At 39.9% G+C, this 534469-nt stretch overlaps 5 protein-coding genes and 1 long non-coding RNA gene across 15 annotated transcripts; 2 read left to right on the plus strand and 4 right to left on the minus strand.

Moving 5' to 3' along the window:
• Positions 1 to 44725: 44725 nt before the first annotated feature.
• NDUFA12 (NADH:ubiquinone oxidoreductase subunit A12) lies at positions 44726 to 65522 on the minus strand. The gene is made up of 4 exons (XM_072655601.1): positions 65307 to 65522; positions 58739 to 58821; positions 57904 to 57991; positions 44726 to 45018 (listed from the first exon to the last, which is right to left on the minus strand). Exons 1-4 carry the CDS (start codon positions 65390 to 65392, stop codon positions 44838 to 44840), a joined length of 438 nt encoding a protein of 145 aa, XP_072511702.1. The 5' UTR covers positions 65393 to 65522; the 3' UTR covers positions 44726 to 44837.
• Positions 65523 to 74446: 8924 nt separating this feature from the next.
• Positions 74447 to 169386, minus strand: NR2C1 (nuclear receptor subfamily 2 group C member 1). 2 transcript variants are annotated; one of them, XM_072655609.1, is made up of 14 exons: positions 169252 to 169386; positions 140439 to 140514; positions 126746 to 126976; positions 121296 to 121377; positions 114459 to 114638; positions 110963 to 111110; positions 110757 to 110847; positions 104047 to 104231; positions 101842 to 102007; positions 93468 to 93589; positions 87536 to 87675; positions 86170 to 86307; positions 80499 to 80604; positions 74447 to 76405 (listed from the first exon to the last, which is right to left on the minus strand). In XM_072655609.1, exons 2-14 carry the CDS (start codon positions 140490 to 140492, stop codon positions 76231 to 76233), a joined length of 1818 nt encoding a protein of 605 aa, XP_072511710.1. In that variant the 5' UTR covers positions 140493 to 140514; positions 169252 to 169386; the 3' UTR covers positions 74447 to 76230. The 2 variants fall into 2 exon arrangements, with proteins under 2 accessions (XP_072511710.1, XP_072511711.1); XM_072655610.1 differs by lacking the exon at positions 80499 to 80604 and having other exon boundaries at positions 169252 to 169353.
• LOC140534509 (uncharacterized) lies at positions 169385 to 180958 on the plus strand. Its single transcript, XR_011977348.1, has 2 exons — positions 169385 to 169890; positions 171557 to 180958. It is a non-coding gene; the product is annotated as an uncharacterized lncRNA (long non-coding RNA).
• On the minus strand, positions 176995 to 346084 carry FGD6 (FYVE, RhoGEF and PH domain containing 6). Its single transcript, XM_072655602.1, has 21 exons — positions 345715 to 346084; positions 334053 to 336498; positions 284818 to 284959; positions 259144 to 259211; positions 259024 to 259054; positions 235689 to 235840; positions 233338 to 233494; positions 228611 to 228698; positions 211676 to 211726; positions 209334 to 209392; positions 209182 to 209253; positions 208359 to 208427; positions 204236 to 204319; positions 203073 to 203152; positions 196659 to 196761; positions 193700 to 193846; positions 192790 to 192892; positions 190467 to 190594; positions 187156 to 187284; positions 181726 to 181874; positions 176995 to 177277 (listed from the first exon to the last, which is right to left on the minus strand). The coding sequence occupies exons 1-21, from the start codon at positions 345740 to 345742 to the stop codon at positions 177241 to 177243; spliced, it is 4323 nt and encodes a 1440-aa protein (XP_072511703.1). The 5' UTR covers positions 345743 to 346084; the 3' UTR covers positions 176995 to 177240.
• A 305-nt stretch (positions 346085 to 346389) lies between these two features.
• Positions 346390 to 457298, plus strand: VEZT (vezatin, adherens junctions transmembrane protein). 5 transcript variants are annotated; one of them, XM_072655605.1, is made up of 12 exons: positions 346390 to 346520; positions 375378 to 375512; positions 380215 to 380301; positions 386467 to 386642; positions 388017 to 388292; positions 393416 to 393565; positions 400541 to 400688; positions 408906 to 409237; positions 410111 to 410304; positions 418438 to 418538; positions 419641 to 419848; positions 444776 to 457298. In XM_072655605.1, exons 1-12 carry the CDS (start codon positions 346485 to 346487, stop codon positions 444805 to 444807), a joined length of 1875 nt encoding a protein of 624 aa, XP_072511706.1. In that variant the 5' UTR covers positions 346390 to 346484; the 3' UTR covers positions 444808 to 457298. The 5 variants fall into 5 exon arrangements, with proteins under 5 accessions (XP_072511706.1, XP_072511704.1, XP_072511705.1 ...); XM_072655603.1 differs by lacking the exon at positions 444776 to 457298 and adding an exon at positions 424368 to 426048; XM_072655604.1 differs by lacking the exon at positions 444776 to 457298 and adding an exon at positions 424368 to 426048 and having other exon boundaries at positions 393428 to 393565.
• LOC140534508 (uncharacterized protein C3orf20-like) lies at positions 427668 to 477096 on the minus strand. Of its 5 annotated transcripts, none has more exons than XR_011977347.1 (8): positions 476991 to 477096; positions 473935 to 474039; positions 469999 to 470296; positions 464474 to 464590; positions 438051 to 438193; positions 434519 to 434554; positions 428495 to 430356; positions 427668 to 427832 (listed from the first exon to the last, which is right to left on the minus strand). XR_011977347.1 is itself a non-coding variant. In XM_072655611.1 (8 exons), exons 1-7 carry the CDS (start codon positions 477014 to 477016, stop codon positions 430296 to 430298), a joined length of 786 nt encoding a protein of 261 aa, XP_072511712.1. In that variant the 5' UTR covers positions 477017 to 477096; the 3' UTR covers positions 427668 to 427832; positions 430263 to 430295. The 5 variants fall into 5 exon arrangements, 4 of the variants coding, with proteins under 4 accessions (XP_072511712.1, XP_072511713.1, XP_072511714.1 ...); XM_072655611.1 differs by having other exon boundaries at positions 430263 to 430356; XM_072655612.1 differs by having other exon boundaries at positions 427668 to 428725; positions 430263 to 430356.
• Positions 477097 to 534469: the final 57373 nt, after the last annotated feature.

Here is a 534469-nt window from a genome sequence, read left to right on the forward strand (position 1 = left end):
CTCTATCTACCTATCTATCCATCTGTATCTACATTTATCTATTTGTATATCTATCTATCTATCACCTATCCATCCAATCATCTCCTCTGTCTATCCATCTGTGTCTGCACCTATCCATATGTCTATCATCTATCCATCCATCCGTCCATCCAACCATCTCCTCTATCTATCCATCTGTATCTGTATCTATCTGCATGTCTATTATCTATCTGTTTATCTATCCTTGTCTATCAATACAAAGGGATAGATTTACTTCCTCTGAGTTGGGCCATTTTTCTGGGTACCCTCGGGCTGAAGGTAATTGTTCTCTTTTCCACCCCAAACCTAAGATGACCCTGCTTCCAGCCAGCCTATGATCAAAGGATCATAGAGTTGAAAGGGATCATGGAGGTTATCAAGTCCAATCTGCTCATTTTAGAGATGCTGAGTCCCAGAGCTGCATGGACTGGCAAGCATCTAAGATAGACTTGAATCTGACTCAAAATCTGGAGCTCTCTTCACTACTGGGGCAGATATGTATATGAGAAAATGAGATGAGCTAAATTTGCTCCCTTCTTTCCTATCCCTGCCCCCAAGATTAAGCTGGGGGGAGTCTGTAACACTGAAGAAGCCAAGGCTGGAAGGTACAGAGGGACCATTGACCTCTCTTTACCAAAGATCCTCAGTCCCAAGGATGTGTAGGGGAAGGGGCACAGGAGGAGGGCTATTAGGAAGAAATAATAACAATAATCATCAACATTTATAGACTATCTTCAGGTTCTCAAAGTGTTTTACATACATTGTCCCAGTTTATCCTCATAACACCCCTTTGGGGCAGGCAGATATTATTGGCCCTATTTTACAGATGAGGAAACTGAAGCTTAAAGGTTAAAAAAGGTTAAATACCTAGCCCAGAGTCACTTAAATTACATGTACAAAATGCCCTGTGGGAAGGAATAAGAAATGTGCTTTCCATTCAGTTGGGAGGAGACGAGGTTGACACTTGGAAGCTATCGTTCAGATTACTTGGCGGAGCCATGTAAAACCACCATAGGAAGGAAGCACCCAAGATCTGATAGCTTCCTATCTCAATGAATGATTATTGCTTACATGAGAAGCACTTGATGAACACAGAGCTTGCCTTGAGTTAGAAAGACCTGAGTTCCAGTGCTGTCCCTGACATACTGGCTGTGTGTCTCAAGGCAAATAAGTTTCTTATTCTCTTAATATCCCCACAAAATATTCTAAGGTTCTAAGTTGTAGAGTCACTGTTGATCTGCACTGGCAAAGGAAGCTTCCTCACCAGGAGTTCCTTATCCCAGATAAATCAAAGGTCTGGTCCAAAAATTTTCTTGCTATCTTCAAGTATTTCTAGGATGATGAAGCTCTAAAAACAAAAGTGCCAAAAAGCAAATCTCAGATTTAATAAGCAAATACAAAGTTCTGAGTGGGCCACATGTATTCCAGAATAGACTTTTTAAAAAAATGCTAACAGGTCTGGTGGTTCTTCAGCAAGTATATCAATACCTAGTAAATTTCATCACCCTGAAGCAAAGCCCCATCACCCTACCCTAGTTATAGCTCTGATTGGACAACCTCATCTAGTACTAAGTGTTATGAATCATTGAATCCCATGAACCATTATCAACGGCACCTGCTTAACCTGAAGCAAATTAGCACAAGTAAAGTGGAAGGGAATTACCCAGCTTTCAAATTTTCCATAGAATAGTATAATTCAAGAAGCCTTATAACCTGTCACCTTTCAGAGGAGAAGATAGGTTTCAGAAGGCAGGGAGAGAAGCCTGAGACTGAGAAAGAAACAGCAGCTGTGAGTGATAGGAAAATCATGCACATGATAGAACTCATGAAAAGCAAGAGTTTTGGTTCTGGTTTTTCCCCCTTTTGCTTCTTCTCTTACTAAACTCACTTCCTCTCATTATTCAGCCCTGTTTCCACTGCCCCCACCCCTCTGCCATGTGGTGGGAAGATTAACAGCCCCAGAAACTATTGAGGAGAAAGCTGTGATCTACATCAAAATGGCAAGGAAATCAACACTGAATCATCGTTCAGATGGTCTCTTTGAAGGGAAGAAAGTCCCCAAAGCAACATCCCCAAAATGGCTGTAATGAGAATCCATGTAAATGTGGTACAAGGAAAAAAACCACTGGATTTGGATACAGGATCTGGCTTTACAATTTATTAGCTGGGTGCCCTAGGGCAAGTCATTTAACCTTAGACAATTACCAGCTGTGTGACTCTGAGCAAGTGACCTCACTTGGGGTCTCAGTTTCCTCATCCATATTGTACTAGATGGCCTCCATGTTCCTTCTAGCTCTCAATCTATGATTCTATCTTCTCTGACCACTCTAAATACCACTATGATCCTTAATCCAGCCCCCATCTCTCCATCTTGTCCTTAAAGGAACCTATGTCCAACGTTCTACTGAATTCCAGGTACGCTGTTTCTCTGATGTTTCTCTCATCTAGTAGCCTAGTAAGCAGTGCTGAAAAATATGAAGTAAGGGTATCCTGATGAGACCTGCTCATGTCTAAGTTATCTTGGCTCTTGGCCATTCCTTTTCATTTCTAAATGCTCCCAATTGATGCCTCTAATAACGGCTTCTAGAATTTTCCTGGAAACAAAGTCAAGATCCCCAGGCAGTAGTTTAAAGACTTCAACCTTTTTCCTTTTATGAAAATTAGAATGATATTTACTTGTACGCAATCTTGGGCTAACTCTTCAGCTCTCTATGAATTTTTTTAAATCACTGAGAGTGGTTTAGCAATAAGACCTAAAAGAACTTTGGAATGTGAGTATATGTGTGTGTATAATATATATTATATATGTAGCTGTACATATGTGTGTATGTATGTATATATGTGTACATATATATATATTAAGCCTAGTGACTTATGATGTAGACTAAATGAATGAAAAGCCTTTATTAAGCATGAACTATGCCCAGACATTGGGGATATAAATGGAAACATGAGACATTCCCTGCCCTTAAGAACTTTCCACACTGATAGGCAGAGGTAACATACATATATATATGGGAGTAGATGAATAAATAAATGATAATGTTTTTATTAAGCACTTTTCTTTGGGCCAGGCACCGTGCCAAGCACTGGGGAATTCAGAGAGAGACAGAGAGACAGACAGAGAGTCCCTGCTCTCAAGGAGCTCATATTCTATGCCATAATTTGTTTATATTTAGTTGTTTGCTTCTGTCTGACCCTTCGTGACCCTATTTGGGGTTTTCTTGGCAAAGATACTGGAGTGGTTTGCCATTTCCTTCTCCAGCTCATTTTACAGAAAAAGAAATGGAGACAAACAGGGTTAGGTGACTTGCCCAGGGTCACACAGCTAGGAAATGTCTAAGGCCAGATTTGAACTCATTTCCTGACTCCAAACCCAGCACTCTACCCACTGTGCCACCTAGCTGCCCCCATAATTTATTTAGTCATTCCTTGAGGGAGAGGCGTCCCCTTAGTTTTTAGCTCTTCGTCACTGTAAAAAGAGCTGCTATAAATATTTTGGTACACATGAGTCCTTTTTTTGTTTCTGATGTCTTTTGGATCTAGACCTAGTAAGGGTGTCACTGGGTCACAGGATATGCACACTTTTAGTGACTTTGGGGGTGGAGTTCCAAATGGCTTTCCAGAATGGCTGGACCAATTCGCAGTTCTGCCAACAGTGTGTCAATGTGCCCGTCTTCCTACAGCTGCTCCTAAAATTGCCATTTTCTCTTTTTTTCATCTTTGCCAATCTGTTAGGCATGAAGTGAAACTTTTATATGGGGATACTTAAATTTGCATTTCTCTCATTATTAGTGATTTGGAATATTTTTTTCCCAAATAACTATCAGTAGCTCCAGTTTCTTCCTTTGAGAATTCCCTGTTCATATCCTGTAACTATCAATGCACTTCCTAGATGTGGCACCTTCCTTAATTATGGGTCCCAGCAACTGAATGTAGATGTACAGATGTGTTCTGACCAGAACAGAATCCTGGATGCCAGCGTCTCTCTTGTTGATGTTCAGTCATTTCAGTCATATCTGACTCTGTGGATATTTAATGAAATAGAGGACATCCAAGCACTCCTGATGAAAAGACCAAAGCTAAATAGAAAATATGGCATTCAAACAGAAAACTCAAGAGAAGCAAAAAAGATCTCAATCTTTTTCATTCATAAACTATTTCATTCCTATATGGGAAGAAGATAGACAAAACTCCTAAGAACTTAATCATTATTAGGGCAGTTAGGAGACTTCATAGATATAGGGCACAGGTATGAGTTGATTGTGTTGGGATGATCTCCAGAAAAAGAATATAGGGGTGAGAAAGAGGGATACATTGGGATAAGGAGGAAGGGAAAGATAAAGTGGTCAAATTTTCACATATAATGGAGGCACACAACGAAGAGTTTGTAGAGTGGAGAGGAAAATGGCGGTGAGAGTGGCTGGCAATGCTTGAACCTCACTTGAACCTCAAAAAAGAAAGAACGTGTGTGTGTGTGTGTGTGTGTGTGTGTGTGTGTACACACACACTCATTTGGGTATAGAAATTTATCTTACTCAATAGGGAGAGAGGGGAAGAGGATAAGAGAAATGGGGGGAGGGGATAGTAAAGGGGAGGGCAGACTGGGGATGGCAGTGGTTGGAAGCAAGACAGACTTTTAAGGTGGGTCAGGATAATAAGAGAGAAAAGGATAAACAGAGGAAAATGGAATGGAGAGAAATGCCCAATGAGTGATCATAACTGCGACTGGGAATGGGATAAACTAACACATAGAATGGAAGTGGATAGCAGAATGGATTGGAAACCAGAATCCAACCATGTGTTGTTTACAAGAGACACACTTGAAACAGAAACACACACACACACACACACACAGCGTTAAAAGACTAGAGCAGAGTCTATTATGCCTCAGCTGAAGGGGAGAGGTCAGGGGTGGTAATCACGATCTCAGATGAAACAAAAGCAAAATTAGATCTAATTGAAAGAGATAATCAAGGAAACTTCATTTTTGCTAAAAGGTACCATAGAATAACGAAATAATATCAAAACATTGCAGCAAGTTTCTCTGATAAAGAACTCATTCCTTAAATATATAGGGAACCCAGTCAAACTTCTAAAAATAAGTGTCATTTCCTAATTGATAAATGGTCAAATGATATGAACTGATAGTTTTCAGAAGTTACAGCTATCTATAGTCATATGAAAAATTGTCTTGATTAGAAAAAGTCAAATTAAAACAACTCTGACGCACCACCTCACACCTAATGATAAATGCTGGAGGGAATGAGGGAAAATAGGTATATTGATGAACTGTTGGTAGAGTTGTGAACTGGTCCATCCATTCTGGAGAACAATTTATAATTATGCTCAAAGGTTTATAAAATTGTGTTTACCCTGTGACCCAGCAATACCACTATTAGGTGTGTATCCCAAAGAGATCAAAGAAAAAGGGAAAAAATCTACATATACAAAAATGTTTATAGCAGCTCTATTGTGGTGGCAAAGAATTGGACATTGAGCAGATGCTCATCATTTAGGTAATGGCTGAACAAGTTGTGGTATATGATTGTGAAGGAATATCGTTGTGCTATGGGAAATGATGAGGGAGGTGGTTTCAGAAAATACATGCATGACAAGACCTAAATGAACTGATGCAAAGTGAAGTGAGAAGAACCAGGAGATCATTATTCATAATAACAGCAATGCTGTAATTATTATCAAGTGTGAAAGACTTTGCTACTCTGATTAATCCAATGATCTAAGAACAATTTCAGAGAACTCATGATGAAAAGCTGGGTGACACAGTGGAGAAAGAGCTGGGCCTCAAGTCAGGAAGATTCATCTTCCTGAGCTCAAAACTGGCCTCATACACTAACTGGACGAGTCACTTAACCCTGTTTGCCTCAGTTTCCTCCTCTGTAAAATGAGCTGGAGAAGAAAATGGCAAAACATTCTAGTATCTTTGTCAAGAAAACCCCAAATGGGGTCACAAGGAGTCAGACATGACTTAAGTAACTGAACACTGTAATGGAAAAGTGCTACCCACCTCCAGAAAGAGAACTGATAAACTCTAAGTGCAAACTGAAGTATAAGTTTCTTGCTTTCTTTGGATTTTTCTGCTTTTTTTTGAGATATGGCTAATATGGAAATCAGTTTTGGATGACTTCAACATATAGAATTGATATATTATTTGCCTTTTCAGTGGGTACGGGAGGGGTTAGAGGGAGGGAGGGAAAGAAAAGAATGTTAAAATAAGTAACATTTTTAAAAGAAAATTTAATTACTTAGCATGTGTTTAGTTTTGTGGATTTTGAACAATAAACTTAACATTTTAATTTGGACAAGATGGGGCACGCTCTCATTTTGCACTGCATATGCAACAGTTTCCTGATGGCAGTTTCTCAGATGGCTGAATGGGTAGTGGAGGGCCTCTTGCTTGGCTACCTGATCTATCACCATTAAACTTTCTTTTCATGTGGGGTCATGTCAAAACGGTCCAGTATGGATCAAAATCTCATTTTTCAGATGACCTTAAGGTCAGGATGACAAATGCAGTCACTAAGCAGCATCTGAGGAAAAGTTTGTACAAAGTTCAAAAGTCACCCAGAGTGATGTATGGGACAAACTGATGCTTATGGAGAATTTTAATTTAAAAAACAAACATAGTAACATTTAAAATTTTTAACTAATTTTTCAAATGTTGCTTTTTTAAGTTTGTAGCTTTCATGTTCCTGAAGTTATTAAAGCTTAAAAGTATACTAAGACTTTTGGGACACCCTGAATACTTACAACATTGCAAAAATGAACAGTTTGGAAAAACTTAATAACTCTGATCAGTATAGTGACTCATCATGGTTCCTGAGGACTAGAGGTACAAAATGCTCCTCCCTCTCCCCCTCCCACACACACATATGCATACCCTGCCCCACTTCCTGGCAGAGAAGGGATGGATTCAATATACAAAATGAGAGATACTTTATTTTTTTAAAACATGGTCAATGTAGGAATTTTTTTTGCTTGATATATGTGCATATATACATATATTTATATCTATATTTGTCATAAGGGTTATATTTTTCTTTCCTTTTTTTCAGTAGGAGGAAAGAGGTAGGAGTGAGGAAAAAAATGCTTGTTCATTAAATTTTTTTTAATTAAAAAAAACCAGAAACAATAACCTCAGAAATCATAAGTGTCCTTTTACTCAGAGCTTTCAAAGAGGCTGCCTGCGCACCGGTTCTGGGATGCTGCCCTTGGGTGGCCTGGGTGGCTGTGAGATTCCTTCCGATGCTCAGATTCTGTGAGTTGGTAAACAATATGGCTTTCAGTTTAACAAAGACCTCTCCCATCTATCCCCTACCTGTGAGGGCACATGTTTGCCCAGGTGTGCATACAGCCAACCCTATCCTCCAATGGTTCTGAGTCCTCCTCAGCTAGACAGCTCTGACCATCACTCCCTCCTTATCTTTCTTACCAAAGGAAAAACCAAAAAAAGGGAAGGTCTGAAAAATGGGCAACATTCTGCTATATGAGCTTTACAAAGGTTCTGATTATGCAATCAGCGTGTCCCTGGGAAAAAGCCGATGAAATGAACGTTTAGAAATCATAACATATTAAGGACACCAGGAGAGCTGGCTTCTTTTAATTTTGTAGGATTCTATTTTTTTTTCTGTTTGTCCTTCCTTTTCAAAGAGAACTCATGCATCATAGGGTGATGTCTCGACTTGAGAATGAATCATATATTTTGAGCTAGAAGTGATCCTAGATGCCAGGCAGTCCACCCCTCATTTTACGGATGAGGAAACTGAAGTAAAGAGAGATTTAGTAATGATGCTAATGATGGTGATAGCTAAGATTTATTAAGCACCTACTATGTGCCAGGTACTACACCAGCCACTTTACAGACAGTGTCTCGTTTGATTCTCCCAACAGCCCTGAAGGGTAGGGGTTCTTGTTATCCACATTTTACAGATGAGGAAACAGATTGAGAGATTAATAACAATTATAGTGATAGATAACATTTATTAAGTACCTACTGTGTGTCAGGCACTATGCTAAGTACTTTACAATTATCATCACATTTGATCCTCTCAGCTACCCTGAAGGTTGGTGTTATTACAAGGTGCAAACAAAGGTTAAGTGACTTGCCCAGGGTCATACAACTAGTGAGTATCTGAGGCTAGATTTGAACTCAGGTCTTCCTGTCTCCAGGCCCAGCTGAGAGCCACCCAGCTGCCTGAGGTTAAGGTTAAATGACTTGCCTGTCAGTACAGTTAATCACTTCCACATTGTGACTTTCTCCATCTTGGTTTCAATATATGTAGGGTTGGCATAAGAAATTAAATGGGAATTTGGGGGGAGTTTGGTGGAAACCCCAGATAACACATGAAGGCCAGCAGAGACACCGAGTCTATGACCAAATACTTAACTCAAATTTTATAGTAAGGTATTATAAACTCTCCATAAAAAAAAAAAAATCCAGATTTCCTTCTCTGGGAAGAAGGGAGGATCAAAAAGTTTATAGATTGTGGAGTGGGGGGGGGGCATCCCTAATATCCCCCCCAGCATGTGCAAGTGATAACTGGACACACTTAGGAAGCATTTGAAACAGAATTTGAACCCAAGTTGTCCAGACTCTAAGTTGACTCTATCTATCCACTACATCATGGTGTCACCTGAAAAGGTGACTTTTCCAAAGTCATGCAGGAAATAATAAGTAGCAGAGGAGGAAGCTAGGAGCTTCTAACTCTAAAGACAACTCTCTTAAATGTTCCTCTTGTTGACATCTTTTGTTTTAAGTGGCACCACAGAGCACTGGTCCTGGAATCTGGAAGATCTGAGTTCAAATCTAGCCTCAGGCAATCACCAACTGTGGGACCCTGGGCAAACCAGTTAACTTCTGTTGGCCTCAGCTTCATCAACTGTAAAACGGAGGTGATAACAGCACCCACCTCCCAGGGTTCTTGTGAGGATTAAATGAGATATTTGTAAAAACTCTCGGCACAGTATCTGGCACACAGTAGGTACTATACAAATGTTAGCTAGTATTATTATTACGTAACATTCATTTCCAAGTACTTCCTTCCCCTTCCCAGAACCCTCCCTTGTAGCAAAGATTTCAAGAGCATTTATTAAATGCCTATTGTGCACTAGGCATTGTGCCAAAATGGAGGATTCAAAGAAAGTCCAAAACCAAACCCTGCTCTCAAGGAGTTCCCAGTCCAATGGGGGGAGACAATATACAAACAACTACAGTGGGTACAAACAAGATATATGGAGGAGAAACTGGAGATAGTTCATAGAGGGCAGTCACCAGCATTGAGGGAGACAGGGAGAGGCTTTTCATAGAAGGTGAGATTTTAGCTAGGACTTGAAGGTAGTAAGGGGAGCCAGAGGGTGGAGATGAGAAGGGAGAGAGCTCTGTCCAGGCCTGGGAGATAGCCAATGAAAAGATGGTGTGCCATGGGAGGGGAATGGCAAAGACACCTTTGGCACTGAATCGCTGAGTACACAGAAGGAAGTAAGAAGCCTGAAAAGTGTCAAGTTATAAAGGGCTTTAAAAGCCCAACAGAAGATTGTATATTTGATCTTGGAGGTAATCGATAGTTAATGAGTTTATTGAATACGTGAAATCAATTTGACGTCCAAGTAGAGGATGGAGTGGAGTGGGAAGAGACTTGAGTCAGGGAGACCAACCAGATGCTGTTGCAATGATCCTTTCTTGAGGGGGTCAGGACCTGTACCAGGACAGTGGCAGTTTCAGACTAGAGAAGGGAGCTTATACAAGAGATGTTACAAAGTTAGCATCACTAGGACTTGGCAACAGATTGGTGTGTGAGGTAGGGTGAGTGTGGAGTCCAGGGTAAGCCTTAGGTTGCAAGTCTGGATGACTGGGAGGATGGTGATGCCTTTGATAGTAATGGGGAAGGGTAGAAGAGCAGAGGACTTGGAAGAAAAGATAATGAACTTGGTTTTGCACATGCTAATCTAACAAGCAACAGGGCAGCTCAACAAATAATACTTTAACTATTGATGAAAGTACAGGCAGCGTTCCATGGCCATAGGCCCCCTTCCCATGTCTTCAGTGAAGGAAGAGTGATATAATCTCTCAACCCTTCTCTGGGTCAAAAATTAATCATTATAATTATGATATTACTTTCATTACAATCATTCTATTACAATATATAAAATATTACAATATTATATTATAATAATACTCAATGCAGTTTTCAGTTAGTGAATCTCTTTTTTTAAAAAAAATCATGTTATTGATATTGTTTCACTTCACCTTCATTTCTGAATTTATTCCTCCCACTACATCACCCAGAGAGTCATTCCTTATAGAATGAAAGAATAAAAAGAAAGAGAGAGAAAAGCAGTCTAGTGAAACAACACACAGTAATGGATTCCAACAGTATGTGCTGTGATTCCCATGCATGGCCCCCCAATTCTGCTCTTATTATAATGGTTTTCCCACATGCTCAAAGGGGACCAAAATGACATCACAATGTTGGGGTGTCAGGCTGTGATCACAGCCACATGAGCTTGAAAGGCTCCACCACAGGTGGGGCACAAATAGTCCACACTCTGCAAAGGAAGGAAGGAATGTGCATCCTCCTATCTCTTCTCAATGTATCCCTTTCTACAAAAAAATTAACCCAGATGCATCCTTAATTTTGTCTTTCCTGTGAATGTGAATTTTCCTCTGCTGTGTTTACCTAAAGTGGAACCAACCTAAATGTCTTGGTTCATGTACTTGGTAAACTGCATTAGCACCCTTAGGCTACTAGGGGATTAATTAGTGGGGGGATTAATCGGTGTCTCAGAAAAGTCATTTATTAAATGGCTCTTGGCTCAGAAGCCAGAAGAATCAATACATTTCCTCCTCCAGCATAGCTCAGTCAAGCAAGGGGCTCCAGCTGTTCTCTTCTTGTCTTCCAATCCTTTCCCCTCAGAGCTAACCCATTTCCAGAGTTAATTTGAAAATAATTAACTTGGTTATTTTTTTAAGATAAACTCCACAAGCAAGAAAACATGTAAGGGCATTCCTTCTCTAATGGGTCAGTAACCCCTCACCCTCCAATCTTTTCTTGGGAATATCTGTGAGTGGCATTGAAGAAACCACATTGTCAGGTTTCTATCCTGTATTCCTTTGACCTCCAGTCAGCCAGAAAACAGAGACAGGCATTTCTCATGACCAAAGCCAAAATAAATCACCTTCTTACAGACAAAGCGCTATTAATAATCCATTCTCACCAAACCAGCCACTTACTGCTTCTTAGATTTAAATGTTCCATGCCCCTGGTGGAAAGATGAATGAATGAATGAATGGAAGCATTTATTAAGTGCTTACTATGTGCCAGGCAGTGTGCTAAATGCTTTATAATTTCTTATCTTATTTGATCCTTACAATCATTCTGGGAGATTGCTATTACTATTAATTATCATTATTATTCCCATTTTATAGATGAGGAATCAGATAGAGGTTAAGTGACTGGCCCAGGGTCACACAGTTAGGAATTGCTTGAGGCAGGATTTAAATTCAGGTCCTTCTGACTCCAGGCCCAGTGCTCTATCCACTGAGGTACCTGGTTACCTCCTAGGATCATATCCTTATCACAGGATTCTAGAGCTAGAGATGGAAGGAAGCTCAGATTCCATTGAAATGGACGGACTGAGAAAAAGCACAGGCAAGAGTCAATTAGGAATTTTGAGAGCATCTTTATTAGCCGGGCCAGCAGCTGTCTCATGGAAAAACCCAGAGGAGGCAGCCCCGAACTAAGGTGTGTGTGTGCATTTTAAGCATTTCGGCACTTCAAAGTCGCTGCTAGGCCAGGGGGCACAAGAGAAAGTGGCTGCTAGGCAAAGGGGGCCCAACCCTGCCTAGAAACTCAACAGACATTTCTCAACCCAGGGGCTCCTGGATGGGGAGGGGGGGCGGGGCGGGGAATAACGTCCACTTCAAAACCAGAGATGCCTTCTGACTCCCTCAGTTCCTAAACCCTCTCCCTGTTAACCCCTATTATCTCAGATCAGATTCCCAAATCCTTAGACAAGTTGCTGACTGACATTGGTAGAAGAAGTCTCCTCACCTGAAAATTCCCCATGCTAATGAAATCTCAAGTCCAGCCCACATCCTCTAAGATAGGGACTTTTAACCTTTTTGTGTCATGGACCCCTTTGGTAGTCTGGTTACGCTCATGGACCTCCTCTCAGGATAATGTTTTCAAATGTATAAAATAGAATACATAGGTTTGCAAAGAGAACCAACTATATTGAAACAATTTATCAAAACATGTTATTTAAAACTGATGGATCCCAGATTAAGAACTCCTTCCATAAAGTGTTAAACAGTAGCCCAGCAGGTATCAGTAGAAATAGATTTAATTAATCCATCTTAATTGAGATGTTTTATTTCTATTGACATCACAAATGTGCTTCACTAATGTTATTGTTGTTTGTTCAGTTGCTTTTCAGTCTTGACCAACTTGTCATGACCCCATTTGGAGTTTTCTTTACAGAGAAACTGGATTTCCTTCTCTAGCTCATTTTACAGATGAGGAAACTGAGGCAAACAGGGTTAAGTGACTTGCCTAGGGTCACACAGCTAGTAAGTGTCTGGGGCTGAATTGGACCTCCGGAAGATGAGTCTTCCTGACTCCAGACCTGGCACTCTATCTACTATATTACCTAGCTGACCCAATAAGACACACCCAGCTTCTGGATAGTGCTTTTAAGGTTTTATTTTCACTAATCTCCAAATACAATTGACCATTTCCTTCCATTTTGAATTAAGTTACAAATATTTTTCTGAGGAGGGGTCATTAGATATCACTACACTGCCAAAATGGTCTATGACACCAAAGAGGTTTAAAGGTAGTGGAACTATCTCCAACACTTCATTAACTCAGGCTATTGATGCACCATCCTGGTAGCCAGCCCTGGAAAAGGAAAGGGTGGTTCCTTCAGGTTTGACCCACAGACCAGCATGGCCACCAGAGAGGAAGAGAAGCTGCCTCTAACTGAATCAATACTTCGTCCTTGTGGGGTATCTTTTCTACAACTAAAAGAAACTCCTTTGTAGTAACTGTCAGATGATCTAAGAACATCTCATTTCATTAATTCTATACCTGAAACACTGGACCAGCCTGAATCAGGCCCAGCCCATGACACAATTCATGCCTTCTTTTCCTCTAAGACTTTTGCCCGTGTTCCCCAGGAAATTCTCCATAAGAAGATTCCACCACCTACCTCCTGACACCCCCTGAAATGTGCTAAGCACTTCCTCCAGATCCCCTGACATTCCACAGATACCAACAGAGCACATGGGCTATGAATGTTTTAACCTTTGGTCTTGCTACATGAGCAGCAGTTGTATGTCTCTTCTCTGGCCACTTTGCACACAGGAGTCATCATTTGCAGCAGCCAGCATGAGAAACACGTTTTCGAACATGGCCAATGTGGAAATTTGTTTTGCTTCACTATGCATATTTGTTGCAAGGGATTGGTTTTTCTTTTTTTTTTTTCCAATTGGAGGAGAGGGGGAGATATGAGGGGGAGAAAATAAATCTTTGTTAATTAAAAATAAAAGTAAAGTTTAAAAAGACTCAGCAGCTAATTTAAACTAAGAAATATATTCACTGTTTTTATCTGCTAGTAGAGGACAGAAACTGAGTCATAAAACAGCTGCAGTGATTTTTGTCAGAAAAGAGAAGGATACAGAAAGAAACAACCACTTATTAAGCACCTACTATGTTCTAGGCACTCTGCTTTACAGATATTATTTCATTTAATCTTGGTTGAAGTCACAAGTTGGTTCTGACTTTCCTTTCCAGACCAATCTCACATCATTCCCCCTCATGAGTTCCATGTGGTAGCCAGAAAGGTCTATTTGCTAGTCTCTCTCTGTGACATGCCATCTTCCACCTCCATACCTTTGCACAGGTTTTCTCACATTCCTGGAATGCTCTCCCTTTCTCCCTTATGTTTCTTGGAACTTGGAGCTACCTTCTTGGTTCAGACCTAGCACCACCTTCTGTGAGAGGACTTTCTTGATCTCCCTCTGTTAGTGCCCCATCTCCAAACTATTTTTTATATATTTGGCATATTCAGACTTCTTTGCCTCATGAAGGTAATTTGTTGTAAAAAAAAAAAAATTCTCCTAGAGACAGTTTTCTACAGTGATTACTATTAATTACAATGGAACAAACTTTTACATATTCTTGAGTCCCCAAATGAATATACATTGATATTTAATGGTTATGTAAATAAATTGAACCATTAATGGAAAAAAAATAAGATCATAGGACCATAGATTTGGAGTGGAAAGTCACTGAGTTCAACTAATTAAGGAAAAAAATAAATACAGACCTTATCAACTCACAGAACAAGTTGACATTTTGTGGGACCCATTCTTCATTTACCGAGTGCAAAAGAGGAGGTGATCACTGCTCTAAACTAGCAAACCACAAGTATTTTGGAAGCAGAACTTAACACAATAATTGTCAATTATAAAAAATGTACAGATGGCCACATGGTGATTCTCATTTTGTAGGGTCTGACTGCTCAAAGCTGACAAAGTTCAAATCAGTCTTCATAAATATGAATACAGCTCTGTCTCAACTGGTGGAAATAATTAGTCCCTTGCAGTGGTCACATGTATTCAGCTTTGCACTATTCAAAGTTATTATTATGTAAAATATAGCAATTAGTTCCAGTCCAATAGAAATGTACGTTGTGAACTTGAACACCATTTCAGGAGATTCATTATTCCCATCACTCAGAGTCTAGCTCTACTTGCAAATACTTATAAGCCATGGTAGGATTTATCATATGTTTAGGGCTGAAGGGAATCTTGGAGGTCACTGAGTTCAGTTCTTTCATTTTTATAGATAAGGAAACTGAGGCCTAAGAACGGAAGTAACTACCCTGGGGTGATGCAGCAATAAATATCAGAAGCAGGAATTGAACCCAGGGCTTCCTAAATGCAAGGTCAGCACTTTCTCCACTCTCAAAATAAAATTCTTATAACCCAGTGGACATATCTCAGAGCTTGACTGTATTTCACACTGATTTATCATATCTCTATATCAATCTGTATGTACTTGTGTGTGTGTGTGTGTGTGTGTGTGTGTGTGTGTGTGTGTGTGCGTTGTTGTTTCCCATTAAGATTCTTAAGGACAGGGACTATTTTGTTGTAGGCAAGTCAAATCAAATCAACAAGCATTTATTAAACACCTACTATGTATCAGACACTGTGCTAAGCAGCTATGGTGTAAGGGTATATGTGTAAGGCCATCAAGTCAATCATTTATCCCACAGTGCTTAAAGTAAGTGATAAATTCTTCCCTTATCCATAGATAACCCAGATCAGATTGTTTACTGTCTCAGGGAAGGGGGAAGAGAGGAAGAGAGCGATAGAATTTGGAGCTCAAAACTTGTTTTTACTGTCAAAAAAATTGTTTTTAACACATAATGGAGGGGAGAATAAAATGTTACATTAAAATCAAGAAAAAAGGGGGGGAATGAAAGTAAATTGTAAGATACTATATACACTAATACCCTAACCAGTTGGAAGCATATCTCAAGTAACCATTCAATGAAAAACTCTAGACTGAATACAAAAAGTCCTTGAAAACCATGGTTTAGACTGCAGTGATGCTCTCTGACAGTTTGTTCCAAATTGATAGGGAGACTTGGTTACACCTTGGGGAGTTTGCATAAAACCAGGAGCTAGTTCAGAACTCAGGGCATTTGGAATGAGTCAGAAGAAAACCTTCCAGACAAATGATCTAGAAGGAATCACTGAGGAATATGGAGGGTGTGGTGAAAAAGCAGTCAGCCTCAACCTGGGCCTCCCTCTCCCTTTAGCTGGAGAATTTTGACTTTTTTATTATCAGCATCCAGTGGCATCTTCTGAACTGAGAGCCAAGAATAGACTGGAAAATGTAGATGCAAGGTTCTATAAGGAGCCCAGTAGAAAAGGTATGCCATGCCTCAATGAAAATTCACTCTGTGAAGGGGAAGAAAGGGCTTCTAGCAACCAGAAACTGTGAGGGGGTTATCCCTTTGCCACATGCAGTCTCTGAGTCTGAGATCAGTTTCCCCTGGTCTCTGTTTGTACTAGAGGGAAGTGTGTGTAATGCTAATGGAGTTAAAGATCTTCCCCACCCACTGATGGGCCTGCCCATTAAGGGAAGCTTGATTAGGGGGAAGCCCACATCTTTTCTTAATTTCTAATGAGGCACTGGTTCTCAAGGGTTGTGATGCCCTCTGGCTCTGAAAAGTATATAAATACTCTGAGGTGAGGTTTTACTTTGGGGCTTACTCATTGGAAGTGTTTGTTTGGCCAGACAAGACTCTGAGCATCCTCTAAGGAGTGACCCTCCCTGCCCCTTTGAAAACCCAGATGCTGGTGCTTCTCTCTCTGATAACTATGTATTCATGGTCAGACAGTTGGATCTGTCTGTTGATCTGTGGTGTCTGTATTGCTTATGGTCAGCCAGTTGGAAGCCCTGTCTGTTGGTTGATCTTTGTTTCTCTGTTTGTGTTTTCTCTGAAGTTCAGGGTGCTGACTTTTTCCCCTGAACTAAGTGAATATACTTGATTAAAGTGATTGTTGACCCCTTCGAAAGTTACTTTCCTTTTAGAAATGCAGATCTTAGACCTTGTACAGCAGGCCCTCCTGTGTATATCAGGGTCCTTGCTGTTACAGAGTGTCATCCACTTTTCTTGGGGGTAGGGATGTTATACCAACTATACCACTACGGTAATACACATTTCAAAAAGCCAACTCAGTCTTTCTGACTAATAAAAATGGAGAAGTGTACACTGGTGGGGGCTCATGATCTATAACATCTATCCCTTCAGGGTTAACTCTAAGCCATGAGAACACACAATATTCAAGCTTTGTGAACCCAGACTGCCAGTGAGTCTGGAGGCTGCAGAGAATAGCCCCAGAGAATGTACTACATATTTTGTATTTACTTGTCTGTGTATATATGATTTCTCCCCTGTAGAATGTAAGCTCTTTCAGGGAAGGGATTTTTTTTTCTTTCTTCCTTCCTTTTTTCTTTCTTTCTTTTTTCTTCCTTTCTCTCTCTCTCTCTCTCTCTCTCTCTCTCTCTCTCTCTCTCTCTCTCTCTCTCTCTCTCTCTCTTCTCTCTCTCTCTCTCTCTCTCTCTCTCTCTCTCTCTCTCTCTCTCTCTCTCTCTCTCATCTTTGTCCACTGTTACACATAGAAGGCATTAAATTAATGTATATGTGAATTAAATTGAATTGAAGTGAAGCTGATGGAAAATTCCGTGTCTTCTAACTTCTCTCCTATGCCCTGGCTGTGCCATGATCTGGACTCTGCCCTTGGAAATAACACAGTTTTCCCAGAAGCAACATGAACCCTACAAGCCATGACCTTTCCTACAGAGATGCTTGCCAAGATTCAGCTCTCCCTCTCTTTCCTCTGTCACTGACTCCAACTTCCAGTTACTCCTTGGTGCAGAACATCCCCAGTAAGCCTGACTCAAGGGACAGCTGGGTTTCTACAAGACTCTGAAATAATTGCTGAGCAGCTTGTTTACCCAACCTCTTGGTTTGTTTGGGGGAGGCTGGCTTGCCTCTACTGATGTATGTCTTTCTTAGAAGGAACACTCACTGCTAAGCAATATTAACCTCTTGTATTGTTGTCTATATTTAGCTTCTGAGTGGGTGATAATCAGGTTATGATTTTGCAGTGTGATTTAAGAAATATTAAAACCAAATTAAATTAGGTATTTTGAGACATCGTTAAACATTTCTAAAGAAACACAGCTGGAAAGAATTACAGCTGCCTGGTTTAAACAACAGTTTACTCCCTAAGTTTAAAAATAAAGTCAGGAAATTAGTGGGGTGAGTGTGTGTGTGTGTGTGTGTGTGTGTGTGTGTGTGAAGGGGGAGGGGATACCAGGGCACCTGTCTTCAAATATTTGGATGCCTGTCACACAGAAGACAGATTAAACATCTTCTTGACCCCAGTCGCCAGATCTAGGAGTTGAGTAGAAATTGCAGTAAATTCAGGCTGGATGATGGGAAAACTTCCTACCAATTAGCACCATCCCAAAGTGTAAGGGGCTGCCTTGGAAGGCAGCAGGCTCCTCCTTCAGTAGAGATCCACAGGCAAAGACTGGAGAACTTCTTGTCAACTGTGTTATAGTGAGGATTCTTATTAAAGTATATGGGATGCATGAAGTTGTCCCCTGAGGTCCCTTCCAACTTTGAGATTTTGTGCTTCTATATACCAGGAAAAGGGAAGATGAATGGCCTGAGAGAGAGACAGAGACAGGGAGAGAGAATGAGTGAGAGAGGGAGGGAGAAATATGAAGTAACATTAGCTCACAGATGGCCCTTTACAAAGCCTTTTCCTCACAAAAACCTATTAAATGGTTCAAGTATTAATGTTGTTTAGTTGTTGTTCAGTCATGTCTGACTCTTCAAGACCCTGTTTGGAGTTTTCTTGACAAAGATACTGGAGCGGTTTGCCATTTCCTTCTCCAGCTTATTTTATAGATGAGGAAACTGAGGCAAACAGGATGAAGTGACTTGTCCAGAGGCACACAGCTAGCAAGTGTCTGAGGCTGGATAGGAGCTCAGGAGTCTCCCTGACTGCAGGTCTTGTGCTCTATCCATTGTGTAACCTAGAAGCCCCCATTTATGTACCCATCACATAAATGGGGAAGCAGCTTTGGAAAAGTGAAGTGACTTGTCCATGATCACATGGATAGCAACAAGGAAAGAGAAGGAAAGGAAGGGAAGGGAAGGGAAGAGAAGGGAAGGGAAAAGGGGAAGGGAAGGGATAGGAAGGGAAAAAGGGAAGGGAGAGGGGACAGCAAGATGTAAATGATCATATATTACTTTTTCCTTAGCAAGGTATTGGACAGGCACCCAGCAGATAGCAGTATGAGTAAGTTTGAATGAATCCACCATAATCTGCATCTTGTATTTATATTGGCAATGCAAAGTGCTCCTAGTTAATTTAATAATGATCTATTTAGAGACTGGGAAATTGGATTGCATTCATCAGACTGCTCTACCTTCCTTCAGCATGTGAAGTTATTCATTTTTGTCCTGCTCATTTTATAAGCCTCATTGATATGCATTAGAAAAGAAAATAATCACAAGATCTATATATTCCAGGCGATGCAGTGGGACTTTTCAGCCCTGAACAGAGAGGATGGAACGACTAGTGAGAGCCCACCCTCTGACCCCATGCATAATAGGTGCTGATGAAGGACTTTGCATCTATTATTGCATTTTACAAAATCACTCAGAATCTTAGGGTTGGATGAGACCCCAACAGCCACTACCCAGTCCAATCCTGGAAAAAGAACTCATCAGCAAAGAGCTGTCCAGCATATGGTCATCAGCCTATGATTAAAGACCTGGACCAAAGGGGAACCCACTGCCTCCCAAGACAGCTCAGTCCACTGTTGGATAGTTCTACTTTTTAAGAAGTTTCACTTAGGTATTATTTATTTCTTAATTCTAAATTATCCTCTTTGTCAATTCTATCTACTGCCCTCTGGGCTATAATCCCTCTTCTACCCTATATCCCTTCAATTACTATCATATCCCCTCCCCCCATTCAAGGCTTTTATTCTCCAGGTGAAACACTCCCATTTCCTTCAACTGGCGAGAACTTGAGACCCTTCTACATTCTAGTGACTCTCTCATGGACACTCCCCAGCTCATCAATGTCTTCTCCAAAACATGGCACACCACAGCATTCAAGATGGAGGTCTGAGCCTCACAATAACTCTATGAGGTTGACAGTATCAGTGTTACTCTCCTTGTTTTACAGAGAAGAAAACTGAGTCAGAGAATTTAAATGATTTGTCCAAGACCAGATAATTTACAAGGAGCGCCATTTCCAGTCTCTACTTTTTCACAGGCTGTTTCTCATGCCTAGAACGCATCCCCCTACCTCTCTTCCTCATCTCCACTTCTTGTAAGCCCGAGTTCCCTCAGTTTCATCTTCAGCGTGAAGTTTCTTGATCCCCTCCAGATCGAGTGAGTTTCCCCAATCAGGTTACCTTGAATTGATTTGTGGTCATTTTGTACATACCCATTTGGCACAAGCTTTGGGGCTTATTTTCCCAAAACCCAGTTGAAGCTAGCAGGCTGAATTTATTTCATCCAAGCCCCACAGGCTATGACCCACTCTTCCACCAATTCTAATACACTTTTTGTAAGGCATTATTTTGTTTCGTCCAATGGTTGGAAACATTTTGCTTCTTCCAAATTTATTTAAAACTTTTCTTGACTAGTTTAATACCATTGATTGATTGATTTGGTAGAGGTGTTTGAACTTGATAAAAGTGTCAGGGTATACATATATATGTGTGTGTGTGTGTGTGTGTGTGTGTGTGTGTGTGCGTGTGTGTGTGTATACATATGTATATATACATATCTATATCTATCTATATAGAGAGCTCTTTAAGTAGAGTAAGTGGTGAATGACTGATTGATTTGATCATCCCCTCCTTCACTCACCCTATACTTATAAATATATGTTATATATATATAATATATATATACATGTTGCCTCCCCTGATAGAATATAAGCTTCCTGAGGACAGAAACAGTTCTATTTTTTTCTTTGTATTCCCAGCAAACAAGTACAGTGCCTAGCACATAGTAGGCACTTAATAAATACTTTTAATAAATGTTTGTTCCTTGATCATTATTGTGATAATACTAACCCAGTTTCATTGGTTTCTGAGGTCAGTGCTTTCCCCAGGGTATCCTTGTCTCCCACCTTTTAGACTCATTTTGGTGGGAAGAGAAGACTGGTACTTCCTTTTCAATGGGTCTTTAAAACTGTTGTCTGGTAGACATACAGGGTTGGGGGAGGGGGGGAAGTTGAAGAGTCAAGGAATAATATCTAACTTTTTCATATTGAATACGCCAGATCATTGCATTATTTCCACAAGTCATGATTTATGTTATCTGTGGTTTGGTTCAGTCTTGGCGTTGAGGGAAAGGAGGCAGAGGTAGCAAAGGAAGTGACCAGAATTGATGATGCAATTTGTCGGAAATGAGATTATCTCTATAGACAGCTTGTTCTGACTCCAGAGAATAGGGCTGTATCACTTCAAGGTAAACCAGGGAGCAGTACGCAATCTCAAATGAGTGAATTATACCCTGATTATACTTTGTTTGTCATTCGGTAGTCAGGGGGGCAGCCAGTGGTAATGGGAGAGATAACTAGGAACAGTACTGGTGATCACTCAGCTGCATCGGGGCCGGCTGCCATCCCAGGACAAGCCAGGAATGGAAACATGGCCAGTGATGGATGGGCCCCCCAGAAATGCTGAGCCTGTTCTGCCAGATACCTGATAGCAGCTTGTGGCCCTCAAGGACAAAGTGCTTTAAAAGATTAAGGAGTGTCCTGTACAGAAATCAAGTTTTCCTGCTTCTTGGGCCAACACCATGTGGCTCAACCAATAAGCAGCTCTAAATACAGTGGATCCTTGAATAAGATCCTCCATGTACAGCAAAGTGACCCAACCCTTTGCTATTCTATTAGCTAACCTGTATCACTGCAGTCCCACCCTTAAGTTCCCGATCCTAGGGAAGGGGGTCAGCCTTTCAGGCTTAAAGGTTTTATTCACAGAGTGTGAGCTATGACCAGTCCTATCAGTTAATGAAACAACAATCCAACAATAATGTCTAGCTCTTATCTAGGCTACATTAAAACCTAAAAGCTTAATAAAAATCTACTGAAAACACTATGACAAAAAGAAATTTACATGACAACTTTGTTGTACATGTGGAGGAAATAGCAAGCTGTACGTGGTGGATTTGCAGTTTCATGGGCAATCATCTTTTTTATCTCCTGTGTTACAGAGATGCTTGTTTTGTGCTGTGAACTGAAAATAAAATTAATTTTTTTAAAAAAGAAAAGAAAACAGTAAAACAAGTATTGTATTGCACAACACTGAGGAAGGAGTTGGGACTACAAAGACATAAAGGAAGCAAACTCTATCCTCAAAGAACTCACATTCTCCAAGGAGGAATACAACACATACCCATATATATATGAAGCAGCTGTGGTGAGGTGGAAAGGCAAGTAGCTTTGGAGTCAGGAAGACCTGAGTCCCCTTCCCTAGGATCGGGGACTTAAGGGTGGGACTGCAGTGGTACAGGTTAGCTAATAGAATAGCAAAGGCTTGGGTCACTTTGCTGTACATGGAGGATCTTATTCAAGGATCCACTGTATTTAGAGCTGCTTATTGGTTGAGCCACATGGTGTTGGCCCAAGAAGCAGGAAAACTTGATTTCTGTACGGGACACTCCTTAATCTTTTAAAACACTTTGTCCTTGAGGGCCACAAGCTGCTACCAGGTATCTGGCAGAACAGGCTCAGCATTTCTGGGGGCCCATCCATCACTGGCCATGTTTCCATTCCTGGCTTGTCCTGGGATGGCAGCCGGCCCCGATGCAGCTGAGTGATCACCAGTATACATCATATATAAGGCAGTCAGGTAGTGCAGTAGATAGAGCACCAGACCTGGAATCAGGAAAAGTCATCTTCATGAGTTCAAACCCAGTCCTAAGATACTTACTAGCTATGTGACCTTAGGAAAGTCATTTAACCTCTTTGGCCTCAGTTTCCTCATCTGCAAAATGGAGACAATATAGAAACTATAATTATATATAATATATAATTCATATAGTATACATAACATATAAGGCAGCTAGGTGGCACAGTGGATAGAATGCCAGAACTGGAGACTGGAAGATTCATCCTCCTGTGTTCAAATCCAGCCTCAGACACTTACTAGCTGTGTCACGCTGGACAAGTCACTTATCCCTGTTTGCCTCAGTTTCCTTATCTGTAAAATGAGGTGGAGAAGGAAATGGCAAACCACTCCAGTATCTCTGCCAAGAAAACCCCAAATGGGGTCATGAAGTCAGACACAACTGAAATGACTGGACTATAACAAATATAACATATCATTAGCACATATAAAATATGTAATTAATAACTGGATAGCATATAGCTATATTACATATCTTTATGTATTATACATAACCAATGTGTTTGTGTGCATGTACACATATAGATTACACACACATGTACATATGCACATATATATTATATAGTCATGTGCATATACATACACACATACATGCATACACACCTATAGCTAGACCTCTGATTTCCTCTATCTGTATAGGGAATTCTGGTTTCAAATTCCAGATCTAAAGCTCATTACTTGGGTCACTTTGGGAAAGTCTTGGTTTCTTCATCCATCAAATGAGGGGGTTGGGATCAATCTATGATCGTAATAAAATGTTCTCGATTGGTACAGATAAATAAAAGTCATAGCTTGAGAGCTAGAAGGGATCTTCAAGGTCATTTTGAGAAATTGGTGGCTCAGGAGAAGTTATTGATTTGTCAAGAATCAAACAGGTAGTAAGAGGCAGAGACAGAACTGCAACACAGATTCTGTGACCCCCCCCCCCCCAAGTACTCCTTCTATTTTGTGGCGGTTGTTCAGTTGTTTCAATCATGTCTGACTCTTCATGACCCCATTTGGGGTCTTCTTGGCAAAGATACTGGAGTGGTTTGCCACCTCCTTCTCCAGCTTATATGACAGATGAGGGAAACTGAGGCAAACAGAGTGAAATGACTTGCTCAGGGTCACACAGTCAGTAAGTGGTTCCAGCCAGATTTGAACTCAGGTTCTCCTGACTCAGGCCAGCACTCTATCTACTGTGTCACCTAGCTACCCATACTCTTTCCTTACCAGATGTTCCCTACATAGATAGATCTCTTCCCTCAAACTGGATTGCTATTGCCAGGAGCCACACTGGTAAAAAAGAGGCAGAGACAGAATTTAAATCCAGGTGCTCCGACTCCCAACCCAGCACTCTTTCTGCTGCCCCCCAGAATTTCCTAGGGGGTGCTGAGAGTTTTAGTGACTTGCCCATGGTTTTACAGCTAGTATGCGTCAGAAGCAGCACTGAGCTCAGATATTCCAGATTCTAAAACTAGACTATTAATTACTATGCCTTCGTTGGGGGGGGGGGGGGGGGGTGAGGAGGAGAAGGGGAGAAGGGAGAGCGAGAAAGAAGACTCAAACCTATAATAATTATTCCTAATGTGGTTCCACTGAGGTAATGCACATAAGGTACTTCACGGCATGCAATATAAATGCCAGCGATTATTATAATGCAAAGTAGAATGTGCTTGGCACAAAGGAGAGATCCCGATGAAGCACTCTTGGAAATTTACGAGGGGAGGTCAGAGAAGGCTCTTGGAGGAGATACCTGGGCTGAAAGGTAAGGATGATATGAGAAGGAATACCCCTCTTCCCCACACTAGGGGGACAGTTCGGGTTAGTACACAAAGTTGGGAGAAAGCATGCCCATTTTAGGAAACAGCTCCCAGTCTGATTTCAGCTAAAACATACTAATGATCATGATAAATAAAGACAGTGTTTAACTTCACAAAGCACTTATGAGAACAGAGGGAGAAAGGTAGCTTATAAGTATTGTTCCTCTTTTACAGAGGAGATAACTGAGGCTCAGTAGAGAACATCTTGGACAATGGACCATCCAGCTCCACTGACAGGAAGCTCACCGTTAAAGACAGTCCGTTCCTGGGAAGTCTTGTGTGTTAGACTGTGTGGCAAGCAGCCTGTGGTCTGGGGAACAGAGAACAAAGTGCTGGACAGTTAAGGCTTCATGTCAGAAAGTGACAGCTCTATGTTTGTGGGCATCCTCTGAGTCTTTCACCTATTGTTTTGGGGATGCCAATGTCAGAGGGCGGGGATCCTGACATTAGGCATTGACTGCACCTAAAAAGCAAGAACAAAAACACATGAAGAAAGCCAGAGGTAAATGGTCTTGACCAAGGCCACACAGCTCCAAATGTGGGTGCCCTGGCTCTAAGGTTAGTGTTGTACTCACTACATCAGCTGCCTCCCCTCAAGGCAATGAGGAGAAAGTTAAAAGAAGCAGATTGTTGTTTCCTCAAGCATAATGATTCTAGGTTTGAGAAGTATTTCGTTTGAGCAGTATTTGGTTCATTCATTTCAATCACATCTGACTGTTTGTAACCCCATTTGGGGTTTTCTTGGCAATGACACTGGAGTGGTTTGCCGTTTCTCCAACTCATTTTAACAGATGAGGAAACAGAGACAAACAGGGCCAAGGGTCACACAGCTGGGAAATATCTAAGGCCAGATTTGAACCCAGGAAGATGAGTCTTCCTGACCTCAGCCTAGCACTTTCTAATGCGTAACAAGGCATTAGAACAGAATTTATTTAGAGCTAACATCCACCACCACCACCACCACCCTGCAAAAACAAACAAAAATCCTGCATTATATTCCTGAATACTTACATACAAATCTTTCTGAGGTATTTCTATACCATAACACCTACCACTCCCTTTCCAGCTGTTTTTTATGTGTTTTCTTCCACCACGAAAATGTAAGTAGTCTGAGGGAAGGAATTATTCTTGCTAATATTTTTATCTCTAGACTATATAGCACAGTACTTGTCACACAGTAAGCACTTAATATTCTTTCTTTCTCTCTCCCTCCCTCCCCCCATCCTTTCTCTCTGTCTCTCTCTGTTTCTGTCTCTTTCTCCTCTCTCTCTTTCTCTCTCTCTCAATCAAATATTTGCAGAAAGAAAATGAGGTCTGAACTTAATCATTCACTCTTCAAATACAACAGGCCTCTCAGTACTTAACTTATGGTTACACATTTTGCAAAAATGTGAAATTATCACAAAAATTCTGGCCTTGAAATGAGACTGTCAATTGAAAAACTGCAAGGGGGAAAAAAAAGCTGAAATTCTAGCTTGTGGCACTTCAGTTCCCAGACCCAATAAGAAATATTACCCTTGTCAGAGAGAAAGCAGATCTCTATCTGCGGACTCTCTGCTAGAAATCAAATCATCCTTTCACATATATTTTTTGGCCTGTCACTTTTCAAGGATGCAAGGTCACTTTGGAGTCTATGGTCTCAGAATTTGGGGGGGAAGCCAGATTATCTGTGCTTTCATAAGAAAAGTAAAAGCTTTGGCTCACCATATGGTATTGTTACACATTGGAGAAGACAGAGAGGCACGTACCTGGTGCCCTTCACCCTGAATCGTTCTCACCACAGAAAGAACAGCTGGTGAAGGTAGTGGTTGAATGCACTGACATCTCCCCAGGGGGATCTTTAGGGGTGTTAAGTTAGTAGAGAGGCAGCAAATAAACCCCACTTCTGCCACATACTGGTTAAGTGGTCCCAGGGAAGTCACTCTAGATCCTGATACCCCTGACAACTCCCTCAGAATTCAAGTTGCAACCTCCTAACAGCAAGCATTTATTAAAGGCTATAGGCACTATACTAGTCTCTGAAGATGGAGAAAAGGGTTGGACTTGTGATTTTATTGGCATGGAGACTCCCAGCAGAGAAAAACTCTTTCTACCAGTGAAAGTTGTCCAGAATGTTCAAAAGTTAAGTGATTTGCCCAGGGTCACACAGCTAGTATATGTTAAGAGGTGAGACTTGAACTGAGCTGTCAAGGTCAATCCACTATTCTTCTCAGACAGGAGAGACAACAAGGAAACATTTCCCTTCTTGCCCTCAAGGAGTGTGCTATCTAGAAATATCTTATAACTCATTGCCAGTTAAATTTCCAAGTGCCCCTGGACTCAATTAAAATGGAATTGGGGCATGTTTAACAAAATAAATAAAAATACAGTAAAACAGAGATAATGTTAATTTGTGGTTCTCTAAGTCAATAGGTCATCAGCAGGAATGCTTTCCATTTGAGTTAGGCAACACTGATCTACAATACTCACAGAGTTGCATTACTACAGAGAGTTTTCTTAGTGGGGGCTCCCTATATCAGTGAAAGAAAGCAAAGGTCCAGACCAAAAAAATTAGAAAGACATTGGCATATAGAGAGTGGTAGTGGCAGCTAAGGTATCAGGTAAATGGTCAGCATTCTGTAGTAACAAAGTATGCCAGAAGAGGAGCTTAATGAAGATGAGTAGTGATAGCACAAGAACTAATGAATGAATGAGTGAATGAAAAAGCATTTATTAAGTGCTTACTGTATACCAAGTGAAAATATAGAGGTAAGAGTGAGGAGTGCCTGCAGAGAGGGATTAATAAAAGCTAAAAAGTATAAGGCAGCACTGCTGGGCATTTACCACTTGTGCAAACTCACAGTTATGCCAACAAAGGATGAAAATGACTTCCCCCATTCCTTATCAGGGTTTGGTAAGAGTTCAGGAAAGCAAGAAGAGCAGCTCCAGTAACTACAAGTGCTATATACCCAGCCTGGAGGCTCAGCAGGAACCTGGGGCAGGTGACATCCGTAGCCTTTCCCATGCAGGACCGATGAAAGCATATATCTTTGCCCACTTCCAGGAACACTTGCCCAGTGTGGTTATGTCAGCCTTCTTTAGAGAGTTCCAGCTTCACTTTAGGACACAAGCTCATCTATTTCCAACATTTCTGGATTGGAAAACTGGGAGACATTGTGCTTGAGAGTAGGATTGTCTTTAATCAGTGGGAGATGTCATAATGTTCCTTTCTAGCCTCATACCTGAATCCCTTTCTCAGATACGTGGTTGAGCCACACTGGACCTCCTACTGCCCAAATCCAGCCCTCATGTGCTTACTACCTCTTTGAGGTCCCCTCTCAGTGATCCAGGAGACTCTCTAAGACTAAGTGACACAGCAGCTGCTCCTCTGCATCAACAGAGGGAGTTCATATGACCATAGCTTTAAAGCTGGAAGGGATCTTGGAGGACACTGAAGGAACTTTAGAGGTAGCTGGTGGTGCAGTGGTTAGAGCACTGGCCAGAGGGAACTGAATTCAAATCTATGCTCAGATACTAGCTGTGTGAACTTGAGCAAGTCATTTAATGGCTGCCTGCCTCAGTTTCCTCATCTGTAAACTGGAGACAACAACAACCCCTACCTCTGTATTGCTCAGTGCAGTGCCTGACCCAGAAGGTGCTGTATTAATGCTTATTCCCTTTCTTTCCCCATGAAGTCCAAACATTTCATTTTATAGATAAGGAAATTAAAACACAATGAAGTTAAGTGACTTGCCCAGGGTCATACATCTAACAAGTATCTGAGGTAGAATTTTTTTTAATTAATTTTTTTGGTTACATTTTAAAAGTTCCAAACTGTCTCCCTCCCTACTCACTCACACAATGAAGGCGACCATTTCACATACACACATACACGTGTATGTGTGTGTATATGTGTATGTATGTCACATATACACACGTGTGTATATACATATGTATTTATGTATATAACTTCCCATATGGTCTAGCAGTTAGGATTTCTGGTTTGCACTCAGGCAGCCCGGGTTTGACTCATGGGAATATCATCTGGGCACGTAGGCGGTGCAGTAGATAGTGCACCAGAGCAGGAGTCAGGAGGACCTGAATTCAAATCTCACCTCAGACACTTGATACTCACTAGCTGTGTGACCTTGGGCAAGTCACTTAACCCCAATTGCCTCATCCTGGGTCATCTCCAGTCATCCTGATGAACATCTGGTCACTGGACCCAGATGGCTCTGGAGGAGAAATGAGGTTGGTGACCTTGCACAGTCCTCCCTCACTCAAAACAAAGTTAAGTGCAAGTCATGTCATTGTTTCTCTGATGGCATGGTCTTCTTCGGCAGTGAAGGATGAACACACGTATGTATATGTGTATGTATGTAAAACCATATTATGTATACTTAAATTTATCACTTCCTTCTCTGGAGGTAAACATCATCTTCCTTCACGGGTCCTTTGTAGTTGATTTGAAAATTTACAATACTCAGAATAATTTATTCATTCACAGTTGTTCTTAAAACAATATTGTGGCCACTGTATACAACGTTCTCTTGGTTCTGCTCATTTCAGCCTTCGTTATTTCATATAGGTCGTCCCATCGTTTTCCTAAATCCACCTGCTCATCATTTTTTACAGCACAGTAGGATTCCATCATAATCATATACCACAACTTGTTTGGCCATTCCCCAATGGATGGGCATCCCCTTCCCCCCATTTCCAGTTCTCTGCCACATGAGGTAGAATTTGAACCCGTCATCTGGATTCCAAGTCTAGTGGCCTATCCTCGTCACCCCAAATGTTTCTCCTTACCATGAGCTCCCTAAAACATCTCTCCTGCCTATATCACAGGAGACCTGAGAGAACTAAATGAGGCAATATATGAAATACTGGAGGCCTGAGATATTTCCAGCACAAAGATGGGGGGTAAGAGCCAGGGAAATTTTGAAAAGTAACAGAGGAAATTTAAACCTATTTTTATACCAAAAGAATGGCTGTACCTGACTGGTATTTTAATAAAAATTTCACTTAAATCTCTTATTAAATTTAATATTTAATATTCTCTAGGATTTAATTTTCCATTTTAGAGAAACTATCACTTCCATGAAGTCCCACAGAGTGGACTACCAGGATGCTACAGGATCAGAAATCATGATAAGGCTTGGGATGGAGGTATGCAAGCTCACTGTCAAGTATGTCAAGGTGGTGATAAGAATAAGTCATTACAAATAAGAGGAATAATTATTATAATTTGTACTACTGATCAATGGCAATAATTATTACACATAACATTAAAACCATTGATTATTTTTTGTTAGCATTTCTTGATAGCTTAATTTAAAGTGGGGATTCCTTTCATGAAAGCACTGCCCTTCTAACTCTAACTCTGTGATTCTGACTCTAAGTTGTAAATAGAGGATACAAAGGGAGCGATGCCCAGCTTTATGCTTAGAAATAATGGTTTACGAGGAGAGATAGTAAGTCTCATCTCTCTTTCTCCAACACTTCTGGGTACTCAAGTGGATCTTGGCTGTGAGGGCATCTGCCAGGTCTCAGCTTCAGGGCTGCAGCTGTCTTCTGCTTACCAAGGGAGATCTGTGTCTCTCCCCACAACCATGACTCTAGACTCAAAAGGAGAGGCTAGGTATCCTACTCTTCAAGTCAAGTCAAGCCAACAGGCATTTATTGAGTGCTTCCTACATACACAGGGCACTCTGCTAAGCACAGAGGATACAAAGAAAGGAAAAAATCATGGTCCTTCCTTCAAGGAGCTGATATTTTAGTGGAGAAGGGGAAGGGAATAAGCATTTATTAAGTCTCTTCTATGAAGTGCTAGGCACAGTGCTAAGCACTTTTTATAAATACTGTCTCATTTGATCCTTGCAACAACTCTGTGAGGTAGGGCTACCATTTTATAGTAGAGAAAACTGAAGCAGAGGTTAAGTGACTTGAGCAGGGTCACACAGCTAGTAAGCGTCTGAGACCAGATTGAACTGAGGTTTTCATGACTTCAATCCCAGTTCCCTATCCACTGTGCCCCTGATTGCTCCTTAAGACAAGAAACAAATCAGAACAGACCACATAATATATACTGTTAACTGGGGGGAGGTCTCTCTTAACAACTTGGGACAAGAGTCACAGAACTCGACTCAGTCATGTTCCCAAAGTGAGAAAAAGTATAGCCGCCTGGCACATCGCAAAGGAGAACCTAATCAAAAAACAAGTAATAAAACCTTTACTTTTTTCCATTTGGGGGGATGGACAGACTACAATGGGAGATTCAGTCGGGAACCTAAAGTTCCAAAGACTTTGCTGACTTCTCAGGAAGAATAATGAATTGTCAAGCACACTTACAAAAAGGATGAAAAATGCATTAGTCGTGGACAGGGAGGCTGGGAACAAGAAGATGGAATTGATGGGAAGCAAAAGCTATTGAAATCTGCAATACTCGGCAGGTCCATACCTAGGGTGGGGCGATGGGACTTTTACTCAGGGCTCAAGTTTGGAGGGACAGTGAAATCACCTGTAGTCCTCCAACATATAAACAACAACTCTTCGCACTTAGCTGAATTAGAGAAAGAGACTAGACCTGTGATTTTGACTTCCAGATAAGGCTATTACTTTTACCAACGTAGACCGGCATGTTCAGTCTTAGAGCTGCCCAGAGCACTGAGAGATGAAGTGATTGCCCAGGATCACACAGCCTATGTCAGAGGGAGGACTTGAACCCATGTCTTCTGCGGCCAGTCTCAAGGCCACACTGATTCCAGACAGCAGCCTAGTGGATGCTGCCCTTTCCCATCCTGCCCTACTTTGTGAACCTGGTGCCTGTCTGCTGACAAATGACAGAAGCTTCTCCCATGAACTGCATTCCTCCAAGGAAAAGAATGACTTGGAAGAGACTGCCTTTACAACTTGTCTGTGCCACATTCAGAAGGCTGGCATCTGGGTTCCCAAGTGAAGGGTGATAAAGGGTGGCCAGTGGAGAGTAATGAGCTGTGAATATGCCTTTTCAATGGTCCCTGGCCCTGATGCAAACACAAATCAAATACTTCATCACCTGGTGACTCAAGTCACATTAGACTCTGCCCATCATTTTACGAAGGGCTCAGGGGAAACATCCCATGGAGTGGGTCAATGTTCCATTAAGTTTCTACTTCAATTCCTCATTTCATACGGAAGCCCTGGGATGTATTAACATTCTGCATGGCATGTTGTCCTGGGTAACCTATAGAATGCTGAATCACTGTTCTTACAACAGAGAATTTTCTGAGTTATACAAGTGAGGTACAATGAATGATGTCAGGGTAACCCAGATGGAAAATATAACAAACTGTATACTACATGTACTGGTTCTCTCCTACTCAGCAAAAGAATAGTTTAATCAACTCTGAACCAAAGAGATTCAGTTATACAGTGGTTACATGCCAGTTAATCCATTATTTTAGAGTGGATGGGGAGAGTCCAATCGGAAGATCCAACCAGCTCTGACTGGATTAAACAGTTGATTGTGAGAGCCATAATCCTCAATCTTATGTTTTGTTGGGTTTCCCAATGGAGAGAATACACAAGAGAATGCCTTCTGGCTCTGGAGTCAGAGATCCCTGGTTCAAATCTCACCTCTGATACACTGTGTGTGAAAAATCATTTAACCTCCCTAAACCTCCATTTCCCCATCTGTAAAATGAGGGGGTTGGATTAGATCAGAGGTTTTAAATCTAGATCATGTTGATAGTTTTCTTTTGAGGGGGTAGGAGGTCCATAAAATTTTTAACGTTTTGGTAACTGTTGTTTTCCTTCATAATCTATTATGTATTTGATGTTATACGTTTAAAAATATGATTCTGAAAAGAAGTATGCACAGTTTTCACTAATCTCTGCCAAAGAAGTCCTGAACACAAAAAGATGAGGAGTTCTTGGACTAATCATAAAAGCTAGCATTTATATAGTACCTATTATATGCCAAGTGCCTTATAAATATTTCATTTGATCATCACAACAATCCCTCGAGGCAGATACTGGTATTATCCCCATTTTTACAGTTGAAAAAACTGAGGTTAAATGACTTACTTGCCCAAAGTGACAGCTAGTAAATGCGTGAGGCTAGATTTAAACTCAGGTCTTCCGGACTCCAGGCCCAGCGCTCTATCCACTGCACCCCCTCGCTGCACACCTAGTACAGTACCTAGCATATGGTAGGCATTTAATACATTGTCATCTGAATAACAGATTTACCATACTGCCTCTAATCCATACTTTATAATACAGCGAAAGCTGCGATTAAGATCTAGTAGTTTGTGGCTATTAAAGATGGACAATATGTCTATACTGTTGCTTTAAAGCAATTGAAATTAGATGATTAACGAGGTGTGCAAAAACATTAGCAAAGCGCACAGACACAACTGGAAGCAATATTGTGGATTACTGACCATGGAGAGCCTGATGGTTGTAAGCAGTTATTGCTGTTGTGCAGGAATAATCCAAGGGAAGCCAATGTCTTACTGGCGGCGGATTCTCAGAACTTTCCTTACCGTATCTTGCTATGAAGATCTACCCCTAATCTACAAAATGCAGCCTCAACTCAAGGACAAGGAATGGCTCAGCTAAAGTTCAGAGCTAGGGAATCTATAACTAGCAGCACTGAATCAATTGATCTGAAGATGAGTGAAAATCAAAGAAGATTGTGAAAGTCCAGTATCGTTCATTTTTACTGTCATGAAGCAATACAGGAAAAGTTGAACCCTAGACAGGTACAATAAGAAACTGGAAAAATGATTTCCTTGTGTTATCAACTTTTCACAACTGGGAATTAAAGACAGACTGGACATAATCTGAGGGCGCTGAGATAACCGACCATGGACTGAAGAATATCAGATTGGACTTGTTCTCTGACTATGGGCAATTTCCCAAGTATGGTATTGTTAGTTTCTTTTAAGTGATAAACTTCACTTCAAAGCAACAAGAAATCAGTGCAAGGTCTTTGTGAAATACACAGCTGCCTGACTGGTCCATGGGTTCAGTTTGATGTTCCTCTGTATCATTAGAAACACCGTAGGAAGCAGAATAACAGATGTAACATCTGCTCAGATATCAAATCCCATGGTCCCAGTAAAGGAAGGCAGGGAACCCTAGAGATAAACGCTGATGCTGGATAGTCTGCACAGCCATTTCATTTACAAAAGGGCTGTTTCTAGAAGAAACTGACATATACATACACAAAATCAGTTATAGGACAAATCTGCCCAAATCCCACTCCCAGTAATGTATGGCTATATCATGCCACAAATCACTTTCCTTCTTTTATTGGGACTGCTTTATTAACCTCCTCTTAGTTAACAATGTGATGTTTAATAAGTCATTATTATTATTTATGCAAATCTAGCCACTGAAAGCTAATTTTTTTTTGTTTTTTAGAAAGTAATTATTCCATTGGGGTCTATAAGCCAGCATACAACATTAATATTTTTTAATTTGGAGTTAAGTGTGTGAGTTTCTTCTGCCAGACTTCATTTTCTAATGTTAAGACAAATAATCAACATCCTGTCTCAGAACTGAACACTGCAATTTTCTCTTTTTACTCAGAATAAGAAATGTTGTTTTGCTGCCCAAAGAATGGTTCTGAAGCGTCTGACAGGCTCACTGAGACTTATATTCTCCATCTCTCAAGTTGGCAAGCAGATGCTACCCAGAAGAAACAGAACTTCTCCTCCATGCTACAGCAGATTATCGCCAGTCTGCCATTTTATGGCCACAAGTGAAGTCCAAACTACTTCGCTGGATATCCACAGCCTTCCGCAACTTGACACCAACTACCTTTCCTGCCTTTTTATTACTTCTTTTTCTGAACTCTACATTACAGACGATATGGAATGCTTGCAATTATCTAGACAGATCTCGTGCTTTTCCACCTCCATGTTTTTGCTTAAATTTTAATGCTGCCCTCCCCCCCACACACACCCTCACACACACACGTATTCTTCCTGTGGAAATCTTACCCAAGAAGAGAAACTGTTGAGTAGGAGAAAAAACTTTTCATCAAATACCTCTGATGAAAATCTGATGTCCATGTTTTTCATGTTCAGTTGTTTTCAGTCGTATCCAACTTTTCATGATCCCATTTGGGATTTTCAATGCTGAAGTGGTTTGCCATTTCTTTTTCCAGCTTATTTTACAGTGAAGTAACCAACACAAACAGGGTGAAGTGACTTGCCCAGAATCACAGAGCTAGTAAGTGTCTGAAGCCAGATTTGAACTCAGGTCTTCCTGACTCCAGGAGCTGAACTTTATTCACTGAACCACCTGACTGCCCAAGAAAAATTGGAGGTCCATGTTATACAAAGTGGTCCAGAGTAAAGTGAGCAGAGCCAAAAGAACAATCTGTATGACTCCAACATTTTATGGGAAACAAGTGTGAAAGACTTAAGAATTCTCATCAAGAAAAATGCTATCCATCCCCACAGAAAGAACTGATGGAGTCTGAATACAGATTGAAGCCTACCTTTTTTGCTTTATTTTTCTTGGGGTTTTTTTGATCTATGTTTTCTTTTATAACATGACTAATATGGAAACATGTTTTGCATGACTATACATGTTTTTATAACCTATATCAAATTGCTTGCCTTCTCAAGCAAGGGAGGGAGAGAGGAAGAGAATTTGGAACTCAAAAATTTAAAAATGAATGTTAAGAATTGTTTTTACATGTAATTGGGGAAAAACAAAATACTCAATAAATGATTTTTTAAAAAAGAATTCTCATCAATCCAATGAGCAGCTACTACCCTGGATGACCAATGATGACTAATCATGCTTCAGACCTCTTGAGGTAGAGAAGAGATGGATGATGGGCACAGAGTATGAGACACACATTGTCACAGACAGCCACTGTGTGAGTGCTTTGCCTGAGGATAATTATTTATTACAGAGGAAGACTTTCATGGGATGGAGAGAAGCAGATTAGGAAGAAAGTGAAGAATATTATGTTAAAAAAAAGAGGAAAATGTCAATGAAGCATTTATAACATAAAAGAGAAGAGCAAAAGGAAGTTTAAGACATGAAAGGCAATGTTAGAACTACTATGAACTTTAAAAAATCCAGCTAAGGGTGGTAGTAGAGATTCATGGATTCATGTGCAAGACTCATTTTCTGTTCTTGGTATAAAGAAATGTTCATAATAATCAAGCTCAAAATAATAATAAAAAAAAAGAAACTTTATAAAAAGAGTCTTCAAGCAGAGGCTGGATAATACTTGGTGGAGATGCTGAAGAGAGATTGGGTTCAATGACCCTTGAGGTCTTTTCCATCTCTAAGATTCTGTAATTCTTAGAATCATTGACACAATTCATAGAATTCAGATCTCCAGGAGACAAATCCTTATCACCTCCCCATTGGACTCAACGACTCTGAAAGAGAAAGTAAGGCTGAGGACTTTGTACAACTCTGCCTCACTTAAATCCAATTCATGAGCAAGTCAAGACGATATTGACCATGATGCTATCAGTCTTGTCATAGACTGGACAAGTCCCCACCCACCTAGCACAGAGTGAATGTAATAACTAAACAGCAATTATTTCTCTATTACCCAGGAACCCTGAGGGTCTTCCCCTTCCAGTTTGTTTTTTTTTTTTTTTAATTTAAGGGGTCATCCCTTGAGTAACTTAAAGAAGCCTATTCTTTGAATGGGTGTGTCTCACTCAAAGTGAGAATGTGATAAGACCTTAGCCTCAAAGGGCCAGGTCCCACATTGCATCCTGGGCCATCTCCAGTTGTCCTGATGAATGTCAGGCCACTGGATCCAGATGGCTCAGGAGAAAGTGAGGCTGGTAACCTTGCACAGCCCTCCCTTACTCAAATCCAAGTCAACTGCAAGTCATGCCATCATCTTGATGTCATGGTCCTCTTCAAGAATGAAGGACAAACACAACAACCTGTCAGTCTTCTTCAAAAACCAGGGATGAACAATCACCATCATGACAACGAGAACATCTGGATTACTGCAACAATATTCCTCCTAATCTCTGTGACTTTCCCCACTCTAGCACATCCTTCATTCAGCTATCAAATTTATCTTCCTAAGACACAAGTCTGACCCTATTCAATAAACTTCAGTGGCCCCCTATTACCTGAGGATCAAACACAAAATTCTCTGGTTTGCTTTTAAGGTCCTTCACAACCTGCCCCATCCCCTGCCTTTCCAGCTTTCTTATACCTGACTCCCCCCATATATTCTGCAATCCAATGACAGTGGCATCCACAAGGATCACAGGACATTCCACCTCCAGACTCCAGGCATTTTTCTGGCTGTCCTCCATGCCTGGAATTCTGTTCCTCCTCATCTCCATCTCCTGGCATCTTTGTCTTCTTTCAAGTCCTGGTTCAAATTCCACCTTCTATATGAAGCAGAGATGTCCCAATCTCCCTTAATTCTAATGCCTTTCCTCTGTTAATGATTTCCCCTTTATTCTATCTATATCTTGTTTGAACATAATTGTTTGCCTGTTGTCTCTTCCATTAAACTATGAGCTCCCTGAGAAAGACCTTGTCTCTTGCCTTTCCTTGTATACTTAGTACTAAGCAATGCCTGGCACATAGATGGAACCTAATAAAACTTGTTGGCTTGAATTATTTAAATCCTACAATAACCGCCAATTGGGGTTGTAGAGTCTTCAGGTTCATTGACTATTTTATTCTATCCCTCTCTCCTCATTTCCATCATCCTATTCAAATCTATTTATTCAAAATATATTTAGCCTAAACCACCCTCCCACCACCAGCCTCCATCTCTCTCTCCTTTTTTTAAAGCACTCTGTACAATGACACTATATTAACATCTCTTCACTTTCTGACCATTAAGGCAATTTAGACTAGCTCAAGATAGGAGACATGGCTCTCCAGGAAAAACTGAATTACTGGTGGGGAAGAAAATAGAATGTGACATTTGAGCTTCTCCAAGATAGCCATCTGAATTTTTCTGATGATATAAGAAGAGGGAGGGGCAGAGGCAGCATTCTCTTCAGATGATAAGGGCCCCAACTCTTAAGATAGCATTTCTTTCTTTCTTGAATTCCAGGAAATGAAAATGTTTTCTTCTGAATATATTTTGCTCTACTGGCTCAGATCTCTCCAGCAAGATAATCCTGATGGGGCTGTGGACAACATGATGTGATGTCAGGCTAACAATGATAGGGAAAAACAAAAGTGTATGGGATGTTTGAGACTTGGGAGCAAAAGTATTATTTCAGCATTTAGTGTTTGTCATTCTAGAATGGCAAATAAGAAAAACATTCATTTATTAAAAAGCACTTGAGGGTATACAGAGCACTTTTCTCAAGAGTCCTGTAAAGCGGTGGTGTCAAACACACAGAAATGGAGGCCACCAAACCATACCAAGGATGCCTATGGGCTGCATGTTGACTTTGTTTTAAAATATAATGCTATCTATGTTTATTGTATTTTTATTTTTTTTGTTAAATATTTCCCAATTACATTTTAATATGGTTTGGGTCATACTCGTTCCCATGATACCCTCTGCTCTAGATAACTCTTTAAGAGACTTTTTTTTTTTTGGAGTCAATAAGGGTTAAGTGACTTGCCCAGGGTCACACAGCTATTAAGTGTCTCAGGTTCTCTTGATTCCAGGGTGAGGGCTCTGTCCATAGCACTACCTAGCTACCTCTCTAAGAACTCTCTTGCAAAGAATTCTTACTTGCCTGCAGTGGCTGTGGGAATTCTTTGGTGGTCCCATCTTATACTTGTGAACTTAGAGAAGGAAGGAAGGAGGAAAGAAAGGAAGGAAAGAAGGAAGAAAGAAAGGAAAAGAGGAAGGGAGGAAAGGAGGGAGGAAGGAAGGAAATCCTGTATATGCCTAGGAACATGCTATACTCCTCTAGTGGAAGAAAAGTTCCTTGAGGGAAAGGACTGTCTCACCTTTGTATGCGAATCCTCAGCTTGGTACCTACCCAGTGCTTGGCACACACCAAAGCTTATGGATGGCTTGGTTGGTTGAACTTGGAGAAAAGGGTGGAAGCTGAAGACAAGCAAATTTAGGACTGATGGAAGGATAAGTTTGTTAATATTCAGAACTATCCCAAAATGCAATGAATGACTTCTAGAGGAAGCAGGCTCCCTAGAGCCCATGGAGTGATCTCTGGATGAGGCCTCATCAGGGGTGTCCTAGAGGGTTTTGGGGGGTCAGGCTGGGGTGTGCCTTTGAATGTAGAGATTCTGTGATTCACAGTGCCACCAGATCAGCCCAAAGGCACAGATGTCATCAAGCCGAGCTCCTGTTTAAGGACCTTTAATGGATACTCGTTGTCTACAGCCCTCAGACTGGCATTCAAGACCTTTCATGTTGTGATCTGCTTTTCTAGACTTATCTCCCACTCATCGCCCTCATGTAGTATACACCCCAATGTCCCAAACACGGCCTATGCTTTCCAACTTCTAGGTCTTTGCCCATGCCATTTCCTTTCCCCTCTACCTTCTCAGTCCCATCTGCCATCTCCACCAGCTGCCATTGTAAACCACCTAGAAAGAACCCCAGCTCAGATGCGGCCTCTTCCCTTAGGCTAGTTTGGTCCTAAAAGGTACGGAAACCACCCTTGAGATTTAATTGTTTCAAGCCACTAAAGGCTCAGCCTACTGACATCACATCCTGTTCCCCTGAGGACAAAACAGCCTCGAGAGCTTTAGGTGCATTCTGCAGCTTGGCTTATGGATTTCCATGGGCAACCCAGAGGCAGATCAGCCTCTCTCAGCTGAATCACTCTTAAAGCCTGTCCTGGTTAAATATCCCCCTGATGTGGCTAAATAAATCTCCTTCTGTTTACTGCTGAATGAACTACAAGTGTCTCATTTCATTCTGATCAAACATAAACTCCCAGGGGCCTTGCCTGAGTCAGGCAAATCCTAGCACAGAGGGGTCACACACGAGGTCCTCCACACTCGAGTGTCGCTTGAATGTGATGAAAATGTAATTAGGAAACTGTTAACAAAATAAATAAAGAGATAATAAAACATATATAATATTACATTTTAAAAGTAGGTTAAAATGCAACCCACAGGGCTCCTAATGCAGAGCTTAATGGCTCTCATTTTTATTCGAGTTTGACATCACTGGACTCCATACCCTTCAGGTCCTATCTCACTCGAAATCTATGAGATGATTTTATGATGAAAAGCAATTCTGAGTCATAAAATCCAAGGAGTATCGAACAGGGAGGTCATGCAGAGTAGTGACTGGCAAGAGCTCTGGACTTGGAATTTAAAGGCTTGCATTTAAATCCTAGCTCAGACGTTTACTAGATATACAACACCAGGGTGAGGCCCTTTATCTAATCTGAAAAATGGAGTTAGTGACTTATCTCTGCGAGGAAGTTGGCGCAAAATTCAGCGAGATCACTTTTGGTAAAGAAGGTAATTCAACCTAAAAAAAAAAACCTTCCAAAAACAGATCTATGCTGAATATAAGTATATATGTATATACATATATACATACTCATATGCTTATATGTATATACATATATACATATTATATATCTATATCTATGACTGTATACGAATATATATGTTTATACACACAGACAAAATTTTAATCTAGGTCTAGTTCCATACCAACAAAGACAAATAAATTGTCAGCTGAATAAATGAAAGAATGAACAGAAGCTGTTAAGTGTGTGACTCCATACCAGGCATTATGCTGATGGGGGATTCAAATACAAGCCAGTAAAACCATCCCCGCCCTCCACAAGCTTCTGTTCTAATAGAAGACAATTTTAAGAAAGGGATGGGCAGGGAGGCCAAAGTACAAAGGGGTGGCCACTGGAAGAAGAGCCCTGACAGTGCTGACTTGAATACTGTTCTCAGAGGGAGAATTAAAAGTAGGGGGAAGAGGAGGGTATATGGGCAGCAGTGTATATAAGGACACGATGTAGGGTCCAAGAACAGTCCTGCCAGGCCTGAGAAAGGGTGCTGTGCTCACTAATCAGGCTCACAGAAGTGACACTGAGGTGAGGCAAGGGCTGTGAGCCCTATATGGTGCTGTGTAATATTTAAAGTAAATTCTCATCTTTGCTGGCGGGGGTGGGGGGAGTGTCTTCACAGAGAGTTGGAAAAAAGGACCCATATATACCAAGATATTTATAGTAGCTCTTTTTGTGGTATCCAAGAACAGAAAATTGAGGGGATGCCCATCAATTGAGGAATGACTGAACAAGTTGTGGTATATGAATATAACGGAACACTATTGTGCTATAAAAAATGAACAGGCAGACTTCATAAAAACCTGGAAAGATTTATATGAACTGATGCTGAGGGAAGTGAGCAGAACCACGAGAATATTACACACAGTAGCAGCCACAGTGTGCAAGGACTGACTTTGACAGACTTAGCTTTTCTCAGCAATGCAAGGACCTAAAACAATTCCAAAAGATGCTTGATGAAAAATGCCATCCACATCCAGAGAAAGAAATATGGAGTCTGAATGCAGATTGGAGCACATTATTTGCTCTTTTTTGTTTTTTTTCTTTCTCATGGTTCCTCCCATTCAAATTCTTCTATATGACATGACTAATGTGAAAATATGTTTAATAAGAATGTATATGTAAAGCCTATATAGGATTGCACACTGTCTTGGTGGGGGAGAGGAAGGAGGTGGAGAAAATTTAAAACTTATGGAAGTGAATATTGAAAACTAAAAATAAATAAAATTAATTTATTTTTAAAAATATCTCATTTGATCCTCATAGCAATATTGGAAGGTAGGACTTATTATCCCCACTTTACAGTTGGGGCAAAAAGAAATTAGTGACTTACACAGGGTCACAGTGTTTGAGGCTGGATTCAAATTCAGGCTCCCCTGACTCCTGGTCCAGAGTCTATCCACTGCACCACCTACCTGTCATAAACTCATAGATTTTGAGCTGGAAGGAATGAGGAAACAGATCCACACAGGGTTCAACTTGTCCAGTTTCATATAGGTAGTAAGTTAACAAAGGCTGAATTTGAACTCAGGTCCTCTAATTTATAAATTAATGATCTTTTCACTGTACATAAAAGTCCATCACAACCTGGTCCCAACATTTCCAGTCTCCTTATACATTATTACTCTTCCTGCGTTCTACATTCCAGGGAAAATTGTCTGTGTTTTGTACACAACACACCCTCTTCTCTAGCGGTGAGCTCCTCCTAATGGAATATAAGCTCGTTGAGGGTAGGAATTATTTCTGTTTCTGTCTTTATGTCTTCAATACCTACCACAGTGCCTAGCATGCATCCAGTGTTTAATAAATACTTGTTGGTCATCTTTTTAGAACAAGCAACATTTGATTATTCTGAATTGACTAAAAATAAGCAAATTTATTAGTGAATTTTCATACCAAGTAATTTCAAGTCAACCAATATGCTAGGCTGACATATTCTGTGTCGTACAGTGATGAATAATTTGCTGAATAGGCTGAAATTTCTAGACAGGCCTTGTCCAAGTATACCAGTTATTTAGAACAATTTAAAAAACCAAAATGTCAGCAGATTTTGCTTAAAGGTACAAATGGCACGTTTGTCACTTGACCAAAACAATGAATCCATTAGAAGGTGCTTGTGAGACAGGCAGGTTCTGCTGAAATGACTTTATATGGCAGACTAGTTCCCATTTGCCATTTTCGTGACTTTCCAAACTATGACTCCCTAGTCCCCTATGTGTGCTTCTTCTACTAGGATCTAATTTCCTTGAGAGCAGGGACTGTTTGGCTCTTATCTATATCACCAACACTTAGCTCAGTATTTGCTACATTTTCATTCGTCACAGGAAGGATGTGTTCATTCTACTTAACTCACCAAAGCTATTGTCTCGAATGGTTTCGAGTAGATCTAAGACACTCTTCAAATGTAGGCAGAGTTCCCGTAATATCAACATATTTATCTGCAAACCAGCAAATTTTCAAAAATAGAATATTACAAATATATATATATATACACACACATATATACTCCTAGATAATGGAGTAATTTTCCATATTTAAAGTTTTCAATTTAGGGCACAGCTTTTGTGTATTACAAAGTATGAATCTGCCACCTTGTTTCTATGCTTTGAAAATACTGGCCAATTAATCCCCTAGGTTTATGGTTTTTATGTTCACTATTTCTTAGTCACATAAAATTTTTTTGTAACAGTCTTTAGTATTCATGGGAATAAATTTCAAAATTTCTGGCTCAGGGACTCAGGCCTCAGCCTATCCTCAATTTCAAATTTGCAGCCAAAGCTGTAAACTTGTCTTTACTGGAAAGCCACAGAATTCCCTATGAGGTACGGATAAATTGGGCCATCACATGCAAACAGTGCCATCATTTGCATGAATTTCCTAAACTTTAAAGGATCCTCAAACACATAAAGACAGACTATATCAAAATGCAGGTTTGCTCCAAAATTGAACTTTGAATTTTTAAGATAAAACACTCATGTCCTCAAAAATGATAAAGATGACCAAAAACTGGCCACCGTTGGAGGGCTTATGGGATGTCAGGCATACTAATATACTGTTGGTGGAACTCTGAAATGGCACAACCATTTTGGAAATTACATTGTTATTTTAGAAATGTAATTATGTAAATAAAGTGACTAAAATATCCATACTCTATGAACCGGAGACTTCATTACTGGGTTTATGCCCCAAGGAAGCCACCGATAAAAAGAAAGTCCCTATATGTACAAAAATATTTTTAGCTGCATTTTTTGTGAGAGCACAGAATTCGAAACAAAAGTGATGCCCATTGATTGGGGAATAGCCAGACAAATTGTGGCAAATGAATGTTATGGAAGGTTACCATGCCGTAAGAAATGATAAATTTGATGAATACAGAGAAGTATGGAAAGATCTACATGAACTAATGCAAAGTAAACTCAGTAGAGACAAGAAAAAAAATGCACAGTGGCTTCAACAATGCAAATGAGAAGAATCACACCCCAAAATCAAGTCAACGTACCAAAATAATAGAAATGAAGAGATGAGAAGACAGCCCTAGCCCTTCACGGAGACAGGAGATGTCATACCTTGTACATTTTCAGACATTTTTAATGCAATGATTGGTTGTACTGATTTTTGTACTTTTTATAACATCTCTAAAAATACTATTTGTCATATGGGATGGCCCTCCAGGGAAAACTAGGATGCTATAAAAAACAGAAGAAATTCCTCCGGTGACCCAGGTTCACAAATCTGGTGTCACCTCCAACTTCTCAGTCTCATCCCACAATCCCAGTGAGTCATGCAATGTCTTGCCAAATCTTGTTATTTCTACACCAACAGCCTCTCAATAAATCTCTCTGCCTGCGGTCCCTTCCCTGTCCCAGCCATCCTTCACTCAGGCACCTAAAGGTCTGACCATGTCACACCCCAACCTACTCAATGAATTCCAGTGGTTCTCTTTACTTATAGGTGTCTTTCCACCAAGCTAACTTTGTATCAATTTTCTATTTATTATCTCCCCCAATAAGTCCCTTGAAGGCAGATGCTGTTTTGTCTTTTGTTTTTACAGCCCAAAGACCTAGCAAAGTGCAGTTAGTCAACAAGAGCACATATTAGGTACCAGGTGCTGAAAACAGCAGGTGTTTACTAAGTGCTGAATGAAAGAATATGGTGACCTCATTTTCCTTGTACATAATTTTCTAGGAACGTAGCTGCCACAAATACAGATGGATTTACTGTACATCTGTGAGGCAACTGTACCTCGTATGCATGTATAATAGTATATATTTATGTATATGATTTTTCATATATCTGTCACTAAAAATACAGCATTTCTCCTGAGCAGGAACATTAATGAACATTGACGTAGATTTGCCAAAACTCACCTCACTGCATATACAATTATAAACACCAGACATGCCCATCAATCTCTCTGGAGTCACTATAGGACAATACTGGGTTAACTAATGTAGTTTTTCTTCTGAAAGATGCTGACTGCTTCTGTTTGTGTTTTTTACTTATTCATTTTTATGACTGATGCCTGCTGTTATTTCCCAGTGGGCTTTTGTCTTATGAAATTTTAAAATGCATTGCTTTTGTTTTATTACAGGACAGATGCTGTGCCTTTAGCAACGTTATTAAACCTGTTCATTACCAGATGAGCTGAGCCCAGCACCAAGGGCAGCAAGGCAGTGTCCGGTGGCAGTGTTGGTGGAAGGAGTGATTCACATGATGCTCTTACCTCTGAGTGGGGCAGCTACCTCATTCCAAGTTGTCCTTTGCTTTTAGGGCCGAGGAACTGAGAGGGCTACAACAAAGTGGAGAACCACCAGGCAGGCTTGGAAAGCTTTTCTATTAGCCACGCTTTGAAACCCTTCCACTACATGCTGCACAAAATGAAACCTTTGAAAAGTCAAAATTGTTGTGAAGATATAATACAACTTTATTAAAGGATTTAAGCATCAAATGTACAATTCATGCAGACTCCCCACACTGGACGACAAAGGTGGAATTTTTCCTGTTGGCTGGGTCTATTTGTATGGTGTTGAAGGTGGAACCCATTCTCGAATCTTCTTCCGAGTTGTAGAATATGGGACATACCGTTCAGGGGTGCCACTCAGGTTGAATTTGTGGTTCTTCCAGATGAACTTACGAGCAGTGGGGGGGACAGTTGTGGGAGGGTCATCGGTCATGCAATGGAGCCAACGGTGCCTAAGATTAAGAGCAAACAATGGTCAGTAAACTTAATGACTTAATGGTGGCCTCCAGATGTCCAGGCCCAGGTCATTCTGTGTTTGGGGAGTGATCTGACACTCAACATTAAAAATTTCTTAAGTATATACTGTGTTAGCTAAGCACTAGAGAGGCAAATATGAAAAAAAATGACACCATTGTTTTCCCTGAAGAGCCCTACAATCCACTGAGAGGATATGACATGGACACAGATAAATATACCAGAAAATAAAGGGCAAAGGGGAGAAGCACAAGCACTGTAGAAAAATTTGAAAAGGGAGACGTTTTCCAGCTGGGGTTGGGTGGAAGAGGAGCACACGGCATCTGTGGGGAGGAAAAAGGGTTGAGTTGGGTCTGCGTGGGTAAAGCAGCTGATTAAATCTTTGAAGATATTATCACATATGTTGGTCCATTTATTTCCAAAGGGCTTGGTGGGGTGTAAGACAGTTGTATTCTTGCCTTTTTGGTTCCGGGTCTGCTACAAGCAGATGTGTTCAAGAGAAGTCACTTAAAGGTTGACAATAGCCAAGTAGTTCTTGACCAATCTGTAAGTTGTCAGCAGATCCCAGGCACGTTCTAAGTATCTAAGGTACAGAGGGTATGGCTTTCCAAGAATTGGTGCTCACAGCCTGCTGGGAAACAATGTGGCTCAAATGAAGCTTCACACCTTGGGCATTTGTCAACAGGCAGCTTCAGACCCACTGAGAGAAAGGTCAAGGGAGGAGCCCTGAAAGAAAGGAATGATTGCAGGAGACAAGAAAAAAAGGAGTTCCCAGCATGAGAGAAAGGCCCAAGGGGAGCATCAATGAGGAAAACTGATCCAAGGTCAGGGAGCAGCTCATCGTGCACAGAGTACATAAAGAGGAAAAATATGAAACAAGTCTGAAGAGCTCAGCTAGAGCCATCCAATTCTAGGCCAAGAAGTACGGGCGTGACCTGTGGTCAGCCTTGTCTGGGCTTCAGCAAGGTTTTCTTGGAAGCCAAGGAGGTGGATGACAGGAGAGAGAGACTAGAAGCAAGAGAGGAGCTGAGAGAGGTCTCTCACCATTGGAAGTATCCAGGGCCTGAGCTGGGGGGGGTGGGGGGGAAGGAAGAAGGGGGAGGAGAGAGAAGCAGGTAGGGGGTAAGAAATCTTACGGAGACAGAAAGGCACACGCCCTCAGAACTGATGATGACGATGATGATGAAGAACCCATCAGTGACATGCTGTTCAGCCGACATGCAGAACGTTACTTCAATACTGAGCCCAGTGAGGGGCTCTCTGAGGAAAGAACCTTCCAGTACAGCACTAGGCTCAGGAGCACACCTAGCACCCACCTATTTTTAATGGCCTGGAAAGCTTAGAGCAAAACACTTGTTTTTCTTTCACTTGATAGCTCCGCTTTTTAAAAAACAGTTACAGTTTCCTTCCAAATTTTCCAGTCACAAAAACTCCAGAAGTTAAAAGCTTGAGAATCACAATGTGAAGCCAAAGGGGCAGCCAAACTGAAGATTACACGGGACTCAACGTTCCAGTCGATCATCGTTTGATAACGTACCACACAAGACGCATTTGTGTTCTCTGGCCGAGAAGCTCAGCCTTGCCAGTGCCCATGGGATTGGTCAAAAGCACACCGATCTGCTTAAGCGCACGGTGGGGAAACCAAAGGTTCTTTAGACATTTTTATTGTTTAAACAAACAAAAGAGATGCAAGACACACTCCTTCAAACTTCAGGCCCTACAGTCCTTTCCCAGACTAAAATTTCTACATGCATACATTTCACAATACTCAGAAAAAGATGAATAGAAGTGTTTTTCCAGCAAGAACTAAGTCACAGGTGCAAATAAAGGGGTAAAGTGTCCATACCCCTTGACCTGGAGATTGCGGTGCTAGACAAAGAGATCTTGCTAGGCATGAGATCACTGACAAAAAGAAAACCTTCATAAATACCAAAATATTTATAGCAGCACTTTCCGTAGCAGCAAGAACTGGAAACAAAGCCCACTGCCTAGGAATGGGAAAGGCTTTGGTATGGTGTCAGAATGTAAGGGAATATTACTGTTCTCTAAGAAATGGTGAATGTGAAAGAAGCGTGAAAAGACATATTAACTGATACAAAGTGAAGTAAGCAAAGACAAAAAATGTTCACAATGAGTACAGCTATGTAACTAAAAAGTACAACCACCACAAAATAATCAAGAATGAATGTTGCAAAATTATAAAAAATAAGCTTAGCCTTAAAAATGAGAAAAGGGAAGACATCTCCACCAACTCCTGTGCAGAGGTGGAGGGTACACACGTGTGGCACAATGCATATAACATAATTTTTTCAATGAAGTGATCAGCTTTGAGTTTTTCCCCCCTCTTCTTCATATTAAAAAAAAAATCTTTGGTATAAGAAATGGCAGAACTCTAGATGACGTAAAACAAAAAGACAGCAATAAAAATCCCTTTTGAAAAGAATTAAATTATGGCAGAACTATTTAAATGGGATTTGGATGTTGGAAATAGCCTTTGTAGTTTGGAGTTATAAGCTAGAGAATTTCAAAACATCTCTTAACCCACTTCCTATAATACCCCAATTAAGAATGAGGCTGCCAGCTAACTCACAAAAATTGTGCAAGTCATCTTTAATCTCCAATCCTGGGAAAGATGAGTAAGTTTGAACACTATAAAGTAATCATCATGAGCCAGTGAAATAATCCATCTTTATTAGATTATTATATACACACCAAAGGAAGACCAAGAATTCAGGCCAACTTCCAAGACAAATAAGTAATAAGAATATCAAAGGCCTAAAACGCAAGTGCTAGAGTATCAATGCATCAAAATTAAGTTCTAGGATTTTACTGAAGTTTTACTTAATTAAGTCAAGTCATCATTTTGATTAGACAAGATGGGAGGAAGGAAGGAGTGGGAGGAGGAAAGCTGCTTCAACCAGGCCAACTGCTGACTCATGAGGAACACCTATTCATGTACACAGCCAGAAAAAGAAGAGGAGGAACTCAACAGAGGTGGAAGGCCTCTAAAAAGTTCAAGAGCTCTGGAAAAGAGATGTGAGGGAAAGAGGGACCGACATTTAGGGTTGGCTCCTTGACAATGCTGATTTTGTTAAAAAGAGTCAATATAAGATAATGTCAATTCTTTCCCAGAAGATGAAATCTTTTTCCCCTTCCAATCCCAGGTTACCTAAAAGCCTCTTATCTTCTTGGAATATCTGCTAAGAATCTCAGATGTGACAGGAGTCATAGTTAAATAACACAAGGGTGTAGCATTTATCAAGATATCCTTGACTAGAAGCACAGATAACATTAGACAAAAGACTTTAGAATACTGCCGTTTCCACTGACGCACAGGTGAACCGAATGTCCAGGATGGTGAATCAGGGAGAAAAAAGAGAGGTCCAAAAGAAATTACCTGTCAGTTAATGTTACAGGCAAAGATGGGGGCCAAATGAAGGTGCTAAAGAAGAGAGAAGAGGAGGAGGCAGAGAAAGAGCAGGGGCTACAGATTCAGAGCCACCATTCTCCCCCAAAAGATTTCTCAATTTATTTTCTCTCCAAAAATCCAATTTTCAGAGATGAGCAAGAAAAATGTATTCCTGCAGCCCATGCCTGCCGCTGTGTCAATGTGTAGTCCTAATGGAAGTAAGGGGCAGCTTAAATCAAAGGCAACCTTGCTAAATGATTAAAAAATACAACTTATGCCAAAAAGCCCCATATTTTTCCAACAACAGTAATAGTGATAACAATAGCAAACATTTCAATAAGGTCTGCTGTGTGCCATGCACTACGGTAAATCTTTACAAACACTGAATCCTTACAACATCCCCATTTTACAGTGGAGGAAACTGAGGCAGACAGAGGCTAAATGACTTGCCCAGGATTAACACAGCTGTCAAACATCTGAGGCCACATCTGAACTCAGGTCTTTCTGACTCCAGGCCCAGGGCTCTTTCTACTGTGCAACCTCATTTTTTTACGAGTTCCTTGTTGTCAACTGCATTTACTTATAAAGGTTAACAAGGGGACTGGCCCCTAATCCAGGATCTCCTTTCCTAGTTTTCCAGTGGCAGTAATTACTTGTAAAAGAAAGGATACTTTCCCAGACAAGGAGATGAACTAAACCTGGGAGACCCCCTTCTGCCCCCAAAATTAGAGGCAGAGGTTAGAAAAGAAAGAAGTATGAATTGAGTGAACATAAAGAGATATGAAATACAGTGCTTGTTTGCCCATAAATATTATTTCTTTTAGTGTTGGGCTATCACCCCATTCTAACTTTACAATCTAGTATATAACACTCCTGGAAAAGGGGGAAGTTTCATTAAAAATTAATTTTGAGGAAATAAAACCATAAAGTCACAAAAGAATCCCAGTGCTGACAAGGAGTTCAAAGGTCATTCCTACCCATGGACTGCTCTCCATCTTTTACCTCTGCCTCTTGGAATCCTACCGGCATCCATGATACAGATCCAGGGCCAACTCAATCCAGGGACAATTAGTTGTTACCACAACCTCCACAAAAAAGTTATTTTGTATTTACTTCCCATATATTTTGTGTTCACATCTTGTTCCTCTCAGTTGAACATAAGCTCCCTGAGGAATGGGGCTGTTTTTTATTTTGTCTTTTGTGTCACCAGGGCTGAGCCCAATGCCTGCCAAACAGTGAGCGCTTAGTCAATGCTAGATCTCTGCTACCCCCAAAGGCAACCTGCTCCCAATTTGGGGGCAGCTATAACTACACTGGAATTTCACTGTAATGAAAAAACTTAAAGTTAAGTTCAGAATGTCTAATTACAATTCAAAGAAACATTTTTTTTTCAGATTAACTATGATCAATTATGTCCTCCAATGGATCAGCAATTATTCTCATGAATGTGATTAACAGAGAAGAAAACCAGATTTTGCCACATTTTCTTTTTCTCCTGACAGAATCAACCGTTTCTACTGTTGATTTTTCTTCTTGAAAAGAAAATTGCCTCCATTTCCTGTCTCCTTGTGAGCCTTCACTGTGGGATGCAAGTTTCTTCATAATGATCTAGTCCACTCATGCATATGCCATTGTGTACAACAATGACGATGGCATAGACAAACAACACAAAAAATGTGATAGAAGCAAACTATGCTATAAAAATAAAATATGACTGTTATCAGCCACTGTCCATGATTCTGGAGATTTCAATGAAATGTGACCTCCACTCAAGCCTGCTAACAATAATATATGTTCTATCAGTACCACGGAGAGCACCTTCTTCCCAGCATGAAACTAGACATTTAATTAGCCTCAAAGCCAGTGGAAGGATAAGAAATTGTTTTTTAAAAAGTCAATAAATTAAGCTATAAAAAAAATGTGTCTTATGTTGTACCTAAGAGATCTTGCCCTCAAATTATAAATGCTATTATTTTAGTAACTAAAAATCTGTGATGGAGATTTAGCTGGGTTTCATCAGTTTACTACCAATACCTATACAGGCCTGCACAGTGCACAAAGTTTTCACATGCACCATATTCACTTGATCTCACAGACCAAATGGCAGCTCAAGTATTCTTTCCTTCATAAAGCAGCTATGAATGGTGGAAAAGAAGCAAGATTTGAAGTCAGAAGACCTTGAAGGCTGAGTCGTTCAAGGCAGGTAACCTCTCTGAGTCTTAATTTCCACATCTGTAAAATGAGGTTAATAATATTTATCAATATCTACCAGAATATAATATTGACATGACTATGTAAGATCCAAATGAGATAATCTGCTTTGTAAATGAAAGTTTTGTCACCCTGTCAACTACTTTAAGGTAAATTTACTATCAGCACATCAAAGGTATTGACTAAACAATAAATAAGGCTGAGGAAGAGTCCAGAATAAATACAAACATTAATTTTGATCAGATTATGCATACATCACATCATGACAAAAATTTCAATGGAAATATAAACTGTGTACAACTAATTTATTGACAGAATGTTCATGATTTAAAAATAGGAATCCTAAATGTAACTAACTTAATAAGACATGAAAAAGACATAATAATTCCTATATTAATATAACATTTACTTATTTGTTATTTCCCCACTAAAATCTTAGCAATTAAAAATATATCTCAACAACCTGATGGAAACAAAATGTGGCTTAGCATCTGAAGAGAAGAGAAGAGGAGCTATTCCACACACAGAAAACCTAAAGTATATCTAACCTCCAAACATTTCCTTGGGGGGTAAAAGGCAAAGATGGCTTACTGATGCAGAAAGCACTTTCCATGTGACTAGCTGACTTCTTTCAGAAATAAAAACAGACACCTACAGTTTGGTACAATGGCAGTAATGCAATATTCAAGACTCTAATGCTAATGTATTGCAGACTAGAATTTCTCAGGCAATTGGAATCTCTGAAAACCCAACTATGTATCATTGTACAGGCCTAGAGGCTGGGTTTACCGGGTTTTCCAGTAGGCCTAAAAGTCCTGCCATTCAATAATCTGCACATGGCCTCATGCTCACAGATCTATCACCACTGAAATTGGCAGTGTGGTGAAAGGGAAAAAGTAGGGGATGGAGGAGTCAGACAGCATGGCTTCAAATTCTACTACTGCCATTTACTGCCTCAAAACCTTGGACAAGTCAGCGAAATCTCTCTGTGCTTTTGATTCCTCATGTACAAAATGAAAGACTTGGAAGGGATGATGGCTACAGTCCTTTCCACCTCTGTATGTATCATTCTGCTCCTGTACATTAGGGGGATCAAAGGGGGAAGAATGGAGAAAGGGAGCTGACACAGGCTACCTCTTGTGTCTCCCTCAGGGGGCCTCGCTGCTTTGGCTAGCCTGGCTTGTCCGCCCTGTGAGGCAGCTGGTAGATAGCTGCCTCCCTCTCCTTAGGAGCCATGTCCCCAAATGATAGCTGTGAAAGTGAGGCTGGAAGCAGACATGGTGGTCAGAGCAGAGGAGGGTGCTGTGACTCCCAGGGCTCTGGGGCCCCTCTGCCTGCCAGTGTAACCAGGGCAGAGAACTATGCAGCATCTCCTTCATTCTGGACACAAGGCAACTGTGGGCAGATTTTTTTGAATCCAATAATACAACTTTACATGTATTCCCATTAAATCTCATTTTATCAAATTTAATCCATCACACTATCCTGTCAAGATCAATCAATTCTCTTCTCAGAGTCTGACTACTCTCTGATACCTTAGCTATCTCTCCCAGCTTTTTGCCTCTGCAGATTTAATAATCATAACATGCTTACTACCCTTGGCAAAAAAAAAGCTGAACCAAAAATAGAGTGAAGGGTAAATCACTAGGGCAATCCACTAGAGATCTCTGCCCACCTTCTCCTCTCCCATCAGTCTTTGGGACTGGTCATTCAACTAGTTCTGCACTGATTTAATCATTCTATCATCTAGCCTACATACCTCCTTCTTTTGCAAACAGAATAAGACACTTCTGAAAATGTTTTGCTGAAATCCAAGTATACTAGATCTATGATATTTCCCTAATCTATCCAGTAAACCAGTTTCCCATGCCCTGGCACCCCCCCCCCCCAATAAAAGAAAAATTATTGATTCCTGGTAGAAGTATGAAATTCAGAAAGGTGAACTTCCGAACAATCACAGCAGTTCTAAATGCACATGCATCACGGCTATCATATCGCAGTAGGTGGGGTACGGGGCTAGAGAGAGGGAGAGAGTGTGGAACTCCAAATTTAAAAATGAATGTTTAAGAAAATAAGCAGATACATATAAACAAAAAACAATGGCAGCAACCCTCAAACTGAATGGGCTGCTTAAGGTAGCAGGTGTCACTATGCAGACGTACAGATGCGCACAGACGTCAATGCGACAGAGTGGACAGACGTGCCAGAGAGGTTCGGAATACAGTCCTATTTCTGACATTCACTAGCTGCATGACCCTGAGAAATTAACTCCCCTGACTGCTGAGAGTTCTAGGCCACTCCCTAAGAAAGTAAGCTGCAGAGAAGGTGCCGACCTGCACCGGCAGAGGGAATTTTCTCACTGAGAGTTCTTGAGGCCAACGAAATCACAGGGTTAGTCCCCATCCCCATATCCCAGACACATCTGGAAGTTCAAGAAGCTTTGTACAAGGCTGAAAAGAATCCTCATCTCTAGTCCCTGTGGGGGACCCTCCAACTTACGACTTCTCTCACAAACTTAGGAAAGAAGACAATCCACTTTTAAATTTTCCTTGCACAATGATGTCCCGGAGCAAGTTGGGGCACAAGTCAACAAACCCAACACAAAGAAGCCCCCATCCAAGATGCTGACAGGAAACAGAGCTTCGTTTTTGTGGCACATGGGCATTGCAAAGCCTCTCCGTCATCTTTTGTCCTGAAAAGATGAAAGGGTGACACAGAACATCTACTTTCTAAATCTGGAGAAATTTACTCCGTGAATTCTTTCCACGACCAGTTAAAGTTTTGTCTTATCCTAAAAAGGACATAGGACACAGCATTTAAACAAAAGACAAATGGCTCAACTGGAAGTAGGTCTGTTGAAACAAAAGAAGTATAAACAAATCTCATGAATGCATTTAAGGATTCACAATTAGAATACCACCTGCTTAGAAAACAGTGAACTTGACAACCTCCTTCCCTTTCTGAACATTATTAAACATAAGTAGCCAAATTACTTTAATTGGTCTCAATCAGCATCCCTCCACACATGTAGTTTCCACTGCAAGATTAGAATTTAACCCTCAGTGGTATGATCAAAAGATAAATCTGCAGCCAAAAGAAGGAATCCTTTCTAAAAGACCAGAGAGGAAAATATTACAGAAGTTCTAAAAATATTCTATCAAAATGCTTCTTATGGTACAAAACAACTTCAAAGGCCATTTCCAAGTAATTTGCCATTTATTTTGAGGACACAATAGGTTCTCTTTATTTCTAACTCAATTTCACTCCACTCAAACCATCACCAAAAGGGCAAACTCAGACCTCCCATCATTCCTTTTAATATGCTTTAGTGGCAACCAGGCAGAGGAAGAAAAAGACTGTATATGGGGAAAATTTTTCAACATCCATTCCACTACACAGTATGAATCACTACAGTTTTGTCAGAAAGGGTTCAAAATGCATTTTTATCTAGAAACCTTCAAATTTTTCCATGAGTAACTGTGCACAGCATGTACTATAACTCTGATAATCTGTGAAAAGGAAAAAGATTTCTCCTTGAGGGGTAGAATCAAAAATACTTCCCCATTCACCCCAAGTTATCAAACAGACAGTTTCAAAGTCCAGGTCTGGAATTTTCCAATCATTCATTCACATACAATGGAAGTATCAGTCTAAAGTGACATGCTTAAAAAAAACAAACCCCAAACAGAAGTGTAGGAAACAAACACTGCATGAAAAGTAGCAAAATAATTTTTCCAAATGACATTTATATGAAAGATTATAAATTAGCAAGAGTGACACTTTATAATACAAGAGAATCTACTTCAAAACATGCCATGTAGACATCCAAACAAAACTTTCATATTCATATGTTCTGGAACAGAAACTCAAGAGAGTTCTGTTGGACACCAACTTGACAACAGACTGTGTCAAACAATTTCTGAACAAGAAGTGCCTGCTTCTTGGAAATCTGCAAGTGGAGCCAAGGTGAGGAACAGGTTATCATCAGAATGAGGAAAAGTCACAGGCAAATTCATTGCAGATTTTATGCTGGATAGGGGAGAAACTGATGAGTGAATGTCAAAAGCAAACAAACAATATTTGTAAATGAAATTAGCTGCAGGTGAACACACACACACCCCACTCACACCCACACACCCACCCACACCCCACCCATTACTCCAAGGCTTCAAAATTCTACTTAAAGCACATCTTCTCCAGAATTCTTACCCAACAAAGTGAAAAATCTTTTTACATCTCTGCTTCATACCTGCTTCATTTGGAGTGGAAAGCCTTGCGTTCAAATCTCTACATTGCCCTGTCTCACTTGTAAACTGAGGTGTTTTACACCAAAGGAGGAGAATCCCTTTCACCTCTAAAATTATGATCCAATTTCCTTGAAATAGCACACACCTCTGCTGACAGTCTGTACATTGTGTATGGATATTATCCCAAATAAAGTGACCTTCCCCTTCTCCGTTCTTTCTGCCTCCTAAGATCCCATCCATCCACCAATCCATCCAAAACCAGTTAAATTCAAACTTTCTCCAGGAAGCCTCTCCAACTACCTAAGTCACCCTGATCTCTTCCTCCTCCTTTGAAAGAATATAATCTATTGTCTGGGTTAATCACTAAGCACTTAAATTACATACCACCTTATAAACATGTGCATCTTCCAATCACACACACCTCTTATATTATTATATAATTTTTCATATGTATTTAGCTTGACATCTTTCCCCATCTACACTGTAAATTCTTTATAGACAGGAGTTTGTATCTTCTATATTTTGTATTCCCAGAGTACTTAGTGAGAAGCAGCCTGGCTCGGTGGAGAGTGTGCTGGACCTGGAGCAAGGAAGCCTGGGGTTCAGTCCAGCCTCAGGTGCTTGCTAGATGTGTGAATTGGGGCAAGAGAATTAAACTCTGTGCCCTTCGTTTCCTTACCTGCAAAATGGGGCTAACAGCACCTACCTAACAGGGTTAAGTGACAAGTACTAGACATAGAACAAGAAAAACTCCATGAATAAGCTTCGTGAAACATCCATCTATTAGAGCAGAAGTTCTTAACCTGGATTGCCCAGATGCTTTGTCAGGAGATCTATAAATGTGAACGGAGAAACATCTTATTTTCACAATCTTCTAAATGAAATTTAGTATTCCACTCCATTGTGAAGGTAGGAAACACTCATAATTGTGAGGAAGGTTGCACAGGCTTCACCAGACCATCAAAGCAGTCCATGACACAGCAAAGAGTAAAAACTCCTATGTAGAATGTGTCCAGAAGACACTTTGGGAGAAGTAACCTTTGGGGATGCCTAACTGCCATTTTATATAAAAAAGTCAATCACCTCTGAGTGCTCAGAGTACATTACAAACCCTTATAGAGCATCATTCTCCTAAGAAGAGCTGCCCAGCCATATGAACCCAGTTACAAACGCAGACAAACAAGATGCTACACATCCTACATAGGTTTGAAGTTAAAATAAAAGTTTCCCTTAGCCTAGAATTTCAATTACTATAATTCTGACAAAGGCACAAAGATAAAAAACAAAATAAAACGTTTCTGCTCTGGATTTGTGGAAAGAGGCCAATGATTTGTAAGTGAACAAGAGATTCCACCACCTGGAGACAAACTCCGCATTCTCCCTCCTCCAATTACAAAAAGCGGTGCTTCAGTTGGCTCAGTTATAAAGTGATTGTCTTGGTAACCCCACTAAAGTCTTGTTCTAACGCCTCAGGACAGCCCAGAGGGGACCGCGGCTTCCTCAAGGCCACTCAAGCCTCACTTCTGGACTTGATGAAGTACTGACCCTCTGAAGACCAGCCTAGCCAGGCTCAGAGTCTCTTCACCATGATGTGATGAAATGATGTGACCTGATCATTTCTGTAGCTTGAAAGACAATTTAAATCAATGGCTTTAAGAAACTGATAAATGATCCACCAACAACCATTTGTTAAGCATACACTAATTGTCAAGCACTGCGTTGGACACAGGAGACACAGAGATGAAAGTGAACAGTCTCTATCCCAGAGAAGCTTACTTCTCTCTAGACTTGTACGCAAACACGAGGTGCAAAAAAAGTGTGAAGTTAAAGGTGGTGGGGAGGTCTTGGGTAGCAGCAGGGATGAAAAGACAGGCTCTTCATAGTTTCCAGAGCAAAGCTCAGACAAGGAGACCAAAGGGGGAATGCTGTATATGAGGACTTGGGCGTCTTGGGAGAGGTGAGAGAGAAAGGTGTCTCTAAAGTGTCAAGTCGGAATGATGCCAGCGAGAGAAATGGCAAAGCTCAGAAGAGTGCAGGGCTCTTAAGAGGTGGGGGAAGGGGTAGAGATAATTAGTTCAGTTTTGGACATGGACGCCTAGCAGAGATGAGGAGAAGTAAGCATGTCTGTAAGCAGTAAGGAAGGAATCAATAGAAAGAGACAGGCAGAGAGAGAAGAGATAGGAATCCCTCGGGGGCCCTTCTGTCGATGGCCTCTTTGGGGTATAAGTGTCAATGGATCTAGAGGCATGAGGGGAGACAATGCAGGTAGAAGACTGCCTGGGGTCTCAGAAGTAACAGCCAACATTAGGAATCCCATTCAATGGGATGATGAGTCCTCAAATAGTGTAAGCTTCAAGGAAAAAAGATAGCTTTATTCTGTGCAATACTGGAAAAAAAATTTCATAAAGGATAAGATAAAAAAATGACATTAAAAACAAAAGGCAAATAAAGAAAACACTAAATGTAGGATTCAAAAACATTCTAGCTCTATAAATGTCTACGTCACAGGCAGAAAAAGTTTAGCCACAAGCCAGCCAAATCAGAGATAAAATTTAAGAACATTCACGCATAGGCAGAGAGTAGAAAAACATCCCTGGGAAACCAAGCTTCTTTTCTTATTGGCACAAAATTGATTTTATAAGTGCAGCAGCTCCTGATCATTGCTGCCCAGGACCCCAAGTCATTCTCTTGGCTCCTCTTACCTACTGAATGCCATCCTACCCATACTCAATAGCTATTTGGCCCATAAGTATTTATTAAGCACTTGTGTGAAGAGAACTGGGCTTCATGGTTCTCCAGGAGTGGGGAGAGAACTCCTCCCTCTTACCCTGTGCACATATAAGGCCAGCATCCTTGATTGGCTGCTCATGGGCTCCAGAGTTGTGACAGTTCTTTACATTTCACCATACTGCTTCCTTTAGTCTATATAGTTAACAGTTAAGTAGACTAAATAAGCACCCATACATAATGTATAACAAAATATTCCCTCGCTTTACCATTCGGGGGGCACCATGCTTCCATCCACATCCCAGAATGTATTTTTGCCATTCATTTCAGTAGTATAGACAACCCATCGATGTCGACCTGAATTGAAGGAAACGATAATATTGTACAGATTTGAAAATACCTGTTATAATGTACATATTCCCAAACTCTATGCACTCAAATTATGACCACGTGTACCCCCAACAGTTGCTGTTGGAGGAAGCCCCACTACAGCACTGACAGAGCCTTCACTAATCCCAACCTACCCCAAAGCCCTACCCCCTTTTCTCCCATGGTAAGAATCCTTGGCTTCTGAAGGTGAGGGGCAGAGGACAAGATCTGCTTCCTTGGTCAGACCCACAGGAAGAGCAGAGAGGACTCTCCCCTTGCTGGGTGTATTAAGGGGAAGGCAGTCCAATTACCAATGTGGAATTCAGATTGCACCTTCCCATAAAACTGATGTTAAAAACGGCAATCAGGCTCCCAGCATGGCATACAAAAGTCTTCTAGCATAAACAGTGAAACTACATTATAGGCAAGTCATTTAGACTCCCTGGGAGTCAGTTTTCTCATCTGTAAAATAAGGATAATAACACCTTTAATTTACTGGGTTACTGTGAGGACCAAATGGGATGTAAAGGTACTGTATAAGCGCAAAATTATTATACAAATAAACCATGTGATGATTAAGAGGGCAGTGATGAGGAAGGATGTTTTCATCATGCACTATGTGGTTTACATGAAATCTACATAATGGACGTCAATTTCAAAGCCCCAACCCACACTAAATTCTGTCATCTCATACTGGGCTCATTTTTAAGTCTCCTAACCAGATATTTCACTTACCAAAAAACTGTTTGTTGTCTTCATAATATTTGTTTCCATATTTGTCTTCCCCCACTAACGTGCCAACCTTCACATCGTTTACCCTGCAAATTCCCAAAAAGAAGGAATTATTTTGAGATACATGTGATCCTCTGTGCAAAGTGAAGTCAAAACTTGATCCATCATTTTCTTTTTTTAAAATATATATTACATATATATATATATTATTTTTCCCCAATTACAAGTTAAAACAAATTTTTAGCACTTTTTAAAAAAAGTTTTGAGTTTCAAATTCTATCCCTCCCTCCCTCTCTTCCTCCCCTCCCCTCTCCCTGAGACGGCAAGTAATCAGATATAAGTTATACAAGTGCAACCATGTAAAACATTTTCATATTAATCATTTTGTACAAGACTTGAATAAAGAAAAAGAATGAAACAAGTGAAAAATAGCATGCTTCAGTCTGTAGTCAAATGATACCAGCTTTATCTGGAGGCAGAAAATATGCTTTATCATTATTCCTTTGGAGTTTCTTGGATCATTATATTGCTGAGAATAACTAAGTCTTTCCCAGTGGATCCTTGTTACAATTGTTGTTATGGTGTGCAATGTTCTCCTTATTCTGCTCACTTAACTTTGCATCAGTTCATGGAAGTCTTTCCAGATTTTTCTTAAAATCATCCGGCTTGTCACTTCTTATATCACAACAATATTCCTTGATCCATCATTTTCAAACAAGAAGATTCATTTTGAGTACTTGCATCAGTAGAGCATCAGCATTCCGAAAATGTAAAATTTCAACCAATTTGCATGCCTGGAATCACTGTGGCTGAGAAACACCAGCTCATTAGGCTAAGGCACAACAGATCAGCTAGTCACAAGAGGTGCAATGAGGAAGGAGGGCCTACAGTTAGACCCAGCTCCCAGCTCTGCCATAAACTACCTCTGTGACCTGGGGCAATTACTTACTACTTCTGGACCTCAGAAAATAGGCCTTCGGGAAGATAATCGAGTTCACTCTTCTTGGTCTCAGCACCAAAGTTCTATGTGTCTCTCAGTAGGGCTAGAGGCAATGTTTTCCAGCAGCTGGATTCCTCTGGTCCTCAATCTCCCTCCTCCCCCCGTTCATATTCTCCCAGAGCCTCTGTATCCATAGTTAGAGTCAGGATTTGCAGAACAGTAGGCACCTATCCACTTTGCCAACAGATCATATGTACACACTGAAACAGGTACCAGAGAGAACTCTGTAGAAAAAGAGGGAGCCCACTTTAAGGATGAAGGCCTAAATACACTCAGCTGGAAGTGACCTCAGAGGTCTTATAACACAAACAAATAGGAATCCCCTCTCTAAAACAGCCAGCAACTGATCATCCACTTTATGTGAAGGCCTCTGGTGAGGAGAAAACCACTCCCTCCCAAGGTAGTTCATTTCACTTTGGGACAGCCCTAATAGCCAGGGAATTCTCCTTCCATCCAGCCTAAATCTTCATAATTTCCCCTACTCCTCCTTAGTTTGGGGTCCAAACAGAATAAATCTAAACTATAGTTGAATACTGAACTGCCCAATACAAATCCAACAATGCTGGCCTCCAGACACAGCACAGTTTCCTTCCTATCCACAACCTCTTCATCATCTATTGCCTACTAGAGTGGACAGAAGGCTGAGTCTTTCATCGAGGTCAACATCTTAGCCAAGTTCTCTCTTCAAAGGCCCTTCCCCTAACGATTTAGGTTCCTTCTCATTGTCTGATTTCCATTCAAAGTGTTGATTCTGAGTTCAAACCCAGGCTCAGAAACTTACTGCCTGTAGGACCCTAGGCAAGTCACTTCACCTGTTTACTTCGGTTTCCTCATTTGTAAAATGTGAATAACAACTCCTACCTCTCAGGGTTGCTGTGAGAATAAAATGAGATAAGGTTCATAAAGCACTTAGCATATGGCCCAGCACACAGTAGGCTAGCTCCTATAATGATTACCGGTGCAACCTGGGGGAGCTTACCATACATCTTTGGTTCTCATTCACCTCCTCTGTTAATGAGGGTGCTGAAACAAATGTCAACCTGAGCACTGTACTTGGTTACTAATTAATTAATCAGGTAATGTTGTATGATTTAGCTCCATGTGTCTTATATAAACATCATATCTTCCTGAGAGCAAGAACCTCAAAGGAAGGACCAATATTAAGTACCACGCACATGCAGGTCTTGAGACCGAACTCACTACAACCGGAGAGGGAGGGCCACCCTGGTTCCAGGTTAGAGTGAATATTTATACCACACCAATTCTTAGGAACAGACTACTTACATCAAAGGGGGCTGGCATTACTGCTGGTGGAAGCACTAACTACACAGATGAATTCAGTAATTCAACGAATCAATTCAACCCATCAAATGTGTATGAAGTGCTTTTTGTGTGCCTGGCTTTGGGCCAAGCTCTGGAGATCCAAGACAAAAAGGAGAACAGTTCCTGCCCTCAAGAAGCTTACGTTCTACTTAGAGTGAAGTAAAAAAATATGCAGAGTGTTATGCACTAGGAGGGAGGGAATGAGACAGTCTCTAATTTCAAGGGGCTCTTACTATTTAGGAGGATGACATAAACACATAGAAGACCTGATAGATTCCACACTGAGTGCTTTAGTGTCACCAAATAGTGATGTCCCAGATCTTCTGATCCTGAACCCAGGTCCTCAGATTCCACATCCAGGGTTCTTTCTATAATATTATAGCTATCTATGGCACTGATTCTAAGGATACGTCCCTGTCACCAAAGCATTTCCAAAGACCATCCCGGCCCTGAGCCTATGGAGGGTCTTCCTGGAATGGCACACGGGCTTCAGGACTGCAATGGAACCAGCAAATCTAAAGTCCACATTTTACAATGAGGAAAACTGATGCTCAAAGTAACTAGCCTGGTCGAGGTAAGGAGCTGAGGTCATTTTCACACCCAGTACTCAGACGCAATGACCATCAAGTCCAACCCTAGGCATAAGACAAGGCTGAGGGGAACAGGGGCAAAGGGTAGTGGCCTAGAAGAGGCACTGGAAGAAACACTAGATTTAGAGCTGGAAGAGCTCTTAGAGAGAGAAGAGCCACCTAGTTCAATCCCCCTCTCCCCAACCCAATCATTTTAAGAAGAAGAAAGATGTGGAGGCGCCTTGGCCAAAGTCCCACAGGAAGTAAAGATGCAGAACTAGGATTTTGTGTATAATTACATCAAGTCCTGTGGCTTCCCATGCAGTCACTTGAAGATAAATAACCTTGTCTGTTATTCTCATGACACTAGTACTAAATCAAATAATAATGCTAAAGTACACCTATTACCTCACCCCTGCTCATTCTGCAGAAAAAAAATAATAAACAATTTAGGGACAATTCCACTCTAAACAAATCACTTTCAAGCAAACTTCACCCTTCCTCACAAACAACTCAGCCTAATGCAAACACTTAAAAATAGTTAGCTGCAAGGACAAGGTAAATTATTGATTAGTTGAACTGATATTGGAGAATAATACTAATTAGAGAATTATACGAATGGATCAATGAGTGAGTGATAAGTAAATAAAAATGCTTGGGTTTTGAATAGTGTGCTGCATTTGGAGTTGGGAAGCACCAGGTTCAAATCTCTCATCTGATACTTACTAGCTGGGACCATGGGCAAGTCATTTCATTTTTCTGAGCCACCATTTTGGAAAACAATTTGGCATGACGCAAAGAAAATGATACTCTTTGAAGCAGAGATTCCATTACTGGGCTTACACTCCAAGGAGGCAATCAATAAGAAGAAATCCCCATATATGCCAAAATACTTTTAGCAGCACCTGTTGAGACAGTATAGAACTGGGAGCAATGTAGACACCCATCAACTGGGGAACAGCTAAACAAATGGTGGTAAATAAATGTAATAATTACTGGTCTATGAGAGATGATGACTGTGCCAACTAGTGAGAATTATGAAATGATCTACATGAACTGATACAGAGTGAAGTAAGCAGAGCCAAGAAAACAAGATACACAATGTTTACAATGTAAATGAAAAGACTGAAATGTAAAAAAATGAAATGTAAATGAAAACACACGATCAAAATATCAAATGAAAAAGCAGGGTACAAAAGGAGACTTGAAAGGACACCCTCCAACCTACCCCTTTGATGTGAGAGATGCAGAAGCGTTACACATTCCACATGCTTTCAAACTTCTGAAGTTTACCTTATTTTTTTTACTTATTTTGTTTATTTATATTTATTTTAATGAAATGATCAGTTATTCTGACTTTTTCCTCTTCATTTTTTTTTTGGTGGGGGGACATCTTTAAAAAAATATTTGTTATATGTGAGAAATCTCTTGGAAGAAGAGTAGGAGGAATACTGAAATAAAGTATGAGGATATAAAAAGCAGGAAATCAGTATAATTTTTTAAAAAAAATCAAAGGAGGGATTGGAATCCAAGAATTTCTTTTCAAAAAAAATTATACTTTATTTATTTTAATATTCATTTTTTAAAAAAATTTGAGTTCCAAATTATCTCCCTTCCTCCAGCTCCTTCCCTAGCCATTGGGAAAGCAAACAATATATCACTTACAAATGTGAATTCATGCAAAATATATTTCCATATTAGCCATGTAGCAAAAAGAAAAAGCAAAACAACTAAAGCAAATATTTTTTAAAAAGTACATTTCATTCTGCACTCAGGGTCCATCAGTTCTCTCTCTGGAGACAGCATTTTTCATCATATATTCTTTAAAACTGTTTTAATCAGAGTCACTAAGACTTTCATAGTTGATCACTTTTGGTCATTTTCACAACACTTCTGTTACTGTGTATAATCTCTGGTTCTGACCACTTCACTGTCTTCATAAGTTTCCCCAGGTTTTTCTAAAATCATTCCCCTCATCACTTCTTATAGCACAACTGTTGGAATCCAAGAATTTCAGACTCCAAGTCCAGCACTCTATCTAGTAACGCCTACCTCACACGTGGTGACGACGTGCAAACAAAATAGCATAATATGAATAATAATGGTAATGATAATATGAATAAAGATTTGCAAAGCACTAGATATCTCATTTGATTCCTCCAACAACACTGTGAGGTAGGTGTTGTTATTATGTCGATTTTACAAATTTATTTACAATAAAAACAGTATTGTTATCTTTTGTTTTTTACATCCTCAAAGTTTTCCCCATATCTCTCCCTTTCTCCCTTCCAGAGAGTTATCCTGTAAAACAAATGCTTCTTTTAAAGACCAAAAGGCTAAGAGAGACTCAATGACTTGCCTAAGGTCATACAACTAGTAAACGTCTAAAGCTAGACTGGAACCTGGGCCTTCCTGACTCCCAGTTCTAATCTAATATTCGGGACAAAGTATTTTGTAAAACTGAAAGCACTGGAAAACGTCAGTCACTATTACTGTATTCTGTATGATACAATAAAAACTCAGAACTGTTTTTTTTTAAATGGTAAGCATCGTGTTTGGACATCAGAGGATCAGTGTTCAAATACTTTCTGAGAAAGTCTTTTCCAGGTCTCAGTTTCCTCACCTACGTAAAAGAAGGGGCTCTATTAACACGGTTCCAGAGGTGCCTTTAGGATACAGTTCTGTGTTCAATTCTTCATGACCCCATCTGGGGTTTTCTTGGCGAAGATCCTAGAGTGTTTTTGCCATTTCCGTCTCCAGCTCATTTTCCAGATGGGGAAACTGAGGCAAACAAGGTGAAGTGAGCTGCCCGGGGTCACACAGCCAGCGTCTGAGGCCAGTTTGGAACTGAGGTCTTCCTGGCTCCAAGTTCAGCGCTTCCCTTCCTGCTTGGGTGACCAACCCTGGGCAAATCACTGTCCCGGCCTCTACAAAAGGAGGCGATGGAACCGGGTGCAGGGGAGTCACCAGATCTGGGCTTGGATCCTGGCCACCTGGATGACCCTGAGCAGGTCTCACTGCGGCCCCAACACAAGGGGGCTGGCCAGGAAGGCTCCTCATCTCTGTCCAGCTCTAACACTGTGACTCTACGACTTAAGAAACCAGTGTCTCTGCATTCCAAGTACCCGGAATCCAGGAAGGTGGGGGTTCAAGTCTCACCTCTGACACCTCCTGGGTGGTGTGACCCTGGGCAAGTCACTGACCTCCAGGGCTTTAGAGTCCCTCAGGAGACAGTGCTGGGCCTGGAGGCGGGAAGACCTGCGTTCAAATCCAGCCTCAGAGGCTTACAAGGCAAGTCACTTCGCTTCCGCCTGCCTCAGTTTCCCCATCTGTAAAACTGCCAGGGTTGTTGCGAGGGCCAAGTGATAATGATTGTAAGAGGTCCCTTCCAGGCTCCAGGCCCCCGCCCCGCCCCCAACTTTACAGGAGTCATAGGCCCCCTGTGCCTCAGTTTCCCTAGCTGTAAAATGAGCGAGAACGGGAGGGTGAGGCTCCGAGGTCCCTCCCGGCTCTACCTCTGAGAGCCTGTGGCCGCCCTGAGCCTCAGTTTCCCCCTCCGCGCAATGGAAGGGGGTGGTCCTGCCCTCACTGCCCCCCCGCCGTGCCCTTGACCTTTGGGGCGCCCCAAGGTGACCCCGTCCCCCTTCGGCCCCGGGTCCCGGCGCAGCCCCTCGCTCACCTGACGAGCTGGCGCAGGTACCCGAGGATGCCTCCGTGCCCCTTCACCTGGCGGAACCCCCGACCCAGCACTCGCAGGTACTCCATGGAGCCCCCACCGCCGCCTCCTCCTCACCGGAAGCCCGGGTGCACTCGGCAAACAGGCCCGGCCGGAAACCAGAGTTCTAGCCTTGGTGGTTCCGCCGCCCCGCCTCCTGACTGACAGCGAGGCTGGAGCGAGGGTGAAGGCCACGCCCCTTCCCAGAGGCTCCGCCCCGGCTCTAGGCCACGCCCCCTGACATTGAGGTCTCCCTGAGACAGAGAAGGGAAATTGACCAGAGGAAGCTTCTAGTATCTTTTTACAGTAGAGGAAACTGAGCCCTAGGAAGAGTTCACGTTCACACAGGTGGAATCTCGGGTCAGAGATCTAAAAGGGAAAGGGACGTCGGGGCCATCTCATCTAATTCCCTCATTTGACAGAAAAGGAAACTGAGGCCCCCAAAGAAGTACAGCCTCGGGGGAAAGTCAGCATTTGGACTCGGGTCTTCGATCCAGAGCTGGTAAAGACCCTTAGAGATGATCTGGTCCGACCTGGACATTGCACAGATCAGGAAACTGAATTGGAGAGAAGTGAACTCGCCCCCAGTCACAGACCTCGCTAGCACAGGCCGGATCTGAACGGTTTTCTCCAACTCCGAATCCAGTACACTTTCTAAGGTGTCACCTTGGCGAGTTTACATGATCCCAGATGAATACATGTGCACAGGTAAATATGAAGCAACTTGGTTGCAGTGGAGAGATCTCTCCAGAGGCCAAGAAAGATCTTGTTTTGAATCCTAGATCTATTTGCCGGTGAACACGGGCACTAATATAACAGCTGACATTTACAGACCCCATTGAGAGCTACTTCTTGAGACCCCAAAAGGCAATTGACGACTTCCCCCCTCACTTCTGGCTGAGGTTTCTATTAAGATTGCTCATATGCCCCCATCTGGTGCCCTCCCCATTGATTATCAGCCAGTCACATTTAGTTTGTTTTTACAAAAATTATATTGACTAATAAGTGCAATTAGTGTACAATACCACGTCCCAACTTGGGGGCATTCTCTCCTCTTGGGGATAGTGGGTTCAACCCTAGCGAATACAGCCCCTGATTATTGGAAGACCTTTCTGAAGTTCATAGCCAGGGTTCTTTTATGGTACAAGGGGGTTGTGCTTCTTGAAGGCTGATTTCCCTTGGGTGACTGTCTCGTGATCAACTATAAACCAATTATATTTATTAAATATATGCTATGTGCCATGCACATGCTAAGCACTAGGGATACAAGAAAAAAGGAAAAGCTAGTTCCTGCTCTCAAGCTCACAGTCTAATGGGAATGATAATATAAAAATAAGTAGCTACAGAGATTTCTACAGGATAAATTGGAAATAGTCTAAGAAATTGGAAAGGCTTCCTGTAGATTTTTATGCATCTATCTGGGTTGTATTTGTCCTCAGTGTGGACGTATGTCTTCCTGCTCCTGGTTGGATTCACTGTCACCTACTAGTCCATGGTCATTAGGAAGGGGTGGTGCTGGCCCACTTACTCCAGGTTCACTCTCCATTGGTATAGACACAAGGGTTGACCTTCTCAAGGCTTTCCTGAACCTTGAGGGCAGAGAAGAGACACTGCTTATAAAGTGAGGAAGATGATAGTTCAAATCTAGCTGTGTAATTCTAGTCAAGCCACTTAACTGCTGTCTCCCTCAGGTTCAACTGTAAAATTGGGATAATAATAGCACCCTTACTTCCTAGGGTTATTGTGAGGATGAAAATGAGTTATTTGTAAAATGATTAGGACAGTACCTGGCAAATAATAGGTGCTTACTGAATGTTTCCTACCTTCCTGAGACTGGAATCTCCTGAAATTTGATAGTTTCACTATTGAACTGTCATGCTATATAAAAAATACTGAATCTCGAGTGAAGTATCATAGGAAGAGCTACCTTAGCTCTTCCATTTACTATGTCTATGACCTTGGGCAAATGACTTACTTTCCCTCCCCCCTTCTTACCCTCAACCCCCTCATGCCTCTCTTTCCTCTTTGCACCTGATGGCTTCTCCAGTATCTTCTAGCTCCATATCAATGACCTTTTGATTCTATACTATGATACAGACCAGTGGTGTCAAGTTCAAATACAATACTTTTGGGCTGCATCTTGACTTAAAAATATCACCAACATTATGTTGCATTGTATTTATTTATTGCGTTAAACATTTCCTAATTATGTTTTATAATAATTATTTCTGCCCTGCCTAGGAGGGAGTTTGACACCTCTGATTTAGATCACTGGTACATATAGCTGGGACAGGCATTTCAGACAGATAATGATCTTGGGTCCATTACTGAAAAGGAAGGGGAGACCGATCTGGATCACATCTGCAAAAACTGTAGGCACCTGTGATAATTCCAAGCTGATCCCTACCCCCAAAGCCCGTCTTTTCAACACTAATAATCTCCCAGTGACTATGGGGTTACAAATCATGGAATGCTGAGCCCATTAGAATTAGAATTCCATGTGACACAAATAGTAATGGAACAATCCATAATGGGTATACATACATAGGCTGCATCAGAATACCAACAATGACTTAAATGCAAGAAGTAGCAAAAGAGGTACTATTAATCACATTTCATCATAAAAAGATTTGACTGGTCATGCAGACAGAGAGATGGACAGCCAGAAAATTACACCAAGAACAAGCAAACAGTAAAATCATCATCATCATCATCATCTAGAGGAAGGCCTCCATAATCATAAGCAAGTTGAGTAGGTTGTCTATGAAGGATTTGTATAAAGATGGGATGAGAAAGTCTGGCTGGGTTCTGAACTGTTTCAGTGAACAGTGTACCCCCACCAATAAGACCACAGCAACACTAACATATCAAAGTGTATGTCTCCCTCCCCGACATCTGTGACTTTTTCATCCCTGAAATCATTATGAGAATGATTCATATCTCCATCTCTAAGAAGGGAATAGGAAGACATTTGTAGATTATTTTTCTATAGCAGATGTCTTCACTGTCACTGTATAAAATAGGGAGATGAGATATGTTCATCAAGAATCATGTTTCTAAAGAATTGGGGGGAAATGTTTGGTGAAACCTATAGACCCACTTGTTAGAATTATGTTTTTAAAGAACTGGGGAAAATGTCAGATTTCAGTTAAAACTTAGTAAAAATGAAGATGTAATTTTTTTTCCGTATCCAACTTCTTGAACCCCTAAAATCTGTCCATGGACTTCAGGTTAAGAACATCTGATCTAGTCCAATTCTGCTCTATTTCAACTTTTAAATGCTGCTGAAATTACTGGGGTTTCTTTGTTTTGTTTTTGTTTTTGTTTTTTTTAGAAAATCCACTATATCTACTTTCTTGGCTATTATGTTTTCCTAAGAAGAGGGAACCTGATCATTTAAGAAGTTTCATAAGTTCATGGAACCATATGGTACAATCCTATCATTTTGCAAATGAGGAAACTGAGGCTAGGAAACTTGCCCAAAGTTATATAGGTAGTAAGCATCAGAAATAGAATCACAACTCAGGCCATCAGGGCTCTTTCTACTCTACCTAAGCAGCTAGGTGGCCCAGAAAGACTTGAAATCAAACAGACCTTAGTCTGAATTGTGCTTCAAGCACTTGTGTGAACCTATACAAGTCACCTAATCTCCCAGTTTCCTCAAAATGGGGATTATAAAAGCATCCACCTCAGCTGTTGCAAGGATCAAATGAGATGACACATATGAAGCATTTTGCAAAGCTTAATAGAAATACTTAGGTATTATTGTATGTGTGTGTGTGTGTGTGTGTGTGTGTGTGTGTGTGCATGCATGTTTTGGGGAGTTTATTGTTCATAGCTTTTTCTTAGGTCACCTAGGAGGAAATTCAATTCTGGTGTCTCTTATCAAAGCAGATGCTTTCCCTGTCTTTTGAAAAGGCCTCAGATTAGGTTCATTTTTTGTTTGTTCTTAATATCTTTCCTGATCTTAGTAAATATGTTAAAGATAGTGAGTTCCTCTCCTCTGGAAGTCTTCAAATGAGGCTAGGTGACTACTCATCGATAATGTTATAAAGTGGATTCTTGGTCAAGGACAGCTTGGGCTAGATGGCTTGGCAGGTCCCTCTAGGCTCAGATATTCTGTGACAGTCCCTACTGGCTTAACACGCATGTGCCCAGCCGCCCTCAAAGATGGTAGAAGTTTCCATGCTCAGACTGCCCTCTAGTGACAGAACTGAGGAAAGAGATAAAATGAGCCTGTAGCTCAGCCAGGCATCGTTGATTCAGGGACTGCATTAGGTAAAACTATACAGTGATAAATCACATAGGATGAATGCTTCAACGTTTATAAGCTCTTGTATCACAACAAGCTCTAAGTTATGTACTGGGAATACTAGTGTCCCAAAATGACACAGGGAGATGCTGAGGCTCAAAATGTGAGTTGGTTTCAGAGCTGGGATTTCAACTCAGGCCCCTGATTCTTAAGGCGAGCGTTTCCCCACTTACCACAGTGCCAAGTTAGGCCATTTTCACAGGCAATGGGGATAAGGAGAAGAGGAAGATTAATCAATATTTATTGATGATGGATCTAATACTGTAATAAAACCAACACACAAAAACATAGATTTAAAGCTAAAATATAGAATTTTGAAGCTAGAAAGGATCTCATCTCTCTCATGTATTTTTAGTATTTCCTTTGCCATAGGCTCCAACCCACCTGCCTACAAACATGCTCTGGTCCCCCTAAATCTAAAACGTCATCTGTCGATTGGTCCATCCTATCTAGTCTCTTTACCATCTCTTCCCCATCCTTGCCAAATGTCTTGAAAAAGTTCTACCTGCTGCTTCTACTTCTGTAGAGGGGACAGCCTCTTAACCACTCTGCTGAAATTGCTTTCTCAAGGACACCAGTGACGTCCTATTGGCCAAATGCAACAGCTCACTTTTATTCCTTCTCCTCTTTGACCTGCGTAGCATTTGCTTCTGCTGGCTACACCTGCTTTGGGATTCTCTCTTCTCCCTTGGCTTCTATTACCACACTTCCCTCTACTTCCCATTCTGTGTTCTCCCTTCTTCCTGATACCTTAAGGTAGAGGCTTTTGTCTTTGGCCCTTGTGTTTCTTGGTAATCTCACTGACTCTCACAACTCCAACTACTGCTTCTGTGCAGATGATTTTCAAATGAAATCTTCATCTCTACTTTGATCCAATCCAAAAACATTTACCACACACATATGTGCAAGGCATGGCAGGAGGGAGGGATTGGGGTAGAAAAAGATAAAAAGAATACTAGTACTTGCCTTCAGGGAGTTTCTGTTCTACTGTGGATGTACAACATAAGGAACATTAAGTTTATATGCAATGTATATACACAAGTATATAAATAAGCTCATATAGGTATGTATATATATGTATGTGTACATGTTCATATATGTATATCTGTACACATAGCTATACATATCAAGATATAAAATACATATAAATGATATACATACACACTTATTTATACATTCATTCATTCACTTATTTATATGGTGGTAGAGTGGATAGAATGCTGGGCCTAAAATCAGGAAGACTCATCTTCCTGAATTCCAGTCTGGCCCTCAGACACTTATTAGCTGGGTAAGTCACTTCACCCTGGCAGACCACTGTAGTAGCAGACTACTCCCTTATCTTTGCCAAGAAAACTCCAAATGGAATCACAAAAAGTCCGACATGATTGAAATGGCTGAACAATTTTAAAAGTATGTATGTATATAGTATAGATGTATGTACATAGTATAGATGTACAATGTATGTATATAATATATACTCCCACCTCTGAATATATAGTATAACATATCTATGTGTATGCATACATGCATGTGCGTATATATACATATATAAATGTGTCAATATATGGTTGTGCTATATATGTACAGGTGGGAGTGTATGTGTATAATTATATGTTTACACACACACACATACACATATATATATATACTCACACATCTATACTATATGCATACATATATGTGTATATTATATGCTATTAAATCTTTAAATTGCACACCCAAACATTTGGGTACACTCTATATATGATTATTCGAGTCTGAAGCACCAGTGAGAGGGATCAGGAAAGACTTCCTTAGAGAGGACAGCCCATGAACTGAGCCTTGAGAGATGCAAAGGATTCTATGAGACAGAAGTGAGGAAAGTCCCAATTCCAGGTGTAGGGTACTGCTTAGAATAATAAGCTGTCAAACCTGAGGCTGATGTATTGCCTGAAGGGGGATGGGGGCTCCAGGTGCCTACCCTGTCATCCTTCAGACACTTTGAACTCAACATCCCCAAAACGCAGTTTATTCTCTCCACACAAACTTCGCCCTCCTGTCTGGGGTACCACAACTCGCCTACCTTCCCATGGTCAAGCTTCATTTTCTTTATCCAATGACTCGATCGATCCTCTGCTCTTCTGCCATCCTTCCTGATGTTCCAACAATCATCTTCCTTGTGCACTCGTCTTTTCCCTAATGACTGAGAAAAGCTCAGCCTTCTTGGCTTGTCCTTCAAGGCTCTCCACCATCTGGCACCACCCTGCGTTTCCAGCCTCATTTCATGTGATTCCCCCCTCTATGTACTTTCCCTCTCTAGAACACTGTTCCCTATGCCTGGAATGTCCTTCCAACCCCACCACATTGCTTTTTATTCCATTATGGTAGGTAACCCAAGCCTTAGTTTCCCCAACTGTAAAGTAGGTAAAATAATACATAATATCCTACCTTCAGGATTATTGAAAAACCTTGAAGTGCTAGATGAATATAAATTATAACTCATCTGATGAATTTCTGCTCATCTTTTAAAGCCCAATTCAGAGGTCAGCTCCTATGATCAGTCAGGAACTGGCCTCCTCCCCTTCAGACCTGACAGAACATTGTTTGGCACCTTTCTAATCCACTTTGGGGCAGCTGGGTGATGCAGTAGATAGAGTGCCAAGTCTGGAGTCAGAATATCTGAGTTCAAATCTGGCCTCAGAAACCAGCTGTATGACCCTGGGCAAGTCACTTAGCCCTTATTTATCTCAGTTCCTCATCTATGAAGTAGGGACACAGTGGAGAAATAGCAAACCAGAATCTTGTCAAGAAAACCTCATGGACAAAGTCAATAGGGTCAACGTAGAGTGAAACATGCTTGAACAACTGAACAATCTACTTATGCTTATAGTTGTCGGTGTAGGTAGCAACATCCACCCTTCTCCTTTTGGAATGCAGGCTTCAAGCAGACAGAAAATAAAAGGCTAAACTTTAAGTTTATCACTAGCAACCAAACCATTCCAGTATCCTCTGCTGCTAATACCACATTTCCTGCTACCACAAAAATCCAACACTTCTAATATAAATTTGTTTTAAGTGTTGCTGTAAGAACCAGGGTTCAAATCTCACCTCTGAAGCTTGTTGCCCAATGTAACTGAGCAAGTCACATCCCGCCCCGGGCCTTTTTCCCATTTGTAAAAGGAGTGGATTGGATCATATGGTCTCAGAAGTGGTGCCCACATGCTCCCACATGGCTGGAAATTACAAATTACCCAAACAACGTCAGAAAGACAAATCATCTGTGGGCGTGAGCAAGACATCAAAAATAACAAATGCTGTCTTTCAATCTGAGGTCATTGTACAATGGGAAAAGGAGGGGAGACGGAAATAAAGAAAAGGAGATGAGAGATGGACAACCCAAGTGGTACACTGGTAGCTGAGAGGTTAAACAAGATGGTAAACTGGTACCAGCACATTGCGTAAATCTATGGAGTCCAATGCTTTGTGAACAAAGAAAGGATGCATCACCCGGGTAAGGATGCTACAAGTTGCATTAGTGGAAGAATGACACTGACAAAATCCTAGGACCAAAATTTCCAGTCTTCCTCAGGCTGTTCCACTGACAGGGGCTCCCTAGGTGGTGAGTATCTCCCTCCCTTGACCTGTTCCAACTGGAAAGGGGTTTTAGAAAAGCTCAGGATTCCTTCCTAATCCTTTTCACTACCCAGGCTACTCTCCCACTCCTGAAGACTTGTCAGTGCAAATGTCCCAGCCTTAAAGAGTCTCCCATCTGAGATTCCATGCAGTTCTCCACCCAAGATCCAATGAGCAGAGCTGGGGGGGGGGGGGTGATTGAGGGAGGGGGAGTAGTAGATTCTGTGGAGTTAGTCCTCCTGACCAATATTCAGTCACACTTTTGTGGAGAAGAAATCACTTGGATGATTGAGAGAAACCCACGCAGGGGCCTGGATGATGTTAAAGGAAGGTGGGAAACACAAAGGAGAAAACACAGGCCAAATTTTTCATCTGACAATGGCAACCTCACTCACCCTCTGCCCCACCTCCCTTCCTCCCTCAACTCCCAAGTCAAGGAAAACGGATTTAATTTAGAACATAAAAGGACCCTGTGAAAAGGGATCATCTAGTTATTAAAGCAGCATGGTACATAGTGAGAAAAACACTGGTGTTAAAGAGACAATCTGAGTTCAAGTTCCTGGTCTGACCCTAAGACCACTTAAATAAACTCTCTGTGCCTCAGTTTCTTTATCTATGATATGGGAATCATAATTCTTGCACTGCCTTTTTCATGGGTATTGCTGTGAGCAAAGGCTTTTGTAAACCTTAAAAAAACTCTTAGAAAATTGTTTTTTACTCCAATCCCCTCATTTTCCACACGAGCAAGCAAATTGAGGCTCATGAAACCTCTCCAAGTACACACTGGTAGCCGTCCTAATAATTCTTTAAAAAAATTATTTTACTCTAATTTTTACTCTTTATTTCTATATATTTATATAATTTTTTATTTTTAGGGTTTACAAAGCACTGGGCTCACAACTACCTTACCAGGTAGACTGTATATTACTATCTTCATTGTATAGGAAATTGATATTGGGGCCAAGGGCCAGAATTTTAATCCAGACCATCTTGCTGGGATCTTTTCACTACACCACAGAATTCCAATCATATGTACTTAAACATATGCACTTAAACATGAGCAATAACACCTCATCCCTTCCTGACTGGCAAAAGTTCATACTGACAACACAAAAACAGCCTAAAGAGGACACAATAAAGCAAAGAATTCTAATGAGACCAAAGACACAAGGCACAGAAATTTGTAATGCAAGTGATACTTTAATACAATTCTTTGAAACACTTCCAAATATAACTACAAGTTTAATCAGGAAAATCCCTAAAAGACACATATCTCTTAACTGTATGTACATTGTTTTTAAAGGATTATTTTCCTGAACTCTTGTTTTGCTACACTGGACTTTATAATAAAGTATAAAATTATTTTTTTTTCCATTTGAAGGTTTTATACTAAATGTATTTATTGTTCCTCTCAGTTTAAAATTATAAACCCATTGACAAAAATCTCATTTTTAACTGGCAAAAAAGCCACCCTTAATAAACAGGTGAAGACCATAGGCTAACACATTTTAATTTCTGATTTACTAGATAGTAGTGATTAGTGAACACAAGAAAAATCCAGCTCCTCTTTTGTTACAAAAGACTTTACCAAAAATTCATTTTTGCTACCTGTAATGAAATTTCCAGATTGGTTTTTACAACTGAGTGAATTTAAACACTAAACAGTTCACAGGGGGAACAAAGAAAAGAAATGTTTTAAAATCAGGATCAAATTAGCTCAGAAAAATATGTATTATGGAAGACACTGCAACCAAGAACTCAAAATGTTTTTGAAATGGCAATAATAGGAGCATGAGTGCCTACTATCATTAAATACAGTGAGGGGGCTCGGATATTTCTTCCTTTCACAGCAATTAAGAGCACTGCTGCTAAATGAAAACATATGATCAATTTTTAAAAATTAGGCACAGGCATCCCCAAAAACTCAAATTTGTCATAACAAATGGGCTAAAATCAACAAATTTTTTTCTTCACACACAAATGTTTTTAAAAAGCTAAACTTACGACAGCAAAATCATCCAGTTGGGTCAATGTGCTATGAAATTAGCCAGAAATGTGGGAAATGAAAATCCTGAGGTCAGAATGCTCTTTAGAGAAAGGAAGAGCAAGTGATACTAGCTAGTGTTAAAAATGCTAAAAAAAAAACAAAAAACAAAACAACCCAAACACAACTCTGGGCTCAGTCAGTGCAGCTCTCTTAAAATACAGTGGATAACTAAAAATAGGAGAACACAGAATAAAGTGTCTTGGCCAACACTTTACTCATAAACCAATTTTCTACTGCATAAATAAAAAGTGCTTGTTACCTACTAGTACACAACACTAAAACATCAACCCTGAGCATTCGGAATTGCCCATGACCCATTGCCAGCAATGGGGGTGGTATACCAGGGGATGCCATGGTATTTACAGAAGTTAAAAAAATGTTTTTTTCTACTTTGATTTCCCTGCAGTTTTAATGGCATCATCACACCATTAAGCAAAAAACCGATTTCTTTTTCACATATCGATTGAAATAAAAGTGAGTTCTATCACACTGAAGGCAATCCCTGGGCTCTTTAGGGATCTCAGACCGCTGAGTTTTCATACTGGTTCATGATTAAATTAAACATAAATAGAACAACACTCTGAAAGGAAAATGAATTTATTATTATTTTTCCAACATGAAATGTGCAGAGACATCTTAGCTCACACAGATCTGGGGTGCTCCTGGTGGCTCTTTGCCAAGGCTGAATTCTGAAGACTCCTCATCCACTTAGATATGAGACTAGGAAGGAAGATGATGCCCATTCCTGGTGTGTGCTGTCTCACTTACAAATTCCTGAAGGTCACATGAAAAAGAAAACCATTTTGGATTTCAGTCAGATATTAAAAATGAAATGTCCTGATATGGTGGAAGGACCAGATACAGACTGGTGTTCTGAAGAAAAGAGTTTATGTCTACAGTACCACAACATCAAGCTTTCAAATGCCATGACCAATTATCTGAGAGTTATAGTCTGCAGTCTCCATCTTAAAAATGTATGGGATGACGCTGTCAATTCGTACATTGCCAATGAGACCTTTAAAAAATAATTCTTCTGTGATAGTAGCACTCATCAGCCTTAGTGCAGGCAACCTGAGAAGTAGCCTGGATAACCTAAAAAGGACAAAACCAAGTCACAAATCAGACAAAGAAAAATACAGGGGAGTTTATAGACAAATCTGCACTCACTTATCTCCTGGGTTTTTGGTATTACCTTGTATGGCTGTTTTCTTATGCTGATGTTTTTATATACCGGCATGCCATTTCTTGTCAATGAAAGTTATAGTAACACTCATAAAATTTAAAAAGGAAAAATATAAGACTTTTGTATGTATACATGGGTTGTGGATTAATTTAAATCTCAGATTTTGGAAAGTTTAAAATAGGAAACAAAGTTCTTAATTCATAGTTATCTACAAAATGGAGTCTGCAGAGACATGTAGTGAGTGTTTTAGAGGGGAAAGAGAGAGGAAGAAGGGAGGTATAAGAAGTCACCTATGATAAAGGAGAGGATCACCAAAGACTTTTCTGAAAAAGACAACAGATTTCTAAAGGGGAAATTAGGCACAAACAATACACTAGAAATCTCTGAAAGGGTTGTTTGTCCTTAGTTTTTGAAGAGGGTGTCTCAAACTCAACACATCCAAAGCAGAACCTCTATCTTTTCCCTAAACCCTCCGTTCTCCTGCACTTCTTTATTACAGCCAAGAGCATCACAATCCTCCCTCTCACCCAGGTTTGTAATTTGGTGTCATCTTTGACTCATCAGTCTCACTCCATCCTATCCAATTCAATGATGGATGAATCTCATCATTTCTACTTCCATAACATTTCTCCTGTATGTCCCCTTCTTTTCCCTCACACAGTCACTATCATAGCTCAGGTCACCATCACCTCTTGTTTGATTATTTTAATAACTTTTTAAATGGTTCTAAAATGCCTCCAATCTCTCCCTGTTCCAATCCATGCTCTTTTCAGCTGCCAAGGTGACTGTCTATGGTGTGGGTCTACCAATGTCACACTTTCTCCCCACACCCTCAATAGGGTCCTACTGCCTCTAGGATCAAATAGAAGACTCTGTTTGGCCTGCAAAGCTCCTTGTGTCTCCCCCTTCCTCCCTCTCCAGCCTTCTTGTGCTTTGCTCTTGTCCACATGCTTCCTGACCCAGGTCTGCTGGCTTCCTCTATCCTTTGCATGGGACATTCCACCTCCTGTCTCTGACTTCATGCTGGCTGTATCCCCTGCTCATCCTGACTCCTTCAACACTTAGCTTAAATCCCATGCTCTGTGGGAAGTTCTCCTGCTTCTTTCCAGTAACTAGGCTGCCTTCTTTTCTGAAATTATCTTACAGTTGATCTGTATATATCCTGTATGTACTTCATTAACATGTTTTTTTCATGAGATGGTGAACTGTCCAAAAAAAGGGCTTGTTTCGCCTTTCTTTATATCCCCAGCATTAAGCCCAATGTCTGGCAAACAGTAAGTACTTAATAAATGCTTTCTTACTTATTCTAAATGGCACAAAATTCTAGCAACAGTAAAATACTAAACCAACAAGTAAATTATCGCCTTAATAAGACATCACATTTCTTTTGCACTTAAAATTCTACAAGTTACTGCACTCACCACAAACCCACGAGGTAGCCAGAACAAGTATTACACTCACATTTGACAGGAGGCTGAGGCTGAGAGAGGCTGATTATCTGCTCCTAAACTTACACATATAAGAAGATTCCCAGATGGGATTCAAACCCATATCTCCTGACTGAGTGTATTAAAGGGAAAGGCCAGCAGGGTATGTGAGGAGCAGAAAAATGGTTGGTGAGCCTTCAATTCAATGGGTCTCAGGATTTAAGGAAAAGTAAGCCTAACCACCTATCAGTTATAATTCAGGAAAAGCATCTGTGTGCCCATGAAAATAGATCTCTACAAACATCAATCTAAAAAGGGCACCAGAAACAAAGCTAAAACAAAGCAGGACGGCAGCCACCTCTGGAATAACCAAGGGGATTCTGGTGATTCTATATCAAGAAAGACATAATGATGCTGGAGAAGGTTCAAGTAGAAGAAGAATGAGGAAATGGAGGCACCTTCACCTAGAGAAAGAAAGGGTGGGCTTTCTGATTGAAGACTTTCCTCTGAAAAGAGAGGGTTCAAGAAGAAACATAAGTGATGGCCAGGCAGGCTTACTGAACCCCCAGATTGAACACTGCCAGCTGAAGCTCAAATAAAATGTACACAAGGATCCAAAGGGTTCGTTTGTGGAGAAAAGCAATTCCGAGTCAATAAGTCAAACAAGAGGCATCTGGGGGAGCACATGACTGATCTTCTAGGGTTGGAAACATAGGAGTACAGACCTAGAGCTGAAGGGACCCTAAAGGTCATCTCGATCAAGCCCCTCACCTACAGGAGGAGGCAAAGCACATCAAGAGACAGAAATGGCAAGGCTAGAGGACATATGTTACCAAAACAGGGAAAGTGTAAGCAAGGGTGTGGAGAAGTGAGAGGATAGTACTTGAACAGTAGATAGAGATAAGTTCCCTTTTTCAACAACAGAGTATAAGATGGGATACAGAGAGTACTAAGATCTTGGTAACTGGTCCCATCACTTCCTGGAAAATGGAGGGAGAAGAAATAGAAGATTTTATATTCTTGTGCTTCAAGATGACTGCAATCATAAATTAAAAGACGCTTGTTCCTTGGAAGGAAAGCTATGGCAAATCCGGACAGCAGACGAAAAAGCAGGAACATCACTTTGCCAACAAAGGTCCATATAGTCAAAGTTATGGTTTTCTCAGGAGTAATGTATGGCTGTGAGAGTTGAAATATAAGAAAAGTTATATCAATACTTTAAAAGTGTGGTGCTGGAAAAGACTTGAGAGTTCCTTGGATAGCAAGGAGATCAAATCAGTCGATACTTAAAGAAATTAACTGAGACTATTCATTGGAAGGCCAAATACTAAAGCTGAAGCTTAAATGCTTTGGTCACATAATGAGAAGACGGGACCCACTGGAAAAGCCCCTGATGTTGGGAAAGACTGAAGGCAAAAGGAAAAGGGGATGGTAGAGGATGAGTTGGCAGACAGTGTTGTAGAAGCAATAAGGGTGAGCTTGGACAGACATCATGAGAGAGGGGAGAGATAGAAGAGCCTGGTGTACTATAGCCCCTGGGGTCACAAAGAGCTGGACATAATTGAACAATAACAGAGCACAGAAAGAGAAGGCTGGATTGGTAAGTTAGGACCTTACTGTCCAGGGCCTCGAACACCAAGATTGGGATGTTGTATCTCAATGGAAAAGCAACAATGGTTTGGAGGTATGTGGGTGACAAGGTCAGATCCACGCTTTACAAAAAAAGCGATGCAGCATAGTCAAAAGAGACTGGCCTTGGAGTTGGTACGACATGTGTGAGTACCACCTTTGGCACTCTGTGACTCCGGGCAAGTTACTCAGTCTCACTGGCCCAGGCAGCTAAGACTTTAAGCGGCTATGCAGTTATTACATTTAATCTCTACTCCTGCCCCCACCCCACCCACCCCGCAGCATTTCCATACTTAATAGCAGAAAAGCAGAGTACAAAGACCTCTATGTGGCTGAGTTAAAGTTTATTTAAATATTTATAACTGGGTCACATGAGGCAGTACATGCCTGGAATCCCTACTCCTGGGGAGACCAAGGTGGATGGATCGCTTCGGTGAGGGAGTTCTGAATCAAGTCCCAAGGATGTGGCAGGCTCCAGGTTGCATATGGAGGTGCAGCCTGGCCCAGGTCAGAACCTAAGCAAGTCAAAGTTTTCATGGGGCTATGCAGTAATAGGACTGAACCTGTGGATATGACAAAAATCCAACTTCAAAGAATAAATGAATGAATGAATGAAATTACTTCTTGAAAAGAAACTCCTGACATACTCAATGACACAAAAATTCCTTGCCCCAATTTTTGAAATAAATTTAACTGCAGAGGTATTAATGCTAATTTCTAAAAGAATGTCTAATAAGCATAACTGAATTAGTCTTTTTTTGTAATTCCCAAGGAAATACTACTACTACTAACTACTAACTAAGATTACGACTACCACCACCGCCACCACTACTACCACCATCAGCTGGCATTTATACTGAACATTCCGGGTTTGCAGAACAGTTAGTATACCTCATCTCATTTGATACAGAAAAAAATATTACATAATCATTTGAATTCTACAAACCTGTAGGTATCATCTGGGTAAGTTTTTGTTATGTAATCTTGAAACTCCATATAAGCTTTTTCTTGAAATTTCTCAATCTGTCCCATGTTTTCTAGGCCTGGATGATCTGAAACAATAAGGCAGATGTGGTTATGCTAGGTGGTGCCCGGCCTAGGAAGAGTGGCTCAGTGAAGAAATACCATTAGGGAACACCACCTCTGAGCATGTGCTGTCCACAAAGCTACTGAGTGCAGTTACAGCTCTGCCACCCACTGGGCGCCAAGCCTGGGGTAAGAGGTGAAGCATGCCAGAGAAGCAGGTATTTGTCTGTCTTCCTGATGCCACCAGCCCTTGCCCCAGGATTGCTTCTCAGATGCTAACGGACTAATGTTATTATGGATAAGAGTCACATGCACATTTAGATGAATTATGGCATGTATTTTCCTATAACAGAATCAGCAAACACATGAGAGGAACATAGCCGTTGTGTTCTGTCACTGCTCAATGATCTTCCCTACAGACAGTGAGGTCTAGTAAACAGAGCTCTGAGCTATAATTCAGAGCCTTTGGTTTTTGTTCTAGTTCTGCTACTGGAAAGCTGAGGACAAATCAGTATCAACTCTGGGCCTCCACTAAATCAAGTTCAACCAATGTTTATTAAGTGCCTCTTCAGGCAAATGACTTAACTTGGGTGGGCCTCAGTTTCACTGTCTGTGAAAATGAGGAGAGTTATGTCTCTAAGAGTTAAAAGAAGGAGGGAAGAAATCCATAGCTACAAAAATATTAACCTTTTAATGTAAGAACAAACTAGAAAAGAAAAGAGTACCTGTACTGTGGAGAATGGCAGCAAAAATGATGGTATATGAAAACAATGGAATATTGCCATACCATGAGATGTAACTAAGGGGCCAGTTTCAAAGAACAAAGGGTACAGTGAGAATGGAGAACATCAGGGTGATGAGTAACAAGACAAGGAAAGATGGAATGATGAAAGATTATGATCAGATAAAGGTATCTCAGAATTAATGAACACAGAAGGAGAATATTTGTGGGTGATGGCGAGATCGTGGGGGTGACTATCTCTGTCTATAGCTGACATGGGACAGAGGAGCAGGCTCAGGGAAATGAGTAAACTGAACAAGTGAGAAGGTAGGGCACTTGAAGGAACATCAATATGGAACACAGCCACTACTCAGCTCAGTGCCTGGCACAGAGCAGGCACTTCAATATTTGCTGTTTGATATGTATAATGAAGTACTCTAGCATCTGAGCAGGAGTTAGGGTGGGGAGAAAGACTGCCAAGTAGGCAATGAAGTTGTTAAAGAAAGGAAGAAAATATTGCAAGAGTTGATAGATAACAGTCAACAGAATCTGAACTGAGTGATTTAAAAATGCTAATAGCAATTAAGGAAAAAGGTCCTTGAAAGGTCTATTTTATTTGGGGGTTTGTTAAGTTCACAATGAGGGCAGCTAGGTGGTGCAGTGGATAGAGCTTCAGGTCTGGAGTTAGGAAGACCTGAGTTCAAATTCAGCCTCAGAAACTTACTAGTTGTGTGACCCTGGGCAAGTCACTTAACTCTGTTTGCTTCAGTTTCCTCATCTGTAAAATGAGCTGGAAAAGGAAATGGCAAACTACTCCAGTGTCTTTACCAAAAAAACCCCCAAATGAGGTCATGCAAAATTGGAAACAACTGAAAATGATTAAACAAGAAGCTCATAATAAGAAACATTAAACATTAGCCTAAAATAAATTACAAGCAGTGGTTGTCTTTATCTCATAATCTCCTCACGAACCAAGTCTTTCCTATGCCTTCACTCCAGTGCCAGAATTCCTTCCGACAGTACCACTTTGGGGAAGACCAAATGTGTCCAGGATGAGAATGACAAGACTAATGCACACAGAGAGTGCCTGTGGACATTCAGATAAAACCTGAGATCATGACATTCTAGATGGAATCACAGACTTTGCATGTGACATAAAGGTGAACTGGAGAAGATGTCCCTGACAGGTAGGATGTGAGTTATATCTTCCAGGTTGGGTGGTGTGGAAAGGCTACCGAGTGAGGAAAGGGAATGGCACTAAGATTAGAGAAGGCACAGATCAGGAAGGAGCAGGATACTGAGGGAACAAAGCTCATCAGGCAGATGTGGCCAGGTTAGGAAAGACCACTCAGAACTGCTTGGATCAGGAAGTAGTACAAGTTTTCTGAGGAAGGACAAGGTAAGATCCAAGTTTAAATAAAAGCAGCATGATGGCTGCACACCACACACATGTTGGGGGGGGGAGAGGAAGTCATCATAAATGCTGTTGTAGACTTTCAGGTGTGCAGGGTGATATGGGAATGGACCAAAAAGATCAGGCAGAAGAAATGTCTCCTAGGAAGAACGAACAGAGCTCAAAGCAACTAGACATAGGGAAGAAAGAAGAAAGAAGTGAAGATGACTGACCCCAAGGTTCTACGTTTAGGTAACTGCAAAAGTGACAATGCCACCAAGGGACAGAGGAAAGAGCAAGGTGGGGGTGGGAGGGGGGTCCTGTCTGTGAGGAAGGTGGATGAATTTGGTTTTGTGGTTTGTTACAAGGAGTCAAGGGCAGGACAGGTCACTGAACAATGATGTGGCCCACAAGCTTTTGGAGACCTAGGAACACAGCTCAGGACAGAATATATAACTGTTCCTGATAATTAGGAGAGCATTTTAAAAAGTCAGCTTGGCAAGTACTAGGTGGGAGCCTTATGGCAGTTCCTTTGAAAGTTTTGGTGGACTGAAGTTAATGGACTAAAAGCTCAGTGTGTGTAAGCAGTACAATGGCAGCTAAGAAAGTTCATGTGGTCTTAGCCTACATTACAAGGAATGAAGAGGTGACAGCCCTAAAACCTCTCCTGCTAAGACCACAGAAGTGGTGGCTCCCACATTTTAAGGACACGAAATAAGCTGGATAGCTGACCCACAGCATCAAGACAACAGCCAAGAGACACACTGATATTACTGGCATGGGAAAGAATTGTGCAGACCACAGAGTGCAACAAGCACACTGTTGTTCAGTCACGTCAATCATGTCTGACTCAGCATGGCCCCATTTGGGGTTTTCTTGGCAGAAATACTGGAGTGGTTTGCCATTTCCTTCTCCAACTCATTTTTGCAGATGAGAAAACTGAGGCAAACAGGGTTAAGTGATATGTCCAGGGTCACACGGCTAGGAAGTGTCTGAGGCCACATTTGAACTCAGGAAGGTGAGTCTTCCTGACTCTAGGCCCAGCGATCTATCCAGTGCAGCACTATGTAGCTGTCCGGCAATAAGGATAAGTTACTATTACCAGTGGCATGACATACACACTGATACCCAAGTAGAATTCTAAAACTTGGAGATTTCTACATAAAAAGAGATAGCCAACAAAGATAAAAAGAAATGGCAGTCATTCTTATTGTTTTGTACTTCAATTAGGAATTGAAAACAAGATATCAAAAATGTTCCGAAAACAGTAAGAAATCTGGCAGATCACATTCTGTACCACATTTGTACTAAGAAAAGATTATTCTTATCATTTGAGTCAAATAGTTTTGAAACTACAGATTTTGAAAACAGTTTAACCTTTGCAGACAAAACATCGCTAGCACAAAACAGTAAAGGAAAATTCTTCAAGGCAATTATCAATAATTATAATAGCAAAAGCACAAAAAGACATCAATGATAAAAATATATTACCAATTAATATTCAAAATTAAGAAAAAGTTAAAAAAAATAAGAAGAGTCCTCTGGTGACCACAATAAACAAAAATGAGAACTAAAAGGACCTGGAATTATTAAACTTAAGGAAGCTAAATCTTATGTCGACTTGAATAAATGCTTCACTTTGAGCTGTGTCTGTGAGCCTAGGGAATAGGAAAACAAAGCTGGAAAGCTGGTTAATGTGGGGAATGGGGAGACATGATTATCTCATGCAGAACATTGGAAGCAGTAATAATAAAAAAAAAAGTTTCACTAGTTTTTTCTGTGTCATTCAGGGCCAGCAGATTTTCTCACAGTTCACATATTCTGCACAGTCTTTGAAAATCAATCCAAAGTCATAAACATGAAAAATATATGAGCATAGTCAAGTATTCAATATCCAGCAGCTGATAATCCAGTTTTTGTTCATTTCACTGGAATTAATAATAGAGAAATAGCAGAGAAAAAACAGTGCTAAAAATCAAAGTGTAACATTTTCTGTTAGAAACTGTGGTGAGAAAGCAGGGTAAATGGGGAAAAAATTTTACAGCAAGTGTCTCTGATAAAGGCTTCATTTCTCAAATATATAGAGAAATGAGTCAAATTTATAAGAATAGGAGTCATTCCTCAACTGATAAATGGTCAAAGGATATGAACAGGCAGTTTTCAGAAGAAGAAATAAAAGATATTTATAGTCACATGAAAAAAATGTTCTAAATCACTACTGATTGGAGAAATGCAAATTAAAACAACTCTGAGGTATTACCTCACACCTATTAGACTGGCTAATATAACAGGAAAAGAAAAATGACAAATTTTAGAGAGGATGTGGAAAAATTGGGACATTAATACACTGTTGGTGGAAGTGTGAACTGGTCCAACCATTATGGAGAACAATTTGGAACTACCTCCAAAGAGTTACAAAACTGTGTACACCCCCTGACCCAGCAATACCACTAGCAGGTCTATATCCCAAACACATCAGAGAAAAAGGAAAAGAACCTATTTATACAAAAATAGTTATAGCAACTCTTTGTGGTGGCCAAGAACTGGAAACTGAGGGGATGATCATCCATTGGGGAATGGCTGAACAAGTTGTGGTGTGTGGTTGTGTTGGAATAGTATTGTGCTGTACGAAGTGACAAGCAGTGTGGTTTCAGAAAAACCTGGGAAGTGTTGCATGAACTGATGCTGACTAAAATGATCAGCACAAGGAGAACACCATGCACAGCAACAATACTATACAATCACCTGTGAATTAGATATTCTGATCAATAAAATGATCCAAGACAATTCTGAAGGAATTATGATGAAAAACACTCTACCTCCAGGGAAAGAACTGATGAAGACTGAATGAAGATTAAAGCATATTTTTTAACTTTATTTTCCGTGTGTGTGTGTGTGTGTGTGTGTGTGTGTGTGTGTGTGTGTGTGTGTGTGTGTGTGTCTCGGGGGTAGCATCTGTGTTTTCTTTAGCAATATGGCTAATATGGAAATATGCTTTGCATGACTTCACATGCATAATCTATATCAAATTTCTTGCTGTTCCATAGAGAGGGGAGGAGAAGGAGGTAGGGAAAGAATTTGGAACTCAAAATTTTAAAAAACAAACATTAAAAATTCTTTTACATGTAACTGAGAAATATTTCATGAAATAAATAAAAATATATTGGGGGAGAAAAGAAATTATGGTGAGGTTTCTGGAATTTTATCTGTAAAGACAAAGAACATCATTTCTGAGATCTTGGCCATCGAAAGACACCTAGCAGAGATATGCTGTGCTAAGATCAGAGCTAGGGTCTCCACCTACACTGCTCTTGGGGCAGAGAAGGGGTCTGTGCTCCCACAAAGTGGAGTGGAATGTCCCATAAGGAAGATGTGGTACAGATGTGAGCCACAAATATTTAATCAGCAGCAAGAACTGGTGCTCTGGGCAGACTGTCCACCTGCCTCCAACTTCAGAATGAGCTCAGGGTTACCCACCTGGACTGAAGAGCACGATGGCTTTCAGATAGGCATACTCATAGCCGTCCAGGCAGAGCTTGACCATACTGTTACAGAACTCCTGAAGCTTAAAGATGTGTTCCATCATGACTTTTCCTCTCTCTGTTGACAGTTTATCTGGAATGATGGAAAAGTGATATTTCATTTTTTATGTGCCATTTGATCAATCTGACAATTCTGATAGTCTTCCTAAATCTGAAAACCTCTGAAAAGGGCATGAAATGGAATAACCATGCAGGACAAAAGGGGGAAGTTATTCAGCATACAAAAACATGGAGAAAAATACTAAAGGCAAAATCTCCTCTTCATAAAATGTCACAAACCTAATATTTAGAAGTTTGGATCTAAAAGAACACACTCAAGAACCACTATCTGCCAAAAACAGGAATAATTAAAACACTCCAAAGATTTAAAATTTGGGGACCTGAATTCATTCATATTTATATTTGTTTGAGGAGGGAAGAGGGGAGGGCAGAAATACAATTTTCCAGAATTTTTAAAAAGTTACAAATAACATTTCAGTCTGTAAATCCTGAAATGGTAAGTACTTGGATAGGAACAAGGCCTAGAAACCTAAAAGTAAGATGTATTCAAGTTCAAGAATAAGATGAAGTATTTAGGTCAGGAAGTAGCATCTCCTCTGACTGCACAAAGAAGTTATAAATGCTGCTCTGACCTCACAAGCTCCTCCTCTGCACATGCCAGGTGCTGAATGAATGACTGAAACTTGCAACTAGCATGTGACTTGTTACTGATGAAATTAAGGCACCCAGATAAGTTGCTAAGAGCCGGGGTGCAAATGAAGAACTACTAAGGCTCCTATCAGCACTGCATAAGGCAAGAGGGGTCCTGGCAGGCTGACATAAATATCTAAGCCACATGGCAAATCTACACCTATCCTGAAGGGTGATTCTAACCACCATCATTTGAAAAAGATACCCCTTGGCAGCCAGCTAACTCCCTTTACCCTGATTCTACATTTACCAGAAAATCTCGTGATAATTAATCCAGTGTGCTTGTATGTCAACCCCAGATTGGAGGTAGGCTAACCAGATGACGTGAGTATCTAATCATTTTACCATACAAGTTCACAAACATGCACCATGGGCTAATCACTGTGAATGAGTTTGGAAGGTCTGACCTGAAATGGTCAGCTTTCTTCACCCATTATTACATCTGGATGCTATTTTTTTAACTCCTTTGTAAAAAAACGTTTTCTGATAGTTAATGAATGTAAAAGAGGAGAAAAGGTACTCAATACCTAACACATTTGTAAACTTTCCAGACATCAAGTTTTGTAAAAGAGTCTCCTCTACCCTGAAAAAGAAAAGGAGGCATTTTTTACCTTGTTGAAGGCTACTGTGAAGACGATTAACAAATGCTGCTAAGATGGTGGCCACATTCATTACTTGAGAGCACTGAGCAAGACCGAGGGTAAAGAGTTCATTCCAATATGCTTTCACTAACGAAATACTGTTTTCTTGACTGTAAAGAGAAAAAAGCAACACAATGCAAGACTCAGTTTATGTAACCACCCCATCAACAGTATGCAATAAATATATTCATTTAAAAAGTAAAATGTAGATGAACTAAAATGATTTTGAGAAGACTAAAGAGGAGGGGTCATGGCTAATTCTATGGTTTTAAGAGTTAATAATGAGATACATAAGTAAATATTTCAAACCAACTTGCATTAAAATTCAGCCTATTTATCTGAGATGTCTTCATCATTTTAAAAATGTATTGAAGCTATAAAAATTTTCAGTTTCATTTCATATTTCTCAGTGACAGCAATTAAAATAAGTTACTCATGCAACAACTACAAAGAGAAAATGAACTTATATGAAGAAAAATGTAAAATCTCTAAAAATTCAAGTACATAAACCTGATAAAGTGAACATCTACATGAAGTTAATGAGTTAAAAAGCATGCCTTCAAAGTCTGTAAGACTTTTTTTCTTGAGGTTACTGATATTACTTGAAAGTTTTATTTATAGGCATTTAAGGAATTTTCTCAGAAAGGAATCATTTGATCTTCCTAAAGATTACTAATTACGGATTGTGAGTAATACACTATTACAGAAGTATTTCATTTATCTCTTTATTCAGTTTTATTGATCCCTTTCAGGCTTTTTATACTGTTGTTATTTCATGATGGATCCTGTCTGACACTGTAACCAAAACATCTCAGAGCCCTCTCTCATAACAAAGAAAAATAGCTTAATAAAACTTAATAGCATCTGCAACATTACATACCTGTAGCCCCCCACCTCTGAACACAGAGCTAAAAGGACATTTTACTAAGAACAAAATAAAGAAAGCAAGAGTGGGGAACTCTGAATAAGAGCTGTGATTAGTAATTAGCAAATGGCTATATCATAGAAAATAAAGTCACTGGCCCATGGGGGGAAATCACATCACAGTTCAAATACTAGAAGTGATAAATTTGAGGGGAAGATTAATGGACTTTGCTGATGCCTTCTTCCCACCCCCACCATATCTTCCCCATTCCCACAGACATCTCCTTTGTAAGAATTAAAACTGCTAAGCAAAACAGACCCACAAATGTAACATTCTGCATCTGTAATGCAGTGGAGGGAAAGGTCTCATTATCTGTTTTCCCCAGCCAACACTGTTTATTGCAATTAATCAGTCTAACGGCCTTTTATAATGTGGTTTTTATTTGAGTTATTGCAATTGTGGTTCAGGCTGTTCTCTTGCTTTCTTCTCTCTACATCACTTTCCCTATTTCTCTGAATTCCTCAGCTTTGTTGCATTTTAGGGCTTGAAAATATTACATTATCTCTAAGGAGCAGAATTGTCCAGCCATTCCCAAGTCAAAGGACATAGCCTTTGCTTCCAAGTTTTTTGCTGCCCCCAATCTTTTGTTCTGTGTGAAAGCTCTCTGCCTTTGATCTCTGTGGGGTTCATGACCTGGATCTGTGGAGATGAGTTTAGTGACTTGTGGAAGTTTAGTGACTTAAGGAAGCAATCTTGATATTGGCCCTTATTAATAATCCAATCTAGACACTCATGAAAAGTATAAGTAAAATGTTTGGTTTCCGCCTCCAAACATCAAGAGATGGAGAAACTGAAGATGATTCACAGAACGGGAATTAAGAAACCAGACTGAAGTCAGATTAAAGATACACTTTTAAAAACAATGGCCAAGAAGTGGGGATGAAATAGCCCCTGTCCCCATCAGAAAAGACTAGAAAGCTTATTGTGTCTGAGACTAGTCAAGTAACAATCTATTTCCTTAGTAGGGGCTAAGACAGGAGAGCCTGTGCCCTAGTAGAGCAAGCAGTGAAGAGGCTGCATTATGATGAGGAAGACTGAAAGGAAAGGGCCTAGAATTTGCTGGGTTCCCATAAACTCTAGTAAAGTCACTCTGCCGTTGTTGTGTATGCATTTATACTCCTACTAAGGAGCAGGCAAGGCAGGCATTGCAATCTGCATGGTAGAGGAGGTGGGAAGGCAGCCTTATACCTGGGATGCTCTTGCCTTCCTGAAGTCTCAAAGGACTTTGTAATTCTGTGGTGTTTAGACGTCAACCACCCTTAGTAGATCATAAGCTTCCTGAAGGCAGGAACTAAGATACCTAGGCAAACATCCTGCTGTACCCAGCCCAGTGACTTGAATATAGCAGACATTTCTATTTGATTCACCAGGAGAGCATGGGACATCTGTTTAAAAATGACTATGTTTAACTTTTGCTTTTAAGCTTGAAAAGAAATCAAGTGAAAACTCCCTTAAGAAACAAGCCTCTGACAGATGCAAGTTTGGAAAATGCTGAAGCTAAACCACCCACTGAGGGTTAATATTAGCTACCTGTGGGAGGGAGAAGTCAGGAGAACATGAAGCAGTATGAGAAGTGTGGCTTCTAGAGAAGTCTTTTCCTGCACATGGTGTGTCTGATAACCCTGTGTGTCCTCCTTGAGAAGGAAGACTCAAGAATTTGGGAGAGCCAACATGCCACAAAGGGAGGAGAAGGGAAACACCTGAGAGCATCCAAGGAGCACAAACAAAAGGCCAGAAAGGGCCTCCAAGGCCACTGAAGCCAATGCTGGTAGGAGAGGGGAGGGAGGTGCCCCCTTGGCACCAGGCGGCCTCTCCGAACACAACACAAGTCCTGGCTTCCTCAAGTTTTCCATGAGTGGAGATGGAGGGGAGCAGACTCCAGAGACTGATGTGAAAATCCACAGCTCAGGGGAAAGAGCTAGACTGAGGGTCAGAAAAGCTGACTCAGTTACAACCTGCATAACCTCGATCAAGTTTCAATTTTTCTGGGCTTAGTTTACTCCCCTGTAAAATGAGGTCTAAAATTATTATTCTAAGAAATTACTCTGAAGCACCAAGTGCTGCCAAAACACAGGCAGCACTGAGGATGGCAAGTGTAGATGGAAATGCTGCTCACTCTAAGAGGTCCACGGGCAAGAGAGCATTGGCACAGAGCAGAGCCACCTTGTCGTGTGAGAAACGGATGAAAGAACAGAGAGAGAGAGAAAACATCTGAGTGACAGAGATGATGAGGATGGGAAAAGAGGCAAAATGGACTTGGTTTTCAGTGAAACATAAGACTAGGTTCTCAGCTGAAAGGGTGGGAAAACAAGGGGCCAAATCTCCCCTCTGACACATCATTGACCCTGGGCAATTCAAGTAACCACTCAGTGCCCCAGGAAATTCTACCAGACTGTTAGTGGCAGAGCCTCATCCAGAATTCCCTGTATTGATAAAAACACAGGTTCAGTTTTTATCCTCATGGACAAGACAAATGAAGGTTAAATGACTTGTCCATTGGGATGACAGTACATTTCAGGAGTAGAATCCCAACTCCTCTCTTCCCAATACCAAGGTCAGTGCTCTTAAGCAGGGGCATTTTCTAAGCATTATGAACATCAGCAAGTTGAACAGAGTCAGAAAGAGCTAAGTTCAGGTTCTGCCTCTTGACCCTGGCTGCTATGGACTCTCAGGGCCCCCATTCAGAGATGTTCCAAAACTCTCTACTGTGGAAGAGTTGCCCTTCTGCTCTAGCTGACAAGAGTATTTCTCACCAGATGTTTCCCCCATCAACGATATCACAGGTCTGCACAATAATCGCAGGATCTTTAATACTTAACTAATGAAGTCAACAGACTACTAGTGTCTGTAAACTATGTAGATTACGTTAGTAAATTAGACAGCATACACTCCAAAGAATGCCCTTGAATACTATCACCTCATCACTTATTCTAATTTCATAAATCCCTGTGACAGTTACAATGAAATAGATTTTTCCCTCAGACTCCAGAAGGCCATTACCAAGACTGTGGAAGTGAAGATACCATCACCTGAAGCTGCAATGTTCTTTTTTCCCATCCCTTCAATATTTGGTTTAATTACAATGGGCAGTTACACGTAACTGAGCAGAAGCACTTAAAATCAGTGGTGTTATATATGACAAGGAAATTCAAATGATTTCCATTGAAAGATGCCCTTTCTTTTGCTATTGTTACTAAGACAGACAATCTGAAAAGTCTACTATTGAGGATAAAAATATCCTCCTTTTACTTTCTGTGGTTTAAGCATGTCAATCAGCAGCTCAGGGACCCAGTGACTTCCCCAGCATCAACCATTTGTTAACATCAGCTAAATTTGCCCTCTACTGAAAAATATAAAAATAATCAAAACGTAGATTCTGAAAGCAAAAAAATTTTTTTGTCCATACAGGGGAAAATTATGAAAATCAAACCATCAAAACATTCACAAGTGACTTGTGGCATTTTTTCCAGGTCCGCCATACACAGAAGACAAACGCAGAGCCAGAGGCCCCTCTGAACCTTGGCATCCTCCTCTGTAAGACACACCAGTTGTGACTCTGAGCTCCCTTCCAGCTTGAGATGCATGATCCTGTAAACTCGGCCACCCCTCACCCACTAGCCAGCCTGATCCTCATCAGACGTTTGCTTATCTTACTGAGGCTCAGTTTCTTCATCTCTAAAATGAGGGGTTTGGACCAGATGGTCAGCTGAACTGTTATGCAGAAAGTGGCTACTATGTGCAAGACACTGGACACAAAGACACAAGACACTGGACACAAATAAACCTGTCTCTTCTCTCAACTCCCATAATCTCCCCAAACCAGCCATTTGTTTCATCCCTTCCCTCCACATCCTGTGTTCATAGGCAGTTAAGTCTGAGGGGATGTGAGTCACCCCTTGTACATCTAATGCTGCTTCCAACCAAGTCACACTGCATGTAGTGAGCCCTCCATCAGTGATTTACGACAAGATAATACGTCTTAAAGCACTGTGGATTTAGACTTTGCAATCTTTTTCAAAGGCAGGCAGGTGGGAGGTACCACAGACAAACGCAAATGAGCCAAGTGGAATGTAGAGTAGTTCAAGTGCACTGATCAACAGCACAGGATGGGTCAGTGCTTAAATTGTGCACAGGACCCAGACTGGCTGGCTTCAGGTCTAAGATTTGGATGCTCTGTATGGTTGTATACTAAGAAATATGGAGGCATCCTTGGGGGGACCATTAACATGCTCACATTTGGCTGTACATTTATTTATCTGGCAGAAGAAGCTGGAATCCTTTGCCTCCTGGCCCCTTCCTAGCCTTCTTACCCATCATTCCCCTCCCTTCACTCTCCAGGTCAATCATAGTGGTTCTACTCCTTGACATCCCCACATCAGAAAATACCATCTCCCACCTCTGGGCCTGGAATGTTCTCTTCCTCACTTCCACCACATAGAATCCCTGGCCTCCCTTCTGACTCACCTTCTCCACGAGGTTTCTTTTGGCATCCCTCATCTGCCTCCAAGGGCAACATGTACCTACTTTGTATACCTGTATGTTTATATGGGAATGTAAGCTCACTGACAACAGGAACTGTTTCACTTCTGTCTTTTTATCCCCAAGATTTGGCATAGTATCTGGCACACAGGAATTGCTTGGTAAGTGGATATTCACTGCTATTCCAGAAATAGAATGTAATCAAGCACATGCTGATGACAATCATGTCTTAGAAAATTTTATCTGCATACTAAAATTTGATACAAACTGATTACTTAAGGGCTATTTTTATTTTGAAAAATAACTAGGAACTAAAAATATACATTTTTTAAAATTACATGGTGGAAAAAATAACTGAATTTCTTGATTTATTACTCAGGAATTAAAAAAAAACTCATTCCCCAACACACCACCCTTCATTCTTGTCCCCAAATTTCTTATTCAAAATACATTTGTGCTATGAATAGTGTTTATATTGAAGACTTTCAAAACACTCACCCCAGAGCCTGGAAGGATGGAATGGAAAGTGCCCAGTGCATGGACAAGAAGAGTAGTCTGGAGGCAGACTCACCGATGTAGTGAACATTCAGGTATTCCGGCATAGGAGAAGGCATGGTAAGCTAGTGGTAATAGGGGAGTTAGATAAGTTATCTCATGATGGAAAAGTCTAAATATGCATTTACTTTGAATAAACTTGGAATGAGCAGAATGTTACAGTCTAAGTCTTGCTAATATACATGCTGGTAAAAATGTAAAACTCTTAAAATTTTGGCACGTCTGCTTCTTAAGCAAACAGAGGCATTTCCGCAGGCTCATAGACCAAAGACTGCAGAGGGGACCTCAGAGGCCGACCCTCTCATTCTCACAAGCTGAAATATAAAGATGTTCCAAGATCTGCCCAAGGTCACACAGGACAAGTGACAGAATAAGGATTCACACCCACAGCCTCTGACGTCAAATCTAGCACTGAACTCTATTCACATATGGATTAAGTCTGGTATCCGAATGACAAACACAACTGTGACAGCCAGTTTTGTAAAACGAAGCTGCGTTAGGTACTGATGCTGATGTGGATACTGTCTACTGAGAATTACCATCTGATGGAGTGGTCTTTGTGTAACAAATTCCAGACAGGAGCAGTAAATCTAATTTAAATTTGTACCCATAGGTACAAAACCACCTGGGATTACTTCAAGTAGTTTTGAGAAGTTCACCAGATAATTAAACTACATGAAATAAAATCTGTGCTCTTTTCAAAACACAGTGTGCAACCCACTGCCCCTTTATAAGAAAAATGCTCATTATCTTTTAAAAACTGTCTACCTTTTTCCCAACAAATAAAATTAATCAAGTGGTTAGATCTCTGCCCTTCCAAGTCTCCATAAATATTTATAATTTTGTTCCTTCCCTTCAGGCCAACCAACACTAGCTCAGTGAGGATTCCGAGAATTAAATAATCTTGGTAGGAAGGCACTTTAGAGATTATCTAGTTGAAACCATGCCTGAAGTATTAAAAATGATACCAGCTGCATAAAAATCATTTCCCTTCTTCCCACTATGTTCACACTGCTGCTGTTATAAAAGTAATTTGATTAGATGAAATAGGTGTGAATTCTGAGTATTTAGCTACGTATCAGGAAAATGGCATTTTTAAAAGGTATCACATTGGGCGGACATTTTATTTGTTTGACTGATGACTAAGGAGACACAGAGAAACTAATGTGAGGGTACCAAATGATAGAGGCAGCCGCGTAATCAAAGCATTTCAGAGCTGCAAGGGACCTCATGGCCTATTTAGTATAATGCACACTAGAAAAAGAATCACCCTGATAATAAGAATACAGCAAATGGTCATTCAATCTCTACCTCATAACCTCCACTGAAGGGAATCCACTACCTCTAGGGGCAACCCTCATTCTGCTTTTGAACAGCTCTATGGGAAGTTGTCAGAGTCTGCCCTTTTGGGATTCCCATTTATTGATGCTAGCTCTGCCCTCTGGGGCCAAACAGAAAAAGACTAATTCCTGTTGGATCTGACAGTTCTTCAGAACCAGAAGGACTTATTCCCTCTTCATGAGGCTAAACATGCAGCTTCTTTTCAATTGGAAGGTTGGATGCATTGTCAGTTACTGCTTATGGTTCACAAGGACAAGCTGACAAGGAATCAGACTATAACCACACCCAAGGTGGACATTCAGTTCTCTTTAAAAGAATGACAAAGATTGGATCTTTTGGATACAGCTTTTGTGTATTTAAATACCTTAACTATTATACTCTTAACAAAATTTGAAATTTCATGCAGTGTTGGTGCTTTGGGTTTGGAAGACAGGTAAAACATATTCACTATGTATTGGAGAGACAGCTACAATGGTATTCTTCAGATCGATTTACATTGTTAAGGTATCTGCCACTGGCATCACGGTAAAGACAGTGGTCATTTTCATTGTCACTGAATGCTAATATTTGAAAATTAGATGGAAGGTCAATTTGAAAAAGATGGGGCTCTGGACTGAGGAAATATACTATCCATTATCTTCCAGAGATGACAAAATTAAGAAGCAGATGAAGACATACATTTTTGGACATGAACAATTCAGGAAATTGTTTTCCTAGATTAGGCATACTCATTAAAACATTTTCTCCTTTTTTTCTTTTTCTCTGATGGCGAAAGATGGGAGAGTGAGAAAAATAAACACTTATTAACTGAAAAAAAAATATATAGATATATACATATACTTTTTTAAAGAAAGAGTCCCAATCAGTTCAGGGTGATAACCATTTCAGGTCTGATAGCACTCTTATGCATTAACTTCCTATTATAACTTTGTGTGTACTTATCAGTTTCCCTACTAAACTGTAAGATCACTGAGGGTAGGGATTATGTCTCATCTCCCAAAGTGAGGAATAACGCTATATATATGGATGTGTGAGTGCATTTGTATGTAAATAAAAGTCAGGTAATAAAATGATGGATTAGAAATTACTGATAAACATGTTTCCTTGTACATGTTTTCTGCTGTACAGTAAACTTCAAACCAGGGGCCTTCCTTTTCTAAGATAGCTCCATGTTCTAGGCTTCAAGCAACAGACAAACTTTAACAAGGCACCAAAAATACTTTGTGAGTTCCTATTAGGGCAAATTAACAAAGTAAAGCAATATTGTTACTAAAAATCACTTTTTAACAAAAATCCTATTGTCAAAATTGGCCATTAAGTTCTAGGTCCTGGGGATAGACAAACATTGACCTTGCTCTCAAGTAGCTGACAAAGTAATAGGGGAAAGGGCAGGGAAGACATGTATACAAAGAGTTATGGTTCAGGGAGAGGTTCTAAGTGCAAAGATCAGATCTAGGCAAAGTACTATGGGAAATTTCACTTGTACAAGGGGAGGATTAGAAAAGGCTCTATGGGGAAGGTAGCATCTAAGCTGGTGCTGGAGGGGAGAAAGGAGCACAGGGCATTTATAGGGCATAGTATGAACAATGGCATAGAAATCAAAGAGGGCAGAACAAATGAATGTTGTAGAGCTGAAAGGGCAGACTGGAATCAGATTCTGGAGGGTCTTCAGGGCCAGGATAAGGAATTTATACTTTACTTGGCAAGCAATGGGGAACCACAGAAAGTTTTTGAAATGGAAGGGATGTAATCAGAAAGGTGCATTATTAGTAAGACAAGATTATTCAAACTGCAGTGTAAAGGATGGATTGGAGAAGAATAAACTGAGGCAAAAAAAAAACCCAACTAGGAAGCTGTTATAATCATAAAGGTAGGGTAGTTGTTAGAAAGGATGGAACAGATTAAGAAACATCATGAAGTATCCACAGTACTTGGCAAGTAGTTGGTTATGAGGATCAGGGAAGAGGGAAGAAAGTTGACTCCAAAGCTGTAATTCTGGGAGTAGGGAAAAACTGTGGGGCCTCACTGGAAATAAGAGGAGCTGGAGTTAGGAGCAGGTCTGGGCTATAAGGGTGTTAGGGAGGACAAGGGGGAAGGAAGGATGGCTAGATGTTTTGACATGTTTACTTTAGGGTGCTGGACATTAGCTATACAGACAGGAAAAACTTTTAATTTAATAAAAACTTTTTGAAAATAAGATTTTATTTTAAATACAGTAACTGCTTTTGGTACAAAGAAAATAAAGTCAGGACATGGGTTCCAGCTAGTGTTCTGTGATGTGGGTGAGTAACTTCCTCTCTCTGGTTCTCAGTTCCCTCATCTGTAAAATAAGGAGATTGGACTAGATAATTTCTAAGGGCCCTTCTAACAGAGAATATTCTAGAAGACTAAGTGATCCGAAAGCTAAAAACCAGCAGAAGGGAGAAGAAGCCTGGGCCAACTGGCTTTGCTTCTTGAAGGTATCATCATTTTGGAACCTACTGCTTTTCCCAAGTTTGTAGAAATTTGCAACGACAGCACACACTAAACATTTTTGTTTACATTTGTAAAAGCATCATACACAATGAACATTTACTTGCTTTGTGCAAATAAATTAAACATCCAGGTCATAATAAAATAAACCCCTTCTGTATTTCAACTGAAATGAAATTTAGATACAACACAGAATCTTCCATGTCCCATTAAGCTTTTACTTATCCACTCTGCATTTTACAGTGAGGTGTCTTTAATGTGTTATCCCTGTCTTTGCTACTGCAGATGATGGACTACAGAGGGGTTCTCAGTTAGAGGTTCAACAGAAATATTATGAAGGCACAAATGAATGTGAAAATGAAAATCCAACTGCCTTTGTTCAATATTAGCCATAGCTGTTCTACCCACTATAACAAAGCAATGATCCAAAAGGACAAATGCACTCACATTTCACGTATCAAAAACCTATCTGAACTCAACACTGGAGAAATATTAGGGAAAAACAGCGAAATGCAATTGCTTGAAACATTTTTGAAGAGAACTGCAGACAAGCAAATGATGCAACTGAATCTGCCAATAAGTAGATGAAAAACAAATTGGGAACCATCATACCTTTTCAGAACTCACCACAGGTGAGTGGAAAAAAATAGCCTGAAAAAATTAGGGGAATTACCAAAGATTACTAGTTTTAACCAACAAGATTAAGAGTATTTATGCAAAAATCCTGTGGTTAGTGTGGTAGGTTAAATACTTTTTAACCAATCCATAGCATTTGCGATAAGTCAAAAATTATTTGACTATACCATGTATTGGCTAGCATATAATATATTCACATGCAAGTAAATCTCTATTTTATGTATAATAATGCCATCTACTTATATATATATATGAGTTTAAGCAGTAAGTCTCTCCTTGCCTAGGAGCTATTTTTCCCTCCAAAATTGCTTGGTATAATACACCTACAGTTAGCTAGTGGGAAGAGAAGGGAAAATGGTGCCAAGTGAAAAACAGGCCTGGAAACTGAAAAGTTAAACATGAGAGGTGACGAACCACAGCCACACAGGGCATGGCTTCTTTCTTGCTTCATACAGACTGTAAATTAGTTCTGTAAAACTTGCTTGTTTTAAATGCACTCCAAAGACCAGAGATTTAGAAGGACTCCATTTTTTCTTGGATAAATAAGGACTCACCCACTAGTGCATCAGTTTTATAAGCTAGGTCTGCTTAAAAGTGTGACATCTGTATCTTTCATGTGAGTAAAGTGGTTTTGGCGAGAAAAGTAATAAGCCATGAGACATGTCTTTCATGGAGAAAGGAAGCCAGGTCCTTCAGACATACAAGTCTGTTTCTCTATCTTCACGTTTACTGCCCTAGTGATTAGATGATGAACATTTTCCAAACTGAAAAAGGGAAAAAAAAATGTTTAATCTTGGTTTAAATTTTTCATAAGTGAGTGAAGAAAATCGGACAATCAAAATCCATCTGGCTTGTTTCAATCCTTTTAAGAGGAGATTTTTTTCTAAAACCATAAAGTTTTATTTCTAATTTATCGACACTTCCACTTGTTTCTATAACTTCCTGATTCTCTTTAAAGACAAGAATAAGGACCAAAAGTGCTGCTGAAAGCCAGCCTGGTAAAATGTGATCACCCCATGTCTCCAATTACTTCTCTGAAATTGTGAACAACAAAATACCCAACTTTACAAAGTAGCTGTAAGAACCAAATGAAAATGTATGAAAAAGTGAATGGAAAAATATGGAGGGCTATATTAAAGTAAATTGGAAGCAAGAAAACCTTTGTTTCTTACCAAATATACTCTTACTAATTTCTGAACATTCTGCTGTACAACTTTTGCCTGAAGCTAACCATTTCAGAGTTATGGGCCTTAGATCTTAACCATACGCTCTCTGTGGGGGCTCCATCTGATAAGGTAAGAGTCTCTAGCTGTAAGAGACTCTGGAGGCGATCAAGTCCAGCCCCCTCATCTTACAGACAAGGAAACAGAAGCACAGAAAATGTAAGACACTTGTCCTGGGTCATACAACTAGTGTCTGAGATGAGATTTCCCTTCAGTCTTTCTGACTCCCAGTTCAGAGCCCTAGCCACTATGCTATGTTGCCTGTCTATCTCCTACAGAGATAAAATATTACATCACTAATAAAAAAAAATCCAAATATCCTAATATACATCCTCAATCACTAGGAGGACTAGGAAGAGAAATAAAGGTAGATTTCCAAATGACCTGGAATATCTAGTATCAGGATATGGATAATGAAAATAAGGAAACTCTGATTGGATCTAAAAATACAACTATTACTCTTAAGAACCAAGTTCCAAGAACTCAATAGGGGGCCACAAGAAATAAGCACCTTGGCATATGCCTGAAAACCTGTTAGGAATCTCAGAAACAGAAACATATATCTAAACTACAAGGAAGATGAGTAGATTGACTTAAAGTACCTCTACCCTTTAACCAAGCAATGTCACTACCTGGTTTATTTCCAAAGACGATTAGGGGAAAAGGAATCAGTTCTAAAATGTTGATGCAGTTCTTTTTGTGGTGGCAAAGACCTGGAAACTGCAGGGATGCCCATCAACTGGGGAACAGCCGAAGAAGGTGTAGCATATGATTGTGATGAAATATGATTGTACTGTAAGAAATGACGAGTTCAACGATCTTAGAAAACATGAACAGACTTGCACAAAACAATGAAGAATGAGATGAGTAGAACCGAGAACACTGGATACAACAACAGCAGTATGTTTTAAGGAAGACTCTGAGTGAATGAATTCTTTTGTCTATTATAAATCCCCAAATTAACTATAAAGGACATATGAAGAAAGACGCTATCTGCATTCAGAGAAAGAACTGATAAAAAGATTGGCAGTTTCATGTACAATCATCTTTTTATTGTACTATGCTATAGAAATACTTGGTTTATTCCAGAAATTAAAAATAAAAAAAAAGACAAGTAGAGAACATGGAAGTAGCTCCTGTGTCTGGGATGGAGAAAGGAGGAGAACAAGGAAAGGATGCCAGGCTTCCTAAAGCTGAAGGTTCTTCAGTTTGGAGTTTTAAGCAGAAAAGAAATTAGGTCAGACTAGGTCAATCAAGTTAAAACTGCTTCAACAAAGGTGGAGAGAAACTGCCTGTTTCAAGGAAATTGTAAGGTGAAAAAGAATTAACAAAAGAGTTTTCAAAAAGTAAACATTTTTCTAAATGGAAGAACAAAATGTGCGGGGGAGGGGGAAAGAATCTTTACTACAGAAAGGTGAATGTCATGGACTATTCTTGTAGAAGGATATTTTTTTTCTAAAATGTTGGAAATCACATAGGTTTCAACTGATACCCCCAGAGGTGAAAGTAAGAAGACCATACCCTATAGAGTCTCCTGGACTGGCAACTATTTTATCTAAGAAATTCTAGATATAAAGCTGATATTTAAGGGAGACACTCACATCCAAGCCAACAGCAAGGCCTAATCATGACAGCACCAGCCTCCCAGATAGAATGAATCCACACTTAACTGGCAGCAATGCTTTCTTTTATTTGTGAAGTTAAGGACTACTCTAGAAAAATCCCTTAAATATGCAAGAAAGATAAATTAAGCAAGGAACAACTGATTGCTTAAAACTACACACCTGAAGAGTGGAGTTAGGATTCATCTAAGCTAGACAAAGCAGACTAAAGCAGTGAGACAGTTGGACAGCAAAACTCAGGACTGAGAGATTTTAAAAGGTACGTAAAGCTTCAGTTCCAACATCAATGAAGAAAGTTGATCACCTAAAAAAAAACTTGCAGTACATATTTTCTATCCCTCTGTTTGTTTCACTGTAATTATGAGTTTTAAACTGTTGGTAGCAAGTTACCATAAATGTATCTTCTTCTGCTCCTACCAAAACAGGTTCCAGAATTCTGAAAGCTCTCAGAACTTGGGAATTCACTGTAATGGTGGCTAGTTTTAGCTTCTCTTTCTCTGTAACAGCATTCAGAGGCACTTAATCTGAATAACATTTACTGAGAAATTTAATCAAGGGAGGGGTTTAAACTTTGCTTGGAAAAACACAGAAGATTATGTTCTTTGTACGGTTACTATACAGCCAAATGTCTTAGGTTTGGATGTATCTTTTCTGAAAGAGGAAGTAGCTAGCCATTGAACAAAAGCAGTTATCAGTTCATCAGAACATGAATGCCAACACATACAAAGCAGTTAACATTCCATGTTCATATACGTACTAAACTTAACTTTTATGTAAGGTCACATGCACATGAACCCCATTAAGTGCATTATTGATAAGCTTGTTTATAAACACAGTGTGCTATTAGGGACACCCCTCCATGAACAGATACGCTTTTTAAATGACATTACTGCTACCATGAATGGTTTGACTAACTTCGGAAACAGGAGAAAAAACTACAATACCTTTGAAGCCGGGCCAGGCTTAAAACGAGGCTGAATAATTAAGAACACATTGTAAGTTTAGAAAAAAGGGGACAAATACCCTGAAAGCTACATGTGCATCGCTGAGAAGTGGTCCCTCTATTTCGACGATATTCATGCTTGCCTCTCCAGCCATCAGGTGTACGCTTGCTTCCATGCTCTCTACTGAACTCTGACATGCTGCACTCTCCCCTGGGTTTAGTGCTTTTGCAAGGGTGTCAAATGCCCTATAACGAGAGATCTCAAGTAGTGAGCAATGCCAAACTCCAGAACAGAAAGAAATACATGTAAAATCTGGAAGCTAAAACTTTTGTATGGCATCATTTTAAAATTTTAAATTTAAAATTAAATTAAATTTATTTATTTAAAATTTAAAATTTCAGCACATGGGGCTGAACCTCCAATTTCCCCTCAAACAATCATCCAAAAAGGCAAAGATTCATACATAAGGACAGATTTTTTGTGAACTACATATATGCTTAAAAATACCATCAAACATCTAGAGGCCCCTTTAAGATACATAAATTAAGAAAAAGATATTGCATAGAAGGTTTCTCTTCAAAACCGGGGGTCATTGCATTTATTTTCTAGAGAGAAATTCTTTAGAAAGGTGTACAACAAGCTATGTCAACTTTATTAGGAAGAGGGGAAGGAAGTAATTTGAACTTAAAGTTAGAAAGATTGAATATCATATATCTTGAACATATGGCAGGTGTACAGATGACCTCATAAGGATTGAAGTCTGATACCGTTTTACATTCAAGATACAATAAATATTCTCAAGAGGATACCTTTAATCATGGAAAAAAAATAACAAAGTCCGTAGTCCTGAATCATTCTAAATTATTTTACTCAATGCTGTGTGACTTTTAAAAAGTATGAAGTACACAGTTACATCTAAACATGAAATTATAATGATCTGAGATGCTGTGTCCATAAATTGTGGCTTAGAGAATACTAGGACCTTAAGGGCCTGGGCAAGAATTTAAGCCCAATCTGTACCTGATTCTTGAATCTCCTCTACGACTCCTAACCTCTGCTTAGACACTTTCAATCACAGAGAGCTTAATACCTGACTACACATATCCAACAGCATAACATACGTAAAATGTTTTCTAGATTGTAGAGCTAATAATAATAACAATGATAATAAATGATATGGATTATTACATTTTTGAACAGCTCTAATTTTTAGGAAAGCTCCTCCCCTTCTCATTGAGCTCCAATTTGCCTTACTGGATCGATTCAGTGGTCAGATTTTTAGCCCCTGATGCTATGAAATCACTATTCCACATGACTACCCTTCAAAAAAATCTAAATTATTGCACTTGAAAAATGCTATCATCATCCTCTAAGTCTTCTTTTCTTCATACTAAATTTCTCTACTCGTGACACTCAACTGCTCACCCTGTCTTTTTAGAGTACAGGGTCTTTCAGAGATGCTTAGGAATGGGAAATTATTCAGCCACATTTGTATTAAGCACCTTAAGGCACGGTTTTCTCAATATTTTGAATGATACAGAAAAAGACATAGCTCTTTCTTCCCCCAAAATAGATGATTAATGAAAACTTCATGTTAATACATTTTACTCCACACTGCCAAGAGACTGATATTCTTAAACGCTTCCAGACATGATGGAAAAGAAAACTTGACTTGAGAGCTGAAACCTAGGTTTAAATCCTGAATCTGTCACAAACACCCATGTGACCTTGGGCTAGTCTTTAACCACTCTGAATAGCAATTTTCTTCTCTGTAAAACAAGGGGGTTGGACTTGATGACCTCTGAGGTCCCTTCCAGGTCTAAATCTATGATATTATGATGGCTTTCCATTCTACATATATGTATACCTATATAGGCCCATATATATAGGCATATATATATATAGGCATATATATATATATATATATATGTAGGCAAAATGATATACTTAATCAAATAATCTGAAAGACTAGGACCTAATTATCATCCTGGGAAAAGTGAAACAACTCTTAAGGTATTTTCAATGCTTCCCACATACATACTATCATTATTTACTGAAATGGCTAATTTGTTATATTTGGCAATACTGCACTACATGAAATTTTTCTCTAAATGCTCAATGTGACAAATATACTATATATGTGTATAATCTTCACAAATCTTTCTGAACAGACTATGCTGTTTCCTTGCGTACAAGTTTTAAAATGAAATTTATTAATACGATTCTTGCTGAATATACATCAAACAGTGATGTTTCCCTGTTAATGGTCCAACAGAAGACTTACCTCGTCACATCACTGCTGGTCTGCACTTCCTGCGGCATGTCAGATAATGATGTGTCTCCATTACTTAAGCTTTCAATCATTGAGAGCTCCGGACTGCTCTGTGAAATGTCCTTTGTTTTTCCAAGATTTGCTAAGGATGTCACCACGCTGGCCAATGTACTTAAATCTCCCTGACAGGATTCAGCCTTTAAAAAAAAATCAAAAGGAAATAATATGCATTAGTAACCTCCTCCTCCTTCTGGTGTGCATGAGCTTCATGCTCTGAAATGTACAAGCTTAGCTTTTGAAATGCAGAGAGAAACATTGTGGGGATTTGAGTTAATGAATGAAAACTTTAAATTAGAAATGCTTTCTATATTTCATTTCAATGTACCAAAGAAAAAGCCTGAAGCCATCCCAGACTCTGAGAGGTGTAATGTAACTGACATCTATAAAGTGCTTCTTCATCAATGACCCATGAGGGAGTCAGCACGAGCATCATAGTGCCCACTTTACAGATGAGCTCAAGCGACTTCCTAAAAGTCACATCACTATTAGATGTCAGAAATGGGGCTCCGAGTCCAAAGCTGCCTTGAGATAGCAGGAGCTATCCAGTCCAACCCCATTGTAGAGAGAGAATCCTCTCTACAATACAGCTAGTAAGTGATCAGGACTTTTCTTGAAGCCTGCTCAGGAACTCTGTTCAATTTTTAGATAGTCAAGTTTTTCCTTACATCAAAGAAAAATAGGATTCTCTGCTGCTTCCACATCTATTGCTCCTAGTTCTGCTTTCTGGGACCAAAAAGGAAAAACAGGGTTTATCTCACTTCCACGTGCCAGCCTCTGGTGCAATGAAAAGGGTGATGAGCTTGGAGTCTGATAACATGGGTTTAAATGATGGCTCTGTGACACTCACTCCTTCTGTGGCCTTAGGAAAAAATGTTCAACTACTTCAGACCTCAATTTTCTGGTCTATAAAATGAAGGGACCAAACAAAATAAGAGTCCAAGGTCCCTGCCAGTTCTAACCTTATGACGTTACAACCTTACCTGAAGATGGCCACAGTATCCTTTCCCTGTGCAAATTTTCTATTTTCTAGGTGAAATATCACCTGATTCTTAGGTGGCAAAAAATGACCAATATTTATTTTGTGGGAAAAGTTCTCTCAGGATGAAAAAAATCCTTATCTACAGACTGAAAAGGATTGTTATACATGCGTGTGTGTGTGCTTATGTGCATGTGGTGTGTGTGTGTTTTGGGGAGGAGGACTGGGAGTAAACATGATCCTTGAAAAGCAAAGGGTCAATAAATTAATTCATATTTATTTTTCAACCTCTAGTCAAAAAACTACCAGACTTTCTTTTGTGTGTGTGTGTGTGTGATTAACTTATTTATTTTTTTAAAAAAATTATTTATTTATTTAATTTTTAACATTCATTTTCATAGAATTTTGGGCTCCAAATTTTCTCCCCCCTTGTCCCCTCCCCCCACCCCAAAACACCGAGCATTCCAATTGCCCCCATCACCAATCTGCTCTCTCCTCCATCATTCCTCTCTACCCTTGTCTCCATCCTCTCCTCTGTCCTGTAGGGCCAAATAACTTTCTACACCCCTTTACCGGTATTTCTTATTTCCTAGCGGCAAGAACAGTACTCAACAGTTGTTCCTAAAACTTTGAGTTCCAACTTCTTTTCCTCCCTCCCTCCCCACCCCTTCTCTTTGGAAGGCAAGCAATTCAATATAGGCCATATCTGTGTAGTTTTGCAAATGACTTCCATAATAGTCGTGTTGTATAAGACTAACTATATTTCCCTCCATCCTATCCTGCCCCCAATTACTTCTATTCTCTCTTTTGATCCTGTCCCTCCCCATGAGTGTCAACCTCAAATTGCACCCTCCTCCCCATGCCCTCCCTTCCATTGTCCCCCGCCCCGTTTATCCCTTTATCCCCCACTTTTCTGTATTGTAAGATAGGTTTTCATACCAAAATGAGTGTGCATTTTATTCCTTCCTTTAGTCGAATGTGATGAGAGTAAACTTCATGTTTTTCTCTCACCTCCCCTCTTTTTCCCCAAACTAAAAAAGTCTTTTGCTTGCCTCTTTTATGAGAGATAATTTGTCCTATTCCATTTCTCCCTTTCTCCTCCCATATATTTCTCTCTCACTGCTTGATTTCATTTTTTTTAAGATATGATCCCATCCTATTCAATTCACTCTGCGCACTCTGTCTCTATGAGTGTGTGCATGTGCATGTGTGTGTGTGTAATCCCACCCAGTACCCAGATACTGAATAGTTTCAAGAGTTACTAATATTGTCTTTCCATGTAGGAATGTAAACAGTTCAACTTTTATAAGTCCCTTATGACTTCTCTTTGCTGTTTACCTTTTCATGCTTCTCTTCATTCTTGTGTTTGAAAGTCAGATTTTCTTTTTAGCTCTGGTCTTTTCATCAAGGATGCTTGAAAGTCCTCTATTTCATTGAAAGACCATTTTTTCCCCTGAAGTATTATACTCAGTTTTGCTGGGTAGGTGATTCTTGGTTTTAGTCCTAGTTCCTTTGACTTCTGGAATATCCTATTCCATGCCCTTCTATCCCTTAATGTAGAAGCTGCTAGATCTTGTGTTATCCTGATTGTATTTCCACAATACTTGAATTGTTTCTTTCTAGCTGCTTGCAATATTTTCTCCTTGACCTGGGAACTCTGGAATTTGGCCACAATATTCCTAGGAGTTTCTCTTTTTGGATCTTTTTCAGGTGGTGATTGGTGGATTCTTTCAATATTTATTTTGCCCTCTGGTTCTAGAATCTCAGGGCAGTTTTCCTTGATAATTTCATGAAAGATGATGTCTAGGCTCTTTTTTTGATCATGGCTTTCAGGTAGGCCCATAATTTTTAAATTGTCTCTCCTGGATCTATTCTCCAGGTCAGTTGTTTTTCCAATGAGATATTTCACATTATCTTCCATTTTTTTATTCTTTTGGTTTTGTTTTGTGATTTCTTGGTTTCTCATAAAGTCATTAGCCTTCATCTGTTCCATTCTAATTTTGAAAGAACTATTTTCTTCAGTGAGCTTTTGAATCTCCTTTTCCATTTGGCTAATTCTGCTTTTGAAAGCATTCTTCTCCTCATTGGCTTCTTGAACCTCCTTTGCCAATTGAGTTAGCCTATTTTTCAGGGTGTTATTTTCTTCAGCATAGCCTATTTTTCAGGGTGTTATTTTCTTCAGCATTTTTTGGGGTCTCCTTTAGCAGGGTGCTGACCTGCTGTTCATATTTCGCTTGAATGTCTTTCATTGCTCTTCCCAGTTTTTCCTCCACCTCTCTAACATAATTTTCAAAATTTTCTGAGCTCTTTTTAAGCTTTTCCATGGTCTGATCCCATTGAGTGGGCTGGGATGTAGAAGCCCTGACTTCCATGTCTTTCCCTGATGGTGAGCACCGCTCTTCCTCATCAGAAAGGAGGGGAGGAGAAACCTGTTCACCAAGAAAGTAACCCTCTATAGTCTTGGTTTTTTTCCCTTTTCTGGGCATTTTCCCAGCCAGTGACTTGACCTCTGAATATCCCACCTCGCCTCCAGATCCTCCCAGCCAGCGCTTGGGGTCTGAGACTCAAATGCTGCTTCCCAGCCTCAGGGCTTTGGGCAGGGGCAGGACTGCTATTCAGTGTGAGATCAAGTTCAGCTGCCCAGGTCGGGGCAGGGCCGCCTCACGGGCTCAGTTCCCTCAGGGGGTTTATGCAGAGACCTTCAACAATGTATCCAGGGTCCTGCCTGCTTGGGGAGCCCCGGTCTGCTCCCACCTCCGCTGGTGCCTCCCAAGGGGGCCTGAGTCATGGGGGCTCCCCACTCCCCTATTGACCCGCCGAAGAGACCCTCTCACCGACCCTTGTCACCTGTGGGTGGAGGGACCCGCGTGGCTGCTGGAAATTCTGTCCCTGAAGCCTGCTTGGATCTGCTCCTTTCGGTGCTGGGCGGCTGCAGCAGGGCTGTGCTCTGCTCCGTGTCTGCAGCACGAAGAACCTTTTGCGAGAGGTTTTCAGGCTCTCTGGAACAGAAATCTCGTCCACTCTGCCGTTCTGTGGCTTCTCCTACTCCCGAATTTATTGGCAGCTCTTTTCTACAGATATTTCATGGGCTGTGGGTTTGGAGCTAGCGTATTTGTGTGTTTCGGCTCCGCCCTCAGACTTTCTTTTTAAAATCATATCTCAGCCTCAGTACTCAAGGTGTTTGGGATTTCCTCATTTATCAAAGAGAAAAATTCTGATTTCCTACTCTAGAAAAACAAGGAGTGCTTATCGTGCTTCTACTGAACACGGAGCTCTCACAAGCAACATTTCTTTCTGTTGAATTTTCAAGTTCTTGCTGTCAAGGCTTTGTAAAAGAAGGCAGCATTTGGCTGTGTTTTGGCAACTCCCAGTGTAAGTCAATGGATGATGTAGGCATAATCAGTCATTTTCTAATACTAAGATATGCCGCACTGGAAAATGCCCGCTGCCATTTTGATGAAGGACTTGTTTGTGTAATCACCACCTCCAGAAATAAACTTTCAATGGTGAATAACTTAAAAATCTTAGCCCTGCAAACAAAGCTCATTTTCTAGCCAGCATAACAATTTTTTGCCTTTTTTAAAAAAGGATATACCTAGCTTAAACAATTTGGTTCATTCTACTTTCTTTTTTCCATTCTCCTCAAAGTCTTAGAGAATGAATTTCACAATCTCTCTTCTAAACTGCAGTCACCTTGCAATACAATCACATCCAAATCTTATTTTCATTCCTTTTTCAACTGTCAGTATTGCTTGGTATTTTGTGATAAGCAATGTAAGTAGCTATTTCACATTCCAAGAATCTTTCTACTTGAGATATTGGTAATCACAAAGCGTGGCAGCACTCTAAAATAACTGCAGCAATGCAGAAGGAGCATTAACACATCTTAATAGTGTTCATAACAAATGTTTTCACTTTCTAAACTGAAGTGAAAACTTCTCTTGTGGAGTATCAAAGATTTCTATCCCCAAGTTACAGAATCCATTCACTGAGCAAACATTTACTTTTTAAGCACCTTACTCTATGCTAGGTGCCAGAGCTACAAAAGCAGAATGAGAAAGTCCCTGTCCTGGAGAAGCTTGTATTCTACTTATGGAATACAACATTTAAACATATGAATACATTAAATGAGGAGGGAGAGCCTACTAACATGAGGAAAAGCTTCCCTTGAAAGGTGACACCTGAACTTTAGATCTAAAGGAAAACAATGCTTCTTAGATGCAGAAATGAATTAGAAGGATGTTCTATGCTTGCTGGACAGCCTGTGAAACAATATGGAGATGTAATTTGGGTAAAAGGTAGAGTACATGAAGAGAAGGGGAGTAACATAAAGGAAAAACGGAAGAGTAGATTGGAGCCAGTCTACAAAAAACACTCATTCCAAGTTGAGGAGCCAATATATTATCTCCGAGTCAATAGGGAACCACTTAAAGTTGTCAAGGAGGTCTTAACAGCATGGCCAGCCCTGGGCTTTGAGATCACAGCACAGTTGAAGAATGAATTTGGGAGAAGACAAAATGGTAGAGAGATGTCTAATAGGAAGTTACAGGAAGAACCCAGGCAAGAAGCAAAGATAGAGTGAATCAGGGTGCTGGCTGTATAAGTGGAGAGACAAGGCTGAGAGACATTCGCTCCAGTGGCTCTGTGATGCCACTGGGATCAAGCAGGAATTCTGCTATCAATCTCTGAAATCCCGTCATAAGCACACCCTAACCTCTCTTTACATACTCATTCCTCATCACTTCTCTTCATACACCAGGGATCCAGCCAAACTGGGCTTCTGTTTGTGCCCATGGCCACACCCAAGGCAGGTGCCCCAACCCCAAAGAAGCAGCTAATTATACTGCCATGATCACTATCTCCTTTCAGACCCTGATGGGAGGCAACCTAGTACCCTGAACCCAAGAGCCTTGGGAAGAGCCAAGCTGCCAGGTCAGTGCCCCTGGCCATCACCCTGAGAAGCAGGCTCTGTGCAGATGCAGCCTGGAGACTGTTCCTCCCAAGCTACAGTGGCAGCTACTGCAGATGCAAAAAACAAAGTTTTTTATCACCAAAGTACTCAGCTCTCTCAAATGGTTCAACATCAGAAAGTGATAGGATTTTATCAGTGGAGAGGACACTAAAGAGGAGGTATGACCACTAGCTTTGCTGCTACACCAAAGGACCATGGAACCTTTTTATCTGACCTGCAGCTGAAACCTTCCATGGGGGTTTTCTCCCCCATTAAAGTATGAACTTGTGAAGGGAAGGGACTGCCCAACTTTTCTATTTGTGGCCCCAAAGCTTAGCTCAGTGCTCCGCACATAGTAAGAGCTTAATAAACACTTCATTCTTTCATTCTTTCCTCCTATGTGACACCCTATCTCCAGTATCCATGCTGTTGCACTTGGTTGTCCCCCAGGCCTGGAACACACTTTTTTTCGACCTTGATCCTAGAGTCCCTTGCTTCAAGGAAGAGCTTAAATACTATCTTCTAAATAAAAGCTGCTCATGCCTGTATTCCCAGGGCCTAACACAGTTCCTGGCACAGAATAGGCACTTAATAAATGCTTGTTGGTTGACCGATTAGCTGATGATCTAAGACCAAACCTCCTGGGAAAACTGATGCCAAGATACAAATGTCATGGAAAATTCTCAAAACCTTGGCCAATAATTCTAAATTAGTCTTGAGTAGTTGCCTACTCACCTTATCAGGGGTCATCAGCATGGCTGACTCCGATTTGATTCCAGACTGGTGAATATTCACAAACATTCCAGAATCCAGCAGCCCTGCAGACCTGGTATAATAAACAGGTACATCAGCCCCTTTCCTCTGAGAGGAAAGACAACTAAAAGCTATTTCATGTGTATGGGCTTCCACACCACACGACACCACACCACACCACACCATACCTGGTTGTTTCATTATCTGTTACAAAAGTTGGAGTTGCAGCCAATGGACTGCGAAGATCTTTTCGGATATAAATTTTTTCTGTTGAAGCTGCACAATTGGAAGATTTCTCTCGTGATACTTCAATAGGTTTCCTTTCACACTGAACAGCTAGGTTAAAAAAAAGTTAAATAGTTACATCATAACCAAGAATTTCTGAGGTTATAAATGCAGAAGAGGTGGCAAAATTGAGGGAAATGGTTAGTATAACTGAAACTGACAGAGAACCCCCAAACATAAGAAATTAGCTTCAAATTCCTCCCCTCAAGAATGCAACAAAGCTGTCTTACAACAAATTTACTCAAACATAACAATTTTGTCTGAAAATATGAGGGGTGAGGGAAAAAAAAAAGAAATCAGACAAGGAGGCAGAAAAGAAGCAGTCTGAGAGCTGAAAGAACTCAGAGGGAGCACTGTCTTCCAAGCCAAGGAAGGATAAAGTATAAAACAAAGACAGTGGCCAGTAGTGCCAAATGCTCACAACAGAGTCCAGAATGAAGACAGAGGAAAAAAAGACTGGGGATTTAATAATGTGGAGGCCACTGGTGACTTTTTTGCGGGGGGAGAGTTTTCAACAGAGAAGGCAAATTATAAAGGACTGAAAAACGAGTGGGAGACAAGACAATACCAGCAATGGGAGTGGGTTATTTTTTTTTCAATATATTTGTCAGTAAAAGGGAGAAGAGAGATAGGAGAGTAGTTTCAGCAAAGGAGGCAAGAGAGAAGGAGAGGAAGAGATTCAAGATAGACTAGAAAAGAAGGATGACTGATGCATCAAGATCCTAGGGGAAGTAAGATGGAGTGGCATAACCAAAAGGATAAGAAGAAGAATTAGCCTTGATAAGGAAAAGTGAAAAGGAGGATAGAGCAAAGAAGGGAAAAAGATAATAACAAGTGCTGAGGGAGAGAAATTAGGCAAATCAGGTCAAAGGGCCTCTGTCTTCTCAATGAATGCTTTAAATATGGGGATAGGGCCATGGCTGGGGGTGTGAGAAGAGATGAAAAGATCTGGAGTATAAGGAATAAAAGAGGATCAAGGAATAGCGACTAAGGAGGTTGCTGAGCCTGATAAACTATAAAAACCCAACATGGTCATAAGACTGTTTTTCCAATGAGGCCTACTCAGAAACAGGGGAATCAAACGACTGAATTACCCAAGGTTGAGTATTAACAAGGAGAGAAAAGTTGACAGGTGGGAAGTGATGGCATTCTTAAATAGCTGCTAGTAAATGACCAAAAGGACAACCAGGGGAATCCAGATTAGGCATGAAGGCAACTGAAGTGAGACTTGGACAGACAGAATGGGCAATAGTAGGGGCATCCAAGGGCCAGAACCCTCAGGTGGGAAGAAAAAGGGAGAAGTAAAAAAAATAGGAGGTCACAGTAAGACCATAGCACTTCCAGGTGTAGCATTTCTAAGTTTCATATGCTAAGGACATAAAAGATGTGCGGTCAAAGCAGGGCCTAGAGCTGGATACACTGAGGACTGAAGAGGCCTGGGTGCTGAAAAGGGTTCTTTGACAAAATGAACACTGAAGTCTCTAAGGAAGATGACAAGAGATGGAATGGAGAGGAAGACTGAGCCAAGTGCCAGTCACTGAGGAAGATGAGCAGAAGACCTAGAAGTGAAACATCACTAGGATGATATAACATGGTAGCACTGACCCTGAAGGTGAGATAATACAGAAAAAAGAGTTTAAAAAAGATAATGGAATAACAGGGAACACAGAAACTTTTCCCCTTGGTCTTGGGGTCAAGGGACATTTGGGGGAGAGCGAGAAAATAGCCTCTAATGGAATTCTCTCCTTCTTCTACTTGCCTGGAAAAATCCCTGGCTTCCTGCAAAACTGAGCTCAAGTTCCCCTATTCATGGGGCCTTTCTGAGCCCACTCCCCAGCTAGTGCTTCCTCTGTGCCCCAAAATTACCCTGTATCAATTTGGTAGATACCTTATACCTGTATGTTGTCTCCTCCATAAGAATGTCAGCTCCTTGAGGGCAGGGACAGTTTGGTTTTGTCTTTGTATCCACAGAACCTAGCACATAGTAGGAACTTTAATAAATGCTTGCTGATTGACACTTTGTACAGATCACGGTTAGGAGCTAAGGGAGACAAATATGACTTGGTCCTTGCCCTCAGGGACCTTACAGTTTAAAAGGGATTTCAAGAACTATGCTATTTTTATGCCAAAACCACATGTCAATTAACGCAAGAAACTTGGAGTTACCAAGGAAAAGTTTAAGGGTAGAAAGGAGTTTAAGAACAGAGGAGGATCCTAAAGATTATGATGGAAGGAACTAAGGATGGTGTTAGTCACAAGCAAGTAACATTCGTGCAGAGGTTTGGAGAAAGAGGTACAATGGCAGGAAAGCTATCTTCAGGTATTTAAAGAACTGTCATGTTGAAAAGGAATTAAGATTTATCCTGTTTAGTGCCAGAGGGCAGAGCTAAGACCAATGGATAAAAGCAGAAGAAAGATTGTGGCTTCATAAAGAACACCTGGGTGTAGTCTGTAGGAAGTAATTCATAGGGAGGAAAATGTGACCTATTATACCAAATGTGGCAGATAGTACAAGTACAACGCGTTCAGCAAGGACTCAGAAGATTTGCTCTTAGTGCCTGTATGATTCTAGAAACAGCACCTCCCCATTTAGGCCTTGGTTGCTTTTAAATGAGGACACACTAGACAATTGCTGAGATATCTTTTTAACTCCAACACTCTATGATTTATGTGTATATATAAATACCCAGGGTAACCAAAGAATGTAAAAGGCTCTCTTGTAGTCTTCCGGTCACTAGAAACATCCAGGCAGAGGTAAGATATTCACCTAACAGGGATACTGCAGAGGAAGTTACTGTTTGAGCTAGGGGATTGGATTATATGACATTTAAAGTTCCTTCCTAATCTACGATTCTGGGATTTCAAAACCCTGGCCTTGGATAGTGGGAGATTTCTGACAAGTGTCTGATATGTTTGACCAGTTTTTACTGGTCTTGAAAAACTCTACACTTATGTCACAGGAATTGGTCAAAAATAATACATGCTTATCAACAATTTCAATTCCGATATTACAAAGTGTTATTTTTAAAAATCAATGATTACTATTCATTTTTTTAATCAGCATTCAGGAGGAAGAACATTAAACAGTCATACAGTTAGGGTTTTAGTACCAGGTTTATGTTTGCAAAGTCAATAAATTCAATTCAGCAAATATTTATCAAGCACCTATTATGTGCAATGCACTGTGCTAGAGAAAATAATTTCTGTGCTGTTGCAGAGCAAATTTCTAGTTATTTCCATAGACTAACTGAATGATTAAACCTTTACAATGAACCTGAACCATTTAAGCTTGAGGTTTTTTTCATAGGTTAATGCAAGTAATCTAAAGTTCAGTTTTTTATAAGACTATCCACAGTGACTTTTCTACTCATTTCTTTTACAATTCATGCTCATACATACAGTCTTGTTTCATTCCAAATGCAATGCATCTCTGTAACCTGCAGTATTGACAACGGTTTCGGTGGTGTTTGTTGATAATACAGTCCTTTGATCCTCGACATGAATATACTAAATTTTTTCGGATACTTCTTTTAAAAAATCCCTTGCATCCTTCACAGGTTACTGCTCCATAATGACGACCTAGATACAAAAGCATATGATTCCCTTAAAATCACTGTTATGTCTAAAAAGACAATTCAACAACTAAAATACTAGTAATAAAATGTTAAAAAAATATTGGGTTTAGTATATAGAATTTCACTATATGTAGAAAACTGGTAACTTATGATAAAAGGAACATAAAATGAACTTCAAATGAGATCAATTGATAGCTAAATACTTTACTAATGATTCTTAGGCACTATTGATTTAATTACATATTGCTACGTAATGGCTACTGGGGGTCATAAAATTGAATATGAAAAGAAAAAAATACTCTCTGGTACTTGAAACAGAAAAATAATTAGCATATAATTTCAAAATAGCTGATTAAAGTTCTATGCATATTAACATCATGACTCATCATCACAAATGTACCATTTTAGAACAATAATATACATTCCCCAGTCCATCTGAATAATTTGTAACATAGATAAGGAAACAATGAGAAAATATAACATTTCACAACTTCAGTGGGCCCAAGACCTCATCACTTTGGGCATTCTCTCTACTGGTGCGGACTGTAATTCATCCTTGCTCTGTGATCACGTTTGATTCTTATCCTTGATTCTTCCCAAGTCTTCTGGAGAGTCTATCCAGCATCCTAGAGGCCTTCTTCTGGTTCTCTTGACAATTTTGTGGTTACCAATACAACAGCTAAGGCTGTTACTCACCTCTATCCTGCCTCATCCCATTTACATGACTGGCACATACTCTTTTCTAACCAGCCATGTCCTTTCTGATGTCTTTTAATCACAAGTTATCCTTGGGAAAAAGCCAGTTTTGTCTATTTGCATCCTACCATGTGTCTTCCTATTGCCCTCTAGGCCACTTACAATTGTGATTCTTCTGAGACCATAGTATTCCTTGATTCACAGCCATCTAGCCTCCTCATCTTTGTTTAAAAGATGGCTACTTAGTGGCAGGAAATACTTAAAGTTCATCAAAAGTGTTGCCCAGTTTCCCCAAAGAAATTTAGCCTAATCTTTCTCCTACTCTCCTAGGTCTAGTTCACTATCCATCTCTTTAATATATTGTATGATGGCCTAACTTTATAAGTAATGTAATGCACATCATCCTCTAGACACTTCTCGTTCTTTGTTCATTTTGTTTTTCTATTGTAGAGAGACATACACCAACCCCTTTATAGAGACTAAGACCGTCATGAATTAGGTCCTGTGGTTTTGGGGGGTTCAATATGTATAGGCACTGGTGATGGGTCTCCTAGTTTAGTTCTTGTTTGGTATAGATATCCAAGCAGAATAAAGCCTATTCATTGGCATGACTGCTTTATGTCAGCCAAACTTCAGTAAGAAATGATGACAGAGTTTAAGTCTTTACTATTATTCATTTTTATTTTCCAGAATCAAAGGCATTGGTTAGGATACTTTTGACACACATAACATCTTCAATTCTCTTCCTGAAGAAAGTTTTCATGATGGTGGTAGACGTATATAAACTGATAAAGACTGAAATAAGTAGAACTAATGTAAATTAGAAAATAATTAAAAACAAGTTGAACTCTAAGTAACTGAAAAACCCATGCAAGTCCTGGACATATAGATAACGAAACATTTTTAACATCTCATGGCACAGATGCAGTGGACAACAGGGCAGAATACTGTATACACTGTGGGGGGCAGTGACTCCATGGGATGTTTATCCTCACTTGTTTTCCTTTGAAACTATGTGGGGGAAGAGAGGACCTATGTAGGGTGGGGGATTCAAAGTGACAGTGATGTAAATTAATCGATGAACAAGCATTTATTAAGGGCTATGGGCCTGGCACTATGCTAAGTACTGAGGATACAAAACAAAAATAAAACAGTCCCTGCCCTCAAGGAGCTTACACTCAATTCAATTTAACAAGCACATACTAAATACCTACTGCAACAGGTCACACGTGGTCCTAAGTACTAGATACACAAAGACAAAAATAGAAAAAGTCCTCTCCCTCTAAAAAACTGAGCTTCTAATGTAATGGAGGGAACAAATGTGAAAACGGGTCGTACAGAATCAATAACAGAATAAGAATAGAATAAGACAAAGTAGGTATGCAGGAAGGGCATCTGCTTTTGAATCTAGGACCTTCCTGCAGGAGACTGCACTTGGGCTATATCGTTGAGAGGGAAGCTCTGCATAAGAGGAAGAAAGGAGAGCATTCCAGGCATGAGAGCCACACAGTACAAAGGCACAGAGACGGAAGAAGGAGCACCATGTGGGAGGATGCTGTACATGGCCTCATGACTCAGGCTAGACCAAAGATTCAGATTCAAGGACTTACAGAAAGCTACTGGAAGCATAAATTTTATTAATGTGGTTCAGGAAGCAGACACACACACATGAACAACAGAGAGACAGATAGATACACACACACACACACACAACCAGAGACAGAGATTCAGTCACACAAGGCCAGGATCACTTGGGGAGGGAGATGTGTACAGTGGCAAAAACTTTTAAAATAGGTTTGCCTGAGAAAAGGTAAATGATGCTGCATATAGGAGGGAGTATTTCTACTCAGGCAGTCACTTATCAACAGCAGACTTGGATGGGGAAGTTTCCTAACTGGGATCCGAAATGAGGTCCAAATATATGACTGGGGAATGCCAGAACAGGACACTGGCATGCAGCCTCTGGAGCAGGCCAGGAGCCTCATTCACTCAGAAGCTGCAATTCTTTACATGTTTGACATAGTCAGAAAAGGGTCAGAATAAGTCAGGGCAGTGGAAGAACACATGTTGGCTGCCATTGCTTCTATGTTCATGGTTTTAGGACCACTTAGCCTAAAAGACTCCATAGAGGAGTCCTATGAATTATATCATTATCAAACAATATATTCTAAAAATTACAATTATCACAGAGGTTCAAAGAGAAAACCTATCTGTCTAGATCATAGAGTATGGGACAAGGTACAATATAAAATGAGGCTAGGAAGAAAGAATGGAAGTAGGATGTCAAAGATTAAACAAAGGAGTTTATATTTGATCTTGGAGGCAAAGGCAAACTCTGGAGTTTTGTAAGGGAGCAACATGGTTGTACCTGGACTTAAGGAAAATCACTCTGGCAGCCATGTGAAGTGTGGAGAAACTAGAGGTAGAAAGATCAAGTAGGAATTTGTTACAATAATCTAGGCAAGAGGTAACAAGGAACTGAACAAAAGTGGTGGGAGTGTGAGTAGACAGAAAGAGTCAGAGGCAAAAGAAAATGCAAGACTACACATGTGACTGGGATGTGTGGTGAGCAAGAGTGAGGCTGGAAGAAAAATGACCCCATTACAAACCTTAGACTCATAAGAATGAGGATGTCTTCAACAGAAATTGCAAGTTGGGAAGGGAAGTGGGGTTGAGGGGAAAGATAATGACTTCCTTTTAGGGAACATTTCTTATTTTTTTTTTTTTTGGAATAATCTAGGATTTTCAGTTTGAAATGTCCAGTAAGTGATTGGACAGATAAGACTGAAAGTCCAGGAGAGAAGCTGCAGATGCACATACAGTTCTGTGAATCAGCAGCAGCAGAGAGGTTATAGCTAAACCTATGAGAGCTATTTGATGTCACCCAAGAGTCTCTAGAGAGAGAAAAAAGGGAGCAGGATGGAGTCTTGAGAATCCCCCACAGTTTAGGAAGAGTGACATAGATGATGAGCTACACATGGAGACTGAGAAAGAGAATTAGTGTCATAAAAACATAGGCAGGAAGACCGGGTGGTCAAGAAGGAGGACTGAAAAAGAGACCATCAGATTTAGCAATGAAAAGATCAGTGAAGAACTCTGAAAAGACTTGCTCCAGCTGACTACAAAGGGGTGAGGAGAGGAAACGGAAGCAACAAGGAGAGACAATTCTAGAAGTTTGAGAAAGAACAGAGATCTGAGAGTAACAGCTTGAAGGGATGGTAATGTCTACTGATGGGGATGGGGCTATAGGTAAGAAACCAACAGATAGGGAAAGACTCAAAATCAGAAAGGGGTGAATGAAAAAAAAGTCATCAATAAAATGTTTGTTTGTAATCATGATATACAGTGTTAGGAATTTTTAAGCCTTTGTTCTCATTTATTGATTGCGAATCATCTTTTCCAACAGATTTTTTTTGCCATCCTTCCTTGTGGCTACTTGATTACTGACAACACTGAGTGTCAAGGTCGATACTGATATGGTCTGGAGGATCCTGTTGAGTTCTTCATAGGATTTCACTACCTCTTTAACGTCTAAAATATTTGCTGTCATGTAAGTGACAGCATGTGTAATTTGTCTGTTAATGTTTATCATAAGCAATGCAAGACAAGATGACTAAGTGCTCCATGAAATGATGTTTCTTGTTGCCTTGGACACATGATGAAACCAACTCCTCTCTCCAAGTTAAATCTGAGAACATTCCTTCAAATTAATTGCAACTTCTTTATGTCTTCTGGCTTCCATTTGCAGCAAAAAGATCAGCATTCACCAAGAATGTATCAAACTCACTGGTCATTGGGCAAAGACTGCACATGAGTTCAAACAGGTAAACATGTTTGTAGACAAGTAAAGAGCTGGGTGATTCTTAGCATATTCTGCCCTGGTCACGGTAGAACGGGAGGTACAGGGGAGCACAGCATAGCATTGAGGATCACCTCCTGCTTTTGTCAAGAACCAAGGTCACCTCTGTACCGCAATGATGATATTCATCCATTTATCAACAGCCGCCTTTTCCTGGAGTGCTCAACACCAAAAGGCTAGGATAATTCTATCGAGTTTTATTTTTGTGTTTTTATTATTTGTTTTAACAAAAAAGGTGCAGGGGGATAAATCAAATTCTTCCACACAATGAAATTAAATATCAATGTAATATAAAAAATAAAATCTCTAATTCTTATCTTTATCCTTGAACAACTGAAATATTTTCTAATAAAATCAGTCATGAAATGTTACTACTTACTTAGACATGGGAGAACAAATAATGCATTTTTATCTATGATGGTTAGATGGGCATGCCTGATTATAGGTTGATACAATCACTTTTTAATTTCATAATGGGGGAAAAAAAACTAATAACACTAGATACACCAAAAGTATAATGTGTAAAAAAAGGCAGGATAATCTATACCAGGTAATTCTAAGGTTCCTTCCTACTCTAAAATTCTATTATTTTAATAATATAACAATTTAAGAAGACAAAATCTAGCCAAATCCCAACTTTCTGCAGCGCCAACTCACTTCCTTCATTCGTCTGAATGAAGGAAAATTAAGTTGGTTCTTGGTTTTATGTAACAAATATAAAAGGAACTATGAGCTCAGTGTGGATGAATTATTAGTAATATCACATACAAAAGGAGTTTTAGTTTCTATTCTCTATATCTATACAGAATGTCAATAATTTCTAATGATTTAGTAATTTGTTCCTATTAAAATCTTCTGAAATGACTCTTTGTAGAATATTTTGTTTGTCTATTTGCCATGACAACTCAAACACTAAATGATAATTTATTTTTGCCATACCTGGCAACAAATTAAGGCAGAGTATTCAATTTAAATGAATAAACCCATATCAAGTGCCTACTTAAGCAATTAAGTACCAGGCACTCCAATTACCATAGAATAAGAATTACATTAGTAGTAGCCAGAAATGGAAACAGATGAAAAATTAAAGTATCTGCATTTACCAAAGATTATGTGATTAGCACAAATAAGAAATTTCAAAAATATACTGCCTAAGAAGACCAGTGCATAGAGCAATACCCAAAGAGAGCTATTTAAAATTTTATATGATATTTTTATGGAGATTAAAGGAGCAGCTAAATAACTTTTGTGGCTCTTTTTTAAAGGGAGGATGGAATTTAGAAAATGGGGGAAGGGAGGAGGGAGACTCATCAGAAAACATCCTCAAGAGTCTTTTTCAACTCTTGATCTCTTTATCAAAAATCACTTTTTTTGGAAGGCAATCAGGGTTAAGTGACTTGTCCAGGGTCACACAGCTAGTAAGTGTCTGAAGACAGATTTGAACTCAGGTGCTTCGAACTCCAGATGCTATAAATGAACTTTTAATGCATCTCTGGAAGACATAATCTAAGAATGTTCACTTTCTTGGGAACACAGACAACCAGAGGAATGCTGGTTGCTACCATGAACTTGAACATGCTACCATAACTTGAAATGACCCCCCAAATGCTGTAGGTGGTAAAGTCATCATCTATATACACTCCTGTTTTCCTCTTCTACTTTGTGAAGAGAAATGTTTCTGTTTGCTATGTTGTCAACTTTAAAATAAAAGGAACTTTTTGAAATAAATGGGGACACATTTTTAAAAATATCACCTTCTATACATTTTCCTCCTCTTCCTTTCAAAAAAGTTTAAATTATTTTTCACATTCCTTTGATTAATGAATTTTTGTGTACCTAGTTAACTATAAGTCACATTGGATGCAAGTAGAACTGTAATGAGAAAACATTAAAAAGTGCAACCTTTAGAAAAATCCAATCAACTTTCTTAGATTACTTTTAAAACAGATGACCATGAAATGGTATAATCCTATTTTTAGCTATAATAAAAAAAGTACTTATTTAAGCAAATAAATCCAAACATGCTATGTATGCTATATAAAGATTACTTTAATAGGAAGCACAGCCCAAGGTCAAGTTTAATAAATTATTTAATAAAAAATTTACCTGATGCTTTATCTCCACACACTACACAAAGATCGAAAACTTTATTTGGTGTCTGGTCTGAGGAGGAATGATCTGTTAAAATCTAAGGAAAAAACAACATTGTTGTTACTTAGCAATTTTCTCTCTATATTAAAAAAAAAAAAATCCTCCCCTCCCCTGGTCATTGTCCTTGAAATCTAACATCTACTCAGAAGATGATTTTTTTTTTAATTATTTTTCACCAGCCTTAAACTGTTTCTGTTAAGATGAAAAATACAAAAATTATCATGTGACCTTGGACAGTTTTGAGAAGAAAATTTTTAAAACTATCTTTATTTGTCATGAAAATTAAAGATTTCTAACAAGAATAAATTGTTGGTTTTAAGTAAAATGCTCTTACACACTCAACAGTTAAGCCTCAGCTAATAATAGCCATGCATAGGGACACAAACTGTTATCACAAAACAAAATAAGAGTAATAAATTATTTTTGGTATCCATCTCTGAAGAATTCCAAGTAATGACACCTTGGTGGGGGCAGGGGCTCTGTATTCCATGATTACATAACATAAACCTTCCGTCACTCTCAAGGAAGAGGAGTTTGGATTTAAGCTCATTCCTTCCATAAAGCAGAGCCTCCCAGGGTTCTGAAGAGCCAAAGAACTGCTTTCTCTAACATTCCATTCTCCCTTGTCCTTCAGGGGAAGAGGTGTGCTGGTACAAGAAACTGTTTGATCACATGAATTTAAGATTTTTAATTTAAAATTGCTCAGGATTAAAAACATCCTTTATTTTACATAAAGACGGCATAGAAAGCATTTTATATTCTTCAAAGAGTTTTCAAGCAGATTATCCCATCACATGCACAGAATAACCTCAGGTGGATAGTAACAGATTTTACTATTCATACAGTGAAATGCCCATAGTCTCAGAGATATTCCAGGTGCCATCAGGACTAGACTCCAGGTGTCTTGGTGCTTACAGCCTATATTCTTTCTACTAAACGGTCAGTAAAGCTGGATGGAGACACAAATATCATCTCCATTTTATACTCAGGGAAACTAAAGCATGCACCAGTTGTTTAGGAAGTGACTTTCCAAGGATAATGCAAATCTTTTCTGGGCCGTTAATACAAAAAATACTACAGAACATAATGCCAATATTTAAAATTAAAAGAAAAGAAATACATTTAGGGAAAGTATCAGAAATATATCAGAAAATGATTTTTAAAAAAGCCTTGGTATCTATAAAGTAGTGTATAATAACAAGACAAATGCCTAATTCTGAAGAGACCAGTAGTCAAAGGATGTGAACAGATCCCTTTCTAAGGAGAAAATGAAAATCGTTTAATGACAGGAAAATATGAAGAATTTCCCCAAAATTAGAGAAATGCACATCAGAGTAATTTCAAGAAAGCACAGTTGGAACCTCTAGAGAAACAAAAACAAGAAAAAAAAGATGAGATATAATGGCTCAGCTACAGGGAAAGGGGTACTGGGTTATACCTCAGTACCACACTATTGGTGATGTGCATCTTTGCAAATATTTTAGCAAGTTTACTACTGGCATATAGTAAAAACAGCCAAAATAAGCATACGTTACTAAAACTTGACTAAAATACCAAACATAGGGGTTCTCTAGGTTTGTAATCACAAAAACAAAAAGCAAAACCTCCTTCCACACATCTTACTGCGGAATGGGCACCCAAGGTGACCCAGGGTTCCCCCAACATGCCCTGATGGAGAACAAGGTCAGACATATTCTACTACCCTGGGAACATGGACCTGGTGATAGCCCAGTCTAATCAAATACAAGGCAGCTCATGCTCTCTCTCAATTGGCCAAGTGGAGCTGACAGTACTAAGAAACTGGCCATTTTTAAACTATGTGCTACCATTTACTGCTGGTGAGTGTCTAAACGTGCAGCTAAGGGACACCATAATACACAAAACATTGGCCTGGAGTCAGGAAGACCTGAGTGCAAATTCGACCTTTGACTAATGGTGGAACTTCACCTCTCAGCCTCAGTTTCCTCATCTGTACAATGGGGTCAATCCTAGCACCTGCTTCCCAAAGTTGTGGTGAGGATTAAATGAGATAATATTTGTAAAGTGCTTAGCACATTACATGGCACACACTAGATGCTACATAAATGCTGGTTACAAAAAGAAGCTGCAGATAAATGGAAGGATGACGAAAGGCAAGCACAGCTGTTGCCACTATTATTTTATCACACATCCAAAGGCAACAAGAAGCATCATTTCATGGGCCTTTGAACCACCTTGCCACTGCGGGGCGTATCAACAAGAAAATAACTGCAGATGAGCCCAGTATCTGTGCAGAGAATGAAGCTGTAGAAAAAAATCTACAAATAACTTGATGAGACCCTACAAATTAAACTAGCCTCCATTTTGATCCTCCGTGACTTTAATGCAAGGAGTCAGGACAAGGACGGAAAAGACAGGAGAGTAAGAAAGGAGAGAGGTTTAAGGCTTGCAAATGGCAGAGGTCTCAGGTCTAAACATGAATATTTTCTCTGAGAAAATAGCTAGGAAATGCCAAATAATTTCACAAAAGACTGAATTAATTATATTTTGACAAAGAAGGACTAATCAGTAATGTGGAAGTCATTCTGGAATCAGCTATCTGTGCACAGTCAGACAAATATAAAGTAGATCACAATTAATACAAAACTTGAAGACTAAAAAATTATAAAGATGCATCATGCAATTAAAACAGCAGCAAATAGATGCACTGAAGTAAGTGACTAATGATAAAAAATGGAGAAAAGATAAAGGAAAAGGCATTAACACTAATAGTGATAACTTTATTCAGAACTCTGACTTATGAAATCAACTGTCATCACAAGAAAACCAAAAAGTCTAAACTACTTCTGCCAGGAAATACTTTATCTCTTTGCAAAAGAGGGAAATTTGGCTACCACAGGGGGAAAAAAAATCTGCCTAAAATATAAGTCCATGTGTAAACCTAACAGATGAGGACAGGGAAGGTACCAAAACAGTAGGACTTCATGGAACAGCGAGGAGCCACGAAAGGAAAAGCAAGTTTGGTGAGAAATCCAACTAATCCAAGGGCACTTTAGGATCAAATAGGGACAACAAGAGACAAAAAGATGGAAAAAAGCTGCAGTTCAATGTGTAAGTTTTTCCCACTCAAGGAAGGAGGTCCCACTGTGCTGGACCTCTCTACCCACACCATCCTTGATGTGCTTCCTGAAGAAAAGAAAATGGCACTAGAGAAAACAAACAAATGTAGGTGTAACAAATGGGTTGGACAAATTACGTACCTCTGACAAGGATAGGAAGGAGTCAATTTGCTGGAGGACAACTTTGAAAACAGCACCTTTCCCTCTGCCTAGTCCAATACTTTTATTTTAAAATCATCAAAGACCAAAAAGGGCAGGAGGAGCTCACAGTCACTAAACAAGCTACATGGAAAGTTGTGGTTAGCCCTAGAACATCAGCTTGTGAAAACCTGTCTGTTCCTTTCCAATGCCTGCTGACTTTAACACATGTGGAGATCATTCTCATAAAAATTTTGAAGAGATGGAAAAATACTGATATGTAGGTGAGAATGACCTACACACATCAAAAACATCAAAGATACTTTAAAATATATTAGATAAGCCTTGTTTTTTGACTCTGATTACTAATATCAAGCAAGACATTAGTCAGGAAGATGTTCTCAGCAATGGTGCTCATTTCTGTTGTAGAGGAGTCCTCATAGAGAGCACAAATTCAAAGAAAGGGGATTTCTATAGCTAATGAGAACCAGAGCTTTTTGATCTGGGGTCCAATAACTTCTTTTTCAAAATATTCTGATAACTATTTCAAAGGAGGTTGAGAAGAATCAGTCAGCCAGTCAGGAGAAAAACTAAAAGAGATTACTTAATCAGCAGGATAAAAACCCATAGAGAAGAGAATATCTAGGAACAGAGAAAGGTCAGTAGTAAATGTTCCAAAGAGGTCCAGCAGAATGACGATGAAGAATAGACCATGAGACTGGGCAAGTAAGAGTTCACTGCTAAACTATGGTGAAGCAAGTGTCAGCTGAGTGAACTTCAGAAGGCTGAGTGCAAAGGGCTGAGAGGGAGAGGAAAAGAAGTGGAGATGAAGAGAAAAGACAGGGAATTGGGAAAGGCTTCACAGAGGAGGAGATAGGAAAAGCATGTTCCAGGACTGAGTGATTATCCGAGAAAATGCTGGTGTGAGAAAAGGCAAGACAACATCAAATTAAGACAGAGACTGCATGAAGGGGAGGAGAGTTAAGTAAAATTGGAATGGGAATCACACCAGATCTTTAATACCAGGGTAATTAATATGAATTTTTTTCTGTAGGAAATAGAGAATTAGTGAAGAGGAGTGATGTGATGACATCTTTAAAATTTAGAAAGTAAAAGCGACAATTGTGTGAAGGATAAATTAGAGATGTGAGAAACCAGTTGGGAAATTATCAAAATAGTCTAAATAAAATAACAGAGCCCTGAACTAAGGTGGTGGCAGTAGATATGGACAGATGGAAAACATTTCACAGGTAGAATCAAAAAGACTGAGCAAATGATCACAAAAGAATGGTAATGATAACCAACATTTTGAAACAATGATTGAAAAGGTCCACAAAACAAGGTCCCACACACTGATCTGGTCGTTAGAAAAACTGCATGTGACTAGTAAGAGTTAAAAGAGTTGTGCAAATTAAATCTTATGTTGATGGTAGAATTAAAATGTGTGTCATCTGAGAGTCCTTTTGGATACCAGATTATTTTACATGAGTAGTGTATTCAATAAGTTCATTGAAGGGCTTAGTACCTTGCATAAAGTAATTGTTTATTCACTTTTGACATTAAAGGAATGAGAAAAAACTTGTATTGTTTTCTTGTTGATAAACTATGAGTAGAAAAACATTTAAATATCCTAAGAGCAATAAAAATACCTATATTACCCTCATTCAGAAAACATAACCCACAATTTCAAACAGAATTCTCCTTTTGTGTTTTGCTGTGTGTACAGAAATTCTTTTTTTTTGGTGTTTCAGTTTAGAATTTAAAAGCAAAATTAGAAACAAAAGAATGTATACATGATCAAATTTTAAATATCTGCACCAATTCATGAAAAAAGGTTTGAATAACACAAAAGAGTTAGCTCCAAAGTCACTTGGCTTTAAAAAACTCAGTAGAAGGTGTCCTGCCCACTTAAAGAACTCCCACACTTGCTAGCTTTGTCTAGCCTTGACCCACCTAGACTACTGCTGTAAGTCAAGGAAAGAAGTGCATCACCACAAAGAATGGACAAAGCAGACAATCCACTCACATAGATCATCAAAATTCTACTCCCTGGCAATGTTTAAACTAGCAAAGAGCAATGGTGTTTAGCAGCGCTACAGTAAAAACTTGATTAGGTCCTTTTTTGTGTAGAAGATGAAAAAAGACTTTAGGGAATCCACTTTGCTTTACCTGGATATGCTGTGCAGACAGATCTGGAGTTGCAAAAAACAGCTGGTTGACACCTGCAGCATCTGGTGTTGTGAGGAACACTTTTCCTGGAGTAGAATCTTGCCTAGCAAGAATTACTTTGCTTGGGGTGGCACCATCATGATTGGTTAGGATGAACTGCTTGCTTGGCGTGTTCTGACCCAGGGCTGTCACAATCTGAATTTTCTGGCCAGTCTGCTGGTCTGTAACAATCTAATACATTCATTTAGGTTAGTATTCTATATTATTCTTTCATTCTAATCCCCCAACACCCCAGGGAAACAGGAATCTTTTAATGGCTGGCATATAAACCAGAACATATTCAATATGACATAGTAAATATACAGAAGTAATCCTATAAACCTTTATACTCAGTCTAGGACGGATGTCAGTGACCTATTATCTTGAGATAATTCTTGCTTGTTTCATCACTGTAAATGGCCAAGAATTGTCCTATTCATCTGTAGGCTCTGGCTGGGCTATGTTATGTCTTTGTGTACCTACTCTACTTCCAGATCTGAAGGAGAACTTATGACATGGCCAAATCACTTTTATTTATTGGCATCAGTATGTATTATCGCATAATTTGGTAAAAAGAGCGCAGGATTAGGAGTCAGGAAACATGATTCAAATTTGGATTCTGCCACTAAGCATCTGCAAGACCCTAAGAAAATTGCTTAACCTCACTAGACCTCAGTTTTTTCATTTGTAAAATAAGAGGGTTTGACTATATGACATCTGAAGTCCCTACAAGCACTGTTACAACTTTGTCTTTTCTCTTATGACCCTAACATTAGATCAAATTATAATAAGATATAGATACACAAGTTTAAATTCTATCATGGGAAACAACCTATATTTTGCATCGTGAATAAAGAGAGGGACTCTATGTAGTGGAAATGAATGAATGAATATGAATGAAGTATTTATTAAGCACCTACTATGTGCAAAGCAATGGGGATGCAAACCGAAGAGTAAGACAGTCCCTGTTCACAAGCAGCTTACATTCAAATCAGGGAGACAACCCAGATGGAAAGTTCCAGCTGCAAGTCAGAGGGAAAGGTACTATGGTCCTTAGGAAATGAGGAAGAAATGTATTTCAGGCAGGGAAATGGCCAGCACAAAGGGACTGAGAGAAGGGATAGAATATGTGGGAGAACAAAAAGAAGGCCAATGTAGCAGCACCATCAATTGCTGAGGAAAATAATGTCAATCAATCAATAAACATTTGCTAAATGCCTACTATGTGACACACACTGAGGCAAAAGGCAGGCCCTGCTCTTAAGGAATTCACAATCTAATGAGGAAGACAATATGCAAACAAGTATGTATAAAGCAAACCACATACAGGATAAATTAGAAATAATTTGCAGAGGGAAGACACTAGAATTAAGTGGGACTGTCTTCCTGTAGAAGATGGGATTTCAGTTGGAACTCAAAGGAAGCTAGGGAAGTCAGTAGTTGGAGAAGAAGAGGGAGAGTGTGAGAGCCAGATACAATGCCCAGAGGTGAGAGACTGAGCATCTTGCTTGCGATCAGCCAGGAGACTAGAGTCATTGAATTGAAGGGTACATGGAGGAGAATAAGGTGAAAGAAGTCTGGAAAGCTAGGAGGGAAACAGGTTGTGAAGGGCTTTGACAGTCAAACAGAGGATCTGTGCTTCCTCCTAAAAGCATAGGAAGCCACACAAGTTTGCCTTCCAAGGCTGCAGGGGTGGGTGGAACATAATCTGACCAGGAGGTGACTGAATAAAGGATGGAGTGGAGAGGGGAGAGGCACAAGGCAGGCAGGCCCACCTCCAGGCCAGTGCAGTCGTCCAGAGCTGAGGTGACCAGAGCCTGCACCAGAGCCAGAAGAGTGTCAGAGAAGAGAAGGCCGTGTATTCAAGAGATGCTGCAGAGGTGAAATCAACATTTCTTGGCAATACCTTGGATATAGGGGATGAGAAATAGTGAGGAGTGCAGGATGACTCCTAGGTTATAAGCCTGAGGGACTGGGAGGATGGTGTTGTCCTCTACAATATAAGAGGGAAGATAGGAGGGGAAGGGAATTTAGGAGGGGAAATAATGAGTTCAGATTTGGACATATTGAGTTGAAAATGTTTACTGGAGATCCAGTTCAAGATGTCTGTAAAGCATCTTGGTAATGTATAAGAGACTTGGAGATGAACATTCAAAAAACTAATATCTTGGCAACTGAGCTCATCACTCTGGCAAACAGAGGGAGAAGAAAGGGAAGCAGTGTCAGATTTTGTAGTCTTGGGCTTAAAGATCACTGCAGACAGTGACTGAAGTCATGACATTAAAAGATGCTTGCTTCTTGGAAGGAAAGCTATGGCAAATCTGGACGCAGACTAAAAAGCAGAGACATCACCTTGCCAACAAAGGTCTGTATATTCAAAGCTATGGCTTTTCCAGTAGCAACGTATGGCAGTGAGAGTTGACTGCATAAGGAAAGCTGAGTGCTACAGAATCAACTCAAAGAGTGGTGCTGGCGAAGACATTTGAGAGTCCCTTGGACAGCAAAGAAATCAAATCAGTCAATACTCAAAGAAATTAATTCAGGCTCTTCACTGGAAGGTCAAATATTAAAGTTGAAGCTTAAATACTATGGCAAAAAGAGAAGGGAATAACAGAGGATGAAATGGATAGACAGTGTCATGGAAACAACAAACATGAAGTTGGACTTCAAGAGACAGTGGAGGATCGAAGGGCCTCGCATGCTATGGCTCATGGGAGTTGAACATGACTGAACAACAAAAATGACACTAGAGATATAGTTTATGGGAAAGCTGTGACAAAGAATTGAACTTACATGTTATTTTAGCAGCAAAAAGGAGTCCATGAAGAGTACTGACATGGGCAGAGCAATGCTTCAGAAAAATCACTTTTGCAGCAATGTGAAGGATGGATTAAAGTGGGAAGAAACTTGAGGAAAGGAGGCCTCTGTAATAGTGCAGGTGAAAGGTGATGAGGGTTTAACTAATGCGGTGGCAGCATGGTAAAGAGGAAGTCAGGTGTGAGAGCTGTTGTGGAAATGGGTCAGTGCAGTTAGATGGCACAGTGGTTACAGTGGGGCTTGGCATCAGAGCCTGAGTTCAGATTCTGCCTCAAATACTTAACAGATGTATAACCTCTCCTAACAGCCTCTCATGTCCCTTCCTGCTCTAAATCTACTCCTATGATTCTTGATATTTAGAAACTGACTGGATATGTGGGGTGAGGGAAAATGAGAATCAAGGATAATGCTAGAATTTAGGAGAGTGAAAGATGCGCAAGATATACAGGGAACATAAATGTGTTAGAACCAGAAGTCATGGATAAGTGCTCAAAGGACACGAACAAACATTTCTCAGAATAATAATTGCAAACTATTAACAACCATATGAAAGAATGCTTCAAACCACTAATACTAAAAGAAATACAAACCAAAATAACTCCAAGGTTTACTGTGCACCCAACAAACTGGCAAATCTGACAGAAAATAAGGATGATTCTTGTTGGTACGTCTGTGGGAAAAGGAATACCTGGTGGAATCAACTGTGCATTGATTGAGCTATTGTGGAAAATCATTTGAAATTATGCTAAGATGAAATCTAGCTGGTTGGAAAAGGCATTCCAGAGAGTACAATGGACAAGTTGAATACCTTCAGAGTGGGAGGCTGAGAGGACTGAGTTGAAAAGGATAATAAGGGAATGATTAGTAGGGATGGAGAATGGCATGTGAACAATGATAACTAGAGGTTCAAAAATCACTGAAGAGTGGAAGGGCAGAAGAATGTAAATCACTGAGGAATGAGTTCAGGTAGGTGATCATATTCCACAAGAATCAAGCTGTCCCAGGGCATCAGGCAGCTCTGTGTGGCTAGAAAGGTGTGCGAAGGGTAGAGGGTATCCAAGCAGGGGCAAGATAAGCCCTGCAGAGCTGCAGATGACCCAAGAAGTTGCCTGGACTGCAGGCTGGAAGGATTTTTCTTTCTTGATTGCTTCCTCCACATGACCCTGCTGCCCTTTGTAGCACTACTCACACTTTCACTCATGCTCAATTTTCTGACTGTGGTGCGGGAACTGGAAGACTCCTTGTGCCCCACTGCCACTTCCAGTCTCTTACTCTACTATTGCCAATTAATCCATATTTAATCACCCCTTTAAGATTCGAATAGCAAGCTACTGTCTTCCAACTCCAGGACATTCTCCTTCCTTCCTCAATGAATTCATGTCAGAATCTGGCTCAGCATCTCCTTAACTGCTACCCTTTTACTAGGGTACACATAGTGACACTGTCTCAAACATTCTCTACCCTCTCAATCCCTACATGTACAAATCTCTACAAATTTGCATTTTTCCTTGCCATGTCCCCTAAAGTGGAATTACTGAATCAGAGTATGAATAGTTTTATAGTTCTTTTTTAATTAGTATTTTATTTTTTCAATTACATGTAAAGATAGTTTTCAACATTCATTTTTCATAAGATTTTAAGTTTCAAATTTATTCTCCCTTCCTCCTTCCCTCCCATCCCCCATCTCCAAGATGTCAAGCAATCTGATATAGGTTACACATGTGAGATTATGGAAACATATTTCCACATTTGTCATGTGGTAAAAGAAGAAACAGATCAAAAGGGAAAAGCCATAAAAAACAAAAAGAAGTGAAATTAAAATGCTTCGATTAACATTCAGACTCCATAGTTCTTTCTCCAGATGCAGATAGCATTTTTCATCATGAGTCTTTTGGAAATGTCTTGGATTGCTGTGTTGCTGAGAAGAGCTAAGTCGCTCATAGTTGATCATCGCACAATGTTGCTGTTACTGTGTACAATGTTCTCCTGATTCTGCTCACTTCACTCAGCATCAGTTCATGAAAGTCTTTCCAGGTTTTTCTGAAACCCACCTGCTCATCATTTTTTATAACACAACAGTATTCCAAGTAATAGATATTCTTTAAAAAGTCTGATTATAGGATTATTTTTATCAGTTTTTCTATTTCTTTAACCTTGGTTTCTATTTTATACTGCCTATCATCTTTGGGAAAACAGAAGTTAAAGAATTATCATCAGCACATACATGAGTCTAAATAGGTACAATTTCTCATTCAAAATAACTAATATATTCTTTAATTTTATTACTTATTTTGATATGCTTTTCTTTTTAAATTTTGAATTCCAAATTCTTTCCCTCCCTCCCACCCCTTACCTTGAGAAGGCAAGCAATATGATGTCAATTATGCATGTGAAACCATGCAAAACAAATTTCAATATTAGTCATATTTTCAAAGAAAAGCAAGAAAAATAAAATGAGAAAATTGTACTTCAATTTGCACTCACAGTTTATCAGTTCTCTCTCTGGAGTAGATAGCATTTTTTCATCAAGGGCCCTTCGGAACTATTTTGGATCACTGACCAGAGTAGCCAAGTCTTTCACAGTTGATTGTCATTACAGCATTGCTGTTACCATGCATAATGATCTCCCAGTTCTTCTTTTACTTCACTGTGAATCAGTTTACATGGTCTTGCACAGCTTTTCTGAAACTATCTCCCTCATCATTTCCCACAGCACAACAGTACTCTATCACAATCCTCTGCCACAATTTGTTTAGCCATTCTCCAGCTAATGAACATTCCCTCAATTTCCAACTCTTTGCCACCACAAAGAGCTGCTATAGTTTTGAACATATATGTCTTTCCCCATTTTTATGATCTCTTTGGGATATAGACCTAGAAGTCTCACTGCTCAGTAAAGGTATGCATAGTTTTAAAGCCCTCTGGATCTATTTCCCAATTGTTTTCCAGAATGGGCTAGTTCACAACTCCACCAACAGGTCATTAGTGTACCTATTTTTCCCTCATCCCCTCAAGCTTTTGTCATTTTTGATAGGTGTGAGGTGGTACCTCTGAGTTTTTTAATTTGTATTTCTGTAATAAACAGTGATTTAGAGTAGTTTTTCATATGACTATAGATAGCTTTGATTTCTTCTGAAAACTGCCCATTCATATCCTTTGACCATATGTCAATTGGGGAATGGCTCTTATTTTCATAAGTTCTATACTCAGAATATATTTGAGAAGTGAAGTCTTTATCAGAGAAACTTATTATAAAATTTTTTGATATTACTTCTCTGTCTACAATACCTTTCAGTAAAACATAGTTTCTCTGATTATCTTTTAATGGGGTCTATTTTTACTTTTGCATTTGATCATGATTGTTACCCCAGCCTTTTTCCCTTCAGCTGGAGAATATTAGATTCTGCTTCAGTCCTTCATTTTAACTGTGTGTGTGTCTTTCTGTTTCAAATGTCTCTCTTATAAACAACATATTGTTAGATTCTGGTTTGTAATACATTCTGCCATTTGTTTCCATTTTATAGGTAAGCTCATCTCATTCACATTCAGTTATGATTACTGTGTATTTCCCTCCATCCTATTATTTTATCTCCTCCCCTTTATCATTCCACTCCCTTTCTCTTATCCCCTTTCCATCCTATTTCCCTACTGGGTAAGTTATATTTCTATAAACAACTGTGTGTGTGTGTGTGTGTGTGTGTGTGTGTGTGTGTGTGTATTTTTTGGAACCAATTCTAATGAGTGAGGTTCAAACATTACCTGACCCCCAGCCCCATTTTTCTCTCCATTGTAAAAGTTCTTCCTTGTATACCTCTTTTATGGGAGAAACATGATGTCTAGGCTCTTAATTTAAAATCTTGGCTTTCAGAAAGTTCAATATTCTTAAATGATCTCTCCTCAATCTATTTTCCAGGTCACTTGTTTTCCTGAAGAGGTCTTTCATATTGTCTTCTATCTTTTCTATCGTTTAACTTTTTTCCTTGATGTTTCATAGAGTCATTCACTTCAAATTGTCCAATTCTAATTTTTAAGAAATTATTTTCTTCAGTGGGCTTTTGCACCTGTTTTTCCACCTGGCCAATTCTACTTTTTAAGAAATTCTTTTCTTCAGTGAATTTTTGTGCCTCTTTTACCATTAGGTCAATTCTGTTTTTTAAGGTGTTATTTTCATCAGACTTTCTGTGCCTCTTTTACCAAGATGTTAATTTTCTTTTCCTAATTTTCTTGCATCTCTCTCATTTTCTTTCACCAATTTTTCCTAACTGCTCATCTCTTTTTTTTATCAGGAATTCTTGGCTGGGCTTGGATCCAATTAACATTTTTCCTTGGGGCTTTGTTTGAAGCTGTTTCACATTCTTATATTCTTCTGAGTTTATGTCTTGATCTTCTTCCCTTCCACTGTAGCAGATTTTTAGTCAAGTTCTTTTTTGGCAGTTTGCTCATTTTTCCGGCCTACTTCTTGACTTTGAACTTTATGTTAAAAATTGGGCTCTGCTCACCTAGGAGTGGGGAAGGAGGCATTGTCCTAAGCTTCATTCATTTTCATGCTGCTGTTTTAAGAGTTAGTGACTGCAAGTTTTTGGTGCTTTCAAAGTGGTGTGATCCTGGAAGAGATTTGGTCACTTCTCTCCTGGTCTGTGTTCTGTTCTTTACCCAGGAAGGGCCCCTATTTCTCCTGCAGCTGCACACACTAGGGCTCTTCTCTGCTCTAGTAATGTGACCAGTGCCCCTGCAACCTTGTGGTCAATCACCAGTGCTGCTCTCCACCATGGAAATGCAACCCAGAACTATGTATGGACAATAGAGTTGCAAATCAGCACCAGCTGTACCTAGTACCAGCAAAGGGTCCTCAGTAATCTGTTTGTGAGTAGCTCTCTAATTTCCTCACAGTCCCTGAGCTGAAAGCTCCCAAAACTTTGCTGAAGCTGCTATTGCTGCCACCATATGTGGGTTCCAGAGAGACCTCTATCAGACCTCTACCCAGGCATTACATATTTCTCGTGCCTACCTCTTAAGTTTTCTTAGGCCAGAAAAATATCCTACCACAACTTTTTGTTGGCTCCAAAATATTATTTGAGACATTATTTTAAAGTTGTTTGGAGGGAAATGCTGAGAGAGTTCAGCTGAATGACTTGATCTGCTATCTTGGCTCTACCCCCCAAATAACTAATTTTTAAGAAGAAGAAGCTTCATTAAGATGAAATTTCGGGGGCAGCTAGGTAGCACAGTGAGTAGGACACTGGCTCTGGAGTCAAGAAGGGCCTGGGTTCAAATCTGGTCTCAGACACCTGACACTTACTAGTTGTATGACCCTGGGCATGCAGAGCAAGTCACTTAACCCCAACTGCCTTGCCAAAAAAAAAAAAAAGGATAAAATTTCAAAAGTACCTCATTTTGCTAAGTCCACAATATTGACAGATACTCAAACATTAACAATAACTGATTGTGAGGTACCAGCTCCAACAACCACTTGTTGAGAGAATCTGTTACTGCCTGTTGAGATAATCTTCCTACAGTATAGTCTCCAACCCTCAGCTTCTGGTAAATCCCATATCTCAGGTTGGAAGTTTTTTCATTGGTAGAAAATATCCTTAACAGAATGCAGTACATTAACAAAGTTCAGAAGAAATGGGATGACTATTCCAAGCTATTCTCTGACAAGTCCTCTAAAGCTATGCATGTACTTTGGGAGATGACTTTCTTGATTTCAATCATGGCTACAAAGTTCTGTGGAGAGCTTTTTAGAGCTCATTGCAGTCATACTCTCCAATCTCAACTCTGCTCTTGCTACTGATTGGCAATCATTTGATTATAGTCTTGAACCAATTCCTGGGATACTAATACACATCCAATTCTGTAAACCCTTAACCCAATGCCTTAATCCCCAGGATGTTCTAGCTTCCCACATTCTAATGAAATTGCTAGGGTAATCAATGATCTCATTCTAGTTCAACTGAGTAATTTCTTTGAGGTTCAGAGTACTTGGTTTTTAGGTACCTCTCTGGCATCTCAGGACAGAGCATTGGGACCCTAGAATTCTGAGAGGCCTAAGCTGTCCTAATTTAAGCACTGCTTTAACTTCTAAAGAGAAAGAAAGAAGGACCTCCACTCTTACTATATCTCTCCAAGCAAGATGGATTGTAGGTTACATAAATGAAGCTAGGAGGCTACCTTCTTGTTGACATGCCCTGGAGCAGGCCCTATGACAGTGCTCTTTTCTACTGTCTGTCATCTTCTAGAACAGAAGTAATTTACTGTAGTAAGGGATTGGATTTCTTGATCACTATTTAGTCTGGTATGAATTTCAAGTTTTTTCCAAATTAGGTACATGGGAAATGAACATCTTGCCTCCACACATGCAGTCATGCTAGCCAGACGTGAAACTCAGTGATGTCTCACTACTTATCTTCTTCACTCTCTGGGGCATCTAACTACCTCAGTCCTGGAAATTCTCCTCCCTTACCTTCCACAGACACATCCTTCCTTTTGTTTAACAGCCCACTATTTACTTATTTGGCAGTCAGAAAATATGTATAATCAATCAAAACAAATTCTCACATTGGCCACATCCAAAAAGTATTTATCTCATTCTTTATCCTGAGTCTTTCACCTCTGTGTCAGGAAATGAGAAGCATATTTCATCAATATTCCTCTGGAACCATGGCTGGACATGACATTGATAAGAGTACAGCACAACAATATTTTATCACATATATATGCTATAACTTGTTCATTCCTTCCCCAATCTATAAGCACCCCCATAAGTTCCCATTCTTTGCCATCTCAAATGTACAGTAAGTATTCTGTACATCCTTCAAGTTTGTTTTGCTTAAGACTAATTCCTCCCTTAATCTATCTTCCAATTTCCCTTTCCCTCTTATTTCCCTTTTGCGTGAAATGTTTTTGTACTCTGTGTGTGTGTGTGTGTGTGTGTGTGTGTGTGTGTGTACTCTTCCTTTGACCAGTTCAGATAAGAGTGAGGTTTAAGTGTCAGTAACTCTCCCATCAGCCTTTCTTCCTTGTTTGTACTACTTCTGCACTTAGATTATGATAAATAATTTCCTCTATCCTTCTTTCCCACTCCACTCCACCATATCCCAAACAGTGTATTCCTCTTGTCACTGATTTTCATTCTTTCCTTAAGATCCTCAAGACAGAACCATCCCTAGGCCTGGTCTAATTGGACTTTCTCTGTAAACCCTGATGATGATAGGTTCAGAGGGAATACATGTATCAACTCTCCACATCTGGACGTCAAGCAGTTTATTCCGGTTTAGTCCTTTGTCATTGTTCATTCATGTTTATCTTTTTATTTTCTCTTCGCTCCTCTGTTTCTCTGCAGCTCTGGTCTTTTTAGCAGGAAAGCTTGGAAGACTTCTTTCATTAAAGGTCCACTTTCTCCCCCAAAGCATTTGAGAGAGTTTTTCTGGGTAAGTTACTCTTGGCTATAAGCTCTGATCTTCTGATTTATGGAATATTATATTCAAAATTCTCTTATCTTTTACAGTGATGTCTGCTAAATTATGTGTGATCCTGACTGTGCTTTCTTCTTACTTTAATTCTTTCTTTCTAGCTGCTTGCAGCATTTTTTCCTTTGGTCTGGAAGCTCTGCATTTTGGTCTTAAAATTCCTGGGAGTTTTCATTTGGGGTTTCTTTCAGGAGGTGACCAATAGATTCTTTCAGTTTCCACTTTGCCCTCTGGTTCTAAGTAAGAGATCTAGATAGTAGTCCTTTATGATTTCTTGAAACAGGGTGCCTAGGCCCTTTCTTTGGATATGGTGTTCCAATAGTCCAATGATTCAAAATTTTTTTCTCATCAATCTGTTCTCCAGATCAGTTGTTTTTGTTATAAGGTACCTTACATTTTCCTCTTTTTTTTATCAGCCCTTTGACTTTGTTTTAAATATTTATTGTTGCCTCATGAAGTCATTATTTGGTCCACTGTAATTTTCAGGGTATTTATTGCTTGGGCAGTTTTGCCTTTTTTGTGCCACACAATTGATTCCTTCTCCAATTCTTTCTTCCCTGCCTCTCATTTCTCTTCCAGCTTTTTACTCGTGTTCTCATTTCATTGACAAATGCTCCAAGGCTCTGTTTTTCTCTGAGGTTTGCTTGTAGGCATTTTGGAGTCATTCTCTTCTTTTGCATTTCTGTCTGCTTTGAGCATCTCTGCCACCAAACTAGCTCATCATGGTGGGGTTCCTTTTCCATTTTCCCATTCTTCTACCCTACTTCCTGACTTTGGATTTGATGATAGGGATTGGACTTTGCCACAATTCTGGAGGGAATGTGGGCTGGTCTTGTTGCTACTTTCTTGGTGTAATAAATGTTTATTATTCTAAGATCTCAAGAACAGGCTAGAGACCTATAAGCTTCAGAGCTCCCAAAGTAATCTACCTGATCGAGGGCAAAGTCTGATTGCCAAATGCTCTGATCTGAACTCTCTAAATCTTGACCTGGGTTTGAGTCCGTTCAAGAGCAGATGATACAGGACTCCAACCGAATAGCCATCTGAAAACTGTTCGTTCAGAGCAGCAGAACTGGAGGTCCCCATTTGGTCTAGGATTCCTGACTTGGTCACTTCTCTGAAGGCTAGGCTAGATGCAAGAAATGAACCCTTGCTCTGCACCTGGGGTCTGAGCCATAATGCTGCTGCTGGTTTCTGAATTTCTTCTTTTCTGAATACAGTCCCAGGGCCTCCTTGCCTATGAATGCCACTCTCCTGAATAAGCCCCCTTCTCAGACTGCTCAGGATCTGTGGCCCAGAACTGGGTGGTGGGCAACAAAGCTACTCACAGGCATCTGTCTCTGTCATGGTACCTGCTTTAGATCTGATGGAAACCTGGTAGGGTCTGAGACACCCTCTTACTCTGGTGTGGAGCCTCTCCCTGGGAGCTAAGCACCCTGCACTGCATGCTCCTGCCCCAACCCTATCTCCAATATCTAGAGACCTCCCTGGGCCAAGCTGGGCTGGACAAAGGACTCACTGTGGCTTTTCTGGGATTTTCCCATCAGAATCAAATCTGGTATATTTTCTAGATCTGTTCAGAGGAGTTTGTGGAGGGGAGCTCACAGCTTCCTATCATTACACAATCCTGACTACCTCCCTGTTAAAATGTCTTTAATGGAAACATGCTTTGGGGAAAAATGTGAATCGTATACAATTTTTGTTCTTTAATTTCTGGAGGTTGGGGGGAAGAGTACGATTTTTAACTTTAAGGTTCAGAAAAGTGGTAAGTTTCTGAGTGAATTCTTGTCATAGTTTTCAGGTACTCTTGGATTAATCTCTCCATCCAGACAACGAGTTGTGACAACACTGAACTAGTCAGGCCCCCTAAGGGGGAGTTAGAAGGCAACACATGCCTAGCAAATCAATCCCCTCCTCTATCAACCCTCAGATCTCAGTGAAGATAGTCCAAGACCTGGAGCCTAAGAGTCCTAGGAACAGCCAAGCTTCCAGGCCCTTGCCTTCAGGTAACGTCCTGGGAAGCAGTCTCTGTGCAGATGAAGCCAGGAAGCTGCTCCTGCCAAAGTCACTGGAGCCCCAGAGAGGAAAGTTCTTCCTCCTGAAGTTCTCAGAACAGTCAGAGAGTTTAATATCAAAAAGTGAGAGAATTCTATCAGTGGAAATGGCAGTAAAAAAGAGGCATCACCATCTGCTTTGCCACTGTACTCTAGGAACCATGGGGAATTTCCATATGCCTTGTAGGTAAAATCTTCCGTGAGTTATCTCCCATTAGATATGAGCTCCTGAAGAGTAAGAACCAGCTAGTTTTTCTATTTGTGTACGCAGGGCTTAGCACAGCACTTGGCACATCAGAAGCACCTATTAAATGCTTTATTCATTCATTCATATGTTAAAGAGGGCACTTGTTTTTTTTAAAGGGCAAGAAAATACTTTTTGGTCCCAGAAAAGAAATAATGAAACCTACTTCCTCTTTCAGCGTAGAAACATGGTAGACGTTCCTACCAGATAATGAAGACAGTATATATTGTCACATATGGTTCCTGTTTCAAGTATTTTTACTTGTTTTCCTTTGTCACTTTTCTTTGTTTATATAAAGACAAAAGATATCCGTGACTTTTTTTTTTTTACAAAAGCAAGTTTTACTGATGCTTTTTGTTTGTACTTCAATCAGTTCTAGATATACCCAAACCCACCCTCTATATCCCCAGCAAGAAGCAATCAGAGGAGCAACAGCACCTATGACAACACACACAGGATTCTGCCCTGAAATTCTAGGTGCAGTCCTCTCCACCCAAAGAATTCAAGTTGAAAGGCAGAAAAATCTGTTAGGGATCTCCTGTGTGCCTGGCACTGTGCTAAGTGCTTTATATATATTACCTCATTTGATCCTCAAAACAACCCTGAGAAGTAGGAGCTATTATTATCCTACTTTTACAGTTGAGGAAACTGAGGCAGATAGCGGTTAAGTGACCAGCCCAGGGTCACACCATCAGTAAGTATTTGAGGCCAGATCTGAACTAAGGTCTTCCTGACTCAAGGTCCAATGCTCTACTCATCATGTAACGAGCTGCCACACTAAAAATCACCCTAACGCAGACGTGGTGTTCCACAAATCTTGTAAAAAAATTTAATTAACATGTATAGATTTGGCTGAAAATCACAAGGGGAAGACAGATGGCATGGTCTAGATTAAATCTTCCTTTCACTGTTTTTCCTGTCCTTGCGGTGGGATTAGTTGATCTCAAACCATTCCAAAGACCACACTTCTTTTCTTTCCTTTTAACTAAATTAAGCTAAACTGATAATATTTTCCAGCAGTAACATAAATATGCACTGATATGTTCATCTTCAATATAAAATAAACATACCTCTCCCATCTGCTGCTCAATAATCTGATGAGCAAGTTCTTCTATAGTTGCCATGATCTTAAGTTGCCAGAACGTCCTGCCAAAAAAGGAAAAGCCTTTTAAGAAATGTCTGTGAGGCAATCAGACTTGGCTGAAACCCCATGAACTTTACACACTTCAGAGGGGAGGCATATACAAGAGCATATGTGGAGAAAAAAGTTCAGATGAGGTCAGATAAGGTATTCACAGTTCAACTTAAGGATTATCCTATATACACAAAGATGGATTTCTACAAGTTTAAAATAAAGTATAAGAACTAGATGCTTCTTTATGGTACTCATCTAAGAGAAAAATTAAATCTTATTTAATATATTTAGTTTGCACAAATAAGTTTCTTCATTGACAACTTGTGAATAGGAATCGCTAATATTTTGTGAATAAAATCAATCAATTTATTAAATGCCTATGTGTCAGGCACTATGCTAGGTGCTCAAGATAATAAGACAAAAATGAAGTAGTCCTTGTCTTCAGGGACTTAGATTTCACATATAGATAAGAGAAAATAAAAAATAAATACAAGGTAATGGGGGAAATGGAGTAGGCCATCAACATAAAATAGAAGTCATCCTTTTTTACTTAACAAGTATGACATATAGTTCTACCACAGACATCCTCCTAGATCAGGGGTTCTTAACCTGGGGGTCCGTCTACTTGCTAATTTTTATATTTTGCCAAGTATTTCAACATAGTTGATCTCCTTTATGATCTTATGGATTTATTTTATTCATTTCAATACATTATTTGGAGAAGGGGTCTATCAGATTCACCAGGATGACAAAAAAGTCCATGACACCAGAAAGATTAAGAACTCTGGTCTTAGACATTCCATCACCACTTGTGATCCTCATCCCTTCCTTCAGATGTGTTTCTCTTTCTGACTCTGATTTCCTAATGGGAGCCAGTGTCATTTACCCAGGCCTCCAGAGCTGAAGGTGATTTGATCCCTCACTCCTTCACCCCTGCTGGACACCAAGGTCTGAGTTTACAATCTTTCTCACAGCTTTCTCCTCTCTGCCCTCACCACCTTCACCTTATACAAAAGCCTGCCTTCATCACTACCATCCTCAACTATTACACAAGTGTCTTAATAGCTCTTTCTTATTTCCCTATTCCTACCTCCACTCCAAGCCCAATCATTCTTCACCCCTCTGATAGACTTGTTTTCTTTATGTACAGATCTAATCATGTCATTCCTCTGAAATAATAATAATAATATTTTAAAAAACCATATTCCTTACTGCTTACAGAATAACATTCAAACTCAAATTCTGTGCCTGGAATTCAAGGTCCCCTAAAAGCTGGTGCCTCCCTATCTTTTCTATTTTATTTTATACCACACCTTCTACTTGCTCCATAGTGCAGCCAAACAGGATGAGTTGCCATGCCCTGTACTTTCAAATTGCTGTGTCCTCATGCTCTTCCCCATGGTACCATCCTACCACCTGTTGAATTCTAAACAATCCAATAAAGCCCAACTCAAAAGATACCCAAGTTAAGTAAGGAGACAGTATGAGGCCACCTTGACGAATTCAAGATGTGTCCCAGATGAACCTCATTAGTCCTGAAAGTACAGGTCAGTACAATTGCTGAGCCACTATCAGTGATATCTGAATGATCATGAACAACAGGAGAAATAACACTCTCCTGGACTTTTCCTGGAGAATGGCAAACATTCTAATAAAAAAAGAACAAATCAACACGTACCTCTCCAAAACCCACTCTTCTCCCTCGCTTTACTGTATCTATCTCTATCAAAAGTCATCACCATTCTTTCTCTCTCCCACATTCACCATCTTGGGTGTACAACTTCTCACTCGCCCTTGCCCCAAATAGCCAATCAGTTTCCATGTCTTGCTGTTTCTATTTCAATAATATTTCTTGACACACAGCCACCATTTTAGTCCAGGGGGCTATATCTTCTCACTAAGAATGGCCATTAATTGGTCCCCCCGTCTAAAGACTCTCCCTACTCTAAATTATTCCACATAGTTGTCAAAATACTTTTCCTAAAGCCCAGATTTGGCCATGTCACATTCAATTCAATAAAGTCCAGGGGCTCTCTATTATCTCTAGGGTAAGAGGATGAAATATAAACTCCCTTCTTATAAAATCCTCTTTCTTCAAGATGCAACTCAAGTACCACCTTCTACAAAACCTTTTGGAAAAAAAAAAACAACCTTTTAAATTCTGAAACTAAATACAAAAAAAGAAAATTTCTCTACACGCAACAAAACACAAAAAGAAAATTCTATATGAAAATGCAAAGTTCCAGGTCATGCTGCTTGGTCTTTTATACTATATAATAAATTCTCTTTTACTTTCAAAACTTGCCTTTACTTTCATCTGAACTTCCTTCTATGCATTTTAAAAATGCTTTGATGGCTTTTTTTTGGCATCACAACTGTTAATTCTCCTTCCCATCCCCCCACCCCAATTAAAAACTGATTTTTTTAAAAGGGGGTTGAAAACCCTTCTAATATATAAGGATAATCAAGCAAAATGAATCCACACAGTAGTAATGTCCAAAAATGTATGTCTCTGCCCCCTGTGTCCATCAGCTCTCATCAGCAGGCTGGTAACATGCTTTGCCCATAGGTCCTCTGGAGACATGGTTGACCATTGCGCTGATCAGAGTTCTTAAGTCTTTCCAAGTTTCCTTACAACGCTGATGTTCCGTATAAAGGTTCTCCTTGCTCTGTTCATCTTCCTCTGTAGCAGTTCATGCTAGGATTCCCCGACATTCTCTCTCATCATTTCTTGCAGCACTATAATATTCTATTCCATTAATATACCATAACTGGTTCTGCCATTCCCTGCTGGCCTAGGGGGCCATCTAAGGCTTCCCCTCAGATTCTAGGTCTTTTTTCTCCCCAATCCTCTTTAATGTACCCTTCAGAATCAAGTTTATTTCACTTGTGACTCTTCATTTAACCTCTGACTGCCTCACTTCCCACAATCGTGAAGTGGCCCATATGCACATAATGTCTGTGGCCAGGTACTGGGCCAAGTGCTTCTCAAATAGTATCTAATCTGATCCTCACAACAATCCTGGCACGTCCATACTATTATAATAAATACTAGCTATCATTATGCATTAGGTATTATATTGTATAGTAATTTTTTGTATTATTAATTTGTATATTATTAATTTGCATATTAACAGTCCATGAGCTCCAATTAGGTCAGGGATTGAGTTTGAACACAGTAGGTGCTTGACAAATATTCAATGAACTGAAGAAGGATCCTTGTACTGAAGAGTCAGAGGCCTTGGCTCCAACTGAGTCCTGGGCTTATTATTAGCTTTATAACCTTAGTCAAGTTAAGTAAGTAACCTTTGGCATAATGTGGAATCCGTAATGGACCAAATAAATGTAAAGTGTCATGCTGAGTCTTGCTAGGTAGCATTTACCTTCCTTTCCCTATAGGATTCTTATGATTATCTGTTTCAGGTATTTTTTTTTTTGTCAAGAAAAGATAATCATCAGGGCAGTAATATCTGATGACAGAAATTATTGCTAACTTTTCTACTTAACCACACACTTTAAATGGCAATTCTGGAAAGAAGTTGATAACAGAATCTGATGCAAACAGTAATTATTAACTGCAAAGGGTAGAATTCATTACATGCAGATAAATGCAGATACATGCAGATAAGTGAAAAGGATAACACAATTAAGTTTTTGTAAAGGCAAAAGATAAATAGAAAAAACTGAAATATTACCAAGCATCCTAAATCTTAAGAATTATCAAATAGAAAAAAATAATTTTAATTAATTCAAATTAATCATAACTTAATAGTAGAAGTAGTTTTTTGAAACAGAGAAATGGGAAGCCATGCAAATCTGATGAAAAGATAAATAGTATAGATATCTTAATTAATGCAAATAGAATGATCATATTCATAACTATAAATTACATACAACAAAAAGTCAATTCTATTTAAAAAAAAACCATATGGTTCTAAAGGTTTAAGAGTCATTGTTTACAAAATACAAAATTTTCATGCTAAAATGAAGAGGTACTAGTGCTACAGAGTTTCATGAATCCTATTAGGAACCTGAAACTGGTAAAAACCCATCATAGCAAACCAATGTCACTTTAGCAATTGCACTGGTTTGGGGAGAGGGGGAGGAATGCTACCACTTGAGTTCAGGGGCCAACATGGCTAGCCTAGATCACTGCGATAATCTCCTATTGGGCCTCCTGGCCTCAAGTCTCTCCCTCCTTCAGTCCCTTCTTCCCAATGCTGCCAAAGGGTTTTCCCCTGAGTGCAGATCTGATCATGTCACTCCCCTACGTGAGAATCAAACAACTCCGATTTAGCTTTGAAAACTCTTCGCAATTTTGCCGTCAAAACTATCTTTCCATACTCAATGGCCAATTCTGAAATCCAACCAAGCTGGCCTTCTCTCCATTCCCTCCACAGGACACTCCATCTCTAGATGCCTTGCCTTTGCACTGGCTGGACCAAGTACATGGAATGCACATCACAGAATCTTCTCTTCCCTTGAGAAGCAGCTCAAGCAACACCTTCTACACAATGTTCTTTCTGATCTCCTCAACTGCTAGAGTCCTCCCTCCCTCCCAAACTGCCTTGTATTGGACTACTTTCAAATTATTTGCTTTATGTAATTATTCTGTATGTAACCAAGTCCTTGTTACCTCCTCCATCAAAATGTCTGCTCCTTGGAAATAAGAATTATTTCATTCATTGTACCTGTAAATCCCAAGACCCAGCACAGTACCTAGCATAGAGTAAACACTTCAGAAATACTTGTTGACTGATTTGAGGTGAAAATCACATTTCAAATCCCAACTCTGCCACTTACAGGGTATGAGCTTGTGTGGTAGGCTTATGAGACTAAATGAATTCTAATGTACCTTCTATATCTAGCACCATACGATTTCTAAAAACCCTGAGATACAACTTTTGGATGCTGTTATTTTGAACATTTTCCACAAAATACTAGTATAGTAGTCTCTGTCTTAGGAGATCATAGTCATAAGTAATTTGATTAGTTCCAATCTATCTTTTCCCCCCCAAATGTGAGAGAAATATAAAATGACTGAAATTGAAAAATTCAACTTATTGCCATTGCATCCTGGTCAGTTCAATGGTTTATTTATAGGCCTTTCAGTAAAAAATGGAAGGTAGTTATTGGGCTGCATAAATAGTAGCAATTTGCTAAATAAAACTGAAAACTGCTGAACAAATCCACATTGGAGGCACACTCAGAGAACTCTGCTCCACTTAAAAAACCAACAATAAAAATAAATCTTCCATTCAATTTTGAAAATTTTTACATTACATCATCACTTTACATCTTCCATCTAAATCTAATTTCCCCCTTAGGAGGATATAATCATTCTATCAGCTTGAAAGCATGAGATATTTCAAAAACTCATTCTCACGAAGACACGATTCTTAAGGGGTGACAAGCTCAAAAAAAATCTTTTATTTTTATTTAGTTGGGTTAAGATATGGAATTGGTATTACCTACAGTCACCTTTGTGTTTTTACTATAAACCCAGAGTAACTCAGATGTCTTAGTGCTAACAACAAAAATTTACCCCAATTGGCTAACTAATTTTTAAGGACAATGAGTCTTAATTCTTCCCTGAGGAGAAAATTATCCCAAATTATCAAAAACAGTTGGATCTGTATGGTGCCAATTAGAGAAATATAGGCTAAAGAGTAACCATCAAATATGACAGTTTGGAAGGCATGTGAGTTAAAGGCCTAATAGGTGTTCTCTACTGATGGAAATCCCAGGGAGGGGGGGATAGCGGCAGGAGATGCCAAGCCCAGAAGCACTATGGACAAGGGAAAAGGAGTCCTCAGGCATCTCCAAAGACAAAGAGCCATCAGGGAAGCATGAAACAATGGTAAAATAATAGGAGATTTCAGCATGAGGAGAAGAGTGCTTTACTGAGAGACCCTAGCAAGTGGATGGTAAGCAGAACTTACTTTCTATTTGACATTAAGGTCCAGGAATCAAACAGAGCTAAGGGAGTTTTTCCCTGTTATAGCTTGTCAAATCAGTCTGTATCCTTTCATGTTATAAATATTAATAAAAATTAAATAGTAGAAGTCTAAATTCATAAAGATTTAAAAATTCATGTATTTTTCTTCCTTATTTATATACTTTCCCTTTATCTGTGGTTAAAAAAAGTATTCTACAAAGGTCCCACTCTTTAAAACTCAATCTTTTACAGTGGTGAGTTACTTAGAGAACACTCTTTTCTTTGGGCTGAGAAAGCCACAGAAAAAAATTAATGTATTTTACATAAAACAAATGCAGTAAGGCAAACATATACTTGCTGGAAGCATTCAGTTCATATTAAAAATACAGACAACCCAATGAACCTAAGAAAGAAGTTCCACATTCCACCCCACCCCCCCCGCACCTTCCCTGGTCCTCAACCAGGATCCTCTTTAAAGCTCAGAGTTTATCTAGAGAACATAGGGACTAAAAGAGTGGTGCTGACTGATGGGTGTCACTGTACTCAGCAGGTTTGGGGAGGAAAGGACACCAGCAGTGAGTCCTTCATGTTCAAATTCTTCGACAGGAGGAGGAGGAAAGGTAAAAGATAGAGAAGGCAAGATATGAGAAAAAGGTGGGCAAGCATCATTAGCACATAATTTAATAGTGTACTTCCTTGTCATTCCCAGTTGAATTGAGAGTTTTTCCAGATCCCAAGATGTATTTAATTTTTCTAAGGGGATTCCTATGGATATGCTGTTCTGGGATCCTATTTTTCCCTTAAAGGAACTTTTCCAAAGTTTTAGTATCTAATTAGCTAAAATTTTACAAAGTTATTTTAGTATTTGTAAGAAAGTATGTTGCAACTTGGAAATTTAGCAGCCACAAATCTTGTCTCTAATTGGTGTCATGTAAGTTTGTAAGAGATGTTGCCCTTGCCCTATCTGCAACAAAAATTATCATAAAAAGGGAAAAAAACATACAAGGATAAAAATATTTATATCAACTCTTTTTGTGGTAGCAAAGAACTGGAAATTGAGGGGATGCCCATCAACTGGGGAACAGTTGAACAAGTTATGATATATGACTATGATAAAATGCTGTTGTGCTATAAGAAATGATGAGCAGGCAAATTTCAGAAGAATGTGCATGAACTGATGCTGACAACGATGTACACAGTAACAGCAACATTGTATAATGATCAACAATGATAGACTTAGCTCTTCTCAGCAACACAATGATCTTAGACAACTCCAAAAGACTTATTATGGAAAATGCCATCCATATCTAGAGAAAGAATTACGGAGTCTGGATGCAGATCAAAGAATACATTCTCACTTGTTTAAAATGTTGTTTTTTGTGGCTTTTCCCTTTTACTCCGTTTCTTCTTCCGCAACATGACTAATGGGGAAAGGTTTCCAGGATTGCACATGTATGACCTCTATCGGACTGCTTGCCATCTTGGGGAGAAGGGGTTGGGAGGAAGGGAAGGAGAAAACATCTGAAACTCAAAGCTTATAAAAAATAAGTTTTGAAAACCATCTTTACACGAAATTGGAAAAAATAAAATACTAGTTAAAAAAAAAAGAAAAGAAAAATAATGATGGGCCTATGAAAGAAAAAGAATTCCCCTAACTGCAACAGGGATTTGTCTAGACTGATACACACTATTACAAGATGGACAAACAGATGAACAAACGGAAACACTTCTGATGTCAAATGTTTATGCAAACTACGCAAAACTCACACAAAAATCAAGACAGACACAAAAACCCCTACTGGCAGAGTCTTCCTCCCTGCCTCCCACTGATGTCAGTGAGAACTAAGTCTGTGCTAGTTGAGGGATGTCTGGTATACACGAAGCACATAAGAAACACTGACTGACTGACCCAAAACTTCTCAGTTGAAGAGGAAGCTAAGTCAGCTGGTATTAGCATTGGGTTATCTTTGATGAGAGAGAAAAAGGTTTCAAAGGACAGCTGTAAAGAATGGCAGCCATGACCAAACAAGAGCTCTCTCTAAACTATCATCTCTATCAAGGGTACAATTTTCCCCAATCACCAGAACTTGAAGCCACAAGGGCTCACAATAGGCTGGCACCTGAGAGATCAACCTAATCCAAATCACATCTCAAGGGAGAGTTTCCTCTGTGATTTTTCTGACAAAAATGATCACCCAAACTGCAGATCTCCTGAGATGGTATATTTATCACACCTCCCTGGATAGCTCTAATAGTGGGACATTTTTCTTTTTTCTTTTCCTCATCTGTAGAATGGGGATAATACTACTCAGACTATCTGCTTCCCGGCATTTTTGTGAGGAAAGCACTTTGTAACTCCAGAACCCACATAGGAGTTACTATACAAACCTGAAATCTGTCATGCTACAGACAAGAAGAACAAGCTTAATTCATCTTCTACATAATGGTCCTCACTTGGAAAGGGCTTTAACGTCACATCTAAGCCAGCCTCCCCTCCTAGGGGAATCAAAACCACAGATGAAGGATTGATGTGCAATCAGCCTGACAAGGAACTCACAATTCCATGGAACACATTCCTCCAGCACTGGAGGGCTCAACTTCAATTTGATCTAACAAACAGTCATTAAGCACCTACTGTATGGTACAAGGAACCATGCTAGGGCTTAGGGACTTGAAGGCAAAAGTGGCAAAAGCAATCCCTCCCTTAGGGGAGGTGAAATTCTCTCAAACATGTACATAGCCTAGTAAATATAAAGTGAATTGACAAAGGAAAGTGTACTAACACTCAGTACAAAAATTTTCCTTTAGATGGTACCTGGAACATGAGATAAGCCTTGAAAGAAGTTAAGGATTCTAAAACGAGGTGAAGAGTGCATTCCAGGAATGGGAAGCAAGGTTCGCCATATTGCACCAAAATCTGCCTTCCTGAAACTTATGGACCTTTTGGACCTTGTTGCACCATCCCGTTTTTCAAAATGTATTGACTGATGCCTGTATTTTAGAACACTACAGTATCAATGATATATCATTACATTCCTGTATCACAATTTCTTGAGCAGTTCCCTGGCCAATAGGAACCATTTAATTTCTAGTATTTTTGCTGCCCCAGAAAATACTGATATATTTATATGCACACACACACACACACACACACACACACACACACACACACACACATTTGTATGTTTCCATGTATCTAGGTCTGCCTGGCACAGTGATACCTATAGTTGCCTTTATGATACATTTGAAATATCTGCTTAGTAACAATATTTCTAAGTCAAAAGGAGATGAAAAATAGTTACTTTTCCAGCACAATTCCAAATTATTCTCCAGAAAAGCTGGATTAATTCTTAACTCCAACAGCTGTACTGTCCCAGATTATAGCCCTTCAAATACTTTAAAAAAAAGCCATCTAGGGAGGAGCCAAGATGGCGGAGTAGAAAGAGACACATGTGCCAGCTCCAAACCCACAGCCCATAAAACACCTGTAAAGAAGAACTCCCAACAAATTCTGGAGCAGCAGAAGCCACAGAATAACGGAGTGGAGGACACTTCTGTTCCAGAGAGACCTGAAAACCTGACCCGAAAGGGCGGTCGCACACTGGACCCACACCCAGCCCTGCCTTGGCTGCGGCACTGAGAGGAGCAGATCCGAGCAGGTTTCAGGGATGGAATCTCCAGTGGCAGCACAGGTCCTTCCACCCACAGGCACCAAAGGTCAGCGAGAGCGTCTTTTTGGCTGGCCAAGAGGGGAGCGGGGTGTCCCCATGACTCAGGCCCCCTCGGGAGGCAGCAGCAGAGGCAGCAGCAGAAAGGGGCTCCCAAAGCAGGCAGGAGCTTGGATCCATTGTTGAGAAGGTCTCCACATAAACCCCCAGAGGAAACTGAGCCCCTAGTAGCAGCCCTGCCCCAACCTGAGCATCTGAACTTAATCTCACACTGAACTGCAGCCCCACCCCCACCGAAAGCCCTGAGGCTGGGAAGCAGCTTTGAATCTCAGCCCCCAAGCACTAGCTGGGTGGATCTGGAGTCGAGGTGGATGTGGAGAGGAAACTCAGAAGTCAAGTCACTGGCTGGGAAAATGCCCAGAAAAGGGAAAAAAAATAAGACCATAGAAGGTTACTTTCTTGGTGAACAGATATCTCCTCCCATCCTTTCTGATGAGGAAGAACAATGTTTACCATCAGGGAAAGACACAGAAGTCAAGGCTTCTGTATCCCACACATCCAAAATAAATATACCATGGGCTCAGGCCATGGAAGAGCTCAAAAAGGATTTTGAAAATCAAGTTAGAGAGGTGGAGGAAAAACTGGGAAGAGAAATGAGAGAGATGAAAGAAAAGCATGAAAAGCAGGGCAACACCTTGCTAAAGGAGACCCAAAAAAATGCTGAAGAAAATAACACCTTGAAAAATAGGCTAACTCAATTGGCAAAAGAGGTTCAAAAAGCCAATGAGGAGAAGAATGCATTAAAAAGCAGAATTAGCCAAATGGAAAAGGAGGGTCAAAAGCTCACTGAAGAAAATAGTTCTTTTAAAATTAGAATGGAACAGATGGAGGCTAATGACTTTATGAGAAACCAAGAAATCACAAAACAAAACTAAAAGAATGAAAAAATGGAAGACAATGTGAAATATCTCATTGGAAAAACAACTGACCTGGAGAATAGATCCAGGAGAGACAATTTAAAAATTAGGGGACTACCTGAAAGCCATGATGAAAAAAAGAGCTTAGACATCATCTTTCATGAAATTATCAAGGAAAACTGCCCTGAGATTCTAGAACCAGAGGGCAAAATAAGTATTCAAGGAATCCACAGATCACCTCCTGAAAGAGATCCAAAAAGAGAAACTCCTAGGAACATTGTGGCCGAATTCCAGAGCTCCCTGGTCAAGGAGAAAATATTGCAAGCAGCTAGAAAGAAACAATTCAAGTATTGTGGAAATACAATCAGGATAACACAAGATCTAGCAGCTTCTACATTAAGGGATAGAAGGGTGTGTAATATGATATTCCAGAAGTCAAAGGAACTAGGACTAAAACCAAGAATCACCTACCCAGCAAAACTGAGTATAATACTTCAGGGGAAAAAATGGTCTTTCAATGATACAGAGGACTTTCAAGCATTCTTGATGAAAAGACCAGAGTTGAAAGGAAAATTTGACTTTCAAACACAAGAATGAAGAGAAGCATGAAAAGGTAAACAGCAAAGAGAAGTCATAAGGGACTTATTAAAGTTGAACTGTTTACATTCCTACATGGAAAGACAATATTTGTAACTCTTGAAACTTTTCAGTATCTGGGTAGTGGGTGGGATTACACACACACACACACACACACACACACACACACAGAGAGCACAGAGTGAATTGAATAGGATGGGATCATATCTTAAAAAAATGAAATTAAGCAGTGAGAGAGAAATATACTGGGAGGAGAAAGGGGAAAATGGAATGGGGCAAATTATCTCTCATAAAAGAGGCAAGCAAAAGACTTTTTAGTGGAGGGAAAAAGAGGTGAGGTGAGGGAAAAACATGAAGCTTACTCTCATCACATTCGACTAAAGGAAGGAATAAAATGCACACTCATTTTGGTATGAAAACCTATCTTACAATACAGGAAAGTGGGGGAGAAGGGGATCAGCAGGGTGGGGGGGATGATGGAAGGGAGGGCAATGGGAGGATGGAGCAATTTGAAGTCAACACTCTTGGGGAGGGACAGGATCAAAAGAAAGAATAGAGGAAATGGGGGGCAGGATAGGATGGAGGGAAATATAGTTAGTCTTATATAAACACGACTATTATGGAAGCCATTTGCAAAACTATACAGATATGGCCTATATTGAATTGCTTGCCTTCCCAAAGGGAATGAGTGGGGAGGGAGGGATGAAGAGAAGTTGGAACTCAAAGTCTTAGGAACAACTGTCGAGTACTGTTCTTGCTACTAGGAAATAAGAAACACAGGTAATGGGGTATCGAAAGTTATCTGGCCCTACAGGATAAAAGAGAAGATGGGGACAAGGGAAGGGAGGGATGATAGAAGAGAGGGCAGATTGGTGATAGGGGCAATTAGAATGCTTGGTGTTTTGGGGTGGGGGGAGGGGAGAAATGGGGAGAAAATTTGGAACCCCAAATTTTATGAAAATGAATGTTAAAAGTTAAATAAATAAATTAAAAAAATATATAGTTCCATTCAACAAGCATCCCTTAAGTTCTTACTATGTGCACGGGAAACTGAGTTGGAAAGATAGAAATGAAAATACTGAACAAAACACTTTAAAATGCACTTTAAAAAAGAAAATTAGGCTAGGTTGTAATTGATTAGAATGTGTGAGGTTTTGGAGAAAATGAATAGTTAGAATTCATTGTATTATGAATTTCAGACTATAGATGTCACATGTGTAGGAGAAAATTTCCCCATATGGATCTACTGGCCCAGCACTAGACAAAATTGTAAAGTTGTCAAAGTTTGTTTTTGTTTCTTTTTTTATCTACTCTGAATGATCCCTTCCCTTCCTCCTTCCTCCAGCATAAACCTATAGTATTTTTAAATAGTCTATTCTTAAATAGTCCTACTGTCTCTTTCTTCTGTGCAGACATCAAATTAAAAGAAATTAGCTATTTAAAAAAAAAAAAGCCATCTATTGTGGCCCACCAATAGCCAAACTTTTCAAGTGTCTGTCAAGTAAGCAAGGCATCTCTACAAAGCTAGGAGATCAGGGCAATTTTGGAAAGTTGGTAGAAAAATACCTTCTAGAAGCATTATTGGGGAGAAGGCACTCCCTGGGGAGCATGGAATGGACAACAGCTAGCAATGGTGAGGTGCTAGGCTTTAAGCCTTCTGCTTCCTTAATTCAAGTGATCTCAGTTTCCAAAAGCATTCTCATATACATATTCCAAAATACAATATTTTGACAACTTCAGAGGCAGCAGTCTGCTATGAAATTCAAATTATTTATCTTCTCTCTAAAACTTACAACCCTAATTTGGAGTAGGCCTTGTCCCCCATATATCAGATCACAGAACTCTAGCAATTTTTCCTTTGAAAGGTTTCCTCCCGTCTAACCCTAACTCAGTATCTGCATTGTAAACACTAATCTTGACCCTAAGTCAATCAGTATTTACTGACTGGTCACAGTGGTCAGTAACATTTCCTCTACTTCTCTGGCAAAAAAGCCTTCCACTGCTGGAATGCTAATTGTTCACCCTGGGTGAAAACCTTTGATTCCTATCCTGTAGGACTTGCAGAGGTTTCCTTGCTAGTGGTTTAGAACTTCTTTTCACAAATTCCACCCATTATTTTCTTCCCTATTCTTTAATAATATATCTATTCATATAATAGCAAATATTATTTCTATCATAAACTGTTAAAACCTTAAACACTTCAATTCAACAACAAATTTAATCAAGGGTTGTTAACTGCCAACTAGATGCAAGGCACTGAGTTAAAGGCTGGGGATACAAAGGTGAAGGGTCTCTGTCCTTGGTGGGTTTATAATAAAATGGGGGAAATAAGATATGCACAAACTTGTGTAGTACAAAACAGACTAAGTTCATAAGTTTAGTCTAGGCAAAGTGCTAGGAAAATGGGAACAGTGTCAGCAAAGGTAAACAGATGAGAAAGGGCAGGACAAGAAGGGACTGGTGACTAATCCCCTTCAGCTGGAACACTGCATCTGATGGGAAGTAATGTGGCTAGGTGGCTCAGCGGAGAGAGTGCTAGGCCTGGTGTCAGGAAGACTTGAGTTCAAATCCAGTCTTAGACACTAAGTAGCTGTGTGATTGACCCTGGGCAAGTCGTTTAACTCTGTTTGCCTCAGTTTCCTCATCTGTAAAGTGAGAAGAAGGAATGGCAAAGCACTTCAGTATCTTTGCCAAGAAAACCCCAAATGGGTCACAAAATGTCAGACATTACTGAAAATGAAATAAGAGTGAAAGCCAGAAAATAATGTTGAACCTGGGTTGTCATTCAAGGCTCCTCACAAGGAGTTTTAATTTTATTTAATAGTGAATGGGAAAGCCACAATGACTTCTGAGTAAGAGAGTCCATCAAACTACAGGTTTGGAAAATGACTAAGATGGTAATAGTGTAAATGATAAATTAGAAAAGGGTAAGACTTGGAGGACAGAATATCATTTAGGAGACTATTATACTGAAAATGGCACCTACTGAATTAATAACACAAAATGAACCTAAACCAAATGTGTATTTACAAGGCCCACAAACACAGAAAAATAGCAAAACTCTCTATAAGGAAGGAAATTAGATCTTTGGAATCCAACAACCAGACAAATTTTTATACCAGGTCCATAAGTCACTTTCAGGTTTCTGAAGATGTTACCGAAAAATCTATTTTATTATTGAAATACCATATTGTCTTACAAGTTACACTCAGTTATACAATTTCCTCTATTGACACTCATTGCTGAAAAGTGAAAATCAGCAGACGCGTGATACAAGAAATGGTCCCTATAAAGGCACAGAAACTTAACAAAGATCTTCCAAACCAGTAACATGAGAGGATTCCAGAGGCTGGAGGGTTGCTTTTCCAGGATGTGGTAGAGAACGGAAACATGTTTCAGGTAAAGGGGAGAATCCCTTAGTTGAATTTAATTAAACATTTAAGTGCTTAATATGTGCTAGACCTGGATATGTGTCAGGGCATAAAGGCAAAAATGAACCAGTCCCTGCCTTTAGGGGAAATTCTGCTGGGAGAATACAAACTTGTTTAATGAAAGTTAAGGGGCAAGGGAGAGAAAGGTCAGGAGAACACAAGCTATTTCCTAGGGGAAACAATTTTATTTTTGCCTTTGCAAACCCCCGAACCTAACACGGTGTCTGGCACCTAGTAGGTGCTTAATAATTACTTGCTGAATAAATTAATAAACTCAACATGAATGCAAGGTGGTGACCAATGGAATGGTGAATTCAAGAACAGGAAATAAACAGTTCAGTGTGGTTGAAAAGATGACTGATAGTGGACGGAAAGTGGGGTGGGAGCCACAGAGGGGAGAGAGAAGAGGTTAGATTAAATCAGGAACCACGAAGGTTTCTGAACAAGGAGTGACAAGGTCAGTCTTGCACCGTGGTTATTCTGGAAGCTATGCAAAAGGAGACAAGAGTTGGAGAAGCACTGAAGGCGGATGGTGGTGAATGGAGAAGGGCACTGATGCCAGAGATGCTGTGGGGACAGCTGACAATTAAGTGGATACCTCGTCCTTTGGGCATAGATGAAAAACAGATGGCAATCTGTTTTCTTTGATGTCATTTCCACTGATGAAACCATGTCCATTCTGACTTTGGCATGCAGGGCAGTGCCAAAGACTTTGGTGAGGAGTCTGAAGTAATTGTAGCAGAAATGGATGCCCAGCTGAGTGTTCACAAGGTTATTCCCTTGGACAATAGCTGCAGGGCCTGGTGGGGAGCAAAGGGTGGGTGCCATCATCATGGTTTGAGGGCCTGGCCATCAGTAGCACTTGGCTGGTTGGTGGTGCTGGTAGCAGGAATGGTGGACCCCTTCTCCACAAAGGGTGACTTCAGGGGTCAGGCAGGAACAAGAGCCAATGAATGGAATGATCTCTATGTTATCTTCTGGATCTAAATATATGACCCCATGATTAATAATACAGGGTTCATTAGTAATTAGGTTAATTGCAATTAAATGTTTCCCACACAGTCTTCAATGGGAATTTTTCTTCTCTAAAAGGTGGATTCTACCCTGCCATGAAGACACACTCAGAGACAAATAAACAAGAACCTAAGTTTGGTGGGATAGAGCAAAGTCCTCTGGGAAAGATCTGTAGCAGATCAGCAATAAAAGACAGGAGTCAGAAGCAGTTAACTGTTTTCTTTAAGAAAAGGTAATGCTTTTCACCAAACTGGTGGCTAAAAGCATTTTTCTGCCATTCCATCATATGAAGCCATTTGTGCCTCCACATCGTTGCTCCGGCACTAGAAGTACTGTTTTGCAAATTCAAGAGTCACAAGTTCTTGTCTCCCTCCTCTCTCCTTCATTCCCATATGCCACTGAAATTATTTTTCTGAACTCATGGCTGATTATGTCACCTCTCCTCTCCCCCACACTCCCTTCATAAACTCCAGCAGTTTCCTATCACCTCCAGGAGCAAATCTGAAATGTTCTGTTTGACATTCGAAGTCCTTCATAACCAGTCTTCTTACACCTTATTCTCCAACACATACTCTCTGATCCAGTGACAGCGATCCTTTGGCTGTTCCATGAACAACACCCTCCATGTCTCAGCTGTGAGTATTGTCTCTGGCTGAAAGGCTCTCCTTCCTCCACTCATCTACTGACCTCCCTGGCTTCCAAAATAAAACCTCGTCTTCTACAGGAAGCCTTCCCCACTCCTTCTTAATTCCAGTGCTTCTTTTCTTTTCATTTTATTTCCTATCTATCCAGTACATAGCTCACTTTGTATATATTTGTTTGCACCTTGTCTCCCCCTTAGATTGTAATGTCCTTTAGGCTGATACTGAGTTTTGCCTCTTTTGTATCTCCAGTGTCTGACATAGACTAGCTGCTTAATAAATGTTTACTGACTGACTGATGGAAATGTAATCAGTTTTGAAGTCTTACATTCAATAAAGCCTGCTTAATTACACTGGTATCTTTCACTACCCATTTTGTACCAGTCTCATAGTATCAAGGAGTTAGGGGGCACAGTGGACAGGAAGACATGTGTTCAAACATGGCTTAAGGCACTTATTAGCTGTGCCCTTAGAGGAAGGCTACCAACCCACTGCCTGTCTCAGTTTCCTCAACTATAAACTGGGGATAACTAATAGCACCTACAGCTACCATGAGGTTCAAATGGGATAATAGATATAACTGATTTATAATACATATCAATGGTTTCACAATGTAACTGTTCAGTCATTCAGTCACATCCGAAGCTTCGTGACTCTGTGAGCCATACTGACTGTGGGGTTTTTTTGGCAAAGATGCTGGTTTGCCATTTCCTTCTTCAGTGGATTAAGGCAGAGGTTAAGTGACTTGCCCAGGGTCACATAGCTAGTAAGTGTCTGAGGCCAAATTTGAACTCAAGTCTTTCTGACTTCATGCCCAGTGCTTTAAGCCACATAGCTGTCTCCTGCGCAAAGAGAGAGGTAAAATGATTTGCCCAAGGTCACACATCTAGTAAATGTCTGAAGCCTACCACATAGTGGGCACCATATAAATGCCCATTTTCTCCCTTCTCCCAACTCTTACAACAAGCCTATCAACCAGTATTTTTGTTTCCATTATCTCTTCCAATTTATCCTTGACATGGCTGTCAAATGTACTTTCCTAAAACACCTATCTGACTATATCACTCTCCTGCTCAAAAATCTCTGCTGGATTCCTACTGCATCTAAGATCAGTCAACCAAAAGGCACTTAGCATACATTCCCAGTTCGAGGCACTAGAAATGTAAAGAGTATCTCTCCTCAAGGAACTGACCTTTCATCAGGGTACACATAAGAATACACAGATTATACTCAAGGGAGCAGCCAATAGCACACAGGTGGGAATGAAGAAAGGCCTCATGTTGGAGATATTTGACATTATAAAGACTGACAACTCTGAAAGCTTTTACAACTGATCGATGCAAATAAAGCACCATTCCAGAGATCTGGACAGGAGGGACATGCAGCCAGAAAGGACATGGACTTAAAAAATGTAGAAGAGACAGACTTTTTTGAAAATGGCCACTGTGAGATTATTTTTTCTTTGCTATATATAATTTTTCTGAACTTTCTTTTTTTAAAAAAAAATTGTTCACCTGAAGGAGGGAAAGTAAATAAATGCTTGGCATTTGGAAGAAAAAATAATTTTGAAAAATAATTGTTTAAAGGAGGAAGTGTTTGTGCTAAGGGATCTGAAGAGGCAGAAGTAAAGGCTGGTAAGTAGAAAGGCATGGAGATGGAAGATGGAATGTCCCAGATGAGGGACAGCAAGAAGACAAGCACAGTAAAAGTGTGATGGACTGGGGAGACATGAACTCTGCCACTTGCCAAATCTGTAACCTTCGTCACATCACCGGAACTCTCTGAGCCTCAGTTTCCTCCCCTGTAAAAGGAGGCAGTTGAATTAGATAGCCTCTAAGATCCTATCCAATATTCCTAGGACCTTCTGAATTTTGTCTCTGATGCTAGGATAGTAAACTGCTGAGAAGTTAAGTGGGCAGGAGACTTGTCATGGTCACACTTGGGCTTTGGGAAAATCACTTTGGCAGCTATGTGGAAGATTTATTAGGGAGGAGAAAGTTGAGATTAGAAGCCTAAGGAGAAAACTATGGTGGTAGTCCCGGCAAGAGGGGATGAGGAACTAGACTGTTGGACCTGAGTGGAGTAAAGGAACACATGCAAAAATATGTGAAGGTGCAACTGGCAAGACTTGTCAACTTGGGTATATTAGTCTAGGGAGGTCAAGGAGTTGAAACTGAGAACATTGGTGACCACAAGGAAGACCTGCACCTCAAAGGAAATGAAAAGAGGTGGGTTTGAGGGAGAAAGATGAATTCCATTTTGGACAGCCTTTCTTCATCTGGGTATACTTTTGCCCTGACTTTCCCTTATGCCTGGAATTTGCTCTCCTTATCTCAACTTCAGAAGTCCTCTATTCATTTTAAGACACATGTTCAGCACCATCTTCTGCATAAAGCTTTTCTTAATAGTCCTTCCTCCTGCCCCCCCACCTTGCATTTTACTACTTTGCATATATTTGTATTTATTCGCTTTATATTTATCCTGTACATACATCTTATCTCACATAAGAATGTAAGCCCTTTGACTGTTTTATTCTTTATACTTGTATCCTCAATTGCCTCCCACAGACACTCAACTCTCATTTTGTCGGTGTTCTCTCAAAAAGAAATCTTTTTTAAATGTTATTTTATTAATTTTTGACATTCTTTTTTTATTTTATCTTATTTTATTTTAATATATTTATTTTATATCTACCCTCCCTCCAGCCCCTCCTCCAACCACTGAGAAGGCAAACAATAAGATACCCATTATAAACGTGAAGTCATGCAAAACATATTTCTATTTTAGCTATGTTGCCAAAATACAAAAGAAAAGGTAGGAAAAATAAAGTGAAAAACCATTTGCTTGGATCTGTACTCAGAGTGCATCAGTTTTCTCTCTGGAGGTGGAAAGCACTTTCATCACAAGTCCTTTGGATCACTGTATTGATCAGAATGCTAAGTCTTTCCCAGATGATCATGGCTACAACACTGCTGCTGCTGTGCACAAGGTTCTGCTTCTGCTCACTTCACTTTGCATCAGTTCGTATGTCTTCCCAGGGAAAAGAAAAAGAACAAACTTTAGACTGAGGATAATGGAGCAAAAATGGCTAAAAGGGAGTTGAAACCCAATTGTGTTGAAGAGATGATATTATCTATGTTGGATTGTTAAAAAATAAGCTAAAAAACCAAAATTTTGGCTGGCTTTTTATTGTGGCTCTGCACAATATGGCTCTTCCCTACCTTTCTATTCTCATTGCTATTACGCTCCCCTACATGCATTTTGCTCTAATCCAAACTGCCTCTTCCCCGTTCACTACATTCCATCTCTCCTTTCTCTTCCATGCTTGGGGCTTACTCCTTTCTTACCTCCACCAGGTAATTCCTTGCTTTTTTCCCTAGTGGAGTTCTTGCTTCCAATGGCTCTTGTCAACCCTTACACAAAGGCCTTTCCTAATTCCTATCAACCCTTCCCCCATCCCTGGCTTGATATTAGATAACTCTATGTTACTTTCTCTGCCTGTGTAGTAACCTCCCCATGAAATCTAAGCTCCTTTAGGGGAAAGACTTTCATTTATGTCTTCATATACCTGAAGTCCAACACAGTTCTTTAAACACAGTGGACATGTAGTATTTGTTGAATTTGTTGTAGCTTTGCAATCTGGCTTCCAATCCCACTACTCTGCTGAGACTACTGCTCTCACTCCTTCATTCTCCTATCTCTGCATTCTTAACATTTTCTTAAACAGTGAATAAAATGTCCATATTCACCCAGGGGATCTTCTTGCTAGGCACAGACCCCAAGGAGGTCAAAGATAGTTAAGAAAGGTCCCATATGCCTCAAAATATTTATAGTAGCCCCGAACTGGAAACTAAGTAGATGGAAACAAATCATGGTACATGCATGAAACAAGCCCTAGTAAATGAATATTAAGAATCAGAAATGAATAAAGTGATACAAAGTTAAGAAAGAAAAACCAAGAAAACAATATATACAAAATAAAATACACAACAACGTAAATGGAAAGAAAATAACTAAATTCAACGTTCTGGGGTTTTGTTTTGTTTGTTTTTTTTTAAATAATGACCAAGCTTGGCAATGGAGAAAAGCTGAGAAAATGCCCCCTCCCTGCCTTCTTTGTCAAGGTCGAGGACCATGGCTGTAAAATGTTGTTAGATTCAGTTAACATGAGTTAGTTTTGTTGAACTGCCCCACCCTCAGATCTTTTTTTTTTCTTTATGACATGAAATGGCCCATAAAATGAAATGGGGAGGAAAAAATATATAATAATAAATGAAGGTGATTAAAATACATCAATTTTTAAAAGTTTTTCATCTTTTTTGACTGAAAACTGTTAGGTACTCTACCAGTTGTACAGATCAGTACAAGGAAGGAAATGGGTAAAGACAAAAACAGAATCCAAAGATTTAACTTTTCCTATAGCAACAAAATTCAACCCCTTCCCACTCCGCCCTTTTCTGAGCTAAGTTAAGGAAATGTTGGTTGTTCTCAAAGAGGACCAAAATGACTTCACCATGATAAAGTGAAGTTTCTACATGTATGACTGTGGCTGATCAGACCAACATGAGCTCGGAATGCTCTACCACAGACTGGGCACAGATAGTCTGTGTGAACATTTGGGGAGGATACTCCAAATCTGCGCATTCTACATTTCCTTTGTGCTGTCTTAATTCCGCTTTGCTCATAGAGCACAGCACCCTTCTTGATGTGGGCACACCATGCTGAGCAGTCCTGTGTCAGTGTCTTCCATGTCAAACAAACAAATTCAAAGTTCTTGAGAGAGACCTTGAGAGTGTCCTTGTATCACTTCTTCTGACCACCATGTGATCACCTGCCCCATGCAAGTTCTCCATAAAACAGTCTTTTTGGCAAGTGTACATTTTGCATTCAAACAACATGGCCAGCCCATCGCAGTTGCACTCTCTGAAGTATAGTTTGAATGCTTGGCAGTTTAGTTCAATAAGGAAATGTACTTTTAGTACACTAAAGGACAAAATGGTATATATCTTAATTGTAAGATCCAGTCCATCTCCCTACTCAGATTAGGCTCCCATGAATGATCTTTGAGATAACTTGCTTCTTCATTCTCTCCATCCTATAAGGGTTTATCTTTTCTTTTATTATCTTTTTCATCTTTTTTTAATTGTTCTCTTTATCAAAGAGAATTTATCTAAAGAAGACTAAGGTTGATCTTAGTACCCATCAACAGTTTATCTTGTGTTACATATAATGTTTGTGTCAAGGGGGCAGGGCGACTCTAACTAGAAGAAACAAGAGAGCCCCTTTACAGAAAGTAACAGAAGCAGGTCCTTGAAGGACCTGGGCAATAGGAAACAGGAAGTGAAATGGCACAGACTAGGGACGAGGAAGTCAGTCTGACTAGGAACAGCCCATTTAGGCACAGAGGAGTTTGTATTTTATCCTAGAGGAAAGAGGAGGCTCCGTGAAGCATGCTTAGTATTTGTTGATAATAGTGAAGACAATTAAACAGGCTGAGAGGAGGGGGATGTGAACACGGTGAAGAAAGAAAAGGACCAAATGACTGAGGACAAAATAAGAGGACAGACGACACAAACATTTTTGTAAACAAACATATTTGTAAGTAAAGAAAGTACAAAAGCCCAGTTTTCATTAAAGTCCTGTCAAAAGATTTTATGGGCAAACTGCCTGACCACATCATTCCAAGTGTGTCTAATTGCGTTAAATTGGTGGAAAGCTTTCAAGGCTGAGTGACCCAGAGCTTTTCTTCTGGCAGAGATGCTGGTGAAAAAGAAGTAATCCCTTCCCAGTAGCAGTTCTCTATCACAGGAGACTAGGAGCACACAGAAGAGTGATTTAAAAAAAAAGTTTCTACGTCTGTCAAGTGAGGACATCTGCACAGGACTATACTGTTATTTACTTCCTAAATATCTCTCCTTACTATTTCCACAATCACTTACCTGAGTTCTGGAGCTCATCACCTTTCTATTACTCTAATAGTCTAATTAACTATCCACTACAGCCAAATTAATCTTTCTTGAACACAGCTCTTTTCAAGTTAACCAATACCCCTCTTTCTTTCCTTCCAAACCAAATATATACATTTTCATTACCTACCAAATAAAATCCAGAATACTTAGCCTGTAATTCAAAGCCCAAAGCAATCTGCTTTCAACTATTTTTCCAGCTTTAATCTCACTATTACCCAGCACACACCATACTCTGCACCTAAAAGGCTATATTCTTCCTTCCTTAAGTGTAATATGTGCTTTCCCACTGATTTGGTTCACCCTGTTTCCTCTGCCAGTTATATCTTCCTTTGGTCCCTTCCATCATGCATGATTCCTATCCATCCTTCAAGGCCCAGGTTTTCATCATCTCTAAAATGAGTATTGTATTGAAATGACCTCTAAGGTCTCTTTCATCTCTTAAGATCTGAACACCACTTTTTCTGATAATGCTTATCACTTTCTCACTTCTCCAGCCCCCCATCCCTAGGCAGAATATGATAAATCCAAAGGAAAGTTCCAAACAAAATGCACTTTTTCTATCCTGTACTTTAATTATGATATAAGTGGACAAGTCTTATTTCCCCTCCTAGTTCATGGGGGCAGAAATCTCATCTTATTGGCTTAATAAAATGACTACTCTAAGGGGAAAAAAATCTATTCATCCTGAAATGTTTTTGCAATGCAACTCTACGATTTGTAGAAAAATTGCTCTCATAATTCAGCTGATGTTAATATTATTCTATATTATTCTTATATCTATCTTTAGTGCTTTAACATTTGCTCCAAAACATGTAACTAAGTTAGTGTTCAAGAATGAAGTTAAAAGAAATCATACCGAGGTAATAACAGAAGAACTCAAAAACCAGGAAACATGAGGGATCCTATCCAGCTGCTTCCTCTAGTCTGAATTAACACTTGCAGTTTTGCTATTTCATCTATTGAAGAAGATCTATCCTATCATTTATTTTCCACTAACCCAGAGCATCAGTTAGTTAACTCTTTCTCAACAGAGAAATAAGCAGGTGCCTACAGGCAGAAAAAATATCTTATAAAAACCAATAGCAAAGTGCTTTATACCTCCTGACCTAAAAACTGACCTCTCTCTCACTACAAGGCTTACCATAAATCCTCCATTAAAGGACACAAAAATTCCTGTCATTCTTGTAAAAGAATCTCTCTACCACAAGGCATAAGTCTCATAAAAGCTAGGTCAAAGGCTTTCAGAGCTTTTCCTCACAAAGTTCAATAATTCCCAAACCTAGTTTTCCAATTAGTTTCCAAAATTTTCCCCAGAAGCATTTAGAATATTATCCAAAGAAAAATTATTTTTAAATGTTTTAGTGTTTAGTATAAATACATGCCATATTAGGGGAAAAGCTGAAGAAGGAAAGGTAGTTTTAAAATCTAATTAAAAGGTGTCTGTCATCCAAGTGTTGGTACTCACTGTCCTACTCCCAAGGGCTATTATAACCACTGACTAAAATAAGGAGATGAGATGAATGTGTGTATAGAACATTCTTGATATCTAAAGATAGTTGGACAGTTAGAAGGGCAGGAGGGGATGTAGAGAGAAAGAATTCTGGTGAAATCTGCTACAGAGGGAGTATGGTACAGTTCACTATGCTCCAGCCCCAGTGTGATATACTATGGGAGGTGAAACTTATCTTTTAAGTGGCTGACCCAACATATGCATTTATTAAAGAATACATATCCGCACACATGTATGTACATACCTACACATACTGTACACATGTATGGCAGGTACTGTCCTTGGTGCTGGGCATACAAAGAGAAAAGTGAGATAATCCCTGGCCTTAAGGAATTTACATTTTAAAGGGGAGACGTGTATATACAAGTATTTATACAAAATAAATAGAAAGTAATTTGAGTAGGGGAGAGATCAGTAACTAAGAAGATCAGGAACTGATTTACTCTGAAAGAAGTGGGTGCTGAAACTGAACTTTGAAGTACCTAAGCATTCTAAGAGGCAAAGTAAGGAAGAATATATTCCAGACAGCTCCTGAAAAGGCACAGAAACAGAAGATGGAGTTGTATGTGAGAAGGAATGAATGAAAAAGATCTTATAAAACACTAGCTAAATGCTAAAGTTTCAAACAAAAAAAGACAGTTCCTCTTCTCAAGCTTCTACTCTAATTGACAGACACCACTTATAGGAAAGTTCAGCTGCAGGGCTGATACAAAGGCCTAAAGTCCGGGATGCTTTAGCTAGAGGGAACCAGCCCACTGCAATTGGACAAGGGAGAATGATCTTACAGATCAGAAAGGAACAGGGATTCTGGGTTCCCTCTGGCAGGGGGTAAGGTTTGGGGGAAGCAAAGGGTCAACCAGTGTCCGGTAAGGAGAGGAAGAGATAGGAAAGTCTGCGGAGGCATCTGAAAGCATCTTGAGGCAGGGTAGTGAGAAGACAGCAAATAAGTCAGTCTGGCTGGACCATACAGTGAGTGAAAGGAGGTAAAATGTAATAAGGCTGAACAGGTAGTTTGGAGCTAAGTTGTTACATGTCAAACAAATATTTGACCCTTGAGATAACAAAGAGCCAATGAAGCTTACTGAATAAGAGAGTGATACGATCAGACCTATGCTACAGGAATGTCACTTTTCCCTCAGCCAACAAAGTAATACACAAGGAGGGTGAGATAAAACCCAAAAGAATAAGATTAAAGGAACAATATAGAAATTAATGTGGACTTTAAGGCTGGGTTGCCCAGGAAATAAGATATAGGAAAATATCAAAGTCATGTTACAGCTGCTCAAAGGAATTCTGGTGGCCAAGGGTTCATCAAGCATAGAAGACAGAGGTAGACCTCAGCTAAAAACAAACCTCTGACAGTTACTAACTACATGGTTCTCAACAAATCACTTACTCTCTCTAAGCATCAGGTTTCTAATTTGTAAAATGAGATCTCTATCAGTAAAAACAAGAGGTTTCACAAGAGGCAGTGTGGAATAATGGACCGAATGCTGACTTTAAGAGTCAGGAATCTGAGTTCAAGTCCCACCACTGACAGAGACTGTGTGACCCTGAACAAATCACTGGCCCTCTCTGGGGCACTGGGGCACTACAGAACAATCAGTTGCACAGTAGGTACCAATTTGCATTGGCAGAGGAAATTCCTTATTATTAATATCAATCAATCAATACCCCAGGTCCTGGCCAAAAACACACCAAAACTGCCACATAGCTCTATAATAAGACCCAAATCTCAAATGAGATGATGTATGAAAAGCACTGTGCAAGCATTAAAATAAAGGGCAAGAAGTAGCAGCAGCAGCAGAAGGAGGAGTAGGAGCTTGTGTATAAGGTGACACAAAAAGCTCCACACTTCAGAGGCTGTGCAGTACTGAACAGCAGGAACTGACAGGAAATGGCAATTTCCATCATCTCCTCCGAGCCACCCCCCCACCCCCCCCTCCAAGTAGAGCTGAGGGACAAAGACTGAAGTCCTCACAGAACCTAGGCTGGGAGCAGAAACTGAGCCCCATTAGCGCAACGTCCACCACCTGTTCACATAGGCAGGGCTGCTGTAGAAGCAGATGCCTCCATCCTTTGGTTAACAAATCTCTTCGGAAGATTATCAAGAAATAAAATGAAATTCATCTCTTCCAACCCAACTTCATACCAATCATCCAGATCTCATTAAGGGGGATTAAATGTGGAAATAGGAGAATTAAGATGATGAGGAGTAAAACTTGTGGCCTGAACCATCTCTGGGGATCCTCCCAGGTCTAACGTACTAAAAAATGCATAGGCTGGCTCACCAACTCCATGATGCCAGGGACCACCATCCTCTTCAGCATCTTTCCTATAGCTATGTTTACTACCGCTTTGTAGCAGTGCTTATCATATGGAAGGCATTTAATAATAATTTAAGTGCTATAATCAACTATGTCCTTAAAAGAAACATTTTCAAGAAAAAGCCTGAAGTAAGTTAGCATGAAATAATTTGTACCATTTCACTTGCTGGACATGAATTCAGAGGACCTGGGTTTGAGCCCCAGTTCTACCACTGACTACCAAGTCACTTAATATTAACTCCCCAGGTCTTCATCCGTAAGATAAAGATGATGACCTAAATAGTGTAAGATTCCTCCTAGTTTTAGATTTTAAGGAATTCAGTGAATAGAGAAAAAAAAACTACCCTCAGTACCTACAATCTAACATATACAGATAATAGAATAATAAAAACTAGATATTTCTATAATAAATGAAGGGTTTTACTGCATTTTGCATGCACTCTATCTTAAAGAAGTAAATTACGTGCCACATACACATTAGCAATGCACAAAATCTTATATACCATAACTTTACAACTGGAAGAACCATTGATTGGATAGGAAAAAAAGAAAGGACCTATTTAGAAATGAACAGGATATAAAAACAAAAGGCAACAATAAAAATAAGATTTTAAAAAACAACCATAAGAGCCAAGTGTGTCCTTTATGAGATGTTTGCTCTGCATTTCCAGTTGGTTTCCTGACTGCTGATCTGCTTGCTTCAGACTAAAAGACAACTTACACTGTTTCAAAGCCATCCTAATGAGAGATACACCACTTTCTGACACTTACAGTTGTAAGACCTCGCCACCTTTCAGCCTCAGTCTACTCATTTGTAAAACGGGGAAAACAAGTACACGTGGTTGCTGCAAAGATCAAATGCAAAAATGTCTGTCAAGCAATGCAGAATTGTTTTTTGGGGGAAGGGTGGGGATCATACTGTGATTTTATTAATACAAGGAATCCAGGTAAAGAACAGAGCTGAGAACAGAGCTATCAGGCCAGGACCTATTTCAGATTTGATGGGGTTTTTCTGTTTTGTTTTGTTTTTGAGAAGAAGCCCTACTTTTGGAGGTTGAGGAGTGAGGAGGAGGCATTCTCTCCCACTTCTGAGCTGATACCAGAAGCTGCCTTTTCTCTTTCCTCCTTTCCATCTGGTCACTCCTCCTCCAAATTCCTTCCTTCCTTTTCTCCAAAGTCACCTTAAAAAGAAGTCACAGTTTAAGGGAAAGGCAACTGGGGCTGATGGTCATGGCTTCTTTCTTCTGATTTCAAACCTCAACAGGCTCAGATATTCTCTAGGCTTGGACCTCTGACATACCACGCTCACACTATGTCTCGCTGGACCTCAACAAGTGATTGACTTTTCTTCCCTTCAGCTATAGGAAAGGAAATCAAACTTAGTGGATAAGCACTAAGACTCTTCTGCCTGGGCCTGTTTACTTCTCTGAAAAATGGGCCAGGCAGTTTCCCTTCTGTCTCTAAAGCTAGGATCCAGTCACTGCTAGAGCCCTGAGACTTCAAATGACCTGCCCAGGATCAACATAACCAGGTACAACAACATCAGAGGTAGGACCTGAAGAATCCAGGTCTTCCTGCATTGTCTTCTTTTTCTTCCTTCGGTTCTTTTCTTTCTTAAGACTACTTACCAATCAGCATTATTATTAAGTGCTTGAAGTAGCATGCCTTAATTAATGGTTTTTCATTGACTATTATTAGTTGTTTGGCACACAGTAAGATTAAGAAATGCTTTTTCCTTCATTATTATTAAGTGCCTGGCACACCTTAAGGCTTAATAAATGTAGTTTCACTTGTTACGAAGCTCAATAAATAGTCTTTCATTCCTTGTTACCAAGTATTTGGCACACAGTGAGGCTTAAAAAACACTTTTCTATTTCTTTTTATTAAGTGTTTGGCACACAATAAGGGTCAATAAAGTTTTTTTTCATTCATTTTTTGCATTTGGCGCACAGTGAGGCTTAATAAAGTATTTTTAATAACTTCATCCTCATCAAGGACCTGGCACATAGTAAGGTTTATCAATATATGCTCTTTCATTCACCATTACTAAGAGCACAGAACATAGAAGGACAATTACACCAATCCTTTTTCAATCACTCATGAAGGGCTTGGCTCGCAGGAAGGCTCATTAACGAACGCGATCACTTATCGTTAGTAAGCGCCCCGCACACAGTAAGACTTAATAAAGCGCTTTTTCGTTCACCGTCACCGAGTGCCCCGCACACAGTAGGGCGCACGGACGCTGTCTCGTTCGCTGTCACACAGTAGGGCGCATCAGTAAACGCTTTGCCATTTACCGGGAGGGATAGCCCGGAGCCCAGGAAGCTTTCAGCAAGGCTCCCGAACACGGGCCCCAGGGCCGCCCCGTCCCTCCCTTTCCCCCAGCCCCGCGGCTCTTTCTTTTTCAGGGTGCAGGCCCCGGTCGGCCCCGCTAGCCCCAGGGGGCCCGGCCTGCTCCTGAGCCGGCGGCTCGGCCGGGCCTCGGTCTCTGCGCACGCGCACGCGCACAGGAGCCACCTCCCCCTCCCCCTCCCCCTCCCCCTCCCCCCGCGGAGCCTCCCGGCTCCCGTGGCCGTCCCCGCGCCCGGGGCGGCGGCGAGAGACCGTTGAGAAGCCACGGGAGAAGGGGGAGGGGGAAGGGGAGGCGGCGCCCCCGCAGCCCCCCTCATCCCCCGCGCGCGGCAGCTTCCCTCCTCCTCCCCTCCGCCGCTCCCCCTCCCTCCCGGCGGCACCTACCCGCCCGCCGCGCTCGCTCCACCGACGCACCCCGTCTCCCACAGTAGCGCGGACTCTTCTCCCTCTGACGGCTGCTGGAGGCGGGGAGGGAGGGGGGCGGCTCCCGGAGGAGGAAGGCGGGTGGGGGGGCGGGGGGATGCTAGGGGCCTGGGCGTGGGGGGGTGGGAGGGTCAGAGTTCGTGACCCCTCCCTCCGCTCCGCGGTGCGTGTCCCCGCTTGCGCCTGCGCGTTGAGGGGCGAGGAGAGCGGGCCAAGAGGGAGAAGTAACGTTCTCGCGGGAGGGAGGGAAGAGGAGGGGGCGGCGGGAGCCTGGACACGGCTCCGAATCTCTCCTCGCCCTCTCTCGGTTCGGAGGGGAACTGCAGCTGGAGGAGCTGCAGGTGGGGCTCAGCATTTGGAGTCCAGGGCGTGTGCGCACTGGTGAGAAGATACTTGTAATACTTGTTATTAGGCGCCTGCGGTTTGCAGGGCAGAACACTGCTCTCCAGAGGCTTACGTTTCATCACTCGGTAAACAGTAATTAAGGACCAACTGTGTACAAGCAGGGGATTAAACAAGAAAAGAGAGATCCTGCCCTCAAGGAGCTTACCTTCTGTCAATCAGTTCATTAAGTTCTGACCCTGCCAGCCTCGGTACAAGGTAGGAATATAAAAGGGGAGGGGGGCAGAGCTCAAAGAGCTCACATTTTATCTGTGAACTTTCGTTACCTACTTTGTAACAGTTACTAGGAGAGGTTACATTGTATCAATCAGTTCATGAAGTTCTGGCTTTGTGCTGAGCATTGTACTAGTTGGACCAAAGGCAGAAATTAACACAGGCCCTGCCCTCAAGGAGCTTACCTTCTATCAGTAAGCATTAAGTATCTCCTGGATAGGCACTGTACAAGCAGGGGACATAAAGGGGGAAGAGGCTCTCTCTCAGACCAAAGACCATCATGGCAGGGAAGGAGTGGGTGGCTATCGTAGCTTACATGCCCATTGGAAGAGGGGTGTTCCAGAGTGTGGCAAGCAGCTCAGATTGAGAATGAATATTACAAAGAGGGACTGAACCTATGAACTTGGATTATGTCATTTACTTCTAAGTTATTTCCAGCCTTGCGCAATCTATTCAAAGAATTTATCCCCACCCAAACCTGAGTAGAGCAAAATGGCTTTGGTACCTGAATAAGGTCTGAATCCAGTCTCATTATCAGGAACTGAACTTTAAAATCAGGACTTTAGGAAAAAGGGGGGAAACTCTGGACCTCCCCAAATCATTGGTTATTTAATAATCATTTTTCTCAAGGGCAAGGATTGTCTTTTGCATCCCCAGAGCTTAGCACGGTGCCTGGCACATAGTAGGCACTTAATAAATATTGATTGATTGATTTTACCTAAAATGGTTTGGAAGAGTGTAGTTTGTATACAGCTGTCAGCAAATCAGTTAGTAAGTCATCTTAGCCCTACCCCTTCATGCTACAGATGAGGAAAATGAGAACCAGGGAAGTAGGAAAGGTGAAGTGACTTCCTCAAAGTGGAAGAGGCTAGGTTCAGAAGAGAGATTTGAATCCAGGCCTTCTCAAGTTCCAAGCCAGTGCCTTTTCCACTGTACCAGGCATTGTCTTCACGCAGGGAGGGAACCAGCCAGGATCTGTCCTTTGCTGCCCTCAGTGCTCTTAGGAAGGAGATAAAAGTTGTACATTTTTTAAAAAATGGAAAATGGTAAGTGTATAGGAGAGGCTCAAAGTGCTTTCTAAGCTATGGGAGAGGAAATTAATTGGTAGGACTGCCTGGGAAGGAAAAAAGGGGGATGCTTTCAAGTGATGACACAAATTGGGTCTTAAAGAATGAGGATTATTTCAAATGGTGGAGAGGAGTAAAAGGTAAGGAAACAGACTGCTCTCCAGGTCAAGGGATGATGTACAAACCCTGAGTTGGGTGTGTGAGGAGTCAGTGACTTAGCTGGGCAGAAGCTGTGAAAGGGAGCAGAAGGAAAAAAAAAAGAGGCTAGAAAGGGAAGTTGGAGAGCAGCCATGAAAGGCTAAGAAGATTAGATGTTATTCTGTAGATAATGGAGAACCAGCCACTGAAAGTTTTGAGCAGGAAGGAAACCTAATTAAAGCTGGGTTTTCTAGGAAGGATTGGAATGGATCGGGAAAAGAAACTGGAAACCTTTTTGAAGGTTATGGCAAGGATCTAAGGGAAAAGTAATAAAAATAAGAACTAAGAAGCAACATGAGAATGTATGTGTGTATCTATATGTATATGTGTATGGGTATGTGGCAATATGGTGGCTCTTCTTTATTGTTTGTCCTTCCTTCTCAAAGAGGACCATGACATCAGGAAGATGTGCCATGACATGCAAGTGAATTGGATTTAAGTGAGGCAGGGCTGTGCAGTCACCAGCCTCACTCTCTCCTCCAGAGCCATATGGGTCCAGTGGTCAGATCAGGACAACAGAAGATAGCCCATGCAGCATGATATCTTGAGAGGAAGCAGTATGTTCCCAGCAAGTCAAGCCTGGCTGCAACCTAGAGTACCATGTCACCTCAGATCCTAGAGAGATAGTTCAACAGCCCCACAGTACTCATTGAGGGAGGCCACCCCTGTGGAGAAGCCTACTATCCTACCACCATCACCAGCTAACCAACCACCATTAAAGGAACCCTGGGAGTAGTAGCATCCATCAGATCCCTGGCCCAGCTACAGGCCTGGCCCCTGCAGTCATCAACCAGAGAAATTCAATGCCAGCCTTTCCCCACTAACAGCTGACCAACAAGAATAGAGCTGTCATGTGCCAGACAAGTCAAATGATGGCCACCACCATTCTTCTAAGCCTGATGGAGCCCAGGATACCAAACACAAAAGCCTTGGGAACAACAGTGCCCCCAAGATCACAGGCTCTGCTTCCAACCTAGCCCCCACAGCCATTATCCAGGAAAGCCACTCACACGGAGACACCACCTGGCAACTAATTCTGCAGGGGCTTCAGACCCTACGCCCCTCCTCCCAACATTCTCACTACCTGAGTTCTTAGCATTGTCAAATGGATGCGGTGTTATCAGAATGCTTGAGAAGAGTGAATTCTGTTTGGTGGGAAAGTTGGTTCTTAACCAGTGCAGGCAGGCCGGCTTGAGAATAATGGCAGCTTAAGTAATTTTGTAAATAAACAGACTCCAACGCAACCAATAGAAGCAGCGATCCTGTGGGTTTATTTATGCAAATATACATATTGACATTATTTACAATGACTTTCAGTTATTTATAAAGGATCTCCATTTCTGTCTGGGCAACACGGGACAAACTTGAACTTTCCAGGTAAGATGTTTCTAGAAAGACAGTTTCTCAAAAGGCTTGGTAGGGGGAGGGGAGAGATGGGTTTTAATGGTTGTTTCAAATGCAGTGCCAATCTCACATGCTCAAGATCTAATGCTGTATTATGAGTTTCCCATTTTGGATTGAACTCCCTGATGACTTGCTCTTAAAAAAAAAAAATCCACTAGTAAGGTGATGTTTCTTTTGTGAAAAAGAAGAAAATGTCCGGATGAGCTTTTCATGAGAGGATGGGAAGGAAGAAAGCCCAAGAATAATGTTCTTTCAGACTAAAGGCTAGAGGAGCATCTCCAGGCGAATTCATACCTCTAGCAATGACCATGAAGGTGCTCATTTCTCAGATATTGTGATTTGTCCACCTGTCTGTGGAAACTTACACACATATTTTGACTGCAAATACAGTGCTGAGAGAATGAAATATGATGACCCCAAATCCTATCCAGAAATTAAAGATAACTGAGAGGCAGCCTGGTCACCCCAGGGAGACCTGGGTCCTCCTGGGTAAATCACTCATAACCTCCCAGAGCCCCAGGAAGCTTTCTTAAGACTGTAAGTGGTACAGCAGGCTTGGATGTCTGAATTGGAAGGAAGAAATTCTTTGTTGAGAGCTCTCCATATGTATGAAAATCAAAGCATCTAGGTTTTTTTAGTTTTTAAAGTATAGTGTAGGAGGCCTTCTCCACTTCTAGATTTATGACTCATGATTTGCCAACCCAAATTCCCTCTGCAAAAACAATAATACGTTATTTTACTGAAACCCATGAATTCATTAGCAAGGGTACGGTTGGGGGGACTATGCAAGCAATTTCTGTAGGTTACAGTCATTGGCTCCAGAAAGCACTGGGTAGAAAGGATTTGGGGGTGCAGAAGGGAAACTTTCGGGCAACAATAATCAGAAGGTTCTTTTCAAAAGCAAACCTAGTATCTTTGGACAGTAAACTCCAGTTTTCAAATGGAAATCCATTCTACTAACTCAAAACCTCATTCACACCTTCTTGTGAATTACAGAGCAAGGGGAAGGCAGGGGTTTAATTGACTGGATCCAGGAAGAGGAAGAAGAAACTTTTCAAGTGTGGACCAGAGATTTCAGCAGTCAGAGATAATTGGAGGGCGTGAGAAGTGCAGAGAAGGAAGGGAAGGGGAGAATGAAGTGAGGGAAGGAATCAGAAAGGAGATGCTAAGGGTCCAAAGGCAAAATTTGCCATCTTGATCTTGGTGGCAGAAATATGCTAACAGATGGGGAAGTATCAGGATCAAAATATCAGGCTGGTTCAGAAGACTGCAAATTCTGGCTTCTCCCAAGTCAGTCCAGCCTCCTCATGTCAGCCCCTGTCTCTCAAGCTCTTTGAAGATGGGAAGGGGAACAGGAGTTGTGATTTCATTGGCATAAAGAACTCCCAGCTAAGGAAATTTTCCCTCCCAATGCAGGTTGGCACAGTTAAAAAAAAAACAACACAGTGAGGGATTAAGTGACTTGTCCAGGTTCACAGAGCCAGTCTATATCAGAGACTGGACTTGAATCCAGGTCTTCCAGACTTTGTCATTTACATACTGTGCAAGCTTAGGTAGGTCCACCTCTCTGAACATCAGTTTTCTCATCTGTACAATGTAAATGACCTCTGATATCCCTTCAGTTTCTAGGATCATACATGGTATCCCAAAGTTCTTAATGAAATTTAAAGTTCTTTAAGCTTCGACACCCTCCCCTTCTCCCTTTATTTCTGTTCCATTCCAGACTACAGAAGGCTGGAAATTTGCTGTATTTTTCCTTCTAGACCTAATCAGACAATTTCAAATGCACTTCAAAATTCCTGCTGGCTTTATTTTTTTTAAAACAACCTGACCCAATGTTATTTTACAGTAATAATTAGGACCTTGGATGACCTTGTGTTAGGCATGTTAAGTACAGAACTGAGGAAAAGCAGAAGCAATCAGATACATCAAACGAGATGGATCAAAGACAAAACCTGTGTAGGGGATTAAACTGAGTTCTCTCACAACCCAACATAGCAGGAAACTTCTCAGAACCCCGATTCAAGCATGAACATCCCTGGAACCATCTCATGAATGTTTCACAATAATTGAGGAATGCAGTTGAGCTAACTGAAGGGGTGGGGAGGGAATATATTTCTTGTTTTGAAAATTCAGATTACTAACTGGCTCTGGATTCCAGCAGCTGTTTGAAGAAGCCAGGGCCTCACTGACAAGAAGGTTTAAACGAATGAAGTCATTTAAAGTGTAGTCAGAGCATGGGGGAGAACAAATGGATCAGGAATTGGGGAACCCCTCCAGGGGTGAGAAGGGGAAAAATAAACCCAATCTCTTAGAGGCCAAGGGAAAGAACCACTCGTGATTCTTCACCCCAAACATTCCCATCTGACTTCAACAAAGTTTGTGCTGTGGCTCCCACCCCCCACGGGAGTTTTGACATAGACATCTTATTCTACAGGCTATAGATTAAAAAAAATAAGAGAAAGTACAGCAGGAAGCATGCTGGATTTGGAGTCCCGGGGTCTGGGTTCAAATTCTGAAAATGTCACTTATCTGAGAGACTTGTTATGCCTCATTTTCCATATCTATAAAATAACAGGATTGGACTGGATGACTTCAAGGTCTTTTCTGGCACTAGATTCATAATTGTATGATGTAATCATTCATTGCTCCCCCTCTTTCTTGATTCCTGGAGTCAGCATCTGAGGACATTTAAGGATTTGCTATTCTGATTTGGCATGTGGAACTGAAATGTTTGCCTGGGAGGGTTCAAGCTGGAAGGGCCCATCCTAGCAGTCCATCCAAGGTACCAAAGACAAAGGAAAGGGACCCCAGAATGTGTTGAGCTACAGCAAAGTGTAAAAATAACTGTCATCCTGATGAATATTTTCATAAGAAGAACTAAAAACCTCCTGAGCCTCCTCATGAGATGATTTTAACCAGAATCTTGTTTTAAAGAGAAAAAAGAGGGGAAAAGTGTTCTCTGCAGCATGTGGATCACAGTGAAAATTCTGTTTTGTTCTCTGGCCAGTTTCCAAGGGTAGTTTCACACCCACCATCATGGTGGGAGGGGTGGGGGTTTGGGATGCTTCCTATAGAGGCGCCCAAGGTAGGGGTTCTACTTAGTGATGAATTTCTTTTTAGGTATCATACTGAGGGGCAGCTGTGTGGCACAGTGGATAGAGCACCTGAGTTCAAATAGGGCCTCACACACTTAGTAGCTGTGTGACGCTGGGCAGGTCATTTAACCCTGTTTGCTTCAGTTTCCTCATCTGTCAAATGAGTTAGAGAAAGAAATGGCAAACCACTCCAGTATCTCTGCCAAGAACACCCCAAATGGGGGTCATGAAGGGTCAGACATGCCTGAAAAATGACTAAGCAACAAAATCATACTGAAAAGTGTAAACAAATTATTTTTAAAAAGACTGAAGATGAAGTTTTGGTGAAGTCTGGCTAAGACTCTGTACTTTCTTGATATGGTCATTTCAGTTAAATTCATAAATTCTTTGAGGGCTAAGGTAAACTTTCATACAAAATTTGTCTGAGACACACATATCAAGGTCAAACTAGACTCTGGACACCTACCGACTACAATCACACAAGTGCTGTTGGCAACCTGTGTGTATATTTTGTTTTTCTTCTTATAGGCAGAAATAAACTCTTTAAGCTCCCCCAGAATCTTGGGAAGTTTTATCAACCTCCTTTGTTTTCACATAAGGCATCTCAGATATGCCCCTTTCTTCTTAAGAACTTTCAGGCTCAGAAAAGATTTTTTTTCATTTAAGAAAAGATTGAAAGCCATGCTGATTTTATGCTGTATTGGTAGAGTATGACCCTTATTTTAAAGCCTGTTGGATTGACTTCTTTTGCACATCTGGTTGGGAAACCTGTTTTCTAACGTGTTAACTTCAGGATTATAGACTCTTCATTATGACTCACAGTTCAATAAGAAAAAAATTAGGCTTCTATCCTGTGGCTATCCGACTTTGATCTTGTATCCCTTCCCCACCAAGAACAGAGGTACAGGACAGAAGTAGTTTTGTTATTTAGATAACTTACTGGAACTTAATCCCAGAGTGTCCCTGAGGTAGAAGCTTGGCCATATGTTGTTGGGGTTTTTTTCCCCATTATAAAATATAAAGATATATTTGGGATTACTCTACTGAGACTAAAGTTGCATGTCTTTTTCTTTAACCATTTTAAAATATTCACTGTTTCTAAATTAAGCAACTCACAGAAAACCAATGTTGGCAGAAAACTTTGGATACAAAGAATCTGTTGGTCAGAATGTTATCACAAAAAGTAACAGAAGAAAACATCGTGGGCCATTGTGTCACAATAGTTAACACTATAGCACAGTTCTGATATGTTATCTATTCTCCTGAAGACAAGGACCCTCTGAAATTCAGTGTGAGCCTCAGAAATAATTCTGACCATTAAGTAAACAACAAAAATTTAATAAATAACACTTTGTATGAAAAAAATACCCTAACAAGTGTACAATCTCTTTCAAAGAAATATTAACATGACTAAAAGACAGTTTCCTAAGTCAGATAAACATACAACTGAGTCAGATTTTCTCTTGGCAGTGCGTGATTACATGGATAAAAATCTTTTTACTGCATTTCACGCCTTCGGATGAAATCTAGTCCTCTGGAATCATAAAAAAGAGATGAAACAGATGGTGCTACAGCACTGTGCCTTCCTGAAATGCTTCTATCCACCTGATGAAAAGAAAAAAACACATCCTTAGATTTAATTTTGCAATTTCTATATCCAGTTATATATGAATCAAAATAATGAGGATGAAAACTAACTTTTATATAACACATTTTTAGTTTTATGTAATGCTTTACAGAGAATGTCTCATGTGAACCTCACAACCTTGTGTAGGAGGTGCTACTGATATTATCCCCATTGTATAGATGAGGAAACTGAGTTTCTGAGATTATGCCCAAGGTCCTATGAGCCTTTAAAGCATAAAAGTTAAGGTTTGAACCTGGGTCCCCTGACTCTAAATAAGGCATTCAATCCATTAAGTATAGTACTGTTTACTCACTTTTGCCACACACACACACACACACACACACACACACACACACACACACTCACTCACAACATACACTTACCAAAAAAGACCATTTCATGGAGAACCTTAAACCCTCTCTGCCTCTATGTCCTCATCTATAATCTAGGATAATAATAGCACCTGTCTGTTACATTAAAATAACATTAGTAGTTCCATTTTGCCCTTATCTACCACTTTGTGAAGTTAAGTTCCAGTTTCTTGGAAGTTACCTGATTTTGGAGAACTCACAAGATTACTCTCCCTCCCAACTGTCACCCGACTGAAGAAATGCAACAAAACTATCCCTCCTCTCCCTCTCATCTCATTGTCTCCCAATCCCCTCCACCAATAAGAAACCAGGTGACTGAATCCCTATTACTCTATTTTTCCTGCTTTTCACTCCCTCAAAACTGTAGAAACGAATGGTTTCTTAGCTACTGAGAGTGAATAGAAGGGTTTAAAGTAAAGGGTTTGGAAATTTTGGAAAGAGGTTTGAGGGAAGGTTTCTATTTCACTCAGATAAGAAGGCTATGAAAAACCTTATTTGGTTATTTCTTTTTATAATATGGAAAGTACAGAACTACATATGCAGCATTGAATTATTGAAGATAGCATCCTCTCTCTTTTTAAATAAGTAGCTTTTCCTGCCTACATTCTCTATCTTCTTTGAATAAGGTGACTTTGCCACCCTCTTAAGTATTTGAGTGGGGTTAGATTAGGTTGAGGAAACAAAAGGAAATGATTTGGTCCTTTGGGTGATTTAAAAAGAAATAAAAAAAAATCTGGGCAAGTAAACAGCAGAAGTTTTCTCACTGAACTCTAAAACATCTCTGAATTACTATCATAGGATGCAAGAATGAAAGATATTACTGTTTTCAGTCTGAATTTGTAGTCAGTCACATATCCTGAGCAACTAAGTAAATGAGTTCTTGGGCTTGCCATCTACTTGCTAACAGTTATATATTTATGTAAAAGATTAGATTCTTTAAGTATCTCATTCTTTCAGGGTGATATATGGATAATGCCCTGATCGAGGGGAATAAGACAAAGATGTAAAAGTTTTCTAATTAAATGGAGAAGTAAATTTTGAGAAAGCATCAGGATCAGATTGTTTTCTCTAAGAACTAGGATATGTATATACACACACAGATTTGGTTTCTAAATGTTTCTAAAGGGATACATAGGCCTTGAGTATGTGTTAGTAATAATTTCTCAAAATGGGATTAAGGAGTTTACATATAAAATTGCATTGATAATTGTAAAAAAGTGATATTACTATCTTATTTTGAACCCTGGTCTGATCATTCTAAGAGACAGAAGGACTCGTTTTCCAAATCAAGCCTTCGGGGATTTTTTTTTTTAATATTCTTTCTTCAGCCTATTGATAGTAGTATCCATATTAAGCACAAAGTTTACAAGTGGTATATAAAAACTGAAATTCTCTGAAGTTTTAGGTGAATTATGGGTTCCAAATTTGATGTTCTGCTGTTAATAGGATCAGAACCACAAAGCTTAAGCTGGTTTTCACCACATGAACTAGTCACTGGAAATTCAAATTTAGGAGGCTGTACTAAATTGTATTGAGTCTTGTTAATGGCAGATTTTAGCAGAATTACCAGGAATCTCTGCAAGTGACTCGGAACTAGAGAAGCAGATCTTCCAGGAGAACCCCCTTCAGAGCTATTCTGAGGAAAAAGCCTATTTCAGAATGTCTAAGGGAAGATGTCATCATGGACCAGACAGGTATTTGGGACATCTGGGACTCAAGATTACTATCCCTTTCAACTGTCACCCAATTTAAGGAATGTCACAAAATTACCCCTCCCCCTCTCACCTCACTGTCTCCTAATTCCCTCCACCAATAAAAAACCTAGCACTATAATCCTGTTTTTCCCTCCATCTAAATTGTATATTAATGGCATAGAAACCAATGGTCAGTGTCCTTGGCTACAGAAAGCTGTGGACCCCATTTGCGTCTGCACCTGCCATGCATTGCTAAATAAATGGTTGTTTAGCTGTAACTCCTCCATTTCTTTATTCCACAGTAACAGACCTGGTAGGGTTTTTATGAGGACCAAGTGAGATAACGTTAGTAAATCCCTTTACAAGCCTTAACACTAGCTATTATTTTTGTTGTAATTATAATAATTTGTTAATTGTCCCAGTTAACCACCAACATTCCATTTAACAAAAACATTTCTACTCATCTTCAAGAAAATCTGTCAACTAAACTGAACTTTTCTTCTTACTGAGAATTCAAAGGAAGGAATGCTTATTATAAAAAGTAATCCAATTTTTCTCTGAGGCCAAAACAAACCTTATTATGAATTAGGAGTCACAGGGAGCTGGCCTGCTCAGAAGGACTCTCTATTGAGGTTTGCATGTTAATGGAAAATATGCTCACAAGGGCAGCACCGTTTGATTTGGAAAGTCACTGAAGAGAGATTTTGTCGGTCTTAACCATCAAAAACTAGGTTGGCTTCCTCCCATTAAGCCTGTCCCTGCTGACAGCATGGGGGCCTTTTTAATGTGACCGACTGTCTTGCCAGTGAGACAAGTTAGTAAGCAGCTGTTGGAAGTCTCACTGTTCCCTGGCACAAGACAACCCTTAGACCGCCAAATCCTTGGAATGTGGAGGGCAAAGATTCTTGCCCTTGACGTAAGGGAGGTCAAAACAGGCCCCAGCTTCCCTTCCTGTCAGCAGGAGCTGCCACATGCTGCTTTTTTCTTAGGTCATGTGTGGACAAAAGATCTTGGCTAGCACCATCCAATTTTCACTATCCTTTGGGCTCTTGCGAATCTCTCAGATTCTCATCTCTCTCCTTTAAAGCAACTTCTGAGCAAAGTTTGTTTAGTATACTTCTACTTTGTTTTTTAAAATTTACATTTTAATTTTAAAAACTGGCAAACAGCAGAAAACAAAAGGATTCTCTATGAAACCATGAACACTATTTTATTCAACTCACCCCCCCAAAAATACATATATTCTACAGGTTTCTTTCCAAAACTTGCCTATGCTTCCTATTATTCTCATCTATGCATTTTTAAAACATCTAATCTTTCCATTTGAAATAGATTGGCAACTCTCCTATAACTTAATAGTCAGAGAGCTACTGCTCACTTGCCCCTCATCATACAATTATATATGTGTCAGATGCAACCCTTGAATCCAAGCCTTCCTAACAATGAAGCCCTATTGTATATCCACCATTCCATGCTGTCTCTTTTTTTAAAATACTTTTTTAAAATCGGGAGGACCTGAGATCAAATCCAGCCTCAGACACTAACTAGCTGTGTGACCTTGACTGCCTCCAAAAAATAAAAAAATACAACAAAAGCTAGGCCGCTAATCTTTCCATTTTAGAAAGACTGATGGAAATAGTATGGTGCCTTGGGAAATCCACTGGCTCTGAAGTAAGAGACCTGAATTCCAATCCTATCTCTGATGCTTATTACCCATGTGTCCTTGGGCATGTCACTACTCCACCTCTCTAAGCCTCAGGGTCCCCATTTGTAAAATGAGGATATTGAACTAGGTGGCCTTTGAGGTCCCTTTTATAATCTGATGACTTCTTTTATAATGAGTCATTTAATGAGAGTCTTTAGGCCCTCAAGCTCAAAATCTGCAAAATGAGAAGACTGGACTGGAAGCTTTTATAGTCCTGCCCCTCAGCTCTTCATCTATGATCTATGATCTTCCCATCCTTAAAGGGAGAATAGGAAACAGGCTTATGATTTCACCAACACAGGGAAGTCCCTAATGAATATACTCTCTCTACCAAAGTCAACTGGTACCTTCTCTGCAACTTAGAGTCTTAGAAAAGCTCCCAGGTAGTTTTAATTATTTTATACAAGTAACAGAACCCTAAATCAAATTGCTTACTATCTCAGGGAGAGGGAAAGAAGAGGAAGGAGGGAATTTGGAACTCAAAATTTTTTAAAATGAATATTAAAAATTGTCTTTATACATAACTGGGAAAAAATAAAAAATATTTGAAAAAAACTTTCAAAAGACAAAAAATACAATAGTCACATGGAGAGGCAAATCCTAAAGCACATATTTGGTAGCAAAAAAAAAAGAAAAGGCACTTCTAAGTGACTTACTTCTGAGCCGAATGAGCATCATCTGCTTTGAACATGTAGAACAGGACATTTTTATGCAGTAGCTGGAACACTTTAGACTGTGAATTTTCATCGTGAACTTCAGCAACAGTGAATCCCAATAATGGCTGACTTTCCAAGGCTGCGACATCCTAGTTTTAAAACACACACACACATCTCAGTTTTAGAAATGGTATCACATTCTGCCTTTCTTTTAAAAAAGGATACAATTTTTTTCCAATATTACAAATGACTCTGAACTGCAACAATTCCCACAAAATATCTCAGAATTTCAGAACTGGAAACTGCTTCGGAGCCCACCTAGTCCAACTAACATCTGAACCAGAATCTCCTCTCCCTGTGAACTACTTAACAAGGAGTCAAGCAGAATCTAAATACTTAGAAAACTCCAGTATAGGGGAATAATCTGCTGCATCCAGTGCCAATTTGGAAAAAAAAAATCTAATTGTTGGTAGGTATTTCCTTACATAAATTTACTTCCTTTAATTTCTACCCATTGATCCCGCTTCTGCCTTAAAGGATTGAATAGGTCTCTTCCTCCTGCTTCTACATATGTTTTTTGTTGTTCAGTTGTTTCAGTCATGTCCAGCTATCCATGACTCCATTCACATTATAGTTTTCCAATGGGATCAGAGGTAGGATGATTATCACCCAGTTTTACAGATGAAACACCTGAGGCTCAAAAAAAGTGATCTGCTCAATGTTGGTGTTTGTCTTTCATTCTCAAAGAGGACCAATGACATTAGGGGGTGATGTTATGATTCATTCGTGAACTGGATTTAAATGAGGAAGAGGTGCATAAATCATAAAGTCATAGAAGTCTAGTGGCAAGACAACAGTCATGGCAACCGGGGATGGCCTGGGATACAGTGGAAGACCTTGGCATCTTCAGTGTCTAAGAATTCCATAGTGCCTACTTCAGCCTTTGGAACAAATTGTTCTCATCTGCCCGTTCTGCTGGGAGATGTCTTCATATACTGTAGAGTTAATGGGGTGTCTACCACAGGCATATGAAGACTGCTCAAGGTTGCATAGCAAATGACTACTAGGAACAGGATTTAGAACCAGTGTTTCCAGATTCCTGGTTTGGTGCTTTCCCCATTATCCTATGTTATCTGTGAGTGGCTAAGCTGATCAGGGGGTAGAGAATAGCTAAAGTCCATTATTTCTGGTGTGATGGAAGCACCAATCATGGTGATAATTTCCCTGTGATGTCTCCTAAATTGGTAAGCCTTCAGTAATTTAGAACTATTTGGATTGTCTTCATAAACTAGCAAAAGGTCACAGGAATGAGTAAGAATTAGAAGATCTGATGGTGACATCAAACAGAATTCAGAAGTCAAACCCAGTTGGGGCTGGCATGATTAACAGTACAAAATTACATTCTGGGAGGACAATGTCGAGCTTCCCAAATTTCTGTAAGAAGATTTATAAAGCTAATTTCTTCCCCAGGATAACAAACCCATGTGCCATAGAAAGAAACACATTGTCTCTTGGAAAAGGAAAAAGCTACACGTGTACTCTGCCCTCCCCCTTCTAGCTTATGTCATGCTGCTCAGTTTCAAACCTTGGAACGTAGATGCCTGCCCTTGGGTATGACAAGAGACAATGTACAAGGAAGATCCAATTGAGAGGATGAGCAAATGACTCAGATGATACATTTAAAAAACCAGCTTCTTCTAAAATCACTTTTGCCTCACTTCTGTTTGAAATATTCAAGATGCTCTGGATAGACTGGTGCGTAGATCTCATCACAATTGACATACACCTGCATACTTTCAGCTCAAATCAATTAGGGGATCCATCTCCTCTGTTGGGCTAGGCTGGGCTGATGATTCCTTGATAGAAAGCTTGGGTTCAGGGGGCAGAGCCAAGATGGTGAAGTCAAGATGGCGAAGTAGAAAGAAGCACATACACATAGCTCCGAACCCACAAACCACATAACGGCTAGAGGGGACCAACCCAGGGCGAATTCTGCACCCAGAGACCACGGAATATTGGAGCGAGGGAGATTTCTGTTCCGGAGAGACCTGCAAACCTCTCGTGGGGGGTCCTTCGTGCCGTGGACTGGGCACTGGGACGGGGAGCAGAGGGCAGCCCTGCCGCGGCCACGACACCGTGAGGAAAAGATCCGAGAGGGCTACGGGGACGGGATCTCCAGCGGCGGCACAAGCCCCCCCACCAACAGGTGACTGACGGGGGTAGATGAGAGAGTCTCTTTGGCGGGTTGAGAGGGGAGTGGGGTGCCCCCATGGCTCGGGCCCCCCCAGGAGATAGAAGCTGAGAGGCGGCTACAGACAGGGGCTCCCCAAAAGGGCGGGAGCCTGGATCCATTGTGGAAGGTCTGTGCATAAACCCCCTGAGGGAACTGAGCTACAGAGGCGGCCCTGCCCCTGACCACCTGAACTTAATTCTCACACTGAATAGCAGCCCTGCCCCCACCAAAAACCCTAAGGCGGGAAGCAGCATTTGAATCTCAGTCCCCAAACGCTGGCTGGGAGGACCAGGAGGCGAGGTGGGTGTGAGGAGAACATTCAGAGGTCAGGTCACCGGTTGGGGAGAATGCCCAAAAAAGGGAAAAGAAACAAAACTATTGAAGGGTACTTTATCGGAGAAAAGACACTTCCTCCCTTCCTTTCTGATGGGGAGGAACAATGCTTGCCATCAGGCAAAGACACAGAAATCGAGGATTCTGTGTCCCAGCCCACCCAATGGGCTCGGGCCATGGAAGAGCTCAAGAGGAATTTTGAAAATCAAGTTAGAGAGGTGGAGGAAAGACTGGGAAGGGAAATGAGAGGGATGAGGGAGAAGCATGAAAAGCAGATCAGCTCCCTGCTAAAGGAGAACCAAAAAAACTTGAAGAAATGGCACCTTGAGAACTAGCCTAACTCAGTTGGCAAGGGAGGTGCAAGGGGCCAATGAGGAGAAGAATGCTTTCAAAAGCAGAATAAACCAAATGGAAAAGGAGATTCAAAAGCTCACTGAAGAAAATAGATCTTTCAAAACTGGAATGGTACAGATGGACGCTAAGGACTTTATGAGAAAGACAGATATCTCAGAACATACCGCGCAGATTCAAAAAATGGAAGATAATGTGAAATATCTTATTGGAAAAACAACTGACCTGGAAAATAGAATCAGGAGAGACAATGTAAAAATTCTGGGACTACCTGAAAACCATGATCAAAAGAAGAGCTTAGACATCATCTTCCATGAAATTATCAAGGAAAACTGCCCTGAGATTCTAGAACCAGAAGGCAAAATAAATATTCAAGGAATCCGCAGAACACCGCATGAAAGAGATCCAAAAAGAGAAAATCCTAGGAGCATTGTGGCCAAATTCCAGAATTCCCAGGTGAAAGAGAAAATATTGCAAGCAGCTAGAAAGAAACAATTCAAGTATTGTGGAAATACAATCAGGATAGCACAAGATCTGGCACCGTCTACATTGAGGGATAGAAGGGAATGGAATAGGATATTCCAGAAGTCAAAGGAACTAGGACTGAAGCCAAGAATCATCTACCCAGCAAAACTGAGTATAATACTTCAGGAGAAAAAATGGTCTTTCAATGAAATAGAGGACTTTCAAATTTTCCTGATGAAAAGACCAGAGCTGGAAAGAAAATTTGACTTTCTAACACAAGAATGAAGAGAACCATGAAAAGGTGAACAGCAAAGAGAAGTCATAAGGGACTTACTAAAGTTGAACTGTTTACATTCCTACATGGAAAGACAATATTTGTAACTCTTGAAACATTTCAATATCTGGGTACTGGGTGGGAGTACACACACACACACATGCACACACGCACACATACATAGAGACAGAGTGCACAGAGTGAATTGAAGAGGATGGGATCATATCTTAAAAAAAAAAATGAAATCAAGCAGTGAGAGAGAAATATTGGGAGGAGAAAGGAAGAAGTTATATGGGGCAAATTATCTCTCATAAAAGAGGCAAGCAAAAGACTTATTAGTGGTGGGATAAAGAGGGGAGGCAAGAGAAAAACATGAGGTCTACTCTCATCACATTCCACTAAAGGAAAGATTATAATGCACACTCATTTTGATAGGAAAACCTATCTCATAACACAGGAGAGTGGGGGACAGGGGCACAAGCAGGGTCGGGGGGAGGATGGAAGGGAGGGCATGGGGAGGAGAATGCAATACAAGGTCGACACTCATGGGGAGGGAAAGGACCATAAGAAAATAGAAGTAATGGGGGACAGGATAGGATGGAGGGAAATATAGTTAGTCCTATACAACACAACTAGCATGGAAATCATTTGCAAAACTAAACAGATATGGCCTATATCGAATTGCCTGTCTTCCAAGGGGAAGGGGTGGAGAGGGAGGGAGCTAAAGAAGTTGGAACTCAAAGTGTTAGGACCAAATGTAATGTTCTTACCACTGGGTAACAAGAAATACAGGTTAAGGGGTCAAGAAAGCTATCTGGCCCTACAGGACAAAAGAGAAGACAGAGACAAGGGCAGGGAGGGAGGATAGAGGAGAGAGCAGATAGGTCACAGGGGCAATTAGAAAGCTTGGGTTTGGGGGGGGGAGGGGATAAAAGGGAAGAAAATTTGTAACCCAAAATTGTGTGAAAATAAATGTTAAAAGTTAAATAAAAAAAAAAAAAGAAAGCTTGGGTTACTTGAAATCGTCCATGCAGAAGTAGAAGGGGTATTGGAAGGTACTTGCTCCCTCCCCTCTGGCAGAATGTTTAGTGCTGCAGTTGGTCATTCAACCACAATTCTAGAAGTGGCACTTTTTATTTAGTGGTATGGGGAATTTCTAACATATCTTGAAATTGTTTGGGTTGGCTTGTGTTCTCCAAATATAATACAAAAAAAAATATTCCTTTAAAAATCTACCAAAATAATCAGACTCTCAGAGCTAATCATTTGCCACATTGAGGAAGTGAGAAAAAGTGGAAGAGATCTAGAAAGTGTGCTGGATTTTCAGACTGAGAATCTGGGTTTGAATCCAGCTCAGTCACTTACAAGTTGTGTAATCTTGGGCAAGCCATTTAACCTCCTTAGGTCTCAGTTTCCTGATCTGTAAAAGGAGAGGGATGGACTTAGATGGTCTTTACTTGTTGTTCAGTCGTGTTCTACTTTTCATGACCCTGGAAAATGAGGCAAACAGGGATAAGTGACTTGCCCAGGCTCACACAGCTAGGAAGTGATTTGAACACAGATCTTCCTGACTCCAGGCCCAATGCTCTATCCACTGTGCCACTTAGCTGCCCATAGACAGCCTTTGTGGTCCCTTCTAAACTGAAATCCATGATCCTGTGAATTTAAAATGGTAGTCACAGTTTCCTGTTCAGTCCAGAGTATCCTTAAGAGACTGACCATCATTCCTATATCACCACACTGCACTATGAAGTTAAATAAATCAAACTCTTACCTCACTTGCAGCATATGTGTAGAGCACTTTATTTTTTATCACGAACCAAAAATGTTTCCATGGTTTCTTACTGCCCTTTGACCTGTATAGATAACCACTCATAGTAGAGTCTTCCGTGTTTGCTGACACCTAGGACAAACAATCAGCAGAAATGGTTTGTTCTTATTAAGTGTCAGTGAGACAATATCACAGATGAAACTCTGGGTCTGGAGTCAAGAGTATGTTATGACCCTGAACAAGTAATTTAACCTCTGAGTGTCAGTTTCTTCATCCATAAAATGGGGATTATCACCATTGTCAGGATAACATGAAATAAAATATGTAGAGAGCTTGGCAAACTTTAAAACCCTAAGTGGTGGTTATTATCATTACCATGGATTTTTAGATAAGAAATTAAATATACCATTAGGTATATCAGCCAACCTGAGAGTCTGACATCTGTGATTTTGATCAGTGAGGGAATCAACTGGTTCATTACATGACCTAGAGCTATCACCTTAGGGGAAGTCTCTTGTAAGGGTTAATTGCCCAGTGTCACAGAGCAAGCATCAAAGGGAGGATTTTAACTCAAGACTTCCTGCCACCAAGTATAGCACTCTTCGAAACATAATTATCATTTCAAAGATGGGGTTAAGCTACAGCAACCAGGTGCTAATGCTCCAAACCAGAACATTCTCATTTTAAGCTACATTTTTGAGAGAGACTTTTATAGCTTCAAGCTTTCACTTGGTGGAAGAACTAGTTTAGTTTGGTCTGTTACTTTTTAGAGGTGAAACAATGTCTTTTATCTTTCATTGAAGACTCACTGCTGAGACTCAATCTCTGAATGAATGTGGTTAGGGAAACATACAACTCCAAAGACCAAAAGATTGTTGTTCTTGGGTCTTTTTAAATCATATTTGGGAGATTTCAGGGATTACTCATACATTTAAACTCTCTCCTGGAATTCAGAAGGTCAAGAGAGCCAGCATGGCCAGACGGCTGGCCTTGGAGACACAAGGACCTGGTTTCAACTTCCCCTTCTTAGGCTAATGACTGTGGGATCCAGAGCAGTCCCTCAGTGCCCCAGGCAATACTCTAGGATTACAAACTGAAGTTCTGTTGGTACAGGAGGCTCCTAACCAAGACTTCCTTCACCAATAAAATCAGAGATCATGACAAAAATAAAACAAAAACTTGGAATGCCAGGGGGAAACTATTTTAACTGGCTGCCAGTTTATTTTTATAAATTTTTTATCTCTAAGCACTTCCTAGGCCTTGAAAAAATTATAATCAAATTAACTGAGAGCAAATCTTTATAACATTTTCTAAATGAACCACACAATAAAAGTGACAGCTAGGTGGCACAGTGCTAGGCTTAGAGTCAGAAAGACCTGAGTTCAATTCCAGCCTCAGACACTTACTAGCTGTGTGACCCTGGGCAAGCCACTTAATCCTGTTCCCCTCGATTTCCTTATCTGTAAAATGAGCTGGAGAAGGAAATGGCAAACCATCCTAGTATCTTGGCCAAGAAAACTCTAAATGGGGTCATGAAGACTGAAATGACTAATCAACCAAAAAAAAAATTAAAAAACAGTGGAAAGGAGGTTCATACAGCAAAGAACCTGTGGCTGAATATTTTCTATTACTCCATCACTTGACCCCCCACCCTGCGTCCTCCCTTGTAAATGAGCAGTTATACTAGTTGACCTCTATGGTCCCTTCCATCTCTCCAACAATGGATCAATCAGCCTGTGCATCTGGGAAAAAGGATGGCAATTTTCAGCTTACTGCAGGTCTGGACTATTGTAAATCATCCTTGAAAAGGACCCCAAGTTTTCAGTTATATTTTGAGTTGGGCCTGTGCCTTGGAAAAGATGACATGAGTGGCTGAAATAACAGTATTAATATACCAATAAATTTTTAATAGACATATATGGATGGGTCCATGGGGTACCTACTTGGTGCCCATAGAGCATGCGCACCAAGCCTAGAGTCAGGAAGACTCGTCTTCCTGAGTTCAAATCCAGTTTCAGACACTGACCCTGGAGAAGTCACTTAACCTTATTTGTTTCATAAAATGAGCTGGAGAAGAACATGGCAAACCATTCCAATATCTTTGCCAAGAAAATCCCAAATGGGATTGTGAAGAGTCGGACACAGCTGAAATGACTAAACAATAAGTGGGTTGACCCAACCAACATTTGTGTTTACAAGAAAGTACATTCTAAACTCCAAAGTCAAAAAATTAAGACTGGGTTTTGAAAATATCTTGAGGATTTTTAACATAGGTAAATATACTGCTGAGAAAAAAATGATTCCATTAACTAAGAATTTAGTAATCTGTCAGACTAAAAGTCATTAGAATCTATGATTACCAGTAATTCATGCATGATATTTTAGAACAAAATCCTCATGTGAGTTGTGGACTTTTTGTTAAGTATTTTCATATATTTAGTTAAAGGATGATGAAATCAGAAATGATTTTAGTCCTTCTCAACTGCCCAGTCAGCATTCTAGAAGAGTAAAGGAGCCTGCCCATTCTGATGTCAACAAACTGAGTAGAGGAAATATTAAAAAGTCAATATGAACTTTTAAAGATAAGTGAAGGCATAAAGATATTTCACTTATGACCCCTCTGACTCTGGATTAGTCATTTTATTGCTCTAGTCCTCGGTTTCCTTATCTTTCCATTGAGGTCACTGGATCAGATGATCACCATGGCCCTATGCAGCTCTAAAATTCTATGACTCTATATGTTAAGGACCTATCAGGCTGGTAGCATTTCAGGCATGGGACTGGCAACTGACATGGACCAGCCTGCCTGAGTTGGGAGAAGCCCAGATGGACTGGGTGGAATGACTCACAAAGTCAATATAATCCAGGCTAGACAGGCTGCAAATGGTGTCAGTTGAAAGAACTCCACCAATAAAGTTAAGTGTAAAGTAGGGGATCTCTTCTTCCCTTCTTGCACTCTGTGCACATACCACAAGGTGATGCTCTGAGGTAGAGCTGTTCTAAGCTCCCTTCAGTACCATTTGCACATGTGTGGACTTTCCTAGGTCCCCCTCTTTGCAGAATTAAAAAAATATGCATTTTGTATTATTAGGAACTTGACAAAGATCAACAAAGTTATATAAAGAAAAGACAAAAAGTACAACAGCACATGGAGCCATGACTCTCTACTACATGGAGTTTGTCTCTTTTCCAATTTAACATGGTAGCTCCAAACTGCTTGTTTGCGTCCCCTTGTTCCAGCTTTGCTTCCAGTCTTTTGGCCTATGAAACATGAAAAACAATTGCATGTTTTCAAGTTAAATGGCAACACTTACTTCTTTGAGGGCAGCTGGGATTTTTTTTTGTTTCCTTCCAGATGGAATACTATGTAAGACCGAAGACAAGGCACTTGAAGGAGATTTGTGATTTGCTGGGGACCCAGTCTTAGATGAATTCTGGTGATCTAAAGAGAGTCATCACATATATAATTTAGAGAGCTAATCTTGACCATTAGCTATTTAATCAATTCAACAACATTTATTGAACTAACATTTCCCAGGTCGCTACTAAGAGAGAGGCACTGACCTGTGCTGAGGGTGATACAGAGATGAATAAGGATTGAGCGACCAGGAAGAAGAGACGAGCAAAGTCATCTTGATACATCAAGCCCCCTCCTGACCACTCTTACCTCTGGCTCTCCCCCACGGAACCCATGAAATTTAGGATAAGCAAAGGTCTCCTCCTACTTCTAGCAGGCTCATGGCCACCAGAACCTTTGGCCCTCCCCAAAAGCAAGTGCTTTGGTGAATCCACAAATCAATATTTTCATTAGAACCTTGGGGGAAGTATCCATTCTATAAAATCCTTATTTCTCCTGGTGCCTATGCATCTCCTCCATACTCTCATTCTCATCTGACTCTTTATCTAATTCCAAATCTCCTAGGTCTGCCCTTTCCAGTATGTCCTCTAGAAAAATAATAGCAACAGGTGCACACACACAACTTTTAAGTTTGCAAAAGTGCTTTTCTCACAGAGAGCAAGAGACAGAGAGAAGAGAGATCATTATTTAACAGATGGGGAAACTGAGGCAGAAATGGGCACTGACACAAAGATTTAAGTGGTATGCTTTTTAAGATTTAAATGGTATGCCTAACAGCTCTGGTTACAATGGGTACTAAGATGGGAACCTAAGAGAAGGAATGAGGAGGGAGAGAGTCCAGGGGACAGCAATGAAAAATGAACAGAATTGGGAGAAGAAATATCTATCTATTGTACAGAAGAAATGTACAGATGAGGCTAGTTATTTACAGTTAGTGATAAACTGCAGATTTATGAAATTGCAGGAGTCATGTGGTTTATTCTGTGCCCATCCCCCACCCACACCCCCTTCCTTCATATACCTGAAAGGTTGCTCCCCACAAATCTTTCAGGAATGCAGCTATAAACCACATTCAGACTCTAGAAGGGGTGGCTTCTCTAGGGAAGTCCTAGTAGTTATCTTAAACCTGACTGTAGGGAAACAACAGACCCAATAACCTTTTCTCAGGCAAATAACCGTTTCTGGTTACATAGATAAGAGCAGATTAGAAACTAACTGCAAAATGGATTTTGCATGGCTGAATGAACTTATAACCTTGTGTAATCAGCTGCAGTGGTAGTGAGGTTTGTCTGAAATATGTATTTTTTTTTTTTAAAGATTTTACTTCTTTATTGAGAAACTTTTCCCAATTTTGCAAATTGGGTACTTCAAATAAAACCAATTCTCGATAAAACCAAAACAAAAATATCCCTAAAAAAGCTTTTTTAGAAGACAAAATTAAATTAAAGGTTAACAGTATCTGGGCCACATGTAAGAAAACTATAAACTGTGAACATAGAAAAACTTTTAGGTTTTAAAGAGCTGACGCTTCAAGTTGATTTTAGAATTTATTTTTAAAATAAATTTTATTCTACCATGTTGAGGTCCTTAAAACATTTGGAGCAAGGCTAAGAGGAAAGAATAATGTATCTGGAGCATAGTTTAAGTCACAGCTCTGACAATTAATAGCTACATGACCGCAAGCAATTCCCTTTTACCGCTCTCTGCCTCAGTTTCCTCTCCTGTAAAATGAGGGAACTGGGCTACATGGACTGTGAAGTCCCCCCCAGCTCCACATATATGATCCCAAAGCAACCTATTAGCAAGATTTCCCTTTAGCAAAAGCATTAACAGTCAGAGAAAAACAATATGTAAGCCCCATATTATTTCTACTTCTCAAATAATGTGCTCTCAAGTTGTTTCAAGCAAATTCTCTGCAATCTGTCTTTATGATTAATTTTTACAATGTTCTCCTTGACCCCTTTCTTTATACTCCAGACCTGTTCATTATGCCTCTCATCCCAATTTGCACCTTCATCTCCTTAGCAAATCTTCTCTGCTAACAGGAAGGTAAATTTTGCTCTATTTTCATTTTGAGCTGAGCACTAAGCCAGAATTTGGGGAGCCAAGAATTATTTAAATTGAACTCCTAGGTATTCTAACCAAAACCGTGGCCGACATGAGTAATCCCATTTACCAAAAAGGAAGCTTCCCAAAGATTGGCTCAAGGAAAAGACAAAGTAGGTAACAAAAGGATGCTGGGGAAGGGAACTGGCGAGGGGCCGAAGTGGGTTTGTTACCTAGTTTCTGCAGTTCTTTGAAACAGTGTTCACAGACTCTTGCTGGCTGGTTTTTCAGATAATCTAAACCACACTTATTTGACGAACAAGCTTGACAGACAATCTGAAAACACATAAAACATATTAACTTAAGAGTTAGGCCTTCAGGGGGCAGGTACATGGCACAGTAGATAGAGTACCATTCCTGGAGTCAGGAGGACCTGAGTTCAAATTCAACCTTACACACTTACTATCTATGTGACTCAAACCCTGACTGCCCCACCCCCAAAAAGTTAGGCCTCGGTTTCCTCATCTGCAAAATGGGGATAATGATAACCCCCCTAAGAATGTTGAAAGGATCAAATGAAATAATATATATATAAAACTTTGTAATCCTTAAATGTGAGTTATAGAATTACTGCAAAGAATAAAGAACAAGCAGGAGCATATACAAAAGAATCTGGGAAGGAAAGTGCCACACACATGTAACCCAGTACTGTTATTACTGTTGGCATAAATTACATAAATCTACAGTTCAAAGCCACAGGAAGAAAGACGCTGGCCTGGAGCAGGATGTTTTTGCTCTCAATATTTACCCAATATCATTCCAGATGTTATATCATGATTCAGTATTTTTTCCACACAATGGTGTTTTGTGCAAATATGTTTTAGAACATAACATATAATGTGAATTCTTTTTAAAAATATTTTTCAGTCCAACCTTTGATTCCGTGTAGGGAGCTGTGGTATGAAAATTCCATCTATCTAGGTGGTTAGCCAGCTCATCTGCAACCAATCATCTTAGAGAATTGGCTGGGGCCCTGAGAAATGACCACTCCATTGCCCCCTGTGATTCAGATAACTGCAAAGCCTTAGGCTTCCTTTAAAATGGACATTACCTTAAAGAGAGAACAGGATGCTCTTGCCTTACCTTGCCACAAGCCCGGCAATGGTGCCTCCTCCAGGTGAGTGTGAATTCACTCGTACACACCATGCACATGGTGGCTCTAGTATCAGGAATCCAGATGGGAGCCTTTGAACCCAGGGGGCTCATCTCCTCCTTCTTGTCCATGTCCGTCTACAAAAAAGAGAAGAGAGATATAGAGCTGTAGGAATCGTATCAATAAAAGGAGAAAATGAACTCTGATTTTCTCTATCATGCAGAATCAGCTTAAAGAAGTTTTACTCAAGCCTTTGTGTTTTTCCATCAGTCACTTCTGCACATCTCCTGGTACAAGGAAGAGCTGCTGACCTGAATTGGTAGAGGAACTTTTTTCATAGGGAATTCCCTACACAGATAAAATTACAGCCTTTTATCAGGTTAAGAAAAAAATCCAGATTATTTTTCTATGTTTCTGTCAATAATAATCCTTAAGATTAAAAACCAAATCAACATTAATTTTGCTACTCTAAAGGGAGTGATGTGCTATGGTCCTACTGTTTCAGCCAATACCCTTATGCTTTTAAGTTATTAGCAGCCTTGGACCAAGGCCTCTTCCCTGACCACTATTACTCCCTAATCCCTCAAACTCACTCATGTCACTTCCCCTATTTCCAGCCTATTCCTCTCTACCTTCATACTGTATTTGCCCTTCAGTAAGCCTGTACCTTCCCCACCCCACCACACTCCCCAAAACATTTTATTTAATATATTTCATATTCACAAAGTATACATGTAGTTTCTGTCCAGTGGAATATTACCTCCCTAAAGGGAAGGCCAGTGTAATTGTCCTTGTATGCATAATTCCCAGCACACAGCAGGAACTTAATGAATGCTTAGTTAATTAATGATAATTATATCCATAACGGGCTCATAGTAGACCACTGCTTAATGAATCTGAGCCATTCAATTTCTTTTCCTTTATGTTATTATAGTCACTGGGTAAATTGACTATTTTCCTTGCTCTCTTTTTATCAATTCATTCACATCTACTCCAGTTTTTCTGAATTCTTCAAATGCCTCATTTTTCATGATGTAAAAATATTTCATGAAGTTCATATGCCCATGATTCTTATCTAAGTTTTTTGCCTGTATCTTCTATACCAATTCTTCAGGAACAGCTTATCTATTTAATTTATTCAACCATTCCCAAATCACCCACTTTCTTTCCAGTTTTTTGCTACTATAAAAAGTGCTGCTTTAAGTATTTCGCTGTCTCTGGGACTTTCCCCCACCTCACTACATCTTTGGAATGTGGGCCTAGCAGTGGTGTCACCACTAGTGGATCAAAAACTAGGTAGTTTTAGTGACTATCTTAAAATAGCTCTTGTTCTCAGGTTTGAACTAATTTCCTACATTCCTTGACTATCTGATCTTTACCAGAGATATTTGTTACGTGGTCTTTTTTCCTAATTAATCGCTTGATTTCCTGCCGATTTTGCTACATAACTGGAATTGTCTATTTTATCTTTTCTGTCCACCTTTGCTTCTTACTTGTTCTTCGTTCTTGAAGAGGACCATGACACCAGGGAGGGGATATCATGACTTGCAAGTGAATTGGATTGAAGTGAGGCAGGGCTGTGCAAAGTCACCAGCCTCACTTTTCTCCTCTGGTGCCATATGGGTCAGGGGCCAGATACAGATCAGGATGACCCCCACTCCTTATTTAGGGGCAGTTGGATGGTCCAATGGATAGAGTGCTGGGTCTCAAGTCAGAAAGACCTCAGTTTGAATCAGGTCTCAGACATTTACTAGTTGTATAACCCTGGGCAAATCACTTAACCCTTGTTTTCTGATCTATAAAATAGAGATAAAAAGAAAAAACACCTACCTCCAAAGGTTGTTTGCAAGGATAAAATGAGATACAATCTGTAAAGTGCTTTCCAAATCTCAAAGCACCATGTAAATGCTAGTTATGATGATGATAATGGTGAATTTAAGAATGCTCTCTGTCCCCAGAGTTACTCCGCTGTGCCTACTCTGTGACCCAGTAATACATTAGTAGGCCTATCCTCAAAAGAAATCAAAAAAGAGAAAAAGGAGCTATATGTAAAAAAAAAAAAAATTATGGTCTCTCTTACTTTCTGGTGGCAAAGAATTGGAAATTAATGGAGTGCCCACCAACTGAAGAACAATCAAATAAATTATGACATGAATGACTGAAACATTATTATTATGCCACAAAAAATGATGAAAGGGATGGTTTCTGAGAAACCTGGGAAAACTTGTATGAACCTACACAGAGGGAAGGGAGCAGAACCAGGTGAACAAATTATACAACATTTTGTGAAGACAGAAAACTAAAAAATGCCTGATTACTCTGATCCATGAAGGGATGAACCATAATTCCAGAGAGCTGGCTGATTTATCATGATGAAGATGGGAGATGATGAAACATGACACCCACAAAATCAGACACAGTCAAAGCAGGAACAGGTTTTGTTTGACAGTGCATATTTTTGACAAGAGGGGTTTTCTCCCCATTTTTTTTTAAAAATAGGAAGTGGGAAAGAGGGAAAAAAGATTTTTGTTCACTGAAAAAACATACATAAATAGCAAAAAAGGATATTCCTGCTAGTCATAATTGTACAAGGTAAGAATTTACATGAGGACCATAGTTACATGAAGAAAAACAACACAGAGACTTTAGAACTCTGAAAAACACCACAACCATTCTAACTGATGATGAAGCAAGCCCTCTTCCTGTTCTCAGAAGTCTGGTCAGATTGCACCTAATGGGATATGTTTACATTTTCTGACACGACCAAATGTTGATTTGTTCTTGCTTAACTATGATTATTAGCCATGAGGGACGGCTCTGTGAGGTTCAAATGGGGAGAGAACCACTAAGAAAGGACAGTGATATTTTTTTAAAAAGCATCAATCAACCATTAAAATAAAAGATCATTTTAGGTGATTTTTAAAAAAGGTTAGAAAGAGAACATTATACCTCATCAAGACTTCTGGAGGGGCAGAAAGTGATTTTCTTCTTGGCGTACTCTTCAATTGACTGGGAGATTGCTTCTAGCCACTCATCCCTTTCAGTAGCAGAGCTGAAAGCAAAGGAGAGAGGCTCCATTAACCAGACGTCAGTTTTCATTTGTTTCTTTTCCATCACATCAGTTTCTCACATTGGTGAACTCTCTTCCATCCTCTGAGGATGGCAGACACTTCTCCCTTCCCAAGGCTATGATCTCTGAGGCACAATGTCTGATCATAAGTAGGTATGAGCATTAAGACCCCTGGGTCATTTGGATAACCAAACATCTTTTGACATCTCATCCCAAGTGATCACATTAGTCTGGTTCTATACTGAAAGGAACACTTCAGACTCTCCTACTTTAATAATATATACATTATATTTGATATGCAATATTATATATAATAATAAGTACTAATTAAGGCGTCCCTATATGCAAGCAAAGCACCTTGTAGAGTGCAAGTATAATTTAATTTAAGTTTAAAAAGCTAAAAAACAACTGGCCCTGCCTTCGGGAACAAGCTTCAACTCTAATAGAGGGAGACAAGATGCGAACAACCATGTACATCTAAGAAATGTACAGGAAAAATTGGAAGTGATCTCTGAGGGATGTGACTAGCACTGAGGGGGCCTGGAGGTGGCCCCTTGCAGAAAGTAGGATTTGAATTGGGACTCAGAAACATGATCTTTTCCATAAGGGATAGTCCCCCAAATAATGACTGAGAAGTGACTAGGTGAAAGGTCAAAGAACAAAGGAAGGTGCAGTCAGAGGACCTGCTTTCAGATCTTCTGCTCCCTGTATGATGCTCTGGAACAAGCTCCTTGGGTAGAGAGCTGGATCTGGAGCCAGGACGACGTGGGTCCAAACTGCCCCTCAGACCCTTACTACAGGTGGGTGACTCCAGGCAAGTCATTTAATTTCTCTGAGGCTCAGTTTCCTGGTCTAGAAAATTGGGCAGGGGAGGGGACAGAATGGATTACCAGCTGTAAATGTAAGATTCTATGATTCTATCTCCTTTTTGGGCCCCATTGTTCTCAACTGCAAAGAGAAGAAACTCGACAATCTGATTGCTGCAGTCTCTTCCAACTCTCATGATGAAAAAGGTGCATTGTGAATTGGTGTTGTTGTCCAGTCATGTCATGTCCCCTTTAGGGTTTTATTGGCAGAGATGCTAGAGTGGTTTGCCATTTCCTTATGTGACTCATTTGACAGGTGAGGAAACAAAGGCAAACAGGGTTAAGTGACTTGCCCAGGGTCATACAGCTAGTAAGTGTCTGAGGTTGGATTAGAACTCAGCAAGATAAGTCTTCATGACTCCAGGCCTGGTGCTCTATGCATTATGGCACCCTTTAGCTGCTCTAGATCTTCAGAGGGGCTAGCCAAAGACTTTTATGGTGTGTCTTTTGTCTGTTTCTCCCATTTAGAAGTCTTCTGTTCACATCCTCTTCATATGAACATTTTCTCAGGAGTAGTTCCCCTGTTTAAAAAAATGACCTTGATGGATGGATAAGATCACACGACCTGCTATGATTGTTTGTCACAAAGGTGACATCTTGATTTGCCTGTGAATTGGATTTAAGGGAGGTGGAGCCATGCCTTGAGTACAAAAATGCCTCTAATCTCCAAGGTCAGAAGGAAAAAAAAGTCAGACTTAAAAAAAAAGTTTTCTTTAAAATGAACTTAACTATCACAAACAAATATTCCAAAATATTTGGTGCAGTTTTGTTTTTTTCTTTTCCAAAAGTTTTTGTGGAAATAAATTTTGTGGAATAAATTCCTTTTATTATGGTTCACAGATTTTTTGGGCAGCTAGGTGGCACTGTGGATAAAGCACCAGCCCTGGAGTCAGGAGGACATGAGTTCAACCTTAGACACTTAGACAATTATTAGCTGTGTGATCCTAGGCAAGTCACTTAACCCCAACTGCCTCACAAGAAAAACAAACAACAAAACAAAAAGCACATATTCAATTTAGTATGGCAGTAACAAAACTGCCCTCTTTGTATTCCCTTTTTGAACTTCTGGGGAAAAAGCTTCCTAGGTCAATTTATATATCTTCATTCTCAATTAACAAGTTATTTGCTTTGTCTGCCTTGCATCTGTCCACCACTGTTGAAAAAAATAAGAAACAAAAAATTGTAACAAATATACACAGTCAAGCAGAAGATAGTCCCACGCTGGCATGGTCAAATACCATAAGCCTTATTCTGAATCTTGAATCCCAAGTCGATTCAAAAAGCACTTTACAGAACTCCCCAAATTTACTTTACTATAGAAAAAATGACTTGCCTTCCCATTAGGAGCTAATACCATTTCTGAACCCCTGTTTTTGAGCCTAGAAAGGCTATAAGAAACCTATTTAGAGACTTCCAGAGAGAGTTTTCCCACACAGGTTTTTCTAAAAAGTAACGAGAAATAGGGATAGAGCAGAGATAAAGACGGATGATTCAATAAATGTTCCCCGCCTCCCTCGACAGCCTTGGGGACATGGGTTTCCAAATGTGCCAGCACATAATTCAATTGCACACATTCAATTACCAATGATACCCTTTCATTTAAAAGTGTCTTCTTTCCCTTGTAGGCCTTCTGCCAGAACAAATGTTTACGAGTTCTTGGAAACAGATTTGTCACTAACTGCACCCAATTTGCAAATGTTCCAACATAAACATTCATTATCTGGTACAAACATTTCAGCTCAAGGAAGCAGTCAATCTTATAGGTACGGAGAGCTTAGCACTGTACCTGGTGCTTAATGACAGTTGATGGGCTGACTGACTAAGGAAGCATCCTGGCTAGAATGAAACCAAAGGGAAAAAATGCAGGGCAGATTTACAGAATGGTCAGGTTTATGCAATTATCTGGGAAATAAGTTCTTAGAAAAGCCAAATCTGTTTTACCATCCACTTCCCTTAAAAGTTGAAAACAAATGTCCAAAGATAGCACATACAGCTATACTGGACAATGATCAACTGTGAATGACAGCTATTTTGATCAATATGATGATTCAAGACAATTCCAAAGGACTTAAGATGAAAAAATGCTATCCATGCCAAAGAAAGAAACGTTGGCATCTGAATGCAGAATAAAACATAAATTTTTTTATTTTCTTTATTTTTCGTTTTTTTGGTGGGTGTTTTGCAGCAGGGCTAACATTGAAATGTTTTTCATACTGCACATGTATATTTTACATAAAATTTATATAAAAAAGGAGAGGAGGGAAGGAGGGAGAGAATTTGGAAATCAAGATTTTAAAAAATGAACTTTAAAAAGAGAAAAGAAGGAAGGAAGGAAGGAAATAAATGACCAAGAATCAATCAGAGAGAAGTTGGAACTCAAAAATTTTAAAAATGAATGTTAATAACTTTTGTTTACATGTAATTGAGAAAAAGATTAAATGTAAAAAAAAATAAATAAAAGAAAATGAATGCCCAAGAATCAATCAGAAGGCATTTACTAAGTGCCTAGAACAAGCTAGGCATTAGGGACACACTACTTGTGTGATCTTGTACAGCCTCCCTGAGCCTCAGTTTACTCATCTGTAAAACGAGCGGGGTTGGAATGAATGACCTTTAAGGTTCCTTCTAGATCTATGAATACTGGATTCTTGCCTTCAAGGAAAAATGGGTTTTAACACTTGACGAGGAAAGGGTTTAGGAGTGGCACTAGTTCCAGGGGGATTATTAATTCTTACTTTAAAAGTGACAGAAGACTTTTTTTTAACTCCCTTTTTTTAACTCACCTCTTTTTCAAAAAAAAAGTCCGTCAGGTCATGCAGAGTCGGACACAACTGAACAATTAAACAACAAGCTATATAAATTCTATATTGTCTAGCCTACAGTTTTCTATCTTGTTTATGACGATGTTTTTCCCTATTGGACCTGTTACATTCCTTATACAGAGTACTCCCAAGTGGAGGAAATTCCTTTACTAGTAGAGATAAGTACACTTTCTCTGCTATTAACAGTCTTATACAATTGCTTGGATCAACTGGCATGGCCTTGAATGTATTGCCAGCAAGTGTCAGAAGCTGAATTTGAACCCAGGTCTTCCTAAGTCAGAGTCAAACCCTTCACTGTGGCATACTGCATCTGAAGAAACAAGGTGGTACAGCAGATAAGAATGCCCAGCCTGAAGTCAGGAAGACTCATCTTCCTGAGTTCAAATCTGGCCTCAGACACTTACTAGTTGTGTGACCCTGGGCAAGTCACTTAACTGTTTGCCTCAGTTTCCTCACTTCTACTGGAGAACCACTTTGCCAAAAAAAACACAAATGGGGTCATAGTCAGACACAACTGAAAAGCAACTAAATATAATACTTCATTATATAAAAGGCTATTAGGAAAGACATTGTCAGATGCACTGCTAAAATTCAGGAATTTTCAGACTAAAGAAATTAATTAATCAAAATGTTTGGTAACACTCTCAAAAAAGCAGTAAAAGTAGTCTGGCAGACTCTTTCTTTTAAAAAAAATGGTTTATCACTACATTGTTGATATTACAATCACTTCCCAGAAATTCCCTATAGTACCACCTCACACACTCCATCTGAAACACTCACTTAGACTAATGCAATGTATAGCGCTCTGCGCCCATAATCCACCATCTTTCTCCCAAGAGAAAAGAGATAGGTTAATATTTGTCCTTTGAAACTACTACTGTTCACTCACCACATTTTGTAAGAACTCTGTTGCCTTTGAGCTATGTCTTACTTACATGACTACAGTCTTTTGCACCTTTGTCCTCCATTTTCCCACTAGGCATCAGTCACTGTGTCTTTCTAGAGGAGACAGACTGACCATTTTCAACCCTTGTACCTCTAGAGTCCAGAAATGTACCTGACATACAGTAGGTGCTTAATAAATGTTTACCTGAATGTTTTTAGTTAATCTACATCTTGGCACCCAACAATCACCAATTTCCTTTCTAAGCATTTACAAATGACAAATAGTTCTAGAATTTTGTCAAGAGTAGAATCCAAAGAAATATGCAAAAAACTAAAGGAGTTTTCACTCTAAGGGAGTTGAAAAAACCAAACAACCCAAGAAGGAATGAGAAGAAATGCTTTCATAGAGTAGTATGGCTTTTGTAGAAATGAAAAGAGATCTCTTTCCAAAATGATGATGACACTTTCTCCCACTTTGCTCAGTTGATGAGACCAGGCTTCTTTGCTTAGTTGTTCTGGGATCAAAATAATTTTTGGAGGAGGGGAGAATGGTGTGCAAAAATGAGGCAATGATATAGGAAAACCCATTGGAATTCTGCTATTCCAAGAGAAGAGGACACAGGCAATTTATTGCTCAGATTGTGTAAATAGGGATTTTTAAATAAGCGAACAAAAGCTGCCTTCTTGTAAAAATGCAGTATGACTAAATATGGAAGAAACAGTCATTTACTTGGCTATATAATGAGGGAGCTGAATTCGATGACCTCAAACATTCCCCTCCAGTTTGAAAAATTCTATAATCCCACAATTAATTTCCTAATGTTTCCATGGGAAGGGAAACGAGACTATATAAGAAAGCCCATATTGGCAATAGTACATATCTAGGTAGACCTGATAGGAAACACGATGTTTTTTGTAGCAAAATACCAAAAATCATTAATGTCACGTTGTTTTAAATATTATATAAATGGTTACTATGTACATGAGCATTTACATATTTGTAAATATATGTCTGTAATTTTTCTTCATTAGAATGAAGGCAGGAACTGTTTTTGCTTATTATGAATATTTCTAGCATATAAGTATTTAAAATAAATAAAGATTTTATAATACTAAAGATTATTACTAGAAATTTAAAGTCCAAAAAATAATTTAGACAAAAAAAAAACTTTCTCAAAAAAAAAATCTAAAGCACATAGTTGTTGTTCGGTCCTATCAGTTGTGTCCCACTCTTCATGGTGCTATTTGGGCTTTTCTTGGCAAAGATACTGGAGGAGTTTGCCATTTCATTCCCTAGCTCATTTGACAGATGAGGAATCAATCTGAGGTCAATACAGTGAAGTGATTTGCCCAGGGTCACACAGCAAGTGTGTGAGACCAGATTTGAACTCACAAAGATTAATTTTCCTTACTCCAGGCCCAATACTCTATCCACTGTATTACCTAGCTACCCCAACAGAGGTAATATATGACCTCAAGCTCACCGAACCCAGAACCAACGCTTGTGCCCCTATAGCACAATGTATCCCTCAAATGGCAGCAACCAGCTCATGACCAAGAGACACTGTCAAGCATCTAAGATGAAAAGCAGAAAAATAAACCCAAATCCCTGAACTCCCAAAGTTCAAGTTCAAAGAAATGGTTTTCCATTTCTGAACCTACAATGTTGATAATAAAAGTCAATTTTAAAGGTTTTTGTTTTGTTGTTTTTATTTTTTACCTGGCTGAGAGAATGAAGGAACGTTCCACACTTTCAATCTTCAACTCATTCTGGTAAGCTTCCTGAGTTGGTTTTCTAACCTACAATGAAGGGAAAAGAAAAATCTTTATCAGTTGACCATCCTTCCCCCAATCTGCGAAAGCCCCTGCCTCTGATGCTATCCCCCCCACTATCACTAGCTGATGAGGATTTCTGAGGGAGACATGGGAGAGGAGATATGAAAACCCTCTAGGGCTCTTTCCAGTACATATTGGGGCAAGGCAGGAATGTTATAAAAAGCCAGGATGAGGAAGGGCTATACAGGATGATGACCATGCCAAAACCCAGCATATATGTAGCCCTTTTAAAGTTTGTAAAATGCGTGACAAATATCATCTCATTTGGTTCTCCCAACAACCCTCAGAGGTAGGGGCTACTATCATGACGACCATTTTACAGACAGGCAAACAGACTGAGAGAAGTGGCTTGAATAGGATCACAAAGGAAGAGCCTGAGGCAGGATGTGATCTTGGGTCTTCTTGATTACAAGCTCAATGTTCTTTATGCAATTCATGTGCAAGCCAAGCTATCTCCCTCATGGTGTCATTGGTCCTCTTCAAGAACAAGGGACACCCAATAACAATGTCTAGCTTGTTCTCAAGGATGAGGGCTGGGGACTGAACAAGCCAAAGGACATTTGCCCAGCTCATTAATGGATGACTATAATTCTCTTTCTAGGATCACAGAAGCATAGATAAAGAGCTAGAAGGGACTTCGATAGCAATGCAGTCCATTCCCCTCATTGGAAAGATGGGAAAACTGAGTCCTGGAGTTTAGTGACTTGATCAAGGTCACATAGGTAGGAGATGATAGCATGACCTCATATCCATTGTAAACAAGGTAGGAGAAAGTTGGAAATAATTTCGTTGACTCTAAGACCAGCAATATTAGATTCTATTTATCAGCCCTCTCTTAAGCAGATTTTTTCATTAAAATGTATTTCATGTCAAAACACTAAGATAAAAATTGTTTATTCATTTCAGTTGTGTCTAACTCTTCGTGACCCCATTTGGGATTTTCTTGGCAGAGACACTGGAGTGGCTGCCATTTCCTTTTCGAGGTCATTTCATTCACTACACCACCTAGCTGCCCCAAAAAAGTCAGTAGTGATCTCTTGGGCTCACCTTCATTCCAGCCAAAGAAAGCATGTTGTTCAGTTTATACATCCCAGATTGCACAGGTGTCGTGTACAAGAGAGCATCGTTAAACTGCAAGAGGAAACATGCATCAAAGAAAATTATAAATAAAGAAACAAAAACATATTAGCTATAGATATGTGGAATGAGGGATTCAAGACCTTGTTTTCTTGACAACAGGTGTTTCTTTTTTTGTTTAAATAATATTTTATTTTTCCACCCAATTACATGTGAAAATAATTTTTAACATTAATATTTTTAAAATTTTCAGGTCCAAATTCTATCCCTTCTCTTCTTCCTTCTCTCCTCTCTGAGACAGTAAGCAATCTGATACAAGTTATATATGCATAGTTATGTAAAATATATTTCCATATTAGTCTTTTCGTGGAAGAAAACTCAAATAAATGGAAAAATAGAATGCTTTGGTCTGTGTTCTGATGCCATCAGTTCTTTGGAGACAGATAGCAATTTTCATCATGAAGTTTTTAGAATTGTCTTGGATCACTGTACTACTGACAATAGCTAACTTATTCACAGTTCTTCATTGTACAATGTTGCTGTTACTGCACACAATGTTCTCTAGGTTCTACTCACTTCATTTTGAATCAGTTCATGTAAGTCTTTCCAGGTTTTTCTGAAATTATCCTGCTCATCATTTCTTGTAGCACAACAATATTTCCCTTACAATCATATATCAATAATAGATATTTCAAGGAAAAACAAGATATTTCATTGCCATATCTTCTGATGCCAATTATCCTTTGGCTTTCCTGTCTTTACAACTAAACTTTTTTCAGAGGAGGTAATTGGGTTTAAGTGACTTGCCCAGGATCACAGTGTCTGAGGCCGTAGCTAAACTTAAATTTTTTTAATGTTTTCTTAAAATATCAGTCATTTACTAATGATTCCCCATCCCCCGTATAACTCTCTTTTAACAAATATGCTCATTTAAGAAAAGCTAATTAAACATACTAGAGATATCACTGACTGATAAGAGACACATGTCTAGAGCCAGGGTTGCTAACCTGGGGTCTGAGAATTTGTTTATTAATATCTGGATAAATATTTCTATATAATAAGTGTCCTTTGCAATCCATTTTATTTTATGTAAAAACATGATTCAGAGAATCCTTTGAAAGAACACAGAAAGGTTTAAGAACCCCTTGTTTTGGAGGAAGAAGGGAGTTTAGAAGTCATTCTCACTTTATGAGTAGGGCCTGAAAGGGTTAATTGACTGGCCTGTGGTCACTCACACAAGTCATAAGGGGCAAAATCAATATTCCAGCCAACACCTTCTAACTCCCAATCTATCATCTTTGACCATGCCATGTTGCCTCATTCTGCACCCATGATCCCCCGCTTCCCTGCTGACAGAGGAGATCCATGCCTCATGATCAGTTCTCTAAAGCCATGGTTAGTCATGGCATTGACCACTGAGTACAGCATGGAGTACAGAAATGTATCAGTTGCTATCCCTAAGCTTCTAAGACTGGTCAATACTCACCACCTCAGCCCTTCTCACCACCAGCCCAGTCTTCAATGGCTTTACAATTTGGTCTCTAAACCCTACTCCCCTGGAACCACTTTCTCCATGGGCACTTCCTTACTGCTAAATCCAACGGCCTTTAGCATTCACCATGGCAGACCATTCTCTCCCTTCCTGTTTGCTAAAGTGAACTGAATCTGACCAAATGCTCTTCTCCCTTGGTTTCCATGACACTAGCGTCTCTTGAGTCTTTCCAACCTTCTCAGTCTCCTCCCCTCCTCTTGTCTTTTTCCTGTTTCCTAGTTGTTAGTATCTCTTAAAACTCTATCTACCTAACTCACAAATCCCACCTCAATTTCTTCTCTGCTGCATCTGAATCTCTAATTCCATAGCTTGTTAGTGCCCCAATGCAACATCTAACAGGGTAACTTGTGTTCTCTCCTAAACTTGCTCCTCCTCTTCCCAATTTTATAATTTCTGTTCATGGAGGTAGTAGAGGAAGCTAAGTGGCTCAGAGGTTGGAGCACCAGGACAGGAGTAGGCAAGGTGTGAGTTCAAATCTGGCCTCTGACACTTAGCTGTGTGACCCTGTGCAAATGGTAGAGCTTCTGTTTCCCTCAGTTTCCTCTTTTATAAAACTTTATAAAATATTATAAATAATTTAACATTATATACTTAATATGTTATATAAAATATAAAAATATTATAAAGTAGCACTCACCTTGCCAGGCTGTTGTGAGGATCAAATAACATTTGTAAAAAGGGCCTGGCACGTAGTAAGTGCTATATAAATGTTAGTTATCATTATCACAATCCTCTTCCTACCCTGCCTCCAGATCTTCAAGGATCTCTGGCTTTCCCTCTTCCTCATTCAATCATAAGCCAAATCTTCCTGATTTTTCTGGTTCTACAACATTTACTGTATTCACATTTTCTTCTCTAAGCAAACTGTTACCTGCAGCAGTATTGGGAGTTTTCTTATTAACTGTTTCTATACCAGGGAAACCACAAGTCTGGTCCAAAACAGGGAAGGAGACAGAGGACATCAAGAATGGCCATTTGGTACAATGACTAGCACACTGAACCTGGAGTCAAGAAGAACCAGATTCAAATTCTACCCCCAATACATCTTAGCTGTAAGATCCTGGGCAAGTCATTTAAAGTTCTCAGCACTCTAGGCAACTCTCTGAGATTAAATTACAAAGCAGGAAGCTGCCAATGTGTATGGGCAGAGAGAGCTTCCTCATCTGGAAGTTCTGCACATGGGAGGCTACAAACGCATTGGTCCAAGTGAAGCTGGCAACACTATAGGGTATGGTATCAACCAGATTAAAATGAAAACTGATTAAAACGATTTAATCAGATGAAGTGATTACATTTCAATTTATAAAGTATATTCAATCAGATTACAGACTAAAATGAAATGAGAAAATGCTTCACAAAGGAAATAAATAAAACATTGATAATACTGTATTTTAAAACTAAGCAGAACATGGAAATATGTTTTTCATGACTGCACCAGCATAACCTATATCAAATTTTTTGCCTTCTCCATGAGGGAGTGAATTAATTTTTGAATTAATTTTAAAATTTGTTTTTACATGTAATTGGGAACAAATAAAATATTAAATTTAAAAAAATTAGTCAATACATGGACTACAGAAGTCCTTCCATACAGATTAGTTGAGTTTCACACCACAGCATTACACCAATGTAATAATGACAGGTCTGGTCCCTACACCTAACTTTATAGGTTTTCTGGATCACATAAACTCACTGAAAAGTCACCAAAATATCTAACTGCAGTGATGGCTGTTGTTCAGTTGTTTCAGTTGTGTCCAACTCTTAGCCATCCTATTTGGGATTTTTTTGGCAGAGATGCCATTTTCTTCTCCAGCTCATTTTATAGATGAGAAAACTGAGGCCAACAGGGTGAAGTGACTTGCCCAGGATCACACAGCCAGTAAGAGTCTAATGCCAGATTTGAACTCAGGAAGAGGGGTCTTCCTGACCCCAGACCTGGTGCTCTACCCACTGTGCCAACTTAGAAGTCACTACATTTTGGGAGGAGAAAAAAATGAAATCTTTTTTTCAAAAAGAAAGCAAAGTTACTACAGCATTTTTTAAAATGTCCAGCAGAGAACAGAAGGTTAGGGAAAAAAATCAGATAGACAGGCAGGAAAACTTCAAAAGTTACACACTGAGTTTATTATATACTTAAAAGGAAAAGCAAGCTGAATGTGACAGAGATTCATAGCTTCAGGTACAAACCAGCCCTCTCTTCTTTGGTCCTACTATAAAAATGCTCATTTTATTTGACATTTCACTTCAGAATTAAAAAAAAAACAGAACCATCACCTCAGGTTTAAAATGAGATCTCTGGGATCCAAATAGAAATGATTTTACATTTGTGATTCTGGACCACCAATGCATGTGAAAGACTTCATTTTGTCAAATTTCAAATGCCAATGAGGGAGACAACAAGATTATTTTCCAAGCTTTCCATATCAAACAGAAATTTGCCCAATGGACCAAGCTTTTATGTAGGTCAGTGCCAAGACTCCACCACTCCTTTAAACAAAGATCTCGGAAACAAATATATCAGAAACAAACATAGTGTCATACCAGAAAAAACATCCTTGGCTGCATGACCTTCCGGGACAATTTCATCAGGGTTCCTTCTTTGAGGAAGACCTAATTCATCCATCCAAAGCAGAAAAGAAGAATATAGAACAACTGTCAACTAAAGAAATTAGTAATTTCTTTTAAAATATGGGTTATTTAAGTATGGGAGGAAAGGAAGGATTATATTAGGTTTACTGAGGTTCAAAAATCCATTACTGATCCAGTGGTGCTCCAAGTTAAAATGACACTGGGCACAGCTTAGATTTCATTTTAGAATTTACCAGAACTTTGTTCCCTCTAGAGTACACCAGGTAGCAACACCACTTCTATGTGTGTGCCCCCTAAAATGACCTCTTGCAATACCTGGCTCTCACAGGTTCTTCCAGAAAGGGGTCAATAGCCCTGGTAGGTTCTACCATGCAGGAAAGGCTTTCAATACCACCCCAGCAATCGCCTATAGAACTGTTCTCCATGGACCAGTGTAGTGATTACATTTGCCATTCCAGACCACAAAAGTGTATGACAGCCTTAATTTTATCTCTCCCTAGTTGTGAAATGCCACATACTAACTTTGTCACAGGATGTGAAATTTTTCAGTTATGATGGCTTTCAAAGATCCCTGACTTGTTGATGTCTTAAAAGAAGGGGCAAGATAATCCACCCAGACTGAGTGCAAAGCTAGATGGGACAGTGGAGGCCAGCTCGGAAGGGGAATCACATACAACCATCTAATCTTCATGACCAACTGAAATAGGATGATCACCATTGAGCACATGGTATTTTATTCTCCTCAGTTCATGGCAAGCACCCTAAGGAAACTCACCCTTCCAGGTTGTACTATCTCATGATGTCCACTTAAGCTGTACTGAATCTGCATGAGCTTCTGGAAGTTGTCCTAAGGCAGAAAGAGATAAAGATGAAGGCGTCTGCCCCCAGATGAAAGTGGGCCCTGATCTGTAAACCCAGGATACTCACTCCCTGCTTCATAATATCATTGGCATGGTTGGCAACTTCTATGACAACAGCGAGGGCATCTAGAACACATAAGGACAGAAGGTGGTAGTTATTAACTTGGCAATAGAGACAATAATGATGACTTGCACTTTCATAAGTATTTAAGGTTTACAAAGCATGTTTCATATGTTATCTCATTCAAGCCTCCTGGAAGAGAGGTGTTCTTAGTCTCAATTTGCAGATGAAGAACCTGAGGCAGAGGTTAGGTGATTTGCCCAGGGTCACACTGCTAGGAACTGTCTAAGACAGGTTTTGAACTCAGGTTTTCCTGCCTCCGTGTCCAAAAATTTGTACACTAAAGTTCAGAAACATCTTTTGATACAGTTCTTTCAGCTAGTCGAATGATAAGTTAACAGAGCTAAAGTCAAAGCACCATAGATAGAATCTAGAGGTTGAAGGAACAATAGAGGTCCTCTATTTCAGAGGTATCAAACTCAAATATAAATGGATCCCAAAAAACCCCTACAAATTAACATTATCCTTGTTGTTTTGTATTTTTATTTATTCTGTTAAACATTTCCCAAATAAATTTTAACCAAATTTAGCCAAAACTTAAACCCCAAGTTTGACACCTCTGATCTAGCGTAAGGCTCTCATTTTAGAATTAAAAAAATTAATCAAATGGCTTATCCAATGTCACACAGGTAGGAAGCATTAGGGATAACACTTGAACCTCATAGTGACTCTGGGAGGCAGGTGCTGTTATTAATAAATGCTCATCCATTAATTCCTTGAGACTCAGGCCCAGATAGCAGGGAAATGATTTGTCCAGGATCACACAGATAGTAAGAGTCAGAAGCAGAATTCAACTCTAAAGTGTTCAACTCCAAACCCAGTGCTCCTAGATAAAATAACGTGGCATTAAGAAATAAATGAATAATAAAACTTAAGTAACTAACGACAGAATCATTCACAAAAAAGTTTTTTAAAAAACTAACTTGAAAAGATTCTGATCTTTTGAGGCAGGATTTCAGCATATCTTCCTGATTTCATATATTTATTATAAAGTTAATTAAATGAGGAGACGTATGTGACGTACTGCGCAAACCCCAAAACCACCACAAACATTGGCTATTATTAATAATGATGACAATGAAAATACAACCTTTCAAACTGAGAGCAACAAGAACTATATCCCCATTTTACAGATGGAGGGGGAACAGAGAGAGAGAGAGAGAGAGAGAGAGAGAGAGAGACAGAGAGAGAGAGAGACAGAGAGAAACAGAGACAGAGAGAGAGAGAGACAGAGAGAGACAGAGACAGAGACAGAGAGAGACAGAGAGAGACAGAGACAGAGAGACAGAGAGAGACAGAGACAGAGAGAGACAGAGACAGAGAGAGAGACAGAGAGACAGAGACAGAGAGACAGAGAGAGAGACAGAGACAGAGAGACAGAGAGAGACAGAGACAGAGAAAGACAGAGATAGAGAGAGACAGAGACAGAGAGACAGAGACAGAGAGAGAGAGAGAGAGAGAGAGAGAGAGAGAGAGAGAGAGAGAGAGAGAGAGGTATTTCTTTTTTAAAGATTTCTTTAAATTTTTGTTTCTAGAAACAAAACTAACTCTAGCTTAGCAACAAAAAAAGAGGAGAAAAAATAGCTCCATCCGAGGAGAAAAACATGCCATATACATTCTTTTAACTAATTGCACATTAAAAAAAAATATTCTAATCTTTTTCTTTTTGGAGAACAACTTTTCAGAGCAATATTTACTAAACAGGAGCCTCCTGGCATTAAAAAAGAATCAAGTAGTATGCATGTGTCTTGAACCTTTTAAATAGATCTCTAAACTCTCCGCAAAGGGTTCTTTAACATGAGAAGGCCTGGAATTTAAGAATATCTTAAAGGACTAAGCAAATTTTTGCATCAACCTGGTCCTCCTTAAAGTCACTTATTTGTCTGAAAAATATAACCATAAAAACAAAAATCCAACAAACAACCAAAATGATCACAAATCCTTCCATCATCAGAAGCCTGAAGAAATAATGATGGAATGATGTGGGATGAAAATTCAACTTTCACTTGCTCATGACTGTGTTTCTGTTGGACACTGAGTCAGAAGGGGCTCAGCTGTTTTGTGCAGTTCTTTTATGAAATCAATCTATGTTAAATTAAAAGGTATAACCCTCTTAGGGATCATTAAGAAGCAGGCTGATCTAATAAAATTATTCACCTTGGAATGGGGCACTTTAAGGACACTCTACCTCCCCTCACCAGTAGCTATACTTGTTAATATTATCACTGTATTTTTTTAAAGATCAATATTTTAATATTTATAAAGGTTAAATGAAACGAGTTATTTACCTTGAGTATCCCTATAATCTGCAGATTCTTCCAAAAGATTCTTCAAATAATCTATGAAAACAAAAAAATTATTAAAAGGGCTAAGTATTTATAGTGCATATTCAACACTGCAAAGTCTTCAAACAGAGGTCTCTCTGTTTACACAGAATAAGCCAAGTGGATGAAGAATGTCTATTCTCCAGAAAATGATCTACGTAGGTGGGCTGGATCTTCCACAGAACTGCAGCTATTTAATTGTTCATACTTATAAAGGACTGGAGATCAAACCTGTATTTTTGTAAGTGATTTTTCTATAGCTCAATTGGCTACGATATAGAAACCATCCATAATACAAATTATGAATATTTAAAAGTAACTGTAAAGTATTTCACTTTTTGGGGACTTATAATACTACAAATATACTATAAAAATTAATACTATAAATGCTACAAATAAATGCTTGATAGTTTTTTTTCTTCAAAGTGCAGTAGCTCTGTTTTACTGAGAAAAGTAGGCAGCAAGGTGATGCGGCAGATAGAGTCCTACTGGAGTCAGGAAGACTTCAGTAAATTTCTTAAGCTATTTTTTTTTTAATTTAGTGTTTTTAGAAACAAAACTAACTCCAGCTCAGCATCAAAAAAAGAAGAGGAAAAAAATAGAATTTAAAACTGGCCTCAGATATTTCCTAGCTGTGTGAGCTCGGGCAAGTTACTTAACCCTGTTTGCCTCAGTTTCCTCATCTGAAAAATGAGCTGAAGAAGGAACTGGCAAACCACTCCAGGATCTTTGCCAAAAAAACCTCAAATGGGATCATGGGGATTAAGACACAACTGAAATGACTTAACAAGTCAGGACTGTAAACTCAAATGCCATTTGAGAAGACTGCTGATTTCCTTTGAAAGACTCCATGCTTTTCCCTAAAAGAAAGGTCCCTCCTTTTAATATGAATCTTACTGCAGGGAGACAAACCATAACACAGGCTCTTCAGAATTAAATGTGTGGGTCACCCAAACATCCAACAGAAAAGCATATGATAGGCACAAGCAAGGTGGACAGAAAATACCAATGAAGGTGCAAGAGAAGGACATGATCAGAGAGATGCATGACGGGAAAAAAGAACAGGGTGAAAACTAAGAACAGCCTTCCAACTATATTGGTGAATGGATCAAAAGCTTTTTGAGAGTAAAGACCTTAGGACAACTCATCTGGGGCTGGAAAGGACAAGAGGCACTCATCTACACCAACTGTCTCCTTTTACACATGAGAAAACTGAAAATCAGGGAGATGAAGTCAGTTTTCCTAGATCACACAGGCAATAAGCATTAGACGCAGGATTTGAACTCAGCTCTGGAGACTCCAGATGGTTTTGTTCCATCTCACCAAGAATTGCTTCGTTTAAAAAAAATCTTGACTCTTTTCTGTAACAAAAGTTCACTAAGGAATATATTTCTTTTGGTCAAGAGATGGGGACATGACAAGGATAGAAGGATGCTTGGGTAATCCAAGGGTGTGTGGTTGCCTGGTTTTGCTTAATCACTTTTTCTTAACTCTGAGGAAGGGTTCATTGAGAAGAAAGTGACAAAAGACACAGGCCACAAGGGGGCAGAATGGTGAAAGTGTTGGGACTTGAACACTTGCCAGCTGATGACTCTGGGCAAGGAACAATCTGTACAGATGGGTTTCCTCATTTCTAAAAGGGGGATAATAACAGCACCTGCCTTTCCAAAGTCACCATGAGGGTCAAATGATATAAAATATATCAACATTTTCCAAACCCTGACGCCCTATATAAATACTGACTATTATGTCTATTATGACAAATCTGCAGTTGTAAGAGAGTTTAAGGAGAACTAACCTGGGTTCAAATCCTGCCTCAGATACATGGCCAGCTGGCTCTCTGTGGGCAAGCACTTAATCTCATTGTTACTCAGGTTTTTCATCTCTAAAATGAGGTGGATCACGGTCTCTAAGGGTCTAAATTTATGATGTTAGGATCCCAACCAGTCTGCATGTGGATTAAATAATCAATCTTTTAATGAGTAAACTGGAAATGGGATCATAGAGTTAGAGATGGAAAGGATCAGCATGAAATGGCCACAGTTTCCTCATCTATAAAATGAGAGGGGTCAAACAAGTGATACCTGACCCTTTTCAGTTCTAGATCTGTGAACCTGAGATCTAGTGGACAGAGCAACAGGTCTAGAGTCAGGAAGACCTGCATTCAAATCCAGCCTTGGGCACTTATTATCTTGATTACTGCTACTACTCAATTAACTTCTGTCTGCCTCAGTTTCCTCAAAAACAAATTAAGGATGATAATAATAGCACCTACCTCACAGGGTTCTTGCGAGGAACAAATAAGACAATGTTTGTAAAGTGCCTAGCAAAGAGACTGGGACATAGTAGATGTTTAATAAATGCTCATTCCTTTCTCTTCCTGTCCTCCCCATTTTACAGATGAGGAAAATGAGGTCCAGAGAAGATAAGTATTATACAAGCAGTAAATGTAAAAGCTAGGATTTGAATCCTGGTCTTCTAGCATTAGGTGGACCATGTGTGTCCAGTGAAAAGAAAAAAAATTTTTTTATAATTTTACTTTGAAATTATCTTTCTAATTCTATTCTCTTTGCCCCTTTTCTCCACCAAGTCATGTTATCTCAAGTAGCAAGAGGGATAGAGGGAAGATGTACAAAAAGACTTCATCTTTCTCTCCTTGGCTTCCAGCCACATTTGTGGCTGAATCTCTCCAAATCCCTGTGGTTCTGGCTCCCTGCCAGGTCGAAAGCAGTCTCTTTTCTATTGCTCAACCTCTCATGGTCAGACCATTCCTCATCTTGTACTTTTTTGTGTAGAAGCGCTCTCTCTCTCTCTCTCTCTCTCTCTCTGTCCTCGCCACATCTCAATCTTCCTTGTTTTTCTTTGGTTTCTGTGTCGACTTCATGCTGAGTAACAAAAGTTATTAACAATAGCTAATATTTCTATTGGGCTGATGAAGCCCATGAGGGTTTTTATTTATTTGTGTGATTATTTCTTTGGATCCTGAAAGAGTTCACAGGAGAAAGTCTTATGGAACTTTCTCACTCATTAACAATGCTCAGATGCCACTGTGGGCACCAGTGTCACATTGGTATGACACTTGTGCCCACTCTGCTGTCAGTATGCTATCAGAACACATGACCTGGGAAGGAAGATCAGAAGTTGGAACGTTAGTCTGAGTCAGTTGGGAGCAGCAGGGAAACCAGCAGTTGTGAACAATTGGTCTTGAGTCTTTGGTGAAACTTGGGAGGGAACTCGAGACACTCCTCAATGTGTCATGAAGCCCAGCTCCCAGGATGCATTCACGACCAAGGAGTCTAGCCAAGAGATTTCACAAGGCAAATGGGGGAGGTGTGGCATAGTCAACCCAATTTGCCAGACCAGTTTCTCGAAGTCTTGAGTAGTGGCTGGTTTCATTAGATCAAACCTGTTTGATTACTTTTCAAGAAGTGACAAATGGGAAACTCCAAAGGTTATGGTGACTAGGATTTACAAAGAAAAAACCTGACCTTAAAAAAAAATTCTTGAGAATAAAGAGAAAAGAAAAGGGAAAGGGAAAAAATATAGCTGGGATTGATTTCCCCAAAATTTAATCTCTGGCCACCAGGGGGAAACCTTGATAAAGAAAAGTTGATTTGCAGGAGAACAAACAAGGATCTCAATTAACCTGAACCTAAATCAAGCAGCAGGGTCTCAGAGTAGGGATAAATTGGGTCTTTTTTGCCTCAAACAGAACCTGAGAATCCACAGGTGTAGAGAGCCACAGTCATCAACTCAATTGTCAGGGTAGTACCGTGGCTGGCATATAGTAGGCACTTAATCAATGCTTGTTTTCTCCTTCCCTCCTGTTAGCCCAATTGTAGCATCAAAGATCTAAAGCTGGAAGGAACTTTAGAGGACATCTAGTTCAACTACTTCATTTACAGATGGGGAAACTGAGGCTCAGGGAAGTAAAAATAGGATCACACAGATAGGATCAAAGATACAGAGTTGGAAGGGACCTCAAAAGCCATCTAGTATATCACCTTCATTTTACAGTTGAGGAAACTGGGGTTCACACTGATAGCGACTTGTCCAAGGTCACATAAAAGGTGTTTCTGAAAGAATTTGAACACAAATCTTTCTGACTCTGAGTCTAGAGCTCCATCTACTGTGTCAAACTACCTTTCAAATTTTTTGGCTCAAAGACAAATTCTCAACAACTTAAAACATCTACCCATATGATAACAAGCTAGAAAAGGTAATGTACATTCATTACATGCAGCAAGGTGGCTGGGCTAGGGAGGTCTGAACACTTAAGTCTTGTGCCCAGCTTTGTTATTCACAAACTGCAAGATGTTGGGAAATTGACCCAACCATTTGGAAACCTAACAGCACATGCCTAATGCTTGTTCAACAAACAAAGAGTTGGCTTGACTTAGCCAAACTATCTTTGGTAGGAGCCTGTAGCCTCTCTCTAAGAAGCTTAATTTCACCATGAAACTGTAGCTGTCAACTGAGTGAGAATAGTGTGTTTTTTTCTAAATGTATTTTTTTCTACTGTAAAAGGTGCCTTTAGAAAACACTCAATAACAGACTGAAGAGATCCTAGGCCATTCAAACCCAATGATTAAGACCTTACCTGACATTAATCATCCTGAATTAACAGGCTTATTGGAATTAATCCTTTGGTTTGATAGTGATGAGCACATTTTGATACTCCCCAAAAAAGTATAAACAAACAGAAACTACACATGAGCTGAAGTGCTGTCACTGACTGGATTATTTCCGGGAGACTTCACATGATTCTGACAAACATGACAAGGGGAAATCTCTAGCAATCAAGGACTCTTCTGTTTCTGCTAGGCAAGTCCTGACAGCCTGGTCTGAGTATCTCGCTCGGTGCATGAAATCTAGGTCAAATCTTACACCTGGAAGGAGGAGAGAGGGTGGCTCTGTAGGAAAGTCAGACAAAACGCAGGTGGTATGCAGTTTATGGTCTGTATAGTAAAGCCATGCCTACCGGAAGGGAACAAATGGAGAAAAGTCAATTAATACCGATGAGTAACTCACTGCTTCATAGCTATATTGACATCAAAGTAGACTCATCCATCGAAATTCTGAGTTTCACACAGACACTCCAAATGGGAAATGAGTTAGGACAAGAACGGAATAATTAATAATAACAATAACTAATATTTATATAGCACTTTGCAGATGTTATCTAATTTGAATAGTAGGAATAAGTGTATTACATTGCTTTTCAGAAACTATAAAGGTACTTTAGGGATCCCAAATTTCTCTTTGAAAAAAAGGTTCATCTTTTTAATACCAATATTCTATTGACATGAGTTATATGTGTATGAATCACAAAAAGTCTGATCTACTAAAGAATCTTTTAAAAGCATTACTAGAGGGCAAAGTATTTATATGTCTATGATTAACAAAAAGTCTCATCTACTAAAGAATTAAAAATAAGCATTACCAGAGGGCAAAGGAAAGGCACATAGTGAGCATGAGTGAGTATGTTGCAAAACATTAAAAAGGAAGAGGGAAAAAAAAAACTAGAATAAAGAATTTTTTTAAAAAAATGTACAATTTAGCAAAGAAGATAGGTTGAGCATGTGAACCACAGGTCCAGAACTGAAAGGGCCCCGTCCCAGGGGCTCATCATTTTACACATAAGAAAAGGGAGGATCATAGAGTGATTTGCCCAAGGTCACAGAGATAATGTTATAGGAAGGATTCAGGTTTATTCTTTGCCCTGTACCCTACTACCTCCTACAGTAACAGTGAAAGTTAACCAATGGCCAGTACATAGACTCCACTGGTATCCTCATAGTGACAAGAAAAAGAGAATAAGGCTCCTGGATCAAGGGACGGGTCCACCCTGGGGAGAATTTACTCAAGACCATGGGTAACACAAGATAGGCAAGCACAGATGGGCTGCAATCTACACTAATGAACAGAATACCCAACTAGAGAAGGTCCCAGATCCATCTGAGTACTCTGAAAACAGAGAATTAACGAAACACCTGAAAAAGTCTTAACACCTGCCCTTTGGGTTTTACATTAAAGTTTTGAGGGGACTTCAATAACTAAAATTCTTTGGAGTCCAAGTCATACCCAACATACACCCCCGATCATAGAGTCTCTAAGCAAATCATGCGCTATTGTGAGGTTCAGTGTACAAGCTTTAAAAACAAACACCCCTAAACTCACATGTCTGTTTTTTTCCCCGAGGGTTCTCTAAAGCACTAATTAATTTGGCAACTGGAAAAGACTACAGTAATATTTGTCTTATACTTATTATTCCCCGTCTGTTTATCAGCCTCTGGTCATCACTAAGACCTCTGTCTTCAAGAAGAGTTCTAACAGATGGTTCCAGTATCCCATTTTCCACAAACATGGGAAATGTTAGACTTCTGAAAGCCTAGAATGAGTTAATAGCCTCTCAGCCTACAGGAAAAGGTAATATAATATGCTTCTAAAGCATCCTTAAACTTAACATAAACAGTTTGAACAAGATCAAAGAAATCACCTGATCCCCACATAATCAAAAATTAAATGACTTTTTATTTAAAGACCAATTTTAGATGAGGAAGATGTTTATTTACAAAAGGAATTTTAAAATTTTGTTTTACCTGACCAAGAATCAAGAGGGTTATTTTTCTACTGCTGTAAAAAAAAAAATCATTCATTTAACAAAAGGCTAACTTGGCAATTTTCCAGCATCATAAAAGACAAACAGCTTTGAACCCCAATTGGTTCATAGAAGATGAGAAGTTTAATGTTACAAGGGGTGGGGGGCGGGGGAGGGCAATGCAGTACAATGGAGGGTGAGATTTGAAGTCAGAGGACCTAGGTTCAGATGCCGGCCTTTCTACTTAATAGGTGTCTGACTTTAAGTAAGCTACTGAATTTAAGCCCCTCTGGAATTCGTGGTTGGCAGCTAGGTGGTTCAGTGGATAGATCACTGGGCCCAGAATCAGGAAGACCTGAGTTCAAATTCAGCCTCAGACTACACACTTACTAGTATGACCCTGGGCAAGTCACTTAACCTTTTTGCCTCGGTTTCCTCATCTGTAAAATGAGCTGCAGAAGGAAATGGAGAACCACTCCAGTGTCTCTGCCAAGAAAATCCCAAATATAGTCAGATGTGACTGAAATGACTGAACAGACTCATGATTGCCCTAGGTCTTTCAAAATTGTTTGTCCTTGATGATGGCATTGCTATTTCATGTTAGAAGATGGATGATGAAGCATGATGGATCCACCTCTAGAGGGATGATGCACTTGGTGCACATTGAGACGGCAATGTGGGGATCTGTTCTAAGTTTGGTTTTTCTTTCTTTTTCAACCTGGGTAATGGTGGGATAGAGAAAAGTTATTTCTCTTAACTGGAAAAATTAAATTAGATTTTTTTAATTCTAATATTAGAATATTATCTTCTTGAGTGCAGGGACTGTTTACAGTAGGTGTTTAATAAGTGCTTATTGATGGACCTACTGACTGCCTCTCTGGTCCTCAGTTTCATTATCTGTAAAATGAAGGTGTTAGACGCAATGATCTCCAAAGACCTATACAGAGCTAAACCTGTGAATTTACTGCTTCTGTTCATGCTCTTTTTAGGGCATATACATAATCCTAGGATTCCCCTGTATCTGGTTCTTAAGTTCTGGTCTTGAAGATCCACCCTAATTCACTCTGGCCAGTTTTTGGCTGCTAAAACCATAGTGACAAGTGTTGAACCTGAAAGCTACTTTTTATCCAGCTTGAGCAAACCACATGCTGGTCTATCCTCAGCTCACTCACAGTCTTGGTCTTAAACTGGCAGCTACGAGATCCCTGGATGGAGAAACAGACCAGAAATCCAGAATAACCAAGTTCAAATCCAGCCTCAGACAATGACTAGCTCTCTGACACTGGGCACTTAATGTCTGACAATGGGCAAATCACTTAACATCTGCCTCAGCTTTCGCATGTGTAAAACAGGGGTGACAGCAGTTACCTGCCAGGGATACTGGGAGGATAAGAGGAGATAGTATTTTTAAAGTGCTTTTTAAACCTTAAAGGGCAATATAAATGTTAGCAATTATCATTTCAGTTTAAGATAAAGGAGTCAAAGTTTCTTGGATTGCATTTTGCTGGAAGACCCTCTCAGAGCTCAGAAGCCAAGCAAAGAGGGTCAATGTACTTTGAAAATACCCTACATGATCTCAGATGATGTCCAAGAGGAATGTGACCTCCTGAGGATGGCAGGTTCATTTCATCAATGATTCCAAAGATTACAATAAAAAGCAAATTATCTTTATCATGAAATGGCCTCTTTACAATCTTCCCAATGCACATGTAGAGAAGGGGGAAAGGGAGAAATAAAAGCTACTTGGAAACCATCATCCATAAGCGGAAGCCTTGGTGAAAACTCATAGTACCAAGGACTCCCTAGGCTATATACAGGGGATCTTGGCTTCCTGTTACTGTTCTTATTATAACTTTTGAGTCCCAGATTTAGGGTCTGATTCCTTAAACAAATATGCAAATTGGGATTTTTTTTTTTTTTTAGGGACCAGTTCTCCCACTGACCCAGTATTGAGTCTTGACTGGCCATATGTGAAGTGACCTTAAAAAATTTTTTGTGTCTTTAGACATTTTTAAATCTTTTGCTTTAAAAATAAATCATAATAATTTTTGTTAGGTTTTCCACTTATTTTTAGATTTAAATTTCTGCCATTTAAACATTATTGTTATTTCATATTCTTGATATTATTGTTTTATTCTGTTTCCTCTAAGGTTCTTATATGGGCACCAAGCCCCTTTTCCTCTTTTTTTGGGTGTATGAAATAATGCCTGTTGCAATTAAATTTTATTAAACATTTATTGGGCACAAATTATTAAAGGCAATAATACTTGGGAACCCTGGCATTTTATATAGTGGATAGAATGGTGACTGAATTAGGAATCCTGCTGCGTAGACCCTAGGCAAGTCATTCAATCTCTCCAAGCCTCAGTTTGCTCAGCTGACTTAGGTGCTGCTATTGTCCCTCCCAAGCCACAGGGTTACTGGGAGACTCTGATGAATAAATACACATAAAGAGCTTTGGAAAGCTTAAAGCATTGCACAAATGTCAGTCATTATGATCATTATGTGCAAGGCTCTGTGTTGTGTGGGAGAAAACATTTGGGGAAATAGCAGGAAGCTGAGAGGGGCAGAGAGGGGAAAGGAGAGACTGGGGAAGGGAGGGAGAAAGGGGGGAGGAGAGAAGAAGAAAAAGGTGAAGGGAAAGGGAGAGAGATGGGGAGAGGGAAAGAAAGAGAAGGGCAGAGGAAGAGAGAAAACCAGGAAGGGAAAGAAAGAATGGAAGAGGGGGAGAGAGAAAGGGGAAGGGAAAGGAAGAAGGGAGGAGGGGGAAGGGAGGGAGGGAAAGAGAGAGAGGAAAAGAGAGAAGGGGGAAGGGAAAGAAAGAGAAGGGCAGAGGGAGAGAGAAAACGAGGAAGGGAAAGAAAGAATGGAAGAGGGGGAGAGAGAAAGGGGAAGGGAAAGGAAGAAGGGAGGAGGGGGAAGGGAGGGAGGGAAAGAGAGAGGAAAAGAGAGAAGGGGGAAGGGAAAGAAAGAGAAGGGCAGAGGGAGAGAAAAAATGAGGAAGGGAAAGAAAGAATGGAAGAGGGGGAGAGAGAAAGGGGAAGGGAAAAGAAGAAGGAAGGAGGGGGAAGGGAGGGAGGGAAAAAGAGAGAGAGGAAAAGAGAGAAGGGGGAAGGGAAAGAAAGAGAAAGGAGGAGGGAGGGGTGGGCAGAGAGAGAGAAGAGGAAAAGTAAGGAGGAGAGAGGGAAAGAGAAGTGGAGGAGAAGGAAAAGGAGGAAGAGAGAGGAGAAAAGAAGGGGAGAAAGGGGGAGATGGAGAGGGAAAGGGAAAGAAAGAGAAGGGAGGAGTGAGGGAGGAAGGGAAGGAGAATGAGAAAGGGGGGATGGGGGGAGGGGAGAGGGAGAGGGAGAGGGAAGGAGAGAGAGAGAGACAGAGAGACAGAGAGAGAAACAATATGCTAGCTCTTCAAAGGGGCTACTTCTATCGGCTGGACCTAAAGTCCGGAAGACTGGACTTCATATCCCGCCTCAGACAGTGGCTCCTGCCATTGGCAATCAGTTAACATCTACCTCAGGCTATTTCATGTGTAAAGGTCGGATAAAAGCAGCCACCTTCCAGTACTGTTGCAAGGACCAAAGACAATAATCTGTAAAGTGCTCTGCACACTTAAAAGCTCAATATATATATATAAAGCTCAAAATTAAACTCTAGCTACTAGCAGCAGTTATATTAATCATGTTTATGTGTTTCAACATTCCAAAGTGGCATTAATATTTTAATATTACTAATTTTATTGATAACTGCCACTATAACAAAAGGGCCTGAGATTGCCATGCATTACATGAATACTTTTAGCCTTGTTCTTGCAAGAGCTAAGTTACTGGAGGGCAGACACTGTGTCTAATTAATTCATTTGAATAACAACATGCACAATTGGAACCTGTGTGGAAGCTTTTAAAGTCTTTCCCCTACAATAATAAGTGAGTGTCATTTTAAGGTCAGCAACAGAACAGGCTTCCCAACCCAACCTGGGGCAAGAGTTTCAAAATGAGAATTTTGCTCTAGAAAATAAACGCCCAAGACAGATACTCCCCTTAAGCAAGCTACAAATGTGGTCAATAGTTGTGTCACTGACATGACACATCTGGGTAAGTGGGATGATATGCAGTGCGACTGATGGGTGCTTACATGTCTTCTACACATATAGAGAGTTTTACAGTTTATGATGCACTTAAAAAAATTTCTTACAGGTAGGAAGATATCAAGATCTTTACTGATGGGAAAAAAAAAAAAAGAGAGACCATGGAAGGCAAAAAAGAAACTGCCTCTGGGTCACAAAAGTGCTAAGTGGCAAAGCTGGGATCACAACCCAGCTTTTCTCAAAGCTGGATGCTTTTCTGAGAACATCCTGCTGCACCTCACTATTTCTGAAGTCTGGGAGAATTTTCTGAACCTACCTAACACAAGTTGTTGGTTATTTTTTTAAATCTAGCTAGAGTAAGATATAGAGGAGAGAATGGGGGTTGGGGGAATGAGGGACTGGCAGTTAGAGAGAGGGCCTAGATTTGAGTTCTAACTCCGATACTGTCCAGATGTGTGAACTAGAGAAAGTTATCATCACTCCATGTCAAATGAGAAGGCTGGATGAAATCCAGGGATTCTTTACCTTTAATTTGTCCCTGGATCCCTTTGGTGAAGCATTTGGATGTCTCAGTCATGTTTTTAAACCCATAAAATAAAATACATAACATAACAGAGGAAACCAATTACATTTCCCACTATTGATCATCTCTGATTTTATCCTATTTTGTTTTTCACGTGGCTGTTTCCATACTGTTGCCCCCATTAGAATGGAGGGTTCTTGAGGGTAGAAATTGTGTATTGACTTTCTTTGTATCCCCAGGGCTAGCACAGAGTCTTTTACATAATAGGCATTTAATGAATACCTATTCTCTAACATTTACTTTCATAATATTATTATTTATAAAAATACATAAATTTATAAAATAAAAAATTTATAATAATTTTTATAGTTCAGGGACTCAAGATTAAGAATCCTTGATGATGAGATGAGAGTGGATAAAGTGCCCTTTCCATTGCAGTTAAATACCTCAATAAATACATCACTGAAGTTGATGGTCCTTTGTCTTCAAGAAGTGATTTCAATATTATCTCATTGTATCATCACAACAATCCATGGAAGTAGGGGCTATTATTTTTCCCATCTTGTAGTTGTTTGTCCTTCATTCTGGAAGAGGACCATGACATCAGGGAAGTGATGCCATGACTTGCAAGTGAATCTGGATGGAAGTGAGGGAGACCAGCTTCACTTTCTCCTCCTGAATCATCTGGGTTCAGTGGCCAGATACAGATCAGGACGACTAGAGATGGCAAACTGGTAGCAAGACGGTAGCACTGGACGCGGGGTCAGGAAGTTGTTGTGTCCAATTTTTCATGATCCAGTCCTGGAGTGGTTTGACATTTCCTTCTCCAGCTCATTTGACAGATGAGGAAATGGAGGCAAACAGGGTGAAGTGACTTACCCAGGGTTACACTGAGGATACATCTGAACTCAGATCTTCCTGACTCTAGGCCCAGCACTCTATCCACTGTGTTACTTTTAAGTGACTTGCCCAGGGTCACACAGTTAGTAAGTGACTGAGGCAATCAGGAAGACCCCAAGTTCAAAATCTCACGCAGATATTTATTGACTTCTATTTTTATTTTGTACACAAACACACACACACACACACACACACACACACACACACACACACACACACACACACACACACTGCCTACTATGTGCCAGACACTGTGCTGAGCACTAGGGATACAAATAAGGAAAAAAATGGTGGGTCTCCCTGGAAAGAGCTTACATTTTAATGTAGGGAGAAAATACAAAAAAGGAAGCTGAAAATGGGATGAGGAGGTTTAGGAGGGTGCCCCTCGCAAGGGCATGACGATGATCATGGTGGCAGGACTGAAACCAAGCAGAGTAGTCAGCAACAAAGGAAGAGATGGCTGGGCATTTGCGCTCTCTATACAGCGAGGCTATGTATTTTGCTCTGCCCTCCAGAGAGGCAGAAGAAAGTGAGGGCACTGATGAGGTATAAACCATCTCTAGGCTGATGAGATTCCCAGTTGGGGCTGGGGAGAGATGATGATGACAAATCCCAACCCATCCAAATTCTCCCTTGTGTTTTAGAAGACTTTTTTTTTTAAAGAAAGCTATATTTTTTCTTTTTTTAAAATAATATTTTATTTTTTCCTAGTTACATGTAAAGGCAATTTTTAATATTCAATTTTAAAAGTTTCTAGTTTTTTTATTTTTAAAAAAGTTGAGAAAAAGAAGAAGAAGTACTGAGTAACCTCAGCATGAATCTTGAACTATAACAATTTAGTGCTTGGATCAGCTTTGGTTTTAAGAAAAATATTTTTACATCAAATTTTCAGAACCTTGCTCGGGCCTCTTTCACGTCTGAAAGCAAAGCCCTCTTCTGCCACTAATAACCTGACTCGATTCCACAGCTGTGGAAACAGCCCAGGCCATCCATCACAGGTTTACAATTGGATCTTTGAAATTATCTTGCAAAAACACAACCCATGGCTTGTCATTTCCTTCTGTTCTGTGGATTTTAAGTCAATGCCAGCAGGGGACCAGCAGAGACTGGACAGTTCAGGGGAGCATTGTCCCCAAGCTCCCTGTTTACGTTGGTCTAAGGGAGAAGGAAAAATGTCGATAAGCGTCTGGCCCACCTGGGGCAATCAGGTCCTACCATGGAGGGGGGCTGACTCTCCCACCAGCTGTTTGACTTTTAATGTGCACTCCTGGCAGACCTGTAGCCCCTAATTAATCAGGAAACGGATTGCTTTGTTTCCTCCCAGACCCTGCTTTCCAGTACTCACCTACTTTAATAACACAGCTGAGATTTTCAATGAGATCATACTCAACAGGGACAGCTAGGTGGTGCAGTGGACAGACTGCTGGCCCTGGGGTCAGGAAGACTCATCTTCCTGGGTTCAAATTCAGCCTCAGACACTTCCTAGCTGTGTGACCCTGGGCAAGTCACTTTACCCTGTTTGCTTCAGTTTCCCCATCTATATAGTAAGCTAGAAAAGGAAATGGTAAACCACTCCAGGATCTCTTCCCCAAATGGGGTCACAAAGAGTCGGATACAACTCAACAACAACAGTATTAAAATGGAAACTAATTCAAATAAAGATATACTTTTTCTCCCATGCAAGTTCAAAGATTTTCTGCTATCAATCCATGGACCACAGGTTAAGAAAGGTCCTCCCTCCCCACTCCAGATCTCAAGCCTCTGAGGTCCCATCAAACTCTGAAATTCTGGTTGGGAAGGAACTACCCTCTTCGTCTCAAGTTTCCTTCATCAGAATTTCCTGGACATGAGCAGTGGTATCTGGAACAAATGAGGTCCAAGCAATAGCAACCTCTGAGGGGGCGTTTCCCTCTGAAGTATTACATAATTCCATTTTTTTCCTGTGTCATTATATTGACAGTTGAGTATAATTTTTTGCTCAGTCATTTCAGTCATGTCTGACTCTCCGTGACCCTATTTGAGATTTTCTTGGCAAAGATACAGAAGTGGTCTGCCCTTTCCCTCTTTAGCTCATTTTACAGAAGCAGAAACTAAGGCAAACAGTTGACTAACTTGCCCAGGGGCACACAGCTAGTAAGTGTCTGAGGCTGCATTTGCACTCAGGTCTTCTTGACTCTGGAGAAGGAAGTGACAAACCACTCCAGCATCATTGCCAAGAAAACTCCAGATTGGGTCACAAAGAGCCAGACATGTGAGGGAAATGTCTGAACCTGAGTTCAAATAAGGACAGTTAATAGCTACGTGACCCTGGGCAAGTTACTTAACCCTATTTGCCTCAGGGACTTCATCTGTAAAATGAGCAGCAGAAGGAAATAAATGGCAAACCACTCCAGTATCTCTGCCATGAGCCCTGAAAAATCAAAGAGAATGAAGAGTCGGACATAAATGAAATAACTCAACAACTCCCTGACTTCAGGCATGGTACTCTATCCAGTGTTCCAACTAGCTGCCCTTTAATCCTATGTATATGAATTCAAATCTGACTTCAGAGACTTAGTAGCTGCATGACCTTGAGAAAGTCACTTAGCTTCTGTTTGTCTCAGTTTTGTCTTCTGTAAAATGGGGATAATAACAGCAGCACCTACCTCCCAGAGTTGTTGTGAAGATCAAATGAAATAAAAATTGTAAAGCACTTACCACAGTGCTTGGCACACAGCAGGTACTATGAAAATATTAGCTATTCCAATAATATTAGTTATTAATTATTATTATTGCTTTTACACATTTAAAAATGTTATTCTAATAATTCTACCAGACTACTCAAGGAGTCTGAACAAAAAAGATGATCACCCCTTGATCTAGGCCAACATATACCTGAAACAGACATAGTTGCCTGGCTAAACAGCCTCACTCCAGGCCTGGCACTCTATCCACTAGCCAGGTCCTCCACATTTAAAAACATGATTCCAAGAAGGGGCCCCTAGGCTTAACCAGATTCTGCCAAAGAGGTTCAGGAATTAAAAAGGCTTTAGGAGCTCCTCTCCTTGAAGACATCTTTATAAGGCACAGTGGTTGCTAGAATGAAGTAAGGAGAGAGAGACCTTGAATCGCCAATTCTGTTGGTGGGGGAAAGGCCCTGAAAAGGATACCAACACCAAAAAACAAAACATATAACCCAACAGCTTTCATGTTGAAAAAATTTCAAAACATAATTATTTGCAATCACACACACACACACACACACACACACACACACACACGAAACCCAAAAGTCTAACACAATAGGGTGGTAGTAAAAGAAACTGTGGTAGACGGGTGTAACAGACTGTCATAAATCCACTGAAGTTGAATAAGTAGGAGGAACAGAAATAACTTTATGATAATCTTTGTGCCTAATTTCAAAATGCTGCAGATCAAACGTGATCCACTGGAAAGAACACTGGCTGAGGAGATCAGCAGATCTGGGTTCAAATCCCAGCCTCCACACTAACTGCCTAGATGACCATCAAATCACTTAATTGTCCCTTACCTCAGTTTCCCCATATGTAAAATTCAGGAGTCAAATTAGGTTGGGGCTTTTATTCTGGGGTCCAGGATTATTTTAAAGGGGTTTGGGAAAGTGGGTGGGAAAATTTTATTGACATCTAAGATTTTGCATTTCCTTCAATAATGAATTTAAGGAACAGACAGCCCACAGGAATATGAAGCCTCCCTGACCTATCAAAGGTGTCCTTCACATAATAAAAAAAAAAAGAACCCCTAGAAACTACATGGCCTCAGGGACCCTAGGTGTGTGATCTCCTACGACACTAATTACAAACACATAAGAGGGGAAGTGAAGGAAGGAGAAAGAATGGATAAAGAATCCTGGTGGGGGGGGGGTGGCTATAAAGTTAGGAGATTTTATATTTTGGCCTTTAGCACAGTGCCTGGAATACAGTAGGTGCTTAATAAATGCTTGCTTACTTATTCCCTTCCCTCTGAAATTTCTGTATTTAAATATAAACAGCTGCAGAGTATGTTTGATTAGTTTTATTGGTGGTTCATATTAAATATTTTTTTTTTTGGAGGGAAAGGTAAGGCAATTGGGGTAAAGTGACTTGCCCAAGGTCACACAGCTAGTAAGTGTCAAGTGTCTGAGACAGGATTTGAACTCAGGTCCTCCTGACTCTAGCTGCCTCAGAATCTTTTTTTTTAAGTTAGAGTGTCTCTTAAGTGTGTTATGAAGAAAATATAGTAAGGAAAAAGACTTTAAAAGAATTAGTATTAACATAATCACAAATCAGAATCCCAGAGGATTCATGATGAAACATGCCTCCAGCTCCAGAGGAAGAGAGATTAAAGATCCTGAATGTAGAATGACACTTTTTTTGGATGTGGCCAATGTGGAAATTTGTTTTGCTTGATTATACATGTGTGTAATAGGGGTTGTGTTTTTCTTTCATTCTTCATTAGGAGGGAAAGGTAGAAGATAGAAAAGATTTTTGCTGATTTCTTAAGATGTAAAAGTATAATTTAAAATATTTGTCAGTCAATAAACATTTATTAAAAGCCTACTATGTATGTGTCAGGCACATGTGCTAAGCTCTAAGGGTATTAAAAAAAGGCAAAAGGCAATCCCTTCCCTCAAGGAGAGCACAGTCTAATGGAAGAGACAAGAAGCAAACGGTTATATACAAACAAGTTATAAACAAGTTCAGTAGGCGATAAGGATGAGAAAGGAAGGCACTAGAATTGGGGACTGGATTGAGGGATGGAAGCAGCAGGTAAAGGTACAGGAGAAGGCAATGGTACCTGTCAGGAGCAGCCTGTACTGGGGGATCCTCTGGACAGGCTTGAGCAGGTAATGCTTTATTGCCAGGTTAGCGCACCTCGGGCTCATCTGTAAAAAAAAGCCAACCAAGCCAAGATAAGTATCAACCAACCCCAAGAGCCAAAGAAACCAGATGGGAAAGTGAGAGAAGCTAAACTTTGTAAATGGCCTGCAGCCCCAGCCAGGGCATCCGCTTGCAAATGTGTGGACATGTTTTTGTTTTAACGAACAGCTGTTACTCTAATAGAGATGATCGGAGGCCAGATGGGCGGCTCAGCCCGTTTCTTTCCACATATGCCCAATGAATGTAGGCGTCTCCACTCACTGAGTCAAGCTGGAGGGTGAGAGGGGGTGTGGTTCCCTAGTTTTTTGATCACTTCCTTTTTTGCACAGGAAAAAGGTACCAAGTCCCAGAGTCAACCACAGTATTCCAGGCTTTGATGGCTACAATGGGAGTTCCAGACAACTCTCTGGATGTCTTTAGGTTTCTCGAGATTCCTTTACTCACTTCCTCCAAATGCAAATTACTCCAAGAACATAAATATCCCTCCAAGAACAGGGTGCCCCAAGTAAAGCCACTGAGACTCAGGAACTTTAGAGTTTGTACTTAACTTTACAATATGGTCATTTAAACTTTGCAAATCTTAAACACAGTGGAAAGGTAAAAGTCACAGGATCTGGGACTGAACCCCATTTAGGCCACTAAAATTCCTGGGATAAACCACTTTACCTGTTCCTGATCACACTTTATAGGATATATTCCCAACAATGGAATTCATGGGTCAGATGAAGGAGGCTGGACTAGATGAACCTATGGTCCCAGTCATTCAAATAATGAAGGCAGAAGTGCTGCCAAAATTACATAAGACTCTAAAAGTAGCTTTTCAGTTGGCTGGTTACCCACAAGCATGAAGAATATCACTTGAGAGTATGGCTACAAAATCCCACCCCCAATATAAGAAGACAGATAGAATGTGGGTGGGTGAATATTTTTGTTGGCAGGGCAATTTCAAAAAACCACAACAAATCAAAATGAAATGCATGTACAAGAACTGCCCTGAATTATCTGAATGATTAGGTGGCCTCCCTTTTCTAAAAACAGGTCTTCAATTCAGCAAATATTTATTTTTTAATGTTTTACTCATTTTAACATTCATTTTTTTTAGGATTTCTAGTTCCAAACTCTCTCCCTTCCTCCACCTATCAAGAAGGCAAGCAACATGAAATCAATTACACATGTGAATTCATGCTAAACATGTCAAAATGCCAACCCTCTGGAGCCCAGGTCATGGTGACTTCTGCTCTACTCACATTGCCTTGCAATTGAGTATAAGGCAGTGGTGGGGATGATGACACAAACACCACCTGTGCTCAGAAAGCTTACAATTTAGCAGACAGCAAAATGTTACAGCATGAAAAAAGGCAGAGCAGGCAGGGAAGAAGACTGGGTCTACGGCAAACACAATGAAAGACTTGAGGAAGGAGAAACGCCAAAGAAGCTTAGAAGAGGCAACTGACTCAGACCCTGAAGGAAGAGAGGAAGAGAAAGGAAAGAGGCAAAAACTAGGGATAAGTGCCCTATTTATGCAATCCATCCTATATTTGGAGCTGGAAGGGGCCTCACAGATTAGCTAGTCCAATTATCTCATTTAACAGACAAAAAAACTGAGGCCCAGACAGGTAGGATTTGGACTCAGATCTTTTTGATTCAAATCCCCTTTTTCACACGCTACCTCTCATACTTGTACCTGCTGAGGACCTAATTAAGATAATGTAATATAAAAACATTACACGTTCAAAAGAGCATAGAACCTTTTATCCAAGCTGTTTAGCCTTGGGAAAGGCATCCTGCCAACAATGCCCCGATTTCACCACTGAGGAAATTGAGTAATCGAGAAAGCTAACACTCTCAGGGTCACAGAAGAGGTCATTTGGTAGTGTTGAAATCTGAGTCAGGATTTTTCCAGTAGCCAAAATCAACTCTCTATTTTTAAAGGAGAAAAATTTGAAGGGGTGGGAAATTAGGGGAAAAAGATGAGAAATGATCTTCACATGTAAAGCTTCTTGCTGTACTCTATATCCCAAGAAACCAGAAGCATATTAAGACTTACAAATCTTTGCATTTCTAATCACAAAGCTCAAAGACCCACTGTTCACCTAAAAAGTGAAACAGGAAAGAAGCTCCTTATCAAACTCTAAGACAAAAACACATCTTATTTTATTATAATGTCCTAGATATTTCTCCTCCCTTAATCAGGAAAATTCCTAAAACAAACAAAACAAAAACCAACTTGTCTATACTCACCAACTCCATTTCTATATCTCTCCCTCAGATGTGGCTTTCAGTCTCATTGCTCAAATGCAACAATTCCGTTCAAAGTGAGCAGTGTTCAACTGACTTCCATATCTGGTCATCTTTTTTCAGTTCTCATCCTTCTTGCCTTCTCTCCTAGAGGTCACAACGCTGACCATCCTCCTCCTAACTCAATGCTCTTCTCTCTGGGCTTTCATGATATTACTCTCCCCTGGTTCTCCTCCTGCTTGACTTTCTCAGTCTCCTTTGCTAGTTTATTATCTAGATCCTATGTCCTAACTATGGGTGCTCTTCAAAGACCTGTCCTAGAACCCCCAGACTTTGCTCTTTGAATGACTTATTAGCTTCCACAGGCTTAATTACCATCTCTCTCCTGAGCTTTGGGCCCTTGAGATCAATTGCCCAATGGACATTTCAAATTGGCCATCCTAGACTCATCTAAGAAAACATGGCAAAAACAGAACTTGTTACCTTTTCCTCCCAAGACCATTCCTCTTTCTATGTGGAAGGGGCCACCATTCTTCTAGTCTTGGATTCATGACCTTGACATTATTTTCAACTCCCCACCTATCCAATCAATCATCAAATCTTGCTTACTCTACCTCCCCAATATCTCTCCTCTCCAGCCTCTTCTCACATAGCCATCACATAGCCATTTAGGGTCAGGCTCATCACCTTCCACCTTGAAGTAGCAAAGGTCTTTTAACTGGGCTCTCTGATAGAAAAAACTTAATGTAACTTTCAAAAGCCTTATATCACTTTAAAACTAGTCATCTGAGTTGGCATCCCCATAGTAAATATTTAAAGAATGAAGGCAGACCCGGATGTAGGTGGGCATAGGAATATGCTATAATAACTTATTACTACATTTTTAAAAAATAAACTTTTCTTTTAAAAAAACAAACCTAGCAGTCATGAATCAACAAGCATTTATTAACTGTCTACTGCATGCAGGGCACTTAGATGGGATCTAGAGATACAAATACAAAGAATGAAATAGTCCCTACTCTCAAAAAAAAAAAACCTATAACTGTGGAAATAAGAAGTATGTATATAGGTATATGCAGAATACATTTTTTAGAAATAAAAAGTAAATACAGAGTAGTGATGGGTAAAACAAATGATCTTTTTCCATTCAGAATTGCAAAATGGTAAGAATTTTTTGTTAAAAAAAGTCATCTTTGAGCATAATGTGCCTAGAATAGTTCTATTAGATTATAAACTCCTTGAGGGCAGAGACTGCCTTTTGTCTCTTTTTGTTAGCACAGTGCCTAGAACACAGTAGGTGATTAATAAGTGTTTATAGACTGCACACAGTAGGCCCTTAATGAATGCTCTATCTCCCTAGAGAATGAAATATCACTGCATCTTAAGAAATGATAAATATGAGGAATTTAGAGAATCAAGGGAAGACTTGTATGATCAGGTGCAGAGCAAGGAATGCAGAATCAAGACAACATATACTGTGATTTTAAAACTGTAAGCAAGAATACTACAAGGAAACATCAGAAATCAGATGAAATCAACTGACCAATCTTGATTCCCGAGATTACTCCATGATTAAACATATTTCCCTCCTCTCAGCAGAAAGCTTGCTCACTAAGAGGGAAGAATCTTTTAAAATAGATTTTTATCTTATTGATGTATTATTTTTAAGTTATCTGGATTTGTTTTTGCAGTTCTCCCTCTCCTCTCTCCTGAGAGCCATCCCTTTTTACAAAGAAGTGATTTTTAAAAAGAAAAAGGAAAAAGGAGGGAGGGGAATTTAGCAAAACTGATCAACACATGGGAAACTTCTGACATTTTATGCAATATTCCACATCTGTAAATTCTACCCCTGAAGCCCTCCCAGACCTGCAAAGGAGTAGAGGAAAGGTATCTTCTGACATCTCTTTTTTGGAGCCAACATTGATCTCTATATGACTTTGCAAAATTTTGATTATGTTTGATTATATTTTCCATTTACTCTGAGGTGGTCATTGGGTATATGATGGGTTTTCCTGGTTCTGCTTACTTCACTTTGTACCAGTTAATGTAATCTTTTTCTTGGCATTTCTCTGATTCATCCTACAGTATGATATAGATGCTGTCTGTATTGATGGGTTTTATTAACTGGTTTTCCTTGCACTGAGGGAGAGGTGTGTGTGTGTGTGTGTGTGTGTGTGTGTGTGTGTGTGTGTGTGTGTGTGTGTGTGTGTGTGTGTGTGTGTGTGTGTGTGACAGAGACAAAAAGAGGGAGAGAAAGAGAGACACAGAGGGAAGAAGGGGGGGGGGAGAGAGAGAGAGAGAGAGAGAGAGAGAGAGAGAGAGAGAGAGAGAGAGAGAGAGAGAGAGAGAGAGAGAGAGAAAGTATGTATTGTGGGGAGGTCACAGGGAAGGGAATGTAAGGCATACCTCAAAATCTTTAACCACAGTGGCAAAGCCAGGATTCTTTTTACACTGCTCATCCAGGAGAGCTACATTCTTGTCGAACTCTTTTATGTATGTGGAATACATTTTTAGGTATGGCCCCTTCTTTACAAATATATCGGCAATTCTCTGCTGCTCAATCCTAAATGAAAAGAGACAAGACCAAAGACAGAGACATGTTCATCTGGCTCCAATATGAAACTACTGAATTCATTCACAAAATATTTCACTGCATTTTAGTATAGGATTGTGGAGGAAAACAAAGTAGAATTTCAGAGAGTGAACTAATAATAATAACAATAATTAATTAATAAAGGCATTGATACAGTGCTTTCAGGTTTGCAAAAATCATCTGTTTTAAGGGGAACCTTAAGTGACCTATCTAATATCACAGAGTTAATAAGGCCAACACTTGAACTCAGATCCTTTGAAAGCAACCCATGGAGCTTGTGCCACACTGCCACCTCTAATTCTATCAGCATCTAGTCACCATTAATATCATCCCTCAAAGCCTCAGTCTCAAAGCCAGGCTACTGCTGACAGTTCTGATTGGTGAAATAATGGTCTTGCTCACCTGAATCAACACAACTGAAGGATAAACATTTATCCAGTGGTCAATGATTTGCTCTCAATGTCCTCCATCTGAGGATTATAAGATCTGAGATCTAGAACTGAAAAAGACCTTAGAGTTCATCTAGTCCAATGCCCTAATTTGACAGAGCAAAAAACTGAGGCATGGGGTGCTTTAGTGACTTGTTGAAGTAATCATCAGAACCCACATCCTCTGACTTCTAATTCATTTTTCTTTTCACTGTACCATGCTGCCTCAATGGGGTCTTGATGGGAAATCAGTAACTGAAAGCAGATCGCCATGGTGAATTGGAATTTTTCTTTTTTTTTTTTTAAACAAAGTTTTCTGGAGCTGCTGTAGTATCTTCGCTCTGTTAATTATTTCCTATTTATCTTGTACAAAGCTTGTCTGTACATATTTGTATCCAGAGCTTGCCTCATTTATAGTGAGACCTTGGAAACACCTTAGCTTAAAACGGCCAAGGTCTCCCACTGCATCCTGGGCCATCTCCAGTCACCCTGATCAATATATGGCCATTGCAACCAGATGGTCCTGGAGGAGAGAGTGAGGCTGGTGCCTTTGCATAGCCTTGCCTCACTTAAATCCAATTCACTTTCAAGTCATGTCACAGTCTTCTTCGAGAACGAAGGACAAACTACAACCACAACCAGGTGCTTCAGAGTGCGTGGCATACAGTAGGTACTCAATGAATGCTTACTGATTGACTAGTTTGCTTGTTTTCTCCATTAGATTGTGAGTTCTTTCAGAGTAGGGTCTGTCATTTGTCTTTTTTTGTATCCTTGGCACTTAGCATAATGCTTGGCACATAGGAAGTATTTTAAATAAATATTTACTGATTGATTGATGACCACAAGCTCCTCAAGGGCAGGGATTGTCTTCTGTCTCTTTTTTGTGTCCCCAGCGCTTGGCACAACACCTGGCACAGAGTAGGCCCTTGATAACTGCTTAATGACTGACAGCTGTGGGTATATGCCAGTTTTAATGACTCACCAGAGGTCACAAGATCACCTGTGAGAATCTTTTGGATTCCAAGCCTTACGTTAAGCTACCTCTTAGACTGAAGCTAAAACAAATTGATAACAATGGTAACTGGACCTGGTCACCAAAGCTTTCACATTCAGCTACCACAAATCCACCTGTCAAGTCCACATGTAGCTAGAGACAAATCAGAGATATTAAAATTAACTTTAAGGACCCAGCCAAGGAATTTCTCTTTAAAAATAGGTCACAGTCTTTGTGCTATACTATTACAAATACTACGTAATGCTACAAGTAACAATGAAGCGGACCGCTTTCAGAGAAACCTGGGAAGACTTGTATGAACTGATGCAGAGTAGAGTGAGCAGAAAAATTTATACAATAACATTGTTATTATAAAGAGAAACAACTCTGAAAGACTTTAGAACTCTAACCAACGACGATTCCATAGGTCTTTTAATGAAACATGCTACCTATTCCATCTCAAAGAAAGGTGATCTACACAGGATGCACTGGATATGGTCAATGGGGCAAGCCATTTTACCTGACCTCACATTTGTTACAGATTTTTTTTTTCAAAGGAATGGAGTAGAAAAGACATAGGAGGGAGGGAATTGTCCTTGACTGAAAACATAAAAGTGCAATTTAAACAATTTTTTAAAGAAATAGGTTACATTCATCATGGGTCACTTTTAGTGTCTTCCTCCGAGGTTCACATTATAAACCAACTCTGGGTTCCACTCAGCATTCTTTTTTTTCTTCTTACCAGTTCAGCATCCTTTCTTCCAATTCTTTCAGGAGATCTCGATTGAGTTCATACAGCTGAGGCAAGTAGTACAGGATTTGATTCAGGATTCTGTCCTCAATCACTGGCTTTCCAAACTGCCTGGAGGCCTGGGCTACTGCATCCCGGAAATCCTGCCAGAGTTCAGAAGAGGAAAAAAAATGTATATACACAACACTCAGAAGTGGAAAGCAAGAGCCAGGTTGCAAAGGCACACTTCCTTGTCCTCACCCCACCCTGCTGTCTGACATCCTGAAGCCCAATAGAGTCCTCTGCAATGCTGCAAACCAAGAATAACACCAGCGATGAAGGGCCACAGATCAAGAGCTGAAAGGGAGCTCAGAAACTACCTAGTGCCTACTGTTATGATGATTTACAGATCATTTATTATTATTATTTTAGATTCAAAAAAAGTCAGGTCCAGAGAGGTTTGCAAAGTCAGGGAACTAGGTATTGGAGGGAGAGACCATTTGATGCTTGAATTCGATGATTTAAGCTCTGTTCCATTTTAAAGGGTTAGAATGTCTTTAAGAACCATTGTAACTTGGATTCTTAATGAGATTATTCCTATCAGTTTAAAAGGTAGGGCAGCAGATGATATCTATCTAGTTTTATTAGCTTAATGTTCTGTTAACCAGCATATCTACAGAACAAATATCCTTCTTTCCTCTTGGAATTTTTCATTTGGGTTTTAAATGAACCACAGCTTTTGGGTTGACATACCTCTAGCAAGAACCCAATGGATTAACATCATAGCACTTAAGCAGAAGCCGCTTACTGTGCTAATAAGGTGATGAGAGAATCAGCAAAAGAGACCAGGAAAGCCAGGGTTCAAATTCTGACTGTGAGTGAATGACTGGGTAGATAGCTACCTCACTGCTCTATGCAGATCTTTGAGATTTTATGGTATGGGTGAGTTGTTGATTCATATTGGTGAAGGGTATTAGGAAAGCCTGGGTTCAAGTGCCATCTCTAACACATACTAGTAGTGTGACCTCGGGCAAGTCATTTTTAAAATTTCCACAACTCTGTAAAGTAGGTGCTATTTTGGCTGTTGTTGAGTTATTTCAGTGGTGTCTGACTCTCTGTGACCCCACTGGGGGTTTTCTTGGAAAAGATACTGGAGGAATTGGCCATTTCCTTCTCCAGCTCATTTTATAGATGAAGAAATGGAGGCAAACAGAGTTCAGTGACTTGCCAGGGTCACACAACTAGCAAGTTGCCTGAGGCCAGATTTTGAACTCAGGGAGACCAGTCTTCTTGACTTCAGGCCCAGTACTCTATCCACTGCACCACTCAGCTGCCCTCACATGCTATTATTTTCCCTGTTTTACAGATGATGAAACTGGCTGAGAGTGTGACTTGCCCAGGGTCAAACAGCTAATAAGTATGGAAGGTGGGATTTGAATTCAAGTCTTCCTGATTCCAAGCCCAGTGCTCTATCTGCTGTGCCAAGGTGCCTTCAGAGGTTTTACAAAGGTGGAAAAGGAAGTATACAGAGACCTGGTGTTGGATTTTGCCACCGTTATTTAAGGCAGACATGCCTTACTATGTTGATGGGCTTATTGCCACTAGGCTGGACAGCAAGGGGTCATTCCTTTGACCATAGAAACTGACAAAACCATTTCCAGAGGCGTGGAGAGAGGTTATGTCTTCACTGTTAGAGACACCGTTCATACCAATAAAGAGAGAGGTCAAAGTTTTGTTGGCTTGAGAATCTCCTCCATTTATAGAGACCACACCCCCTCCCAAGCCTTATTAGATGGTTTTTGTAAGCTGGGACATACAAAAAAAGAAAAAGAAAAAAATCATCACTCTGGCAATGAGCTTCTCTAAAATTACCCTCACTGGCTCTTCAATGACAGATATTGGGTCTGTACCCAAAAGTCTCTGAAGCCTCATTTTTCTGACTGTTTAGAAAAAACAAAAACCTTCAAGTCCTTCAAAAACAAAATTCCAAGATTTTAATAGAAAACCCAGGCCTAAGTCTAAAATAATGATGAACTCTTTTCATAGAGGTAGGAAAAAAAATCTAGTATAAGCTTTCAGAATAAACCAACATAATCCAACTTTACTCTTGTAAAAACAGAACACATGTTAACAAATGGATGCTGTAAGTTAATTTGGCAAATGAAATAGCACTTGAATCAAGCATTAAAAGGAAATCAATCAATCAATCAATGTTTATGTGCCTATTACATGCCAGGCACTAAGCACTGAGATACAAAAAAAGGCCAAAGATAGTCCTACCCTCAAGGAGCTTAATAATCTATAACATTCTATAACAAGTACAGTATGAAAATATATGCCTAGGAACATTAGGTGGGTAGTGACTACAGGCATCAGGAAGGCCGGCATTCAAGTCCCACTTGTCACACATACAAGTTGGGTGACTCTAAGTAATTTCATTTCTGGAGGCTCCAGGTAGGTTCTGTTAAGATACAGGGGGGTCACTCATTTATACTGGTGAAGGGAGTTTTCCATACTAGGAGCTCTAAAATACTATCCTCCTCCCATGATATAGAATTCATATGTCATTTTTTGAGCAGATGGTGATATCATAGGTCATATGACCTATGACCTAGAGTGATGATGATGACGATGATGATGATGTGCCAAAGGTCATAAGCGACAGAGAAAAGATCTGCACCCAGGTCTTATAACTAAATTTTGTGCTCTTATGACACTGACCATCTTCAAGGCCAAACTGTACTTCTAAGACAGGACATGACATCTAATGACAGGGTAATCTGGGTGAATGGAAATCCTACAGGTAGCAATTTCCAGAGAAGTATTTAATTCAAGTATCAACCTATGATTTGTGCCTCATCCTCATCAGACCTATTACTTTCACAATTCTCATTGGCTACAAAGGATAATTTCTACTGTTAGCAACTATTATCTATAATAAGAACTGACAAATTCTTTTAAGGGCCAGTCAGGAATATTCCAAGTTTATTTCAGAAAGCCAAATATTCCAAAAACCAGATGGAGGAGAGTGGCTAGATCCCTATCTCTCAAGCCTCCAACCTCTAACAGCTTCCTTCAGACAGCACTGTAGCTGCAGCTAGAAGGTGGTGGCGGGGTGGGTTCCCAATAAACTAAAAATGGATTCATTTCCGGCCATTATTCACTGAGGCTAGAGAATATCTCACTGTTCAAAAAACATATTTCTTAGGAGTCAGTAAACAAGTACTTTTAAAAAGGCCTAAACAGGAAATGTTCTAAAACTCTGAAAAATGCTCTCCTAGTTCATTTTTTTAAATTTAGTTTTTTTTAAACTTAACCTATTTTTCCTCCCTCCTGCTGAAAAATAAAACAAAAACAAAACCTTTATAACAAATATGCCTCATCAAGAAAAATAAGTCTGTCCAAAAAAAACCTCCTAAAACCAAGAAAAGTCACAGCTCGTTTGTCGCACAGAGTCCATCACCTCTCTACCAGAAGGCGGGGAGTCAGGTTCATCATGACTTCTTTGGAATCCTGGTTAGTCACTGCTTCCATCTGAGCTCTTTCAAAGTTGTCTGTCTTGACAATGTTGCCCTTGTACAAACTGCTCTCCTGGTTCTGCTCCCTTCACTTTTCATCATTGCATATAAGTCTTCCCAGGTTTCTCTGAAACCATTCCTTTTGTCACTCCAAGTTTGTCTGACAGAAGCTTCCTAATGCCCTGGCCAGGGCAGCTAGGGGGCCCAGTGGATAGAGTACCAGACCTGGAGCCAAGAGGACCTGACCTCAAATCCAGATAGCTGTGTGACCCTGGGCAAGTCACTTAACCCTGTTTGCCTCTGTTTCCTCATCTGTAAAATGAGCTGGAGGAGGAAACAGCAAACCACGCCAGTATCTTTTCCAAGAAAACTCCAAATGAGGTAACAGAGAGTCAGACATGACTGAAAATAACTGAACAATCACAACAATGCCCTTGAATGAACTGGAGGAAATCTTTCCAGTACCAGCTACGGCATATGGTCAAGACTTTTCTACAGTTTTGTGGACTATAGAGCACTTGATAGAATCAAGAATAGAAAGAAGTCTCCAACGACATCTAGTGTACTCCATCCCTGAACAGGAGCCCTGCATCTTAAGAAATGGTTGTCAAGCCTCTACCTGGAGATCTCACTGAGAGGGAGAGGGAGAGAGGGAGAGGAAGGGGTAGAGAGAGAGAGAGAGACAGACAGACAGACAGATAGACAGATAGATAGAAAGGAGAGTGTTAGGAAGCTTGGAGTTGGAAGTTGGAAGACCCAGCTGCAAATCTTGCCCATTTACTAGCTGTGTGACCATGGGTAAAATCACTTTACCCTTCTCAACCTCAATTTCCTCATCTGGCAAACGGGCAAAATAATAAACCTGCAATATCAACCTTACAAAGACTTTCGGAAGTTCAGACGAGAACATGTAGAAACACTTCGAAAACCTTAAGGCACTATAGAAAAGTCTATTTCTGTGTTGTTGTGAAGTGTATATGATACTGTGCTTTCTCATGCACAGGATCTCATTTCCTATCTCCAAACCTTTGCATTGACTGCCTCACATGCCTGGAATGCACTCCTTCCTCACTTCTGACATTTAGAATTTCTAGTGTTCTTCAAACCTCAGCAGAAACTATGCTTCCTATATGAAGTCTTTTCTGATCCCCTTCTAACCCTAATTCCACAAATATCATGTATTTTCATATACTTATGGTGCATGTTGGTCTCCCTAATAGTCACTGTTCCCCTTTTATCTTTGTATGCTAATCAGGGTGCTCAGCACGTGGTGTTGTTGCTCAGTTATTTCTGACTCTGTGACCCCATTTGGGGTGTTCTTGGCAAAGATACCGCAGTGGTTAGCCATTTCCTTCTCCAGGTCATTTTACAAATGAGGAAACTTAGGCAAACAGGGTGAAGTGACTTGCCCAGGATCGCACAGCTAGGATGTGCCTGAGGCCAAATTTGAATTTAGGGAGACAAGTCTTCCTCACTCCAGACCCAGCACTTTATCCACTGGACCATCTAGGTGTCTAGCACATAGTAGGTGCTTCATAAATATCTGATTGAGAAACACTAATGATAAAAAGATTTAAAACAGCATAGTCTCTCCCCTCAAGAAATCGACATTCTGCTCCATAATTCACAATTTTGGTGAACTCTCCTTCCCCACAATAACGCGACAAGGCAGATATTATTCTCATTTCACAGTTCAGTCAATAAACATTATTAAGTACCTATTATGTGCCAGATACTGTGCTAAGCACTGGGGATGCAAATATGGAAAAGACAAGCTTGCCCTTAAGAAGTTTCCAGACTAAGGGAGGAAAACAAGACACAAAAGAGGGGCATGAGAGACAAATCCAAAGGAGTGCAGCTGGTTGGGAAACAGAAGAAACTGAGCTTTGGAGAAGCTAATGACTTGTCCAGGGTCACCTAAGTATGTCAGGCCCACACTGCTTCCACTGCATTACACTGCTCCCTTCTACCTTACAGTATTTTGTAATCTACATCAATTATGTGTGGGTGGCAATAATGGTGCCATCTGATAGGAGATGATCTTCCCAAAAATTGAGTTGAGTGACTCACAGAACTTAGGTTTAAGAACTGTTTGCTCAGTGATGCAGGAAGGCCCATTCTTCCGGAAATCTAAGTGAGAGATGTACTTTTCACTTGGCAGTAAGGGAACATTTTTCCCCAGCTGGAAGGTATTTCCTCAGCTGTGACAGTGGCCACAGACTTCAGCTGCTAAACAACTTAGAACCCCTATCGAGCACAGCTCTCGCCAGACTATTCAGACCATATGTCTGCCTCTCTCGCCAAGGCTGGGGTTGGGGAGGGGGGGAAGATGGCTTTTTCAAAACAGATTCCATAGATGTCAGTCAGAACCAAATTGGACTGGGACTGTGGCTATGGAGAAGGTCTGCCTCTGAATGAAGGCTTCACTAGAATAGCAGAGAAAGACTCACCTTGCCTGACACTACCAGGGAGTTATAAAGTAGTCCTGGGCAGATGGATGTGTCAGGCTAAATTCTTGATGAGGTCTATGCGGTGCCACTTCAGAATAAAAATAATAACTGATGTAATGTGTGTTTGTCGGTGCTACCGGGGCACAATTTAGGGCTTCAGTTCACCAGGATGATCCAAGAAGAGGTTATACATCTTCATGAGTTGTGATCTGCCCAGTGTAATTTTTAGAAGCTAAAATGTTATGGGTTTGAACTTTCAATTCTGGAAGGCCACGATTTGAAGCTTTGCTTTGGCTAGAGGAGTCACATGTGGCCCTACCTCTCTCCAAATCCTCCCCACACATCTCTGTGTTACCAACAATTCCTCCCACTGGAATGACTAGCAAGCATAATTTAATAAAAATCAGCACTACAACATAAGACAGATCCCTTTTATAAGTGATAATAGTCCCGGATAAAGTTGGAAAAATGTGATGCTGCTCACGGGTTAATGATCTGACTTTGACCACGATGGCCTTGCTAGATGGAAGGGGCAGAAGGTATGGGGGCTGTCACTTGCAGAATCTGGCTGGTGGGAGGCACTGCCAGTGCCTTTAAAGGGGGAAAGAATAGGAGACCTTACCTCTACTGCCCTCCCTCTACATACTCAATGTTCTAGTCATACAGGTCTGCTCAGGATGTGTCTTGACCATACTCCGTCTCCCATCACCACACCTTTGCCCTGGATGTCCTCCCCATGACAAGAACGCTCTCCCTCCTAAACTTGGCCTCTTGAGCTCACTTCAGGGCTCAGCTCAGATGCCACTTCATATGGATGACCTTCTTTGGGCTCCTCAGCTGCTAGAATCTTCCCTATGCAGTGGAGACCTGAGTTCAAATCCTGCCTCAAACATACATTTAGTGGGGCAATCCACTTACTTTCCTTACTTGAAAAATTGGGATTGAAACAGCACCTCCGTAGTTTAGCACATAGGTATTTAATAAATGTTACTTAACAGTAGGTACATAATAAATGTAATAAAAGGTACTTAATAAATGTTTATGGATTCACTGACCTGCCGTGGTGCTTGTGACGATAAGAGGAGACTCATATTTATAAATTCTTTGTAAATTTAAAATGCTAGTTTTTATTTCTATCATCATCATCAATTATCACTATTATTAGAAACAGAGTGCTAACAGCTGAGAGCCTTAGGGAAGGCATCATTTAGGAATGATGCTTACGCTATGCTTTCCAGAAAGCTAGGATCTATATGAAGCAGAGGTGAGAAGGGAGAGCATCCCGGACACAAGAGGCAGAGATGTGTGGTCCTGCATGACCAGGATGTCTGGCCCTCAAAGTTCTTGAAGGGGACACTATATGAAGATGACTGGAAAGGTAAGCGTGAGCCTGGTAGTTGGGGGGGCGGGGAGAGTTCTAAGTGCCAGGGTGAAGATTTCTTAATTTACTCTTAGAGGTGACAGGGAGTCATTAAAGATTCCTGGGCAAGGTGCATGATGACGTGTTTCAGGGGCATCAAGTTAGCAGCTACAAGGACAGATGGGAGAAAGGGAAAATAGAAGCAAGGATACTATTAAATTATATAGTAGAGAGGGTTCTGGTTGGCATGTTGGGGAATGTAAGTGAGGAGATATATCTATATATACACACAAATACATACACATATGTATGTGTATGTGTGTATATGTATTGCATATGTATAAAGTCATCTCTTCTACATTATGACTTTCCTCATCGTAGTTTCAATATATTGAGAATCAGCATAAGAAATTAAATCAGAATTTTGGGGGAGTTTTGTAGAAGCCACTGATGACATGCAAAGGCCAGCTGACAGTGCAGAAAAAATGTAGAAGTTCAGAAATGCATAAAACATATGTATAGCACTTATAGAATATCAACATCGTTTATCTTTAATACTGTAAATCCCATAAGAGAAAAAGAAAAAATTCAGACTTCTTCTCTGGTACAAAGGGAGGGCCAAAAAATTTTATGTGGATTTTCCAGATCATGGAGGCCCCATGCCCCTAACCCCTGTGATGTGGGAGGGATAACCATATATATGTGTGAAGATATATGTGTATATATATATAAATGGGGAGGTTTGTATATGTATAAATGTGGGTGTGTACACATATAGATATATGTTTGTATCTACAAAAACACATACACACATCAAGTTGATATTGTCTTGGTAATTCCTTGTCAGTTTAACTTAAAATGATAGAAAAAAAAAGCCGCCCACCTCCTTGCTCTGGTCATCCACAGAGAATCCAAGCCAAATCAATAGAAATTAAAAAAAGCTAGAGAATGAAGGCTCGAAGCTCCAAACAGATGGTCTCCCTCATGGGGTCATGTTTTTTATGGGAGTGTCACTCACTCTATCACCAGCTGTAAGGACTGGGCTTCCTGACCTCAGGGCATTCACTTAACAACAAACACATTAATGACCTAGGGAATTACACAGACCAAATGGACTTAGGGGTAGGACTGGAGGTTTGCGGAGGTCCAGGCTGAATCTTAGTAATATTCTGCATACTTTCCAACAATAAAGCAGTTGTTGAGAACCAGGAGGGATTCTAAAGATGCAGAAACCAATGGGACCTCTACTAACAACAACAGGGGAGGATGCTTTTATAGCGAGGATTACAAAGCCCTTTATATAGATCATCTCATTTGATTCACATTTTGAGTAAGGTAAATAAGGAGAAGAATATGGAGACGATACTGAGCTTTGTAATGAAAATATTTTCTCTTACTCCTCCTAGGAATCCTATGAACAATTAAGGCATAACAGAGCCAGTTGTAACAGTGAGAAGCAGAGAAGTGAATGGGTAATCAGAACGACCTGAGTTCGAGTGCTTTACACACTGACTAGCTGGGTAACCCTTACTCTCTCTTTGCCTCGGTTTCCTTGACTGTAAAATGGGAATAATAAGAGCACCTATCTCACAGAGTTGTTATGAGAATCACAGGAGATATTTATAAAGTGCCCTGCATACTTTTAAAACACTATAAATGTAGCTGTTACTATTTTTCTTGCCAGTGTCACAACATTAATTCCAGTATCTTTCCTCTGTTAATTATTTTCTATCTCCCTTGCTTTGTATACATTTGTCTACATTGTCCCCTTCATTAGATTTTAAGCTAATGGAAGACAGGGACCGTCTTTTGCCTCTTTCTGTGTCCCCAGGGCTTAGTACATTGCTGGGCATATAGTAGATGTTAATAAATGTTGATTGATTATTGACTGATTATAATCATCTCTCCGAGAGTTCATAAGACTGGAGTTCAATTCTTGCTTATAAAACCTCCTCACTGGGTGGTCCTGGGCAAATCTGGACATTTGAGTGACCCAGATAATTTTCTAAAAGGCAGGAGAATCACGTAGGGTACTCAGGGTCACATGACTACTAGCTCTTGAATCCTGATTTGAATCCTTGAATCCTGAATCTCACTCATGAGAAACTAAAATAGTTCTCTCCACTGGACTACCTAGGGGTCTCTAATCCTTCCATAATCTGATTCTATCCTATTTGTCCAGCCTAATCTCTTGTTATTTTCATCAACTTATTCTGTTTGGCCCAAAAAAGCATCATTTCACCCTCTATTGTTAATCTTTCTTACACTGTCCCCATGCTTTTGCTCCTACCCCACATTATTCATTCATAGGGATTTTGGTAGGGCAGACACTAAAAAACACTAAATTTGCATAAATATAACAGACTATTTAAAATCAAAAGCTAGCATTATTTGTAATTAAAAAACTCACTAGAAGTCTTTCCAATAAGGTGGGGGTAAAGCAAAGATGCTCACTGTTGGTCATTATTTGATGTACCTAATATATGTAGCAGCTAGGTGGTGCAGTTGGAAGAGCACCGAACATGGAGTCAGGAAGATGTAACTTGAAATCCAGCTTCGGATACCAGCTGTGTCAGCCTGGGCAACTTACTGAACCTTTATTTGCCTCAATTCCTTATCTGTAAAATAGGGATACACTGGAGAAGGAAATGACAAATCACTCCAGTATCTTTGCCAAGAAAATACTTTGTCCATAGAATTACGGAATTCGACATGACTGAATGACTCAACAACATTTATATAGAACTTTTTACAAAGAATTTCACATATATTTTCTCATAACATACTTCTAGAAATTGGAATTGATTATGTGACATGAGAGACATTGGCACAGGACTGCCCAGACTGGCATGTCCTCATCAGAGAAGGTGCTGTGTTCTATGAGCAAAGCAGAACTGAAGGAGCTCAGAAGAAAAGCGAGATGTGCAAATTTAGAGAATCAACCCCAAATATTCATACATACTATTAGTGTCCAACCTGTAGTGGAGCATTCCAAGCTCATACTGCTCTGATCAAACACAAGCGGACACACTGTAACTTAGCCCAACATAATGATGTCATTTTGGTCCTCTCTGAGAATGAAGAACAATAGCTAACTTCTAGAAATGTTAAAATGAGCATTTTTTTTTTTACTGGACCTATAGTTTTAATGCATTGATGAAAAAAACTTTCAATGGGGAAACTCCCTACCAATTAAGATCAACAATGACTCTCCAATCTTACTTAAAAAGTTATTCTGGGATACTGAAAAGCTACAGCCACACAGGAAGTATGTGTCAAAGACAATACTTCATAGTGATCTTCCTAATGCCAAAACCAGTTCTATATTATACTATTCCACACTATGTAATAAGACAAGAAGAATAAATTAAAGTGCAGATTGATCATAGGTGAAATTTTTCCTAGTTACAGATGACAAGTAGCAGTGTGTTATAGTGGACACAGAGCCCTGGTGAGTCACTCAAGCAATCAGTGTGCCAGACCACTTTCTAAAACCACAAACCAAGCCTACCATGAGTTCTCTATACCAAAGAAATCACAAGCCCAGTCCCTACACTATTCCTCTATTCCTGTACTTGTTAACTTAGAGAATCCTTTTATGCTGGCTATCACATACTCAAAGACAGTGAACAGAAGGAAAGTCAACCCAAGACAGAGAATGAAAACTCCCCACTTCCATGGTTGGAAAAAGACCTTTTCCTTCCCCCATCTCATCTGCTGATATCCCCTCTTTCTTTCAAAAGCCAATGAGTCCTCTTCCGGAAAGCAATCCCCCTTCTCAAATTTCAAGTCACTGGCTCTTGACCGACCACAATTTCTTCAACTGTAAAATGAGAAAGTTGTACCAAATGGTTTTTAAGTTTTTAGTTTCAAGAATCAACTATGAGATGGGAAAGTGGAAATACACTCTAATGGGAGAGTCAGTCTTAATAAGTGCCTATTATATGCCAGTTACTGCTATAAGAACTGGGGATATAAATAAAAGTTGAGACAGACAAAGAGTAAAGACAGAGACAGCGAGACAAAGAGACAGAGAAGAGAAAGACAGAGAGACAAGAGAGGAAAAACAGAAAAAGGCAGGGAGACAAAGAGAGGAGACAGAAAGAAACAGACAGAGAGGAGACAGAGAGATAGAGAGACAGAGAGAATGCACAGATGTCCATGCCGCTTGTCCTCAAGGAGCTTAAAATCTAATGGAAGAAATTTATTGCAGGTTCCCTGAGCAGTAATGACAGGGAGGGCAGTCATGATCATTAGCCTGTTTTAAGGTTCCTTTTTTTGTTTTCAGAGGGGGGTGGTTTGGACCTCAGCGTACTGAGGGTCCCAGATGAGGAAACTTCTGCCACCAGAATTTCAACTTAAAGAGATTTAGAAAACTGCCTGGGATATTGAGAGGTTAATTTACTTGCCCCAGATCACACTGCCAGGGTGTGCCAGATTCAGAACAATCCTCTCTCAGACCAGCCTGGGCAACAATTAAAAAAAAAAAGTAGAAATACAATAAATGGAAGACATTTCAGAGGCCTAACACAACATCCAACAAAAGGTGAAAGATGTCAAGCTAACATGTTAAAAAGCAACTTCTAATGTATCATTACTTAAAAAAAGAAAAATTCTAGTAATCATATGAACATTCATTAAAAGAATATAAGATCTCCAGGGGCTTGGGAGTTAAAAGCTCTTGGGCATATACTCGTAAGGACACACACGGACACACACACACACACACACACACACACACACACACACACATGCCAAACCAGAGTGGAAACCCCCAATGAAATAACAAAACCAAACCACTCAGTACAATGAGCTGCATTCAATAAGGGTTACTTCTCATGTGAAAAGAATACTGCTCAATAGCTGTTCTTTAGTAAAGAAGGAAATGAAGAATGAAGAAGCCAATTTAAAATTAAAGCATAAATTTCAACTAAAGGAGGGGCTGATTTCAAGTGATCTGTGAAATTGGATGTGTAAGAAAATATCTTTATTTTTACTAACCATTAAAATTGGCCATTTTCCTCATTTATTGAAAAATATTATTTTGAGAAAAGGTCCATAGCTTCAACAGATCACCAAAAACATCCATGACACAAGGTTAAGACCCCTAAAATGAAAGCTACACTGGTCTCAAAGGTATAGGGTATTTAAAAAAAATTTATAGTTTGCTTTTAATAGCATTAGAGGGAAAGATCTGAAGAATAGAAAATAAGAATCACAGGGGCTTTAAATGATTTCCTGATTTGGAATCTATGGCAAGATATAAGTATAATTTCATAACAAAATGTCTTAGAATATGTATATTCATTTTAAAAAATGGGCCTGTTCTGATAGAGAGGCAAAGGACTCAGTGCAGAATGAGATTTTTCTTTTTGGAATATGGCCAATCTGAGAATTTATTTTGCTTAACTATAGATATTTTTTAATAGGGATTTTTTTCCTTCCTTTTCCAAAGGCAGGCTTTCATTGACTAAAAAAAATAATTAGAAAAACAAAAAGATGGAACTTTATTTCTCAAAGAATGTGATAATCAATAAAAGAGCAATGTAATTTCCTGAAGGTAATACAGCTCTAAATTCTCTACTTGATCATTTCGGACCCAATTCACCATCAATTCATACCTACACTGACTGTCTCAGATATATGTACTGAAGGACAAGTTCTATATCCTTTCCACCAAGTACATGTCATAATCCGGGCAACAGACATTCATCATCCACTTAGTTTTCCTATGTGGATGGTCAGACCATCACCAGTGAGTGATTTCAGATGGATCTCTTCCAGGAGGTTCTACAATGTTGCTGGGCTTAATGGAACCAGTAAAATGTCAGACCTATAGTCAGTAAACCTGGAAGATTTCACCATCTTCAATTTGACACTTCTAAATTGCAGTGTTTATGTTGATCTGACATTTATCAGATATCACATATGAATCTTGAATTATTTATAATGTATTGTTGGGATATATCTACGGATGGGAAGCTGTGACAGAGGTGGGGAGGTGAGGGAGAAATGTCTGTATCGGTGCACCCAAGCAGCATTTTTCTATATAATAAATAAAATGTTTCCCCATCATAATCAACAAATTGTGTACTACCTTTTGTTACTACTTGGCAATGAGACAAAGACCAAAGTCTCTAAAGAATTTTTTAAAAGTGGGGTAAAGAGGACAATGGAGAGAGGAAGTGTAGGTCTAAGTCGTCTGAGGAACAACTTAGGAAACCAATGAGGAACATCAAAGAAAAACAGGATTTCATCAAGGAAATGCACAAGAGATAGAGAAGTTGGGTTGATCCACAGGTGAGCAATCAAAAGTACTCTTGGTATCCTTGACTTATCAGGAATGACTCCAGTATCTTCAGCAGATGCCCTAGAGAGAATTTTTAGAAGAAGGAGGCCAAGAGTGGCAGAAGATGGGCAGATGTAGAGGAGTTTCCATGTGTATCACCAGATCTGGGGAACACCAAACCAATGGGATCATAGGGCCATTTGACTCTAGCTTCTATTAATTAAATCTGGTCTCTACTTGAGAATTACCAAATTAGATTCTCCTGTTATGGTACAGTGTGAAAAGCATTGGATTTGGAACTTGGGTCCTAAAGGGTTCAAATTTAAGTTCTGCTATTTTTCTTTCTGTGAATTTCAGCAAGTGGGGACCTCCATTTCCGCATTAGTAATTAGTAAAAACTAGTAAATATTTAAAAAATTAGTAAAACCTTGAGGTACCTAGGTATCACAGTGCCTAGAGTCAGGACGATCTTAGTTCAAATCCAGCCTCAGAACCTTACTAGCCATGTGACATTGGACAAGTCACTGAACCCCTGTTTTGACTTTGAACTATCGTTCCTTTACTATAAAACGGGGATGGGTAGCTAAATGACACAGTGGATGGAATGCTGGGTCTGGAGTCAGGAAGTCAGGAAGTCATCTTCCTGAGTTCAAATCTGGCCTCAGACACTTACTTGATATATGACCCTAGGCAAGTCACTTAACCCTGTTTGCCTAAGTTTCCTCATCTGTGAAATGAAGTAGAGAAGGAAATGGCAAACTACTCCAGTATCTGCCAAGAAAACCCCAAGTGGGTTCACAAAGAGTCAGATACAACTGAACAACAACTTTTACATCTAGGATCTTATTAAAGTTCCTCTGGATCCCACAAACTCCGTATAATTGCTATAGTTTAAAAAGATGCATATGCCCAATTTAACATAATGTGCCTACCTACTATGTGCAAGGTGATGGGAGATGACTAAAACGTGGTGCTGGCCTAAAAGAACCAATGCTGGAGATGGGGAACCTGTGGCCTCAAGGCCACAAGTAGCTCTCTTGCGACCCTTTGATTGAACCAAACTTCATAGAACAAATTCCCTTAATGAAAGATTTGTTCTGTAAAATTTGGACTTGGACAAAAGGCTGCACTCAAGGTGTCAAAGCATTTGACACGTATTAATTCATTTGATCTCATTTTACAGATTTAGAAACTGGAGCAGGCAGAGGTTAAGTGACTTGTCCAGGGTCACCCAGCTAATAAGTGTCTGAGGCTACATTTTGAACTCAGGTCTTCCCAACTCTAGGCTCAGTGCTCTATCCACTGCAGCATGATCTAACAGTCATCTGGCTCTCTGGGTGAGTAGTCCAGTCTGCCTGGCACTTAAAGGGTAAGAAGAAAAGTTACAGGAGACCGAGCTAGAAAAGGAGATTGCGGAAGAATGCAGATATCTGAGCTAAGATATCTTAATTTTCTTTGGCAGAAAATTTGGGAAGAACCACTAAATATTTCTTAGCATGGCAGTTACATTTATCAGTTGACAAACATTAATTAAATGCCTGCTGTGCAACAAACACCAAGCTAGGTGCTGGGGAGAATCAGAGTTCTCTGCCCTCTACTAAGGCTGGGCATATGAAAAAGAAATTATACAAGGTCACAGGACAAAGATGTTATCATCACATGAAAATAGCTCTGACTTCATAGTAATTATCTTTGCCCTAAAGACCACAAATATCTTAACTAACATGTCCATCAAAACATGGGATAATTATAGGATTACTGGATCATAAGACCTAGCACTACAAGGGACCTAGAGGCAAGTGTGTTTTTAAATTCCTTTATTTTACGCATAAGGACACAGAGGCCCAAATAAAATAGGGGCCAACCAGTTACTAAATGCCTGGGATGGGATATAAACCCAGGTCTTGGGTTTATGATCCAAAGCCCAGCATATGACAGGCATCCAAAAACACTTCAATACAGGCATTTATTAAACTTAGATTTCCAGAAGACAAGAAATGAAACTTTGAGCAATCTTATACCTACTGCAATTTAAATGTATAAAATAAGGTTATGCTTCATGAAATTTTCAATTATGTGAGCTGCCAGGGCTATGAATTTTATCATACCCCAAGAGCAACACAGATACGGCAAGCAACCCAGGATGTCTAAATTGACAGATTAAAAAACAAACAAACAAACAAACAAAAACCAGAAAGGAATATAGCATAAATTTAATCCTGTATCAAGGCAAGAATAAATATTAAAAATTAGGTTGTTTCTCTTAAGCCAAACTGTGTACCAACCGCTCTATATGGCACACATTGCTAAAACAAGAACTGAATAGTTAGCCATTTTGAATCAATTAATCAATAAATATATATTAAGTGCCTACTATGTACCAGTTACTACGTGCCCACTTTGGTAGATCTGGACGACTGCTGGCCTGGTCCGAGCTATGACCCAAGACATGGAGTTTTGTCTTTAATTCAGTATACCTTAGGCCTTGATATGCTCCAAAGAAGGCTCTCCTGTTAGGAATTCCCTTTCTCTTTGAATTTAACAGAGCATGGAGAGAGGGTGAAGGGAGAACATTTGTGTTTGTGCACCCAAGGTCATCTTTCTGCTCAAGGTCCATTAGCTTGTGGCAGCTGTTACTTAGGATGGGCCACAAAGGAGCTAATTTTCAAGTCCTTTCATGATCGACTCCCTGGGCCAAGTCGCTTTTTTACCCATTCCTACGGTCACTGAAATGGAAAAATAACAAGTGACAAGCAGGCAGGGTGATGGCTGGCTTTTAGAATCTTTCAGGCATCTCTCAAACCCACCCCGAAGTGCAACCCCTCCTCCTGCAGTCTGGAGACAATAATTCATGTGTACACAAATGGCCCCCAGCCAGTCAGCTCTAAATGGAGGATGTTTTGCTGTTTGCTGTTTAACAGTTTCCAAAGGCTACCAAGATAGCCTAGAATATTCCCAACTTCTGAAAAAGGAAACTGGTAATGAGCTACTGTCTTTCACAAAAACTTGCTTTGCAACATTGGATTTGGTTCCTTTCTATAGTATCTAATATCGTTAAGCCTCATTAAGTCTTCTTTCACTACAGAGGATGACTGGAAGCAATGATTCCTTCCCAAGTAAATATTATTTAGTCGTCTTATTTCAGTAAACACAAGCTTGCTGATTCAAAAATCATCCCCCTCCTCTAATGCATTTTGTTATACAGCATCCCAGTTAATCCATTTAGCAGAAATCATTGAGCACTGATGAGCTGGGGACCAAAGCACAGAGAAGAGTTAACAGAAGGAGGGATCCTCAAGCGGTAAAAGCAGTTAGATAACTGCTTAGTTCATTATCAATTAACAAGTATTTATTAAGCACCTACTATGTGCCAGATACTGTGTGAGGTACTGGGGATAGGGAATACACCTGTGACTTCAGTGGTACAGGAAATAGACTAGAACACCTACCAATTCTACCAGAGTAGGCTGGTATCTTCTCTGCGACTCATAGTCTCAGAGCAGGAGTTCTTAACCTGGGGTCTGGGAATTTGTCTTAAAAAATACTTTGGTAATTGTATTTCAAGGAAATTAGTTTCCCCTGGAATCCTATGTATTTTATGTGACAGATTTAAAAAACCATTATTTTGAGGAGTTCACAGGTTTCACCAGGCTGCCAAAGGACACAAAACAGGCTAAGAAACCATCTCCCCTCTCTCCTTAGAGAATTGCTTGGGGGCTCCGCAAAATTAAGTGACTTGTTCAGAGTCAGAGAGCTAACTAGCTGCAGAGGAAAAACTGGAACCTAAGACTTCCTGACTCCAACTCTGGCACTCCATTTATTCTCTATTTCCCTTCCTCCTTCTGTGACAAGCCCAATCTAATTAGGGCACCCTTGGGACCAATCTAAGGCTGAACTGATGATGACCTCAATTTGGTCATGGGATTGGACAGATAATTAGCTAAATGAAGCTCCTAATATATTCCTGTTGTCAAATAAATCTTAAGACCTTGCAAAGACAATTATTGATTAGTTTTACTGCCCAAAAAAAAAAAACTAGCTGCATAAAAAAAATCAAATCAGTAGAGCAGATGAGGCTTAGATTTGCCCCTTGCAAAGTTAAAATCAGAATGATTATCTTGAAGAAAAAATGCCTTTGAGAGACTTCGAATATGTGGGAAGCCATTAAAAGGGGTTGGAAGAACACCTACGGGCAAGAGCACTGGTCTGATTTCATTCATAGGGCTGCTCCCACAAAAAGGGGCACATCTATTGTTGCTTAGCAATTATCTTGGCAGATGGTCGATCCCAGTGGAGAGGTCCCTCAGAAAGGCTAAAAGATGGAGATTAAGCATTTAGCTTGGAGGTATGATGAAGAGAAAAGAGAATCTTCCCCTTCCATTCCAAGGATACCCAGAAAGTCTCACAGGCTTTACTTTTCATAGGGATGGGGAAATGGGATCTGCACATGTGACTTTACTGGTACCCTCAACTACAGGAAACTCTCTTTCCTTATCTTATGTAGGTGTGCAGCTTCTCTGCCACTTAATAGGAGAAATTAGTTAAGCAACGACAGTTGGGCCTAGAGTCAGGAAGATTTATCTTTATGAGTTCAAATCTGGCCTCAGATACTTAACTAGCTGTGTGACTCTAAGCAAGTCACTTAACTCTATTTGCCTCAGTTTTCTCATCCGTAAAATGAGCTGGAGGAGAAAATGGCAAACCACTCCAGTATCTTTGCCAAGAAAACCTCAAATGAGGTCAAGAAGATCTGAATGACAGAAAAACAAATGAACAATTAAAAAATTAAGTGACTCCTAAAGGGTCATGCAGTCAGTCAGTATGTGTTATAGACAGGACTTAACTCAAGTCTTCCTAGTTCTCAGGTTGATTATCTGCTACATCACTGCATCTCTGAACTTTTCTTAGTGGTCTCAAATTCTGTTTCTGGGGGTATGGACATATGATTTCATCACTGTAAAGAAACCCCTCTACTCATAATGTCAACAACTTGTATTTTATTTATGGTCCATGAAATATGCAGTAAAGTGACTTGCCCATTGATCACAAGACCAGAGATTTAAGAGTTGGAAGGGACCGTAGAAATCATCTTGTCCAACTTCTCTATTTTGCAAATAGGGAAACTGAAGCCCTCATTGTTCATTTGCACTTCATCAAGGTCAGCAGCCCAGAGTCCCACAGCCAGTATGTGTCAAGGTCTACACTTGAACTCAGCCCTCCCTAACTGGAAGGCTGCCCAGGCAACATTCCCTCATAAAAAGTCTTTACTTTCACTAAAATAGTCTCCAAATGGCACTATATTTGAAGGCAGCAAATTAGTTTAATGTACACAGAACATACACTTTAAAAAATCTTTAGCTTCCTAATGCTTCCTATATTCATTTTATAACCTAATGAAAGTTTATTAACCTGGCGCTTGTGAACTTTAATGTTTTGATAACATCTCAACATAATTTGTTTTCTTTGAAATTTTATGTATTTTATTTTATGACTTTAAAAATACTCCTGAGAAGGGGTCCATAGGATTCACCAAACTGCCAAAGGAATCCATGGTACATGCAAAAAAATCAAGAAAGGCATGACCTGGAAGAATGTTTGTTTAATTGATTTGATTTGGTCAAAGAATATGTGGGATTATAGTTTTTGAGGTGGAAGGGACACAAGAAGCCATCTAGTTCAACTCCATCATTTTACAGATGGGGAAACTGAGACGAAAAGTGAAGTAGAATCTAAAACCACAACATAGGCCTTGAGTCCCCAGTTTTTTTCTGAGTTCCCACCTAGTCCCCATTTTTTTCTCAACTGCAAATATAGTGGCCTGTCCACCAAACCATATTAGTGTATATTTGATGTAACTTATAAAAGCTAGTTGGAAAACACACTGTCCTTGTCAGGAGGGCTCATTCAAGTGCAGAGATTCTTGATTAGGTTAGCATGTAACTACACAGAAAGCAGAGGCGCTTTCTGGCAAGTAGGCTGGAGTGGAGGGTCAGCCTGTGCTCTGGACTGAAAATTATCCCTGATAGTATGTTTTGTGTCCTTGGGATGGAGGGAACTCCCTCTTCACTAAACCTGATTGGGGGGGAGAAGGGGTGAGGGGGCAGCCACTAGGATCCCTCCCACTTACCAGGCACATCATTAGACTTGAAATCTTAGTAGTATGGGATGAAGAAACTTTCTCTAATGCAGGTAAGCACCTACTCTGCAATTTAATAGTCAGAGAGTTGCCAAGAACCATGAGAGGATAATACCTAGTTGGGGTGGTTACAAATGGACAGCAGAAAGGTAGGGATTGAGGAAGGGGGCAGGGAGGAGGAAGGAAGAAGTAAACGGGGATAAGCAAATAGGAAGGTCCTACAGCTAGGACCAGGGGATCATCTTCCCTTTGGATGCAAACTCAAAAAGGTGTCATTTGGGAGGGATGCTGTTGAGTTAACCCTAGAGCACTTCACCCTCTTTCCCAAGTCATTCCCTTCTATCAGCTATCCAAGGGGCACACAATACAGAGAAAAACTTATACTGTAGCATCAATACCATAAATGTGCACAACTCTGAAGATTTTCAAAGACTGATGATGAAATAAGCAGAGGCAGGAGGACAGTTTTATATGACAATTTTAAAACAAATAACTTTAAAAACTAGGTGGTGCCATAGTGGACAGCACACCTGGTCTGGAATCCAGAAGACCCAGTTTCAAATTCTGCCTCAGCTACTTACTAGTTGTTAGGTCATTGAACTTCTGTCTGCCTCAGTTTCCTAAACTGTAAAATAAGAATATAATAGGATCCACCCTAAGTGACGTGTCCAAGTTCATAGAGATAGAAAGTATGAACTGGTTTTGAGCTAAGTCTTCCTGACTCTAGGTCCATCTCTCTATACACTGGACCACCTACATGCCCAACAAGCTCATGGTTTCCAATGGAAATAAGGTCAACTTGACTTCAGCCACCAGTAAGTACTTTCAAGATAAAGGACTCTTTCTGTCTCTCTCTTTCCCCATCTACTAGGACCAGGAAAGGTCCATACTTGCATCTCAGGGTTCAAGGACACAGAGCCTCCTTAGTTTCTGATTTTTGCTCCCGGTCATTATTTTCTATGCAGCATTCAGCAGGAACCACTAGCAAATAAACATTTCCAACTCTGATAGTGGAACAGAGGTGTCCAACATGGGGCCCCAGGCTGCATGCATCTCATGACCCTCCCAAGGAGGGGCGTGGGAACCAGAAGAAAATGCAATTGGAAAATACCTAATTTTAAAGCCAAGTCACTATGTCCCAGGGATCTAGATGTACAATCTGGAGGTCTCATTTCTGCTTGAGTTTGACACCAATAGTGGGGACCACCAGGATTCCATGAAACATGGCTTAATGGGGACCCAAAAAATAAATTGCTAAGAGCAGATATTGAAACCCAAAGAATCCATGGGATGTCTCCAGGGGCAATCTGTAAGACTCACAAGATCACAGATTTAGAGCAAAAGGTACTTTAGGAGTTAGGGTTAGAATTAGGGTTAGGGTGAAATCCAGTCTCCTTGTGTTCATCCTTCATTGCCGAAGAAGACCATGCCATCAGAGAAATGATGACATGACTTGCACTTGACTTTGTTTTTGAGTGAGGGAGGGCTGTGCAAGTCACCAGCCTCACTTCTCTTCCAGAGCCATCTGAATCCAGTAACCAGATATTCATTAGGATGACTGGAGATGACCCAGGATGAGGCAACTGGGGCTAAGTGACTTGCCCAAGGTCACACAGCTAGTGAGTATCAAGTGTCTGAAGTGAGATTTGAACTCAGGTCCTCCTGACTCCTCCACTAGTGCTCTATCCACTGTACCACCTAGCTGCCCACTCCAGTCTCCTTATTTTATGGCTGAAGGAATAGAGGCTGACAGATGGTCAGTAGCAGGGGTAGGAATGGAACTCAGATCACAGGACCACAGCTCTAGAGCTGGAAGACACTGCAGAGGCCATCTAGATCAAACGCCTCATTTTACAAATGAGGAAACTAAGGCCAAGAAAGATGAATTGACTGGTCCAAGGCCACATAAGTAACAAATAGGAGAGATGATATTTTAGCCCAGCTCACAGGAGAATAGAAGGGACCACAGATGCTATCAAGTCCAACTCCCTAATCTGAAGTTAATTGACTTGGATGATACAGGTTGTAAGGGTCGGAGTCAAGATTTGAACCTGGGACATCCCAGAACTAGTATCTTTCTGACTGTGCCATGTTGAAACTAAGAATGAATTTTAAAAAGACTCAAAGCAGATTTATAAAATGAATGGGATTTAAAAAACACACACACTTCTTGGTTTCTTCAGCCAGAGGTTTTTAGGCAAAGAAATGACATTCCCCAGCTGGATAGAGGTTGTATGAATCACTCACATATGTGTAATTTATGCCTCCCTCCTTCATCTGCTGGTGAATAGTTATATATCCAAATGGGGATGAGTGAAAAAAGCATTAACATTTTCTAGACATATTAAGCTTCAACACTCCAGAACTTTCAAATCAACCGATTAACCATTCTACACATTTTCAAGTTACTGCCTTCCCTGTTTCCTTCATTCCACAACTTTCTAGTCAGAATTCTGATCCTGCCAAAAAATTTGGCATAAATTATGGGTATGAGCCCCCCACCTAGACAATAAAAACATTTACATCTGACTTCTAAATTAACAGTGAAAGCTAGCTACCAACCGAGCCTGAATAAATACTTGGAAAACTTGATTACAGACAGACTTTAGTATCTCCTGGGCTGCAAGAAATCATGGGGAAAGTTGTCAAGGCTTCCCAACAAGTGATTTCAAGTAGGCAGACAGAAAAATTCAACACCACAATTTAAAAAATATATTACTTGCCAAAATGCGAATTGAGAGGGAACCCCTCCCCCCCCCATTCCTGAAATATGTATACATATTAGATCTTACACAATGGAAGTAACATCTTTTCATAGGATTCTAAGCTCCAGAGCTAGAAGGGACCTTAGAGGTCACATGGTTCAACACCCCCACCCTGACCCCACCCTCCACCACCTCCATCTTAAAGATGAGCAAACTCAGGCTTAAGAAGGTTCAGTGACTTTGTCTGGGTCACTCAGGAAGTAAGTTTCCGAGAGGGGATCTGAGACCAAATCCTCTGATTCTATGGTCAGACTTTCCACTGTGTTAGAGCAAAACTGCAGAGACAAACAGCACTGGGGAGAGATTGCCACTTCAAGTGTCTTCTGTTCTGCCTTTCAGAGAGTCACAAGGCTTGGGAGTCTAGGCACACGTTGACCTAATTTACTAGAAAATTTTCTTTCTTTTTTTTTTTTGGTTTTGTTTTCTTTTTTACAAGACTCGGTCTCTATTACTTGCCCAGGCTGGAAATGCTGATGCTATTTATGGGTTAAGCCACTATAAACAGACACAGAAGTCTATGCAATTTTACTTTATGCAACTTAGTGGCCATGAGGTAATGGGGAGTACAGGAAGGTCACTGAACTGAAATCAGAGTTGGCTCAGTTCAGCCCACTGAAGCGCAGAACTCCTGAGCTCAAGAAATCCTCTACCCTCAGCCTCCAGGTAGCAAGGATTACAAGGAGGTTACCATGCTCCTGGGCAAAACTTTTCAAATACCAAACATAATCTAATGAGTAGATGTTTATTAAATTCACCATGTAAATTTGAATTTTGGCAGAACAAACTGGGCAATATCAAGATATTTAAGATAATATTTGCAGATACTCACGATATGCAAAAGTTTCAATACGTCCACAAACCTGTTGAGACAGCAACAAAAATGCAGTGGATATTAGAACTGGGCAAGAAAGGAAAAGAAGTAATAATTCTCCCTAGATTTGATACTCACACTTTTTCGGAGCTCATGATCTCCTTGGCGATAAGGTAAACCTTGCTTCTTTTTCCAGTTCCTTTACCCTGAAAATAGAGGGGTAACAGGTTAAGGAGGCAGAAACTCAGAAAAGGATCATCCAGATTAATTTGGGACCAGTTAGCCCCAAAATTCTGTATTGCTAAAATTAACTCACAAGTTCCCTAAGAGCGCACATTGCAAGGAAAATCAAAGTCGTTTGGAATGACAGAGTTGCAAAATTAAGTCTAGAATACAACTGAATAAACAATATTTTTTGTGTTACTGTGCAAGGAACTTCCAGATACCAAGATGAATAAGATGGCCCTTGTTCTCAAGGTTTACAAAGCTTACAATCTAGTTGGGGAGATAAAGCCCACACATAAAAAATAAACATAATATCCACTGGAATGTCCACAAGTGTACAAAAGCAGAATAATGGCTACCGACACATCTCAGAGAGAAGAGATTATTTTTGCCCAGGGAAGAGAGGAAGAGAGTAGGATGGGGGAGGAATTGGGGGAGAATATGGAGGGAGTTTCATGGATATTCCCTGAATTTGGCTTTAAGGATGAGTTAGACTTAAGTGGAGGGTATTGATAAGATCACAGATTTAAAGCTGCAATAGACCATGGGACTACCATGAACGACAATCTTATTTTACAGATGAGGATTGCAGCCCAGGATAAGTCACGCAGCTCCCTAATGTCTACAGTAAATTTGCACTGCAGTCATTCTGATGCCAAGTCAGAACCCTGACTTGATTGCAATACTAATATAGACAAAGACCCTGGAAGGGTCAATGGGAATAGTTTGGTGAACCCTGCAAGTTGAGAGGCAGATAGAGAACATATTAATTTGCCTCATGACAAAAGGTTTTCAATGGCAGGCTAGGGAGGGTGACTAGATTTTAATTCAGTGAACACTGGGAAACTATTCATTAGAATGGGTGTGTAAGAGCTAATTTTTGAGTGATCCAACCCAGCTTTACTATTTAGTAAAGAAGCAACTATTAGCTTTTAAAGACTTAAAAGGTCAGATACACATTCTAACTGAACCAGCTAAAAGAGTCTCCCTGAAATGAACATTTGCTTTTGGGGTGAAATCAAATAAGTAGTAAGCAAGACTGGGGGTTGCTGGGTTATAGAGAATAGATGGGATTGGTAATGTGATTGGAACTTCCACAGAGGAAACTACCAACTCAAGTTGGTTCTGGGACTGTTCAAAGTACTTGCCTAAGTACTAAGAGTTCAAGTGACTTACTCAGCCATTTAATGGGTCTCAGCCTTCTTTATTGGGGAGGAGAAAATTCTAACTTTTTTTTTACTGAAAAAAAAATTGATTATTTTTTCTTTTTGCCAGTCATTTATGCATTTTCCTCCCATATTTGCCCACCCAGGGAGCTTTCCTTTGTAACAAGGAAAGATATGTAAGCCACACAGTGGTCACATATAATAGTATTCCTGGAATTACACACACACACACACACACACAGGACTTTCTTAGGACATCTTCAGAATAAATATAAAAAGAGTACACACACAGTCCTTTATACTAAGATTATAAAGAGAATACAGAAAGAAAGACACACATACAAATTGTCCACCTCTTAAAGAAACAGAGGAAAGTACATTTCTTCATCTCTCACAATTACAGAGCCCAGTCTCACATACATAAAAACAACTGAATACAAGGTCTGACATTTTTCATATGTTGGTCAATTTGGCTGGATTATTTGTTTTTTTCTTTTTTTTAAGAATTCTTTGTTCTAAGCAACAACTGTAGGATAGGGAAGGAAACACCAGAAAATGTAGGAGTAATTCACAGATAAAAGATCCCTGCTTTGTTTCAGACCTGTCATTTACATTACTGTAATCCTTCCAGCTGGCCCTCCTCAACTCAGCATCCATCAGTTCACGCAAATTCAAATTCTAAATTAAGTATTCAAACCACAGCAAGGATGTGGTTTATTAGAGGAAAAGCAGAGCTCCTTGATTTCTGGAAGAGGGTAAATGTGCTCTAAATTTTAAAACCAAGTCTGCAAATCAAAAGCACTTTTAAAAGATTTCCTGAAACCTTTTTCATAAACAGGCCCTTGAAGCCTCAGTCACTCAGATCTCCAGGGTGAATACAGCTATTTCTCTCGCTTTCTGCTGCCCTCCCTACATTGAAGTGCCTATCAGTATCAGGGACAAAAAAACCAGAGGCTTGAAAAGAAAAAGAGGGGGAAGGAAAGGCCGCCTAGGAAAAAACAGCCTTTTCAATATTGAGTGGATGAGAGTCTTTGTTGCTGGGGCGGGGGGGGGGGGGGGGGGGGGGGGAGGGTTTGGGGGGGAGGGTTGGTTGTTCTTGGATTTTTTTTTTTTTAAACTCATAAAACATTACCAACATGCTACAGGATAGGGGGAGGGAGGAGCAGAGAAGAGGAGTTTCTCCCATTCATTTAAATTCAATTCAGCAAGTACTCATTATCTAGTCTGGTGAAAGGTTGGAGCCCTGGAAATTCTACAGTGACTCAATAACAACTGATGAAGTTAGCCTGCACCAGGCACATGGGGGAGGGGAGGGCTCTCTAACTCCTAGTCAAACTGGCCTACTGGGGAGTTCCTCAGATACCACATTCCATCTCTGGGCCTTTGTATAGGCCTTTCCCTATGCCTGGAATGTGTTCTCTTATCACCTTGGCCTCTAAGAATCCCCAGCTCCAAGAATCATCTTCTACCCCTCCAAATTAGCTGCCAATCTCCTAATTATTCTGTGTAGGGCAGCTAGGTGGTGCAGTAGATAGAGTGCCAGGTCTAGAGTCAGAAGAGTCATCTTCCTGAGTTCAAATATGACTAGCTGTGTGATTCTGGGCAAGTCACTTAACTCTGTTTGCCTCAGTTTCCTCATCTGAAAAATGAGCTGGAGGAGGAAATGGCAAACCATTCCAGTATCAATGCCAAGAAAACCCCAAATGTGGTCTACAAAGAGTTGGACATGACTGAAAAATGACTGAACAATAACAATTATTCTGTGTATAGACCGAGTTTATTTATTAGTCCAGCAGAATGTTAAGTTCCATGAGTGCAGGGCTCTTTCTAAATTGTTTCTGTGTCTCTGTATGCCTAGTACATTGTAGGAGCTTCATAAATACTTCTCAGATAAAGGGGCAAAGCAATGAGTAACTGACATGACATTGGTTTCAGTTAAATACTTGAGTTATTACTAATTACTAATAGTAACTACTAATTACTAAATAACTAAAATGAAAACCCACAAATGTTTCTATGGAGAAGTCTCAGGACAAATGTCTTAAAAACAACAAAATTATCAAAAATGGATGCTGCAAATGTATTTCTTTGCAAGTTATCTCTCCCATTAGATTGTAAGTTCCCTAAAGGTAGGAACTATCTTTTGCATTCTTTTCGATCTCCAGGGCTTATCACAACAATTAGCACATAGTGGACACTTCATAAATGTTTCCTGATTGACAGATTGACTTTGAAATTGTGACCAAGCTGGCCTCAAAGAAGAGCTATGTGGGGGTGGAGCCAAGATAACAGAGTAGAAAGATGCACATACTCTAGCTCTTCCCCCACATAAAATACCTGTAAAGAAAGACTCTCAACAAATTCTAGAGCAACAGAAGCCACAGAACAACAGAGTGGAGGAGATTTCCTGCCCAGGGTGACCTGGAAGGCAGATGGGAAAGATCTGTCATGCCAGACACAGAGCACAGCACAGCCCAGCCTTGGCCATGTGGCAGCAGCAGCAGAGATTCACAGATCCCTCAAGCCACAGGCGCAAAGGCAGCTTCAAAGGGTCAGTGAAAGAGCTTTCTCACCTCCCTGACAAGGCAGCAAGATCCTCCCCTAGCCCTGGGCCCAGACAGCGGGTAGCAGCAGCAGGCACAGCAGGCAGCAGCCAGCATCCATTGTTCCATTGTTGGAATGCTCAGATTAAGGCCCCTGGGGGAATTGAGCAGCTGATCTGCACCTCAGCCCTAAGTGGCAATCCCTGGAATTGAAAACTCTCCCTTGATTGTGCCAGCTTGAAGGAAGTGAGAACTTACAAGTCCCCAGAGTATGCCCTGCTCTTGACAAAGGACCCAAAAGTCAAGTAACTGGTTGCGAAAATGCCCAGTAAAGGGAAAAAAAATAAGACTATAGAAGATTACTTTCTTGATGAACAGGTATTTATTCCTATCCTTCCAGATGAGGAAGAACAACACCTTCAGGGGAACACATAAAAGTCAAGGCTTCTGTATCCCAAACATCCAAAATCAATATTCAATGGTCTCAGGCCATGGAAGAGCTCAAAAAGGATTTTGAAAAGCAAGTAAGAGAGGTGGAGGAAAAATTGGAAAGAGAAATGAGAGTGATGCAAGAAAATCATGAAAAGCAAGTCAACAGCTTGCTAAAGGAGACCCAAAAAAATGCTGAAGAAAATAATACCTTTAAAAATAGGCTAACCTAATTGGCAAAAGAGGTCCAAAAAGCCAATGAGAAGAAGAATGCTTTAAAAAGCAGAATTAGCCAAATGGAAAAAGAGGTTCATAAGAAAAATCGTTCTTTCAAAATTAGAATGGAACAGATGGAAGCTAATGACTTTATGAAAAACCAAGAAATTACAAAACCAAACCAAAAGAATGAAAAAATGGAAGATAATGTGAAATATCTCATTGGAAAAACAACTGACCTGGAAAATAGATTCAGGAGACAATTTAAAAACTATAGGACTACCTGAAAGCCATGATCAAAAAAAGAGCCTAGACATCATCTTTCATGAAATTATCAAGGAAAACTGCCCTGATATTCTAGTACCAGAGGGTAAAATAAATATTGAAAGAATCCATCAATCACCTCCGAAAAGAGATCCAAAAAGAGAAACTCCTAAGAATATTGTAGCCAAATTCCAGGGTTCCCAGGTCAGGGAGAAAATATTGCAATCAGCTAGAAAGAAACAATTCGAGTACTGTGGAAGCACAATCAGGATAACACAAGATCTAGCAGCTTCTACATTAAGGGATCGAAGGGCTTGGAACATGATATTCCAGAAGTCAAAGGAACTAGGATTAAAACCAAGTATCATTTACCCAGCAAAACTGAGTATAATACTTCAGGGGAAAAAAATGATCATTCAATGAAATAGAGGACTTTCAAGCATTCTTGATGAAAAGACCAGAGCTGCAAAGAAAATTTGACTTTTAAACACAAGAATCAAGAGAAACATGAAAAGGTAAACAGGAAAGAGAAATCACAAGGGACTTACTAAAGTTGAACTGTTTACATTCCTACATGGAAAGATAATGTTTGTAATTCTTGAAACTTTTCTCATTATGTGGGTAATTGGAGGAATTACACACACACACACACACACACACACACATCTAAAAAAATAAAATTAAGGGGTGAGAGAAGACTATATTGGGAGGAGAAAGGGGAAATGGAATGGGGTAAATTATCTCTCATAGAAGAGGCAAGAAAATGCTTTTCCAATGGAGGGGAAAAGGGGGGAAGTGAGAGGGGAAAAAGTGAAACTTACTCTCATCACATTTGGCACAAGGAAGGAATAACATGCACACTCAATGTGGTATGAAAATCTATCTTACACTACAGGAAAGTAGGGAAGAAAGAGATAAGTAAGGTGGAGGGGATGATGGAAAGGAGAGCAAATGGGAGGAGGGAGCAATTAGAAGTAAACACTCTTGGGGAGCAACAAGGTCAAAAGAGAGAACAGAAAAAATGTGGGGCAGGATAGGATGGAGGGAAATATGGTTAGTCTTACACAACATGACTATTATGGAAGTCATTTGCAAAACTACACATATATAGCCTATACTGAATTGCTTGCCTTCTCAGTGGGGATGGGTGAGGAGGGAGGAAGGATGAGAAGTTGGAACTCAGAGTTTTAGGAACAAAAGTTGATAATTGTTTTTGCATACAACTGGGAAATGAGAAATACAAGTAATGGGGTATAGAAATTTATCTTGCCCCACAGGACAAGAGAGAAGATGGGGGTAAAGGAAGGGAGGGCACATTGGTGGAAAGCACAATCAGAATGGAAGTAGTTTTGGCGTGAGGGGAGAGGAAAGATGGGGAGAAAATCTGGAACTCAACATTTTGTGGAAATAAAGCTTAAAATTAAAAATAAATAAATAAATAAATAAAAAGAAGAGCTATGTGAATACATCTTAGAATAATGACGAGGCAAAGAGGTGGTACAGTGGATAGAGTGCTGAGTCTGGAGTCAGGAAGATATCAGTTCAGAGGAAGATATCAGTTCAGATCCAGCTTCAGACATTTATTAGCTATATGATCCTGAGCAAGTCATTTAACCCTGTTTGCCTCTGTTTCCACATCTGTAAAATGAGCTGGAGAAGGAAATGGTAAACCACTCCAGTATCTTTGTAAAGAAAACCCCAAACGGGATCATGAAGAATCAGACACAACTGAAAAATGACTGAACAACAAAAAACACAGCTATGTTCAAATGCCATATTTCCAGTTCTTTGATACTAACAAAAAAGTGCTGATATCAATATTTTTCTATAAGATCTTTGCCATCATTTGCCTAGTATAACTCAAAGAACTCCATCAGTCATTTACACTTTGGTTTAAATTAATTTGTTTTAATCTTAGTTGCATTCAGTTTTGACAACTGACCTGGATGAAGTGCAAATAAGCAATCTGGTTCTTAGGAAGATTTCTGGGCAGAGGACCAAGGGTTCTGCTGTTCTCTGTCCTAGTTAGACCACACCTATAGTACTGTGTTCATTTCTTAGAGTCAAATTTTAGGAAGGACGCTGATAAAATGGGATAGGTACAGGAGGGTAATCAGAATAATGAGCCTGAAAACCACACTGCATGAGTATCAGTTGAAGGAAATGGGGTTGTTTAACTTAGAGAAAGGGTGGCACGAGGCCTGAAGTCAGGAATACCTGAGTTCAAATCCAGCCTCAGATGCTAACTAGGTGTGTGACCCTGGGCAAGTCACTTAACCCTGTTTGCCAGAGCTGAGAAAGCTGGAGATAGAATGTGCTGGAGAAGGAAATGACAAAAACCACTCCTGTATCTTTGCCAAGAAAATCCCAAATGGGTTATGACGAGTCAGAAACAACTGAAACAACCCAACAACAACAATTTAACTGAAGGTACTTAGAGATCTTTGATGAATGACTGAACAACCTAGAGAAGATGCAGTGAGGTAACTGTCTTCCAATCTCTGAGGGGCTGTAAAAGAGGGATTAGATTTATTCTTGCTTGGTCACTGAGGGGAAAACTAGGAGCATATGGCAGAAGTCATAGTCAGAAATAGACTTAAATATACAGAAAAAAACTACCTAATGACTCAAGTTATCCAAAATAGAAAAGAACTATTTGTTGAGGGCAATAATAACCATAGCTAATATTTATACTGCATGTACTATGTCCTGGGTGCTTACAGTTATCATCTTGTTTAATCCTTATAACAACCCTGGGAGGTGGGTGCTCTTATTGTCCCTATTTTGCAGATGAAGAAACGGAGGCAATTTTTTTTTATATAAATACATTTCAGTTGTAATTCAGGAGTGTGAATGTAGTACACACACGTGCTCCTAAAATGCCGTGTTAGTTTGTTGTTGGGTTTTTTTAGTGCTTAATAGTGAGTTAAACTAATCCATGTTTCTACACTACAGAGGATACATAATGTGCACACCATTTCTAATTCCTCTGGTTTTGCTTTTTGTTTGTTCTATTATAGTATATATTTATTTACGGTATACTTTGTATTGACCTAATAAAATACAATGAGATGAAAAAAAAAACAAACAAAAACTGAGGCAAACAAGGTGAAGTGAATTGCCCAGGGTCACACAGCTAGGAAGTATCTGAAAGCAAATTCGAATTCCTGACTCTAGAACCACTGCTTGTACCCAGCAACCTAGGATTCTGCTCAGGAATGGCTTACACTCCATGCAAGTGAGAAATTCTAAGATGCTGCCAAGTGTTCTTTCAAATACAAAGGCTGAGAAGATGTCTTAGCCAGACACACTGCTCTGCATGAAAAGGCCTTGCTCTCCATTCATTCAAGGGGATTAATTAGGAAGGCTCCAATAAACTGAGGGATTATTAATTTTTTGTCAACATTTTAGGTCATTTCCTTGTTTACATGCTCTGAAGGCATCTTAACAGCAATGAGTTTCTTCCTAGACTCATTTCCAGTGGCGCCAAGAGATGGAATGGAGAAGAAGGAAAATGATGAACACCATAAAAAACTAAAGATTGTATTCCTCAGCATGTTTCCTGCTACCAAACAATATCTCATCATACAATAGCTAAAATTAAATTGTTTATTGCTTAGCTTCTTTTTAGATGTTTATTTCAAAATGGTACCTCTATTTACAAGAAAAGGGCAGGGAATATTTTCCCCTAGCTCATTTGCTGGGGGAAACCAAAGAAACAGGGATTTATCACTGAGAAGAGACCTCAAGGCTAGCCCAACCCCCCTCATTTAACAGAGAAGGATATTACAGCCCAGAGAGGTTACACTTGCCCACACAAAGGGACTTTGTGTCAGGGCAGAGGCTTGAATCTGGGTCTTATTCTTTGTTAATTTTATTTTATTCATCCATAAAGATAAACCAATGAAAGAACTTAACTTGGAAGAGGTAGGGATCAAAACCAATCTCTAGGTCCTTGGCATGATCCAATTAAAAAAAGACAAAGCTAGGTCTGACTAACTGGAAAGTTAAGGGAAGGGGGAAAGGAAGAGCATTTATTAAACACCTACTAAGTTCTAGAAACTGTACTAAATGCTTTACAAATACCTTCACAAACCTGGGAGATGGATGCTATTTTTAACCTTCCTTTCACAGAGGAGGAAACTGAGGCAGACAGCTGTTAAAGTGACTTGCCTAAAGTCACTCAGCTCCTAAGTGTCTGAGGATACATTTGAACTCAGGTCTTCCCTGAGGATGGCTAAGCCCTCCATCTATTGTACCATATGGGTACTGCCCATTAACACAGTCACCCCATTCACATTTTCCCCTACTTGTCAATCAATCTCCTGAATTTCTTGTTGTTGCTGAGTCATTTTTCAGTTGTGCTCGCCTTGCTATGACCCCATTTGGGGTTTTCTTGACAAAGATACTAGAGTGGTTTGACATTCCCTTCCCCAGGTCATTTTACAGATGAGGAAACAGGTAAAGAGGGCTAAGTGCCTTGCCCAGGGTCACATGGCAAGTAAGTTTCTGAGGTCAGATCTGAACTTGTGAAGATGAGTTTTCCTCCTTACAGACTCAGCATTCTGTCCACTGTGCCACCTAGCGGTCCTGCACATTTTCCCTTGTATTGTGCCGTCCTTCTAGGCCTTCCTCAGTTTTAAAATCTACAAAAGAGGAGGCACAATCCTACTCCATCTCTTATCTCAAGGGTTTGCATGAAGATCAATCCCTCAATAAACATTTATTAAGCCCCTCTATGTACCCGGCACAGCGCTAAGAGCTGGGGATTTAAAAAAGGGCAAAATAAACCAGTCTGTGTCCTCAGGGAGCTCAAAGTTGAATGGGGGAAATAGCAAACAACTGTGCACAAACAAGCCAGAGATAAAAAAGATAAAAAGGAAATGATTAAGAGAAAGACTCAGACACAAGTGAACAAGAAAAATTTAACACACACTTAAATAAAAACCTTAAACTGAACGTAACAAAACCCATGGCTTCCTATCTATCTATACACATTTATTAAGCACCTGCTATGTGCCAGGCACTTATATATATGAATGTGTATATATGTGTATGTGTATATATGTATATAAAAATATGTGTGTGAATGTATATAAAAATATGTGTGTGAATGTAGATGTATATATGTATTTGTATGTGTATGTATATGTACCAGTGCAAGAGTCAGGAGGACCTGAGTTCAAATCTCACCTCAGACACTTGACACTCACTCACTGTGTGACCTTGGGCAAGTCACTTAACCCCCATTGCCTCATCCTGGGTCATCTCCAGTCTTCCTGATGAATATCTGGTCACTGGATTCAGATGGTTCTGGAGAAGTGAGGCTGGTGACCTGCACAGCCCTCCCTCACTCAAAACAAAGTCAAGTGCAAGTCATGTCATCATTTCTCTGATGGCATGGTCTTCTTCGGCAACAAAGGATGAGCACACACACACACACACACATACATAGTTTTTGCTCTTCATTGGATAATAAAACATTTGCAGTTATTGGTTAAGCTCATGATAAAACAGACAACTTCTAGTGAAAAATGACAAAGCCAAGGGAACAAATACCCTATATCATTTTAATGACAGACTTTGTCCCAGTAAAGTTAAAGTTAAAGCTGACCCTTAGACTGGTCTCCATTTCTTTTCTCTTAGACAGGCCACTGTCCAGTTAAGACAAACAGGTTTGCTAGCTTGTGTCATTGAGGGAGATAGGGAACAAGATCCATAAGCATTCATCTGTTTGTTTCAGATTCCATAGCTAACATACCTCTGAGACCAGCCTCAAGTGAAGCCTGTGAACTCCCCAGACCAAGGATCTGCCATGGCTGCCCAATTCACAGTTTCAAAAGACAAATCTACTATTGAATAACTGGTCGTCTTTCAAATACAGCTGCCAAACAAGTGTGTCCTTTTCCAACCCTTGACAAAAGGATCCTTCATATCATCAGGAGCTGGAGTATTTGGTGTCTACTCCATAAAACATGCTATCTTTAAAACAGGAAAAATCTGCCAAAACACACTTAAAAGCACTTCAGCCACCATGTTCTAACTCATTTCTTTTCTCAAATTTTCTCAAATCATTTCTCAAATAATGCAAGAGAGGATGGGATTTATAAATTCAGAGTCAATGGGACCTCAGAGGTTCATCTAGTTCATCTAATAATCTAGGATTATTAATATAGGATCCAATGATCAATTTCAATGGGTCTGTGAATTTGCATGGAAAAAAAATCTTTATTTCAGTATAATTGGATTCTTCTATCATCCTAAGTATTTTACTTTATGAATTTAAAAATACTGTTCAGAAGTGGTCCTTAGGATTTGCCACACTGCCAAAGGGGTCAAAGACAAAGATTAAGAACCTCTGATTTAGACCAACCCTCATTTTACAGATGAGGAAAACTGAGAACCACAGAAGTAAAATGTTAGCAGCAAGGTGGTACAGTGGATAGACCATTGGGCCTGGAGTGAGGAATACTTGAGGTCAAATCCAGCCTCAGACACTTAGTAGCTGTCTGAGGCTGAGCAAGTCAAGCTCCTTCAATTCAAGCCACAATTTCCTCAACTATAAAATATGGATAATAATGGTGTCTACCTCCCTAGGTTGTTGGGTGTGCCCACTACAATGTAGGCATTTAGATGCTTTTTCCTTTCCTTTAGTTCCTTTCATCCCAAGGTCCCTCAGGTAGTAACTGGAAGAGCTAAAGGAAGGCTCTTAGTAGCTACAGCTGCTATAAATGAAGGTGAAGTGTGCTACACAGGTGAGCAGGCAGAAACTGTGACTCAGTAATATTGGTCCTCAGTCAAGTGATGTGCTTATGATGTGCCAGGCACTATGTTACCTAGGGATACAAAGAAATGAGGAAAACCTGGCACCAAGGAGGTTACATTTCAGCCAGAAGACACAATACACACACACACACACACACACACACACACACACACAGAGCAGACACAATCCAACAACCAAATGAACATGTAATGTCACTGATTAAGGACTGCTGTTCTCAAAGTGTGGTCTAAAGATCCTGGAGATGCCCCAAACTCTTTTTTGGGAGGAGAGAAGTGGGTCTGCCAGGTCAAAACTTTTCACAAAAATACTAAATCATTTTAATTTCTAATACAGTGAATATTAACAGGTATAACTGACATTAAAAAAAAAAAAGGCCAGGGGGGAGGAAGAGAAGACAAAAAATAAGCATTTATTAAGGACCTATTATGTGCCAGGCACTTTATTAAGTGTTTTTTAATAAATATGATCTGGTTTAAGCCTCACAACAACCCTGGGAGGTAGAAGTTATTATTATCCTCATTTTATAGTTAAGAAAATTGAGGCAGGCAGAGGTTAAGTGACTTGCCCAGGGTTACAGAGCTAATAAGTATCTGAAGCTGGTTCTGAACTCAGGTCTTCCTGACCCCAGGCCTACTTCTCTACCTACTGCAGGTTGAGGGTAGACAGCATTGAATAATTTTTAAGAGTGTAAAGAGTTCCTAAGGCCAAAATGCTTTATTTAGCTGATTTAGGCAGGCCCTCCAGTGATGCAGGCCATAGCCCACTCATAGTTGCCCAGCTGTATCCTTCACGTGACTTTTAGTCTCCAAAGCCATGCCAGCAAGACACAAACTTGGGCAGGCTCTACACAATGCAGACATGCTTTGAATATGGCCGCAGTCACAGACTAAGTCTGTTTTCCAAGGACCAACCTAGTCAATCACATCATAGAACCACTTGACCAAAAAGCTGGGCATCTACCTTGAAATTTTTATGGGTATGGCAGCCAATAAAACAGAGAGGAAATTTTTTAATGGCTTTCAGTTGTATATGGCCACTTTCTACATGTACACTAATTAGGGAGAGGAAAAAACTGAAATCATTTTTTCAAAAAGAAAGGATGGTCAAAAACTATCACTCTTTGCAGATGATATGATGGTATACTTACAGGATCCCAGAGAATCAATTAAAAAAACTACTTGAAATAATTAATAAGCTGAGCAAAGTTGCAGGATATAAAATATACTGTCAAAAATCATCAGCATTTCTATATATTACCAACAAAGCCCAGCAGCAAAAGATAGAAACGGGAATTCCATTTAAATCACTGTAGACAATATAAAATATTTGGGAGTCCACCTGCCAACGCAAACCCAGGAACTATACAAACACAACTACAAAACGTTTTTCACACAAATAAAGTCAGATCTAAACATTTCGAAAAATATCAATTGCTCATGGGCACGCCAAGTTAATATAATAAAAATGACAATTCTATCTACATTAATTTACTTATTCAGTGCCATCCCAATCAAACTACCAAAAAATTATTTTGAAGAACTAGAAAAAATAATAACAAAATTCATCTGAAAGAACAAAAGGTCAAGAATATCAAGGGAATTTTTTAAAAATGCAAAGGAAGATGGTCTAGCCATACCAGATCTAAAACTATATTATAAAGTGTCAATCATCAAAACTATTTGGTACTGGTTTAGAAACAGAGTGGTGGATCAGTGGAACAGGTTAGGTACACAAGACATAGCGGTAAGTGACTGCACTAATCTACTGCTTGATAAACCCAAAGACTACAGCTTCTTGGATAAGAACTCACTATTTGACAAAACCTGCAGGGAACACTGGAAAATAGTATGTCAGAAATTAGGCACAGACCAACACCTCACAACACATGCCAAGATAAGGTCAAAATGAGTTCATGATTTAGACACAAAGGGTGTTACCATAAGAAATTAGGAGAATAAGCAATAGTTCACCTGGAGAAGTGAATTTATGAGCAAATAAGAGAGAGAGAACATTATGAAATAGAAAGTGTATAATTTTAATTACATTAAATTAAAAAGGCTTTGCACAAACAAAACCAATACAACTAAGGTTAGAAGGAAAGCAGAAAGATGGCAAGCAATATTTATAGCAAGTGTTTCTGATAAATGCCTCATTTCTCAAATATATATAGAACTGAATCAAATTTAAAAGAATGCAAGTCATTCCCCACTTGATAAATAGTCAAAAGATATGAACAGGCAATTTTCAGAAGAAATTAAAGCTATATGTAGGCATATGAAAAAATGTTCTAAATCACTATTGATTAGAGAAATGCAAATTAAAGTAACTCTGAGGTACCACCTCATACCTATCAGACTGGCTAATATGACAGAAAAGGAAAATGATAAATGCTGCAAATGATGTGGGAAAGTTGGACACTAGTGCACTGGTGGTGGAATGAACTGATCCAACCATTCTGGAGAGCAATTTGGAACTATGCCCAAAGGGCAATTAAAAAACTTTGATCCAGCAATATCAATGCTAGGTCTTTATCTCAAAGAGATCACACAACAGGGAAAAGGAGCCACATGTACAAAAATATTTATAGCAGCTCTTCTTGTGGAAGCAAAGAACTGGAAATTGAGAGGATGCCCATCAAATGGGGAATGGCTGAACGAGTGATGGGATACTATTGTGCTGGAGAAAGCAAGCAGACTTCAGAAAAACCTGGAAGGCCTTAAATGAACTGATGCTGGGTGAAGTGAGCAGAACAGGAGAACACCATACACAGTGACAGCAACATTGTGTGATGATCAACAATGAGCGACTTAGCTCTTCTCAGCAACACAGCAATCCAAGAGAATTCCAAGACTCATGATGGAAAATGCTATCCACATCCAGAGAAAGAACTATGAAGTTTGAATGCAGATCAAAGGATACTATTTTCACTTTTTTGGAGGGGAGGGGTAGCTTTTCCTTTTGGTTCTATTTCTTCCTTCACAACATAACTAATGTGGAAATATGCTTATAATGATTGCACATGTATAACCTGTATCAGACTGCTTGCCATCTTGGTGAGGGGGAGATTGGAGGAAGGATGGCAAGGATGAAGAAAAAATCTGAAACTCAAAATCTTATAAAAGATGAATGTTGAAAAAAATCTAAACACATAATTAAAAAAAAATACTATTTATCCAAAAATAAATAAGTCATCAGCACCACAGAAAACTCAATGACCCATCCAGAGTGTTTATAGGACAGCAACTTGCTCACAGATTAATCTTCTCTAAAAGATTCTCCTAAGGCTAACCACCTCAGCCTACTCAACAATGAATTTTAATGTCATTAAAACCTAGGGGATCAAATATAAAGTCTTCTGTTTGGCTTCTAAAGTCCTGCACAAACTGGTTCCTTCTTATCTTCCAGTCATTTTGGGGGGTTGGTGGGGGGGTAGAGGAGGCAACCAGGGTTAAGTCATTTGTTCAGTGTCACACAGCTAGTAAGTATCTGAGGCCAGACTTGAACTCAGGTCCTCCTGATTCCAGGCTACTACTCTATCCATTGTGCCACCAAGTTGCCCCTTGCTTTCCAAACTTAATACATATCCACATACTCTACGCTCCAGTGACATTTGCTTCTGACTGTTCCTCATACATGAAATGTTATCTCCTGACTCCATGCCTTTCCAGTGGTGGCTCCCATGCTTGCAATGCTCTCCCTCCTCATCTTGGCTCCATCTAAGTCTAAGCCACCATCTTTGTGCAGAAGGCCACCTTTCCTGACCTATCCTCTCCCCCTGATCCTCCACCCTATACATACACCTCAATATTAGCACTCTCTTTCTGAGGGTACTAATGTGAGATTGCCTCTAATTTACCCTGTATATACATATCTCATCTGTGCATAATTGTTTACATTTTGTCTCTCCCAATAGGATGTTAGGATCTTCAAGGCAAGGACGGTTCCTGTCTTTCTGTGCATCTCCAGCATTTGACATAATGCATGCCATGCATACAGTAAGTACTTAATAAATGTTTGTTGACTTGTATTGTGGGTACTCCCTCCATATCACAGACTGCAAACTGGTCAGACCCGCCTATCCTCTGGCGCTTGTCTATAAATCACAGACAGTTTCCTAATAGGGATCGAGTGTACCCCATTATCACACCCCACCCAAGCCTGCTTTTCCTGGGCGGTAACCCTGTGCTTCAGACCAATTGGGTCATGAACTAGCTGTGTAGCCATGGGCAACTCATTTGACATCTCTGATCTGCAGTTTCTTCACATATAATATGAGGAGGTTGGATTATCTGTTTTCCAGGGTTTCTACTGATTTTTAAGATTTTTACATTTTAGAATTTTTCTCTCTCCCAACCAGATGGTCTCCACCAAAAATGACCTCTTCTGTATCATAGGCCTTCAGAATTTTGTTCACTTCTAGGTCATATTTAGTTGAATAGATAATGGATGCTCATGTAATAATGCATGATGATGATTGACTGAATAACTATACCTAGTCGCTAGTCTTTCCAGTTTACACTTTGAATCGTGCCATGTAGGTGGCTCCCTACTCTCCATAAGCTCACCCCTGGAATTGAATGAAATCAAGTCATTATTTTTTTTGTTGTTTATCAGTTGTTTCAGTCACATCCATTTCTTCATGACCCCATTTGGGGTTTTCCTGGCAAAGACACTGGAGTAGTCTGCCATTTCCTTCTTCAGTCATTTTACAGATGAGGAAACTGAGGCAAACTGGGATACGTGACTTTCCCAGGGTCACACAGCTAGTAAGTGTCTGAGACTAGATTTGAACTCAGGTCTTCCTGACTCCAGGCCCAGTGTTCTATCTACTGTTATCACCTAGCTGCCCATTATTTTTAACAATCTAATTTTTTTCAATAAACAAAAATCTATTTTTCCCTTTCTCCCTCTATCATGGATAGAAGAAAAAAAAGCCTTTTAACAACTAACAACTAAGAATAGGCACACAAAACAAATTTCCATAATGACCATGTCCAAAAAATGTATATCTTCTATATCCCAAATCCACTGTCTCTCTCTCTCTCTACCAGGTGGGAAGAATGCATGATCTTCAGTCCTCTGGTATGGCTATTGTATAGGAAATTAAGTCATTATTCACTAATGCAGGAGAATGATTTTAGCCCAGAGCTTTGGCACATAGTAGGTGCTTAATAAATGTTTGTTGACGTGGTGATAGGACAGGATTTTTTTGTTCTGTTCTGCTTTTAAATTTGGAGATGAGATGTTTGACTTCAGAGGCAAAGGGAATCCCCTATACCCATGAAAACTGGCATTTGGTCTTGACAGTTGCCTGGAGAAACTAAAAGGTTAAGTGGGTTGCCCAGTGTTGCAAGGCTAGATGGGTCTTAAACCAAGGTCTTTTTAATCAGAGGCCGCTCTCTATCCACTCTAATATGTTGGTTTGTTTGTTTTTTCCTTTTTTTCATTTGCATTGACATCTTTTGTTTTTATGCCAGCTTCATCCTAAATCTCTCTCTCCCTCCTCCCTTCTGTCCCCAGAGAGCTATGCCTTGTAATAAAGAAGAAAGAAAGTGGGATGGTGGTGCAGAGCTGTTCAGCAAGAGAATACATCCATCAACTGAATCTGATGGCCCATGAATGTTTGACACCTGAGACCCCCAAACTGCCTTGTTTACTAGAGGTATAAAAATTACCATCACAAATTCTAGGAAGGAGGAGATAAGAATATAGATTGAGAGCTAGAAGCACAAAGAGGAGGGGGGTGGTAACAAGAACTGAATAAGTGCTTACCATGTGTCAGGAACTGTACTAAGTGCTTTACAATTATTTTATTTGACCCTCATAATAACCCTGGGAGGGAGGAGCTGTTATTATCCTCATTTTACAGTTGAAGAAACTGAGGCAGACTGAAATCTTCCAAGTCTTCCTGACTCCAGGCTCAGTGACCTGTCTGTTGCGCCACCTAGCCTATTCCCTCATTGTACAGATGAGGAAACTGAGGCAGAAATTTGCTCAGGATCACACAGCTAGTTAAGTGTCTGACTGTTTTCACTGGCTGTCTCCCATGTGTGGAACTCATCTCATCTCAGCCTCTTGGCTTCCTTGGATTCCTTCAAGCCTCAGCTAAAATCCTACCTCTTGCAAAAAGCCTTTTCCAGTTCTCCTTAATCTTAGTGCCTTTCCTGACTACTCCAAATTTATTTTGTCCATACCTTATTTTGCACCTCGTTGTTTGTACATTGTTTCCCCATTGGATTGTGGGTCCCGTGAGGGCAGGGACTGTCCTTTGCCTTTCTTTGTACCTTCAGTGCTTAGCCCTGTGCCTCTCACATACAGGAGGCTTAATAAACTCTAGCCGATTGACTGACAATCAGGGACACTGACCGTGGCAGAGAGGGTAAACCTCATCCTTTGAGACTGACATGGGGGAGGAGATAGAATGTTACATATGGAGAACAGCAAATCAGCTAGTTTGGCCAACAGTTAATAACAGTACAACGTGCTGTCAAGGTCCTCAAGGGACTTTTACTTCCCTAGCATGCTGTTCATTAGCTGTCAAGGTCCTCAAGGGACTTTTCCTTCCCCACTGTCTATTTCTCTCAGTGCTCTCCTTCCCCCAAACATACATTTCAGCAGACATCAGTCAATCAGCAAATGCTTCCAGACAGGAATAATTCCCGATATTTGTGCTCTCCCCAGTCCCATGGAATCAAGGCCTAGAAAGGCAACCCTAGATGAATACTGCCAAATGGGAAAGATGGACCAGTTTTAATCAATGAAAAGGCATGTTCACTGACAGATTGATATATTGTTTTAAAAAACCCTTCTCCTCTAGATGACAGCCGAAGACCTCTGCACTTTTCCTGACCATAGCCAACAGAAAAGGTCCACAATTCTTTTGGCTCTGGGAAAAGTGTAGCCTCATACTGAATGAATCTGAATCAGGTCAACACTTGTCAGAACGCTGGCTATATATGACGCCTACCAGGTGATGTTAATCACTACATTACTAAGACCGCTGCGACTAAAAACCATGTTTGCCCATGTGGAGAGACCAACGAGAGGTGTCAGGGGCTGGGTCAGTGACTCACACTGACAAAGGAGATTTTTTTCATTTGGCTTGTTCACCTGAGCTATAATCACACCAAGAGCATCAAATCAGACTTTTCATGTGCTTTCTTTACTATACAGCTTATTTACCATACACATGATCATAGTCATGCTTTAAGTTAAACATGAAGAGTGAGAACAGAAGTATTAGTCAAGCCAACCATCAGCACTTTTCCAATGACCCAAGCCCTTATAATGACGTATGAGAGACAGCATAGTGGGAGGATGCTAAAAGAAGTTTCCTTAGCACAGGTTCATTCAGTTCCTCTCCTTGAAAAAAGAAAGCCCTGGGAACACTTGTCTCAGTCAGGATAGCAATGAAAAAAGCCAAGAATCAAAATGAGTTTCTGACTCTAAGTCAGATTATAGCTGAACTGAGGAAATCGAGAAACATTAAAGAAGATACGGGTTCAAGTCAAGATGTGAAATTAACCTGGATTTCTACCTTCTGGGACCTACAGACAAGACCTTCACAGTCCCTGGCTTTAGTCCTCCCTTCTAAGAGAGAGTTTCACTAATCACAACATTCCTAATAGAGTAGAACAGATGAATGAATGGAAAGTACTTATTAAGGGCTTACTATGTGTCAAGGACTATCCTAAACTCTAGGAATATAAATGCAAACATAAGATACTCTTGCCCTTAGAGAGCTTACATCTGAACGGGTGCAAGACAATACATACAGGACCCTCATGACCAGGGAAGGGATGTCCAAAAGAAGTGGTAAAGTGGAAAAATAGGAAAGTCCACTTACATCCTCTTTCCATAGGCAAGGGTAGAATTGATCTGATTATAGTTTTCAGGGCAAGAAGTAGAAAGGGGGGAAGGAGAAAAAAGATAACAAGACAGCAGTTGGGTAAAAAATGGTCAGGATGAAGTCTTTCAGTGAATACTATGTACCAAACACTGTGCTCAAGGCTAGGGACACAATCAAAGACAAATCGTACCCTCAAAGAGCTCATAATTTAATGGGGAAGACAACTTGCAAACAAATATGTACAAAAAAAGGCCATATGCGGGACAAATAGGAAATAATTAATAGAAGGAATTAAGAAGCATTGAGAACAGCTTCCTTTAGAAGGTGAGTTTTAGCTAGAATTTCAAGGAAACCAGGAGGCAGAGATAAAAAGAGGAGCATTCCAAGTATGCAGGACAGCCAGTGAAAATGTCCAGAGATGGGAGATGAAGTGTCTTGTGCAGGGAACAGTAAAGAGGTCGGTGTCATTGGATGAAAGAGTATGGAGGAGGGGGAGCCTAAAATTGAGAAGTCTGGAAAGGTAGGGAGGAGCTAGGTTACGAAGGGTTTTGAATGCCAAAAAGAGAATTTTATACTTGATTTTGGAGTGATTAGGGAGCCAATCAAGTTTATGGGGAGAAGGGGTTAATTGGTCAGACTTGCACTTTAGGAAAATCACTTGGGTAGCTGAGTGGAGAATGGACCAAAGCAGGGAGAGAATCATATCAGGCCAATCAAATCAGCAGGCTATTGAAATAGGCTAAGTGAGAGGAAATGAGGACTCACTCCATGGCAAGGAGATAAGAAGCACATTTGAGATGTGAGAGTGAAGGGTTGTGAGAGTGAGAGGTTGAAGAAACACCTACATTTCAAGTCTAAATGACAGGAAGGAAGTTTAGACAGTATGGTCCTTGGAAGTGCAGAAATGAGTATCGAATTTCTTCCCATACAAAATAGACAAAACAGGTGGCCCTGATAATAAAGACCAGTGACAGCTGAAAAAAAAGAGCTGACATGACATAGCTGCTCAATGATTAGAAGGCATAGGTAGTTCTCCAGTTTTAGAAGCATTAACTGATGCCTGACATAGTTATGCTAGCCACAAACTACGTTCCTACATAAAAACCCTATATACATCCACCCTTCACAAGGAGGGTGTACTTTGTGGAGTAATGTGCTCAAAGTTTACAGAAGAATGTTGTGTTGTTACTTTTATTACTGTGTTAGTTCATTAAATGCCTTAGTTAACTAGTAAAATGAAACACACTGGTGGGGGCTCATGTGCACTAGCTCAGGCTGGGTTCTAACCATAAATGTATGTTGGTTCCTAGGATAGCTTTCTGGCAGGGTTCCTGGGGGATAAAGAGTTCTGTGTGTCATGAACACTTGCTCTCTATCAAAATTATACTATTCAAGGGAAAATATTCTTGCTTATAAAATTCCAAACAAAGGTTCTATTGAAAATTTCAATGCCAGTGACTCCTAGGGAGGACAAAAACTCCCCAGAAGAAATTCTGTTCTTTCATATTACATTCAAAGAGGCTACTAAGTTTTGCAAATGCCTTAAAATAAAAATCATTGTGCTTTGAAAATGTGTTTAAAGGACCAAAATTCATATTCGGAAGTTACACATACAAAAATTGTATAGGTATAGTTCTCTCTGCTGGTCATATTCTTAATTTATAAAGGTACAATTAGACAAGAATAACTAAGAACTGATACAATCATTTCTGATAATGATTTATTATCACCTGAAAGTTGGATGAAAAAAGCCAGCATTAAGTAGGAAAAAAGGAAAAATCAAAACCAATACTAACTTGTAAGACCAATTTTGTTCCAAATCTCAAAGGCTCAAACTTTAAACCTAAGTCACCTTAAAAAATAATCTATTCTAACACTCTTGTTTTACAGTGTCTATACATCCAGAGGAGGTTAGCAATTTGTCTAAGAACTGAGCTAAATAGTATGTGATCTGAAATTAGGGCCTATGTCTCCTGCTTCCCAGTCCAGTGTTGTTTCTGTAGTGACATACTGCCTCCATGAAAAACAAAAGTGACCCGGAAACTAAGCTTCTTACAAAACTCCAGGAGACACACGGCATCAGGAATGACAACATTCTTGTAAATTAATGGAAATCCGTGTGCTAATTGCAGTCATTTCAAAGCTGACTACAAATTCTGTCCCTATGTTCCCCCACCCATGTTGTAGATGCCAAGACAAGGAAAGCTGAAGACTTTGAAGGATGAATTGGGGACAAGGCCACGAATAGCACTTTTGATCTGAAATTCAGCCGGTGCTCTAATCCTCTGATAAGAATTACAAAGCTAGGAATGTTCATTCTAGACGTTTACCTTTCTAGACTGGTTCATTTCAAGAAACCACTAAATAGAACTTTCTCTTGAATGTTTTTAGAAATATAAAAATGGACCCTGTTATTAAGATAGTACACATACTGAATAGGAGATCGATCTTGCAGTCAGGAAGACCTGGGTATAAATGCTATGTGATCCTCAACAGATCATTTCACCAATACAGACTTTTCCTCCTGTGTTACAAGGAATGGTTCACAAAGTCATGGAGAGGAGATTCAGAAATGCATGTTGTATGAAAACAGATTATTAACACTTTTTTTTAAAAACAAGAAAAGTGATTTATATCCATCCCAGAATTCAACCAACAGTTATTAAACACTGTAATACAGTGTAAGGTACTGTAATGAGTGCTGAGGAAACAAGAGCTCCTATCCTCAAAGAGCTTAGTCTCTACTAGAAACACAGCATAAGGTAATATTAGAAAGTACTAGCTATTTGAGGGATGAGGGAAAACTTCAGGGAAGACATAGTCCCTGAAATAAACTTAGAGGAAGAACATAGATTCTAAAAGGTAATTAAGTGGGCATTCCAGACACTGGGGATAGTCCGTGTAAATAAATACTGGAAGTTCAAAGATGGAACACTGAGTTCGGAAAATAGTTAGCAGCTCCATTTGGCTCTAATATCTAGGGAATGAAGGAAGATATCATGAAATAAGACTGGAAAGGGAGATCAGAATAAGATGACTGATGCTTTAAGCACCAAGATGAGGAGCCGTTATGTGATGCTGTGGATAAAGCAGTAGGACAGGAATCAAGAAGACTCATCTTCATGAGTTCAAATCCAGCCTCAGACACTAGCTGTGTGACCCTGGGCAAGTCACTTCACCCTGTTTACCTCAGTTTCCTCATCTGTAAAATGAGGCAGAAAAGGAAATGGCAGACTTCTAGTATTTCTGCCAAAAACAAACCCAAATGGGGTCACAAAGAGTCAGATACAACTGAAAAACAACTAAACAACAACAAAGTGCCAGGATGCGAAGGTTGTGTTTTATCTGAGATACAATGAGAAGTCACTAAGGATTTTAGAGCAGAAGATGTCAGCCTTACTTCTGCCTTGGGAAGATTATTTTGGTAGCATGGCAGAGAATGGATTACATTGAGGAGATTGCTGACACACTCACCAGCCTGAAGTAAAGGCTAACTGCTAACTTACATGATGTGCTAAGATTATTTTCACTTCTATATAGTATGTAGACAGGAACTTTAAAAAAAAACTTTTTTTTAAATAAATAGCTTTGGCCTTGCAGGTACAAGGTCTCTGGAATATCCAGAGAAGGATGTGTTGGAACTGGCTGGATCTCACCAGCCCAATACCAAATTTCCAGTTCAACCATTTACACCTCAGAAATCATCCAGTATTACAAATCAAGGCTTGGCTTATTGTTTTGTAGATTATCTAGAGTTAAGAAATGTGAGTGCAGATTAAATGTGTGTGGTGCCTACATTTTTTTCAGAGAGCAGGTGGTTCTACATTTCACCAGCACCACTGTCCCCAGGAGACCTTAGATCGCATTTTGAGAACTGCTGCTCTCAACAATAATTAAGACACCTATGGCAAAGTCCTTTTTGACACTATTCTAACAGCCTCTCTAAGGGAGGCAGTCAAGGTGACACTGAAAAACTCTCCTTTTTAAGGCTAAAAATGAATTCAGACACATCTTACAAGAGCAGAATCTATTGGAAGAAGGCAGTTTGAAAGTCAGCAGATTGGAAGTAGGAATCCTAAAAACATGGAGCAGTTGCCCAGTCTGTTCAAAACAGGTTTATGACCAATTTAAATAGGTATGGGAGGACAAGGATTACACTTGTGTTTTTACTGATACAAGGAACTCCCACGTAAGGAAATTCTTTGTATAGATAGGACACCTACAGTCTTAGAGTCACCTAGAGCCAAAGTGTCAAAGGGACAGAATCTGAACCAGGTTAAAATGTAATTGGAAAACATTTGATAAATAAATATACACCAGATAAATAACATAAAAATACATAAATTAAAATATAATAGAGTGTGTATGTGTGTATAATATTACAATGTGGTTTTCTAAGTCAATACATGGCCTATAAGGAACTTTACATACTGTTTCATGGGCTCCATTTCTTCACTGGCCTGGAGCTCTGAGAGGCAGAAGTAGTTTTGCCAGGTTCATGCCATCCAAGGTGGGCCAGAAAACTTCCTGGGAGCAGAGCCCAGCTTTCTAGTCTCTTCTGCTACCTCTTAGTAACATTAAACACTAATAGGAATAACTGCTCCCCATCCCTTAATTCATGGGGCTAAAAGTCAATTCACACAAAAAAATTTAATCCATTATGTACTATGTCTCTGAGATTGACAAAATCTCTCAGATTCTGTGTTACAGGAGGAAATCACTTTGAAATAATGCATTAGAAAAATGCTTTTCGCAACCAAAATCTGGAGGGATGTAGTAAATTGGGAAAGAATTTTTACAGCTAAGCTCGGGGATAAAGGCCTCATTTCTAGAATATATAGAGAACTGACCCAAATGTATAATCATACAAGTCATTCCCCAATTGATAAATGGTCAAAGGATATGAACAGGCAATTTTCAGAGGAAGAAATTAAAGATATCTATAATCATATGAAAAAATGCTCTAAATCACTATTGATTAGACAGATGCAAATCAAAACAACTCTGAGGTACCACATCACACCTATAAGATTGGCAAACATGAGAGAACAAGAAAATGATAAATGCTGGAGAGGATGTGGGAGAGTTGGAACACTAATTCATTGTTGGTGGAGCTGCGAGCGCATCCAACCATTCTGGAGAGCAATTTGGAACTATGCCCAAAGGGCTACAAAAATGTGCATACCCTTTGACCCAGCAATATCGCTACTAGGACTATATCCCCAAGAGATCATAAAAATGGGAAAGGGTCCCACATGTACAAAAATATTTATAGCAGCACTCTATGTAGTTGCCAAAAACTGGAAGTCAAGGGGATGTCCATCAATTGGGGAATGGCTGAATAAATTATGGTATATGAATGTAATGGAGTACTATTGTGCCATAAGAAATGATGAACAAGAAGACTTCAGAGAGGCCTGGAAGGACTTATATGACCTGATGCTGAGTGAAAGGAGCAGAACCAGGAGAACTTTGTGCACAGCAACGACCACAGTGTGTGAGTTTTTTCTGGTAGACTTGGAATTTTGTAATAACGCAAAAACTTCTTATAAAAAAAAAAAATCCCAAAGGTGGTTCTCAAGGCAAAATGCCTTCCACACTCAGAGAAAGAAATATGGAAGTCACTCACAAAATGTAGCAGATCATGTTTGTGTATGTGTATGTGTTTGTGTATCATGTTCTGATTTGTTATACGATTTCTTTCATTTATTTTAGTCTGACTACATAGCATGACTATAGTGAAAATATAGTCAGTAGGAAAGTATATGTAGAATCTATACAGAATTGTATGCAGTCGTGGGGAGGGAGGGGGGTAGTGGGGGGTAGGTGGGGGGGGATAAAATCTCAATTGTATGGCAGTGATTGTTAAACATTAAAAAAGAAAAGAAAAGAAAAGGAAAATGCTTTTCTAAAGGTCAGGCTTTAAGGGAGGTGGAAAGGAGAGGAAATTAATTTTTTAAATTCTGGAAAAAACAAAGAAAACCTTTGTGTGTGTCACATCGTCAATGACAATAGCTGATAATAACATGTAGCATCTGTAAATTGCTTTAAGGTTTGCAAAGCAGTTATATAGGTTAGTTAGCTCATTTGATACTCACAAAAACTTGGGAGGTAGGTGCTATCATGACCCCCATTTTACAGATAAAGAAACTGAGGCTCAGAAGGGCAAGGGACTGTCTGTGTATATAGAGCTACTAAGCATCTGAGATGTGATTCGAACTCAGGTCTTCCTAACTGCAAAGGTAGCAATGCTATCTTCCCTAGGCACAGCACATGAATGAGATGAACTCAACGACATCCAAGTACTAACTAAATTAAAAATTAAAAATACACCTGCTTGTCTTCTAGGGAATCAGGCTCCCCTTTGCTGGAGTCAGAGCTGGCGTCCTCGTCAGAGCTGTTGATTGCTTCTTCCTCATCAGAGGGCAGGTCACCCAACAGGAGGTCCGGGTCACCCTCGTCTTCATGGGAAGACCTAGAAACACAGTAACGCAGGGCAGCATTTATTGCCTAGTAAGACACAAACAGGAATTGGACCTGGGATTTCATTGATGTAGGGAAGGTCGGCAACTTCTCTGAAGCTTACAGTCTTACTTATACACACTTGCCTAGAAAAGTTAAGTGACTTGCCCAAGGTCACACAGGCAGGCATTGTCAGAGGTCTGACCTGAATCCAATGCTTTCTGGTCTTGCAGTTGTGATGTACAGTAGGTTAGACAGAAGCAGGATGTACTTCAGTCAGTCACCAAGTCACCAAGCCTTTATTAAGTGCCAGGTACTAGGTCAGTGCTGAAGATAGGAAGAAAGGTTAAAAAAAAAAAAGTCCCTCCCTTTAAGCGACTCACAATATAATGTGGGGGAAAATATGAACACAACAAGGCCCGCACAAAATACACAGAGTATAAACTGGAGCTAATTTCGGAGGGAAGGCACTAGCACTAAGGGGGGCTGGGAAGAAGATAGGATTGAGGGAAATCAGGGAGGTGGAGAGACATGAGGGACATTAGGAATAGCCAATGAAAATGCAGGGAGATTGAAGATGGAGTAAAAAATCTCCAGCTGTCTGAGGAAAAGGAAGAAGGTCAGTGTCACTGGACAGAAGAGCACATGGAGGGAAGGAAGGTATTGTCTATCCTTCCTTCTAGAAAAAGACCAACGACATCATGGGTGACGTCTTGATTCTGGTGTAAGGTATAAGAAAGGTGGGAAGGAGACAGGTTATGAAGGACATTAAATGCTAGCAGATTTTTATATTTGATACTGGAGGTAATAGGGAACCACTGTTGTTTATTGAGTAAGAGGGGGAAGGTAATCTGTTCAGACAGATACTTTAGGAGAATCACACTGATGGTTAAGTGGAGAATGGGACAGGAATGGGGAGAGAAGAGGCAGTATTATGAATAGTACTAAATAGGCTATTTCAATGGTCCCAGTGTGAGATACAGGGCTTGCACTATGGTGGTGATGTTCCAAGAAGAGAGAAGGTGAAACTGAAGAAAGCACTTGCAAAGGAGGAATCAACAGGACTTAGTCCAAGACGACACTTGGGTTGTAAGCCTGAGTGACTGGAAGGATGGTGATATTCTCAACAGAAAGGGAGGAACAGGGGAGTGTGGGAGCAAAAATACCTCAGCTATATACATGTTGATTTTCAGAAGTCTATGAGATCTCCAGTTTGAGGGGTCCAATAGAAAGGTAGAGATGCGAGACTGGTTTTCAGGAGAGAGTTTAGGGCTGGACAAAAAGATCTGCAAATCATCTCAACAGAGGAGCTGATGAGGTCACTAAATGAAAGAGTAGAAAGAAGAGAAGACAGTCTAGGACAGGGCCCTGGGGAACACTCACATCTATCAGGTTAAAGATGGATAAAAGGAGAATGAGGAGATGTCTGAAAGTTAGGGGGAGAATCTGGAGAGTACAATGTCACTAAAAACTTGAGAAGAAAGTATCAAGGACAAGACAGTTATTGTGGCAAGTGTGGCAGCAAGGTCAGAAAAAATGAGAATTAAGCATAGCCCTTTCAGTTGAATGATATGTGACAGACTGTAGATAATTAAGACAGTAGGAGGAATGGAAACAGAAGCTTTAATTGTAGACAGTCTTTTCAAGGAGTTTGGCCATAGAGGGTTTTTTGATAATGGGGAGATATGAGTTTGTCTGTAGACAACAGACAAGAATTTGAAGATTGGTAAAAGAGAAGATGATGATGATGATGATGATGATGACACGTAACATTTATGTAGTACCTACTCTGTGCCCAGCACTGGGTTAACTGCTTCACAAATATTATCTCATTTGATCCTCACAACAATCCTGTAAGGTCGGAATCTGCTGGAGAAGATGGGATGGGACAGGATCAACTGTATACATAGAGGGCATCTGCCTTTGTAAGGGGAAGGGCTACTTCTCATTTGCGGTAGGGTGAAGGCATCTGCAACATAGGAGCTTGGATAGTGCGGGAATAGAAAAGCATCTTGTCTGAGAATGGTCTCCATTTTTTCAGTGAAATATGAGGCAACGGTGTCACCTGAAAAGATGGGGGTAGGGAGAACTAGGGAGCTAGGAAGGATGAAAACATATGGAAAAGTCTCTGCGATGAATAGGATAGAGAATTAAAGAGACGTAAAAGGACTGCCTTGCTGCAGTGAGGTCCCAGTTGAGATTTTTAAAATAATATTTCATATAATATAATTATAATGATTTTTTATTTTTACCAATTCCACTTGAAATGAACACAAATTTGTAGTAGACTTAAGCAGTATGGTGCCATTATTTTCTCCATCTCTGTTCAGAAACATAATAGGAGGGAAGGAAGTGAATGGTGGGACTTGGGTTGGGGATTGGCATGGAATAAGATGTCACAGTACAAAGGGGCAAGGGATTTTAATATAGTATAGTGTTGAACTGGTTTATCAAGGGTTCAAGAGAGGGAAGTTTCCTCTGGAACCCAACTCTTCTATCCTTGGCAGTAGCTTTTTATATAGGTCTGTCCTGAGTCCCCTTTTTGTTTACCAGGCCAGTCTAGACTGCTCTGGTCCCAGAAAATCTCTAGGATTGGTGCCAATTCCTTTCTAAGCAAAGACAGGTAAGGGAATGGGAAAATAGTCCTTAATGCTTGCTTTAAGCCACCAGATAGATTATCAGGCTTTATATCATTAAGCCACAGCAGATTTCTGTCTAGACTTATTCTACTAACCTCAACCCTTCATTGAATTTAACTTCTTGGTCACCGTAACAACCCCCTTTTCAGGATTGTTAAGATCCAATAAAATAAAGGCAAAGGCAGAGAGTCAGAGCAGAGGCCAGAAAAGAAAGAGTTAAAAAAATAGGTTGAGGTTAGATTGCCTCAGAAGGCCTTGAAGATAACAGGAGAATGAATGCAGATGTTCTTTACATTGGGGCTTTGTCAGGAATCTGCTAATCACAGGCCAATTGTATCTGGGAAAAGGTCCCCAGATAATGAGAAGGGAAAAAAGATAATGGATTTGGGGGTGGGGGGAATACACACACACACACACGCTCACATATACATACACACACATGCACACATACACACACACATACACATGTGTGCATGTCTCATACAGGCAGGCCTGCTAACTATTTTCTTACCAAGCCCCATCCCCCTTAGCTGAAAGAGATAACCTCTGGGGGAAAAAAGGTGGTAACAGGGAATGCTACCAGGAAGGAACCAAGGCTCTCAGTTCTAACACACAGGGAAATGTACTAATCCAATGCTGCAGTAGTGCTATACTGGTGCGTCCTCCAAAACCAACTTCCAAATCTCTGGGTATAAAATACAGGTTGGTCAACTTGCTAGAGAAGACAGGAACAGCTTCCTGCCTCCCTGGGATCCTGTCAGGCCCCTCTCCAATCTACTTTTCATTTGGCTGTCAAAATAAAAGTTGTAAGATGCAGGTCAGACCATAATATTCTCCTGCTCAAAAATCTTCCATAGCTTCCGATGCCTCTAGGATAGACGTTTTTAACCTAGGGTCCAGAGACAGCTCCTGTGGACAGATCTGTCTTTTCTTTTCTTTTTTTTTTTTTTGTATCCCCAGTACTTAGCACAGGGCCTGGTACATAGCAGGCAATTAGTAAATGGTTACTGATTTATCTGTGAATATGATGTTACGCGTTTTTATTTTGCTTCTATTTTCACTAACGTCAATGAAATTGAGCATTTTTTCTTGGACAAACCTAGACAACAAACAAATCCTGACTGGGGGTGGCGTTTCCTTAGCTGTCACCAGACTGCCAAAAGGGTCCACAACACAAACAAGGTTAAGAACCCCTTGCCCTGCTATAAGACAAAATATTAACTCTATGGCCTGGGGCAGAAAGCTTTTCCATACACCAAAATGCAAAGTACAAATCTCATAAAGTTAACTAGAGCTCCGCCTCATGAAAAACAAACAGACACACTAAGAATCTAAATAGATCTGAGCTGAAAAGGATGTCCAAAATCATGCCATTGTTCGTCCTTTCCTTCTTTTTAAGATGCTAAACTGAAGGCTGGGGGGGTTGGGGGGGCGGTGAGGGAGAAGTAGGTGGTGTGGTCAGTAAGAGCAGCAGGTCTGGTGTAAGGAAGACTGAATTCAAATGTGGCATCAGACACTACCTAGCTGTGTGACCCTGGGCAAGTTATTTGCCCTCTCATTGCTTCAGTTTCCTCATTTGCAAAGTAGGGTCATAGCACCTGCCTCACAGGGTGGTTATGAGGATGAAAAAGAGATAATAATTCTAAAACACTTGGCATAGTCCCTAGCATAGAGCATGCACTGTTTACACATTAGTGATAATTATTGTGATCAATATTACTGTTAAGTGACCACCAAGGTCACACAGACAGTACATGTCAGAGCCAATATGAGAATCCAAATCCTCTAACTCCAAATCCATCATCCTCACCATCATGCACATAATGTGTCCCTAAATGGTAAGTAAGCTCCTTGAGAGGATGGGAAGGGAGAAAAGGTGGGGAAGGGAGGGGAGGAGAAAAGTTAAGACAGGAACGGGGAGGGGATAGAAGGAAAGAGAAAAGGAGGGAGAAGAGAAGGAGAAAAAGGAGAAGGAAGGAGAGATTCGGAAAGGGGAGGGGGAGAAAAGAAAAAAAGAGAAAAGGAATTTCTTTTGATTTTATTTGAATGAATAATTTTAATTTTACTTTAACAAATAATTTTTTAAAATTAATTTAATTTAAATAGGATTACTGCAATCCATTTTGTGTGAGGGGAATTCCACAGGAATGTTCCTGAAGAGGAAAAGAGCTATTTGTAGCTTTGGTTGCAAAGATTAAGGAACAAAGTTCCCCTAGTGACCAGCTTCCTTTTTACCATCTCTAACATCTAAGGATATCCAGAGAAAAGACCAGAAAGGAAGAAAGTGGGGGAGGGAATGGAAGGAGATGGGCAAACCACAAACAAGCATTGACTACCAACTGTACTGGAAATCCACCCCTCAAAGCAGAAGGTGCTCAAGAAGTCTACTTAGAATTTCTGGAGAAAGTAGGGTCAAAATGGAAAGGATACCAACTACAGAATCAGAGAACACCTGAGTTCAGAATCTGCTACGGATGCCTCTCATATCTGTATGATCTTTGGCAAATCACTTCATTTCCCAGGGCCTCAGTTTCTTCATCTGTAAAATGAATTAGATGACCTATGCTCCCATGATCCGATTTCTCTTGGTGACTTGAGGAAGGGTCTGGCATGGATCACTAATTTTGTTCTAGGTATTATATATCAATTACTCTGAATAAAAGCCACTGGAAGAACATCTACAAAAAGAATTCTTAACCAAGGGTCCTTGAACTTGACATTTGTTTTAATATTTTGGCAAATGTATTTCAATAGAGGTTTTCTTTGTAATGCAGGTTTTCTTTGTAATGATCTAGATTTTATTAGATGTACTGAAAAACAAGATTCAGAGAAGGGCGTAAGAGGCTACTTGCCAAAAGGGGTCAAGATCCAGAAACTTACAAGGTCGATGCCCCAATCACAGTCAGGTTCTGATTATCTACTCATGTGTAGATACCCTGATGTGTTTTCAAGAATCAATCCTGCCAACCAGCTGCCCCATCACCATGTGGGACCAAGGTTTCCAATTGGGAGTGGAGGGGGTGCTGCATGAACCCCTGCTGCCACAGATTGAGGCTGCTCAGTGCTCAGCTGTCCAGTTGTCATGAACACAGGCTTCTACAAGAGACACAGGGTCTGAATAGGGCAGCTTCCTGATGGCAAGGTGCCCTCCCAAGCAGGTGGGCAAGACAAAGCGTGCTGGCCTCTCCACTCTGGCCAGATGCTCTGCCTCACAGAGCCCAGACAGGGGCGAAATCCAGCTAGGAAGCTTTATCCCCAGATTTACACCAGGAAAGCCGAGCGCTCAGTCCAGACTGCTCAGCTCCTTATCTGGAGAGATACAAAGGAGCATTACATGGGGGGAAGAAGGGATATGCATCTAATCTCTTTCCAGTCTCTTTTTTAAATTTTTTTCAATGGTGAATTTGTATCTGCTTCAGACTGTCTGGAGTATAAATCTGAAGTCCTAAATATAAAATAATTCAGGATTTAAAAAGAAAGGAGTCAAAGAAACATTAAGATTATTGTCTAAAAAGAACAAACTATCATCCTGAGAGCAGCAGACACTGAATCCCACCTGCTTAGCACAAAGAAGAGGGATTAAATTATATCAGAAACCACATGTTTAAATAAAAATTAAATTAAATTAAAAAATAAAAATTTTTAAAAGAGCAACATTTTTCTCAAATTGCTGTCATACAAAAAGAGATTCCTCCCCAACCATGACTTTTTTTAAATGAATAAGATCCCTATGTTTGCCAGAAGAGAGAAGCCAGTCTATAAACCTTTATTAAGGACAATAGGCATTATACTTCCTATACACCAAGAACTACAGTAAGTAATGGCAAACAGGAAGGTTTAGAGAGTGGTTCAAGAGCTGGCATCTGACCAAGAAAGACTTAGGTTCAAATTCTGACTCTAACACTTAATGGTTGTGCCATCTGGGGATGACACTTAATTTTCTAGTGCTAAAGAAAACTTTCAGACTCTAAGTTTGGAGGCAGCTGGTGGTGTAATGGTTTGAGGATGGGGCCTGGTGTTGGGAAGGCCTGAGTTCTTATCTGACCTCAGATACATACTTATTGCGGATGCCTTTTGGCAAATCCACCTATTGATTTGCCAAATCATCTTCTCTAAATCTCATTTTTAAGTGTGTATAATAAAATCCAAATCATTACAAAGAAAATTTACTAAAATACATGTACCAAAATATTAAAATAAAAGCCAAGTTCAGGGACTCCTGGCTAAAAATTCCTTTGGTCGATACATATCCAGTGGCTTAACTGATTGTAACACATACAAGGTTTTAATGAAAGAGTGACCCATGATAGAAACCTCCTCAAGGCGCTGAGGGAGATAGGATCTCAGGAGCACAGGCTGAGAGCCGGAATAGACTTCAGAGGACAGCTAATCCACTGTGCTTGCTTTCTTTCATAGCATTTGGTTTTATTTCTTTACCCATTTTGTTACAAGAAAAGGCTCAGTGAGGACAGAGGAGGAAGGGCATATTCAGAAAAAACTGTGATACAGATACACACACACCTTAAACCAAAAAGAAAAGAAAAAACAGATTGCTATTGGCTTCAGGCAACAGCGATAATGAAACAGTGATGCAGCATGGCATTGTGGATAGAAAGTAAGTCTCACAGTAGCGAAGACCTGAGATCAAATCTCACCTTTTCAGACTCAGCCCCAACTGATTAGGAGCAGCTCAGCAGAACAGCTAGACAGAGCAGGAAGCCCTGAGTTCAAATCCTGCCTCAGATACTTACTACCTGTGTGACCCTGGGTAAATCACTTAACTTCTGTTTGCTGTTTCCTCATCCGTAAAATGGGGATTAAAAACCTACCTCCCAGGTTGTTGTGAGGACCAAACGAGATAATCGAACATAGGAAGCACTAAATAAACATAAGTTATTCTTGTTATGATGATGACGATGACATCACCTTCCAATGCCCTTGGCAAAGCTTAGAGAGACTATATTAGTTTACGTACAGAGAACCCTCTTTGGTAGAGGGAGTTTCTTCATCTGAGAATTCCCTATGCTAATGAAATCACAATTTCTATTCAGAATGTATATATGTTTGTGTGTATTACGTGTATGTATGTATCCAAACAGATGCCCATCAAAATAGCCCCTCATGAAACTTTGATGCCAAAAAGACAATTCTATAGTCACTAGAGAATTTCTAAATGACTTCTGATTCTATTTTTATATGTCGAATATTGAGTATCTTCACTTTAGATTTTATCTCCTTTTTACAACAAAGGAATTAACTAAGATTCTATAAAGTGATTTGCCCAAGATCACACAGCTAATCTACTGGCAGATCTCAGATTGAATTTTGTCAATTTATAGGACTGGGTCAGTCCACCAGCACATTTAATGAGTACCAGGCAATGTGCTGAACAATGGATATACAAAGAAAGACACCAGTGGTCCCTGCCCTCAAGGAGTTCAGTGGAATATGACACAAGATTTATTGAAGCTGAGCTAAGACAGCTTCCCCAAGTCTTACCTGATGGGACTCCAAGACATTTAGGGCAGCCAAAAACATCCCCCTTCCCTGCGCTCTGTCAGGATTCCCCCTAAGTGAGATAGCACCAAGCATACTCTTGGGGGAAGTGGGAGGGGTAGTCAAGGACCATGTGGTTAGGGTGCATTTTCCTGTTCCCCTAAGGAGTTTTGTCACTTTTAATTTCTACTCAGTGATCTTAAGAGATCTGAGAAAGTTTAAAATAAATTTTTAAAAATTAATTAATTAAAAATAATTCTTCCTCCTGCTATAAAACAGAATCATAAATTTAAAGATAGAAGGGACCTTAGATCTAGTTCAACCCACTCACTCTACAAATCAATATGTATTTATTAGTTGCCTACTATGTGCCAGGCACTGTGTTAAGTGATAGGGATACAAATACAAGACAAAAGAAATTCAGTTGATGCCTTCCAGATGCTTAAAGTCTAATGGGAAAGATGACACGTAAAAATAAGTGTGGAGGGAGAGAGCATGGTGGTGAAGCCCCAGAGTACCATGGATGACTAGTCTGGAGTATTCCTCAAATGCAGGTTCAGGGGAGAAGGGGGTCACAAGGAGGGGTAGAGAGGGAAACCAGTTGAGACATGATAGTAAAGCCTGGCCAAAGCAGAAACTAAAGCTCAGATACTTTAGGTGACTTCCCCAAGGTCTCACAGTAGAAGAGTCAGGAGTTGAACTGAAGGTCTTTGACTCCAAAATCTATTGTGTCACCCTGCGGACCACTGAAGATTTTGGGTCTGGCAAAGAGACATTTACAGAATGCTGATTTAGGAAGACTAATATCATTGCTATTATTAGGATGTGGAGAAGGAAATGGCAAACCATTCTAGTATCTTTGCCAAGAAAACCCCATGGAAAAAGTCCATGTAGTCAAATGGAGTTGGACATGATTGAACAACAATGAAATTAGTAGGATGAGGGGGATTAGAAGAATATATTATATTATTATACAATATTATAATGTCATGTCATATCATGTGATGTTATACTATATTATATATTATGGAATGGGATATTAGAGGGATAGAAGTAGGGGAGGCATGAAGACTAAAGAGACTAGGGATACTTAACCTGGAGTCCTTAAATTTTTAAAAATCTTTTGATCAGTAATCTTACATATTTTTTCTCATGCATTTGAAACCATTACTCTGAGAGAGAGGGTCCATAGGCCTCACTAGACTGTCAAAGGGCTGTTCATGTCACAAAAAGGATAGAGAAGCCCTGAGCTAGTAATTACGGTAACATTTCAAGATGGAGGTGATAAGGGTCTTGTGGTAGAAGTGAGAAGAACAAAAGGAAGGGAAAGATGTCATAAATGGAACCGTGGAGTCCTTTGTGTTTCCTTAGAGAAGTGATAACCCTTTGAACAAGATTAGCTCTTAGATAAAGGGTGAATTTCCCAGGCCCTGGGTACCGCCTCTTTCAGACCACATTAAGGCCTCACAAATTCACTTCATCTCCTTGGGCAACACTCTTAACCTTAAGGATGGTGACATGGCAAGTCAAGTATCAAAGATGGACATCCATCCATCACTGGACAGCGCTTCTTTCTATTAGTCCAAGGTACTACTGATAAGTTAATTTTCAAGGTCAAAGCCCAGAGAAAGTGGAATTAAAGATCATCTCTAGAAAACCTTTCTAGCTGCAGGATTCCATGAATGGAAGAGAAGGAAAGACTGATATGATTTTCCTACAGAGAACAGTCCAACACCTTTCAAAGCTAAGTAATATCAGTCTCCTGAAACAGTCAGTAATGGAAGCATGGCCTCTTAACTTTGAGAATTTTCTTTGCTCCATTCTCTCTTTAGTTCCCCAGTAGGGAGATAACACACTGACGTTGTCTGTCTCTGATGGAAGGTCAAAGCAACAGGATGTGCTGTTTCCTCCACCTCTTCCAGCCTGGGCAATGCCTAACCCGACAGCAGAATAAAAGAAAGACGCGGGAAAGCCAAGAAAGCAGGACCAAATTGATTCTGTAATTCCTAGCAGTCACTTTTCCAAATAAATGTCTCCATGGAAAATTCTTGTGGCCAACATAACACTACTTGCAATATGGTCCCTTTCCCTTGAATAATAATGTATAAACAGTTCTAGAAATACCTGAAGAACTGTAAGGTAGAGATGCTATGCCTGGATAACCGGATCATCCTCTTTTTATGTTTTGTCCTATTTCTCCAAGCTTTAAGAGATTAATATGAAAAAAAATAAAAAATGCATTTCCCCCTCTTAGAAACTGGTTGATGGGGGTCTCTTACCAATTTCCCAAGGGGTCTGTTAGAGGCAAAAACCCTGCAAGAAAAAGCCAAAAAATGGAATGGACATATGGAAGGGAATGTTGAAAACTATAAAAAAATGAATAAACTTAAAAAATAGACAAATAAAAATAAAGATGGAATGGGCAGTGGGAAAAGGAAAGAGAGAGAAAAAGAGAGGGGGAGAGGCTTTTTAGATAAATGGAATTTTATTTGTATAAAAAAGCATGGGACAGCAAGGTGGAATGATATCAGGTTAGAAATGAGAGTTGAAGAAGTCCTAATTTGGACTCCCTCCCTTATATACCCATTAGCTGTGTGACCTGGGGGAGTCACTTAACCTCTGTTTGCCTTAATCTACTAGAGAAGGAAATGGCAAACCACTCCAGTATCTTTGCCAAGAAAACCCTATGAATTGTACTGGTAGGATTTGATCCACAGGGTCATGTACCATTTGATATAACTGAACAAAAAAACCAAAAAAACCTACTTCTGGAGAAGCTAGATGTGCTATTTTTCTTTTAACTGGAAATTTGACCCCTTTATTTTTGCTTAGGATCTCACTCCAGGATCATCAGACAAATGCGCTATAGTTTTTAATTTCTCTCAAACGTATATGAACAAAGAGGTTTGTTCTAGATCCCATATGGGCAGATTTGTTTTGATTCTCTCCTACAAGTTCTAAGTAGCAAAGACTTTTGTAATCTTCCCTTCGTCATCTATCACCCCTGACCCAGAGTGAACAAAATCTCCCATCCACAGGATGCTCTAATAATCCATTTCCAAATGACGGCTCATTCTGGCTTCGTAACCATGTGTTTCCTTTGGCTACTTTCATATTTCTCACAGAACAGGTGGGGGAAAACCACAGTGAAGAATACTGTAAGTATTGTAGTACAGAGGCCGATAATTATAAGAATACATATTTTAACAGAACTGTAGGATCGTAAATGTTAGAAGTGCCTTTATCTACTATAATCTTACATCCAATTCAAAAATCCCTTCTAGAATAATTCGACCATAGTATATTTTACTGCAAAATGAAGGAGATGGAGGGACTGTGGTTCCATCTCTGTTTTGTTCTATGAGTCCAGACCAGTGGTCAGCTTTCATCTGCTTGCATATGTCTGGTGACAGGCAGGGAACTCACAGCATTCTAATGGATAAAAAGCTTCTCTTCTCATTTCCATGTACGTTCAACCCACTGGTCCAGTGCTAGCTCTGCCCTTGGGAATTACATGGAGTCTATCAACAAGCATTAAGCACCTACTCTGCCACACACTGTACTAAGAACTGGGGGTATAAAGAAAGGCAAAAACAGGGGTCCTTTCTTTCTAATTCAATGGCGCAAACAACACTATATGTATAGTATAAATGGGTGGTAACTTCAGAAGGAAGGACTATATTCTGAATAAGTACAAACAGTTCTAGAAATACATGAAGAATTGTTAGATCTGGTTGGTGTCATCCCTCCCTGCCCCCATCCTTGCTCCTCCATTCTCCACCAAGGCTTCTCTTCCTAAAGGTCAATAGGACATTACCCATCCTGCCTTGGGTCACCAACAAGTTTATCTACTGTGCTACCGAAAGGATCCAAGAAAATACGTATTTGTATAAACAGTTTGCAATTCCAGCATAAAATCGGAAATGAGACTCAAACATCTACATCCTCCCAACTCCTACTTTCTCTTTACACTCCCACAAAATAAAATTCAGTTTTGTGGTCACTGATTTTCTATGCTGTATCGTAAGACTCCAAGGTCTCCTCTCTCGATTCCTTCTTCCCTGCTTTAAGAAGAGATACTCTTTGAGAGCAGTACTCATAAGTGAACACTTCTCAGTCCTTAAGAGAGAATCTGTAAACAGAATCACAATATTCTAAGATTATAAGCATAACACAGCATTGTTGGAGTAGGTGTCTGATGAATGAGATAACATTTGTAAGTTACAATTGGTGCCAAATAAATGCTTGTCAACCCTACCTCCCCTTGTTATAGTGCTTTACAATTTCCAAAGGGCTTTCTTCTATATTAGTTCTTCTATCCTCATTGGACATAAGTGGTTTAGAGATGTTAATTGGCCTGCCCAAGGTTACTTGAATAAGGAAGCAGCTGAATCCAGAAACCAAATTTGGTCCTTTGAGTCCTATCTCCCACCAATAGTAAAGAAGATGGGGAGGATAAGAAGGGAGATCTTTTGACCATAAGCTCAAATGCTACTAAAAATAATTTTATATAATAAACAACAATATTTTGTATCATAAATGCGTTATATAATTTATATTATGAATAAATATAAAATAAAAATAATAAATATTATTAATATAGCAGCCAGAATTTATATAGCATTTTTATGGTTTGCAAAGCACTTTACATAGATCTCACTTTATCCTCACAACAACCCTGCAAAGTAGGTGCTCTTATTATCTCTTCCATTTTGCAGATGAGGAAACTGAGACAAACAGAAGTTAAGTGACTTGCCCAGGGTCACACAGTAAGTGTCTGAAGCAAGATTTTAACTTCAGGTCTTCTTGCCTTCAGGAAGATAGCACAATGGACAGAGTGAGGAGCCTGGAGAGGATTCAAGTTTAAATCTGGCCTCAGACACTTACAAGCTGTGTGATCCTAGACCAGTTAGTTTGCCAGTTTCCCCATCTGCAAAACGAGCTAGACAAGGAAACAGTAACAAAAAACAAAAAACAAAAAACTCCAACATCTCTGCCAAGAAAGTCCCAAAAGGGGTCAGAGAGAGACATGACTGAAACAATTAAACACCAAACTTCCTGCCTCGGAGTGTGTGTTTACATGTTCTTCCTGGCACACACTTGTGTATCAGTAAGCACCCCAACAAACACAGGGGAGCATGCTATCACAGGTTCTCTGTCATCTGCTTCTCTAAAAAGAAAGGCAACTTTTGAGGGGTTAACAATCACTTTAATCAAGCACAGGTGTCAGAGAAAATGAAAATAAAAATTTCAGAGAATTCAAAAATCAACAAACAGCGCTTTCAAACCGCCTGACCAATAAGATACATACATCTTTACCAGAGAGGGAGCACCAACATCTGGGTTTTCAAAGCCAGGGGGTTGCTTAGCGGCTTCCCAGAGTCTTATCTGGTACACAAAGCTTCTTCCAAAAACTAAGCCCCAAAGTAAACCCTCACCCTCAGAGTATTTATACAAGTTTCAGAGCCAGAGGGCATGACCCTCTGACCCAGTGCCTTAACAGAAAAAACAAATAAAGGTGGGGGGGGGGAACCCTTCTCTAAAACAACTCCCCTAATCAAGCTTCCCTCAATGGGCAGGCCCATCAATGGGTGGAGAAGATCTTTAATCACATTATTCAGAGACATTATACTTCTTGGTATAAACAAAAACAGCAAAAAGATCCTACTTTGCTTGGCCTCACAACTTGCAACTATACTATGGTTCACTTCCAAGAAAAGACCAAGTGCTCACCTTGTTTTTCAGGTTCATTACCAGACAGTGTTGTGCCAGGGCCAGAGTGGCCCAGTAGAGAGTCTGAGTTAACAGGTCAAGTTTAAGCAGCCAGCTCAACTTGCTTAAAAATTAAAGCCAAAAGTTGCATACAGCAAACATGCCTTTCTCATACTGAAAAAAACATGAACTGGATGACTTTGTCTAGCCCTAAGTAGGATAAAAAAAGACATATCAATACCTTTTCAGTACACCAATAATAATATGTTGATAACAAATCTGTCTATAGTATGCCAGTAATAAGGCCAATTGACAATCCAGCACGAAAATACCACCAGGCTTTCTCCCTCTCGATTTGCCCATGGCCATTTCTAAGAGCAGATTTCAGTAACACTGTTGTCTGTCTGCGTGTCTGTTCACATCTGGAGCCTTATGAATCATCATCATTCCAGCTATCATATGCTGCACTTAGAGCAAGAATCCGGATTCAAAATCCACACCTGATAAAATACCAACTGTGTGAGCCTGGGCATGATACATCACTTTCCTGATTACCCATTTCCTCATCCATAAAATGAGAATAATGATAACAGTAGCTCTAACACCTACTTCCTAAGGTTGACAGGAGGAACAGATAAGCTTAAATGATGTAAAAAGCTTTGCAAGTTTTAAACTGATATAATAATAATAGCTGGAATTTATGTAGCATTTATAAGATCTGCAAATTGCTCTACAAACAACCCTGGATAATAACCCTGTTATTATCCTCATTTTACAGATGAGGAAACTAAGGCAGACAGGTTAAGTGACTTGCCCAGTGTCACTCAGTTAGTAATAAGTGCCTGAGGCCAGATTTGAACTCTGGTCTTCCAGACTCTGGGCTGAACACTCTGCACTGAACCACCTAGCTACTGAGAAAATATAATTTAGAACTTAGCTATCAACTTTATCATCCTGATTGTCATTAAAATGAAATTGTACTCACTAAATTCTTTATTAAAATTGAGTTCTAACCATTAAAAGAAAGTACAAATTTATGATCACTTTTAAAATTTGGGTAAAAAAAATCACTTTGTTTAGCACATGCAAATACACAACCACATATTTTGCTTATTGGAGCTCAGATGTCAAGCTCTTTGATGGAAACCAATGGGGTGGACACTGAATTTGAAATCACTAGAATTCAGTTCCAATCCAGACTCAGACACGCTCTGTGTAACTGTCCAGGCTCTTCATCTTCTCATCTCCATAATGAGAGGTTTGGACCCAAATGGGGCCTGAGGTCCTTTCAGGCTAGTTCCAATGCTGCTATCTATGATTAAAAAGCCTCAGGTTACAAGCAAATGAAAATGAAATATTTATACTAAGCTAATAATACCTGTCTGAAGTCTTTCCATCACAGTGTTGTTGTGAGGATCAAACAACATGACTATTGCATTTTAGCTGCTATTACTGTCATCATTAATAAAACAATAATGAAGGTTTTATTTATACCTTAAAGTATAGACCTATAAATTAATTCAGGTATTATTTATACCTTCTACCCAACATTTAATTATTTAATTTGGGTATTATTTGTAGCTTTTAACTAGGTAGTTATAATTAGGTTACTTATATTTTTAAGTATTAATTAATAATGAATTATTAATTAGGTATAGGAGCATTATCTTCTTTAAACATCACGTTACTGGGTTCAGAAAATAATATAATATAAAAAGATTTTCCTTTACATGGGTTAAAGGGTTCCTCTACATTCAGACCTTCAGGGGGACAGCAAAGTCAAAAGATACCCTTCACAGAAATGCAAGGACCTAAAATATTCCCAAAGGACTCTTGAGGCAAAATGTTATCCACATCCGGAGAAAGAACTATGGAATCAGAACACAGAATGAAGCAAAGTATTTTCTCATTGTGTTATGTTTTGTTTTGGTTTGGTTTTTTCATGGTTTCTTCCATGCTTTTTAATTCTTCTATGCAGCATGATTAATGGGAAAATATGTTTAATAAATATGTGTAGAACCCATATAAGACTACATGATATCTCAGGGAGGAAAGGGAGAGGGATGAGGAGAAAATTTAAGACAAGAAATGATTGTTGAAAACTGAAAACAAAGAAATTAATAAAAAAAAAATTTCTTTTGAAAGAGACAAAAGATGAAGCTGAAGGGCTGAGGCCCTTGGTAAGGAGGGATTAGGATTCCAAAAGGTCCGGAATTCAAGGGTTCAGTTGAGAAGAATGAGACTTAAAGTGTGGTATAAAGGAATCAGAGGATGAGTTAAATCCTTGTTCTGCCTCCAGAATACTATGTGCCGCAGTTTCCTCATCTTAAAAATGAGTGTCCTTCTCTGCGAAGGTACCTTCCAACTCAATGTTGATTTTGTACCTGGTCAACAAGTTGATTTGTTCAGCTTAACTATATTTGTTAGTTACAAGTCAGTAAGTCATTAACAACCATTTATTATTTACTATCTAACAATCCATGCTATATAGTCCTGGTGTGTATATCAGAGAATTTGACACCAAAGTTTTCTAAGCAATCAATCTGCATTTATTAAATATTTACCAAGCACTGTACCCAGGCCCTGAAGACGAAAAGTAAAATAATGAAGTCCCTGACCTCAAGAAATTTAAATTCTTAGGAAGGGAGACAACATGTAAGTGCATACAAAAGAGAAATAAAATTAACATCTGGTCATTTTTTTTGTGGAGGGGAGGGAGGCATTCTCAACTGAAGGATCAGGGTAGACTTCATCTAAAATAAGAGCTCATTTGAGTCCTGGAGCCCTAGGGCAGACAGATGAAACTTATGCACCCTTATCAAAAACATGTTTTTAAATGCACAAAAATCAAAGAATTACAAAGGAAACCAAAGATCAGTGAAAATAAAGATGAAATTTCCCCCCAAACCCCATCCAGGTTCACATAATCCAGTAAAAGAAACAACCCTAATATAGGAGCTAGAGTTTCGACTGAGCTTTCAAGGAAAATAGGGATCCTAAGAGAGGAGGTGAAGAAAAGGTATTTTTGGAATCTCCCTTCTTAGCATAAAAGCTTCTAACAAATGAGGATTGTTTCATCTCTGTATTTGCATCACCAACACTAGCAGCAGCTGGTTCATAGGAATAGTACTGGATCAGGGATTTCATTGACATGAGGTACTTCCAGAAAAGGAAACTCCTTCTACTAAAGCAGATTAATACTTCCTCTGTCACTTACATATAGTCTTCAACAAATGCTTAAGGACTTGAGAGCTCAAATGACTTACCCAGTGTCTTCATATTGGACCAACACTTAAGAAATACATTAATGCTCCAATTCTGGGGTATCTAAGTGGCACAATGGATAGAAAGGTAGCCTGGAGTTAGAAGACTCCTCTTCCTGAGTTCAAATCTGGCCTCAAACATTTATCAGTTATGTGACCATGGGCAAGTCACTTAATGTTATTTGCCTCAGTTTCCTCATCTACAAAATGAACTAGAGAAGGAACTGGCAAACCACTTTAGTATCTCTGCCAAGAAAATCCCAAATGGGGTCACGAAGAGTCAGACATGACTGAAAATTAACTCAACAACAATTTCTGAACACTCTATCAAGAAGACAATTACTGTAAAATGCAATGATTTTTTCAAAGAAGAATAAGATTATAACTGGGGGGTTGAGTTTCTCATCAAGGGCTCAAAACCAAATAAATAACAAGCATAATCAACAACCTTAGTAGACCAACTCTGGGAATTATCTATCACTGGTGGCTAGCCTTTTGGTACTAGGCTTATCTAAAATTTGTTAGGCTGGTCTTTGAATGAGAAGTACACATATGTATAGCCCTTCACTCTTCGTAGCCTTTCCAGATTGGCAGAAATTGCCAAAGCCCATATTCTGCAGTCATAAGCTTCAAGAATCCAGGTTACAGACATGGTACAATGAGGTATGGGAGGAGGACGTGGGTGAAAGAAATGAATGCACTCATTTACACAGTGCTTTGCAGTATGAGGTTCACCTATTCCCCAAATGACAAATAGTCAATGGATATGAAATGGCAATCTTCAAAGGAAGATCCCCAACCTATTAAAATTCACATAAAAAAATACTCCAAATCCCTAATGATTAGAGAAATGCCAATTAAAGCAACATTGAGGCTCCACCTCATATCTATCAGATTGACAAAATTGTCAAGAGGAAAAGGACAAATATTGGGAGAGAAGGGCTACGGGAACAAAGAGATGATAACATCTTGCTGGACTTAAGATTTGGCCTAGTCACTCTGGAAAGTAATTTAGAACTATATCCCTTCCCCTCCCAATTCATTAAAAGACACATTTCCTTTAACCCATAAATACGAATATATACATATCCCAAAGAAAGAGAAAAAAGCAGCAATACATGCAAAGATAGTTATGTAGCCTTTTTTTTAATGGCCAAGAACTAGTAACAAAAAGTGTCCCCATCAACTGAGGGATGGCTGAACAAAATATGGTAGTACATACTAGAAGTTAGTAGATTACTTTTGCAGCATGAGAAATGAAAGGGACAGTTTCAAAGAAAGCACTGAAGACTTTTAGGAATGGATGCAGAATAAAGTGAGAAGAATTAGAAAAAACAATAGCATTATAAAAAAACAAACAAAAAAAGTGAAAGTTTAAGGACTCTACATAATTCAAGGCCCAACCATAATCCCAAAGGGCCAACGAAAAAGCCTTTTACTCACTTCCTGATAAGGTAATGGTGGACCCAAAACGCATTAAGAGATTTTAACCCATGGCCAATGTAGGATTTTATCTTGCTTGGCTATGCATGTATACTATAAGAGATTTGTTTTTTTTTTCCTCTGAGGAGTAGGTGGGGAAAGACAGACAAAGACAGAGAGATAGAGGGTCAGAGAGAAAGGCAGAGACAGAGAAAGAGAAAGGAAGGAGAAGAAGGAGGAAAGAAAAGTTACTTGAAAGAAAGGCATTCAATGTACAGAGAGATGAATCTATTACTACATGCCAGCCAATGAGCTAAGTGCGATAATAACAATAAGTAATACTATAAACGATATATCTATATATCATTTAATATATTTAAATATATATTTGATATATTTAAAGTTCGCAAAGAGCTAGTACACATGCTCTCATTTGATCCCTGAAACTGTGTAAGAGAAATGCTATTATTTCGATTTTGCAGATAAGAAAACTGAGGTAGATGACCTCAGTTAAATGACCTGTCAAGGGTCATAAAGCTAACCAAGTCAGTCCCTACCCTCAGGAAGGTTACAATTCAATGGAAGAAGACTTTCCTCTACCCCCCAAAAAAATCCTGCATGAAGCAGCCTGGGACCGTGGATAAAGAGCTGGCTGTGGAATCGAGAAAACCCACCTACAAATTCAAGTCCCACCTGACATGATGAAGGCCTGGTGTTCCTAGACAAATCACAGAAAGTCCCAGCACTCTGCACAGATCTCTAAACATAGATTTTAGATAAGGTTAACAACCTGCCCTGGTAGAGTGAATGAAATCACTGGTCGGGTCACTTCCCTCTGTAGCCATACTTAGCTTTTAGATATAGTACGACCCCAGGAGAATATAAGCTCCTTAAGGTCAAGGACTGTTTCTCCTTTAAAAAAAAAAAAATCTAATTTTTTTTTTTAATGTGAATCAGATACAACATAGCATTCCAAAAGTCTCAGTGCATTTTAAAGCCTTAATCACTTAAAAGTGCACTAAGCCTTTTGGGACACCACTTACATCAGCAGACTAAAATTCAGTATACAGAACATTTGAGCACACAATAAAACTAACCTAAAACCTACAGGCTATTTTGCTGTTAGAAATCCTAAATATTTTAGCAATAACTGTTTGCCTTCTTAAAATGGAAAGAAAGACTTATTGGCCATGATTTGAATAGCTGATATTACTTAAAAATGAGATTCAATGAAGCGGATGCCAACACCTTCTTTTTCTACCACAACACCATCTTCGATGAATTTCACTCTAGAAAACAGAAGAATTCAACCATCATTCCACTGACCATTAAAAGTAAGGGCTAATCCAACACGATTCCCTGTTACTACCCTCTAACCCCACCCTTTATTCAAAGCTACAATTAGAGCAGCTCAATACCTATCCTCACTACAATTATACCGTCTGTACTCAGCATCGACCTGACCAATATTAAAGACCAATTACCACAGAATCTGAACTTTGCAGACAGCTAGTTTTCCAGAGTATTCACCATCATATTCCTAATTTTTTATTTAATAATTCCTAATCAGAACATCAAAGACTTAGAGCTCAAATGGGGATTAGGACCCTAATACAACTCTTTTTACAAATGAAGAAACTGAGATCCAGAGATGATCCAATGATTTGCCCAAAGTCACAGAAGCAGAGTGCCATAGTGTGGAATCCAACTCGTGTTAAAACAATCGTAAAATCAATTTCCAAGTAGTTAAAGAAAAGAGTCCACCTTGCCTGCAGGTTCTGTTATCAGAAACTGCCTGGGAACAGATCCAACCCAACCCAACAAGCATTGATTTTGGTTAAGTACTCTATTAGGTACCAGATGCATGTGTGTGTGTGCACACACACACACACACACACACACACACTAATCCCTGCCCAGAGGGAGCTTGTATTCAACTAGACCAGGCATCCTTAATTCTTGTATGTGTGCTATTGATCTAGGGTGACTGACGTATGATTTCATTAATTCTACCAGTACAGGTTGACACTTTCTCTGGCAGTCTGGGAAAGGCCCTTTTCAGAATCATGCTTTTAAATAATGGAAGGAAATGCTCAATTTCAATTGGAGGTTAGTGAAAATATAGGGATAATTTTTTTCCCCATCCAAGTTCAAAGACCCCCTTGAATTTTATCCATGGATGGTTAAGAATTCCTATACTAGGCAGCTAAGTGGTAGCTTAGATAGCAATGTTTAGCACACTGTAGGTGCTTAATAAATGCTTACTGACTGGTACACTGGATAGAACACTGGGTCTGAAAAAATAGATCTGAGTTCAAATCCAGTCGTAGACAACACTTACTAATTATATGTCCCTGGGCATGTCACTTAACCTCTACCTGCCTCAATTTCCTCAACTATAAAATATAGATACTAATAATATGCACCTTCCAGGGTTGTTGTGAGGACTAAATGAGATTATATTAATTGCACAGCATTTAGCAAATTGCCAAGAATATATATTTATTATATATATAAAAATATATTAAATAAATAAATAATGTTACTTAAATGTTAATGGTAGTAGTCGTCGTCGTAATAGCAGTACTAGTAGTACCACCTGAGTTCAAATCAGGCCTCAGACACTTGCTAGCTGTTTGACTTTGGGAGCATGCACACATGCACACATATATCTTGCCTCAACCCCCATAAGCAGTAAGGAGTCCCCTACTACCTTACTAAAGTGATTCCACGTAGGGGGATAACTAGAGCAGCTATCTGGTATCTGCCTACTTTTTCCAGCTGCTCCTTCCCTGTCTCCCTCTCCCAACCTAAAATAAAACCCACTGATATTGAAACAGTGGCCTTCACCTGTTCCTTTCTTCCCAGGAACCAAAAGTTTAGAACAATGTTTAATTTGGCTCAACACCCCCCCAATCCCTCCCCAAAAGGTGGAAGGGAGTATATCCTTTATCTGCTGGAGCCAGATCTCCCTTTCCCCCCCATCCCAGTTTATTTTTAGGGTCTTTTCCCTCCCCCAGCCCAAACGCTAAAGCCATTTGGTGAAATGTCATGTGCCACCTGAGTTTCCAGTAAAAAAAAAAAATGCACAGAAATAAAAGAAGAAAAAAGACAGCACTGGATCGTGAAAGCTGGGATGATGATCCTTAAGAAGGAACAATGACTACTCCTAACTAGGGATAAGCCAGAAAGTCCCATCCAAATGTGGGAAGCTGGGGTGCTCAACGATAGCTGGATGAATTTGGAGTATAATTATCATATGCTTAAATCAACTCTCCCAGCCAACACTCCTTGCCATTTTCAAATTACAATACTGTTGCTGTTAATGGATATATACTATGAAAAGACATCATCTATAGCCAGAAAGAAAAGGCAAATGGATGAAATGAAACGCAAACCCTCTAGCAAGAAGATAATGAGAACTGGGACAAAATGAGTAAGGAAGCTCAGAAGATACCTGCCTTCAGACTCAGTTCCAATCTATCCAAATCTAACTTGTTGCTCATTTTTTCACCCATACTGATCAATCATCAATGTCCTACTAAAAGATGATTTCTCTAACCTCAGTCTCCAGAGCGTTGCAGAGCCTTGAAACCGACATTCCCCAAACCGAAAATAACCTCACACCAAAACAGGACAAATAGTCAGGGAAGGGCACCCAGGAAAGCAGGATCTACTCTAAAGGGAACCCAGGACGTAGAGGGATTCAGGAATATCAGCAAGAGAATGGGGCTATGGGATGGGGGGTGGGGCCTACTTAAGAAAGAGATGAGTGCCTTAATCTGGCTCACAATACCAACAAATGAGGTCAAAAAAAAAAAATCTAAGTCTTTCTGACTATAAGACTAGTAATCTATCTCATATCCTATAACTATATGGTCTTATCTATAGATATCCTATCTCTATCTCCATTATTTGCTCAATAACAATAAATTACTCATATTCATAGAGCATTTCAAGAATGTTGTCTCATTTGATCCTCACATAAACCCTGTAAGGGAAGTGTCATATTTATCTCCATTTTTACTGATGAGGAAATGGAGAGCCAGAAATCAGAGGAGCCTCTCCCAAAGGTACAAAGCTTGGCAAGTGTGAGAGAGGGAATTTTGAATGTCAGCACTAAACTTGGAAGACCAGTCTGAAATTTTGTCACAGACAAGTACTCGCTTTGTGATACTAGGGAAGTTAGTGACTTTCTTTGGAACTCAGTTTCCCTACCTGTAAAAATAAGGGCAGCTAGGTGGTACAGTGAGTAGGGTACTGGGGGCCTAGAGTCAGGAAGACTCATCATCATGAATTCAAACGTGGCCCTAGATACTTTCTAGCTATGTGACCCTAAGCAAGTCACAATCATTTGCCTCAGTTTCCTCATCTGTAAAATGAGCTGGAGAAGGAAATAGCAAACCACTCCAGTATCTTTGCCAAGAAAACCCCAAAGGGCGTAATGACAAGTCAGATACAACTGAAATGACTGAACAGCAACGAAAGACAAGGGCTACCTTATGGTTCTCCATCTTTGATCCCAATACTTGAAGTCTAGAGACTTCTCCAGTATGTCATAATGCATCCCACTTCCTACTCTATATATATCCCAATGGTTTTGGACATGATTTTAGAAGTACCAGAACAGTTTCATCCTGCTCTAAGGAAAACAGATGGAGAAAAGAAGAGTTATTTTAATTTTACTGGAGGATCATAGATTTGGTTTTCAGACCATAGTCCTCTGTTTTCCTCAATCTTTTTTTTTTTTTTTTGAGGCAATCAGGATTAAGTGACTTGCCTAGGGATACATAGTTAGTAAGGGTCTGAGGCAGGATTTGAACTCTAGCCACTGTGCCACCTCACTACCCTGCCCCCTCATTTTTACAGAGGAGAAAACCAACTCCTAGAGAAAAAGTGACTCACTCAAGGTCTCAGGAATAGAAAAGTAGCAGAACTGAGATTTGAACCTATGCCTTCATCACTGTTTCCACTGTATCTTGAACAGTGTGGCAAAAGAAAAGCTTTTTCAATACTCCAAGCCATCAATTCCAAAGTGTTTTCCCTACTATATAACATCCCACTCTATCTCTCTCACACCAACATTTAAAGTAAGAAAGAATGAACAATGTAGCCGGGCTTCTGCATTATCAGTCATGTGAAATAATTCATCACCCACCATCTCACCACACCCGTCCTCTGAGTAAGGGCCATGTGCACCAGTGACCTATATATAAAAATGCCCTTGAGGCAGAAAACTGGGGGTGACTTCATTTCATGGTTCGGTCTTCCTAATAAACAGATTTCCTTTTTCCCATAGCTTTCTACAGTGAATAAAGAACCCCCCCATGGATGACATGCAGAACAATTAAAGGCTGAGAACTGAGCAGAGCAGAGAGAAAGGAGGAAGAAAAGGAACCTTGTTTAAGGTCTAGTGAAGAGTTATAGCATCACAGATTTTGAGTGAGACGGGACCTCAGGGACCACCTAGGTGTCACCCCTTCTCTTTTCATGAGGAAATGAACAAGAGAAGCAACTTACTCAAAGAGAAAAGTATCCAAGGAAACACCCGAATTTGTCATTTAGAGTGATTTTCATTCTACCTATATCCCATTTTGAAAGGAATTTTAGCTACAAATCCAAAAGCATCAAAGATCTAAAGAACCTGGTGGACTTTCCAGCAACTCGCTTTATTTTTAATTTAATTAAATTCAAAATTTGAATTTATATGAAAATTTTAAGTAAAGTTTGTGAAAATCAAACAAGAATTGATGGCATCTATCACCACTGGTCTTTGAAGATCACAGTAAAGCCCAAGAAAGAGGTCCTTACTTTTCTCAATATATGCTTTTCTGAAGGGTGAAAAGGTAAAATTTCTGCAAACTGAATCAGATTTTTGACACATTTGGGGAGGCTGAATGTTACCAGGGTTCTGTGCTTGGCCCTGTGTTAACATTTTTTTTAAAAATAAATTTTTGTTGATTTTTTCCCCCACACATTGTCCAGGTCCATAATCCTACAAAGAAATTCAATTTTATTATGTCGTAGAGTTTCATATCGTCAACAAACATTTATTAAGCACCTACTATGTGCCAGGTATTGTGTTGAGTGCTGAATGATAATAGAAACACTAATTCATGTTTATATTTAGCACTTTGGTGAGTTCTCCTCACAAACATCCTGAGAGATACAGTGAAAATATTATCATCATCCCCATTTTAAAGATGAGAAACTAAGGCTTGTGGAAGTCATGATTTGCCCAAACCAATAACTGCTAAAGGCAGGACAGAAGCCCAGTCTCCTGACTGAAAGTTTTTGCCAGAAGAGTTTTATAATAGGTTGTGTCTGCATAGATGATCTTTAAGCACAGAGAATACCTAACCAATGAGTGATGCTAATGAGTGATCTCTGAATAGTTCCATTGGCAGTACTGATTTATATCTCAAGAAAAAGAAAGGTGCAATAGAGAGAGAGAGAGAGAGAGAGAGAGAGAGAGAGAGACAGAGAGACAGAGAGACAGAGAGACAGAGAGAGACAGAAAGAGAGAGAGAGACAGAGAGAGAGAGAGAGACAGAAAGAGAGAGAGAGACAGAGAGAGAGAGAGGGAGGGAGAGAGAGAGAGAGGGAGGGAGGGAGGGAGGGAGGAAGAAATGTCAGTAAAGAGCAAGAAAAGAGGAAGAAAAAAGAGGAAGAGAAATTGTGGGGGTGAGGGACATAGACATGGAGAAAAACACTGCCAACACTAGTCAATAGACCACGAAATTAGAATAATGTATCACATGCCAAAGGTTGCCTGCCCTTGAAGTATCCATTTGTGGTTAAAAAGCTTAAACATCTTTTAAATATTTTGTCACAAGAATCTACAGATGTGATAAATTCATAATAATACATACAGGAAGATTTGCATGAGAAGATACAAAAGGAAATAATCAGAACCAAGGAAAGCCAAAATACACAGAGACAACAATTACAAAACTAGAAAAAACAATGAAATGGATTGTTAATTGTTAATTGTTAACAGCTAATCTTGACACACTAATACATTATTGGTGGAACTGTGAGTTGGTCTATCCATTCTGGAAAGCATGTGGAATCATTTGAAGAGAATGACTAAAATGGTCATCTTTTTTACCAGAGATTTTATTACTAGGTATATACCCCAAGAGGGTCAATGATCAAAACAGAGGTCCCCATATCTGTCAAAAACACTTTAGCACACCTGTTGTGGTAGCAAAGAACTAGAAACAAAGTGGGTGTTCAGCAATTGACAAATGGCCAACATATTTGTACCTTAATGTAACATGAATGTAATGTATATGAATATGTTATTAGAACTGATGACTGCAGAGAAGCATGGGAAGACTCAAATGAATTAATGCAAAGTGAAGTAAGCAGAGCAAATAACACAACACATATAATTACTGTAACAACGTAAATTGAAGGAACATCCACAAAATACCTGAAAAAAAATATTGTATTTCTTGCTTTCTCAATAGGTGGGGGAGAGGTTGGTAGAGGAAGAGAATCTGGAACTAAAAATAAAATGAATTTGAATGAAAGAGCAAAACAAAACAATCTTTAAAAATTTAAAAAAAAAAAAAAAAAGGAAAAGGAAAAGGGTTGGCCCAAAAGAAAAGATGAGAAGACAACTCTCCTCCTTGGAAGGGGAAGGGATTCCCATGAGTGTGGAACATAGAATATAATGTCAAATTTTTAACTGTATTAATGGTAGTGTTAAATTTCCTTTCCTATTGTCCTTTTTTTAATTTTGCTTTTAAAAATTCCTTTATTTGTTATGAGATTAGCTGGAAATGGGGAAGGTGAAGAACACCGGAGGAAAACCAGATAATGTAAAAATAAAAGGTTACACTAAAATTCATTCTGGTGGGGCAGCTAAGTGGTACAGTGGATAGTGGATAGAGTGCTGGGCCTGCAGTCAGGAAAGCTCATTTTGCTGAGTTCAAATCTGGCCGTAGACACTTCCTATCTGGGTGCCCCTAGGGAAGTCACTTAACCCTATTTGCCTCAATTTCCTCATCTGTCAAAAGAGCTGGAGAAGGAAATGGCAAATTACTCCAGTATCCTTGACAAGAAAACCACAAATGAGGTCACAAAGAGTCAGATGTGACTGAAATAGAACAATTTTTTTCAAAAAGAAAGATCCCATATGTAGCAAATTTTAGCTGTGCTTTTGTTGTAGCAAAGAACAAGAGAAAGGTGAATGGAAAATGACTAAACCAATTGTGGAACACATCAATGTAATGGAACGTTACTGTGCCACAAGAAGCACGGAAAGACTTCCATGGATGGATATAAAGTGAAATGAGCAGAACCAGGAAAACAAGAAACACAAAGACCACAAACAATGGAAATGGAAAGAACAAAAATAACAAAACGTTATAATGCTCCAGTTTGGCCCCAAAGAAATTATGTGAGACGACCACTCCTTCTCACTTCTTCACAGAAGGGGAGGACCACAAGGAAGGAATGTGGCATACAACACCACATTTTTTTCCAGTATGTGAGTTACTTTTGCTTATATCTTTTTTCTTTTTTTTTATTTAAAAAAAATCTTTATTACAAGGGTTGAATCAGAGTATTTGGGAAGGAGAATACAGGGGGAATTAATAGAAATTTATTTACAGAAAAGAAAGTCACCACCTCCAACCTTCATGGGGCTTCATGGGGGCAGCCCTAAACTTCTGGAGTTCAGACAAGAGTAAGTAGAAATGGTTTCAATCTGACCATGGAATAAATAAAGTCTGACAGTGTTTTTCATAACTCTTATGAGCTACTGACCCCTGTCCACTGTGACATCTACAGACTCAAGCAAGCCTTCCTGCTCATCTCTGGGCAAATGTGCGTCAGCAGAAAACCTGGTCACAGTTGATGAGGAAGGAGGATGACAGCATTTAATGGAGCTAAATGAAGCAACAGGAAACAGAGAGGTTATATACTCATAAGCTTAAGGTAAAGCAGGACTTTTTGTTTCTTTAATATTTGCTGGAAGGGATCCTAGAAGTCCTCTATTCTAGCCTGTTCGTTTTACATATGAAGAAGTTGAGGCAGAGAGAGGTCAGATGACTTGCCCAGGATCATAGAGCAGAGCCAGAACTTGAATCCATATGCTTTGACCCTAAATCCAATGTTCTTTCTATTGTAGGAATCAAGTTTGGCTAGCTGAAACTACTAATATATTGATCTTACTTGAGCCATAGGCATATATGCCTAGACAATGCTAGCTATCCTATAGACTTAATAATCAAGTATTAATGGAGTATAAGTTAAGCAACATGGCACTCTATTCGTCAACAAGCATTTATTAAGCACCAACTCTGTCCTCGGCACTCTGCTAATTTAGGATACAAGGAAAGGCAAAAGATAGTCCCTGCTCTCAAGGAGTCCACAGTCTATTGGAAGGGATAAAATAAAAAGCATTATGTACACAAGATACAGGCAGGATAAATTATATTGTTACACCTGGTATGTTATTGTTTAATCATTTCAGTCATGTCCAGCTCTCCATGACCCCATTTGGGGTTTTGTTGGCAAAGATATTAGCGTGGTTTGCCATTTCCTTCTCCAGCTCATTTGACAGATGAGGAAAATAAGGTAAACAGGGTTAAGCGACTTGCCCAGTCAAACAGCTAGCAAGGGTGTGCGGCTGAATTTAAACTCAGGTCCACCTTACTCCAGGTCTAGCACTCTATCCACTGTGCCGCCCAGTTGCGTGACACAAGGAAACACTTAATAAACAGGTATTGCCTTGCTTGCTTGACTGCACTCACTAAACCAAGCTAGGCTCAACTAGATAACAGCTGAGTCCCTTTCAATTCTCAAAAGCTGTGATTTTATAGTACCATCAAGGGACTATGAGGAATTATATGAAAGCAACCAAAATAACACCCATTTACATAAAACACATGAAGATTTACAAAGCAATTTCTTTAAAAACAGCCCAGGGAGGTATTCGATGCATGATCATTAACCCCTTTTTACAGATGTGCAAGGTTACATCACTAAGAGATGAAGACTGGTCCTCCTACTCCAAATCTAGTAGCGCTTGTCCCACCATGCCAATGTTACTCCTTAGTCGATAAGCAATTATTAAGCTCCTACTATGTGCCACATACTGTGTGAAGTACACAGGATATAAAGAATGCCTTACAAACTAATGGGAAAGACAACTTGCAAACAACTATAACCAAACTAGACCTAGACAGGACATACCGGAAATATTTAACTCATATTAATGGGGGAATTCCTATTAGAAGGTGGGATTTTAGCTAGGACTTAAAGGAAACTTAGCAACTCAAGTTACTCTGCTTCAATCTCAAACCATGGAGGACTCTACAAAATGACCTTTGCATATATTTCTTTTTATTCACTTAATATGTATGCTATATATTTTTATGTACTATACTTTTGTATATACATATTTTCTACCACAGTAGAAGGCTAGTTTCTTGCTTCATTCATTACACTTGCTGATACAATGCTAGGCACAGAGCAGGCACTGAATAAAAGAGCTGTTGTCTGGAAGGAGAGGCTAACCCTAATGTCCTCAATGGGCACCACATGCTCAGAATGATCAGATCAACCCTGGATTATCAAAAGCCAGTCACCAAAGCCATTAATTTCCCCTTTGTCAAACACCTGCTGAAAAAAAGAAAATTTCAGTGTATCTGTTCTAGGCTGAGTATGATAATATTCACCAGGTTGCTATTGTTTATCCAAAGAGGTCCATGACATCAGCGAGGTGATGCCATGACATGCAAGTGAATGGGATATAAGTGAGGGAGGGTTCTACAAAGTCACCAGCCTCACTTTCTCCTCTGGAGTCATATGGGTCTAGGAGTCAGATGTAGAGCGAGACAACTAGAGATGGCCCTGGATACAGTGGGGGACCTTGGCCTTAGGTCTTTAACAAGTCTCAGTTTGACTGAGGCAACACTCATTCAGTGATTATAACTTAATAAAAATTGAGGCAGAGAATGACCTTTTTATCTAGTCAAAAGGAGCTGACTGCTGGGGATCAAACTGACTGGCCAGTTCGGCAACATAGCCAGTCTTTCTTCCTTCCTTCCTTCTTTCCCTCCCTCCTTCCTTCCCTCCCCTTCTCTTCCCTCTATCCACATTCAGTATCATCTCCGCCCAAACTCGGATAACTCACCAAGCCTGTCTTTGAAAGAAAAAATAAGAAAATATACTCCTTTCCCATGCCTGCAGAAGTGGGGAATTATAGAGGGCAGACACTACAAACATTGCCAGATTCATGTAAAGGGTTAGTTGTTATTATGGAACTATTGTTTTCCCCTCTTTTTAAAAAATAATTTATTACAAGTGACGAAGGCTCTTTAAGGGAGGGGGGAAGGGAGGAGGGAGGGACATATCTGGAATGAAAGTTATTTTTAAAACAAACAATTATTTTTATGTTTAAAGTTTCTATTCAGTACGTGTATAGGGCAGAGTAGTGGCTTTTTAAAAAATGTCTGTTTTTCCTAAAATTATGCCCCACATTCAGATACGGAGACACTTGTGTAATTTTCAGTCTTTGTTACCCTGTGTGCCTCATATACAGAGTTCAACACATAATTAATAGAAACTTGTTGATTTTTCCTTCTAAGACCTATGGAGATGAGACTTCCTTGAGAGATAAGGAATCAGGAGGAAAATGAACAGTAAATCTCTCCAGAGAAAGTCACTCATAGCCGTAAGCATCTCTCATAAAAGATACCCCATCTCTATTGCTTTCAACCCTCAACAGATACTTTTACTGCAGAGGCCCAGGTGTTGGCACCTGAAGTATCTCCAAAATTCTCAAAGTCCCAAATCCCATTAACTTTAAGCAGTGCTGTTGGACAGTAGAGTGGACCTAATGCCTGGAAGTGCTGAGTTCAAATCCTACCTTCCTAGCTATGTGATCTTAGGCAAGTCACTTAACCTCTACCGGCCTCCATTTCTTCAACAGTGATATGGAGATATTTACATACCCATGGTGGTTGCAATGAACAAATGAGATAAAATATGCTCAGCACAGTGCCAGGCACATAGTAGGTGTGGTATACATCCCTTCCCTTCTACAAAGGACTCTTATTTTTTAGAGGACAGAGGTAGTCTCCCTGCTATATAAAACTGACAGCCATTTCCTGTACATTTGGGAAGTGCAGCCAGTGGGATTCCGGCTTACTCCAAATACAGCTGGTTTCTGACCTCATTCATCTTACCCAAGTAACAGTAACATTTACCTTTACTACTATTTGTTCAGATAATACCAACTCTGTCCCAAAGGCTGAACAACAAACTCTTTATATTTTTCTTTTTTCTTTAGCTCCAGGGATTGCCTCAAGTTTGTTTCTTCTCAAACCTGGCATTTCTGGTTACAAAGCAAACTTTACAAGCTTACGAACTCCCAGCAGCTATTATTTAAAAAAAAAAAAAAAGAAAGAAAGAAAGAAAGAAAAGGAAGAGGAGGGAGGAGGGGAGAGGAATCTGAGAAAGGGGGAGGATTCCACAGACCACCTAGTCCAAGCCATACACCAAAGGGATCCATCCAAATTGTAACATACCAGACTAGTGGTCATCCAGACTCTATTTGAGGGTGGAATCTATCACTTCCTGAAGCTACACTTTTTGGAAGCTCTAATTCTCATAGAGTTTTTACTGACATCTGGCCTCAACTGATCTCCTTGTACTTGTAACTTTCTACACCCCCTTATGCCTTCTGGGGCTGAACAGAACAAGTCTATTCCTGCATCCATATGACAACCCTTCAAAATACTTAACACAGCTATCACATCCCCCTCCTCCTCTTCTCCTTCCAAGGGTAACCATACTCCTGGTACCTTTAACCAGTCCTAAAAGGACATGAACTCAAGGTCCTTAACCGCCATCTTTGGTTGCCCTTCTCTGGATACTCTTTGGCTCATCAATGTTCATGGTGCACAAGACTGAACTTAAGACTGCAAGTAAGGCCTGATAAGGGCAAAGTGCAGGTTTCTCATCCAAATGACATTCCTTAAGATTTTAACAGTTTATAAAAATTAAGTGACAACTGACGACTTCTCTGTCTGCCTCAGTTTCCTCAACTACAAATGAAGATAATAATAGCCTCTCCCTCCCAGAGTTGTTTGTAAGGACTGAACGAGATAATATTCATAAAGCCTTTAGCACAGTGTCTGGCATACAGTAGACACTTAATAAATCAATCTTTCCTTCCTTGAAATGTACTTTCTTTGGGGGATGGAGAACACTGTTCCTATTATCTCACCAGGACAGTGAATGAATCAAACATGCATCTGCAACATGCAAATGCAAGCACCAATCAATATTTCCACCACTAAAAAGACAAAAAAGAAAAAGGAAATTTCTAACGAGTCCTCTGTGAGACTGGAAGCTCCATGAGGAGAAGAAGGGGTCATCTTACTATTCTTAGTAGATGCATGTAGCAGGGCGCAAAAAGTCAAGACAAGTGAAGAAAGATGATGAAGATGAAGAAGGTGGCATGTTGAGTTGAGCAAATAGTTTAAGATCTAAATATAAAAACTATAATATAAAATAGAATGAGGGAATAATGAATGACTAAAAATAATGAATCAATGTTTTAAGTACTGGGGAAAAACATAAAGCTAGAGATTCTCTGCCCTCAGGGAGCTTATTTTTTAATGGGAGAAGGAACAGAGAGAGAGAAAGAGAGAGAGAGCACGCAGACAACACATATAGGTAAGTGGTGCTGGATAACTTTAGTACCTATTAGCAAAAGGATATTGTTTTATTGTTGTTTGACTCATGTTCAACTCTTCATGATCTACTTTGGAGTTTTCTTGGTAAAGATACTGGAGTGGTTTGCCACTTTCTTCTCCAACTCATTTGACAGATGAAGAAACTAAGGCAAACAGGGTGAAATAACTTGCCCAGGGTCACATAGCTAGTTAAGTGTCTGAGGTTAGATTTGAACTCAGGAAGATGAGTCTCCCCAACTCTGGGTCCACAGCCCTATACACTGTGCAACCCAGCTGCCCAGTACAAGAAAAAAATGAGTTTAAAAACTATCTTAAATTCAAAATAAATTTATGAACTTTGTAAACAATAAGATTAATGTATATTTGAAAAAAGGTAACTAATAACACATAGAGAAAGGTAGTATAGGGCAGTGGAAAAAAGGGCTACATTTAAAGCCCAAGGTCCTGGATTCAAATACTACCACTTCTAACATGTTTGACTGAAAAGGAATGAATCATTTCATTCTTTGGGTCTCAGTTTCTTCATCTGTTAAATGAGGAAATTAGACTAGATAGTCTCTGGGACCCCTTCCAGGTTTAAATTTATGACCAATGATCTGCTTATAAATCACTTCCCCTTGCTGGGCCTCAGTTCCCTCATCTGTAAAATAAGGGCTACACTGGATGACCCCTGGGTCCCCCTCCCAGCTCTTTATGTCTCCAGGCCATTTTAGGTTATTTCAACAGGATGGCTAAGCAAAAGGGGTTTTTGTCTGGATAGGACGTAAAGAATTCTCCCATTTGAAGGGGAAGCCTAGACTCAGGTAGAAAATTAGTACAATGAGATACAGCAGTTGTCCCAGAGATTTTTTAAAAACCTCCAAGTCTCATTTGAGCATCTCCTATTCCAAGACTGTCATCACAAAAATAAACTTATGCTCTTCTGTATTTAAATACAGATGGATGAGACCATAATGCTTGATGGTGTGCCAATTAGTCATCCTTATTTTCAGGTTCTCTCTTTTTTACTGGATGTACTGACTGTGAAACATGCTATGAAAAATATCAGAAAAGGCCCCAAGAGATACATCACAGCACAATGTCAGGAAAGAGACACAAGTTAAAATTCTCTTCTGTCAAAGAGAGTCTTCCCTGAAATCTAATACAAAAAAAAATTGACAAAACCTCAGTGTTTTCCTTAAACACCCACAAGCAATTGTGTATTTTATACTATACTATCATTATTTATGAACACATGTAGAATTCCATGTAGTGGTCCCAACTAACCAAGCAATAAAACAGTCTATTAATGGGATTTTCCCCCCTACAACCCCAAATTCTGAATTTAGCCTAAAAGGCTGCCAATATTTCTGAGGCTTTTGTAAATATGTAAAACATCCCTAGGTGGGATAAAGGGCTAGGCTGGAGTCACAATGACCTGAGTTCAAATTCAGCCTCAGATACTCGCTAGTTATGTGACCCTGAGCAAGTCACTGCACTTTGTTTGCCTCAGTTTCCTCATCTGCAAAATGAGCAAAAGAGGACATGGCAAACCACTCCAGTATCTTTGCCAAGAAAACTCCAAATGGGGTTATGAAGAGTTAGACACAACTGGACACCACAAAAATGTGTAAATTTGTTTTGCATGTCTACACATATTATAATATTCTTTGTGCTTTCTCAATGGTAGTGGTGGGAGAGAATTTGAAAATGAAAATAAAACAAAGTTGAATTCTTAAAAAAAAGTAACATTTCATCTTGGTAGCAGGGATAAACACCCCAGGGTTATGAAATAAAAGAAGAATTATTAAATCACCAAGTCAAACATTTACCAAAATAATCATTTAAAAAACAACAACAAAGACCCCAGGGTAAGAATCCCTGTCTTATGGAATAAAAAGAGGAACTGCTGAAATGTTGTCACTTGTCAACTACTTAATGCTTTAATGGATTGTAAGCTTACTCTGACTCAATGGGGTGATACAGGAGCCAAAAAACCTCATGCAAACAGGCTGCATTCTGAGTGACCTAGCTTGTGTGACAAGGCATGTGATAGTTTCATAACTTGCTCTGGTCAGACCAATTCTAGAATACATGTTCAGTTCTGGGTAAGGCATTTTAGTAAAAAAAGTGACAAGGTAGAGATCAGTCAGAATGACAAAGAACTTGGATATCATGTCCTAGGAGGATGTGTTAAAAGACTTTAAAAGATTTAGCCTGAGGAAGAGAAGAAAGGGAAGACACAACTGCTGTTGTCAATTGGAGGAGTACATTGGAGCTCCATGGAGTACGTCTTCCATATGAAGGCTGAAAGGCTGTCATATGGAAGGCAGTTTAGAAGATTACTTCTGCTTGACCCCCAGACAGCAAAACTAGGGCCAGTGGAAGTCAGACACAATGAAGCAGACAGTGGCTTGATTTAAAGAAAAACTTCCTAATGATTGGAGCTGTCCAAAAAGAGAATGGGCAGCAGCAGTGGAATTCCCCATCCTTGGAGGTAGGCGCTATAGAAATGCTTATTCCCTTCTTAATTTACTTACATTAAATTGCAAAAATAATGTTAACCCTAATTCCATTTCTAATCCTAATTTCATTTGTTTCATTCTTTAGTCTTTAGTTTCATTCATTTAGTTTCATTCTTTCATAATAAAGGCAGGGCTTCTTAAACTGGCTCCACTGTAACCCCTTCCTTGCTTCTTAAACTGTGGGTCATGACCCCATATGGGGTCCAGAATAAAGCACTAATAATTACAATGTATTTCAGAACTTGTAATTATCTTAGGTTTATTGAAAAAAAAAATTCCTACCTCCACATCATTTCTCTATACCATGACGTTAGTCTTGCTATCCCAAACATGCAAAAATGATTTTATTCATTGTTAACTTACTCCATATATCAAGTAGTGGAACTATTCAGGTCAGGTTGGTAATAGAGTGTTTATACTGATCAATCACCAAAAAAGCATTTATGGAGCACCTACACAAGCCAAAAGCTAAACAGATACTGCTCTTAAGGAGTGTGTGTATGTTCGTCCTTCATTGCCAAAGAAGACCATGCCAACAGAGAAATAATGACATGACTTGCAGAGGGAAATGAGACATATGTATCAGTATACACAGACTATATTAAAAATATATACAAGGTTGTTTTGGGAGGAATGGTACTAGCATGGGAGAGGGGAGAAAACTTCATGTCAAAAACAGTGTTGTAACTGAGTCTGAAAGGAAACTAAGCAGTGGAAATTAGGGATGGAAGTAAGTGAGGACAAAGGAAGAAGAGTGGGAGATCAAGAATTCTGGGTTCAAAACAGAGAGAAGGCAAGTATGGCTAGAGCACAGCACAGAAGGAGGGGTATGCTAAAATAGAGATAAGTCCTTGTGGATATTCTCTTACTGACCTAGAAAATCACAAATTAACATTATCTAAGTTGTATTGTAGGGAAGGTAGGGAGTGCAGTTGATAGAGAAATGGGCTGGAATTCAGGAAGACTCATCCTCCTGAGTTCAAATTCAGCCTCAGACACCTTCTAGCTGTGTGACCCTGGGCAAGTCACTTAACCATGTTTCTCTAAAATGAGCTGAAAAAGAAAGGGTGAACCACTCCAGGAGCTTTGCTAAGAAAAGCCCAAATGGGGTCATATTCAACAACAATGCTATATTTTACAAATATATATATATAAAACATTTTCCAATTACATTTTAATCTATTCTCCACTGGGGGAGTTTTCACTGGAGCACATGAGAAGAGGGGCAATATTGTTAGACCTATTATGCTTTAGGAAAGCCACTTTGCAGCAGAGAGATAGGAATATGGATAGCTAACATGAGCACACATTCTGGCAGGCTCCATAGCAGGCTTGAAAACATGGGTGGCCACACACAGCATCACAAAAGCTAAATGGTTCAACCCTACAGATTATGTTTGTTTTGTTTTTTATTTTTACCTAAATGTTAGGGGGAAACTGGCTTTCTTTGTTCATTATTTATTATTTCACCTTCCCCAAAATAGAAACTGAAAACTCTTTGATAAATGGTAAACAGACCCTTTTAAAGGCAAGGGACTCTGAACTATCAACCCAGTCCTTGATCAGGAATAGATTTTTCAGGAAATCACTTCACTGGCATGATTTACTTTCCTTATCTCTTAGATGTGTGAATCTCTGAGGAAGACACCATTTAAACCAATAAAATGTCATAGTTTTGGTGAAAGGAGGGGATAAACATACACGTAAAATACACAAAATAAATATACGTTGATTTTGAAAAGAATCATTACCTGGACAAAGATACCTTAACACCATTTCTCTATTTTAAAATATATATGATCATCTATATGACGATATTCTGGCATGGTCCCATCATTTCACTGGTATGGGATATTCCCTGCCAAAAGTCAAGAAGATTCATCTTCAAGTTAAAATCTGGCCTCAGACACTTACTGGCTGTGTGACCCTAGGGAAGTCACTTCACCCTGTTTGCCTCAGTTTCCTCATCTGTAAAACAAGGAGAAGGAAATGGCAAACCACTCTACTATCTTTGACAAGAAATCCCTAAATCGGGTCATGAAGGGTCCGAGCTAACTCAGCAACAACATTATTAAGGCAGAGAGAGCTTCTTCCCATCTACATCCATGTTGTTTCTCCCAGCACCAAAGTGAATGATGATCAGCTCTGTAGTCATCTAAGACGACTTGAAAGCCCTTGTTATATGGGAACAGATAGCAATGATCCCAAACTGACAGTATCTCCTGATCTGTGAAAGCAGAAAAAAGGGCTTCATCCTAAAGATGAAACTTCCAATTCAAGAAACTCCATGTTAAAAACACTTTATAGGAAGTGATGAAAATAACTAAGATTTTCAACATTATTGCTACTTAAGACCTAGGCTAAGCATGCATTTAATTTCATTTCCTCAGTTTGACATAGTTTTTTAAATCATTTTTTTCAGTATGTTAAAATAAGTCTAAGAGGCTATCAAAAATCAGTAAGTTAAACAAATGCCGTTATCCTGGGCTCCAACATTAGAGACTCGGCAATTTGGCGGAAAGTTGACAACATGAGTTTTAAACAAAACCAAGTCTGTAATTTTAAAGAAGTGCTATCCACAAATAAAGGGACTCCCCAACTTAACACCAGAAGTGTTGAGAGAAGTTCAAGCAATTCCTGTTAAGAACTCTAGGCAGGCAGGGAATGTTTTAGTTCTCTGTAATTCCGAGGCCTTGCTCGTGTTTAACAAATGTTTGCTGATGGGCAAAAGGAGCCATCCCACTGGGGGCAGTTATGGCAGGTTATGGAAATCCAAGCTCCTCCAATGATCTCGAGTCTCTTCCTGGCTCTCCTAGGTTGCTAGGTAGCACAGTGGAGAGAGCACTGCACCCAGAGTTGAGAAGACCTGAGTTCAAATGTGGCTTCAGACATTTCCTAGCTGTGTGATCCTGGGCAAGTTAATTAACTCCTGTCTGCCTCAGTTTCCTCAGGCATAAAGAGGTTAAGAATGGCAGTCACTTCCCTGAGATTTTGTGGGGATCAACTGAGATAATACCAGCACAGAGCCTAACACACAGTAGGTGCGAAATAAATGCTTGTTCTCTGCCCCCTACCCCCTTTCCTTTCTGCCAATCACAGTTCAGTTTCCTCAAAGGAAAAATGATGATTTGGAATAGATGGCTTCTGAAGTTCTTTCCAACTTTAGGTCTATCGTCACAGATGAAATATGAAGGGTTTAACAGGCTTAGTAAATTTATGTGCTATGGTTAGGAGAACTTTAAATTTTCTAGTCTAAAATATTTATATTGTGTATGAATAACTGAAAAAGCATCTAATAAGTACATGTTAAGCTCTAAGGATACCAATACAAAAGCAAAGGGCAGTCCCTGTCCCCAAGGCGAACTTATAATAGGAAGAAACAACACACAGAGGAAAGGAGGGACACCATACAATCCAGAAAATTACAGGGATGGTGGGTGGAGTCATAGGTGAGTGGACTGACACACCCCATCCAGGAACAATGCCCAGCTAATGTGATTGGTCACAGTTCAGGAATCCAGAAATGGGGGTTGGGAGCGTGACTCTGGTCATCTAGAGTACAGAGTAAAGTAAAACCTGGCCAGGGTTTTCCAGAAACAGTGGTGCTGGAGAGGATGCCACCAAGGACAACCTCTGAGGTCCCAGGGCAGATTTCTCCAGGGTTTCAAGGAAGCTGGAGAAGAGGAGATAGACATAAAAGAATATTGCAATCATCCAATAGAGCCAGAAATTCTAAGTTTGAAGTCATAGTAGTGATCTCACCCAAAAAGCGTAGTGCCACATTAGTTCTAAACTGATCCTAATGTTACTTGCTATTTTCCCTAGAAGGCATTCCATCTTCCAACCAGGTAATGCAGTCTTCCAAGCCTTCTCACTTCTACAATCCAGGGATGCTTCCCATTCAAGGCTCAGCTCCAAGGCCATCCCCTTCATTTATTCTAGATTCCCCCACTTGCTATAGCCCGCCTGCCACATCATACTAGCCTCCTCCACTCTGAGTAGCATAAGCCTTGAGGCCATAAACCATCTTATTTTCAATGATAATGATGATGATGATGATGATAAATGGCATTTATATAGTGCCTATGGGTATTAGGTGTTGCAAAGGACAGAGTGCTGGGCCTGGAGTCAGGAAGACTCATCTTCCTGAGTTCAGATCTGGTCTCAGACACTTCCTAGTTGTATAATTCTAGGCAAGTCATTTAACTCTGTTTGCCTCAGTTTTCTCATCCATCAAATGAGCTGGAGAAGGAAATGGTAAACCACTCCACTCTCTCTGCCAAGGAAATCCCAACTGGGGTCATGAGGAGTCAGACACAACTCAACAACAATCAAGTGGCCCACTATGTGCCAGGCACTGTGCTATGCATTTAACAAATATCTCATCCCTCACCCTGTGAGGGAGGTGCTATTACTATCACCTGGAAATTGAGGCAAACAAAGTTAAGCGACTTACCCCAGAGTCACACAACTAGTAAGTGTCTGAGGCCAAATTTGAACTGAGGGCTCTCTGACTCTAGCCAGGGCCAGTCACTGAGCTTTGCAGCTGCCTAGCTGCCTCTTGGTTCAGTATTTCTAGTATATAGCATACAGCAGGAACATAAAAAAAAATGCTTGCTGAATGATTTCCATTTAAAAAATAATTTTCTTGATATATATAATAATATAAATAATTATAATTAATAAGTTAATAAATAAAAATAAATTAAGAATGTAAATTGTTTTATCAATACATCATTTTTCATCTCTTAAATTTTCTCCATCATCCTTCCCTCTCTCCACTTACCATCACAACGAATTTACATTGATTCATTTCAAAATTTGAAAGGGTGACATGCTCACCATGAGATCTTTAGTTTACCATTTTTTCAAATCTATGCCTTTTTATAAGTAAAGGTAGCTAACATTTATATAACACCTACTATGTGGCAGGAACTGTACTAAGTGCTTTACAATTACTATCCCACAGGATCCTTACAACAACCCTGCAAGGGAAGTGCTGTTATTATCTCCATTTTACAGATGGGGAAACTGAGGCAAACACCTCAATTAAGTGATTTGTCCAGGGTCACAAAGATAGTAAGTATCTTAGACCAGATTTGAACTCAAGGCTTTTCTGACTCTAGAACAATGCTCTCTATCCACTATACCACCTGTGCCCCTTTTAGACAAGTTACAGGGGATTGGTTTTAGCAATAGCACACTACAAAAACACACATTCTGACTGAATTTCACTTATCTCTTCCAGCAGGAAATGTGAACTGCAGCACTACAGCTGTACATGGTAATGTAACTTTACCATTTCCTAATATTTAATTTTTTTTTTTTTTGGTCTTCAATGCCAAGAAATCAAACCTAGTGCTTTTTAGCTGTAGTTTCAAATTCAGGCTAAGTATGTAAACAAAAGAGGTTTGCCAAAACTGTGTGGTTAAGATTCCAGGCAAGAAACACAGAATTAAGGAGCCTTACAAATCTATGATATTTCCTGAGCCAGTGCTGAAAATAGCTCACAGGAAAGGGCTGTTGTTCAACCATATGAATGGGCCTTTTCATCAATTCCCATTTGTCAATGAACAGACACTTAAGTTAATGTACAATCACATCAGAGGTGGGTCTATGTCATAAAAACTTGGAAAAACTTGATTATTGTGGCTGATTTACCCTATTAGACTAAAAAAAAAATTCAACCACGCAACACGATCAGATACGAGATGGATTTAAAGGGAGATTTCTAATCTGGACTGTATAAGAAAATGGGACAGACTTAGAGTGATGCCAATCTCTCCCAATGTACTGAGTCAAAAGAAATGAAAGAAGAAGTCATAAGCTTTTGAAGAAGAGTCATAAGTTGTTAGTCATTGTGAAAAGACTGTTCAATAATCACAGTTCATAGGACTAGAGGAGGAGGAGAATTCAGAAGCCCCTGAGATCAAACTGTTCATTCTAGAAATGCAAACACAGATTCTACCTGCCCAAAGCAATGCAGATAGTGAGCATCAGAGGTCACGTGTGACCTTGGGGCCTCGACTCCCTTGTACAATGCTGCCTCTCAAATTAATTAGAATATAGTTTCTTGGTAGTGGTATAACTTTATATCCTATTCACTTAAGCAAAATTTCTGTTCTAGAAATATTGATAAAGGCAGGCAAGAAACATCTGTTAAGTGTCTACTATGGGCAGCCAGGTGGCACAGTAGATAGACAGGGTGCTGGCCTAGAGTCAGGAAAATCTCAATTCAAATCTGGCCTCAGACACGAACCGTATGTCCCTGGGCAAGTCACTTAATTCTGTGTCCAATGACTGGGGAATGGTTTTTAAAAATTCAACTGCTAGACATAATTCCTCCACCATAGTCCCTGTTCTGATGCATCATCATGGCTGGACAGGTTGAGATACAGGATTTCTATATAATAAATCTCATGTTTATATACCGAATTTATGTACACACATATAATCCTTTGATTTAGATGTGGGCATATATATGTATGTGTGTAGATATGTACACACATATATAATAGAATTCATGTTTGTTTATGAACTCATGTTATATATATGCTTCTATATATTAATACACATACATTATATTGTTATAATACATTATTATACTTATTAACATGCCAATATATAAATAATGCATGCCTATAGATTAATGTGCACACGTATATGCATACGCATATGTATACCTATGAATACATGTGTACATGTACGCACATGTGCTGCATGTACATCACGTGTATACACATGTGCATGTGTGTTGCTGTGTGACACATACACACATGCATGTACATAATGCCTAGACCTAAGTCACAGGATCTAGTATTCAAACATCAATCAGTGGTTTGATGTGTTTCCTGACATCAAGTCAACCAGTGTCTTTACAATTCTGTTTGATGTTTAAAATAGGAACCATTCCTCTTCAGACCACAGTATGGTGATTAAAGTTTCAGCTTCCTTCTCAATAACACAATAGACTCAAAGTGTTTTAAAAATAAGAGAACAAGGAACCGATCATAACTCAAATTTGCAATGACTGCCAGTCACGTTGAGGAGATCTGAAACTGCTTTTCCCCTTTAGCAAAAACAGCAAAGGGTTGGTCCCCAACTTACAAATAGGTTGGATCTTCATGATTCATCTGTATGTTAGTCATTAGAAGTTCAAAATCAATATTTCCCATGGAAATAATGTTATATGGAAAGAGAAACAAAGCCAAAGGTGAATGTCATATATAAATATAGCAGCCAACCTCAGAGAAAAGTGGAGAAAAGACATCGTCCTCCGTTCCTGGTATCAGTAGGGGGTCATGAATGAGGAATATGGTAAGACTCTGCCTCACAGAGGGAATGTGTTCTGCTAAACTGGTTTTTTTTCCTCTTTTTAAAATTACTTTTATGAGGGAGGGTTTTCTAGTAAGAGGGGGAGAGATACAATCACAAATACAAGATATTGAAATGTTACAAAGGATAAGTAGGTTCCCTAATCCCTGATATGGCTGAAATACTCTATTTATGCAAATTGCAAAGTCCTGCCACATCTAGTGTCCAAATCACTAATAAGAAAAATGCAAATCAATACAACTCATGAATTTTATGCTCATGGCCATTAAATTCTGCTTTTTCAAAATACATATACGACACCATCAATTTCCAAATATGTCCCTCCTTCTCCCCACCCCTAACCGAGATAATCTTCCTTTTGGCCCAGAATAAGAGGCTGCAAAGACTCCATTGAGCACAACCAGCCCAATGCAGATTCCAGCAGACCTTCCAATCATCCATCGATGACGGAAAGGAGGAGGTGAATCTTCTCTAATCTTGTCTGGGTTTAAACATGCCGATTTCTAATTAAGCACTTGCTGTTTTTATCACGGAAACCGTCTCTCATAACCTTCAGCCGGACCACATGCCTAAAGACTCCTGATTCAACTTCCATATTTCAAGAGATTGAAACAGGCTTGCGTGGAACTCCCCAGCGCAACTTTTGGAATTATCTTGGAAAAATCCCATCGCATGAACAACAGACATCACCCTCTACCAGGGTGATGGACTTTACTATGGCCACCTGCCCTGTCCTTTTCTCTGCTTCCCATAACCTCGGTAAGGGCTCTAGATTACAATGCCTTTCACCTCTCTGGCTGGCTGATGGTTTTAACCCCATCAAACCCTCTTTCCCCATTAAGTAGACAGAATTCCACAGGCACCTGGAGCAGGTTGGATAGCCCAGTCACAATTATGAATCCTATCAGAAAAGCCTGGGTAGTTATGGTGCAAGGGAGAGAGTGCCAGGCCTGAAGTCAGGAAGACTTATCTACCTGAGTTCAAATCTGGCCTCAGACACTTACTAGCCGTTTGACCCCGGGCAAGTCATTTAACCCTGCTTGTCTCAGCTTCCTCGTCTGTAAAATGAGCAAGAAAAGGAAATGGCAAAGCACTCCAGTATCTTTGCCAAATGGGGTCATGAAGATGTGGACACAACTGAACAAAGCTAAGGGCTTAGATGCAGAATTTGGGGCATGTAATACCGAGAGATCTTCTACTTCCCAGGCAGAAGAATAATAGCAGCAAGCATTATACAGCAGTTAGTACTTTATAGAAATGATCACATTTTATCTTCTCCAAAACCCTAGGACAGTAACTAATATTATCCCCATTTATTAATGAGGAAACAGAGGCAGGCACATGTTAAGTGACACACAATCTTTAAACATCTTGGGCAGAATTAGAACTTGGGTTTTCCTGGCTCTAGGTCTAGAACAATACAATAAGATGACGGAGGAAGCTTCTTCATCAGGAGTTCCCACCATGGGTGAAACTGCCTATGTGTGTGTATGAATATATCTCTGTCTACCTCTCTATATATGGATCAAACACGTGATCTATTAACAGAGAAGGCACTACAATTAAGAGGGCTTGGGGAAGGCTTTCTGTAAAAGGTGGATTTTAATGGGCCTTAAAGGAAGCCTACAGCTATATCTATAGATAGAAATATGTACATATAAGTATATGTCTATATAGATATAAGTATAACTATAAATGTATATAGTTCTAACTATATATATAAATGTCTGCACCTATAGATATAGATTTTGTCCTTTGTTTTCAAAGAGGATCATGACATCAGGGAAATGATGACATGACTTGCAGTTGACTTTGATTTGAGTGAGGAAGGGCTGTGCAGGTCACCAGCCTCACTTTCTCCCCCACAGCCATCTAGGTGCAGCGGCCAGATATTCATCAAGATGACTGGAGATGGCCCAGGATGCAGTGGGACACCTAGTCCTTTTAGGCTAAGGCCTTTTCAGGTACTCATTTAGAGTGAGATAAAATCCATTCAGTGAATAAGCCTCTTTAAGAAGTGAGTCAAGGGATGGCCCCTTTAATTAGGAAAAAAAAAATCAATCTGGGAAGACCCCCTCCCTCAGGGTTGCTGTTCCAAAGAGAAACAGTTACCAATGACATTCACTCTAAGCCAGGAGAGCCCAAAATATAGCCATTAAGTGAAGAGTTGTAGGCTTCCTTTAAGGCCCCCCAAAAAATCCCACCTTTTATACCGGAAGACTTCCCCACCCCCTCTTAATTCTGTTGCTTTCCCTCAGTTAATTATTTCCTATTTATCCTACATATAGCTCTTTTGGTATATTTGCAAGAGGTCCTTAAGGGCAAAGACTGTATTTTGCCTCTTTTTGCATCACCTCATGATGTCATTGGTTATATTTGAGAAGGAAGGACCACCAATGATACCAAAAACAACCAACAGAAGGGACGGCATTGAACCAGATGAGCTCTGAGATCCCCTGCATCTCTAAAGCTTTCTACGAGCTTTCCGTCCTGGGATTTTGTACAATTCAGAGAACAACTGGCAATTCTCGTTTCCATGTGAGGAAGGCATGGGAAGAAGCATTTGAATGACAGGCAGGATGCTGAAAGCCTCAAGCAAGAGCACAGGATGCACCAATTACTATTAGAGAATTCATTAAATAAATCCAACCTCGTTGGGCCCCAACCAGAGCTCAGCAGAACTCCAGGACTTTTCATCAGTCCAAACCACAGCCCTTTTTAACTTCCAAAGTCATTAGATTATTAGAAGCCCACCCTCCCAACAGATTAATGAATAGACTTTCCACTTAGGCTCTCCAGAAATTAAGCCACAATGATAAGGACTATAGATTTCATTTATCAGCAAGAATATTTAAGTTGCTGATGTCCCCATTTTTTTTTTAAAGAACCCCAGAGAGAAGGCATGGAGGGATGAAGACCGGGGTAACAAATCTTGCCTCTAATGCTTATTCCCTGTGTGACTGAGGGGCAAATGAGTTCATTTCCCCGGCCCTCAATTTCCCCTTTCTACAAAATAAGAGGCTTGGACTAGATGGTCTCTGCAAATGGGATAATATCCAGGCAACATGATAAGATTCTTCATCAGGAGTTACCAGTACTGGTGAAACTGCCTCTATGTGTGTATGAATATACCTCCATCCATAGATATGGATCTATTAAGGCACACAGGGGCAGGCACACAGTAGGTGCTTAATAAATGTTTCTTTTCTCCTCTTTTTCTCCCCTTGCAGTTCCATTCCTGGGACCCTATAAGCTCTATGAAGATGATCTATTACACCATATAGGATCAATGTCACAGAATTGCAGGACACCAGAGATGGAGGAGATCTCAGGCCACTTCTAAACCAACCTACAGGGAACATGACAATCCCAACTAGGAGTCACCCACCAACGTCAATTGTCTTTCTCCACCACTCTTTCCAGCTGTCTCTCATCCAGATGGGTGATCATGGAACTTAAACCTTGAGAGCACAGGAATCCCCTTGCCCCCCATTCTGGAATTGTTACTCAGTTAACTGACAAAAAAAGTCAAAAATAACAATAGCAATAATGGCTAACATTTACATTGCACTTAGTCTGCGTTAAGCTCTGTGCTAAGGGCTTGACAACTATTATTTCATTTGATCCTTATAACAATGCTGGGAGGGAGGTTCTATTGTTATTCCCATTTTAAAGATGAGGAAACAGAGGCAAACAGTGCAATTATCATCCTCATTTTAATAGTAATAATACCTTTACATTTTATCTCATTTGATTCTCCCAAGCACCCTGGGAGGTAGGTGCTTGGTCCTTTTAATTAAAATAATATTAACAGTAAACATTTAGGGGCATCTAGGTGGTGCAGTGGACAGAACAACAGCCTATCAGATCAGATCAGGAGGACCTGAATTCAAATTCGGCTTCAGACATTTGACACTTACTAGTTGCATGACTCTGGGCAAGTCACTTAACCCCCAATGCCTCACCAAAAATAAAAATTAAAATTAAAATTAAAAATAAAGAAAACAAAGAATAGCTAACATTTATATAGCGCATACTATGTGCCAGGCATTGTACTATGTGCTGTCAACCCTGGGATGTAAGTGCTATTATTATCCCCATTTTAATCATAATAGTAATAGCTAGTATTTATTTGTAAGTGCCTATTATGTATTAAGTACTGTGCTAAGTGTTTTATAAATATTATTTCATTTTATCTTCACAACAACCCAGGGAAGTAGGTGCTATTATTATCCCCATTTTACAGATGAGGAAACAGAGGCAAACAGAGGCTAAGTGACCTGCCCTGGTCAAATAGCTGGGGTCTAAAGCTAGATTTGAACTCACGTCTTGAAAATTCTACTTCCACAGCCTGCCAAGACTAAAAGGAAGCTGAGGAACTGTCCACCAAACATAGTAGCCATGAGAATGTTCCTCTAAAATATCTTTGAGTCCCCCTCCACCATCCTATAGGTGAGAATACTTTGGTTCATCTAAGTGACCTGTCCAAAGTTAGAGGGAAATTTGGAGTTAGGATTAGAAGTCCTCTGATCTCAAATCCAAAGCCAGCTCTAAACCCATACCATTCTGGCCACTCTCCTCCTCCTCCCAACAGAAGTGGGACTCAGTCTTGGGCTCTGATAGGTGAGCTTTCACTGTATCACAACTTCCCAAACAGCTCTCATCCACTCAGTATGCCATACTCCCTTTCCCAACCCTAGCTTCTTCATACATATTGTCCTCCTCTACAGAGGAGAGGGGCAGGGACTGTCCTGCTTACTAAGCAGCTAGGTGGCTTGGAGGCTGGAGCTTTGGACCTCCACTCAGGAAGGTCTGAGTTCAAATCTGGCCTCAGACACTTCCTAGCTGGGTGTTAAGTTACTTAACCTGTCTGTGCAGCAGTTTCTCTGTATGTAAAATGAGAATATTAGCAGCATCTACCTCACATGGTTGTTGTGGAGATCATGAGATTAGTATTTGTAAAACATTTTGCCAACTTTGAAGCTATAAAATAAGAATGTTAACATTTATACTATAAAATACTAATTATTATTATTGCTTCTATTTATATCCCTAGAGCTTAATATAGTGCCAGCTGCAAAGTAAGGGCATGAATGTAGTTTTTTTAATATATTCATTTTCCTCCATACCACATCAACCACTTTTCAGTAACCTGGTATCCAAAATTTGTGAAGTCGTGTGTGTTGTGTGTGTTGTGAGACCGTAAGGGCTTTGCTGGATGGTATGAAGGGTTGTTTTTTCCCATATAAAAAGGATGACACAATTAATTAATGTACGAATAACCCACATTAGAAGCGTCTCAGGCTGTGGCTGGTGACACAAGCTGGTAATCCCCCCTCCTGGGGAGGCTGAGGCTCATCGAGTTCTGAGTGGGGAGTGAGTGGGGCTAAGCTGATCAGGCATCTAAACAGGAGCTGGCACCAATATGGTGAGACCCTGGGGAGTGGGGAGTGGAGGATTAGGGGGCAGGAGGAGAGAGCAACAGGCTGCCTAAGAAAAGACAAGTGATCAGTAGTGGGATTGGCCAGTGAGTGGCCTGGGTGAACCAGTCTTAAAGATAAACAAAAAGAACCAATTTAGCATTAAAAAAAACCATTTCAAGATGGAAAAACAATGCAAGAAATCATATTAACAGCTGTCTTTTTGATGAATGATGACATTAAAAAACCTCACCCAATCTAAGAGATGCATTCTTGGGTGCTTTCCAAATACAGACTCATCATTTCAATTTCAGAATGGAATAATACCTGTAGAGAAGCAGCAATAAGCAACAGAACAGTGAAGCCTTGGGCAATACTGTCTCAAAAACCAACAACAAGAATAGATATGACCATGCATCTTTGCTTCCCCTTCAGGGCCAGAACTGCAAGTATTTCAATATTGGTTACGCTAAATTAATACTACCCATCCAGAGGGGAGGAGGAGCAAGGAACAGGGCTTTAGTGGAAAGGATGAGATAGATGTCTGAGCTGCTAGTGGCTAAGGCATGACCATTTCATCATACCAGGCCCACAGCAGGAATTTCTTAATTGTTTCTGATGTTATGACTGGTGAAGCCTTCACAGAATCATGTTTTTAAATCAAAATTGCGATAAAAAAATTAACTTTATAAAACACCAGCTTTCTAATTAAGTTGCAGGTCTCCTTTGTGTACATTTCAAGAAATCCTTTTAAAACAATGCCTCTGATTTTCATCGAATGCCAATGGCATTCAGTGGGTCTAAATTTCTGATTCTACAGTCATAAATGGCTTACACTCTACTGTGCTGATGCACCAGCCCAGTCACAAATCCCCCACTTACTGAATCATGCTGTGTGTGGAAGGCACCTTGAGCTTATACAGGGTCCCTCCCCTTTGTTTCTCTAATCCTCAGATTGCATCTCGGACAGCAACACAATAAAGTCAATTATGACAATAATGAAAAGCAGCCGGGGGGATTGGACATGCGTTAGGAAGAACTGGGTTCAAGGCTAGCCTCTGACAAAAACTATCCCAAGCAAGTCAGTTAGAGAGAAGGTGCTGATGTGCTTTGATAGGAGGAGTTTCTTCACCCATGAAATTATAGGTCCTGTCTCTGTCCTTTTCTTCCCCCAAACAAAAGCTCCAGACCCTAAATCCTCACAAAAACCATGATGTTCTAATAGATAAGCTTGGGAATCAAGAAGACCTGAATTCAAATGTTGCCTCTGAACACATTATTAACTGTGTGACCCTGGGCAAGTCACTTAACCTCAGTTTGTCCCAATTTCCTAATGGAGATAACACCACTTACCTCATAGTCATGTTGTGAAGATCGAAGGAGAAAATATTTGTAAAAACACTTACCATAGCCCATTCTTCATAAATGCTCATTCCCTTCCTCCATCCTACTTACATTCAGTTGCAAAAATCACTTTATCCACCTATGTAATAGCTCACCAGACATAAAAAAAAAAAATAGGACCACTGTCCCTGGATCATTTATATCCAAGATCGATTTAGCACAAAGACAAAACAAAATGACTGGAAGTTACCTGGAATGCAGAGGTCTTGGTGCTTGCTGGAGTTGGCTACTTGACGTTACATATGGATCCTCCATCTCATATACATTTGTATCACTGTCTTCCGTGGTGTTAGGATTTTGCCACTCAGAACCTGGAGTTCTCCCTGGAGCCAAAGTAAATGGCAAATTCTCATACTCTGGGGTTTCCTCATAGCGACATATGTTTTCATACTCTGGGCCACAGTCACTTGCTCCAGAAATAAAAGGGATTGATGGTGTTTCCCTAGAGAGTATCTGGTCGTCCAAAGATTCAGCCTTGGGACCATTAGGGAGGTCCACCTGACTCCGATAAATCTTCTTCTTCTTGTGTGATGCTGGGCTGTATGTTTCTGCAGAATGTGCTTTAACTGGTTTGTTCCTTTTTTCATCTACCTGACTGTTATCAATTCCTCTGCCCTCCCTACTGGAAGGACGACCTGGGGCCATTTCTCCAACTTGGCTACCCTTTGACAAAAACTTCTGAAAGTCACTCTTCATGAAACAGATGGACAATTTCATGTTAAGCAGCTTCTTCAAGGAACTTTTCTTTTGAGGGTCTTTGCAAGGTTTATTGCATCTATCCATGTCCACGGCTGACAATGACTTGGCTCTAGGCTTTGTGAGGGAAGGGAAGGACTCACTGTTGGAAGACAGGTTGGAGGACTTTAAAGATTCTGGGTTTCCTGGAAAGGGCAGAATAGGATGAGGTAATTTCCACACTGGCTTTTCTGAATTTTTGATAAGTTTTGGCATGTCAAAGGAAGATGACATGCCATGCTCTTTGGCGGTCAAATGCCTAAGACAAGATTTGTCCAATATCCCCTCTGAGCTTCTTGCTTCATAGGAAGAGTAAGAACTATTTTCTAAAAGTTCCTCAGAGGCGGCTTTCTTAAGACGTCCAGCAGCTGGCAAGCTGTGCCTCTGAGGTTTTTTGGGGGCAACTTTTATGGGACTTTCACCACTGATGGTAGCATCTTTGTCCGTTTTAGATGGAGAGCCATGCAGGGAATTGGGAGCGGGCAAATGTTGATTGTAAGTTGGCTTCAGCTGTGTTGGCAGACTCATCGACTGCTTATTACATTTTATAAAACTGGCCCTTCTGTCCACATGTGGCGATACATTACCGTCTGCTACTGTGTTACCTTCAGGATGGAAGCTAAAACCTGTAGGTGGACAATCTTCAACTCTTTCAACATTATGAGAAGTCTGGGGAAACACAGAACTCTGGTCAATGGCCACATCTTGGCCATTTGTGCATTTTCTGTTCCTGGAGTCTGAAGTCAATTCACTCTTGCTTCCCCGTTCTTCTTTTTCACCAGGTTCATGGTTGCCCAAAACGCTGGTGCCCGGAAGAGTGATTTTATTTAATTTTATCCCCTGTTGTTCAATAGAAGAGGAAGAGTCCTCCTGAGAAATATCCCGCTCTTCATTGCTGTCACCTGGAGCATCGACATATGCTTGCCGCATGAGACGAGCAGTCCGGGGCACCCTGGGCTTTGGGGTTGGAAGGTTTTTGCTGCATGGTGCCAAGGGCTTTCCTGAGACAGCAACTTCCTCAACTTCTGATTTCTGACTCTCTCCCTCTAGAAACTGAACACCGCTCACTTGATCATTTTCCATGGCTTCCCCGTCAGATGAGCAAACACCATTAATGCTGACTTCTGGACAATCTTGACTGGTCTCAAGGATTTGGATCCCATCCTCAGGAAACTTCACATGGCAGTTACGAGTCTGTAGAACCTCATCAAAACCAGAGAGAGGCTGTGATAAAGCCACAATCTCAATGTTGAACTGCTCACTGGCATCACAGCTCCTGTCCATTTCCAGACTGTTGGTAGGTCTGTGCTTCAAAGGGGAAGTTGTAGGCGAGAACCCAATGGGTGTAAAAAAAACATCTTTCAGTTTCTCTTCCAGAAGGCTGGCTTTTAAAACTACTTGGTTCCTATTTCCCACTTTTTCACTATGAGCATCACACTTTTGGATCACACATTTAGCTTTTGGAACTGACAGAGGGTCCTCAATGTTGATGTTTTCTAAGTTTTCAAGTGTTTCAAGACGCTCTAAAACAATGTGTTTAACACACGAATTGTCTCCATTCCCACAGTTAAGGATACACTCGGTATTCGATGTATATACTGGTAGGATATAAGGAGTTCTCTTGTCATCTCCATTCTGACATTTACGCTTATCTGAATGTTCTGATGATTCTTGCTTATGTTCCTCCAGGGAAACAAAGTTTTTCCTGGATGGGGACAGCCTGGTGTCAGGAACCAGTGAACACTTTGGGACTTTTGGCTTGGGGGCTATGGCAGGTTTCGAGGTCTTTGTTGAAAGGACATTAGAAACCACAACATCTGGCTTGGGTGCAACAGGAGGCGGTGCAGGTTTACTTCCTACCAAAAACTTGGGCTTGGGAGCCAGGGGTGGCTTCTTAGTTTCTAGAAAGAAAGAAAGTAAATTTTAATAAAAGCAATTGTTCACAATTACATAGTGATTTTAAGGTTTGCAAAACATTTTACAAACATTAATTCTCAGGTGTCCCACAACTCTGTAAGGTCCATGTTATTATACCCATTTTACAGATAAGAAAACTGAGGCTGAGTGGACAAGTCAGTAGGTTAGTTAATAAACATTTATTAAGCACCTACTGTGTGCCAGGCATTTTGCTAAGCATTAGGGATACAAAGAGAGACAAAAGACAGTGCCTACCCTAAACAAGGAGCTCACAATCTAATGGGGAAGGCAATGTGCAAACAACTAGGCACAAAGAAGCTATTTATGGGATAAAGAAAAAATAATCAACAGAGAGGAAGCACTAGAATTAAGCTGGCAAGTGTCTAAGGCCAGATTTAAATTCTGTTCTTCCTGACTCTAAGTCCAGAGCTCTATCAACTGTGCCACTTTGCTGCCTCTTCTGAGGCAGATATAACATACTTCCTCTCAGGACATTAGGAGCACAGATGTAGAGATATGATATTACCTTAGAGGTGATCTAGTCCAACCCACTCATTTTACCAATACAGATCAAGTGACTGTCCCAAGGTCACAAAGTTAGAAAGTATATTACCAGTAGGTGGCACAATGGATAGAGCACCAGCCCTGGAATCAGGACAACCCAAGTTCAAACCCAGCCTCTGACACTTACTAGCTGTTAGACTGTGGGAAAGTCGCTTAATCCTGATTAAAGGAAGGAAAAAAATAAAGAAAGGAAGGGGAGGAAAGAAGGGAAGAAGGAAAGCACCTTCAGCCTATAAACTTTCCATATTGTGTTGCCTCTCCCATTAGAATTTATATTCTTCTCTGGCACTATCCCTAGTGCTATACAGTTAGTAAAGGCTTCATAAATGTTTTATTCATTCATTCAAGAAGCAGGACTTAATCCAGGTCAAACTGCCAGAGCACAAAACAATAGAAAATGAAAGCTTCTAGTATTTTTGATTTTCCAAAACATCTACTTTCTTATCAACAGCCTTAGCATTGTGCTCATGTTCATGCAAGACATTCATCAATAAAATAGCGGACAAATTCTCTTAACAGACATTTCCATCATCCCGACAACCTTTTAACTTTCAAAAGTATAAAGAGAAAATGCTATCTACATCCAGAGAAAGAACTGATGGAGTCTCAAAGCAGATCAAAGGATGCTATTTTCATTTTAGGGGGTGTTTTTTGGGTCATTTTTCCTTTTCTTCTATTTCTTATTTCACAACATGACCAATGTGGAAATGTTTTACATGATGCGCATGTAAAACCTGTATCAGACTGCTTACCGTCTTGGGGGGTGGGGGGAGGAAAAAATTTGGAGCTCAAAATCTTTCCAAAAAACAAATGTTGAAAATTGTCTTTACATGTAATTGAAAAAAAAATACTATCAAATAAAAAATGTTGGCATAACTTGAATTTTTTTAAAGTATAGAGAAATGAATTTTTTTCCCAAACTGAAAATTCATTTTTGATTTTCACTTTATGTTTAATGTAGTGTATACACCTATCACCATGGTGTATTAACACACTACCTACAATTTCCAGTTCAGCAAATCTTCTTTAACAGCCTTGATTTTAAATTCCTGAGGGCAAGGCCAATGTCTGATTTCATCGCCAGTATTTACTGTAGAAGGCCCTTACACACAATTCCATAAAGCAGTTATTAAACAACAAATTGTCTTGAGCTGCTAAAATTAAGTAGGCCTTGTAGAAACATATGCCTGGAAGATAATGTGTAAAGCAGGCTTTTTCCTCAGATAAAATAACTGAGGTATAGTCACTGATCACCACAGCAACTACCATCAGTTCCACTGGATTACCCCAACCACCATCCACTTATTAGGTGGTGATGAAGAATCAGGTGCTGTACTTTCTGCATGCTAAGGGCAATCATCCCAACTTCTTGAGGATAAAGACCTCAGGCTTAGTTTACCCTCCTTTTTACCTCCCACAGTAATAAATCTGTCAACAAACAGTCCACGACTATACTACTTGTTAAAAACAACACATCTAGTCTGTTCTGTAGGCCTTTAGCTGGTGATTTTCTTTTTGAGAAAAGGAAATCAGTTATAATAGTCTAGAAGTAGTGTATAGAATGTTGAGCTGAGAGTGAAAAAAATGAATGTTCAAACACCACCTTTGACAATTATTAGCCATTTGGCCCTGGGCAAGTTTTCCATGTATCTCCTACTAGACTTAGAGACCAAATGACAGATACATTAGTCAAGAGAATTCTCACATCAGGGTTCCCTGTTATATTCAGCAAATCTCAGATAAAAGTCTGCTTGGCTACAGGCTTTAGCAGAAGAGAGAAAGAGAATAAGTATTTAACGTGTCTAAGTAACGAAGTACTTTACAAATATTAACTCCTTTAATCCTCATAAGAGCTCTGTGTTGTTCAGTCGTTTTTTAGTCATGTTCAACTCTTCTTGACCCGATCTGGAGTTTTCTTGGTAGGGATACTGGAATGACTTGCCATTTCCTTCCCCAGCTCATTTCATCAATGAGGAAACTGAGGCAAACAGGGTTAAGTGACTTGCCCAGGGCCACACAACTAGCAAGTAGCTAAGGCTGGATTTGAATTTAGATGTACCTGAGTCCAGGTCCAGTGCTCTATCCACTGTGCCCATCTACCTGCCCCAACAACCTTATGAGGGAGGTGCTATTATGATCCCTATTTCACATTTGAGGAAACTGAGGCAGATAGATGTTAGGAGACTTGCCCAGGGTCTCACGGCTAGTAAATGTCCAAGGCCATATTTGAATTCAGCTCCTTCTGACTCCAGGCAAGAGATCTTATCCACTGCACTTAGCTATTTAAAGAAACAAGCGGAGGAAGAATGTTGTCCTTTTCTTTCTCAAGTCAACCAAGAACCCACGTGCTTAAGAAAAGTAGCCAAATACTAGAAGATGCTTCACTCCATCTAGTTACTTTACCAGATGCAGGGGAAGCAATTAAATATTTGCAAAATAATTTCCTAAGTTTCCAAAGTCAGCTTTTAAAAAAAATATATAAAATATATATGTAAGTATAAGCATATAAACATAAACATATAATAAAAAGAAATAACATGAATGCTTAATGTGGATATACACATATGTACAGACATATCTGCATATAAATACACATACATATACATATAAGTGCATTCATGTCCGTGTGTACGCACTCACTTGTGTTTGTACGTACGCACCAGTGTATACTGTATTGGTATATGCAAATGTATTGTGTGTCTGCATACATGCATATACATTTACATGCAATGCATGCATATATCAATACATATGGAAGTATATATACACTTACATGTATATATAGATATATGTATGTATATGCACATATATATAAATACATTATATTACATATATATATACAAAGTATTATTGATAGTCTTCATATAAAAGTCAAGAAAGCTATGGGAGGCAATGGGATAAAGCTGAAAAAAAGCTGCCCTGCCCTGGAACCAAAACCCACCTGTGATGCTTACTTCCTAACTGACTCTGACTAGGCCTCAGTTTCCTCAGCTGTAAAAGAAGGGGATTGACCTCCAAGATCCTTCCAGGCTCTCAAACTAAGAAAAAAAGCTTTTTCAAATCAGCTTAGGGGATTCTCTTGTCAAGGTACTTTCAGTTACCTACCAAAAGCCCTAGGCCCCTTTTCCTCCTTCTACTCACCTCTCATCAAAGATAAAGAAATCCGAAAGACAAAGTCATGTTCAATTCAGTTTAACAAATATTAAGAGCTAAGGACATACGCTGTGCCAGGCAGCAGGAATATATACAAAAATAAATATGCCCCCAGCCTAGGGCTCCTGGTTTATGGAGGTGGGAGGGAAGGAGGAGGGACGTGTCCACAAAGAACAAGGAGGTTGGGGGAGGCTGAAGCAGTGCAGAGAGCTAGCACAAGTACGAAGACAAAGAACACACTTCCCCCGAGGGCTTCAAGGAGTGCTATGGAGTGCTGGACACCACACAGGGCACCAAGGATTGGAGGGAAGTCCTCAAGGAGTTTCAAATCTATGCAAAGATACAATATGGACACGTGAAAATTTAAATAAAGCATATACAAAGATAAATACACTAACAGATGATACAGAACAGATGATAAATGCCCTAACAGGAAGGGAAGGCACTAGCAGTTAGGGAGATTAGGAATTGTATCATGTAGAAAGATGTTTTGAAGGAAGCGTGGTGTTTTAAGAGAAGGCAGTAAGGACAAGCCCCATTCATTCATTCAACAATCATGTCATCATTTCTCTGATGTCATGGTCTTCTCTGAAAAAGAAGGATGAGCACAGAATATCTATTCAGGACAGATGAGTCAGGTACTGTTTAGAAAGGAAGCAGGGATGGCCAGCACAAGGGTAGAGACAGGTAAGACAGAGCACCACGTGAAAAGCACCAAGGCCATTCTGGCTGGACCACAGAGAGTTTAGAAAAGGAGATCAGTCCCAGGCTGTTTAAGGCATTCAATTTCACAAGCATTTAACTAAGTGCCTCCTAGAACAAGGCATTGATCTGGGCAAGGAGGAAAGTGGAAATGCAGGCTCTAAGCAGCCAGTGAGATGGGATGAATGCAGAAGACAGAGATAGTTTCAGTGGAACACGGAGCATGTGAATCGCATGAAAGAAGGCTGGAAAGATAATCTGGACTTAGAATGAATGCCAGGGCCAGGAGAATTTAGGCTAAGGCTTCTGGCCAAAGGAGTAAACTAATCCAAAAGGTACAAAGGATGAAACTCCTCTGCATTCATTTTGCATATATTCAGTAATAAGTTTATTTATACTAAACATATATGGCTTAGTTATGCATGCACACATACAAGTGTGTATATGCATTTAGGTATACATGTTGTCTCTTCCATTAAAATATCAGATCTTTGGGGGCAGGGCACCTATGTTTCCCTTTTATGTTTGAATTAGAGAAGAGTCAGGCTAAAGGCAGGTCCAAATTACCTGTTCACAGGGGCCACTAGGTGGTACAGTGGATAGAGCACCAGGCCTAGATACAGAAAACCTGGCCTCAGACACTTACTAGCTGTGTGACTCTGGGCAAGTCACTTAACCCTGTTTGCCTCAATTTCCTCATCTGTAAAATGAGCTGGGGATGGAAATGGAAAACCACTCCAGTAATCTCTGCCAAGAAAATCCCATATGGGGTCACGATGAGTCAGACTTGACTGAAAATGAGTAAACCAAAAAAAAAAAATTATACCTTAGTAAAGGTGAAAGGAGGGGGAATAAATTGCATTTCTAAAGGGTAGAAAATTTTGACAAGTTAGCAGGAAAGGAAACCTTTAATAGCACTGGGTTATTATCCCTTCATAATTAAAAAATAGGCTTTTTTCTAAATAACTATGTTAGCCTGCCACAGTAACTGGGTTAGCAGAATTTGAAGGGCTTTCCTCCCAGAGCTTAGACCCAAAGAATCACAGAGAGAGAGCCTTTGAAGCTGTTTCCCTGCGCAATAGTGTTCAAAGGACAACAAACCATCAAGAGTATGGTGTGCATGCTCTTGAGTCGAAAACACTAGAAATAACTGTTCTTCAGTATTTGGACATCAGCCAGACTCAGGGACTTCAAATTCTGGATTCAGTTCTATGGCATTTTCTGAAAGAGATGCTGCAAACCTTTTATTTATACAGCTGCTTAACTCTAGAGGAAAATAAGGTATGAAACTAAGAACACCAGAAATATATAAGCAAACAGGACAAACGGACTAGTCAGCAACTGTACAAAGATGATCTGCAGATGGCCAGGGTGAGCTTCTGCATATTGGTAATGTTGGTGACTCAGTGTCCAGCTGTTTCATGATTTTAGTTGGACAGATGGATGACTTGCCAATGTTTCTGGTCTACAATCACAGTTAATAAAGCTCTGAGGTAGAGATCTAAGCAATCCATCAACAAATATGTGATAAGCCCCAACTATGTATGTACCAGGTGGCTCACTGGATAGAGCACCAGGCCTGAAGTCAGGAAGACCTAAGTTCAAACCCAACTTCAGACACTTACTAGCTATGTCACCCTGGGTAAATCACTTAACTCAGTTTCCTCATCTGTAAAATGAGCTGGAGAAAAAAATGGCCAACCACTCCAGTATCTTTGCCAAGAAAATCCCAAATTGGGGTTTTCCTAGGAAAAGTAGGACAAAACTGAACAAGACTATATAGCATTTCACAAATGTTAACTAATTCACTTCTAACAAGCAGTCTGAATTAAGTACTAGGGTTATGGGGGTTCTTCAATCTAACTACTTCTGGACTTCACATACACCAAGTCTATGGATCTAGTCATGTGGTCTGTTATAAGGGAAATGTAGGCTCCGAGGGGCAAGTAGGTGGCTCAGTGAATAGAGCCCCAGGCCTGGAGTCAGGATGGCCTGGGTTCAAATATGACCTCAGACATTTATTAGCCCATGTGATCCTGAGCAAGTCACTTCACCCTGTTTGCCTCAGTTTCCTTACCTGGAAAATGAGTTGGAGAAGGAAATAGCAAACCACTCCACTATCTTTGCCAAGAGTCAGACATAATTGACACAACTCAATAACAAGGGGACTGAGACTGTTTCCTTTTTGTCTCTATCTCCTAGACTTAGTCTGGTGCTTAATAAATTTTGACTCATGGATTGATATTATTAATCCTGTTTTACAGATGAGGAAAGTGAGCCTCAGAAAGGTTAGGTAACTTGCCTACAGCCACACAGCTAATAAAGTTTTGAGGCAGGGATGTAAGCAATCCATCCAGCTAGGTGTCTTGATCAAGTGAGACAGCGTCTGCTCACAAGGAGTTCCCCTACTATTGCTAAGCTATAAACAAATAAGTAAATAAATGTATAAACAAATAAGTACAAAACCCAATAAAACAGAATTGCTCCCATTACAGCATCACAATGATTCTTTGCTTTTAATATAATACATTTTTTAAAGTGCATCGCTAAACAGTATTCTAAACCCAGGAGTCTCTCAGCCCATTGGTAAACATGTCACAGCTACCTACCATAGTACTAGACTTCTGTGTATTTGTTCTCACCAAAATAAAACAACCCTCCCTCCAATAACACTGATGAACAGATATAGGTGAACCATCCATTTGTCAATATAGGAAAACAAATTTTATTGCTACTCTAAAACACACCACAAAGCAGCTGATAGACACAATATATCAATCATTCTATAGACATGATGGAAGCCTCCTGAGCCAACAGATGGGCTGAACAAAAAGAAGTCTCAAAGCTTCTCTCTATCACCATCCAAAACAACTGAGTAATAACTAACTTAAACACAGGAAACCTTCCTGTTTTCAACACCACAAAAATGCCTGTGGATTTTTCTGTTTATACAGTTGATAATATTAAAATACACAAAACATCAGTAATCATTTCAGTGGGATTCAACCAAGCTACCATCAAGGAGAATGTCATATAAAATTAACTTTTATATAGTTAAGATTTAAATTCATCTGTGTCTGTCCTGTAGTAGATGTTACCTTGCCTAAATAAAAATGTAAATAACCACAGTTAAAACATTAATATCTTACAATTTGGAATGGTTCAAAAAGAGGATCCGAAATTCCCAATTATTGTGGTTTTAAATAATTTTTACTGGTACAGTAATATTTTGAAGGACCTAAGGTTTAATGACAACGTAGATAAAGTCCTCAATAAGGCAGGAGGCAGTAAGAGGATATGTGGAGAGAGGAAGAGGGAGAGGGAGAGAGGGAGAAGGAGAGAGGGAGAGGGAGAGAGGGAGAGAGAGAGAGAGAGAGAGAGAGAGAGAGAGAGAGAGAGAGAGAGAGAGAGAGAGAGAGAGAGAGAGAGAGAGAGATTCTATGGCTCTAAGAGTGTGTTAGATAACGTATCCAAGAGGAAATGTCATAGATACCTTCTACAGGAATAACCTACATAGGCAGCAATGTTAAAATGTGACTTTTCATGCCTGCTATTAGCTAATTAAAAAAGAAAGTTCCTATCTAAACTCAGATTTCTTCTAGGCAATCTGATTACACCTGGCAGCGCTAAACTCAAAAGTATCCCTGCTTCGAAGATAACACACATCAGGAAAATCAACAGGACTGTGTGATAGTTTCAAATTTCCCCATGTAAACAAAAGCCTAGAGGATCAGAGAAACTTTTCACCTGATACTTTGGGTTTACTTTAGAAATGAGGACTTTGAAAGTCTTTGCATAGAGTTAAGGGGCTGCGAGATGTTTATTTTATCGCTAAGCTAAAAGCTTATCTTCAATAAAGCACGAAAACTTTGCTTTTGGAGGGGGTGAAATATATGATTAAAATTGCGATTTAAAAAATCCACTTTAACCCCTCCTTCAATTTTCTAATTAAATTGCAGATCTCCTTTGTGCTCATTTCCAGAAATCCTTTTAAAACAATGCCCAAGATTAAGGAAAACCAACAGCAAAACTTTTGCCTAGATCATTAGCGTGGTTGCAAATGAAGTGTTTAAAATAATAAGGAAGCATCCCAGAAACTACTCATTAAAAAAAATAACATTTAAGAAAAAGAAAAACCCGATGGAACCACTAACAATCCCTTTAATGCAAGGTCCCTCCACGAGGGCCAAAAAGATTGCATTATTGTGACTGGGAGGAGTTCTGAGGGATACTAGTAAGAAAACCAAGAGATCCTCGGTTAAAAAGCTTCCAGCCCGTAGACCCAAGCTTCCCAGGTTAAACAGGGTGTGGAAAGAAAAGGGCTCGGGAAACAAAGTTACACCTTCCCTCCTGCGCAGATACAGTTTCTGGTCTCGCTGAGTTTCCGAGCCCGCCGCAGCCGAGGCACGCAGCGAGCCGCCCGCATCGCCCAGCCCAGGGCTCCCCCATCATAGAACCTGGCTCCTGGCTGGGGGGGTACAGGGGTCCCTGAGTGGCCACGGAGGACCGTCCCCCCCAAACCTTTACAGAGACGCCTCGCCCGCGGAGCGTCCAGCCCGATGGGGCAGCCCTTGCACAGGTCCCCTCGGTGCCCGCACCGCCTGCCCCGGGAGAAGGGCAGGGGCAGGAAATCGCAGCTTCCCGAGGCCCTGGCCCGCAGGACCCCGCAGGACCCCGAAGGACTCCCCAGGACCCCGCAGGACCCCGCTGGACTCCGCTGGAGCGCTCCCGGCTCGCCGCAAACTTTCCGGCCGGACGAGCGCAAAGCCCCCGGCACTTACCGGCGCTGGAGTTCATGATCGCTCCCATGCGGGCTCCCTCTCGCTCTCCTCTCTCTCCTGCTCTCCTCCCCACCGCCCCTCTGGATTTCTTTTAATCCTCCCTAATGCATCGTCTCCGCTGTGGGGGGTGGGAATCCGGGTGCGCGGCAGCTCCGCCGGTACAGAGGCAGCGGCCGGCTCGGCTCGGCTCGGCTCGGCTCCGGCTCCGGGGGGCTCTCCCCACGCCAGCCGCCCGGCCGGCCGAGGGGCGAGGAGCGCGCGAGCGCCCCCGAGCCGGGCTCCCGGGGAAGGTTCCCAAAGCTCGAGCGCCTCCCAGGACGAGCTCCCGGGAAGATTCCCCGGGCGCTCAGTGCGTTCCTCCCTCTGGCCCCCCACCCCCGGCGCGTGCAGGCTCCAGCTGGCCGCGATCCGAGGGAGGCGTTCCGAAGAGCGAGCGCGCTCCCTCGGCACGCGCTCCGGGGAAAAAAAAGGAAAAGAAAAAAAACCAACCGCGAATCCCGGCCCTCTCAGCGCCCCCTAAGGGCGGTAGCGAGAACAGCTAAACTTCCAGCCCAGGGGAATCTCAGCATTTCAATCATTCGTTTGTCCCCTCCCCGTCCCCGCCCCTGCCCCTCGGCTGGCCGGAAGAGAGGGCGCGCTAGCCGCGGGCCATGCTGGGAGTTGTAGTTCCGTGTCGCTCTGGCGCCAGACCCGAGGCCGGCACGTCCCGCCCCCCGGGCTGACGGACTTCATTTCCCATCGTGCCGGGGCGGGTGGCATGGCGGAGAAGGATGACACCGGACTTTGACGAAGAAGTGGTGTTTGAGGTAGGGGGAAGATGGAGGCGGCGGCGCCGCCCGAACCGGGGCCTGCACCAGGGTCGGTACGGAAGGGGGTGCGGGGCCGGGGGCTCCACAGGCCCGGGCGGGGCCGGGCGGCGCGGAGCGGGGCGGGGCGGGCTGGGCTGACAGGTGTGAGGGGAGGGCGGCGCGCCTCTATCCTTTCCCTCGCCTCGCCCGAGGGAACGCGTGTCCGGGGCCCCAGCCCGGCTTTTCCCCAGGTCCGCCCCGTCTCCCCGCGCCCCGGGGCCTTCTCCCCGCGCTGGGTTTCCTGGACCACCCCGGCCATGCGCGCCCCCGGGAACCCCGCCCTCTGCTCCCCCGGCCTTCCCCCAGCTGTGCGCGCCCCCGGGGCTGGCCCCGGCTCTGGGCATCCCAGGTCCCCCTCCCCCGAGGCGCCTCCCCGGGATCCCCACCCCGAGCAGGCGCTTCGCTCGGAGCCCCCCCACCCCAATCCCCGCGTCCGCAGGCCCTCCACCTTGGCACACCCCAGGGTCTTCCCCCAGCTCTGGCCGTCCACGAGTCCCACGGGATGCTCTCCCATACACCGCGATCCTGGGGTGGAGGAGATCCCTGGGGACCCAGGATGCTCCGGGGGGATCTGGTCCTCTGTGCCCGGAGGCCCCTGTTACAGGTAGCAGTCTGCTACCAGTCTAACCGAGTCGGACAGCCCCAATCCGATTCAAATGCAATTGGGAAATGTTCAACATAAGAAATAACGGTACAGTAGACAGATATCACTGTGTTCTCTAATTCAGTATGCGGCTGGGTTTAGTGGTCCCCGGTTCTGTGCTAAGGCATTGGAGAACCCCCCCCCCCCCCCCCCGAAGAAAACACCACCAAAAACCAGCCCCTGCCCTCAGGACACTTCTGTGTTGTCTGGTAGTCTCCTGTCTCTCTGCACACCTTCCTGCCACAATCTGGGGCGGGGGCTGAGGTTGCAAGTGCAAGCAATTAAAATCTCACTTAAAGCCTCTGCTCTACCTGGGCACTGGAGATGCTCATAGAAAAACACAAAGTCCCTGACCTCCAGGATCTTCAATTCTACTGGAAAGCCCTGGGGATAGTTGCTGCTTTTTTTGCCTATGGCGTTGGAAGTTTCCTGGGAAATAGAAGTGAGGTTAGAGCTTCTGGTCTCCAGGCTTCTTTGATACACCTTTTTTTTTTTTTTTAAATCGTTTGTGATTGACCAATGGGAAAGTGTGACCAGGGGCCATTTTAAGCGAAGAAGCTTCTCGGGTCCGTGCGAGTGAATGTCATAAAGGCATCATTGACGTAATAAAGAAAAAAAAAACTGGAAGCAGCTTTCCTATTGCCTGTTTTCCACCGAACACAGGCCCAAAGGCTCCTTATAGCCAGATGGAAGGATGATCTCATTAAGGGATCTTCCTTCCTTTAACTATCAAGGGATGTCTCAACTCCAGCGTTGGAACACTAATGCTTATAAGGCAATTTTCATAATGTATTATCTTTCCATTTATTTTCCAGTGAGTCAGTAAGACAGTTGATGAGTGTGTGCCTGTTACATAACTACCATTTACAGTACAACAAAAATACTCCTGAATTTGTGTTAATACATTGTCTTCTCTTATAGATATGAGTAATGAATGAGATTAAAGGTCAGGTTTTAGCCAGTATGTGTAGTATATATGTGTGTATGGTTTAATATCTTCTAACATATTTGTATTGAGCAAAGTTAAATTTGTTTATTGTGACTTAAAGGTCGTGTACATTTATCAGAGTTGGTACTAAAAAGATCAGTTATATATAGTCTGGAGAAATAAGTTCCTAAGCATTTCAACTCAAGGATATTCATTCATTCACTTCACTGGGATTGGCCTCTAAACATGTTTGTGTTCTTTTCAAGGATACACAGTCTGAAAGATATGAAGAACTTGGAGAAATGTCAGAGAACCACTAAGAATAATTAGAATTTAGAAAGTCAAACCTGTGATAAAAGGAGTCAGAAACTGGGAATGTTAGCTGGAAAAAAATAGATAAAACTGGTAGAGAACAGTAAATTTAAGTAAAAAGTTATTGCACCACAATAGCTATTAGTCATGAACAAAAGAAGTCATTGAATCAAAATAAAAAATTATTTCAATACCCACATAGCCAGGCATTTGTGCTAATGCTATGTGTAGTATACCACTCCTGAACCTATGAACTAAAATAATATCATGACTGAGGGCTCATTGTGGATAATGTATTATGAAAAGTTTCTAGAATTGCCTTTTCTGTTCATCTTTTTAATTAAAAAAAAAAACAGTCAGAAATAGATTACTAACATCCTTCTTAGAGCAACCCTTCCTTAAGATGGGGGAAGGTTAGATCAGAAGTGTCATAGGTAAGACCCACACCATTCCCCCCAACCAGATTAAAATGTAATTGGGAAGTGTTTAACAAAATAAATAAAAATGCAATAGATCCTAGATGTTAATTTATGGTTTTCTAAGTCAATATGCAGCCTGGGTTTAGGGGCACCCTAGTGGTCCCTGTTTGTATTTGAGTTTGACACCACTGAACAAGATGACCTCAACATCTATCTGATTAAAAAAATAAAGAATCCTGATTCCTTAGTAACGATATCTTTGCACAGATACTGTATGTCTAGAATCCCAATTTTAATTTTTAAATGAATAAATAAATTTGATTTTGGCTCAGAAGATGGTAGTTTCTTTTAGAGTTTCTAAATCAAACTTAATTTTGAACAATTTAGACTAGAATAAAAATGATGCACAAAACTCTAATATTTTGTTAATATTAATTATATTTAATATGGGAGGAAGTGACTGTATATGACTGTGCAGTTTCAGCAGAGCTCAAACTCTCCTCCCACATAGAAGGACTCTAAGCATGGAGCCTAGCAATTACTACATATCTGTCCTCTGAGGACCACCTGGCTAAATTTGAGAAGCTTATTACTTGACTTCCAGTTAATGAAACTTTTAACCACAGCAACATTTTAAGACTTATCTACTAAGTTTTTGTATATAAGGATTGGTTTTAGATAGTAATAATACCAATGAAAATATGGATACTTGAAGATTTGATGAACTGTCAGTTATAACTTATTATATTATAGTTAAACCTAGCTTAGTTTTGCCTAGAATTTTCATACCTGAAAATTTTTTCTGAAATTATTTAGAAAAGTTTTCTCATAGAACTAGAAGAGCATTGTACACAGTAACAGCATTGTTGTTTGATGATCAGCTATGATAGACTCAGCTCTTCTCAGCAATACAGTGATCCAAGACAGTTCCAAAAGACTCATGATGGAAAGTGCTGTCCACATCCAGAGAAAGAAGTGTGGATCTGAATGCAGACAGAAGCAGACTGTTTTCACTTTGTGGGTTTCTTTTTTTGTTTTTGTTTTTTCTTTTGGTCTGTTTCTTCTTTTACAGTATGACTAACGTGGAAATTGGTCTTACATGATTGCACATAGATAACCTATATCAGACTACTTGCCATCATGGGGAGAAGAGGGAGACAGAAAAATTTGGAACTCAAAATCTTTCAAAAAATGAATGTTAAAAATTGCCTTTACATGTAATTGGGAAAAAAAATAAAATATTTTTAAAAAGAAAATTTTATTTATTAATTACTGGCCAATAATTAATAAAGAACTTGTGACTTTATCTGTGTGGAAAACTCTTGATATTTGAGAGTTGAAAAGAACCTCATGCATCATCCATTCCACACTCTACTCAAAAGGAATCCATATTAGAACATACCTGACAAGTGGTCATCTAGCTACTGCTTGAAGACCTCTGGTGAGGGGAGAACCTGCCATCTTTGGGCAGCCTCTTCCACTTTTGGACCGCTTTAGCTGTTGGAAAGGCTTTTTTGACATCAAGCCTAAATTTACTTCTTTACTGTTTTCTTCCATTGCTTTTAATTCTGTCTTCTCAGGCCACTGAGTCAGCACTGAAACATTTCTGTAACCATTAGTCCTAGCAAGTCATATGGGACACTGAGTGGTAACATGACTTGCCTGTTGTCACACAGCTGGACTGGCTTTCCAGCCACTCCAACTGGGCTACCTGTCAATAAAGTTTTATAAATCTCAAATTCAGCTGTTCTCTTCTTGAGAAGGGCATTTGTTTTAAATAATAATAATGATCACTGACATTAAATAGTGCTTACTGTGTGCTTTTGAACAAGCAGTTTGGTACAAGGAAAGGACAACTGACCTAGGAAATGAGAAGTAGGTTCTAGACTGTTCTGTTACTGATTGGCTTTGTGATCTTGATTTAGTCTCAGCCTCATTCATCTGCAAAACTGAGGATACAGGAACTCGATGGTTGCTGAAGGTTTGTTTTTTCCTAAGTTTTTCATGGATCTCTTGGAAATGTTATTGTGGACTGCACTGTTCTGTTTAATTTTAAACACTTGAGTGATGAACAAAGATTGCTGTGTAGGAACACCAAGAAGTAAATGAATGTTTACAGTCTGAAAGCTGATTCTTAGTGACCTCTTTCCCCTTTTCTGCCACTGCTGCCATGGCAGCGGAAAGGAACCATTCAAGACTAAAAGTAATTTTGTGCTTTTATATGTTTTATGGGACTGCCATAGTCAGTACTCTTTATAATATTTATTTTATGTTGAATTCCATATTTTCTTCTGCCACCAGCCTCTTCCCCACCCTTTGAGAAAGTTAGCAATGATACCCATTATATACATGTGAAATCACACAAAACATTTTCATATTAGCCATGTGCAAAAAAAAAAAGAGCAAGAAAGCTTAAGAAAGTGAAAAAACTATCCTTCATCCTGCACTCTGAGTTCCTCACTTCTCTTTGGATCTGGGCAGCATTTTTCACTGAGTCTCTAGAATTGTCTTGGGTCATCGTATTGAACAGAGAAGCTAAGTCTTTCACGGCTGATTATTATTACAGTATTGCCATTTCTGTGTCCAATGTTCTCCTGGTTCTGCTCGCCTCACTTTGCATCAGTTCATGGAAGTCTTACCAAATTTTTCTGAAACCATCCCCTTTTTCATTTCTTATAGCACAGAAATATTCCATCACAATCACACACCACAGCTTGTTCAGCCATTCCTCAGTTGATAAGCATCCCCTCAATTTCCAGTTCTTTGCCACCACAAAAAGAGCTACTATAAATACTTTTGTATAAATAGGTCCTTTTCCTTTTTTCTTTTATATCTTTGAGATACAAACCTAGTAGTGGTATTGCTGGATCAAAGGGTATACACAGTTTTATACATGGGCAGTATTATGGTGATCATTCTCTCCGTTCTTGGCCAATCTAAATGTTTGACTGCAGATATCACACTGTCTTGGCTTTCTGTTGGAACCTATCAAGGTTTGAATTGTGTTGGTCTAGCCTTTGAAAATCCAAGGTCATCTACACACCATAATAAGGTATCCAAATAGCACTTCTCTGGAGGTCAAAAGGACATTGTCTAGGATCTACCTATCTGAGGGGAAAAAAGTGAGCTGGTCATTTATCTCAAGTGAAGAATAACAGGTAAAGAGTTGGAGTACCCCCTTTATATGCATTTTTTTTTATTAGGGGAAGATTGCCAGTGCTTAGAGTGATTGCTATATGGAGTTTTTTTTAGATAGATTCAGAGTTAGAAGGGACATTAGAGGTCATCTAGTCCAGTCCACCCATTTCGCAGATGGCAAAACTGAGGTGCAAAGAGGTTAAGGGATTTGCCCTTGGGTCATAGGAGCACTATTGACATGAGTAACTCCATCTTGAATTTTCAGTGAACATCAACTCATTAACCCAAGGTCACAAGGCTGGTGTCAGAACCAGAGTCGTGACCAGAACCACACTGGATGAGAGGGCAGAACAAAAATAACAAAGGTACAAGATAACTAGGAACATAATAAAGGAGCACCTAGCTCCCCAGTAAATGTTCATGTTACCAAGCTCAGGAGAACCTCCTCCTCAGCTCCTGAAAGAACAGTGAGTTGTTGCTGCTGAGGGAAGAGACTGGAGGAGCAAAATCTTCACCAAAAGGGAGGAGAATGGAGCTTGAAAACTGTAGACTGGTGAAATTAGCTTGAACTGGTGGAATTCTAGTTTTCTTAAAGGAGTGTCTAGAAAAAGAGATGATGACCACAAAAAAACCAGCATGCCTTCATCAAGAAATCATGTCAGACAAGTCTGATGTCCTTTTTTGACTTCTAAACTGATACATCCTCTTCTTGGGATCAGAATGGAATGACATAGGCTGGATACCATCAGCAATTGGTGGAGTCAGATGACCAAGAAGCCATTCTCGGTAGTATCAGGGAAACCCAGAGTAGAAAAAGTATCTGGGCAGGGAAAGTGAATGCTGTCAGATGCTGCATGGTGATCCAAAAGAATGGAGACTGAGAAAAGACCATCAGATGTGACCATTAAGAGATCACTGATGACTTTGGATAAAGCATTTTTAGTTGAGGGACAACATTGGAAGCCAGATTGCAAAGGGTTGAGGACTGAAAGGAGAAGAAATGGAAGTAGCAAACATAGGTAACATTTTCCAGGAGTCTGGCTGAGAAATGGAGGAGAAGCCTACGATGAAGTTTGAATGGATAGCAGGGTATAGTAAAGGTTTTTTTAAAGCTCCAGGAGACAGGTATCTTTGAAGACAGGGGAAGGAACTTGTTGATAGGGACAACTGTTAATTGAGAAAAAAAGCTGGAATGAATGAGGATGCCCTTGCTAGAGAAGCTAGGAGGGAATAGGATCAGCTTTGCACATGTAGAAAGAGTAAAGCTCCGTATGCTGATGCATCAGCATTGTTACAACAGCCAGGAAAAACGATGTCATCTTCATCTGCATTCAGAAGCATCGTTTCCAGAAATAAGGAGCTGGGCATGCTGGTTGGTGCCCTGGCCAGATCACAAATGTGGCACTGTGTTCAGTTTGGGATATCACATATTAGGAAGGATGTGGATAAGCTAGTGAGCAGATAAGGCTTACTAGGCTGGAGAAGGGCCTGAAATTAGTGACAGATACGGATTGGCTGAAGGAACGGGATATTTATCCTGAGGAAGCGGAGAGTTGGGGAAGGGGATTGTGACACATGAAGACAGCTATTTGAAGGCTCTCCTGTGAGAGTGGATTAGGCTTACCACTGATGAGACTCTCCATCCTTTAAGATGGCAGCCACTGTCTGCCAGGAGGAAGGTCCTGGAAGCCAGTAAACAACAAAAAGCATTTATTATGTATTTCCTCCATGGCAGCATGGTAGAGACCACCAGAGTTGGTGCTTCCCTGGTGTAGTCTTCTAGAAACCTTCTAGATCAGTGTACATACACATTTTTGGTTGTATTTGATTGTAAAGTGCAAGTTATGTAACTCTCTTTGTATCCCAGGGCACATGGCAGATGCTTCATAAGCGTTTGTTAAGTTGCTTTAAGAGTAAAATCTCCAGCCAATTAGAAATGTATTTCATGTTTTAGGGTTGGCTTTTGTTTTAACGTAGACCTTTCTAGAAATAACTCATCTGCCCCAACCCTCATTAGAATACCCTACTCAAGAATCCTCAATGACTTCTTATTGCTTTTGAACCAAAATACAAGTTCCTCAACTTGGTATTTAAAGCCCATCCCAGTTGCCTCGAGCTTACCTTCCCAGACTTATTTACCAGTGTTCCCTTGAATACACACTCACCAGTGGCAAAACTGGCTTATGAGGGTATTGCCCAGATTCAACCAGCTGCCTCTTGTCCCTGTGCCTTTATACAGTGCACTCAATAGAGCATCTCTTGAATAGAGGAGTATGTCCTTAGAGAGTTTCACCATCATTAGGAAAGCCTTTTTTCCCCCCTGGAATTATACAGGATTTTAATTTGACAATAGTGAACACTTTTGAATGTGTATTTTTTTGTTTAATATTTTTCTTGGCTTGAATATTCACAAAATTAAATCACTGCATGGTTTTCTAGTCACATTTTTCATCGAGAGTTGCATGATCAAATGATGAATGTCATTTAATGTGTCAGCTGTATGTAACAGTGTCCAACAAATAGTAGATGCTTAATGAATGCTCATTGATTCATTGAGAGCCATCAAAGCTTTATTTTGTTGGTCTCTAAATGATTATAAGTATCAAAGTTAAATACGTTACCAGATGAAGACAGAGATATTTTCTTCCACTACAATCCTCTCTACTATCTGAAGATCATGCAGGGTGAGCCTGGGTTCTTGCAGACTGTGCTATAGAGTGGCTGAGCTGCAAATCTTGTGTCTGTACGTCATCAAAAGGACAGACTAGCCAAGTTCAGAGGCTTGGGTTGCAGCAAGGGTTATACAAGGGTCAAGATCTGTGTCAGTGGAGGAAGGGCCCACACTAAGAAAGTTACAAATTTTTTTAAGGTTTTAAGAGTTTTCCTTTAAGAAGCTGTGTGTGTGTGTGTGTGTGTGTGTGTGTGTGTGTGTATACATACATACATATATATATATATATATATATGCTTCTTTAAAGTTACATTATTTTCCTCATCATCTGTATCCAAGAAATAGCTCAGAAAAAAATATTTGAATTCAAAGATGGCTTTTATAAAACATCTCTGGTTGGAAGAATATTATATTACCTACTTATTAATGGAATTTCTCCAGTCATCAGAACCCTGTTGCTAACATAAGTGCTTTAACTACTAAGCATAAGCAGTTCATCTCCCAAAATTCAACATGAAATTACATCTTTAATTTATGTTTTCTTTGGCAGAAACTCTATAAATGTGAGTTGGCACCACTTTTTGAAATGCTGTTATTTTTTTCATGTCTTCCATTTCAAATTATTTTCTTCAGTGCACTGATAAAATACTTGACTTTATAAATTTTTTATCCTGACATTCCAAAGGGTATGAAACATCTTTCTGATAGTTTTCTTATGTATTCTTTCATATTTCATTTAGTAGAATGCAATATCTTATGATTGTAGGCAGTGACTTTGTTATATTCTAGATAATATCTATTATATTATTCACATCAATGTTAATATTAAATTATGTTTAAAACTTTAAATGCTAAAGAGTACCTATCTGGTCTCTTCACATTTTATGCCAATCTAATTTTTTCCTATATTAAAAGATTTCTTATTAAGGCCATGTATTGAAAAAAAAAATGAATCTTGGCTTCTTTTGTAGAGTGGAGGGGAGAAGGAAAGAAATAGAAGTACTGCAAAAATCAATTAAATTTAACTTAGTGGATTAAAGTTTTTCAAAACTAAGTAGTTTGAATATCTATGAGATTCTTTACACCTGGGACTTTATAGTTAGGCATTGTTAGTATGACTAGAAGTATTATTTGAGGGGGGAGTACTGCACATTAGTATTGTTAGAACTTGTGATTTTGCTTCCTAGCAGGTTAATTAATTGGTCTTGGAATATAGTTGTTTTTTTAATCCCCACTAGGTATGTATTGTAAATTGCTTTTTCATTTCACCAAATGCCCCTAGCCTGGTGTTAATTCAGGAAGCATGGTATGACATGGTATGACAATGGTATGACAAACACCGAGAGGTGATTTCATATATCTTCTAGTCTCATGTATAAGGGGTCTTATCCTCTGTACATTGGAAACCCTGGTTATGTACCATTCCTTAGACCATTTAGGAGACTGAGTTCAACATGAAGCATCTCATAAGAAAGCTTCCATTGTCTGGAAGGATTTCTCTACCCTCCCACCCTTAATCCACTTTCTACACAACTGCCAAAGTGGTTATTCTTTTTTTTCTTTTAAATAATATTTTTTTTTCCAATTACATATAAAGACAATTTTTACCATTCATTTTTTAAATAAAAGTTTTGAATTCCAAATTTTCACCCTCCCTCCCTACTCTCCCTCCTCCCTAAGATAGTAAGCAGTTTGATACAGGATATATATATATATATATGCAATCATGTAAAACATTTTCATATCAGTCATGTAGTGAAAGAAGAGACAACAAAAGGAAAATCTATGAAAAAAATAAAGTAAAAGTATTATGTTTCCAAATGTACTCAGAGTCCTTCAGTTCTGTCTCTGGATGTGGATAGCATTTTCCATCACGAGCCCTTTGGAATTGCCTTGGATCATTGCATTGCTAACAAGAGCTAAGTTTAATCATAGCTGATTGTCACGCAGTGTTGCTGTTACTGTGTACAGTGTTCTCCCAGTTCTGCTAACTTCAAAGTGATCATTCATAGGTTTCCAAAGTGAGCAATACCACCCCCCTGGGAGGCATCGGAATGATGGGGGAGGGAGAAAATAGTAGTAGTGTCTAGTGCAATTGGGGGGCATTAAATAAAAATAGGAGGGCAGTGGAAGCATAAGGAAAAAAGAGAAGAGAAAATTTTGGAAAACCGTTTATACATTTCATCTGTTGTGTAGTGATTACATTATTTTCCAAGTAAACATAAAATGCCAAGTTATAACTCATCAGGGGTCAAGTCCACCAACTGGTCTTAAGAAGCAAGTGTTGGCAGGCAAGCAAGTCACACATTGTCTGGAAGTCTAGTATGCATTGGCAGGAATATGTGTGAGTAATGACTTGTTTACACTACAATACTATACTATATATGACACAATACTGTATCATCAGAATGTCAATGCAGGGAAAAAATAAATTTACAATAAAATATTAAATTTAAGAGACATCTTTTAAAAAAAGTTTTTTTGAAATGATGCAAATTTAAAAACTGTTAAGGGGATAAAGAAAGATTTCCAGGGGAGCACTGCATAATATTTTTTTTTGAAAAGGGGATAATAGTCCAGATAAGTTTGATAGCCTCTGTTCTAAACTATAGGTCTGACTGACTATGCCCACACCTCTGTTTAAAGCTCCAGGAGCCCCCCATTTAAGATAAAATATAAACTCCTCTGGTATGTAAAGCCCTTTACAACCTGGCTCCAACTTACCATTCTACCTTATTAAAATCTTTCTCCTGAGCTATATTCTAGCCAAATTGGCCTTGCACACACATGACTGTATCTTCTGTCTCCGAGCCTATACCACCTCCCACCTCCGCCTGGAGCACATTCTCTCCGTACCCGTAGAATCCCTAGCCTCCTTCAAAGCTGGGTTCAAACACCATCCTCTAAAGGAGACCTTTCCTGGTTCTTCCTATTGATCACTAATGCTCCTTGAAGCAGCTGTGTGTATATTGTATTCTACTTTGTACATATGTACGTGTTTGCTCAGACGTTCACCCGTTGCTTCCCTCATATGATATGAAGTCCTTGAGGATAGAAACTTTGTTTTGCATCAGTACCTAATACGTAGTAGTTTCTTGGTATATGCTTGTTGATTGTTCTGTAATAGACCAAAAAACTTGTGTCAGGTCTCAGGCTTTCTGAAAACACTGTTTGTGCCTCAGCGAGCTGCTTAGGAGGTCCCAGAAGCAACTCTTTCTGTGCGCCAGTAGAGGTGTGGGGCAGGATCCCAAGGCTTCAGTGGGCTCCAGAGGGTTACATTCTGGTTTTGTGGTGCAATAATTTGATGAAGTGTTATATTGTTTCTTATACTAGCATTGTAACATCTACGTAAAAAAGCTACACTAGGACTTTCTGATGTTCCACAAAGAGCACAACAATATCTAGAAACCTTAACTGAAAAATGATGGTTTGAATTACCTTATCCTACACCCATAATGCAGAGAATATTGCCTGATTCCCAGAGCCAAAACTAAGTTTAAATTTGATGTAAGGAAATTTTCCTAAGCAAAGTGGCATGGACTGTCTCAAAAGGTCATAGTCTAAAGGAGCCTGGAGGTCTTCGGGTAAAGGCTGATCATTTGTTGCCAAAGTCAAGTGCAAATCATGTCATCATTTCTCATGGTCTTCATCGGCAACAAAGGGTGAACACAATAATCCGGGAGTAGATGCAGCTGGCTGAATGGGGACCCAGCTAGCTGGATAACTCAGCTCCTCCTCTCCTGTCTGCCTCCTCCTCCCCTTCCTTCTCCTCTCCAAAGGAAGGTAAATTTGGATGGTCAGAAGATGCCCGGTTAACTTGGGTTTTACTGGCTAGATCCCTTCCCTCTCCTTCCCCACACTCTGAAGCTTATACACTGTAGGACACTAGGCCCCTGCCTGAGGGCGATTATCAATAGTTACTGTTGCTGTTTCCCTCCCAGACTGATGTCTTTCTTTTTCTTTGCCTCCTTAAAGGGGGCCATCCCCTGGCTACCTCTTAAACCAACCTATTCAATGAACGGGCATTACCTCACCCTAAGTGAGTACCTAAATAGACCCTGGCCTAAAGGGGCCAAGGTCTCCCAGTGCACCCTGGGTCATCTCCAGTCATCCTGATGAATATCTGGTCACTGGATTCAGATGGCTCTGGAGGAGAAGTGAGGCTGGTGACCTGCACAGCCCTCCCTCACTCAAAACAAAGTCAAGTGCAAGTCACGTAATCCTTTCTCTGATGACATGGTCTTCTTTGGCAACGAAGGATGAACACAATAACGATCATTTGTTGAGTATGAAGTTCCTTCCAACTGAAATTCTAGGTGACACAGTGGATAAAACACTAGACCTGGAGTCAAGAAGACCTGAATTCAAATGTGATCTTGGACACTTATTGGCTCTGTGCCTCTGGATGAGTCACTTAACCCTCCTTCAGTTTTCTCATCTACAAAATGAGCTGGTGAAGGAAATGACAAACCACTGCAATATCTTTGCCAAGAAAATGCCAAATGGGGTCCCAAAATTGGGCACAACTGAAACAACAAAAGAATTCAGCCAGCCAACTTTTATTGGGTAGCTTGCTACAACTTTCAAATGCTATTTAGAACTATCTACCATGAGTCTCACCAACAACCATATCAAAAGAAATTTTCTGTCGTCATTCTTTTCCATTATCTTGTTTCCCTTTCTTGATTTTGTAATCTACACTTTGACTTTCCGTTAGTAAAAGAAGGAAGAGATCTCTCTTCCAGTTACCCATATAGTGAGATTATCAATTCTTGAAATATGGTAATGGAAAGGTTCCTATATGTGAGATATCAATCATGATTTCTCATCAAACATTTTACCAGAGAAATTTTAGAATTTAATTGATAATATTACTTCCTCTACATCTTCCTGTTGTATTCATATTACACTCTCACTAGATGATGATTGACAGGCAATGTAGACTAGTAGAAAGCACATTCAATTTGGAGTCAGAGGACCGAGTTTGAATCTTGACTCTGCTGCCTGTGTGACAACGACCAAGCTATTTAGTGCTCCAAGTTCCTTATTTGTAAAGTAAGAATGCAGGATTAGACCTCATAAGACTTCTTCCATTTGTAAATCCTGTGGGCCTAAATCTAATGGACAGAAAGGGATAGCATAAGAACAGGGGAGAGACAAAAGAACCTCTTAGGTTATTTACTGTTATTTTCTTGCCAAAAATCCATTGAATGTGTGACCGTACACTACATTTTGAAAGTTTATATGCTATTGTAATTGTTTACATGCTGTTTTTAAACCAACTTTTTTTTTGAAGTCAGTTATCTTAAGAACCATGATTACAAAGGTACTGTGATGAAACATGCTACCCACCTAGGACCAGATGACAAACATAGGTTAGAGATTGAGACACGTATCTTTTGGAGATCGTCAGTGCTGGAATTAATTTTAATTCATTATGTATATTTTTGTATATTTTAGGTGGATTTCTTCTTCAATGAAGATTAGAGGAAAATATTTTGTTAAATAAAAAAATTAATTTTTTTAAAAGTTAGTCATTAGATGTACTTCCTCCCCCACCCTACTTTGTTAACAATATTATGTCGTGCCATAAGATAGGATACATGAAAGTCCAAAAAATTAAGTTGCTAGACAAAAACATGAAACCACCTGCTGCTGTTGACAATAGAAGTGTTTATAGAACTTTGAAATAGCATGATCAGGACATGAAATAATCCTTTGAAAGCCTTTTCTTAAAAAACACCTTTGTATAGTCTCTTCTTATGTAGTCATTTAAAAGATATACCATTATAAAAATTATGTACTAATATTTCACAAAAAAAAGCTGTTTCTGGTACCGTCAGGAAAATGCCTTTTAATTATATAGGTACAGTTTTTCTGATTTAGTTAGTGTATTGTTAGTAATTCTGGAGAATCAAATCAAACTGTCAAGAAGAGGGAAAAACGTTTGTGGACCCCAAAAAAATATGGCCAGGAGGCAGCAAATTTATTATCTTGGGCAATGGGACATAGTAGGAATTAGCTCTCTGTGAACGTTAGATTTCATTTTCTTAATGTGCAGACTTTTACTTGGACCAGTTATTATGATCCCTTTTAGTTAGCTCTGTGTTCCTATGATTAGGTTTTTCTTGGCTGAGAAGGAATACAGAAGCCTTTAATTATAGAATCATAGATCATAACTAGCAGAGACCTTTGAAAGCTATCCAGTCTCATTTTACATATGAGGAAACTGAGGCTCAGAGACATTAAGTGCTTTACTCAAGATCATCCACAGGAAAGATCTGGGAATTAACAGAGCTAGGCTTTGAACCCAACTCCTCTGATTCCAAGTCCTCTAGTCTTTGTGTTTCCCCATTTTACTTCTTGATGTTTGGATTAAGATTAATATTGTATGTAGGGATGTTTTTAAAAAGTTGTTTAAGATGTTTAAAATTCAGTGGTTTATAATAATTTATTAGAAGTTGACACCTTCGATTTTGCAAGATAGCATCCAGGGTTAGGAAAAATTTGAGTGATGGTGAGTTAAGCTCATTAGAGGGTAGGGAATGTTTTGCTTTTATCTTTTTTAAGTTTTTTTGATTTGTTTTTTTTTTAATTGAATTATTTTATGTGTTTTCAGTGTTCAACAGTCACTTCCATATGTCTTAGATTTTCTTCCACTCCCTCCTGCTCATTCTCCCCTCCACTTGCTCCCTGAGACGGCGTACAATCTTATATAGGTTCTATACATACATTCCTATTAAATGTATGTTGCACAGAAGGATTAAAGTGAATGGGAGAAACCATAAAACAAAACAAAACATAATACAAAAGAAAATGGTCTGTTTCTATCTGCAGTCCAATTCCATAGTTCTTTCTCTGGGTGTGCAAGGCATTTTGCCTCAAGAGTCCATTGGAAATTATAAAATATAAAAGAAATATACATAGATAGAGGGAGTGGGTATAAATTAAGTGATGTGATGATAACAAATGTGGCTTAAGGGTATGAAGGGATTGTAATGGGAGATGTGAAAAGGAGGAGGCAGAAAAAAGTAAATTCCATCACAGGAAGAGGCACAAAGATATATTACAGTAGAGGGAAAGAGGGGAAGGAGATGAGCATTGTTTGAGAGGTACTCTCATCTGATTGGATTCAAGGGGTGTACAACAAACTCATTTAAATATAGAAATACAACTAGCTCTGTAGGCAGTAGGAGGGGAAGGGGGAAAGAAAAGGGAGGGGAGGCTAAAAGGGAGGGAAGAAGTAGTAAGGGAAAGGAGGATTAAAAGGGAAGGGAGCTGAAAGAAGGGAGGGAAGACTAAGAGAGGCAGTGGTCCAAAATTAGAACTTGTGGAGGGGAAGGGAAAAGGGAGAACTAAAACAAAAGAAGAAACTAAAACAAAAAAGAAAGGGGATGGAGGGAAAGACACAAATAGTAATCATAACTGTGAATGTGAATGGGATGAACTCTCCCATAAAATAGAGACAGATAGCAGAATGGATTAAAAACCATAATCCAACAATATGTTGTTTACAAGAAACACATTTGAAACAGGAATATACACAAAGGTAAAGGTAGAAAGTTGGAGCAGAATTTATTGTGCTTCAGCTGATGTAAAAAAAGCAGGGGTAGCAATCCTAATCTCAGACAAAGCAAAAGCAGAAATAGATCTAATCAAAAGAGATAAGGGAGTAAACTATATCCTGCTAAAAGGCACCATAGACAATGAAGCAATTTCATTACTAATTACATTTCCTTACTAAACATATATGCTCCACGTGGTATAGCATCCAAATTCTTAGAGGAGAAGTTAAGGGAGTTACAGGAAGAAACAGCAAAACTATACTAGTGGGGGACCTCAACCTCCCCCTCTCTGAACTTGATCAATCTAACCTCAAAATAAACAAGAAAGTGAAGTGAATAGAACTCTGGATAAGACAGATATGATAGAGCTCTGGAAAAAATTGAATGGGGATAGAAAGGAATACACCTTTTTCTCAGCGGTACATGGCACATATACAAAAATTGACCATGTACTAGGCCATAAAATCATCACAATCCAGTGCAGAAAGGCAGAGATAGTCAGTGCATCCTTCTCAGATTATAATGCAATAAAAATCATATGTAATCAAAGGCCATGGAAATATGAACCAGAAACTAATTGGAAACTAATCTAATCCTAAAGAAGGAGTGGGTTAAACAACCAATCATAGAAACAGTCAACAACTTCATTCAAGAGAATGACAATAATGAGACAACTTACCAAATCTTATGGGATACTGCAAAAGCGGTTCTTAGAGGAAGTTTTGTATCTGAGTGCCTACATGAGTAAAGTAGAGAAAGAGGAGGTCTTTTTTAAATTTTCTATTCAACTTCATTTTCATTTCCAAATTCTCTATTTACCACTTCCTTTGACTTATTTAAAGGCAAAAAAAAATTTATTATAAGTATAGAGTCATGCAAAACAAAATTCTGCATTAATGTTTTTTTTTAAAAAGGTAAGAAAAGAAAATATACTTAAAATTACACTCTGATTCCATCAGCTCTCTCTTTGGAGATGGACAGCACGTTTTGTCACAAGTCCTTTGAAACTTTGATTAGTCATTGTGTAGGAGAGAATTACTAAGTCTTTCAAAGTTTATTATTTTTGCAATATTGCCATTATTCTATAAAGTGTTTTTCTGGTTCTTCTCTCTTCATTTTGCATCAATTCATACAAATTTTCCCAGGTTTTTTTGAAACCATCCCCTTCATTTCTTACAGCACGAAAGTATTCCATCACAATCATGTATCATAACTTGTTCAGCCATCTCCCGGTTGATGGCCAGCCCCTCAGTTTCCAATTCTCTGATATCATAACAAAAGAGCTTCTGTAAATATTTTTGTACATATGGATCCTTTCCTTTTTCTTTGATCTCTTTGGGATATAAACCTGGTGGCAACACAGCTGGGTCAAAAAGTATGTACAACTTGATAACATTTGGGGCATAGTTCTAAATTGCTTTCCAGAATGGTTGGACTAGTTCATAGCTCCACCAGCAGTGCATTAGCATACCTCTTTTCCCATAGCCCCTCCTCCATTTGTCATTTTCCTGTTCTGTCACTTTAGCTAATCTAATAGACGGATGTGAGGTGATGCCCTCAAGAATTATTTTAATTTGCATTTCTTTAGTTACTAATGATTTAGAGAATTTTTTCATATGGCTGTTGATTTGCTTTTATCTTTTTATGTCCAGCACAATGCTTGATATATTACAAGCATGTATTTAATAAGTACTTGTTGGTTGATTTTAATGATGCTTCTTGACCTGTAGTGGGTTCTGACTCTTTTATTATCGTTATCACAGCACTTGTTTATATTTATTCTTGCTTACTCACCCATGCTTCTATTTTCCATACATATGTCTTTTTAAAATGAAGGTTGTTTTGATTTTTCTGTGTATATTTTTACATAGTGCTCCCATTTCTTTCTGATCACAGCTTTGATTTATGTCTGCAAAATTTTGCGATTGAGAGCTTTCCGTCACTTCTGGGCCAGCTTGCTTTGTCAGTTTTTATTAGAGTGAATCGTCTTTTCCTTGAACACTTTGAAACCTTTTCTCCCCAGTCTGGACTCTATCAGATTATTTCCTATGTTCATATATATCATGAATTTTATGATGAGAATTTCCTCCACCTAAAAGTTCCTGTCTATTATTCTGCGTTATTGTAGTCATTGTGCCTTTCATTCTCTTGGTCAGTTTACTTCAATTCTGAGTCAGCTCATATAAATCTTCCCATCTTTCTCTGAATTTCTCCGTGCACTGTTTCTTGTCTATTATCTATTATCTAAACTATCACATTTATTCAGCCATCTTTTAGTTGATGAGTATCCATGCTTTGTCCAGACTTTTGCTTCCACAAAAATTGATGCTTTGAATATTTTGGTGCATATAGGTCTTTATCTCTTTGATTTTTGGGTATATGCTTGACAGAGTAGAATTGCTGAGTCAGAGAATATGAACAATTTAATTACTTTTCTTACATAATTCCAACTTTTTTTCAGAATATTTGGAATAATTCACAGTTCCAGCAGTATATTAGTGTACTTCTCCTTTCACAGCTCCCCTCCCCTATTTCCATCTTTTATCATGGTTATTGATAGTCTGCAATTTTTCTTTTAAATTGTTGTTCATATCTTTTCCCCACTTGTCCATTGAGGAATAGCTCTTATTATAGTTTTTCCTACATAGTTTAAATATCATGCATAGCACCATAAGTTTAGAAGTAATCTAGGTCAACTTCCGTGTTTTGTAGACAAGAAAACTGAGCCTAGACAAGATAAGTCCCACGGGTATTAAGTGGCAGAGTCAGAATTTGTCAGAGATATCTAATGCAAAGATTTTTTTCTTCCAACTCAAAGCTTTTTTTTTGTCATCCTAGCTTTTGTGATTTTGTTGGTGCTGAAGCCTCTTAGTTTTGTGTAACCAAAGTTGTGCATTTTCTCTTTTGCAATAGCCTTTATCCCTTAAACCCAAACCACTCTGGCTCTCCTTGATTGACCAATAATAGGTCCCTATTTTATATAAACCCCACTTGATCGTTGTTTGAGTCCTGATTGGCTCAGAGTGAATATAAATAGCAATTGTTTCTATTTTAGCCAGAAACCCTGAGGGTCTTCTCCCTCCCAAACTGATTTTTCCTTTTTTTGACTAGATAAAAGAGGCCATTCTTTGCCCCTAGCCTTAATCACTGAATGGGTGTTGCCTCAGTCCAAATAAGACTTTGTTAAAGATCTTAGCTTACTGATCTTAGCTTAGTCTTCAACTGCATTCCTACCCTCCTCTCTTCTCCCCATCCCTCTCTCTTCTTCCCTTCCTTTCCCTCTCTACACAAAGGGCATCATACCCTTACCTGCTGGTGCTCTGCCCAAAGAAAGGTAAATTTAGTCCCAGAAACCTTACAAGATATGTTGGGGTTTATGGTTTAGATTTTTTTTTTCTTAAGGACCATGCCTTAAATCCAAATCAATCTGCCTCTCATTGATTGGCCAACAAGATCATTGTTTGGACCCTGATTGGCCCAGAGTGAATGTACATAGCAGTTGTTTCTGTTTTGGCCAGAAACCCTCAGAATTGAAACCTGTTAAAGACCTTAGTCTGAAAAGGCCAAGGGCTCCCACTGCATCCTGGACCATCTCCAGTTGTTCTAATCTATATCTCACCCTTGGACCCAGATGACTCAGGATGAGAAAATGAGGATGACCCTCCCTTTCTTAAATCCAATTCACTTGTCTGCCATGGCATCACCTCCCTGATGTCTAGGTCCTCTTTGAAAATGAAGATCAAAAAAATAAAAAATAATAAAATTTTAAAAAATAAAATCTCAAAAGAAAAGAAAAGAAAAGAAAAGGTCCACTTCTTATAATCATTTTTTCCATTAATTGTTAGCCAATCAGAATTGATTGCCACCCTCAGGAACATTCACTCTTTCAAGGGCATATAAATTGTGAGCTCATCGCCATGATTCATCTTTGCCAATCCAAGAGTGTCACTGACCCTTTTTATTGGTAAAATTACTAATAAAGTGATTAATTTCCCAGAGAAAAAAAGAAAGAAAATGAAGGACAAACTACAGTCTCCCTGTTTATCCATCCCCTAGTTATAAAAGGTACTTCTATTTTTCTTATATTTTCTTTTATATGTGGGGCTCTCATACATTTTGAAATATGGCATAAGGGACTGTTTTGAACCTAAATCTGCCAAACTGCTTTTTAGATTTCCCAGCAGTTCTTGTCAGATAGGAAAGTTCATAGGTAGTTATAACCAAGTTCATGGAATATGGACCTGTGGTGGCCTCTTGTATATCGGCTTTTCTTATGTAGTCTAGCCCACCATCTCCTAAAAAAAGTTTTAACCAAGGCCCCATTATTTTGATCATTATTGTTTTCATAATAGAGTTTGAGGCCTAGAAATGTTAGGTAGCCTCTTCATTCCCTTTCCCCCATTATCTCTCTTAAAGTTCCAGATCTTTTTTCCTCCAAATAAGTTTTTTGGTTATTTTAATAACCCTTTGGTAATTTGGTATGGTACTAAATCAGCCTTTCTGTAAGATGGTATAGAAGCTTAAAATTAAGGCCTCAACCTGGAGGTCAACCTGAAGCTCAGAAATTAAAGCCTAAAACTGGAAGGCCAAGCTTAGAAAGAGACATAACAAGAACTGAAAGCTCTTTGATGTGAGACTTGTAAGAAAAAGAAACAGTTTAAAATTTGGCAGTTGTTAAGGTCTCACCATCTAGGGTACTTCTAACTAGATATAATTTCCTAGTTTATTAACTCTATTAGAGACCTGGCTTTGTAGAAAGAGTTCTTTGTCTGGGAGATCCCTAGAAAATGAAATCATAGGTAGAGTTCCTGACCCTTGTCCACCTGAAAGTTTGGTTAAAGGATGCAAACAGGCTAGGTTATATGTAAATTCATATTGTTTATTCCCTTAAAGCTAGCAGATATATGCTTCATGGAGCCAAGATGTAAGTTCTGATTGATACAAGAATGACCCAGCCTTAAGTATGTTTTAGAACAATCCCAACTCAGGGCCTCTATGTCCCTCACATTTATGATCTCTATATATGTTTAACCATATTGAGAGAAACGAATTTTCTTAATTGAATAGGTGGTAAATACAATAAGATAAGAGAGTATGGCCCAGGACATCTGTGTTTTCTTTACCATTAACATTCCATAACATAGTATGTGTCCATAAAATATTAAGATAAGAAAAAAAATCCCATTATTCAAGATAGTTTCTTGGGTTAAACAGAGGAAAAATACTCTTAAGTCAGCCCCATCTGGCCTTGACATAGGAAGAGGTATTCTCTGAGTTTAATCAGATAACCAAGAAACTGTTAGGTCCAGGCTCTTCTGGTTGATTAATTCAGGCTCTAGCCTTTATTAAAATCCAAACATGATATTAACTGATTATTACCCTATAAAAGTTTTCTGTAAATAGTGCCTTCTCTTACTGTCCTCTTGGTTCTGGTGGACTGACCAACTTGCTCCTTATTCCTCATGTAGGATACTCTGACACTCCCACCTCCAAGCCTTTACATGGGCTGTCTCCCATAGCTGCTGTGCACTCCCTTGTTCACCTCAGCCTGTGTTCTTCCAAAAGTCAGTGTAAACTTCACCTAATCACTCCTCCAGCTTTTTGTGACGTCTTCCCTTACTCTTTGAACTCATAGTACATGTATCTTGTACATACTTATATCTATATGTTGTCTCCCCACTTATAGTGTATCCTCCTTGAAGGCAGAGGCTTTCTATTTTGTTTTTCTATTCCCTGCTTCTGTCACTTTTTAAAAAACCAAACCTATGATTTCATCTAAGTAGCTCTACAAGTGACTCCAAAGCCAGCTTTCTATCCATTGTGTTCTACTACGTCTTTGGAGGAAACAATTCTGATGGGGTACAGGCTCTGGAAATCCTTCCCCCCAACTCTTCTTGAATTTTTCCACAGGTGAAATGTCTGGCATTTTCCTAAGGCATCTACCCATTCTAGTAATCCTCTCAACTGCTTTTCATTGTGGCCTGTGCCCAGTCTCCCACTCCTCTGTTCCCAGCCCTCAGTTCTCCAGATGGCCCCTGGCTGTTTCCCACCCTTGATCGTTTCTAGACCTCATTCTCCCTTGGCCAGGTGGAGTTCCAGGCCCTTCTCTGTTACCTCAGGCACCCCAGACTACTTGGCCACTCCTAGATCCCTCCCACGGTCCTGGGTAAAAGATCCATCTGGTCTCCACAAAAGTGCTCAGATTCAGTCTGGCCCACTTGCTGAGATTCCTTAAAAGTCTGGCCAACATGGCACATTTTTAGAATCACACCCACTTATTGGTGTTTTAATAATTCTTGATTTTTGGCTGAAAGAAGGCTTGGATTGAATTCATTCAGGCAAAACTTGCATGTCACTATTTCAGGGTCCCAGGACCCCTAAACTTCACCAATTCCATCTTAGCCTGTAGCATTTTGCATGAAGCTCCCAAAGCAGAAGTAACCCCTATTTCACTCCAGAGAATGTGCAAAAGCTACCAGATCTCATGTTTACTCAGACCTCGCTTTGCGAGGTGTCACTGTTTGGGTTTGGGAGAGCACTCTCCTTGTGATTACATGACACATAACAGTGTGACCCAAACAGACCAAATCCTAAGCGCACTGAGGCTTAGTGTGATAGTAGCATCCTCAAAAATTGTTACTGTATTAATGCAACTCAGGCATGAACAGTATCCCTTCAATTGTTTGTCTTCCTTTATTTCTGTCAAGTATTTTGTAATTATATTTGTATAAGAAGTTTTGAGTATATTTTGGTAGATTGAATCCCAGATAGTTGGTAACTATCTTGAATATTGTTTCTTCCCGTTATCTCTCTGTGGTTTTTTAAATTAATATTTAAATTACTTTATTTTAATTTTATAATTATAATAAATATTTGTTATAGTTTTTAAACAAAGGACAAACAACAACAGTTATTATATAGCAATGTTAATTTGTGCTTATTCAGAGAGTGAGTAAGTAAATGCCTACTCACTATTTATTAAATGCCTACCACGTACCAGACACTGTGCTAGGTGCTGGTGATACAAAGAAGTGACAGTTCCTGTTCTCAGAGAGGTGACCAGACAACACACACGCACATGCGACTCATTTATTTTGTATTCTGTTTCTTTATTGAAACTCTTGTCTTAATAAGTGTCCTCTCTGGTGACCATTATGGTCATGTGCAAATAGGGATGACTTTGTTCTTTGACGCTGTCAAGTATTTAATTTGTCCCTCAACATATTGTCATCAGAAGCATGTGTAGAGCTGTGTCAAGGAGTTGTGAGAAGAAGCAGCATGATACCTTGATGGAAACCCCCCCTTTTTACTTTGAGTAATACATGACATGTATTTTCCTTTTCCACGAAATGTTCATTTCCTTCATCTTCTTCCTCTTTCGGAGGCACCCACCTTCAGAGGTAAGAATACTGCGTGCACTATAAAAAAACCCACTTCTTTCCAGGGCCACATCATCTCTAGCAGGTCCTGAGATTTCTTTTGTCAGCATGCTCAGCATCCTTCAGACCCACACATTTGACAAAGCTTTGGAGATTCTGCATCACAATCTGACTTCATGCCCTGGGAAGTCAAGAGAACTTCCAGTTAGTGATCAGCAGTGGCTGCCCCTGGAACCTGTAGCAGGGAGCTCCCATCCACCACTGCTCCCCTTCTCTGACCATTCCCTGATGAGGGCCCTCCTAGATCCACTCCTCCATTCCTTCTCTCCCATAAGACAGAGCCCAGCCTCAATGCTTAGCCTCAAATGTGTAGTGGGCCTTGCCTCTCTCCCAGGAATCATCAAGAGCCCAGGCTACCTCTTCAGATTCTCTTTTCCTGTTTTTGCCTTGAAGCATGCCTACCATTCTTTCTAGAAACCTTCATTTTTCCTTATAAACTGAAAGTAGAAGCAGCAATCCTACAGTCCTCTTAGTTTCTCTTAAGAAAGCAACTTGGGAGATGTGCAGTGTTACCCTGCACATTAGGTGGAAGTGAGATCCTCAGTATTCGGCCATTATTGTTGGTAGTTCTTGTGCTGGCCTTTCATGGCGAGCTGCCCTGTCCACCTGCCATCCCTCTTTGCAGTGTGGGTGACTTAGTCAATGGGGTTCCTGAGTAAGGTTTTATTTATTCCAGGCTTCCTGCCTTTTCTTCTTAGAAAAGCTTGTTATTATTAAGTTGCATAAATGCCTTTGTCAATTAGTAATTTCCTGGAGAAGCTCTAATATGAACAAAAGCTGTCCACAGCTGTTGACTGTGAAGGGCCCTAAAGCAGAATCTAGTTACTTTTCAGCTTTTCCTATCCCTTCTGTGCTCTCCCAACTAATCAGGTTTTAGAAATCACCTGTCTTGCTGCTTTTCTTCTTAAGGAGCCCAAATCTGGCCCTCTGCCCATTCCACCTGTTACTCCTGAAAAGCTCAAATCTAATCCCTCTTGGATGTGATGAACTATCAAATTCAAAAACAAAGCTATTCTCTTCCCTGGAAGTCTTTTTCCAAAGTAAACATTCCCAACTCCCCATCCAGTCTTACATAATATGGTTGAGTTCTCTTACCCTTTTGATTGCTCTCCCCTGGATGCATCCTGGTTTGTCAATATCCTTTTTTAATTAAAAAAAATTTTTTGATTCTCACAGAATGAAATTTTCCTCATGTCAAAAGCAACCAAGTAAAAACAGGATGGTGTCTGACAGTGTATACATCTACAGCCTTCTACCATGAAGAAAATTTGTGTTATCTGTTCTCTGGGATGATTACTGGTTTAACGGTTACTCAGAATTTGGCTTTCTTTCAGTGATCTTTTCATTAATCATTGCCCCTAGTAAAATATGGCACTCAGGACTGAACACATTATTCCAGGTATGGTCTGACTGTGACTAGTGCACCATTTCATCCAGTAAGAAGGCAGGGTCTTGTGCCAACAAGTAAGCTGTCAGGTATACCACCCAACACCAGGGGATGCCTGGTGGTATCAGCCATACTCCTAGGCAACTGCTGTGACTCACCACATGGGCTCTGCCCTTTATGGGTAGTGACGACTTAGATTTCTAGGGATTTGGTGTCAGCCAGTCAAGAAGCATTTATTAAGTGTCTGCTAAGTGCCTGGTCCTGTGCTAAGTGCTGGGAATGCAAATAGAACCCTAAAGACAACTTCCTTATAAAAGGGATCTGAAAAGGGAGGTGGGGTGGGAGAATGGAGAATGGTAAAGAAAGTCCCCTTGGAGATGAGTCCAAAGAGAGCCTCGAAAGGCATGAAGACATCTTTGACCTGGACTTCCTCTTTAATTTGGAGGTTCTGGGAAGACCAACCAATCAGAAGATAGAGTCACAGGGCCGGAGGTGTCCATTTATCTAATCAGCTTCTTAGTTCACAGTGCTGTGTTCTATTGAGGAAAAAACCTTGTCTTTTTGCATGAAGGGAATAAAAATATAAATTTGTAGGCTATGTCCTTCTGGACCACATGATCCATGAAGGCCTGGTCCACACCTTCATCCCACCCTCTTCATTTGCTGCCGGCAAACCATAAACCCTGGAGCTTTGAAAAACTGTTTAGAGGCTGAGATCAAACTTCTCACTCCCCATCTTGGAGGGAAAGGGAGGAAGAAGCCACTATGGACTCAGAGTCCCATGGCTAGTCTAGGCATTTGAGCTTTGGCCGGATTCTATATCATTGTGCTTTCTCAATGGTATCTGCTTGCTATTGGATCATGTTAACACCCCCCACACACACACACATACACACACACTCTTCAGTTCCTTTTCTACCAAATAAAATACAGTCTTTTTTTAAAAAATTCATCAGATATGTTTATTGTCTAACCCAAAGATATCAAATTCATTCAAAGATATCAAATCCCTCTAGGAGTGCATAATAGAAAACCACAAATTAACATTATCTGTGTTGTGTTGTAGTTTTATTGTCAAACATTTCCCAATTACATTTTAGTCTGGTTCTGCTTTCACTTTGAAGTTTTGCAGGCTACTACATTATTCAACCTTTTCTATTACTTTTTCCAAGAAGACTCCCAGTAAAACCTGACTGTTTGCAGAATTACTATTTCATAAAGTTGGATATGTAGCCCTTACTAAATAAGACATTACAAATAAAAAGGAAAGTAAAGGTTTATGACTACTAAATGTTTGTTCCAAGTATGCCTTTGTGGATGCGGTCGTAAGTTATGTGTAATTTATATTTTTATACCTCGAATCACTTTTAAATGTACTGTGGGATTTTCATTTTTAAAAGGATGCAAACCTTCAACAATATTTAAGAACCATTGGGCTTCTCCTGCCAGCAGAGAAATTTCCTGAGCACTGGCTTCGATAGAACTTTTTAAAGAGACACAGTCTGTGCCTTCATGAAGTTTGGTCTAACCAGGAGAGAGGAAACAAACACAGCTATTATGCATGTTACATAAGTACATAAGAAGTCAAGTAAAGTGATAGGTGAGGTTAGAGGGCCCAAGGGAGAGACAGGGAAGGCTTAATGGAGGCACTTAAAAGGAGAGGAATTTAGGAGATGAAAGAGGAAGAGAAGGATGCTGTAGGCACAAGACAAAATCAGAGCAAAGACAAGGAGACAAAAAATGGGTAGTGGGTTTTCAGGGCTTCTAGAAATCCGTCGAATCTGACTGTGATCTAATGTTCAGAGGAGGAGTGATGGGAGATAAGTGATGAGAGATAAGTGAAGTGGTGCTGGGATATGATGGGCCATGAAGGCACAGAGAAGAATTTGGACTTTATTCCAGAGGAAATGGGGAACCACTGGAATTTTTTGAACTGATGTAGCATAAGTGATATCTATGCATAATAAAGATTAGTCTTACAGCAGTAAGAAGGATGGATGGAAGAGAGAAGAGTGGGGAGGAAGCATGTGGGAAGATGAAAGGAGAGGGACAGAGGAGGGAGGTGGTATGTGAGGGAGGGGAGGAGGACTTCAAAGTGGAAAGTACTGAAGCGCTTAGACATTCTGTGTTCTCAGTAGACAGTTGGAGAAGTGATTGAGATGGGGGTTGGAGTGGAGAAGATGAACTGCTGAGGTGATAGTTTTTAAGTCCGCGAAGAGTAGAACTGCAGATGTTAGTTAAAGCTGCTTTGAGAAATGAACATTGGAGTAAAAATATAATTTGGTAGAACTGGAGAAAACCACTTCAGCCAAAAGAAATACAAGAAACCTCATACACAGCATGTGGGAGCTTCTCAGGAAATCCTTGTGGCTCACTATTCCTGTAAATTTCAGCTGAGAGAAAACATACATAATAGCAACAATAGTACCAGAAAATGACAAAAACAACCCATCTGGATCATAAATTGGCCAAATGCACTAAGATTGCCCTGATAGGTAAAATAATTTGTTTAGGAAAAAATAAGCCATGTCCAACAGGAAATCCAAAACTTTGCAGAAGCAACACTTTGAAGAAATTACTTTTGCCAATCCGAGCAAAAAAAAAAAAAGGTGACTGAGGTTCTCAAGTGAATTTGGGAGCCCAAGGAGTGGCTTCTGAGTTGAGTGGATCATCCCAGTTTTATCCTCTAAGAAAGATGATACTAAAGCAACATGATCTAATTTCCAAAATTTCCAGGTCAGATTCAGTAGACTAATAGGACCATTGTTCTTGGCTTAGATTTACAAAGGAAGGTCCAGTGAGTAGGCAGCCGAAGCGCCAGGATTTCGGTAAGATGTTTTCACTAACAGCTTTTATTCTCTCACTACCTAATTGTACCAGCTGCTTCGTAGCCTTTTAAAGCTGCATTTAGTACTGTAAGCTGCTAGGCTTTGTATCTAAGACAAGGCAGAATGACTTGAATGGGAAAAGATTAGACTGTTAGAATACTCCATAATGTATGGCTACCTCTGATAAGAGGAGAGCCCATAAGTGTCAGATGCTGGTCTGATGTGAAATGGAGTTCTCTGAGGAAAGGACTTGGCAGTTTGATCAGGTAGCCTGCTTTGGTTCAGTTAGTGGCAGCTCTGAAAATGACATAACTTTGGACTTAATTAAATCTGAAGGATTTAGTTCCAAAACTAACCCAGTTTCTCTTGTTCCTCAGAATCAGATACGAAATGAGACTCAGTCTTATGCCCTATGATCCCTGGTTCCGCTATTCCAGTTACCACTCCCTTCCATGGGTATTAGAGGGCATTTGTGACACTGCTGTCAAGTCTGAGGTTTTCAGAAACCCCAAAACTATATTTAAAATACTATTTGAATGAAGTGCATATTCATAAATCCAGATGTATGCTGAAACAATAGTATTGAACTCTTCGTTTTAATTCCTTATGCTTTCACAAGAAATTTTACATTTTCTCAAATGATACCATACTGTGTATATACATGCACACACATACGTGTACATGTATGTCTATACATGCATATATATCATATGTAGTATTTTGTACAGTTTTTAAGCCCAAGAAGGTTGATAGACATTCTTACCAGATGTATTCTGTTGGGAGCAAAGAAACAAAAGGAAAAGCTTGTCTTTTCAGGGGCCCAAGGTCTTCAAAGAACAACAAAAGTAGCCTACTGCCAATGAGAAGCTCTCTTTAGGACTCCCAAACCATTCTTTAATGCGTCATTCAAGAGTGATTCCTTGCTGCCTTGCAGCTGTAATTTATTGAATTCTGTAGGAATGGAGAGTTCTTTCTAGAGAAAGGCTTCTCTAAAGGGGGAGCTTGGGCATGTGAGAGCAAACAGCAGAGTTGGGTGGCTGGTGCGAGGAGACGTTTGTGATGTTCCAGAATTGACAAAGCCATCATCACGTGTGATCCTTCCCAAGCTCTGGGGCAGACGCTGTCGTTATTACTCTTTCAGTGCTCCTACAGATGGTAGTCAGTCTCAGGGAGTGTCCGACCCTGCACATGCACTGGGTCCCCCAAGTCTCCACACTGTGAGGGTTCTTTCCACCTGATGTAATGAACTCTAAAACTCTTAAATGTTTGCCTTCACTAGAGTAGAGCCAGTCCTTTTTGCTGGCATAGTTTCTTTGTTTGAGTTTTCATGTGGTAGGTTTACTTAACCGTTCCATCCTTAATCGTTTGTTGCCAGTATCTGAAGATTACAGTTATATTGATTCTCATACATTCTCAGTCTTTTCTGGGAAATAACAATACCCTTGGGACATACTTTAATGCCACTTCTCTTTTTCTCTCTTTCAGAATTCTCCACTTTACCAGTACTTGCAAGATTTGGGACAGACTGACTTTGAAATATGTTCTTCCGTGTCACCAAAAGCAGAACAATGTACCTCCGAGGAGGGACAGCAAGAGAATTCTTCCAAGATGCCATCAAATGTGAGTAGCTGTGGAGAATCATCTCTCTGGGTTGTTTTAAAAAATCTATTCACATTAATAAGTACTTTTTTTTATTCCTTCCAGGCCCTAAACTCCACTACACCTTGCTCCCCCATGAAAAACACCAAAAAATTTAAGAATTTGATTCTGATTTCATCACTCATTGTTCCATACAAATTTTTGATATCTAGACACCCAGATACTGTTACTTCATCAAAACCTAACATTAAAGTGGTTTATATGAAGTGATAAAATGAGGCTACATATACTTAAATATTGACCTTCTTCTTTAGCTCCGCATCAAGGGGATAAGCGGGCAGGAAGTCTTGAGGTAGGCCTGGACTTTGCAAGTCATCTACAAGGATGGAAAGTATGACAGTAGATCTGGTGATTGAAGGAAAGCTGTGAATACTATTCTTTTGTTCCTGTTCTAGTCCTTTTTTGTTACAGGACTGTAACAGTATTCCAAGGAATGACCTTTGGTTATCTGGAACCAGATAAATAGTCATAGACAGGGGTGGGGAACCTGCAGCCTCTAGGGCCTTGGGACTGCAAGTTCCCTACCCCTGGTTTTAGAAAAGGGAAGTGGAAGAAACCCACACAAGAAGAATTCTAGCTACTGCTAAAAGTACTGCTCTGTCGAACTGGAATCTAGAGGGAAGGGCAAACTGCATAATGAACACTGAAAGTTTATGTCCATGTGTGGTGAAGAGCTTGCTTTCCCATCCCCACCATTCCCCATAATGGTAGGCACCTTGCTAGTAGAGAGCTTTCCAGATGGGACCACAGGGTTGGGAGTCATCAGCTTCGTCTCATTTTCTGCTAGGGCTTCCCCTTCTCTGAGCTAGCCAGAAATAGTGTAGGATCCATCCCACACACAGGATCAGAGTAAACAGCATCTCTGTCTCTCTAAAACATAAATATTCTTAGGAAAGCCCATATCTTATCAGATCATTCCTTAATCGTCCACTAAAACCGTAGAGGGAGAATGTCCACAGCAAACTCCAGCTAATTCCCATATTTTGCTTAAATCCTTGGCACCTCTTGTCAGACCTCCAGCTGCTGCTGTTTACAGTGGTTTCATTTTAGCTCTGGTTCTTCTACCTCTTCATTTCAGTGAGGGTTCCCTCCATCACTGCAGATCCTCAGACTGCTGCAGCCAGCCTTCTGCTTCTCAGTCCCTTCACCCTTAGCTGGCTGATTGTGATAACAGACACGTAATCACTAACCTGGCCCAGACTTAAAGAATCCCACCAGTTATCACAGGCATAACCTTTAAAACCCCAGGATCATTTCCATGGCATCAGAGTTGCAGTAGAACTTATTGGATGTTTAGGATCATCGTTCATGAGTATTTCTTAAGCACTAAATATGTAATGGGACATCATGTCAAAGGAAGAGTTAGGCAAACTTTATTTTAACGAATCAACATAGATGCTAAAGGACATAACACAATTTGCAATTGTTGATAAATCGCTGATTCTGCAAACTTTAGTTGTACCGGGTACACTAGATAGAAAGAGGAATAAAATATGGTCCCTGCCCTCTGTGTTGGGTGGGTGGGATGTATAAACAGTTCATAATGTAAAACAGACATAATCGCAGAAAAGAAATACAAGTTGCTGTAAGAATTCAGGTGAAAAAGTTTGGGAAAAAGAAGATATGAGAAAAGTAGTATCAGGGAAGGCTTGTGGCATTTGGGCTGGTTCTTGAGAAGTTATACCAGTGAAGACATCCCGAGGCATGGGATTATAAGAGGGAATGTTAGGCAGGAATATGCTGTGGACATGGGAGGTGGAATAAATCGTGGGAATACATAGAGCATATTCACAGAACGGAGAATATGTGTTGTGGGAGAAAGAGGGAAGGGCAGGTTGCTGTCACCTTGTGAAGCACCTTGAATTCCAGGGTGAGGTGTTTGAATTTTATTAAGTTAGCCTTCGGAAGCCAGGGAAGGCTTCTAGAGCAGGAGAGCCACAGTCAGATCTTTATGTAAAGAAGATTAATCTGACAGCAGTGCATAGGTTGTACTGGAGCAGGAAAGTTCTCAGACTTGCAGTAATCCAGGCAAGAACTCATGAGGGCTAAAGTAGGGCAATCAGAGGAGGTTGTAGAGGTGGACCCAGTGGAAAAGGAGGATGATTGGGTGGGAATGGGGAGGGGGAGGAGAAGTCAAAGATGACCTCAAGATCATAAGCATGAGTGACCAGGAGAAGGGCCTGTTAATGGTTTGGGGGGAAGAGGGATGATGAGTTTAGTTTTAAACATGTTGAGATTGAGGTGTTGAATTGGAACTGTACCCCAAAAGCTATTCAGTTGTATAGACTCAGCAATACCACTACTAGGTCCATAACCCAAAGACATCAAGGAAGGAGAAAGAGGACCCATATGTACAAAAACATTTATTGCAGCTCTTTTTTTGGTAGCAGAGGATTGAAAATTAAGGGGATGGCCATTAATTGGGGAATGGCTAAACAAGTTGTGATACATGATTGTAATGGAATACCATTATGCTACAAGAAATGATGAAAGGGATGGTTTCAGAAAAGCCTGGGAAGACTTGTATGAACCAATGCAAAGCGAAGTGATTAGAAGCAGGAGAACAATTTATATAGTAACAGCGATACTGTAAAAATCGTCAGTTCTGAAAGACTTGGTAATTATTCACATGATGAACCCCCACAGTTCCAAAGGACTCATGAGAAAACATACTATCCACCTCCAGAAAGAGAACCAATGGACTCAGAATGCAGATTGAAGCATATTTTCTTCTGTTTCTTTTCTTGGGTTTTTTTTGGGGGGGGCAGGGAATTTAGGGAATATGACTAATGAAGAAATATGCTTTATATGCATATTTTTATTTATAATAGGTTCTATTTTTCATGTCTCATCAATAGAGTGAAGAGGGAGAGATTTTAGAAATGAAAATAAAAGTGAATTTAAAAAAAAATTTTAAGAGATTGAGATGTTGGTAGGAGGAGAGAGATCACAGAGATATAAAACTGAGAAGTGATAGAATTACACAGGTAGCTATAGCTACTAAGAGAGAAGACAGCTGTGAAGAATACCTTCTTTATAGGGTTCAAAAATTAAAAGAACCATCAGAAGCTGGTGGAGAAACCATCCAGGGATTATTAGTCTTTTTGGGCCATGGGCCCCTTGGGGCAGTGAAGCCTGTGGATCTCTTCTCAGAAGAATGTTTTTAAATGCAGAAAATAAAATAGATACAAATACAAAGGAGACCAATTATATGGAGAAATTTATCAAAATATTTAAAAAGCAGTTCCCAAGACCCTAGATTACAAACCCCTGATCTAAGAGAGAAGAAAATTACCAGTAAAGTACAGTGTTATAGAAGGCATCAAAGAGAGGCTGACAAGAATAATGTCAGATGCTTCATCGAGTTACTGAGAAGGAGCTTTGGGATTTGAAAGAAGGTTCACCTGCAACTGCTGAAAGAGCATTGACAGTGGAGTGCTGCAGAATTCGTCTTTCACTAGGTAAAGTATTGGGTGGTAAATGAGACGGTGCCATACAAAGATCAGGTGATATTTGGTCTCAAAATGAGAAGACAGGACAAAGCAGGACCCATGATTGCTGTCTCTAGGGCTTCCTGTAGAAAAGAGCTTGCACCTTTTCTGCCTCATCCGAGGGCAGAACTAGGAAATCTTGGAGAGGTAGAAGTTTCAGATTTTGGCTCATGTAAGAAGAAACTGGCTAACAGTTAGGGGAAAATGGGCTGACCAGGGATCACTGGAAGTCTTCACACAGAGACTAGAGGACCACTTTGTAGATGATGTAGAAAGGATTCCTTTTTAGGTATGAGTTGGAGTAGAGTAGTTCCAGCCAGACAGGATTCTGAGAGTAGAACTTTCTTTCAGAAAACTTGGCAGTGAAGAGAAAAGAAAGAAGGGTAACTGGTAGTGAAAGAAAAAAAAATAGATGGAATGATAGTCAAATCTTGGTTAATTGGAGTGCTCAGGGGATTGCATAATCTAATGAATGGATATTTTTTCTCTTCAGCTCACCTGATAAGTCTTGTTTCATTTCTTCTTTGTTATTCTTTTGTTTCCCCTAAAATGCATTATACGGCTTTCCTGACTGTGTAAGTATAGAATAGAGTGTTCAAAATGGAACCTTTGGTGTACAGAATTTTTAACATCACTGTCAAAGTCAGTTATTACATATTGTGGATCTAAGGTGCAAGTTTTGGTACTGATTGAGTACTCACTGTGACTCATATCCTGTAACATTTTTTCTCCTGACCTTTGATATTTGCTTACTTTGCTGTTGGCATCCTTTTTAACCAAAACAACAACAACAAAACCAAAAGCAGTTCAGAAATAACAATTCCAGTCATTTGAGCATTTCACCTAAAGTTTTACTCTAGTTTGGGTAGAGCTGAATATCTCAACATCTTTTGATTCCATATTTTTATCACTGTGTGTATTCTTTCCACCACTGAAGATTATAGCCCTTCTGTAACTTCATAGAAGTCTTCAACAGTGGTGGCCAGAAAGTTCATCCCCCTGTCATCAGCCTGGGAATGACCTCAAAGCCTGTCCAGCCTGGGCCAACACTGCCCTTTGATAGGCTTCAGGAGCCCAACATCGGCTGCACTCCATGGTGAGGCCTTGGAATTAAACTTGAGTAGAGGATAGGGCTTAATGTTAATTCCATGCTCTTTCCCTCCCTTCTCCAGGGTATCCTGTTAAATTTGGCTGAAAGCTTCACCAAGTGGACGTCACTATTTCAGTGCTGTAAGAATGATGACTTGCTCCGCAAATTGGTGAGTTTCTCTCCTTGAGTTCCTTTTAGATCCCCTTTCCAAACTGTATTAATCATGGTCAGAGTGAAATAGTTTTTGAACCATTTTTTACATTACAAATTGGTGTAATGGAAGGAGCCCCAGGCTCGGAATCAGGCTTGTGATGCTAAATACCTTCTGAATTTTCAGAGAGTAACCTGACTCTGATTGGATGAAAAATGCCATGGAACTGATTCTGTGAATTTTGAACATAGCTCTTGCCAGAGGTCCTCCAAGTCTTGAAACCTTATTTTCATCATTGAGCAAATCACTTTATTTTCCTAAGCTGTTGTCTCCGCTATAAAGTGAGGCCTTTGAACTTCATGATGTCTGAATCCCTTCAAGCTGTAACTTCTCATAATGATAGACTGCCAAGCCACATGTCAGTACCAACCCCCTACTCCTCCAACCCCCCTGCACCTTCCTTTCTTTTCCTACTTTTCTTTTCCCCTCTCCCTGTACCCTAAGGCTTCTGAGGAAAGAAAAAGGGCGTTTCTCCCTGGTTCATAAATTCTTTTCAAAAATTTATTTCAAACCAATGCGATCTGTAAGGCTTTAGAACATATATATTTCCCAAAGACTTGTAGTTATTTCCATTTTGAGGCTCACCTGCTGCTGGTTCCTTGTTCTTCCTCCTGGTCATGATATATCTCTTAGACCTGGAACCTTTATACACTTCAGCTCTGTCTCTGTGTTAGTGCAGTTTTCAAAGTATGTTTCTAAATGGCCAAACAATGAATTTTCTTCAACTCCGAAAAAGAAGAATGAACAAGACTTAGAACAGTGTAACTAACATCTTTGTGAAGAACCTATTTTACAGATGAACATACTTTCTTTTTCTGCCTACTTAATTGGAGCTTGCTCACTATTTGTGACTAATTGAAGATCATTTTTGCCAGTACCCTTTGGCAGGTATATGATAAGTTTTTACCCTTTGGGGAAGTCGTACTGGAAATATTGTAGAAGGCTCTTATTGACTTAGAATGTATCCTCCAGCTATGAAGAAAGTGGCACTCTAGTCACTTTTCAGTGGTGGTTGATATGGACCTCTCTGGGCTTTAGTTCATCTCCAGGATCTCTTCCAGTTAGCCCCACCACCATTGGTCACAATGTTGCATGAGTTGCTTTGTGATATAGGAGTGTGCCATACACATCTCTCCTCTGAGGTCAAGTGCCGTGAACTTAGTTGGTACTTATCACCAAAGAGAGGAACTTGGAATGTGCTGTTGACGGTTTGGGCTGATCAGATGGTCTGAGTCATGATCACCTCAAAAAGTTCTAGCAGATGTCTCATTAGTGAAGATGAGAGAAATTCTTTTCTGTGAAGTCAGATTTCTTGCCTTTATTTTCTGGTAGTGGTGCCGTCTTTGAAATCCCATGGTATTTCCTCTATAGTCTATAAAAACAGATCCTGTCTTCTTTCCTGGAAGTGTCTGGAATTGTGCCATGAGTTTTAGAGTATTTTTTTTTTGAAAGGTGAAATTTTCTAAGCATCATCTCATGCTAGTTTCTCTTTATGGCCTGATCCAAGATTTTGAAAGATCACCTAGAAGGACTATAGTGTTATGCCATCTGCATATAGCATAGGATGTGAGTTGGAAGGAAGCTCAAAGACCATGTGGTCAAATCTCTTCCTATTACAGTGTACCTGACAAGTGGTCATTTAGTCTTGGCCTGAAGACCTGTAGTGTAGACAAACCCATGCACTTCCATGAAGTCCATTCTGCTTTTAGAGAGCTCTAGATGATTAGCTTTAATTGATCCTCTAATTGAATAGCTTAAATTGAGTAAAAACCTGCTTTTCACCAAGGTCCATCCATCATTCTGCCCTCTGGGAAACAAATATCTTTTTTCCATGTGATTGACTGCCGTATGAATACTACATTCCTTGTTCCTTCACCATAATCTGATATGGCAAAATCTCAAGACCTTTCAGTACCTTGATACCTTCTTCTGGAGTCTCTTCAGCTTCTCAGTGTCCTCCTTTAAATGGGACCTTAGAACTATCACCTCCATTATCCTACCTACTAGACCTCTCATAGTGCAGCCTTAGATCCCCTTGGACTGTCTGGAGTCCTTTAATCCCTCCTTGGTGAGAATAAGCATGTGTTGAGCTGAACAAAGCTGGTCTCCCCGCATTCCTTCTTCCTCCCACCGTTGTCTGATCCGTCCTGTATCCAGATGATAGACTACTCTTTCAAGTCCAAGCTTCTCCACATTCTCCATATTCTGGTCTCACCTTCCAGGACAGCTAACTTAGTTTTCTTTTCCTTTTCTTGTGAACATGTGGCAGGTAAAATATGAAATGCCTTCTTCACACTGCTCCTGAAATTTTCGGCTGTTTTTCATCCATGTCTAACTTTAGCTTCATGAACCCATTTGAAGTTTTCTTGGCAAAGAAAACTGAAGTGGTTTGTCATTTCCTTCTCCAGCTCATTTTACAGGTGAGGAAACTGAGGCTAACAGGATGAACTGACTTGCCTATGGTCACCCAGCTTGTAATTGTCTGAGATCAGATTTGAACTCAGAAAGATGAGTCTTCTGATTGTAGGCCCAGCTCTCCTGAGTCACCCCTTTTTTCCCTCCTACTTAAATCTTCATCCCCACTTTAAATTATTTTATTCTAAACTTAAACACCAAATAAAATGGATATTTTTGTAAATAAAACAGAAAAGATTGTGTATGAAATTATGGTTTGTATTACTTGTGGTTTGTTATATATGTATACATATGTGCACATATATATATATAAAATAGTCACATAAGTTCCAAAACTGGCCTACTTGTCTGTGATTCTTTCTGACCTTTCTTCTCTTCTTGGCATTTTTAAAAAAATGCTTCAGTGATCCTTTTTGCCTTTTTTTGTTGTTGTTCCTACCCTACCTCTCTCCCCTCTTTCTTCCACTTCCCCTTTCCACTGAAAGAAGAAAAAAAAAATCATGGTTGCAAATATGCAAAGTCAAGCAAAACAGATCACTACATTGGCCTCATCCAAAAATGTCTACCTGACTTTGCTTCCCTCTCTCTCAGGAAATGAGTAGCATGCTTTATCGTCTAGACTCTTTTTTTTTTCCCCAGGCAATCAGAGGTAAGTGACTTGCCCACAGTCACATAGCTAGTAAGCATCAAGTGTCTGAGGCCAGATTTGAACTCAGATGCTCATAATTCCATGGCCGGTTCTCTCTCCTCTGTACCACCAGCTGCCCTTTTGTCCATCCTTTTGAATCATGGATTTAACTTCCTTCAGATCTCAGTTCCTTTGTTAAGTTTTTCCTAGAAACTCCATCTAAAATTGATTTCTTCTTGACAACCTATAGCTCTTACTTTCTGTATAATGTTGGTGTTCTTTATTATATTCACTTTGCCTTGTCTTTTATTTTTCTTTGAGAGCAGGGACTAAATAAAAAAAACCAATAAACACAGTAGGTGCTCATTATTTTTATTTTCAGTTGAATTACAAGAGGATGTGTATAGATTTTTTCAGCTGTTTGCCAATTATGCCTAGGGTTCCAGGAGCCCAGGAGGGCTGTCATGATAGTTTTACAAAGATTTTTATAAATGATTTCATTTTCCAGGTGATTTGGTTCTACTTTGGAGCCTATAGCTTCCAAAATTTTATTAGAAATGTATCCAGTGAAATATTCTCAGTCAGTCCTCTACTCACTATCACACCTGACTACAATAATCTTAATATTCCTTGGGTTCTTCTTTTGTAATATCAGTTTAATGACTTTATATTCTTTGTGCATCCATAATATTTTATAGATGATTATAAACCTGCTTGGCACACTAGTTATTTAAGGTGTAAGCAACCAGTGTACTGTGAGATTTGACTTGTAGCATTTTGTCATTACTCCCAATGCCCTTATGAAAGCCCCCATTGTTGTTCAGTTGTGCCTGACTCTTGGTGACCCCATTTGGGATTTTCTTGTCAAAGATACTGGAGTGATTTGCCATTTCCTTCTCCACTCATTTTACAGGAAACTGAAGCAAACAGGGTCACACAGATAATAAATGTCTGAGACCAGATTTCAACTCATGAGGCTGAGTCTTCCATACTTCAGGCCTGTTCTATCCACTGTGCCACCTAGCTGCCTCAATTTGAATTGAAAGCCCCCAGACCATTACAGATGTCCCTAAGCAAGTTAAGGGATTAGGAAGGAAAAAGGAGAATTTATATCAGTAGATGATATGTTAGGAAAGGGTTTAGAAATACAGTAAGTTAATAATTTGGTTAGTTAACACCTTTCATTCTAAGAAAGAAAGAGAAGTTTTACCAGGTTTATTCAAACAGAGCCATCACCTTGTATGTCAGCCTTAATGAGACAGGCTGTTCTCCCTAACTGGTCAAGTTCTCTATCCCTTGATTGTCAATGGGAATGAAGGGGGCAGCAGTGATAGATAGCATTTGCTAGTTTTGTTTAATAATATATTTGGCTTTGTAGTGCTTATATTTGAAACTAGGCTTACCTTTTCTGGGAATTCAGACCTCTTCAAACTCAGGAATGAAGCCAAGCTGTAAAGATCTAAGTCATAATTTTAACTGGCAATGTCCCCAGTTCCAACGTCCTGCCCCACCCCACGCTTCGCTCTTTTCTGAGGAGAGATGGTATCATCTTCAGATGTGAGCCATCCTAAATGCCTGCTCACTTTTTATGCATGTGGAGATCATTTTGTTTTCTTTAAATGACTTTCTTGATGTTTGAATTTAGTTGAGAGCAGAGGTTGGGGCAGTGTGCCAAAGGGCAGTGTGCCAAAGGAGTTAGCATGAGGTGAAGATGTCAAATAGGGCTGAGTTTCCCACAAGTCCACAAAATGAGAAATTTCCTTCTGGGAAACTGAAAAGAAAGACAAGTAACTTTACCTTGAAACCATTCCACTTTCAACAAAGTGAGTACTCCATTCATCAGTGTAGATTGCAGCCCCTTCACTTTTTTACAAGTCATTTTGCCTGAAGTTCCCCATATCTATCAGGCACCTCCTGGGGCTGAGCCCCTCTGCATTTAGCCAGGCTGTTCCTTCCAGCGCAGATGGACTATCAAACCCCACACTAAAGGGAGACTTTTAAGCTTTTGGAAAGCTACTGTTACCCAGGCCAGGATGAAGCATTTTGGCTTTCCTGTATCTGCCAAATATAGCCAGTTGTAAAAATGTGCTTTCCTTGTAGAAAGATGACAGTGAAATCTTCACCCTGGGCATTAATTCAGAGCTGATAAGCAGTGCCTCTAAGTTTGCATTAAGGCAGGATGATATAGCAAAAGTTGCATTTCTAGCAAAAAAACCTGAATTTGAGTTAACTGTGACCACAAGCAGGGACTTAACTTTTCTGTAGTTTCACTGTCCCCATCTGTATAATGGGTAGAATTGTTTGCACCCCCTGCCTCAGAGGTTTGTGGTGAAGAAAGCATTTTACTCTTCTTAAATTGGCATCTAAGTATTACCTGCTTTGCCTTTGTAAGGGTTCAATCTATGACCCTTGGAGCAAGGTTTTTTTACATTCTACATATGGAAGGAAACCTATAACCTGGGTTTGCTGAAAACCTAACTTTGGTTACACCTTCAATCTCTAAGGGCTTTTTGTTTGCTTCATTAAAAATTGGATTTTTGTCATACCAATGATTTTTCTATCTCAAATATAATCAAAATCAAACTTGGAAATTCATTTCAAGATTATAAAATTGTAGAATGAGGACAGGCACTATAGGTCTTACTGGTGCATTCTTAGGATGCTACACTCAAAGATCACTAGATTAATCTGTATTCAGCTCTTGGCAAATCACTTAATTGTATTGTGTTGCAGAAATATCTTTGATTGAATTTAGTTAAACAGACATTCACCTATGGTTACAGCTGTCAAAATCTTCTTGAAACAACAGTAATTCATGCCAGTTGGCAATATTTTTTAGGTTCATGAAGTATGTTGCCAAGTCAGTCTTCTTTGGTTCGTGTTTATAATCCAAGTTTGTGTGACTTTTTTTTTAAATCATGAAAATGTATTGAAGATATGGTAAACTATGAGTATTTTTAAATGTTAAAATCTTTAGGGAAAATAAGCACTGTCCCCAAATAATTGGGAAAACCTAACATTCAGTTTGAAATTGATGTATATGAGTATTAATATCCATCTTCTGTTCTCTCCATAACAAGGATGTAGGATTCCGACTTGACTCCCTCCATACCATCCTGCAACAGGAAGTCCTGCTACAAGAGGATGTGGAACTGATTGAGCTCCTCGACCCCAGTATCCTGTCTACGGGGCAACCTCAGCAACGGGAAGATGGACACCTTCCAACTCTTCGCTCCCTAGCAACTCCTAATATTTGGTACTGTCAAGAAAACACCTATCCTATGCCTGTTTACATATACAGTACTATCAGTGGATACTGTCAATGTATTCTTCATTGTAAGAGACATTAAACAAAATTTTTACATTAACTTGCAGTAATATAATTTTTGAGATAACGCACAAAGTGCCTTTCTGAAGTAAGTAATAAACATACACATTAACTAAAACTGAAGAGGGTTTTAAGAAACTGTCTTGATTACATTGCATTCGTTGTCTCATGTTGGTAAGATAAATTTAAGTAGGAGCCACTGAGAGTGGCATGACACACCCATTCGCCTGCCTCAGCGTTCTGGTTTTCTCTCCCTCTTCTGGACACTCACGGGGGCTTCACGGAAACACCAACAGCACATTCCATGATTTGTGCAGACTACTGTTTGTTCAGTCTTCCTGATACCATCACCGTAAGTGACATCTTTCCTCCTTCAGGGAACTGCTTGACAGACACTCCGACTTGAAAAATGTTCTCCAAATTCTCAGAGCTCTGACTTTTACAAACAATTTAAACCTGATGATGCAACTGGTACTGGTTTGTTTGGTCATTGTTTTAGGATCGTTATAAAAGTGGCTGATTGTCAAAAGTATTACGGTTATGGTTAAAGAGGGACAAATAAAGGATATGTTTATACAGAATGGTTTTTAAGTGTGACTGGACAGTAAAACTCACTCTCAACTATCTTGGGATCATTTTTCTTTAGATGTTTTCTGGTATACAATCTTGCCTTTCTTTGACTTAATCTAGGATTAATCAAGAGAATGATATGTCTTCTTCTCAGAGCTCTACTTTGTGACAAAATAAAAATAAAAAACTAATGCTGGACTATAAAATGGATAAGGATGACTTCAAAATAGAAAATTTGAATACTTATAGTAATTACTTAAAACCAAATTATTTAGTTGAAGAAAACCATTTCTAACTAGACAAATGTTATTATCTAAAGTAAATTTGTTCTAAATAAATGCATTTATAGGAAAATAATTTAATCTAAATTTGGAAAAAGGAAGTTAGCCTCCCTGACCTAGCATTTTCATTTATAAAATTGTGAAATTAGTTTTTAAAGCTAATGCTACATTTTTTCAAGATGAATCCAGATCTTTAAAAAAAAAAAAAGTTACTCAAGAAGTATGTTCCTACTGACCTAAAAAGGCAAGGGTTTTGATACCCAGCTACCCTTGCTTTGATCCTAAATACTTCACTTTTTCAACCAACATGCTATTTCACATTTTTTATTTAAAAGAGAAGTCCAGTATCGAGTAACTTGTACAATTATTTCCATCCATTTCAACAGCAATGTTATTGTTCTCTTTTTGTCCCTTTTCCTTAATACATTTCCCTTTCTCTGCCTGTTCCTAGGGATATCTCGATGCTGCTAGGATACATTAGCTTCTTCATTATGATTCCTGCTTGGTGGAGTATATCTTCCTGGCCACTGTGGGGACTAATTCTCATTGTTTACTTGGTTATAAGAGCTTCAGGCTGGTGGAGGACAGCCAGATTACAAATGACTCTAAGAAAATACAATGTCCAACTAGAAGATACAGTAGCAAATAGCCGAGCTTTTACCAACCTTGTCAGAAAGTCTTTACGCCTCATTCAAGAGACTGAAGTCATTTCCAGAGGATTTACCCTGTGAGTCCATTTTTTTATTTCCTTTTATAAATGATTCTTTTGGATCATTTAGAAATAAATGTGGATATTTGTCACACAATCTGAAAAGTGTATTCATTTCTGCATTCCATTACAGTGACAGTAGAACCTGTATAATTTACAAGAAAATAAGAGATGTTTTTATTGGTTACTGAATTAGCGCCATACATTTCACCGTAAAGAAACTTGGAACATTAAAAACACTGCAAAATATGCGAAATGTGAAATTTAATTATATTTTCAGATAATATTTTGCATCTATATGCATCATATTTGAGGATCTAGAATGTTCTATGAACATTACCTAATTGGATTTTTGGGAATAAGATCATCACTGTGATTACTGCTTTATCAAGGGAAAATCAGAGCATTTTAGAGTTGAAAGAGATCTAAGCAGCTGTTCAGTTCAGGCAGAGCCTCCTGTGGCATTTCAGGCCAGTGGCCGTGCAGCCCATCCCAGAGGTGCAGGGAGGCCTCTTCCACTCGTTATTTCTAAGTTTTGTCGCTTTGCTGTTTCCCCTCATCACCCCTACTTCTGTCTCTCTGGGCCCAACAGAACCAGAACCAGTCTGCCCTCTCTTCTCTGTGATGACCCTGCAGCTCTTTAAGCCTGTGATAACATCCTTCTAGAGTCTTGAATTTTCCAGCCTAAGCATCTCCAGCTTCTTCAGCTGATCATCACATGGCATAGAATCGAGACCCCTCACCAGGATGGTTGCCTCCTCTGGAGGTGCTCCAGCTTGTCAAGGACTTTCCTAGACTCTGGCAGCCAGCAGGGAGCTGGACAGTTGCCCCCATAAAGCTTTGTGTCCCTTCATGAAGCCCGAGGTAGCAGTTCTTTTGGCTGCTCTATCATATCGTTGCCTTATGTTGAATTGCAGTCCTTTAAAACACTCAGATCTTTTTCAGATAAACAGTTATCGAGTCATACCTGCTACCCCCTGGTGCAAATCCTCATCCCCTCACAGCTGCACTATTGCACCTGTGATTGCAGGCTGGTGTCCTGCCTCAGGTCTCTCCCCACTCCAGTCTGTCTTCCGCTGTCAGCCGAAGTGCAAGTCTGACCATGATATCCCCCTAATCAGTAACTCCAGTGGCTCCCTGGCCCCTCCAGGGTCAAATAGATAATCACTGTTTGACTTTCAGAGCCCTTCATAGCTTGCTCCCCTCCAAATACTCTGTGATCCAGTGATGCTCAGCTGACTTCTCACACATGCCACTCCACCTCCTGACTCTGGGTATTTTCCCTGCCTGTCCATTCCTGCCTCCTGGCTTCCTGAAGTCCTACCATCTACAAGAAACCTTTCCCAATCCTCCTTAATCTTAGTGCTTTCCCTCTGGAAGAGGGTACAAGTTAGGGCTACCTAACTTGTCCTATCTGAATATTGTTTGCACACAACTGTTTGCATGCTGTCTCCCATACAGACTGAGCTCCTTGAAAGCAAAGGCTGTCTTTGGCCTTTTTTTGTAGCCCCAGAGTAGGTGCCTAATAAGTGTTTGTTTACTCAATGACTTCTATAAACACAAGTGAAGAATTTTGCCTGTTTCCCTGTTAAATTTCACGCTATTAGTTTCAGCCCCTAATTCCAGCTTCTTAAGATCTTTTTGAAACCTGACTGTGACAGCCATTGTATCCCTCCCAACTTTCTGCCATCTTCAGACTTTATAAGCATGCCATCTCTGCCTTTATTCAAATCATTGATTTAAAAAAAAAAAGTTAAACAGCATAGGGAAACACTCCCATTCTTGGGATACTCTCCTAGAGTCTGGCCATTCAGCCAGGTCTGAATCCATTTCATGGTGCTCATCTCTGTACTTTTTCCTTAAGAATACCAGGAGTTACTTCATCTTATACTTTGCTGAAATCCAGATAAAGAGTATCTCCCCTCCCAGAACAGAAAGACAAGGTGGGTCTAGACTGCCCTGTTCTTGATGAAGCCATGAAGTTCTTTGTGATTTTCGCTTTCCTTTCTACATATTTCCCTGCTGTTTCTTTGTTAATCTCTTCTAGAGTTTGCTTTTTTCCCCAAAAAAATCCAAGTTATGCCCTCTGGTCCATAGTTTTCAGATCTTGGTATCTTCTTGTTTTTGAAAATTAGGATGATGTTTGCTCATCTCTGGTCCTAAGATACCTTTTCCTTAGGTCAAGGAAACTGAGTCAATATGATACACTGTCTTGGTCATGTACCTTATGTTCCTTGTAAAAGGTATGTTAGGAATCATTTTTTCCAAATATTGGCAGATACTACATAGCCAACATCCTCAGCTACCACCTCCACACACTAAATAATACCTGCTTATTGAAGGTCAACATGTTTATAGTTAGCTAAATACTTACTACCCTGATATAAGCAACAGAGGCTGCAGGCTGCTTATTTACCAGACTGTATGCTAAAATATACCTACTTAACAATGTCAGTGTTAGAGTGTAAATAAGGAAGGAGAGAATAATCATTTATATAGCACTGATTATGTGCCAGACACACTATTATTTCATTTTATTATCTCATTTAGGTAAAGGAACAGGATTATGTGAAATATAGCAGTTGATGCTATTTTAAATTTGGTATATAAAATCATAGAAGCCCATGAGAAGAAATTTCCAGATGTCATTCGACAAAGAGTACCTATACTGTACTATTCACAGCGTGCCTATGCTGTTCTCCTTCCAGACAAGACTAAACTGAATGAGGCAATTTTTCTGCTATTATTGATCTCTTGGGAGAAAATGCTATAACTTTCCTTTCAGACCAGTTCAGAGTCTTAACAGATTGCAGGTCAATTAAGCTTTGTCTTTTCAAATAACCATCTTTAATAATTTAATTCCATTTCATCTCTTGTTCTTGGAGATCACACCAAGAATATGTATGGCTTTACCTTTATTCCAAATTTCAGCATTAATTTATTGATGTGAATACGTAAAATGGCTACCATATCTAGATCTTTGGGGAAAATGCAAATGAACTTGGGACCTCAAGTCACCATTTGTGACTAAACTTCATAGGGTCATGGATGAGATTTGACGGGACTTCAGAAGCCATCTAGACCAACCCTTTCATATTACAGGGGAAGACACTAAGGCCCACAGAGGTTTAGTGCTTTGCCCAAGGTCGCACAGAGCAGAAATGTCAGAGGGGAAATTTTAAACCAGATCCTTTGACTCCAGAACCAGGAAATTTCCACTACACTAAAACCATTATCATCAAAACTAACATTTCTACAGCATCTTCTTGTGTGCCAGGTGCTTGAAAATTATTATCTCATTTGACCTTCACAACTACCCTGTGAGATAAGTGCTATTATCATCTCTCTTTTAGGGATGAGGAAACTGACCCAATGAGGTTAAGCTTTTGTTTGCAGTCACACACCAAGGAGGTGCTTGAGGCAGCACTGAGTGCACTGGGGCCCCCAGCTGCCTCATGGAATAGCCAGTTCTTATACAGGGCTTGAAGGTGCTTTATGTATGTTAATGCGTTTGATCTTCATAACAACTCTGGAAAGTAGGCGCTATCATTATTATTCCCCTTTTACAGTTGAGGAAACTAAGGCAGGCAGAAGTGAAGTGACTTACCCAGGGTCACACAGCCAGTAAATGCCCATGCTCACATTCAGACTCCTGCCTGCCTGACTCTAGACTTGACACTCCATGCACTGTGGCACCCTCTCACTGCTCCTGTGTTTTTGGCCATCCTGGAAGTAAGCTGGTCTTTGGAAGAGGAGGGACTGTGTTGAAATTAGTCTGATGGACAGTGCTTCTGCAAGATCAAATAGTAGACTGGCAGAAGAGCTAATATGGGAAAATTTGTATTTCAATGTAAAAGCTTCAGGTTCAAATTAATCTTTAATCAATAACTGTCTTCATTTAGGAGGAAACGAGTCTAAAAGGAATACCAAAGTGCTATAAAACTGAAGAACAGTAATTTCTAAAGAATCTTCAAAAACTGATTTTTCTGAAATGACCCTGATAATATCTTTATGGCAGCTCTGTTTTCAATATCCCTGGTTTTATGGTGGACTCCAGGATTTACTGTGAAGTCTTGAATTTGATTCTAAATATTTTTACATTATTAATAATACCATGGGCCAATTGAAATAGACTAAAGAGCTATAAGTTTTTGATTCAAACCTAATAGATCACCTGAAAAGGAAAGATTTAAAATACAGGTACATCCAACTAGTGCAGTATATACCATTGTTACAAATTGGTAGGTCCCATTATAGTGTTAAACTGTATTCAGTTCCGGAGGTATTGGGTGTCTTTTCCCCCTGAGCAGTTGGGAGAGCATTAGAAATATTGTGTGGTACTTAATTTGTCTTTACAGCGCATTCCTCACTGCATCCTGGTTCTCCTTTTATCTTGCCACCTTGTGTCACTTTGAGAAGGCCAGTGCCAGTCAGAACACGTTGGCATATATTTTAACCTTACCTTTCTCCCGCCTCTTGGCATTTTTTTTTTTACCATTTCTGTAGTGTATTTCACTCTGCAGAGGACCAAAACTGTAAATTAATGTAAATGAGGAGAGGTGAAATGTGCTAAGTATGGTGAAGGCTTTCATAATGTCGAGTCTGTTTCCTTTTAGAACTCTTAGCTTTCATGGAGACCACCCATGATTTCTGTAGTCTATTCATTTGCATTTCTGAGTCTTTCTAAAACAACCAAGTTACTAAAGTCCTGAAGTAGCCCAGAAATTATTCTCAATATGGATAAGTTTGGAAACATTGCAGACAACAGATCATGGGTGGGGAACCTGCAAAAGATACTCACAGACACCTTGCAGGTGGTGAGATTACATGGAGAAAAAGATATTTATACAGGAGCCTTAGTAATGTCCACTGTATACCTGCCAGGACACCTTTATCACAGTAATAAAGGAAACTGAACAGTTGCACAGGGTTTAATTTTCTGTCATTTTTCTTTTATAGACATGTTTGCTGATAAAATGGATTTTTAGCAGTTTTTTCACCCCATTGGGATGGGGAGGAATTTTAAATTATATTTCAAATGAGATAACTGAAGAGAATTTTTTAAAAAAATAAATGTGTTGTAGATTTAGAACAAAAACTTTAGGACATCTGTACAGTTGTATCACATTTTACTTTTCAAGTTTGCTTGACAGGGTCAGTGCTGCTTGCCCATTCAACAAAGCTGGACAGCATCCCAGTCAGCATCTCATCGGCCTTCGGAAAGCTGTCTACCGGACTGTTAGAGCCAACTTTCGAGCAGCAAGGCTAGCCACCCTCTATATGCTGAAAAAATATCCTTTTCCAGCTGTAATCAGGTTAATAGACATCGGTGTATATTTTAAGTGTGTCCTCTAGAGATTGGCTTAAATGAAAGCGTATGTGTGTGTGTGTGTGTGTGTGTGTGTGTGTGTGTGTGTACACATATGTATACATAGACACAATGCTTATAGAATATATACATATGTGTCATATGCACATACATACATGTAATATTACAAATATTTATAGATTGAAGCTTATTTTCCCATTGATTATTGTAAAATTAGGGATGAATTCTAAGGTGAGCTGGTAGAAGAAGCAGAGTCTAGAAAAAGGATCCACCTTTCTGCCCTCACTACCTAATTCAGTTTTAGAAGGAAGAAAATATTCCCTCTCTTGATGCTTACAGTGACTGGGAAGGATCTTAACACTGCTGGGTTTGCCTTCTTGGCAAACTTATAGAACTGGGTATCTTGGTGATTAAGAAGGTGACATTGAGAAGTCAACACTTTCACAATCTCTGTAACCATAAAATATGCTTTATTTCATGATTATAAAACCAGTAAATCAGGGAATAAACCACATTACCAGAAAATAAAAATTTATGAAATCTTGCATGGTTATAAATATAGGCAAGAGTCTTTCATCTGAATCATCATTTTTGTCATAGTTTCTATAAACCAAGTTGATCTATGACATATATAGTTTTGCAAAATTAGGATTTTATCAGGTAAATGTCAAAGGGAATTTTTTAATAGCACTCCATATGCATGCTTGAGATAAAATGTAGAGTAAAATCTTTATTGGAATGTGTGGAGTGCACACCTTCTTTCCAGAGTATGTTCAGTGTAACAAACTATGCTGGACACTGTGTTAGACCCTGTAAGACAAAAATTTCAGTAGGAAACATGCTTCTTTAATGAAGCTTACATTGTAGTGGTAGTAGTAAACACAGTGGAATATTTCTTTGATACTTAAAGATCTTGCATTGCTTTTAGGGTCATCAGGATCATCATCGTGAAGATATTTTTAACTATTATAGCTCTAAGTGTAACTGCTTGGTCTCAGTGTGCCCTGACTCCTGCACTAGTGCTGCAAGTTTTTGTTTTATTTAATCTTATTTTCAGCTCATTTTCTTGAAATCTGTCTCTGTCCTAAATACCTGGAACCCATTTAACCAGAACCTATTGATGAAGATTTTACTCCATGTAGGAATGCATTTCCATAAGAAAGACATATCATGTGGACTGTGTAACCTTGGAGAGAAAATTATTTTGTCCCTTTTTGGTTTTTCCCAGGGTACTTTGGGATTTTCAGTGTATCTCCATTGGCATACTGCTAACCCCAGTTAAATTTTTTTTTTAAGGCCACAGTTGGACTTCGCTTCACTACTGTGCAGGTCACTGTCCTGCTAGGTTTTATTTGTACCCTTGCATATGCTATACTCTTGTAACCCGATCCTAAAAAGAGAGCTGCTGTTATTGGTATTTTGGTATATATCTGCTTGACTGATCATAGTCAGTCAGAAAAACCATAGCAACATGTGATGGGAGTTTTTTAGAGCATTAGAACAATAAGATTTCTTTCTTAATTCCTCCATTTCTTCTTGAAAAGGCTTATTATCAAAGTCTTGATGACAGTAAAGAGGGTTGATGAGTCCTGATTGCTCAGAGCAACTCAATAACAAGACTTCTCCTTACATAATTTTGGCTTTTCTCCATTGCTTTTTAGCACCTTAGCTGCCATAAATCACAGGAAGAGTGGGGAGAAGTACGGTGCTGCGTGTGACTCTCCGGGCACCACTGAATCCAGAGGACAAGGTTAGAAGGCTGATGAGAGAAGGGATAAGGATTGCCCTCGTTGGGATCTGTTCCCTATAAGCAGAGGGGAGAAATGAGGACATTTTAGGGTTGGGTGTAAGAATGTTTTCTAAATATTGAAGTATGGGATTGGACAGAAGGGATAAGATCAGGGAAAGGTGATGCATCGATTCAGAGATTTGCAGCTGGAAGGGGCTTAGGAAGTTGTCTAGTCTAACCTCTCATTTTACAGAGGAGGACATTGAGGCCAGGAAGGATAAGTAACTTCCTTAAGGTCATATGCATAGTAGAATTGAGACTTGAACTCATGACCTGTGACTTCAAGCTCAGTCCTCTTTCTCCTGCATCACATTGCCTTCAAGTGCACATAGAGAAAGGTCATAAGCTTAAAAGCAGGAATTCAGTATGGAAAGTTATTGCTCATTTTTTTTGTAGGCTTCTATAATGTCACAGTCTCACCCTTATCTCTCACACATACCTACTCTCATCATCCTCAGCCATCAGAGAAAAACCCCACAGAACTGTGGGTGTGGCACGAGGCATCATTTTCAGATGTGGTCCTTGGGATGATTTCCTTTGACTGATTGTCCTTATCTGTCCTTTTGTGGAGGGAATCACTGGGGAGTAAGTGTTATAAAAAAGAAAGAACATCAACAAAGCTTGGACAAGAAAGAAAGCCACAACACAGAAAAAATGCTTTTTGAGCATGAGCAGTGGCTGTTTTCTTTGAGAATATCTGAACAAGTGATTGCTTGGTTTAGCTAGTAAAAAAAGAGCCTTGCCCCAGCTGTTTGGCACCAGCTTGACTTGAGGAAGCCAAGTGACAAGGAAAAAAAGCAGATGATGGAAGCAGCCATTTATTGAATCATTTATTGGGGAAACAAGAAGCAGGCCCCATAACAGAACAAATATGGAAAAGAGAGAAGTAGAAGTCACACTAGTGCAGTAGTTTGAGTAATTTGGGGCCAAGGCAAGCTAAGTCTACCTCCCCTCACGTTGTTTCAGATTGTGCAATGTTAGATTTGGCAAATCCTCCAATTAAGTAGACTGGTCTTGAGTCAAGAGCAGGGGGTTCCAAACCATTGTACCATGACGAGAGGCCATAATTGATCAGAGTCCTGTAGACCTAAGCCAGCTTATCGCAGGCTCTTCCGGTAGACTGAGTATCCACGTGGTATCAATCCCAGACTTCCATTAACAAAAGACAAAGTTTAGGAAAGGTGTGCCAGAAAGTCGAAATGGAGGTTGGTACACAATTTGAAAAGAAGAAGTTTTGATGTGTTAGTAATGCTTAGATGTGATTTTATAACAGGAATTCAATCACAGAGCAGCAGGTTGGACCCGATGATGTAAGTTATCTCCTAACACTAGGATTCTGGGATTTTGTGGTTCTCTTATGTTAAGATTTTGTAAGATCACCCACAGTCATCATCCTTACAGATTAAATCAACATAAAGTTGTATGCCTCCATTCCCACATCCCCATGCAAACAGTTCAGCCTGGACCTTCGGTGTTTCTCCATGAAAAGAACAGAGAATGCTCCAAATTTCTGGTGCAGTTGCAAAGATTTTTGTTTGTGCTTGATTGAATCCAGTATATTTTCTGAACAGTAGCGCTGGTCTTTCTAATTTAGATATAGTATGGAAGCCTAGATAAAAAAAAAAAAATAGAGTTGGCAAATTCTGATGCTACTGAAATGTTTCATGGCTACAGAAAATTTATTGTCAAATGACTCCTAAGCAGTTTTACACAGCTGCTAAAACTCCATTGGCTAAATTTAGCAGGGCTTGCATAATTCCCATCACAGATGATATATCAGGAGGCCCAGGATTTGTCCAGGGTATTTGACTTTTATTCCTGCCTGTGCCAATCCACAGACTAATGAAATAGAACTGTGCCCAGCAGTGCACTAGTGTGCCCATTTTTCCACAGTGCCTCCAGCACTGACTCTTCACTTCTTTAGTTATCTGCCAGTTTTGCTTGATTGGTTTTATTTGCATTTCTTTCATTAGTTATTTGGAGCATTCTTCTGTATAGTTATTAATATTTTGCCCTTCTTTTGAAAATTCTTTGTTAACTTTCATTGACCACTTATCTGTTGAAAAACGGCTTTTGATCTTATAAATTTCTATTACTTATATATTTTGAATATCAGAGATACTTGATACAAGATCCTTGACACAAGAATTTTTATTCTACTCAACTGTTTCCCTTCTTATCTTTGTTACATTCATTTTATGCATGGAAAAGCTTTTCAGTTTCGTGTAATCTGAAGAATTTCATCTTTTGTGATCATCTCTATCCTTTGGTTAAGAATTTACCCGCTTACTATAGCTATGAAAGGTACCTGATCTAGTTCTCTTCTGGTTTTTTTAATGATATGATCTTTAATGTTCAGATCACATATCCATTTTGAGTTTATTGTATTACATAGCAATAATAGCTGACATTTACATAGCACTTAAACATGCCAGACACAGTGCCAAGCATGTTACAGATCTGACGTTTGATCCTCACAACACTCCTGAGAGATAGGTGCTATTGTTATCTGCATTTTACAGATGAGGAAACTGAGGCTATCAGAAGTTAAATGAGTTATGAGCCCAGAGTTATGCAGCTAGTAAGTATTCAAGGCCAGATTTGCACTCAGGTGTTTCTGACTCCAGGTCCATCTCTGGTCTAACCCTAATTCCTGCTAGGCTACTTTCCAGTCTTCCCAGAAATTCTTATAAATTAAATGAGTTCTTTCCTATGTAATATTAATAGGTTTATTGTGAACCGCATCATTGAATCACTTCTGATACTTCCTTGTTTAATCTGTTCTACTGATCAGTATTTTCTAACCAGGACCAAGTTGTTTGACATTTATGGCTTTTAGTCAGAGGTCTTCAGAGGCTAAAGTTCCTCCCTCATTCCTACTTTTTTTATCATTTCCCTTTATATTCTAGATGTTTTGTTCCTTCAAGTGAAATTTGTGGGAATAAAGGCTCACTAACTCACTGGTGGTAGAATTAAGACTTCACCAAACCATTCTGGAAAGGACTTTAGATGGTCAGAAAGTCTGTTCAGTTTGACCCAGAAATCCCCCTGCTAGACTTAGACCTCAAGGAGGTCAGTGACCAAAAGAAAGAAGCCATATCCAACAGAATGTTTCTAGCAGTACTTTTTGTGGGAGCGGAATAAATGCCATTTGACTATGAAATGACCAGCAGGTTCACAAATGCAATGGAATATTTCCTTAGCATAAGAAATGTTGGATCCTGAACTGATGTATAATGAAGGAAGCAGTATACAGAAAACGGGGTGCACAGTAATATTCCAAATGGAAAAAATAGCTACAAAATAATTCACACTGAATGCTTTGAAATTATAATGACAACAAAGAAGAGAGGCGCATGAGAAGACAACGCTCTCCCTCCTTGGCAGAGGAGGGACACTTGTGGGTGGGGAGCACTGCAGATAACCTCGTACTTTTTGGCATGTTGTTCAGTTTTACTGAATTATTTTTTTCCTTTCTTTTTCCTTCCCATTGCTAGAAGAGATGACCCTTTGTCTGGGAGAATAGAGAAGGATATGTTAGCAAAAGTAGTTTATGGAAAAACTAATACAATCAATAAAATTTATTATAAATAGATATATAATTTATTATAAATATAAAGAAAGAAAATAAAATTTTCTCATCTCTGTGGCTCTCTTTTGGAAAAGAGAGCCACAGAGATGAGAAAGTTTAATCACTTGAGTACTTTCAAAAATATTGCCCATTTGCCTATTACACAGTACAAGCGCGTGACCCAAACTCCATGTTCCTTCATTCAGGTATTCTATCAAGGCACAAATCCATTTTTTCTGACTGCTTTTAGCACTTTTTGTACTTTCAGTGAACAGCCATTTTAGAGCCACAGGCTGGATGATAGTAAAGCTGTTCTGTTGGTGTACCATTTCATGGAAGGATAACATGCTTTATTGATGGTTTTATGATCTTTCTCCCTGACAGTGCTGCCTTACTGAAGCAGCCCTTGGACCAGGGTACTAGTCAAAGTATGAAATGTTATTACAGAAGAGGTTGCCTCATTCAGTTGATTCGACATTCAGGTGTTATATACAGATGTGCCTGTGACATTAAATATTTAAATGTCTAGTGTTACTGGACCTTGGAATTGGGTTAAACCAAGCGTCAGAGGCTTGGAAAAAATCGGTGGTGTTTGCAAAAGTGTGTTCTTGTGGTGACAAGCGATAAAGAAAGTATAGACACTGGGAGTTTTGATTGGATCTGGATCTGTGATTTCATGGGTGCTAGGAAATGCCAATGAAGTCTCCTGTCAGTCCAGCTTGTCTGGGGTAGAGGCTGGACTTCAGCCCCACATTTCTTGACCCAAAGGCTCATTCTATCCAGTACTCACTATCGCTGCTCAGTATGAATATTGAGATGAGGTCACACAGGCTTGTGTTCTTGAAATGAAGAGGGTCCTTCATGCCTCCTCACATTATTAACTGGTCAGGTAGTCAGAAATTAATCAGGTTCCTGTGGGACTCTGTGTTAGCAATGCCTTGATAAATGTTATTTTAATGCTCTTGATGAATTAGAGGATATTTTTAATGGAGAAGAAGAGAAGGGTTTTCCTGAAGGTTGAGTAACCCCTTCAGGAGACAGCAGATGCTTCAGCATTAATTTAGGATTTTCTCCAGTCAGCCATATTACATAACTGCCCTGTCATCATACAGCTGCATCTCCTTCACTTCCTGTAGCTGGAGATGTAGATAACAGTGAATCATGCTGTCATCGTGGACTCTTCAAGAAAGCCAGTGTCAGGGTCTCTCCTTGGCTCTATCCCACCAGGTCTACATTTCTTCTCATGTTCACTGTCTGTTACATGTTCTTTGGTTCAGGACCACGTTTCACACGTCTTAGAAAGATTTCTCCTGGAAGGGACCAAAAGAGAGGGTTCAGTGCTTACCTGGATAGATATGTGAATTATCTGGCCTTTCCACTTATTACTTAGACTCCAAATAACTACTAGTATTACAGACTAATATCTATTCAAATTAGACTGAAAGGAAGTCTGCCAATCTTTTAAAAAGTGTATAAATGATGGTTATTAAAGGTAATTTGGGAGAAGATGTTTCATCGCCTCTTCTGTTGTCTTAGTACCAAGACTCAGTTGGTGTTTGCCTTAACTCTCACTTAACCTACCCTCTGAATTCAGAGAGTGACAACGTGACCAACTACATCTGTGTGATACCTTTTAAGGAGCTGGGCCTCGGACTGAGTGAAGAGCAGGTGTCAGAGGAGGAGGCACACAACCTGACCGACGGCTTCAGCCTGCCTGCCCTGAAGGTAACGTGTCTGTGGTGGGGCCTGCTCTCTCTGAAGCAGGAGCAACAGATGTGGAAAACTTTGTGATGTCCAGAAAATATGTTTTAGCAGCTCAGCACTCTTGTTATGGACGTTTAAAGTTCTAATTTTTTTATACTTAAAAAAAATTTTAAATCTCACTCTCCCTCTTTTATTTTTAAAGTTTACTCTAATATTGCTGCAGTTTTATGGTAGCTTAGTTTCTATGTATCATTGAACCTTGAGATTTTAGAAAGATCGCTTAATTTGAGGAGGGGTGACTTAGAAATACATTTTACTATATTTATTCACATAATTTCCTCCATCATATATTTTTACTCTTCCCCAGTTTTAAAAATAACCCATAATAAACACCATAAACTCTTAAAGTTGAAAGAAACCTTTAAAATCATCTAATCCAAGATCCTAATCCTAAAAGATCATTTACATAATTCCTAGTTGTTGGGATTGGGGGTGGGGTGGGGAGGTTCATACCTAGAGGGTCTGTGACTTGTATTTCATAGTTCTTGGTTCTAGAGCTGAAAGGAACTCCAAGGGCCTTCTAGTTCAATCCCTTTGTTTCACAGTTGAGGAAAGGGAGGTGTAGAGAGGTTCAGTGACTTGGCCAAGGTAACATGAGTGCTAGGGTTCAAACTTAGCCCCTCTTGCTCTAAATTCTCTGACTGTGTCCACCTTTTATTGTTGTTCAGTAGTTTCAGTCATGTCCAACTCTTCATGACCTCATTTCTTGGCAAAGATACTGGAGTGATTTGCCATTTCCTTCTCTAGCGCACTTTATAGATGAGGAAACTGAGGCAACCAGCATTAAGTGACTTTCCCAGGGTCACATAACTAGTAAGTGTTTGAGGCCAGATTTGACCTCAGGAAGATGAATCTTCCAGACTCCAGATCTAGTCTGTCCACTGTGCCACCTCGTTGTCCTTTCTACCACACTTCCTGCCACTAATGTGTGAGTTGCTGTGCCTTCTCTGTACCACTATCTTCTTTGAGAAGTAAAATACCCATGTAACATTAAGGAGTTGGAGTGGGAGGGAAGAAATCATATGAACCCAACTCTAAGAGCACTAAGAACTTAACAGATCCAACTATTTCCCTAGAAATCCTAAAAATTTTTAGTTAGAACAGACCAGTGGTTCTCAAAGGGTGTGCTGCAAACGGTATGAGACTTAGAATTGGAAATCCCATGTGCATGTAAGACTCGTTCCCTCCCTGTCCCCCCATTCTTTCCTTCGAATTCTTTATCACAGAAAATAACACTGTACTCTGCCCATGCAAAAAAAGTTTGAGAACCCCTCATGTACTGCAATCCTCATAGCTGAGACTGGAGAAGCAAAGAGGGGACTTACTTGTCAAAGGCCTTCATTTATTTTGCTGATCTAGGACGTGAACCCATTTGCTTAATTTGCCAGCCCGTGTTTCCCAGTAATATTATCAGAATACGTGGCCTTTGGTGGAAGAATTTTTTTGAATGGAAGTGATCTCTGCCTTCCAGGAGCTTAAAAATCTGGAAAAATGAGCAAAATTTAGTCAGAATGTGGCAGCAGAACAAGATTTGTCCATGGTCTCAGAGGTAGAGATCTCCTTTAGTGCCTCAGCCCTCCCTTGGTGTTAAGGACTGTCAGTAAAGCCTTTTCAGACAGTAGTACCTCAGGTGTGTACCTCGGTACAATGGGCACTTCTGGGGTGAAACAGCAAAGTCATTTGAAAGGACAGTGACGTTGTTTCTCTTCTCAGATACTAATTTTTTTTTACGCCTAATAGTTGGACATTCAATTTGCATGTCTCCATCACAGCAGTTCAGTTTAGCTAGTAAGGCTTCACTTTACAGGTATGTTGGAGAGAGTAAGATTATTTTTCTTCTCTTCTTAAACAAAAAAACCTTTTCAAAAACATATATCTTTTAAAAAATTCAGCCACTTTTAAAGATAGCTCCACAATACAATGTTTAGAGTAAAAGCCTATTTGATAGCTTCTTCCCTAAGCCCAGTTTGACCTTACCAGCTTACGCCAGGCCCAGTCTTACATGGAGGTTGTATCTTACTTGTGCTGGATCTCCAGATTTGCCAGTATGGCTCCTCTCTACGATTTCCCTCAGTTTTTTGTAGCCTTCTCACATGCCTAAGGAACACTCAATCAGGAAAAAATAAGAGGCCCCGCTTTTTCTGATTTTTCTGCTTGTTCCCACTTCCTCATTGTCTTTTTCCCTAAGTGGCAATGGAGAAGTAAAGAGCTAAGGTTCTTCACCTCTGCATGAGCGTAAAAGAAACCTGGTGGCTTTTCCCTTCCTTTCCTCTCTCTTCAGTGTCCCTACTACTTGTGTCTAGCAAAAGCTGCCAGTGGGGTGGGTGGGGCATGTTTAAACTCATTGGTGTGTAAACAATGTTTATTTTTTTCATTACATATTGAGTATACATCTTTAATAATGGATAGTTTAATACAGCAATGTGCTGCCCTCTGTAGGAAATGTAGAAATACAAGACATAGATTCTGCCCTCAAGGAATTTACAATCCAGCAAATTAAATGATGATGCAAGAAACATCACACATATGAGGACAGTGGAACTCATTCACTGCTCAGTGAAGGGTATAGTCTTTGCCTTCCTCTTTCTCCCCCAGCTCTCCTTTTCTGGCTAGAGCTGGCTCCCTCACCCCACCTTTCCCTGCTCCTGCAGATCAGGCTGGCTCCTCAGGGTTGGAGTCATGTGAGAACATCTCCCTCTCAGGGTCTTAGATAACTCTGATGTGGTGGAATGCATACCTGCTAGTTAGAACTATAGCTCTTCAGTCCCCATTTGTGTTCTTCTCATTTGCTCCAAGAGGGGAAGAGGGAGAAGTAGTATACATTTAATATGGTACTTCCTGTGTGCCAGGCTTTCTGGGTTTCACACGACCTGTCCTTTTTCTGCCCCTTTCAGCAGTTAAATTTGCCCCCAACACCTTGCAGCTGCTGTGGTCCAGAGAAGGGAGCTCATAGGCTCAGTAGGCAGTCTTCCTGAGTTGCTGTGACCAGAAGTATTCATCATCTGGGAGCCAAACTTGGAGTGATGACCTCTTTGAATACAGCTGGCCTTTGGGTAGCAGACTCATAGTCAGTCCATCATGAAGCTTGTACTCAAAGCCTTCTTGTATTGCTTGGATCTGCTATGGCCTTTATTCCACTGGCGTACTCTGCAAGAACTGAGGGGTCACCTACCTACTACTATCAGGCAGTAGAGTATGTTTTTATCATTTGCAAATAAAATGTAAGACAAAGTTGAATGCATTCATTCTGGTCAGCAAACATTAGGTATCTTCTGTGTACACAGTACTGTACTAGTTCGGGAAAGTTTAGATGAGACAGTCTGCTCTCTTGGAGAGGGTGATATGCATGTATTATGCACTACTATAACATAAACTAGCATGTGGTATTTTCTATCAGAGAGCTATAAGCCACCTGTTGTGTGAGCTCTGGGATGGTTGGGGAGACATTACTGACTAAGAGGATCAAGGAAAGCTCCATGGGAGAAGTGACACAGAAGCTGATCTTCCAGGGGTGGCTGTAGAAGCCCTCAGGCAGGGAGCAGCTTGGACAAAGATCCAAATGCCAGCCCAGAGCAGTCCTTGTGCCCGAGAGGATGGAACCTGACTTGACTGGAGAGTCAAGTCTGGGAATGAGGGAATATCATGAAGAGTCTGCAGAGTTTGGATGGTACCACAGTGTGGTGGGCCTCGAATGCCCGAGACAGGACTCAGGAAGCTTTGGTAGCCACGACACTAGCTCTACATGGAAGGAAGAGTCATTTACCAGAGAATCCCTACAAATGATTGTGATCATGCTTTTAGAGCCATACAGGTCTTGACTTTTTTTTTTTTCTATTTGTCTAACATCTATAAACAGTGTCAACATCTATGGTTTTTAACAACATATACAATTTAAACCCTTATTTCTCTTAATACTGAAATAATTTTTAAAAAAACATACATTCTTTAGGCACATACTCAGAGCAATGTTATCCATATACTTTGCCTGCTTCTCCCTTACTTCCCTGACACCAAAGGATTACCCTGAGACAAGAAGGGCTAGATTGGGGGCAAGGCATCTGGGACAGGAGAGGGCCCAGAGACATAACCAGAAAAGTCTCTGGTTCCCTAGGATCAGAGAGTCCTGGGAATGGATTGTTCTTGAGAATAAACTTCTGACAGCTGCAGCCTGGGCCTCTCTGCCCTCGTTGGCCTTTGTCTCCATCCTGCCTTCAACTTCTAGCATTCACTTACTCAAATGGACCTGTAATCTCATAGCAAAGGGCATTTCCTCTGTTGGGCCTGTGCTGAGAGACATACGAGGCCATGAAACGCTGTTAATCGGCACAACTCAGGAGGCCTTGGTGTTAGCATTTCTCTATCCTGGTAGGGCCCTTTACCAGAATTTCTTTTGGTCTCCTTGGGAATTGGAATTATATTAGTACATCAGTAGTCCTAACAGAATTACCATTTGTAATGATAGATTGTCTATTTCCACCAGCGATCTCGCTACTTAATTTTTTAATTTATTTATATATAATTTGAATACATACACACACATACACGCAGCAAGTGTAACGTCAGTTAAGTCTAGGTCTTGTATAGTTTTCCATTGTGGAAAGAATTTCATTTTCATGTGCTTTTGAAATGAACACAATTGCTATATTGTGTCTATACATAATGAGAATGAAAGAAACATATTTGCATAGCCTAGAAAAGAAGGCCTGCTGCTTTGGTTATATGTGACAGATTCCGTGACATAGATTGGTGGGGAGAAAAGCACCATTGTGCAGCTGCAGAACCTTTAGCAGCCCTAAAGCCTTGGCACTTGACTCACCTGATTTGCCTTTCTGCTATTGCTGTGTTTGGATGTAATTTTAGACATCCAGTAAAAGTCTCCACCATGTGTTAGGATTTCACCGCTCAGCATCAACAGCCAAGACTGGGGTTTTGTACAAATCAAATCCATGCATACTTATAATTTATAGTTGTTTTTCAATTGTGCCCAACTCTTCATGACCCCTCTTGGGGTTTTCTTGGCCAAGATACTAGAGTAGTTGGCCATTTCCTTCTCCAACTCATTTTACAGATGAGTAAACTGAGGCAAACAGGGTTAAGTAACCTGCTCAGTCACACAGCTAGTAAGTGTCTGAGATTGGATTTGAACTTGGGTGTTCCAGACTCCAGACCCAGCATTCTATCCACTGTGCCACCTAGCTGCCATATCATGAAAACAGAATTTTGCCTAGATCTGATCTAATGTCCCTAATATCAAAAGAGAAGGGAGCCAGAAGGAGAAGGATTATCAAAAGAGAAGGGAGCCAGAAGGAGAAGGATTATTCTAACCTCTTCTACAGTTAAAAAAAATCAAAGGAAATAATTCATTGACTGTCTCCCTTTTATCCCTGAATACCCTTCAGATTTTGATCATCAAATGACCCCCCTAATTCTCTTGTTAGCTTCCTGCCTTTGATGTAAACAAAGAATTTAGACTCCGTTAACTCTTTGTCTTTGCCCTTTAGCCTCCAGTGTTATCTGCCTTGCCGCAGTGTTGGGCTTCCCAATCCTCGCTTGGTCAGCATCTCATGTTTGGACTGTGATGTCTCGGGTATCTCCAGCCCTCACTTGCTACCATATTCTCCTCTTCTCACCAACATTTAATTAAGTTTTAGGCCAAGTTTAATTTAATGATGTCCTTATCTCTTACCCTGCTCTTCCTGCTGGAAATGGGCTAAAACTAATCTCTGCTAGTGTGTTGTGAATGACTTTACATCAAAAGAAGCAATTTTCCACAGCAAGTAAGTAGAGTCTGTGGACTGCCGGGCCACTGGCCATACCCAGAATGCGTAGCATTGCCGCCATTGGCATCTTTGCATCTTTCCTTCAGAAGATTCTCCAGGATTGAAGTGGAGGAATTTAGACACGAGAACTGATGCTTGACGAGTAGAAATGGCCTAGAGGTAGACCTCCAATGCCTCCATGGCATTTTCCTTCCTATTGTTTTTATGTTACAGGTGCCATGTTTCTTCTCAGAGAAGCCCATAGCAGGCTCTTGGCATGGCTTCTGGTGTGCAGCTGCACATTTCTTACCTCCCCTTCCTAGTCTGACTTACAGACTCTTAGGTCATTCTTTTCCCTTGAGAATCCGTTGACAAAATAGTACCCAGTAAATGTGATGAGTGTTTGAGAGGGTATCCACTTATCTTGGCATTGTAGGATATTAGGATAAAATCCAGACTGCATGCCTCAGTTGGACTCCATGGTGCCTCAGCTTCCAGCCAGCTCTGAGATCCTGCCATTCTGATTTCTCCTTTTCTCTCCCAGTCTCTATATTGTTTCCTGAACGTGGCACATGGTAGAAGTGTAAGTAGTATGCCTTAAACACCAGTGTCTCACCGCCAGGCATCTCCAGTGGCTCCCTCTTACCTCTAGGATGAAATGCTAGCTCCTCTGGGCCCAATAGATCTTTCATCATTCTTGCAGTTGACATCTCCCTCTCTCGCCCCTTGCTAGTCAATTAAGGCCTATTATGCCTCCATCTGCATTATTTCTTCCATTCTCTCTTGAAGTTGAAATACTGTAGTGGTTCAGTTGACAGGAAGATTTAGAAGAATACTGAGACCTATAGTTATTTAAAGCTTTTAGGACTTCTCATGGAATTGTTTACCCAAGCCTTTAAGGGTGGTGGCATTAACCCAGAGTTATTCTGGGTGAGTTACCCATTAATAGCTATCACCATGATCCCTTAACCTGATGACTCATTTGTTCCTTTTTAGACACCAGGTAATATAAGAACAAGCCAATAAGTTAAACCCTCCATTTTCTTCTTCTGCATGTCCAGTATTAATTCCTTCTGCCTCCAAGGGGCCTTTGCCCTCACCCCCAGACTTTATTCATGAGCTTTTATATTTCTTTCTGAAATACTCTTTCATTCACTCCATTTTCAGCATACGTTATGCCACTTGCTTTTAGTTTTCCTGGTACTTTGTATATTCCACTTAGTCTTAATTATCTGTCCAAAACCTTGAGTCCCACTTATTTAACTCTTGGGCCCTGTGTCATGCAGAAGAGTTTGTGTCATCAGGTCATAGGCCTTGGGCTTGAACCCAAGAGCTCTACTGCTTACTGTCTTTGAGACCTGAGACACATCACTTCTTCCTGGTCCTTGTGTAAAATGAGGGGATTGGCCTGGATGTTATTTGAGGGGCCCCTTCCAACTCTAAGTCTGTGGGTCCTGCAGTCTTTTACTAATGAATTGTGCCTCCATATCAACTGAGTTTCTCGTTCTGCCCAGAACAACCATTCCTTTGTTTCCTGATGTTAATTACAATACTTTTCACAAATACTTAAGTTCATACTTCTTGCCACCCTGCCCCTTGATCACTGTGGCCTTGTATATCACTTCTCTCTCCCCTCTCTGATCTCTGGATCCCTACTTCTCTGACTCGCCATCAGTCGTCCAGGATTTCTGTTCTGCCTTTCCAGACCCAATAGCATTTGTACCTGTGAAAATGGTGTAGTTCATGTGAGCGTTGATTAGGAAAATTGCCAAATTGGACCAAAATACAGCTTCATCCCAAACAGTTTTGAGGTAAGGAATAAGGACATTCTTCTTGCCTACTTCCTGTCACCCTTTTCTTTTTGCCTTCCTGCTTTATGTCTCCTTTCCTTGGACCTTCTCTTTCAGAATATCCATATTAATCTGTCAAATGAAAAAGTATGATGGCAGCCAGTCTGCCACAGCTGAGGAAGTAATAAAGACATTCTCATTCACCATGTCTGCTTTACATGACATTCATTGATCATTCCTGCTTCCCCTAAAGAGATTTTGGCCCAGGGATTATACAAGTGTCTTTGTAGTAACTTTAATGCCTTTTAGAGAAATCTTGTGGCTTTCTGGGTGGGCTGTTATGGCTCCTACCTCCCCTTTTGGCTGAAAAACCTACATAACATGATGGCCTGTATCCAGAGATGATCTCAGTACCTGCTGTGCTCTGATCAGAACTTCCCACGATCCATGGTTATGGAATTGACTGTAACACTGCTTTGCCCTATCTTAGAGCTAGTTGTACAGTTGTTGTCCTCTTTAAAGAGACAGAAGAATGTTGACTTGCCCGCCAAAGGCAAACTAAGTTCAGGTTTGCTGTGCTCATGGAGCACTTGAAAAAATCTGATGCAGCCCCTTTGTCCTTTTCTTAGGTTTTATTCCAGCTCTGGGTAGGACAGAGTTCCGAATTCTTCCGGAGACTGGCACTGCTCCTGTCCACTGTGAACTCACCCCCAGGGCCCTTCCTTACTCCTGCTCTTTCCTCTCATCGGGTCCTATATGATGTGACTCAAGGTCTACCTCATGCCCATGCCGCCTGTTTGGAAGAACTTAAGCGCAGCTATGAGTTCTATAGATACTTTGAAACTCAACATCGGTCAGAGGCGCAGCGTTTATCCAAAACAAAGCAGAAATCAAGAGAACTGAACAGCCTTCACACAGCGGTACGCAGCCTCCAGCTCCATCTGAAAGCGTTGCTGAATGAGTAAGTACAGGTCCTGAGGGTTTGGGGGGCATCATCCAGGATTGATGGCTTTGTCCTTTCGTAATTTTAACAGATAGAACAGGAAGGAACATAGCACAATGGCAGATAATGCAAATGACATGGTATTGGAGAATTTGTACAAGGTAAGAGCAAAAAGGGAAAACATTGTTGATGAATCAGTATACTTCTAGCTCTTTTAAATTAGGCATATTAAATTGGAACCTGCCATTTCAGAGAACAATTTACTGGGCAAAATGACTTGAAATTGCAATTTTTTTTTAAAAAGCGATCATAGCATGTTCGAGGAACAGATTTTATTATAAAACAAGGAATTATTTCAAGGGTCTAACAGCTTTTCACTACTTTTCTCCAAAAGTATCTACCTGATTCCAAACACTTAAAAGCTGAATGAAGGAAGGGATCCCTAGTTGATATTTGCTGGTTTTCTGCTTAGCATAAAAACACTGGTATGCTGGCATTCATATGGTGAATGTTGTACGTCCTTCATATATGCACTTTATTAACTGAAAACCTCTTCATAAACTTAAAGCTGTGCAATAAAACTCTGTCTCAGGACAGAGAAACATTCTTCTTATTTAAAAAATTTGAATTTCAGTGCACACACAACGTTTGGGAACCACCTCTTTAAGGGAGTAGGCATTTTTAATGAAGGTTGCCCTGAATTGCCAAGAGTTATGACCAGTCAACTTTGTCATATGGCCGTATATGCTAACAGGATTGTATTGCAACCATAATGACTATCATACATGCTGCTTAAGCTTGTCAATAGACTTTTTGAACAACTTTTACACATTTGTAAATTTTTACAGCTTACATTTTCAGACCTGTTTTGTGCTTTCCTTTCTTATCTAGGGTTATAATTCTTGAGGATGAACTTGAAAAACTTGTTGGTACTAAGGAAGCAAACACGCTAGCTTCAGAGGCCTATCAGATCCTGGAGCAGAAGTTAAAGTTACTCCAACCTCGAGTTCAAGCTAGCAACAGTTGCTGGAAAGAGGCTCTTTCTCAAGTAGATAAACTGGTACGAAGAAACTCAGATAAAAAAGGTATGTGTGAGAGGTTCCCCTGACAAACACTTGCTAGTCAGGTCTTGTTTATTTAATACTGATTTCTTTCCTCAAATGTGTAGTTTAGCTTACTGGATTCAGGTTGAAACTGATTTTGTAGATTTTCCAGTGTTGAATTTACAGTTTGTATGTGATGGCATTCATGCAAATACAAAACTGACTAAAGGGTTTTACATAGTGACAGGCTAAGATAAGAGCCTCATTTAACATCATTGAGCACTTAGAATGTACCAGTTAGGATAGAACCAAGCAAAACATATAGTGATGTACCTTTACCTCCTACCCTACAAGTAGGCATTCAGAAATGATGACGCCAGTAGACCCATGCATTCTTTTCTAGATAGAGTATAGAGAGTGTGTGTGTGTTGGTCCTTTCTTGCTGAAGAAGACCATGCCATCAGAAAACTAATGACATGACTTGCACTTGACTTTGTTTTGAGTGAGGGAGGGCTGTGCAGGTCACCAGCCTCACTTCTCCTCCAGAGCCATCTGAATCCAGTGAATTCATCAGGATGACTGGAGATGACCCAAGATGAGGCAATTGGGGTTAAGTGACTTGCCCAAGGTCACACAGCTAGTGAGTGTCAAGTGTCTGAGGTGAGATTTGAACTCAGGTCCTCCTGACTCCTGCACTGGTGCTCTCTCCACTGCACCACAAGACACTATACTTGCACCACCCAGTTGCCCCCTAGCACATAAGCATTTAATAAATGCTCACTCACTGTCTGATAAGCACAAATTAACATTGCTATATAGTAATTGTTGTTTGTCCTTTGTTTAAATATTATAATAAATTTTATTATAATTATAAAATTATAATAAAGTAATTTAAATATTAATTTAAAAAACCACAAAGAGATAATGGGAAGAAACAATATTCAAAATAGTTACCAACTATCTGGGATTCAGTCTACCAAGATATACTCAAAACTTCTTATACAAATATAATTACAAAATACTTGACAGAAATAAAGGAAGACAAACAATTGAAGGGATATTGTTTATGCCTGAGTTGCATTAATACAGTAACAATTTTTGGGGATGCTACTATCACATTAAGCCTCAGTGCACTTAGGATTTGGTCTGTTTGGGTCACACTGTTATGTGTCATGTAATCACAAGGAGAGTGCTCTCCCAAACCCAAACAGTGACACCTCGCAAAGCGAGGTCTGAGTAAACATGAAATCTGGTATGGAGTACATCTGTATACATGTTTATGTATACACAGGTAGCCTGGGTACAGTACTGACTTGCTCACTTTGGCAGCGTAGCCTTTGGATATGACATCTAATGATGGCACCTGGATTTCTCTTCTCTCTCCTTGGACTAGTTGTCAGTTCACTCCAACATGCTTTCATGCTGTCAGGTCTCAGGGACTTTTCCAAAGTTGGGAACCAGCCACAGGCAAGACCACACTTCTGCAGCTCATCTCTGATTATACTGAGGGTAACCTTTATTGGGGGAGAGGAGATATATGCCTACTACTTGCAGCTGTGGCTCCTGGGTCCCCATCAGTGTGCTTATTTATACAAAGCAGTCTAAATAAAACCATTATATCTTAAACATAAAACATTGACTTTAAAAAAGGCAAAATCAATGATTAATAACATTTCATACAAAAGCAGAAATGATGCAATTTAAAGTACATTCATAAATCTAGATCCCACTCTTCCACCAATTAATATCATATATGTGAAGGGTAATGGGTCCATCATGAATAGGGAAATCCCTATGCCTGGGGCCACTCACAGCTCTGGACTGCAAGCCTGGGTGTTGGTCTGTACTACTTGTTACTCTTCTAAGCCTTTCCACTCTCCTGTTGGACAAAGCTACTGCTCCTCTATTCTTGGGTGATTGAAGCCATGTTGAGCTGTTTTAATAAAACAGTCTCAGCAGCCTTGAACCTGGGGACTGCAATGTTCCCTGTCTGTTTCTCTGGGTAGGTGCTGAAGTTAAGTTTTTTCAATTACAAGCAGTTGCCTAACCTAGATCTGCTCTATGAGGCTCAAAGGAGTTTCTCCCTCAAGATAAAAATCATAGTAGAGCAATGCATTCAAGTTCAGGAGGGATTTCCCTTCTCTCTGACTCTAGAGGTAGCTAAAAAAGGTCAGTAAGTCCAGCCAGCTCTTCCTCCAGCAGCAGGATTCTCTTCCAGCACCTACAGAATATTTTTCCAGTGAGCTCCGAGCTCCCGCAGAGTCAACCAGGTTCAAGCAGCTCTCTCTCCATGCTTGTTTTCTGATTCTCCTCTGACCCAGGCTACCTGTGTGTACATAAACATGTATACAGATGTACTCCATACGCTGTGTATTTATATTCTATCTAGAAAAGAGGTCAGGAGACAACCTCTCCAGACAGCTGCTGTGTTTTCTTATTTTTCTAATCTATGATTTCTTTTTTCCTCCTCTCCAATCTCTCAATAACCTCAAATCAGGATCTCCTCAGGAGTGCTCAGGGTTAAAACTCAGAGTTAAAAAACTCAGAGTCCATAATTAAGTCAGATATAGCACAAGTAATATATAATTTCCCCATATTCCCAAACACTTATATGGTTTATAGTTCCTGATCGCTTGCCCTTAAAACCCTGAAAAAATATGTGAGTGAGTAGATAAATAATTCCCCACTTGTGCCTTTGATGTGCTTTCAAACCGTTCTTCTTAGTATATTTATCTGACGATCTTTTTCTATCTTCAGACCAGTCTCAAGCTGCTTTTCTAACATGAATAATAATTTTTCTCTGACCCTTTCTGCAACTAAAATGACCACATATGAAAGGGGTAGTGCATATTTCTATCTTTGTCTGAGGGAGGTGGAAGGAGTGTGTGTGTGTTGTGTGTACATGCATACGTATCATCAATACTTTAAGTGATTTATAATTTCACTAACATAGTTCTCCATTGACACGTTAACTTCTCAGCTCTTTAGCTTCAGGTGACCAAAAATAAATTCATCACTTCATGCCCAACCTTCTGATGATAAGCCTTTTCCAACTTAGGAAGGAAGCATAGGGTTCTCTTCATAAGCCTTTTTAAGTGTTCTCAGAGATTTTTCCTTACCTTCTGAGTCTAATGTAAAAGGCTCAATAATTGGAGACAAGAGGCTTTACAAGTGAGGTTTTTCTTTGGATATAAGTTAACTTTGGCTATTTAAAATGGTGTTTAAGAAAGGAATTACTAGAAATGCCTTGTAGGAGACTAAATTATTATGTTTTGTAGACTTATGATCTCTTTACCTCCTCAGTAAAAAGAAAAAGATCTGGAAAAGAGAAACATTATTTTAAAGGGGAAAAAAGAGCTTAAGACAACATTCCTAGGCCACTTCACATCTTCTCAAATCTAATCCATATGGAGTGCCATTTTCTATTTGTTTCCACCAGCCATTCAGAATTTTTTTTTTAATAGAAAAGGAACTAGGTTGGTCAAGTAGTAAGAGTGAAGTTCCCATAAAATACTACAAAGGACCAAATGAAGCCCACTAGCATGTGTTATGTGGATATCCTGGGAAGGCCTGGACAAGAAACCCACAGAGGAAAGGGCATTGAAAGGTTACTTTCTGCACCTGTGGAGGGAATAGCCACACAGAAAAGCTCGCGGACCCATTAATGTACTGAGGCCACTCTTTTTAAATTTGACCATTGTCATCTTTTTAACAAGTGATTGATTTGTAAACAAAGAACTTTGTCCTCAAAGCAGTGCTTCCGTTAGAATGACTCATCATCAGTTCGCATGAATTTTGGTCTGACCCATGTGACCCGTGATGGCTCACTTTTCTCAGTGACTATTAAGACTAGTCAGAAAAAAAAAAAGACTAGTCAAGATTTTATCATCCTTCCTCATAATCAGTTTGTCTGAAAGTAATTCAGTGTCACCTAGGTTCAATGCTTCATCAAACTGAATAAACTTTTAGTCAGAAAAACTTTTATAAATTTGTAACAGGAAACTAATATCTTGATGTTTCAGGATTGCAATTTTAGTTTACATCCAAAATATTATTAGTAAACCATATCTCCCTTAAGGCACAAGTTTGTCATTTGCTCAGAGCATGCCTAAAAATTTTCATTATGAAATATATTGATTTGCCCTAGTCCTAGAACTTTTGATTATGTTCTGTAGAAGCTAGAATGCCTTTGGTGTACAAGGTCAGTATACTCATTCATCTGTCAGCAGATGGCCAGAGATAACATTGGGACCTTTACTTTTCCCTTTGGAAAACCATTTTTATTAATTTTACTTCCGCAGTACAAATATATAATATAATATTATATATACATAATATATGTATAAACTATGTATATATAATAAGTGAAAAACATTTTTGCCGTCATGTTGTTGTTGTTGTTCAGTCGTTTTCAGTCATATCTGACTTTTCATTACCTCATTTTGGGGTTTTCTTGGCAAGGATCCTGGAGTGGTTTGTCATTTCCTTCTCCAGCTCATTTTACAGATGAGAAACTGAGGCGAACAGAGTGAAGTGACTTACCAAAGTCACACAGCTAGCGTGGTCACATTTGAACTCAGGAAGAAGAGTCTTTCTGACTCCAAGCCCAGCACTTTATCCACTGTGCCACCTAACTGCCCTTAAAGATTATTAACTGCTTATTGAATTAAATAGATAATGTGGAGTGAAAAATAGCCGTGAGTTTTTAAGGTTAATCTACCTTTTCATCTTCATATCTTCAGTTACTTAATATCCACTTTAGTTTGGGACAGCTAGGTGGTGCAGTGGATAGAGCACCAGTGCAGGAGTCAGGAGGACCTGAGTTCAAATCTCACCTCAGACACTTGACACACTAGCTGTGTGACCTTGGGCAAGTTACTTAATCCCAATTACCTCATCCTGGGTCATCTCCAGGCATCCTGATGAATATCTGGTCACTGGATTCAGATGGTTCTAGGGGAGAAGTGAGGCTGGTGACCTGCATAAGCCCTCCCTCACTCAAAACAAAGTCAAGTGCAAGTCATGTCATTATTTCTCTGATGGCATAGTCTTCTTCGGCAATGAAGGACACACACATCCACTTTAGTTTATTATAGTAAAAAAACATTGTTACCATGACATTTTCAATATTAGAAAATCATTTATTATCTGTGCTCTAATCTTTTATTATCTTCAATAATTTAGTACATCTAATTTGATGCATCATCATCTTTTCTTTCTCAAAATTTGATCCAGGACCATTCCTAAGCAAAATTGTGAACATAGGGAATATCTGTCCTGTGCCTTTCTAATCTTCTCCCCTTTGGACTCTCAAGTGCCCAACTCCCAAGCATCTTGAGCTGTGGTTCCATTCTGTCACTTTCACAATTTGCCAGGCCATGGTCCTCTCTCTTAAAGCTCATCTTTCTGCTCTTGTAATAATGGTACATATGTATTCATGTTAACATTAGCATTCTGATCTGGGGAGAGTGGGGGAGGATGGGAAGATAAAGATGGCATAATCTTAAAAAATGACTTCTCTCTTGGGTAAGGACTGTTTGTTGCTTTACATGCCTTACAGGTAGTAAGTGCTTATGAAAGGTTCACTGAGTTTGTGATGAGATTTCTAGGACCTTTAGCAAGTTCTTTAGGGGAGAGGTTTGGTAGTAGGTAGGTGCTGAAGTCATAGAGGGTGGAGAGACCCTGTAATTATGGTTTGATACTGTCAGTCCGCAGAAACAATTTGTTACAAACAGATGTAACTGAAAATCTGGCTTAATTTAAGTGCTATGTAATTTGATGTCCAGAAAATATATATTTATTTTTTTGAAACGTTTAGTTCTTATTTAGAGTGTAGGTACCAGTACTGCCGCGGTGAACAATGGAAAAGGTGGGTTAGTGAGTGTATTACAACTTTTATAGAACATTCTTTCATATATTTTTATAAAACATTTATTTGCAAACTTATACACATATATTTTTTTCCCCCAAGCTATAAACCTGGGAGCTTGGCAGACATTTTTTACATTCTCAGGACAATCTGATCTTAGAGTTTTGAAACAAATAGTATGTTTAAGTACTTGTGTTAGTTTTAATTAGTATCTCATACATTTTACTATCCTCTAAGTTGAAGACTTGGAATTCTTTCATGGTCAAACATGCTTGTTTCTCTTACTTTCTTACTTCTTACAGCATTCAATAAAAACACGCCTCCCCTTACTTCCTATTTAATATGTTACCTTGCACAGTTAATATGGTGGTGGGTCTCCTACTTCAATAAACATACTATGTTTGTCCTGCTAAAATCACACTGAATCAACAAGTATGTCCTGAACACCCATTTTCTGAAAGGTGTTCTACAAGCAAAGATGAATGAATAATGGCCCCCACCCCCAAGAAGCGACCATGCTCTATTTTACCTCATCAGAAGTCAAAAATTTCCAATATTTTTATTGCTAAGATATTTTTAAATATTTAAAAATTATTACTAGAAAAAATGGTCATGCTACTCAGTTATTTAGAGTAATGTCTAGTGTAGAAGACATTTTATAGATAGCAGTGGTTTTCCATTTTTCTTCTAACTTTTTAAATCCGTCTAAGAAGAATTTCTCTTTACTCTGGTAAGCTCCAGTCATTTTATGTGGATAGACAGTTTATATTGGAAATTTTTTTCTGCCATATTTTTAAAAAGTTATACATTTTTTACATTGCAGCTTTTTCATTACTTACTTTTTATTAGTAATTTCTACAAAATTTTTATGTAACTCTGCAGTGGAACAAAAGGTTTTACCCCATGTTGGAAATAACCTACTTGACCCATAATGAGTAACTCAAATATGAACATTAACAAATGGGTCATCATTTTGTTACTCAGACAAAGCACTTTTTGCACTGCCAAATAGTATGACTGGACTCCTTTGTTATCATTTTCTTTATCCCTACTTCTCTTATCTCAGAATGAGCTCATTTGGAAGTTTTGGTTTGGATTTCCCTCAAAGGTGATTTGCCATCAAAATCTCCCCATGGAGTGGCACATTTCTTATCATCAAAAAAATTAAGTAGAATAAACTCCCTTTTTGGTCACTCAAAACACATGGGAAACAACCAGCCATTTTAAGAAGTGCTGGAATGGCCAGTTAATGTTGGCAGAAGGAAATTAAAATTTGATCTGAAACATTAACATGTTGAACCTTGTGTATACTTAGGAGTTATCATGTCTTTGATCCCTGTTCCATCTTTAAGAAACCTCAGGTAATCGTAGCTCAATTCATAAACATTGAAGATGGAATGTAGAAAAGTAAACTGGAGACCAAGTAAATCTCTTAGCATTGCCTGTTTCTTTGGGTCAGTTATTCTGCACTCCAGGTAAACAAGATGGTCTTGAATATTTCCTAAAAGCTTCTTACCAAATCTGCTTGCTAATTCTTGTGAGAGTACAGTAGAGAGTTGGAAATTTGTCACCTTTTCTATGAAATGTATATGTAATTGCTAATGATATGTAGTAGCAAACATTTTGTAAACTACCCTCTTATAAGACACAAACCCCGTATTAAGCATTAATTAAGCTAGTTTAATCAGTGCAGGCATACCTTGTTGCTGTTTGGAAGGTATTGATCAGTAAAGCTTCTGAACATGCTATTCACTCTCTGGGTAAGGGATCAGATGTTCCAGCAGGTTGACTATATCCTCTGATAGGATGGAAATAAGGGAATATGCATTTATTAAGCACCTACTATATACCTGAAACTGTGCTAAGCACTTTCCAAATATATTAACTTACAGGCCAGAATTGCACAAAGACATAGAGGATTGCTGTTTTTATTTGGTGGAGAGAGTGCTCCTGAAATGACCAATCTATCACAGTTATTGGAAGAAGGGGACTTTGTGGGAAGAGACATGGAGCAGAATCCTTTTTTCTAGCCCTTTCTAGCCTTCCAGGAGGCGTAAATATTTTAGAATGTTATGCCCATGATTGTTCCAAACAGCGCTGACTGTTTGAGCTTGCAGGTATTCCACCAAATCGTAAAAGAGAGGAAGTTTCCCGTACACAACGCATGCCATGTGGTTGACAGTTTCCGTGTCCATGGTCTTTTTTGAGGAGATGAATTTTGATCCGTAGGATTGCCCCAGGACTGTCATCAGCAGTACCCCAGATTCCAAATGACCTATTTCTTTTCCTCATTTGCCCTTCTGAAGGCAAACCTGAAGTAGCATGCGAAACCCCACACTGTGCCACAGTTCCTTTGCCACAGCCTGCACTACATATCGAGGACAAGGACCCAATACCTGAAGAGCAGGTAAGAAACAAAGACATCTGTGCTCATTAAGAGACTGAATATAGAAAGCCAGAATCCATTTCTTCCCCAGCACAGCTGTTAAAACTGTGTCATTACCCCCAGAGAGGCACTGGGATGTCCTGGGCAAACGCAGACTTTGGAGGCAAGACCACCTGGGTGCAGCCCCTTTGTCTGTCTGTGGGCTCAGTGGCCATGGCCAAGTAGATGAACTTGCACACTTGAACGGTGCACCACGGCAGGGCTCCTGTAGCATCATGAGCCAGGCCCAACCCCTTTGCTTTTGAGCTCCACAGTTCCCACAGGGATGTTGAGTTTACTACGTCAGTATAGTTAACTGGTCTGTTTTTGAAGTTAAGTCTTCACCTCAATAGGTCTCAAAGAAACCCTCCAAAATAATGGAAAATTATTAGATAAAAATTTCTCTATAGTTGCAGTTAATTTTAAGTATAAAATAGATGGGGGGTTTTTTGTGAATGTAATTTGGCATTCAGTTTTGTTTCCTCTAAATGAATTTCTAAAGCTTTAAAGATGGGTTAAGGGAAAAGCTAACCAAATCTTGAGTGCTTTCCTGCTGTTGTCATACCTCTTGGTGATTATACATTTGGTTTGGGTAACCTTCAGCATGCCTCTAGGTAGGATGGCATCCAAGCAGAGGATTGCAGCTAAAGCTGTTAAAATGTCTACCACAGCTCTTTTTCTGTTTGGCCTTGCCCAGGGGTGAGGACCCTGTGGCCTCGAGGACAGATTTTTCCAGTTTACCAAGCCCTTTAGTTCCTCAGGTGCAGCTATTTGATTGAATCTAACTTCACATAATAAGTCCCCTTAACAAAGGGATAATCATAATAAAAGACAAGGCTCTTGCCTATTAAGTATTCCAGAAGAAAGTCTGCAGTCCTGTGCTGATAAATATTATCGTCCTCCAAATTGTTCCTTAATGATCAGAACTGCAGAGCAAGCCCTCATTGTTGTGGGGGTGTATGCTTATCCGTCTTTTTAAAACACAAAACTGAAATTAAGTGAGCCTAATGTGAGTACAAAGATTGCTTACTTGGAGTATAACAATTGCTTCTTTGGTGTAAAGTGCATTTGTGTGTATTTGCAGGAACTGGAAGCTTATGTGGAGGATACAGACGTGGACAGCAATTTCAGAAGGGACGATTTTTATTATTTGTCTCAAGAAGACAGAGAGAGACGGGAGCGAGAGCGGGAAGAGTCTAAAAGAGTATTACAAGAATTAAAATCAGTGTTAGGATTTAAAGCCTCGGAATCAGAGAGGCAAAAATGGAAGCAGCTTCTATTTAGCGATCATGGTAAGATTTCAATTTTAAAAGTTATTTGAATTTGTCAGACTGTTTTTGTACTATGCCACCTTCTCTTTACTTAGCTATAGTCTCTTTGGTGATATATGACCTTAGTTTGGTGATCTAACAGTAAATATATATATAAGCACTATTATAATGACCAGTTAAGAAAAAGTAGTTTTATGGTAATATATGTAACTCAAGTGGACATGGTTTCACTATTTACTCTCATTCTTAAGAAATGATTTTGTCTATGAGTCAGGCATTGAATTGTAGATTTTTAAGTGCTCTAACTGAGTTTTCAGGTATAGGCATGAATATGAGGTCTTGAATCCGGTATGGCTTCCATGTGTTACGGTAATTGTCTGTAGTATTAGATGCATGGTCTTAATCCAGTTTACCATTGAGACCAGATCTCTGACATCACATGTGTGATTCATGACAGCAGCCTATGGTCAGAGGACTCCATTCATGCCATCCCCACACCCTCATCTGCAAGAGAATTGACTTAACTGTAATTTTTTCTTCCCCAACCAAAATTGTGAAGAAATTTATTCATATAGCCTCAAATATCCTGTCTGCAGCTGAGACTTTGCTGTGAATGTTTGCAGAGGCAGAAATGATACTTCCCCTGTCACTTTAGAATATCTATAGAGAGTCTGAAAGCTGTCACCTTTTTACCTTTTTTCTGAATCATGGAGAGTCCTCATACTGAATGGAAAGTCCACTAAAGTCCCCCTTCTGAATTTTTTGTGTCCACTAATAACATTACTATTTTTCCAATTTCCCAAGCTCAAAACCTTGGGAGTCTTCTGATTCTGGGATCCCATAATCTTTTCCTTCTTCCTGCCTCCTTAATTTTCCATCTAGGTCACCAAAACCAATGAGTTTTCCCCCTGAAGTGCCTCTTGTATCATGGCTTTCTGTTCCTATTCTCCCTGCCTTAGACCAGGTCCTGATTAACTTGTGCCTGGGTTCCTCCTCAACCCTACCATGCATCACGTCGCCAGACCTCTCTCTTCCTTAAATGACATCTTCACCATATCATGCCCCTACTCCAAAATCTTCAGTCCTTCCTTGGTTCTCCTCCATAAGTTGTAGCATCACAAGTATAGAACTGGAAAGAAATCCCAGATCATCTGGTTCCCCTCTAACATATCGGGCCTGTAAAAAGGTCCTGTGACTTCACCAAAACAACTCGAGTCGTGGATCTCAGAGCCAAAATCTTAACCCACATCCTCAGAATCCAAACCTAGCCACCTTTTTATACAGATTCTCACCTTATTAATTCAGTTCATATATTTTCCAAGCATCTATAGGTAAAACACTATGCTCAGTGCTGCTGGAGATACGAGATGAGTAAGTTCCTGCCTTCAAGGAAGGCACCTACACTCCACAGGGGAATGAGACAAGTGCACAGATCACTGTATTATGAGACTGAAGGCCTAAAGTAGATGACAGAGACACAAAGTACTTGTGAGAAGGCTTCGGAGTAAGAGAGAAAATGTCTCCTCATGGAAGGCTCCAAAAGTGAAATAACTTTTAAGATGGGCTTTCCTGGAGAAATAAGATCTGAGGGACCAGAATTGGAAGTCTTGGGGGGGGCAGGCTTCTTCCTTGGCCATTCAGAGGGAAGACGAGCAAAAAGCGCAGTGGGGAGTCCATCTGGAGCATGTTTGGGGAACAGTGAGTAGCCTAGTTTGGTAGAACTAGGGGAGAGCCTCGGGGGAGAAGGCTGGTTAGAGATGATAGGGCCATATTTGGGAAGACCTTGTTGTGCTTGGTTAGATAATGGGAAACCACTGAACATTTTTGAGCCTGAGAACAGTATGGCCAGAGCTGTGATTACTCTGGCTGTGACATGTGACTGATCAGAATAGGGAGACCACACAGGTAGGAAGATTAATGAGACTAAAAGAGACTTGGGGAAGGGAGTGGCTTTGGAACCAGTAAGGAAGGAACGGATCCAGAGAAGACATTGCCAAGGAACTGGAGGAATCAAAGATGTCTGATCACTTAATTCAGTGGACATTGTTTGAGGACACATTATGTACAAGACACTGTACTAGGTCCTGAGATGACTAAAAAACAAATTTACAATCTGACAAACTTCAAAGATTCAAGTCTTTTGACCCAGAGAATTTGGGTACCAGTAGCAAAAAGGGTTCCTTCTTTTAGGAAGGGAAGCAGGTTTTGTAGAAATACAATGCAATTCAGTTTTGTCTGAGCTGAGACTTAAGTACTGGTAGGACATCCAAATGGAACTGTCCAACAAACCTTTGAAAAGTGTAGTGAGGTTCAGGCTGGAGGTATAGATTGTGGCATCATCTGTATGGACATGAGAGTTGAAACCATAGGAATAGATGAGGGAGTGTGAAGAGAGAAGATAAGAGCACTGAGTTCTGAACATGTAAGAGCACCCACAGTTAGGAGTGAAGGCATGTCTGCAGGAGGAAGTAGGCTGGAAGGGATAGAAGTACCATAGATATTCCTCATTCTAGAAGATTGGGCAGCTGTGATAGTGCAGAACATGGAAGGAGAAGGAAATCTGCAGAAAGTGTCCATCCTTGTACCTTTTGGCCTTGGGATCCCTTTATACTCTTAAAAATGTTTGAGGACTCCTTTGTGTATGTGAATTATATCTATCAACATAGATCATATCCAAAATTAAAACTCTTTGGAATTAAAATTAATTCATTTGAAAAATTAATTCAAATCTTAGTATAAAAAAGTAAATAAATAGTTTTGATCTTGCAGAACTACACTTTGAGGACCAATGGGTTATGTCCATAAGGTAATGATTGGTGACTTTCAGGAGAACAGATAGATTCACTATAGAGATGGGAGATGGAAGCCAGGTTTGAAGAATAAGGGAATACAACAGAAATGTTCTGTGCTCACTGTTTATACTTTTTCAAGAGATTTGAATGGGAAGAATGGTCATTTAAGGGGGGATGCTGGCAGGGTTAGTAGAAGTTCTTTGGAGAAACAACCTAAACATTTATTTAGTAAATAAAAGATCCCACAGAGAGAGGTTAAGGATAGAGGAATGATTGGTGAAATTAGGTCCTAGAAAGCACTAAAGAGGATCCCAGCTCAGGTGGGAAGGTTAGCCTTGGCCAGGAGGAAGGAAGAAGGGATAGACTCTGAGGTGGAGGGTGAGCCTGTCAGAGGACTTTTCATCTTTCTGAAGGTGAGCTGTGGCGCACCCCTCCTCCTCCCTCCCTGCCATGCCCACACCTTTCTTACCCCTAACAGTTCAGTAGCCTAATAAACTGGTACAGTATTGAAATGGCTCATCAGGGCTGCCATGAAGTGTAAAAATAGCTTAATCCATCACCTTACATCAGCTTTTTCTCTGCATTTTGGAACACTTAGCTTGTACTATCTTGCTGCCATAATAGTAAAAGCCATAGCTAAAATTGTCATTTTTAAGCATGTGCTGTTGATGTTTATTTGCATTTGAAAGTATAACATTCTTTTGTTTAGCATATGGAAACCGAGTAATGGAAGTAGAAAAAACAACCTGCTAGTGCCATGAATTGCTTCCAGAGTTATTCTCATCTCTGCTTACAGGGGTGAAGTCCGAATGGAATTAGAAAGGGGAATTCCAGCCGGGAGCCTGCTGTTGGCATTTTTTTCTGTGTTGTTGCTGCTCTAGTGAAACGACTGCAGCTTAGGGATGTTTTTTGGAAATGGACATTTGCTTTGCACAAAAAAAGTTAATAGACTCCAGTTCTTCAAGAAGCGCGTTATTTTTGTCTTCAGCCATGCTCCATTAGATCGTATTGTACTAACCCCCTCCCGCTGGGAGGAGAGACTGCCTGGCAAGCCCCCTGGTGCTGGCAATGGGACCCACTACCTACTAACATCGAGAGGGCCTAAAAAAGCTCCATTTCCCTTGCAAGGACAACTCCTCCTGCCGTATGGATATCCATCATATATATGCATTGTGCTTTGTACGGTGGCTGATCTTGAATGCAGATTTTATTTCTTTAATATTTCTGTTTTTCATTGGTTTAGAATGAGTAGGGTAGGATTTAGTGCTATGCATAGACATGCCTTGTTTTCACCAGGGACTTGTTAGGTCACTCACTGACTTATCTGTTTGCATCTTTACCATGCTGTGTTTTAATATACAAAATATATATTAATTTGAGAGATTAGTGTTTTCCAAATTATTATATCAGGCCTATTTCTGATACATAATTAGGAAACGCCATGCTATTTTTTTAAACAAAAGAGAATATAGTTTCAAATAGTTTCAGAATTGGGCCACATCATATCTCTAATCTCTCTAAAATCCGAGTCATCTGCTTAATTCATTTATTTTCCTATCCATTGCTTATAAAGGTTTCTGGCTTTTATAATTTTCACCATTTCACCAAAAATTCTTTATTTTGCTTAACTTGAATTTTTTGTTGTTTAAGAGAAGTTATGATTCAGACTCAGATCTTGCGTTTAGTATGCCCAGTCCCTCAATCATTAAGAGATTGCCTTAGTTATTTTTTCTTTTTTTTCTTTTAAGCTGTGATGAAACCCTTGTCTCCTGTAGAACCAATGGAACCTATAAATAATTCAGAATCATCTGTGAATTCAAATAAGGAAAAGGACGGTCATAAAAGTGAAAGTGACCCTCAAGAGGGAACTAGTGAACTCAATCCTACCCCAAATGACAATGAAATAAGTAGAACTGAGTATTTATGTGATGGTCCTTCAGAATGTCAAAATAAAGACAGTGCTGTGAAGGAAGGCTTCTTGGCCGAGGCTGAAGAGAAAACGTGTTACCAGTGTGAGAGTGAAGGCGGGTCGGAGCATCTCCCTGAGGCTGGTGCAGAGACTCTTCCGCCAGCACTCAGTGACTCTGTACAGGCCTCCATCCGGGAGAGGCTGGCACGCCTCCACCCGGCACCGGATTTCAGCCTCACTTCTGGGCTTGCCACTCAAGTGGCTGCAAGATCTCTCACATTCACCAAAATGGAGGAACAGACTTTTGAAGACAGCGAGACAGAGGAGGAAAACGAAGGAGGAGAACAGCAAATGAGACAAGAAAACGAAAATGAGGTCGAAGAAAGCACAGACAAAGAAACCAGTGTAGAAAAGGAAGGAGTGTAATTCTCAGCACCTGTGAAATGTTGTCTTAGCTTCTCAGCTGGATAAAGAAGTTCCAAGTGTTCCATTAAAAGGGATGATGAATGTAAGGGGTTTACTTTTTAAGGCTTCATGGAGAAAATCATAGTTGGGAAAGCTGCTCTAAATTATTTACTCTTAAATGGCACACTGGGAGCATGTTTCCTTTTTCTTGCATTTGTGAGAACATGCAAGGTCTCCCTAGAGGAAACTACTATTTTATTGTTATGACTTTGACCGATACCGTGGAGATGATTTCAAGATTTTGTCAGTTTATCGCTTAGAATACGAAATGTGTATTTCCCAGGTCTGGCCTGAATTTGCTGTTGAAAAAGGTCATTGGAATCACATTGAAAGAACATGAATATTTGCTCTGATGCCTTCTTTGCCACTTCACTACTACCTTTACACTTAGTGACTTCAGTGTATGTGTGATCACGGCAAGTCATCTGTAAGTTTTTAGTGTGTTACAACCCTAAAACAAGAGTACAGGTTTAAATAGAAATATTCAACCATCCATAGAACTCATGTGTCCGAGGATCTGGGGTTGGAGTGCCGCTCTGGTGGTTCCTCACGTTTCTTTCTACGTGTGTATTGATTAGCCAATTTTCAGATGGGTAAATGACCATGGTGGGTTTTTAATTGTAACGTTGGGTTGAAAAACCTCTTGATTGTTCTCTTGGTGATGTCATTTCTTTGATTTGCTTTGTATTGGCTATCCAGTTTTGTTCTTCCCTAGATTTAAAGGTGTTATGGTATAGGATGGATTATCTTTGAGTTTCATGAAATCTCAGGTTCTGGTATCTTAACTATTTAAGTGAAGAAATCTTCCATGCCGGGGTGATGATTTCCAAAAGTTGACATAGTGTTCTACATGGATGGTTGAGATCCTAATACTTGCATGAAGAGTAAACGTTTGTTTTGGCCAAAATTCTGGGACCCATTAGGAAATCAATATGAGTGTGTATCTGGGAGCCTGTTGTATTATTTTCTTTAAAAAATATTTAATGAAATTTAAGAGAAAGATGTCCTCTTTGTATTGTGTCATCATATGTTCCTATATAAATTATTTGCTTTTCTCTCTTGGTTTTCAATGTTTGTCATTTTCTTTATTAGCAGCATTTGTTTCCTTGTGGTACAAGGTATTAGAAAAGCCTAACTTTAGGAAAAGCATCCTTAATATTACTGTCCCTGTTTCCTCTGCTGTTTGTCTAGACATGGTTTTGTTTCAGTTGTGGAATATCCTCAGAAAAATTAATCAAGAGTTTTGGACTTTCCTACTTGGCCCTTTTTATTCACCCTTAAAGATTTTCATGTGAAAATGTTATTTGTTGCAGCTATGATATGAGATCTTGGAAAGTTATTTGATTTTCATAATTTTTTTTATTCTTTTGCACAGTTTCCAAGATTGATCTCTCATCTTTTAAAATAATTTCAATTACATGTGAATATCATCTTCTCTGATAGTAGCTCTTGTTCATGCTTCTCTGATTTAACATTAATTCTGTTTCACTTTACCATGTATCCCCTACATAGACCATGTAGATGAAAACAACAGAAATATTTTGGCTAGTTATCTGCTTTCATTTGCATTCTATTATTTGGATTCCAGCTAGTCCATTGGCCACTACAGGTGCTAAAATTATTGGACAGGGATATTAGACCATCATCCATTCTCCAGTGATTATTTGCCTAGGTGGGGAGAGGGGGATAGAAGGAATAAAACTTAGGCTTCTACCCATCCGGGCTTGACAAGGTGACTCCTCTGCTACAGAAGACATCCCAGTCATTTTTATAGACATGGCATTTCTTCAGTGTCCCTAAAACTAAAGATAAATCTTGGCCACAGAATATATCTGTACCAAACCGTAAATGAAACATGCAGATGTTTAAATTAGACTTCATTAGAATCAGTGGCATCTTTGTCTCAATATAAATGATTCTTTTAATAAATTGGATTTTTCTCTAAAAGTACATGTCCAGACCTTTTTACCTGTCATGTAACTACTTCATCCATCAGGAAAGGTGATAGCTTTTCTTCTAGTCTCATTCAATAGAAGTTCCTTAAGACCAAAGGATCATAGATTTGGGAAATGATTCTTCAAACTCCTCTAGACCAACCCCCTCAGTTTTGTATTGAGGGCACTGGCTCCCACAGCAGTTGTGTAATTTGCCCAAGGTCACCCAGAAAGTAAGAGGCAGAGCCAGATTTGGAACTCAGATCCCTGGACTCTAGAGCCACCACCTCCGTTCCATCACACAATCCGTGGTTGTACTGTCCAAAAAACCCAAGAATTTTTCCTCTTTAATTTATGTGATTCTAATTGCAGAAGTTAGATAACTTGCTCAATGTCAAAAACATTTTTGCTCACCAAATTTTTATTAACTTTCCCACAATTAAAAAGTCAGTATAAAAAATGAATCTGAAGTCAGTGAGCATGCTGTGTATTGCCCATTCAGTTCTTACTAAAATTCTTACATACCCACAAATAGATTTTCTTAGACCCTGAGTTTCTAACCTTATGTTCTTTGGCTAGTCACTGTATTTCTTAAGTAGGAATTCTAGAATGAGAAGTCATTAAACCCAAGTGTTAATGATTGCATCTCTTATTGTTTCTATAGGAACTAAACGCTGGACCTAAGTCTGTTAGGAAACATAAAAAATTACTAATAATTCTTTCAGGCACTTAAAAATTACAGATTTGAAATTTTATTACCACAAAAGGATTTTTCTTGAGGTCTCTACTATTTTCCAACATTTGGATAAATTCTTCATGATTAAACTCCTTTTCTCAAACTTGAGTTATGATAGTGTATGACATCTAACTTCATCACACATCTCTATACATATATACACACACACCTGTAAAATAAATCACAAAGATTTCTTTGTACTTAAAGCAATTAAAGGTAAATTATCTCTTAATGAAAAAGGAAAGAATTACATGAAATAGTGAGAAAAAATATAGCTTCTGAATCCAATTTCAGGCTACCTTTATGGAAATATTTAAATTCAAATATTTTAAAGTCATTATTATTGCAATTAGAAAAAGAAAGAAGGATTAATTTGACATGCAGTTACATTTTTTTTTTTTGGATTAGTTAGAGACATAATGCCGTGGATGACAACCAAGAACCAGTCATAGAAAATCAGCTCATTTTTCTAATTTACCTCTTTTGTAAGTATACACATATATTCCATGCCAAATAGTATTTGCTTAAGTCAGTAGTGGCCCACAAAATAATTTCACTATTAAAATGAAGCCACACCTCACAAGTTTTATGGAAATTACATATCTTCTCCTTGTCTTAAGTGCAGTAATTCCTCATTTATCCTTAATCACTGGAGAATGAGGTCATCCATATTTAAGGAAAATTTTCAGATAATTAACTTTTTCAGTATCAGATCTGTTGTTTGAGCTATTCTTGATAACCGTAAGATTTTACATGTCTCCGTCCTCTCAGACAGAGCATAGAGATCATCGTTAAACCTTTCCCTTATCCATCACTTGGGGCATCACTTACTATAATTTGCTGTAAGATGGGGCTGAAGTGCTAACGAGGTGTACCCTGTTGTCCCAACACAAAAGGACCCACATGCTTTCTGAGGACGTGTATCTGCTTCTTCTGGTTGTTGATGTCTCTTAACCTGCTGTCAGCTCTCTCTTCTTGAGGCTTGTCACATGGTTCTTGCTTGCTCCTAGTAGGAGCCACTCACATGACATACTTGTATGCTGCTTTTTCTCCTCTATGGAACTAGAAGACATATAACTGACCTTGTTGGGATTGTGTATTAAACAAATACTAAATGTGCTATGTATGAGTCCTACTGAGTAGAGAAAGTAGGTTTTGGCCTTCCTGCTATCTGTTTTGGGCATTCCAACCCTTTTTGTGTACTTTCTTGTTCTTTCTTAGGACCTAGGCAGGTGAGATTTCTGGATAAGGAGGATGGTTAGGGATTAGGCTTATGATTTCATTGGCATAGGGACTTCCTGAGTGAGGAAATTCCCTCCATCAATACAGGGTGGCACTTTCTCATGATCTTAGAGACCTGCCAGAAACACAGAGGCTCAAAAGCTATCTCACTATCCCCACTTTTGGACAAGTGACTTATGAAGGAAGGAGTTCTGTAAACTTCCAGGTGCAATATGAAAACAAGGTTCTAGAACTAGGAACTTTGAAAAATAAATTCTTAACTAGCAACTTTCCAGCATTTACTTATATAACATAGAAACCTATCCAAATACGTTTCATTCTTGTCAGACATTTTGTTCTTAATGAGGCTGACCCACAAACTTCTCTAATTGTGTAAGTCATTCTGTCTCTACTTAACATCCACAGAGAGATCATCCAAATAAATGCAAACATTATATAGCAAATTATATGTCTAATGGGAACCCCAAAATAAGGAGTCATTCTAGGCAGCCAGATATTCTATATGGCTGAGGTTTTGTCTTAATCGCAGATTTTTAAAAACCATTTTAGATGGAAATTTTTTCTCAAATATATTACATACTTCCCTACCTTCTCAAAATATATACCTGATATAAGTATAATACTTTTTAAGTTTTCAGAGCACTTTGCATATATTACCTCCTTCAAGCTTCGCAACTCTCTGAAGAAGGTGCTACAGCTAATTATTAGTATCCCCATTTTAGAGATGAGGAAACTGAGGTCAAGAGAGGGTAAATGACGTTCCCAGCCAGAGTCACACAGCTGGAGTTGGAAGCCGGTCCATAACTCAAGTTCAGCCCCCTACTATCCCACACTGCCTCTCTGATTATGTATCTCACTTGTACTGTTTGCCTTGGGGTCCATTGAAGTGGATAGGACTGTTTGCTGACCCTACATTAAATGACCACACTCTGTGTCTGATGATGCCAGAATGTTGATTTCTTATCTTGGGAATGTCAGTATTCCGTTCTGTAAGCAGAGTCGTTTTAATGCTGCTTATGTGGTAATAACCAAATTCAATGGAGTTAGTGGGTATAAAATAATAAAAAGTTCCTGTGGCTAAGGCCCCCTTCTGGGAGTAAAGATGTCAGATGAGTTTTTGTGGCATTTATTTTGTCTGCTCAGGTTGTTGGTTTAGCTTTGTTTTGTTTGGTTTTGTTTTTCATTGTGGGTCTTGGCTGCTCCAGGTTGTTGGATAATTGCGTTTCTCACTGACTACAGGAAAACTGCATTGCGTTTCCTTCCAATGTGTTTTGATTTCTGTTGGGAGGATCTCTTTGCTATGATTAAAACCTAGACTATTCAGACATGTGTGCTGGAAGCTGACAGTTTTACCCACAACATTTTCGCTCCAAATCAGACACCAGATTCTTCAGAGAGGAGGCTTGGACATCCCAGTTATTCCTCTAGCAAACTGTGCAGTGCATCTAGGCCTTGAAAACAAGAGATAAGAAGTTATTGGGTGGAGAAGTCTTTACCTTGGGGTCTATGAATTTTTTCATATTTGATAGTTATATTTCAATATAATTGGTTTCCTTTGCAATCCTACTGTGTGCATGTATGTGTGTGTGTGTGTGTGTGTGTGTGTGTATTTGAAACAAACAGTACTCTGAGAAGCGGATCTATAGATTTTACCTGCCTGCCAAAAGGGTTCATGTCACAAAAATAGTTAAGAAGACCTTCTCTTAACACATTCTGGACTCTGTAAGGCTAAGCAAATCACCTGACTTTTCATTGCTCTGAGCAACTGCCTTACATGTGTCGCAGATACCTTTGGCAGACTGGTGAAGCCTATGGACCCCTCCTCAGAAAAAAAAATGAAGTTTGTAATCGTCATGTCCAACTCTGTGCAACCCAGTAGATCATACTGTCCATAGAGTTTTCTTGGCAAGGATACTGGAGTGGGTTGCTATTTCCTTCTCCAATGGATTTAGGTGAATACAGGTTAAGTGACTTGCCCAGAGTCACACAACTAGTAAGTGTCTGAAGCTGGATTTGAACTCAGGCCTTTCTGACTTCAAGCCCAACATTCTATCGACTAAGCTACCTCTAATTTAACAGAGGTTAGTGAAAACAAAGATATGGGTGTTTTTTTTCCTCATTCAAAGTTCATAAACCCCTTGAAGTCTGTCCGCAAACCTCTGAACTCCAGGTTCTGACATTATGAATTTCAGAGAAGAAATGCTGAACTGCATTAGCAGAGGGAGTTTCCTTACCTGGGGGCTCCCCTATACCAATGAAATCACAAGTCCTATAGATAATCATGGGATTTTTAGAAAAGTAACTATCGCTTTAAAAAATTATGTTTACAAAAGCTCAATGAATTGTTCCATTATAAACATGATATTGTCAAACGTGTTTTATTTTTTTCCTACATTAATTCTGCTTCTTACAAAATTATTTCAGATTTTATCTGTCAAGTTATCAAAGATGGTGTTATTTTCTTTGAAAAATGAATGTTTAGCCTATTTGATTTTGTGTATATTTTAAATATAAATTCATATTGCTGGTGTATAAAAGCTCCTAAGCAGTGGGATATTGTAAATTAATTTCTGTATTTCAGTAACTGTTGGCCAGTTCAGCCTTCTATCCCACCTCACCCCACCCCATGTTCTCTGTGTCTTTACAGACTCTGCAGAAGTCACCCAGCTATAGTCTCATTACTCAAAGTCACACCTAATGTAGATAATTCAGTTATCTGTGGGACAACCATGGCATGGATTGGGGTAGGGGCAGGGAGAAAATAGGTCACTTCAACTACATCCAAAGATCTTGAAAAGGGATTCAGAATATAACACAATGACTAAAACATCTCTTGTCTTTGCTAATGATCCAACAGGGAAACCAAGCCTAGAGTTTGAGTTCGTAAAATAATTGATCAGGGAAATGGCACAAAATCTGTCTCCACTTCTGCCCTCCTGTCTGGAGAAAAGTTGCCCAGTTCAGCACATTTGCAGCCATGGCAGGTGGAAGAAATAAACATAACTTAACTGCCCAGCCTGGAAAATTCTGCCTAAGAGGATGATAGATGAGGCAGAGGGAGAAAAGACTTCCAGGATCCACACAGGTAACCCAGAAAGCAGGCAGCCTTTATAAAAAGATTTGGAAGTTGACTGCAGAAAGGGAAATTTAAGATCTTGAAATATAATTAATTGAAATGACCCAGTTTCAGCTACATTTTTGCAATAGTTATGTAATTTTAATGTGTTAGCCAGTGAGCAGCAGAGTCAGTATATTTAATCCACACATAACAAAACAACCCAGTTTGCGTGCATTAAATAATTGCTAATACACTTAACGCCAGGCCTGGCACACAGTTAATGCTTTTTAAATGTTTATCGGCTGGCTGACCATAGCCTAACCAAAATCATGTCTGTCTTTAAAAATGAAATTTTCTGATTCAGTTGTGGTTTTTGTTCTGGGGTTTTTTGTTGTTTGTTTTTTCCAAATTGTGTGCATTGGTTTCACAGTCTGAAAATACATCTTTTCCTTCTACTTGAACTCTGGAGAATGAGTGTTGATAGAGGTAAGGAGATAGTTCTTATTTCTTTGGAATCATGGTGCCCTTGACCTTTGTAGTTTATTTTATTCTGGCTGGCAAGTGTCCATCTGGAAATTATTTAAACTACTGAATGACATCATTATAATTTTTATGCTTGCTGCAGAATGACACTCTTCCTTGCCAAGGAAATTCTTAAAAGAATTCCATTCATTTTAAAATAAAAAGATTCCTATTCTTCTCATCCTTATGGAGCAACTTGAGTGGCCTCTTGAACACCACCAACCCTTACTACTTGGTCAAATGTGAGAGTGCTGTCTGCTCTTAAAAAAATGTCATTTTCCATCCCCTAGAGGCTGGTTGGTGAATGTCCTTAAGGATTTGGGTGGTATAATGGAATGTTTGAAATAAGGTCCAGGAATGCTGGACTAAATTAGGTCTCTGAATCTGTCTTTAGAACCAACCCAAATTCCCAGATAAGTCTTGGAACCAGTCCTCAGGACTGAAAATGAATTATAGGCTAGCTTAATCACCTCTGTGCACCAGGATTCTGATCTGCATCCCTAAGTCTCTTGGTCAGAACTAATTCACTTTCTGGGATGAAGGGAAGGGATGTGATGGGAAATGACAGTGTTTGCCCAGACATTCATCGCATTCGCCTCACTGGCTTACTAATATGCAGATATATCCTTATGATGGTCAGTATCAAATCCTTATAGCTGAGGCAGTTTATATAGTTAATTATTTATGTAGTGCTTCAAGGTTTCCGAAGCACTTTACAAGTATTGTATCATCCAACCACCTGGGTAGGTAGGTTCTATTATCATGCGCATTTTATAGATGAAAAAACTATGGCTCATACACTTGGCATAGAATACCACAGCTAGTAAGCTTCCAAGACTAGATTTGAACTCAGATGTTCTGACTTCCAGATCCTGCATTATTACCGTTGTGCCTCGAGTCAAAATAATTAATGAACTTCAGTGATTCAAGACTTTCTGTTAAACAGCATCCTAGCTCAATCTTAAAGCATAAAGCTTGGACACTGTCTCTGAATGTTATTTAACCTTTGCCCCTCTTCCACAAGCTAATTTATTTTAAACCTCTTGGATCTGCAGAATTCTTAACCCTTTCTTTAACCTTGAGTTAAACTTGACCTTGAGTTGAGTTGACCTTGTTGCCTTAAGTCTACTTGTAGCATTTTATCTTCAAATTATGGAATATTAATTTTAGAATCTACCATGATTGGTGAAGGCTGACTTCCTCCCAAAGGTATCCTAGGTTGACAGGGTTAGAAATGAATCTCTGAACCAAATGGCCACTGTCCTCACATTTTAATTCAACATTTTATAGAATAAAGAAAACTTAATCACATACTTCTGTTTTCTTCCTTTGCTGTTCTAGTTTTTTTTTTGGTAGTCTTCATTATGATCTGGCATAGTTTATTGCTACTGATTAATTATGTGATCTCATGCCTCCCTCTTTCTTGGTGATACATCCCATAGTCCTACATGGGTTTATTAATTGGTTATGAGTCAAAAAGGATGACCTGGCAAAGGCTTAGAGTCACACAAATAAACCATGATCTTTGTTCCACTCAATATTGTTATACTCTGTTGTGATAATTGAGCAAGACTAATCAAAGCATAGGAAATGAATCGTACTTAGGTTCATAAGAATTACCTGAAGTTCATGACCAATATCAAATAATTCATTAGCCTGAGTTATTGTATGGTTTAATACCCTCAGGTTGATCCCGAATCATTAACAGCCAGTCACTTTTCTGTTTCAAAAGCAATGAAGCTGTTGCTTACTGAGCTCTCCTGTTTCTTTTATCTTTCCTCACTTGCCTGATTTGTCTTTTCCTTATTGCTTTTCTCCAATATTTAGGGGTCAAAACTTAAAGCATCATGATTTCATGGATGTGGGTAGAGCCTCCACCCATATAGCTCTTGTCTTCATAGATGGCTGCTCTGGGTGAAAAACTCCATCACCTGGGAATCACCCTTCTGATAATAAATATCAGCAAAGCTGAGGTTTTCTCATCATATACAAATCCATTTGTATGGTTATTAAGGTAATATAGATTGCCTTACCAGTGTCCATTAACAGTCCAGTTTGGATTTTGATTCCTGTTGAAAACAAAAAGGTTATTCATTTGAAAAATGTTTCTTAATATCCTTTGAATTATTTTAACTTGTGCCTAAATTACCACCTAATTCTTTTTTTTTTAATCTCTGGTGATACATGAAGTTTTCCTATTCCACTTGGAATCAAATATGTGGTACTGTTGAGGAACACCCCATGGTGTTGACCTAATCCACATTGTTTGTAATGATGATTAATATATAATTTCATTAATTTAATCAAACGCCACAAAAAAAGTCATGAAAACCTTCCATGATGTCCTTTGACCAACCACCCATTTATTATTCTCAAGATTTTAATTTCATTTTTGTTGTTGCCATTTACAAACAACAAATATGAATATTTTCATATATGAAGAAAAGTAGAACTACATATAAAATTTACATCTTATAGCTGAGTTTTTTAAAGTATATAATAAACTCAACATAATAGCTCCGAAGCTGTCCTACTTTACCCTCTGAACTTCCTTCTGTTCTTTCCCTGTATATTTTTAAAGGATTTCTAGTGATATTCTTCCTTTTTTTTCAGTGTCATTATCACTTCCCTCCTCTAAAAAGACCTTTATTGTAACAAATAAGCTCAGTAATTCAAAAGAAATCTACGCATTGGTCATGTCTGAAAATGTCAGTCTTATTCTGTGCCTCTAGACTCCACCATCCTTTGGTCAAGAGGTGAAAAGTATATTTCATTGGTCTTCTGGAATTGATGTGTGGATGGGAGTTACTTTTGTATCAGTTGTTCTCTGGGTTCTACTCACTTTCCTCTCTATCAGTTCATACAAGTCTTCCCTGGTTTCCCTGATCTTGTCCCTTTTTAAACAGTTTTTTACAGCAGAATAATATTTTGTAACATTCATATACCATAATTTCTTCAAACATTCCCCAATGGATAGACACTCCCTTTGTTCCTAGTTCTGTGCTGGGATAAAAATGCTGCTTTGAATATTTTTATACCTAGGTCCTTTCACTCTTTTTCTTTTACCTCTTTGACTTACAGGCCTATTTGTGCTATTACTAGATCAAAGCATATGTACACTTTAGTCATTAACTCTTTGGTTCTTTATGGAACTTCAGCTCCATATTGCTTTCCAGAATAACTCTGCCTTTCACATCTCTGCCAACTGTGCATTAGTGGTGTGCCTCTCTTTTTCATAGCCCCTCCAGCATTTATCATTTTCTTTTTTTTAAACCAGTCTTATCTGGATGAGGTGGGACCTCAGTGTTGTTTCAGTTTGCAGTTCTCTTATTAACACTTTGGAACATGTTTTTTCACTTGAGAACTGCCTGCTGGTGTCCGTTGATGATGTATCTGTTGGGGAATGGTCCTTGTTCTTATATATTGGGTCACTTCCTGTATATCTTAGATAGCATAATGATGATAATCTCTAGTATTTACATAGCATTTTAAGATTTGCAGAGTGCTTTACAAATATCATCTCATTTGGCTATTATTATTTGCATTTTTATAGATAAATTGAAGTGATATGTCCGGGTTCACATAGCTAGCAAGTGTCTGAGGCAGGATTTGAATTCAGATCTTCTTGATTCCAGGTCCAGCACTCTGTTCATTTTATTACCTAGCTATCCCAAATAAAGATATGCGACCTTTATCAGAGAAACTTGCTGCAAAGTTAATTCCAACCACCCATTTATAACATTGTTCCTATGGAACTAAATACCTTGTAGGTCATTTTGCCTAAACATCATATTTTCATATTTTCTGCAGAACTAATTGATGGCAACCAGGGCATACTTTAATTCATTTTTTTTTTTTTTTGCAAAAAGAAATGGCAAAGACCATATGCTTATCCAACTTTATAGTTTGTTTATTTCATTTTGCTTCTAAATGTCAGACTATATGAATACAATCTCAAATGCTGTATGATGTTAGCTCACTAATCCATGTACATTTAAGTAATTAAGAACTTAATTTGTTTAACCTAAAGTGAATGAAATTATATTGTGTTTATATACAGTATGTGTTTCTGACTGAGTTCCTGTTGAAACTTCTGCTTTTCTTCTCGTATCTTTTGGCACTACTAATTATGAACCTGCGATAGCCTGTTGTGGTGGTGCATGCCTGTAATCCCTTGTACTAGAAAGAGGTGGAGGCTGGTGGATTTCTTGAGTGCGAGATTTCAAAGTGAAGTTGGGCTAACATTAATTGAGCATCTGCACTACAGCTGCCGTCAGTATGATTGGCCCCTGGACGTGGAAGGCCACCAGACAACCTAAGGAAGGTTGAACTGGAACAGGGTGGGAAGATGGAGCAGGTTACATCTTTCATACCACTTGAAATTGAAGATCATCGGGCCTGTGGGTGACCACTGCTCATCTAACTTGGGCAAGATAGGAAGATCCAATCTCAAAAAAAAAAAAAAAAGGAGCGGGACTATATATGTTCTGGCTTAGAGAGTTAAAGCTTGTTTACATAGTAAGTCCTTGAAGGTTTCACTTCAGAGACTAATTTGGGTGCTGAACTGTTTGTTCTTTATAAATATCATTTGAGAATGTTCTTTCAGAGGTTATTTATACCTTTTTGATCACTAAGTGTTTTATATGTGAGACCTATACCATTCCTATCCTCATTGAGAATGTGTATCTTTGAAAATTTTAAATTTTCTTTAAAAAAAACTTTTTAAAAAATCATTTTCTGGATTTTATCATATGGGGGGTTAAGTATTATTTTATGAAAGTTTTTTTCTTTAATTTAATAAGGTATGGTATTTGTGTTTCTAAGGCTCTACTTTATGGTGTTCCTCTATTTCTCATTTTGCATTAAAATCTGTACTTCCTTATTCCTTTTCTTTGTGCTCATTCTTTATTCTGTTTCCAACAGGAACTCATGGACCAGATTCAGAGTTTTAACATGAGCTTTTTTAAATGTTTTCTTTCTCTTCCCTTCTACCACCTTTTTCCCCTCACAAAAGTATTTTTCCACATACAGAAAGCACACTTATCATTTGCTAGGCTTTGCTTAGCTGCATAAGAGTCTCAGTATGTGTGTGTGCGCACGTATGTGCACATGTGTATGTATGGCATGCATGTTTGTGTATGTTTTCCCATCTAGTGACTCAAACATTATTTAAAAATATTGAAATAAAAACAGTAACTTGAGTTAAATTACTTTTATTTCCACCCCCTTGTTTGAGCTAACCAGCTATGAGAAAGGCTCAGATTCTTTTCTTTTTAGGCTTACCATGATAGCCTAGATGACCAGCAGTGAAGTTTAAGAGGAACCTTCGTCTTCGCTAGATAGAATGTGTTTTTAATCTAAATCAGGTCTCATGCTTTTATTCTTTCTTGGAAGGGCTCATAGAACCATCTAAAACCCAGTGCTAATAACAAAGCTACCTTGTTCATGGAAGGCATAGGTTGGGTGTGGATGTGTAAGCTAGCCCTTGTTATCTCATCAGTTTCAGATCTATACATTATAGAAATCAGCACATAAGAACAGTTGGTATGGGTGAAGTCACTGTACCTAACTCTGAAGTCATTAGGAAGATGGTAACCCATGTGGTAGTCATTCTTGGTCTTCACAATCTGCTTCTGGAGGTCTTTAGCAGATGTGCTATACCCATTTAATACATAGTTGGCAAACAGCAGCTTTCCCTGGATGTACATCTGCAAAAGGCAGTGAAGTAAATTAAAATGCATACATAACAAATTAAAAGTTTCAGGAGCAAAATCTTTGACTCTTCACGTGAAAGGAAGACAAATCTACAACAAAACCAGAGAAAATATTAAGCTGATAGGCCTTTTCAGTGGACAGCATGCCAACCAGAGGAGTCAAGAGCTAGACATAACATTTAATGTTATTTGATGGTTTGGATCGAAGACAGGCAGGCGACTACAGAAGAGGCTCTGGCTCTGGAGTCAGAGGTCCTGAGTTCAGATCCCACCCATTATTCTCTGTGTAACTTTGAATAAGTCACTTTGCCTCTCTGAGCCTCAGTTTGCTCATCTGTAAAATAAGTTGAGCCAGATGACCTCCCAGGTCTCTTCCACATCTGAATTTATGATTCTGCGAATTCTGCTTCTATTTTTGCAAAGGAGGAAATGCTCAAGAAAGTGTTTCTAGCGTAAACAGTTGTCATCAAAGACCATACTGAACACAACCACACCCCGTGTACCATGAGGAAGGCAAAGAATATGAAGTCAGGAAGAGTAGTATCTGAATATGACCAAATAGAAGCTAAATTAACCTGTCCTAGAGAAAACATGATTTTAAAAGCACTTGGGGAGAAGATTCCAAAAGACTGAGGCAGTAATTCCCATCCAAAAAAGTGACTAAAAAGCAGGAAAAACCAGCCTTCTTATTTTTGGAATCTTTAAGAATCATTTATGCATCACTTTAAAAAAAAGGAACGCTCAAAGTTCAAATTAATCTAATAGCCAATCTTGAATCTAGGGCACAGGTTGGCAAAGTACAGCTACAGTCTGTGGACCAAATCTGATCTTCCTGGTGTGTACAGCCCAGGTGTACATTAAAAAGCTCACTAACATAAGAGGTTATTTCTTTTTGCAACTTTCTCATTCCCTGTCAAAAAGGAGGAGTTAAATGTGCTTTTATTTATATTAAAATATTGTCTTAAGAGAATACTTCTGCTAAGAGAAAAAGCACCACAAGTGTCACCAAAGACACTTTTGACCAGAGTATTTCATTTTCTTTTTCTTTTTGGGTAAACAGAATGAGGTACCCAGTACCCTGCTGAGCTCTTACAGAGCTAAAAACAGACATTTCCAGGAGCGAGTCCATGTCTAGCCCCAATGGCTCAAACCCTAACAAGTCAGCCTTTAGGGCAGACCAGAAGCCGTATTTTTGTAGTCTGGTATATAATGTGTTGTATGACCTCAGTTTCTTTTACTTTTTAAAAATAAATAGTCTATGTTTCTTTTGATCTTTTTTGAGTGTCCCAAGAGGACATGGAAAAATAAATAGGATCATAAGTAACTTAGAGACCCAAATAAATGGCCAGAGAACAGAAGGTTGGTGGTGAGAGGTGGGGAATGGTACGGGAAGAACTTGAGATCAACTGTTTCTATTTTTTGGTGATGAGGGGGCCCAAAAGAGAGCATTTCATATAACACAATTAAAACGTAGAGCAAGTCCTAGCTTATACCCTGGGATATTTTCCTAATCATTAATAATAGCTAACATTTATATAGTTGAATGTCTAAAGGCTTAAAAAGCACTTTACCTGCTTTATTTCTTTTGACCTTCACAACTCTGGGAGGTAGGTGCTATTATTATCCCTATTTTACTGGTAAGGAAACTGAGGCAGACAGTGACTTACTCAGGGTCACATAGCTAGTGAGTGTCTGAGGCTGAATTCAGGTCTTCCCCAAACAGAGCATTCTACCTAGGTGCCCTAAATCTCACAACTGGAAACATCTGGCTAACTTCATAAAAATTACCTCAGGACCCTTCCTCCTAGACATTCCATTTTAACAAGATTTTAACATTTATTAGTGAATATCAGCACCTCCTGCATTTGTTTGAGAACAAAATAAATCTTAAAAGCTGTTTCTAGTATGGGTTGACCATGCTTGATGTAGGAATGTTCTAAGTAGCTGAGTTAAGTAACTGTTCATTGTACTTTTTTCCATGGCCTTCTAGAAAAGGATTCTTAACCTTTTTAGAGGGGAATTTATGGACCCCTTTAGCAGTCTTGTGAAGCCTGTGAATGACTTCTCAGAATCATGTTTTTGCCTGGCATGGTGGTTCATGCCTTGTGGTGCCTGCTGCCAGGGAGGTTGAGGATAATGAATCCCTTGAACTCAGGAGTTCTGAGCAACAGTTGGATTAAAGCCTATTGGGTATCCTCACCAATATGGTGCCCCTTGCCCTAGGATCAAAGTGGACCACTAAGCTGCCTGAATTCACTAGCCACCAAGCACAGCAAGCCCACTCACTTGGAAACAGCAAGTCAAAGCTCTCATGTTCAACAGCAGTGAGATTCAGCCCATGAGTGATCACCAGATTTCCAGCCTGAGCAAGATAGGGAAACCAATCCTGGTTTAAAAGAAAAAAAAGTTCTTAAATGAACATACCAAAATACATGGCATTTATAAAGGAAACCAAAGCTTGCTGAAAAAAAGGTGTCATTTTTCTCCCATCCAAATTCACAGACTCTCCCAGCACCCCCCCAAAAAAATTCATCCAATTCTTGAGCGATTTAGTCCTGACATGTCAAAATCACAAGTAGTATACTACTTAAACTGGGTATTATTATCCCTGTGTCTTAAAACATATAATCTGTGTTATATTTAACTTATACCATAATGTCCCTAAAAGAGGTCAGTCAAATAAATGGTCTTTCCCCATTACACCATAGCTGGGATATTAGGTCCAATTATAGGAATCACATTTTAGTAGATATATTAGCAATTAGAGGCAGATCAAGAAGAGTGAGGGAATTCAAAGCCATGCCAAATGATGATAGAAGACACTCAAACACATTTGACTGGGGAGAAGGAGACTCAAAAAGCCTCTCCCTACTTAGCTAGGCTAGTCTGGGGAAAAAGGTCCATCACTGGTCCCCACATGGAACCCAGGTAGTCTTGTAGACCGTATCTGAGCTCACTCTTCCAGTGGGCATAGCCCTTGAGAGTCCAGTCAAATCTTCTGCCACAAGTAGCCACTGGAATAGGCCTGGGAAAGCTCTGTGGCTGTGGGTTTGAGATGAGTGTTGCTCACAGGGACCACCAGGGAAAGTCACATCTGGACACTAGCCCTGGGCCTGAGGCAGACAAAAGTTAAGTGACTTTCCCAGGGTCAAACAGCTAGTAAGATTTAAAATGAAATACCGAGGAAAGATCACTATGTGCCAGGCACTGTGCTATACAGGATGGAGATACAAAGAAAGGCAAAATCCTACAATCCTAAGTGACTTGACTGATCATAAAAAGATCTGGGGAATCTCTGACACAAGAAACTCTTGTTTAGACCACTCCCTTCTTACCTTTCCAAAGCTGTCCCTCCCTCTTCCAGAAACATCAAGTTCTGTGACTTAGTTTCCCTCTCAGAACTTTTTCGTTTGGTATTTGTTTTGCATAGGTAATAATAGAGAATTTGGAACTCAAAAAAATTTTTAATGTTAAAAATAATAATAGCCCTTTCCATATGTTACCTCTTACATTCTCTATTTACAGTCAGGAGGGAATAGGTACTTATTAAGGGCTTGTGCTGAACACTTTGCAAATATCTCATTTGATCCTCACAACACCTCTGGGAGGCAGGTGCTATTATTATCCCCATTTTACAGATGAAGAAATAGAGACAACAGGTTATGTGACTTGCCCAGGGTATGCATCTAATAAGATGTAAAATGAAGCACGGAGGAGAGAGTCCTGGCTGTGGAGTTAGGACCTGAGTTTAAATCTCACTTCTGATACTACTTGTGACCTTGGGCAAGTCACAACCTCCAGGGATCTCAGTTTCCTCATCTGTAAAATGAAGGTAAAATGTCCTCTACGGCAATGATCTCCCACGATCCTGCCTCTGACATTTATCACCTTTGTGATTTTGGGTGAGTCACTTTGACTTAGGACTCAGTTTCCTCATCTGTAAAATAAGAGGCTTGGGCTCGATGACTTCTGAGATCCCTTTCCAATCTAGGGCTGGGCCCTTTTTTTTCAATTATGTGGAAAAATTTTAAAAGAGCAAATATATTTGAAATTCCCCAGCCCCAAAGGAATTTGGTCTACCACCTATGGCAAGCCTCAAGCAGTTTTCCTTGATCACTGGGAGGTGTCTGTTTGGCTTCCTTTGATAGGGATCAAGGCAAGATGAGGTGTCTAGAGCTCCAGCCCCAAAGGCAGAACTGCTAGGTCACAGAGGAGTTAATCACTCTCTCAGCCATGGCCAAGCCCAGTTTTATTGGAGGAATCTTTTCATAATTTGGTGTCCTCACGGGGAAATTCCATCCCCACCTTCTCCCTGCCCAGGTGCTTTCATCTCAAGGTGTCACCTTTCAAGCCTCCTTCCCCCATTCAAGTGGCTCAGGGGTTCTAATACGAGCTCCAGACCCGTAGTTTAAATCAGAGACCATGACCCCCTGGCACTCCTGGCTGAGTGCTGTGTCTGATAATAGCAGGAACACAGGAAATCTGCAGAATCAGTCATCCTAGGAAAGGACACAAGCATGCTAATTCCTTACAGTCATACCAAGCATGCCTGAACGGTGGCCTGCCTACTGCACTGTTTAGTTTTAATTCCTATATTTTGATTCAGCTGCAAAGTCTTCAAAGAAATCCATTAAAGCCTTAATATATGTGGAGGGGAAAAAAGCAAAAATTAGAAAGCTCTGGTTTGTTTTTGGTAATTGGCTAATTATTAGTTAGGAGGGCTTTTTCAGGCTGAATTCCTGATTCTTAAGTCTTGCAAGAGGTTTTCTTGCTTTGAGGCAGAATAAATCGTAGACAGTGGAAAGAGTGGGAAATTGTATGCTACTGTGTCCCTTTTTTCGTGGATCTTTGGGGGCTAGAAGCTGTACAGTGATTCATTTCAGCATCCCAGGCACTGTTCTAGGTGTTGGATGTACGAAGTCTGAATAAGGCTTCAGTCTGAGAATAGACTTGGAGTCTGAAAGACTTGGATTCAGATCCCAATTCACTTCTCAATGAAATGGAAGCTAGACTTGGTGATCTCTACCAGTCTTTCCAGCTTTAAATCTAGGATCTATAAACCCGAACTTATGAGTTAATGGTAGTACCTTCCCTCTGAGACTACAGACTGAGACTTCCCTCTGTTTGTCTACAGTGTGGTCCCTCCCATTAGACTCAGTACCTTGAGAGCAGGGACTGGGTGTGTGTCTGTGTGTCTATCTCCAATGCTTTGCAAAGTTCCTGGCATATCATAGGTATTTAAATAAATGTTTGACTTGATTTGGACTCTGCCTTCAAGAAACTTACACCCTGCCTGGGGATATAACATATCCTAAGGAATGAATGCCCACTGTATCTGGAATCTGACTGTGTTTCATTAACTTTTCAATATCTTCTCGTGCTATATACTGACTATATAACCTGCCCCAGATTTCTAGGCTGGAAACCATGATTAAATCAAGTCAACAAGCCTTTATTAAGCCAATCACTGTGCTAAACACTGTTTAAAAGAGAGAGAGACAGAGAAAAAGAGAGACAAAGAGAGAAGACAGAAAGAAAGACAGAGAGAGACAGAGAGGGAGAAAACGAGAAATAGATACTGCCACCACTACTGGAAAGGATATGTCAGTATGACATCCCTAAGGCTTTCTAGACCAAAATGACCCATCCCTGACCACTATCTCCCTATATATCTTTTTCCTATATAATCCTTTCTCACTCCTTGTGGGCGGCAATCCTCTTCAATATTATATTTGTGTCCCCAGTACTTATTACAGCCCTTGGCACTTAGTAAACCCTTAATATAAAGGCTTTTTCATTCATTCATGTAGGAATTCTTCATCATGTTGTGCCACAGGCCCCTTTGGCATTCAGGTGTAGCTTATGAACCCCTTTCTCAGACTGATGCTTTTTAAAATTCACAATGGAAAAAAATGCTAAATTTTAATTGGAGGTTAGTGTAAATAAAGATGTAATTTTTTTCATCCAAGTTCAAAGACACCCTGAGATCTATTGATAGACCCCCAGGTTAAGAACTCCTAATTGTAGACAAATAAGTTATAGCGTCAGGTAGCCAGTGAAGAGGACGGAAAGGGAATTCATTAACAACTGGGGGAGGAGAGTCGGGGAAGGCTTCCTGGAGGAGAGAATCATTGAGCTGAAGCTTAAGGGAAAAAGGAGGATTCTGAGAAGGGGAGATAAGATTGGGAGACACTGCAAGTTTCTTTCAGAGTCCCAAAGGTGGGAGATGGAATGTTGAGTTGTTAGATGTTCAGTTTAATCCAATTTTAATCAGCATCTATTAAGCACCTTCTGTGTACAAGTCACTATACTAGATGCTTGGGATTCAAAGATCCAAGAAAAAAAAGTCTCTTACCCTGAAGGAGCTCACATTCTACTAAATTTAGGGTATATGAAGGGGAGCAAGCTGGAACCCCACTGCCCTTCAAGGCCAGGTAACAATCTGGCTTTTCCACTCTGACATCCCTGGCTTCCTTTACATCCTAACTAAAATCCCACTTTCTACAGGAATCCTTCCCCAACATCTTTTAAATCCAGTACTTTTCCTCTCTTAATTATTTCCTATTTATCTTGTAGGTAGCTTGCTTTGTATATATTTGTTTGAATGATGTCTCCCCCATCGGGGGCCACTTCCAGTCGTCCTGATCTGTATCTGACCACTGGACCCCGATGACTTCAGAGGAGAAAGTGAGGCTGGTGACTTTGCACAGCCCTTCCTCACTTAAATCCAGTTCACTTTCAAGTCATGGCATCACCTCCCTGATGCAACAGCCCTCTACTAGAAGGACGGACAAACAACAAGCAGTCTCCCTCATTAGATTGGAAACTCCTTCAGGGCAGGCACTATTTTTTCCCTTTTTTTGTATTGCCAGTGCCTAGCACATAGTAGGTACTTAATAAATATTGATTGATTGATTCAAAAGAATTGGTTGAAGGAACTGGATTTGTTCATGCAGGAGGAATGCATCAAATATCACCGATTAAAAATATGCGGTGCAAAATCTACAGAGAATTTGTACCTATCTAATTAGAACGGGAGCCATCTTCCATTAGGAAAGTGACCAAAGGATATGAACAGTCTTCAAAGAAAGAACTGCAAACTTCTTTTGTATCTTGCACATTATAGGACCTCAATAAATGCTTAGGGAAATAAGTTATAAGAATAAGAGATACAAGGAGTTTACAGATGAGGGTTCAATCCTGGGAGTTTGTATCTGGGAATGCCTGATGACGCAGAATAAAGGATTCTGTGATCCTTCTCCCATCAATCTTGTGATTGACTGCTGAGCCAATACTGAGATTGAAAACAAAAGGACCTCACTTCGTCCCACCTGGGGCCCACTGGGACCAAAAGCCTCACCTTTTCCCTTCTGTGGTGGGGAGCAAGGAGAGTGAGCTACTGTAGGACTCCCAGAGAGGATGGAGGGAGAGACCTCAGGCCCTCTCTCAACCAGGACCCCAGAATACAAGGATCTCCCCCATGGCCCTCGCTCCCCAGCCAGGGCTATAAGAAGCCATGGACACATGGTCCAACTTTTTTCCTTCTTTCCCTGTTATGTCTCTTCTTTCCTGCTTTAAGTAAAAAAGCATTGGTTATGTACGATTTTTGGCTCTATTAATAATAAAATAAGCAGGTTATTCCTTGTTCATTCCTCTTCCCTCTCACACCCCTGATTCAATTAAAACCCCCCAGAAAGCAGGGTCTTCTATGTAGAGCCAGCACCTGGTCCAGTGCCTTCCTCATAGTAGGTACCTAATCATTGTTGAAGCAAACTAAACTTTTGTCCTTTATACTCGATGCTAGTTTATATTTAAACTTGAATTAGCTTGCAGCAGGAATGAGGGGAACATCCTGTTTTAGCTAGAAAAATCTTCAAAGAAAATCTAAGAATATGGAAAATGACTAGACAAATTTATCAACCCTCCTAAAAATTTTTGGAATGCTAATTTTTTCCTGTGTTTCTAGATACATCACTCCTGTTAAATAAAGCATGAAAAGAGAAGAAATAGACAAATCAATAAATAAAATAGCAGTAACTCTAATCCAGCTCTAATGAGAGCTATATATAATTTTATGTCTCTCATATGTGAAAATGGGAGTATATATAATGCCCATGACTCCAGTGCAGACCAGCTACTAGCAGAATGCCTGGTAGATTGTAGGTGCTTACTAAGTGTTTTGTGGATTGGTTACAGTAGTGTTCTGACAACTCACAGTTCAGTTGCACAACCCCTTCGAAGTGGATAACTTTTAGAATGTTTTCAGATCTATTCCAAATAAAGCCATGCATTCCCTTGAAGACGCACCAAGTGGGAGTGAACATTAGAATATGGTGCATTTTTGTGTATTCATTCAGGAGGAATTTGAAGTAACTTAATCTGTGCCTTTTATATTTCCTGAAAGAAGGCTTAGTGCTTTCAGCCAAAGAAGTATTCTTGACTTTCTGGTCAAAAATATTTCTTTGCATATCTCATCTCCACATTTTCAGGTGAGGTTTTTAGGGTGGAGAGTATGTTATTTGTCTCTGGTCTGGATTTATGATTTCATCTGAGGAAAAAAAAACCCCAGTTCACATACTTTGTCTGCTTATTGCCTGAGAAAGTTGCTTGGGCACTGAGAATTCCTAAGTAAATTTCCCAGGATGTGCTAAAAGCAGGATTTGAACTCAGGTGGGTCTTCCCTATGATCACTATGCCACCCAGCTCTCTTTAGGTCAATGATGACATCCATCTAGATCATAGGTTCTTAGACTTCTTTGTGTCATAAACTCCTTTATGGCGATCTGGTGAAATCTATGGACCACTTCTCAGAATAATGTTTTAAAATGTTCTTGTGGTTTTACACTTGTTTCTGACTCTTTGTTACCCCATTTGGGAATTTTCTTGGCAAAAGTACCAGAATGATTTGCCATTTGCTCTTCTAACTCATTTTACAGATGTGGAAACTGAGGGAAACAGGGTCACACAACTACGGAGTGTGTGGGGTCAGATTTGAACTCAGGGAAATGAGTCTTCCTGACTCCAGGGCTGACAACTCTGTGCACTGTGGCACCATCTAGTGACTCAGTGTTTCTACATACCTACTATGAAATACATAGGGGTACAAAGGAAACTATTGATATTAAAATCTGGTTATCAAAAAAAGACTTTTTAAACAAATTCATGGATCTCAAGTAAGAAGCTCAGATCTAGAGGTACCATGTGGTACAAAAGTAGATGGATTTGGAGTCAATGGATCTGAGTTCAAATTCTGCCCCCAATACTGACTACATATGTAACCTTGCGAAAGGAAGCTAACCTCTCAGTTTCCTCATCTTAAAAATGAAGATTGCACCAGATAATATCAAAAGTCTCATCCAGCTCTAAATCTGTGATCTTCAAGACTGTGAAAGACACATTCCTTGGAAGTTGAGAAAGGTAGAAAAAAGAAGTCTCTTACTCATCAGCCTACTAATATGAATGTGCTAAATGTTGATGACTGGGCCAAGCAGAATAGTGGTTGTCAGATGACAGTTTATTTTCAACCTGAAATGTTATTTCTGTCTCTTAGGATGTGATTCATGTGCTCAACAACCAAAAAGAAATTTCATTTGATGCCTCTTGTTCTTGGAAATAACTGGGTTGGTGACCTTCTAACAGGTCTAATATGGGGGATACCTTTGTAAACCCTGTTTTTCTTTACTTCTCTTAATTACTGAAAGATTCTCCAATGTGAGAGAACTGGCAGAGTACCCAGGGAAAGCTAATCTGGGAGTTTGCCCTGTTGGGTCATTTTTAGTCATGTCCAACTCTTCATGACCCCATTTGGAGGTTTTCTTGGCATAGATACTGGAGTGGTTTGCCATGTCCTTCTCCAGTTCATTTAACAGAAGAGGAAACTGAGGCAAACTGTGCCCAGGATCACACAGCTAGTAAGTGTCTGAGGCTATATTTGAACTCAGGAAAATGAGTCTTCCTGACTCCAGGTCCAGCACCTTATCTACACTTAGCTGTCAAGGCTAGTTCACTTTGTTTCTGTTTAACATGTATGTGTATTTGTAATATATATATTATTGTAATATATTAGCATCTGTGATGCTAATATGTAATATAGTAATATGTTTTATAGTATCATATAATATGCAAATATATCATACTAATATAATATACTAATAATGCATATATAGCTAATGTATGTATGTCTAATTCTAATAGGATATAATATATCCTATTTAGGATATCTCTCCTATATGGAATATGTATGTATATATGCTCATACACACAAATATACATTTATACAAACATATATATAGGAAAAATTTGTCCTTGGTGTTTGTGTGTATTATATATCTTTATGTGTATGTTACATCCTATGTAGGATATGTGTATATATATATGTGTGTGTGTGTATGTGTGTGTATGTTTATATAAAATATACACCTGTGTGTACTACATGGGGTATATATCTGTATAGGACATATGTTCTATATAGGACACACACATACACATATACATACTATATGTGTATCCTATATAGGACATATCTATATAGGGCACATATTCTATATAGGATACATACGTGTGTGTATGTAAAACACCTGTGTGTATACTATACTATATAGGACATATATTCTATTTAAGATATGTGTGTATATGTGTATATATAACACACACCTGTGTATATGTGTCCTCCATAGGACACATATCTCCTATATATCTTGTATGTATTTTTCTACATATACACACATATCTCCCTATAAATATCTTGTGTTTGTACGTGTTTTTATGTTGTCTTCCTCATTAGATTGTGAGGTCCATGAGGGCAAGGACTGTTTTCTTCATAGCACTTGGTATATAGTAAGTGCTTAATAAATGCTTGTTGACTGGCATATATAGGCTTTCAGTGCCACATTTTCAACCATTTTTTAAGGACATTAAGAAGAGTTGTGTTTTTGGTTGGTTTTTTGGGTTTTTTTCGCTAAGACAAATATATGTACAACTTAGCTTGCTTACCAAAGGGTGGGTGTGTGTGTATGTATATGTGTATGTATATACACACATATCCTATTTAGCTCCTATATATAATATATCCTATATAAATACACACAGATGTTATATATATACATTATAGTTTTCTCTCCACATATATCTATATACTTATAGCCTATTTGGGGTATAGATATACACATGATAAATTGGAGGTAATCTCAGAGGGAAGGCCCTAAGATTAACAAGCACTTAGAGAATTCAATTTTTCTTTATCTAAAAGAAATGTGGAAGGAAGAAAGAATGGCAGGAGGGCTCATCACACTAAGAAGAAAGTCAGAATCTTCCAGTCAGAATCTTTTGACAATTTGTATTCCTCCAAGAGGGTCCTATATACACTGACCTGTGCATCTAACTGGAGTCAGTCCATTGACTACACAGGCATTTTCTCAATCATGAAGAAATCAAGCAAAGAAACATCCTTGCAGGGGAGAGAGAGCTTGCTTCACAGTCAAGAGAGACTGGATTCAAGTTGAGCTTCAGACACATAAGGACCTTGGGACCCTGACAAGCTCTCTGAACCTCGCAGAGCCCTCAGGCAATTCTCTAAGACCAAAAGGGGGCAGAGCAGCTGTTCATCTCCATTCCTGGGAGAAATTTCTTCACTGGGAGTCCTTGACACCAGTAAAATCAAATGTCCGGGCAAAGCGAGAAAGAGTACTTTGATGAATTATATTAAAATTTTTCTGGTCATTTTTCAGTCATGTCTGACTCTTATGGATCACAGCACACCAGTATTGTCCATGAAGTTTTCTTGGCAAAGATACTGGAGAGGTTTGCCATTTCCTTTTCCAGTGGATTAAGGCAAACAGAGGTTAACTGACTAGCTCGGGGTCACACATTTAGTGTCTGAGGCTGAATTTGAACCCAGGCCCTTCCTGACTACATGCACTATGGCATCACCTAGCTGCCTCCATAAAAGACCTAATTTAGCAGGGCCAAGGTCATCCACTGCATCCCTGACCATCCACAGTCATCTTGACTTTTATCTTGCCACTGGACTAATAATTCTGGAGGAGAGAATGAGGCTGGCAACTTTGGCCAGCTCTGCCTCACTTCGATCCAATTCACAGTCAAGTCAAGGCCCTCCTGGGGTCATTGGTCTTCTTCAAAAAGAAAGAATGAACAACAAAATTAAAATGAGCCAAATGCCAAAGGAAGGAATAGTGCAACATTGCTAGGAAGTGTCATAGGATCAGGGCCTCAGTTTCCTCATTTGTAAAATAAAAGGGAATGACTTGAAGACCTCTAAGGTCCCTTCTAGCTGGAAATCTGTGATCCTATATTAATTACTTTGTGATGAGATAGAAAAAAGAAAAACCCGCTAAACACAGAATAATGGCACTTGAGTTCACATTCCACCTCCGCATTTGAACACCTCTCTGGTCTCATTTTCTTTCTCTGTAAAATGAAGCAGCTAAACCCTAGAACTGTAATCCTATGAACTGAGTTATCCCCAGTTTCCTCATCTGTAAAATGGGTATAATAATATTCATGGCATCACTAGGCTGTTGTAAGAAAGGAACTCTATAAACTTTAAAGACCACTGATGTGTACATGGGAGTCTTTGTAATCACAGGCGTTAAAATGGAGGCAGGTCTTGGGGAGCCGGAACCAAAGGGCAGGAAACACATTCCATGGTCATAGAAAAGCAACCACCACGGCAGCAGTAGGACAATGTCTGGTCAGGAGCCTTTAGAGTTTTGTTTATAGAGCTCCATAAACAGGCCTCCTTCAACACAAAGAGGCTTATTGCCTTTGATTGATGATAATGGCTTATGGAAATATGTCCAACAATTTTCTTCTCCTGGCCCTTTCTCCCTTGTTCAGTTTTCCTCCTGGGGTTTAGACAACAGTCTCCAAAATAGGAATGGTGGGAAGGATGTGTATGTTGGCCTTTGGAAAAATTAATAACCCCCCTTTCCAGTCTGGGGTCACAAATAACAACTCTGTTTTTCTAAAGTTTGGACTTTAAAAAATTTGATAAAAGTCAGAATGGTAGGTCAGAGGAAGTGTATTTATGTGTAACAGCACACACATGTACATACACACACATACATACAGAATCGCAGGGAAATAAATTAGCTTTCTTCCTGCTACCTTAAAAGGAGGCAGCTAGATGATGCAGTATGTAAGAGTGCCAAACCTGGAGTGAGGAAGATCTGAATTCAAATTCAGCTTTGGAAAATTACTATCTGTGTCACCCTGAACAAGTCATTTAACCTCTGTTTGCCTCAGTTTCCTTATCTGTAAAATAGGTATAATATAGCATCAGGGTAGTTAAGTGGTACAGTGGGTAGAATGCCAAGCCTGGAGTTGGGAAGACTCATCTTCCAGTGTTCCAATCTGACCTCAGACACTTACTAACTGTATGACCTGGACAAATAACATAACCCTGTTGGCCTCAGTTTCCTCATCTGTAAAATGAGCTGGAGAAGGAAATGGCAAACCACTCTGGAATCTTTGCCAAGAAAATCCCAAATGGGGCCATGAAGAGTCAGGTCCTAGTGAAACAACCAACAGCAACAAAAAAATTATAAGCACTTAGCATAATGCCTGGCATATAACAGTGCTTCACACATGGTAAGTAATTAATAAATTAATAAATAATTGTTGACTGATAGACCACATTTATGTTCTATAAGTTCAGTCAACAAACCTTTATTGTTTTTGTTCAGTCTGTCTGACCCTTCATAACTCAATTTGGGGTTGTCTTGGCAGAGATCCTAGAGTGGTTTGCCTTTTCCTTCTCCAGGTAATTTTACAGATGAGGAAACTGAGGCCAACAGGGTTAAGTGACTTGCCCAGGGTCACACAGCTCATAAGTGTTTGAGGCTGGATTTGAACTCAGAAGATGAATCTTCCTGGCACTCTATCCTCTGCACTAATGGCTGCCCAAACTTTTTTTAAAATGTATTAAGTACCTACTATATGCCAAGCATGGGGAGAAAAAGACAGCTCCTGCCTTCAGGGAGCTTACAATCTAATGAGGGACAACAACACCCAAAAGGAAGCTGGAGTTTGAGGCGGACACTTGAGTCAGAGAAGTCTCGGAGTGGTGCAGCCAGTGAAAAATGAGATATTCTGAGCTGAGCTTTCTCCTTAAATGAAGGTTTGGAATTCATGGCCCCACTCTCCAATCAGAGAGGCACAACACCAAGGCGGATGAGATCCTATTAAGAAATATATAGTAATTGCCTACTGATTGCTTTATTGTTGCATTTTACCTTGAATATTTGTTGTACACATACATCACCTTGTATTTTATTTGGTATCTACTGAAATGTGTACATGTTATTTTTCCCTGTTAGAATATAAGCCCCCGAAGGCAGGGATTGTTTCATTTTAGTCTTTGTACCCTCAGCACCTAACACATACAAGTACTTATTCGTTGTTGAATTTTGAATTGAAGTAGATAAAGCTGACTAGGTCATGGTCATTGGTGCCATGTTTTAACCCAGTGGCTTTAAAAATTTTGGAGATCCTCAGACCACTTAGAATGGAAGCACCTAGGGGGCAAAGACTGACCCATTCTCATCTTCTAATCCCCAGTGTCTAGCACAATACCTGGCATACACCAGGTGCTTAATAAATGCTTGTTGATTGATGGACAGTGCCTGCAGCAATCTCTCTAATTTGGCCTCAGACCCTCCCTCCTTCTTTCCTTGGATGATTCAAGAGAGCTGCCAGCTTTCTTAGACAACAGCATTCCTCCTAGCCTTCTCTACTGGATTTGAGCCCTTTCATATGTCTAAAAACCTCTCAAGCACTAACACTCCCTGTGGGTGTAATTCCGGCCCTGGCAGAGGTACAATGTCTGTCCAACATAGATAAGGCCGGTGGAGAGGGAGGAACATCTAAACATTCCCATACCAGAGTTAGGGACAAGCTGGAAAGAGCAGGACTTTGACTGTTTCTTTTCTATAGTCCTTTGTTCACTGTTGATAAACATCTGAGAGCTATTTGGGGAGCATAGGGAAATTCCCAGCCCAGAATCAAAGGATTTCAGGACTAGAAAACACCAGAGAAATCATTTGGTTTGAAGCCTTCGTTTCATAGATGAGGAACCTCAGGCCCAAAGAGTCTAAGCCTCTACTTCTGGTTCATCCTCAACAAAAAGGGACCTGTGAGCCCCAGAATCTAACATAGCAACTCCTGGGGAAAAATAACTCTCTTATTATAAAATTTAATAGCTTAAAACTGTACTAAAATTCCCCAGTTGGTGGGCATTCCATCAATTTCCAGTTCATTGCCACCAAAAAAGAACCACTATAAATATTTTTGTACATCTAGGTTCTTTTCCTTTTTGGTTTTTTATCTCTTTTGGGCTACAGACCTAGTAGTGGTATTGCTAGGTCAAAGAGTATGCATGGTTTTATAGCCCTTTGAGCATAGTTCCAAATTGTTCTGCAGAGTGATTGAATCAGTTTACAACTCCACCAACAATGCATTAATGTCTCATTTTTCCATATCCCTTCCACCATTTGTCATTTTCCTTTTCTGTCCTATTAGCCAATCTAATAGGTATGAAGTGGTACTTCAGAATTGTTTTAATTTGCATTTCACCAATCAATACTGAGTTAGAGCACTTTTTTACATGGCTATAAATAGCTTTGATTGCTTCATCTGAAAATTGATCAGATCTTTTGATCATTTATCATTTGGGGAATGGCTCCCACTTTTATAAATTTGACTACATTCTCTACATGTTTGAGAAAAGAGGCCTTTATCAGGGAAACTTGCTTCAAAATTTCTTTTCACAATTACTGTTGCTAGCTGTATTTCCCTCCGTCCTAACCCCCCCTCATTTTTTCTCTCTTTGCTTTCATCATCCTTCTTCAAAAGTGTTTTCCTTCTGACTACTCCCTCCCTCAATCTGCCCCCTTCTAGTATCCCTTTCCCCTCCTACTTTCTTGTAGTAAGATAGATTTCTATATCCAATTGAGTGTGTATGTTATTCCTTCATTGAGACAATTCTGATGAGAATAAGGTTCACTTCCTCTCCTTTTCCTCCTCCTCTTCCCCTCCACTGTAAAAGCTTTTTTTTGCCTCCTTTATGTGAGATAATTTACCCCATTCTACCTCTCCCTTTCTCTTTCTCCCAATACATTCCTTTCTTACCTCTTAATTTAGTTTTTAAACTAAAAGCTCACACCTGTGCCCTTCTAACTGCTCTAATAATGAGAAAGTTCTTATGAGTTACAAGTATCATTTTCCCATGTAGGAATGTAAATAGTTTAACCTTATTAAATCCCTTATAATTTCCCTTTCTTGTTTATCTTTTTATGCTTCTCTTGAGTCTTGTATGTGAAAGTCAAATTTTCTATTCAGAGCTGGTCTTTTTACCAAGAATGCTTGAAAGTCCTCTATTTCATTGAATGTCCATCTTTTCCCCATGAAGGATTATAGTCAGTTTTTCTGGGCAGGTAGTTCTTAGTTGTAAATCTAACTCCTTTTCCCTCCAGAATATCATATTCTAAGCCTGCTAACTCTTGCATTATCCAAACTATGGCTTCCTGATACTTAAATTGTTTCTTTCTGGAAGCTTACAATATTTCCTTCTTGACCTGGCTCTGGAATTTGGTTATAATATTCCTGAGACTTTTAATTTTGGGTTTTCTTTTTTAGGAGGTGATCCGTGAATTCTTTCAATTTCCACTTTATCCTTTGGTTCTAGACTATCAGGGCAGTTTTCCTTGATAATTTTTTGAAAGATGATGTCTAGACTCTTTTTATGATCATGACTTTCAGGGAGTTCAGTCATTTTAAATTGTCTCTCTTGGATCTATTTTTCATGTCAGTTGCGGGGGGAGGAGCCAAGATGGCGGAGTAGAAAGACACACATATGCTAGCTCCTAACCCACAGCCCATAAAATACCTGTAAAGAAGAATTCCCAACAAATTCTGGAGCAGCAGAAGCCACAGAACAAGGGAGTGAAGGAGATTTCTGTTCCAGAGAGACCTGAAAAACTGATGCCACAGGTCTGTCATACACTGGACCCAGAGTGGAGCCCAGTCCTGCCTTGGCCGCAGCACCGAGAGGAGCAGTTCTGAGCAGGCTTCAGGGGTAGAATCTCCAGCGGCCACACAGGTCCCTCCACCCACAGGGGCCAAAGGTCAGTGAGAGGGTCTTTTTGGCTGGCCGAGAGGGGAGTGGGGTGTCCCCATGACTCAGGCCCCCTCGGGATGCAGCAGCAGAGGCAGCAGCAGACAGGGGCTCCCAAAGCAGGCAGGAGCCCAGATCCATTGTTGAAGGTCTCCACATAAACCTCCTGAGGGAACTGAGCCCTGTGTGGCGGCCCTGCCCCTACCTGAGCTCCTGAACTTAATCTCACACTGAATAGCAGCCCTGCCCCCTCTGAAAGCCCTGAGGCTGGGAAGCAGCATTTGAATCTCAGCCCCTAAGTGCTGGCTGGGCAGATCTGGAGGCAAGGTGGGTGTGGAGAGGACACTCAGAAGTCAAGTCACTGGCTGGGAAAATGCCCAGAAAAGGGGGGAAAAAATAAGACCATAGAAGGTTACTTTCTTGGGGAACAGGTGTCTCCCCCCATCCCTTCAGATGAGGAAGAACAAGGCATACTGTCAGAGGAAGTCAAGGACCATCCCTCCAAAGGGGACTTAAACTTGGTTCAGGAAATAGAAGACCTTAAAAAACAAGTTAGCAGCTTACTAAAGGAGAACCAAAAAAGTGCTGAGGAAAATAGCAGCTTTAAAAAGAGGCTGACTCAATTGGAAAAAGAGGTCCATGTCAGTCACTTTTCCAATGAGATATTTCACAGTGTCTTCTATTTTTTCATTCTTTTGGTTTTATTTTATTGTTTCTTGATTTCTCATAAAGTCATTAGCTTCCATTTGCTCCATTCTAATTTTTAAGGAATTCTTTTCTTCAGTGAACTTTTTGTATCTTCTTTTAAATTTGGCCAATTCTACTTTTTAAGGATTTTTTTTCTTCAGTGATTTTTTTGGTGCCTCTTTTTCCATTTGGCCTAGTGTTTTTTTAAGGTATTATTTTCTTTGGTATTTTTTTTTTGTCTTTTTTACCAAGCCATTGGCTCTTTTTTCATGATTTTCTTACATCACTCTCATTTCTCTTCCCAATTTTTCCTCTACCTCTCTCACTTGATTTTCAAAATCCTCTTCCATGGCCTGAGACCAATTCGTATTTTTCTTGGAGGCTTTGGATGTAGGAGCTTTGACTTAGTTATCATCTTCTGAGTGTCCGTTTTGATCTTCCTTATCACCATAGTAACTTTCTAAGGTCAGAATTTTTTTTTCTGTTGTTTGCTCATTTTCCCAGCCTTTTTTTTTTTTTTAACTTTTAACTCTTTGTTGAAATAGTACTCTGCTTCCTGGGAGAGGGTACACTGCCCCAAACTTCACAGGTTTTGTGTAGCTGTTTACAGAGATATTTCTATTTCTATGTAAGTTTTCAGTTCTTTCAAGGTGATATAATATGAGGAGAGGTGTGTTTACTACTCTCCTGGCCTGTGTTCTGTTCTGTGAGTGACCACAAATACTTTTTTCTATCTTGGAACTGCTACAAGGGTCCCTTCTCTACTGTGGCTACAAGCCCTGGTGTGCTAGTGCTCCTCCTCACCCTTGGGACCGCCACCCAGGACTGTGACCTGGATCCAGAGTCCAGCCTCAGTGTCAGCAAAGAAACCCTTGTAATCTTCTGACAAGTTGAGTTGAGAGCTCCAGGAGTAGCTGTTGCCACTGCTAATTCAGTCACTCCCAAGGCCTGCTCCTGGTTTGCTGGGGCTGGGTCTTTGCTGGTGTGACCTAGGCTAGACTGTGCCTCATCCTCACCCAGGTGTGACAGACCTTTCCTGCCAACATTCTAAGTTGTCTTGTGCTGGAAAATTATTTCACCCCATCCTTTTGTGGGTTCTGCTGCTCCCAGAATTGTTTTATGGCATTATTTACAAGTGTTCAGAGGGGCTTGGGGGAGAGTTCAAGTGAGTCACCTTTTCTCCTCCATCTTGGCTCTGCCTCATAATTATACATTTTTAAAATGTAATTGAGAAATATTTAATAAGATAAATAAAAGTATAATAAAGCATAACTAATGTTACTGTGAGTTAATATGTGACTTCAGCTTTATGTGTGGTTTAGTGGCTCCATTTCAATTTGAGTCTGACACCACTGCCTTAGCTCATTGTGACTATAAACTTCAGAGCAGAAACTAATCTGATTTGGTAGAAGTTTCCTTATACCAATAAAGCCATAAGATCCAAATATAAATAAATACACAATAAATGTGTGTTCGCCCTTCGTTGCCAAAGAAGACCATGCCATCAGAGAAATGATGACATGACTTGCACTTGACTTTGGTTTGAGTGAGGGAGGGCTATGCAGGTCACCAGCCTCACTTCTCCTCCAGAGCCACCTGAATCCAGTGACCAGATAGTCATCAGAATGACTGGAGAAGACCCAGGATGAGGCAGTTGGGGTTAAGTGACTTGCCCGAGGTCACACAGCTAGTGAGTGTCAAGTGTCTGAGGTGAGATTTGAACTCAGGTCCTCCTGACTCCTGTACTGGTGCTCTATCCACTGCACCACCTAGTTGCCCCTACACAATAAATGTATATGAATACTCAAGGACCTGTGATTCTTGTCTATTTGTTGAAAACTTGGCAAAAGAAATACTTCTACTGAGTCTGAGATCACCCTTCTCAGATTTAGTAGTTGTCAGGGAATCGGTGAGACTTAGAAAGCCTCGGAGAGTGACTTACCCAGGATCACACAAAACAACTGGGAGGTAAGTACCTTTAATATCCTCATATAATAGATGAGGAAACTGAGGCAAACAGAACCCAAGTGACTTGCTCAGACAGGGCCATTATTATCCCTATTTTTATAGATGAGGAAAACGAGGCAGGTAGCAGTCAAGGGACTTGCCCAGGATCACACGAAACAACTGATAGATGCCGTCATTATCCCCATTTTATAGATGGGGAAACTGAGGCAGACAGAAGTTAAGTGACTTGGCCAGGGTCCCACAGCTAGTAAATGTCTGAGGCTGGATTTAATCGCAGGGCTTCCTGACTCTGAGTCCATTGATCCACTGTGCCATCTAGCTGCCTGAAAAGTGTGCTCTTTTCTTATCTTAAAACTGTTCTCTCTGGACACTTCTCATCCCAGAGTGTGTGAGTTGTTTTAAGCCAAGTCCCAGCGTTTACAGATCAGAGAAGTGACTGACTTCACTGCCAGTTATATGACTAAAAGCCACAAGGTCTGGCATTCACTTGACCTTCAGGAAACAATTCTCTCCCAGAGCAGCCTTCAGTAACCCTCCTCTCCCTGCCCTCTTCTCTCCCCTCTGGTTTTAGAGTGAACATACATTATCCTTGGGGTTTGTCCCTTATTGGCCCCTGTTGAAGACCCTCCATCACCACTACCCCTCCCCCCAGGCTCAGCAACCTATTTAAAAAGAGGCCAGAGTTATTTTGATACACACCCAGCATATATTAAAAATAAGCAACTAGATTTAACCCACTAATTATCAAATAAAAAGATTTCTTCATGGTATTCATTTTTTGGCATCACATTTCTTATGAGAGGTAACCAGAGTTGTGGGGGGTGTAGCGTTGGATTTGTAATGAGGCATCCAAATTTAAATCCCACTGCCTCACCTAACCTGGGACAAGTCAGTTAACCCGGGCTAGACTGTAAACTTCTTGAGGGAAGGGACATTTTTCTATTGTGTTCTGTATCCTCAGCACCTTACACAGCGACTTGCATATGATTGGTGCTTAATAAAATTCTGTTAGATTGTTTTGTTGTGGAACCTCAGTTTTCTCATCCATAGAATGGGGATAAGCTCTTTCACAGAGTTATGAAAACCATAAGATGAAGCATGGAAAAGCATACTTTATAACTGGAAAATACGGGGAGATGATGGCAAATGCTTTCTGTTTACTTTGGCAAGTAGATGAAAATGTAACTGATTTGTAACAGGAGGGGGGAATAAATGAACCCCCCCCCTTCCATTCCTCATGCTAATAATTCCCATTGCTACAGCACCTTCCTCACAACAGCCATCTCTTCTGTATAGATCTTGCATGTCTCTAGTTATTTATAGATTGTTCCCCCTTCTCCATTACATTGTAAGCTTCTCGAGGGTAGCGTCTGGTTTTTCCCCCCTTTCTTTATATCCCCGGTATGGTGCCTGGCACATAGCAGGTGCTTAATAAATGCTTACAGACTGACTAATGACAACTTTGTAAGGTAAACAGTACAAGCATTCATTATTAGCCCTGTTTTATGCATCGAGAAACCGAGGCTCAGAATAGTTCAGGGGTTTGTCTGCACTCATGCAGTTGCTACAAATGACAACTGGGGACAGTTCAGCTTTTCTTCTACTCCCAGAGGCCTTTTCTGGCTACACTGTGTTGAGGTTTTAAAATTCATTAGCCAGCATCATTCAATACACCTTCAATGTAATTTGGAGCCAGAGCCATCTGGAAAATTCAGTTGAAAGTAAGCGAGTTGAACCTAAACAGTCCGATAATTGCTTCAGTTTCATTTTCCCAGTAGAAACCTGGTCTCATAATACAATAAATCAAAACATCTTAGGCTATCATAGTTTTTTCAAACCCTGCTATTTCACGGAAGCAGCCGAGAAAACTGATTCTGGACTGCTCAGAAAGGTCCCTCCCCCAGTTAGAACCAATCAGGGATCTCCCCCCATAATAACAGCTAATACTCATAAAGTACTTTAAGGTTTGAAAAGCACTTTGCATATGTTCCCTTGTATCAGCTCTGAGAGATAACTATTGCAGGTGTGATTAACCACATCTGATAGAGGAGGTCACTGAGGCTGAGAGAAAGGAAATGTCTTAACCATACTTACATAGCTAGTAAGAGTCAGAGGCAGAATTAGAACCTTCATCTTTCTGATTCCAGGGCCACCATTCTGTGCTGCTACTTTAAATATATCACATTAACTATATTCAAATAAAATGTATGTAAATATGTAAAATTTGCATATTTATAGAATATATAATAATGGAATATATTAATATCTTTTAAAGAGCTGTAGGCTCTCAGTGGAGTAACTGTTCTGAAATTCTATCACAGTAAGTCAGTCAAGTCAGCAAGCATTTATTAAGCACTTGCTTGCCAGGCACTATGTTAAGCGCCAGGGATACAAAAAAAGGTCAAAGACAGTCCCTGCTCTCAAGGAACTCACAGTCTAATACAGGAGACAAGGTGCTAACTGATGGGGTGCTTAGTTGCATATACTTGGGCCCCAATTCTAAAACCACATTTCTCTTTAAAAATCCCATTTCTCCCTAGCCTCAAAATACTATCTGGGGCATTTTCTCCCCAGTCCAAGGACACAGCCTGCCCCAGCAACATCCGTTATCTCCCTTCCTGCTGTAGTAGCCAGCTGCACCCATAGAACTCATTAGTCTGAACCAGCTGTGTACTGAACTGGCTGTGTACTGGGTCAAAACGACATTTACTACTCACTGACCAATCACATGTATCCTAGACTTGGACATATCTGTACTCCCTCACATTAATCTTGTCTAACAAGACATTGACAAGAGAAGCCTGGTTTTTCCTGGTGAGCCCTGACAGGTGGTTGACTTAGTGACATTTTAGGCCTAAAACCACACCTCCAGGTAGCCTGTCTTTGGGCTATTTCCCAATGAATTTTGGGTAAAATACCTGTGCAGTAGATATCAAAAGTGCATGTTCCTTTAAGAACTGACCACTCCTTAACCACTCCCTAATCCCAGCCCAAAACACCTAGTTTGTAGATTTGGCACAAGTAACACTATAGAATATACTACATAAACTTTCCCTGTACCCCTTTAAGGTTGCAGGTTTCCTAAGGTTCCCTAAGAACTCTGAACACTGAAAACGTAATAAATCTTTACCTCGACTTCAACAATGCTTGAGTTGGTGAATTCTTCTCCAGATGACCTGCCCCTGGTACCCCAGTCTTTGTAGGGGTCTCACACCCCCTTCCAGCCCTCATCACTAACAACTATGTTGAGACAGTATAGACACAAGACAAATTGGAGATAATCCCTAAAGGGAGAACAATAGCATAAAGGGTCATTGGGAAAGGCTCCTTAGTGAAGGTGGGATTTTAGCTGGGACTTGAAGCTAGGAGGTAAGGAAGAAGAGGGAGAGCATTCCAGGCATGGGGGACAGACAGAGAAAAGACCCATTTTCATTTATTTTTCACAACTCCTCTTTTCCTCCTCAGGTTTCACTTTTAGAAGAGGTGTGGTAGTAAGGAGCTAGCCTGAGTCAGGAAGACCTGAGTTCAAGTCCTTTCTCTCTCTCTCTCAGCCCATTTGACATTTAGCAACTGACTGACCCTGGCCAAAATTACTTACTCTCTCAGTGCCCTGGGAAACTCCTTAAGACTCTGAATGGCAAAGCAGATTAGGACTTGTATTGGCAGGTAAGGAGTTTCCTCATCTGAGAGCTAATTCTTTATACCAATGAAGTGTCTAAAACCTGTGACCAAATTGTCCTTCCCCTCTCTAGACCTCAGTTTCCTGAAATGTAGAATGTTGCAATCTTATCTCCAAAGACCTTCCAGGTCTAAAACCTGTGTGTCTTTCCCCTTTCTGGACCTAAGATTCCTCAAACATAAAGCAATGTTAAAACATTTCCCCCTTCATCCCCTCCCACTCTAAATTATCTGAAAAAATAATCTCTCAGGCTTCTGCCTGATGAGGTCTGATGAGGTCTAATGAGCACAGTTGGTTCCATAGTCAGGACAGAGGTTGTTTTCCCTTGGAAGATGAGGAAAGACCAGACCAACACTTGGCAAAGAAAGACTGAGTTGCTCCCTGAGCCCCAAAGAAGGCCATCCTACAATATTCTTGCCTTTTAGGGACACAGTGTCTGCTAGGGAGTTTGGCTCATTTCAAGTGAATCAACAGTGTCACCCAGTGGACAGGCAGCCACATGTGTTGACACTGAATTTAATCTAAGAGAAGCTTCTTTTGACTACAGAATTGTAGCTAGAGAGCTATTAGGGACCTAACCTCCCTTCCCCCATTTTACAGAAGAAACTGTGGTCCCAGAAGGCGTAAACCTATTTGTTCTGGAATGACAGGAGTCAAGGTTTGGTTTTGGTTTTGGGTTTGGTTTTGGTTTGTTTTTTTTTAAGTTGACATTAACAAACTCAGGAAATTGATAAACCTTTGAGATCAGACAAAAACCCTTTATTAATCACCTACTATGTGCCAGGTGCTGTGCTAAGCCCTGGGGATACAAAGAAAGCCATGCTTAGCTCTCAGGGAGCTTAGAGTCTAATTGGAAGATGTCCAGAGCTTTGGGTTAGCTGCAGAATTTAGGCAAGATAGAGTCCTTGCCCTCATGGAATTTACAGGTTGGTAGGAGAATAATATTAAAGCTCATTAAATCATTAAATAATTTATATTTTTTCAGATTAAATCCTCTTGTCTGCAAAAGTCCTTTCCTAGTCTCCCCTACCACTAGTACCTTCCCTCTGAGATTGCCCCCAGTTTACCCAGGGATAGGGTTTGCATGCTGTCTCAGCCATTTGAATGTGAGCCCCTTGAAGGCAGGGACGGCTTTTTGCCTCTCTTTGTATCCCCAGCATTTAGCACAGTGCCTAACACATGTTATTGTTGTTCACTCCTCATGACCCCAGACAAGAGACTGGAGTGGTTTGCCATTTCCTTCTCTTTCTCTTTCAGAAATATAGTGAGTGCTTAATAAATGCTTGACTGAGTGACCGATAAACAAAAGTAGGCTACAGTACATGGCAAGCAGGGAATCATAAAAAAAAAAAAATGAGTAAAATATGTCAACAAAGAAATGTGTAAGCAAAAATAAGATGGGTCAGTTGAGCCCATGATGGGAAACACACATCCGGTGGCTAGCCCAATGACAGAGGCCAGAGGAAACCACCAGATTAAGCCGGAGGAGATAATGACATGCTCAGATCTGTACTTAAGGAAAATCACCATGGCAGTGTGTACTAGAGTGGGGAGAGATCCATTATTGTAATAATCTAGGGGAGAGAGGCTTAAATTCAAGTGATAGATATATGTGTGGAAAGAAGGGGTTGGATGTGAGAGATATCAAAAAGGTAGAACTAGAAGGATACAACTATTCATTAGAAATGTATGGTGAGAGAAAAACGAGATCAGGATAATGGTAAGATTATGAAGCTGAAACAATGCAAAACGGTGTTACCTTTGACAAAAATGGGGAGACTGGGAGAGGAAAAAAGGGAAGACACAATGAGTTTAGCTTCAGAAACTCTGAATTTATGTTGTCTATGGATCATTCATTTGGAGATGTCTAACAAGCATTTGGTGATGTACAACTGAAACTCAGGGGAAAGGCTCAGGCCTAGACCTGGGAGTTATCAGCTCCCAGATGATAATGATAGAATGTGATCATAAGCTATGTATTACCGTCTCTCTCTTCAGATCAGAGACCAATCTGAATTTTATTGTGCTGATTGTATTGTAACATTTTAATATAAACTAGAAGGATGCTGGCGCCATCTTGAGCCTGTCCAGAGAGCCAGCCCAGGGATAAAAGAATTTATTCTGTAAAGTTTGGATTCAGTCAAAGGGCCACACTTGAGGACCTAGAGGGCTACCTGTGGCCTTGAGGCTGCAGGTTCCCCACCCTTTAGCCAGTTGGTTGTTAAATTTTTGGTGTGAACATTTAGACCTCAGAAATCAGAAAAGCATTACAAATCAGGACTTGGTTTATTGTTCTGTTGATATATAGACTTAAGAGTGATAGAGAAAATGCTCGTAGGGAATCAGAAGTGCGACATGCATATAATTTTTTTTCCAGAAAGCCAGTTGTTAAATATTTACCCGCATATCACTGATTGTACCCCTAGACAACCAATATGTGAGGTGTGGTAGATGGACATAATTGTAGCCTAAAATCCATCTTTGTCATTGTTGAGTCCTTTCAGTTCAACTCTTCATGACCCAGTTTGGGGTTTTCCTGGCAAAAATACTGGAGTATTTTGCCACTTTCTTCTCAGGCTCATTTTACAGTTGAAGAAACTCAGTCAAATGACTTGCCCAGGGTCACACTGTTAGTAACTGTCTGAGGCTAGATTTGAACTCAGGTCTTTCTACTCACTGTGCTACATAGCTGCCCTCAATACACCTATCCATCCTACATACTATTAAAAAAGAAAGTGTTCCTATGAAGCTCAATTATATTGCTCTCCAAGTAAGTTATCTGAGGTTAGATGGGTTGCAAAGAACATACCAAGAACATGCCTGGGGCAACATTGTGGCGATAAACCAAGAGGGAACCAGCATGATCCGTGAATTCATCAGCAGTGCTGATATTGTACTTGAGCAACCGAAAGGGATCCAGGCGGCTCTGCAAAAGACAAAGAATACCGACATGTTAAAAACACAGGCAATCAGTCTTTCCATATTCAACCATATTCTATTCCCCAGTATAGTAAATATAGTAACATAAATGGAGTAAATTCCCCTATTAAATAGAGAAGGACTATAGATTTGGAGCTAGAAGTCATTAGGGTCAACCTCCTTATTTTGGAGATGATGGAGAAACTGAGGCCCAGAGAGGGTTAGTGTCTTGCCTGGGTTACATATCTAATCACTACTGGAACTCAGGTTTTCCCAACTCTAAATCCAAAACTGTATCTGTTATACCATGCTGCCCCTACAATCACTGACTTGATTAAAAGATAAAACACAGTCACTGGTTATCTCTAGGAGGTATACTTCACACCAAAAGACATAAAGAGACTAAACATTAGAGGAAGGCATAAGGTTGATCAGTGAAAGTCAGTAAGGCTAGAGTAGCTACACCTAGATCTATATCTGGAGCTGGGTGATCAGAGCTTTACTTCAAGGTGCTAAAATGTAGAGGATGCTGGCTGCCCATTGTCTGCTAGTAGTATAAAACCAACTAAATTTAGCACCTAGTTAACAAGAATAATTAATTGAAGTTAAGTTTAAAATTGACAGATATGGCAGAATTAATTAGTAACAAGAATAATAGGTAGCATTTATATAAGTACCTATTATGTCCCAGGTATTGTGTTAAGCACTTTATCAATATCTTATTTTATCCTTATAACAACCTTGGGAGGTAAGTGCTATTATCATACCCATTTCAGAGTTGATGAAACTGAGAGAAATAGAAGTTAAGTGATTTGCCTCCTCTCTCTTCCTCTTCAGTCTGCCCTGCTCCCTACTTCCCTACCCAAACATCTGCTTTCTTCTTCTCCAGGGTTCAGGGTCTCCCATTCTCCCTGACACGGGGGCTTTGTGTCCCCTAATTCCTCTTCCGCTTTCCCATCCCCAATTGCATTTATCTTGAGGAGTTAATTTGATGGCACATTACATGCTGTCTGCTGCAGGCTTGTTTCTAAATTCCTTGCTCCAGGCGAGAAAATTGCTGGTTACAGCAGCAGCACTATTACCGTATTAAATTGGATTTCATAGTAAAAGCGTTAAGGGGTCTTTCAACTATCCCATGCTGCCTCTTATGAAAACCTAACGATGATTGTTTATACCCAACTACCAAGCATCCCCATACATAAAAGGGACAAACTGGTAGGAATGCATAAAGGGAGATAATAATACAATTGGGATGGGAGACCCCTCCATGATCAGACCTAAATAGACGTCCACTATCAGAGTGATGCATCAACTTGACAAGAATTAGTGAAGGAAAGAGACAAATAAGGCAGAATTAACTCACAAAAACAGTAACACTTTGCAGCTGGGTGGCACAGTAGATAGAGTGCCAGGCTTGGGGTCTGGAAGAGTTCAAATCCAGCCTCAGACACTTACCAGCTGTGTAACCCTGGGAAAATCACTTAACCCCGTTTGCCTCAGTTTCCTCATCTGTAAAATGATCTGGAGAAGGAAATGACAAACCACTCCAGTATCTCTGCCAAGAAAACTCCAAATTAGGTCACGAAGAGTTAGACAAGACTGAAATGAGTGTATAACATTAACAATAACAAACAGTAATAACAGTAGCTAAGATAGCACCCACTATATGTCTGGCCCTGTACTAAGCACGTGACAGACAGTATCTAATTATCTAATTTATTCTGACAACAACCCTGTGAGGTAAGTGCTGTAATTATTCCCATTTAAGAGTTGAAGAAACTGAGGCAAACAGAAGTGAAGTGACTTGCCCAGGGTCACAAAGCTAGTAACTGTCAGAGGCTGGATTTAAACTCAGCTCATTCTGACTAGTTTACTGTCATACTAGTCATACTGTCAAACTAGTCATACTGACTAGTTTACCTCACTGCCTAACTGATCTATGGAAATCCTTTCATAGTAGGGAAAGCAGATGCCTTCTTTTCAAGGCTCGCCCTAGAAAATAGAATTGATCTCCTAAATGGGACAAAAGATAAAGTAAATTTTTTAAAGCAAATTTCAAAGATTCTATATATTAGATACTTCAACTAAAGTGTGGTAAAAAAAAATGTTTTAAATAAATATTAAAAGAAATGTCAAGAGGCCAGCCATATTGACATCAAAAGACATAACTCTTTTAAATGACATCCAGATTGGGGAGGAAATAGCAGGAAAACAATCCTATCTGTGTCTATATCTGTATCAGTATCTATATCTACTAGAACCATAGAAATACATCTGATAGTTCTAGCTAGATGAAAAGCTATAGGTATATAGAGATGAGGAGATCAGATGGTGATATAACTATATTTATATATCTAAGACTGGGTCTTCCCATCTCATACTAGAGGTTCAGGGCTAACTTATGGACTGGAACCCACTCCTTATTGTCACAGAAATGTGGACCTGCTCTGTTTCCAGCTTGGGATGATTCAACCTTCCTTAGGCAAACCAGTGGCCCCCACTCAATAGAATTCACCACAACTGTGCTGAATACTTTTAGGACACCTCATCACCATAGCCTGCTGAAGCTCAGAACCCCCAAACTCAGGAGATGCACCAGCCTCAGCTTCTCAGTTAACTAGGATGATAGGGGTAAATCATATCCCACTATAAAATAATTTCTGAAACAACAAAAATACAAATACAACATATGGAAGTGTATGCAGTGTTGCTACAGAGACATCTTAGACATCTATCCTGTGAAAGTAAGAAAAATAAAATAAAGTAGAAAACCAAAGTAGAGGTCTTTATTAAGTTTAAAAAAGAGAGACTACCCCAAAATTTAGAAAACAAGCTAATAAGCAAAAAATTTAAAAAAGAAATAATCTAGAGGAGAAATAACAAAAAGAACAAAGAAAAATTCAAATTGATTAAATCAATCTTATTGGTTCTTAAAAAAATTAACAAAATGATATTAGCCCAATTAATTTTTTAAAAGATTAAAATGAACAAAATGAGAAAAGAGACATAGCAACAAATAAATAGAGATGAACATTGAGGGGAATATTATTCTCCACTCTGTGTTAACAAATTTGATGAGTAAGTAGTTATGGTAGAAACTTACTTAAAAAATACAAAAATACATGAATACATAAAATAATGCATAAAAGGGGGGACACAGCTGAGTTGAAGCATTCTGCCAAACTTTCAAAGAACAAATAACCCTTTTATTGCATAGAGTATCCTAGAATATAGAAAAGGATGCAGTGTTACACCATTTATTTTATGAAGAAAATGTGAATTTAATTCCTAAACCTGGCAAAGACAGTGTGAAAATTACAGGCCTAGCTCCCTTGTAAACATAGACATAAAGATCCTATGTAAAATCTTAGCCAACAGAATGCAAAAACATAAAGAAATGATAATCTACCGTGACTAGGTAGGGTTTCAGGGGAGGAAACATCATTCATTCATTTTTTTCACTCATTCATCCATTCATTTAACAACTAAAGTATCTACTCCCTACAAAAGCACTATGTAGAAATAGTCCATAGTATTAGCAGTCCATAATATTAATGTAACAATAGTATATAGCATTAACAGAATAAAAAGTACCATGTAATTTGTTGGCTCAATAAAAATAATGAAATTTCATTATTTTAAAAGCTAATTAACTAACTGTCCAGAGACTATGAAGAAAATAAGTAGAATGAAAATATACATTTTTCCACATCAGTCTGTATAAGAAAGCAATACCTTAAAAAGAGTATTGGCTGCCCCGTAGTCTAGAGCCCAGCTTGGCTACAGCTACCTGGGTGACCCTGGTAACTTAACTTCTCTGAGCCCAAATATCTCCACCTCCAAAAGGAGAAGGTTTAACACTACTGCCCTTTAAGCTTTTCCATTCTGTGATTCTACTTTGATGCTGTGCTGGATTTGAAGTTAAAAGATCCTAGTTCAAATCTTAATTCCGTCCTTATTCATTCAACAAGCATTTATTAAATACTTCCTATATACCACACTGTTCTAGACAATAACAGAACAGTCCTCACCCACAAGGAGCTCACATTCCATTGGTGGACAGAAACATAAAAAATTAAATATAAAGAAGATACAAAGGAATGTCTGTAAAGAGGTCACTAGCAACCGAAGGACTCCAGAGAGGCTTTCCAGTGGGAGGTGGACCTTGAGCTCAGCTCTGAAAGAAGTTAGGGCTTCTTCCAGCTTGGAGGAAAGGAGTGAGTACATTACAAACATCAGGCACAGCTTGTGCAAAGTCATTTGGATGGGAAATGGAATGTTCTGTACTAGAAACAAGAAGCTAATTTGACCAGTATGTGGAATGTATTTTGCATTGATTTTGTCTGTATGCATATATGTACAAGTGAAGGAGAAGAATGTGGAAAAAAGCCTGCAAAAATAGAAGAGAGCCAAAGGAAGTTTAGAAAGGGCTATGCATAAACGGAAATTTCTTCCCAACTGTGTTAAATTTCATATACCCTTTAAAAGCAATCTGTAAAAGAAATTCAGTCTCATATTCAATCCCCCTTTGAGGTTTATTTGTCTACTAAAATGTTTGTGACTGTTTAAACTTGATAAATCATAATAATTTTTTTTTAAAGACAGACATAAACTTGGAAAAATTGGAAGGCACTAGATTGAGAATAGTTTCAAAAGCTATACAGAGGACTGAACTTAAGCCAAAGTGGGGAGATTGACATGGTCAAATCTGGGTTTTAGGAATATCAATTTTGCACCTGTTTGGTAGAAAATTGAAAGCATTGGCAACAATCAAGAGTCCAACCAAGGGTTGGTGCTCTGGGAAAAGTAAGAATGGGGAAGGATACAGGGAGAAACTGAGATGATGTAAATGCAAGAGATAACAACCCAAACCAAATTTTTTTACGACCAACTATTGCAATGGTCCTAGCAAGAGGTTAGTTAGCATAGTAACAAGACACTTAACCTTTCTGCCTTGGTTTCCTCATCTGTACAATGAGGATAATATTAGCACCTACCACTCAGAATTGTGAGGATTAAATGAGATGCATAGTGCCTGGCACACAGTGGATGCTTAATAAATGCATGCTCTCTCCCCTGCCCCTCAAGAAGTGACCTGTGTGACCTTGGACCTCTCTGGGCCTTAATCTCACAGTATCATAGATTTGAAGCTGGAAGAGATGATGAGTAAATGGAATCCCCAAGAAGTTAAATGACCAGCATCCACGATGACATAGCTAGTGTCTGAGAATGGGGCTTGAACCCGGGTCTTTGCAATCCAGGGCCCTATCCCCGATGCCATTGTGTCTCTCATCTGTGAAACGAGAGGGTGGCACTCGATGACCTCTAAGGAGCTCCCAGATATCCACCAATAGTGCCCTGATCCCCTTGGTGACACCTTCAGGAGGCAGCGACAAGGCCATCCCCACCACTCACCTGAATGCAAGGCATAGTTCTGGTCCTGTTTTTGTGGGCATATAACTCTTCTATGTCCTGCAATGTGCCATCCTCCACCACAGAGGAGTTGTACACACAAATCACGGTGATTTGCTCTGGGCAGGATATCTGGTTGTTGATGAGAAAATCAAATTCCAGGTCAGTCACGTGAGGGATGGAATGGGTGCTGCACCGGCAGAGCCTCACGTCCTCTCCTCTCATTTTATTCCGCAGAACCACGGGACAGACCAGCTGGGAGACGAACCAGATGTTCTCATTGTCAACGGAAAAAGGCAACCTGGAAAAGGAGGGGAGAGGGCAGGCTAAGACGGAAAACTTTAGCGTGTGAATAGAAAGAAAAGGGTGGCTGGAGGAAATCAGGATTGTTTCTGAGTCCTGCAGATAAGAATGACAGCATTTCAGAGGGAGAATGGACTGTCTAGGGAAGTAGTGAGTTCCCCATCACTGGAAGTATTCAAGCAGAGAATGGCTGGCCACTTGCCAGGGTGGCTAGGAATTCTGTTGTGGGGCCACATGGGCTAGCTATATAGGGGTTCTAAATCTGGGGTTTAAAATTTAAATTTAAAATTAAAATACTCAATTTAAAATTAAATGTAAATGTTTAAATTTTAATTTCAAAAGTAAAATTTAATCTGAATTTAAGTTGTTTTAATTTAAATTTTATCTAAAATTAACTTTAAATGTTATCTAAAATTTAATTTAAATTTTATGTGAATTTAAATTTTTGTTTTAATTTAAAATTAAATTTAACTTTAAAATCTGAATTTTAAATTAAATTTTATTTAATCTAAATTGTAAATTATATTTAAATTTTAAATTACATGTAAATCTTTAAGTGAGCTTTTGAGTTATATTTGAATGTATATTTTATTTTGAAATTTTAAGTTAAAATTGCAACTTTTCATTAAATTTAAATCCCTAATTGAAACTTAAATTTTTATTGAAATTTAAATCTTAAACTTAACTCTTTTATATTGTATTTCAATATGATTGGTTTCCTTTTGTGATCAAAAGTATTTTATTTTCTATATTTAAAAACTTTATTTTGAAAAGGAGTCTATGGGCTTCGCCAGACTGCCAAAAGGCTAAGGATCCCTGGAGTAATGGAGAGTTGATGGACATGTAGTCAGGAAGGCAGGGTTTCAATTCATGTCTTAGACACTAGCTGTATGACTTGGTCACACCCCTTCTGAGATTTCTCATCTATCAAATGCAGAGGTTAGATTCCATGGCCAACAAGGTTCCTCTCAGCTTTAAACCTATGATCCTTAATTATAGGATCAAATAAGATTCTTTGATTTCTGGATTCCACATGAATTTTCTTCGAAAAACATTGGTGAATTTAAGAAAAGGTCTGTTTGCTTCACAAGAGCCAATTGCTAAAATTTCGGTATAAGCTTTGATACCTCAGAAACCGCAAGCACCATAAATCAGGGCTGGATTTATTGCTTTGCAGATTGTTTAGATTTAAGAAAATGGTGGAGAAAATGTTTCTAACAGATTAAACTTAAAAATGTATCATGGAGGAGAGTTTCCATGCCTTCATCTCCACAGGTTCCCATGGTCCTAGATATGAACAATGAAACAGAACGCCTCCTAGATTTGTCAGAGGCAGGGTGAAACCAAATGATCGTAAATCATTTCCAAGTCAAAATGACGGCGAACACTAAAAATATCGATTAGAGTTTAATCAGTGTCGGAGAAACTTGGCTGTACTATCCTGGGGCTGTTGAATTTGGAGTCAGATTCAATATATAAAATTAATCTGCTCTTATTTTAAAAAATCTGCCAGAAAGAACAGGAAGACCACCGATAAGTAAGAGAGGACCTTCGAGTCAAGTATTCCCACCATCATAGTAGGTTCTCCCCACTGGCTTCTAAAGACTGGTGTTCACATCGACTAACATTTCTTAAGCATCTACTGAAAGGCAGGGTACAGTAGAGAACCAATCTTTCTTTGAGCCAAGAGGTGGATTCAGATTCTCTCTTTGAGGGGTCCTGGCTGAGTGACCTCGGGAACAAACTTGTAAACCTCTCAGTGTGGCTGGCGACTCTCTTAACACTATGAATTGTAGCGGAGGCACTGACCTTTATGGGAGGAGTCCCTAAACGGATGAAATCACAGGTTGCATCCTTATTCCATCCCTAGCCATGCCATGACAGGCAGCCTGGCGAGGGGACAGGCCTCACAAACAGGAAGACCTAAGGTCACGTCCTTCAAAATCTAGCTAGGTGACCCTGTACGAGTTAGGGACCACTCTCTCCGTGCAGAGAAGTTTCTGTTCTACATTGAGACAGGGAGAAGTCTCCTCACCAGTTGTCTGATCAGATGGAATCCCAGGTATAGGGACCAAAAAACCCTCACAACAGCACAGTAACAAACATACACATGAAACAAAGATCCATGCACAAGGAAGGGGAAGAAAAGGAAGAAGGGATAAGTATTTGTATCTAGTGCCTACTATGTGCCAGGCACTGTACTGAGCAGTTTCTTACACAAATCCTCTCAATTGATCCTCACAGCAGTAGGAATAACTCCATTTTGTTGAGGAAACTGAGGCAAATACAAGTTAAGTGACTTGCCCAGGGTCACACATCTAGTTAACTGTCTGAGGCTGGATTTGAACTTAGATCTTCCCAATGCCAGATTCAGCTCTCAGGTGGCACAGCCAGGTATTGAGAATACACACACACACACACACACACACACTCGCATATGTTGTTGCTTTGGGGTTTTCCTGGCAAAGATACTGGAGTAGTTTGCCACTTACTTCTCCAGTTCATTTTACAGGTGAGGAAACTGTGCACACAAGGTCAAATGACTTGCCCAGGGTCACATAGCTAGTAAATATCTGAGCCTGGATTTGAACTCAGGAAGACAAATCTTTCTGACTCCGGACCCATGGATCTATCTACTGAGTCACCAAGTTGTCCTACACACATGTATATACATACATACACACACATATACGTGTGCGTACAAAATAATTAGGGCAGAGGCGAGAGAACTACTAGTCCCTGGAGGGGGCAAAAGGAAGGGCCTTTGGTCGAAAGTTGCATATAAGCTGAGCTTTGAAAGAATTTAGGGATTCTGAAGACAGGGTCCCACCTGCCCCGCATCAGCCTAGAGGCTGCAAGACAATCGGTCCTTCTGGATGCCTCATCTCCCCATCTGAAAAATAAGAGTTTTTCTTCTGCTTTCACAGACCTTCCAAACAGAGATTAAAAGCCCAAATCCCACAGGCACATTTATTGATTCTGCTTCACGAATTTTCACTAATAAACACTTGTAGTTCTCGTGTGATTTTTGAAACACGGTCAAAACCAACTTTCCATGTGTGAATTGTCTGGGAATGTTTGTGATCATCTCTAGAGAAGTCATTATATTTTATTTGTGTATTTCGCTAGGTCTGGACCTGTGATTTCATCAGTATTAAGGAAATTCCAGTGAGAAAACTCCTTCTACCCATGTAGATTGGCAACCGCTTTCCAGTTTACAGTTCTAGAGACCTGCCAGGAGGAACTAAGAGGTTAAGTGATTTGCTCACAGTCAACATGTAAATTAGATTTTCTCTTACTAATTTGTTCTTCTAACTTTTGTAAACAGACGAGGGATTTCATCAATAGAAGGGACTCTTGGTAAGGAAACTCCCTTCAATAATACAGATCACAGCAACCTCCAGTTCCCGTTTTTGTCTTTGCAGTCTCAGTGTCTGACACGGTCTCTGTTTAACAAACATTTGTTGATTGATCGATTAACTGGTGCACTGAGGTTAAACAATCTACCCACAGGTACGCAGGGCTGGGCTGTAGCTCAGGTCTTCATGGCTTGGAAATCAGACTTGCCTTCCTGAAGGGAGAGCTACCAGAGCTTTTATTTATTTAAATATCTGAGAATTCCCTGTGTTTCCTTACCCAGAGCCCCGGGTTTTCGAAACCTGTGATGGAAACTTAGTGAAGCATGTCTGAGCCAGACTCCGGCAACTTCGCTTCAATGTATTTTTCTTGGGATTGGAATTCCTGAAAGAAATAAGATATTATTAACTTCTCTATCACTAAGAAAAACGAAGAGTGATATAAATGTTAATTCTTTTTGCCCAGGCCTGTGGGTATTGGTAGAAAACAATGGTTCTTAAAGTGAGGGCATGAGCTCAAAACTGTTTTTGTAATAATACTAAGATGTTATTTGCCTATTAAAATGTCTTCCACAAGCCTGAATTTTCTTCATATACTTCAGCTAAAACCATATCACAACAGATTGGATACAGAAGCAGACAGGATAATCCAGCTATCTTCTAAACCAGACATTAAAGAAATTTGCAAAAATATATGAAACAATTTCCCTCTTCTTGTTAACTCTTCCTGGAGTTTTGGAAAATACAGTTATTTCTCTCTCTGTGTGTCTCTCTGTCTGTCTCTGTCTCTGTCTCTGTCTCTCTCTCTTTAAAATGTGTTAGGTAGCATAATACATAGAGTGCCAGATCAAGACTTAAATTCAAGTCCAGTCTCAGACACTTACTAGCTGAGTGACCCTGGGCAGGTCACTTAACTTGTTTGCCTCAGTTTCTTCACCTGCAAAATGGAGATAATAACAGTGACTACCTCTTAGAGTTGTGAAGATCAAATGAGATAATTGTAGAGTGCTTAGCACAGTGCCTGCCACATAGGAGGGAGCTATGTGAATGCTATATTATTATTAAGCTTAGTATACAATGGCTTTATTATGATCATTTGAAATGAATATTTTAAAAATTTATCCATTTTATTTTCTGATATGTAATTACTGGTAGAGGTAACCCACTTAAACAAAAGTTCTTTGGGACCCTCAATAATTTTTATGAGTATAAAGGGGTCCTGAGACCACAAAGTGTGTATAAGGGACTCCCTGGCGAGGAAAAATCTCTCTACCAAGATAGACTGTTATCTGTTCTGCAATGCATAGTCTTAGAAAGGTTCATGGCAAGAGATCAATTGGCTTGCCCACAGTCATTCGATAACTGAGTGTCACAGAAGACTCTTAAACTCAGATATATCTGACTCTGAGGCTAGGTCTCCATCTCCTTTCAGCTTATAATAAGGATAGTAATGTCTACAATGGCTGCTAGGTGGCACCATAGTGCACAGAGCACCAGGTCTGGTGTCAGGAAGATTCATCTTCCTTAATTCAACCCAGCTTCAGATACTTCCCAGTTGGTGACCCTGGGCCAGTCCCTTAACCCAATTTGCCTCAGTTTCCTCATCTGTAAAATGAGCTGGAAAAGTAAATGGCAAACCACTCCAGGATCTTTGCCCATAAAGCCCAAATAGGGCCATGGAGAATTGGATATGACTGAAATGACTGAACCAGAAAATTACCTACAATATCCACTTCAGGAGGTTGTTGTGAGACTCGAGAATTATGTGAAGTATCTGCTAATTCTAGATCACTGTCAGGTATTTTTATTCATGTTTTTAATGCAACCCTGACATTCTATCACATTAACATGCTATGATTCATTCATTCGGGAACTGTTGGACATACAGATTTTTCCCTTTTACAAACACAGCCCCTATGAATATTTTTGTACCAATGGGTCCTTTTCGTGATCTTTCTTTGGAGGACAGAACCTTAGCAAGAGAGGGAAGGGACATGTCAGGCACTGTGTTAAGCCCTTTACAAATATCATCTTATTTGATCCTACCCTGTGAAGTAAGTACTGTTATTATCCTCATTTTATAGTGGAGAAACTGAGGCAAACAAAGGTGAAATGACTCGCCCAAGGTCACACAACTAAAGCAGGTTAAATCTGAACTCAGTTCTTACCTACTCCAAGCCTCATACTCTATCCACTGTGCCACCTAACTTCTTGACATCTGGCTTCCTCTGTTTTCACACACTCCACATGGTGCCTTAATTTCCCTCAAATGTGGGTAGGAAATGGTCAGTTGTGCAACATTCATGCAGGCCATTCTCTCTGAGGAATGGGCCAACTTTTCTCCAGGCCAACTACACCTCATTAGGACAGATTTGCAGCTACCTGCCAGTCCTATCTTAAAATGGGGACAAAGTCAAAAGCTTGGGATCATTCTGGGATCTGCCTTATGATCATGAGAGTGTGTCCCCAAGAATGAGGCTTTGTGTCTTAAAATCCAAGGCATCTTACTCCAGCTATTAGCCCCAGGCATCAGAATTTCTAGCTACATCCCCGAGTCCCATCAACAATGTATGGGTGTCTTTCCCCAAAACAACAATCTGACAATGCTGAATTTTGTCTTTTTAGAAAAGATGAGTGTGTTGGGAGGGGAGGGAAGGAAAGATGGGGAAGGGATAAGAACATTTTTTTCTATTAGAATACTGGAAATTTCATACTTTTTATTACAAATATGATAGAAGCAGAAGGACTAGAAAGCCAGTGTTGGTGTCTGGAAGACTCGGGTTCAAATTCTACCTCAGTCACATACTGACTGTATTACCCTAAGTGACTTCCCAAAGCACTCCATGTCTCCATAAAGTGCTAATCTGCCTGATCAGGGGAATTTCCCTATCAGGAATTCTTTATAGCAATGAAATCATAGGTCTAATCTCACGACAGAAAGAGTACCAACAAATAAATTGGCTGAAGAAATTGATAAAGTGCCCAGAAGCATGTTAGAAATAAAAATTTTAAAAATATATAGAAATGGGGAAGGGATGGTGAGACTTAGTAGGAGTTAAAACCATCAAAATAGGTATAATCTGGAAGGAAAAAATAGCCCAATTTGAATAAAGTAAACAATGCTTAATTGAATAAGGCAAATTGATAAGACCTGTTCCCAAGGGCTATGATGCTTTCAAATTCCTCAGACCCCAAAGTAAGATGAAAATCCAACTCCAAGGATACTTTCATTTCACAGAGTGAAATTTGATGAGAAATTTGGAGACCTGAGGAAGGTCAGCCACCAACAAGGATTAAGAAGGGTTTAGTAAAACTTACACAGAATCCATTTGTTACCTGAGGTTATGAGAGCTAGTAGTCATGACCTACTGTGTTGTCTGAACAGTAACTGTCTCTCACTTCAGGGAGGAGAGTTCTAGATTCAATACATTGATTCTCCTTTCTTGTTTCCATGGCAACAGGTACCAGGGAAACAGCCCTAAGAGGACCACTACTGATTGGATACTCCCTTTCCCTAGCATCCTCTGTGCATTGCCCAGCATTCTGTAGATGTGAAATGATTGTTTCCCTGGGTCTATCATAATCCTTCACTGAAGATCTGTTGTAACAATTTGGCAGCTAGGAGAAATTCAAAATACATAGAGCGCAGACAGAGTTGGGGGTCTGTGCCTCATTTCCTCTGACTTAACCAAGTCTATTTGCTATTTTATAGGAGTCTTTTATTTTAAACATACCTTTATAAGTATACCTTTATGCTCAGAGGCCATAGGACAAATACTAAATATAAAAGGGAAGAAATGTTTATTTGGTGCCTATTATATACCAGGCACTATGCTAAGCACGTTACAAATATCTCATTTGATCCTCCCACTAACCCTAGGAGATAGGTACTATTATTATCCCTGTTTTACAATTAAGGAACTGAAACCTATAAAGGTCAAGTGACTTTTCTGGGGTCACACAGCTGGTAAATGTCTGAGACTAGATTTGAACTCAGGTCCTCCTGACTCCAGGTCCAACACTCTATCCACTGCACCAGCTAGCTGCCCCTAGGGTATATTTAGCATTTATTGATAGATAGAGCTAGAATACTTCCTTTTACATCTCCAAGGGAGATTCTTATTTCTGCCTTTGTGGAGGGTAGGAAAGTGGCTGGGGAGGTAGGTAGCTCTTCTGTCTTCCAGGGAGAATTGGATTAGAATTCCATCTATCAGATGTTTGCGGTCTAAGGATGTGATGCTCTTTGGGCATTCAGGACATAAGTCACTTTCCCAGGTTACTCCAAGTGTTCCATCCCAGACTAGGAGGGTAGCAGATAGCTTAATCTGTCTCAGCTCTGTTCCCCTCTTACCAAATGCTTATCGTCCAAAAGACAAACATCTAGCAAGCATTTTACTAAAGCAGGCAGGGAAATTGCACTCAAGGAAGCTGTTCAAATTAGGTGAGGTAACTGGACCCAGAAGTCGGCGGGCTCTGAGATTCCGCCTCATTTACAGCAAGATCTCTCCCAAAAGTCTGTTCTTAGTCATCTCTGAGAATCCAGGAATGGAACTCTGGGAGAAATTTCTCTTTTTTGCTGTTTGCCTTCTCCCTTTTCTTCTCTTCAAAGACTCTCAGTAGATCAGGAGTCACATCTCCCAGCACTGCAGAGCCATTAATGTCTACGTATTGTATGTATAATACATATATATGCCTCTATATCCTTGAGTCAGGCATTGACATATGTGTATCTATCAAATATATGAGTATGTATCGAAGAGCTTAGCACTTCCCTTCCCCCATCTTTCCCTTCTTCCCATACACACACACATGTGCATGTGTACATATATGCATACATATGTTTATTATACACATAATACATGATACATATTATACATGCAGGATATATTCTTATATACACTGTATCATATTGTATTATATTGGATGTATTGTGTAGTATTATAATTGTTACATTGTATATTGTATTATGTTACATACAATATATTACATATAACATAGTTACTTTTGGGGGGGAGCCATAGCACATGTGTGTAAGCTAGTTCAGTCTCCATATCTCTTGCATCTGTGTCCTCCTCTCTCCTCGCACAGGCGTCACCTTGGCCCAGTCCCTTGTCACTGATTGCCAGGACACTTAGAGTCACCTCCTCACAAAGCTCCCTGGCTCCAGCCTCTTTCACTCCAGTAAATCCTGCACAGCTGCCAAGCTGATATTCCTCAAGCAAAGGTCTGGATGTATTACTCTTGTTCAAAAAGTTTCAGTTGCGGCCTTTTCCCTCTAACATAAAAGTACAAGTCTTCTATCGTATGTGTGTACATGTATGTATGTGTGTAAATGTGTGTGTGTCATTATCTCTTCCATTAGAATGTAAGCTCCGTATTGAGTTAAAAATTATTTTATTCAATTTACTTGTATCTCCAGCATCCAGTACAGCACCTAGCGCATAGTAGGTGCTAAATAAATAGTTGTTGACAGATTAGTGGACGTTATAAAGCCTGTGTGACTAGCGTGGTGGTGCCCTTTACAGAAAGCATCCTACCATTGTAGACTATTGTATTACATAGTGAGAAATGAAGTCACCTTGCTTCTTTGCAGTTATGGGGGGGGGGGCCCTAGGGTATGGAATGCTGTAAACAATATCAGACTTTTGGGGATATTCTGATTAGTTTTATAGAACTTTTTTTTTCTTTTTTGCTGTTCATTCTCTGGAAGGAAGAGGAGGACATAGAAAGAAATGTAGGTGATATCACTGCAATTATTTTGGAAGATTTGGACAAAGGAAATTAATTCAGCTCCACACAAAAGGCTGTGGGGCACAGAGCTTTTCACTCCTATACATTATCTTCTGAGGTAGGGAAGTAACTTCAAGAGTGTTTTAGAGGTATGGCCAGGAGAAATGAGTGCCTGGGCATGGCAAAGAAAAGAGACCTCCGAGAGGAAGGGAGCATGCCTAAGAGGGAGGGCGCTAGCTTTATTGAAAGGCTCTAAGGTTTGCAAAACACATTGCAAGGAGGATCTCGCAACAACCCTTGAGATTAGTGCTATCATTATTCCCATATTAAAGATGAGTAAACTGAGGCCCAGAGAGGTGACGCAGTTTGCTTGGAGGTGCCTAAGGCAGCACTCCATGCACTTTGCCGCCCAGCTACCAGTGGATTGGATGGTGTTTTACATACATTGATGCACTGGATCCTCATAACAACCCTAGAGGGTAGGCATTATCATTATTATATCATTCCCATTTTACAAATGGGGAAACCAAAGGGGATAGTGGTTAAGTGACTTGCCCAGGAACATAGCCATTATTGACTGAGGCTGAATTTGAACTCAGGTCATCCTAACTCCACATTTAGTACTATATTCACTGTGGCACCACCTAGCTGTCCAGTGGCGATATTTGCCCCAGGATGTACTGGCACACCAGGGCGTACCCAGCTCATACTGGATCTGCCTAGGTCTTTAAGATTTTCAGGGTGTTTTTCTCACAATAACCCTGTAAGGTGGACAGGGAAGTATTTTCATCCCCATTTTACAGATGAGAAAACTGAGGTAGAGAATAATTACGTGAAATGCTCAGAGTAACTCAGTAAATAAGCTTTAGGGCTGGGAACCAGTTCTTCTGATTGTGTGACTAGCATTCATTTCACCACAACTGCCTCTAAGGGACTGGATGTCCCAAGTGGTATTAGAGAAAAGTGAACAGGAATGGACAAGGCAGAGGGATGATATAGCTAGGTTTGGTGTCCTAGAGTCCCACATAATACACAGTAATTGGGGTGCACTGATGATGGAGAGGGAGCAATGAATATCAGGAAAACTCTCTCACATTTCAATCTGCATGAAAGGGGGAGAGATTCCCTGGAGAAGAGGAAGCATCTTCCTCCTGGGAAGTTTGCATGCAGAACTTGGTTTGGACACTACAACCAATAATATGGGGATTCTTTTCATGTGGAGGTTATTTTTTTTTAAGGTACTTCTTTATTTTTGGAAAGAATTGAATTAGATGGGCACTCAGGTCCCTTCTAACACTCAAATTCTATGCTTCTTTGATTCTGAAACAAGAGGCACTGTGAACTAGTGCCTGAAACAGAGCAGGTGCTGAGCATTTATTAATCACTTATTACATGCCAAGCACTATGTTAAATCCTGGGAATACAGACCTTGCTCATGAGGAACTCTGATTCTCATATGATGTCCCATTTGGGAGACATCACATATGAGGTTCTTAAGGTTCGTTTTGGGAAGAGAGAAGAGGCTGATGGGATCTAAGTGCCAGAGTCTGGGGCCAAGTGGTTAAGGGAAAACTCACCCTCTTAAAGAATACGATCAGACACCAGAGGGTATTCTAAGGTAAACACTAAACCAGGGGTGGGGAGGCCACGCATGGCCTTGAGGCTAAAGGTTCCCCAACCCCTGCGTTAAATTCTCTGGTTCCCAAAGAAGTAGCCACACACTCCCTTTGATTCTACCCCTATGTGTGTGAAGTCAAAGTAGGACTTGGGATCTATTGTGCAATCAGCTCATGGTTTATTTTTCCATCTCCTACTCTAGGAAAATCCCTGCCCATAAAATAGAGTGCATGTCTCTGATTTAGTTACTTATACTAAATGGGAGTCAGGGACCACTAATTATACTCCCAGTTTATGCAATCAAGCTTTTTAATCAAAGTGTGCTAAAACAGACCATCACCCCCCTGACATTTTAGGGATCCCACTAGGCTTCTTTTACAATGTGTGGTCTCTGCTCTTCAGAAGGCCATGAGTCTCCTTTGGGCTGGTTCTCTGGCAAATATCCATCAAGCAAATCTGTATCATCCTTGAACCTCAGAAAAATTGCTGAGTCTCACTCATGGGGAATGCAGACCAAAACCCTGCGTGGAAGCAGGCCAATGACTGATATCTCAGGTGTGTTTTTTATATTTTTAGCTGGAGTTGTTTACCACATCATTTGATTGATAACTTAATTCAACATTCCTGACCCTTGTTATATATATATAGCTGTTGGTACTATTTTCTGATTGGTGGTCTGTCTTATTGGAGGGTCTGCATATGTTTATCAGTTTTTTTTAAGGAAAAATCACACGTTGTTTCCTACAAGCTGCTAAACAGTTATTCAAAAACAGCTTGTAGAAAAACAGCTTAATCACAAAATGGAGGCTTAAAACAAAATGAAACCCATTATGCTAGGTTGACAAACTTTCATTATCTTTATTAAGGTTATTCTCACCAGATTGTGAATTATACTAAATTGATAAACTTATTCCAACTATCTTATTGAATCCCTAAAACTTACTGTTACTACACTGGTTTTCCCTTCTATATTGATTAAGCCTCCTCGAATAAGTAGAATAAACCTTTAATTAAATTACCATCTTCATAGAATTCTTCACAGAAGAGCCAATGATGGGTAGTGCCCTTTCTTATTGACCTGTATGAAACAAGAATATGAACAGGTGAAAGCGTCAGATCAAAGGTAGAAACCTTCATATAGCTGTGTGTGTTTTTGTTGCCAGAATGATGCTAGTTTTTTTTTAAAGATATATTTCCCTTATTCATACAACTTCTTAGATAAGAAGTTGTATGCTTGTTGTAAGGGGTTTAATAATATACTTTCAGTTTCTGTCTCAAGCATTAAATTTCCTACAAATTTTTTTTAAGTTTTAAAAATTAAAATTTGTTTTTTTATTTACGATTTTTTAAAAAATTTAAGTTGGAATTCATTGAATATCCGTTTGTTCAAATATTTATTCATAAAAGGTTATACTAAAGTTCATAGATAGAGCTGGAAAGGACATTGGAGATAATTGAGCTGGATGACCTCATTTTATTGATGAGCACACCCAGGTTCCAGTGATTTGGCAAAAGGGCTTGTTGGCATTTTAAAGACTGATCGCTACTCTTTGCAAAGAGCTGAACGTCGGTGTGAGCACATGTCCACACACATTGGACCAGATACTGGGCGATGGCATTCAGCAGGATGGTTTACTTGATGGAAATGCCTGTGCAAACCATCAGGTGGTACTCCCCGCTCAGATGAGAGCAGCTTCTAGGTTCCAGCCTTGAGCAGCCTGCCCGCTACCTACTGAGCATGCACAGGCCTCAGTCATCCTTTTTTGTCTTTCCCAGATTTCCTCTCATTAAGGTATGTGGATTAATTCCCTCAAAATCATTGCAAAAGAGTCTAGTTCTGATTCCCATGGGATCACAGTTTCTCATTTCGTCATTGGTTCCAAAAGATTACTCACTCAAAAGATATATTAAATGTGTTTCCTGAATGGGACTCAAAAGCAAATGGTATAGTTTTTGAAGTCTGCTGTTGCTAGAGTAAAGCACAAACTCTTCTGCTAAGGTCTGAACTTTGGAACTTTTCCCATCCTCTCCTAAACTGTCTCTTACTTTCTCCCAGAAATAAAGACTCCCAAAGATCGTACTGAGGAAGCCAGATGGCGCCATAGTGCACAGAGTGCCGGGCCTGGAGGCAGGAAGACTCATCTTTCTGAGTTCAAATCCAGCCTCAGGCACTTCCTAGCTGTGTGACCCTGGGCAAGTCACTTTACCCTGTTTGCCTCAGTTTCCTCATCTGTAAAATGAGCTGGAGAAGGAAATGGAAAACCATCTCAGGATCTTTGCCAAGGAAACCCCAAATGGGGTCATGAAGAGTCAGGCACTGACTAAACAGAAAAGGCCATATTGGCAGGCTGTTTGTGCCTTCCCCTTCAGATTATCCTCAATTTACATTTTATATGCCTTGGGTGCACAGTTATTTGCTCCCCCAGAATGGTAGTTTTTACCTTTCTTTATATCCAACAATTAGCACATGGTATATGGTAGGCACTTAATGAATGCTTGTTGTAGGTGGTGATGATAATAGTGATAATCTCACCCCTTCCCTCAAGCTTTTTTGGTTTTCAAATTAAAGGACTCTCATATTACTATCATCAGTTCCCATTTCCTGGGCTCTCTCTGGTGATCCCAAGCAAATTCATTTTTTAGTAGCTTCTTGGATTGGTTCCCATAGGCCTGAAGCTACGAGTCTTTTCCCAGGGTCACCTCTACCTGCTCCAGGGAGTCTCTCTCCAGGTCAGAGCATAATCACAAACCACCTCTACCTGCTCTCATTGGCTTCTTGGATGTCGGATGCCTCTGCCTTTAGCTTCCTTCTTTCCTTCCTTCTTCCTCTTTCCTTCTTTCCTTCTTTCAAGTCTGATTCCTCTCATGACATTTCTGAAGAAAGACATTAGGCAACTCCTTTTGAATCAGATTCCTTGAGGTAATCCCAGCCCTCCTTTTCCTTTTCTCTCTACTTCCTAGAAGATCAACAGAATCTTAACTAAATTTTAGATGGTCAGTGCTCTATAAGCAAGCGCTTGTTAAAGGTTTTTTTTGTTTTTAATACTCAAGGTGATAGGTGACAGCTGTGTCACCTTTCTGGCAGCTCATGAAGGGATTATAGCTGCCTGAATTCCAAGCTTCTACCCCTCTGGATTCCAAGGGGATTCCAAGAGCTGACATAGGCACAGTGTACTCTAGGTTGCATGAATTAGTCCTTCTCACTGGAGACAGAAAACAGCAAAAGGTCTTCACATTATGCTGCCCTAAGAGTTTGAGGGAAAGGAGAGAAAAGGTTAGAAAGGGGGTCTACACTGTCATAGAGATATTGAAATAGACATGCACACATACACATAGGTACATATGTGTGTATGCACACACACACATCTGGCGTGGTGGGAAGGGCATTCGATTTGTAATCAGAGGACATAAATTCAAATTCTGAGTCATTCAGTTAGCATCTATTAAGGTCCTTCTATGGGCCAGACACTGCTTTAGATACAAAGATAGATTTAAAAAAATAGTCCCAAACTTCAAGGAGCTCACTGTCATCTAATTGGGGAGACAGCATGCAAACAACCACTTCCACACAAGATACAAATAGTATACATTGATGGTAATCCCAAATTTGTGGTTTAGTTGCGTCTCTTTGTGATCCCATTTGGGATTTTCTTGCCAAAGATACTGGAGTGGTTTGCCATTTCCTTCTCTAGCTCATTTTACAGATGAGGAAACTGAAGCCAGTAGGGTGAACTGACTTGCTCAGGATTACACAGCTAGTATCTGAGGCTAGATTTGATCTCAGGAAGATGAGTCTTCCTGACTCCAGACCCAGCATTCTATCCACTGCAGCATCACCTAGCTGCCCACCAGTAAGCTTAGTGGGAAGGCACTAAAATAAAAAGAACTGAGAAAAGTATCTTGCAGAAAGTGAGACGTTAGCTCACTTTGAAGGAAGCCAAGGGAGTCAGGAGGCCAAGAGGAGGAAGGAAAGATTTCTAGGCAGGGGAGCAGCCAGTGAAAACACTTAGAGTTGGGAGGTGGAATGTTGTGCTTGAGAAATAGCAAAGAGACTGGCCTCACTAGAGTACAGAGTGTATGAAATGAAGGAGAGTGTAAGAAGGCTGGAAAGGATGTGAAGGGCTCTGCTCTGCTCTTTACTACCTGTGTGACCTTAGGAAAGTTTCCACCCCTCTCTTAAAAAGGAATCTAAATCCTATGATGCCAGGAAGAAAGGTCAATTCCACATGTAGAAGAGTTAGTTATGCGAATAATAATAGTTTTGAACTTCCCTGAGGCTAGGAAGCTCTGGATTAGAAAGGCCTGTGTAGGCAGCTTGATACATTGTTGTTGGAGTAGTGAATTGGTTCAGCCCTTCTGGAAAGCCATTTGGAACAATGCCCAGAAAGTTACTCAACCGCGCATCTCCTTTGAACCAGCTCTGCTACTACTAAGTCTATACCTGAAAGAGGCCAATGAAAAATGGGGAAAGACTTATATGTCCAAAAATATTTATAGTATTTCTTTTCATAGTTGGAAAGAATTGTAAAGGGGGGATGCCCATCAATTAGGAAATGACTGAGCAAATTATGGTATATAGATATAATGGAATCCCATCGCACTGTAAGAAAGGATGGAAAGGCCAGTTTGAAAGGCACTTGGGATAGCCTTGTATGAACTGATACAGAGTAAATTAAGCAGGACCAGGAAACTATTTAACAACAGCAGTATGGAAAAGACACGCACCTTTGAAACACTTGGGTATCCTGATCAATGCCATGACCAGCTGGAATCTCAGAAGACGGATGATAAAGCCTGCTTCCCACCTCCAGACAGAAAAGTGGTGGAGTGAAATGTAGAAGGAGACTTGCAATTTTTGGACAAGTCCAATGTGGCAGATTGTTTTGCTTGACTATTCGTATTTGTTATAAGGGTGTTCCTTCCTCTCTCCCTCCTTCCCTTCCTTTCTTTCCTTCTTTCTTTCCTTGTCTTTCCCTTGTTTCTTTCTTTCTCCCCCTCTCTCTTTCTTTTGCAGTGAGCAGGAGATAGGAGAAAGAGAAACTAAATGCTCATTAATTTTTTTTTTAAATCAAAGTGGAAAAAAATAGAAAGGCCTACTCATTTTTAATATTCTCCCTCACCCCTCCTTTTTCAATACCTTTCCTCTCCAACCACCTCAAAATACTTTGGTTCTAAGAGAATTGCTCTTCAGTGTACAACCAGGCAAACAGGATGTTAGGGCCAGCTCTCAGGTGCTTTTCCTCCCATCATCTCGAAGATTTTCTCCAGGTTTCTCCAACTATGATCTTCCCATCCTCCTTTCCAACTAGTTGTGCTAGTTGTAAGAAAAGCCAGAAGGAAATGTAGACAAGCAGGACAGCTTTGAAAATTACATGGTGGGTTTATTCAGTACAAAAAAGGAACGTAAATTGTGCATAGCAGTGAGTCACAGTTCCATGTGCGATCATCTTGATAAGTTCGACTCTGTATTTGGAAGAGCTTGTTTTATTTGGGGTTTTGTTTGTTTAATGTTTATTTGGTGTTTCAGTTCAGAATTTTAAAAAAGTATTAAAAACTTAACCAACCAAACAAAAATACGGTTACAAAAATCACCAGTACTAAACAAATCGGGTGCACTGAAAGTTTCAGAGCTTCACATAGATTTCTGAGGGATGCAGCTCCCAAAAAAGGATATAGAGATAGATTTCCCCATAATATTCACTTTAAAGCCTTGAACATTCCAAGTGGGATTCTTTTTTTCCTTTTTTTGTGAGGTAGTTGAGGTTAAGTGATTTGCCCAGAGTCACACACACAGTGGGATTCTTAATCAAGACCTGTTTGTTGTAGCAACTATGGGTGAGGGCAACAGTCGTTGGTCCATCTCTGGGGTATTAAAATATGATTTAAAGATCTGTAAAGAAGCCTCTGAAAACTAGGTGCTTTTCAAGTTAGGAGGGCTCTCTCCCCAAACTTGTCTTGGTGTCAGACAAAGCCTCTCGCTTTTCAAGTTGTTGCTTGTAGACCAAATGGCATCCAGCCATCTTCTTGACACATTTGTTAATCCGGTGCAACAGAAGCAGATAGCCATATTCTGCACAGGCTCCTCAATCTTCTTCTAATCCTTCCACATCACTGGGAATCTGAAAGGCAGAGGTAGGAAATTTGGCACTGACATCTCCAGAAAGTTCCAATGAAATCAGGAAAGGGCTTAGAGTTTGGAGGCAGTAGATTCTCAAGTATTGCCACGACTACTGATGCCACTGAAAGAAATTGTGGTGCGGTGAATAAGGGATGGGAGAAGAGAGATGGAAAGAATGAGAGACAGAGAGGAGAGGAGAACAGAAAAGAGAAGAGAAGGAGGAAACTATTTTCCAAGTAATTTAGTATCATATCATAAAGGAATTGACTTGCTTAAGGCTCAGCCTCCTCAACTATAAAATGGGAGGTTGGACTGATTGCCCTTGGTCCCTTCCAGCTCTAAATCTCTGATTTATGAACTATGAGTCTAATTTAGGAGTCAGAGATGGCCAGCAATCAGAAGCAAATTATGATTGTCATCATACAGCCCCACAATCTACCTGGCCAGGTTGGCTCCTCTGATCCTCAGCTCAGTTACATGACTTCTTCTTATAGCTCTAAATCTATGACCTGGGTTTAGATCCAGACTCTACCACTTCCTCCCTGTGTGATCTTGAACCAATCACCTCACCTCTCTGGGCCTCAGGTTCCCCATCTGGAAAATGAGGGGGACTGAACCAGATGACTTTCACTGGATATGAGGTCATCAGTCAAATATGATTTAGGCTGAGAAAATAGCTGGAAAAAAGATGTGTTCCTGAAATGAAGACCCAGATCTCATTCATAGTCTCTCTCAATGACCTGTGCAAACTGACTTAAACTCTTTCTTTTAGCATCTTCCTTATTGTTGTTCATCCACATGAGGTATTTGGAAATATTAATGAAGAACTCTCAAATCCTTTGATATTTAGAAGTTATATTCAAATATTGAGGATGACTCTGGAATTAATGAAAGTTCAAGACATTTTGTAGGAGAAAAGATTCACAATATGAACAATAAGAAAACTTGAGAGATCTTCCAAACCTTTGTAGAATTCTGAACTAGATAATGAAGCTCTGTATAGAAGAAACACTAATTAAAATAATTACCAAAGCCAATCTGTGCCCTATTACACGCTTACTCTTCCTGGAGGTTGCCAACAGACATAATGTGAACTCAACAATAACGTCCCAATGGCAGCAGCTTCCCTTTATCTCTGCCGATGCTCCCTGTGGGTATTGGTCCTATAAACTGCTGAGCAATGCTCGGCTTCAGGGTGCTAGGTAAATAACACAAAAGCTAATCACGTCGCTGGCATCAAAGTATTTGGTTTCTTTATCATCTCTTTACTTGCCCAACTCATGCCAGTGGTGTTGTTTGAAGTAGCTGCTCAAGGTAACTATTAGATGGAAAAAGGTAACTCCCTCCAGTAAAGACAAAGTCAACCCATGGAAGTGAAGGTCTTTGAAATACAGTCCAATGAACTGAATCACTGGAGACAGTGTTTAACTCAGACCTTCAATTTCCCTTTCCCTACCAAGAAAAAAAGGAACTAATCCTAAGGAGAACAAATATGTCTATAAGGGACTAAGTATTTATTAATTGTGGACATTATCTCAGTAGATATCTCAGTTGACTATAACAAAGCAAATAGAATGATAAACCATGAAATATTACCTGACTTCCAACCGGACAACCAGGTTTTCCCATTCAAATCTATATCCCTTCTTTTACATATTTTAATTAAACAACACTGCTGTTATGTGACTGCAAAGAATAAGGTGTGACCAATTGGTATCATCTTAATTTACATCTTAAATTACAGTGCTTAGATGGATCCCATTGATTTCAGTTCATCCTCACTGGTTATATGTTACTATTTGTTCCCACCTACCACCACTCTCTGTGTGATGCCCATTCTCAGTTGAAGATTGTTGGGTTCCAAGACTCATTCCTCCTCTCTAGTCATACCTGTGTTCTTGGCTACCTTAGCCTGGACTTTTCCTAACAGTTCTTTCTCTGTCTCAAGACTCTCCTCTCACCAATCCTTCTTACACACAGCAGGCACTGTGATTTTTCTAAAGCACAGATCTCAATAAACTCCAATAGCTTCCTATTACAGCTAGAATCAACGAATTCTTGTTTGGCTTTTAAAACTCTTCCCAACTCAGCCTCTTCTTACCTTTTTGGCCTTATCACATGTTATCTCCTCTTTGTCTTCTACAATTCAGCCAAACTGGCCTTGCTGTTCTACCATGTTTCATTCCTATTTCATCTCCCACTGGACTAGGCTGATCTCCATACCTAGAATGCACTCCCTACTCCTGTGCCTTTCCTTCAACATGGTGCTCAGGTGGCACCTTTCTGCACATAGACTTTCCTGATCCTCTTGTCTTCCACCTCTCCCAAGATCAATCTCCTTTGTATGTTTTGCATATGTCAATATATGTGCATGAACTAATAAATAAATGAGCAATAATTAAATGTTTAAAAAATGTATTAAGCGCTTACTATTTGTCAGGAATTGTGCTTACCTCAAGGGAAAAAAGCATTTTCTTTCTATTTCTTTTTTTTTTGTCAACTGGATGCATCTTATTTTCAAACGTTTTCTTTAAAAGAGAGATGGTCCCTACTCTCAAAGAGCTTATGTTCTAATAGGAGGAGACCATTCCACAGCCCTCCTTTGCACAGGGGGCATTGCAGATTTTTCACTTTTTTGATGTTTTGATCAGTTTTGCTGACTTCCTCCATCCTCTTCTTTTTGTTTTCCAATTTTTTCTGTAAAAATATTATTTGTTTTATGAGATAGCTCTCTGGGAGAGGGGGAATCCTAGAATAAATTCTAATATAAAAATAAAAGATATCTATAAAAACTTGTTTTTAAAAAAATGCACAGAATACAATAGAAGGAAGCCCAGGAAGAATCACCAGAGAAGCAGGAAAACTTTGAAAGGTACATGTTATGTATTTGAAGAAAAGCAAACTGTACGGGATAGAGCTGTACTACCTCATTCCTTACATAATCTCCTCCCCCCTCCCCCCTTTTCCTGCAAAGCTCAATGGTACAGTTGAAAAGGAATTTGTCTTGGGCTTAGGAATACCTGTGTTTGAGTCCTGTCTCAAACACTCACGAACTGTGTGACCTTGGGAAAGTCATTTAACCTCTCTGAGCCTCAGTTTCCTTATCTGTCAAATGCGGATAAGAGCATTTACCTCCCAGGGCTTTTGTGAAGCTCAAATGAGACAACATGGAAAGCACTTTATAAATTTTGAAGTGTTATTTAGTGCTAGATATTGTTATATGGAAATATTCATTTTAATTGGTGTTTGGTAAGTTCAGAATAAAAATAAACACATTTTGAAAAGAAGTAGTTGCTTTACAAATTAAAAAAAGGAAGAAGATGAATGCTGTGTAACTATAATGATCAAGTTTGGCCCTGAAGAACAGAAAACGTTCCTCGCTTTTTTGCAGAGATGAGAGTTGTTGAACATTACATGTACAGGTATACTGCGATGACAATGGGTCACTCAGTTTTGCTGAACTTTTCCCTTCTTCCTTTTATAATCTTTGTTGCAAGCTCTTTTACTGGGTAGAAAAGGAGAGGGATATATTTGAAAATAAAGATGATGTTGAGAGGGAGAGACTGAGAGACAGAGGGAAGAAGAAAGAGAGAGAAGAGACAAATAGAGGGAGGGGAGGAAGAGGGGGAGAGGGAGAGAAATCACAATAAAAATTATTTTGAAAAACAAAGAGATGCTTTCCTAAACTGTCAGAGACTCCTACCTTTTTAAATACTAGCGTTAGTCATTTTTTGGCGTTGCACATCAAAGCTGGGACCAGGCGTTGGGCGTTGTCCCAGTCTGGCAAGAAAGCACACATCTTCCCCAGGAACATCCTATAGCCTTCAGCTCTCTCACCGCCCATCTGTGCCCTCCTCTGCAGAGAGGCAAACTCTAGCTTCTTATTTCTTGTTTAATTTTGCTGACCTGTACTCCTTTACCTGGCAAGCTACAAGAATGCTGCCTAAATAAGCAAATGATCCTCCCTCTATAAAAAACCAATGAAGGGGAAGGACGGGGTGGGGCTGGATAAGCAAGCTTGATGGGTGCATCCAGATTGCTTTGTACAACAAAATTACACCAAATTTCATTAGGAGAAATGTTTAAAAACAATTCTTGCATTCTGTATGTCCTAATTGTTGAGACATCATAGTTCAGGGGAAAGAAAATTCATTGGGAAGTCAGAGGACCTGGGTTCCAATTCCAACTCTAACCTGGGTGACCTTCAAGTCATTTAATACCTTTCTTACCTCAGTTTCCTTATATGTAAAATGAGGGACTGAGATTAGATGACCAACTTCTAATGAATCTTCCAGCTCTAAATCTGTGATCCTATAATATACTCACTGGTATAACACAGTGTATTAGAGAGATACTAGTGATGTGACTTTGGGCAGGTCAATTTACTTTGCTGAGCCTGAGTTTTCTCATCTTTAACATGAGGGACTTGGACCAGATGACCCTTTCTAGGTGGATGGTTCTCCTATACCAAGACTCTTTCTAATTGGATGATTCTTCTGTACCAGGACCCTTTCTTAGATGGATAGTTCAGGACCCTCTCTAGATGAATGTTTCTTCTGTACCAGGACCATTTCCAGATGGGTGGTTCTCATGTACCAGGGCCTTGTGTTTCCCCATGGTGTTCTTTATGAAGTCAAGAGACTCATGGGGAACACAAGACAAGATGTAGATGTATCCATGCATTCTATAGAAAGTTATCATCTCCTACAGTTTAGCTGTTTGGCTCAGTGCCCTCCCAAGGGCTCGCCAAAAGCCCTAAACGCTGGAACAGCCCTGGCAATAGTTTCCTCCACCTCCATCTACCTGAAAGCCTTTGTATTTTTTATTTTCAAACAAGCTCATAGCTCTTTTATCAGGGTTTCCCACGCATCTTTTTTTTATGTGTTGGATTTATATACCTGTAACACATCCCTGTGAAGCTGAAGCCTCTGCCCCAGAGTGTTTTATATATGAATCGTCCCAATAGAAATCAAGCTGCTGAAGAAATAGAACCCAAAGGTAGAAAGCTAAAAAGAAGTGGTAGGGTACCCTTGGGGGGAGCGGAGCTTGGGATAAGTTTTTAGCCTCTTGTTTTGTCTCCTCCCCAAGGTCCGATGGATACTTATTGGTGTCTGTTGTTGGCTCGTCCTCTCTGCCATACCCTTTACCAATGTGTGTCTCCCGAGGGTCTGTCCTGGCTCCTCTTTTCTTCTCATCAGCCTCGATGGATTCAGCTATCTTCTGTGCGTAGATCTATGAAAGGCATTCTGGCTAGAGTGGATAAAGCAGTAGACTTTAAAGTTGAGAAGTTCGAGTTAGAATCATGGTTCAGAGCCTTACTAGCCATGTGACCCTGAACAAGTCACTTAACCTTTGTTTGTCTTGGTTTCTTCAACTGTAACATGGGGATAATTAAAAATACCTACTTCACAGGGTTGTTATAAGTATCAAATGAGATCAGTTATGTAAAACGCTTTGTAAACCTCAAAGTGCTATATAAATGTTATCGACTCCTTCTGACCCCATTTTACAAATATCTCATTTAATCCTCAAAACAGCCCTGTACTGTCCAGTTGTTTTTCAGCCTTGTCTGACTATTCATTCATTTGGCGTTTTCCTGGCATAAGAGTGATTTAATATTTCCTTTTCCACTTCATTTTACATATGGGGAAACTGAGGCAAGCAGTCAAGCGACTTGCCCAGGGTCACACAGCTAGGATCTGAGGCTGAATTTGAACTTGGGTCTTCCTGACCCCAGGCCCAGCACTCTATCCTCTGTACCACCTCACTTGCCCTAAATGTTAGCTTATAATAAATGTTATATTAATGTTACTAGCATGATCATAAAAGTGAGCTTATTATAAATATCATTATTAAGACTGAGTCTCCCTGTCTTGCCCAGGCTGGAGGTGCTGTGCCTGCTCATGGACTGGGAAGCAGGGAAGCTGTGTTCTGTTCTGTTTTTTAGCCTTGGGCCAGTTTATGTCTCATGAGGCAATCTGGGGGCCCACTGTTCCCAGGGACTCATCATATTAGTGCAAACACCCTATCAACTATAGCAAGCCCAGCAATCCACTGGTCTCAGCTTCCACTGTAGCAGGGATTACCGGCATGTCATCAATGCCCAGCTAGCTAAGGGGAAAGGAAGGAAATAAGCCTTTATGTAGTACCTACTATGTGCGAGCCACTGTACCTGGGTCTGACTCTCCCATGGCCACACAGCTAGTAAGTATCTGAAACTGGATTTGAACCCAGACCTTACCAACTCCAGACCCAGCACTCTCTCCACTGTACCACCTGGCTTATTCCCTTGTGATTATTCCCTTCCCCCACTTCCTTTATGACATCCTGTCCCCCACTCATGCGAACAGGGAAGACAATTATGTATTTGGAAGGTTAGAGCCGATGTGTAGAAAATGTCTTGTGCCAACCTCTGAGTGCATGATTATGGAGCCTATTACATTTTCACTTATAATTTGTATGAATTTATCTTTTCCCTCACCTTGGCTGACCCGATAGTTACTAAATCCCCATGTGAATCTCTCTGACAGCTGAGGAAATGAATAGAAAAGGAATAGTTTTCTTGGAAACCATGTATATATATCCTCAAGAGATACACAGATATTTAGTAAAAATGTTAATTACATCCACAAGCTCCTGATCCACAACAAAATGACCCAGGAGATACTTCTTATGCCGAAGGAAATGTCTTCCCAGTACCCATCCAAAGGACCCAGCTGGAGGCCATGACACAGTCCAGTTCAATGCAGTGAAGTTGCTACAAAGCAATAGGAAAATTCCTTTGGAAAAATGAACTAAAAATCAACTCAAAGGATTCTACCATCATGGACCTAGAGCTGAAAGGGAGATTAGAGGCCACTGAGTCCAACTCCTTCATTTTATAGATGAGGAAACTGAGACTGATTTGTCCAGGATCACCTGAGGACTCAGGTCCTCCTGACTCCAAGCCCAGCAATCTATCCACTGCACCATCTGTAAAATGAGGGCGTTCCACTGGAAGACTCTTAAGAGACCTTCTAGAACTCATTATGATCCTAATATTACAATCAGGTCCTAGAAAAGCAGCGTAGTATAACAGATGGAATGCTCGACTCAGAGCCAAATCCATCCAGGGTTCAAATCCATCCCTAATACTTATTGTGTGATAGTGAGTCAAGTCATCATGTCAACAAGCTTTTATTAAGCATTTACTATGTGCCTGGTACACAGTAGAAATACAAGAAAAAAGACAGTCCCTGCTCTCAGTGAAGGGAAGATAATTCATGAAAGGAAGCCAAAAAGTAGGGGGAGGGAAGAGGGTCAGTTGACTCTCTAGGAGTCTGTCTATCAAGTTAATTCTAGGTGCCTAGCATCATATTCCAGACTTCCTTCCTAGCCATCTTTCAGTGTCTTCTTTGCTGGATGACCATCCATATCCTACCCTCTGTCTTGGACTCTCTTTTTCTTTCTCTATACTTTTTCCATGAGTGATCTCATTGGCTCTGGTGAGCTCAGTGATTATTTCTATGCACGCATCTACATATCTAGAATTCATCTACTCCTGAGCTCTTGCCTAGCGTCACCAACCACATGCTGGACATTTGCCCCTTGATGTGTCATAGGCATCTCACAATCAACACATACAAAACAAAACTTTTGTTCTTTCTACCTAAACCACACCCTGTACCCTCTTCCCTATTCCATCAAGCTGACTACTATCCTTTAAGGAACATCAGGTCACAATCTCAGAGTCAACCTCAACTCTCTCCTATCCCTTAACCTCAATTCAGTTACTCTTGGAAGGTTTACCCTCCCAATAATGCTCATGTCTTTCCTCTGTTCTCTACTTACTTGGCTATCTACATGGTTCCGGTGCAAATCATGACACTCCTGTACTATTACAGCAGTCTAAATCAAAGTTGGCCTGTCTACCTTTAACCTCTTCCCTCTTCAATTCATCTTCCACAAAGCTGCTAAAACAGCTTTGTGCTGTCTTCACAATTTGGACGATGTTGTTCCCTACTCACATCCGTTGGATGGTGAGCTCCTTGAGAGGAGGAACTGCCTTTTAACTCTTTTGTATCCACAGTGCCTGGCACAAAGTATGTACATTACAAATGTTGATTAAGTGATCGATTGCGCGTCTCACCTGGGTGTCTTGGAATTCATAGCTCTGTTTGAGGCTCAAGTCAAGAGCTGCCCTTTCCTAATATCCCCTCAATTCCCAATGCTCTCCCTGTTTTCTTCCGGTCAATATTTCTGGTCCCCATCCCTCCCTCCCTCCTTCTCTCTCTCTCTCTCTCTCTCTCTCTCTCTCTCTCTCTCTCTGTATATACACACATATGTGTGTACGTGTTTGTCCATGTTATTTTCCTGCTTGAGGAACATAAACTCTTTAAGGACAGGGACTGTTTTGATTTTGCCTTTGTATTCTCAGAATACTGACTGGCACGTAGTAGGTACTTAATAGAAGGACCAAGTTCAATTGAAACAAGAATGGTTTTATTATTTTACTATAATTTCTCCTCTCTGTGCAAATGTCCTTTAAATTCAAATAATTGCGAGCAGATGAAATACTTTCACTTTGTAATAAAAATGTTTTCTCTTTCTATCTCTTGCACCTCTTGGTCTTAAATTCTGATTTTTCTACTGAACACTTATTGAATGGGGTGGTAGACCTAGAGACAGAAGACCTGAGGTTCGAACTCTGTCTCTGACTTTACTAGCTCTATGTCCTTGGGTAAGTCACTCAACCCTTCTGAGACCCCTTTCTTCATCCACAAAAATACTCTGGTGGGTTCCATAGTTACCACTATGCAGGTGGCTCCCCAGTCTCCATCTAAGGACCTGTCCAGCATCAGATTATGCTGCATATCCACCTCCTTTGGAATGATAATAAGAGCTCAAATCAAGATACTATAGCGAGCATATAAAACTCTTTAAGATTTTCAAAGCATTTTATCTGATTTCATCCTCATAATAACTCTGGAGGTAAGTGCCAGCATTATTCCCATTTTCCAGATGAGGCAGTTAAGCTCCTTTGGAGCTCTGGGAGATAGTGTATACAAAAGACTCTGTAAACGATTCAGGGAGACCCAGAGCTGGCAAAGTCTTATCAACCAGGCAACACTTACCTGGAATGTATAAGAGGGCTCAGAAGGTCCATGGCAGGACAACAACTTAGGTTGCTCTGAACACTTCACATCCCAGGTTGAGGCAGCTGATGAAAACAGTGCCCATCTCAAGCTCTTTCCTTTTTCGACTCCTTTGCAAATTTCAAAACATGAAATGATGCTTCCCATGGCTGGGCAGGGCAGGGGGTCTCTGCATCCATATGTGTGTAGATGGAAGTGGGCAGTTGATGGTACTGTTGGAAAGGGGTCATGGGGAGAATGGAGATACATCATTGCATGAAGATAATATAGATGGGGGAGAGAGAGGGAGAGCGTCTCCTTGGTGCCTAGGCCATTCAGGGAAACCTGGGTCAGGAGCTTCACGCACAAGTCCAAGAAAGGCAGATATCCTGCAAAATGAAGTGAGCAGAGCCCGGAGAACGTTGTACACGGTAACAGAAACATTGTGCAGTGATCAACTATGAATAACTTAGCTCCTCTCAGCAACAAAATGACTCAAGACAATTCCAAAGGACTCGTGATGGGAAATACTATCCACATCCAGAAAAAGAACCGATGGACTCTGACTGCAGATTGAAGCAGACTATTTTCACTTTTTTGTCTTTTTTTTCTTTCTAGTCTCTTTCTTCTCTCACAACATGACTAATATGGAGATATGTTCACATGACTGCACATATGTAACCTATATCAAATTGCTTACTGTTTTAGAGAGGGGACAAAGGAAGGAGGGAGAGAGAAAATTTGGCACTGAATTTTTTAAATGAATATTAAAAATTGCCTTTACATGTCATTGGAAAAAATAAAATAGTACTTTTTAAAGTGTAGTATAGAGCCATGATTTTGGAAGTCAGAGAACCTAGGTTCAAATCCTGGCTCTGCAAGTCACCACCTGTATGAATGTGGGCAAGCCATTTAACTTTTCTTCACCTTAGTATCCTCATCTGTCAAATGCAGGGAATGCACTCTCCAGTCCCTTCTATCTTAAAAACTCATTATTCTTATTTGTTAAATGGAATGGCTTTTGAGGAAGGAGAGGGGGAAGACTTATAATATAAAAAATGAAAGGCATCAATTAAAAACTTATTTTTTTAAAGAATTCTATTATTCTGAGTCTAACTTAGGAAGATAGAAAGGAAGGTGGGAACTAGGTGGTATAGTAGATAGAGGGCTAGACCTAGAATCCAGAAGACCTGAGTTCAAATCTGCCCTCAGATGCCTACCAGCTATGTGATCCTGGCCAAGTTACTTAACTGCTGTCTGCCTTAGTTTCCCCATCTGAAAAATGGGAAGAGTACTAGCTACTACCTGCCAGAGTTATTTTAAGATAAAATTAAGTGTTTTGAAAACCTTAAAGAGCTATATAAATGCTAACTATTTTAATTAATTTTTGTAGGTACTATTATAATTAACTATTATTATTTATAAATTAATTTAGTTTTAGTTTTCAACACTCACTTCCATAATTTTTAAAATTTTCTCCACCTCCCTCCTTTCCCCCCTCCCCAAGATAGCATGCAATGTGATATAAGCTCTACAAACATATTCTTATACTTTTACATTAGTCATGTTGTATAAAAGAATTTTAACAAATGGGAGAAATCACGAGAAAGAAAAAACAAAACAAAGCAAAAAAAGAGAAGAAATAGAATGCTTCCTTCTGCATTCAGACTCCAGAATTCTTTCTCTAGATATGGATGGCATTTTCTATCACAAGTCTTTTGGAATTGTTTTAGGTCCTTGCGTTGCTGAGAAGAGCTGTCTATCAAAGGCAGTCATCACCACAACGTGGCTGTTACTGTGTACAATGTTCTCCTGGTTCTGCTCCTTTCACTCAGCATCAGTTCATATAAGTCTTTCTGGAATCGTTTGAAGTCTGCCTGTGCATCATTTCTTATAGCACAATAGTATTCCATCACATTCCTATACCACAACTTGTTCAGCCATTCCCCAAATGATGGGCATTCCCTCAGTTTCCAGTTCTTGGACACCACAAAAAGAGCTGCTATAAATATTTTTGTACATGTGGGAGTTTCCCCTGATTTTATGATCTCTTTGTGATACAGTCCAAGAAGTGGTATTTCTGGGTTAATTAATTAATTAATTTTTAGCTTTTAACATTCACTTCCATATTTTGAGTTCCAAATTTTCTCCCCATCTCTCTCCTCCTCCCACCCCAAGATGGTGTGCAATTTGACATAGGCTCTACACATACATTCATATTGAACCTATTTTCACATTAGTCATGTTGTAAAGAAGAATTAGAACCAATGGGAGAAACAAGAGAGAAGAAACAAACAAAAAAAAGAAAAAAAGAGCAAATAATATGCTTCACTCTGCATTCAGAAGTGATAGTTCTTTTTCTGGATGTGGACAGTATTTTCCATCATGAGTCTTTTGGAGTTGTCTTAGTTCCTTGCTTTTGCTGAGAAGAAATAAGTCTATCAAAGTTAGTGGCTGTTACTGTGTACAGTGTTCTCTTGGTTCTGCCCATTTAAATTCTTATTATCATCATTATCAGGCTTCCAAAGAGAGAAGGAGGCTATGTTAAGAGCTCCTGCTCCAACATTATAAATTGCGGAAAAGTTGCTGACCTGCCTTGGTAGAGGGAGTTTCCTCAAAGGAAGCTCCAATGAAATAATAGATGGTAACCTCCTCCTTTCCCCTTCCCTCTCTCCCCAAAGAAATTAGCAACTTATTACCACAAAGGCTACACCAGATTCAAACAAGTACTTTACCACTGGACATTGAAGTCATCCATATTCTATGACTCTTGGGTATAAAGACACTACATGCATAGGAATAGAGAAAACTGGCCTCTCCTTTTTTCTCCAATTCGTGTGGACACATGAATCAGTGGTTAAAATTGAGATGAGTGGGAGGAATGTTGAGGATCGTGACGAAAGTGAGGCTTCTGTTGTCTGCTCATTTATAAACGAATAAAACCAAGCAGAATGAACTTGTGAGTGAACCCAAAGCAGATCTTCATAGTGACCCTTGCCTTCCACGTGGTTGGGTGTGACTGTCTGTTGGTGGCATGTCAGAGGATTCTGAAAATGAAGTCAAATATATTTCCAAAGCTTTTAAGGAGAAAAAAAAGTCAAAATTACAATTTTCATTTTGGGGGTTAAGGAGAGGAAGCTAGAACTGTGAGTTTATCAAGGTAGGAAATTCCCAGTGAGGAAACTCCTACCACCTACGTTGTTAGCAAATATCCTGAAATTTAGTTTTCTGGGAGTTGCTTGTGGTCGCTGAGAGTTTCAGTGACATGTCTAGGGTCATACAACCAAACTGTGTCTCAGGCAGGACCTCCCACTGCCTAACAACCTACTTCCCATGCTACAGCTTATAATCTTCCTTATTTTTACTAATTATACCCCAAATCAAGAAGTTAAAACTCCAGGGGTACTATGAATATCAAAGCAAGATCTCTTGCTTTGTAGACATGGTGGTTCAGTATTCAGGTTAGCACTGAGAGCCAGGGCAGATAGGGGAACATTCAATCACTGTTTAAAGAAAAAGTGTCCTTTAATAAGAATAACATCCATATGGTTATTAAAAGCAAAGCATTTCACATATATTACCTCATCTGAACCTTAAAACAATCTTATGAGGCTGATATGAGGGATATTGTCACCCCTTGTTTACTAAGAAGAAAACTGAGACCCAGGGGGAGTTCCAGAATCGTAATCAATGAATCAATAAGCCTTTATTATTAAACACCAACTATATGCCAGGCACTGTTCTAAGTACTAGGGATACATAGAAAGGCAAAAATAACTCTTGTCCTCAAGAAGCTTCTAATCTCATGGAGGAGACAACATGTAGACAATATCAAGGAAGGGACGTTGTTATTTAGTCATTTCAGTTGGGTCTGGCTCTTTGTGACCCGATTTGGGGTTTCACTGGCAAATATGCTTGGAGTGGTTTGCCATTTCCTTCTCCAGCTCATTTTACAGATGAGGAAACTGAGGCCAACAGGATTAAGTGACTTGCCCAGGGTCACACAGTGAGGAAGTGTCTGAGGTCAAATTTGAACTCGGGTCTTCCAGACGGCAACCACAACATCACTAAAGCTCTGCTGAGAGTCTTAGCAATATTCTAAAGGAGAAGATTTTAACTATTGGGGGGGGAGGGAGAAGTCATTCCAAGGTCCTTCTCAGAAGAGATGATTTCACTTTGTCTACAGGGGCCAAAGCCTTGCTTCAGCCATAGGAAGGCAGTCCAATGCCAATTTGCAGATTCTGAAGGAGGTGATAAATGTTTCAAATGATTCTTAAGCCTAGTTCATTTAAATAATAGGGACTTTGAACAGTTGAACCAAGCATTTCCAAGGAATTTTCAAGGGTTTGTAAACTACCAGAAAATTTCTTAGAACCTAAGTAGGAGAGTTGGCCACAAAAGGCTCCAAGCTTCTCCCTGAAACAAATTGCATAACCCTTAAGGATGGGACACCAAGACCTCTGAATTAGTGGCAAATTACCCAAAGGAAGAGGTTGACTTTGCTCTAACATAACAAAAGTATTCCTCAAGGTCCCAGCAGCACTCATCCGCCTCAGACTAGAACCACTAGTTTACTATATTAGTATTATTGTTAGTATTACCCCCTCCCAAACAGGGGATTAAGCTAAGTTGCCCATGGATGTTGACAAACAGATGTGAAACATTTGTGAAACATTATTTACTCTGGAAAGGAATGAGGCTTAGTGCCACCAAACCTCCATGTCAAGTCCCCTGCGTTGGTCCATGACTTGAAAGGCTGCTGAGTTTCCATTGGAGAACAACAGCCTCCAAAAGCTCATCCCTTGGCTTTCCCCCTGCCCCAAGCCCTTGACTCCTACCCCTTTTCTCCAGAGCCTGCTATCAGATTGTGAAAAAGTCATCAGGCCGCCAGCTTTCTCTTCTCTCCCACTAATAGGCTTTGCGTTAAAATGCTCAGACTAAAACAGGCGCCCTCGTGAATTTCTGAAGTGGAATAAATTCACACCTGCTGAAAAAGCTACTTTCCACGCTAACTGCAGAGAAGAAAGACAAAACACACAAGAACCTCTAGACTCCCACATTTTAGGGACTTTGTTCAGGTATCTGGGAATAAATATGTCCAAAGATCACCGCCTTTTTTCCCAGGTGCCCTGACTCTGAAAAATGAATCCTGCCAATAATATTTTCTATCTTTGTAAAACTGGGTAAGTGACTTTGCTTCTCTGGCCCTCAGTTTCCTCATCTATAAAAATGAAAGGGTTGTATTAGATGGTCCCTTCCTGCTCTAAGACTGTGGTTCCCCCAATCTTTGTTAGTTACCATCCCTCAGAACAGTATCTGTTCCCTGATCTCTATAGGCCTCAGTTTCCTCATCTGTAAAAATTAATTTGAAATGGTGGTCTCTTAGGTGCCTTCATGCTTCTACAGGTTCTAGATTCGAAAGAAACTGACCTGAATGTGAAATTTAAAAACTGCCAGTGAGAATTTTGAATCTATCTTTTAGCAGGGTGGAGAAACTCTCCCGGACTACTGATGCATTTCCCTCCTGTGATGCTCCTTAGAAAGTAGAGGGAGGAAAAACAATTTAAATAAACATTAAATTAAAAAAAAAAAAGAAAGCTGAGGGAGAGCTGACAGTGTTTTCTGTGGGCTCTCAGATTTCTTTGGATCCTTCTGAAAAGTCAAGTGAAACTCTGTAAAGTTTCCTAACAACACTGCACATCCGAGGCTTCACCCACATGAAGCCAACGTACACAAACGAGCACACAAATGGTTCTTTCCCTCAAGCTGGGCCCAACACCAAATGCACCAAATGCAGTAGGGAAATGAGTCAGTTTATACAGGAATCCTCACGATCAGAAATAAGAAAAAAAAAAGAGGTGGAGAAGAAATCAGCTCCAGAGCTCAGTAGTTCTTGTGTGTGACTCCTGTGAAATCACAAGCACCAAAATAAGTTTGTGATGTCCTCAGCCCACTTTGTCTTGTGACTTCTTGGCAGGAAGTAGGCAGCACAAGCTGCCTGGAAACCCAAAGCTGGGGATATGATTTAATACATCAGGGGTCTCGTTGGCCCTTTTTGGTCTGGGCATTATTCTTGGTGTATCCCTGTTATAGGAACTTAACTCCCATTAAGTTATTCAACTCACTGGATTATAAAGTTCCATACCCAAATTGAAAGTTGCTGTTTTATTCTTAGATATATACGTACAGGAATGCTAAGCCTTTTAATGAATTTTATAAGATATATAAGGAAGATGTTTGTACACATCCTTTTCCTAAGGTCAGAATTCTAATCTTTGGTAAGAAAAGTTGGGCTCAAATCCTGGCGCCCCCCCCCCCCCCCCCCCCAGGATTTAGGAGTTGTGTGACCACAGAAAAGTTGATTACCATGTCTTAGCCTCAGTTTCCTCAAAAGGGCATAATAGCACTACTTTCCTCACATGGTTGTGAGGGTCAAATGAAATGGTGTATACAAAGTGCTTTGCAAACCTTAAAACATCAGTAGTTACTATCAGGAGTCATTATTATCCACATCCAAAGGAAAAACTATGGCGTCTGAATGCAGATCGAAGCATACCATTTGCTCTTTTTTTTTTTGTTTCCGTTTCACTTTTTCTTTCTCTTGGTTTTTCCTGTTCATTCTAATTCTTCTTTACAACATGACTAATGTGAAAATATGTTTAAGAAGAATGTTTAAGTAGAGCCTTTTTCAGACTGCACTCTGTCTTGGGGAGGAGGGAGAGAAGGGAGGCAGAGAAAATTTAAAACTCAAAAGCTTATGGAAGCAAATGCTGAAAACTAAATTTAAATAAATTAATTTAAAGAAAAAAAAGAAATTATTAGGGAGAAGTAGGATGCAGTACTTTTCAAAACCACTAGTTCCAGGCACAGAGGTTCTTGTTGTTAGGTCATGTCTGACTGTGACCCCATTGGGGGTTTTCTTGGCAAAGATCCTAGAGTCGTTTGCCATTTCCTTCACCATTTCATTTTACAGAGGAGGAAACTGAAGCAAACAGGGTTCAGTGCCTTGTCCCCAGTCACACAGCCAATAAGCATCTGAGGCTAGATTTGAACTCAAGTAGATGAATCTTCCTACCACCAGGCCTAGAGTTCTATCTACTGAGTCACCTAGCTCTTCTAGAGACTCTTCTGAGTTCAGATCTTGATTCGGACTCTAGAGGCAAGTTACCCACTAATCCAAGCTGCTCTCCAAGACTATAAGTTACAGAAGAGTTTCCAATCTGTATCAGTGGGAGGTATTTCCATACTGGGCATTCCAGACACTGATGAAATCACAGATCTAACCTTCCCTCAATTTTTTTTATTATCTTAATATCTCAGTTTATTCAACCATTTACCACCTGTGAGACATAGTCATTTTCAGATTTTTGCTACTATTAACAAAGAAAACTGTAAAGATTTTTGTATATAACTCTTTTTTTCCTTTGAAAAAATCCTTAGAATGTACTACTAGTAATGAACTCAAAGGGTATGATCAGTTTTGTATCTTTTATTGAATATTTCCAAATTGCTCCCCAAAAAACACTACAACTCACAATTCCCCTATGGTCTTGATAACATTTTTCATTTCAAATTATTTCTGCCACTTTGATTTCAGATGGTGTAGTAGAGAGAGCCCTGGATTTGTGGGCAAAGGCTATATTTGGCTACCTGTGCAACCTTGAGCAAGTGAGTTGACCTCCCTTTCCTCAGTTTCCTCATATGTAAAATGAGGGGCTTCAATTAGAACATCTGTGAGGTTCTTTCCAGCTCTGGAGCCTATGATTCTTATTTAGAGTTGTTTGAATGCTCATTTTTCTGAATTATTAGCTGTAACAGGCCTGGTCTGGCTTCCTGGCCAAGACTCTGGCATTTGGACCCAACTGGGAAGCATAATCTAAGTCAGGATGTCAGAGTGCTGGCAAGGAGTATGGAATGCCCCTGTGATCAGAAAACTGGGAGGCATTTCATAATGGAAAAGTAGAATAAAGAAAGCATTTTTGAAATGCACAAAAACACCCAAAATTAATGAAGAAGGGGACAGAAATATAGACATTTTGTTAATTCTTTCTCAAATTTTGTGTATATGGGTGTCTATAGAGCTACAGCCACACTATATGTCACAGAAGTTCACATTTTAAATTCTTTGACTTTGTATATTGAAATTTTTGTGCTCATTGATTATTAAAATTCATTAAAAAAATTTAAACCAGAAGAAAGAAAAGACTAGGAAGGATTTTCAAGTGATAGCAATGATTTGTATTTCCTCTTTTCTGAAATCATCTGTTCCTATCAGGTCATCGCTGAAATATACTGAAGCCTACCTGTCTTTCAAAAAGTCCTCCCTCCTTTCTTATGCCTTCTTGGGGCATTTCAGTCCACCATGACCTCTCTAAAATAATGATGTTTTAAAAAGTTATTTAATTAAAATATATTCTTCTTTGTTTTAGTTCCTGTCTCCTTCTTTGAACTCCTCCACAGTTTACCGTCTGTCTTACTATGGATCAATTTATATGGTTCTCTAACTTCTTTCTGATGGGTCTTTTCTTCCCCAAAGAGATAGTGGCCCTCTGAAGGCAGGATCCTTTTTTTTATCCCCCGAGTGACTGCAGTCAGGTTGTACACATGGGGGCTGCTGGATGAATGAGTGCATGCATGCATGACTGAATGAAGAATGAATGAATGACATTATGTATACCTGCATGCATGTACATATATTTTGCATATATGTATGTATGTGTTTACATGTTATTTATGTGTAGAGACACATCAGTTTATATGTGTTGTATATATATAAAACATCCATTTTTGTGCATATATATGTTATATGTATATACTCATATAAAGTTGGAAGGAATCGGCTAATATAATTCTCTCACTCTATTTACTCCCTCTTGTATTTATTTGCTTTTTCCAGCAATTCTGCACATATAAAATTCCCTGAGAAGCAGTTATGACAGTGGATATACTTCTGGACTTGGAACCATTAGAAAACCCTGAGTTCAAACCCTGTCTCACATACTTCCCAGTTGTCTCACCCTAAGCAGGTCATTTAACCTCTTGAGGTCCTTGGTTTCTTCATACAGCAAGAAGGTTGGACTTGACCTTCCTACTCTAAATAGAAAAACATTCCTAGTTGGCCAAAAAAAAAAAGTGCCCCCTTTATCCCAATTCACATAATATGATAGAAGTTGACTGTAACTTCTACTTTTCCAGTCTTATTTCACACTACGGGAAAATGAACTACTAGCTAGTTTTTTGCTAAATGTAGCCTGCCACCATTGCCTGTTTCTGTGCATTTGCCTAGGTTGTTTATTCTCAAAGGCCTAGAGTGCATTTCCTTCTATCTATCTACCTTTCAGAATTCTCTTCTTCCTTCCTTGTCTGGGGACAACATCATTCTCAAATCTATCCATGCTTTCCTCCCAATGAATGAATCAAGCGATCCTATACACTATAAGCCACTAAGCTGTCCCTCTTCAGATTTTCCTACAGCACTTTGTCCACATCTCTCATTTGCTTATATATATAAGCATATCTCATATATATTAACATATATATATTAATATTAATAACTAACATTTATATAGTGTTTACTATGTGCCAGGCACTGTGCTGTGTTTTTCAATTATTATCTCATTTAGATCCTCACAAAAATCCTGAGAGATAGGTGCTGTTATGATCCCCATTTTACAGATGAGGAAACTGAGGCAAAGATAAGTCAAATGACTTATCTAGGGATACACAACTAGTAAGCAGATGAGGCTAGATGTGTACTTAAGTTTTCTTGACTCAAGGCCTAGAGGCAAAGTGATGTAATGATTAGAAAGCTAGCCCAAGATTTAAGGAGCCAAGATGGTGGAGTAGAAAGACTTACCTGCTCTAGCTCTGCCCCCATAGCCCATAAAATACCCATAAAAATGACTCTAGATGAGTTCTAGAGCCCCAGAAACCACAACAGAATGAAGAAGATTTCCAGCCTGGGACAGCCTGGAGGGCCAATGGTAGGGGTCTATCACACCTGCTTGGAGCAGAGCACAGTTCAACCTTGGCTGCTTGCTGCAAGCAGCACAGACAAGACTGGAACAGGCTTCAGGGAGTGGAATCATGGGTAGCAGCTGCAATTTCCAGATTTCTCAACCCACAAATGCCAAAGACAGCTTCAAAGGTCAGTGAGGAAGCTCTTTCACCTGGATGAGAGGAGTGTGCAGCCTGGCCCCAACCCCAATCCCAGAGCAGCAGCCACTGCAGCAGCAGCATCCACTTTTGAAACCCTCAGCCTAAAGACCCTGGGGGAGTTGAGCAGCTGATCTGGTCTCAGTCCTGAGTGGCACTCCAGGGGTGAGGAGGAGCTCTGGCTGGTGGAGCTGGTGGAGGGTCTGGAGAAGAAATCCTACTCGCTGATCCTGGACAGAAAAGAGTGCTAATGCTTACTCCCTGACTAGAGTGCAGGACAAGAGAGAAGCAAACTCCTCTCCTTTGATTGTGCCACCTTGAAGGAACTGAGAACTTACAGGTCCCTAGAGTATACTCTGCACTTGACAGAAGACTGAAAAGTCAAGTAACAGTCTGGGTAAATGCCCAAAAAAGGGAAAAAATAAGACTATAGAAGGTTACTTTCTTGGTGAAAAGTATTTTCTTCCATCCTTTCAGATGGGGAAGAATAAAGCATACTGTCAGAGGAAGACATCAAAGTCAAGGCTTCTACCAAAACCTCCAAAAAAGAATGCAATGGTTTCAGACCATGGGAGAGCACAAAAAGGATTTTGAAAACGAAGTAAGAGAGGTGGAGGAAAAATTGGGAAGAGAAATGAGAGAGATGCAAAAAAATCAAAAAAAGCGGGTCAACACCTTGCTAAAGGAGACCCTAAAAAATGCTGAAGCAAATAACACCTTGAAAAATAGACTAACCCAAGTGGCAAAAGAGGTTCAAAAAGCCAATGAGGAGAAGAATACTCTAAAAGTCAGAATTAGCCAAATGGAAAAGGAGGTTCAAAAGCTCTCTGAAGAAAATAGTTCTTTAAAAATTGGAATGGAGCAGATGGAAGCTAACGACTTTATGAGAAACCAGGAAATTATAAAACAAAACCAAAAGAATCAAAAAATAGAAGACAATGTGAAATATCTCATTGGAAAAACAACTGACCTGGAAAATAGATCCAGGAGAGATAATTTAAAAATTATCGATCTACCTGAAAACCATGATCAAAAAAAGAGCCTAGATATACATCATCTTCCAAGAAATTATCAAGGAAAACTGCCCTGATTTTCTAGAACCAGAGGGTAAAATAAAAATTGAAAGAATTCATCAATCACCTCCTGAAAGAGATCCCAAAAGGAAAACTCCTAGGAAGATTGTAGCCAAATTCCAGAGTTCCCAGATCAAGGAGAAAATATTGCAAGCAGCCAGAAAGAAACTATTCAAGTATTGTGGAAATACAGTCAGGATAACATGATTTAGCAGCTTCTACACTAAGGGAGCAAAGGGTTTGGAATATGATATTTCAGAGGTCAAAGGAAATTTCAATGAAGTAGAGGACTCCCAAGTGTTCTAGTTGAAAAGATCAGAGCTGAATAAAAAATTTGACTTTCAAATACAAGAATCAAGAGAAACATAAAAAGGTAAACAGGAAAGAGAAGCTATAAGGGACTCATTAAAGTTGAACTGTTTACATTTCTACATGGAAAGATGTTATTTGTAACTCATGAGCCCTTTTTCAGTATTAGGATAGTTAGAGAGAATTTATGTATATATATATATATATATATATATATATATATATGTGTGTGTGTGTGTGTGTGTGTGTGTGTGTGTGTAGGAGTGTATGGGCATGTATGTATGTGTATATTATATATGTGTAGGTATGTATATGTACATATGTATATATGTGTATATATGTATATATACACACACATGTGTGTGTGTGTATACATAGACATAGGGCAAAGGGTGAGCTGAATATGAAGGGAGAATACCTAAAAAAATAAAATTTACTGTTGAATGGAATATACTAGGAGTAAGAGAAAGGGAGAAGTAGAATGTAGCAAATCATCTCACATACAAGAGGGAAGAAAGAACTTCTACAATGGAGGGGAAGAGGGGGGAGATGAAAGGAAATTGAGCCTTACTCTCATGGAGTTTGGCTTAAGGAGGGAATAACACACACTCAATTGGATATGGAAATCTATTTTACCTTGCAGGAAAGTAAGGAGGATAGGAGAGGGAAGATAATCGAAGGGACAGCAAATTGAGGAAAGGGATAATCAGAAGCAAATGCTATTGTGGGAGGACAGGTCAAGGGAGAGAATGGAATAAATGAAGGGCAGGATAGGACAGAGGGAAATGTAGTTAGTCTTTTACAACATAACTATTATGGAAGTGCTTTGCATTGTTACACATGTATGACCTATATTGAATTGCTTGTTTTCTCAATGAAGGTGGGTGGGGAGGGAGAGAATATGAATCTCAAAGCTTTAAGAGTGAATGTTAAAAATTTTTTTACCATGCAATTGAAAGTTAAGCTATACAGGCAACAGAATATAGAAATCTATTTTGCCCTACAGAAAAATAAAAGGGAAGGGGAATAGAAGAAGGGTGGGTAATAGGAGGGAGGACAGACTGTAAGAAGAGGTGGACGGGGTGCATGCTGTCCTGGGGTGGGGGTGGGGAGAAAAATTTGAATTCAAGTTCTTGTGTAAGTGAATGTTAAGAACTGAAAAATAAATAAATTACATACTAAAAAAAAGAAAGCTAGCCCAAGAGCCAAGATGATTTGATCCCACTTGTGAACAAGTACTGAACTTCTCAGTGCTCTAGGCCAGAGGTTATCAAATATCAGTGAACCAGATTAAAATGTAATTGGGAAATATTTGACAAAATAAATAAAAATAAAATAGAACATAGACAATGGTAATATATGGTTTTCAAAGTTAATTTGCCACCTGTAGGGATCCTTATGTATGATTTTATGACCTGTTTCTGTTTGAGTTTGACATTACTGCTCTGGGCTATGCTTTAAAAATATAAGTTACATAGAAGATGGCAGACTGCATTGGTGGAGGTAATTCTTTCACCTGGGAGTTCTCTATACCAATAGATCACAGATTCAGTTCCCATCTATATGTGTGTGTATGTGTGTGTGTATTACACCTGCCATTGTAGAATGTAATCTTATTGAGGGAAAAAAAGGAGTCACTTTTACAATCATTTTTTATCCCCAGTTCAGCATATGACCCTGAACATGTTGACATTTGATAAATGTTTGAGAAGCTGGATGACCATGAAACAGTGAGTATATTCCTCTAACAGGCCCATCTGTAAGTCTTCCATTTTTAGGGAAAATGGAGCAATTTGGGGGAAACCTTACTGCCTTTCCAAGTAGAAGATAGACTGGGATCTTTTTTTCCTATTCAGGGAACTCTTTTAAAGTATTACCTCTTGAATTTGTTTCCTAGGGTTTTCTATCTGTAGCAAAGGGGATGGAACTAAGCCATGTATGTGCCCCTAAGAGGTCAAGGCACTGCCATTTCTTACCCAGTATCTGTATTACATCCTTTTCCTGGGATTGTAACTCTAGAAATACAGAATAGTGATTCAACAGTATCATTTGAGAAGAAAAGGATTTTTTTTCAGCCAAAGTAAAACAAAGCTTATTAAAGATTGGCCATATTGGATTGAGAAGAAAAGAATTTTTAATCCTATACTATATTTGTATAGTATAGTATGGTACCACCATAGTGGATAAAGTCCTGTTCTTGGAATCAGGAAGACTCGTCTTCCCGAATTCAAATCTGGCCTCAGACACTACCTAGCTGGGTGACCCTGGGCAAGTCACTTTACCCTGTTTCCCTCCATTTCCTCACCTGTAAAATGGGCTGGAGAAGAAAATAGCTAATCACTCTGATATCTCTGCCAAGAAAACTCCAAAATGAGGTCATGGAGAGTCAGACATAACTGAAAGTGACTGAACAACAACATGCTTGTAATTCAGCTTGATTCTCCCTTTCTGATTCTAGATTTGATTTTAATATAGCCTAAGCATATTTTTAAAAAAAATATGGTCTCTGTAGCAACAGAGGAGAGAAAACTCTAAGCCATGTATAGATTTATAGCTGCAAAAGTCCTTAGAGGTCATCACATCCAATGCAATAATTTTTATAGATGAGGACAGTGAGAACATGGGTATGAATAATGTGGGGTCAGGCTGTACCAAGCTATGACAGCACATATGGCCAATGCTGTAAGAGTACCCATGACAGATGTTAAAATGCTCAAAATCTCATAGGAAATATTGTAAGTAACAGAACTGGATTTGAACCCAGGTCTTTTGACTCCCTTGAGGAGAAGAAAGGAATGAATTTTCTGAGCCAGTGTTCCTTGGTGAAGTGCTGTCTGCCATAGACTGTAGTGCCAAGAATGAACCAGGTGAAAAACATGCTCCATTTAAGTAACTGATGAAAACCACACATCTCCCATGTTGATCTGGTATTTAGATTTATTGAGCTGAGATAGGCTTTAATTAATTTGCCTTGGAGTTCACTCACTCTGTCTCTTTTGGAAATTCATTTTCAAAGTAAAAAGCATGGGGGTGTATTTACTTTGATATATTGCAATAGAGAAAGTAGTCATCCTTTCTGCTTGCATGAGATTAGCAAACCAGACATAAACACGTAAAATATCATCCATCAAGTTTGTTCTGGCTTTTCTTCAGATCACTGGAGAGTGGTAAAACCAGTGTCTCTGGTTCTTGGTCACACAGGCTTAGTCAGGAAAACTAGCTCACTATATTTTTCACTTACCCAGAGCCAGAGAGCAAAGAAATTTAGTGAAAAAAAATTTATTTTCAAATTCTGTATGCTTTGACTCATTGAAGTAGTATCTAGTTTCCTTACTTCTGCATATAGAATATCTGTGTTTCCAAATGCTACTTATATTCTTGAATCCATAATATATGAATATAAAAAAATTTCAAGTCTTCTATAAAATCAACATTGTTCCATAGCTTGATTTTTTGATTCCTTTTGGCTAATTTGGAATTATAATGAGATCACGACTCTGTGGGCCTATTGAGAAAGTAGTGGTTTCTTCCCTTACCTTTTCAAGGACTTATTAAAACTAGTTAAAAGAATGAGGAACTTGATGTAGTAGATGAAGAGGATAGAACTCAAGTCTTCTCAAATCCTGCCTCCCGTACTGGCTAGCTGTGTAATGTTGGGCAAGTGACTTAACCAGGGGTAGGGAACCTGTGACCTCAAGGCTGATCCCCACCCCTGGATTTAACCTACTTCCAGAAGTTGTTGTGAGGAACACATGAGTTACTATATATAAAGTATTACATAAGTGTTCGCTATTATTATTAATATGTGTGTGCCCACACTCTAGTATCTTGGTTCTGAGAGCAGAATCAAAGAATGTTAGAGCTGGAAGAGACCTTAGAAAGAATGTAATTCAACACTTTCATTTTATGTAAACAGCTGGATCATTGTTGGTTGTTGTCCTTCAGTCATATGAACAGCTGGACCTTAGAGTATGTAAAGAGGAGGAAAGTATTAAGAAGATTGAAAAGATGAGAGAGACTTTGAATGACAAGCCAAGGATTTTATTTTATTTTTAATTAATTAATTTGTTTTCAGTTTTCTACAATCACTTCCCTAAACGTTAGATTTTCTCTCCCTCCTTCCCCGAGACAGCATTCAATCTTATATAGGTTCTACACATACATTCTTACTAAATACATTTTCACCTTAGTCATGTTGCATGGAAGAATTAAAATGAATGGGAGAAACTATGAGAAAAAAGAAAACAAAACACAAGAGAAAATAGTCTGCTTAATTCTGCAATCCATAGTTCTTTCTCTGGATGTGGAAGGCATTTTACCTCAAGAGTCTGTTGGAAAATTTTTAGGTCCTTACATTGCTGTGAAGGGCTAAGTCTACCAGAAAAATTCCTTGCACACTGTGGTTATATCTGTGTACAAAGTTCTCCTGGTTCTGCTCTTTTCACTCAGCATCAGATCATATAAGTCTTTCCAGGTCTCTCTGAAGTCTTCCTGTTCATTATTTTTCATAACACAATAGTATTCCATTACATTTATATACCACAACTTGTTCAGCCATTCCCCAATTGATGCGCATCCCCTTGATTTCCAGTTCTTGGCCACCACAGAGAGCTGCTATAAATATTTTTGTACATGTGGGACCCTTTCCCATTTTTATGATCTCTTGGGGATACAGTCTTAGAAGCAATCTTGCTGGGTCCAAGGGTATGCACATTTTTGTAGCCCTTTGGGCATAGTTCCAAATTGCTCTCCAGAATGATTGGATCAGCTCACAGCTCCACCAGCAATGAATTAGTGTTCCAACTTGCCCACATCTTCTCCAACATTTATCATCTTCCTGTTTTGTCATATTAGCCAATCTGACACATATGATGTGGTATCTCAGAGTTGTTTTGATTTGCATCTCTCTAATCAATAGTGATTTAGAGCATTTTTTCATATGACTATAGATAGCTTTAATTTCTTCCTCTGAAAGCTGCCTGTCCATATCCTTTGAACATTTATCAGTTGGGGAATGACTTGTATTCTTGTATGTTTGACTCAGTTCTCTATGTATTTTAGAAATGAGGCCTTTATCACAGACACTAGTTGCAAAAATTCTTTCGCAGTTTTCTGCTTCCCTCCTAATCTTGGTTGCACTGGGTTTGTTTGTGCAAAAACTTTTCGATTTAATGTAATCAAATTATCCATTTTGCACTTCATAATGTTTTCTATCTCTTATTTGGTCAAAAATTTCTCCATAAATCTGACAAATACACTATTCCTTGCTCCCCCTAAGTTGTTTATAGTATCAATCTTTATACCTAGATAATGTGTTCATTTGGACTTTATTCTTGTGTATGGTGTCAGACACTAGTCTATGCCCAGTTTCCACCACACCGTTATCCAGTTTTCCCAACAGTTTTTGTCAAACAATGAGTTCTTATCCCAGAAGCTACAGTCATTGGGTTTATCAAACAGTAGATTGATATATTCATTGACTATTGTGTCTTGAGTACCTAACCTATTCCACTGGTCTACCCCTCTATTTCCTAGCCAGCATCAAGTAATTTTGATGATTGGTGCTTTATAATACAATTTGAGATCTGGTAGGCTAGGCCACCTTCCCTAGCATTTCTTTTCATTAGTTCCCTTGATATTCTGGACTTTTGTTCTTCCAGATGAATTTTCGATATTATTTTTTCTAGCTCTAGATAATAATTATCTGGTAATTTGATTGGTATGGCACTGGATAAGTAAATTAATTTAGGTAGGATTGTCATTTTTTTTATATTAGCTTGGTCTACCCATGAGAAACTGATGTTTTTCCACTTGTTAAGATCTGACTTTATTTGTGTTAAAAGTATTTTGTAATTGTGTTCATATAGTCCCTGGGTTTGTTTTGGCAGGTAGACTTCCAGATATTTTATAGTGTCTACTGTAGCTTTAAATGGGATTTCTCTTTCTATCTCTTGCTGTTGGGCTTTGTTGGTAATATATAGAAATGCAGATGATTTATGTGGGTTTATTTTGTACAAGGATTTTATTTTTGATCCTGGTGGTAAAAGGGAACTGCTTGAGGTTTATTGATTAGAGGGAAGGTGTGAAATAATTAGACCTCCACTTTAAGGAGATAAATTTCATAGCTGATTGTAGGCAAGACTGCAGTAGGGAGAGACTTGAGACAGAAAGACCAACAAGCAAGCATTGCAATAGTCTAGGTCTGGTGATAGTGCGAATGCAGAGAAAGGAACTTAGAGACATTGTGAAGACTTGGTGTAGACTGAATGCTTATGGTGAGTTTGAATGATGAGCCAAGGATAACATGAAACCTGTGTGACTGGGACAGAAATAAGGACTTTCAGAAGAGAGAAAGGTTTCTGGTGGGATGATAATGAGTTCTGTTTTGGATATTTTTAGTTTGAAAAATTTATAGGATATTCAGCTCGAGTTGTCCACAAGGCAGTGAGTCCAGCAAATAGAAAACTGGGAGTCATCTACATGGAGAGGACAATTGAACCCATGGGAGCTGATAAGATTGCCATGGTCTAGAGCTGAGGTTCTTAACCTGGGCTCCCTGGAATTGTTTTTGTTTTGTTTTGTTTTTAAAATTTATATATTATAATGGCATCTCAGTATAATTTGTTTTCTTTGTAATGCTATGAAGTTTAGTTTGTGCATTCAAAAGCATCTGACTGCCAATGAAGTCTGTGGCACAAAAAAGGTTAAGAATCCCTGGTGTAGAGGGAGAAGAGAAGAGGGCCCAGGACAGACCCTTGGGGGACACCTATGCTTATTAGGAATGACCTAGTGGAGGGAGTTGCCACACTGGGGGTTCTCCACCTGGATAAAATCACATAATAAGAACCACTCACTTAGGGCTAAATCACTTTATGTACATTTGTCACAACAACTTCATAAGTTAGGTACTTCAAGTGTGATCATTCCCATTTTACAGATGAGCTAATTGAGCATCAGAGAAGTTAAATGACCCGAGGGTCACACAGATAAGAAGTAGCAGAAGCTTCATTCAAACTCAGGTCTCACTTGGCTTTTTTCCTGGATTTTTTTCTCTTAGATTTTCATGGCACAGCTCTTTCCTGGTTCTCTTCCTGACCTCTTGTCTGACCACTTTATTTCACAGATGAGGAACTGAGGCCTGGAGAGGCTATGATCTATCCAACGTCACAAAGGTAATTAATATCAAAATTTAGATTTGAATCCAGGTCCTTTCACTCAAGAGCCAGGATTTTTCTACTCTGCCACACTGAGGCTGGGGACTCTGCACAGTCCTCCATCACTGAAATCCCATTCACTTGCATGTCATGGCATCATCTCCCTGATGTCACAGTCCTCTTCGAGAATGAAGGACAAATAAGAACTCTACCACACTGCCTCTCTAACACAGTTAGCACTATGTGTCAGAGGCAGGTTGTGAACCCAGCTCTGCCTGACTCCAGGGCCAGCCCTATACCTATTAGGTTTTCCAGTCTACCTCTCTCTCTCTCTATGACTGTTTTTGTAAACTGATTCCTTTACCAGGAGGAATTCCTATTTTTAAGTGTTACTGTTGTTGCCTTTTAAGAATTTTATTTTTTATTCTGAATTTAAACATCACACCTTCTACAGGAAGCCTTCCCTAACCCCTCTTAATTTGATTGCCTTACCTCTGTTAATTATTTCCTATTTATCTTGTATACAGCTTATTTCATAAATAAATATATGTTTGCATATTATCTCACCTGTTAAATTGTAATCTCCTTGAGGACAGGGACTGTCTTTTGTCTCTTTTTTTTAGCCCCAGTGCTTAACATGGTAGTCATACTAAAATAGTAGTCACTTAATTTCTGCATACAAATCAGAACCCAAAAAGAAGATTCAGTATTAAATTGTGAATCTTCATTTCTCTGTCCTTAAAGTTTTTTTTTAAGTATGATAAATTCTACCCATTAATATCAAAACCATCCTATTTATCTGTGCAGGAATCGCTTCCGAAATCTTTGAGTCTATGACTGAATTTCTCTGGTGTGCATTCAAAGCTATCAAAGTTATCCTTGACTTGAATAATAACTGTTCTCCGGGATGTGGTTGTTTTGTTTTCTCCACCTAGAACGCCTTCTCTGAGCTCATCAGAATGCCTTTCCTGGGAACTCATCCCTCCAATGTAAAAGGATTCAATCAGTGTGCAGTCTTGTCCCTGAACTCAGAAGGAGAGCAAGGCTCTGGCTGGCGCCAGTCTGCCCACACCATGGCTTGCCCCCAAGCTATTCCCTGGAGCAGGGCAGTTCCTGAGCATTTTCATACAGCAGCAGGATGCCTGGGCATCTGGTGGCTGATGAAGGGAAGAAGGCTAATGGTAGGCGGGCTGGCCAGATGTTCATGGAAGGCATCCCTTCCAAGGGTCCGGCAATGCTATTCAGGGGCTAGAATCCACAGGAACAAAGCGGTGGGACTGCTCTTCCTGTTGAAATCAGCCAAGAAATGGCAAAGACAAGGGCCTGCATGAGATCAGCAGAAAGATAAAATAAGTGAGTTTTTGCTCCTGTGTGCAGGGTGCTATGAAGCACCCAAAGAAGCACAAGAACTGTTCCCAACCTCAGTGAATTTATTGTATAGTATAGGGGTTCTTGGGCATCGAGGTGGCACCATAGCACATATTGCTGAGTTCAAATCTAGTCTTAGACACTTACTAGCTGTGACCCTGGGCAAGTCACTTAACCATGCTGGCCTCAGTTTCCTCATCTGTAAAATGAGCTAGAGAAGGAAGTGTCAAATCATCCCCGTGTCTTTGCCAAGAAAACCCCAAATGGAGGGTGGGACATAATTGGACAACAACATAAAGGTTCTCAGACTTTTGTGTGACATGGACTCTTTGAAGCTTATGGATCCTTTCTCAGGATGATGCTTTTAAATAATTAAAAGAAATGTTAAATATAGTTAGAAAGTAGTAATAATAAAGATGTAATTTTCCCCCCAATTCCTGGACCCCAATCCAACTCCAGATTAATAGCCCCCACCCTACACTGTGCTTCCTCTGAAGAAAGCCAGGAGGGGTTATTTTACATGATGGGTCAGCAACCTGGTGTCATGGATAGAGAGACTGCTCAGGAGTCAGGAAGCCCTGGGTTCAAGTTTTGACGTCGATGCTTACTAGCCTCGCTATGGGACAAAATACAACCTCTCAGAGACCCAGAAAACTCGTAGAGTTGCTGACCTGCATATTCAAGTTAAGTTAGAAAGTATTCAGTAAGCATCTACTATGTGTCAAGACTGTGCTGTGCCCTGGGCACACAGAGAAAGAGCTAAAAATAAATCCCTGTTCTCAAGAGTTTTCAAGCCTAATGAGGGGAGGCAATGTGCAAACAAGATGTATACAGGATAAATTAGAGACAGTGTCTGAGGAAGGCCCTAAAACTCAGGAGAATTAGGAAAGCTAGAATTCAGCTGTTGCTTGAAGGGAGATAAGGAAGCCTGGACAAGATGAGGAAGGAGAGAGTTCTAGCATGGGTGACAGCCAATGAGAGAACAGCAGCCATGGCTATGCTGATGATTCTCGGATCTACCCATCGTGCCCCACCCTCTCTGTTGACCTTCAGCCTCATCTCTCCAACCGCCTTTCAGTTGGAGCTCATCTTGAACTGAGTGGTCAGTAGACATCTTAGACTCTACCCGTCCAAAATGGAACTTGCTCTCTTTTCCCCTCTCTCCTCCCCACACTCCTGCCTTCCCTACAAATGTAGAGGGTGACACCATCCTCCCAGTCCCCCAGACTCAAAATCCAGGTGTCATCCTTGACCTCTTATTTTCTCTTATCCCCCATATTCAATCTGTTGTGGCCTGCACACCTCTCACCTTTGCAACCTCTCACTTTTGCAACCTCTCACTTTTGCAACCTCTCACTTTGCAACCTCTCTTGAATTTTCCCCTTTCTCTCTTCTGGTGCTGCTGCCCTCTTGGAGCCTACCCTCATCTGCTGATGCCTGCCTCCAGTCTCTCCCCATTCCCATCCATCCTCCATTCAGCCACTAAAGTTCAACCATGTCACTCCACAAAAAAAAAAAATCACATATTTAATAAACTCCAGGGGCTCCCTCTCCCTCCAGGATCCAATACAAAATGACCTGTGTGTCTCCTCCTACCTTTCCAGCCTTCTCATACCTCGCTCGCCAACACATCCTCTTCAGTCCAATGAGGCTGGCCTCCCTCACCCTTGGAATGTTCTCCCTCCTCATCTCTTATGTCCTGGCTTCCCTGGCTTCCTCTGAGTCCCACCTAAAATTCCCCCTGCTCCAGGAAGCCTTTCCCAACCTCTCAATTCTCCTAGTGCCTTCAATCTTTTAATTGTTTCCTATTTCTCCTGTATAAAGCTGGTTTGCTTATCGTCTCCCCCATTTGACTGTCAAGGCAGGGACAAACTTTTGCCCCTTTTTGTACCTCTAATACATAGCACAGAGTATGGCACATAGTAGGCTCTTAATAAATGTTTGTTGACTGACTTATTAGATCATAGGTATGAGGGAGTAAAGTACAAGAATACTGGAAAGGTAAGAAAGGGCCAGGTTACAATGAGCTTCAAAAGCCCAACAGAGAATTTTGTACTTGACCCTGGAGATGGTGGGGCACTGCTGGAGTTTATTGAAGAGGGGGAATGATGTGGTCAGGGTAGGGAAACCAACCTGCAGGCTATTGCAATGGTCAGTGAGGTGATGAGGGCCTGTGCCAGGGGGTGGCAAGGTCAGAAGAAAGAAGAAAGCATAGATAAGAGATATTCTAAAGGTGCAAAGGAAAGAACTGACTTAAGGGTTGGATTTGGGGAGTAGGAGAGAGTGAAGCTGAGGATAAAGGCTTGGCTGGGAGAGGCTGGATGACTGATAGGGGTCAGTATCCTTGACAGGAAGAGGGGAAGGTCTGGGGGAAAGATAATGAGTTCAGTTTTGGTAATGCCAAGTTTAAGATGCTGTCAAGACAACCAATTCAAGATGTCTAATAGGCAGTTAGAGATGCGAGATTGGATGTCAGGAAAGAAGTTAGAGCTGGACAAATGGAACTGAGAATCATCAGAATAAAGATGAAAATTGAATCCTTGAAAGTTGAGTAAAAGACTATAGGGGAGAGAGTTTCAATTCTAGTTCCCTGAACATGTGAAATCATAGGGCCAAGCCAAGAAAAAAAAAAGCCCTGTAATATGAGACCTAAGTGAGATAATGTCTGGAAAGTACTTGCAAACTTTTAAGCATTATATAATGTTCCTCCCATCCCCCTAAATAAAAAACAAAACAAAACAGAACTGATTAAAACAAGGATCAATCAGGATTCTAGTAGACGGATGAGAGATGATGAACTTGGTGTATAGAGTTTTCTCTCTTTCTCTTTCTCCTTCTCTCTCTCTTTAGACACACAAACACACATATATGTATATGTATATATGTATGTGTGTTATATAATATATATGCTATATGTTACATGTTATGTATATAATGTTAATATTATATATATAATATGCTCTATATTGTGTATGTGCTAAATATTATATCTATATTAGATAGATAAGGAAAGAGATCTCTATATTTGAACATAGCCAATGCAAAAATCTGTTTGCTTGACTGTACACACACACATACCACACACACACATTTGTTAAAAGAAGAAATAAAATTTAATTGAAAAAAATCTAAGAGCATTATGTAAGGGCCAATTATTAACTGAGTCCCCCTAATCCCATACATGATCTTTAAAACAGAATGACATAAAAGAGTTCTTGGGATTGCTTGTACCTGATACTAGACACATGAGTAATTTTCTGTAAGCTAAAAGGAATGGTTGCTCCAGTTTTCCCCACTGCTGCTTCTATTTACAAAAGTCCATATAGCTGTTGGTCATTTTTCTTTTCCATTTAAACACCTTCAGGTCAAGCTTTTTACTTTTCTCTCTGTAGAATGACTTCCAAAAGGCCATTAACACAGCAGTGACTCAGCCTCTGATAGAGCCACCTCCAGTGACCTGGAGCCCACAGTCCCTGCAGAGGCCATGAAGGGCCAGAGGAGGGAAAGTTCTCCACAGGGCCTCTTTTCCCAGAGGAGCTCCCTGACAGTGATTTAACCGGCTTGAACTTGCCCAGCAGGCTCTTGGTTTTTGCTTGTGAACCTCCCTTTACTCACTGTCAGCATTGGAATAAATGCTCATAACTAATTATGGGCTTCTGAGTCATTATTTTTAGCTAGATATTCATTGATATCCTTTATTTTTACATTGCTTGAAGTTTCCCCTGTACACTTCCTGCTTCTTCCTTTCAAAGAATTGCTTCTTATAATAAAGATTTTTTTTAAAGAAAAAGCAAGATGGGGGAAGAGATCAGCAAATCTATTGATAAATTTTTAAAATGTAAAAATACATGTATGGCTCTATACTGGGCCATTATTTAGTAAACTTTTAAGAAGCAAAATATGGTGTTTGTGATTAGGAAAAGTTTTGCAGGATAGAGATGGTGAATAATCTGAAATAGCATGCTGATGTTAGGTTTCATAGAAAGAGAGAGATAATGGATAAATAGCCAGATGATAGAGAGATAAGTAGATATTTAGAGAAATAGATAATGGATGGACAGGTAGATGATAGATGAGTAGATATTTAGATATAGATGATAATGGATAGACAGGCAGATGATAGATAAGTAGATAGAGTAAGCATTGATCAAGTGCTCACAGTGTGCCAGATATGGTGCTAAGTGCTGGGGATATGATCCTAAGAAACTTACATTCCAATGAGAGAAGCCAAAGATAAGTAGAAGCTAGAAATGGGGCAGGGGAGGTGGGGCAGTCCAAGTGGTATAGAAATGGTGACCAGAGAAGGACCTGGAGGCCTGGTTCTAATAAACTAAGGCAAAAACTCATCTCTCAGAGAGCCTTGTGTCCTGGATCAGAGCCCAAGATCGTGATGTTGGGCAGATGAAGAGGATGGCTAGAGTGAAAACAGGCTGTTTTTCAAATGTATAATTCCTTTGTTGACATGGGAATCTCTTCTCCCAGCTTCATCCTGACTTAAGAGGATGGCTTCTCTAGCCAATGTATCTTTTTGGTAGAAATTTCTTTTTTCTCAATGAAATGATCACAGGATCATAGATTTAGGGATGGAGAAGGTCTTGAAGGTCAGTTAGTCCAATCTCTTCACGTTATAGATGACGTGACTGAAACCTAGTGAGAAGAAAGTAATTTGCCTGTCACACAAAAATGACCATAAGGAATTTGAACCAGACCTTCTGACTGACTATTGTTGTCTTTGTGATCCCAACACTGAGCATGGGGCCATAATAAGCACTTGATGTTGGTTGATAGATTTTTTTTTAACTTTAGACTAGGTATTTCTTTTCTTTTCTTTTTTTCTTTTTATTTCTTTTTATTTTTTTTTAATTTATTTAAGTTTTCAACATTCATTTCCACAAAATTTTGGGTTTCAAATTTTCTCCCATTTCTCCCCTCCCCCCACCCCAAAACGCCAAGCATTCTAATTACCCCTATCACCAATCCGTCCTTCCTTCTAACATACCTCCCTTCCCTTATCCCCATCTTCTCTTTTGTCCTGTAGGGCAAGATAACTTTCTATACTCCATTACCTGTATTTCTTATTTCCTAGCTGCAAGAACAATACTCAACAGCTGTTCCTAAAACTTTGAGTTCCAGCTTCTCTTCATCCCTCCCTCCCCACCCATTCCCTTTGGGAAGGCAAGCAATTCAATATAGGCCATATCTGTGCAGTTTTGCAAATGACTTACATGATAGTCGTGTTGTGTAAGACTAACTATTTCCCTCCATCCTATCCTGTCCCCCATTTCTTCTATTCTCTCTTTTGATCCTATCCCTCCCCAAGAGTGCTCCCTCCTCCCACTGCCCTCCCTTCCATTATCCCCCCCACCCTGCTTATCCCCTTCTCCCCCACTATCCTGTATTGTAAGATAGGTTTTCATACCAAAATGAGTGTGCATTTTATTCCTTCCTTTAGTCTAATGTGATGAGCGTAAGCTTCATGTTTTTTCTCTCACCTCACCTCTTTTTCCCTCCACTAAAAAGTCTTTTGCTTGCCTCTTTTATGAGAGATAATTTGCCCCATTCCATTTCTCCCTTTCTCCTCCCAATATATTTCTCTCTCACCCCTTAATTTCATTATTTTAAGATATGATCCCATCCTATTCAATTCACTCTGTGCTCTCTGTCTCTCTTTGTGTGTGTGCGTGTGTGTGTGTGTGTGTGTGTGTGTGTGTAATCCCACCAACTACACAGATACTGAAAAGTTTCAAGAGTTACAAATATTGTCTTTCCATGTAGGAATGTAAACAGTTCAACTTTAGTAAGTCCCTTATGACATCTCTTTGCTGTTTACCTTTTCATGCTTCTCTTCATTCTTGTGTTTGAAAGTCAAATTTTCTTTTCAGCTCTGGTCTTTTCATCAAGAATGCTTGAAAGTCCTCTATTTCACTGAAAGACCATTTTTTCTCCTGAAGTATTATACTCAGTTTTGCTGGGTAGGTGATTCTTGGTTTTACTCCTAGTTCCTTTGACTTCTGGAATATCATATTCCATGCCCTTCTATCCCTTAATGCAGAAGCTGCTAGATCTTGTGTTATCCTGATTGTATTTCCACAATACTTGAATTGTTTCTTTCTAGCTGCTTGCAATATTTTCTCCTTGACCAGGGAACTCTGGAATTTGGCGACAATGTTCCTAGGAGTTTCTCTTTTTGGATCTCTTTCAGGAGGTGATCTGTGGATTCCTTGAATACTTATTTTGCCCTCTGGTTCTAGAATATCAGGAGAGTTTTCCTTGATAATTTCAAGAAAGATGATGTCCAGGCTCTTTTTTTGATCATGGCTTTCAGGTAGGCCCATAATTTTTAAATTGTCTCTCCTGGATCTATTTTCCGGGTCAGTTGTTTTTCCAATGAGATATTTCACATTATCTTCCATTTTTTCATTCTTTTGGTTTTGTTTTGTGATTTCTTGGTTTCTCATAAAGTCATTAGCCTCCATCTGTTCCATTCTCATTTTGAAAGAACTATTTTCTTCAGTGAGCTTTTGAACCTCCTTTTCCATTTGGCTAATTCTGCTTTTGAAAGCATTCTTCTCCTCATTGGCTTTTTGAACCTCTTTTGCCAATTGAGTTAGGCTAGTTTTCAAGGTGTTATTTTCTTCAGCATTTTTTTGGGTCTCCTTTAGCAAGGTGTTGACCTGCTTTTCATGATTTTCTTGCATCTCTCTCATTTCTCTTCCCAATTTTTCCTCCACCTCTCTTACTTGATTTTCAAAATCCTATTTGAGCTCTTCCACGGCCTGAGCCCATTGAATATTTATTTTGGATACAGAAGTTTTGACTTTTATGTCTTTCCCAGATGGTAAGCATTGTTCTTCCTCATCAGAAAGAATGAGAGAAGATATCTGTTCATCAAGAAAGTAACCTTCTATAGCCTTATTTTCTTTCTCTTTTTTGGGCATTTTTCCCAACCAGTTACTTGACTTTTGGGTCCTTTGTCAAGAGTAGGGTATATTCTGGGAATCTGTAAGATCTCAGTTCCTCCAAGGTGGCATGATCAAGCGTTTACTGGTCTGGACACAGAGAGGGATTTTTGTGCCCAGAATCTTAACAGTTACCTCTCCACAGCCACCTGGCCTCCAGTTCCACGAAGTCAGCACTGGGGGCTGATTTTCAGATAAGCTGGATGGGCAGGGCCACCATTCAGTGTGAGACAAAGACCGGGGCCTCCACACAGGGTGGAGGCAAGAGTCAGCTCCTCAATGCCCTCAGGGGTTTTTATGCTCCAACAATGTATGTGGGCTGATGTAGGGGCTGAGAACTGCTGCTGCCTGCCCAATGTGGCCTCTACGGGCCACTGCCTAAGGCTAGAGCTATGGAAGGCCCTTCTCCCTTTCTGGTCAGCTGAATAAACCTGTCACTGACTTTTGGCGCCTGTGGGTGGAGGGATCTTCAAACCTGCTGTTGCTGGTACTGGGGATTTCACGCCTGGTGTTTCAACCATTGAGGGCTGTTTGCGAGCCCCTGCGTATGTTTCTCTTTCTACTCCACCATCTTGGCTCCGCCTCTAGACTAGGTATTTCATTAGCTTAGGGAACTCTGGGTATGTGAGCTCTCTCCATGAGGGATGGGGAGGTTAACTGACACAGCTAGTCTGTATCAAAGGCAGGACCTGAGCCCAGGCTTGGGGTTCATTGAGGGCTTCCATTTTGGGGATAGTCCTAAGCTGGCCATGCTTCATTCCCCTGCCCCTATATTTCTGACTCTTTTCTCCATAACCCCATTTGGGGTTTTCTTAGCAAAGATACTAGAGTGGTTTGCTTTTTCTTTCTCCAGCTCATTTCACAGATGAGAAAGCTGAGGCAAACAGGGTTAAGTGACTTGCCCAATGTCCTCCTGACTCCAGGACTGGCGCTGTATCCATTGTACCATCTAATTGCCTCTTAGTAACATGAGCTTGTACCAAGTCTCATTATATTACCATCTTTAATATAAGATGTTTTGATATTTTGCTTCTCTAGTAAATTCACTTGCATTGAGATAATTGTGTCCTCTGGTTAACTATTAATAGGCAAATATATTGTTGGGGGCTCATGAGTTATAATATCAAGAGCACAGTCCCAAAGTACCTCAGACCAGGGTTGGTTGTCCCCCTCTCTACCCAAAATATAAGAATACGTTGTGGGGGTCACTCAGAGGGATGTCATAGTATGGCATTTGGACTAGATGGCAGGGTACTCTTCAGCTCAAAATCCATACTTCTCTGATCTTCTAGAAGAGAGGTGAACAAGGTCTGGGCTAAGATTATATCAGATGAAAGAAAGGTGAACATGGAAACAGCAAACACTGACAGTGGATTAGATGTGTGGCACGAGTGTGAAACAGAAACCTAAGGTAATCTGAGATTATGAACCAGGGAAATAGGAAGACTGGTGGTCCCTTCAACAGAGATAGGAAGTTTGGAAGAAGGGAGAGTTTAGGTGGAAAAATAATGAATTCCTTTCTTAATATGTTGAGTTTAAGAGGTCTCTGGGATGTCCAGTATGATCTACCTCCAGAGAAAGAAGGGATGTTGTTGAAATTCAACTGAAGCATTCTGTTTTTCACTTTCTTTCTTCCTTTTATTCTGTTTCTTTTATTTGAGACATCTTATCCAAAATGGCTCATATGGAAATGCTTTACATGAGTGCACATGTATGGCTGACATCGGATTGTTTACCATCTCAGGGATGGGGGAGGGACAGAAGGGAGAGAGGAGCTGAATTTGGAATGCAAAACTTAAAAATAAATATCAAATGTTAAAAAATTGTTTTAACATGTAACTGGGGGAAAAATAAGTTAAATGCAAAAAAACCCAAACAAAACAAAAAACAAAAACAATTGGTGATGTGGGTCTCAAGTTCCAGGGAAATTCCGGTGCTGGATATATGATTATGAGCATCATCTGTAAGAGATAATAGTTAAAAGCATGAGAACTGATGACATTAACAAGATAGAGTGTATGCTGCTGCAGCCTACATAGAATTGCTAGTCATCTCCATGGCAGGGAGGGGTGGAAAGGGAGGAAGGGAAAGAATTTGGAACCTGAAGTTTTAAAAACAAATGTTAAAAATTGTTTTTACATGTAACTGGGGGAAATAAAATACTAGAAGAAAAAAATAAAGTAAAGGAAAAAAAAGATAAGCGTGTATGAAGGGAGAAAAGAAGAAGGCCCAGGGCAGAACTTTGGGGGAAATTTACAGTTAAAAAAAATAACTGATAGGGGATGTGTGTGTGTGTTTGTCCTTTGTTGCTGAAGAAGACCATGCCATCAGAGAAATGAGGACATGACTTGCACTTGACTTTGTTTTGAGTGAGGGAGGGCTGGGAGATCACCAGCCTCACTTCTCCTCCAGAGCCATCTGAATCCAGTGACCAGATATTCATCAGGATGACTGGAGATGACCCAGGATGAGGCAAATGGGGTTAAGTGACTTGCCCAAGGTCACACAGCTAGTGAGTGCCAAGTGTCTGACGTGAGATATGATATTGTGAATAAAGGAGCTGATCTGAGTCAGAAAATCCTGGATTCAAGTACTCAGTATAACATATAGTTGCTAGGGTACCTTGGACAGTTATTTAACATCTCGATACACCCAGGCAACTTTGGAAGACTCTAATGGCAAAGCAGATATATATACATGCATACACACACACACACACACACACACACACACACACACACACACACACACACACACACACATATATATACACACATACATATATATAAGTAATAATGAAATCATAGATCTGGTTCTTCTCTACCCCATTTCCCCAAAAAAGAAGGAAAAGAAGCAAGAAAAATCTCAGCCAAGAATAATCTGCCAAAAATTACTCTGTGAATTCAAAAGCTAAAGGAAACAGACTCCTTATATTAGCATTTTATAAAGTAATTACCTTCGCTTCCCAGTTTATATTCCCTGCTAAAATGTAAATTATTTGAGTTTAGGGATTCTTTTTGTATCCACAGAGACTAACAGGGGGCCTTGTCCATAAATAGCATTTGATAAATTCTTGTTGATTGATTGGTAGAACAGGCTTTCTTCAGGCTGCAAAGCTCAGCCTGAGGCTTTAGCAGATGCTCTCCTTTGGAACCCCAGCTCAGTTTCTGCCAAAGAAAAGAAGCTCTCTTTGGCCTCTTTGCCTTGTTTGCATCCTTGGTCTGCTGGCCCAGGTCCCGGCTGGGGTTCAGGTTCCCCATCTTGTAGTATTTATTGCAAATCAGGTCATTTTAGCATCTGACAATTTCTTGAGGCTCAGGACTTGGAGGACAGGCCCAGCCTTTGTTTTCTTAAACGATTTTCTTCTCCTCAAACCTGCTCTTATTTAGAACTTCTTGTCCTGTATCTTACCTATCCAGCAATGCAAAAAATTTCAAAACTGCAGCTGCTGATATTCATCTCCAGCTTTTAAAGCTTAGACCAGATGGGGGCTGCTAGACAGGAGGACAATTATACTCTCCAGAGAGAAGAACCAGGATGTCTGCATTGGAAGATGTTTAGCTGCTTCAATCATGTCCAACTCTCTGTGACGCCACTTGGGGTTTTCTTGGCAGAGATACTGGAGTAGTTTGCTATTTCCTTCTCCAGCTCATTTTACAGATGAGGAAACTGAGGCCAGCAGGGTTAAGTGACTTGCCCAGGGTCACACAGCTCAATTGTATGTCATAGGCTGGAGGAAGCCCTGAAAACAGTCATAGAAATCAATGCTGTTATTCCTAGCAAGGAAATCTCAATAAATTGCCTTATTTCAATTACTATTTTCTTCGATTTCTCCAAAACACTCCTTCATATGTTATATATGAATATATATATATATATATATATATATAACCTATATATGTTCACTTAGTTCCATGAAGTCAAAGACAGTGTTACTTACTTGGATTTGTGTCACAGTGCTTATCACAGAACCTGAAACTTAATAAATTAGTACTTAATAAATGGCTTTCCACTCATTCTTTCATATAATCCTCCTCAGAATTATTAAGCACTCTTTGCACAGCCTTTAACCATATGATTTGCCAGGGTATCAGCACTCATGGCTAGCTTAAGAGATTTAAAATCTAGTGACACAGAAAAATAAATAATTAATTAAGGAAGGACATCGACCCCCAAACGACAAGTGAAACAGAAGTTCAGAGAAGGGAATGATCACTGAGGACTGGGGTAGTTCAGGTAGGCCATCACCAAGGAAGACGGTGGGACTATCCTTAAAGAAGAGTATTTATATAAATGTGGCTCTTCTCACGACAACCTGGGAGGTATATTGTACAAGCATAATTATATTCATCAACTGGGGAGCTGAAAGGTTAAGTGATTTATCCCCAGCCTCAAGGTAATAAATGTCAGAGTTGGGAGTCATGTTCTTTCTAGGTCCAGCCATCTATCTAGTCGGCGACACAGCCCCTCCTCTGTACCAGTGGTCTCCAAAGGAAAGGCGTCCTGGGAGACCATGGCCCACCCCAGATAACTGTGTGACTGGGCCATCGAATGTTGAGAAGATGCTTTATCCCATTCCCCCAGGGTAGGCTGATGGCAGTCAAATTTAGAGACAGACAGAACATTAGAAGCAACTGAGTTCAGAACCCTGTAGACATATTATGGAAGTATTTAAACTTACCTCTATCTAAACCAGGGATGGGAAGCCTGTGGCCTTGAGGCCATGTGTGGCCCTCTAGGACCTCGAGTGTGGCCCTCTAGGACCTCGAGTGTGGCCCTTTGAATCCAAACTTCACAGAACACATCTCCTCAATAAAAGGATCTGTTCTGTCAAACTTGGATTCAGTCAAAAGGCTGAACTCAAGGACCCAGAAAGCCACATGTGGCCTCAAGGCTGCAGGTTCCCCACCCGTGGTAGGATAAAGATCTACCTAACAGAAGGAAGAAGTCATTTTTTTTCAACTTGAAGTAATATGGCCACCATCTGAAAAGACATGATCAGATTAGGGGAGGACGTTTGGGGGAAGGGATCCTGGGAGGATTGAGTAGCTTTAGGGAAATGATTCTCTGAGGGCTTGCTTGAAAGATTAACTATTTCTGGGCAATGAAGCAACAGGTTAACTTTTGCCTTAGCCTGAACTGCCTATTTTATCACATTGGGAAATGTTCTTGCTCAAAAACTTATCTGAACTTTGGAATGATTTGTGGGGAGAGATGTTCAAGGGCATGGGACAAGCCACCAGCAGTTTGAAATTTCTCTCTCTCAGCTAGAAAAATTCCTGAATTTGAAATAAGGATAGATTAATAAAACTGTTTCAGGTAATTATGTGCTTACAACTCAGAGTATAGTAGGAATATTTTGTCTTCCACACTCCACATTTTATAGATGAAGAAACAAAGTCAAGGAAGAGTAAGTGATATCCTGTCATACACAGTGTCAACAAACAATAACAACGTCCCTGTTCTAAGTCTAGTGATCTCTCCATCATTTTATGCTGCCTCTAACCCAATGTTTCTTCACAACTAAACCTATACTTCACCTCTACACACACAGACACAGACACAGACACACAGACACACACACAGACACACAGACACACAGACACACACAGACACACACACAGACACACAGACACACACAGACACACATAGACACACAGACACACAGACACACACACCCCTCCTTTGCCAGTTTGAGGGTGGTTATAAACTCTGCTTCAACTCTTATCCCAGGGTTAGTTGGGAAAATTCTTCATTCCCAAGCACACCTATTCCCTTACCCTTCAGATAAGCTTAGCGCCCTAGCAGGTGCCCTCGGGAGGCAGTGACTAAGAGTCCCATCTTGCCAAGTTTTCATTTGGGGTGGGACAAAATGAGTCATATAGAATGAATAAGAATGGTGGATGGGTGGCCACCTGCATTACAAAGTCTTGTTACCTTTCTCTCCCTTCCGACCTTCTTATTGCCCATCCTATCAGTGATCTTGATTCACAATCCACCCTCAGTTACCAAACCTCATGACTCCTTCTTGAAAATGCCTCCTTTTCTCAACTTATCCAGGCACCACCCAAGCTCAGGCCCCCATCATCTATCACCAGGACCAATGGAACAGTTGGAATACTGTAATGGGGGCCTCAGCTTCAAGTATCTCCCCACTCAGTCCAGCCTTCACTCATCTGCCAAAGTGATTCTCCTAGAGTTCAGGTCTGACCCCCACCCCCTACATACAATCTGTTCAGTAAACTCCAGGGGTGCCCAATTTATTTTAGGATCAACTGTTATTTCATCTTTTTCTAATTCTTTTAAAATGTCTATTTCTTGTGTTTTACATTATAATTAAATATTAGTGCACATATTGCATGTATATAATTTATAAATAAGTAAATAGATCAGGAGTTGTTGCTCAGTTGTGTCCCACTCTTCATGACCCCATTTAGGGTTTTCTTGGCAGAGATGCTGGAGTGGTTTGCCATTTCCTTCTCCAGCTCATTTTACAGATGAAGAAACTTGAGGCAAACAGATTTGTTGAGTGACTTGCCCAGGGTCACACAGTTAGAAAGGGAGCAGTGTCTCAACTGCATGAACCATATACCACTCTGCTAGATCAAACTGGTATTTTAGGGGCCATCTGGCTCCTTACCAGGGGCTCTGTTGCTGTTGGACTGGGCCAGGCAGGTCACTCTGATGCTAGGCTCTTCTCAGGAGCCATTTCCAGTCATCCTGATCTCCATCTGGTCATTGGACCTAGATGGCTCCGGAGAAGAGAGTGAAGCTGGTGACTTTGCCCAGCCCTCCCTCACTTAAATCCAATTCACTAGCATGTCATGCCATCACCTCTCCGATATCACGGCCCTCTTGGAGAATGAAAGACAAACAATGAGGTTCTTCTCCAGTCATGGCATCTCCACTGGATGAGTCCATCCACTGGTCTGCTGGAATTGCTCCTTATAGGCGGTGCCGGATAGCTCTCTTCAGCTATATAGTGTTACAGATCTTTCAGCTCACTAAGAATCCTTGGTTTAGAAAGAGTAGAAGCTTGTCCTCTTGAATTCCTTCAGAGTCTCTGCTCTGAGGTGGTTTGTCTCCCCAGGCAAGAGAAGAGAAGAGTCTTGTCTGCCATTTTTGACAAATTCTTCTAGCCTCAAGAACTCCTTTCCCCTCAAGCACCTCCATGTTGCTTTAGAGCGATTGGTTTAAATTCTGACATTTTTATCTCATATTCTTTTGGGAATCTTATGTAAATGAATGGCTAGGGACAAAGATGTATTAATATCATTGCAATCTATGCTCTGAAGACAAGTTCATTGTTTTGCTGGCTTCTGTATGTGCAAATAGGGTCTTCAAGCCTCCCATCCTTTCTAATAAGTAATAAACAAAATAACACATAGCACCTACTCTGTAGTCCCACTCATTATGTAATCAATCAATAAGTATTTATTAAGCACCTTCTATATTCTAGGCCCTGTCCTAAGCTCTGAGTGGGGAAAAGAGAAGCAAAAGTCAGTTCCTGCCCTCAGAGAGCTTATATTCTAATGGGGGAAACAATGTGAAGACAAGTATCTATGGAGGCAGGCAGACCTACCAGCAGGCTATTGCAATTACTGGTAAGGGATTATACCAGAATTCTGTCAGTGTCAGAGGGGAGCAGGGGAAATCAACAGGCCTTTGCAACATATTGGAGATGTGTGTATGTGTGTGTGTGTGTGTGTGTACATATATGTGTGCATACCTATCCATATATAAGCACTCCAACATATATAGTCCCAGAGAGGGCTAGAGGGAGGGAATTGAGACAGAATGAGGAATCCAGGATGATTCCTAGGGTATAAGTGTGAAGGCCTGGAAGGATGGTGTTGCCTTCTCCAGTAATAGGGAAGGCAGGAGGGGGCAGAATAAGACAGGTTACCACCTATTATATAATACTGACTTTGTGCTAGGCACTGTGCTTACAATTATTAGCCATTTGACTCTCACAACAACCCTGGGAGGTAGGTGCTTTCAGTATCTCCATCTTGCACTTGAGAAAACAGAGGTAGACAGATTAGGTGACTTGCCCAAGGTCACTGAGTTAGTAATAAAGGTCTGGGGTTGGATTTGAACTATGGTCCTGCTGACTCCAGACCCAGTGCTCTCTCCATTGCACCTGTCAGCCTTTCTAAAGTGGGGGAACATCTTGGTTCCCTTGTTATTTATCTCTGTGGTTCAGCCTCTGCAGACCTGCTGGTTGGGTGGGGTGTATGAGGTGCCCTTTCTTAAACAAACAAGAGGAAACACTCCCTTCTGTGATGGAGGGAACAGTATAATTGTGTTTGGTCCCATGTCTTTTATACTGATAGCTCTCCAACATGTGAGACAAAACAGTCTCCAAATTGGTGCTTTTGCCTTGCTGCATCAATGGTAGTCATAAATAAATAGGCTTCTGAGAAGATAATGGCACAAAGAAGATAATGTAACAGTGAGGATGAAGGATAAAAACTATCCTTGTCCATGATATTCTCACAGAATGAAGCCTGAGTATTACAGCTGCAGCTGCTACTGCTTCTTGTATCTTTGTTCGGTTGTGAGTAGCACCAGGACTGAAAGTGATTAGAAGACCCTGTCTCATCTCAGCTACAGGGCTAGTATTGTCAGTCAGTCATTTAACAAGTGTAAAGGATGCTCCATAGAGTCAATCAATCATCCCACTCTATGTTACAGCAACTAATGAGATGCTGATTCCTGACACCTTTGCTAAGGGAGAATAGAGATGGATTGATTCAATCAATAAGTTGTATGAAGGTGATAACAAGATCTAGACATCTCCATTACATCAATCAGTCAATCATGGGAATGTCAACAGGGGCAATGGAAACTCTGTAGACACTGGTTGGGAGATTTGGTCATGTCCTTGTGAGGCTTATAGAAAACTAGCAAGTCAGTTGGCATCAGGAATTTCTTTGAGTGTCCAGCAGTGGAGAGGGAGATAAGTCAGCTGAGCCCCTGGGAGGGAATTACTTGGGAAGGATGAGAGAAGGGAAGGGGAGGATTTGAGCTTTTTCATCAGCATGCTAGCAACATTCTTGCAATAGCCACAATTAATGTGTCTGCTTTGGAAGCCAAGGGCAAACCTTGTGGAAATGTGGCTTTAAGACTACAAGAAATTCAGCAGAAAAATTACATTGTCACTAAGAAACTTCACCAACAATCCATGAAGGAGAGAAAAGAACTTTCTGAAATGGGGAAGTATATATGTTACCACCACATATCCTCCCTAAGTTTGAGCCCATGACTGATGCTAGAAACCTGAATGAGAGAGCTGGGTGGTGGAGTGGATAGGGCATTGCTCTTACAGTGAGGAAGACCGGGGTCCAAATTTGGCTTCAGCCACTTCCTAGTTGTGTAACCTTGGACAAGTCACTTTACCTATCCACCTCAGTTTCTTCAACTATTAAATGGGGATAATAATGGAACCTACCTCCCAGGGTTTTTGTGAGGATCAAATGAGACGATATTTGTAAAGCCTTATGCCAACCTTTAAATGAACAATTAGTTAGACAACAATGTCAAATGTTGCAGTGAAGAAGGATGGAGAATTAAAACTTGGCAACTCATCACAACTTTCCCTAGAATAAAGTAAGCCCTTTTCAGGTAGAGGTTGTTTTGGTTTTTTTCATTTTTGTCTTTGTATGCCTATCCTAAGACTATCCTTGCTGAAGTGGGTAATTTTAAAAATGTGTTCAATTGAATTACATGCATACTCCTTACAAGTTAAAGAAAGGGTGGCAACGTGATGAAAAACACTACTCACCTCCAGAGAGAGAGAACTGATGAACTCTGAGGGCAGATGGAAGCAGTGTTTGTTTTCATTTTATTTTCTTGCTCTTTTTTTTTTTTTTTTGCAGTATGGCTAATATGCAAATATGTTTCGCATGATTTCACACGTATAATGGGCATCCTATTACTTGCCTAGTCAAAAGGGGTGGGGGCTCCAGGGATGGAAAGAATTTGGAATTAAAAATTTTGTTAAATGAATGTTAAAAATGAATTTAAGAAAAGTGTGGCCAAAAAAAGGGAGAACAGAAGCACACATTGCAAAGTAGGGCACTTAAACATGCTTGAATTGAATCTATGCGTGTTCAGATTAAGCACTACAGTATTTGTAATAACAAAGTTTCCCCAAAACCCCATCAGGGAGGTAGTGAAAGTGTTATTGACATTACTTTAGGAAGGCAAGAAATACTTTATCACTGCCCCTTCTATATGACATGCCCTCTGCCAAGCGCTTTACAAACTTTATTTCATTTGATCCTCACAACAACGCTGGGAGGTAGGTGCTATCTTTGTCCCTACTTAACGGTTAAGGGAACTGAGGCAGAAAGCTGTGAAGTGACTCAGGGTCACAGCAAGGCTCTGTGAACCTAGGCTAGTCATTTAACCTCTGGACAACTTTTTAAGACTCTTAAATTAAATTGCGGAGAAGGCAGCATCAGCATTGGGAGAGCGACCTTCCTTCTCTCTCCCGGACCTCTGTTGGAAGGCCTAGAAGACCAGCCTTCTGGCTGCAAAGCGCCCAGGGCCGGGCACAGGTTCCCTCTTTCCTCCTCTAAAGTGCCAGGTCCTCGAGGACAAGGACTGCCTTCCTTCCACTTGTCTTTGTACTCGCCGCGTTTGGAGCTGTGCATGATACAAAGTAACACTCAGTAAATAAATAGTAACATTTAATAAACGCTATTCTAGGGGGTTACTTTTTTTTTTTTGTCACTAGTCAGTTGCAGATTCTGAAGCCACAAAGTATCAAGTCAACCCAAAGGCCGACTCTGCCCGCGGTGGTCACGGAGGTCGTTCTCCTTTCCCGCTGGCCTCACAGCGGCCCCGCCTGATGCCCGGACATCTGCATCGGCGTCCGGGCGTCCGCACGGCCCGGTGCCTGTGGGTGCGGTGCGTGGACCCCGTGCGGACCAGCGCAGCTGGAGACATTCCTCTAAGGACGACCATGGTCTGCGCAGGACGCGCACTTTTTTTAAGTGTTAAAGTAACATTTACATTTTCGATAAAACAAGGTCTGCTTCCTTTCCCTTCTTCCTCTCCCCCGGGCAAATCAGTCCCACCTAGTTAGAAGTTTGCAAACGAACTCGAGGGCATTTCTCTCTCCCGCCCCGCCACCGTAAAACAAAAGTGCCATCCTGACCCTCCTAACACCTCTTATCCACCGTCCAGCCCAGGCACTGCCCGGCACTTCT

This window comes from Notamacropus eugenii, chromosome 3 (assembly GCF_028372415.1).
Source record: "Notamacropus eugenii isolate mMacEug1 chromosome 3, mMacEug1.pri_v2, whole genome shotgun sequence".
Taxonomy (NCBI): Eukaryota; Metazoa; Chordata; class Mammalia; order Diprotodontia; family Macropodidae; genus Notamacropus; species Notamacropus eugenii.

Excerpts from the sequence above, each read along its gene's own strand:
- NDUFA12 (XM_072655601.1), bottom strand. The coding sequence starts at position 65,392 with ATGGAGTACCTGCGAGTGCTGGGTCGGGGGTTCCGCCAGGTGAAGGGG. Across the intron at positions 57,992-58,738 it reads AGACAACAAACAGTTTTTTG|GTCGACATCGATGGGTTGTC; the intron begins GTAAGTGAAATA and ends CCTTCAATTCAG. Across the intron at positions 45,019-57,903 it reads AGCATGGTGCCCCCCGAATG|GCACCGTTGGCTCCATTGCA; the intron begins GTAAAGCGAGGG and ends TCTTAATCTTAG.
- NR2C1 (XM_072655609.1), bottom strand. The coding sequence starts at position 140,492 with ATGGCAACTATAGAAGAACTTGCTCATCAGATTATTGAGCAGCAGATG. Across the intron at positions 104,232-110,756 it reads TGCTGATGACCCCTGATAAG|GCTGAATCCTGTCAGGGAGA; the intron begins GTGAGTAGGCAA and ends TTTTTTTTAAAG. Across the intron at positions 93,590-101,841 it reads ATGCACATGTAGCTTTCAGG|CTTACCATGCCTTCTCCTAT; the intron begins GTATTTGTCCCC and ends TATTACCACTAG.
- FGD6 (XM_072655602.1), bottom strand. The coding sequence starts at position 345,742 with ATGGGAGCGATCATGAACTCCAGCGCCG. Across the intron at positions 259,055-259,143 it reads ATCATGAGCTCCGAAAAAGT|GTTTGTGGACGTATTGAAAC; the intron begins GTGAGTATCAAA and ends CTGTCTCAACAG. Across the intron at positions 208,428-209,181 it reads AGATAGTACAACCTGGAAGG|GTCTTCCTCAAAGAAGGAAC; the intron begins GTGAGTTTCCTT and ends TGGATGAATTAG.
- VEZT (XM_072655603.1), top strand. The coding sequence starts at position 346,485 with ATGACACCGGACTTTGACGAAGAAGTGGTGTTTGAG. Across the intron at positions 380,302-386,466 it reads ATGACTTGCTCCGCAAATTG|GATGTAGGATTCCGACTTGA; the intron begins GTGAGTTTCTCT and ends CTCCATAACAAG. Across the intron at positions 410,305-418,437 it reads AAGAAACTCAGATAAAAAAG|GCAAACCTGAAGTAGCATGC; the intron begins GTATGTGTGAGA and ends GCCCTTCTGAAG.
- LOC140534508 (XM_072655611.1), bottom strand. The coding sequence starts at position 477,016 with ATGACTACTAGCTCTCATAACCTCAG. Across the intron at positions 474,040-476,990 it reads ACTAGCTCTCATAACCTCAG|GAATTCCAATCCCAAGAAAA; the intron begins GTAACAAATGGA and ends TATTTCTTTCAG. Across the intron at positions 430,357-434,518 it reads TGGACTGTTAATGGACACTG|GCCTAGATGCACTGCACAGT; the intron begins GTAAGGCAATCT and ends CTTGTTTTCAAG.